The 576716-nt window shown below is 40.0% G+C and overlaps 2 protein-coding genes across 2 annotated transcripts; one reads left to right on the forward strand and one right to left on the reverse strand.

The window, feature by feature from the left end:
* Positions 1-32007: 32007 nt before the first annotated feature.
* LOC149227725 (uncharacterized) lies at positions 32008-461095 on the reverse strand. Its single transcript, XM_089380583.1, has 24 exons — positions 460973-461095; positions 454555-454772; positions 394491-394596; positions 394276-394377; positions 393974-394033; positions 393718-393796; positions 384236-384380; positions 296573-296696; positions 296056-296236; positions 269541-269569; positions 269031-269179; positions 180068-180170; positions 179803-179898; positions 179626-179681; positions 179392-179515; positions 100146-100208; positions 99854-99913; positions 99553-99714; positions 33721-33794; positions 33515-33608; positions 33133-33269; positions 32853-32933; positions 32617-32722; positions 32008-32433 (listed from the first exon to the last, which is right to left on the reverse strand). Exons 1-24 carry the CDS (start codon positions 461093-461095, stop codon positions 32353-32355), a joined length of 2553 nt encoding a protein of 850 aa, XP_089236709.1. The 3' UTR covers positions 32008-32352.
* Positions 118719-119642, forward strand: LOC149227726 (uncharacterized). The gene has a single exon (XM_089376857.1). It carries the CDS (start codon positions 118719-118721, stop codon positions 119640-119642), a length of 924 nt encoding a protein of 307 aa, XP_089232983.1.
* Positions 461096-576716: the final 115621 nt, after the last annotated feature.

The following is a 576716-nucleotide window of genomic DNA, read 5'->3' on the forward strand; positions in this document are numbered from 1 at the left end:
TATATCTTGGTACTCGATAACTTAAGACTCTAATAATTATACGTTCTTGGGGTGTAAGCCCCCTTCCAACTAAGATTAATTATAGCTCTAGATCAACCTTATGACCAAGGGCTAACGACAAAGTCTCCAAACCCAAAATTTCTAAAACTTCTTAAGCTCAAAGAGTTAGTCCTCAAAACTCAAAGGGTCAATCCTTCCTAGGGTCAATCCCCAAATTTCTACAACTTCTGATAGAGCTCCTAGACCCATTCTAAAGGTATGAAATTAATTTTCACTCGGCTAAAAAATTGCCTAGAAAACCCTTAAAGGCTCAGAAGTCTTCAACAACCTCTAAGAGCATCCATAACATTGCCATTAATTAGGAAACTTCTCTAAGAAAGGAAAAAGATGGCTAATGGCCAATCTCACAATTTCTTCTAGTAAAAAATCTTCTTCTCACTTCTTCGGGATTTCCATTATTCATCATTGCCAATTTTAATACTTGTACATATAGAAGCCAATATCCTAACTTATATCCAGAAGCAATAATGTTCTAAATAGAGAGGAACCTTCAAGACTTTTCACCATGCACATAATTTAAGACTACTATGAGGGACAACATCAAAGAATGTCATTATATATAGGATTTATCTTTATAAGAAACAACAACTAATGACTATGCATAATTACACATTGATTTAGTTCATCATCCCATCATATTCAACGATTCACATGCAAAATTCACCCTATTATTTATACTAATTTAGTAGACTGTCATAATCAATTCTTAACTATATCCTTACAAATATGCACAATAATATAGTCTTGACACTTTCAAAAGACTTTGAGCCAATGCAGTTATTATAGCCAAGCTTGCCATTTGTTTTTATGAACAAGTAACATTTATTTATCAGGGGTAAGTTACGCAAAATTTTACCTCCACAAGCAACATTCACTCACAAAGGAAGCATTAATTAACATTCAAGAAATTATACCATTAACTTTGCTTATTACTCATGCATATTCATTAAAACATCACAACACCATTCAACTTATCAGTGGAGAGTAGCCCATAATCACATATATCATAAAGTATCAAACAAAAATTCATTCCATTAACAAGAAATTAAGCACACTTATATGAACCACTTAAATTGGTTGGAAAATAAAGACGGGAGAACCACTTTCCACCCAACCATAGACATATCTATGTTGTAGGATTTGTTATATTCCATTGTTCTATGTTATTACAATCACTTTAGCCCAATTCTTTTCTTTAATTAACAATATTCCAACACAATTTATTCTTTCAATGATCAATAACAATTGTAGATAGAACAATAGATGCAATAGACGATAGAAGGCAATTAAGAGCAATAATAGACATAAGGATTTGGTCAAAGACCAGGGAGAAGCCCACAATGGGGAAACCCTTTCAAATTCTTCTTCTTATTAGATTGTCATAAAATGTTCAGCAAAGAGAGAGTACAATGTTCCATTCACCAACCAAAAGACTATCCAACAAAACCAATTAAACAATATCAAAGAGATGAACCCAGTAGACAAATCTGATCAAAATCAAAGTATCCAAGCCTGCAGTCAATGGTCAAAGTATGTAGTCAACTATCAAAAGTATCTTAGGCCACAACTACACGAAGCTAGTAACCATCAGTGTGGTCGTAGTTCTACAGCCATAGGGAGGACCCTATCAAGAAAACGGATGTAGTTGATATTTCCACGAACCAACCTTGCAGGTCAAAAACAATATTTTGTTTTGGCACATGTGAACTTAGACCCTACAATTTCAGACCTGTACAAACCAATATCATGAACCAAATTCAGACCTGTACAAACCAATCCAAGGAAGAGATAAAATAAGATGCTTGATGATGATGTCTAAATTAGGTTAACTTGACTTGTATTTATATGCTTCAAAGGGTGCCCAATTTCTCTTTAAAGTTGACCTGTTCTTTTGTGCACATGTGGGTTTCCTCTTCAAAAATACAATTTTCCTTAACTAAGTTAAATTCTTCCAAGGGCTAGGAGGGGTATTTCTTGATGAGGAAGACTATCTAAAGGAGGGAATTTGTCCCTGAGTTGCCAAATTAACACTCCCTTTCAGCTAGGGAAAAATTACCGATTGCAATATATGACCCATATCAAGTATCTCATCATCGTCAAATAAAATGAATCATTACTCATCTATGCTCGTCTCGGCTCATCTCTGCTCATCCTTGCTAAACAATCTTGAATCTAGAAGAAGAAGAATTTGACATCATACGGGAGCTCGAGCTACCATCCTCTATCCTTCGGGGAGCCATTTCTACCACCCATAATCATCATCATCCGGGAGCCTTTTCTACCACCCAGAATCATCATCGAGAATCCTAGCTACACCCTCTATCAATAGGAAAGATTGAATTACCGCAGGGGCAAGGATCACACTCTATCCTATTGACCTGAGACAATAGGTGAGATCTAATCAACGATCGCACTATGTCCTATCGTCTAGTGACAAAAGGCAAGGTCGACTTGAGGATCACACTTTGTCCTATTGTCCGTTGATCCCCTATCGAGTCCCTTAGGAATAAAGTGGCAGAACCCCTGCATCCAACACTTGAGTGAGATCAACTTAACCCATGGGTAAGGATACACAACCTATCTCAAGTCACCTCAACCCATTAGACATATGGGGAGTTCCAATCCCAACAAGGCCGAATGGGGTATAATTTGTTAAAGCGATAATAGGCAAGATCGAATTAAAACAGAGGTAAGGATACACACCCTATCCTATTGTCCAGAGGTCCCTCAACCCCAGGATCCATTACTGCTACATTCCCACCTTGGGAGCTCAACAGGGGGGAGAGCGCGCTCAATGTTCTCGATCATCTAGGACCCTTACCCAAGAGGGTCACATCCATCAGTCCAACAAGTTTCTCTCTAAAGACCAAGAAATTCCTTTTCAACAAAGCCTTCATGAGTATTTTCTATCTACTCATCAATTGAAATGTGATGGTGTCTCACAGCTCCTCTCTGCACCATGTCTCAAATGTAGTGATACATAATCTCAATATGCTTGGACTTATCATAAAATACAAGATTCTCTGCCAATCAGATCCCACTCTTGTTATCACAGTTGTTTCAAGGACCTGCTCAAACAACGCTCCGAAGAGCCTCCTCAACTAAACTGCCTCACAACTAGCCATGCTAGAACCAATGTATTCTGCCTCATCCATGCTTAAGGCTATGGACTTTTGTTTCCTTCTCATCTATGATATCATTGCAGATCATAAGCTAAAGCAACACCTTGATGTTCTCTTCCCGTCAATAACATTTCCAACCTAGTTAGCATTAGTGTAACCATGAAGTCGTACATCACCATCAGAATATCTTAGACCAAGGTTAATCGACCCATGCAAATATATCAATACATGTTTGGCAGCAACCCAATGTGCATGAAGGGTCTTAGTCATCAATTGACTCAAAGTTTTCACTGCATAGCATATATCCGGATAGGTGTTCACAAGAAACATCAATGCTTGAATCAATTATCGATACTCAAAAGGATTCACCAAATCAGGTCTAGCAACATCCCCGCATAACTTCTTGAAATTCATCTCCATCGGTGTGGCCAGGGACTTGCATTAATTCATTCCAAATCTTTCCAATAACTTCAAAACATATTTTCCTTGAGAAAGGAAAATCTCTCTGGGTCTCTGCCACACCTCTAGTCCTAGAAAGTAATCAATCATACCAAGATCCTTCATTTCATATTTGGAGGCCAACTCCCTCTTACATTTAAGCATCGGGGGCTCACTTCCTGTCAAGAATAGATCGTCAACATATAAAACTAAATTCAAAGGCATACCTTGGACCACTTTTAAGTAGAGGTTCAGATCGAAATTGCTTTTTGTGAATCCAAGCTTCACTAGGTAACTGTCAATTCAGGCATACCAGATCTGCGAACTTGCTTCAAAACATATAATGCTTTCTTCAACCTGCAAACGTGAGTCTTCCTCTTCACTTCAAAACCCTGAGGTTTCTCAACATATACTTCTTCCTGTAGTATGCCATGAAGAAATGTCGTCTTTACATCCATCTGGTGAAGTGTCCATCCTTGAATAGTAGGAAGGGAAACAATCGATCTAATGGTAGTGTAACGGGAAACGAGAGAAAATATATCATCATAGTCTTCTTCCTCTTTTTGAGATAAACCTCAGGCCACGAACCTAGCTTTGTACTTCTCAATGCTTCCATCAACTCCATGCTTGATCTTGTATAGCCATTTTGAAGTTACGACAAACTTTCCCTTAGGTATCGACACAACATCCCATACATCATTCTTCATAATCGATTCATATTATTTGGTCATGGTATCCTTCCAAATATCTTCTTTCACAACTTCTTTAAAAGTGGGAAGACATCATGTATAATAGTGCTCATAGCTACAATGTATCCCTGATATCGACATGGCATCTTACTTTCTCTAGAGGTCCCTTTGGAAGGAACATATTTCTCAACATCCTGTAAAGTATCATGAAGCCATAATGGTCTCTTCCTGGTAGGGGGGTCACTTGGAGGAGGATCCTAGGGGTCCCTAGGCTCCATGGGATCATCAACTGTGTCAATTATTGTAACTTATTTTGACACCCTGGAAGTTACAAAAAATTTAAAATTTATTTTCCACCTTCCTTCAATTTTATCCTTACTTTGACAAATACCTTCCTTTAAATATCATTCAATCTAACCCTTTCTATTGCTAAAGCATGAAGTTTATGAGGTTTTTATAAATGTCTACAGTTATTTTTAATAGTTTTTATTTTAAATGTAATTCAATTTTATACAATATGTATAGTTATATTTTTATGAAATTATTTATTTTAAAATATTAAAACTTTGTTTAAAAATAACAAACCCAATCTCTAAACTATAGGAACCACATTTATTATCATATTATATATGCCAGCCAGGTCAAAAAGTCAAATTAAATTTGTTTCCCCACCCTGCACTTAATCATTAAACCACCCTAATATTATCATATTATATATGCCAGCCAAGTCAAAAAGTCAAATTAAATTTGTTTCCCCACCCTGCACTTAATCATTAAACCACCCTAATCCCTGCCTCCAAAACCATTTACCAACTACCCCTCCCCCCGAAAGGTCGTTGTAAAACCATTTTTACATTGGAAAGAAAGAAAGAAAGAAATTATTTTAACATCCACGAGGCTACAAATAGCCTATGGGACAGATTACTTCTTCATCTGCTTGATGTATTCGGCCCTTTTTTTGTGAAGCTTCACAATAAATGCTCCCATATTCCCGACAAACCCCTCGTTAAATAGATTATCCCAAGAGCTAGCTGCCAGCGTATCTGCATAACTTTCCCTGTTGTCTTTGAAGGCCTCACATTCTAAAATGAAATGTTTTTCTGTTTCCACTTTTCCGGAAGAACCAAAAATGCATACCCTTTCCTCCCACACTTCCTTTGGCCTTTTCCAGCACCCTGTTTCACAACGGAGTTGATGAGAATTAGTCCTTAACTTAGCAATAAGAATTTTGGCTCTCCAAGAGATATTGGCCTCTATGTATGCTTTTGGTTGATGATTATGAGTGGGATTAAACACTTCAATATAGTAATTTTTCTTTCTTCCTAGCTCCTTATCCCAAGTACGTTTGTGGAACTTTTCCATAACAAAAGCTTTTATCTCTTTGCTGTTTATGGGACACGCATTCAAGCAAATACCCCATTTACTAAACCATTTGTTATTTTGCTGCATCCAAGTTTTTTTGCTCTTGCACAATCTATCATTAAAGACAACCTTAGGCCATCTACCCTCTTCCATTTGCTCAATTTTTTTTAAATACCTTATGACTCGCACCATAGCAATTGCTTCAATAGGAGCAGTCCTTGTTTCACTTAACAAGATATCATAAGGAACTGCACTTTTAATCTTAAATTTGTTTGTAATCAAACGCTTCTGAATTTTCTCAATTTGTCTCCACTGCATGTCGGAGGTACTGCTAGCCCACAGTTCACAACCATAGAGAATCACCAGAATCACTAGAAGCCCAAAAAGAGTTTGAGTGGTCTTCCAGTCCCATAACTCTGCCTCTCTACACCTATTTTGAAAAGCATAAAATGCTTTCCAACCCCCCAAAGTTCTTTTCTTTCTACAACCATTCCAGCTTAGATTTTTGTTGAAGTCAATTCCGAGGTATTTGTAATCTGCAACTTCTTCCAGAATGTTGCCTTCAAAGTAGAACTTATGTTGGTTATGTTTTCTTTTCTTAGAGAAGACCACTACTTTCGTTTTGCTAATATTGACTTGCATCCCCACACTTCTACAAAAATGCTCAAGGGATAGTAAGTGCTCTTGCAAACCAAGAGCCGATTTAGCAATCAGAATAAGGTCATCTGCATACAAAAGAAGCCTTATAACAGACTTGCTCAAATAGATACCATCACCCCCTTGCGAATTTAACCACTCCTCAAGCTTGTCGATATATAAACCAAAAAGGGTAGGAGACAGTGGGCAACCTTGCTTGACCCCTATATTGCTTCTAAAACTTTCAGAAATGCCTGCTGAAGTTCTAATTTTGACTTTCACCTCTTCATACAGCCTATGCACAGCTGTTCTCAAATGTTTAGGAACCCCAAGTTCCTCCATTCTTTGCCAAAGTTTATCCCTAGGAACCGAGTCAAGCGCTTTTCTGAAATCAACAAAGCAACAAAAGACTTCTTCCTTTTTCTCCCAAACTTTTTCAATGATGTGCCTTAAAGTTATGCAATGATCAACTGTGGAATGCTTAGGTCTAAAACCTGCTTGCCTAGCACGCTTATCTCTTTCTTCTGCCCACTTGCTAATTTTGTTTTCTAGCATGCTTCCAAATAGCTTTGCAAACAAAGGGTTTATCATGATGGTCCTATAATTGGAGGGATTATTGACGTCGCCGCTCTTGAAAAGAGGTATTGCCAGACTAGTTGTCCAATCTGTGGGGAGCCCTTGTTGTATGATGTTGTTGAAGATTTTTGTAATGTGAGGTGCAAGAATCTTTGAGCCCCACTTTAGATATTCTGCTTCGAGTTCAGCTAAGTATTTTGCTTTTCCAACACCTAACTTCTTGATACCCATCTCTACCTCTTGTACCGTGAAGAGTTTAGTATCCGTCTTGACCAAGGGGGGAGGGTCAACCTTGGGAACCTGCTTGTACAGTTGTCTTGCATAGTCAAACCATTTAGAAGCTGTAATATTATTTCCAATTTGTATCTTTTTTGGTTGGAGCTCCTTCCAAAATAATTTGGGATTATTTTTCCCAAGGAAAATTAGTTCTTCCCTCCTTGAAACCATGAAATCAGTCTTTTTCTTGCTTAGTAAATGCTTGTAAGATTTGAGCTTTGTGTTATCCTTGTTTGACTCTTTCCACTTGCCTTTTTGCATTCCTCGTCAAACCAAGCATTAACCGGAAAGCAATTTGTTTCAGACTTCTTAATTTTTGTTCTTTTGCACTTTGCAAGTGCGCATTGAATTAAATGTGTTAATTCGTGACTATTAAGGCTGTGAATTGTAATTTTCTCCTTCTCAAAGAGCCTCTCTAGCGTCATTTTGAAGGTATTACAATTTTCTGGGGTCAAAAGAATTCTGCCTTGTAGGAGATTTTGTTGGACATGCTGAATTTTTGACTCTAATTGTTTCTTTCCAATCCAAGAGAAACATAAATAAATTGGCTTGTGATCTGATTTCAAATCCCACAGCTGATCTCCAACCAAAACTTCTTCCATTTTCTCACACAAACCATGCGAGCAAATTACATAATCTACCACACTTGCTCCATTGTAAGTATTGCAAGTGAAATTACGGACTTTGCCCATCTAGTCAAGCCATTACAAATGAATAAATCAAAGGCCCCACATAGAGTAAGCAATTGTTCACCGAAGATATTGCAGCCCTTGTCCTCTGAAATTCTTTCCCACTGATGATTATTTTCTTCTGTAAGCCAAATAGGGTCACAATCACCTTTACAACAACGAATGCTAGCTTTCTCACTTGCAGTCCTAGCATTGAAATCACCCACTATAAGGACTTCACCTAGCTGAGAATATGTTGCAATATCCGCTTTTAAAGCTGCAAATGGATCTTTGTGGTCAAGCCCTCTACCTTTGCAGATTTTTGAAACCTGTGGCGCAAAATAGCATGCTGCAATTCTGATGTGGTTTCCATTTTCTGATATTTTAAACCAAATGAATTGCTTATTTGAGTCTTCTTTTTCTAACTGAATGAGACGACCTTCTTTCTCTCTTACTAAAACCATGATGCCCCCGTGCCCTTTGCCATTTCCTGCTGCCTTGTTCCACACTACCATCTTCCAGTATCCTTCAAACGAAGGTGTCTTGCACCCTTCATGCTCATGTGTTTCTATGAGGCAAATTATGTCTCTGTTTTCCGCAATAGGCCCTAACCCAGGTCCTCGTCTCCATGGGTAACCTCTGTAGTTCCAACAAACTAATCTTAAGGAAACCTGGGTATGACTTGATTGCTATTTATTTTGACATGCAAGACTCACATTTGAGTCTTTGTCCCTGTTTTCCCATACTGACCTTGCTTTCTGATTTCCTGTTGAAGAGTTTGTTGCCTCTTTTTTATTACCATATTGCTACTCTGTTATGGAAGGAGGTCCAAATTGCGTTATCACAGCTTTGCCTTTATAAATCCATGCTCTCTTTCCTTCATCTCTCGCTGCCCTAACCTTTAAAATTTCCTCTCTTCTTTCCACCTGTTGTTTTACAGTTAAATCTTCTTCTAGGAAAAAACGAGAACCCCTCAAGAGATGTTTCTTGCTTAGAATAATATATTTATCATGCAAGCTAGGCATAATGACTTTTATGGGCCTGGCTCTCTCCCCGTTAAACTTACCCACCCTCCATGCTTGGCATATTTGTCCTTGCCATAGCAACTTGTCTTTCAAGAAGTCTCTTGCAAGGTCAAGAGTACATTCATTTTTTCCATAGTCTTTCACCCCTTTAATAATTATGTTTGCTGCCCTATTTTGTCTTTCCTTGCCTTCACTATCTTGCATGTTGTCAACCTGAATATTTGTTTCTCCTTCCTTATTAGTAGAATTGCTAATAACTTGAGCCCAAGTTTTGGAAACTTTGGTGGAATCTTCTTTCATTTCTTCTTTTGCGTTCTCTTCATGGTTGTTTATTTGGACAATCATTTTCCCTTTATCCTGGGATGATTTCACATTCACTACCTCTGTACTTTCCACTACAGATTTCTTTATGTTTTGCACATCCACCTTCATGCGTTGCCATTCTGTCTTCCCTATCAGGAGAGCTTCCTATAGCAATGCCACTTGTTCTTCTAAAATTTTATTGCTTTCTGCTAACGCCTTGTTCTCAGCCGTTATTATATGAATTTTATGATCTCTTTCCTGCCCTTTAGCTTCTAAAACCTCCAACCTTTGTTTTGCATTTAACAATTCTTTCACATAAAGATCAGATGACCAGGTGAGAGGTGTGGATGTGGGACTATATAAGGCAAAATCATCAATGGTTTTTCCTTTGGACTTCTTGTTGCCATGTGCTTGTGGAGGAGACTTGTTTGAGTGCTTTTTGCGAAGGACTCGGTTACTTTTCTTTTTAGACTGTTTCTTCCTTGCTTGCTCCCATTTTAGACGGGCTATTCTTCGTTTTAAAATGCCCCGATATTGTTTGGCATTGACCCAAACCCACTTCCCAGCTTCGGCGGATGAGGCAATTTTCACTTGCCCTAAATCATTTGTTTCCACATGTTCTGAAATTTCTGGTTCCTTTGTCATGTTTGAATGCATTTGTTGTTGCTTGCTCGCTGCTCAATACTTCCGCTGCATAAAAACTCCCTATTTTCACACTGCTCACTGTTCGCTGCTCGCTGCTGCCCACACTGCTATGCTTATATCGCTGACCACACTGCTCACCACGTTGCTCTGCTCATAAATGCCCTACCCCAAAACCCCATGGGCTCCATCTTTAGTTGTTCTCTCTGCGATGAAATCAAACGGAATCGCATGAAATTATTTAAAAATTTAAATCGAAATCGGTGTAAATTTAAAAATTTGAGGCGAGAAGTCTATGAGGTATGCAAGCAAGCTTATATATTATAAAGTATGTATGAAAGGAGATAATTAAAGCATTTTTACAGTCGTCTGGGTGAAAGATTGAGGTAAGGGGAGGATGGAGTTTCCAATGCTAGAAAGATATTTCTTCCTTATGGGATAATTATACAGAGGTAAAACTGAAATTCGAGCTAAAAATTGACATAAGGAATTGAGCAAGGAGGAAAAGTCACTTATGTTCATTTATTTTCATGTATGTTGGCACAAAGGAAATTTAAAAAAAAAGTTGATTTCGAAAAACTTTATATAAATTATGCACATAGATTTGAAATTGAAAATAATTTTAATTATTTTTAAAATCAAAACCATGGGAGCAAAACCAACAACAGTTTTACAGAAGATACAAAGGAAAGAAATTATGAAGAGAAAATGTACAGGGACACAAGATTTGGATAAATTCTTATCCAAATATTTTACAGGAGTAAAAAAGGGAAACTAAGATATTTTACCAATCATTGCAAAACAACACATGGTTTTCAAAACCATGGGAAGGAGATCAGTCGATGGTTTTATGAAATATGTTTATGAATTTTATTTATTCATAAATATATAAATTCAAGGCAAAACAAGACATAGATTTCAAAACAAGACATGGATTTCAAACAATGGATGCATTTACTGGATGAAATTCTTTGAGGAAATAGTTTGATATTTCATTTATGGAATTCATGAAAATAGAAAAATATGAATTTACAGGTTTAAGAAAAATATTTGGAAAACATTTAGCAAAATATTTTCTTCCCAAATATTTTACGACAATAGTGAAACACTTTAAAAAGTGACATAAAATCATTGGGCAAATTCAAGCATTGGAGATTCAAAGGACACCTAGCAAAAAAGATTAGTCAACCAAATTATAGACATGATTTTAGCATTTGAAGGACGAAGATCAACAATCATTCTTATTCAGATTTAGAGGAAGAGATATCAGCATTCAAAGGACACCTAGCAGTAGAAGATCAACAAACTGGGATCAAAGTACAATTTTCCAGCAGACAGTTTAAGCAGCTCAAGAGTTCAAGGCAGAAGACTTGCAAACAACTCCAAATTTCCTGCTGTTTTTCAAAGATTCTTTTTATTTTTAGTTTATTGTTCAAATTTTTATTCCAAAAATCTAGACACGATCAACTTAATGTAATGTTCTATATATTGTTTCAATTGTAATTTAAAGGGGTTGGCTTTTGATGCCAAACCCCTGTCGCTTTGTAAAAAAATTATTACAGAATTCCTAATTGAAGTATTCTAGCTCCAGTTCATGACAAAATTTGTTTTTCCTATTGTTTTTCCAATACTTTCATATCTTATTTTTGCACATGTTCAAGGTAGCATAAGAGATATGGGTAAGAATAGATTGAGTGTCAATCTCTCTGAAAGCCCCTTGCAAAGTTATAATCATTTAAAGAGATTAATTAACTAAACTTTCTGTCTTGGTTAATTCCTCTACATCTGTTAATTGTTGCCTTCTGTCATCTCTTGAATGTGTTCTATTTGGCTGTAGAAATTTTCTACATGCATCCACTATGTCTGGTTGATTAAGTATTCAGTATGACTGCTTAATTATCATGAATTCTCTTATATTCTTCTATCAAATTCTCTAAAAATCATGTTATTCTATCAAACTGGATGCTGGCACTTTGACCAAGGACTCTACAAGAGAGGGATTTATTTATGAACAAATATTGGACAATCATCAAAAACCACCCAAAATAAATCATAGATCTAGCCATTGTGCTCCATAGGTTGTTGTCCAGTGAGAGTGAATAGTGTTAAAAAAGGCCTCGTAACATTTGAGGGAGACCCCTCTGGTTCAAGGGTTAACTTGAACCTAAAGACTAGTCGAGTTGGTTTCTCGCCATAGTTTTGCAGCCAAGAACTACCTACGAGAAATAAATACAACATTTGGCATCGTTGACAGGGAACAAAGTGACGAAGAAATTTTTCCCTGGATCACGATCACGATTAGATCTAATCTTTGTTGGTGAAAAAAGACTAGACAATTGATATTGGTTTCATTGCTTTCACCTGGCGACTCCACTTTATCATATGGTGATTCCACTGGTTTCTGAATTCAGCTGGCTCAAAATGATAAGTGCACCTCTGGCTATGATAATAGCATGAAGCTGCATGTTTTTCTTTTTCATTGCGATGGTAACATTTAGTAGTGTATTTCTCTTACTCTCTACTGTGATAAGAAACTTCAAAATCTTACTGAAGATGCAACTTTCAAATTTCAATTCTAAGTATCAATTACCTATGGAGTTTGTCTTTCATATTGTAAATATTTTTAACATCTTCAGCTGCATGCAAAGTGATTTGCCAGTTAATCCACTTCCCATGTGGTTACATTGGAAATTTTATTACACCTAACAATGCAGATTTTCAGTTCAGTTAGGTAGAGGCTGTGTGGGATTGAATTAGTTATTTTCAGATTCAGTGTGCAGTAGATCAGTGAGTTTGTAGTTTATGTATTAATGCAGTATATCAACAGTTGTTTCAGCTTGTGTTTCAAGTTTGTAGTATGAAGTTTGGTTTGGTTGAGGGCAATGACTTGTAGGGGATTGAAAGGAGTGAATTTATTGTTGATTGACTTATTGACTCCATATCCCAATGAATTAGGCATTGTTGTGCTTATTTCCACTTGCAGTGTCAGTTGTTTCACTTCAACAATTTTTAGTTTTCAGGTTTCAGTGTGAAAGAGTCTCTGGATTAGTGCAGGTAGTATGGTTTGAGATTTGCATATTACAAGTTTATGAAATGAATCCATGCCCAATAGATTCAAGGCAACTGGTCTACTAGGTTCTCTGTGTCCCACAGAGGGAAGCAGTCCCCAGTTGGAGCCTATGTTGTAACTTATTTTGACATCCTGGAAGTTACAAAATTTTTAAAAATTTATTTGCCACCTTCCTTCAATTTTATCCTTACCTTAACAAATACCTTCCTTTAAATATCATTCCATCTAACCCTTTCTATTGCTAAAATTATATTTAGCAATATAATTTTTTTTTTTCCTGTTGTTTTTCCAGTACTCTCATATCTTATTTCTGCACATGTTCAAGGTAGCATAAGAGATATGGGTAAGAATAGATTGAGTGTCAATCTCTCTGAAAGCCCCTTGCAAAGTTATAATCATTTAAAGAGATTAATTAACTAAACTTTTGGTCTTGGTTAATTTCTCTGCATCTGTTAATTGTTGCCTTCTGTCATCTCTTGAATGTGTTCTATTTGGCTGTAGAAATTTTCTACATGCATCCACTATGTCTGTTTGATTAATTATTCAGTATGGCTGCTTAATTATCATGAATTCTCTTATCTTATTTTGTCAAATTCTCTAAAAATCATGTTATTCTGTCAAACTGGATGTTGGCACTTTGACCAAGGACTCTATAAGAGAGGGATTTATTTATGAACATATATTGGACAATCATCAACAACCACCCAAAATAAATCATAGATATGACCATTGTACTCCATAGGTTGTTGTCCAGTGACAGTGAACAACATTAAAAAAGGCCTCGTGACATTTGAGGGAGCCCCCTCTGGTTCAAGGGGCAGCTTGAACCTAAAGACTGGTCGAGTTGGTTTCTCGGCGTAGTTTTGCAGCCAAGAACCACCTACGAGAAACATGTACACCATCCATCTCAGATATCGGCACAAAAGAACCTTCTAGTATGTCATCATCACCTTTCTTCTCAGCAGGAGGAGGAGGCAGGTCCCTTGCTTTTCCAAGGGTAACATCTTCATCGAAAGTTACATCCATGCTAAACTCAATATTCCTTTGATTAGATATATATCTTCTAAATGCTTTAGAATTTTCATAGTACCCAACAAATGTACCTTTCTTTCTGATGGCTTCTAGATTGTTCCTTTTGTCCTTCGGCACATGAAAATATACGGGGAAACCAAATATCCTGAGATGTCAAATGTTGGGCTTCACACCTATGAATACTTCTTTGGGAATCTTGTTATCCAAATCTTATGAGGAACCTTGTTTTCTACATAGATTGTTGTATTTCTAGCTTCTCCCCAGAGGAATTTCAACAACATTTGATCATGCATCATAGCTTGGGTAGCTTCCAGGATGGACCTATTCTTTCTTTCAGCCACTCCATTCTGCTCGAGGTTTTAAGGTACAATAGTTTCCTTCTTGATTCCAAGCCACTTGCAAAATTCAGTGAACTCATTTGAAATGTACTCTCCACCATTGTTAGACATGAAAAATTTGATTTTCTTTCCTATTTTATTTTCTTTTATCGGCTTGAAGTCCTTGAACATATAAAAAGCCTTGTCCTTATGATTAAAGTAATATATCCATGTCTTCCTGGAGAATTCATCAATGAAGATTATGTTGTAGATATGTCCACCAATAGAGTGCACATGCATGGGTTCGCATAGGTCAGAATGAATGAGTTGAAGAATATCATCAATCTTGTTCCTTCTAGGGGGGAATTTCCCCCTTATATTCCTTCCACTGGCACACCCCGGACATACTCCATCATAACTAGCTTGAACATCAGGCATCCAAGAGATTAAATTCTTCAATTTTGGTAGGGCTTCATAATAGAGATGTGCCAATATTTGGTGCCATAGCTCACTTTGATGGTTAGTGTTGTGGATCATTGCCAGTAGAGGTCTTCCATTGACTCGATAGAGTCCTTCAACTCTAAATCCCAAATTAAAATCATCTCTCATGCGAGATTCCATAGGTTAGGTGAGGACTTTTCCTTTTATGAAAGCTACTCTCATGCATTTATGTTCCAAAGAAGAAATAGATACCAAGTTCTTCTTTAATCCTGGAACATACATTACTTCATGAAGAAGAACAGATTCTAAATCAAATTTAATAGAACCAAAGCCCTTCACTAGATACGTAGAGTTTTCCCCAAGGATAATCTTCAAACTTGTCTCCTTCTCAACCAAGTTAGAGAGGAATTCCTTATACCCAAAGAAATGACTAGAAGCCCCACTATAAACCAACCAACTATCATACAAATAAAGAGGAGAAGAACTAGAAAGAGAAAAAATAATAATATATTCAGATTGACTAGCAGCTACATTGTTTTCATACCTAGAGTTCCTTGACCTATTTTGAGGATGATGGCCTTCATCATACTCATCTGAAGTATCCCTTCTTCTTCTATTATCTCCTTTTATTCGATCATCACTTCTTGTTCTATTGTTAAACCTGTTGTTGTTGAAGCCTTGATTGTTGTTGTAGTTGGATCTTATATTATTTCTCTTTTTTGGGCAATCTCGAGCATAATGGCCATGCTTGTGGCAGTTAAAGCATTCAATTTTACTTCCTCTTATTTTGGAGTCTTTTGATTTAGGGGGAGGCCTTCTTGAATCAGATAGTCTTCCTCTTCCTTTCCTCTTCTTGTCTTGAGTAACAAATGCAGAGGGCTCTCCTTCTTCATTCTTTTGAATTCTTCTTCTGGCAATTATCTTGGCTTTTTCTTGAGTGCATTTACCAACAAGCTCATCAAATGTTGGAAGGACATTATTGTTGGTTAAAGTAGTAATGAAGGCTTCCCAAATAGGAGGAAGACCTTGAAGAGTCACCACCACCAACTCTCAGTTAGATATTTGTTCACCAACAGATTGCAATTGATTCCTTAGGCAGGATACTCTCATGATATAAGATTGTATAGATTCCCCCTTGTTCATCTTCATTTATTTGAGTTGATTTTTCAAAGAGAGTATATGATTCAAGTTGTTGACTAATTCATACATTTTGATTGGGCATGTGTGTAATATTCCTAACTAGCCATGGCTAATTGGAATATTCGATTTTGCTCGATTTTTGCCTTCTATAGTTATTTGTAAATAAAAAGTGAGGAAGGGGGACATAACTCACTTTTAGAATAAAAAGTCACTTCCTAGTAGCACAACATTGTGACTTAAAGGGGGAGCTAAGGGGGGGACGTAGAAATGGAGCCCACGCAGACACATGGAGGGACTGCGTAGAAGGAAAGAAACACGTGGCAAGAGAAGAATTATGTAGGAGGAGGTGAGCCTTGGGATTGAGAGAGGCAAAGGCTATAAAGGAGAGAGGAGCCCCCTCATTTTGGATCATTCAGTTATGAGCATTTGTGATAGTCATTTCGACTTAGAGCACGCTGGCTGTTTAGCTAGTCTGCAACACTGTTTAGTGCATTGAGTGTCTCCGTTTGGAGATCTCACCCTTAGCCCCCAGGGACTTCGAGTGCCTGCTCGGGCAAGGTATTTCCATTGGCATTTCAGCAGTAGTTTCATCAGCATTTCAGTATCAGTTTCATCAGCGTTTTGGAGGACTGCGCAGCACTGAGAGGGGTGACGCAGTTCTTTCTGGCAGGAGTTTTGGGTGAGGATTTGCAGTTGGATTTGTGCTGAGAGATAGAGCAGGGGATCAGCCCTTGCATATTGGAGAGCTTTGGCAAAGGAATCAGACAGATTTCTGGAGGGTTTCATTCAGTGGCAACGCAGAGCATTGAGGGACTGCGCAGAACCCCAAGGGGGTGATTTTCTGGGGTTGGCCATTTCAGGAAATCTTTCTGGGTTTTTCTGGGTTTCTTGAGTAGAGTCTGATTCTAGAGTTTCAGCCTTTTCTGAGGAGGGGAGCAGCCCCAAATCCTCATTTGATTTCTAGCAGCAGCAGTAGCATGACAGTTCTCCAGCAGCTTGGACGCAGTTCAGAGAGGGGCCATTTCTTTGCTATTCTGAGTGTATTTCTTCACTTGCCTTGTGCAAGTTGAGGTGCCATCTTTCCGATCACCTCCTGTACTCATTCTATTACTCAGTATAATAAAATGGCTTAGCATTTCTCTCTGCATTTCTTGAGTATCTGTTATGGTTATATTTTTATATGATGCACCATTGTTATTTTTATCTCTTTGAGCATTCTCGGCCATTATACCACGTGTGTTTTCTCCTATACTCTTAGACAGAGTCTGGAAAGGGCCAGGTAGCCTCCGGATCTCGTCCTCTTTTCAGAGGTGACATATCTGGTAAATGCCCTCCCAGTCCATCTCTGGTTGGAGTTTGCTGGTGTTTGAGGAATATTCCTGATAAGGGATATTACAATGTGTGAAGTGTCACCTTTGAGCCCTTGATTCCCTTCGCTTTAATTGGAGATTGCTTGCTTGACAACTCAGCTTGATGCCACCCTTATTCTTCACCAAACTACTCTCCTTATAGTGACTGTGATATTTTGGCCTTTCTTCCTGTAATAGACAACATAGATCTCTCACACATGTGGAGGTTTATAGACCTTAAAACAAGCCCAAAAATGACCCTAATGACTTCACTCTTCCCTTTCTTCACTTTGCTGGTTGGGAGGCTTCTTCCTTGACCTTTTTCACACCTTCTGATTTCAGAATTCCTTCACTGAAATTGTTTCTCTGAAATTAGGTTGAGCTTCCCTATTTATAGTTGATTCCCAACATAATGAGACAACATGTCCTTTGGAGAGTTTACATTATTCCTTTTTGAAGCCGATTTGAGGAGGAGACATTGCTTGGTTTTGAAGGGCTATTTATACTTATCTAATGATTCATACAAAATGTAATATGCCCAAGAAGGGTCCTTGATACATGACATTGACTCAATTTGACTTTATGATCAATCCTAAGGACTCACAATGGGAGTCATACTAAAAATTAAATTCCTTGCTCATGAAACCCATGAGACAAGCATTGCAATAATAATTTTATTTTTCTTATTTTCATCAATTAAATAAAACCATAATTACACATATCATTATGAAGACCGAACCTAGTTACTTTTCAACACAAACTACCAACATAACCAAACAAATGATGTTGCAAACCATCAATGATAATTTTATTGGCTTTGAGCTCACCTTTCTTGTACTTGGATTTGACAACAATAGAGGCATTTGATGGGGGCTCATGTACTTTTCCTTGTACATATTACAAAACATCATTTCCATCCAATATAAATTCCAACCCAATCTTCTAAGCAATAGACATCTTATCCAAGTCATATAGGCTCCTTCAAATTTTTTCAAGAATGATTGCTCTTGTCTCTTGTCTCCTTGGGTTTGTCTTCACCTTAGCTTTGATTCCATGCTAATTTTCCACTTTTATATGCTTTTACAATCACTTTAGCCTAATTATTTTCTTTCATTAGCAATCTTTCAACACAATTTAATCTTCCAATGATCAATAAGAATTGTAAATAGAACAATAAATGCAATAGACAATATAAGATAATCAAAAGCAATAAGAGACACAAGGATTTGGTCAAAGACCAGGGAAAACCCACAATAGGGAAAACCCTTTCAAATTCTTCTTCTTATTAGATTGTCATAAAATGTTCAACAAAGAGAGAGTACAATGTTCCAATTCACTAATCAAGAGACTATCCAACAAAACCAATCAAACAATATCCAAGAGAAGAGCCCAGTAGATCTGATCAAAATCAAAGTTTCCAAGCCTGGGTCAATTGTCAAAGTCTGTGGTCAACTATCAAAAGTATCTTAGGTCACAACCACATAGAGCTAGTAACCATCAATGCGGCTGTAGCTATCCAACCATAGGGAGCACCCTATCACGCGAGCGACTGCAACCGAGATTTCCACAAACCAACCCTGCAGCTCCAAAACAATATCTTCTTTTCGCACGTGTGAGCTTAGATCCTGTAATTTCAGGCCTGTACAAACCAATCACCTGAACCAAATTCAGACCTGTACAAACCAATCTCCTGAACCAAATTCAGACCTGTACGAACCAATCCAAAGAAGAGAGAGAAGAAAATGCTTGATGATGATGTCCAAATGAGGTTAACTTGACTTGTATTTATATGCTTCCAAGGGTGCCCAATTTCTCTTTAAAGATGACCTATTTTTTGTGCACATGTGGGCTTCCTCTTCAAAAATACATTTTTCCTTAACCAAATTAAATTCTTCCAAGTGCTAGGAGGGGTCTTTCTTGATGAGGAAGACTATCCAAAGGAGGGAATTTATCTATGATCTGCTAAATTAACAGGATTCTCGTGGTTAGCCACCCCCAACCCAAATCAAATTCCTTAAGGGGAATTTCACTCAAGCTTCTACAAGGTTCACTTCAGGGTAGAGAATGTGAATGTCACTCTCCTTCACATACATGGTTTAGGGTTCTCCTCACGTTTCACCTCTCTCTCTCTCTCTCTCTTTATCTATGTCTGTGTTATCTATTTGTTCTATCCTTTGTGTTATCTAAGCTCTCTACTCCACCACATGATCTCTCTTTTCTTGTCTTTAGAATTCATTGCCTCCTTCCATATTCATGCTTCCCACCCTACAAAATGTGGCTCCCTCCTTTGGGTTACATGGGCACTATAAGTCTCCAAAAAGCGGGGGTAAATATCCTATAACTCAGGGGTAATTTGGAACTACTTTCCCTATCCCTTGTAACTAATAGCAGTTTGGGTAGTTCAACTGCCACATCAGGGTTTTGGTTAATTAATTCAATTATATAGGAAGTTTCTCCAATACCCCTCACAATTTTTTCCTTGGTCAAGATTCCCTCCCAAACATCAAGTTTCATGTTGGATGATCTCTTCTTCAGCTTTAACATCTTAAATAAAGGTGAATATTGCATCAATTAAAAAATTGGAAAAATATCCAAGTTGGTCATTCTAGCATTATAAGTCATAATTACATATTACTAAGTAAAAACATCTTCACCCAAGTGGGGAATTATTTTACCAAGCTTCCCCTTAGAACTTTCATAAAATGTTCCTCCATATTGAGTATGAATAGCTTAGTTTCACCACAAACTCCAAGATATGTCTTGATAGAGTGATATTTACCCATAAATATACAATGGTCATGACTAGGTTATCATATCATTTTATTGCTACTAAGAAGTAACAATTCTTCTATCTCTCCAAGTAAGTCTCTAGTTCTCCTCAAGGTGTTGCAACCACTCATATAGGATCACTAAAAGGTCCATCTAAAATATGTCATAAATCTTAGCAAAATGAAATTAGTCCTTCAACTTTGCACCACCTATCTAATTAATAGGCCCTTATACTCAATAAAGAGGTTGATTTATTCATTGAACTAGTATTGTGAATCCATCTTTATGAGCCAACCCCTCATATTGTAGTGGCTCACACATAACATGGTAGGGTCCTAGTGACAAAACAATTTATTGGATAATAATTTATGCTAGGGGCCACGTAGGTTTTTAATATTGGCATTGTAGTCTAGCACTAACATATTAGTCCCTTGTTACAGGAAAAGTATCACTTAAATTAGCCATATAAATATAGCTTAAGGTTGGCTATTCAAATAAGGGGCATTATTATTTGCTACCCATTTCTTCCTGATACATGCCAACTACATTTGTTCTTCTGCCACTTTCCCTTCTTAATACCAAGAATCACATCCTCCAAACTTCAATGTCTGCTCCTCCCATCCTTTTTCCTTTACTCCGCCTATGTTGGGTCCCTATAATACTAGTGATTACCCCATTACTATTGTAGTTATACCCCTTATTAATATTGTTGTGCCCCTATTGCCCCCATATTGTTATTACTGTGCCCCATAGAATCCCTCTATTGTTATTTTTGTGGCTTTATATTATTATTGTTAGGTCGGCTGGATTATATTGTGACTCCTTAGACTCCTATATATAGAAAGGAGGTTTTGTCATTTGAATCATCCAAGAATTGTTCATTTATGTAATGTAAAGGAGGTTGCCCCCTCGAAGAGGCTGAATTCTAAGGCGTTGATCTATCTTTTCTATCTTTTTCTTGAGCTGGTTTCATAACATTTGGTATTAGAGCTTTGGATTCTGGGGTTTCGCTGCTCCAAACAGGTCTTCGTGGAATTTTCGCTATAACTTTTTTCTGTGACGTTTCAGAAGTTGCAAAAAAAACCCATTTGAGAAGAAATCGCGCTGAACCTCGGGTCTGAATTTCAGAGCTTTTTGCGCTATATTTGCGGAGATATGATCTGAGGAAGTTGGTCTTTTTGCAGACTCCTGAATTACATTCCAAACAGGTGACCTGGGGAAAATCGTCATAACTTTCTCTCTAGGGATCGGATTGAAATTTCGTAAGAAGGTACAGAAAGAGGACGGACTGTAGTTTCTTGTATGCATTTTTCAGATCCAAAGGTCGAAACAGTGACTCGTGGCACGTCGTACAAGTTCGCTCTACTGAACTAGTCTATAATCAAGTCACTGTGGGAGATTTCGCATAACTCTTCCTTGGAGAATCCAATTTGGGTCAGACTTGTGGCATTGGAAAGAGGACACAAAGGGCTACTGTAGGTCACAAATTTAGAACTAGATGATTGGAAAGTACAGAGATACATCAGAGGCAATATAGAGCTCCTACAAAGTAAAAAAAAGGTGTGTAGTTTTTTAAATTTTTTGCATAAGATTGGTTTGAAAAATTAGTTTGAAGGAATTCAAAGGGCATAGTAAAGCATTATTATTGGTAATTGATGCCTCAAGGAAAGAAAATGCAAACACCTAGTAGGCAACCTGAAAGCTCTAGCATGACCCATGAAGAAGAGGAAGAAATGCAACATGATATATCAAAATTACGAGACCAAGTGCAACAATTGTCACTTGCACAAAAAGGAACAGAATCTAAGATGGATGGTTTAAAGAAAGATGTAGAAGCTAAGATGGATGGTTTAAAGAAATGCGTAGAAGCTAAGATGGACGATTTGAAGATAGATCTGAAGACAGACATGGACGAATTGAAGATAAATATGAATAAGTTGCTACAAGAAATGGTCACTAAGGGTGAAAGGGTACTAAAGGAAACTCATGATGAGAACAAAAGAAATGTTAATCATGATTCCATAGACTCTAATGTTGGATCGAAGACTCACCATATTCCAAAAATCGATATGAGGAAGTTTGATGGCAAGGATCCCGCCACATGGATATTACAGATGGAGCAATTCTTCGATCTCAATAATGTGCAAAACACACAAAAGGTACGTATGGCAACTTTATATTTGGAACCAAATCAGTTTGTATGGTATCAATGGCTTTGCTCTCGTAAACAATTTATCACTTGGGCAATTTTTACGGAAGAATTGATAGCACATTATGAGGATACAAAAAGCAACACTTTTTTTAGCCAATTGATAAGTCTCAAACAAAAGGGTTCAATAATGGAGCACATTGAGGAGTTCCAAAAATTGAACATAAGGGTAAAAGATATTCCAGAGGAGCATAGGATTGATGTGTTCATAGGGTCTTTAAAGGATAATATCCAACATGATGTTCGCCTTTGGGAACCTGATTCATTAGAGAAGGCATTCAGGTTAGCAAGAAAAATGGAAAGCAAAATTATGGCAACCAGGAAGCATACCACTCACAACTATAAAGACGGAAGTGTTGTTGCCCCTAGTCTTCCACAACCTATAAGGTTGACACCACAACAATTGGAAGAAAAAAGAGCAAAAGGGCTTTGTTATAGTTGTGATAGCAAATACACTAAAGGTCATAAGTGTGCTGAGAAGAAATTATTCTACATAGATTGTGAAGAGGAAGAAGAAAAGGAGCAAGAAAGGTCAAAAGAAGAGGATATACTCCAGGAACAAAGCCTAGATGAAGAACAAATAAATCCGACCATATCTTGTAATGCATTAGCGGGAATTACCACTCCTCAAACCATCAAGATAGAAGGACAAATCAAGAAGAAAAAGGTAATAGTGTTGATTGATTCAGGAAGCACCCACAATTTTATTCATTGTAAGGTAGCAAAAGAATTGAATTGCTTCCTATATCCAGCACCAGAGTGTCAAGTGATGATTGCAAATGGAGGAACAATAAATTGCTCTGGAAAGTGCCATAATATCAAGCTATCCATGGGAGAATATGTATTGACTAGCCCAATGCTTTCCATTCCAATGGGAGGTGCTGATGTTGTACTAGGAGTCCAATGGCTACAATCCTTGGGTACAATAGCTTTTAATTTTCAAGAACTTTTCATCAAATTTTCTACGGAAGGAAAGGAAGTTGAATTAAGGGGTATTGCAGGGAAACCAGGAAAGATAATCAGCTCTAATGGTATGACAAAGCTTCTAAAAAAGGAGCAAAGAGGTGTAATTGCACAATTATGTTCGCTAGATGTTTCCACATCGGAATCATCTATTTCTCCAGATCTCCAAAAAGTCCTGGACAATCATTCCAAGGTATTTGAGACTCCCAAAGGTCTCCCACCTATGCATGATCATGATCATGCTATTCATCTGATTCCAGGAAGTGTTCCTCCAAACATCAGGCCGTACAGATATCCCTATGTCCAAAAGAGTGAAATTGAACGTATGGTTGCAGAAATGCTAGAGGCTGGTATAATTCAACCGAGTCAAAGTTCTTTCTCTGCTCCAGTAGTATTGGTGCACAAGAAGGATGGATCATGGCGCATGTGTCCGGATTATAGGGAGCTCAACAAGCTCACTATTAAAGATAAGTTCCCCATTCCTGTCATTGATGAATTACTGGATGAATTGCATGGATCAATTTACTTCACCAAGTTGGATCTTCGTTCAGGATATCATCAAATCAGAATGAAGACTGAAGACATTCTGAAAACAGCATTTAGAACTCATGAGGGTCATTATGAATTTTTGGTCATGCCTTTTGGCCTTACCAATGCACCTTCAACATTTCAAGGTTTGATGAATTCAATTTTCAAACCATTCCTTAGAAAATTTGTGTTAGTATTTTTTGATGATATACTAATCTACAACAAGTCTTGGAAGGATCATGTTGAACATGTTGACAGGGTGCTACAACTATTGTATCTCATGAAGGAGTTAAGGTAGACCCTAGCAAAATTAAAGCCATTAAGGAATGGAAAATCCCCACATCCATAAAGCATCTGCGAGGATTTCTCGGGTTGACAGGGTATTATCGCAAGTTTGTTAAGAATTATGGGAGAATAGCAGCACCTCTAACAACATTATTGAAGAAAGATGCATTTTCATGGACTCCGGAAGCAACAAAGGCCTTTGAACATCTTAAAGAGGCAATGTGCCAAGCACCGGTCTTAGCTACACCGGACTTCACAAAAACCTTTATTGTGGAATGTGATGCTTCAGGAAATGGAATTGGTGCTGTTCTAATGCAAGATGAAAGACCCATTGCTTTTGAAAGTCGTCCAATCAAGGGAAAGTTTTTAAGCAAAGCTATTTATGAGAAGGAAATGTTGGCAATACTCCATGCACTTAAGAAATGGCGACCCTACCTAATGGGAAGACACTTCAAGGTAAAAACGGATCATGATAGCCTTAAATACTTTTTAGAACAAAGATTATCCTCTGAAGAGCAACAAAAGTGGGTCACAAAGATGTTGGGTTATGACTTTGAAATCATCTACAAAAAAGGGAAGCAAAATGTGGTGGCAGATGCACTCTCAAGAAAGGATGAGGATGTGGAAGCATTGTTGTGCGCCATTTCTATTATCCAACCAGATTGGATAAACGAAGCAAGGGAGGAATGGAAGAATGACGAAGAAGTGTGGGCACTTATTCGAAAGTTACAACAAGATTCCAGTACGTCTGATACATTTAGCTGGCAAAATGATTCGTTATGGTACAAAGATCGCTTATACCTCTGTAAGAATTCCCAGCTAAAACAAAAGATTCTTATGGAATTGCACACTTCTCCCTTAGGAGGGCACTCAGGATTTTTAAAAACTTACCACAGGGTTAAGAAGGAATTTTTTGGGATGGCCTTAAATCAGATATTCAAAAGTTTGTGGCGGAATGTTTGGTTTGTCAACAAAATAAAGTTGAAACAATTAACACACCGGGTCTATTACAACCTTTATCCATTCCAAGCCAACGTTGGGAGGAGGTTTCAATGGATTTTATCACAGGTTTACCCAAGTCTGAGGGAAAGAGTGTCATCATGGTGGTAGTTGACAGACTTACCAAGTATGCACACTTTTGTGCATTATCACATCCATTTAAAGCCAGTACAGTTTCTACTGCATTTATGGAAACAATTCAAAAGCTACATGGAAACCCAAAGATTATTGTAAGTGACAGAGATCCCATTTTCACTGGAAATTTTTGGACAAAATTATTTTCTTGTCTTGGTACTCAGTTAGCTCATAGCTCATCTTATCATCCTCAATCTGATGGGCAAACTGAGATAGTAAACAAATGTTTGGAAGGATATCTTCGTTGCTTTGTATCTGATAAACAGACACAATGGGTCAAATGGTTGCCTCTGGCTGAATGGTGGTATAACACTTCCTTCCATACAGCAACAAAAATGACCCCATTTATGGCACTTTATGGGTATCAACCACCATCCATCACATCATATTTAAGAGAAAATTCTAAGGTTCAGGCAGTGGAACATCACATCGAACATCAACAACAAGTCCTCCAACTCTTAAAGGATAACCTCGTGTTGGCACAAAATAGAATGAAACAACAGGCAGATCAACATCGCAGTGAAAGAAGTTTTGATGTAGGTGATTGGGTATTCCTACGGCTACAACCATATAAGCAAATGTCCCTCAAGCAAGCTAAGAAGGATAATAAATTATCACCAAAGTATTATGGTCCGTACAAGGTGTTGCAAAAGATTGGTACTATGGCATACAAATTGGAGCTTCCTGCAGCTTCTCGATTGCACCCAGTTTTCCATGTTTCATGTTTAAAGAAGGTTATAGGCGACAAGCTCCCAGTTCAAACAATATTGCCAGAACTTGACGAGGAAGGAAAAATTATATTGGAACCAGAAGCAGTCACAGAAACAAGAACTCGACAGCTACGAAATCGATCAATTTCAGAGTATCTTATCAAGTGGAAGAACTTATCCGCTGAAGATTCCACATGGGAGGATGAGAATTTTATGTAGAAGTATTCAGAACTACTCAAGCGTTGAGGACAACACTTTTTTGAAGGAGAGGGGCATGTTGGGTCCCTATAATACTAGTGATTACCCATTACTATTGTAGTTATACCCCTTATTAATATTGTTGTGCCCCTATTGCCCCCATATTGTTATTACTGTGCCCCATAGAATCCCTCTATTGTTATTTTTGTGGCTTTATATTATTATTGTTAGGTCGGCTGGATTATATTGTGACTCCTTAGACTCCTATATATAGAAAGGAGGTTTTGTCATTTGAATCATCCAAGAATTGTTCATTTATGTAATGTAAAGGAGGTTGCCCCCTCGAAGAGGCTGAATTCTAAGGCGTTGATCTATCTTTTCTATCTTTTTCTTGAGCTAGTTTCATAATAGCCTATAACTTAGCATCAAATTCCTCAAAACAAGTGTTATGTATTAATGCTCCTACTTGACATGGAAATAATGTGTCCTTACTCGAAATGAAAGGCCTAACCAACTATTATAAGTAAAATGCGAACAATATTATATATTATTGGAATTTAGTTATATTATTTTAATTGATGACTTGAAATATTATTAAATTTTACTTTTAGACTTGGTTAATAAACATAATTATATGTACCTTTTTTTTAATTTCATTTCAGATGGTATGGAGAAATACAGATCACGTACACCAAGAAACATACACGAGCTTGATATAATGGATGGGTTATTAAAATTATTAGGAATATGTCCCCATTTAGTATTGTTTTCATCCTTAACTATAATTAGTTCCCAAGCATAAGTGCCAATATTGTATCATCTTAAATATGGGAAGATTAAGTGTTTAAAATTTGTTAGGAGTGTGGGAGGGCACGACCAATTGTTTCCTTTGTTCATGTCTTTATTACTTGCATATTGTCTATGTGTACAGTCACATTTATTAGACTGTAGTATATGCATCTCTCATTTCAAGCATCTATACAGTTAACGCCCATGAATGACTTGAAGCCTCTCATTCTTTTGTGATAGTTTACTATGTGCTAATTTTCTTTCCTTGTGTTTGCTCCTTACTTAGGCTTAGATGTGTAGTAGGTGGTCCCTTTAGTGGAGGCCTCGACTATATTGTATGTGGAGGCATCTTCATTAGAGACAACTACAAATCCCCCTTTTCAAAATTCCAAGACAAGAGTAGGCATATAAATTTATTTATTATAAAATTGATGAGATTATTTTATTGAAAAAACTAATGATGGTTGGGTCAAGACGAGCCATGTATTCAAACATTTATTTCCTATCTATATATATATATAATATTATAATATTTTTAATAAAAATAAAGTTGTTAAAAATAATAATAAAAGATGGTTAGTCCATCTTTAATTATTATTCATGCAAATATTAATACAAAGTAATCATAAAACATCTTTTACTTACATTGTAATTAATTTTAAACTAAATAATTTTCACTTCATTTACCAAAACACAAACTTTAAATTAAGATAATTAATCTCCTCATCTTTAGGTATCATTCATGCAAACCTTAATACAAGATTTAAAATACATATAAAAACCATAAAACTTGCAAGCTTTAATACAAGATTTAAAATACATACAAAAACATAAAACTTCAATAAATAGGTAGTTAACTTTAAACTAAATAATTTTTACTTTATCAGACAAAATAGAAACTTTAACTTGAAATAAAACAACAATTTTCCTTATAAATTAAATTTTAATAAAAAATTAATAATAATAATATTATTATTAATTTTAACTACAAAAATTTATAATAATATAGAGAATAATAAATAAAAAATTTAATACACAATAACTTGATAACCCATATCAAGTGCTATAATTAAAATGATTAGAAGTTATAAATTTATGGATTATCATAATGTATAACATCCCTTATCCCTTAAACATTGTTGTTAGAGCACATGATGTTACATTGTTCTCCTCTCATAAAACTTACCATCATATAGCCAGAAGAATGAAAAAAAAAATCTTACAACAAAGGTCATGCCATGCCTTATTTTTAAAAGCTCACCAATGAATCCTTCATTCTTTTTATTTATTTGTTTTTTTCTCACATTTTATTTTTATTTGTTTATCTTGTTTAGTATAGTATTTTATTTGTTTTTGTATAGTATGAGTTTATATATATATAAGCAATTGAAGATTAATAAAGATTATTTGAATAAAGCCTAGGTTCAAATCTCATTGTCACTATAATCTCTAGATTAGTGCGAACAACCCCCACTATAACCTCTAAGTTAGTGTCATCAACCCACAAGCCAATGTTTAAGAAGAAACTTATAACTTAGATTGTCACTATAGCTTCTAAGTTAGTGCTAACAACCCCCACTATAACCCCTCAGTTAGTGCCAACAACCCATAAGTCAACACTTACGAGGAAACTTATAACTTAGATTTCCATTATAGCATTTAGGTTATATCCAACAACCCCCCACTATAACCTCTAGGTTAACCTCTAGATTAGTACCAACAACTTATAAGCCAATGATTAGGAGGAAACTTAGAACTTAGCAAGAGTTGAGGCGCCCCACTTGGGGCTGTCTCCCCTTTTAGGGTTATCACAACAAGCAACATGTTAATCTAGAGGAATATAACCCATGTGGAGAGGATCACGAACAATCCACTTGGGGTTGTCTACCCTTTTAGAATTATCACAACAAGCAACATGTCAATCTAGGGGAATATAACCCATGTGGACCCATGTGGAGAGGATCACAGACAATTTTGCTAACCACTCTAGCTAAATCCACATGAGGTATAATTACTACTTAACAACTTTATATGGAAGTGGCTTCTCAACTTTATTATATTTACAAATTTTATAAATGAATTCGGTTTTTTTAAATAGAAAGTTAAATTACAATGGAGATGGTATTTGGTATTATATATGGAGCTATTGTTTTTTTTTTATCGGTAAAGACTAAATCTATTAAGTAAAATATAGTACAGACAGGAGAGTCAAAAAACCGTCAGACCGGAAATGATGGAATCATCAACCTCGGTCTCGGAAGAGAGATACAATCACAGAGCTGCAGGAAAGTCAAAAAACCGACAGACCGGAAATGATGGATTCATCAACCTCGGTCTCGGAAGGAAGATACATTCTCAGCTATAACAGAAGATTCGGGAGCAAATACTAACTATCTGGCTATTACCCCAGCGGGACAGTAACTACACCGCAATGCTTTTTCCCTTTCTTTTTGTTAACTTTTGTCCAGCCTTCATGGGTAGGATGGGCTAGAACAACTTGAAGACTAGAGTTCTCTATCATCGGGGACTCCTTCTCTGAATCGGAGGATGAAGTCTCATGGGGACGTTTCTGGGAGTTTGCTGAGACATGGGTGTGCTCCATATTGTCCGTGGGCGGATCCATCGGCTGAGGCGTCTGATCTGGATCTGACTCTCTTTCCTCCTTTTCCATACTTGGAGGGCTAGGCCTTCCAGCTGGCGGCGGTGGACAGGGAGCCCAACGCTTGGGCTTAGAGTGAGCGAAGAGGCCCTTTTTCATTTTTGCTGTCAGCGATGGGCAGGAGTTATGCAGGTGCCCTGTTAGGTGACAATGGCGGCATCTGAAGGCAGTGTTTTCGTACTCTATAAACTGGGTCCAGACAAAGTCCTTGATCTTGAGATTGATGTACTCTGGCAATCCCTTGCTCAAATCAAGCTCCACACAAACTCTAGCGTATGTATAGAGACCTTGCCGCTCTCTCTTGTAATCTCCCGTTAGAAAGCTACCCAAGGCATTGCCTATTTGCCTGTATACTTCTGTACGCCACAGGTGAACAGGGAGATTTGGAAGTCTGATCCAAACCGGGGCTTTGGTGATGACTGCTGAAGCTGGGTCAAAGTCTGGAAACCATGGAGTTAGGAAAAGGCCCGCTGAACCCATGAACCAAGGGCCTTCGTCTAGGGCGTTGTAGCAGTGCTCGAGGTCATCGAATAGCACTATAAAATATCCCTTTGCACAGAAGTAAACCTTGTAACGTTCAGTCCAGTTGTCCTTGATCCAGTCATGAAGATCCTGCGAGCGCGGCCAGAGCCCATTGAACCTGCAGATGATGGCCCTTTCAGCAAATTTCTGGGTGTCGTTTTCAAGATCAGGGTAGGAGATCTCAACTGAGGGGACCTCCTCCACTTTGTCAACCAGAAAAGGCTTGGGTGAAGTCTGCACTGGTGGATCTGTCTTTTCAGTCTGCTTGGCGTGGACTGCATCTTTATACGAAAACGTCTTAGCTGAGGATGGATCTCCCACAGCTCCTCCTCTCAGACGAAGGGTTAAGATAATAGATGCGTCTTTCTCAATGCCATAAAAAGAAATAGGAAAGAGATCCTCAAGATGTTTACCTTCGTAGAGAAGCCGTTGAGCTGCAGAGGGGATCCCCAGTTTGATGTCCAGTGCATGCTTAAGATTCCGCACTAGATCCGTCTGGCAAACCCATTGTAGCATAGTTTTGCCTGTAAGGAGCCTGATTTGTATCTGGAATGATGGGGAAGATTCTGAAAGCCTCTTTCCCCAACCGATCTGTGGAGAGGGTAGGCAAATGCCTTGATGGACTTTCGATTCCTGCATTTGTCTCGTGAGCAGGGGCGGCGTGCATCTGTTTGGTGCTGTCCCTTCCTTTCTGGAAGCCATGATCAGAGTAAAAGCTGAGGGATCTGCAGGAGCTTTCTTGTCCGCTGCTCCATCCAACGGAAGGGGGCTGCACAGGCATGCCGTAGAAGCAGGGGGTCGGGGCCGGGCTTTTCCTGAGCTCTCGGCTAAGAGGTTTGCAGGCCCGTTTAGATCTGCGGCAACAGTGTTCATGATGTGGTGATCATGTGTGCCTGCCTCTGAGTGAAAACCCCTTGATCTTTGCTCAGATCTCTCCAACCCCTTCGCAGCCGGAACAATCTGTGACCCAACGGCGGCATGAGGCATGGCGGCAGCAGTGCTGGGGTTCGAGCCGGTGTTCATGGCGTGGTCATGTTGCGGATCCGCAGCTGAGAGACAGCCTCTTGGTCTTTGCCCAGATCGCTCGATCCCCTTCTTGCTCAGAGCATGCCAAGAGCCGACGGCGGCCGAGTGCGTGGAAATGGCGGAGCTAGGGTTCGTCATGGGATCCGCTGTTCCGCTCTCCTCTAGATCTCCTCGGTGTGTTATCATATATGGAGCTATTGTTAAGTGCTATTACAAAGTATATAACTTTAATGAGGTAGCCTTGATGATAATTAAAAATGACATTTTTTTTTAGAATTTTTTTTTATTACTCAATATTCATTTCCTAAAATACAAAGAGATATGTTAATGGCCTAAAACCTAAAGGCACTAACTACCATTAAAAAACCACAAATATTTTTTTTCCTTTTATAAGGATAATAAATTAACACACTTTAACTTATAATAAATATTTTTATTACAAATTAATACTTACTTACAAATTAATATAATAAATATTTTTATTACAAATTAGTATTAACTTACAAATTAATAAATAAATTATAATAATTTTATCACTTTTAAATATATTTAAAAATAAATTAGAATATAAACTTTTAATTTCCTTAAAATGATAAAAAATCTATTATCATTTAATTTAAATCAGTTTTTTATTTACATCTTATTATTAAAGACTTTCCATATATTTTTGTGATCACACATGTGGATTGAGCTAGCTCATCATTAATTTGAATAAAAAAATGTTTGAATTACAAAAAACGAAAAATAGAAAATTAATTATTCATAAACTATTTTTAATCTCATAAACATTAAAATACATTTATAATAATAATTTAATTAATTTAAATAAAAAAAATTTAAATTACAAAAACTAAAAATAAAAAATTAATTATCCATAAACTATTTTTAATCTCATAAACATTAAAATACTATAATTTGATTAAATACCATTGTAAAATTAGATACCATTTACCTTTTACAAGGCACTGATAACTTTAACGTGATGGTTGCTTCTTACGTTTGCACTATGCGCATGCCTTACTATCAAATATTAAATAAGTAAAATATTATGATTTAAACTTAACCTGCAATTACAAAATTTATGTCCAAAAAGTAGCCCCGTCAGTTCACCAACTCATGGTACCAATACCCAAGGAAACATGAAACATGAGCTCGTTTCCACATATAATTATGTGATGGTCCCAGTACCCAAGGAAACATGAAACATGAGCTAGTTTCCACAAATAATTATGTGACTTTCCAATTGTCGCCATCAAATATTACCAATTGTCATTTAACTGTCGAGATTAAATATTACCAATATTTGTTTAATTGGTGTGATTTTACGTCAAATCACAACCAGTGACAAAGTAAATAGCTGACGAGATTCATATGTTATGTTCTTGTTCTTGAAATGAAATAATGTCAAATCCATTCACATAAATTTGTGAACTGATGCAATAGGGGAGTATGGATCCTTGAAAGCTGCAACATTGCCAGGTCGAGAGAACACCATCTGCTACCAACACCCCCAAGTTTTTGCACAAATTTTAGAATTTACAGGTATTCAAATAACAGTTGCAACAGTACAAATTTATTTATGTTTGTTTGGTTTGGCAAGTTTTACATTATGGCAATGTTGCCATTATGCTTCTGCAGACGACAAAAACAGTGTGCTGGTTTTGCAAGAAAGGCATACCTGATAATCCGCTAAGGTAAGAGTTTTAAATCCTGCTGCACAGTACACAAAATAGTAATCCCATGTTCTTATAAACTTCTCGTTGAAGCCCATTTTTAATATATCCCTGCACACACGATGAAGCAAATAGTACATGTAACTGAGTTTGAAATAAACTGGCGAACATCAAATAAATTGCTCGTTCATCTATTTGCATTCTTATTTATGTTTTGCTGAGCAGGTGACAAGAATTCTGCCTTCGGTTTGAATGGAAGTTCTTCCTCCACTCTAGCAGGGTCTGAGAGTAATGCATGCCTATATTCTCCACATGCTCCACACTGAATCATTAAAACAGTAAGTTGTAGATCAGTAATGAACTTTGCCTGCAAGAAGCTTACTTGTGAATTCGTTACTTGGCTGGAGCTGAATTGAAAGTGAAATATAGGGTTTATGTCAATGCAGTACAAAATCTCTGTTAACATTGATGGGAAGCTATTATATATGTAGAAATAGGAAATAAGTAGGGGAACTTCCTACGAGAGTCTAGATGCAGCTGCCATGGCTGAGGTAATTCTGCTCAATGAAGGCACGCATGCCCCCGGGAATATATATTCTTTGATGAAGTCAGAACTTCTTTTGTACTCATCATATCTTTCATCGACTACTGAGCCAAACTGTTAACCAATTGCCAGAAGATTAACTGGGATTAAGATTCGAGACCAATAAAAGTTGAATAAAGCAAATGCAGAAACAAACAGACAGGAGGACAGATTTCGATATTACATCATGACAAGAGCAATGATTATTGACATGTTGGATAATGGAAGAAAAGGGCTAGTTGCAATGATAATGTAATGTGCCTCTAGTTGGAAATCAAGCGTAATATACAAAATACTGAGGGAAGTGGTAGAGAACATACCTGCAAAACAAGAAGACCATTTTCTGCTAGAAGATATTCACATTTGCTGAAGAAGGTCTCTATATATTCATCGCCTAGATGCTCTAGCATCTCACTGCGTTCATGATGTCAAGTACACAAACTCAACAAGATGTTAGCACATAAACAACTTTTGAAAGTAACTGTTATAAATGTTCAGCTCAACAGTTATCTCTTTGAAGTTTTACCATGAGATTATTCTGTCATATTTGTGAAAACCGGGTAGTTCTCTATAATCCCACAGAAGCAGGGTTATTCGATCCTGGGATAACAGGTGCGGTACAAATTAGCAAGCTTTGTCTTCCTATGATTAAACAATAATCTAAAACTGAACAATGACAAACCCAAACACAAGGGAGCACAATTTATGTGAGGGCTATTGCCATTTTCAAAGATTAAAATCCATTCAAAAAGTTTTCGCTGGAACACATTATAAGCTCATTCTTGAAAATGTGAGATGAATACAAAACATCTCTTTCTTAGTTTGGGCTTGCTTGCGAAGATAAATAATGCATTTTGTCTTTTGGTTCTTGTAAGCTGTCCTATTATTTTTGGCTAACATATTAAAATATGAATTCTTTAATGTTCCCAATTAATTAATTTTGTCAACAAGAATATCCATTTTTGCAATTTTGGCAATTGGGAGATATTTTGGTGTTAAAACTTAGGAAAAGTGGGTTGAGGAGACACCACTTGATTCTTGGCAAAGAGGAGGCCTCAAACATAAGGAAAAAGTAAAAATTGAAGTGTTGGTGGATGGTGGGGGCCACCCAAAAAGGGAAATTCGCACCCTTAGGCAACTCGCACTTGTGGGAAAGGAGGCAGAAGGAGGAATTTGAATTTGGTGGAGCCCACAAGGGAAAGGGACCAGCAAATATAAATAGAAGGAGAAGACCTCATTTTGGGACTTTTTGCCAATTTGAGAATTGAACTCTTGTACGCTTGAGCCGCTGAGTTAAGTCTACATTGTGCTATTCAACACGAGGTTTCTGGGCGGGAATCTCACCTCTTCCTTCGGGGGACTTCGAGTGCCATCCCTAGCAGAGTTTAGCATACAATTTGGGAGCTGATCTCGAGGCATTCCAATGAATTATGTGGGCAGACTGGGCGCAGAAGAGGAACTTGCACCCCTTGGGAGAACCAGCTTCTGTACAAATCATATTTCGGGTTTTTGAGGGCTTTTTCCCTTGGGATTTTGTTGGTGATTAGTGGTGATTTGCAAGTCTGATTTTGGGGGAATTTATGGGAGCGAATTGGGCAACTTCTGGGCATGCACAAAGGGTCACTGGTTGGCCTACGTAGGGGTTAGGAGGCAAGGGGATTTGGTGCAGGAGGGAGTTAGAGAAATAAGGGAAATTTTAGGAGGAATTGGGAGGGATTTTTGGCATGACTTGGGGGGATTTTGGGGCAGATTCTACAGCAGTTTTTGGAGGTGCATATTAGTTCGGAGAGTGGGTATTTTCATCCTATTTTGTGGGTATTCCAGAGCTTGGGAGTTGAGCTGAAAGCTTTCGGGTTTTTGTTGGTCATAAGGAGAGAACACAATAGATGAAGTTTCAAAATTTTCTGAGCACTAGAGAGGGAAAAAATCCAATTTCTCTTCCAGCAGTAGTGGTAGAGAATTCTAGGCTAGCGCAGGTCATGGAGGGGAGCTCATTCAACACTTGGGCAGTGTGATTTCCACTTGGGTTTGCCTTTGCTTGTTGTGGTAAGCCCAGGTTCATCTATTTTCACTCATTGTACCCCACTTGATCAATATCATAAAATGGCTCAGTGTTTTTGGTGCAAATTTCTAATGTATCTGATATATCTGCTTGTGTGTTAAATTTTTGGTTGCATGCCTATGATTTAGTTTTGTTATCATTTAATGTTTCTTTTAGGAATATTACAGTGGTATTAGAGCATGATTTTGGCCAGTTGTGGGTCTAGATCACGGTAATGCCAAGTTGCTATTATTGGGCTAAAATTCCCGAGGCTGAAACACTAGTCCAACATTATTCTTCCGATTGAACTTGTGCCAAAAATGTCTCAACAGGAGAAACTCCTTGAGAAATTTGAAAATTATAGTAGGAATCTCACAAGACTGGTGGAGTTGTTCGGAGAATGGGCATCAACAAAGGCAGCGAGAAGGAAAAGCAGTTGTAGACCTGCAGGTGAAGAAAATGAGGTTAAGCATGAAATTTCTCAAGAGGCGGATGACACTAGTGGGTGTGAGGAGGATATAGGTCGACCTAGCATGACTTTAGAGTCACCACTAGAGGAGAGCACCTTGGTGGCACAGGTTGTGGTATCAACAGAGAGAGTAAAGCACGTAGTCATAGGACCATCCATTGACGAGATGTCACTTAGCACAAGGGTGTCCACCATTGATAAGGTGCCATATGTTGTTGAGGTATCCATCAATGAGGTGTCCATGGCCATGTCTGAGATTTCAGGTGATAACAACCACCAATAGATTGAAGAGGTTCCAGGAGACATATCCACAGTTGATGGGGTGCCAGGAGACACAAAGATGCCCACCATTGATGAGGAGTCAGGAGGCATATACATTGTTCATGAGGTGCCAAGAGACATAGAGTTACCTAGAGCTATGACCGAGTTTACAGATGTTAGTCGCCCATAGCAGTTTCATCAGTTCTAGGTCGGCCTTCTGGCATTGAAAAGGAAGGCCACTATAGTCCGAGAGACCATTTTGTAGCAGAACAAGGAGCTAGAGGGCATGAGAGTGGTTTTTGCCGAGTTAGTGGCCAAGCTGGCTCGTGTTGGGGAACTGTTGGATTCCCTAATGGTACTGTTGATCATTGGAGTGACACCTGAAGATTTTTTGAAGACTCCATGCCCAAGGATGTACCAAAGGTTGCTTGTACCATCAGAGATCATAATATCACTAGAGTTTTTCAACTCTACTTCTTCTTCTCATCTTCTTCTATTGTACCCAGATTCCACAAGCCCTACGGGGATGATGTAAAGTGATGCTAGTATGATGAGTTTGAGTCATGTAACAGACCTAGGTAACTTGGGACCTTGTCATCAAGTGAGTCTACTCTGGGAGTTTTTTTTTCACTTAGTTAATTATCATTTTCCTCCAAGAATTTAATAATTAATTGAGTTTTTTTCTCCAAGCATTCCCCCAAAACCGGAGTATGGCTTGAAGGCGAGGCCTTGGGTGAGTCTTAGTGTCTAGAGTCATTGTATATTACCATAGTTGATCACTTGTAAATTTTCGTGGAATTTGGTTAGGTCTAGGGGGTCATTTTTTTATTTTTAAAATTTCCCATAGGATGGAAATTGGAATAAATTTTGAATGTAATATGTAATAAGTGATGTTTAGACAAGTTTTATGGGGTATGTGTGCTCAAAATTACACCTCTCACCCTCAGCTTTCTATTATGACACACTTTGAGGGGTAAAACATGTGTTCTAGACCCCAAAACCCACTTTTCCTAAGTTTAGTGGAAAATGTGGCAATAAATTGAACCAACAATTAAATAAATGGAGAAAAATAAAAATCCACACATGCTAAATGATGTGGAAATGAGGTGGAAAATCATTGAGAAGTTAAAGTGAAGTTTCAAGGTGATGTGGACTCCTAAATTTAGGGAAAATACATTTGCTCCAAATAAATCAAATTTTATGGAGGGAACCACGAATTTCTCAAGGAAAAACGCATTTATTGAGGAGAGGAATTTGAATTGGCTTAATGAGTCATCATTTGGTGGGATTTGGACTAGAGTTCCACTAGATATGAGTGGAGAGTGGTCTCCAACCACTCCACTCCCACATACACTTGTCCTTTCTTCAACGAGTTTTCCTCCTAAAGGATTGCGTGGGCCTCTCTGGAGGAATTCGAATGGCACTTGGGGGAAATCAAATTGCATGAAGGAGCCTTGGGATTGCCATCATCACACTTGGAACATGGTTTTCATTGAGATTTGCTTCCATTTTTCTATATAATAGATCTTTGAGCTCTCATTTTGTATCATTTGTTTACTCATTTTGTATCATTTGTTTACTAGCTATTGTGCTTGCGGAAACACTGCTGCTTTGTACACTTTTCAAGAGTTTTAATAAAAAGACTTTGGGGGTCCATTCATGGGTATTTTTCCTTTAGAGCATGGTGAATTGTGAGCTATTGGTATAATCTCTTCCATTTATGCTTTGAGTTATTTCAAATTTCCATATATTTATTGTAGACTTGCTATTGCAAAGCTAGAGTATTAGCATTTGATTTTGGAAGTAGGCTCTAGATATTGAAAGTTCTAGTTTATTTTCACATAAATTTATAGAAGTTTCAATCCATTGCTTTTTTAATCTAAATCTATATGGTATAATGTGTGATTGGAGTATTGTAGAAGAATCATTTTTGTTGAATCAAACATGAGGGGAAGTCTTTGGGAGACTGATGAGCTCCAAAAATGGATAATTATATGGGCTCATTCAACCTCCTAATTCGACTTAATCCACCATTCTCATTATTTTATTGCATGTTTTTAATTATATTTATGCTAATAGAGTGAATTGGGTTAGTCATTATGCCAACAAGTCTAATGGGTGTTTTGTGCAGATTTTTAGTCAATTTTGAGACAAAATCAAAGGTTTTAATGAGCACTTGGCAGCCAAATTCGTGGAAGAACAAGGGAGAGGATTTGTAGGAAGGTGTCCCCTTCATTTATGGGCCCTTACCTCGAATTCTCCACCATCAGCTCGGAGTTCAAGGGCCACCAAATCAATTATCACAAGGGCAGCCGAGCAAGTGCTAGTAAAAGTGCTGTTAACTACAAGTTTTGGCAGCCGAGTTCCTAAAGTTTAGGAGGGCTGTTGGGGTCCTCAATTTGTATAAATAAGAGGGCTTAGGGCCTCATTTCAGTTAGTCACTTTGTAGGCAGAAGTTAGCTAGTTTGTAGTTCGATTTTAGTCATTTTTTAGGCAGTAGGTTAGCTTTGCATTTCAGCACATTTTCAAGTTTTCCTTGTGGACAGTTTTTGGAATGTAACTATTCTTTTGATCAATAAAGATGAATCCAGCTTTGCACCAGCTCTAAATCTCTCTTAGGAGGCTGTAGCTCTTGGGGTTGGGCCCATCTCAAGTGCCCAGTACCTCCTTTGTTTATCTTTATGTGTTTTTGCTGCATTCTTAGAATAAAATCTGCTATTTAGATTTAAATCTTGCTTTGTTATTTAGATTGCTTTTGATGATTAAAAAGGCTTTTTATGTTCAGATTGAGTTGATAGGTTATTAACAAGGAAGAGTTTCAGAAAAAGGCCATCAAGCACCTCTGATTTCACCTCTCCCTCAGTGGGATCAGGAGCTGGGATCAAGGTGACCTTGCTGCCACCAAAAACACTGTTTTTGCTTCACCATGCAATTAGTAGTGTTAGATTCTTAGTTGCCGAACTTGATATCAGTTTTGGTTGCATGCTTAGGTTTATGATTGCTTGGTTGCATAGTTATTTCACATGATTTCGTGCAAATAAACTTTTGTTCCATTTCCTTTGCTGTTATCTAGGTCAGATTAGGTCAAAGTAATTAGGTTCTTGATTTTCCAAGTCTTCATTTGTCAAATTCGAAAAATAACTTGCAGAGCACCTGTTATCCTTCTTTATCTGCCCATTCTCCATCAATCCCACCTGCTTCATCCTCTACTTAGAATCCTTGCCTCACGTTTGCCACATTTGCTCACATAACCCTAATTTTTGTGCAACATTGCTTCACTCTCCCTTGAACAAATCCAACCATCCTCGCCATTCCTTAGCTCCATCCACCAAGTCTTGGACCTCCTCGCACCCTTATCTCACCTCCATACCCACTCCTTCATCCTTCTTCCTCCATCCGTCCTCCAAAATCTCATTTCTGAACATCCTGTAGAAAATTACAGACATCCTGTAGAAATTCCAGAACATCCTGTAGAACCCCTGCAGACTTCCTGTAGAAGCTCACGAATGAGGTTTCTTGATAGCCAAACTCTGTGAAACTCTTTGGAAGGGTGTTAGGGACCCCTTAGGCCCTCTCTCAACCTTCCCGACCTCCTCTAAGCATTTCCTCTCGCCAATCCACCTCTGCACAGTCAAAAACAGTTAAATCGCATGCATGATAATTCTGCCAACTTACTCAAAAATACAAAAAGATGTTTCTTTTTAGATTTCACTTCAGAAGTAGCTTAGTCACATGCATTTTACCTTTCTAAAAGTCAATGGCATTCCTTTCTGTAGCTTGCATCATTTTTCTTGCACCAGTAGTGTTAATCGGTAAAACTAGGGTTTGCTAGGGTTTGCATTTCCTTTCCGCTTTCAGTTTCTTTCTGCAAGTAGATTAGCCTCCTTTGAGTTAGCTTTCATCCATCAGTTAAAAATCTTCTTCTAAGAGCTCATAGAAGTTGGCTTAAGCTCCTAGCGGACGTGTGCCAGCTGATCAAGTGACAGCCGCGGCAAGAGCTAGTACTTGTGCATACAGCACTGTCGCTTCCAAGTTTGTTACGAACTACCGGGTTGATAAAATTAAAGAAGGGAGTCTCAGGGGTTGCAACATTATTGCTGCAATACTGAGGCTCACCACTCTTTTTGGCACCGTTGGCGAGGAAGCGTCAAAGTATTGGTGATTGCTGTTTTTCTTCTATTTTTCTACTACAACCTTCTGCTAAGTAGTTTATTTCATTTCCATTATGCAATTTCGTTTCTGCAAAAGTAGATTAGCATTTCCCGCTTTCATAGATTAGCATTTCAATTCTGCAAGCGTAAATTAGCATTTCAATTCCGCAATTTCAATTCTGCAAGCGTAGATTAGCATTTCATTCCTGCAATTTCATTTGAGCAAAATAGATTAGTCCTTTCCTGCTTTCATTTCAATTCCGCATTTTCATTTTAGCAAGATAGATTCTAGTTAGTTGCAGTTCAATCTATTTCAGTTTTGCAGGTACAAGAAGAAAAATACAAAAATCAACCAAAAATATTTCCTTTCATGCCTGGTAGGAGTAGAGATAAGTCAGAAAAATATTTGCACAACACCCCCCACTGCTTCACACAGCCAACCTTCTCTCTTCTTCGATGGCTGTGATTAAGAAGAAGCCCTAGGTGGACATCAAAGCATATTTAAAGAACCTCTAGGGGAGAAGAAGAAGAAAACATTCCTCTGGAGCGAATGGCCACAAGCAGAAATGTTGGAAGTGGTACCTTATCCAAAAATGAATTTGCAAATCAGATGGAAGATTTCAAGAGCGAGATGAGGCAGTTTCTTGCCATGCAACTGGATACCTTGCAGATCCAAAGGAAGCAAGAGGAAGCCAAGAGGGCTTTGGCCATCTTTTGTCCCAGGTGCACTAGAATGCATCCTAGGAACGAATGTCCATTGCACTCCATAGAAGTGTGTTTTGTTTGTGAAAGAGAACATCCTACGAATCAGTGCCCCTCCTTGCCCGGAATTAAAGCTGCATATCAGAGGGCAAAAGGAGCCACTGAACCACTCTATTATCGGAACCAAAGGAGGCCACATGGACCCATACCCTACCAGGAGGGAATGCAAGGGACATCCCAGACCTATTACGACCCCTATCAAGCCACTTCCATGCCTTCTTGGGGTCCCCCTGCTCATCCTTCCTGATCTACACCTCCTCCTTGGTCGTATCCTCCTCAATATCATGCTCAACCAGCTGCTCATTCATTTCACTCTTATGCTCAGCCACAACCTCAGTGGAATGCACCTCATTAGGGGTGGAGGCCCCAGTACAACTCTCCTCTCGCTCATTTGCCTCCACCACCTGCCCAACCACAACCCCATCCACATCCATCTCAAATATACACCCCCACTCAACTACTCGTACCACCAGTCCCAAACTTGCCCATTGGAGCAGCTCAACACAATTGCAATGCTGAGACACAACATATCCAAATGACTCCTCTTGAGCTCAATGATCTTCACCATAGCTCAGGAAGAGTGTTGCAAACCAGAGATTATATTGACAACATTGAAGGACCAAAGGAAAAAGAAGATTCAAAAGAAAAGATCAAAGAACCATGGGCTGCACTTGATGAAGAGAAGGCATCAAAATCAGAGATCGAGAGAGTTCCCTCATGGTTACCATCAAATCTTCCATGTATTCAAGAAAAAGATCAGCAAAAAGAGGAAGATGAGAAAATCGTGGTAGACGGTGACATGAAGCATGATCCAGATCAACAAAAGGACCAAGGATATCAGAGCTTTATTGAGATATGGTTCCAGACAGTCACTAAGTTGCAGCAATACTCTCTTCCTCAGCTATGTTTGATCCCTTCAAAGTCAAATCATTTGGTCTCTGAAATCCGAATAGCTGTCAAAGCATGCATCTCAAGCCGCCACATCATTTTGTCTCTAATCTCGATGTGCACATGGCTCCATTGGAAGTATTCTTATACTTGAAAATGATTTTGTTTTTCAAGTAGGGTAGGGTAGAAAAAAGAAAAAAGATAAAAAAGATAAAAAAAAATGAAAATAAGAGGAAAATAAAAATCTAAGGTGAAAACCTCCTCGGAGGCGCCTTATATTGGCTCATTGATTGAAAACCTCCATGAGGCGGTCAATGGGTTGGGAAAAAAGAGAAAAGAGAATAAGATCTCTGGGTGAAAACCTCCCTTGGAGGCGCCCAGGGCAGGCAATTAGGGTGAAAACCTCCATGAGGCGCCCTAGTTGTTTTCAAAAAAAAAAAAAGAAAAAAAAAGAAAAAAAAGAAAAAAATGAAAGCAAGACTAATCTCTGTGAAAAATTGCAGGTTGCAGTGAATACTTTGTAGGAAAAGAGGGGCACGCAAAACGAGGACAGGAGTCCGTACCAGGCTCCAGGACATCCCTTCAGACACTCCCTCCATGGCCACTCACCTCTCCTAGGATTTGGTCACATTCAGGTCAGGATTTGGCTTTCTACAGGAAGTTCCAGGCTTTTCTACAGGAAGTTCCAGGCGTTTCTACAGGAAGTTCTGAAACATCCTGTAGAACCTTCGGATGAACCAAATTCAATTTTAAAAGGGAATCTGATGGTTGGAATTTGTTGGTTAGGCCTGCAAGCACCCCTGTTTCCATCCCTCACCTTTCTCCATCATTTTTTCCACCTCATTGTGCTTCTACAGGAAGTTCTTGTAGAAATTAAAGGAAGCTAGAAATGGATTTCAAAAAGGTAGTTTGGCGAACATGCTAGCTTCCTCAAGGGTTCAGAAGTCCTCCTGCTATCTTCAAACTCCTCCTCCATCATCTCCATGCCTGCATCACAGCCCAAGCTCATTTTTTCTACCATGCAAAAACTTGCAGAATGCTTTGAAGAAAAAAATACATAGAACAGAATTTGTTTTTTCCCTAGCTTGAAAACCGTGCATCCATTTGCAAAATTGTTACAGGGGGAGTTGTATAGGGACAATGGCAACATGCCCGAGCAATTTCAGCCCATTCCGGTGCACGGTTTCCAAGAAACCAGCCTCCATCACCTTCAGCCATTTTTGCATTTTCTCCATATCCGTGCATCCGTTTCAAAACCTGTTTCATGGGGAGATGCACATGGGTGATAGTAGCCTACCCAAGCAGTTTCAGCCGATTTCGATGCATGGTTTCCGAGAAATTGATCTCTGTAATCTTCAGCCATTTTCCGTTTTTCTCGAAATCTGTGCATCCATTGATCGCAATTTTGCTATGGGAGGTGCATAATGATGATAGGAACATGCTCAACAAGTTTCAGATCGATCCGATCTATCGTTCGGGAGCAATGGCGAAAACAAGTTTCGGTCCTGTGAAAATTCGACATCAGCAGCTTGAGGGTGCAGATCTGAACGTGGAAGCCAGCTCCTGCAGTGTGGATCCGACCAGAGGATACCTGCACAAGAAAACAGCCATGAATCAGCAGCCAAGCCATCATGCAACCACCGAAACCAATGCATGCAGCAAATGAAAGGCCACAGCACCTCACAGCAACCATTCGACTTCCAGGTACGTGACTAAAACTCATTCCTCTGATTGCATGAATGTAATTTGGAAACTGCATGAGCAATGAGATGGTTGGGATTAAAAAAATCGGTGGCCAGCTAACTGGCCACCCTCATCCAGTTCAACAGCGCTCGGTGGGTGAATAAGACACGTGCGCTCAGCCATCTCAGGAGGAAATCGGGAAACAGGTAATGGTGACTGTTTGACCTTCAACGTAATTGATGGAGTGATCACAGGTAGGAAACAGGATGTTTCGTGACAGCACTGCCGTCTGCATGGGCCAGCGCACATTTTTGCCACCTCACCACAAATCACGCAGCAATTAAAGAACGCTCGGCTGAAACTCACAAACTATTGTTCATTTGCACTTGCCACATCCTCAACTGAAGTATGCACAAAATGATTAACTAGTCATCCTCCACCGGTTTTTCTACCTGTCTTCGAGATTCTGTTGCGTATCGGGCTCGCTCAGAGGCGCAGGGGCGTTCTACAGGAAGACGTTCTACAGGAAGTACGGTATATCCTTCTGAAGCAGAGAAGCCCGAGTTTTTCTTCATCAAGTTTGGAGCTTGAAGAGAGGTAGGCTCGAAAACACCATTCCCATGCATGATATTTCGAAAGGTGGTGAATTAAACTGTCTGGAGTAGGGGAATTCGAAGCAAGTCTGCCTGTGGGTCAAGAATAGTAGTTTGCCTGTGTGATACATGGAATGTTTTTCAGTTGGTTCTGCGTCACATTCTCCTCCACGGTTCCTGTTAACAAATTCTTCCTATAAGACACGATAAACCACTGTAAGGGCTAACCTGTGCATAAAAAAATGTGACTTTTATGTGGTTGGGGATAAAAATCAAGCTCTGCACTCTGTCTGTGAGAGCCTAATTCCCTTTTGACAGTCGAGTTTTGGGCAGCAACAGCATTCTAACCAGGGATTTGGTGCAAAGTGAAATATAAACACCTGAGGGATACTGTCTTCCAAGTTCTGGGGAGGAAACCATACACAGAATTCCCCTTCTGATCAGAGCACAAGCCAAAACAGAGCATTTTCATCATGCCAGGAGGGTTTATCAGAAAGGAACCCTCAGATTCCAGGAAATTGCGGGAAACCCAGGACAGACCACCACAGAAAGAGCAAGAAGAGAAACAAGAGAAAGGCCAAGCTGCTGAGCCCAAAACTGTGGGTGGAATAAAGGCACAAACGCCAAGGGAGAAACGGTTGCAAATTAGGGCAAAAAGGATTGAAAAAGTCCAAGCAAGTGAGGGCACATCCAAGGCAACCACAACAAAATTGAAGGAGAAGGCACCCCCAGCCAAGTAGGCCAAAACACCAAAAACCGTTTCTACAGGAAGCCCGAAAACTGTTTCTACAAGAAGACAGAAAACAGTCAGCACAGGACTTTCTACAGGAAGTCTGAAGACAGAGCAACAGAGGGAAAAATCGCCGGAAATTTTAGCTAGGGAGGCAGCAATGTGCTAGCCACCCTAAGCACATCTTCCAAGCAGAAGGGGAAGCGAAAGAGGGAGCCTCCCCTGTATTTTAAGGCAAGAAGGAGTGTGAGGATTAAGACTGGCAGACCCCAGCCACCGTCAAAAGAACCAATCACAATTGTAGACACCCCTACCACACAAAAGGAGAGGTCCCCCTCCAAGGCATCCATCACTTATGAACGGGGAAGCCCGAAGACATCCACCTGGAGAGAAAGAATGAAAATGTTGGACACAAAGACCTCTCTACAGGATGCTGAGACAGTTCTACAGGAAGCTGAGAATTCTCTAGGAAAAGGAGCATAGGCAGTGGGAAGAAGCAGAGAGAAAAGCATGGTTTCATGACCGAGAAGAGGACATCACTTCAGAAGCTTGGCATGACAGGGAGGCCACCAGGGCCATCAAAGATGAGGAGATAGATTAGTTGCTCAGAGGATGAGCAACACTTTCAGTAGGGGGTGATGATGAGCCCCAAAAATGGATAATTATATGGGCTCATTCAACCTCCTAATTCGACTTAATCCACCATTCTCATTAGTTTATTGCATGTTTTTTATTATATTTATGCTAATAGAGTGAATTGGGTTAGTCATTATGCCAACAAGTCTAATGGGTGCTTTGTGCAGATTTTTAGTCAATTTTGAGACAAAATCAAAGGTTTTAATGAGCACTTGGCAGCCAAATTCGTGGAAGAACAAGGGAGAGGATTTGTAGGAAGGTGTCCCCTTCATTTATGGGCCCTTACCTCGAATTCTCCACCATCAGCTCGGAGTTCAAGGGCCACCAAATCAATTATCACAAGGGCAGCCGAGCAAGTGTTAGTAAAAGTGCTGTTAACTACAAGTTTTGGCAGCCGAGTTCCTAAAGTTTAGGAGGGCTGTTGGGGTCCTCAATTTGTATAATTAAGAAGGCTCAGGGCCTCATTTCAGTTAGTCACTTTGTAGGCAGAAGTTAGCTAGTTTGTAGTTCGATTTTAGTCATTTTTTAGGCAGTAGGTTAGCTTTGCATTTCAACACATTTTCAAGTTTTCCTTGTGGACAGTTTTTGGAATGTAACTATTCTTTTGATCAATAAAGATGAATCCAGCTTTGCACCAGCTCTAAATCTCTCTTAGGAGGCTGTAGCTCTTGGGGTTGGGCCCATCTCAAGTGCCCAGTACCTCCTTTGTTTATCTTTATGTGTTTTTGCTGCATTCTTAGAATAAAATCTGCTATTTAGATTTAAATCTTGCTTTGTAATTTAGATTGCTTTTGATGATTAAAAAGGCTTTTTATGTTCAGATTGAGTTGATAGGTTATTAACAAGGAAGAGCTTCAGAAAAAGGCCATCAAGCACCTCTGATTTCACCTCTCCCTCAGTGGGATTAGGAGCTGGGATCAAGGTGACCTTGCTGCCACCAAAAACATTGTGTTTGCTTCACCATGCAATTAGTAGTGTTAGATTCTTAGTTGCCGAACTTGATATCAGTTTTGGTTGCATGCTTAGGTTTATGATTGCTTGGTTGCATAGTTATTTCACATGATTTCATGCAAATAAACTTTTGTTCCATTTCCTTTGCTGTTATCTAGGTCAGATTAGGTCAAAGTAATTAGGTTCTTAATTTTCCAAGTCTTCATTTGTCAAATTCGAAAAATAACTTGCAGAGCACCTGTTATCCTTCTTTATCTGCCCATTCTCCATCAATCCCACCTGCTTCATCCTCTACTTAGAATCCTTGCCTCACGTTTGCCACTTTTGTTCACATAACCCTAATTTTTGTGCAACATTGCTTCACTCTCCCTTGAACAAATCCAACCATCCTCGCCATTCCTTAGCTCCATCCACCAAGTCTTGGACCTCCTCGCACCCTTATCTCACCTCCATACCCACTCCTTTATCCTTCTTCCTCCATCCGTCCTCCAAAATCTCATTTCTGAACATCCTGTAAAAAATTACAGACATCCTGTAGAAATTCCAGAACATCCTGTAGAACCCCTGCAGACTTCCTGTAGAAGCTCACGAATGAGGTTTCTTGATAGCCAAACTCTGTGAAACTCTCTGGAAGGGTGTTAGGGACCCCTTAGGCCCTCTCTTAACCTTCTCGACCTCCTCCAAGCATTTCCTCTCGCCAATCCACCTCTGCACAGTCAAAAACAGTTAAATCGCATGCATGATAATTCTGCCAACTTACTCAAAAATACAAAAAGATGTTTCTTTTTAGATTTCACTTCAGAAGTAGCTTAGTCACATGCATTTTACCTTTCTAAAAGTCAATGGCATTCCTTTCTGTAGCTTGCATCATTTTTCTTGCACCAGTGGTGTTAATCGGTAAAACTAGGGTTTGCATTTCCTTTCCGCTTTCAGTTTCTTTCTACAAGTAGATTAGCCTCCTTTGAGTTAGCTTTCATCCACCAGTTAAAAATCTTCTTCTAAGAGCTCATAGAAGTTAGCTTAAGCTCCTAGCGGACTTGTGCCAGCTGATCAAGTGACAGCTGCGGCAAGAGCTAGTACTTGTGCATACAGCACCGTTGCTTCCAAGTTTGTTACGAACTACCGAGTTGATAAAATTAAAGAAGGGAGTCTCAGGGGTTGCAACATTATTGCTGCAATACTGGGGCTCACCAGAGACCAACCCACTCTTGAGGCACCTTCAAAGGAACTCTCGTTCATTATTTGGATTTTCATAGTTCATCTTACGGATAAGTGTTCTTGCAGGGATTCGTTGGACATGGCTTGTATACTCGTTCATTATTTGGATTTTCATAGTTCATCTTACGGATAAGTGTTCTTGCAGGGATTCGTTGGACATGGCTTGTATACAAGCAAAACATTTCATAATTTAAATTTTTTCAAATAGTGCTTCATTGATTTTATATTAGCTTGTTGAGAGCATTTTCCTAAATTAAAACAAGTGATGGGTTTTACCCCATCACTTGATTTGGTTTCTTGTACACTATTTGTATTATATTCAATTGTTTCACATGTTCTCTCTACACTAATGGTCTCTTGATTTTGTAGTCTAAGTTGGAGTGTTGGTGACAAGAGAATTGAAGAGAAATCACCCAAATTTTAACCATTGTCTTGTAGGACCTCCCAAGCTTATTTGAAGTTCATCTTCTAGGAGGTCGTGGGCATAGAAAGCTAGCTCCTCTTTCTTGCAAAGCTTCATTCACCATTGGAGGCTAAGCTTTGGAATACTAAGAGACATTTAACTCCTTCAATCTTGAGAGCATTCTCATTGTACTTACTTTAGTTTCTAACTTTATCTTTCAAGAAGGAAGTCTAGTGCTTGAAGAACCTCTTATATTGTAAAGATTCCTCTTGAAGTTTTACGTGAGACCTTTTGGGAAAGTTTCTCATCTTTGTAACAATTTAATAAAAAATTTAATTTTTCTTGTGGGAGCTTGGGTTTCACCGAAGGCATCATTTTCTCCTTATTTAGAAGGAGAAACATGTGGGTGGATTGATCTTGCATTGTTTTTTTTAATTTTCATTTTTGCATGTCTTAGAATTAACACAATCTCACCATCACAATTTAATTTTCTAAATTTAATTTTGCTACTAGTTCCCATTTTATGCACTTGAAGTTTTGCTTTTAAGTACAATTTGGAATCTCATTTTTTTTAGCAACTTACTTCATTATGTGTAAGCATTTCAATTTATGTGGCAAAGTTAGACTTAGTTACTTTGACAATTTCTTCATGCTTGCCTCACTATAGGCTCATTTGGTTACTTGCTCGTTCATTTTAAGTTATTTGCTCACTTTGCAAATCTTTTATACTTTGAAGCTTCATCTCATTTCATTGCTTTAGTTGGTGGATCATTGATATATCATGTGTTAAAGAACTTACTCTGAGCAACTTACAATCTTATGTGCTTATGAAGTTATGTTCTTGTATCTTGAATGATTTTGAGCAATTATCTAAGTTATCTCATTGAGCATATTTCCATTTACTTGAAGCATTTCCTTTTACAAGCACTAATAAACTTACTTGCATCTCATTTAGACATATTAGTATAGTTGCATTTTAACTTAATTTACTTCTAAGCATAAGCTTGGTTGAAAGACATTTCTTAGGGACCCCTTTCTTTCATCAACTTGAGGGACATAGACCCTCTTATGTGGTTAACATGATGACGTTGCAGTCGTCAGAGCCACAATCTCTGTAGTGCCAGAGGAATCAGGTGTGTTGGGTAATCCAAGGAAGGTATCGTTAGTATAGCCTTGATTGTCTTTCTCTGGACCCCTTCCACGACTCACATAAGAGACTTGTTTCAAAACAGTGGAAAGAAATGGTAGATCTAGAATAGGCATTTAGATTAAAATTAACCAAGATGATTGCATTAAATCATAGTTCAAGTGCTTTTCATGCTAACACATTTTACTATTTTTACTTGCAAATTATTTCATGTACTTTTCCTTGATGCAAATACTTTAAATTGATTATCGTATTTAGGCAAATATCATCTTGTTTCACTTTTGCAAGTAAAGTTTAATTTGTTTCCTTTGCGAGTTACTTTATATTGCTTCCACACATGTTTTGGATTTTATATATTTTGAAAGCATTTCTTGAAAGAAAATTTTATATCTTGCATGTGATATCATATTCATGATAACATCTTGTATTTGATTGACAGGGTTACTTGTATTTCAATTTGAAACACTTCATTTTTATTGAGCAAGTATTATTTATTTTAAGCAATATTGAAGACACTGGTTTTATGTATGCAAATCTTTTATTCATGTGTTGATGGTTATATATTTCATTTCATATGGCTCATCATATTTGCTCATAATCTTAAAAGTAATCCAATTCACTCTAACATCTCCCAGAAACCTCACATCTTTTTTAACTTAGTTTTCCATTTAGGGACCACCCCCCTTAACTTACCTAGGAGAGATCTTAAATGGAGAGAGAGTTGGGAATAGGTGACAGCCCCATCTCTTAAATTTTCCACCAACCACACCTTATGGGGTTAAGGGTTTTTTTCACTAACTTAGGTGTGTGTGACAGGCGACAACATTTCTTTTGGCGCCATTTCCGGGGACAAGTCCTCTTGTACCTGGGAAATCGACTAAATTTTGGTTTTGGCATTTTGGACTTTTAGGATTATATTCTTGCTCAAGTGGCGACTCCAATTAATCCAAATCTTGCAAGAGTTTCTACTAGGAGGCATCTAAGAAGTCTAGTTATCCCCACTTTTGAGCCTGAAATGGTTTTCAGAGACTCTCTCATAGTAGACTTCTTGCTAATATTGGGAAAGAGGCTATTTATGATATCCATTTGCTTTTTCAATAACAAGTAGAGCCAAACATCATGAATGATCTTTTTTCTCCTTGTGATTTTACTAACATAAATGACTATCCTCACAATATCCCTGACTGCTGCATCACATGTCAAGAATTTCAATGTTTGCATCTTCAAGTGGTGTAACACTGCTAACTATGAGGATGTGAAGATGAGACTTTTTGTTCTCTTTTTAAAAGAGGATGCTCTTGATTGGTTCATTGCGCAACCTTCTAACTCTTATGATTCCTTACAAGCTATCATCAATGATTTCATAGGAAAATTTGGAGAGAAGAAAGAGAATAGGCACTTGATCAATGCCATTAGATTTATGAAGAAGAATGAAAATGAAACCATGGAGGAATTCAATAAGAGATTCAATGATTTGGTAAAAAGCATGCTTGCTACTGTTAAGCCTCCTGATGAGTTTCTTTTGTGCTCATATTTAGATGCTTTTGGTGTTGATACTACCTATGAGTTGTAATAACCGTTCACACACAGTAACTAAAATCTGAAATACAGAAGCCTGAAGAATTAATTTGTACTTACCTTAACTGCTGCTGATTCTGCTACTGAACTGGTGATTCTGCTGCTGGTGATGCCGTGGCTATTTTGATCCAATCTCCGGGAGACCAATACCACCCAACCAGACTGAGCAAACCTAGCTGCTCAATCCAGAAAGCTGCTCAACAGAAGCTCTCTGTCCCTCCGTGCCCAGAACCTCAGACGGCTTAAAGCTCTTCCAATGGATAGTTATCTTCTCCTGGTTTTCTCCTGGTGAAATTCTGCTTCCGGTTCTCTCTGCCCCTCTCTCGTTTTTCCCCCCTCTCTCGATCCAGGCTGCCGGTTTTTATCCATGGGCCTGGCGGTGGCCGCCCCCCTACCTGCAGCCACCGCCTTCCCCCTACTTGACACGCCCTTCATGCAATTTAACTCTCAGATATTTCCCGGCAAGGTGTGCTCTGTTATAAATTTTCAGCAGGTTGGACGCGCCCCTTTAATGATCTTTGGTATATATATATTTTTTTAGCACAGTTTAGTTTTACGCTTTAGTTTAGATACGTTTATAAAGTTCAATTATATGTTTTATAACATTTCATTTATATATGTTATAAAGTTCAATTATATGTTTTATAACATTTCATTTATATATGTTATAAAGTTCAATTATATGTTTTATAACATTTCATTTATATATATTATAAAGTTCCATGATATATTTTATAAATTTATATTATAAAGCCCAATTTATATATTTTATAAAATTTAATATATATATATATTATAAAGTTTAAAATTTTATATAATGGATCAATTTAGATGGGTCGTTACATACACCCCCCCTTCTGAGAACTTCGTCCCGAAGTTTAGAGTTTTAAGTTCAAGGTTTTAATGGACATGACCTTTTCTATCCAGGTCCCCAAGCTATTCAAAATCATCCTATCCTCCCTAATCTCTTCTGCTCCCATCCTATCCGTCCTCTACTGGAGTATGCCATGGCGTCAATTTTACTGACCTAACCATTCATAAACACTAAGGTGACAGCGTCGGCTATACCGACCTGATTCCCAGTAGGCATCCGACAGTCATCATCACACGTCTAGGGGAGCGTGACTCGCACAGTCCTCCCATGACTCCAGGGTTCGGAGGATAAACGGTGGGTAACACCTCCACCCCTCCCAGTAAAATTAGGGCTACTACCCTATCATAGAATCACTTTGAGCTTTAATTGGTCTGAGGTTCTGTCATCACGTGGTCATCTCGGAAATTGGATCATTTACCTGCAATCATACACTTACCCATGCATTTGTAAAATGTGCATCAGCATATTCAAAATAACTCATGTATTATTCACATATGACACTACAGCATAACATATTTTGCCATATTCCATGCATGTCTTTTGACGTTCACCTAGATTGTATTCACTTCCTGATTTCTATCCCATTGATCATATTTGACAAAATAAATAAATCCGATCTATAAATAAAGGTCTTTCCTTAAACAACTATAACTTAGTAAAATGAACCACATAGGTTGTTTTGGTATCCATGTACCAGCAGGAATTTAAACATATATTATGCCATAAAGTTTCATGTCTATCCATAATCATTCAAAATGTTTCTGAGTCTCTGATTGTAGTGGAGTAAATATATACTAAACATATTGTAAAGTTCTTCAAAATGGACATAAATTAGGGTATCTCTGACATATGTCCTCTGTACTTTCCCAAGTTGCTGATCCAGGACTATACTTGTCCCATTGGACCTTAACTTGGTCCACCAGACGGTTCCTCAGCTGTCGAACTCTACGTTCCAGTATACGTAACGGTTCGACCGTTATGACTCCCTCGTCCGATACCTGCAATTCTTTCCACTGGATGTTATGAGATAGATCAGCTATATAATGTCTTAATACAGAAACATGAAATACATTATGAATTCTATGCAGGTGAGGTGGCAGGGCAAGACGATAGGCAACAGGTCCAACTCTTTCCACGACTTTAAACGGTCCTACAAATCGGGGTGACAACTTTGTCCCTTTTCCGAATCGAATAGTACTTTTATTTGGTTTGATGCGGACAAAGACCTGGTCCCCTACTTCATACCTCCTATCAGTTCGGTGAGCATCAGCATAACTCTTTTGTCTATCCTGGGCTTCCTTTAACCGTTATCTAATCTGTCTGACCTGCGCTTCCATTTCATGGATTAATTCTGGTCCTATTATCACCCGATCTTCTAACCTGTCCCAACTTAACGGTGTTCTGCAAGGTCTGCCATATAAAGCTTCAAATGGAGACATCCCAATCGAACTGTGGTAACTGTTGTTGTATGCGAATTCAACCAAGGGTAAATACCTTTCCCAGTGTGATTGCTGATCCATTACATACATTCGCAACATGTCTTCAAGTACTTGATTTACTCTTTCAGTTTGCCCGTCAGTCTCAGGATGGTAAGCAGTGCTTAAATTTAGCTGAGTACCTAAGGCTGTCTGCATGCACGTCCAGAATCTGGAAGTGAATCGCGAATCTCTATCGGATATAATCTTCTTAGGTACTCCATGAAATCTGATGATTTCATTTATGAATACTCGAGCTACGTCAGCAACATCATAAGTATCTCTTACCGGAATGAAATGGGCGCTTTTTGTTAATTTATCCACCACTACCAGAATGGCATTGTGTCTTTGAGAAGTAAGAGGGAGTCCAGTGATAAAATCCATAGAAATGGTCTCCCATTTAGACATAGGAATGTCGTGGGGTTGTAAGAGGCCCGCTGGGTGACAATGATCTGCCTTTACTTGCTGACATTCCAAACATTTTGCAACAAATTGAGCGATATCACGCTTCATGCCTGCCCAAAAGAAGAGTTTCTTGGTATCTGCATACATTTTCCCTACTCCAGGATGAGCACAATATACTGCTTTGTGAGCTTCCCCAAGGATGGTATCTCGAAGATCTTTATCATCAGGAATGTACATCCTTCCATGGAATCGTAGGATCCCATCGTTTTCTAATTCATAACCCTCAAATTTAGATTCTTTTGCCTTAATTCCCTCAAGACTTGCCCTCACCTTTAAATACCAGCTGTCTTTTATAAGACGATCCAGTACTCGTTGTCTTAAGTCCACTTTAATGGGTATGAGAGAAAATATCCGGGGTCTCCTGCTTAAGGCATCGGCTACTACATTTTCTTTTCCCTTAATATATGATATTCCAAAGTCATATTCACTTAGGAATTCACTCCATCGTCTTTGCCTGGCATTTAAGTCTCTTTGGGTGAACAAATATTGTAGACTTTGATGGTCGCTTTTAAGTGTAAAATTTCGTCCCACCAGATAGTGTCTCCAGATCTTTAAAGCTAGCATTACAGCGGCCAATTCTAAATCGTGAGTAGCATAGAGTTCTTCATGAGGTTTTAGCTTTCTGGAAGCATAAGCTATCACTCCCTTATCCTGCATCAACACTGCACCCAGCCCTTGCTTGGATGCATCAGTACATACCGTGAAGTCTTTGCCCATATCCGGGACTCTTAGGATTGGTGCACTAGTGAGTAGTCTTTTGAGTTCAGAGAATGCTTTATTACATTCCTCGGTCCACTCATACTTAACACCTTTACGCTGAAGGGTTGTGATTGGCTTTGCGATTTTGGAGAATCCCTCCACAAATCTCCGGTAATAACCTGCTAAACCCATAAAGCTTTGTATCTCATGAGCATTTTTCGGTATTGGCCATTCCATGATCGCTTTTACCTTCTTAGGATCTACTGAAATCCCTTCACCTGATATGATGTGACCCAAATAATGAATCTTTTCCTGAAAGAAAGAACACTTGGACAGTTTTCCATATGACTGACGTTCTCTAAGGCAGGACAATACTATCCGCAAATGCTCTTTATGCTCTTCTTCATTCTTGGAATAGATGAGAATATCATCTAAAAAGACTTGTACAAATTTATCAAGATACTGACGGAAAACACTGTTCATCAGATTCATGAATACGGCTGGCGCATTTGTTAACCCAAATGGTACCACAGTAAATTCATAGTGCCCAAAACGTGTCCGGAATGCAGTCTTAGAGATATCATTTTCAGAAATCCTTAGCTGATGATACCCTGATCGAAGGTCAATTTTTGAAAAGACAGCAGCTCCTTTCATTTGATCGAAAAGATCGTTGATTCGCGGCATAGGGTATTGATTCTTTATTGTAGCTCGATTCAAGTCTCGATAGTCTATGCATAATCTTAAGGATCCATCTTTCTTCTTTACAAAAATTACAGGAGCGCCCCAAGGTGAGGTAACCGTTCACACACAGTAACTAAAATCTGAAATACAGAAGCCTGAAGAATTAATTTGTACTTACCTTAACTGCTGCTGATTCTGCTACTGAACTGGTGATTCTGCTGCTGGTGATGCCGTGGCTATTTTGATCCAATCTCCGGGAGACCAATACCACCCAACCAGACTGAGCAAACCTAGCTGCTCAATCCAGAAAGTTGCTCAACAGAAGCTCTCTGTCCCTTCGTGCCCAGAACCTCAGACGGCTTAAAGCTCTTCCAATGGATAGTTATCTTCTCCTGGTTTTCTCCTGGTGAAATTCTGCTTCCGGTTCTCTCTGCCCCTCTCTCGTTTTCCCCCCTCTCGATCCAGGCTGCCGGTTTTTATCCATGGGCCTGGCGGTGGCCGCCCTCCTACCTGCAGCCACCGCCTTCCCCCTACTTGACACGCCCTCCATGCAATTTAACTCTCAGATATTTCCCGGCAAGGTGTGCTCTGTTATAAATTTTCAGCAGGTTGGACGCGCCCCTTTAATGATCTTTGGTATATATATATTTTTTTAGCACAGTTTAGTTTTACGCTTTAGTTTAGATACGTTTATAAAGTTCAATTATATGTTTTATAACATTTCATTTATATATGTTATAAAGTTCAATTATATGTTTTATAACATTTCATTTATATATATTATAAAGTTCCATGATATATTTTATAAATTTATATTATAAAGCCCAATTTATATATTTTATAAAATTTAATATATATATATATATTATAAAGTTTAAAATTTTATATAATGGATCAATTTAGATGGGTCGTTACATGAGTTATTAAGGAAAGAGCTTGCAAATTTGGGTGTAGCTCAATTTGAAGCCTTAAAGATGGAAAGGGCTAGAAGGGAATCGGGAAAATCTGAAATTCCTGGTTTCAATAGAGGGCCATCAAAGTCTCATGATTCTAAGGGGAAGGCAAAGGAAGAAAGTGCACATGATCCTATTAAAGAATTAACCCAACTTATTAAGACAATGGAAGCAAATCACACTACTCAAATGAATGCCATCCAAAATAGATTGGTGGCCATGGAGAGGAATCAATCTGGGAGATTCCAAAATCGAGGTAATGATAGATGGAAAAAGAAGGGACCTCCAAATGAGCATAGGCCTCCAAACCCACTTGAGTCTACTAATTTAGTTGATGATTTAATCCCCTATTGTAGACCTTGAGATGAGATGCATGATGAAGCCACTTTCCCTTATGCAATAAGGATTTTAGGAGGAATGGCTGGGACAAGTGAGAAAATTAATGTGGTTGGCAAAGAGCATCATTTGTCCATGGAAAATTGGATGGGAGTTCTGGAGAATAACCAAAAGATAAATAAGAAGTTTCCATCTTCCCATAGTATGAATAACTTTGAAGAGATAGATAGGATCACTGAATTGTATGGAGAAAATCCTTCACCGAAGCAGATGTTAGAAATGGCCAAAGATAGAGAAAGGGCAATAAATAGGGAAAGAAATCAAAATGCCCATAAAAATTTCACTCCACCTACTGTTGATTTGGGGTAGCATCGGATGTGCTTTAGCCATGAAAATTGGTGGAGAGGCTAAAGCACATGAGATCTCCAAGACCCAGAAATGGTTTGGGAAGATTCTAACCGGTTTGGGAGATATTAAAATAATTAATATTTTTAATGGAGTTCCTAAGTCTAAATTTAGGAAAAATAAAATATTAAGGGGTATTAATATAAAACTGGGTTAGAATGTTCCAAAATTCATGGATCAAGCCAAATCTAATCTTAGCCATTGATTAGAGATTTAATCTTGGCTGTTGATGGACCAACGAGAAAAGTATAAGAAGAGGCTTGAGGGTCAATTGGAGAACACACCAGAGTGATCAATCATTCTATTCTCTAGAGCGGGGTTTGCTAAGAGAGATAGAATCAGTGATCGGCAGTGAGGGGTAGTGAATACATAGCAGAGAGGCAGAGTTGGTACCAGAGAGACAGCGCAGAGCTTGGAGAGGTTGATGCAGAGGCAACTGGGTGCTATGCAGAGGCAGTTGGGAGCTGCGTAGAGGCAGTTGGGAGCTGCGCAGAGCTAGTTGGGAGCTGCGCTGAGCCAGGAGAGGCCAACGTGCGTGACACAGAGGATTCAGTAGCTGCGCAGAGGCGAGCAAAGCTGACGCAGGGCCAAGAGGCAGTGCTGGGAGGATTTTCGTGGGATAGGCTGGGTGCTGGTGAGCCAAGAAGGGTGACGCAGTCCCTATCAGAGTGACGCAGAGCAGTGGAAGCTGCAATTGTTGCTGTGGGATCGTTCATCCAGTGATTAATCAGTCGGAATATCTGTCTCCGAGGAGAGGTACTATTGCCGAGGGCATTCTTTGTTGGCTGAGCCATTTCTGGCACCCTGGTTGTATTCTGTAAACTGCATAATAATAAAACCCTCTGAATAGCTGCACTGGTTTTCCCGCATTAGGTTTTTCTGGGGACATTGGTCCAAAAATAACGGTGTCACTTGTGTGCTTGTTTTCTTTCAGTTGATGATCTATAGATGTTGATACTGTACTTGTGTTTATTTTCAGTATTTACATGGCAAATAACTTGTTAAGTAATTAAACAAGCAGGAAGAAATAAACTAGTTAGTACAGGAAGAATTTCTAACGGGTTAAACTTAGAAATTCCAACATAGTATCAGAGGGTGGTTGCAGATCACAGGATAACTGAAGGCATCATCTAGCAGAGCAATAGCAGCAGATTCAGCTGTCCCGAGTGACAAAGCTGATCCGTGTAGAAGGCGACAGGGGAAGGAGTGACGTAGAGAGACTGCGTCATCATTCTGGGCCAGAGAAAGGCAGCGCAGAGGCTAAGGGAGGCAGAATCAGGCTCATGCAGAGCCACGAAGAGGCCAGGAGGGTTGACGCAGTTGGCTAGAGGCGTTGATTTGCTGGTGTCGGGATTGTTAAGAAATTTACTGCATAACATAAATAATTACTTAGATGGATAAATATAAAAATAGCCAGCAACAACCATAAACAAATAAACACAAATGTTTATCCGGGAAAACCCCAAATCCGGGAAAAACCCAACCTAATAAGATCTTATTAGCATTGGCCAAAACCCTGGCGAATCTGACCAAGTGAGCCTTCACCGCTCACCTCCAAGTCTTGCATTACAATGAAGTCCTTCCAGCGTTTTATAAGCTCCATTACATATAATACCACGGGCAGAATACTATGAGTGCACAATACCATGTGCCCCAAAACCATCACTGTTTAACCTAGTCAACTTTGACTCTATCCTAAGTCAAGTTTACCTAACAATTCCTCCTTAAACTTGACTTGGGATTCCTTGACTAACTCCAGCCAAACTTGCTAAGTGAGACAATCCTGCTCACTCTAGCTCTTACCCCCTCAGAGTTTTTACCCGGGGTATTGTTAATCCGACATCCCCCTGTCACCTAGGTCTAACCCAGACTTTACCGGTGATCATCGAGGGGTACACATGCCTTACCAGGTCTTACAGTAGTATGCCCATTTATATGCAATAATTTTGACTTCATTAACTTTTTTTTTTTGTTTATTGCTGCTGCGATTCTGATCCATCCTCTCTCAATTTGATGTGTTCAAAAACTTCTATTAAACCGCTCCAACTGCGAGCCCTCGTAGATTCCAGCACCGGTAAATATCGCAAATGCACTGCGATCCCTGGCCGGCACTATCTTCTGCACATTCTCCTTGATGTTCTTTTGTGTAAGATTGTTCCACCATTATTTTCAGACCCAGATCTGTAAAAGAAAGGCTGCATTGATCTCATCAGGCACTATAAACCCCTGGCATCAAAGAATCCCTTTGAAGCCAATATCTGGCTCTGATACCAGTTGTTAAGAAATTTACTGCATAACATAAATAATTACTTAGATGAATAAATATAAAAATAGCCAGCAACAACCATAAACACATAAACACAAATGTTTATCCGGGAAAACCCCAAATCCAGGAAAAACCCAACCTAATAAGATCTTATTAGCATTGGCCAAAACCCTGACGAATCTGACCAAGTGAGCCTTCACCGCTCACCTCCAGGTCTTGCATTACAATGAAGTCCTTCCAGCGTTTTATAAGCTCCATTACATATAATACCACGGGCAGAATACTATGAGTGCACAATACCATGTGCCCCAAAACCATCACTGTTTAACCTAGTCAACTTTGACTCTATCCTGAGTCAAGTTTACCTAACAGGGATTGCACAGAGCCAAGTGGCTCAATCCTTCAGTTGCTATGGTAGAGGTTGCGGGTAATTTGCGGGGCGAAGCTGGTGGGGTACTGTGGTTAGAATAGTACCTAACAGGGCAAGACCAAGGAGGAGGGATTTCCAGAAGGGAAATCGAGACTCAGAGGGAGTCGAACCGAGAACTTCTAGACGGGTATTTGAGAGACTCAGCAGGAGTCGAACAGAGGACTTCCAAGAGGGAAGTTCAGAGACTCGCAGGAGTCGACAGAAGAGCAACATAATGGCTGTGAATGGACTGAGAGATCAGGGTAGGTTGGATGGAGCATCCAACTTCGTGGTCTAGAAGGCCAGGATCTTGTCCATTCTAGACAGATATCGCATCAAGGACTTCACCTTGAAAACAATAGCGATCCTAGTTGACCCAGCTGAAAATGAGAAGTATGAGGAGGCAATGGCCAAGGCGAAGTGCATCATCCTTGATGGGGTCAACGATCATGTGGTTCCGCATATTGCCAAGAAGGACACGACAAATGAGATGTGGGATGCCTTGAAGAAATTGTACCAGCATACTTACATGCAGAGGAAGATGTTACTTGAAAATCAGTTGCGGTCATACCAGATGCAGAAGGGAGAGCAGATAGATGTCTTCCTCGGTCGATTGAAGGAGATATGTGACCAGCTAACTTCCATAGGGGCCACGCCGGATTAAGAATTAACGGTGAGGACTGCAATGAACGCAGTCTCAGAGGATTGGGACGTATTTGTCCAGAGTATACTGGGCAAGACGAGCCTTCCAGATTGGGAGGAACTGTGGGCGACTCTTTGTCAGGAAGAGATCAGACGGTGACCAAGGCAGGGAATAGCGGCAAAGGGGTCAGAATCAAGGAGGAGGAAGAAGAGGATGCGGCTCTAGCATTTGCAGGAAAGCAGGAGAAGAGAAAGAAGAAGGACCTCTCCAAGGTCAAGTGCTTCCATTGTGGGGAACTGGGTCATTTTGCGAACCAATGTCCTAGGAAGAAGAATAAGGGAGAGGCTTCTGAGACCAAGGCAGCTCCAGCGAGGGCGGAGAAAGAAGTCGAGGAGGATGACGATTGTGCCATGAGTGCTCATGTGCCACTTGAGAAGAAGTGGGGAGACATCGAGTTGTAGTTAGATGGACTACAGGCGATGAGGCTTAAGATTCTTGAGGTACCCAACCTCTTGGATTATACCTTGCTACGGGAGCCCCGACGAGGAGTAGCAGGACTGACGGATGTCAGTAGAGACGGATGTAGATGGAGCGGCAGAGAGTGCTACAATGAAGGAGTCCTGGGACAGCGCGAGGCAAGCAGGTTGCAATAGTGCGAGAGGCACAGGAATGTTGCACCAGTGCAGGGTGGCACAGAGAGGTGTGCAACAGTGCGAGATGCAGGGAGTTGTTGCAGCAGTGCAGAGGTCAGTAGAGGGAGCACTTGTTAGTGGCAGAGGGAGCTTCAACATTGGGAGTGTCTCTAGCTTGACAGGGATGTCAGAGTTGGGTGGATCAGTTACTTACTTCTTGGTAACTGAGTTGCAGTGCAACAGTTAGCAGTGGCAATGCTATGGGCAGCACGATGCAGCATGGTGAGAGGGGGATGCAGTGCAGATGCAGTGTTGGGAGTATGGACCAGCAGCAGCACGGATGCAGAGGGAGCTGCCGTACGGATGCAACAATGGCAGTGGCAGGGCCATGGGCAGCAGTACAGGATGCAACAGTGCAGAGGATGTTGGGCAGGGAGGCCTAGCATCTGCACAGAGACCGGTGCTGGATAATCAGGATGATACTCAATGTGGAGTATTACGAGAGCATAGTCCTCGCTAAGAGGGAGTATTGATTTGGGGTAGCATCGGATGTGCTCTAGCCATGAAAATTGGTGGATAGGCTAATGCACATGAGATCTCCAAGACCCGGAAATGGTTTGGGCAGATTCTAACCGGTTTGGGAGATATTAAAATAATTAATATTTTTAATGGAGTTCCTAAGTCTAAACTTAGGAAAAATAAAATATTAATGGGTATTAATATAAAACTGGGTTAGGATGTTCCAAAAGTCATGGATCAAGCCAAATCTAATCATAGTTGTTGATTAGAGATTTAATTTCGGCCGTTGATGGACCAACGAGAAAAGTATAAGAAGAGACTTGAAGGTCAGTTGGAGAACACACCAGAGTGATTAGTCATTCTATTCTCTAGAGCGGGGTTTGCTAAGAGAGATAGAATCAGTGATCAGCAACGAGAGGCAGTGAATACATAGCAGAGAGGCAGAGTTGGTACCAGAGAGACAACGTAGAGCCTGGAGAGGTTGATGGAGAGGCAGGTGGGTGCTACGCAGAGGCAGCTGAGAGCTGCGCAGAGCCAAGAGAGGCCAACATGGGTGACGCAGAGGGTCTAAGGGCTGACGCAGAGGCTGGCAAAGCTAACGCAGGGCCAAGAGGCAGCGCTGGGAGGATTTTCGTTGGACAGACTGGGTGCTGGTGAGTCGGGAAGGGTGACGCAGTCCCTATCAGTGTGACACAGAGCAGTGGAAGCTGCAATTGTTGTTGTGGGATCGTTCATCCGGTGATTAATCAGTTGGAATATCTGTCTCTGAGGAGAGGTACTACTACCGAGGGCATTCTCTGTTGGGTGAGACATTTCTGGTACCCTGGTTGTATTTTGAAAACTGCATACTAATAAAACCCTCTGAATAACTGCACCGGTATTCCCGCATTGGGTTTTTTCAGGGACATTGGTCCAAAAATAACAGTGTCACTTGTGTGCTTGTTTTCTTTCAGTTGATGATTTGTAGATGTTGATATTGTACTTGTGTTTATTTTCAGTATTTACATGGTAAATAACTTGCTAAGTAATTAAACAAGTAGGAAGAAATAAACCAGTTAGTGTAGGAAGAATTTCTAACGGGTTAAACTTAGAAATTCCAACACCTACATCTTGTTTAAATATTGATTTGGGAGGATGGATAAACAATGCAAATATTTTAGTACTTGTGACTGAAATCCTAAAGATTCCCTTCCAAAAGTTTAAGTTGTTGAAAGCCATTGATGCACCTCATGTGAAAGAAATGTCAAATTTTGCTAAGGATGGATGCGAGGATGTCCCTATCATTTTGAAAAATAGTGATATGTGTAGAGGTAACAAGGACCATCAACCTTTCTTTGTTACATTGTTGGTTAATGGGTTACTTTTGCATAATTGTATGTTTGACTTTGGGGCATCATCTTGTGTCATAACCAAGAAGGTCATGAATCAGTTGAAGTTGAGGATTTCTAGACCTTACCACAAAATTTGTGCTATGGATTCAAAAATTATTGAAGTTTGTGGTTTGATAAAGGATCTTCAAGTCCACTTGGCAGTACATCTTGATATTATGATCACCATGGACATTGTGGTGATTGATGTGCCTGATGCTTGGGGGATGTTATTGTCTAGAAAGTGGGGAGTTGATATAGGGGGTAGTTTGCAAATGGGTCTAAGTTATGCTACCATCCCTAATAGTGAGGGCATCATGGTTAGATTGGATAGGGAATTGGAGAGATTTTCATGTGGAGAATCCCAAGAAGCCTTAAAATGAAATTGTTTATGAATTTGATGACTTGGGAAATTATGCTATCTTGGCTAACTCTATTCCTCCTTTGGAGAAGGAAGTGGAAAGTAAGAACGATTGGCTTTGGCATATGAATTTTGATGGTGCCCATTCAAAGTTTGGTAAGGGTGCTGAAATTGTCCTTACCTCCCTCATTGGTCATATATTCAAGTTTGCCTATAGACTAGAATTTGATGAAACTAACAATGTAGTAGAATATGAAGCTTTATTGTTAGGTCTAAAGTTGGCAAAATACTTGAAAATTAAAATGCTTAGTATCAAGGGGGGTTCTGATTTAGTCATTTTTCAAATAAAGAGTTAATTTGCATGCAAGGATGATAGATTGAAGAAGTATCGTAATCCTGTTTGGGACAATATGGAATATTTTGATGCATTAGATCTTCAAACAATTCTTAGGGAAGGAAATAAACAAGCTAATGAGCTGGCTGTTGTTGCATCTACTTTACAGCTTGGACAGAACTAGATGGATGATAAGATTAAGATGGAAATTATTTTGAGACTATCAGTTCCTGATAATATTCAGCATTGGCAAGTCTTTAATGAGGAAAGCCAAGTAATTCGATTTTTGAATAATATGGAGGAATTTTCTGATTTTAAAGTTGGCTACAAAGAAGAGGGTTGCAAGTATGAGGAGTGTAATGTTGTATCAAATCCCACTCCTAGGGATCATGTAGCCATGGAACAAATGTTTGATAGACATGATGTTGTGAAGAGAAAAGAGGATAAGAAATTTGACCCAAAGGAATTCATTGAAGTAAACATTGACACCCCTTATGATCTAAAGATGATTAAAATAGGGAAGGGTACCAATGAGGAGGAAAGGAAAAAGTTGAAAAATTTACTTTAAGAATATAGGGATGTTTTGGCCTTTTCATATGAGGAGTTAAAAGGATATAGGGAGGATGTTATGGAACATACTATCCCTCTTAAAGATGAGAATGCCAAACTTTTTAGGCAAAATCTTAGGTAAATAAATCCTAAGTTAGCCCCCTTGGTGCAAAAGGAGTTGCAAAAGATGCTCCAAGTTGGAATCATAGCTCACACTAAGCATTCCACATGGTGTTCAAATTTGGTTATTGTGAGAAAGAAGAATGGATCAATCAGGCTATGTATGGATTTTCAAAATCTTAATTTAGCTTGTAAAAAGGATAATTACCCTTTTACTAACATGGAGAATTTATTACAAAGGGTAACATGATTTGGAATGATGTCTCTATTAGATGGATTTTCAAGTTATAACCAAGTCACGGTGAAGAAGGAAGATAGACAAAAAACCACATTCACCACACCATGGAGTAATTTTGAATATTTGAGGATGCCTTTTGGATTAGAAAATGCTGGAGCAACTTTTCAAAGGGATATGGACTATGCTTTTAAGGGTCTATTTGGGAAATTCATTGAGATTTATCAAGATGACTTAACTCTTTTTTCTAAAGATGGAATTTCTCATGTAGGCCATCTAAGGCAAATTTTTGATAGGTGTAGAGAATATGGGATATCCTTAAATCCTGCTAAATCTATTTTTGGAGTGACTGAAGGGAAGTTGCTTGGTCACATCATTTCAAAGGATGGGATCAAGATTGACCTTGAAAGAGTTGAGACAAATCAAAAGATTCATTTTCCTCACAATACTAAATCCTTTCAATCCTTCCTAGGAAAGATCAACTTTCTTAGAAGGTTCATTCCAAATTACGCTGAAATCGCTAAACCCATTCAATCCCTTTTAAAGAAAGATGTTAAGTTTGTGTGGGGGGATGAAGGAATAAAATGTTTTTAGGAAATTAAGGACTCTGTTATTAAAACACCTATTCTTGTGAGCCCTGATTATTCAAAGGAGTTTTTGATTTTCTCTTTTGCATCTAAAGATACTATTGTTGGAGTGTTGCTTCAAAAAAACAATGAAGGGCATGAGAAACCTATTGCTTTTATGAGTAGATCCCTTCAAGGGTCTAAGTTGTAACACCATGGAGAAGCAGGCTTATGGCTAAGTCCAGTCTCTTAAGCAATTCAGAGTTTATGTGGGATATTCTAAAATAATTGCATTTGTCCCCCACTCTGCTGTGAAAGATATTTTAACTCAAACTAATTTCTTGGGAACTAGAGCTAGGTGGGTCTCAAATATTCAATAGTATGATTTAGACATTAGACCTACCAAGCTAGTAAAGGGCCAAGGATTGGCCAAAATCTTGACTGAGGGGAATGAGAGGGCGTTAGGTTTGATTTGTCAAAATGCTTTGGAACCAACTTCTTCAAAATTTCAAAGATTAATCCAACTTGAATGGTACACAAACATTATTTATTATTTGCAAAATTTGTCATGTCCTAACCATTTAGTTGGCCATAAAATAAGATCTTTAAGGCTTAGAGCAACTAAATATTGCATTATGAAGGATGGTCTGGGTTGGAGAAATCCAGAGGGGGTGATACTTAGATGTGTTGATGAAGTTGAAGCCAAAAGGATTCTCACTAAGTTTCATTCAGGATTTTGTGGAGGGCATTATGTTGCTAAAACTACTACCCATAAAATCCTAAGAGCTGGTTATTATTGGCCTTCCATCTTTGTTGATGTGCACAAGTATGTTAGAGGTTGCCAAGCATGTCAACTATTCACTGGGAAGCAAAAGTTAACTTCTTTGCCTCTTCAGCCTGTGGTCGTGGAAGCTCACTTCCAACATTGGGGGCTTGACTTTATAGGGAAATTTAATGAAAATTCAAGCAATGGCTACTCATGGATTTTAACTACTACTGATTATTTTACTAAATGGGTAGAAGCCATCCCTACAAGACATGCCACCAAGAAAGTAGTGATGGATTTCCTTGAAGATAAAATTATCACTCGTTTTGGTGTCCCTACCAAGATTGTAACTGATAATTCCAAGACTTTTAGCTCTGTTGGATTTTCATCATTTTGCTTTAAGTATGGTATTGTCTTATCCCATTCATCAAACTACTAGCCTCAGGGTAATGACCTAGCTGAGTCTAGCAATGAAAAATTGATCACCATCATCAAGAAGATAGTAGGGGATAACAAAAGGGCATGGGATAACAAAATTAAATATGCTTTGTGGGAAAGAGTCCCTTTGAGTTAGTTTATGGCTTGGATGTCACCCTTGCCATGCACTTGAGACTACCAGCGTACCAACTTCTACAAATCTTTACATCTGAAAAAGATGTTGTGCAAAATAGAATTGACCAAATTGTAGAATTGGATGAAACTAGGAGAAGAGCCTTTGAAAATTGTTGTAAAAATCAATCAAAGGTTAAAAGAAATTTTGACAAATCATCTAGGAATAGAAAAATTTCTAATGGTGATATGGTTTTGTTATGGGATCACAGGAATGAAAAGCCAGGTAACCATGGTAAGTTTGATAGTTTGTGGCTTGGACCATACATTATCAGAGAAGCAACTGGACAAAATTCCTACCATTTGAGCACCTTGGACGAAGAATCACTTGAACTACCTGTCAATGGCCAACTGCTCAAATTGTTCTACAAAGAGAATATTTGATGCCATGGTGCATCTTCTGTATTGTATTTCTAAACCTATCCCTTGTCATTTTGGTTAAGTAGTTTCATTTCATGAATAAATTGTCATTTATGCTCTTAGAATAAATTTCCTTTTCTTCATTTCTATACTTGAATTCATATGATGATATTTTGAATGGATGTTGCTGGTATATGTCTTTTTTTGGTGGATGCAGATTCCATGTTCTTCCATACTATCACTTCCTATCTAGAATGCATCCCCATGTGGAGCCAAATGTTGATCACTGGAGTGGCACCTGAAGATTTTTTGAAGACTCCATGCCCAAGGATGTACCAAAGGCTACTTGTACCATCAGAGATTATCATATCACTAGAGTTTTTCAACTCTACTTCTTCTCATCTTCTTCTATTGTACCCAAATTCCACAAGCCCTATGGGATGATGTAAAGTGATGCTAGTATGATGAATTTGAGTCATGTAACAAACCTAGGTAGCTTGGTACCTTGTCATCAAGTGAGTCTACTCTGGGAGTTTTTTTTTTCACTTGGTTAATTATCATTTTCCTCCAATAATTTAATAATTAATTGAGTTTTTTCCTCCAAGCATATCCCCAAAGCCGGAGTATGGCTTGAAAGTGAGGCCTTGGGTGAGTCCTAATGTCTAGAGTCATTGTATATTACTATACGAGATCACTCATAAAATTTCATGAAATTTGGTTAGGTCTACGAGGTCATTTTTTAATTTATAAATTTTCCTGCAGGATGGAAATTAGAATAAATTCTGAATGTAATATGTAATAAGTGATGTTTAGATAAGTTATATGGGGTATGTGTGTTCAACTATGACACACTTTGAGGGGTAAAAAATGTGTTCTAGGCCTTCAAAACCCACTTTTCCTAAGTTTAGTGGAAAATGTGGCAGTAAATTGAGCCAACAATTAAATAAATGGAAAAAAAATAAATATCTACACATGCTAAATGATGTGAAAATGAGGTGGAAAATTATTGAGGAGTTAAAGTGAAGTTTCAAAGTGATGTGGACTCCTAAATTTACGGAAAAGACGTGCTCCAAAGAAATCAAATTTTATGGAGGGGGCCACAAATTTCTCAAGGAAAAACACATTTATTGAGGAGAGGAATTCGAATTGGCTTAATGAGTCATCATTTGGTGTTCTTTGGACTTGGAGTTCCACCAGAGATGAGTGGAGAGTGGTCTTCCATCACTCCACTCCCACATACACTTGTCCTTTCTTCAACGAGTTTTCCTCCTCAAGGATTGTATGGGCCTCTTTGGAGGAATTCAAATGGCACTTGAGGGAAATCAAATTGAATGAAGGAGCCTTGGGATTGTCATCATCACGCTTGGCACATGGTTTTTCATTGGGATTTGCTCTCATTCTTCTATATAATAGAGCTTTGAGCTCTCATTTTGTATCATGTGTTTACTAGCTATTGTGCTTGTGGAAGCGCTGCTGCTTTGTACATTTTTCAAAAGTTTTAATAAAAATACTTTGGGGTTCCATTCATGGGTGTTCTTCCTTTGGAGCATGGTGCATTATGAGCTATTGGTATAATCTTTTCTATTTATGCTTTGAGTTATTTCATTTTCCTTATAATTCTTGCAGACTTGCTGTTGATTTGGGGTAGCATCAGATGTGCTCTAGCCACGAAATTTGGTGGAGAGGTTGGGGCACATGAGATCTCTAATACCCAGAAGGGCTTGGGCAGATTCTAAACAGTTCAGGAGATATTAAAATAATTAATCTTTTTAAGGGAGTCCCTAAGTCTAAACTTAGGGAAAATAAAATATTAATGTGTATTAATATGAAACTGTGTTAGAATGGTCCAAAAGACATGGATCAAACCAGATCTAATCTTAGCCGTTGATTAGGGACTTAATATCGGCCGTTGATATGTCAACAGAAAAAGTATAAGAGGAGGCTTGAGGGTCACTTGGAGAACACACCAGAGTGATCAGTCATTCTATTCTCTAGAGCGGGGTTTTCTAAGAGAGATAGAATTAGTGATCAAGAGTTGCAGCTGAGGGGCATTGAGTACAGAGAGACAGAGAGGCAGAGATAGTGTCGGGGAGAGTGACGCATAGCCAGCCAGGGCTCACGCAGGGCCACACAGAGGCAGTCAGGAGCTGCGCAGAGCCTCAAAGAGGCCAGCGTTGCTGACACAGGGCCTCCTAAGGCTGACGCAGTCCAAAGAGAGGCTGACGCTGGGGTTTCTGGGGCAGATTGGTGCTGAGGAGTTGCTGGAAGGATTATTCAGGGTTTCAGCCAGGAGATTTGTCTCAAACTGAGAGGTATTACTACCAAGGAAATTCTCTGTTGGGTAGGCCAGTTTCGGCACCCAACTTGTACTCTGATATTACTTAATAAGAAAACCCTCAGATCGCTGCACCGGTTTTCCCACATTGGGTTTTTTCAGGGACATTGGTCCAAAAATAATGGTGTCATATGGTGTGATTGTTTCGGTTTCCTTTAGTTGTTGATTTGTAATATTTTGAGCATGCCTCTTGGATTAGACCTTGCTACGGGAACCCTGAAGAGGAGTAGCAGGACTGGTTGAGTCGGGTAGAGACGGATGCGGATGGAGCGACAGAGAGAGATACAGTGCAGGAGTTCTGAGACAGCGCGAGGCTAGCAGGTTGCAATAGTGCGAGAGGCGCGAAGGTGTTGCACCAGTGCAGGATGGCACGAAGAGGTGTGCAACGGTGCGAGATGCAGGGAGTTGTTGCAGCAGCGCAAAGGTCAGAGAAGGAGCACTTGTCAGCGGCAGAGGGAGCTTCAGCATCAGTGGGTGTCTCTAGCCCAACAAAGAGGTTAGATTGGGAGATCAGTTACTTACTTCTCAGTAACTGAGTTGTAGTGCAGCGGTGGGAAGCACGATGCAACATGATGAGAAGAGGTGTAGTGCGGATGCAGTGCTGGGAGAAAGGACCAGCAACAACACGGATGCAGAGGGAGCTATCGTATAGATGCAACAGTGGCAGTGGCAGAACCATGGGCAGCAGTACAGGATACAACAGTGCAGAGGATGGTGGGCAGCAGGCCTAGCATCAGCATAGGGACCGATGCCAGATGATCAGAGTAATACTCAGTGAGGAGTATTGCTAGAGCACAGTCCTCGCTAAGAGGGAGTGTTGATTTGGGGTAGCATCGGATGTGCTCTAGCCACGAAATTTGGTGGAGAGGTTGGGGCACATGAGATCTCCAATACCCATAAAGGGTTTGGGTAGATTCTAAACAGTTCAGGAGATATTAAAATAATTAATATTTTTAATGGAGTCTCTAAGTCTAAACTTAGGGAAAATAAAATATTAATGTGTATTAATATGAAACTGTGTTAGAATGGTCAAAAAGACATGGATCAAGCCAGATCTAATCTTAGCCATTGATTAGGGACTTAATCTCGGTTGTTGATATGTCAACAGGAAAAGTATAAGAGGAGGTTTGAGGGTCACTTGGAGAACACACCAGAGTGATCAGTCATTCTATTCTCTAGAGCGGGGTTTGCTAAGAGAGATAGAATTAGTGATCGGGAGTTGCAGCTGAGGGGCATTGAGTACAGAGAGACAGAGAGGCAGAGATAGTGCCGAGAGAGCAGCGCAGTAGCCGGGGAGAGTGACGCAGAGCCAGCCAGGGCTCACGCAGGGCCACGCAGAGGCAGCTGGGAGTTGCGCAGAGCCTCAGAGAGGCCAACGTTGCTGACACAGAGGGTTGACGCAGGGCCTCCTAAGGCTAACGCAGTCCAGAGAGAGGTTGACGCTGGGGTTTCTAGGGCAGATTGGTACTAAGGAGCTACCGAAAGGATTATCCGGGGTTTCAACCAAGAGATTTGTCTCAAATTGAGAGGTATTACTGCCAAGGAAATTCTCTGTTGGGTAGGCCAGTTTCGGCACCCAGATTGTACTCTGATATTGCTTAATAAGAAAACCCTCAAATAGCTGCACTGGTTTTCCCACATTGGGTTTTTCGGGGGACATTGGTCCAAAAATAATGGTGTCATATGGTGTGATTGTTTCTGTTTCCTTTAGTTGTTGATCTGTAATATGTTGAGCATGCACTAGTGTTTATTTTCAGTATTTACATCGTAAATAACTCGTTAAGTAAAATAACAAGTAGGTAGGAATAAATCAGATAAAGTGCATGGAGGGTTTCTAACTAAGTAGACTTGGAAACTTCAACATGTTAGCAGAGGGTGATTGCAGATCACAGGAGGACTAAGGACATCAGCCGAGCGGAGCAATAGCAACAGAAAGCAATTGTCCCTAGGTGACAAAAGTTATTTCTAGCAGAGCAGCAACAAGGAAGGGTGACGCAGTGCCTGCGTCCTCAAGGGTGAGTCGGGAAGAGGCAGCGCAGAGGCTAAGGAAGGCAAAGGGAGCCTCACGCAGAAGTTGGGAGGGTTGACGCAATTGGCTGAGGAGGCCGGGTTGCTGGTGCCAGGATTGCGCAGAGCCTAGGAGCTCTCACCTTCAGGTTGCTGGGGTTTAGAAGGTTGTGGGAATATTGCAGAGTGGAGCTGGTGAGGTATTGTAGTTAGAACAGTACTTGACAGAGCAAGGCCAAGAGGAGGGAGTTGCCGTCGAGGGTTTCTAGCCGAGGAACCCTGATCAGTGGTGCGGTTGCACAAGACGACCAGAGTAGGGGGCATCACGACAACGACAGAATAATTTCCAGGAGGGAAATCGAGACTCAGAGGGAGTCCATAAGAGAACTTCCAGACGGGAAGTAGAGACTCGGAGGAGTCGAACAGAGAACTTCCAGGAGGGAAGTAGAAGAGCATCATGGCACTACACGGAGTAAGAGACTAGGATAGACTAGACAGAGCGTCGAACTTTGCAGTCTGGAAGGCCAAAATCTTATCTGTACTTGACTGAAATCGTGTCAAGAACTTCGCCTTCAAGGTAATAGCTATCCCAGTCGACCCCAATGATAACGACAAGTACGAGGAGGCAATGGCGAGGGCCAAGAGCATCATCCTTGATGAGGTCAAGGATCATGTAGTACCACACATTGCTGAGAAGGAAACGGCATATGAGATGTGGGAGGCTTTCAAGAAATTGTAACAGCATACTTCTGTGCAGAGAAGAATGCTACTTGAGAATCAGTTGAGGTTGTATCAGATGAAGAAGGGAGAACCGATTGACACCTTCCTTGGAGGACTGAATGAGATCCGACATCAGTTGACTGCTATAGAAGCCACACCGGATCAGGATTTGATGGTGAGGACAACCCTGAATGCTGTCTCAAAAGACTGGGAGGTATTTGTCCAGAGTATACTGGGCAGAGGGACTCTCCCACCTTGGGACGAGATGTGGGCGGCTCTTCGCCAAGAAGAGATCAGATGACAGTCGAAGACGAGTAGCAGCAGCAAGGGGACCAAAGTCAAACAGGAGGAGGAAGATGTTGCCCTAGCATCTGAGGGAAAGTAGGAAAAGTGGAAGAAGAAGGATCTCTCCAAGATCAAGTGCTTCCACTGTGGGGAGCTGGGTCATTATGCGACCCAATGTCCAAGGAAGAAGAGTAAGGGAGAGTCCTTCCGAGACTAAGGCAGTGCCAACAAGGGTACAGAAGGAAGTTTTGACAGACAATGACTATGCCATGAGTGCACACGCACCACTTGAGCGGAAGTGGGGAGACATCGAGCTGTAGTCAGGCGGACTACAGGTGATGAGGGGCAGGATCCTCGAGGTACCTAGCCTCTTGGATTAGACCTTGCTACGGGAACCCCAAAGAGGAGTAGCAGGAATGGCTGAGTCGGGTAGAGACGGATGCAGATGGAGCGACAGAGAGAGCTACAGTGCAGGAGTCCTGAGATAGCGCGAGGCTAGCAGGTTGCAACAGTGCGAGAGGCACGAGAGTGTTATACCAGTGCAGGATGGCATAGAGAGGTGTGCAACGGTGCGAGATGCAGGGAGTTGTCGCAGCAACTCAGAGGTCAGAGAGGGAGCACTTGTTAGCGGCAGAGGGAGCTTCAGCATCAGTGGGTGTCTCTAGCCCAACAGAGAGGTCAGATTGGGAGATCAGTTACTTACTTTTCAGTAACTGAGTTGCAGTGCAGCAGTGGGCAGCACGATGCAACATGATGAGAGGAGGTGCAGTGCGGATGCAGTGCTGGGAGAAAGGACTAGCAGCAGCACGAATGCAGAAGGAGCTGTCGTATAGATGCAGCAGTGGCAGTGGCAGAACCATGGGCAGTAGTACAGGATACATCAGTGCAAAGGATGGTGGGCAACAGGGCTAGCATCAGCACAGAGACCGATGCCAGATGATTAGAGTAATACTCAGTGAGGAGTATTGCTAGAGCACAATCCTCGCTAAGAGGGAGTGTTGATTTGGGGTAGCATCGGATGTGCTCTAGCCACGAAATTGGTGGAGTTTGGGGCACATGAGATCTTCTATACCCAGAAAGGGTTTTGGCAGATTCTAAACAGTTCACTAGATGTTAAAATAATTAATATTTTTAATGGAGTCCCTAAGTCTAAACTTTGGGAAAATAAAATATTAATGTGTATTAATATGAAACTGTGTTAGAATGGTCCAAAAGACATTGATCAAACCAAATCTAATCTTAGCCTTTGATTAGGGACTTAATCTCGACCGTTGATATGTCAATAGGAAAAGTATAAGAGGAGGCTTGAGGGTCACTTGGAGAACACACCAGAGTGATCAGTCATTCTATTTTCTAGAGCGGGGTTTGCTAAGAGAGATAGAATTAGTGATCGGGAGTTGCAGCTGAGGGGCATTGAGTACAGAGAGACAGAGATAGTGTCGGGAGAGTAGCGCAGTAGCCGGGGAGAGTGACGCAGAGCTAGCCAGGGCTCACGCAGGTCCACGTAGAGGCAGCCGGGAGCTGCGCAGAGCCTCAGAGAGGCCAGCGTTGCTGACACAGAGGGTTGACGTAGGGCCTCCTAAGACTGACGCAGTCCAGAGAGAGGCTGACGCTGGGGTTTCTAGGGCAGATTGGTGTTGAGGAGCTGCCAGAAGGATTATCCGGGTTTTTAGCTAGGAGATTTGTCTCAAACTGGGAGGTATTATTGCCAAGGAAATTCTCTGTTGGGTAAGCCAGTTTCGGCACCCAAATTGTACTCTGATATTGCTTAATAAGAAAACCCTCAGATAGTTGCACCGGTTTTCTCACATTGGGTTTTTCCGGGGACATTGGTCCAAAAATAATGGTGTCATATGGTGTGATTGTTTCTGTTTCCTTTAGTTGTTGATCTGTAATATGTTGAGCATGCGCTAGTGTTTATTTTCAGTATTTACATTGTAAATAACTCGTTAAGTAAAATAACAAGTAGGTAGGAATAAATCAGGGAAAGTGCATGGAGGGTTTCTAACTAAGTAGACTTAGAAACTTCAACACTTGCTATTGCAAAGCTATCTTGTATTAGCATTTGATTTTGGAAGTAGGCTCTAGATATTGAAAGTTCTAGTTTATTTTCACATAAATTTCTAGAAGTTTCAATTCATTGCTTGCTTATCTAAATATATATGGTCTAATGTGTGAGGGGAAGTTTCAAGCGTGAGGGGAAGTCTTCGGGAGACCAATCCACTCTTGAGGCACCTTCAAAAGAACTCTCATTTATTATTTGGATTTTCATAGTTCATTTTACAGAGAAGTGTTCTTGCAGAGATTTGTTGGACAAAGCTTGTATACAAGCAAACCATTTCATAATTTAAATATTTTCAAATAGTGTTTCATTGATTTTATATTAACTTCTTGAGAGCATTTTCCTAAACCAAAACAAGTGGTGAGTTTCACCCCCATCACTTGATTTGGTTTCTTGTACACTATTTGTGTTATATTCAATTGTTTCACATGTTCTCTCTACACTAATGGTCTCTTGATTTTGCAGCCCGAATTTGGAGTGTTGGTGAGAAGAGCATTGAAGAGAAATCACTCAAACTCTGACTATTGTCTTGTAGAACCTCCCAAGCTTATTCGAAATTCATCTTCTAGGAGGTTGTGGGCATAGAAGGTTAGCTCCTCTCTCTTGCAAAGCATTATTCACCATTGGAGGCTAAGCTTTGGAATACCAAGAGGCATTTAACTCCTTCAATCTTGAGAAATTCTCATCATACTTACTTTAGTTTCTAATTTTATCTTTCAAGAAGGAAGTCTAATGCTTGAAGAGTTTCTTATATTGTAAAGATTCCTTTTGAAGTTTTACTCGAGACCTTTTGGGAAGGTTTCTCATCTTTGTAACAATCTAATAAAATGCTTAGTTTTTTTTGTGGGAGCTTGGGATTCGCCCAAAGCATTCTTTTCCGTTTATTTAGAAGGAGAAACATGTGGGTGGATTGATCTTGCATTGTGGTGAGCTCCAGTGTTGTAGCAATAATGCTACAACTCCTGGGGCTTCCTGTCTCTTAATTTTATCAACCCGGTAGTTCGTACAAACTTGGAAGCGACGGTGCTGTATGCACAAGTACTAGCCCTTGTCGCAGCTGTCACTTGGTCAGCTGGCACAAGTCCGCTAGGGCTTAAGCCAACTTCTATAGGCTCACAGAAGAAGCTTTATCAATGATAGACGAAAGTTAACTTCAAAGAAAGGCTACTCTACTTGACAAACTGAATCAAAAGCAACTTAAAGCATGTAAATCTATGAAACCCTAATTTAACTAGTCTATCCTCTATAATGCAAAGAATGTGGGTGCAACTCTTATGGATGCTGTCATTGCCTCTAACAAGTATGAATGCATGGGTCTAAGCTACTGGCATCATGAGAAATGTGTTTTTGTGTTTTTCCTTTAAGTGTGTGGAGTGATTGTGACCTTGGCCTAACTAGGGTTTGATTGTGCAGGTGGGATGGAGATGGAAGGAAAGTGTGGGACAGGTTGGGGAGGCTTGGAGAGGTTCCTAAGGATCCTCAGCACCCATCCACAGAGGTCCCTCACGTTCAGAAGCTCGGCAACGAAGTGAATGGCCTCCTACAGGAAGGCTGCTGGGAATTCTACAGGATACTCTGTTTTCTACAGGATGGCTGTGCACGTCTACAGGATGGTTGGTCGTGGAGATTTTAGGAGTGGATGGAGTGTTGGAGTGGTGTGGGAGGCTAGGGGAGATGGAGATGGACCTAATGATGTCTTAGGAAATGGCAAGTCAGACGAAGGAAGGGTGCATGCAATGGGTTGATGTTTTGGAAGGGTGAAATCAACGAGAGTGAAGGAAATGGAGCGGTACGTGGAATGAGAGAGTTGGAGGGCAAGTGAGTGAGGTAGAGGATGAATAGAACTTGCAGGTGGATGGAGAAAACGACGAAGGAAGTGGCTTGAGAAGGAGCAGCGTAAATGAAACAAATGACCTGTGCATCAAAACAAGAGATTCATTAACCTATTATGCCATGAAACCTACAAATCCGAAATGGAAAACAAGAAATGAAACTAATGCGTGAGAGTGCAGTATGGTTCAATGTCGAGAATATATGAATGGACTTTCAATAAAAACGTTCATGTGGCAACTTGCGTGGAGATGAAACGACTGCTGTTCTTTTTGGTGGCTGATCATGGTCTACACCCCAATCCCAACGGTGAGATGGCAGTGAGCCTTTTGCAACCTGTTTTTGATGGAGCTCCAAGAGATTTATTCTACCAACCTATCAAACTCGAATACTGAAAGCAAAGCATCATACCAGTCCTATCTATGCTAATGAAAACAACTAAACCAACAAGCTGGAAATCCGAATTGCATAGGAAACTAAACAAACTCAAGTGCTGGAACTAATGGTAAATGCATTACAACACGGAGGAGGACTATGGCTCTCAGGTTGGGCCCTCACCTGAGAGCTATAGCTCCTTGAGAAAACTCAGAACTAACTCAAAAGTGGCCTTCTTTATTCATAATCTGATAACATGCCAAATTGGCTTACAAAAGAGAACGGAACTTGAGCTGTGCTCCAAAATTACAATAGTAATACGAGAGTTTCAACAACCTAACCAAGGCTAAGGCTTCTATACTTATACAAAACGATGCTCCAACAGATATCCATGATTCTAGGAGCTCGACTGTTCAATCTATAGTTTAACTGTTGATCCTGTAGGATGGTCATAAATGCTGTTTCCTGTAGAGCAGTTTTGAATTGCTGTTCCTGTAGAACAGCTGGCCGTGTATTAAGCTCGGAGGGAGGCTGAAGTGGACTCGGAGTTCTTGGTGAGGATCACGAGGAATGTCCCCCAAAACCGTGGACAACCTCTCCTTATGTCAGCAATGCCAACTCGTTGTCTCCTTGCCACCTTTTCGTTGTCTTTTGCTCCCTTTTAATGCCAAAACCTGGAATCACAATGCATTAGCTACGTGGATAAAGTGCCTATCCTTTCTCCTACAAACAACATGAATAAACTAAGAAGTGTATGCATAAACAATAAAAATGAATGGTTTGAGCAAGCAAAATAGGCCAAAAATGAGCCCAAATTGTACCAAAATTGGGGCTCATCATCACCCCCCAGCTGAACCATTTGCTCATCCTTGAGCAACCTTGCCCCTGCTCCTTGTCCTTGGCCGAGGACTCGGGACCGGAACAGGCTGTTTCTTTTCTGCTTTTGATGGTCCTGCCTTTTCTGCCCCTGATGGTGATGAGGGTGATGCTTCCTTCCCTTTTTCTATTTCCTTGAGTCGGGCTTCAGAAGGCGACTGGCCTATCTTTCGTGTCCAGGAAGTTATTTTTGGGCTCCCTTTTTCGGGGGTAGCTGATTGTTTAGAGGGGGTTCTTGCAATGGGTGAAGTAGGTACATCCCCTGAAGTGGTATGGCCACTGGGTGAAGGCTGTGGCTTGCTTGGGGACATCCTCTTGCTTCTCGTGGCTTCAGGTGGCAGAGGGGTCTCCCTCTCCCTTTTCTCTTTCGGTTTTGGAGGAGTGCTGAGGACAGCCAGTGCCGCCGCTGCCTCCTTATCGAGGATGTCAGCCTTCTCTTTCTTGTGTTTTGCTTTCTCGGAGCTCCTTGTAGAGGGCCCCTCCTTTTTAAATTTCAGGCTTCTTGTGGAAGACCCTGCTTTGCCCGCTTTCGGGCCTCCTGTAGAAGATTCCTTCTTTGTCTTCGGGCTCTCTAGAGGAGGCTGTTTTTCAATGACCTTCGGGCCTCTTGTAGGAACCCCTCTTTCCAGCCTAGTGATTCTTGTAGGAGCCCCTGTCTCTGTCTTCGGGCTTCCTGTAGAAGCCTGTGGTTGTACTGTCGGGCTTCCTGTAGAAGCCTTTATCTCCATCTTTGGGCCTCCTGTAGAAGCCTGTTTCCCAGCAATTTCCGGGCTTCCTGTAGAAGTCTTGGTCGTTGCTCTTGGGCTTCCTGTAGAAGCCTGCTCCTTACTGATCTTCGGGCTTCCTGTAGAAACCTTTGCCTTTGTTTTCGGGTTTCCTGTAGAAGCCTGAGTTTGCGTTTTCGGGCTTCCTGTAGAAGCCTGTGATTGCGTTCCTGCAGATGCAATTCTCACCACCTTCTCTTGCCTTGTTGCGTGGCTTTTGCGTTTGGCTTTGACTGCAGAAGCTGACGAGGTGCTTGGGCTGGCAGGGGCCACCTCAGCTTTGACTGCCCTGCTCTTCAACCTCTGTTCTCTTGCTGATAGGATGAGGGTGTCCTCTTTGACTTTGTCATCTTCTCCCTCCTCCTTCTTTCGTTCCTTTTTCTGTGCTGGAGCCGGAACTTTTTGGCTTTTTCCTTTCTTACTCCCGGCTGCCGGCTCGTCTTCTTCTCCGTTAGAGGATTCCGCTTCTTCAAGCAACATTTTTATGTTCCCCGTTCTTGATAAGTTCCTAAATGATTCCCAAGCGAGGGGAACTTTATATGAGCGGAGAGCATCCTCCACGAGGAGCTTGACTAGCCCATGGTGGGCTATCTGGTTCGGAATTCCGTCCTTGAGCTTGGTGGAACACTCCATTAAGGATTGTAGTAGAAAGTAAGGAATGCTCAACCTCTGTGCTGCAGGGAGGTCAATCTGGTGTCTTAGTTCGTTAAGCAGCCTGAAGTGATACGCATATACAATGCTATATCGGCCCTCACAGGTGATATATTTCATAATTTGTAGACTGACTTCGTTCCATGGCGGCAACAGGCTTGCCCTTTTGACTCCATTTTTGTCTTCGGTGAATGACTCTTCCGGTGGGAAGAACTCCTTCTTTGCTTGCTGGCTCTGCTTCCGCTCTTCTTTGTCCCACGGCAGACCCATGGGCAACTCTGTAATCCGACTGATATGCTCGGGGGTGAGTTTGAGGCTGAGACCTCTGAAGGTTACCGTGGCCAACGTCTGTGATTTAGGCTGCAGAGCCTGCAAAAATTCCTCGGCTACTTCCTCATCGTAGCCCTGTAGTTTATCACAGAAAGGCATCCATTGTGCTCTAGTGAAGAGCTCAACCACTGTCGGGTTTCTCCTTAATGCATTTGAATTAGTGGGCTCTCGCCTGATAAACCCGCCAGGCATGATGAACACAGTGTTTGTACCAGAGGTGGTGGATACACAGGAAATTCGGTCTTAAAGACAGAACATGCAATGAATTTTCAGACCACAGTGTGATTATACAGCTATCCTGTAGGAGCGATAGTATAGGCACGGCAAACCAAAATTTTTTTATGACCACACTGTGACTAATTGCCTTGCCACCTTTTAAAAAACCAATTGCGGAAGGAGTTGCAGGGTTACCTCTTTTCTGCCACCTTTTTTTTACGTGAAGACTTCACCTTCCTGTAGAGCCGCGTGCCTGTAGAAACTGCTTCCTGTAGGACGGCGTTCCTGTAGAAACTGTTCCTGTAGGAGCAGTGTGCAGGCTTCGGGAAGAGCTTTTAGCTGGCTGGCGGTCGAGAGGTGCTTTACTAGCGTTCAGGTAGCCGAGAGCTCGGCGTGTCAACATGCAGAGGTAAGCAGAGGATCTACTCGAGTTTTGAAGTGAGGTTGATGGAGATACACGCTTAATCGAGCCGATTAGATTTTGAATCGGCGCAGCTCGTGGCGCGGGGGTGAGATGTCTCCGCTGGACCGTTGGGTGACGTCACCCCTCATCCGCCTGCACATTCGTTTGTTGCCGCATTCATTCCCACAGATCTGCCGCCGCCCTTTTCGGTTAAACTTCACTTCTCGGTTGACGGGACTGATCTTCACGTGCTTGCTGCCTGTGTCTCTCGTCGTCGCTGCCACCTCGTCCTCTGACTATCCCTTTACTAACCGACGTGGCCCATCACTGGCCTTTAGGCCGCTCAACCATTCACCTTTATGCCATGCAAAACAAATCGAAGTAATAATCATGCAGTTTGATGGAGAGAAGGATTAGAACACTTACCTGCGCGCGGCTGCACATGATTTCCAGATTTTTTAGCGATGGATCCACCTGCCGCATGTGGCTGCACATTCCTGTAGGCTCGTGGTTACAGGATGCTGGCGATGGAGTGGATGGATCTGTGTTCATGCGCCCGTGTTTGATCTCAGATGGCGGTGCTGTGAACGGTCTTCACTTGAGCAGGTCGAACTGTTACAGGATCCCCGCGAGGGGTCTTGTCACCGTTCTTTCTTCTCGGGTGTATGCTGCATGCTGGCGGTTCTGGCTTCTCGATCATGATCCCAGCGCTTCTGATGTATCAACATGGATGTGGTATGGTTCTCGGTGCTTAGTTTCTCTTTGACAGGTGCTTTCTCACGAGAACTGATTACTTTGGTGTGCTGCTGCAGGGATCTGGGTTGCATGGCGACGAGGGTGGTGGAGGACGATAATGGCAATGTTCAGGGGTGCCATCATTGACATGCATGCATTCAATCCACTCCTCAGTCGCTAGATCTTCATTTGAAACACATTTCGGCCATCGTAACCTTCTACAGGAAGTTTCCTGTAGAACACAGAGCTTCCTGTAGAAATTTGGCACTTTCCTGTAGAAGATCCAAAGCATGATAATAACTGCACATACCTTAAAAACATTGCTGTTCTTGGAGGAGGTGCTGATGACATCCTTTGCTAGCATGATGAAGGCCCCTGGCTTGGAGTGGAGAGGCTTCTTCTCCTCCATAGAACATCTGCATGCAAACCTTTTTATTGTGCTGATTGTTTTTTTTTCTCTTTTTTTTTTTTTTTTTTAGAAAGACAATAGGAGCGCCTCGATGAGGTTTTCACCCCCACTGCCTGCCTTGGGTGCCTCAGAGAGGTTTTCACCCAAGGATCTTTATTTTCCTCTTTTTTCTTGAAAGACAATAGGAGCGCCTCAATGAGGTTTTCACCCCTACTGCCTGCCTTGGGCGCCTCAGAGAGGTTTTCACCCCTACTGCCTGCCTTGGGCGCCTCAGAGAGGTTTTCACCCAAGGATCTTTATTTTTCCCCTTTTTTTTTTTTTTTTTTTTTTTGTGTTTTAGATCCTTCAGGGTATGCCCAAAGTGGATGCAGAACCCTTCTCTATGACCAAAACAGATTTCTCCATAGTGCTGATAAACTCTTGTCTTGAGAGAGGTCTTCTATAGATCTTCAATCGGTGCCCATTTACAAGCATGGGAATGGATTCCTCATCAATGGTTCGAATGAGGACAGATCCATTGTCATGGCACTGTTCCACCACATATGGTCCTAGCCATCTGGTTCTCAACTTCCCCTTGAAATCTTTGAATCTGGAATCATACAACAAAGCCCAATCTCCCGGCTGAAATTGCTTGTCATGGAGATGTTGGTCATGCCACACCTTCCTCTGAAGTTGAACCACCTCTGAGTGAAGGAGGGCCTGCATGCGGTGTTCATCCAGTCCATTCAGTTGCAATAGCTTTTCTTGCTGTGCATGGCTGAGATCTAGGTCCAGCTGAGCTGCCAACCTCAAAGTGTTATACTCAATTTCAATGGACAGCAAAGCTTTCTTCCCATAGACCAGCTCATAAGGTGTGAAACCGGTGGTGGTCTTCCAAGTGGTGTTGTAAGCCCATGTGGCTTCAACTAGGCGATCTGCCCAGTCTTTTCTGCTGCTGTCTACCACTTTGGTCAAGATCCCTTCTAGAGCTCTATTGGTGACTTCCACCTGCCCATTGGCTTGAGGATGATAAGGGGTGGAAGTCCTATGCTTGATCTTGTGATGAGCCAATAGATCTTCAACCAAGTTAGAGGTGAACTGGCTCCCTTGATCGGTCACCAGCTCTCTTGGGTAGCCAAACTTGTAGAAGATGTTCTCTCTTAAGAACTCAACCACCTTTTCTTCAGTTGCTGCTTTGATTGCTTTAGTCTCTGCCCACTTTGTCAAGTAGTCAGTACACACTATGATGTAGGATCTTTGCCTCGAAGAGGGATTGATTGGGCCCACAAAGTCCATGCCCCACTTCTCAAATGGCTCGAGAGTCACTTGAGGTTGGAGAGGCATCTCATCCCTTTGGGTCGGTTTCCCCATTCTTTGGCATTGGTCACACTGGCTAACATATCTTCTGACATCTTGATGAAGTGTGGGCCAATAGTAGCCTGCCTGCAGGATCTTGAAGGCAGTTCTCTTTGCCGCAAAATGTCCTCCACAAGGCCCATCATGACAGGTGAGGAGAATGTCAAAGACTTCCTCCTCCCTTACACAACGCCTTAAGATCTGATCGGGGCCAAGCTTGAACAGGTTGCCCCCAGTCCATGTAAATGAGGCACTCTTTCTGATGATTTTGCTCTTCTCTTTTGAAGAGAGGTGCGGAGGAAACTGAGCTGAAACGAGGTAGTTTGCTATGTCAGCAAACCATGGAGAGAGTACTGAGATAGCAAACAGATGCTCATCAGGCATCTGGTCATCCACCGTCCCATCTTCATCTGCAGACAAATCCAATCTAGACAAGAAGTCAGCAACAACATTTTCTTTTCCTGGTTTATCAACAATGGTTAGATCAAACTGTTGCAATAAAAGTAACCATCTAATAATACGAGCATTCACATCTGGTTTATTCATCAAGTATCTAATAGCAGCATGGTCAGTATGTACAAAAGTCTGGTAACCAGTAATGTAATGTCGGAACTTGTTCAGTGCATGAACCACAGCTAAGAATTCCTTCTCGGTTACAGTGTAATTCAGCTCTGCTTTGGACAAGTTTTTGCTAACGAAGTAAATGGCATATGGAAGTTTTTGCTCAACTTGTCCTAAGGCTGCACCTATGGCTTTGTTCGAGGCATCAGTGTGGATGTGGAAAGGTAGGGCCCAGTTTGGACCTCTTAGGATTGGAGCTGACACTAACTTGTCTTTTAATTCATTCAAACTCTTCTGACAATCGTCAGTCCAATTAAACTCCACATCTTTTGCCAACAAACCAAACAACGGTGAGGCTAACTTGCTGAAGTCTTTAATGAACCTCCGGTAGTATCCTGCTAATCCCAAGAAACTCCGGACATCCCTTACTTTTTGAGGAGGTGGAACCCTCTTGATGAGAGCAATTTTGTTAGGATCCACCTGCAATCCTTGAGAAGAAATGGTATGGCCTAGCACTGTCCCTTCAGTCATTAGGAATTCACATTTCTCAGGGGTAAGGGACAAGTTCATCTCGATGCACTTGGTTAGGACCTTTCCCAAGTTGGACAATGCTTCCTGGAAGTTGGCCCCATAAGGGGTAAAGTCATCCATGTAGATTTCCACTGCATCATGGACCAACTCCGAGAAGATGCTCAAGACAGCTCTCTGAAAAGTAGCAGGAGCATTGCATAGCCCAAAGGGAAGGACTCGGTAGGCAAAGGTACCCCAAGGACAAGTGAAGGTGGTCTTATCTTGGTCTTCCGGGCTGATTTGGATTTGATTGTACCCGCTGAACCCATCCAGGAAAGAGAAGAACTTCTTTCCTGCCAGTCCATCCAACACTTGATCTATGAAGGGTAGAGGGAAATGGTCCTTCTTGGTAGCTTTGTTCAGCTCCCGGTAATCTACACAGATCCTCCACTTCCCATTCTTCTTGGGAACCAACACCAGAGGGGACACCCATTCACTATCTGAGATGGGGTAAATGAATCCGGCGTCCAACAGTTTTTGCAATTCTTCCTTGACAATGTCCTTAAGGGCTGGATTCATTCTCCTCTGGGGTTGCCTAACTGGTTTACAATCCTCTTTGATGTATATATGATGGGTACAGACCGAGGGGTGGACTCCTTTCATCTCCTTATAGCTCCAAGCAAAAGCATCTAAGTGGCTGGCCAATAGGCTACACAACTCCTTCTCCTGGGAAGGAGACAGAGAGGAGCTGATCTTTAACGCTCTCTCAGGGCCGAACTCCACACTTTTGACTCTGGGAGTTACAGGGCTGGTTGTACAAAGGTCCACTAAGGGGCTAGCTTGGGCATCCTCCACCAACTTCTCTAAAGATAGTGCACTGGAAGGTGGATTCTGGATCAGGGTCTCAATTAAATCATCCTCGGTAGGAGAATTTCTTCTAGCGGTATCTAGGGTGCACAGAGGTGCAGAGTACACCTCGTCTTCCTCTCTGTCCTCCAACCAGAGTGGTAAATCATGCTCTAAAGAAGGTTGGGCAGGAGGGTATAGGACTAGCTGCTTGGACATGGGACCATTTTTGATGGTCATGTTCCCTGCCCGACAACTTATGTAAGCATCTGCAGTAGCTAACCAAGGCCTCCCCAAGATGAGAGGATATCCAGTAAGCTTGGCCTTTGGTTGCAGGACCAGGAAATCTGCAGGGTATTCCCAAGAATCAATTGAGACCAAGACATCCTCCACAATCCCTTCGGGAGTCACGGTGGAGCGATCTGCTAACTGCAGTACTGTCGAAGTCTTTCTCAAGGAACCCTGAAGATTGAGTTTAAGCATGGTATCCCTGGTCATCACATTGATGGCTGCCCCCAGATCAATCAAGGTGTGGGGGATAATGGTGCCATTGATGTGTACATCTACTACAGGACTTCCAGGATCTAGGTATTTTGGGCAGATGACTTGTCCTAGCATAAGGTCAGACAGTTGTCCTATGACGTTGATAGTTGAGGCATCTTTCTTCCGTCTGCCTGGGTGTTTGAAACACTTCTCCTTAATCAGCTTGTTATATATTGGCACATCCTTGATGGCTTGGAGAAGTGGGATTTTAACACACAACTGTTTGAGCTCACCCAAAAGCTCATCTTCTTCTGGGTTCGGTTGTGTGGTGGCGGTTAATCTCTCAGGAAAGGGTGGAGTAGGATTTGGTTCACTCTCCTGATGGTTTTCCTCATCCTCTGGGGGAGGAGGTTGGCGATCTGGAAGAATCTTTCCAGATCTAAGATTGATTTCCTGGATCTCCACAGCATAGGTAGGGCACGAGGTCTCCCCAGTATATACCTGCTGAGCCTGTCTATTGTTGGGGTTCGGGTTCGGTTGAGTAGGCATCCGAGGTTGCCTTGGAGGAGCAGGAGGTAAAGGCTGAGGTTGAACTGGTGGTGGAGGCAAAATGGCGGGAGGAGTGTTGTATTGGGGCCTCCACCCCGACTGAGGAGCACTCCATTGAGGTTGCGACTGGGTATGTGAGTGATATGGATGAGAAGTAGGTTGAGTAGGGTACTGAGGTGGATAAGACCATGGAGGAGGCATTGACCAGGAAGGATGAGCAGGGGGACCCCAGGAAGGCATGGGAGTCAAGTGGTTGGGGTTGTAATAAGCTTGAGATGCCCCTTGCATCCCCTGCTGATAAGGTCTAGATCCTTGAGGCCTCCTTTGGTTGATGAAGTAGAGAGGTTCAGTGGGGGCTTCAGTTCCCTGGTACATGGCTTTAAACCCAGGCAAGGTGGGACACTGATTTGTTGGGTGGTCCTCCTCACAAACGAAACACACTTCAACCGAATGCAATGGACATTCGTTCTTAGGGTGTCTTCTGGTGCACCTAGGGCAGAAGACAGCCAAGGCTCTCTCAGCTTCCTCTTTCTTTTGCTGGATCCTGAATGTGTCCAGCTGCATGGCAATGGTATGTCTCACCTCACTCTTAAGATCTTCTAATTGGTTTGTAAGCTCATGTTTGGAGAAAGGGACCCGGTGGAGAGGAGGTTTCCTCTACCTCGTTTTCTAGCTGCCCTGGAATGATTTCGAAACACAGTTTTGATGTCCTCATAAGGCAGTTGGTAAATGTCCCCCCCAGCTAACATGTGAAGGGTGTCTAGGAGATCTTCAGGGACTCCTCGGAGTAGAACCAACTTGAGGGATTCAGGGTCAAGTGTGCACCTGGCCCGTTTATAGCTAAGTTGGAACCTCTCCTCATAGTCCTCTAAAGACTCATCATTCCCCATGGTCATTCGAAAGATTTCTCCCTTGGTTTCCTTGGACCTACAATAATCCCTATACTTGGTATTGAAGGCTTGCTGCATCTGAGCCCAAGTGGTGATGCTATTCCCAGGTAATCCCATGAACCAACGTAGTGCTGCATCCTTGAGAGTGGAAGGGAAAAGCTTCAACTTTTGCTCATCCTCAGTATAGTCATAGGTTCGACAAAGGACAGCAAACTCAAACAAGAAGGTATCCGGATCCTCAGTGGTCAGTCCATGGAAGTGAGGCAAGGCAGAGGGGCTAATGTTTTTCATTTTCATATCCCCATTGGTTTCTCGGATGGGGAAAGCTCCTTCTATTCTCTCATCTTCTCTCCCATTATCAGCCATGGCTTCAGATGGAGTGGTTTCTAACTCTTCTTCGTCTATAGGGTCTTGGTATATCTTGGGATGTTCACCTATAGGTTCCTCTGGGTCACTGTCACCAAAGAAGAGAGAAGGGTGACTTAGTGATGTGGTGGGGGTGTTTGGTAGGAATTTGCCTGATCTATCTCGGTTCCTACGAGGCATGAAAGGGAAAGGACTCTTCTCTGTTTTTAGTGCTTTTGCTTTTTTCTTGTACCTGCAAAACTGAAACAAAGTGATCTACAACTAACTAGATTGCTCAAATGAAATTTGCGGAATTGGAAATATTAATCTAGGAAAGCAGGAAATACTAATCTAGGAAAGCAGGAAATACTAATCTAAGAAAGCAGGAAATACTAGTCTAAGAAAGCAGGAAAGTCTATGCTACTTTTGCAGAATGGAAATGAAGCAAACTACTTAGCAGAAGGTAAGAGTAGGAAAGTAGAGGAAAAGCAACAGGTGCTAATACTCTGACGCTTCCCCGGCAACGGCGCCAAAAAGATGGTGAGCTCCAGTATTGTAGCAATAATGCTACAACTCCTGGGGCTTTCTGTCTCTTAATTTTATCAACCCGGTAGTTCGTACAAACTTGGAAGCGACGGTGCTGTATGCACAAGTACTAGCCCTTGTCGCAGCTGTCACTTGGTCAGCTGGCACAAGTCCGCTAGGGCTTAAGCCAACTTCTATAGGCTCACAGAAGAAGCTTTATCAATGATGGACGAAAGTTAACTTCAAAGAAAGGCTACTCTACTTGACAAACTGAATCAAAAGCAACTTAAAGCATGTAAATCTATGAAACCCTAATTTAACTAGTCTATCCTCTATAATGCAAAGAATGTGGGTGCAACTCTTATGGATGCTGTCATTGCCTCTAACAAGTATGAATGCATGGGTCTAAGCTACTGGCATCATGAGAAATGTGTTTTTGTGTTTTTCCTTTAAGTGTGTGGAGTGATTGTGACCTTGGCCTAACTAGGGTTTGATTGTGCAGGTGGGATGGAGATGGAAGGAAAGTGTGGGACAGGTTGGGGAGGCTTGGAGAGGTTCCTAAGGATCCTCAGCACCCATCCACAGAGGTCCCTCACGTTCAGAAGCTCGGCAACGAAGTGAATGGCCTCCTACAGGAAGGCTGCTGGGAATTCTACAGGATACTCTGTTTTCTACAGGATGGCTGTGCACGTCTACAGGATGGTTGGTCGTGGAGATTTTAGCAGTGGATGGAGTGTTGGAGTGGTGTGGGAGGCTAGGGGAGATGGAGATGGACCTAATGATGTCTTAGGAAATGGCAAGTCAGACGAAGGAAGGGTGCATGCAATGGGTTGATGTTTTGGAAGGGTGAAATCAACGAGAGTGAAGGAAATGGAGCGGTACGTGGAATGAGAGAGTTGGAGGGCAAGTGAGTGAGGTAGAGGATGAATAGAACTTGCAGGTGGATGGAGAAAACGACGAAGGAAGTGGCTTGAGAAGGAGCAGCGTAAATGAAACAAATGACCTGTGCATCAAAACAAGAGATTCATTAACCTATTATGCCATGAAACCTACAAATCCGAAATGGAAAACAAGAAATGAAACTAATGCGTGAGAGTGCAGTATGGATCAATGTCGAGAATATATGAATGGACTTTCAATAAAAACGTTCATGTGGCAACTTGCGTGGAGATGAAACGACTGCTGTTCTTTTTGGTGGCTGATCATGGTCTACACCCCAATCCCAACGGTGAGATGGCAGTGAGCCTTTTGCAACCTGTTTTTGATGGAGCTCCAAGAGATTTATTCTACCAACCTATCAAACTCGAATACTGAAAGCAAAGCATCATACCAGTCCTATTTATGCTAATGAAAACAACTAAACCAACAAGCTGGAAATCCGAATTGCATAGGAAACTAAACAAACTCAAGTGCTGGAACTAATGGTAAATGCATTACAACACGGAGGAGGACTATGGCTCTCAGGTTGGGCCCTCACCTGAGAGCTATAGCTCCTTGAGAAAACTCAGAACTAACTCAAAAGTGGCCTTCTTTATTCATAATCTGATAACATGCCAAATTGGCTTACAAAAGAGAACGGAACTTGAGCTGTGCTCCAAAATTACAATAGTAATACGAGAGTTTCAACAACCTAACCAAGGCTAAGGCTTCTATACTTATACAAAACGATGCTCCAACAGATATCCATGATTCTAGGAGCTCGGCTGTTCAATCTATAGTTTAACTGCTGATCCTGTAGGATGGTCATAAATGCTGTTTCCTGTAGAGCAGTTTTGAACTGCTGTTCCTGTAGAACAGCTGGCCGTGTATTAAGCTCGGAGGGAGGCTGAAGTGGACTCGGAGTTCTTGGTGAGGATCACGAGGAATGTCCCCCAAAACCGTGGACAACCTCTCCTTATGTCAGCAATGCCAACTCGTTGTCTCCTTGCCACCTTTTCGTTGTCTTTTGCTCCCTTTTAATGCCAAAACCTGGAATCACAATGCATTAGCTACGTGGATAAAGTGCCTATCCTTTCTCCTACAAACAACATGAATAAACTAAGAAGTGTATGCATAAACAATAAAAATGAATGGTTTGAGCAAGCAAAATAGGCCAAAAATGAGCCCAAATTGTACCAAAATTGGGGCTCATCACATTGTTTTTCTTAGTTTTCATTTTTGCATGCCTTAAGAATTAACACAATCTCACCATCACATTCTAACTTTCTAAATTTAATTTTGCTACTAGTTCCCATTTTATGCATTTGAAGTTTTGCTTTTAAGTACAACTTGGAATTTCACTTTTTTTGAGCAACTTACTTCATTATATGCAAGCATTTCAATTTATGTGGCAAAGTTAGATTTAATTAATTTGACAATTTGCTTTATGCCTGCCTCACTATAGGCTCATTTGGTTACTTGCTCATTCATTTTAAGTTATTTGCTCACTTTGAAAGCATTTTATACTTTGTAGCTTCATCTCATTTCATTGCTTTAGTTGGTGGATCATTGATATATCATGTGTTAAAGCACTTACTTTGAGTAACTTACAATCTTATGTGCTTATGAAGCTTATGTTCGTGTATCTTATACAATTTTGAGCAATTATCTAAGTTATCTCATTGAGCATATTTCCATTTACTTGAAGCATTTCCTTTTACAAGCACTAATAAACTTACCTGCATCTCATTTAGGCATATTAGTATAGTTGCATTTTAACTTAATTTACCTCCAAGCTTAAGCTTGGTTGAAAGACATTTCTTAGGGACCCCCTTTCTTTCATCAACTTGAGGGACATAGACCCTCTTATGTGGTTAACACAACGATCTTGCAGTCATCAGAGCCATAGTCTCTACAGTGACAGATGCATCATTGTGTTGGGTAATACAAGGGAGATATCGTTAATATAGCTTTGGCTGTCTTTCCTTGGACCCCTTCCACAACTCACATAAGAGACTTGTTCCAAAACAATCGAAAGAAAGGTCACATTTAGACTAGGCATTTAGATTAAAATTAACCAAGATAATTGCATTTAATCTTAGTTTAAGTGCATTTCATGCTGGCGACTCCGCTGGGGAACGAACCCAGAATCTCTGGTTTCGCAGACCAGGCGACTCCACTGGGGAACGAACCCAGAATCTGCATGTATTAGCTGCATGTATTAATTGTAAATAATCTTAGCAGACATGAAGTCATGTATGTATTTTGCCTAGGTGGACCTAACTTTCTGATGATAATCTACGTCCCAGAAGGTTTTTTGTCTCACCGATCCACGGATCGGCAGAGTTTTCCTTCAAACCTGACCCCAAAGCCGGGATGGATTTTGTCATTAGAACTTTAGGAGAATCCTAGTATGTTGATCTGCTAGATTATCGTTGTGTCGCAGAGCTGGGTGTTTTGTGAGGGTCTGTATTAAGTGGGTTCATCCCTTTGAGATGTAAATTGTAAAAATCATGATGAATTGTGTCTTGAGGGTTGAAAATGTTGTAAATCCCCTCATGAGTCCTAAGTCCTAGGTCCTAGGTGATGATCCAAACGGCTTAGTTTGATGATCCATCTTAAAATAAATTAAAACATAAAAAAAAAAAAAAAAAAAAAAAAAAATAAAAAAAATTGAATAAAAATAATAAAATAATAAAAAATTAAAAAATGAAGCAAAAACCCTAACTAATAAAATAATAATATTTTAAGTTAATAAATCGACGGATGAGATCAAGAGATGTCTTGATCCTCATCAACGGTCGAGATCAGTTCTACATGGATCACCCAAAACTAGCCGTTGGGATCATTTCCTTTATATAGGGTCTTAGGGGGTCATTTCAGATCATCTGATCTGTGAGTCTGTACTGAGAAAGCTCTCTTGTAATCTGATTTTCTGATTAATAAAAAGACTTTGGGGTTCAAAACTGGCTGGTGTTACTCTCCGGAATTGCTGTGAGATGATTGTTTTTTTCTGCATATTTCAGTTTTCAGCAGTTAATAATAGCTGGTTTTCAGAGTATTGTGAGTACAGGTATCTTGCTCACCTGCTAGGGTTTGAGGGCTGCTAGGGTTTCTGAAATAATGGCAGGTATCTCCATTATTTCCTGAGATCTAGCAGCTTTCTCTCTCTCTTTGCTGATGGTCGCTTGAGATGTGCAGGAAAACATTTTTTGAAGGAAATTTTGTGGGCGTTCGGGGAAGTTCTCGGCTGAACCAGCCAACTCCCGCAGGCTCTTCTGTGCAGAGCCCAGCTGATTGTGCCCTGGGTTAATCTTTTAAATTTTATTGCGTGTTTTACATGGAGAGATTTTCTTTATGATTCACAGTGAAGTTCAAGTTTTTTCTGATATTTCGAAAATATTCTGCTCTTATTGCCAAATCTGGCCATTAAGGGGCCAAATCTGTACATTAATAAACTGTTCTAGGGTTTTAATTTTTCTGATTTAGGGTTTCAGATTTTTACAGTTTTCTTTTTATTAGGGTTTTGTCTGTTTTGGCAATTGCAGGACTGCTGTCAAGGTTAACACACCGACACACTGTGCATGAGCAGCAGTTTTCAACGAGAGGCATTTTTTGGTTGCTGGTTTATTATATGCGTGAGATTGCGTCCTACCTACAACCCTCAGATCTTGGATCTGTCACCACGAATTCAAGCAGGTCTTCCACGTCTCAGCATTTACAAGCCAATTCTGCTGCCAACAAACTCTCTGCATAACCAAAGACAGAGGGTGACTGCGTGGGCATCGAAATTTCTTTATATACGCCGGCAGCTGCATGTCTTTTGACGGCTCAGAAAACGATTTCCTCCTTCTGCCGTCCAAGTGTGGCTATTCAGCGTGGAAAAGGTTTAGCTGCCTTTGACGTGATCCGCTGTCGCCGCCAGTATACCTGCATTTCCAACTCGATCCACAATCAATACATGTTTTCAACTCTGATTGAACCTTCATGTGAGGAATCTGAGCTACATTTCACGCCTAGTGCAGCATTGTGCTAGCAGCATCTCGTGGGAATGACTGTATGAAAGAGTTACTCCAGCAATCGTGTCAAGCTGCCGACAAAAACGCCTTGTCATCAGGCCATCATTCAGAGCGTAAAGCTAAATCAAACGCTGGGGCCGAGTCACGCATCAACGTTTCAACTTCTTGGGTTTTACACTTCCGCGCAGTTACGGTCTCATCGCCATCGCATTCACCATCGACTGGGGCAAGCAACTGCGTATCACTCCAAGCCAGATCTCAAGGGCTTCGATTCATAGATCTTGTTTTTCAAGCCAAATCCGTCAGTATCGCCTGCGTATTCAAGATCACCATCACTGCGTTCTGCTGCGTGGACCTGCAAACGATTTAAGCAATAAATCCATCGCTGTGTGCGTCGTTTATGGAGGTATCCAAATCGTCATCAGTGGGAGCGCCTGGTTAATCTGCGGGATTCACAAATTACTGCGTTCTTGCTTATTCCGTCATCGAAAACCTTCAGATCAGGGGCACGATATACCATTGCCGCCGACAGGTAAAACCGGTGCGTTTTTCTTCTGCCCTCCTCCGTCAAGCTGTGCTCTCGATTTCTTATTTTGCGCCGGCTCGGTATCTTCGTTTTAACGCAGAGGGTAAGTTCTCATTATCGTTTCGTTTTCTGCTAAATCGTATTTCCCTTTTTCTAGTCTTTGATGTATATGCATATAGGAAAGCGTTAACGTGAAATGCAATTTAGATTTTAATTAAATTTTTTTAGTTTAGTTTAGGATTTAGGTTTATGTATATATTTTCTATAGTTTTAAGTTTCGATTTATTTATTTGATTTTTTTTATTTGATGTATCAGTGTTTTGTTAGATGTTAAATATTTAGATTTTAAGTTAGTTTTTTTTAATTTGGCTTTTTTAAATGTGAAAAATAAAAAATACATTTTTTAGTTTTATTTTTAAATGTTAGATTTTAGTTTTAGAGTAGATTTTAAATTTTAAATTTTTTAGATTTTAATCTTCATTTTTATAATATTTAAAAAAAAAAAAAAAAAAAAAAAAAAAAAAAAAATTAAAAAATTTGTGGAAAATCATTTTGCCAGTTTCAGTTGCTTTCGCGATATATCTTTCATGCTGAGATCTGAAATTTTCAAGCCGAGATGCGAAATATGATATCTGGTTAATTTACGATTCTTGTGGTGATTTTAAGCATTCATCTTTTCGAAGTTTTCACTTGCTGAATATCGTTTTGGTCATGTGATTTAGCTGATGATAGATGGTTGCTGTTCATGGTCCATGTTTTTTATATCATTTAACAAGTAATCGTCTTATCCGCAATCTCTTAAGGCACTGGTCTATTAAACTTAACAAAATCTTTTTTAGTGCTGGTTTCCTTTCGTGTCTCCCAACCCAACTGCTTGGCAGTTGGCCTCCATCACCTCACAGGGTCTACCCCCCTTAGCCGCGGGAGACAGGCTTAAACGGAGGGACCGGGATCAGAGTGACAGCCCCCGGTCCGAGCGTCGTCGTGCCAATCTGCGCGACAACACATGCTAACACATTTTACTATTTTTATTTGCAAATTATTTCATGTACTTGTCATTGATGCAAATGCTTTAAATTGATGATCTTATTTAGACAATTATCATCTTGTTTCACATTTGCAAGTAAAGTTTAATTTGTTTCCTTTGGAAGTTACTCTATATTGCTTCCATACGCGCTTTGGATTTGTGAATGATTATATATTTTAAAAGCATTTATTGAAAGAAAATTCTATATCTTGCATGTGATATCATATACTTGCTAACATCTTGTGTTTGATTGACAGGGTTACTTGTGTTTCAATTTGAAACACTTTGTTTTTATTGAGCAAGTATTATTTATTTTAAGCAATATTAAAAGCACTGGTTTTATGTATGTAAACCTTTGATTCATGTGTTGATGGTTACATATTTCATTTCATATTGCTCATCATATTTGCTCATAATCTTAAAAGTAATCCAATTCACTCTAACATCTCCTGGAAACCTCACATCCTTCTTAACTTAGTTTTCCATTTAGGGACCACCCCCCTTAGCTTACCTAGGAGAGAGCTTAAATAGAGAGATTGTTGTGAATAGGTGACATCCCCATCTCTTGCCACCAACCACACCTTGTGGGGTTAAGGGATTTTCTCACTAGCTTAGGTGTGTGTGACAGGCGGCAACAGGTACAACTAGAGGAGTACACATTGGAGCGTCGGAGCAACCCTCTTCAGGGATACATAGATGGGGATGGCAACAATGTTAGGTTACCTCTGCCCATTGGAGAGAGAGAAGCAGGGCTACCTAGTCAGATTTCATGTGTTGACCAGGACAACGAGATGAGGGGACATGAGTTGCACAGGGCGCAACATTCGCATGTTGGGGTTGTTGCGCGTGCGAGTACATGCATATTCAATCTTGCACTTGGGGTTGGATGACGAGAGATTTTGAGTTGGTACTCGGTGGAGTGGGCTGGACTCATGGAGATGGTCGTAGTCTGGTGTGAAGCTCAATGAGAGATCTCAGACACTGAGGGTACTGGAGACCTAGGTTGGCATTGGTATCCAGGTGGGGCTTCCTATCCGATATTAGACATGTATGATGGCTATGGCATCGATGAGATAGTTGACCTAGTGACTGAGTGCACTTATTCGTTAGGGGAGTTTCATTCAACACCAATAGCCAGTCTTGTGTCAGTGTATGTATGAGGGCCATTATTCTTGGTATGGGAGGCCTAGGCTGTTGTATTACAGTTTGTTAATATAAGAAATTTGGGTAATTAAAATTTGTAAAACGTTGTCTATATTTGTGCACGTGTTGATTTACTGCTGTTTATATTCCGCTGTGCAAAGTAGTTTGTTGTGAAATTTGGATTGGTAGTGTTAGTGATCCTAAGACCCTAACCTATATTCCAATATCGTGGAAAAAACAACAAAATGCGTAGATATGCTCCTAGGTAATTCACACTTGCCTCTGGACTCCTTCTTGGAACTCGCACTGCCTGGTACTTCACTCCTGGGTAACTCGTTCTACCTTCGAATGTCCTTCTTTGGCTCTAACATACACACTGCTAACCCTGAAATACTTAGTGGCTTGACTGGCAATCTCGCACTGGAAAATGCTCTGCCTGCTACTGCCTTCTCTTGCTAGAAATTACAATCTCCTTTCCTCCTATTAGAAAGCTAGAAACCCTCAGAGAATTTCTGGAAATTCCCTATCTGTGTGCTTTCCTCTTCCTTGCCCTGCACTGATCTACAACTACAAAACCCTTCGCTGCAAAACTACTATGCTAGATCTACTCTGCGATTCATTGATCTGCTCATCGGAAACCCTCTCTGGCAATCCTATTGCCTACTACTATTGTTCATGAGACAAATCAAACTTTTCCTCCGACCTAGACTGGAAATCGATTTGTTATTTCCCTCCAATTCGCACTGCCTGGCTAGGCCTGCGCAAATCTGGAATTTTGTGCTACAAATCTCCCCTTTGAACTGCACAAATCTTACTTCCTTCGCTTCTAGAGCCTCTGATTTGATCTTTGATGCTTTGATACCATGTGAAATTCCTTGAATGCAATAAACTGGATATTTATCTTCTAACTGTTAGCAGTTTATTTGTCTTCTGAATTATTATTTGGCAAATAACGATAAATTCACTATTTCATTCTTCACAATAAAAACGTTGCGGAATAAAATCTAGAACTGAGAAATAGATGCACACACAAAAAAATTGACATAGTTATTTTTGGACAATTGTCCCTGGAAAAACCCCGAAGGGAAAACTAGTGCAGTAGATCAAGGTTTTATTATTATCTTCAACAAATTCAGGAGTAGAATGATCTGCTTGCTAATCTAGCAAAGCTCCGACAATTTATACTGGCAAAATAATTTGGAAGACACCCTTGTCTTCCTCTGCAGTTGATTTGGCCTCTCCTAGTCTGCTCGCACTCTCCCTGGACACTCGCACTGTAGCTCAAAAATGTGCATTGCCTGGCTGAATAAATTCGCTCAGCCTCAGAATCACTTCCAGGCAAGTTGTCTAGCCTTCCTTTGCCTTTGAAACCAATTCGCTCTGCCTTTGGAACACTGATCTGGCAACTGGCAACTGAAACGTGGCTCCTTCGACAACTTGCACTAGGTAAACTGGCAACTCGCACTAGTTGTAGCGACCTTCTCTGTAGACGAATTCAGCCTCCTCTTCCAGTCTCTTGGACACTGGAAAATGTTGAGGAAAAATTCCTCTAAACTCCTGCTCTCAAATCTCTACTGAAACCCTTTTTCTAATGCTTCCCTTGCTTCAATTGCGCCCTTGTTGAATACTTGCAACTAGGTAGTTGAACTGCTCAACTCACAACTGATGCCATCCCCAAGCCCTTTGACTCGCTCTTATAATCTCTCATTGGAGTTTCAATGGCCACAATTACATCTCAACCGATAGCTAAGGTCAATTTGACTTCATCAATAGAAGCCTCTAGAGAAAAATCGAACTTCCTTAATTAATTCCCTTTACTTAACCACTTTTCCTAAGTTAGACTTAGTAAATATTTTAATTATGGCTAATTAAGTTAATTAAGGTGTTTCCAAGTCTTTTCTCGTGAAACCTTTTCTAGGTTTTGGAGATCTCGTGTTATTTAGCCTCTTAGACATCATCTGAGACTATAACAACTATTTGCTGCTACCAAACTCAAAAACTAACAAGTAGTGGAGGTTCTGTAGGCTCAGAGGGAGTCTAGCTTCAGAGGGACACTGCGAAGGAATGTCAACTTCCCAATGAAAGTTTGAATCTTCAAGTTCAAGCAAGAGAAAGGAGTTTTTAGCCCATGCAAGGATAGTCACAAACCATGTGAGGACACTCATGGTGGTGCAAGGAAAAGTCATGTTCTATTCGAGGACAGTCATGCACCATGCAAGTAAAATCTTGATAAAGTACAAAAGAAGATCTGCCACATGCGAGGACATATATGGATACGCAAGGAAAGTCATGATTCATGTGAGGACAATCGTGGGTATGCAAGGAAATTCACGGAATTGGAAATTTCAAGGTGTGAAGGAAATACCTTCCTCACTAAGAGGGAGTATTGGACATTGGGTAGCTCGGAATGAATTTCTGAGTGGTGAAAACTCATCAAAAGTTAATTGGTTGGAAAAAGTACCCAAACGGTTGGGGTTTTGACCCAAAGTTATGAGCTTGAGACCCAAGCTAATTAATTATTTAATCTAATTTGTTGTCGAGTGATAAAATAGGGGATTCTTGATGGACAAGGAAAATCCCAAAGATCACTCACACAAAAGTATAAATAAGAGGCCAAAGGAGAGGTCTAGACACACAATTGGAGAAGGATTTTCACTTGTGGATAGAGGGAGGCTAAATGACCTAGCCACAGATCTGCCTTAGAGGAGTTGCAGTAGCAAGAAGGTTGAGTTTCTCCATGATCTGGTTAGCTAAAGGAGTTGTTGCCGAAATAGAGGAGGAGGTCGAGTAGGAGGATCCAGCTGCATTGCTGGAAGGTCTGATCTGCAAGAAGAAAGTCAAATCTGAGTGTTGGAAGGTCAGATCTGAGTGCTGAAAGGTCAGATCTGAGTATTGGAAGGTCATATCTGTAAGATGAAAGTCATATTTGAGTACTAGAAGGTCAGATTTGTAAGAAGAAAGTCAAATCTGAATGCTAGAAGGTTAGTTCTGCAAGAAGAAAGTTAGATTTAAGTACTGGAAGGTCAGATTTGCAAGAAGAAAGTCAGATTTGAGTGCTAGAGGGTTAGATTTGCAAGAAGAAAGTCAGATCTGTGGTTTGAAGAAACAGATCTAGCAGATTGAGAAGTTGTAGCATGATTGTACAGGGACTAGTTGCCAAGGAAAGCAACAATCCAAGGATCTTGAGCTGAAGGCACTAGCTCAGATATGCATTTGATTTATTGGACAGATTGAAGATCTAAATGATCAGATCTCAAGCCCTAGATTAGTCAAAGGGCAAACTATGTATTTTACTGTATACTATGTATACTAGTTCGTATCAGGGTTTATGAAGGGCCATGATCCTTGGTATAGGATCCCTAGTATTTTATTATTGATGGACTAATGAGAAATGTGATTTGTTCTCATATATTCTTGTATACTATTGTTGATCTCACTGCTGTTATATTTCTGTTGTGGAAAGTGCTTTTGTGTTAGGCTTCTCTAGTGTGTTGTGTTCCTAGTTAGGGCACGAGACTTGGAGGGCATGGAGTGTGTATAAGTCACCTAATACGACCATTAGGGTTATGAATTTGGTAATATCTCAAGTTTATAAAAGAAGGGCTAAGCTAAGGGAGAAGATACAACACACAGGAGCACAAGGCATTGAGAAAGGCATCTCAGTGGTGGTTGGAGAAGGACTTCTACTCAAGTGTGCTAGGTCCGCGGAACTTGCAAAGGGAGTAGCAAGGAGATCTTGATGAGCCAAGTCTGGCGCTTGATCAGCTAAATCAGATCCAGAATTGTATGTATTTTCCTTAGTTTGGACCATTTTCCCAGTAATCAAGCCCAAGTAGGTTCTGATTAATGAAATGAAGAGCTGTTGATTGGGCAGAAATTTGTGTGTGTGCATATGTGAGATTGGTTGTTTTATTGTTTCTGCTGAATATTTTGTTAAAACTCTAATTGTGCTTTTATTCAGTAGACTTAAATCTGCTAGGAATTAATTGCTGGGATTCTTAGGGTTAGAAATTAAAAATCATTACCATGTAGGTACCAAAGGTGAATAGAAATTCACTGTTAAATGACTCAGAGGAGGTTGAGAAGGTTTTTCATTCTATTGAACTTGCTCAATGTTTTTGGGTACTGATATTTAAATTGAGCATGATAACATTAACTGTTACATGATGATGAAAATGAGAATAGACTTTAGCTTTTCCTTTTTTTTTTAATCAAATATGGAAGAAACATCGATAACTTGGTGAGCATTGAGATGAAAGACAAGAAAAGTTCTGTTCTGTAGAATGTAACTTTTGTGCCACAGGAGATTTATACACTTATGCCACAAGTTGTTGTAGAGCTTGTTCTTTACCAACAGATGAATCTTATAGGAAAACGAGTAGCTAGTTTTATTAAAAAACATGTCAGTGAGATGCCACATAGACAATGAACTATATTGACACGAGGAGGAACATATTTTATTTATCATAGATATAAGTTGCAATCGCCTGAATCTTGAGAACCCCTTTGAATCTATTGTATACTTGCAATATACGCATTGAAATTCCTTTTGAAAACCATACACTATAATTTCACTTCATAAACATTAAACATGAATGATATAAATTCTCCTAGGAATGAATAATATCAATTCAGAAAAACACTGAGTTACTTGATAGTTCATTCCTCGGGGATGTGAAAGAAGTGAAATTGGAATAATCAGGTATCTCCTACAATAATAATATAGTTTGAAAATTTCTGGTCTTCTTGTTATTGTAGAAACATCAGACTTGGTGAGAACACAAACAAGAACAGTTGTGTAATAATAATTGTGCAAAGTGTGAATTTTTTGTGACACGAGTCATTGTAGTACTTGACACAATTTCTGATTATGAGGAAATTTATCAGTTTTTTTCTCGGATATCAATTTAAGTAGAGAATCAGTGATCTGTATCATATCACATAAGAATTTTCCTCCAGATCTCATGGCTTCCAACTAGTGGTGTATGCAGTTATATTTTATTGAATAAACTGTCATCAAGATTGAGAATTATTATGCAGTTATGTAGTTATATGTGTCATGCTGCTTTTTCTTTTTTCTTTCACCTACTGGGCTATCAGTTTTGTGTCTTTGAGAATATCCTATCTTAAAGATAGGAATTTGCATATGCTTGCCAGTTAAAGCTTGAAATCAATTGGACCAGTTCTAATCGGATGCAACTTGTGTTTATTCAAATCTTTCATAAAAGAAAATAAGAAGGAAACAAACTTGATTGACATTTTCAAAATACCTAAATAGCAAAAAGTGGGTCTAAAAGATCAGTGATGTACATATTCTAGACATGAAGAATTAGGAATATGTAATGTACCTCTCATCTTATTTCTATCTGAATAAAATATATAAACCCCACAGAAACATATCATAGTGAGTGAAAGCGAGTACCATGCAAAAGAAATTGGTGATTCATGGGATGCCACATGGAGTGATTTAGTTTAGTATCTACACTATTATAGAGCGCGGGTAAATCCGTTTATGCAACTATGCTGTAAGCAAACAGTAAGGGTTTACCTCAAGGCAAGCCTGTTTTACTTTTTTCTCTGCAAACTTCAACTGCTCTTCTGATAGAGTGATACCTGTATATTTGCATCCGGTTTTCTTGACAGCCTCTAGGGCTAAGCTTCCCCAGCCACAACCAATTTCTAGCACCTCATGGCTAGTATCTATTTGAGCCTATATGACATATTTAAAGACAATGATTTAACTCTCATTTCATGAAGATCCAGTCAAAGTTGGAGTTTATGTGTCTGTAGGAATTGTTTAAAGGGAATAAGCTGAATATGAACATATGCTACTATCAAGGTAAGCTCACTTTGTCTATCAATAAGTGCAATTTTCTTAGCTGTGCATCCTTCAATGGTTCCTCTGGTCCCTGAAATTGATTTCCATAATGACTTAACAGGATATCGTGTGCAGTTGATATAAATTTATTTTTTGCAATATGGCAAAGAAGTTATGGAAAATTGAGTTCAAGATCACTATGATATATGTATATGACGATTGGTAGATGTTTGCTGAAAGACCAATCTTAGCTTTATAAAATCAAAGAGCTTGAGAATTAAATATTACAATAGCTACTCAGATATGGAGAAACCATGACAAACCTTGAAGATTGCACAAGAATAAGTCATAGTCTCGTCTAGAAACAGAGAGAACAAATCATTGCTCTGCATTAAGAACAAAGCAAACTTTGGTCACATTTCTCATGCCTGATTTTTTCTTTGTGATGAGTTTGCAAACAACATTGCAAAGAAAAGAAACTCTGTTGTATATCTGTGCATTAGGAAAATAATAATTCTTACAAAGGCGAAAAAACAGTATAGTTATCTGTGTAGTAAAAATCAACATATGTGTTCTGAGTTGCTTCTGTATCAACTATAAAATATAAAATGGATTGTTGTCAATCTGGATAGATGGTAACCTAGAAGGAAACTATTATAACTACAGCTCCCTAGACAACTGGAGTGCTGGTTGTCTATTTATTAGCCTAGATTATCATTGATAGGTGGGCACCTTTTCATATGGTGCATTTACCTTCTATATATATATATATATATTTAATTCCAAGGAAAAAATCTAGATATTTTATTAATCAAGAAAACTGCTCTATAGATAAAAATACATATACATAGATAACACTCTGAAGAAGTAATTCTGTCATAGAAACAGAGGAATAACTGGCTTTTGAAAAGCCCCGAGATCAAAATCCTATTAACACTCAATACTCTCACCTAGTGTGTAAAGTTCCCAATTCATAAGGTGAAAATTTAAGGTCAACTTGGAGGGGTTATCCAATGTAGAGCAGTGAGACCTTGGGTTATCTAATGTAGAGCAGTGAGACCTCGGGTTATCCAATGTTTGGGAGGCCAACCAGTATGTTTGATATCATTGTGGGGGTGCCAAATAGCACATCTGTTCACTCACATCCAGAGCATCAGAGGGTTTTGTACCAGACGGTTCCCAAACAGGCTCCCCTCCCCCGACCCCAACGGGTTCCTCCCCAACCCCAACAGAGCAGCCAAAGACTTATCCAAAGCTTCTTTCCTTTGGCCTTGGATTTTAGGAGTACCCCTCACTCCTACATAACCCCTAGGATCATGAAGCCAAATTCCACGTTGGATCAAGAGGACTCCGGTAGCGAGTGAACACCACTGTCGTCCACCTCGCCGTCAGCTATTAGACTCGGGCATTCTGGACATCATTGATCTCTAGCCCCAGACTTATTCACTTAGCCTTCTACATGATCTGGTTATATACATGTTTATGAGGCTATCTTATTATTTTATCCTTCTTTACTTCATTTTATCTTTGGCATTTTCTTGGAGTTGTGTTTGCACTTCCACATTGTACTTGTACTGGTTTTGTCCTTAAGTCCCATTAACCTATTTATGGTCATTCGTTGGATATTTATAAATTATCTTATATTCTCTTATCTTAACATCACTAGAATGACCCACTGCCACTCTTTAAGTTGGATCTTATCCAACTCAAAGGGGGCTTCCTTAACATAGAATTGCTAAAGATATGGCATGAAAGCTCAAGATAAAACAAAAACAAAAGTTAACTTTTGCAATTTTTTTTAGTGACTAGTGGAATTGGTAATGTTCCCACAAAATCTAGCAGGCCTTGGAGAGGGAAACCCTACAAGGCAAAAGATAGACTAAGTGCTAACAATGGGACAATGGCCCACTGTCTCCTCAACAAAGGTCCCCTGCTATTTATGGACTTTCACCGATGGGAGGAGCCTCCGTAAGATAGATAATCACCTTTGATAGATAGTCCAGAGTTAATGGTAATAGATGATGTGGTAGGACCTCTCAAGGGAAGCTTGAGGTGATGAAACGTGTAATGTCTCCGACCACTTAGGAAGCTTATCACAGAGTCCGCTAGCCTAATGTGGTTCCCATAGGCTAAAGCGGGGAAACATTTAATAAAGGGGACTTAAATTGCCTAAGGAAAACATTATAAAGTCTAAAAAGGAGAAAGGGTGACAATTTCTAGTCAAGTGAAAAGTCACTTTAACTTTATAAAGTGAAATATCATAAAGTGACTTTGTAAAAGTTGATTTAATAAAAAGAAAGCAAAAATGTGACCATAAGTTTATAAAAGAAGGAAAATGAGGAGACTCTCCTCATTTGTGCATTTGAGTTTTTGGAGAAAAGAGCTCTTGGAGAGAGTTTGAAGGAGAAGCTTAGGGCTTTGGAACCCTAGCCGCCATCGCTGACTTCGGTGTTTACACTAGAGACCCTAGTTGGATTTTAGAGTGAAATCACCCAGATTTTATCACCGTGCTTCAATGGAGAACAAAATGTACAAGAAATATTGAGGTACCTAGGTGTTATCAGTTGATTTTATGAACTTATTGGGTATTTTCTATCTTATTTTGCCAGGTTGAAGAGGACCCACGAATGCACTGAAATTCCAAGTCTTGTTGAGGACGTTTTGTTGAATAGAAGAGGGTTTCGTGGCTCAATTCCTAGTTGTTGAAAGGGGATGAGTTCAATAAGGAAAATGGGGTCGAATCTGTTCTTTAAAGAGCAGATTCCTTCTTTGCTACCCAGGGTTTCGATGGCTTTGACAAGTAGTAATTTTCTGGCCTCAATGGAGCACAAAATGCTTGTTTAAATGACTATCTGTGGGTATCATTGGAAGTTGTGCAAATTTCTTAGCAGTAGGAGGCTTTGGATGCTGGAATAATCCCTTTCCCTATCTCTGGTTGAGGCTGTGAGCCATTGCTTGTGATTGCTGGTGCGTTTGGAGGGACAATAACCCATCATCGAACCCTTTCTTGCTATCTGTCTGCGTGGAGCCATTTATGAGAAAAGATTATTATTTGGAGGAGAATCGAACTGATGGGTAGTTGAATACTCTCATCTCAGTGTGCATCTCTACCACTGTGTATTATGCTGATCATAGACTTGTTGAAGACTATTCTGGATAGTTCGATCCTCTTACCACTAGCTAGTTAGACATGTGGCTATAATGGAGGCTAGCAGTTCACTTCAGACCTGAGTATCACGTCCCTATACCATGAGCTGGTGTATCACATCATTCTGTTTACAAGCACTGTATATCAGGTTCCATGTTATTTTTCTCATTTTGTATCTCTTTATGGATTGAGTGCAAATACTATGTATTACCCAAAAAATCAGTTTAAGAAGTTCTGTTGATAATTATATCAGATTTTTGAGTTTGAAATGAGATTCCAGTTGTTGGTTTGAGTCGATTCTTAATATATACGTCATTGTGTGAATTTTCTGAAGATAAATTGGTGAGAAAAACATTTACAGCAATGTGCAATTAGTTTGTTTGACAAAAAGGGTACCGGTAAAAATTCAAAATATAAACTCAGAAATTGTGAAACTCTGAAAATTGTTAGGAGAGAATATTATAGTGGTATCAGAGCATGCTCCTAGACAACTGTGTGGTTTGAGGGTAGCCTGACAGTGGTTACATGACAGAAGAAAACCCTTATATAGGGATAACATATAGAAGGAGACACACCTACAGAGAACCAACTCCCCTTACAGAAGAGGATATCCCTGATATGGAGAGTGAAGAGACACCAGAAAAGGGAAAGGAGATAGAGGAAACACCTGAGATTGAAGGGATAGATATGGGAGATAAGGAGGAATAGGCCTTTAATAGCTTGCTCAGGGTTATTAATGACTTGGCTAAGGGCCAAAAATAGATGGTAGACTTGATGAAAGGAATGACAAACACAAGGGTTTCCATTGGGAAGGAGCCATTGAATCGAGAAGTGTCCAATAGTGATGAGGGAATTCATGCTCATACCCAATTGCAGAGTCATTCACACACTATTAGTAAAATGCCCAAAACCCAATATGCCTTAGTTTGTACAGGAGACAGCAGAGGACTTAATAGAGCAAGCTAATTTTGGGATCCCTTATGCAAACTATATGGAGCAGTACCAATTACTGGGATGGGATTTCTGTGCTGCTATGGATTTTAACGATTTCTGCCACCTTTAGTTGAAGAGTAGGCCTAAACCATCTCAGAGGGTCCCGAGGCAGAATCAAGAGCTGCAGAAAACATTGGGGAAGGTGACAATCCCCTACTTTGATGGATCAACCAAGTGTTTAGCTCGATCATGGGTTCAAAAGATGGATACATATTTCCAATTACATCAAATGATCGAGGAGGAGGCTATTAAACTAGCCACAATACACTTGGATGGTGAGGCCCATGAGTGGTGGTACCATGGGTTGGTGACTATGGATCACAACAACATCACTTCCTACACTGAGTTCACTCAGAGGCTCATTGAGCGATTTGATAGGAAGGATCCAGAGCTTCACTTTAGAGAGCTGGCATAACTCAGCAGACAAGTAGTCCAAAGGTTTATATCTTAGAGTTTTAGAGGTTGTCATTCATGGTCACAGACACCTCAGAGGCTAGATTGGTGATGCTATTTGTAGAGGGGTTAGTGGAACTTCTATGTGGATGGGTTAAGAGCCTTGAACCCACCACCCTTCTTGCATAAATCAACAAAACTAGGGACTTGTGGGATGTTGCTTCCAAAAATAAATTCACTCCTAAACCTTCTTTCCCGCAGAAAGGTAAGGAGGCCAAGCCCTTTCAGAAGGAGTGGATCGGGAAACCGAAGATGGATGAGGAGACCTGGAAAGAGCTAAGGAAGAAGAAACTTTGTTTCATTTTTCAAGAGCCATGGGCACCGGGGCACAAGTGTGCTGGCAAGGACAAAGTGGGCAAGGATCACTATATTGAGGTGTACTCAGAGAGTGACAATGATGATGGGGATGGGGAGTGTTAAATTTTATGGTATGTTCTATGCTTGCAACAATTACTTCAAAGTCTTATTAGCCCAATAACAACTTTACTTCAGATTCCAATAGCAATCACATTAAAACTTCAGTAGCATTCACTTTAGATCATCATTGACAGTAATTGTAGATACAACATCAACAATAAGTACAAGAGGATATGAGATGACAAGTGAATTGTATAAAATGAAAAGTTTCAAGTGAATTTTATACCCAAGTTACCCAAGAGACATGTCTCTTTGTAAATTGGATCACGTATCTTTGTAAATTAAATTCCAATAAGTTTGCACATTTACATTTTTACCCATATTTGTTAAAATGTTGAAGAACTTGTAAATAATGGTGGGCAGTAACTCCTGGTAAGTATATTTATTTACACCTTTTTCCTTATCCCATCTTTTACGCAAATACTTGCTTAAATTATGGTGGGTAGTAACTTATGGTAAATATGTTATTTACGTGAGTAAGAGCTAATTTCAACAAATGGTCATGTCCTTAGAGACATGACTCTTGAACACTAATTATTAGTTAATTATTCATTATTTATGATTGTTATATATATATATATATATATATATATATATATATATATTCGTAAAAGGCTTCTAGGAAGGGGAATTAGCCCCTAGTTGAACTCTTTAACACTCCCTCTCAACTAGGGAGGAATTCTACCTGTCAACATTCATCCATGGTTATACTTTTGTGTCCATCATGTGCCATCTCTGCAACTTGTCTCGTCTTTGTTGAAGATTGATATCATAGTCCAATAAGAAAGGATTGAAAGAGGGTGGGTCACAAGACCCTGGCACTCTTTCCAAAATGACAGGGGCAAGTGCTCATGTCCAGGGATAGAACCCCTACCAGACTTGATCCTTAGTGATCAAGTTGTTGAACATCATGCATCCTAGTCATAGGGAATACAATAGTACCTGACACATCCGTTGGTAGTACTAATTAACCCTAACCACTTTTCCCAACTCATTGGCTAAATGAGAGGTACTTCCAAGAGTCCCAGACTACAAGAGTAGGATGTATGTTGGGGTTTCCACTGGGGAAGGTGAACCACTCACCTTATGTTCACATGTTGGGGTATGTACTCCATAAGGGAAGATGAACCACTCACCTTGTGCTCATATAGCTCCAAGAGGTACCCCAGGCCCCCAAGAGCTCCCAAAGCTCAATGTCCAACTCAATCGGGATCCTCATGGGAGGGTCTGTCCATGACTCCAAGTCTCTCTTTGAAGGCTAAGAACTTGGCCTTTCCCACAGGCTTTGTGAGGATGTCAGCAACCTGCTCATCTGTTCTAATGTGTTGGAGTCTTATTGATCTCCATTGTACCATATCAAGGATAAAATGGTACCTAATATCAATATGCTTGGATCGGTCGTGGAACACGAGATTCTTTGAAAGACGAATGCCACTTTGATTATCAGAATAAATGATGGTGGTATCCAACACGTGCTCAAATAGCTCACTGAAGAGCTTCCTCAACCAAATGCCTTCACAACAAGCCATACTAGCTGCAATATATTTAGCCTCAGCGGTGCCTAGTGCAACAAATGTTTGTTTTCGGCTCATCCGTGAGATGGAAGCGGATCCCAAAGAGAAACAACATCCAGATGTGATTTTTCTATCCACTACACTGCCAGCCCAATAGACATTAGTATATCCATGTAATCTCAAATCCCCAATAGTGTACCTCAGTCCATGGTTGATAGTACCATGAAGACATCTTAGAAGATTCTTTGTAGCAACACAGTTTATATGATGAGGCTCAACCATAAATTGACTCAATTTATTAACAACAAACTTACAAAGCATATGTCCGGTCGTGTGTTCACCAAGAACATCAATGCTCCCACAAGTTGTCTATATTTGGTAGGATTTTCCAAAACTAGATCAGCAACAATTCCAAATAGCTTCTTGAAATTTAGTTCCATTGGTGTAGTCACAGACTTGCAGTCCATCATGCCACATCTTTCTAACAACTTCACAATATATTTTCCTTGAGAAAGGAAAATCTCACTTGGCTTTTGCCAGACCTCCAAGCCTAGGAAGTAATGCATCAATCCTAGGTCCTTCATCTCGAATTCAGAAGTCAACTCCCTCTTACATTGATAAATGAGAGGGTCTGCACCAGTTAGAAATAGATCATCAACATATAAGACCAAAATAAGTGGCATGTCCTTTTCAACCTTGAAGTATAAGTTTGGATTAGCATATCTCCTTGTAAATCCCAGATTCATGAGATAGCTATCAATCCTCTCATACCAAGCCCTAGGGGCTTGCTTTAACCCATAGAGGGCTTTCTTCAACCTGCATACATGAGTTTTTATATCCTTCTCTTCAAACCCTTGAGGTTGTTCCAAGTAGACTTCTTCCTTAAGTGAGCCATGTAAGAATGTGGTCTTGACATCCATTTGATGCAAGTTCCATCCTTCATTTGCAACAAGAGCATCTATGGATCGTATAGTGGTGTATCGGGCAATTGGAGCAAAAATATCATCATAGTCGATTCCTTCCTTTTGTGAGAAGCCACGAGCCACGAACCTTGCCTTGTATTTCTTAGCACTTCCATCAGCTCCATGTTTAATCTTGTAGATCCATTTCGAAGTGACTACAGACTTGTCCTTGGGTCTAGACACCACTTCCCAAACATTGTTCTTCATGATTGACTCATATTTTCCAACCATAACAACTTTCAATACCTATTGCTTCACAGCGTCTTCGAAAGTGCAAGTTTTGGTTTGAATGATAGTACTCATAGCAGGCAAGTATCCTTGATACTTGGTAGGCTTCTTACTTTCTCAAAAAGTTCCTCTTGGGGCAGCATGATTTTCTGCATCTTGAAGTGTATCTCGAAGCCATAGTGGTCTTTTATTTGAGATAGAGGGATCACAAGGAGGTGGATCAAGTGGATCCATCGGGTCATCAACATTGGGCATAGGTTCATCCATCAGAGGTTCTTCTTGACTTTTAGGAGCATCATCATCGTTCCTTGTGATGGGGAGATCCGTTTCTTTTCCGAGGGCAAAGTCTTCATCAAAGGTAACATCTCTACTTACTACTACATTTCTCTGACCAGGTACATAAATTCGATATGCCTTTGAATCTTCACTATATCCAACAAATACACCTTTCTTCCTAGAGGCTTCCAACTTGTTCCTTTTTTCTTTTGGTACATGAAAATATACAAGACAACCAAAGATTCTAAAATGTGCAACATCAGGGTTCTTACCATTGAAGATTTCTTCGGGTGTCTTGAAATCTTAGCTTTGATGAGGACTCCTATTTTGAATGTACACAATAGTGTTCGCAGCTTCTCCCCATAAAAACTTTGGCAGGCCTTGATCATGAATCATGCCACAGGTAGCTTCCATAATTGTACGATTCTTTCTCTCGCCAACTCCATTTTGTTGCGGATTGTATGGAACAATGAGCTCCCTCTTAATACCTACCTCTTTGCAAAAGTTATTGAATTCATTAGGTTCATATTCGGTTCCATTATCAGTTCTCAATGTCTTGATCTTCTTGCCTATTGTTGTCGCTCAGATTGTACAAGCACTGCGACAACAGCTCAAGGCGGGGGCTACCACTTTGATCCTCGCCCACTCCATTCTAGCTGTCTCCCAACAACATGCTATGGGGGGTAGTCCCTATGGAAATATGAAGGTGAAAGACAAGTTGGTAACCAACAAGTCTGAGAGACACAGTTGAGTGGCCTAGCTACTTGGTTAAATTTAGCAAGATTCAAATATTAGATTAGATTTAGATATGAAACCAGTGCCTTATGGAGTCAAAATTCTTGATTATTATAATTTAAGACCAAGTAACTGGATGGACAACAACTGCTTAAATGATTAACTAACCTATATGCTATGCAAATCGTAAGACCTAGGTGTGATGCAAGGCTCTTGGTTAATTTTAAATTAGATGCCTATTCTAAATGGAACCTCCCTCTTAACTGTTTTGAGATCAGTCTTTAGAGAAGGTTGTGGGATGGAAGCCAACAAATGCTTGATTAACGATACCTCCCCCTGTGTTCCAACCACCCAGTGCCTCCGGCGTTGCAGAGACTGTGGCTCTGACGACTGCAAGGTCACTGTGTTAACCACTAGAAAGGTGATGAATCCCTCAAGCTAGGTGAGAAAGGGTGGCCCTATGAGTCTATCAACCAAGCTTATGCTTGGAGGTAAATTATTAATGCACTTAGGCCTAGAATGCTTATGCAAGGAATGTGAGTGGGTCTTGAGTTAAGATTGTTTATGTTTTTTAAGTACTTGATGTCAATCACCTTGTAGCAAGAGTACTTAATAATGAATTGAAAGAAAATCTTAAAACAAGGCAAGTGCTTAAAGATATAAGTGTCAATGTTAAACAATAGATTAATCCACAAGATGCTTAGCAATTTAGAACAATTATCTAATTTAACAATGATTACTTGGGACCATTTAAGATATGCCAATGACCAATGTTAAGAGATGCTCACTTAGAATGATAACCAATGAAACTTGAGATGCCAATGCTTAAGATAGACAACAAATTTACCAAAGCTTCTTAGAGAAATTATCCAATGAATTATCAACAATGCTTCAATTAGATGCTAAACACAAAGATGCCAATTAGATCTAAACTTAGGCAATATGACTAATTAATCATAATTAATTAAGTCAAGGTGTGAATGTTCTAGAAACTCACATGGATCGACTTCAAGTTAATCCTAGCCATCCATTAAGATTTAATCTTGGCTGTTGAGGTCTCAACAGAGGATTATAAGAAGAAGTCGATGGGCACTTGGAGAAGACACTGGAGTAGTTTGATTTCATGAGCAGATCGATTTCTAGAGTAGCAGCAATCAGTTGTTGGAGAGAGAGGCACTGAGATCGACGCAGTGAGTGAGGGGTAGAGACAGTGATCCGAAGGAAATATTTTCCAGATTCCAAGAGGCAGGAGCAAGAGAGCCGAATTATCCTAGAGAGGCAATCTTGAGGGATTACGTAGTGCTTCAGTTAGGTAGATTGATTTGGAGAGAAGAAAATTTGTTCTCAGTTCCAAAGGCCGAGAAGGAGTCCCAAAGGGTTGGAGACACGATTTTATCAACTTCTAGAGGTAGAGCGACTTCATCATAGCCCAATCCAAAGCAAGTTGTCCAGCCAGCTATGCAAAGTAGCGCAAAGGTTGACACAGTGCTCCAGGAGGCCGAGTTTTTCATAGGGAAAGTCCAACTAGAGATTGCTTGTGGGAGAAGGGTAATTCCCTTTAGTATTTTACTCAGATTTTCTTGCTATTTGGATTGCCAGTTGGGCATCCATAGATGTACTCATATTTCATTGCTGCTTAATAAATAAATCCTTATTGCTACACTGATTTACCCAAGTTGGGTTTTTTCCGGGGACATTGGTCCAAAAATAACTGTGTTAATTTATGTGTTTGTGCTAGCATTTCTTCTACTGTTTATTCTTCTGTAGTTTTAGTTGTGTAGGTTGTGTTACCACTCAAACCAGCAGGGGACCTAAAGGGGTTCCTAAGAGGGCAACTGCTAGGTTAAGGACAATTGTGGAGGCTTGGCCCATTGTCACCACAACTAAGTCTCCTTGCTCTTTACGAACTTTCAACGATGGGAGGAGTCCTGTTAGTGTAGGGATTTACTTGTAAAGTATATGTCAATGGATAGATGAGAAGTGACCCTGAAAACCCTTTCCCAAGGATGGAGTGAAGGATGCAACTTGCTTGTGCTTTAATCAAGGGACTTGGTCCACCAAGGGTAAGGGGTGAGGATTGGAGGGTTGAGGGAGAAAGAATAGGCTTATAAAAAAGGTTCCCAATCCCTATAATGCTTGCGAAACTTGGATTCCCAAATGGTCCTTGAAAATAATATTTATTGAGAAGTGGGACCACACAAGGCCAAGTGGACCCAGCCCAGGTTCGGGGATGGAATGTAGCAACCAATGATGTTCCTATCCTGGACAAAGTGAGGGGAAAGGACCAAACAAGAATACTTTCTTCAAAAGGTTGAATTCATCCTATTGAGGTCTAGCCTTAGGAATGCCTAGGCACAATTTAATCCTAGAGCTAGGGCTTGAGATTCTTGGAGATTCCACCATTCAAATTTCCTCAAATTTGGAGGAGAGGGAGGGGACCCACCAGTGCAGTAGCCTATAGGTGATTTAATTTTTTCCTTGGCTCAGTTCGCGGGAAATTGATGCCCTAGGTTACCTAATGGGACTAGACTTGGGGAAAAAGACGAAAATGGTTAAAAACGGGTTGAAATTTGTTGGCATTATGATTCAAGTGTTGTCCTTGATGGCAACTCACTCAGAGGTATGATACAAGTGTTGTCCTTGATGGCAACTCAGATCATAGTGCAACAGGTCAAGAGAGAGGTATACGCAGGTTGACCGTGATGAAAGTGTGTATACACGCGGGTTAGCGGAGCAAAAGGCGCGTACACGTACACACGCAGGTTCACAGAAGGAAAGGCGCGTACATGTCGGAAACCATGGTTTTGGTCCGTGGTATTTTGGTATTGGTCCATGGTTTTTGGTTCGAAGTGTCGACCCCTGGTATTGGGTCCAAGGTATTGGTTCTACATGGTTTTGGACCATGGTATTGAGATAAGCCTAAACCTATATAAGGAGAAGATCATTAGGCCAAGAAAAAAGGGCATGCAAGTGATGAAGATCTGATGAAGTGTGAGATCCAGATGCTGGTTATGGGTTGGTGATGCCTTGATTGATCTGAACCAAGGATGCACTCATGTGGAGGAGGATGAACGATGGATCGGGATCTTAAGGCTTGGAATGATTATCATTATATGGTTTGATTATGGATAGACTAGATCTATTGATGCATGTTTATTGTATGAATGTTATGATCTGGGTATGACTGATGTTTGGAACAGCTGCAATGTTATGAGTAAATATTTGCAGATTTGTACGCGGGTTGTCTTTGGTAAAAGCGCGTATACACGCAGGTTGGGTTCTTCCAAGTAGCGTATACAGTATGAAGTATGATATTTGAAGTTGCAGTTGGATCTGATTGTTGTGGCAGAGTTCTATTGTCTGGTGACTATGTTGTTGACAGGGTTTCAGTATTGGGTGATTCAGAGATTGATGATGCAGGTGTAGTTGATGATTGTATTGCAATGGTGATTGTTTTATGGATCCAGTCTGAAAATGTATGAAACGTGGTCCCTGGATGATCGTAGGCCGGCGCCTACGTACTGGTAAACATATTGGCTAGTACAAGAGCCAGGGGGTTGTAGCTCCCTTCCAGGAGCAGCTGGAAAACGAGTGAAGGTTGGAGCCTTCAGTAGGCCGGCGCCTACGTACTAGTAAATGGATCGGCTAGTACAAGAGCTAAGAGGGTTGTAGCCCTCTGCAGGTTGCAGCCTGCGTGCTGGTAAAGGACTGCACTAGTACATTGTAATAGAAGTTTCTTATTAAAGGAAGATAGAAACAAATTGCAGCAGGTGGTTTTCACCCACATTGGGTTTCCACCTTATATCATGGTGTTCATGTGTGCTCTTTATGTGTGATGATCTGTTCTGTTTACTGCACCTGTTGACTGTTCATATGATTAATAATGTTCTGATGCACTCATTGAAGATCAACTAACAGAATCATAAGTTTACTAGATATACGCTAGTTGCATTAAACACAGTTGCGTATATACGCGGGTATCCTTAACTGAAGTAGCGTATATGAATCTTAATAGGGAAATGAAAAAGTTTTATTGAGTTGATAATACTGATTCACCCCCCCCTCTCAGTATTATTTCCAACAATTGGACTCAGAGCAGGTCCTTCGGTAGAAGCTTGATCGCTTGAAGGAGATCCGTAGAACAATGGGAAAGAAAGCGCGTCAAAAGAAGAAGACAGCTCAAAGGAACAATGACAGCCTGCTATTGAGTGGAAGCAAGTATTCAGATCCTGAATCACCTCAGATTGAAGATGGACAAGCAAATGAAGCATTAGATAAAATCATAGATCAACAAGATCTACCTAGCAAAAGGGAGAGTGCCCTCAAAGAAGAAATTATCAACTTAAAAGCTCAGTTGGAATGTGCCTCCAGAGTACGACAAATGCTGCAGGTGCTAAATGAAGAGCAAGAAAATGAGATTCTCAAACTAAGGCAACAAGTGGAAGAAGGAAGAAAGTCTAAAGAAACTTTGACGAAGCAATGTCTGGAAAAGGAAGAACAACATCAAGTTGAGGTAAATATCTTGAAAGGTAAATTAGAAGAAAAAGATAAACTATTACGATTTCAAGATAGTACTAAGATCTTGGATGATATTCTTAGTAGTCAAAGGTCGCCTGCTATCAAAACTGGTCTTGGTTTTTATGAATCTGCTAAAGGTGAATCTAGCTCACAAGGTGAGGCAAGGAACTCTAATGAGAAATCAAAAATGATCAACAAGGAGATGAGAAGACAACCCCATCAACAACCAAGGAAAGGAATTCCTCAAAGAAAATCTTTTGCTCCTAACTTTGGAAGTGATAGACGATTATTTCCTCCAATGAATAATGTTGAATGTTATGTATGTCATAATCGTGGACATGTTGCAGCCAGATGCAAAAATAGAATGGTTCAAGACCATCACACAGAAAGATCATCACGTTCCAGGTACTTCAAGGGATATTGTTTTTCTTGCAATATGTTTGATCACAAAGCTGTTGATTGCTACAGAAGGAATATGAAACATGTAAGATGTTATGCATGTAACAAGCTTGGACACATAGCAAAGGAATGCAGAAGAATATTTTGGACACCATACCAAAAGGAGAAAACTTCATCACAATTGAAGATATGGAGGAAAAAGGAAGTACAGCCAGAAAAAGGTGGCATAGCAGAGTACACAGACATGACAGACTCAGACAAAGCTGAAAATGTGGAACCTCTGTGTTCTAAATCTCATACGCTGATTTAATGAAGATAAGTCACGTATATACGCAAGTTAGAGGCTGTAGAGTCGCGTATATGATGTTCTGAAGAAAAGCAGCAGTACAAAAGTCTGATATGGTTCAGTCAGTGTTTGATGATGGCATGGCACAGGCTCAGGGGGAGCATATACTTAAATAAATGCATTGTTGGCATTTTGATGAGAAGTCTTTGGTGATGATGCTTATGTAGCTAAATAATACATCTTGCTACTTATTGTTGGTTGGTCAGAAGAATGGTATTGCAGGTTACAGGTCTGGATGCTAATGACGGATGCTCATAGTACAGATCATATGGTGTATGATAGTTGCTGATAACTATCACGGGTGTGTTTAGGTCCTTGGTCTTTGTGAGTCATATGATGTATTGTGTTACCCCACTATGCATGGGATGAATGATGTAATTTGAGTCATGTATATCCCCACTTGGTTGGGTGGATGAGTCAAAATGGTGTATTCCCACTTGATTGGGAGACTGATGTATGTATAGAGTCATGTTATGCTTTTGCAGACCTTGCATGTGCTCAGGGGGAGCATGGACGGATTGGAACATCTTGGCATGTACAAAGGGGGAGCTCAATCAGAGATTTCAGCAGGTACTCAGGGGGAGTATGGACAGCAGATGGAGATCAAAGAAGAGAATATCTTGGTCCGCCCTTTGCCCTTGATGTCAAAGGGGGAGAGTGACTTGGTATGGTTGTTGCCATCAAGTCCAAAGGGGGAGATTGTTGGCATTATGATTCAAGTGTTGTCCTTGATGGCAACTCACTCAGAGGTATGATACAAGTGTTGTCCTTGATGGCAACTCAGATCATAGTGCAGCAGGTCAAGAGAGAGGTATACGCAGGTTGACCGTGATGAAAGTGCGTATACACGCGGGTTAGCGGAGCAAAAGGCGCGTACACGTACACACGCAGGTTCACAGAAGGAAAGGCGCGTACATGTCGGAAACCATGGTTTTGGTCCGTGGTATTTTGGTATTGGTCCATGGTTTTTGGTCCGAAGTGTCGACCCCTGGTATTGGGTCCAAGGTATTGGTTCTACATGGTTTTGGACCATGGTATTGAGATAAGCCTAAACCTATATAAGGAGAAGATCATTAGGCCAAGAAAAAAGGGCATGCAAGTGATGAAGATCTGATGAAGTGTGAGATCCAGATGCTAGTTATGGGTTGGTGATGCCTTGATTGATCTGAACCAAGGATGCACTCATGTGGAGGAGGATGAACGATGGATCGGGATCTTAAGGCTTGGAATGATTATCATTATATGGTTTGATTATGGATAAACTAGATCTATTGACGCATGTTTATTGTATGAATGTTATGATCTGGGTATGACCGATGTTTGGAACAGCTGCAATGTTATGAGTAAATATTTGCAGATCTGTACGCGGGTTGTCTTTGGTAAAAGCGCGTATACACGCAGGTTGGGTTCGTCCAAGTAGCGTATATAGTATGAAGTATGATATTTGAAGTTGCAGTTGGATCTGATTGTTGTGGCAGAGTTCTATTGTCTGGTGACTATGTTGTTGACAGGGTTTCAGTATTGGGTGATTCAGAGATTGATGATGCAGGTGTAGTTGATGATTGTATTGCAATGGTGATTGTTTTATGGATCCAGTCTGAAAATGTATGAAACGTGGTCCCTGGATGATCGTAGGCCGGCGCCTACGTACTGGTAAACATATTGGCCAGTACAAGAGCCAGGGGGTTGTAGCTCCCTTCCAGGAGCAACTGGAAAACGAGTGAAGGTTGGAGCCTTCAGTAGGCCGGCGCCTACGTACTAGTAAATGGATCGGCTAGTACAAGAGCTAAGAGGGTTGTAGCCCTCTGCAGGTTGCAGCCTGCGTGCTGGTAAAGGACTGCACCAGTACATTGTAATAGAAGTTTCTTATTAAAGGAAAATAGAAACAAATTGCAGCAGGTGGTTTTCACCCACATTGGGTTTCCACCTTATATCATGGTGTTCATGTGTGCTCTTTATGTGTGATGATCTGTTCTGTTTACTGCACCTGTTGACTGTTCATATGATTAATAATGTTCTGATGCACTCATTGAAGATCAACTAACAGAATCGTAAGTTTACTAGATATACGCTAGTTGCATTAAACACAGTCGCATATATACGCGGGTATCCTTAACTGAAGTAGCGTATATGAATCTTAATAGGGAAATGAAAAAGTTTTATTGAGTTGATAATACTGATTCACCCCCCCCCGTCTCAGTATTATTTCCAACAAAATTACCACCCCTTTTGAGGGATCGATGCCTAGTTCACGTGGGGATATGAAGTCAAGGATAATGATGAGTAATAACTTGGTTTCTTGATCAACGAGGCCTAGAAAGTCAACTCCGTCCAATGTTGAGAGAAATAAAAGAAAAGTGACCTTCAAGCATTTATAATTCAAAGAAAATGATGCAAGCTTCTCGAGATAAATAAACCTCTAGGACATTTCATTCATATAACATTGGCCCATATATTAAATTAGCTAAAACATGCTCAATTCCACATTTTGACAATTCAAGAACTAGCCCTAATTTTAGCAGTATGCAGCAATAAGCATAATAGCATCAAAATTTACTTGCAATGTTATAGAGTATATCCAACCAAAATTTCGTTTGCTCAATAAAGCTCCAAGACGAGAAATAGCCTAAATCCATACATCAAAATTCATCCATCTCCAAAAATATCCACCAAGGAAAAAGTGCGAAAATTCTCTATGATCAGAGAGATCCCAAGTCAAGTGATGATACAAATGAATGTATCTAACATCACTATATAGCCTCCTAAGGAGTTATAATTAGCTTATGGGCCCCTAATGATAAAATAATGTGCAAATAATAAACCCTAATGGTGACAAGCCCACCATACTAGCTCATAATGTAAAAACAAGCCTCACAAGGGGCCAAATAATGATGTATGCATGTTGTAGGGGACTGCAAAGGCTCATTAACATCCTAAAGTGCCATATTGAGGAATAAATTCCTCAGAATATGATGGACAAGGGGGTGGCCCCTTGTTCTCCAAGTAGTAGATCTGTGGTGTTCTCAGTGGGTCTAAGGGCACATCAATAACCCCATGGCTCTCCATATGAATAAGAGATGTCTGTAGATCCTAGGCAATGGTCCAGGTGGTGGAATGAATGTTGCCATGACATTGTACAAGTACTGGGACACCTGCCAAGAGTGTGGGCTCTTGTGGGGGCCTGCTAGGCATAGTGTACCAATCATGTCACCATCGTCCCAAAAGTGGATCGGTAGTAGTCTCTGAACATCCATGAAGATCTGTGGAGTGTTGTCTGCTGCTGTGGAAGCCCATGGCTCTCTATGCACACCCTACATGTGCCAATGTGGACCTCTGGGGGTCAGGATCCCATATAGGGAAACCAAACCCAAATGGAAACCACCTGCGATCCTCATAAGATCCAATGCGTCCCCTAGGCTTCCAGTACGATCAATGACTATAATAATCGGGTAAAGGAGCTTACAAACCATGGATAACAAAGTGGGCACTTAATAATGGCATGCCCTTCCGTAGTGGGCTTTGGCATGTGCTAGTGTCTCCAAACTCCAAAGGGGGTTAGCCAAGTACCTTATTAGGTGGTTTCAGCCCTTAGAGGAGATAGTATGTCCAAGGTACACTCTTCTAATGGGGGTGGCAAATGACAAATAGGTGAGATGGATTAGGGAATGAGAGGGCAAGCCCTGGGGCACATAATGGGGCATAGGGTTAGCTAGATAAGGGGAAGCCCACACCTGGGTATATAATGTATAGGAGGGAGCAGTCGTGGTACATGAGGTGCCCTGGTCTTGATTTTTCCACCCTTATTTATATGCCTTTTTCCTTTTATGGATTTTCTTTAACTAACTGCTCAAGGCTCAAAGGAAAAGAGCATGATGTGTATAATATAGTAGTGATTACCCCTTTTGAGGTAGGGCAGTTCATTTCCCTCCAGGGGTTGGGACAATCATGGGTTCTGGATGTTAGAGTTCTAATAAATATTGAAACTTGTAAGCTTACGTAGCGATCTTATCAGCTGTGTTGTCAGTCTTATCCTTATCTATTGAGTCATCAGTCTTATCTTCTAGCTATCGCTAGAAGCCTCTATTGTTCCTATAAATTAGGCTCATGTATAGCTCATTTTCTCAAGCAATGAAGTATGTTTCTCTTCGTTCTTCATCTTGTGATCTCTTGGTAGAAGGATTGTTTAGCTTTGCAGTTTGATCCTTGGGTATTTTAATACTCTTTCATGGTATCAGAGCGATATTGCGAGCTCCCTTCTCATCTTTTTTGAGATCTATTTTAAAGTTTTTAAGATCTAGTTTTGGATCTAGATCTATTGGGGTTTGAAGTTTGTTGTTCTGTCCTTGAAGCTGCTGGAGAAGAGCATGGAAGTTGTTGAGGTTTCGTTCACCGTAAGTTCTCAAAGCTCCATTCAAATTTGACATAAATTTTCCATAATTAATTTGCCCATTTTTAAATTTTGCTCATGATTTTTTTATAAAAGGAGAAAGGGTATTTAGAAAGTTTCCCTGCAAATTTTAAAGGAGGAAAGCATATGAGTAAAAGGTTAATTTGCTTGGGCCATCATTAAAAATTCTTTGGATTTTGTCCTCATTAAAATTATTTTGAAATTCTTTGTTTTTTTTGGGCAAATATTTTTGAGTTAAAAAAAAAGACTTCAAAAATTATTGGATTTTTTTTTCCCTAGGTAAAAGAAGAATTGGGAAAAATTTATTGACTAAGGTAAAAAGGAGAATCTGGGCAAAAATTATTGGCATTTCTTGGCATTTTGTTACTGGGTAAATAGAAGTTTGGGCAAATTTTTTAGCATTCTGCAGTAGTTGTAAATTTTGAGTTTTAATATTATCGTTGAGTTAAGGATAATAGAGTTACTTACTTTGTACAATTATCATACTTGGAAAAGAAAAATGCAACAATTGTTGCAAGCTAAGGGGTTGTGGCAAACATTAAGTGAAAACCAGCTGAATTTTACAAAAGAAGTTGAAAAATTTGCCTATAAGAACAAACTGGATGAAGCAATGGGGCTGATTGGGTTGCATGTTTCAGACAACCTTTTATTTCATCTTGAAGAATGTGAGACTCCCAAAGAAAGTTGGGAAAAACTAGCTTCTGTATTTGGAGGTATCAATGAGTTCCATGCATTAGAATTGGAAACTAAATTATCAGCCCTAGTACCTGATGAGCATGCCTCTATTGAAGAGTATCTTGCTCAATTCAGGTCCTTCTTGTCTCAATTAAAAGCATGTGGCAAGGAGAAAAAAGATGCTGAATGCATTTTCTTGATTTTGTCAAAATTAAAGGGTCCTTTTCAGGTTTTTGCATCTACCTTCTATGCATCAAGGGATGCCCTTGGTGACAAATTTCAAATGCCCAACTTTGAGATATTTTGTGATCGTCTCATACGAGAACAATCTAAGCTCAAGCAACTAGATGTTCTCTCTAGCTCTTCAAATCAAGCTTTGGTGGCTCATAACTCCAAAGGTAAGCAAAAAGCTCGGTTTCAACCAAAGAAAAATTATGCACAAGCCCGTGAGTCTCCCTCCAAGCCTAAGCAGAATACTAAGTCTTCTCCTCCAGTTTCTAAGAATGAAGAATCCTCCTCAAAGACAAACAAAAAACAGGAAAAGAAGAAGACCAAAACAGATGAAATTTGTACTTTTTGTGGCAAACAGGGACATATTGAAGCAAGATGTTGGATAAAGTTGAATGCCTTAGAAGAGGCCATGAAGAAGCACAATATTTCAATAGGCAAGGACATGCTCTATCAGCCCAAGCCATATGTAAATGTACAAACAATTGGATACTTGATTCAGGAGCTTCACACCATATGACTCCTTGTCAAGACTTCCTTCCCTCTACATCTCATAGCAACATCTCACAAATTGCAGTTGGTGACTCTACACAACTTGAAGTCTTGGGATCAGGCACTGTACAGATGACACATGGGTGCATTAACAATGTGCTCCTAGTCCCTGAAATTTCTGCAAATTTATTGTCCATTTATCAGATTTGTCATTCTGGTAATGGGAAAACTGTAGAGTTTTCTCCAAATGAAGTAGTCATTAGAGAGCTACATGATCCTGCAGTTGTTGTTGCTATCGGACAATCTGATCATGCTTCTAGATTATATAAGTTTGTCTGCTTCGAGCCTTCCTTTGCTTCTTCTTTTATAGCTCATGTTGATTCATTGAGTAAGCTTTGGCATGAAATATTTGGTCATCTCAATTATAGATATTTGCAGCAGATGTACACTCAAAATTTGGTTTCAGGTCTTCCTAAGGTTTCATGTATTGATGAAGTATGTGCAGGTTGTGCCCTTGGCAAACAACACCAAGATCCCTTTCCTAAAGGGAAAGCCTCAAGGGAAAAAGAACCTCTTGAGTTGGTGCATAATGATCTAATGACATTTTCAACTCCTTTTTCAGGGGCTAAATATCATGAAAATTCCTCAACATGAATTCCAACTGCAACAGCTGATGATATTACACCTATTTGTTACATTCCTTTAAACAAATTACTTGCGGTTTTCTACGAAAAATATCGTAATACATACACTGCAGCCTTCACTTAATTTAATTATAAGCATAAACAAGATACTGAGCAAGAAAGAAAATACGACATAATGGACACCGTTATTTTTGGACAAATGTCCTCGGAAAAACCCAATGCGGGAAAACTGGTGCAACAGTTATGAGGGTTTATTATTATTAAGCAGTAGCCAATTCTGAATACATCTCTGGAAGCCTCCCGACAATCTAGTTACAGAGAATAAACTTGACAGAGAGATTTGTGATATTACCTCACACTATCACTGGAAATCTTGGCTGATCCAGCCCCTAGAAAGATTTCCCCCAGCTTTTCTGGCTGCCTCCGCGTAGTATCTGTGTCAGTCCAACGTTAAGCTCTCTGGAGACAGCGTCAATCCTCTGGCTGGTCGATTTGCTGCCTAGGTGATTCGATCTGCCTCCCAGTCTCACACCCCGGCTCCCGGCTTCTGAAACTTGAATTCCCTGTGCAAATTTCAGACTCCCTCTTGGCTTCTGCGCTGCCTCTGCATGGCTCTGCGTCAGCCCCTCTGGCTCAGCGCTGCCACTGCTGGATCTCCTTCTGCCTTTCTCTGCTGATGATTCTCCTGCTGAGAAAATCTCTCTCTCTCCGGATGATATCCTTGCCCCTCAACTGCAAGAAATCTCCTCCGTCAGAACTTCTTCTCACTTCAGAAATTCGATCTCTTGATCTCTCGGTGTATTTTCCAAATGACCCTCAAGCCCCTTCTTATATATTTATGTTGGACAACCAACGACCTAGATTAACTCCTAATCAAAGGTTCAGATCGTTTTGGTTTGAGCACTGTTTGCTTCTTTTAGAATCATCTTTGCTGCTAGTCTCTGCGCTGACCCTCTGAATCTACTGCGTTGTCACTGACCTTTGCTCTGTGCCATCTACACTGCTACCAACTCTGCTCTGCGTTGTTAAGTCTCTAGCGCTCTTAGCCACTGCAGCTGTCTCTCCGACACTCCTCGGCACCATCTGACACTAGTCCATCCTACTACTGCAAAATTGGGCTCCTGTACCAAGGTAATGATCCAAGAGGTGGACTCCTCAAGGATCCTGCCCATCTGTAGCTCTTTTGAACTACAACTCCAAATCAGCCCACCTCCCTCCTGGAGGTATCTCGGTTGTCATGGAGAACTCCTCCTGTTCGATCTTCGCGGCTACAACCTTAGAATTGCGCTTCTTATCCTTATCCTTTTTCTTCAAAGGACACTGGGATGCATAGTTGTAATGTCCCTTCCTAAATAATTTTGTATTATGGGGCCAATTTTGGAGTTCGTGGACCCCATTTGATGTTATTAGGAGATTAGACTAGGAGAAGATGTTTTGTTTTAAAGTTAAGTTACACATGGGGGCCACCCTCACTAGGGAATTACGCATTCCCTAGTTCGATATGCATAGAGGGGAGATAACTTTTGCATGGTGTTGGTTAAGTGGGAGGATGAAATGGAGGGAAAATTCCCCCACGAAAACTATATAAGGAGGGCAAATCTCCTCTTCTCATTCATTCATGAGCGTATATTGATTTCTCTTGGTTACTCGAGCTGCTTAGCTGAGTCACTGGTTGTTTCGCACGAGTTCTTCAGGCGAAGAGATCATCCTTTCTTTGGGGGACTTCGAGTGCCACCCTAGGAAGGTTTCCTTCATTTCTTCAGGAGGAGATTCACATTGTGATTTCCAACAGTAGCATTTCCTTCCAGGTGGTGCATATTTCTGGAGGACACAGTGAGAGAGGAGGTCGAGTTATTTGTGGAGCTTAGTAGTGGAGTTTTGCTGTGAGATTTTCTGGAGGAGAGGCTAAGGAGGGTTTATAGCCTATGGGGTATTTTGGGAGATGATTGAGCTTCAGGCTTGGCAGTGTCTTTTGCACTACCTGGGCCAGCGCAGAGGCAATGTTTGGGGAGCTCATTTTGTGGGTAGAGTATCAGCCCTTGAGGCTAAGCTTTGTCGTGGAGGTTGAAGGAGCCATTCAGAGTGAAGTTTGCTTCCTTTCTAGAGCTGGAGGAATACTTTGTGGCCATTTCTTGCAGGTCGTTTTGCTGAAGCTGCTTGGAGGGCGTAGGCCATAGAGGAGGTCGAATTTGGGTGGTCGGTTCCAGTGCAAACCTTTTCTGGGTTTTGGCCAAGGAGTTTGTGGCTGAAATTTCATCATTTTCCGAGCACAGGAGGCGGGGTTTCTTGTAGCTCCTTTCTAGCCAGTAGTTGCCGTAACTAGGAGACAACGCAGAGCTTTAGAGGAGCAGTTGCTTTCTAGCATTTGGGATTACTGTCGACACCTGGGTTTTGTCTAGCTTGCCCTTTAGGCAAGCCCAGAAGCTCTTTCCTTACTATTGTAAATTGATCCATTAATAAATAAAATGGCTTAGTTGGTTCCTATTTCTGTTGTGTATTGAATATTTGCTGATAGTTTAATTTTTCTATGCAAAACTCGAATTGGCTTTTGTATATCACTTTTTGTTTAAGTTTGGAACATTACAGTGGTATCAGAGCTTAGATTCTGGCACAGTCGTGGGGAAACTTTTCTATGAGTGAAGAAGGCTGGCAGAATATCACTTACAGAAGGTAGAGGTACCGGAGCTGAGAAAGGGAGTTGGAGATTACTCCAGACACGGATGATCGTGGGAAGACTGCAGTAGCAGAAGGTATGGGTGAGCCCAAGAGCAGGGAGGAGATGGCTTTCAATAGCCTCTTGAAGGCCTTAAGTGATTTGGCCAAGGGGTAGAAGGAGATGTTGGACGAGATCAAAATGCAAAACCGAGAGCGAAGCACTCACCGGGAGTTTGTAGTTGGAGAGACTTCTGGGGCCTCTCAACAGTTTGATCATCCTTCTTTAGCTGTGCAACGACCATCCTCGAGTGAGCCAACTCGAGCTACTTTACCCTCTTTTATACCTTTGGCACAGGAAGAGATTGGTGGAGGTGAGGATTCATCGTTGGTGGGGGAGCATTTCCGGGAATGGCAATCCATGGGGGCAGACTTCAGAGAGGCTCTGACCTTCAGAGACTTTTGCAAGCTCAAGCAGAATGAGAAGGGGAAAGGCTATGGTACTTAGAACTATGAGCTGCATCGTTCTATTGGGAAAATGTATTTCCCTACATATGATGGCACTTTGAAGTGCACAACACGTGCTTGGGTAGAGAAGATGGACACATACTTTCAGCTGAATCGAATGACAGAAGTAGAAGCCATCAAGATGGCCACATTACACTTGGAGGGGGAGGCACACGATTGGTGGTTTCATGGTTTGTCCACTCTAGGACATGCCGGCGTGACCTCTTATGAGGAGTTCACACGGAGAGTAGTGGAGCGCTTTGATCGGAAGGATCCAGAGGCTCACTTCAGGGAGTTGACCCAGCTCCGACAGACAGGGCATCCAGAGCATTACATCTCAGAGTTTTTGAGGGTGCCAGTTATGGTGCCTGATTTGTCAGATACGAGGAGAGTATACACATTTGTGGAGGGATTGACAGAGCCATTGTGAGGACTGGTGAATTCCCGCAAACCATCGACTCTTCTGGAGGCAGTATCTTGCACCCGGGATTTGCAGGGGGCCATTCCCAAGGCTTGAGCTCCATTTCCTACATGCACTCCCTACCCTTAGAAGGGAAATGACACTCGAGCACCCACAACACAAAGAGCAATCCAAGGGCAGGGTCAGTTGGATGACGAGACAAGGAGAGACCTCAAGAGGAAGAAGCTATGATTTACATGTTGTGAGCCTTGGGCACCTGGTCATCGGTGCACAGCAGGCAAGGGCCATTACATCGAAGTCTTCTCAAACAGTGATTAGGAGGATGATGAGGAGTTGGATTTTGGTGGTGGAGATAGCGAAGAGACAACAGGGAAAGGACCACCACCACCACTACCACCTTAGGGAGGAGCATCCTTCACACCAACAAGGGGAGCCCTAGCTTCCTTGTTCGGAATTCCCAAATTCTTGACTTTGAGGATCAGAGGTATGGTGCAGGGGCAGCGTGTCTCAGTCTTGGTAGATAGTGGGGCCACCCACAATTTTATTGATGCCCAGATGGTCCAGAGGAGGGGCATCACCACTACAGAGTTTGAGGGGTTTTCAGTCCTAATACTAGGGGACAAGACTATGCAGTGTACTTGATATGTTCCCTCTTTAACAGTGACTACGGGGAACTATTCGATGACCGACCACTTTTTCGTGGTGGATGTACCGGACACCAATGTGGTGCTAGGCATCTAATGGTTGTATTCCCTTGGTTGGGTTACCACCGATTGGAAACAATTCGTGATGGAGTTTACTGGGCCAAATGGCAAGCTGGTGGTTCTTAGGGGCATGCATTTGTACCCCCCTTAGACAGTCTCGGCTCATTGGATGGAGGCCGATTTGAGGCATGGAGACATAGCATGGGCAGTAGAGCTGAGGATTTCAAAGGTTGGAGGGAAGACCACACCACCACATCCGGACATACAGGCAGTACTGGATAAATATCCAGTAGTTTTTGGAGATATACCACTAGGGCAACCACCTGACAGAGGATTTGAGCACACTATAGTGTTGGAGCTTGGTGTGCAGGTGGTCATCACCACACCCTATAGGCATCCCAAAGCCTATAAGGATGAGATCGAGAGAGCATCCAGGAGTTGCTGGCATTGTGTCACATCAAACCGAGTTCTAGTCCGTTTGCTTCTTCGGTTGTGCTGGTGAAGAAGAAGGATGAGACTCTTCACATGTGTATTGATTACAGGGCCCTCAACAAGAAGACAATGAAGAACATGTATCCTATTCCGCGCATTGATGAGTTGATGTGCGAGCTTAGAGGAGCCAAGTACTTCTCTAAGATAGATTTGCGGTCAGGTTATCATTAGATTTGGGTAAGAGAGAAGGACATTACGAAGAAAACCTTTAGGTATAATTATAGGCATTTCGAGTCCCTGGTCATGCCTTCATGCACCGGCTACTTTTCAGTCATGTATGAACCACGTGTTTCGAGGCCAGCTGAGGAGGTTTGTATTGGTATTCTTTGATGACATCTTGATCTACAGCAAGACGTGGGAGGAGCACCTGCAGCACTTGGAGACAATCTTGCGTATATTGGAGGAGCAACAGTTCTACACGAAGATGTCTAAGTGCGAGTTTGGATTGACAGAGATGCTTTACTTGGGACACATCATCGATGCAGATGGGGTCAAGGTGCATGAGGAGAAGATTCGGGCCATTCGAGATTGGCCAGAGCCCCAAGATGTGACAGCATTGAGATGATTTTTGGGCATCTGTACTTATTATCGAAAGTTCGTGAAGGGCTTCTCACAGTTGGCAGCACCCCTTACTGATTTGACTAAGAAAGGGGCCTTTGTGTGGACCGAGGGAGCTCAGACAATGTTTGATCGCCTCAAGGAGGTGATGAGTTGTTGTCCGGTTTTAGCACTCCCAGATTTTTCTCAGCCTTTCACATTGGAGTGCGATGCATCAAGTGTAGGGATTGGGGCAGTCTTGTCCCAAGATGGGCACCCCATTGCTTTTGAGAGTAGGAAGCTTCTACCTCATGAGATGTCGTATTCCATTTATGACAAGGAGATGTTGGCCATAATGCATGCATTGGCCAAATTTAGACAGTATTTGGTGGGGAATCGATTTCGGGTGAAGACGAACCACAACTGTCTTCGCCATTTCATGGGGCAATAGGGCCTCAATGACAGACAACAAAGATGGGTCAGCAAAATGCAGGCCTATGATTTTGATATTGAGTATGTGTGGGGAAAGCACAATGTGGTGGCGGATGCACTATCTAGGAGACCAGTCGAGCTTTCACTTATGAGCATTTGTCATGACTGGAAGGCCCAGTTACTAGTAGAGTACTCCAAGGATCGTCGGGCATGCGACATTTTGGAGGGTAGCTATGTAGATGAGCACTACAGGGTGATGGATGAGGTCATTTATTATAAGGGGCGCATATTTTTGGTTTCAGGATCACAGTTGAGGGAGTGCGTCCTTCGAGCAACTCATGATTCTCCTTTGTTCGGGCACTAGGGAATAAGGAAGACATATATGGCAGTGAGAGAGCGCTTCACTTGGAAGGGCCTCAAGGGAGATGTATTGAGGCATGTACAGGAGTGCGAAACTTGCTAGAGGAATAAGGGAGAATTGACCCATCCAACGGGATTGTTGCAGCCTCTTCCCATCCCTGAGGGGAAATGGGAGAGCATCTCTATGGACTTCATTACTGGACTTCCCTCAGTACAAGGGAAGGATTGTATTTTTGTAGTGGTCGACCGACTGACCAAGTTTGCACACTTCTTTTCCATACCGACACGATCTTCAGCTTCACAGGTGGCGGAGTTGTTCTTCAGGGAGGTCTTTCGTCTGCACGGACTCCCTAAGACCATAGTCAATGACAGGGATAGCCGATTCATGGGAGGATTTTGGCAGGAGCTCTTCAGACTAGTCGACACTGAGCTCACCCCAAGCACTAGCTATCATCCACAGACCGATGGTTAGACAAAGAGGGTGAACTAGTGGTTAGAGGGCTATCTCAGGAATTATGTGACAGGGCAGCAGAGGGTTTGGATTCAATGGTTGTGTTAGCTCTGCTATATAATTCAACATTTGAGGGTCAAAAACAGCTTGGCCGTGTTGTTTTGTGCTTGAAGAAAGCTTGCATCAGTCCATTCCTCGCTTCCCCTTCATTCTCCTTACTCTCCCTTAACCCCGTCACCATATGACCCTGCGCCTTCATAGTCATAGCCGCCTTTTGATCGCAGCCGTTGATTGCCGCATCGCAATCTAATGGTCCCCGCCGCATTCAACGAACCACCCGCACGTTTATTTCCTCCACTATCGATCGCATCCACCGTGAGATCCAACGGTGATTGCTCGTCCCTTGCCCGTAACTTAACCACTTGATAGAGCGATCGCGGCGGTTTTCCTCCTATCCCATCCGTCGCGTGTCATCACCTGAGTGGGATCGCGCGGGTTTGTATGAATACCGCCCGACCCCAGTAAGCGGTGCGGGGAATACCGCTTACCGCCCACTCGCTCGTTCCCCGCTCGCTATCGTCCGTGCACCTTTGCCGTCCTATAGCCGTCGGATCTGTCCGCCCGAGATCCGACGACACACGTTTAATTGACCCGCTTCTGCCCATTTCCTCCCGTCGTCTCCCGCCAAGAGAGCTCCGCCGTCGATCTGCGCAATCCGACGGTCAAGCCTCGTTCCTCCATTCGGTCTGTCCACCTGCCATGAAGTACACGCTCCTTTGACTGTTCTGTGCTCCCGAAGGACAACGGCAATCAACTACCAGTACCTTGTGCAGTTAATCCACAACAACTGCATTTAGTAAGAAAGGATGGCCGAGAAGGAAAAGATCAACCTCGAGCAGGTAAACACGGTAAACAGTTATGGAAGGTTATCCCATACGACACTCCGGTTACCTGAGAGGACTGCAGAACACCAGAAAATGTCAAATTAATTCATTGAAGCAGTTAGATTGCAGCAGAGACCCATACTAGATAGTTAAAGTGGTTGGTTGTCCATTATGACCCCTCCACGCATAGCATAGTAGAGCATTTTTGTAATCAACCTCGATATATATCCAGAACACAGAGGTGATGAGGGTTGATGGTTGTTGTTTTCATGTAAGGTTCAACTTCTAGAGACTGTAACTGCTGTGATACTTGCAGCGTCTGGTCTTCATTTTCAGCTAATACAAGCTTCTTTTGCTGTTAATTGCTCACTTTCCATTTCTACTCTGTTCTAGGATGTGCCTGTTATGCATTTTTCATGTGCTCTTGATGTTTAGCATTAGAGGGGCTGTCATCCCACCTCTGTGTTGAAGTTTAGTATGTATCATTGAATGTGTTATGCAGGTTTCTCTTTACTTAGTGCCAGAGAGCTGTCATCCTGTCTGTGCATTAAGAAATAGATTTGCAGACCTCTTTACTGGTTGCAGCCGGCCATCACATGGTCTTGTGCATCTGCTGGTGTGGTCAGTGTTCTCCATGTTCACCTAATCCTCAAACTGTGAGTAATTGGTGGTCTAAAGCCTTGTAGTCTGGGGGTGTTCACCCATGTCTGGAGTTAAGCATAGTAGAAGTGGTTATCTGGCTTGAACAAGTATCATTCCTTCCATTCATTCATTTCCAACACTTTTGTTGAGTTTGTAATGTTCCCGAGCATCTCTGAGATACAACCTAGGAGAGTTTATTGGGGTAATAACATTAATTGGCGCCGTTGCCGGGGAGAGGAGATTGAAGCTCAGCTTCCCTGGGAGAACGATACAGTTCCAGGTTTTGATGATAGACAAAGCCTGGACACATTTCTGGTTGTAATCATCTATCTGGCGACTCCACTGGAGGAAGACCAACCTTTGGCGACTCCATGTTATAGTCCTGGCTCAGTTTGTGAGACATACTCGAAGAAATCCTCAGGAATCACCAGCTGAACCAGTATCTGACCCTGAGAAGATTGCTAAGCACAAGAAAACATCACAGAAAGGAGCATCAGGATCAGGTAAGCCCAAGAAATCTTATGTATCTCTGCAAGACAAGATCATAGTTGAGAATATACAATTGGAAGATATTGAGCCTAGTGTTGCTAGTGAGAAATTTCCTTCAGAGATTCATACAGCTCCTGGTCCATCTAGTTCCCCTTTGAATCTCAGTCCAAAGAAAGCTTCCCATATAGTCCATAATATCCCTGTGTCTTTGTCATCTATTCCATTGTTTCCCACCGTTCAATCTGCTAGTATTCTCCCACATATCCCAGTCATGGCAGGCCAACAAGCTCCCACCAAGATGGAAAGAATCATAGCTGCTAGGTATGGGCCTTTAGTTTTGCCTGTTCCTTTGAATGCCATGCCTGCTGGAGAGTATCAAAAATATATGCCTAAATTCACTGGTACAGAGGGAGTAACTGCTGAAGAACACTTTGAATCTTTTTATAGTTATGCAGATAACTTAGATATCAGTGAGGATGATGTGTGGATGAGAGTTTTTGTCTAGAGTCTTGATGGAGAAGCAAGGAAGTGGTTCAGAGAATTACCCCAGAGATCCATAATAGGCATTGAGGCATTAGACGAAGCATTTTTGAAGCATTGGGGAGATAAAAAGGACTTGCTGTATTACCATATTGAGTTTGGTAACCTGAAGAGGGAAAATGGGGAATCATTGCCTGATTTTAATAAAAGATTCAATCGTATGTATAGTAAGATTCCAGCTGAGGTCAAGCCTACCCCCACTTCTGCCAAACTCACCTATTCCAATGCTTTTGACTCTGATTTCTGCCTGTTATTGAGAGAAAGAAGATGTGCCACTCTAGCGGATATGCAAGAATCTAATATTATGGCTGCAGAAAAGCTCAAAACAGAGAGGTGAGGCTTATTCTTCCTCTACCTCATCTTCAGAGCCTAAATTAGATAAAATGACTAAGATGATAGAGTCATTGGCTGCTGAAATATCTAAGCTGAAAGTTGAACAGAGCTCTTGGAAAGCAAGGTTTCCAAACACATTTGCTCCAAGAAACCCAAATCCATTCAGAAGAGCAAATGAACAGTTGCAAATCATTCAGAGGGGTAAAGAAACAAATGAAGAACAGAAAGTTAAAGCTCCTTTCCAAAATGTAGTCATGGAGGAGGAACAATTTGAAGAAGAGGATGAAATTCATTGCATGGAAGATAAAGGCAGTGCTGCCTTTTTGACATTGGCTGCATACGAAGAATCTTTGCTGCAGGAACAAGACAGTCAAAGGTGGGACAAAGAGGCTGTTCTGCAGACTGGTGAACAGCAAAGATATAATCTGAGGTCAAATGCAAAAAATGTCAAGGAGAATCCTGCCCAAAGAGCTGCTGCTCAAACAGAGTCACAGAATATCAGACAGAGAAGACCAGCAACTGACCCAGTCATTCTCAAAGTTCCAGTTCAAGAGGTAAGAGGTTCTGATAAGTCACCTTCCTCTTTCAGCTTTGAGTCAGAAGTCCAGAAACTAAAAATATCTGTGCCTCTGGTAGAGTTGGTAAAGAGTGAAGTATTTAGAAAGCCTATCCTTGAAGCTTTTGAGCTGGAAACCACACAAACCTCCACTGACTCTGTCAATTTGCAAGATGACAAGCCTGCCGTTGTGCTTAGCCCCATGATTGAACCTGCTGATAATAATTCTCCATCATTTTATGTCTCCTTGACCATTCATGACAAAATCCTCCACAACTGCCTGCTAGACACAGGGGCTAGCCACAATTTGATGCCACAAGCTGTCATGGAAGAGTTAGGCCTTGATATCACCAAACCCTATCATGATTTATTCTCATTTGATTCAAGGAAAGTAAAATGTTTGGGATTGATTAAAGATCTAGCCATTACCCTAACTCAGCTACCCATGAAGAGTATGATGATGGACATTGTGGTAGCAGATGTCCCTCCCAAATTTGGCATGTTGTTGTCAAGAGGATGGATTAAGAGACTAGGTGGGACATTGCAGAATGATCTATCTTATGCCACTGTCCCAATTTTTGGAGGAGAAAGCAGGAGATTGTACAGAGAAGCACAGTTGGCATACATCATCTGTAGGAATTTACAGGGTAAGTTCCACAGAAAGAATACCAAAAGGACACCGCTCACAACCAGATCACAGATCAATACACCAGTATTTTTGACGTGGTTAAAACCCTCAAAGAGGGAAACAGTCCACGACCTGTCCCAACGTGGGTACTACAGGCAATTTATTAATCAAAGAACGAAAATTTACATAAGCTTCTCTCATGCACGGATTACCCGAACAATGACCCTCCATGCGCTTTAAATAGAACTCATGGACCAATCGGGTGTCAAGCCACGGATCAAGTGTCGGTAATACCGAGGAGAGAATGAACCGTCGGATCACTACATATCGTGACCGTCGGATTGTAAGTTACAAAATGTACAACGGTAAAGAAACACACTTTACCTAACTCTATTCCTAACTCTACACTAGACCAAGTTGAACTTAACTATATCCTATGTGTCGGAATATCCTAACATCCCCCCTTAAGAACAACTTGGGATAGGATTGAAGGATTTACAAATATGACACAATAGGAGAAGGAAGGAGGCACTAGAGCCTATCCCCCCTTAGTGACAACTTCCTGAACTCCAAGCATATATCGAAGTTTAGTGAACTTCGCCTCTGTGAGAGCCTTTGTGAAGATGTCTGCAACCTGATCATCTGTTGGACAATATTGCATTTCAAGAACATGGTCATGAATGAGCTTTCTGATGAAGTGCATGTGTAGTTCAATGTGTTTGCTGCGCTGATGCTGGACTGGATCTTTGCATAGCTGAATGGCACTTTGATTATCACACCAAAGTGTGGTTGGATGCTGCTGCTCAAAGCCAAACTCTGATAGGATCTGACGAAGCCACAAGGCTTCCTTACTAGCTTCCACGACACCACGATACTCTGCTTCTGCTGACGAAAGAGAAATGGCAGCCTGTTTCTTACAAGCCCATGTAATAGGTCCTGAACCAAGAGTGAAGACATAACCGGCAGTAGACTTCCGATCATCAGGGTCACCAGCCCAATCAGAATCAGTGAAACCAACTAACAGAGGAGCTGCTTTGGCACTGTAATGAATCCCAAACTGTACTGTACCTCGAACATAACGAAGTATTCTTTTAGCTGCTTTCCAATGACTTTCACGGGGGTTTTGCATAAAACGAGCAACAAGGCCAACAGCAAAGGAAAGATCAGGACGAGTATGGGTTAAATACAAGAGTTTTCCTACAAGTTGACGGTATAAGGTAGCATCAACTTCAGGAGAAGTACAAGAGACTGAAAGTTTGACTCCAGACTGAAAGGGAGAAGGGGCTGGCTTACAGTCTTCCATGTGAAAATGACGAAGAATATCACAAGCATACTTGGACTGGGAAAGGAAAATACCCTCCTTGGATTGCAAGACTTGAAGACCGAGAAAATAGTGTAAGTGTCCTAAGTCTGTCATTTCAAATTTCTTTTTAAGGCTGGACTTCACATGGTTTATAAGGTTGGGATCACTACCAGTAAGAATAAGATCATCAACATAAAGAACAAGGATGATAAGAGAGTTGCCCACTTTCTTGGTGTAGACAGTATTGTCAGAATGACACCTAGAAAAGCCAGATTCTAAAAGAAAGCTATCCATTTTGGCATACCAAGCCCGAGGAGCTTGCTTGAGGCCATAAAGGGATTTCTTAAGTCGACAAACAAGGCTGGAGTCTGTTTGTATGAAGCCAATGGGTTGTTCCATATAGATTTCTTCCTGCAAGTCCCCATGCAAGAAGGCAGATTTAACATCCATCTGATGGACTTCCCATTTTAAAGAGGCAGCAAGGGAAAGAACAAGGCGGATAGAGTTCATTTTGGCAACAGGGGAGAAGGTTTCAGTGTAGTCAATGCCTTCAACCTGTGAAAAGCCCTTAGCAACGAGACGAGCTTTATGTTTATCAACTTTCCCATCTGGTCCATACTTGGTTCTGTAAACCCATTTACATCTAACAAGTTTGCGTCCCTTTGGTAGAGGAACAAGATCCCATGTATCATTTGTCATCAATGAATGATATTCTTCATTCATAGCTGCTTCCCAATGTGGATGGCCTGAAGCTTCTGCAAAAGTGTCAGGATCATGATTTACTGGAGCTTGAGCCAGTAAAGAAGAGGCTCTTTCAAACTGAGAACGTGTACGTCACTGATCTGTAGGATCACCGGCAAGATCACCTGCTGCATCCCGAGTAGCACGGACCCATCTTGGAAGTTGAGGATCCTGAGAAGGTGGGGGAGGATTATCATCCTCGCTTTCATCATCTGAAGAAGAAATGTTTTCAAAAGTAGAAGAGATAGGAAGAGGTGGCACATCCGCCGGACTAGGCTCGCAGGCCGATTTATTTTCATCAAATTTTACATCTCTTCTAATGATAACATTTTTGGACTTAAATGGAATAAGTCTATAACCTTTTACATCTTCAGAATATCCAACAAAAGTACATTTCTCACTCTTAGGTTCTAAAGCTTTATGCTTTTCATCTGGAATATGGGCCCATGCTTCACTTCCAAACACACGAAAGTGACTTACATCTGGTTTAATGGAACTCCAAGCTTCTTCTGGAGTGATATTCTCTAGAACCTTAGTAGGAGTGCGATTGATTATATAATTTGCACAATTAATTGCTTTGGCCCAAAAACTAAGACTGAGTCCTTTAGATTGCAGCATACAATTAGCCATTTCCTTTAAGGTGCGATTTTTCCTTTCAGCTACACCATTTTGTTGTGGAGTGTATGGAACAGTATGTTGCATTTGAATTCCATTTTCGGTGCAAAAGTTGATGAATGTGTTTTTAACATATTTTCCACCATTATCAGTTCTTAGCTTAAGAATTTGATGTCCAGATTGTTTTTCAACAAAGGCTTTGAAGGCCAAAAAAGTGTTAAATACTTCGCTCTTGAGTTTTAAGAAGTATACCCAAGTGCGTCTGGAGAAATCATCAATGAAAGTTAAGAAGTACTTGCAGCCAGAGAATGAAGCAACAGGAAGAGGACCACATAAATCACCGTGCACAAGCTGTAAAGGGGCTGAGGCATGCCAAGAGGCACGTTTGTCAAAACTGTCCCGATGATGTTTTCCGAGTACACATCCGGAACAAACACCTTCTCTGCAAGATACCATAGGAAGACCTGTCACCATATTTTCTTTACATAGATGCTGAAGGGAGCGATAGTTTAAGTGACCAAATCGCTCATGCCAAAGTTTGCTCACTTCATCATTATGAGCAACAAATACTGAGGGAAGATTTGATGACCCAAAGTTGTGAAACTTATACAACCTTGTGGAATCATCAGCAAGACCAGTAGCTAGAATCTGTTTAGGATCTTTTAGATCCTTGATTACAACATCATGAGGTGAAAATTCAACAATTTTACCTTCACCTGAATGAGTTATCTGATAGACAGATAGAAGGTTGCAGGATAAGGTTGGAACACATAATACATTATTAAACTAACCATTGTCTAGATGAACAGTTCCAGTCCCTACAACATTAAGAGATCTATCATCACCAACATATATATTTTTGGTGTTACAATCATTTAAAGAAGAAAACATGGCTTGGTTTTTGGCCATGTGATAAGAGGCTCCAGAATCAATGAGCCACTCATGAGAATGAGAAGAAGAAGAAGATACATTTAATGCATAACCAGACTGAGATGATTGACAACGACATGTAGAAAGTGCCATTCCGGAAGTTGAAGTTGAAGTAGGCTCCACATGGATGTTATGTTTCTTCATTGCGGCTTCCATGGCTTCCATCTTCTTAAAGCATTTAGATTCTCAGTGGCCATCTCGATTACAAAAGTTACAATGTCTATCAGTCTTCTTCCATTTGTTTTTATTGGTCTTATCATTTTGCTGAAATGATCTTTCATTTTGAGGCTGAGTTGGTTTAGGACCATTCTTTTGAGGATATGACTTCTTAGGATTCTTTGAATTTGGTTGCTGCTGGGCGGCTAACGCTTTCGTGGAAGAGTTTCCAAGATTAAGAAGACCAAGGTGTAAGAGTTTTTCTTGTTCTCTTATTAAGGAATCACAAAAGGAGTCAAAGGAAGGGGCCTTGTAGTCTTTTCCTTGACAAATGAAAGCTTCCCTTGTAGAATGGAAAGTGGAAACAAATACAGAGTAGGCTGGTCCCAACTTAGTAAGGATGGAATAAATAAGGTTACCATCATCTTTCTTAACTTTAACACCTTCCAAGAGATATCTAAGGGTCCTGAATTTGGACAAGAAATCTTCAATGCAAGAAAAATTATTAGGATCCAAAGTAAGTAACTCATTTTCAAGTTGATGGGCTCTAATTTCATTTTTAATCCCAAAAACTTTAGCGAGTTTTTCTAATGCTTCATGAGGAGTCTCAAGTTCTGCAATGTGGAATCTAAGATCAGGAGAAATAGACATCCCTATCAAACCACGTGCTTGATCTTGTCTATTTTCCCATTTTGCAGCTTTGTCTTCATCTTTTGGTTTCTTCTCTTGGTCTGTGGCTATTCTGAAGAGACCTTTACTTCTAAGTAAATCTTCCATGTAGGCTACCCATTGGAAGTAGTTAGTGCTGTCAAGAATGACTTGGCATGGACTTTCCATTTTAAAAAAAAACTGAAGCTGAAGATGTTGAAAGTAAGTGTTCCAATGGATAGATCTCGAAAAAATAGGCGGTTTTAAAAAAAACGGCTCTGAAAAAGGCTTCCGGATGAAGAAGTTATGGCTTTTTGAAGAAAAAATTGTTGACGTTGCCGGCAAAGTGCGCGAATGTGCGGGAATGAAAAAATCCGCCCCCACAAAATGGAGACTTGAACCCAAGACCTCTACTCTCTTAAAATAGCTTTGAACCAATTGATCTATACAAAAAATTTGAGAGAGAGAGAGAGAGAGAGAGAGGGGGGGGGGTGGCCTTGGATTGCGTGCTTGCCTTGAGAAAGCTCTTTTTCCCTACAAAACACAAAACACAAAACCCAACACGAATATGCAAAGAAAAACGAACCTTGCGGCTCGAAGTTAGCTTTAGCCAAAAAACTAGAAATTTAAAAAAAAAAATCTCAAAGTTAGCTTTAGCCGAAAAACTAAATATTTTTCTCAATGTTTCTGATTTTCCGAGATCACACTAAGGTGCAGGGAAAAGAGCATACGCATGAGAAAAATCCTTCCTTTCTGTTTCTGATTTGCCCAGATCGCACAGAGTCGCAGGGCAAAGAGCATACGCAGAAATGAAAAGTATAGATCCGGTTAAAAGAAAGGCTAAATAAACCGAAACCGAAATAAGCAGAGAGAAAATAACAGTAAACTGCAAAAAACACTGTATACCTCCCGATCTGAAAAATGACGCAGCTAGGGCTACCGGAAACCTTTTCGCGTGAAACGAAAGGGGTTCCTCACTGGAACAGATGCTCCGAACGCAACAGAGCAGTCCTCTCGGCCCGAAAGCAGTCAGAAATAGCAGATCTAGGAAACGACAGCCGCATGCAGTTCTACCGGCTTCAGATTTGGATCACCAACGGACGCGGCCCTCAAATAGCTCTGATACCATGTAGGAATTTACAGGGTAAGTTCCACAGAAAGAATACCAAAAGGACACCGCTCACAACCAGATCACAGATCAATACACCAGTATTTTTGACGTGGTTAAAACCTTCAAAGAGGGAAACAGTCCACGGCCTGTCCCAACGTGGGTACTACAGGCAATTTATTAATCAAAGAATGAAAATTTACATAAGCTTCTCTCATGCACGGATTACCCGAACAATGACCCTCCATGCGCTTTAAATAGAACTCATGGACCAATCGGGTGTCAAGCCACGGATCAAGTGTCGGTAATACCGAGGAGAGAATGAACCATCGGATCACTACATATCGTGATCGTCGGATTGTAAGTTACAAAATGTACAACGGTAAAGAAACACACTTTACCTAACTCTATACCTAACTCTACACTAGACCAAGTTGAACTTAACTATATCCTATGTGTCGGAATATCCTAACATCATCAGTGATGAAAAGAATCCATCCAATCATCCCATTTATGCTGTGGACACCGATTTTGGAGCATGTATCCTCCAAATAGAAGAATCTTAGAAGGCCTCAATGCAGATCAGGAAACCAATAGTTTAGGCCGAAGAAGAGCAAGGAAGTCAAGTTTGGGAGATGTTCTTTGATGGAGCATGTTCCAAGGAGACTGCAGGAGCAGGGGTGGTGCTGGTATCTCCAGAGCAAGAAAGCACACATCTGTCTTTTAAGCTGGCTTTTCAAATCACTAATAACATAGCAGAATATGAGGCTCTGCTGTTGGGCCTTAATGCAGCAAAAGACAGAAGAATTAGGAACATAAAGGTGTTTGGAGACGCTGATTTGATCATTCAGCAGTAAACAGAACATTTCAGGCAAAGCACCCAAGGCTGAAAGCGTACAGAGATGAGGTATGGAGACTCAAAGATTCCTTTGACAATTTCTGTATTTCATATATCCCTAGAGCCAAAAATCAGATTGCTGATTCCCTTGCTGTGTTTGCTAGCATGTTTATCCCTCCCATGCCTTCCAGACTAAGTTGCAGGAAACGTAGGTACAGGGTCCGTTTCCGTACGGAAACGAAACGGAAACGCGTTTCCGCGTACCGTACGGCCTGGAAACGCGTTTCCGGCCGTACGGCCACGTTTCCCGAAACGGAAACTTGGCCGTACGGCCGGAAACGCGTTTCCAGGCTGTCTGTGCCACGTTTCCCCCAAAAAAACACTTGTTTTTTAAATTTTTTTTTTTTTTTTTAATTTGTTTTTAATTTTTTTTAGGGTTTCCAGGTAGTAAATGTGATGTAAATTTAATCTTAATGTTTAAATGTTTATGTAAGTAAATGTATCATTCATGCTTTATGATTGCACATATATATAATAATAATTTTTAAATATTTTTAATATATATATATATATATATATATTATTATATATATTCGCGTTTCCCCGTTTCCAAAATTTGGGGAGGTCGCGTTTCGTTTCGCTTCCCCGTTTCGTTTCGCTTCCGCGTTTCCCCGTTTCGTGCAACTTAGCTTCCAGACTAGTTTATGAAGTCCAAGTGAAATATAGACCGTCCTTGCCTAATAATGTCCAGCATTGGAAAGTTTTTGAAGATGATGATGAAATAAATAGGTTTCTGCAAGTCATTGATGAATTCTCCAAAATGCAAATTGACCAAGAAAATGAAGCCTTAGAAGAAAGCCCCCAAGTTCAACTTAGAAATAAAATTGGCAAAGATAGCATTGTCCAGCTTCCCAACAATCATATTCCTAAGGGTTTAATTCCTTTAGAAAGACTGTTTGACCAGAATGATGTGCCTTACAAGGCTGCCCAAAAAGAAGATCAATCTGCAGTCTGTAAGCATGATATAGGGAGTCCAGGTCAGCCTAGATACATAAATCTGTCCACTCATCTGTCTGCTGACCAAAGTTCTGAATACTGCAATTTAATGAAGCAATTTGTTGATGTGTTTGCCTGGGAATATAGTGACCTGAAAACATATGACAAAAAGATTATCCAGCATAAAATCCCTTTAGAGAAAGATACCATCCCCTTCAAGCAGAAGCTGAGACCAATAAATCCTTTGCTCCTTCCTCTGATTGAAAAAGAAATTAAAAAGTTGCTGGCTGCCAAGATCATAGTCCCTCTCAGATATTCAAAATGGGTAGCCAATTTGGTTGTGGTGAGGAAGAAAAGTGGAGAAATCAGACTCTGTGTCGATTTCAAAAACTTAAACAGGTGCTCAAAGAAAGACAACTATCCCTTACCCAAGATGGAGCACCTGTTGCGAAAAGTCTCAGGAGCCAAAGTAATGTCTTTCTTGGATGGTTTTTCAGGGTTTAATTAGGGTGCTGTGCATCCAGATGACCAAGAGAAGACTGCATTCACCACTCCTTGGGGCACTTTTATGTATTCCAAGATGCCTTTTGGCTTGATGAATGCTGGAGCAACCTTTCAGAGAGCTATGGATATAGCATTTGTGGGGGAGAGGGGCAAGTTTGTCCTTATTTATCTCGATGATATAACAGTATACTCCAGCAGCCATCAAGACCATTTACAGCATTTAAAGGAAGTGTTTCTGAAGTGTAGAAGGTTTGGGATTTCAGTCAATCCTAAGAAGTCACAGTTTGCTTTAAAAGAAGGCAAGTTGTTAGGACATGTTGTTTCCGCTGCAGGTGTCCGAATCGACCCAGAAAAAGTAAAAGCAACACAGACCCTATCTGTCTCGAGATTAAAGAAGGACATCCAGTCCTTTCTGGGCAAGATTAATTTTGTGACGAGGTTCATACCAAATTTTGCAGAATTGGTGAAGCATATTACCTCCATGTTGAAGAAGGGGTCAGAAATCAAATGGATTGATTCAACAAGAAAATCCTTTGAGTCCATTAAGAAGGCTATTATGGAGGCTCCCACTTTAATAAGTCCAGATTACAGCAAGGAGTTCCACATATTTTCTTTTGCCTCTAATGACACTCTTGCAGCAGTTTTATTGCAAGCAGATGAAGAAGGCTCAGAGCATCCGGTGGCATTTTTCAGCAAAAACTTAAGGGATGCTAAGCTGAGGTATGATATCATTGAAAAACAAGCATATGCTCTTATCAAATCTTTGAAAGCTTTCAGAGTTTACATTTTTCATTTCAAGGTAATTGCATATGTGCCCTCTGCTGCAATAAAAGACGTCTTAACACAACCTGATGCTGATGGAAGAAGGGCTAAGTGGATTGCAAAGTTAATTGAATTTAATATAGAACTGAAGCCCACCAAGCTTGTCAGAGGTCAGGGTCTTGCCAGATTGTTAGCTGAAGAAAATTGCAGAACATTGGACATAAACCTCATGGGCTCAATCTCAGAAAATGGTAAAACAGAAGAGGAGGAAGCAGCTGAACCAGAGAGAAAGCAGTCAGTGGCAGAAAATCTAGCTTCTTGTGATTGGTATTCTGCAATAATTAAATTCTTGTTGAAGCTAGAAATCCCTCCAGGCTCAAGCACAAGTCAAGCCAGAACTATTAAGCTTAGGGCAGCTAAATATTGCATTAACGAAAATCTGCTCTATTGGAGGGATCCATCTGGAATGCTTTTGAGGTGTCTGGACAAAGAACAATCAATGGAGGTTATGCAGCAGTTTCATTCCAGCATGTGTGGAGGACATCACTATTGGAAAACCACTGCCCATAAGATCCTCAGAGCTGGGTATTATTGGCCCACTTTATTTTCTGATGTATTTTCATTTGTTAAATCTTGTGACAGGTGCCAAAGATTTGAAGGGAAACAACAATTGAAGTCCCTGCCCTTAAAACCAATACACGCAAAAATACCTTTTCAGCAGTGGGGCTTGGATTTCATTGGAGAGATCAATCCACATTCCAGCGGCCAACATAGGTGGATACTAGTTGCCATTGATTATTTTACTAAGTGGATTGAAGTAATCCCTACCAGGAAGGCTGATCATAATGTGGTCATGAAGTTTTTGACAGAGAATATCTTTACCAGATTTGGTTGTCCACAAAAATTAGTCACAGATAATGCAGCAGCCTTTAGAGCAAAAGAATTGGTGGAAATGTGTGATTCAATGGGTATTGAACTTGTTCATTCCACCCCATATTACGCTTAAGGCAATGGTCTAGCAGAATCCTCTAACAAAAGCCTAATAAGGGTAATCAAAAAGTTGTTAAAGGACAACAAAAAGAATTGGGATTCTAAGCTCAAGTATGCACTGTGCGCTGACAGAGTGACCATTAAGAAATCCACAGGGAATTCTCCATTCAGGTTGGTATATGGCACTGAAGCTGTATTCCCAATTCAGTTGATTCTCCCTGTGGCAAAGTTCCTACAAGATGAATGTAATGAAGAAGAAAACATGGCAAAAAGGATCACTGATTTGGCAGAGGTACATCAAATCCGAGTACAGCTGGTTGAAAAGGCTGCAGCACATCAGAAAAAGATCAAGGAAGTTTTTGACAGAAGGACAAAGACAGATAATTTTCAGGTCGGAGATTTGGTTCTGAAGTGGGATGCACTGAAAGAGAAGAAAGGCAATCATGGAAAGTTTGATGCTTTCTGGACAGGGCCTTTTATCATTTCTCAGATTCAAGGGAACAATACCTTCATGCTGAAAAGCATGGAAGGAGAGGCAGTTTTTGATGGCCTAGTTAATAGGCGCTTTCTGAAAATTTATGTGATTTAAGGTCTTTTGGCCTTAAAGTTGTAAATATTTTTCTTTTATTAGTCTTAGTGTAGGATCAGTCAGACTCCATGCTCAATGGAACACTAGGAAGTTTTGCTAATTGTTTTTTGCAGGGAAGGCATTGATCTGCAAGTTCTTGAGACCTCACAGGGAGGATCTCATCCCCAGAAGGAGCCAGTGTTAGCTCTGCTATATAATTCAACATTTGAGGGTCAAAAACAGCTTGGCCGTGTTGTTTTGTGCTTGAAGAAAGCTTGCATCAATCCATTCCTCGCTTCCCCTTCATTCTCCTTACTCTCCCTTAACCTCGTCATCTCTGCTTTTCCTCCCAAAACTCAACATGAGCCCCGTTTCATTAAGCCCCAAAGAGCTAAGCCTGAAGCTCCATAGCCCCGTCACCATATGACCCTGTGCCTTCATAGCCATAGCCGCCTTTTGATCGCAGCCGTTGATTGCCGCATCATGATCTAATGGTCCCCGCCGCATTCAACGAACCACCCGCACGTTTATTTCCTCCACCGTCGATCGCATCCACCGTGAGATCCAATGGTGATCGCTCGTCCCGCGCCCGTAACTTAACCACTTGATAACTCGCGATCGCGACGGTTTTCCTCCTGTCCCATATGCCGCATGTCATCACTTGAGTGGGATTGCGTGGGTTTGTACGAATACCGCCTGACCCCTGTAAGCGGTGCGGGGAATACCGCTTACCGCCCACTCGTCCATTCCCCGCTCGCTATCGTCCGTGCACCTTTGCCGTTGGATCTGTCCGCCCGAGATCCGACGACACACGTTTAATTGACCCGCTTCTGCCCGTTTCCTCCCGTCGTCTCCCGCCAAGAGAGCTCCGCCGTTGATCTGCGCAATCCGACGGTCAAGCCTCGTTCCTCCGTTCGGTCTGTCCACCCGCCATGAAGTACACACTCCTTTGACTTTTCTGTGCTCCCGAAGGACAACGGCAATCAACTACCAGTACCTTGTGCAGTTAATCCACAACAATTGCATTTAGCAAGAAAGGATTGCCAAGAAGGAAAAGATCAGCCTCGAGCAGGTAAACACGGTAAACAGTTATGGAAGGTTATCCCATACGACACTCCAGTTACCTGAGAGGACTACAGAACACCAGAAAATGTCAAATTAATTCATTGAAGCAGTCAGATTGCAGCAAAGACCCATACTAGATAGTTAAAGTGGTTGATGGTCCATTATGACTCCTCCATGCATAGCATAGCAGAACATTCTGTAATCAACCTCGATATATATCCAGAACACAGAGGTGATGAGGGTTGATGGTTGTTGTTATGATGTAAGGTTCAACTTTTGGAGACTGTGACTACTGTGATACTTGCAGCGTCTGGTCTTCATTTTCAGCTAATACAAGCTTCTTTTGCTGTTAATTGCTCACTTTCCATTTCTACTCTGTTCTAGGCTGTGCCTGTTACGCATTTTTCATGTGCTCTTGATGTTTAGCATTAGAGGGGCTGTCATCCCACCTCTGTGTTGAAGTCTAGTATGTATCACTGAATGTGTTATGCAGGTTTCTCTTTACTTAGTGCCAGAGAGCTGTCATCCTGTCTGTGCATTATGAAATAGATTTGCAGACCTCTTTACTGGTTGCAGCCGGCCATCACATGGTCTTGTGCATCTGGTGGTGTGGTCAGTATTCTCCATGTTCACCTAATCCTCAAACTGTGAGTAATTGGTGGTCTAAAGCCTTGTAGTCTGGGGGTGTTCACCCATGTCTGGAGTTAAGCATAGTAGAAGTGGTTATCTGGCTTGAAAAAGCATCATTCCTTCCATTCATCCATTTCCTACACTTTTGTTGAGTTTGTAATGTTCCCGAGCATCTCTGAGATACAACCTAGGAGAGTTTCTTGGGGTGTGTTGTCGCACAGATTGACATGACAATGCTCAGACCGGGGGCTGTCACTCTGATCCCCGATCTCTCCGTTTAAGCTTGTCTCCCGCGGCTAAGGGGGGTAGACCCTATGAGGTGATGATGACCAACTGTCGACCAGTTGGGTTGGGAGACACGAAGCACTAAAATGATTTTATTAATTTAGCGGACCAGTGCCTTGTGGGTTTGATGTTTAAACGATTATTTATTATATGTTGCAGAGATGTAAACCATGTACAGCAATCATTTATCATCAAATAACTTGAACGATGCAAGATATCCAACAATTAAATGCTTTAAACAACCACGCAATTATGAACAATAACCAGATATCATATTTCATGCAGCTAATCTTCAAAATGATCATTCATGAGCAGACTCGCATAAAATGATAAATATTCATTCCACATCAAAAAAAATTTGAATCTCAGCAGAAAAAAATAGAACGTGATAAGTCCCGGAACCAAGATTGAAATTTGGTAAAAATTTCCCACAATATTTTTTATGCTTTTATGATTTTAATAAAAAATCTAAGAAAATTAAAATATTTAACCAAAACTAGAGCTTAAAAATTTATAAAATTTTAAAACTATCAAACTAAAAAAAAAATTTAAAGACTTTGTTCCTAAACTAAAGCAAAATTATTAAAATCTAAAGCTAAGATCTATTAAGTCTAAACTAAATAAGAGCAAAGCTAAATTTAAACTAAACGTAGATATCAGAAAAATCTAATCTAAGACTGAGTAAAAGAAAAGAAACGGCTAAATTAAAATCGACATACACTAAACTTACCAACGCACTGATGTATTGAAAACTTACCAAAAAACCCAATGTATGATTTACAGGCTGCGATCAGGACTACGTAAGGCACGTAGAATGCAGAGAATCGGTGGAGGAATGAGTCGTTCACTGATGGCCCGTCAAATCCAAAAAAAACGCTAACCTTGAATTTGGTTTAAAGCTTTGCTGCGCGTTTTCTTTGGGTATACACAGGCAAAACACCGACAGCGTGGGAGAGAGAGCCTTCTGAAGCCTGCACGCACAGTTACTAAAAACCCTCTTACGCCAGTTTCGTGGCACCCTTGACCATTTGGAAATGTTGGACGGTGTTTTGAAAATGCGTAAAACACTGTGGGAGATAGTTGCCTTTGCTGTGTGGAAAATGCGTTTGAAGAGGCACAAGGCGGCTACGGAAATCAATGGTGACTGCGTTGGGCGACTTGCAGCATAGATGATAGGGTTTTATAATGCGTGAACGCAGGGATTGTTTAAAAACTGGAAGGCGTATCACGTTTTGTAGATAAATAGCAGGCAGTGTATTAAATTATGGAAAAAAAAAAAAATGCAGTTTTCAGGTAGCAATAGAGGTCAAGTGAGGGATAGAGGACTGGCGTAAGCTTAGTGGCTTGCTGAGAAAGGCATGATAATATCATGCAATGGACAGTTAACATCGATGAGGGTTCGGGGAAGATGAGGGCAACGTAAGAGAAAGAGCAGCGGATAGGTGGAGGAGAATCGCCCACGGTCACAAAAGTTTTCAAAAAAAGGTCATTCCTGCAATATAATTGAAACCCTCCAGGTTTGAAAACACTTGATGTTTGGAACCCTTGGATAGCTGAAACAGAGATCCTGCAAGAAATAAATTTTCCACCAGATTTTATCTCAGACCTGCAACCTGCAAATGAAAAAAAAACCAAAACCCGGCAGATATATGCAAAGATTTAAAGTAAAACCCTTCAAAACTGATCTAAAATCGCAAAATTTACAGCTCTAGAACAGCCAGATTTGTCAGTTACATCAATAATAATTTAGAACTTCAGATTTGTTGTGAAAATACTTAGAAAATCTCTCATGCAATTTAGAAAAAATAAACTGAATGATAGACCCAGGATCAAAACCAGCTGGGTTCAGCAAGAAAAATGCTTGCGGGAGTTGGCTGTTTCAGCCGAGAACTTCCCCAAACACCCGCTAATCTTCTTTAATAAGGGTTTCCTGCACAGCTCACTTCAACCATCAGTAAAGAGAGAGAAACTAATACTAGACCTCAAAAAGCAATGGAGATACCTGCCATTACTCCAGAAACCCTAATACCATTCAAACCCTAGTAAGTGAGCAAGATACCTGTGCTCAACAATACTCTATAATAAGCTGTTATTAATGGCTAAAAATTAAAATATGCAGAAAATAAATTAGCTCACAGCACTTCCAGAGAGTAACACCAGTAAGATTTGAACCCCAAAGTCTTCTTTTATTAACCAGAAACAGATTACAAGAGAGCTTCTTCAGCACAAGACTCCAAGATCGAATCTCATCTCAAATGACCCCTAGCACCCTATTTAAAGGAAAAATTCCCAACAGCTAGTTCGAGTGATCCATGTCAAAATCATCTCGACCGTCGATGAGGATCAAGATATCTCTTAATCTCATCCGTCGAATTTTTAATGCATTAAAAAATTGAAATTCTGCATTTATTTACTCAAAATATTATTATTTTATTATTTTTAAGTTTTTATTTTTTATTATTATTATTTTATTTTTATTTAAATTTATATATATATATATATATTTTAAATTTTATTATTTATTATTATTATTATTATTATTTTTTTTTTTAATTTTTTATTTTTCAGTTATTTTTAATTTTTAATTTTTTAATTTTTAATTTATTTTTAAATTGATCCTCGAACTTAGCCTTTGGAAAAAACACCTAGGACCTAGGACTTAGGACTTATGAGGGGATTAAAACATTCTCTAACCCTCAAGACACTTCACATCATGACTTTTACAACTTTACATCTCAAGGGGGAGAACCCTTTTGACTTAGACCCTCATAAACCACCCAGTTCTGCGACACAACTATAATCTAGCAGATTAACACACTAGGATTCTCCTAAGATTCTAATGACAAAATCCATTCCGGCTTTGGGGTTAGGCTGAAGGAAAACTCTGCCGATCATAGATCGGTGAGACAAAAAACTTTCCGGAACGTAGATTATCACTAGGAAATTAGGTCCACCTAGGCAATTTACATACATGATTCATATCTGCTAAGATTATTTACAATTCACACATGCAGACTGGGTTTACAACATAGATTGATCAAGTCGACGATCACTGTCAAATGGCACGGACATGTCGATCAAGCGTTATCCCTTTTTGCGAAGAAAAGGGGGTAAACTGCTGGGAAGTTGACACGTAGTGGTGAACATCTGGCTCCACTTGGGGACACGTTGCTGCACTGTAGGAATGTGAGAATCCAGAATCTGCACCCATGCAACACACAACAAAACATAAGTAGCGTCCATCCAAAAATCATCATATAACATTAAGCACAGGAAAGATATAAGCTCTTCATTTATTAACTAATCTAGAAAAGCAAATCTAATCCTAAAACAGAAATGAAAATGCTGAAATGACAAGGAGTAGGGTTAGAAATACAATACAAAGGATGCCCCATGGCATCAGATGTGTTCAATATAGTGTATACTGAGCATTTGCCTGCTTTCAGGCAAATCTGTCGGCTGCTTGTCGGATGTGCCATGTCCAATTCTGCATATGGTAGGACTTTTTCCTATCCGAAAATCAAGCTGCTCGCGGCCGTCTGATGCATCAAATCTTCTTTTCGTTTTCTTTCTCTTGTGTCTTTTCTTTGTGGCAGGCTGTATTAATGACGACGTGGAACTTTCTATTTCATAGCTCTTAGATGAAGTATGTAAGATATGTGTGACATGTCTTTCCTCATCTTGCATCTGATCTTTATCGTTTTTAATTTTATCTGGATCACCTTCAATTAACCACCTTTCAATCGAACCAATGACCTCCTCATAGTAAGATGGAGCTTGAAAAGGCTCTTGATCTATTGATTTTTCCTGGTTTCCTTCATCTTCCGACTGCTGTTGAAATTTCTGAAACTGTATTTTAATGGCGTCTATCTGACTAGAGTGTTCAACCTTTATAGCACTGATTTCCCTGGCATGGTCTTCTTCCATGGTCATCAAGCAATGCTGCATAGAGTTTATCTCTTTCTTATGATTTGCTTGCATGGTCGTCATATTTTCCTCTAAGCTTGACATCTTGCTTTGCATAAAACTAATTTCTGTGTCATGATTAATCTTCATGGCTTCAATTTCCTTACTATGTTGATTTTGCATGATCTCCATCTCCCTATTACGCTTTTCCAGGTGAGTGCATAAAGTTCTCACATCATTGACGTAATTAGTTTGATTTATCTCCATATTTCTTACCAGTAGCAATAGATCTTGTATAATTTGCTTATGATCTTCCTTTTCATTGTCAACACTACTATGATCTGCAATGGTACAAGTGGATGGCACATTCTGATATGAAGAATTGTCTTGGACAGCTGGACCTTTTACAAGATTACTTTCATTTTGTTGCACAATTTTATGGGCACAAGGCGAGCTATCTGGATCACCATATCTATCTTTAAAAGTATCGACAATGTCTTGCAAAGAAATGAAGGAATCTTCAGGACAACTATTAAACCAGTTCAAAGCATCACCCTTTAAAGAATGGACAAATAGACGCATCTTGACATCTTCATGATTATATTGAGGAAGTCTACAATATATGATCATTACACAAGTAAACCTGTTTAAATGCTGTCTAACAGCGACTGAATCACCACCTGAGAACTTAAATAATTTAGAAATGGCCTCTTTCGGAAAATCATGGAGATTATCAGTAAAATGACATGGTTTAAATGAATAATCCATGATGAATAATAAGGGATCAAATGGATGATAGAAAGAGATTTTTGCTCAAGAAAATTAAGAGATGAAAGAAGTGGAGTCGCCACTTGAACAATGAATCTAATTCTAAGATCCAAAAAGCAACCAACAAGTAGATATGAGGGAGGCTTCTTGTCTGGGAAAAATGAGAAAATGGAGTCGCTACCCAAACAAGAAACAAATCGAAGAGAAGTTGTTGATATGACGAAAGATAAGGTGATGAAAGAGATCCAAATGATGCCAAAAAATGTTGAATCTGCCAGCGCAAACGCGAGATGAGAAAGAATGATGAGAAATGAGAATATGAATGTCGTTGAAACGCCAGGGACAAAAAAACTCTGTCCCCGGCAATGGCGCCAAAAAATGTTGTCGCACAGATTGACACGACAACGCTCATACTGGGGGCTGTCACTCTGATCCCCGATCTCTCCGTTTAAGCCTGTCTCCCGCGGCTAAGGGGGGTAGACCCTATGAGGTGATGATGACCAACTGTCGACCAGTTGGGTTGGGAGACACGAAGCACTAAAATGATTTTATTAATTTAGCGGACCAGTGCCTTGTGGGTTTGATGTTTAAACGATTATTTACTATATGTTGCAGAGATGTAAACCATGTACAACAATCATTTATCATCAAATAACTTGAACGATGCAAGATATCCAGCAATTAAATGCTTTAAACAACCACGCAATTATGAACAATAACCAGATATCATATTTCATGCAGCTAATTTTCAAAATGATCATTCATGAGCAGACTCGCATAAAATGATAAATATTCATTCCACATCAAAAAAAATTTGAATCTCAGCAGAAAAAAATAGAACGTGATAAGTCCCGGAACCAAGATTGAAATCTGGTAAAAATTTCCCACAATATTTTTTATGCTTTTATGATTTTAATAAAAAATCTAAGAAAATTAAAATATTTAACCAAAACTAGAGCTTAAAAATTTATAAAATTTTAAAACTATCAAACTAAAAAAAAAATTTAAAGACTTTATTCCTAAACTAAAGCAAAATTATTAAAATCTAAAGCTAAGATCTATTAAGTCTAAACTAAATAAGAGCAAAGCTAAATTTAAACTAAACGTAGATATCAGAAAAATCTAATCTAAGACTGAGTAAAAGAAAAGAAACGGCTAAATTAAAATCGACATACACTAAACTTACCAACGCACTGATGTATTGAAAACTTACCAAAAAACCCAATGTATGATTTACAGGCTGCGATCAGGACTACGTAAGGCACGTAGAATGCAGAGAATCGGTGGAGGAATGAGTCGTTCACTGATGGCCCGTCAAATCCAAAAAAAACGCTAACCTTGAATTTGGTTTAAAGCTTTGCTGCGTGTTTTCTTTGGGTATACACAGGCAAAACACCGACAGCGTGGGAGAGAGAGCCTTCTGAAGCCTGCACGCACAGTTACTAAAAACCCTCTTACGCCAGTTTCGTGGCACCCTTGACCATTTGGAAATGCTGGACGGTGTTTTGCAGATGCGTAAAACACTGTGGGAGATAGTTGCCTTTGCTGCGTGGAAAATGCGTTTGAAGAGGCACAAGGCGGCTACGGAAATCAATGGTGACTGCGTTGGGCGACTTGCAGCATAGATGATAGGGTTTTATAATGCGTGAACGCAGGGATTGTTTAAAAACTGGAAGGCGTATCACGTTTTGCAGATAAATAGCAGGCAGCGTATTAAATTATGGGAAAAAAAAAAATGCAGTTTTCAGGTAGCAATAGAGGTCAAGTGAGGGATAGAGGATTGGCGTAAGCTTAGTGGCTTGCTGAGAAAGGCATGATAATATCATGCAATGGACAGTTAACAGTGATGAGGGTTCGGGGAAGATGAGGGCAACGTAAGAGAAAGAGCAGCGGATAGGTGGAGGAGAATCGCCCACGGTCACAAAAGTTTTCAAAAAAAGGTCATTCCTACAATATAATTGAAACCCTCCAGGTTTGAAAACACTTGATGTTTGGAACCCTTGGATAGCTGAAACAGAGATCCTGCAAGAAATAAATTTTCCACCAGATTTTATCTCAGACCTGCAACCTGCAAATGAAAAAAAACCAAAACCCGGCAGATATATGCAAAGATTTAAAGTAAAACCCTTCAAAACTGATCTAAAATCGCAAAATTTACAGCTCTAGAACAGCCAGATTTGTCAGTTACATCAATAATAATTTAGAACTTCAGATTTGTTGTGAAAATACTTAGAAAATCTCTCATGCAATTTAGAAAAAATAAACTGAATGATAGACCCAGGATCAAAACCAGCTGGGCTCAGCAAGAAAAATGCTTGCGGGAGTTGGCTGGTTCAGCCGAGAACTTCCCCAAACACCCGCTAATCTTCTTTAATAAGGGTTTCCTGCACAGCTCACTTCAACCATCAGTAAAGAGAGAGAAAATAATACTAGACCTCAAAAAGCAATGGAGATACCTGCCATTACTCCAGAAACCCTAATACCATTCAAACCCTAGTAAGTGAACAAGATACCTGTGCTCAACAATACTCTATAATAAGCTGTTATTAATGGCTGAAAATTAAAATATGCAGAAAATAAATTAGCTCACAGCACTTCCAGAGAGTAACACCAGCAAGATTTGAACCCCAAAGTCTTCTTTTATTAACCAGAAACAGATTACAAGAGAGCTTCTTCAGCACAAGACTCCAAGATCGAATCTCATCTCAAATGACCCCTAGCACCCTATTTAAAGGAAAAATTCCCAACAGCTAGTTCGAGTGATCCATGTCAAAATCATCTCGACTGTCGATGAGGATCAAGATATCTCTTAATCTCATCCGTCGAATTTTTAATGCATTAAAAAATTGAAATTCTGCATTTATTTACTCAAAATATTATTATTTTATTATTTTTAAGTTTTTATTTTTTATTATTATTATTTTATTTTTATTTAAATTTATATATATATATATATTTTAAATTTTATTATTTATTATTATTATTATTATTATTTTTTTTTTTAATTTTTCAGTTATTTTTAATTTTTAATTTTTTAATTTTTAATTTATTTTTAAATGGATCCTCGAACTTAGCTTTTGGAAAAAACACCTAGGACCTAGGACTTAGGACTTATGAGGGGATTAAAACATTCTCTAACCCTCAAGACACTTCACTTCATGACTTTTACAACTTTACATCTCAAGGGGGAGAACCCATTTGACTTAGACCCTCATAAACCACCCAGTTCTGCGACACAACTATAATCTAGCAGATTAACACACTAGGATTCTCCTAAGATTCTAATGACAAAATCCATTCCGGCTTTGGGGTTAGGCTGAAGGAAAACTCTGCCGATCATAGATCGGTGAGACAAAAAACCTTCCGGAACGTAGATTATCACTAGGAAATTAGGTCCACCTAGGCAATTTACATACATGATTCATATCTGCTAAGATTATTTACAATTCACACATGCAGACTGGGTTTACAACATAGATTGATCAAGTCGACGATGACTGTCAAATGGCACGGACATGTCGATCAAGCACTATCCCTTTTTGCGAAGAAAAGGGGGTGTACTGCTGGGAAGTTTACACGTAGTGGTGAACAGGGTGATAACCGGTTGCACTTGGGAGAGTATTGTTACAATACCACCCATCATGTGTCCATTCGTATGACTCCTTTCCGTGCTTTATATGGTTATGATGCTTTATCTTTTGCTGATATTGTTTTTGGAGACAACCGGGCCCCAAAGGCCAAGGATTGGATCCTGGAGAGCCAAGATATCCTCAAGGCTCTTAAGGATAACTTACAGGCAACCCAGAACCAACAGAAGATTTATGCTAATCGACATCGAGTAGAGAGACATTTTGAGGAGGGTGACTTGGTCCACCTTCGATTGCAGCCGTATTGACAGTACACACTCAAGCAAAAAGGGGCCGAAAAGCTGCAGCTGAGATTCTTTGGGCTGTACAGAGTGAGCATGAGAGTTGGAGATGTGGCTTATGAGTTGGAGCTACCACGAGGGAGCAGGATTCATAACATCTTTCATGTTTCATGCCTCAAGAGGGTGTTGGGGAAGCAGGTTACAATAGTCATGGAATTGCCTCTGCTTGATGATGAGGGGCATTTGATCTTAGAGCCAGAGGCCATATTGGAAACCAGAGAGAGGAAGCTCAAGAGCAGGATAGTTAGAGAATATTTGGTGCGATGGAAGAATCTACCAGATGGGGATGCCACTTGGGAGGGAGAGCACATTCTGGAGCATCTGACATTGAAGTTGCTTGGGGACAAGCAAAATTTGGGAGGGGAGGACTGTAATATCCCTTCCTAAATAATTTTGGAACAAGATTTAATTTTGTATTATGGAGCCAATTTTGGAGTTAGTGGACCCCATTCGATGTTATTATGAAATTAGACTAGGAGAAGATGTTTTGGTTTAAAGTTAAGTTACACACGGGGGCCACCCTCACTAGGGAATTACGCATTCCCTATTTCGATATGCATATTGGGGAGATAACTTTTGCATGGTGTTGGTTAAGTGGGGTCCATGATGGAGGACAAAATGGAGGGAAAATTCCCCCACAAAAAATATATAAGGAGGGTAGCTCTCTTCTCATTCATTTATGAGTGTATATCGATTTCTCTTCGTTGCTCGAGCTGCTTAGCCAAGTCAATGGTTGTTTAGCACGAGTTCTTCAGGAGAAGAGCTCATCCTTTCTTTGGGGGACTTCGAGTGCCACCCTAGGAAGGTTTCCTTCATTTCTTCAGGAGGATATTTACATTGTGATTTCAAGCAGTAGCATTTCCTTCCAAGTGGTGCGTATTTCTGGAGGACGCAGTGAGAGAGGAGGCCGAGTTGTTTGTGGAGTTGAGCAGCGGAGTTTTGCTGTGAGATTTTCCGGAGGAGAGGCTAAGGAGGATTGTCAGCCTTTGGGGGAGTTTGGGAGTTGATTGAGCTTCAGGCTTGGCAGTGTGTCTTTGGCACTACCTGGGCCAACGCAAAGGCAATGTTTGGGGAGCTCATTTGGTGGGTAGAGTATCATCCCTTGAGGCTGAGCTTTGCCGTGGAGGTTGAAGGAGCCATTCGGAGTGAAGTTTGCTTCCTTTCCAGAGCTGGGAGGAAGACTTTGTGGCCATTTCTTGCAGGCTATTTTGCTGAAGCTACTTGGAGGGCGTAGGCCATAGAGGAGGTCGAATTTAGGTGGTTGGTTCCAGGCCAAACCCTTTCTGAGTTTTTCTGGATTTTGGCCAAGGAGTTTGTGGCTGAAGTTTCATCATTTTCCGAGCACCGGAGGTGGGTTTCTTGCAGCTCCTTTCCAGCCAGCAGTTGCCGTAAATAGGAGACAACGCAGAACTTTAGAGGAGCAGTTGCTTTCTAGCATTTGGGATTACTGTCGACACCTGGGTTCTGTCTAGCTTGCCCTTGATGCAAGCCCAGGTGCTCTTTCCATACTATTGTACATTGCTCCATTAATAAATAAAATGGCTCAGCTGGTTCCTATTTCTGTTGTGTATTGAATATTTGCTGATAGTTTAATTTTTGTATGCAAAAATCGAATTGGCTTTTGTATATCACTGTTTGTTTATGTTTGGAACATTACAATAGTGGCCCATCTCGTCACATCTAAAACACTTCACCTTGGAGACGTCCTTCTTTCGTCTCTTTTGCCCCTGCTGCCCCTTTGATGTGAGGGCTACATTCTACTCCTCCTTGGGCTTTGATCCACTGCTGCTGTTGCTTCCATCAAGTTTGACTTTGGCCAAGTCTCTCCTCAGCTCCTCTTGTTTTAGAGCTGCCCACATCTCATCATAGTTCGACATTGTTACTCTACCCAAGATACTCTGGACAAAGACTTTCCACTCATTTGAGAGAGAATTGACGGCTAGTCTAACCAACCTTGAATCCTGAGGTGTATGCCCCGTAGCAGACAACTCATCATGGGTTTCCTTCAGCTTCGTGAGGAATGGATCCACATGCTCTCCCTTTTGCATCTGAGCAGATCTCAGCTTCTGCTCTAAGTACATCTTTCACTGCTCGGAAGATCCCTGATATAACGTGGCTAAGGCATCCCACATCTCCTTAGCAGTCTCTCTGCTAGCAACATGACACACCACGTGATCCTTGACTCCATCCAGGATCATCCTCTTGGCCTTCGCCATCTCAGTTCGGTATTTCTGCTGCGGATCTGCATCTGCATGTTAAGCCACCACGCTGTTGATGTACGTCTTGAGGGCATGCTCATCTAGAAGGAAAGACATTCTAGTCTTCTAGATGACGTAGTTGGATGCTTCGTCCAACCTATCTTGATCCCTCAAGCCACTGGTTGCCATATCTGCCAAAATAATTGTTGAAAATCTCCTCTCTGCTTCTCATTGTTGCTGCTCAGCCAATGAGAAAACAGGCTTCTCAGCGAGAAGTCTGCATGAGGAAAAGTCCCCTCACTGTGTTTCTCTTCTCTCTTATGATGTCTTTCAGCTCGACAATTAGCCTGCTGAAAAATCTGCGTCCCACCAACTCTCTCAGGTTGAGGCTTCAACGTTGCTCCCTTTGCCCTTGCAAAAATTCGAACTAGAAGTCCTTCTCTTTGTCGACTCACTCAGAGAGAAACTGCCTCGAAAATCTGCCCTGCGGCTAAGAACTGTGTCAAACCTCTGGGGTTTCAAAAAACTGCCTCCTGCAACTTTTCGATCTCCCTCTTCTGCTCAGCGCTGGGTTCTCTGGCTCTGCTCTTCTTGTTCCACCTGTATCTTTGATACCATGTGAAAATTCCTCAACAGGAATTCCTGTTGAAGCAACTGATGATATTACTCTTATTTATTACATTCCTTTAAACAAATTACTTGCAGTTGTCTACGACAAATATCGTAATACATACACTACAACCTTCACTTAATTAATCTATAAGTGGAAACAAGATACTGAGAAAGAAAGAAAATGCAACACAATGGACACCATTATTTTTGGACAAATGTCCCCAGAAAAACCCAATGCGGGAAAACCGGTGCAGCAGTTATGAGGGTTTATTATTATTAAGCAGTAGAAAATCCTGAATACATCTCTAGAAGCCTTCTTGGCAATCCAGTTACAGAGAATAAACCTGACAGAGAGATTTGTGAGATTACCTCACAATATCACTGGAAATCCTGGCTGATCCAACCCCTAGAAAGATTGCCCCCATCTTTTCTGGCTGCCTTTGAGTAGTATTTGCGTCAGCCCAACATCAAGCTCTTTGGAGACAGCGTCAACCCTTTGGCTGGTCGATTTGCTGCCCAAGTGATTCGATTTCTGCCTCCCGGTCTCACAATCCAGCTCTCGGCTTTTGAAACTCAAATTCCCTCTGCAAATTTCGGACTCCCTCTTGGCTTCTGCGTTGCCTCTGCATGGATCTGCGTCAGCCCTTCTGGTTCAACGCTGCCACTGCTGGATCTCCTTCTGCCTTTCTCTGCTGATGATTCTCCGGCTGAGAAAATATCTCTCTCCGGATGTTATCCCTGCCCCTCAACTGCAAGAAATCTCCTCGATCGGAACTTCCTCCTGAGAACTTTTCACTTCATAAATTCGATCTCTTGATCTCTCGGTGTATTTTCCAAATGACCCTCAAGCCCCTTATATTTTTCTGTTGGACAACCAACGGCCAAGATTAACTCCTAATCAAAGGCTCAAATCGTTTTGGCTTGATCTCCGTCTTCTTCTAGAAATTACACCCACACTTAGATTAATACCCATTAATATTTTAATTTTTCTAAGTTTAGACTTAGGAACTCCATTAAAAATATTAATTATTTTAATATAATCGTCTTTGGGTGGAATTTCCCAAAACACTTTCTGGGTTCTTTGGAATACATGTGCCCAAGCCTCCCTGCAAAATTTGAGGCCTAGAGCACATCTGATGCTACCCTAAATCAACAAATATGCATTAACTTTCATCGATGATTTTTCATGGTACTCTTGGGTGTATTTTCTCAAGTACAAAAGTGAAGTCTTTGCAATCTTAAATACATTTAAAGCTCTTGTTGAGAAACACTCTTCATGCTCCATTAAAAAGCTACGCACAGATAATGGGGGGGAATATGTCAGCAAGGCATTTCAAAACTTTTGCAAAGAACATGGCATTCTTCATCAACATTTTGTTCCCTACACCCCTCAGCAAAATGGTGTAGCTGAACGAAAGAATAGAACACTTAAGGAGATGGATAATTGCATGATTCATTCCAAGAACTTGGCACCTACTTTTTGGGCTGAAGCAGTTAATTGTGCTAATTACATTCAAAACAGGATGCCTCATAAGGCACTTCAAAATATGACTCCAATGGAAGCATGGACACATGAGAAGCCTGATGTGTCTTCTTTCAGGGTATTTGGTAGTCCTTCTTGGGCATTAATTCCAGATAAAAAACGCAAATCCATGGAAAAGAAAAGTCAACAATTGATATTTGTTGGTTACTGTGAGGACATGAAAGCATATCGTCTCTTTGATCCTAACTCTAAGGAAGTTTTGTTCCGAAGAGATGTTCATTTTGATGAAAATATCAGTCCAGGATCATCTTCTTCCCCCACTACCTCATCTCCAATTGTTGATTATGGTTCTAATCATTGTGATGCTTTTATAGATTTGGCAGAAGAAGAAAGCTCTACTGAAGTTCCTTAGCCAGAAGAAAATCTATCATGTCCCCATTTTTATCCTTCTTCAAAGTGCAACTAGGGTGGATTTCCAGGGCAGGAGGTGGCCAGGTCAGTGGAGCAGGTTTATGTCATCAGGGGTTCCGATGGATTTTTGTGGAGTTTTTATGGGATTTGATGGCATTCGCTTGGCATATCCCACCATCCGTACAGTTAGCCTTTCGTTTCATTGCATTCCGACAACTTTCAGAAATCAACATTATTATTGGGCATAACTTAATTAACTATGCTCGAGGTGGCATTCCGAGGAGGTTAATTGGTGGAGCACCTCAGTGTAATAGCTTGTTGGAACCAGAACGGGAAGATCTACACGATGGGATGGTTAGATATGAGTTTCAGTGGCTTGAGGAGACATGGTGGCCAATTTACCCTTTCCCCCGCATTAAAAGCATATTTTAATTGAAATAAAAGAGGGAAAAGTGCCCCATGATTAAAATAATAATAAAATAGAAGGTTCTAGAGGAGCCTATCTAATCTATAAAAGAGGAGGAGGAGACCGTTGGAGGACATCTTGGATTTGATATTGTTTCTTGTGTAGAGGTTTGAGAACTCGGTTCTCTACTTCAGCAGTAGCCCCAGGACGGAAACCCTCGAGTGATTCAATGAGAGTGGGCGAGCACCCATCTCTTCCCTTGGTGAATCCATTCAGGGTTCACAGGTTGCAGTGTAATGTTTTTCAGTTTGTTTTGAAGGCCGATTTGCAGCATTATTGTAGATCTGTTTGAGGCCAAATTATCTCAGCTATATGGGTTGTATGTGCATGTAAACCCTAGTTCATTTAATATAATAAAACTAAGTATTTTCCTGTTCATCGTGTTGTGGGATTGCGGTGCTTTATTTGCTTATTTTTACATGGCAATATTCTGATAAATGCATGATAGTTTTATATGAAGTACATGTTCCATTTTTTTATATTTGGGACATTACAGTGGTATCAGAGCATTGATTTTGGCTCAGCTTCTGGTTTTAATGGCAGATTGTTTAAGAGTTTCAATTGCAGCCATATTAGCATGTGATTAGCCAGTTGGGTTGAAGTGGTGATCTATTTGCCAGAGATTTGAGATATACTATCTGGAAAATCTTGTTCACCTTATAGAGGCCAAGTCCTTGTTTAGAGTTACTCATGAATTGCTCCATTAGAGGTCAAATATAATAAAATTGGAAGTTTGGATCCATATCATTCTTGTGCATCGATTTGTTGAACTTCAGGCCGTGGTGACTGCTTATTCAGAATTCGGTTTTTGAGCGACCAGAATTCAAGCCTCAAAGAGGCTCGGTCCGAGTTTTTTCCAATGTTAGAGCCGAGGACAAATTTATTTTGGAAGTCAAGCTTCTGAAGGATCGAGATCCATATGTGGCCCCAAAATTAAAATGGGCAATGTTCTATTTACGTCTGCCTCAAGTCAACGATGTCACGATAACCAAGTCCTGAGCATGTGTTGTCTGCGCTAAGAACACGTAGCTCGCTATGCGATTTTTGCATGTACGCATAGCTTGTTCAACCAGTGTCAGAAGGTGTGATCAATTGGCGGATCACTTTTTGGGTAGCGCATCAGAAGGTGTGTTGTCTGCGCTAAGAACACGTAGCTCGCTATGCGATTTTTGCATGTACGCATAGCTTGTTCAACCAGTGTCAGAAGGTGTGATCAATTGGCGGATCACTTTTTGGGTAGCACATCATTAACGAAAGATTAAATTGAACCCAATTTATCTCTGTTGACGACAACAGATGACTCTAGGGCCGAGTCAAAATTTCGCCGAATTTCTTTCTCCGCCACACCAAATTTTCAAAGCGAAATCAAATCGATAGGTCGAGCAGGAATTTATTGGGCGAGTCTAAAATTTAAAATTCTGGCGGTAATTGTTCGATGTACGCAAGTCTTGTGTGTGCAACAACATTAACAAGAAGATTCCTTTCTGGGTCGAGTTGTTGACTGTGGAGGATCGAGACTATTGGAAATTGAGTTCTCCAGCTGCGAGGACGAGGTATCATCACATAGACACCGGAAAAAAAATAAATCAAAAATATGGAGGCAGAGTGATCCAATATGATTTGTGGACAACGTGGGTATCAAGCTGCCTATCCGCCACCCCTACCATCACATATTTTATCGCCGTCTCTGCTGTCGATTGGTGTTGGGTGAAAATTTGAGCACATGCAAGCCGAATCGCAGGGGCGATTTGTCAGGTTCCTTAGGCAATTTGGTTGTTACCAAGTGCACAACTAAATTATGTATTGTTTGATCGTTGTTCGATCACTAACACATTGGGAGCTCAGAAGAACGTGACATGTAGACCGTGAGCCATTGTTTCGAGTGATAAATAGTGAAGTTCTGGAACCGACACAATCTCCTGGTCAACGCCTTCTATTGACTGCGCCTTGATCCATTATCTAGTAGCGGATTTTTGAAGAAAGTAGAGCGTATATAGTCTGGAGGCCGAGTTGAATCAAGGGATAATAGTTGATTTATATATCAGCATGGGAGCTTCAGCAAGTGATTTTGATGCCATATTTGACAAAAGCGCAAGTGTGCCATGACTTCACTCATTTGGGCTGTTGACATCCGAAATTAAGAACTGAAGCAGGAAACTGTCAACCAAAACCATCCAAGTTACCAAGTTCTCAAAATCCCTTGCTCACTTGTAATATCTGACAATAAATCAAATGATACATTCATATTAGCGTTTTTTGAGTTGTTAATCAGTCCAATAATCAGTGTGCTGTCTCAATTGTCTATGCTGATGTGGTGAGCAACGCAATTATTTGTATCCTGTTTTTGTTCTGTCCATCCAAGTGTGAGAGAAGTTGTCACTGCTTTGTATCCAAACCCAGTGATGGTCAAAGCCTGCATATGGAGTCACCTGGACTCATTGTTGTAACTAGGATTTGTCAATGAAGTGTGCAGAATGATTATATGAATTACTGAGCCTGTTTAGTGTATGATCAGATTATTCCCTGAGGTTAGTGAAAGAGTGTCATTGCCATTGCGAAGCTGCTGGTAGTATAGTATGATGCATTGAGCAAAGTATTGTGAGCTGAGAGAGAGAAGTTTATATGTTTGTTGTTGTAACTATACGGGACAAATGCGAGGGTGATAGGCTTGTTGACAATGTTGAAGTGTCTTGTATATGCCTTGAGTCTTATTGTTTAAGATTGTTGTTGATGTTTGTATACCTAAGATGTAATATTCCTAATTAGCCATGGCTAATTGGAATATTCGATTTTGCTCAATTTTGCCTTCTATAGTTAGTTATAAATGAAAAGTGAGGAAGGGGGACATAACTCACTTTATGAATAAAGTCACTCCCCAGTAGCATAACGTTGTAACTTAAAAGGGAAGCCAAGGGGGCCCAAGGACCACGTAGAGAAGGGGCCCACGCAGACACTTGGAGGGACTGCGCAGATGGAGAAGGAACACGTGGCAAGAGAGAGGCTACGTTGGAGGAGGTGGGCCTTAGGGTTTTGAGAGAGGCCAACGCTATAAAGGAGAGAGGAGCCTTCTCATTTTGATCATTCGATTATGTTACATTTGAGCTAGTCACTTCGACTTAGAGCACGTTGGCTGTTTAGCCTGTCTGCAGCACTGTTTAGTGCATCGAGTGTCTCCGTTCGGAGATCTCACCCTTAGCCCTGGGGACTTCGAGTGCCTGCTCAGGCAAGGTAGTTCCATCAGTATTTTGCAGGAGGAGTGATTTCTGAAGTTGAGGAGGAGCTGAGTATTTTGATGATTGCGCAGTCTTGAGAGGGGAGGACGTAGTTCTTTTGGGTAGGAGCTTCGGATTGGGTTTTCGTGGAGGATTTGAGCTGGGGGATTGAGCAAGGGATCAACCCTTGCATATTGGAGGATCTTGGTGGAGATTCGGGCAGAGTTCTGGAGGGTTCTCTTCAGGAGCAGCGCAGAGCCTTGAGGGATTGCGTAAATCCCCAAGAGGGTGATTTTCGGGGGTCAGCAATTTTAGAAAAGCTTTCTGGGCTTTTCTAGGTTTATTGAGCAGAGGCTGATTCCAAAGTTTCAGCATTTTTTGAGGAGGGGAACAGCGCCAAATCCTCATTTGATTTCAGCAGTAGTAGTAGCACAACAGTTCTTTGGCAGTTTGGACGCAGTTCAGAGAGAGGCCATTTCCTTACCATTCTGAGTGTATTTCTTCACTTGCCTTGTGCAAGTTGAGGTGCTATCCTTTTGATCACCTCTTGTACTCTTTCCATTACTCAGTATAATAAAATGGCTTAGCATTTCTCTCTGCATTTCTCGAGTATCTGCTTATTTTCTATGTATACATTGTTGTATGTTGCACTATTGCTATTTCTCTGGTTGGAGTTTGCTTGTATTTGAGGGATATCTCTGGTAAGGGATATTACATAAGAAGACAGTTTTATCACGCTTTGTGTGGCTATGGGTGGAGTCAATGTTGTCTAAGTGATTGCTAGTTTTGTGTCCTAAAATTCAGAATATGTATTACTAAAGTTAATATTTGAATATGACAAGAGTGCTGATATTTTGTTGAGATTATGCCAGTGATGAAGTTTGTAAAACACCTCCTAAATCATCACAACACTACCTTAGTGAACTGCAACATGGACCAAATAAAGAAACCAAGGAATAGACCTTTCTCAAGGGGAGTCTATGCCATTCTTCAGAAAGAACAACCAATAGATGTGTAGAAGGGGCAAGAAGTAGGACAAAAAATCCTTGCACTTGGGACAGCTTTAAAATGCATGAAGGTCACATGGAAAGTCCTCTTCAAACTTGATGAACTTGATGCCCTCCTTTCCAAAGTGAGCCAGTTAGAAGGGAAAAGACTAATTTGGGCTTTGAAACCAGCTATGCTCGCTCTCATACAATGCAAGCTCTTGGAGGAACTTTGTGAAGGGGTTAGAATTCCAGTTGCATCTTGTCTCAGTAAAATCATGAGACTAACCGCCCCTACGGCTCTTTACAATGATGATGTTATGAGGAGAGTTCTCAAGATAATAGTGGATACTTTTTCAGGACTGAGACAACAGTGTGGGTCCTACATTTGGGAAGAAGCTTGAGATTTTAGGAGTTATGGTTGTGAGTAGGACTTATGAAGTCATGTTTGATCTAGAGTGTGATGGTTTGATCTTGTAGATGTTCCAATGCTTCTTCAGCATTAAGAAACATTATCCTGATAGAGTCACAACACACATGCAGTCCATATTCTCATCATGTATGAGAGGTCGTGATGCCATCTGTCGGGAGTTGCAGTCTCGATTGTTGTCTGTTTGGAGGAGAGAGTAGTTGGTCATACCTGTTGCTTATGATCTAGCCGAGAGGTTGGTGGAGCAGGACATTGGGCTGTTCAGGAGACAGTTGACCAGGGAGGAGCAACTTAGAATTGGGGGATCATGTAGCAAGAATGAGATGAGGAGGAAGGGATTTTGCTTCATCTGCGAAGGACCTTGGGGACCTGACCACTCATGCTTGAGTGACACTAAGGAGATGATAGCAGTAGAGTAGGGAGATATTTGTTATGTTTGTCAGGATGAGGACTCTATGCTAGACAAGTCCATGGGTTCATATGATGATATTTTAGAGGAGCACGAGCAGTCACGTGGAGTTGATGACAGTAGCCCAGATATGCATCCATGTGTGGTAGAGGAGTATGTGGATCATCCGATGGTTCCCATGTGGGAAAGTGATCAAAGAGCAAATGAGCGGCTGATGACTCAGCATAGAGAGCACATAGAGGAGCATGAGTCATGTCGAGTCATTGACATCACTCCAGATTCATATGATGAGCAGTCCGTGGGTCCTAGGAGAGACATTCAGGATAGCGTGTCACTAGTGATGAGTCAACATGAGCAACATCTGATGGAGAGTGAGTCAGCTAAGGAAGATGAGGCACACAATATGTATGATGAGCCTTCTTGGGAGAGCCAGTTGGAGGTTCATATTGAACCCGTGATGGTGGAGGATGAGCATCCACCCTTGGGGTCAACCACTGATGAGGAGCAGACAGTTGTACAGACAACTGGCAAGATGACCTTATTCGCTGACACTTGTCCTCAAGAGATGCTGGAGTATGATATGACAGTTTGGCAGGCGATTGGTGGACTGGAGGAGCATGGAGTTTCCTACCAGGCGAGGGGAATGGCAGTGCATCCATCTTTGGGACTACCCATTGATGACGTGCAAACAAATGTAGTGATAGCCAGGCGAGTTGTAGCATTTTCAGGCAATAGCCCTCTCTAGGAGTACATAGATGGGGCTTGCAACACGGTTTGCCCACTTTTTCCCATTAGAGGGAGAGAGGTGGAATTTCTTGGACATGCTTGGATTGTCCAGGTAGAGCATCAACAACTGAGCATGGACCAGTTTCAGCATAACAGACATATCCCTTGCACGGGTGTCCATGTGTTGGATTGGCGAGAGGTCATGAGCTGGTATCCTTTTGTATCAGCATGGGCAGACTAAGCGCTGGTGAGCCGGGAAGGGTGACGCAGTCCCTACAAAGTGATGCATAGCAGTGGAAGCTTCCATAGTTGCTGTGGCTTCGTTCATCTGGTGATTGATTACCCAGAATATCTGTCTCCGAGGAGAGGTACTACTGCCAAGGGCATTCTCTGTTGGGTGAGCCATTTCTGGCACCCTAGTTGTATTCAGAAACTGCATAATAATAAAACCCTCATATATGCTGCACCGGTTTTCCCACATTGGTTTTTTCCGCGGACAATTGCCCAAAAATAATTGTGTCCCTTGTGCGTGTGTCTCAGTTATTTCAGTTGCTAATCTGTATATGAGTTAAGGTTGCATTTGTGTTTATTTTTAGTATTTATATTTATAAATAACTTGATTGTTAGAGATTTCAGCAAAATCACATAGAGAATCATTTGTCGACGCGTTTCGAACCAACTAGTGTGGTTCATCGTCAGGACAAGTTGAGAAACAAATCTGAGCGATTCTCTATGTGATTTTGCTGAAATCTCTAACAATCAAGTATCGCTCAGATTTGTTTCTCAACTTGTCCTGACGATGAACCACACTAGTTGGTTCGAAACGCGTCGACAAATGATTCTCTATGTGATTTTGCTGAAATCTCTAACAATCAAGTATGGATCACAGAAGTCTAAACTCTTTTATAAATATCTTGTTAATGGAAAGAACAAGTAGGAGAAAATAAACCAAATAATGCAGTAGGGATTTCTGACATGTTAGATTTAGAAATTTCAACATGGTATCAGAGCGTTGCAGATCACAGGAGCACTGAAGGCACCAATAGTAATCTGGAGAATTTGCAGCAGTAGTCGCTGTCCCGAGAGACAACGATGTTCCAGAAGCAGAAGCAACAGAGAAGAAGTGATGCAGAGGGCCTGCGTCATCGTTTCAAGCCAGGAGGAAGGCCAATGCAGAAGTAGAGAGAGGTAGATTAGACCTACGCAGTGCCCGATCATCTTTCTTAGCCAGGAAGGATCGACGTTGTGGCCAGGAGGAGCAGAATCTACCGTTGTCGGGATTGCGCAGAGCCTGAAAGGCTTAGTTTCTTCAGTTGTCGGGGTTTGGGGAGCTGTGGGCAGATTGTGATTGAGAAGCTAGTGGGGTGCTGTTTTTGTCGGTGCAGAACAATACCTAAGGGGATAGAACCAAGGTAAAGGGAGTTGCTACCTTGACAGATCTCTAGCCAACAAATCCAGATCCGAGTTGCAGTTGCAAGGAGGATTGGAGAGGAGCGGTTTGACATTTAGCAGGAGGATTCTCAGGAAGGAAATTAGGACTTAGAGGGAGATTTCCGGGAGGGAAGTCGAAACTCAGAGGGAGTCCAGAAGAGGAGTTGAAATCGCAGTGAACGGACTGAGGGATCATGATAGGTTAGAAGGGGCTTCCAACTTTGTCATCTGGAAGGCCAGGATCCTGGCAGTCTTGGATCGACATTGCATCAAGGACTTTGCCTTGAGAACCGTGGCAATCCTAGTCGACCCAGCTGAGAATGAGAAGTATGAGGATGCAATGGCGAGGGCAAAGTGCATGATCCTAGACAGGGTCAAAAATCATGTCATACCACATATTGCTGAAAAGAACACAACAAAGGAGATGTGGGATACTTTGACGAGCTTGTATCAGGGCACTTCCATGCAGCGGAAGATGCTATTGGAGAATCAATTGCGGTTGTATCAGATGTAGAAGAGAGAGTAGATAGATTTGTTCCTCAGATTGCCGGAGATTCGTGACCAACTTACTTCCGTGGGGTCTACACCGGATCCGGAGTTCATGTTGAGCACCGCCCTGAATGTAGTCTCCGAGGAGTGGGAGACGTTTGTCCAAAGTGTTTTGGGCAAGGCTACTCTTCCAGGTTGGGAGGCGATGTGGGTAGCGATAAGGAGATTGACCAAGGCGGGGAGTAGTGGCAAGGTGTTGATTTGGAGAGCATTGGATGTGCTCTAGCCATGAAAATTGGTGGAGAGGCTAAAGCACATGAGAACTCCAAGACCCAGAAATGGTTTGGGCAGATTCTAACCGGTTTGGGAGATATTAAAATAATTAAAATTTTTAAGGGAGTTCCTAAGTCTAAACTTAGGAAAAGTAAAATATTAATGGGTATTAATATAAAACTGGGTTAGAAGATTCCAAAAGTCATGGATCAAGCCAAATCTAATCTTAGCTGTTGATTAGAGATTTAGTCTCGGCTGTTGAAGGACCAACGAGAAAAGTATAAGAAGAGGCTTGAGGGTCAGTTGGAGAACACACCAGAGTGATTAGTCATTCATTTTGCTAGAGCGAGGTTGCTAAGCAAAATTGAATCAGTGATCAGCAGCGAGGGGCAGTGAGTACGAGGCAAAGACAATACTGGGAGACCAACACAGAAGTAGAGAGAGCGAGAGCAACAGTGAGTTCAGGCTATGCAAAGCCCAGTAGACGCAGCGCAGAGCCCAGAGAGACTGCGTCATCCACGCGGAGGGCAGAGGGAGTGACGTAGAGGCTCCCAGAGGCTGCGCAGTGCCTCAGAGGGCTGACGCGGAGGGTCCTGGGGCTGACATAGGTCAGCAGGACGCTGATGTAGAGGCCAGAAGGGCCAGCGCTGAGCTTCAGTTGTGCCGGAGAGGGTTTCGTGGGACAGGTTTTCTGAATACCTGTTTCCGGATATAGAGGTATTGCTGCCGTGTATTTTTCTCTGTCGGGTGAGCCGGATTAGGCTGCCTGTTGTACTCAGATAGACTGCATAATAATATAACCCTCATAATAGTTGCACCGATTTTCCCGTATTGGGTTTTTCTGGGGACATTCGTCCAAAAATAACGGTGTCAGTTGTGTGCTTGTTTTTTTTAGTTGATGATCTGTAGATGTTGAGACTGTACTTGTGTTTATTTTCAGTATTTATATGGTTAAATAACTTGTTAAGTAATTAAAAAAGTAGGTGAAATAAACCAGATAGTATAGGAAGAATTTCTAACGGGTTAGAATTAGAAATTCCAACATGGTATCAGAGGGTGGTTGCAGATCACAGGAAAACTAAAGGCGTTAGTCGAACAGAGCATTTGCAGCAGATTCAGCTGCCGAGTGATAGAGCTGATCCTTGCAGAAGGCGGCAGAGGAAGGAGTGACGCAGAGGGACTGCGTCATCAGTTTGGGCCAGAGAGAGGCCAACGTAGAGGCTGAGAGTGTTGATTTGGGGAATCATCGGATGTGCTCTAGCCACGAAATTTGGTGGAGAGGTTGGGGCGCATGAGATCTCCAATACCCAGAAAGGGTTTCGGTAGATTCTAAACAGATCAAGAGAAATTAAAATAATTAATATTTTTAATGGAGTCCCTAAGTCTAAACTTAGGGAAAATAAAATATTAATGTGTATTAATATGAATCTATGTTAGAGTGGTCCAAAAGACATGGATCAAGCCATATTTAATCTTAGCCATTGATTAGGGACTTAATCTCGGCCGTTGAGATGACAACAGGAAAAGTATAAGAGGAGGCTTGAGGGTCACTTGGAAAATACACCAGAGTGATTAGTCATTCTATTCTCTAGAGCGGGGTTTGCTAAGAAAGATAGAATCAGTGATCGCAGAGTAGCTGAGGGGCATTGAGTACAGAGAGACAAAGAGGCAGAGATAGTGCCGGGAGAGCAACAGAGCAGCCAGAGAGAGTGATGCAGGAGCAACCAGTGCTCACGCAGGGCCACGCAGAGGCAGCTAAGTGCTGTGCAGAGCACCAGAGAGGCCAACGTAGCTGACGCAGAGTTTTAGAGAGTTGACGCAGGGCCTCTTGGGGTTGATGCAGGGCCAGCGGCGGGCTAGGAGACGTTGACTCAGTCCAGATTGGGCAAACGCTGGGGTTTCTAGGGCAGATTGGTGCTGAGTAGCTGCCGGAAGGATTATCCGGGGTTTCAGCCAGTAGATTTGTCAGAAACGGAGAGGTATTACTGCTAAGGAAATTCTCTGTTGGGTAGGCCAGTTTCGGCACCCAGATTGTACTCTGATATTGTTTAATAAGAAAACCCTCAGATAGTTGCATTGGTTTTCCCACATTGGGTTTTTCCGGGGACATTAGTCCAAAAATAATGGTGTCATATGGTGTGTTTGCTTCTGTTTCTTTTTAGTTGTTGATCTGTAATATGTTGAGCATACACTAGTGTTTATTTTCAATATTTACATTGTAAATAACTTGTTAAGGAAAATAACAAGTAGGTAGGAATAAATCAGATAAAGTGCATGGAGGGTTTCTAAGTAAACTTAGAAACTTCAACATGGTATCAGAGTGAGATTGCAGGTCACAGGAGAACTAAGGACATCAGCCGAGCTGAGCAATAGCAGCAGAAAACAGTTGTCCCGAGGTGACAGAAGCTGTTTCTAGCAGAGCGACAACAAGGGAAGGGTGACGCAGTGCCTATGTCATCAAGGGTGAGCCGGGAAGAGGCAGCGCAGAGGCTAAGAAAAGCAATGGGAGCCTCACGCAGAGCCACGCAGTAGCTGGGAGGGCTGACACAGTTGGGTGAGGAGGCCGGGTTGCTGGTGCTGGGATTGCGCAGAGCCTAGGAGATCTCAACTTTAGGTTGCTAGGGTTTAGAAGGCTGTGGTAATATTGTAGAGTGGAGCTTATGAGGTATTGTAGTCAGAACAGTACCTAACAGAGCAAGGCCAAGAGGAGTTGCTACCGAGGGTTTCTAGCCGAGGAACCCAGATCAGTGGTGCAGTTGTACAAGACGATTAGAGTAGGGGGGCATCTCGATAGCGACAAGAGGATTTCCAGGAGGGAAATCGGGACTCAGAGGGAGTCCAGAAGAGAACTTCCAAACGGGAAGTAGAGAGACTCAGTAGGAGTCGAACAGAGAACTTCCAGACGGGAAGTAGACTCAGCAAGAGTCGAACAGAGAACTTCTAGCCGGGAAGTCGACTCAGCAAGAGTCGAACAGAGAACTTTCAGCAAGGAAGTAGACTCAGCAGGAGTTGAACCGAGAAGAGCAGAGAGATGGCCATGAATAGGCTGAGGGATTAGGACAGGCTGGACGGGGTGTCCAAACTTTGTCATCTGTAACAATGTTGCACGAAGCGGGGACGAAGCGGGGACGTAGAAGCATCATTTTCCAAAAATCTAGGAAGCGAAGCGTCTGCGGAAGCGTCTACTATATATATATATATTTTTATATTCTTTTGCATTTATACTCCAAACAAACATCCCAAATACCAAATTAGTTGTAGAAGACATGAAAACATGCATATTTTTACATAAATCAAGATAGATATAACATCCATTGTACATTAATGATTAATTATTCGAGCATCAACCCTTTAGATGCATCAACCATCTAGAATCTAGATTCTTCTCCTCTTGTCTAGTCGTTGCCTCTACCTCGATTGTCTAGGGATGTTAGTCAACATTGCCCAATTTTGATCAAACTACCTAATTCAAGACTTAAAATATGGTAGAAAAATCTTAACATGCTTGATTGATGATTTTGACTTGATTGAAAGATAATTTTTTGCTAAGGGCGTGCCGCATGACAAAGGAGTTCAACAATTAACACCACCAACACTATGATACATATAGGGCTTGGTGCTCTTGATTAAATGTTAATCGCATACCTTCATACTTGATATAATTTAATGAAATGCCACAATCCAATTGATCCTGAATTCCTGAAAACTATTAAGTCTGCTGAATTTTGAATAGGATATGAAATTCTATTTTCTCCATATGAAGTCCAATGAGGCTGGAACCACTCTCAAACATCCTGAGTCATTTCATGGTAATGTTAAAAATTTAAGTAAAAGGATGAAAATGAAAAATAAAGGAGAATGTCACTTTTACTTTAAGAATTTAACATTACCATGAGGGAGCATCTGCTATATTTATATTTTTTTTGCCTTCATTCCTCACCCTAACCCAAGGTGGACCCACCCCCAACAAGCAAACTCACCTAAAATTAAAAGAAAAAAATTGGAAAAAAAAACGATTTTCTAAACAGCGCGAAGCTTTTTTGGAATCGTATGAAAGCGCCGTACGAAGCGCGCTTCGGAGGTCTGGAAGTGCACTTCCGTGCCACGCTTCCGAAAAGTCCAGGAAGAAGCAAAAAAATTCGGAAGCGCGCGCTTTCGGCGAAGCTTCCTAGGTGCTTCCGCACGAGACGCGCTTCCAGGCTTGGAACCGGGGGGGCTTCGTGCAACATTGATCTGGAATGCCAAGATCCTGTCTGTTTTGTGTGCCATGAGTGCTCACGCGCCACTTGAGCGAAAGTGGGGAGACATCGAGCTGTAGTCAGATGGACTACGGGCAATGAGGGGCAGGATGCTCGAGGTACCCAGCCTCTTGGATTAGACCTTACTACGGGAGCCCCGATGAGGAGTAGTAGGATTGGCTAAGTGGGTAGAGATGGATGCGGATGGAGCAGCAGAGAGAGCTACAGTGCAGGAGTCCCGAGACAACACAGAGCTGGCAGGCTGCAACAGTGTGAGAGGCACAGGAGTGTTGCACCAGTGCAGGAAGGCACAGAGAGGTGTGCAACAATGCGAGATGCAGGGAGTTGTTGCAGTAGTGCAAATGTCAGAGAGGGAACACTTGTCAACGGCAGAGGGAGCTTCAGCATCAGTGGGTGTCTCTAGCCCAATAGGGAGGTTAGTTGGGAGATCAGTTACTTACTTCTCAGTAACTGAGTTGCAGTGCAGCAGTGGGCAGCACGATGCAATATGATGAGAGGAGGTGCAGTGTGGATGCAATGCTGGGAGAAAGGACCAGCAGCAGCACGGATGCAGAGGGAGTTGTCGTACAGATGCAGCAGTGGCAGTGGCAGAACCATGGGCAACAGTAAAAGATGTAGTAGTGCAGAGGATGTTGGGCAGGAAGGCCTAGCATCAGCGTAGATACCGATGCTGGATGATCAGAGTAATACTCAGTGAGGAGTATTGCTAGAGCACAGTCCTTGCTAAGAGGGAGTGTTGATTTGGGATAACATCGGTGTGCTCTAGCCATGAAATTTGGTGGAGAGGTTAGGGCTCATGAGATCTCCAATACCCAGAAAGGGTTTGGGCAGATTCTAAACGGATTAGGAGATATTAAAATAATTAATATTTTTAATGGAGTCCCTAAATCTAAACTTAGGGAAAATAAAATATTAATGTGTATTAATATGAATCTGTGTTAGAGTGGTCCAAAAGACATGGATCAAGCCATATCTAATCTTAGTCGTTGATTAGGGACTTAATCTCGGCCGTTGTGATGTCAACAGGAAAAGTATAAGAGGAGGCTTGAGGGTCACTTGGAGAATACACCAGAGTGATCAGTCATTCTATTCTCTAGAGCAAAGTTTGCTAAGAGAGATAGAATCAGTGATCGGAAAGTAGCTGAGGGGCATTGAGTACAGAGAGACAGAGAGGCAGAGATAGTGCTGGGAGAGCAGCAAAGCAGCCAGAGAGAGTGATGCAGGAGCAGCCAGTGCTCACGCAGAGGTAGCTAAGTGTTGTGCAGAGCACTAGAGAGGCCAGCGTAGTTGATGTAGAGGCTCAGAGAGCTGACGCGGGGCCTCTTGGGGCTGACGCAGGGCCAGCGCTGGGCTAGGAGACGCTGACGCAGTCCAGATTGGGCAAACATTGGGGTTTCTGGGGCAGATTGGTGCTGAGTAGCTGCCAGAAAGATTATACGGGGTTTCAGCCAGTAGATTTGTCAAAAATGGAGAGGTATTACTGCTAAGGAAATTCTCTGTTGGGTAGGCCAGTTTCGACACCCAGACTGTACTCTGATATTGCTTAATAAGAAAACCCTTGGATAGTTGCACCGGTTTTCCCACATTGGGTTTTTCTGGGGACATTAGTCCAAAAATAATGGTGTCATATGGTGTGTTTGCTTCTGTTTCTTTTTAGTTGTTGATCTGTAATATGTTGAGCATGCACTAGTGTTTATTTTCAGTATTTACATTGTAAATAACTTGTTAAGGAAAATAACAAGTAGGTAGGAATAAATCAGATAAAGTGCATGGAGGGTTTCTAACTAAGTAAACTTAGAAACTTCAACAGAGAGAGGTAGAATCAGGCTCACGCAGAGCCACACAGAGGCTCTGAGTGCTGATGCAGTTGGCTGAGGGAGCTGATTTGCTAGTGTCGGGATTGCGCAGAGCCAAGTGGCTCAATCCTTCAGTTGCTGGGGCATAGGAGGCTGTGGGTAGTTTGCGAGAGTGAAGCTGGTGGGGTATTGTGGTCAGAATAGTACCTAACAGGGCAAGACCAAGGTAGAGGGAGTTGCTGCCGAGGCAGATTTCTAGCCAAGGAATCTGGATCAGTGTTGCAGTTGCACAGATGATCAGAGAGGGGCAACTTGATGTTGGCAGAAGGATTTCCAGGAGGGAAATTAGGACTCAGAGGGAGTCCAGAAGAGAACTTCTAGACGGGAAGTAGAGAGACTTAGCAGGAGTCGAACAAAGGACTTTCAGGAGGGAAGTAGAGAGACTCGGAGGAGTCGACAGATGAGCAGCGAGATGGCCGTGAATGGGCTGAGAGATCAGGACAGGCTTGACAGAGCGTCCAACTTTGTGGTCTGGAAGGCCAGGATCTTGCCCATTCTAGATATACATCGCATCAAGGGCTTTGTCTCGAGAGTGTTAACTATCCCAGTTGACCCGGTAGCTAATGAAAGGTACGAGGAGGCAATGGCTAAGGATCATGTGGTACCACATATTGCCGAGAAGGAAACGACAAAGGAGATGTGAGACGCCTTGAAGACATTGTACCAATATACTTCTGTGTAGAGGAAGATGCTCTTGGAGAATCAGCTAAGGGCATACCAAATGCAGAAGGGAGAGCAGATATATGTCTTCCTCAATCAGTTGAAGGAGATCCATGACCAGCTAACTTCCATAGGGGCCACGCCGGATGAGGACTTGATGGTGAGGACCGCACTTAACACAGTCTACGAGGATTGGGAGGCATTTGTCTAGAGCATACTGGGCAGGACGTGTCTTCCGGAATGGGAAAAACTGTGGGCGGCTCTTCGTCAAGAAGAGATGAGAACACTGACCAAGGCGGGGAGTAGCGGAAAAGGGGTCAGGATCAAGAAGGAGGAAGAAGAGAATGCGACTCTAGCATCTGCGGGAAAGCAGGAGAAGAGGAAGAAGAAGGACCTCTCCAAGGTCAAGTGCTTCCATTGTGGGGAACTGGGACATTTTGCGAACCAGTGTTCGAGGAAGAAGAGTAAGGGAGAGGCTTTTAACTCGAAGGCAGCGCCATCAAAGGCGGAGAAAGAAGTCGAGGAGGATGACAATTGTGCCATGAGTGCTCATGTGCCACTTGAGAAGAAGTGGGGAGACATTGAGCTGTAGTTAGGAGGACTACAGGCGATGAGGGGTAGGATCCTTGAGGCACCCAACCTCTTGGATTATACCTTGCTACGGGAGCCCTGAAGAGGAGTAGCAGCACTGGCGAATGTCGGTAGAGACGGATGCAGATGAAGCGGTAAAGAGTGCTACAATTCAGGAGTCCCTGGGCAGCGCGAGGCTAGCAAGTTGCAACAGTGCGAGAGGCACGAGAGTGTTGCACCAGAGCAGGATGGCATAGAGAGGTGTGCAACGGTGCGAGATGCAAGGAGTTGTTGTAGCAGCGCAAAGGTTAGTAGAGGGAGCACTTGTTAGCGGCAGAGGGAGCTTCAACATCAAGAGTGTTTCTAGCCTGACAGGGATGTCAGAAGTTGGGTGGATCAATTACTTACTTCTCAGTAACTGAGTTGCAGTATGCAGTAGCACGATGCAACATGATGAGAGGGGATGCAGTGCAGATGTAGTGCTGGGAGGATGGATCAGCAGCAACACGGATGCAGAGGGAGCTGCTGTATGGATGCAGCGGTGGCAGTGGCAGGGCCATGGGTAGCAGTACAGGATGTAGCAGTGCAGAGGATGTTGGGTGGGGAGGCCTAGCATCAGCACAGGGACTTGTTGATTTGGGGTAGCATCGGATGTGCTCTAGCCACGAAATTTGGTGGAGAGGTTGGGGCACATGAGATCTCCAATACCCAGAAAGGGTTTGGGCAGATATTAAACAGTTCAAGAGATATTAAAATAATTAATATTTTTAATGGAGTCCCTAAGTCTAAACTTAGGGAAATTAAAATATTAATGTGGATTAATATAAAACTATGTTAGAATGGTCCAAAAGACATGGATTAAGCCAGATCTATTCTTAGCCATTGATTAGGGACTTAATCTCGGTCGTTGATATGTCAACGAGAAAAGTATAAGAGGGGGCTTGAGGGTCACTTGGATAACACACTAGATGATCAGTGATTCTATTCTCTAAAGCGGGGTTTGCTAAAAGAGATAGAATCAGTGATCGGAGTTGCAGCTGGGGGGGAGTGAGTACAGAGAGACAGAGAGGCAGAAATAGTGTCGGGAGATCAACGCAGGAGCCACAGAGAGTGACGTTGTAGCATCTAGGGCTCACGCAGGGCCACGCAGAGGCAACCAGGCGCTGCACAATGCTTCAGAGAGGCCAGTGTAGCTGACGCAGAGGGCCAAAAGGTTGATGCAAGCACATTCAGGGTCACACACGGCTAGCGCTGGGCAGAGAGAGGCTGACGCAATCCAGAAAGGCAGACGCTGGGGTTTCTGGGGCAGATTGGAGCTGAGGAAATACCGGAGGGTTTATCTGGGACATCTGTCTCAGATTGAGTGGTACTACTGCCAAGGGTATTCTTTGTTGAGTAAGCCGGATTTGGCACCCAGATTGTACTCTGAAATTGCTTAATAAGAAAACCCTTAGATCGCTGCACTAGTTTTCCCGCATTGGGTTTTTCCGGGGACATTGGTCCAAAAATAACGGTGTAATTTTGTGTGCTTGTTTCTGTTTCCTTCAGTTGATGATTTGTAATATGTTGAGCATGCACTAGTGTTTATTTTCAGTATTTACATTGTAAATAACTTGTTAAGTAACGGAACAAGTACGTAGGAATAAATCAGTAAAGTGCATGGAGGGTTTCTAACTGGTAGACTTAGAAACTTCAACAGGACCAGTGCCAGATGATCAGGGTAATGCTCAGTGTGGAGTATTACAAGAGTAGAGTCCTTGCTAAGAGGGAGTGTTGACTTGGGGTAGCATCGGATGTGCTCTAGCCATGAAAATTGGTGGAGAGGCTAAAGCACATGAGATCTCCAAGACCCAGAAATGGTTGGGAAGATTCTAACCGGTTTGGGAGATATTAAAATAATTAATATTTTTAATGGAGTTCCTAAGTCTAAACTTAGGAAAAATAAAATATTAATGGGCATTAATATAAAACTGGGTTAGAAGGTTCCAAAAGTCATGGATCAAGCCAAATGTAATCTTAGCCATTGATTAGAGATTTAATCTCGGCCATTGAAAGACCAACGAGAAAAGTATAAGAAGAGGCTTGAGGGTCAGTTGGAGAACACACTAGAGTGATTAGTCATTCATTTTGCTAGAGCGGGGTTACTAAGCAAAGTTGAATCAATGATCAGCAGTGAGTACGAGGCAGAGAGGCAGAGACAACACTGGGAGACTAGCATAGAAGTAGAGAGAGTGAGAGCAGCAGTCAGTCCAGGCTACGCAGGGCCCAGCAAAGGTAGCGCAGAGCCTAGAGAGACTGTGTCATCCACGCAAAGGGCAGAGGGAGTGACACAGAGGCTCCCAGAGGCTGCGCAGTGCCTCAGAGGGCTGATGCGGAGGGTCCTGGGGCTGACGCAGGTTAGTAGGAGGCTGGCAAAGAGGCCAGAAGGGCCAATGTTGAGCTTCAGTTGTGCTGGAGAGGGTTTCATGGGATAGGTTTTTTGAATACCTGTTTCCGGATATAGAGGTATTGCTGCCGTGTATTTTTCTTTGTTGGGTGAGCCGGATTAGGCACCCTGTTGTACTCAGATAGACTGCATAATAATATAACCCTCAGACTAGCTGCACCGGTTTTCCCACATTGGGTTTCTCCGGAGTCTGGGTACATTTGTCCAAAAATAACGATGTCGCTTGTGTGCTTATTTTCTTTCAGTTGATGCTCTGTAGATGTTGAGACTATACTTCCGTTTATTTTCAATATTTATATGGTTAAATAACTTGTAAGTAATTAAACAAGAAGGTGAAATAAACCAGATAATACAGGAAGAATTTCTTACGGGTTAGAATTAGAAATTCCAACACAAGGGAAGTTGAAACAAGAAAGAGGAGGAGGAGGATGCGACTCTAGCATCTGCAGGACAACAAGAGAAGAGGAAGAAGGACATCTCCAAGGTGAAGTGCTTCCATTGTGGGGAGCTGGGACATTATGCATCCCAGTGTCCCAGGAAGAAAAACTAGGGATAGGCTTTCAACTCCAAGGCAGCTCCAGCTAAGGCGGAGAAAGAGGTCGAGACTGATGACGACTGTGCCATGAGTGCTCATGCACCTCTAGAGAAGAGGTGGGGAGACATCGAGTTGTAGTCAGGAGGACTACAAACTAGGGGCAGGATCCTTGAGGTGCCCAAATTCTTGGATCACATCCGGCTACGGGAGCCCTTAACGACAGTAGCATGATGACAGATGTCGGGTGGAGCAAAGTGTAGTGGAGCAGCAAGGCAGTGCTTGGGTGTAGAATTCTGAGGCAGCGCAGTGGAGGTTGCAGCAGTGCAAGAGGCACAGAGGTGTATGCAGCATCAGAGGGAGCACAAAATAGCAGCAGAGGCAGCTAGAGTTTCACGTGGCTTCTAGACTAACTGGGATGTCAGTATTTGGGAGAACTCAGTTACCTACTTCTTGGTAACTGAGTTGCATTGCAGCAGTTAGCAGTGGCAGTGCTAGAGGCAGCATGGGCAGCATATTGAGAGGGAGCTGCAGTACAGATGTAGCAGTGGCAGTGGCAGTGTCATGGGCAGCAGTACAGGAAGCAGCAGTGCAGGTGATGTAAGGCAACAGGCCAAACATCAACACAGGTACCGGTGCGGAGGATTAGTGTGATGTTTCCATGGTGAAGCATTACTAGAGCACATTCCTTGCTAAGAGGGAGTGTTGATTTGTGGTAGCATCGGATGTTCTCTAGCCATGAAAATTGGTGGAGAGGCTAAGGCACATAAGATCTCCAAGACCCAAAAATGGTTTGGGAAAATCTCACCTGGTTGGAGAGATATTAAAATAATTAATATTTTTAATGGGGTTCCTAAGTCTAAACTTAGGAAAATTAAAATATTAATGGGTATTAACATAAAACTGGGTGAGAATGTTCTAAATGACATGGATCAAGCCAAATCTAATCGTAGTCGTTGATTAGGGACTTAATCTCGACCGTTGAAGACTCAACAGGAAAAGTATAAGAGGAGGCTTGAGGGTCAGTTGGAGATACACCAAATTGATTAGTCAGTTCGATTTTCTAGAGCGCGGTTTTGCTGAGAGAATCAAACCAGTGATCTGTTGCAGCGAGGGGCAGTTCGGCACGAGGCCGAGAATACATAGCAGAGAGACAAAGATAGTGCCAGAGAGACAACATAGAGCCTGGAGAGGCTGATGCAGAGGCAACTGGGTGCTATGCAGAGGCAGCTGGGAGCTACGCAGAGGCTGAAGAGGCCATCATGGGTGACATAGAGGGTCTGAGAGCTGACGTAGAGGCTTCAGTAACTGTGCAAAGGCTAGCAGAGCTGACGCAGGGCCAAGAGGCAACGCCGAAAGAATTTTCGTGGGGCAGACTAAGAGCTGGTGAAGCCGGGAAGGGTGACGCAGTCCCTGCAGAGTGACGCAGAGCAGCGGAAGCTGCCATAGTTGTTGTGGAATCGTTCATCCGATGATTGATTAGCCGAAATCTGTCTCTGAGGAGAGGTACTACTGCCAAGGGCATTCTCTGTTGGGTGAGCCATTTCTGGCACCCTAGTTGTATTCAGAAACTGTGTAATAATAAAACCCTCATATCTACTGCACTGGTTTTCCTGCATTAGGTTTTTTCCGGAGAATATTGTCCAAAAATAATCGTTTCCCTTGTGTGTTTGTCTCAGTTATTTCAGTTGCTGATCTGTATAAGAGTTAAGGCTGCATTTGTGTTTATTTTCAGTATATATATTTATAAATAACTTGTTAATGAAAAGAACAAGTAGGAGAAAATAAACCAGATAATGCAGTAGGGATTTTTGACGTGTTAGATTCAGAAATTTCAACATTCAAGAGGGTTGAGTTTCTCCAAATCTGAAGCAGAATTAAAAGGGGACAAATCTATTTAGATCGAACCAACAAGTGAGGCCAAATTGTATTATTCATCAAGAATTGAAGGTGGATCGAATTTCCTTCTTGTGGCAGAGGCTGAATTGGTTTACCTTGTGCCATTTGATCAGCCTGTGATCAGAGAACTTCCAGGAGAAGGGGTCGATTTATTGAAGAGTTCACTGATCCATTAGAGGGTTGAATTAGTCCTTACAAAGGAGCCGAGTTTATCTCCGCATTCAGGCAAATTTCTGAAGTTGCATTGTCCTCAGCAAGGCCGCATTGCCCAGCATCAAAAGTTCAACTTATGCAAGAGAAATTCACACGTCCTATAGAGGCTGAGTTGGTTTTCTCCTATGCCATTCGCTCAGCTTGATCCATCAAGGTTATTCTAGATCTTTGGGCATTGAAGAGGAGACTGATTTCATATATATAATTGTTGTCATTTGAAGCTGAGTTTTTGATCAGTGAAAGGGGCCAAGCTTATCTCACAAAGAGGGCCGAATTTTCCTCCAAAGATTAGATACACTTTCCAACATATAAATCCAAGTCTGAAGCTTAATATGTGAGGATAACGAAATTCCTTTGGCAACTTTTAGGGGTTTAATATCATCACTAGCAGAGGCCGAGTTCCCATTTTCAGAGGCTAAATCTATTAGCAGAGAATACCATTGTCAGGAAGAGGACCGTCCATCATTCCCTTAGCATATCATATATTTCCTGAAGTAAATTCCAGTGCTGTAGCAGACTGCTATTGGAGACTGAAATATCCATTTCAAGTGCTGTAGCAGGCTCTATTGGAGACCGAGATATATTGTCCAGGAGACTGAGTTATCCACAATATGCAGAAGTGTGATATCCAGACATTGTAATATCAGTAGATTAATGAAATCATTTCCTTCTTGTCAACTGAAGCAAGTTCTAGGTTCCTCGTTGAAATTCTGCTTGTAATTCCTTGAAGAATCAGCCTCAATAAAGTTCATTTTGCCTCAGAATATCTATCTTTGTCATTTGTTTTATTTGCGTATGAAATGTTTGATGAAATCTCTGAACTGTTTGGCTGAAGGTGTTCTTCTAATTGTTTGACAAAGTTAGCACAACAACTGTTTGTTAAAAGTTGTCAAATAGGAGTTTGGACTTTGTGAAGTAAATTGCATAAAATTAGCTTGGGAACATTACATGCATTCATTCAAGCAGATATGGACATGATGCATCGACATGTAGAATCCCTTGGGAGAGAATCAAATAAATAGAAACTAAAAAGAAGACAGGTGAAACACGACATCCAGCTAAAGATAAAGCACCCCAATCTTCCCATTGTATTGTTGCTCATTGCAATATTGGAATAACAGACGATTTGTTTCACACTTCATTTGCTTCTTGGAGAGATGCACGGCTGCTTGATACAGGTGCAACATGCCACATGACCTTCTGGAAAGACTTTAGTGACATTGTAGATGGAACAATGCATTTTGCAGATAAATCAAGTCTAAAGCCCTCAAGGCTTGGCACCATCAAGCTTAAACTGCCTAGATTTCTAGATTTTCTTGTGCGTGATTTACTCTACCTTCCAGAGTTGCGATGAAATCTGTTTTCGCTTGTTCACATTTTCCAATAAGGTCAATCTATTCATATCTTTGATGTCCATATTTATTCTTTTATTGTATTGTTAGGTGTGGTTAAGGCTGGCCTAGTCAATTTTGATATGTAGGCTCAAGAACCCTCTTGGGGGGTGTGCCTACTTTTGTGAGTCCATAATGCCTCTTGGTAGTATGACCTACTTGAGTTTTGTATAAATCCATAGCTTAAGCATCATTTGTAAATCATTTTTTTTATCATTGACCCCAGGCTCTCTAATGCAAGTGTTTTAAGTTTTTTTTTGTTGGCTTGACCCACGGGGGATTTGAATCTTGAATCTCATGGTTTACATAAGACTTCATAACATGGGATCACCAATTGATCTGCCCCAAGCGGGCACAAGTGTTTTACAGGAATTACGTCTTTGTTATTCTCTTGTTGTTGGCATATTCTTTTTTTTTTTAGTGTAGGTTTTTGGGATGGCATTTTGGCACCATTCAATCCCCTCATTCTTCTTGTGATCTCAACATTGTTTTGGCCCACTGATGGACTTGATTTGGGTTCTTACATACTGCTCCCTTATTTTTCAAAGTACATTTACACCTTTGAAATTTCACTAGCGTGATTAATGTGTCAAAAACATTCCTTGGCACTGATGGTTAAGAAATCTTGTTTAAATGAATCATGAAAAAACAAGTTAACGTTTCAACAAGGTTTATAAGCTAGTTTAAATTAGTGTGCAATGTTGGCTTGAATTCAAATCAGTATGTAGTGAATATTTGAAGCTATCCAACACAATCTAATATAGGCACAATAGGAAAAAATAATCAAATGATTTGTAGGCTATAAAGCAGACTAGATCATAATGGCGTGAGATGTTCTTTCGAGCTTGCGTAAGAGTATTCCGCCTAGTGAGATGGCGTAAGAATGATGTGGCAGACCAATATCCTGCAGTGTAAAGCATCGGTGACCACCATTCCCTGTGAACAATTAACTTTGATATATGTTATATGTGCAATCACAGAGCAAAAGCAATTGAAGTTTCAAATTTAAACCCTTTACCACAATATACGAATAAATTGAAGTGTACCTTCCATGATGTTTCTTTGCTACAGATCGATGAAGGTCCCTGTTCGCAATAAGAATCTGTAGAAATGGATTTTTTCCAAGGCCTATTAGTAGTTTTTAAAGAAGAACCAGGTTAAATAATTAAAAGAAAAATAATTAGAGTTATGACTACTTAATAATTAAGAGAGGTTGCGCATACCGATAACATATTCAGAAGACCTTCCTCCCCATCAGTGCAAGTGAAGTCACCGTCAATGTATGCATCTGCTAGTCCAAGGTCTGTCCTAGTTGCAACCTACAAAAATAATGAAAAAGGACAGTGGCATGCATCTTTGTAGCTTTGTATAATTTTTCACCATAATATACTCCATGTTTCTTGTTGTTTGTTATATGTTTCATAACAACGTATCAGAAAGGACTTAATTATGCATTTTGAAATCTGATCTCAAGGTTTATTTTGGTACCTTCCAATAGAATGATGGTTGGTGGATTCTTAAGATAGATTTTTTGTCACACCTTGTGTCATTCCCTTCAAACTGGAATACTGTGCCTCCATCTTCAAATAAGCTGAAAGAATCAAAGCGAGAGTAATTATAACAAAAATCAGAGCCTAAACTAGAACTGAATTGTTGACCCCAAAATCCTAAACCAATTTGGAATAGGGAAAAACTAGTCCACTAAAAACTGCATAAAACATTCAAATTTTGATAATGCGCGCACACACATATTCATGTACATTAATGTATATCCAAATCATTAGACACCAAATATGCAAAATTTATCATGTATGTAACATGTAAGGGGGGATATTATAAAATGGCACCAAATTCAATACATATTTGAACTACAATAAATAAACATTGAGACTCTAAAAGGGTCCAAAAATAATCATACTACATTCTACAATCAAATCAAACTACATGATCATCAGAATCTAGATCCATTACATTCTTTGCATTGATATGCTCAAAATCTTGAGTTGATATCCTTGAAGTTCCAATACCAATGTCTGTATCTTGTGGCTTCGGAAATGATTGCAAGTCCATCCAAGATAGAAGGGGCATCATAAATAGATGAAAATCAGGTTTTGGGTAGTTACAGTTTTTAAATTTTTTTGGGGGGGTTGCACTGCCTCGATACAGATCCAATTAATTTTGATTGCTTTTGGTCAATTGAGGTAAATTGATTAAAACTGGTTTGAATGAATCAAGACTTGAAGGTGGGGGGGGAGGTGAATAGAATTATACTCTTATGGAGAGGCGGCCTATGCCTTAGTTCAAATCCATTAAGCATTTATGGGGTTGTATTTGGATTTCAGAGGTAGCTTCTTATGTTCCTCATCCCATCGTCAAGGAGATTTTATCACATCAACAATGTGTAGGAAGACAAAGAGGATGGATTACAAAGAACCAACATTTTGATCTTGGGTTAAAGTGTATGAAGTTGGTTTGAGGGAAAGAACTTGCCAAGTTGATGACAGAATCCAATTTCTAGGTAATTGAGCAAGCGAATGTAATGAGAATGAATTGTACTAGGTCAATATTTTCTACTTGTATAACCATTCTTGTTGTGATTCCCTAACAAATAATAGATGTATATCTTCGAAGTTGCAAATTATTAAATATTGGTTGATTCAGATTGGAATCCGGTAGAAGAATCAGATGGTGTAGTTTTGATATGCATCCACTTGAATGAAACAAAGGAGATCTTAAAAGATTTGCATAATGGAGTATGTAGTGGAAATTTCTTAGCCAAATCTACATCACACTAGATACATATAGCAGGTTAGCTTTTCAGATGTGCACCAACATGTTAGAAGTTATCAACCTTATTAATGGTTTGGAAGGAAGTAAAGGTTGCTAGTGTTGCCTTTGGAACTTGTAGTAGTTGAAGCTCCTTTTCAACGATGAGGTTTAGATTTTACAAGTGAGGTTTAGATTTTACTAGTGAGATGCATGAAAACTCTGGTAATGGTCATGACTGGATTCTAACTTTTGCAGATTAGTTTATTGGATTGGTGGAGGTTGTTCCTACAAGCAATGCTACTAGTGTAGTTATAATTAGGTGTCTAAAACATAATAGCACTAATAGATCTTGTTGAAATTTGGGCATCTTCAGGATGAACTTCCCCAAAGGGAAACCCTACTGCCCCAAAGGAAAGCCCATCTTGCCCCAAAAGAAAAAAAAAACAAACTGGATAAAGAAATATTATTATTAATGTGGAGCTCCTATTTTATGTGATAATAATAATTGGGAAAATAATCATCAAGGCAACCTGGAAATTATATTTAAATATGTAATGTCCCTTCCTAAATAATTTGCTAAGAAAAATCACAATTTTGCCAATTTTGTCAATTTTGGGGGCCTAATGCAGTTTTGGGGGAAAAGTACTTAGGACGAGGGGGTCGAAATTATTTCCTTAATGGAATGTGGGGGCCACTTCCCCATGAAATATGCACCCCCCTTGATGGAGAAATTTGAATGGCTAAGGAGGGAGCTCGAATTGCTTGGTGAAGGGGCCCACATGAAGGAAGAGAGCAGCAATTATAAATAAGAGGAAGGCAACATCATTTGGGACTTTTGATCATTTGACATTTACATGGTTGCTCTAGCTGTTTAGCAGAGTCACATAGTGTTGTTGAGCACAAGAGTTTTTCCAAGGAAGAAGCTCAACCTTTCTTCGGTGGACTTCGAATGCCACCTGTTGTCGCACAGAATATCTAGGCACCGCGACAACGGCTCAGATCGAGGGTTGTCACTCTGATTCCCAATCTCTCCGTTTAAGCTGTCTCCCTACAACAAGCTAAGGGGGGTAGATCCTATGGAAAAGTGGAATGAAGAAGAACTAGTTGGGAACCAACCAGTTCGCGATACACAGTGAAGCGATCAAGTACTTGATTAAGATTTAGCAAGACTTACAGGATTTGATTAGATTTTAAACAATTGATACTAGTGCCCTATAGAGTCAACGATTTTGCTAGGGAAATTAAGACCAAGTAATCGATTAGCAACTGCTGCTTAGATGAACGACTATTTTATATGAAATGCACATCCTAAAACTAACGTGAGATGCAAGAATCTTGGTTAATTTTATTTAAATGCCTATTTAATGTGAACCCTTCAATCCTTTTTGTGTTGAGCCTGATTTCGTAGTAATTGGTAGAGAGAAGATGAGGAGAAGCACACTAAGGTGTGATTAATGATACCTCTCCTGAAATTTTAACATACCCGGTGCCTCCAGCGCTGCCGAGAACTGTGGCTCTGACGACTGCAAGGTCAGCGTTTTAAGTACTATTAAAACAAGCTTCTCAAGAAAAGACGGATGGAGATCTATTTGTTTATCAACCAAGCTTATGCTTGGAAGTAAATTTTATCTATGCAAAGTTAACTTATATGCAAATGCACCGGAAGATGAGATGAAGTTAGACTCGAGAATGGGAAAACACTTATGCCGCAGAAGCCTTCCATTACCCAAATGAAATTCTCGCCTTTTTTTAGACGAAGACTTAGAAAATAAACTCTTGAAGATACTATAGTTAAAACACCGGCTTATTTCAAATCTTCTTGATACAATTTAGCTCAAAGAGAACGAAAACAACTTTGCAATTCGATATCAATGTCAACAAATGCTAAAAAAAATACTTAGTTTATGAAACAAAGGATATGCATTTTATCACAATTCCATGACAGAGTACTTAATTTTCAAAAATTAATTTTTAGGATAGTAGTAAGAAAAACTTTATGACAGCAGTAATATGACAATGAAAACAGTAAGCTATCAATGATATTTTTATGCCAAAAATTTAACGAAATTTTTCCAAACTTGCCCACATGAATTATCAAAAATTTTCAGCCTGTTGTGATGTGATTTCCGGAATTATATCAGATCTGATATACTTATTACAGCATGCAATTAAAACATGAAATAAGTCTAATAATGAATAACCAACTCAAGAAATTAATTCCTTAATGTATTAGATAACTTAGGAACTAATTTTAGGCTAACCCACATGAAATTTTTCCACTGTTATATTTCAGACTTTAGAAACATAATTATTCAGAGATAACAGTGACCCAAAATGTAGATCTAGGCCAAATTCTTGATACACATCAAATATAAATGACTTATTAATGTATTTAGCAATTTTTTTAGTTAATTTCAAACCACTTAGATGTGTTTTCACCACTATTAGAAAGATATATGTTAATTTATGGTATGTTCCATGCTTATAACAATTTACTTATCTTTCTTATTACTATCCACAGATTAGCAATCACATGTACATAAAGTAAAGTGCAGATAGAACATTAAACGATCGACAGAAAACAAGCCAAGACAAGAGACACAAGATGTGGTGGTTAGCAAGGGACAAACCCCAATGTGGGGAAACCCTTTGATCAAATCTTCCTTTATCTTCAATAATTCAGCAGAGAGAAATAGTACATAAATCTGATTTACATCAGCAACAACGAACCTTAGATCAGTCCCAAACTAGGGCAAACAATATCTCGCAACCTGACCGTCGGATTGGCTTGATTCCACCCCCAAAAAATGTGGCCTTCAGAGGAGATCCAGATGGACCTACAGCGCAATTGAGAGAGGCAGACTGATGGTCAACATTGGTCAAACTTCGATTCTGCAGTTGCAGCCCTAAAACTTGCATCTTCCTTCCACATGTGTGAGAGAGAGTCTCTTTTCTGCGCAGTAGAGAAGAGCCTCTTTTCTGCGTAGGAGAGAGAGAGAGAGATGTGGTGAGATGAGTGAGTGCAAATGAGGAAAAGTCCTCTTGTATTTATACAAAACTGTTGATGTTTGAGTAGATGCCACTGTTGGGCTTCTGAGCCTACATGAGTTGTAGGTCGGCTTGATAATTATTCCATAATCAAAATAAATTCATATCTCCATAAATACTTATCGGAATCGGATGATCTTTAGATCAATCCTACACCTCTCAACGAGAAGAATCTAATAAAAATATTATCAGCCATGAATAAGATGACCCACATGGAGTTTGGCCCTAGTTGCCAATTTTAACACTCCCTCTCAACTAGGGAGAACTCCATCTGCAATCTGTCTATTGGTCGCTACTATTCATCCATCAAATGCACTGCCTTGTACAACTTGACCCCTGCTCTGCTCTGCTCTATCCTGCTTGCTCTACTCTGTTCTGTTATGCCCTGTTCTGATTTGTTCTGCTCTGCTCTGCTTTGTCCGAATTATGAAGAGGAAGAAATGATCGAGGATGTATCATACTGGCTCAAAGTCAGTCTCAGAGTATGTACCACTGGTCCCAGACCAGTCTCAACCGACCCGAAGTCAGCGTCATAGAGGGTACAACTCCTACCACTGGTCCCAGACCAGTATCATCCTCCACTGACTCAAAGTCAGTCTCAGAGTGCATACCATTGGTCCCAGACTAGTCTCAACCGACCCGAAGTCAGCATCATAGTATGTACCACTCCTACCACTGGTCCCAGACCAATGCTTCACTGACCCGAAGGTAGTCTCGCGTGCATACCACTGGTCCTAGACCAGTCTCAACCGACCCGAAGTCAGCGTCATAGTATGCACCACTCCTACCACTGGTCCCAGACCAGTGTCAACCGACCCGAAGTCAGCGTCATAGTGGGTACAACTCCTACCACTGGTCCCAGACCAGTATCATTGATCCCAGATCAATGAAGGTCATTCTAGCGTAGGGAGTACGGTAGATACAACGATGCGTCCATCGGTACTACTATGGTCCCTATCCTCATTTCTCTGCTCATTGATCAGATGAGAGGTACTTCCCATGAGTCCCAGACTGCATGGGTAGGATGCCTTGACAGGAGAACTTAATCAATCCCGTCCTCACAGGAGAACTAATCATCCTGCTACACAATCGCCATGGAGAACACATCATCCAGGCCTCACAGGAGAAGTAATCATCCTGCTACATAATTGTCATGAAGAACACATCATCCAGACCTCACAAGAGAACCAATCATTCTGCTACATAGTCGTCATGGAGAACACATCATCGAGACCTCATAGGAGAACCAATCATCTTGCTACATAGTCGCCATGGGGTGTACATGTGCACCACCAGGGGATAGTGAATCACCCTGTGGTCATATGTCGCTCTAAGAAGTACCCCGCACCCCCCGGAGCTCCCAGAGCTCATTGCATCATACAGGACCCTCATCGGAGGGTCTTTGAACAACACCAAGTTGTTCTCGGAAAGTCAAGAATTTTACTTTCCCTAGGGGCTTTGTTAGAATGTCAGCTACCTGTTCATCTGTACCGATATGTTGGAGCCTGATAGCTCCTTGCTGCACCATATCTCGAATATAGTGGTACCTGATATCGATATTCTTGGAGCGATCATGAAATACGGGATTCTCTGACAGACGAATCCCACTCTGGTTGTCACATAGGATCACGGTGGTGTCCAATGTAAACCCAAACACCTCATTGAAGAGCTTTCGCAACCAGACTGCCTCACAGGAGGCCATGCTAGCAGCAATATACTTTGCTTCGGTGGTGTTCAAAGCCACCGACTTCTGCTTCCTGCTTATCCAGGATATCGAAGCAGATCCCAAGGAGAAACAACACCTGGAAGTGCTCTTACAGTCCTCCACATTGCCTGCCCAATCAGCGTCAGTGTATCCAAGTAGTCTTACATCTCCGACAGTGTATCTTAACCCATAGGTAATTGTGCCACAAAGATATCTCAACAGATTCTTGGCACCAATCCAATGTATGTGGTGAGGTTCAACCATATGTTGACTTAACGTGTTGACTACGAAGCATATATCTGGATGGGAGTTCACTAAGAACATTAATGCTTCGACGAGTTGCCGATACTCGGTGGCATTTCGTAAAACAGGTCTAGCAGCACTACCGCTTAACTTCTTGAATTCAAGCTCCATCGGGGTAGTCACAGGCTTGCAGTCCACCATACCGAATCTTTCCAATATCTTCACCACATATTTTCCTTGAGATAGGAAAATTTTCCCTGGCTTCTGCCACACTTCAAGTCCTAGGAAATAGTGCATCGGTCTTAGGTCCTTCATTTCAAATTCAGAAGCCAACTCCCTCTTACATTTGTGAATGAGAGGGTCTGCACCTGTTAGAAAGGGGTCATCCACAGACAGCACCAGTATGAGAGGTTTGTCATCTTCAACCTTAAAGTAAAGGTTAGGATCGACTTCACTCCTAGTGAATCCCAGCTTCATCAAGTAGCTATCAATCCTCTCATACCAAGCTCGAGGTGCTTGCTTCAGCCCATAGAGAGCCTTCTTCAACCTGCATACATGAGATTTTCGATCATAAATCTCAAATCCTTCGGGTTGCTCCACGTAGACCTCTTCTTTGATCGAACCATGCAACAACGCGGTCTTGACATCCATCTGATGTAGGTTCCATCCTTGTGAAGCCGCAAGGGCTATGATTGAGCGGATGGTCGTATATCTGGCAACAGGTGCAAATATCTCATCATAGTCTATACCTTCCTTCTGGGAGAAGCCACGAGCAACAAAACGAGCCTCATTTTGTATGATCGTGCTCATGATGGTCAGGTATCCCTGATACCTGTTAGGTTTCTTACTTTCACGGAAGGTTCCTTGGGGTACAACATGTCCTTCAGCATCATCAAGTAGCCCCCTAAGCCATGAAGGTCCCTTTCTAGAAGAGGAAGGCTCATGTGGAGGAGGATCAATCGGATCCATGGGTTCTTCCACATCAGGCATTGTTTCATCATCCTTTTCTTCCGCTTCCTTGGTGTCGGCTTCTTGAGAGCTCCTCAAAGTCGGAAGATTGTCGACCTTGCTGAGAGCCATATCTTCGTCAAAGGTGACATCATGACTAATCACGACTTCCCTTTGACCGGCGACATAGATTCTATAGCTCTTAGTATTTTCTCTATAGCCCACGAAGATTCCTTTCTTTCCAGATGCACCCAATTTATTCCTTTTCTCTTTCGGCACATGAAAATATACAGGGCTTCCAAAAATTCTAAAATGAGATATGTCAGGTTTCTTACCGGTGAACATTTCTTCAGGAGTCTTGGAACCCAATTCTTGATGAGGGCATTGGTTTTGTACATATACGACGGTGTTTGCAGCTTTGGCCTATAGAAACTTCGGAAGTCTTTGATCATGGAGCATGGCACAGACCGCTTCCACAATCGTACGGTGGTCAAAGCTGGTCAAACTTCGATTCTGCAGTTGCAGCCCTAAAACTTGCACCTTCCTTCCACATGTGTGAGAGAGAGTCTCTTTTCTGCGCAGGAGAGAGAGAGAGATGTGATGAGATGAGTGAGTGCAAATGAGGAAAAGTCTTCCTATATTTATACATAACTGTTGATGTTTGAATAGATGCGACTGTTGGGCTTCTGAGCCTACATGAGTTATAGGTCGGCTTGATAATTATTCCATAATCAAAATAAATTATATCTCCATAAATACTTATCGGAATCGGATGATCTTTAGATCAATCCTACACCTCTCAACGAGAGGAATCTAATAAAAATATTATCAGCCATGAATAAGATGACCCACATGGAGTTTGGCCCTAGTTGCCAATTTTAACAATATATGACTGTTGTAGCAAATAGTGAGGAAAAAGATGGTTTAGAGATCAAACCCTTAGGCCCTAGGCCTTGAGGACCACTTGCCCAAGTTGCCAAAAAAATTTCAATATCTGAAACAAATTTTTACCAAATTTTCTGCAAAAACCCACCAATGATTAGCTTCAGAAAATCAAATATTCAAATCAGAAATGGAGCAAGGGAATCTAGGGCCAATGAGAGCTAGCACTAGGCCCAATAGAACTAGCGTTGGGCTAGAAGAAGGCAGATTTGGGCTTAGGAGCCCCAAAACTTGAAACCCTTGTTCTGAAAAAATTATTTTGCTTCAGATCTTCAGATTTATTGCAAAATCTTTAATGGTTGGCTTTGTAAAAAGATTTGGGATAAGATATTGCCCTCCAGGGCTTAGATCTATTTCAAAACCCCCAGATCTGCTTGAAAAATCTCAGATCTGAAGATTTACTTGGTTGATTTCTAAGATCTATTCCTGCAAACAATCTTTGAGCCCAGGTCTTGCCCTCCAGGGTCTAGATCTAGCTCAGATTTGAAGATTTACTTGACTGATTTCTCAAATCTATTCCTGCAAACAATCTTTGAGCCGAGATCTTGCCATCTAGGGTCTAGATCTAGCTCAGATCTGAAGATTTTCTTGGCTGATTTCTCAAATCTATTTCTGCACAAGTGAAAAGAGAAAACCCAATACCCAATATGTACAAAAATAGAGAAAATCCCAAAAACCCAAGTGTTAAAATTCAAAATTATGTTACAAAATTTCAGATCTACATAAGTAAATAACAGAGCTATACAAATAATTTACAGATCTATCAGATCTGAGGAGTATGAGTGCAACTCCGCTCCTAGATCTGATAATCTAAAGCTCTTAATAGCCAGATCTATTAAAATTTCCACAAAATATTTAAAAGATTTTGAAATTTTAGGGAGGTACTAGCCCAAAAACACCCTGCAGGAAAAAGATTAACGTTAGATAAATCCTGAGGCTTATATGAAGTAGGCTCTTCAAAAAATATGTGTTGACAGTTGGCTGGTTCAACCGAGAACTATCCCCAAACGGTCAATGAGAACCTGAGAGATCTTCTGCAAACACTAGATCAACCATCAAATCAAGTAGAGAAATAGAATAACAATAAAATTCTGAAGAAATAGAGATACCTGTTACTTCAATAAAAATTAAAAATGTTACCCTAGATCCAACAAACTGAATAAGATACCTGTATTCAGATTATTCTAAGAGAGCTATTGATTGATAGTTTTCACATAATATTAAGCAGAAATTAAAACAATGTTACCATAAAATCATGAAGTGGAACATTACAGCACGTTGAAACCCCAAAGACTTTTGCATACAAGAGAGCTTAGTACACAATCTAGAGATCGGATGATCTCAACTGACAACGACCTCCTTTTTAAAGATAAATCCTCCAACGGCTAGTTCGATTGATCCTTGTCAAAGCAATCTCGACCGTTGATGAGGATCAAAATTTCTTTTAATCTCATCCGTCGAAATTTTAAATTATTGAGCAAATTCGAAATTTTCAATTAAATGCATTTTAATTAATTCAAAAATTAAATTTTTGAATTAATTTCTTCAAAATTTTGATTTTGACTTAACCCCAGGGACCAAAGGCTTAAAATTTAGCAAAATAATCAATTTACCTTAGTCCCTGGACCTCTTAAAATTTAATTTTTAAGGACCAACACATTTTTCCTTCGGAGAATTTAAATTTATCTAGGACCTAGAATTAATTAAATTTCTGGCTTAGGATTTTAATTAATTTTGGCCAGAAAATTTAATTAACTAACCTATGAGGGGATAAATTATTTTTCTAAGTCTCAAGACACTTTACATCATGATTTTTACATTTTTACATCTCAAGGGAGAAGACCCATTTGCATAAGACACTCACAGACTACTTAGTTCTGCGACACAAAATATAATTTAGCAGATCAAACAATTTGTAATAAAATAACCTAACCAAATAGTTAGGATTATTCCCAAATCACTTTTACATAGACTCGATCTAGAACACTAGGACTCCCCTAAGATCCCAGTGACAATCTATTCCGGCTTTGGGGTAAGGTTGAAGGAAAACTCTGCTGACCATCTGAGAGTGGATCGGTGAGACAAAAAACCTCCCGAAATGTAGATGGTCACCAGAAAAGTAGGTTTACCTAGGTAATTACATACACGACACGGATATGCTGAGATTATTTACATTATACACATGCAGACTGGGTTTACATTATAAGATGATGATCAAGCTGGATGGCACAAACACATCGATCAGACACTATCCCTTCTGCGAGAAAGGGGGGTGTACTGCTATGGGTCATTGACACGTAGTGGTCAACATTTGGCTCTACTTGGGGACATGTTGCTGCACTGGAGGAATGTGAGAATCCAGAATCTGCATGCACGCAACACACAACATAACACAAGTAGCGTCCATCCAAAAATCATCATGTAATGTTAAGCACATGAAAGATATAAGCTCTTCATTTATTAACTAATCTAATAACATGAAAAACACAAATCTAACTACAAAATGAAATATTGAAATAACAGGGCATAAGGTTAGAAATACAATACAAAGATGCCCCATGGCATCAGATGTGTTCAATATAGTGCATACTGAGCATTTGCTTGCTTTCAGACAAATCTGTCAGCTGTTTCTCGGACGTGCCATGTCCAATCCTGCATACAGTAGGACTTTTTCTTATCTAAAAATCAAGTTGCTCACGACCATTTGATGCATCAATTGGCTTTCTCGTTCTCTTTTCCTTGCGCTTTTTCTTTGTGGCAAGCTGTATCACTGATGATGTGGAACATTTTGCTTCAAAACTCTCAGATGAAGTATGTAAGATATTCATGACATGTCTCTCTTCATTTTGCATCTACTCTGTCAAGAATGATGGATCAGTCTCACAAGTGTCATGAGTTATAACTTGATCTTCTATGACTGGTGGATTAACCATGTGAGCATCAACTTGATTCTTATCAATTTCAATTTTATCCGGGTCACCTTCAATTAACCACTTTTCAATGGAACAAATGACCTCCTCATAATAAGATGGAACTTGCTGCAGCAGATAAGGAGGCTTCTGATCTGTTGACGTTTCCTTGTTTCTTTCATCCTCTGACTGATGCTGAAGTTTCTGTACCTGTATTGTTATGGCATCTATCTGGCTAGACTGTACAACCTTCATAGCACTGACTTCCTTGGTATGGTTTTCCTCCATGGTCAATAACTTATTCAGGATACCCATCTAACCAACTTCCACATCTTTTATTACTTTTTCTTTCTTTGCTTTCATGCCCATGAAACAGTTTTGCATATAGTTTATTTCTTTCTTATGATTTTCTTGCATGGTAGCTAACTGATTATCATAATTGAATCTCATGATGGTCATTTCTTCATCCATAGTTAATAATTTGCTTTGCATGGAATTAATATCTCTGCCATGATTAGCTTTCATGGTTTCCATTTCCTTCTGCATGTCGGTCCTCATATTCTCCATATTCTGAGCACACTTTTCTACTACAGTGGTTACGTGATCGAGTGTTTAATTTTCATGATTTCCATCTCCTCATCATGTTTTTCCAGTTGAGTGTATAAAGTTCTCATATCCTTGACGTAATCAGTCACAAATTTGTTTTGATTAAGCTCCATATTTTTTACCAGCTGCATTTGGCTGAACTGCATGTCTTTAACCAACTGCTTTAGTTGGTTAATTTGTCCCTGTTTGTCCACTATCGTGGATTTGACTTGCAACAGTACAAGTGGATGGCACATTTTGATATGGAGAATTGTCTTGAAATCTTTCATCGACAGCTGGATCCTTCACAAGATCACTTTCATTCTGTTGCATAATTTTAGGGGCACAAGGCGAGTTACCTTGATAACCATATCTATCTTTAAAAGCATTGACGATGTCTTGTAAAGAAGCGAAAGAATCTTCAGGACAATTATTAAACCAATTCAAAGCATCACCCTCTAAAGAAAAGGCAAATAGACGCATTTTGACATCTTCATGATCATACTGGGGAGAACTACAATATATGAGCATTGTATGAGTAAACCTGCATAGATGCTTTCTAACAACGACTGAATCACCACCTGAGAACAAAGACAATTTATGAATGGCCACTTCCGGAATATCATGGAGAAAATCAGTAAAATGACACGGGGTAAACGAATCATCCATGATGACTTGCTTGAAGGAATAATGAGAGACCAAATGGATGATAGAGAGACCTGTGCTCAAGTGTAATATTCATAACCCAGAATATTCCTCAAACCCCAGCAAAAATTCCAACCAATTATGTGCAAATGATTTAATAACCCAGAAGTGATAAAATAACAGTGGAAGAACATATAATAATGTAAACTGGAAATATAAGCAGATACAAGAAATGCAGCGAGAAATGCTAAGCCATTTTATTATACTGAGCAATAAAATGAGTACAAGAGGTGATTAGACAGATGGCACCTCGACTTGCACAAGGCAAGTGAAGAGATACTCTCAGAATGATAAGAATGGCCTCTCTGCGTGGATGCTGCTGCTGCTAGAAAACAAATGATGATTTGGGGTTGCTCCCCTCTTCGGAAAAAGCTGAAACTCTGCATTCGGGCTCTACTCAAGAAACCTAGAAAAACCTAGAAAGCTTTCTTGGAATGGCCGACCCCCGAAAAACACCCTCTTGGGGTTTTGCGCAGTTCCTCAATGCCCTGCGCTGCCACTGAAGAAACCCCTCTAAACTCTGCCTGAAACCCTGCGAAAATCCTCCAATGAGACAAGAGCTGGACCCCTGCTCAATCCCCAAGTAAAAACCCACTTGCAAGACCCCAATCCAGCACAACAACCAAACAGAACTGCGTCCCTCTCCAAGTGCTGCGCAGTCCACCAAAATGCTGATGAAATTGTTGCTGAAATGCTGATAAAACTATTGCTGAAATACCGATAGAAATACCTTGCCCGAGCAGGCACTCGAAGTCCCCCGGGGCTAAGGGTGAGATTTTCGAACGGAGACACTCAATGCACTAAACAGTGCTGCAGACTAGCTAAACAGCCAGCGTGCTTAGAAGTCGAAACGACTAGCTCAAAATGCACATAACTAAATGATCCAAAATGAGGGGGCTCGTCTCTATTTTATAGCCTCTGCCTCTCACAATCCCTAGGCTTACCTCCTTCAGGCCAGGCAGTAACTCCATAAGGCAAAAATAATTTGACTGTATTATTCCATTAGGTAGGTCCTCATTATATACATGAGGGAGAGACTGTTCAGTTCGTCTCCCGATGACTGTTCATATTTCCTATTTATCTATTTACAATAATTCACCCAATCACAAGGATTAGGTGTCAACATTCCCCCCTTAATCTGAAGGGATGTTTGTGAGTCCAAGCATCATTCTGAATCATTCAAGCTTTTCCCTTCCAAGCGCTTTGGTGAAGATGTCTGCAATTTGCTCATTTGTGGAACAATGACGGAGATGGATTGTTTTGGCCTCAACATGATGTCGAATCAGATGATATTTAGTATTGATGTGCTTTGTTTGATCATTGAACTTTGGGTTCTTGGCCAACTTTATTGCAGAGGTATTGTCAATCATGAGTGGAGTTGATTGTACTTGTTTTACCTGCAAACCTTCAAGAATTTTCCTGAGCCACACAATTTCTTTTGTTGCTTCAGCTGCCGCCACGTATTCTGCTTCTGTTGTGGAATCTGCTGGAACTAATTGTTTGCGTGATCTCCAGGAGATAGCTCTTGATCCAAGACTCATAGCATATCCTGAAGTTGATACCTCAGTTTCTTTGTCTCCATCGAAGTTTGAATCAGAGTATCCAATCAAACTGAAGTCGTCCACCTGTGTATACTTGATTCCAAAGTCTTGAGTTCCCTTCAAGTACCTTAGAACTCTTTTTGCAGCAGACCAATGTCTCTCATAAGGCTTTTGCATAAACCTGGAGAGGATTCCAACAGCAAACGAAATGTCTGGTCTGGTAGTAGTTAGGTAGTTGAGACTTCCTACCAGCTGTCTATACTTTGTTGCATCCTCAAATTCTTTTCCTTCAATAGATGTGAGCTTTAAGTTTTGTTCCATTGGAGTAGCAAGAGGATTGCACTCTGTCATGCCAAACCTGTTCAACAGATCTCCAATGTATTTCTTTTGAGAAAGAAATATGGACTTTGGATGTTGGGTTACTTCAATGCCAAGATAGTAATGAATATAGCCCAAATCAGTCATTTCAAAACTTTTCCCCAATTTCTTCTTTATGGATGCAATGTAGCTTTCATTGTTCCCTGTCATCAAAAGATCATCTACATATACCACAAGATATACACCTGTTTTGCCAACTTTCTTGACAAATAAAGTTGCATCATCAAGATCAAAATGTTTGAAATTGAGTTTCAGAAGATGCTCAGTTAGTTTTTCATACCAGGCTCGCGGTGCTTGTTTGAGGCCATACAAGGACTTCACAAGTTTGCATACTTTATGTTCATGTCCTTTCACAGCAAATCCTTTAGGCTGGGACATAAAACATTCTCTTTTAGATCTCCATTCAAGAAAGCAGTTTTTACATCCATTTGATGGACTTTCCAACTGTTCTGAGCTGCTAGTGCAAAGAGTGTCCGGATGGTAGCCCATTTTGCTGTGGGGGCAAAAGTCTCCTCATAATCGACCCCTTCCTTCTGTGCAAAACCTTTTGCCACAAGCCTAGCTTTGTGCTTGTCAAGTGAGCCATCAATTTTATACTTGTTCTTGTAGACCCACTTGCAGCGAATTGGTTTGGTTCCAAATGGAGAATCAACCAGCTTCCAAGTGCCGTTCTTTATGAGGGCATCATACTCCTTTTGCATCGCTTCTTTCCATTCATAATGAGAAGCAGCTTCTTTGAAGGAAGTTGGTTCAAAGTCTGTAGACAAGTTCAATTCACAATCATAAGAAACATCCATATCAACAGGTGAATTAGAGTCATCTACATCACCTCCATTTTGCCGGTTTGCATTTCTGGTTCCTGTCTTTCCAACTTCATCAGGATGAACACTTTCAAGTGTCTTTGTCAGCCACTTTGGGGGACCTTTCTCAGATGGTCTAGGCTGCTCCGTTGATTGAGTTGGGACTGAATCAAAATTGAGTCTCCCAATTCTATCAATTACATCGCTTAAAGCATCATCCATTGTTGGAGTTTCATGCGGGGGAGAGTGTTCTTTAGAAGAAGATTCCACATGTTGATCTAGCATAGGAATCCCCCCTTCAAGATGTGGAATCTAATTATCAAATTCTTGAAATGATTTTGCTTTTGCGAATCTATCCAAGCGATCAAGTTGCCGCTCAACAACATTGTCAGTTTTGGATGATTCAAGGAAAATTACATCTCTAGATACAACAAATTTCTTATTTACTTCATCATAGAGGCGGTATGCCTTGGAGGTGTTTGAATACCCCAGGAAGATACACTTACGACTTCTAGCACCAAGTTTGTTTCTATGTTCCTTTGGTATGAAAGCATAACAGGTGGAACCAAAGACCTTGAGATGTTTTACCGAAGGAACATGTCCATACCACATTTCATAAGGAGTCTTGTTTCTAATAGCATTAGATGGACATTTATTGGACCACATAAATCTGAATAAATGAGTTCAAGTTTTCTATGTGCTCTTGAATGTGAATCATGAAAAGACTGTTTGCTATGCTTTCCTAGAATGCAAGCATCACATTGCTTAAGTTTCCTAGGAATTGTAGGCAAACCAACAACACCATTTTTCTTCAACAAGCGGAGACTGTCATAGTTCAAATGTCCAAATCTAGCATGCCATAATAAACTTGATGGAAGTGTACCTTCTTCATGATGAGAACTGTATGAGAAATGTTGTGCATGCGCAGAGATTCCTTGTAGCTTGATAAGCCTTTCTTCTTCTATTCCCCTCATGACAAGTGAGTGGTCAGATGCTTTTCTTACCTCAAGCTTGCCATCAAACATATGAATGGAGTGACCTTGCTGGCGGATGTGGACCAAGGACAACAAGCTTCTCTTGAGCTGTGGGAGATATAGAACATGATGCAAAAGAAAGTCTGGAAGACCAGGCAGTTTAAGCCTGATTGTGCCAAGCCCTGATGGCTTGATTTTTGATTGATTTGCAAAGTATACTGCTCAATCAACATTGTCAGTGAAATCTTCAAAAAAATCTTTTCTATGAGTCATGTGGCAGGTTGCTCCTGAATCAAGCAACCAATCATTTTTCCAAGAAGCAAGTGAAGCATTAAATAAATCTTCATTTACTCCAATGTTACATTGTGCCACAACATAGTGAGCGGATTCAGGTGCTTTACCTTTTTCTGTATCATCAGTTTTACCTTTCTGTTGGTTTCTTTTCTGCTCAATTTTGTCCCATGGTAGCTTGCATGTAGAGGCATCATGTGATCCATTTCTTTTGCAGTGAATGCAGTGCAAATCTGCCTTTACTCCTTGAGAATGTCTGCCCCCCCTGCCTCTGAAATATCTTCCTCTTCCTCTTCGACCACCTCTTCCTCTTGTAGAATCTTGAGCAGGATGCTTTTCTTTATGAGCAAGGCACACAGCCTCTTCAAAAGATTCAGGGGCTGTCTTCTTTCCAAAAGCTTTCTCTCTTTCAACAAACTTTTTCACAAGAGAATCAAAGGTTATATCTTTGAGATTTCCATTTGCTTGCAATGACTCAAGATAATTGGAGTAAGTAGGATAAAGTGCCTTGAGAAAAGCGATAAGAGGAATATCCAATTCAACCTTAGTGGATTTGATATCATGCATTATAGACTTTACTTCAGATGCAAGAGCAAGAGGATCATTATTTTGCAGTTCAAGAGTGAAGAGTTTAATCATGAGTTGAACAACTTCAAGTGCAGAATGTGAGTCATAGAGTTCTTTCAGCTTTTGTAAGGCTTCAAAGGCAGTTGAATATGACAAAATATGGCGACTCACCCCTTCATTTACAGATGCAGCGATTAATGCATAAGCTTTGCTGTTCTTGTTTTCCCAAATGACGAGCTCTTTGTCTGAGGTAGGCTGTACTGGTTCATTGTCTCCTTCTCCGACACACACTCCTTTCCACAACTCATTGAAAATGAGGGTGTGTTTTATCATCCGGGACCATTCAGGATAGTTCTCCTTGCCAATGAGGACTATTCCCACCATGGATATGATTGAATGCATTCTGTAAAAAAAATTATTTTTGCTGATAGAAAAATACTTCTGCCAATATACAGTAAAATTGTACTCAAAAGGGCATTCTCAAAAGATTTCAAATCCACCATGTGACCCATATAAATCCATCATTATATAAATCCACCTCATATAAATCAATCTCATATAAACCTCATATAAATCCACCATACAAATCTCATATAAATCTCATATAAACCTCATATAAATCCACCATTATATATGTATATGCCATACGTCCCCTTTATATAAAAAACTCAATTATCATACGTCCCTTTGTATATATAATCTTTTCACCACTTAAAAATGCCATTCTGTCTTCATAAAAGGGATTACAATTTAAGAAAACATTATTTAACGGTTTCCTCAGGTTTGCTACACTTGCAGATTCCAGCTTGAAAATCGAATGTGCGCCAAGAAATTACCAAACAACATGCGGCCATTGTAAGGTCCAACAGCGCCCTCCATGCTTTTGAGTCGATTCTGCGCCACAAATCTTTAAATAGGTTACCTGCGTCGTCGATTTCTGGCAGAATTTCTCAGACAGAAACTTGTTCCAAAGCATTCCACTTAACAGTGCACAGATTTACCAACGGGCCACCGGAGCAGGACTTCAATCCTCATTTCCGCCATCTAGTTTGCAGAACGAATGAAACCATGGTTTGGAAAAAAAGGGAAGGCGAGGCTATAAAAGGGATTTGCTGTAGATTGAGCAGCGGCAGCAAGGGCAAATGCAAATCGAGGGGCCTATTTTCTTGACCCAAGCCATGAATGTTCAATTGCAGATTTTCACAAGAGGGGCAGCGCAATATGCAGCGCTTTGACACCAGAGAATATGGCAGAGGAACGTTTCAGCGTGGAGCAGCGATTCATTATGTATCGTTCAGGTGAATGCACAACTCTTCTGAAACGTTTATGAAACCATGTCAGAACAGCATGGACAACGCTGGCAGTGTCAGGCAGAGGAACGTTTGCATCGTTCAGGTGAATGTCAGGCGCAGGTCTGTATAAAAGGAATATGGCAGACAGAGGGCGCAACTAATTGTATGGAGGAGCAGCGCAGGTATATGAGAGCAGACAAGGGAGTTACAAGGGACAAGAGCTAAAAAGGAGCTGGCTCTGATACCATGTCAGGCCAGGCAGTAACTCCATAAGGCAGAAATAATTTGACTGTATTATTCCATCAGGTAGGTCCTCATTATATACATGAGGGAGAGACTGTTCAATTCGTCTCCCGATGACTGTTCATATTTCCTATTTATCTATTTACAATAATTCACCCAATCACAAGGATTAGGTGTCAACAATTTCTCCTCTTGCCACGTGTTCTTCCCTCCTGCGCAGTCTCTCCATGTGTCTGCGTGGGCTCCATTTCTGCGTCGCCCTTTGGTCCCCTTGGCTCCCCTTTCAATCACAACGTTGTGCTACCTAGAAAGTGACTTTTTATTCTAAGTGAGTTATGTCCCCCTTCCTCATTTTTTATTTACAAATAACTATAGAAGGCAAAAATTGAACAAAATCGAATATTCCAATTAGCCATAGCTAATTAGGAATATCACAGTCTCCTCCGCAAAATGTTGCTTGTCCTCAAGCAACTGAAGTGATGGATGCTGCAAGATCCTCTCACTCTCCCAAGTGGCATCCTCATCCGGCAAATTCTTCCACCTCACCAAGAATTCTCGGATTGTCCTGCTCCGCCTCCGCAGCTGCCTCTCCCTGGTATAAATGATAGCCTTCGGCTGCAATACCAAATGCCCCTCGTCATCCATGGGTGGTAGCTCATCTGTCACTGTCACCTGCTGCCCCAATGCCTTTTTCAGGCATGATACATGAAAAACGTTATGAATCTTGCTGCCTTGGGGCGGCTCTAGCTCATATGCAACCTGTCCAACCCTGCGTATGACCCTGTATGGCCCATAAAAGCGGGGCTTGAGCTTCTCAGCCCCCTTCTGCTTTAGTGACGATTGTCGGTATGGCTGTTATCGTAGGTAGACCATGTCCCCTACCTCGAACTGTCTCTCCACCCGACCCCTGTCGGCATACAGCTTCTGCTAATTCTATGTTGTAGCCATGTTATCCTTGAGAGCTTGGAGAATATCCTGACTCTCTTGGATCCAAATCTTAGCTCTGGGAGCCTTGCTATCACCAAACATCACGTCAGCAAAAGATAAAGGATGATACCCATATAAGGCATAGAATGGTGACATACCAATGGACATATGATGTGAAGTATTGTAGCAGTACTCCCCTAGATGTGGCCACCTCAACCATGCTCGCTGCGGCCCACTGACATAGTTACGCAAGTAGCCCTCTAGCCACTTGTTAACTATCTCTGTTTGCCCATCCGTCTGTGGGTGATAACTGGTACTCAGTGTCAACTCCGTCCCCACCAACCGGAAAAGCTCCTGCCAAAACCTGCCCATGAAACGACTGTCCCTATCACTGACGATGTTCTTAGGAAGACCATGTAGCCTAAAGATCTCTCTGAAGAACAGCTCAACCACCTGTGCTGCTGTATAATGTGCGGATATGGCAAAGAAATGCGAGTACTTCGTCAGCCGATCAACGGCGACAAAGATACAATCCTTGCCCTGCACCATGGGCAACCCTGTGATGAAGTCCATCAAAATACTCTCCCATTTCCCCTCTGGAATGGGAAGAGGCTGCAATAATCCCGCAGGATGGCTCATCTCCCCCTTGTTCCTTTGGCATACATCACACTCCCGGACATGCTGGAGTACGTTCTCCTTGAGGCCCTTCCATGAGAACCTCTCTCTAATGGCCCTGTAGGTTTTGGTAAACCCTTGATGGCCTACCAATGGTGAGTCATGTGATGCCTGGAGTATCTTCTTCTTGAGCTGAGACTCCTCAGTCAAGAAGATTCGATCCCTGTAATAGATGATCTCATCGATCACCCTGTAGCTGTCATCTGCCACCTGTCCGTCCAGAATCTCACATGCAAACCTGTCCTTGGAGTACTCTACTAAGAGTCGAGCCCTCCAGTCTGTATCCAAGCTCATAAGAGACAACGTGGCTAGTCTACGTGAAAGGGCATCTGCTACCATGTTGTTCTTATCCTTGACATACTCAATGTCAAAGTCATATGCTTGGATCTCGCTGATCCACTTCTGCTGCCTCTCCTGTAGCTGCTTTTGCTCCAAAAAGAACTTGAGGCTGTTGTGATCAGTCCTCACCTTGAACTTGTTACCCACCAGATACTGCCGGTACTTAGCCAATGCATGCATGATGGCCAGCATCTCCTTGTCGTATATAGAATACAACCTCTCGTGCGGAAGGAGTTTCCGGCTCTCGAAGGCTATAGGGTGACCTCCCTGCATCAATACTGCGTCGATCCCCTCTCCCGACGCATCACACTCCAAAACAAAAGGCTGCGTAAAATCTGGCAACGCAAGCACTGGGTAGCTGCTCATAACCTCCTTGAGCTTGTCAAAGGCTCACTGCGCTGTATCTGACCAACTGAATGCCCCCTTCCTCGTCAAATCTGTCAGGGGTGCAGCAAGCTGCGAGAAACCTTTGACGAACTTCCGGTAGTAAGTACAAATGCCAATGAATCCTCGAAGTTCCGTCACATTTCTCGGCTCCGGCCATTCTCTGATGGCCCTGATCTTCTCCTCGTGGACCCTCACTCCGTCCACCCCTATGATGTGTCCCAGATACAACATCTCTGTCAACCCAAACTCACACTTGGAGAGTTTGGCATAGAACTGCTGCTCCTGTAAGATACGCAATATTGTCTCAATGTGCTGGAGATGCTCCTCCCAAGTCCTGCTGTAAATGAGAATGTCATCAAAGAATACCAACACAAACTTCCTCAAGTGACTACGGAAGATGTGATTCATGTAGGACTGAAATGTTGCTGGGGCGTTGGTTAGCCCAAAAGGCATCACCAAGAACTCAAAGTGCCCATAGTGACACCTGAAGGTGGTCTTGGGAATGCCCTGCTCCCTCACGCGAATCTGATGGTACTCAGATCTCAAATCAATCTTTGAAAAGAAATGTGCCCCTCTCAACTCGTCCATCAACTCATCGATCCTGGGTATGGGGTATTTGTTCTTTAGGGTCTTCTTGTTCAGGGCCCTATAGTCAATGCACATCCTCAATGTACCATCCTTCTTCTTCACCAACACCACAGAAGAAGCAAAAGGACTCGTGCTCGGTCGGATATGCCCAAGAGCCAACAACTCCTGGATAGCCCGCTCTATCTCATTCCAATAGGCCTTGGGGTGCTTATAGGGGGTGGTGATCACGGCCTGTATGCCCCGCTCAAGCTCGATGGTGTGCTCAAACCCTCGATCCGGCGGCTGTCCTGGTGGAATCTCCCCAAACACTATGGCATATCGATCAAGGATAGACTGTATCTCTGGATGTACCCTCTGCCCTAAAGTCCCTGCCTCTGATGCACGCAACTCCACTGCCCACTCTATGTCCCCCTTTCAGAAGACTGCCTCCATCCGATGAACCGAAACAGTCTGAGGCGGATATGTGTGCTGTCCCCGTATCTTCTCATGCGTCCCTGTCTTCTCATCATCCCACTCCATCTCTAGGGTCTTCCAATTTGTCGTGACCTTCCCTAGAGTGATAAGCCACTGAACACCCAGTATCATGTTGGTGTCTGAAATATCGACCACGAAAAAGTGGTTAGTCAACGTGTAGGTGCCCATCGTCACTAAAAGCTCTGGAACATATCGAGCACACGTCATGGTCTGATCTCCTGGTACCAAGACTGAAAACCCATCGAAGCTCTCTGTCTGTATACCTCTCCGCTCAACCATCTGGGCATCGATGAAGTTGTGGGTTGCCCCACTGTCCACTAAAACTGATACTCGCTGGCCACGTACTATCCCCCGTACGCGCAGCGTCAGATATTTGGGTACTCCTTGCAATGCTGCAAGGGCCCCTCCGGTAGGTGCAAATGATGCACCTCCTGCTGGTGGTGGTGGAGGTGGTAAAGGTCCCTGTATGGCATGGCTATCTCCTGCCTCTCCATCATCCTTGTCATCCTCTTCTCCACTGCTCTCGGAGAAGACCTCAATAAAATGTGCTTTGCCAGCAACACATCTATGTCTCGGTGCCCACGACTCCTGACATGTGAAGCACAACCGCTTCTTCTTCAGCTCCCTCCTGGCATCATCATCAAGCTGTACTCGTCTTGGATTCCCCTTTGGAGGTGGAATCGTCACGTCCTTCCCCTTAGACTGGAAAGTCTGTCTCTGGGGGTAAGGTGTCCGGGTCCTGGGTAAGACATCCTGTAAGTCCTGGGTCCTGTTGATAGCGTCCTGGAGTGTGGCTGGTCTAGTGGATCAGACTAGACCCCGAAGTGGCTCTGCTAACCCCTCAACATACATATAGACCCTCCATGCCGTGGATAGGTCTGGCACCATCACGGAGACCCTCAAGAAATCTACAATGTAGGTCTCTGGGTTCCTTGTTTGTTTGAGCCTTGTCAGCTCAACGAAATGCTGCTCTGGATCCCTCCGATCAAATCGCTCCATCAGTCTCCTGGTAAACTCGGCATATGTCATCACTGTGGAGTGCCCCAGTGTAACCATCCCATGAAACCACCAATCCTGGGCCTCGCCATCCAAATGCAATGTTGCCACCTTGATGGCCTCTGCCTCCGACATCTAGTTAAGCTGGAAATAAATGTCCAGCTTCTCCACCGAAGACTTTGCCGAACTATTTCATGAGCCATCAAACGTAGGCAAGTGGAATCTACTAGCTGCGCGGTGGGTGTCGCCATCATGGTAGTGCCGGTACCCTCTGTGATGGTCGCGGGTCTACTATCCCGCTGGAGCTGAACAAAATCTCTGAATGAGAGGGCTTCCCTGAACTCCTGCCCATAGGCCTGGTACTTTGCAAAATAATCGCCCATACGTCCGGGCTCTGACTCCTGCTGGGCTATGGCCCCGGTGTCTGCTCCTAAGAAAGTGGGCATGGTAGAGTGTGTGGGGGCATGTGAGGCCACCTGCTGTGCAGTATCACGCTGTTTTGGCAAGTGATGGGATGCACCTGATCCCTCACCAATCTGAAAAACTCGTGGGCTGAATCTCTGCCCCATCACCTCAATCTGCCTCAACAGATCCTGCACTGATGTGAGGAGCATATCCGCAAATCTCTTCCCGTCCTCGTCGGCCATCTGTTCTGCGTCCACTACTGGCTCTCTCTGTTCTGCGTCTACCACAGGCTCCACCTGTTTTGCGTCCACCACAGGAACACAGTCTCCCTCCCCGTAGGTATTCTCCAACCTACGTCTAGTGTCTCTGTACCTCCTACCTCTGTAACAAATGTAGGGTTTTTTCCCCTGGTGTCATAGATTGCTAGCTTCACAGGCTGAGCTAGATCTATGCTCTGATACCACTGTAATATTCCTAACCCAGAATATTCCTCAAACCCCAGCAAAAACTCCAACCAAGTATGTGCAAATGATATAATAACCCAGAAGTGATAAAATAACAGTGGAACAACATATAATAATGTAAACTGGAAATATAAGCAGATACAAGAAATGCAGCGAGAAATGCTAAGCCATTTTATTATACTGAGCAATACAATGAGTACAAGAAGTGATTAGACAGATGGCACCTCGACTTGCACAAGGCAAGTGAAGAAATACTCTCAGAAGGACAAGAATGGCCTCTCTGCGTGGATGTTGCTGCTGTACTGCTGCTGCTGCTAGAAAACAAATGATGATTTGGGGCTGCTCCCCTCCTTGGAAAAAGCTGAAACTCTGCATTCAGGCTCTACTCAAGAAACCCAGAAAAACCTAGAAAGCTTTCTTGGAATGGCCGACCCCTGAAAAACACCCTCTTGGGGTTTTGCGCAGTTCCTCAATGCCCTGCGCTGCCACTGAAGAAACCCCTCTAAACTCTGCCTGAAACACTGCCTGAAACCCTGCCAAAATCCTCCAATGAGACAAGAGCTGGACCCCTGCTCAATCTCCCAGTAAAAACCCACCTGCAAGACCCCAATCCAGCACAACAACCAAACAGAACTGCGTCCCTCTCCAAGTGCTGCGCAATCCTCCAAAATGCTGATGAAACTGCTGCTGAAATGCTGATAAAACTATTGTTGAATTACCGATAGAAATACCTTGCCCGAGTAGGCACTCAAAGTCCCCCGGGGCTAAGGGTGAGATCTCTGAACGGAGACACTCAATGCACTAAACAGTGCTGCAGACTAGCTAAACAGCCAGCGTGCTCAGAAGTCGAAACGACTAGCTCAAAATGCACATAACTGAATGATCCAAAATGAGGGGGCTCCTCTCTATTTTATAGCCTCTGCCTGTCACAATCCCTAGGCTCACCTCCTCCTGCGTGCTTCTCCTCTTGCCACGTGTTCTTCCCTCCTGCGCAGTCTCTCCATGTGTCTACGTGGGCTCCATTTCTGCGTCCCCCTTTGGCCCCCTTGGCTCCCCTTTAAGTCACAACGTTGTGCTACCTAGGAAGTGACATTTTATTCTAAAGTGAGTTATGTTCCCCCTTCCTCGCTTTTTATTTACAAATAACTATAGAAGGCAAAAATTGAACAAAATCGAATATTCCAATTAGCCATAGCTAATTAGGAATATCACATCAAGAAAATCAAGAGATCATCAAGAAGTGAGCTTCTAGTAGAAATTCTTGTAAAAAATGAAAGAAGTGGATTCGCCACTTGAACATGAATCTAACTCTAGGATCCAAAGTGCAACAACAACCGGATATAAGGGGGGCTTCTTGTCTGAGAAATAATAAATGGAAGAAGTGGAGTCGCCACCCAAACAAGAAACGAACCGAAATGTCCAGGTGCTAAAGTGCAGATGAAACGATTAATGAGACGATGAAAGATAGGGCGATGAAAAGATCAAATGACGCCAGTAAATGTTGTTCTGCTTGACGGGCTAATGAATGGCAGAAAAGATGAGATGATTAAAACGATGTCGAAGAAACCAAGGACATAACAAACTTTGTCCCCAGTGGCAATTCCAAGGAGTGTTGACTTTGCCGGCTCGAATGAGAGATAAGAAAGATGAAAGATGAATGTCGAAGAGCCAAGGCCCAATAAATTGGTCCCCGACAACGGCGCCAAAAAATGTTGGCGTTGTCGGTAGTAATGATAAAGATGATATGAGGAGAATGAAGATAAAATGTCATTGAAGCGCCGAGAATAAAATATCCCCGGCAACGGCACGAAAAAATGTTGTCGCATAGAATGTCTAGGCACCGCGACAACGGCTCAGATCGGGGGCTGTCACCCTGATCCCCAATCTCTCCGTTTAAGTTGTCTCCCTACAGCAGGCTAAGGGGGGTAGACCCTATGGAAAAGTGGAATGAAGAAGAACTAGTTGGGAACCAACCAGTTTGGGAGACACAGTGAAGTGATCAAGTACTTGATTAAGATTTAGCAAGACTTATAGGATTTGATTAGATTTTAAACGATTGATACCAGTGCCTTATGGAGTCAACGATCTTGCTAGGGAAATTAAGACCAAGTAATCGATTAGCAACTGTTGCTTAGATGAACAACTATTTTATATGAAATACAGATCCTAAAACTAATGTGAAATGCAAGAATCTTGGTTAATTTTAGTTAAATGCTTATTTAAATGTGAACCCTTCAATCCTTTTTGTGTTGAGCCTGATTTCGTAGTAATTGGCAGAGAAAAGATGAGGAGAAGCACATTAAGGTGTGATTAACGATATCTCTCTTGAAATTCCAACATACCCGGTGTCTCCGGCGCTGCAGAGAACTGTGGCTTTGACGACTGTAAGGTCATCGTTTTAAGTACTATTAAAACATGGTTCTCAAGAAAAGACAGATGGAGGTCTATCTGTCTATCGACCAAGCTTATGCTTGGAAGTAAATTTTATCTATGCAAAATTAACTTATATGCAAATGCACCAGAACATGAGATGAAGTTAGACTCGAGAAGGGGAAAACACTTATGCCGCAAAAACCCTCAGTTACCCAAATGAAATGCTCGCCTTTTTGAAGATGAAGACTTAGAAAATAAACTCTTGAAGATACTATAGTTAAAACACCGGCTTATTTCAAATCTTCCTGATACAATTTAGCTCAAAGAGAACAAAAACAACTTTGCAATTCGATATCAATGTCAACAGATGCTAAAAAAAATACTTAGTTTATGAAACAAAGGATATGCATTTTATCACAATTCCATGATGAGTACTTAATTTTCAGAAATTAATTTTTAGGACAGCAGTAAGAAAAACTTTATGACAGCAGCAATATGACAATGAAAACAGTAAGCTATCAATGATATCTTTATGCCAAAAATTTACCGAAATTTTTCCAAACTTGCCCACATGAATTATCAAAATTTTTCAGCTTGTTGTGATGTGATTTCTGGAATTATATCAGATCTGATATACTTATTACAGCCAGCAATTAAAACATGAAATAAGCCTAATGATGAATGCCCAACTCAAGAAATTAATTCCTTAATGTATTAGACAACTTAGGAATTGATTTTAGGCTAACCCACATGAAATTTTTCCACTGTTATATTTCAAACTTCAGAAACAGAATTATTCAGAGATAATAGTGACCCAAAATGTAGATCTAGGCCAAATTCTTGATACACATCAAACATAAATGACTTATTAATGTATTTAGCAATTTTTTAGTTAATTTCAAACCACTTAGATGTGTTTTTCACCACTATTAGAAAGGTATATGACTGTTGTAGCAAATAGTGAGGAAAAAGATGGTTTAGAGATCAAACCCTTAGGCCCTAGGCCTTGAAGACCACTTGCTCAAGTTGCCAAAAAAATTTCAATATCTGAAACACAAATTTTTACCAAATTTTCTGTAGAAACCCACCAATGATTAGCTTCAGAAAATCAAATATTCAAATCAGAAATGGAGCAAGGGAATCTAGGGCCAATGAGAGCTAGCACTAGGCCCAATAGAACTAGCGTTGGGCTCGGAGAAGGCAGATCTGGGTTTAGGAGCCCCAAAACTTGAAACCCTTGTTTTGAAAAAAATTATTTTGCTTCAGGGCTTCAGATTTATTGCAAAATCTTTAATGGTTGGCCTTGTAAAAAGATTTGGGATAAGATATTGCCCTCCAGGGCCTAGATCTGTTTCAAAACCCCCAGATCTGCTTGAAAAATCTCAGATCTGAAGATTTACTTGGTTGATTTCTCAGATCTATTCCTGCAAACAATATTTGAGCCCAGATCTCGCCCTTCAGAGTCTAGATCTAGCTCAAATCTGAAGATTTACTTGGCTGATTTCTCAGATCTATTCCTGCAAACAATCTTTGAGCCCAAATCTTGCCATCCAGGGTTTAAACCTAACTCAGATCTGAAGATTTTCTTGGCTGATTTTTCAATCTATTTCTGCACAAGTGAAAAGAGAAAATCCAATACTAAGTATGTACAAAAATAGAGAAGATCCCAAAAACCCAAGTGTTAAAATTCAAAACTATGTTACAAAATTTCAGATCTACACAAGTAAATAACAAATCTATATAAATAATTTACATATCTATCAGATCTGAGGAGTATGAGTCCAACTCCGCTCTCAGATCTGATAATCTAAGGCTCTTAAAAGGCAGATCTATTAAAATTTCAACAAAATATTTAAAAGATTTTGAAATTTTAGAGAGGTATTAGCCCAAAAGCACCCTGCAGAAAAAAGATTATCATTAGATAAATCCTGAGGCTTATATGAAGTAGGCTCTTCAGAAAATATGTGTTGACAGTTGGCTGGTCCAACCGAGAACTATCCCCAAACGGTCAATGAGAACCTAAGAGATCTTATGCAAACACTAGATCAACCATCAAATCAAGTAGAGAAATAGAATAACAATAAAATTATGAAGAAATAGAGATACCTGCTACTTCAATCAAAATTAAAAATGTTACCCTAGATCCAACAAACTGAATAAGATACCTGTATTCAGATTATTCTAAGAGAGCTATTGATTGATAGTTTTCACATAATATTAAGCAGAAATTAAAACAATGTTACCATAAAATCATGAAGAGGAACATTACAGCACGTTGAAACCCCAAAGACTTTTGCATTAATTCAAAAAAGTATACAAGAGAGCTTGAGAGCTTAGTACACGATCCAGAGATCGGATGATCTCAACTGACAACGACTTCTTATTTAAAGATAAATCCTCCAACGGCTAGTTCGAGTGATCCTCGTTAAAGCAATTTCGACCGTTGACGAGGATCAAAATTTCTTTTAAACTCATCTGTCGAAATTTTAAATTATTGAGGAAATTCAAAATTTTCAATTAAATGCATTTTAATTAATTCAAAAATTAAATTTTTGAATTAATTTCCTCAAAATTTTGACTTTGACTTAACCCCAGGGACCAAAGGCTTAAAATTTAGCAAAACAATCAATTTTCCTTAGTCCCTGGACCACTTAAAATTTAATTTTTAAGGACCAACGAATTTTTCCTTTGGAGAATTTAAATTTACTTAGGACCTAGAATTAATTAAATTTTTGTCTTAGGATTTTAATTAATTTTGGCTAGAAAATTTATTTAATTAACCTATGAGTGGATAAATTATTTTTCTAACCCTCAAGACACTTTTTATCATGATTTTTACATTTTTACATCTCAAGGAGGAAGACCCATTTGCAAAAGACCCTCACAGGCTACCTAGTTCTGCGACACAAAATATAATCTAGCAGATCAAGCAATTTGTAATAAAATAACCTAACCAAATAGTTAGGATTATTTCCAAATCACTTTTACATAGACTCGATCTAGAACACTAGGACTCCCCTAAGATCCCAGTGACAAAATCCATTTTGGCTTTGGCGTAAGGCTGAAGGAAAACTATGCCGACCATCCGAGAATGGATTGGTGAGACAAAAAACCTCCTGGAATGTAGATCGTCACCAGAAAATTTGGTTTACCTAGGTAACTACAAACACGATATGGATCTACTGAGATTATTTACATTATACACATGCAGACTGGGTTTACATTATAAGATGATGATCAAGCTGGACGACACAAACACATCGATCAAACACTATCCATTTTGCGAAAAAAGGGGGTGTACTACTATGGGTCGTTGACACGTAGTGGTCAACAACACCTTAGGAAGTCTTTCTTGTCTTGTGGTGGCTGAGAAAGAGAGAAGCTCAAGCTCCACGAATTTCCTTGGCCAGTTGGGACACATAATCAGGGAGTACGCAGTTCCTTGGGAGATTGAGAGTCGAGAATTGAGGTCACATCCATTGCTAGGCTTTCATTGTCCAAATTGTAGGAGGAAAGAAGAGATATTACAGGAGGAGAGAGAGCCACACTCAGTAGAACAAATTTCCTTGTTGGGCCTGCATAGTATAGCCACAGGATTGCGTAGTTCTTGGGTGGGATTGTTTGGGGGTGTAGCTTGGACGGAGAAATTTGTTGAAATCTCTAAGTCTGATACGTTAGAAATCCCTACTGCATTATTTGGTTTAATTTCTCCTACTTGTTTATTCCATTAACAAGTTATTTATAAATATAAATACTGAAATAAACACAAATGCAGCCTTAACTCATATACAGATCAACAACTGAGACAAACACACAAGGGACAACGTTATTTTTGTACAATCATTACCGGAAAAACCCAATGAGGGAAAACCGGTGCAACAGATATGAGGGTTTTATTGTTATGCAGTTTCTGAATACAACTAGGGTGCCAGAAATGGTTCACCCAACAGAGAATGCCCTAGGCAAAAGTACCTCTCCTCGGAGACAGATATTCTGACTGATCAGTCACCGAATGATCGATCCCACAGCAATTACGACAGCTTCCACTGCTCTGCGTCACTCTGATAGGGATTGTGTCACCCTCTCAGCTCACCAGCACTCAGTTTGCCTCACGAAAAGCACTTAATAAAACCCTGCTCCAGAAAATCGAAATGACTGATCAATTTAGTGTGTCTCCAACTGACCTTCAAGCCTTCTCTTATACTTTTCCTGTTGAGTCTTCAATGGCCGAGATTAAGTCCCTAATCAATGACTAAGATTAGATTTGGCTTCATCCATGTCATTTAGAACATTCTCACCTAGTTTTATATTAATACCCATTAATATTTTAATTTTTCTAAGTTTTGACTTAGGAACTCCATTAAAAATATTAATTATTTTAATATCTCTCCAACTGGGTGGAATTTCCCCAAACCATTTCTGGGTCTTGGAGATCTTATGTGCCTTAGCCTCTCCACCAATTTTCATGGCTAGAGCACATCCGATGCTACCACAAATCAACACTCCCTCTTAGCGAGGAATGTGCTCTAGTAATGCTCCATCATTGAAACATTAGGCTGGTTCTCCACATCAGTACGTGTGCTGATGCTTGGCCTGTTGCCTCACATCATCTGCACTGCTACCCATGACACTGGCACTGGCACTGCTACATTTGTACTGCAACTCCCTCTCAATATGCTACCCATGTTGCCTTTAGCACTGCCACTGCTAACTGCTGCACTGCAACTCAGTTACTGAGAAGTAGGTAACTGACTTCTCCCAAACACTGACATCCTAGTCAGTTTGGAAGTCTCGTGACGCTGAACCTGCCTCTATTGTTATTTTGTGCTCCCTCTGTTGGGAAAAATATTGAGATGGGGGGGGGGGTGAATCAGTATCTACAAATCAATAACTTTTTACATTTCGTATTCAGATTTCTATACGCGACTTTACTGAATGGAACCTGTGTGTGTACGCAACTGTTCTTAAGACTATAAGCGTATATCTAGTGAAATTTATGATTCAGTTAAACCATCATATGTTTGTCTTCAGCGAGTGCATTAGTACTTTATTAACCATTAGATAGTCATTAACCATGCGCTGTAATAAATAAATCATCACACATAAGAAACGCACATGAACACCAAGATTTAAGGTGGAAACCCAATGCGGGAGAAAACCTGCTGTTGTCGTCTCTGTCTTTTTTTTAATATAAAGAAAATACTGTTTACAATCTTGTACTGGCGTAGACTCATACCAGTATGCAGGCACCCACCTACAGAAGGCTACAACCTTCTCTCATTCTCCAACTTCTATTGGAAGGGAGCTACACCCCCCTAGCTTTTGTACTGGCTAATATGTTTATTAGTACGTAGGCGCCGACCTACAGAAGGCTACAACCTTCACTCGTTCTCCAGCTGCTACTGGAAGGGAGTTCCAACCCCCTAATCTAATCACCAGCCACTACTGGCAGGAAGGTTTGACTTCCTCACTGAAGGCTCCAACCCTCAATATTCTCCAGGGACCATGTTTCATAAATTTTCAGACTGGATACTCCTGGTACACAATAACACAATATGTAGGCCACGTTTCATCAAATTTTCATACTGGACCCATTAGTAACATTGAAGCTCAAAATCAATCACCACTGCAATACATCCATCAAATACAACTGCATCAACCAATCACTGAAACCCAGTCATCGATATCTGACATAACTAAAAGCCAATCATCATTTTCTAAATCAACCAATCATTGAAACTTTTGACATAACTGAATCAAGTAATCACTGAAACCTTTGACACCATTGAATCAACCATTCACTCAAAACCCAATCAACCGATACTTAATCAAAATTCAACTAATCAACTGGAACAATTAGATCACGATAACCAGAACACATACCTGAACCTAGAACATTGCATCAATAACCAGAATCAACTGCAACCTCAAAAATCATATGTCAGAATGTATACACTACTTAAATGAAACCAACCTGCATGTATACGCTACTTTCTGTAACCCAACCTGCGTATACCTCTAAAGATACTGAATCATAAAACTTCTGAACCATAAACTGTACTGTCCAAAGACATTCTGAAGATCTACTGTCATATTACAGAGTTCTAAACAAATAGCAGCAAATATCACCCTTCGTACTCAATCAATCAATCAACCAGACCCAATCTCCTTATACAATCAGTTTTACTTTCAGATCCAAAGAAGACATCTTTGACAAACAACAGTAAAACATCAGCACTGACCAGATAGATTAGTCATCTCTGAACATCAAGCTTTTTTTCTGCATACGCTACTTGGAAGTGCCGAACCCGCGTGTATACACGTCTTCACCAAGGCGAACCTGCGTATAGATCTGCAAATAATGACTTATGACTTTGCAGCTTTTCAAGACTTCAGATATACCCATATCATAGCATTTTAAGGACAAAATATTTGTTAGCACTCAGATCTAGCCTATCCATTATTAAATCACATAATGATAAGTCATTTAAGGTCTTATGATCCTGATCCATCATTAGATCTCATCCATCATCAAACACTTAGGTGCATACTTAGTTCAGATCAAGCAAAGCATCAATAACCCATAACATGCATATTTTCTTTTGATCTAACTCTTCATTAGATATTCATTACTTGCACACTTAGCCCTTTGATTTTCTCCTCCTTATATAGTTTTAACCTTTTTTTCAATACCTTGGGTCAAAATCATAGTTATGTCGATGGTATTCTTTGACGGGATCAATACACTTTGCCGCGATCATTACTATGGGCCAATACCATGGTAGGAACCCTGGTATTCTTTAACCTTAATTTTCCATCCCATACGTGCTTTTCCTTCTGTAAAAGTGCATGCATACGTATAAACTTCTTTTGTTCTGTGTACCCGCGTGTATACGCTACTTGGACTAGGGTAAAAAACGTATACAACTTGAACCATTCTCTTTATTTAATTTCTTGATTCTGATCTGTAATCCTTTGTCCCATCATCCTGTTCTTATGTACCATTACTCTGTTACCTCTGAATAGACCTGTTACAATGTGAGTTGTCATCGTATATCACTTATGAATTGATTCCTTTAAACTGCCCTGCATTTTGTCACATCTGTAAACCCAACTATCATGCATTCTGTCACATCCTGTTTATACCTTTATCAAGTAGTCCATTCATCATATAGGTTGTCATCAAGGACAACTCATCAGTTAGGTTGCTTATCAAGGAAAACACTAACACAATCTCCTTGTATCAAACCTTTGACCATTATTCTATTCCATCATTCTGTCACTTATGATATCTCTGTGTTCCATCATTTTGTCACCTCTGATATCTCTATGTTTCATCATTTTGTCACCTCTGATCTGTCCTGTAGATTCATCTAGTTACCATAGTCTTGCTCTGTTACAAGTGAGTTGCCATCAAGGACAACACATGCATCATAATGCCAACACCCTTTGCTGCTACTGCCCCGATGCATACACCTGTGTGCCTCTCGCACTACTGCAACCTCCACTGCGCTGGGTCAGATTTTTGCACCCAAGCACTGCCTTGCTGCTCCGCTACACGTTGCTCCACCCGACCTTTGTCATTCTACTACTGTCGTTAAGGGCTACCGTAGCCGGATATGATCCAAGAGTTTGGGCCCCTCAAGGATCCTGCCCCTAGTATGTAGTCCTCCTGACTACAACTCGATATCACCCCACCTCTGCTCTAGAGGTGCATGAGCACTCATGGCACAATCGTCATCAGTCTCAACCTCTTTCTCTACCTTAGCTGGAGTTGCCTTTGAATCGGAAGCCTCTCTCTTGTTTTTCTTCTTGGGACACTAGGATGCATAATGTCCCAACTCCCCACAATGGAAGCACTTAACCTTGGAGATGTCCTTCTTCTTCCTCTTCCCTTGTTGTCCCGCAGATGCTAGATCCGCATCCTCCTCTTTCTTGATTCGACTTCCCTCGCCACTACTCCTCGCCTTAGTCATCCTCGTGATCTCTTCCCGGCGAAGAGCTACCCACATCTCCTCCCAACTAGGAAGAGTAGCTCTGCCCAAAATACTTTGGACATATGTCTCCCACTCCTCGGAGACTGCATTCAGGGCAGTCCTAATCATAAATTCTGGATCCGATATAGACCCCACGAAAATAAGTTGGTCGCGAATCTCTTGCAACTTGAGAAGGAATGGATCTATCTGCTCTCCCTTCTGCGTCTGATATGACCACGATTGATTCTCCAATAGCATCTTCCTTTGCACGGAAGAGCCCTGGTATAAGTTGGTCAGGGTATCCCACATCTCCTTTGTTGTGTTCTTCTCAGCAATATGTGGTATGACGTGATCTTTGACCCCGTCTAGGATCACGCACTTCGCCCTCACCATTGCATCCTTATACTTCTCATTCTCAGCTAGGTCGACCGGGATAGCTACGACTCTCAAGGCAAAGTCCTTGATGCGATGTCGATCCAGGACTGCCAGGATCCTGGCCTTCCAGATGACAAAGTTGGAAGCCTCATCCAACCTGTCCTAATCCCTTAGTTCGTTCACCGCCATTTCAACTACTCTTTTGGACTCCCTTTGAGTTTCGACTTCCCTCCTGGAAATCTCCCTTTAAGTCCTGATTTCCCTCCTAGAAATCCTCTGGCCTGCTGTCGAACCGTCTTTCTCCAATCCTCCTTGCAACTGCAACTCGGAACTAGATTTCTTGGCTAGAAATCCGTCAAGGTAGCGACTCCCTCTACCTTGGTTTCGTCTCCTTAGATACTGTTCTGTTCTGACAGAACCAACACCCCACCAGCTTCTCAATCACAATCTGCCCATGGCTTCCCAAGGCCCAAGAACTGAAGAAACTGAGCCTTTCAGGGTCTGCGCAATCTTGAGAACAACAGAATCTGCTCCTCCTGGCCACAACGTCGATCCTTCTTGGCTGAGAAAGATGACTGGGCATTGCGTAGGTCTGATCTGCCTCTGTGCTGGCCCTCCTCCTGGCTCGAAATGATGATGCAGGCCCTCTGTGTCACTTCTTCTCTGCTGCTTCTACTTTGGAACAATGTTTTTTCTCAGGACAGCTGCTACTGCTGCAAATTCTTCAGATTACTGCTGGTGTCTTCAGTGCTCCTGTGATCTGCAATGCTCTGATATCATGTTGAAATTTCTAAGTCTGACACGTTAGAAATCCCTACTGCATTATCTGGCTTAATTTCTCCTACTTGTTTATTCCATTAACAAGTTATTTATAAATATAAACACTGAAATAAACACAAATGCAGCCTTAAGTCATATACAGATCAACAACTGAAACAACTGAGACAAACACACAAGGGACATCGTTATTTTTGGACAATCATCCCCGGAAAAACCCAATGCGGGAAAACTGGTGCAGTAGATATGAAGGTTTTATTATTATGCAGTTTTTGAATACAACTAGGGTGCCAAAGATGGCTCACCCAACAGAGAATTCCCTCGACAGAAGTACCTCTCCTTGGAGACAGATATTCCGCGTGATCAGTCAACGGATGATCGATCCCACAACAAATATGATAGCTTCTACTGCTCCGCGCCATTCTGATAGGGACTGCGTCACTCTCTCAGCTCACCAGTACGCAGTCTGCCTCACAAAAATCACCCAGCGCTGCCTCTAGGCCCTGCGTTAGCTCTGCTAGCCTCTGCGCAGCTACTGATGCCTCCATGTTAGCCCCTTGGCTCTTTGCGTCAGCTCTCTGGCCCTCTGCGTCACCAACGCTTGCCTCCTCAGCCTCTGCGTATGTCCTAGCTGCCTCTGCGTCAGCCTCACCAGGCTCTGCGTTGTCTCTCTTACACTATCTCTGCCTCTCTGTTATGTATTCTCGGCCTTGTGCCGAACTACCCCTTGCTGCAACAGATCACTAGCTCGATTCTCTCAGCAAAACCCCGCTCCAGAAAATCAAACTGACTGATCAATTTGGTGTGTCTCCAACTGACCCTCAAGCCTCCTCTTATACTTTTCCTGTTGATTCTTCAACGACTGAGATTAAGTCCCTAATCAATGGCTAAGATTAGATTTGGCTTGATCCATGTGATTTAGAACATTCTCACCCAGTTTTATATTAATACCCATTAATATTTTAATTCTCCTAAGTTTAGACTTAGGAACCCCATTAAAAATATTAATTATTTTAATATCTCTCCAATCGGATGAAATTTCCCCAAACCATTTTTGGGTCTTGGGGATCTTATGTGTTTTAGCCTCTCCACCAATTTTCATGGCTAGAGCACTTCCGATGCTACCGCAAATCAACTGAATTTAGAGGAGGGGTTGATTGGGGTTGATAGAAGAGAATTTTAGAAGAGTTTCCAGCATTTGGGTGAGCTGCCCAAGTCATATTTTCTCACAGGTCATCATCCCAGGTAGTGCAAAAGTGTCGGAGAAATAGGGGTCATTTTGGAGCTTCAAAACTAGAGTAAACTCTTTTTGGGTTTTTCTGGGTTTTTGTCAAGGATCTCATAAATAATTTGGCAAAATTTTTTGGGTAGATTTGAGGGGTCAAATAGTGGTTCCATTCAGAGAGCTGTGCACTTCTTCAAGGGCCGACGCAGACATTTGTTGGGGAGTCCTTCTGCATCATTTGGCAAGCTAATACTCATCCACCTGTGGCTTGTAGCTTGCTCTAAGCAAGACCAGTTGCACTCCTTCCAATCCATATTGTACTCCAGATATATAATAAAATTGGCCCATTTCGGCATATTTCTGGCCCTATTCTGGTTATCTCATTTGTGTAAATTTTTATTGTGTTGAATGTGCTGCAATTGCTTGATTATCACTGTTAATTTTCCGTTAGGAATATTACAGTGGTATCAGAGCATGTTCTTGGCCAGTTATGGGCTTAAGAGCAAGTGATGACAGGGTCGTTTGCTGGAGCAGTATATCAACATAGAGGCATAGGCAGAGGTAGAGGTAGGGGTTGAGGTAGAGAAGGGGAACCAAACCCATATTTCTGATACGAAGGTGGAAAATATCAGGGGTCGTATGGATAACCAGGAGGACAACAAGCAACCCAGGAAAATGGTCCAAAATCAGGTTCTAGAGGAGTTGTTGAGAACCAACTAGCAGAAGTTGAGGCAGGGGCAGCTCATGATGGACATGATTTAGCAGGTGATAGGGTTGCAGGTGAATTTGAGACCAAAGGGAGAGCACCAGTGTGATTGTGGTTCCAGAGCTAGAGGAGGTAGCAATACCTATCAGCCCCCACACACCCCTTTGTGTGGACAAGGAGGTCGTCCCACCATGCCTCATTTCGTGGACAAGCCAACACCTATCAGCCAGGATTAAGAGGTTGATGTCCTTTGGGGAGTACATACACCTAAAGGAGAGACGTACCACTGGGGCTGGGACACATTATAGAGGGGGACAATCTAGCTAGGAGGTACAGAAAATAGCAGGGAAAGTTACACTCCCCAACTTTGATGGGTCGGCTAAGAGTTCAGCCAGGGCATGGGTGCAGAAGTTAGACACATACTTTCACCTGAATCCCATGCATGAGACAAATGCTATCCAATTTGCTACTCTACACTTGGAGGGTGATGCCCAAGGGTGGTGGTACCATGGGTTGATTACATTGGGGCATATCCACATGACTTCTTACACAGAGTTCACTTGGAGGCTGAATGAGAGATTTGAGAGGAAGAACCTGAAGCTTCACTTCAGGGAGTTGGCCCATCTGAGGCAGATTGGCAGCGCAAAGGCCTACATTTCGGAGTTCAATAAATTGGCTGTGACGGTGACTGACATTTCAGAGGCCCGGTTGATCATGTTTTTTGTGGAGGGGCTTGCTGAGCCACTGTGTGGTTGGGTGAGGGCCTACAAGCCCACATCATTGATGGATGCTATTTCTAGGACCCGGGATATGATTGACGCAATTCCCAAGGCCCGGGCCTTCATCCCCACTAGACTCACTGCTTCGAAGGGGAACCGAGATACTAGACCCCCTCAGAGGGATGGAGGACATAGTCAGTTGGACGAGGAGACTAGGAGGGACCTCAGGAGGAGGAAGCTATGCTTCACGTGCCAGGAGCCTTGGGCACCAGGGCGCAAGTGCACCAAGGGAAAGGCCCACTACATTGAGGTGTATTCAGACAGTGAGCTGGAGGAGGAGTTTGAACTGGGTGCAAAGCAAGGGGATAAGGGGGCACCGTCATTAGGGGGAGCACCATTACCACCACCAACGCTTAGGGGAGGACCATTTGCTCCAGTAGGGGGAGTTCTTGCTTCACTTCGGGGAGTCTCGAAGTACTTGACACTTAGGATCAGGGGGACTGTGCAGGGGCAGCGAGTGTCAGACCTCGTAGACAGTGGGGCCACCCACAATTTTATCGATGCCCAGATGGTGGAGTGAAGGGGCATTCACATAGAGACATTTGAGGAGTTCTCGGTGTTGGTGCCAGGAGATAGGACGATGCAGTCCACGAAGTATGTCCCCAGTTTGATTGTGATGATGTGTTGTGACTATCAACAACCCCCCCGCCCCCTTTTATTAGTGTTAGTAATAACATTAATAAATGGGGACCCTTCCAAAAAATCAAATCTTAGCATTTAATGTTGCCTTTTTGTTTTTAGAATAAAACAAGATGTCAAAGTGGAACTTGTTAAAACATGGAAATTTACCTTTTCATACTTCGAGCGCATAAAACTTCACAAACATGAATTTCTTTGTAAAAGGCGCTACATGACCATAAGGCCTAAGAAAAACTTTATAACGGAAAGTCTTGAATATTTAAGTATGACCTTGAAAAACCCACTTTAAAAAGATTATTCTCGCATCGCAAAAGGTTACAACAGGCATCCCTTATAAAAAGCCACTCCTTGAAAATGCGATCCGTGAGAATGCGAGATCACGAAGCTTACAACCTAATCGCATCGCAAATTCCAAATACCACGGCGCCACTTTATGTAACATAACCAAATATCGCGAAATGCGATAGCGTCTCGCAAATCGCATATCGCAGCAGCTCATCGTAATGAGGTTTTTTAACGAGAATAGGTTTGCGATATAGTGATCTTACAGTACTTTCCGCCGTTCGATGCAAAGTTATGAACATTAAAGTTTAGTATAACGGTCCATTAGTGGTCATTTATTAAAGCGATTCGGATCAGTGTAAAGGACCATTTGACGCAAGTTGATATCTTTTGATATGATTTAGAATTAAAGATCTCCCGTCACTTTATTTTCGTCTTTCTATTGATTATTCCTGTATTCACTATCATCTTTATCATATTTTTACTCTCTGCTTACAACTTTCAACAAGAGCACACACAACGTAATACACGAAGAAATGGGGAAGAAAGGCAAGGCTCCCGCATCTGAGAAGTCAGAAATGACCCCATTATTCACAGACACTACCTGTAGTCGAGACGGAGGGATATCTACGTGGGAAGCTATGTATCAGTTGTTCGAGGACGAATGACCAAGAATTATGGAAGTTACAGTTACAGCAGATGGATGCGGCTCTTCAGAAGCATCCCTAACTGAACTTGCATGCTTGTTTCTACACCACATTGCTGCAAGGTCGAAGATACTCCCCTACACTAACATGGTGAAATGGATTATAGATCACGCAGACATATCCGACAGAGAGTTCAAAACGAGAACCCAGGAGGTCATGGGGTCATTTACTCCAAACAATTTGAGGCGTATGTACCACTTATCAGAACCCCAGGCCAGCTACAACAAGAAATTTGTAGAAAAGTTCGCCAAGGAGAATGAAGATTTGGCGGAATGCACAAAGCACTGGTCAAACAATGAGGAAAGATTGAAGAAGGATAAAAACAGTATGTACGCCACTGGCTCTCTCTGTTCTCCTTACTGTTTTGCCGCTGCAATGTTATGTAGACTGTTTGGGAAACCAAACATCAACAAGTTTTCATCAGAATGGTTACCTCTATTGGATGCGGCTACCAATGCCACAATAATGGATTGGGCTCAAATCCTGTCGGACAATTTAGCCACGGCAATTTTAGGATACAGAACTAAAAGAAGCTTTGCTTCGAAGGTTTACCCTCCATTCTTTTTGAGTGCCTATGTTATGGACGCTATTTGTTTTGTTTTCGATTTTCCTATTATGGGATGGAAGTGGACGGTACAAAATCCACTTCCCATTCAGGTTTATCACAAAGTATTGTGGGAATCCAATTTCATCCCACATTTCTTCAAAATTTGTCACGGAGTTATGCTCTCGATTTATAAAATGCTCGACAACCGAGATGTCCCAAGGTTTTCCCTAGAAGTTGAAGTGGATATTCTCCCCGTCGCAAGGTGGTTTGGGGAAGAATTGTTCACGTATATCAGAGTGTTTGGCAGCATTGCTTCATCCCATGTGCTACCTTTTTACGTCCCTGACAAACTGATGGCTAGGGAGATAGCTTATTAGACGTGCGGTGTGGGGGGAATGAGCAAGGTGTTGAAAGATTCCAAGAAGGGCATTTGGCCTCAGTTTCCTGTAGTATGTGGAGCATTTTCATTGCATGACTTAGGTCATGCTTTCAAAGAAGTTGATAATATATTATGTTTACAACTACCAAAGTTCCCGGGGAGGCAATATAATCCCTTTGGTGTTGTAAGTAATTTTACTACAATGGTTAAAATAAAAGTGTTTTCCAATGAAGAAGATCCCTTTGATGATGTTTTTCTGCAGAAAAACACTTTCAGAGAAGTTTAGCATACAGCACGAATTGTTTTTGACCAAGAAAATCTCCAAAAGTTTGATAATTACAGAAAGTAGAGGTTATCAAAGGTCCCGTTGGACCAATTGCTCATCGAACCAATAAGGGAGCCTACTTCTAGTGTTAGCATAAGTGAAGGTTCAAAAGAGAAGTCCAAAACAAGTTCTGAAAAAGAATCAGTTGAAAAGTCTGGTGATCAATCCAAGAGTGAGGACAGCAGAAGCGAGGAGTCAATAAAAGACACAACTCAATCTATAGAAAAGCCTGATCAGCAGACCTTGTCCCCAAAACACGCTGAAGTTCTCACTCATGTTACAAAGCCAACAAAGCCACTTGTAATTGATCTAGAAGGGGAATGGGAAAATTTCAATAAGATACTGAGCACAGAGGAACAGAGCGCAGAACCATCAACAAATCGAAAAGAGACAACCACAAAAATGGTAATAGAAAGGGCTGTCAATACTCAGGAAACAAAGCACATTCCTATTGCTCCCTTGTCTGAAATTGTACTAAGGATAGAGGAAATTCCTCCTCTAGACGTATTTTATAGCCCTCAACATAAGGCTGTCATCAGAAGGCAAAGAAAGAAAAGAAAGCTGGAAGCTGTGCTCGCCGCCGAGGATGAACCTCTGGATGTTCTTTGGAAAGACCCCACTACAGACCCATCAGAAAATCTAACTACGCTCTCACAGATAGCAGGTGCGTACGCTTCGACAACTATTGATAAGGAAACATATGTTCAATTATTACTTAAAGAAAAGGAAGATAGGATTTTGTTTTTGGAACAACAGTTACAGCAAGTCAGCATCAATCAAGAAGCAGAAACACAGTTGGCAAAACTCCAACAAGACTTCCAGCAAATACAATTGGCACATCAAAGCAGTTTGGCTAGTAAAGAAGAACAGTTACAGGGTATGATAGAACTGCATAAGGATGATCCTAAAATTGGGGAGTTTATCACAGAAGCACTTGCTCTCAATTCCCAGCGCCCGCAACAGAGAGAACTACTATGCTAGATGATCTTGCAATGGTATTCCCATTGCGAAATAAGCGATAATATTACAAATCAAGTCATAGAATTACGACTTGAATATGATTCAATTTTTAAGAAGGTCTCAGACTTCTTAAACTGGCAGAGATCCGAAGAAGGGAAAAGAGCAGACATGCTCAGAATTGACGAATCGCACAAAGAGATTTTATTCCCGAAATGGGATTCTCGGCTAAAGGAAGCAGAACAGGCAATGGAAGAGGCAACAACAGCAGCAAACAATGTCATTGAATGCATAAATGAAAATTTGCACAAGGCCAATTTGGTGGTAGAGACTACTCCCGGCTTCCTTCCAAAGGCACAACAGCTTCAAATAGTGTGGAAACAAACATTAGAGGAAAGGACAGAAGCGATTAAACAGGTAAACAAGTTAAACTGGGAAACATATTGGCAATACCTGGTAAAGCCACATGGCCAATGGATGGCCCTGAAGTGCCTCATAACCTCTACCGAGGAGGTAGTGCCAGCTCTTGCCAACACCGTATTTGCAGGACAGTTAAAACTTAAAAGCTGAAGTCGGCCAACTGACACTCTTGAAACCGATGCTGGATATTTGTGATCTAAAGGATTAGATGCAGGATTTATCATAGATACAGTTTATTTTTGTTTTAGTTTATTTTTGCTTAAAATGAGGTAGGTCGTTTAAACCTCCTCATCTATTTTTGTAATATTTATTTTTAAATTTCATAGAAGTAGTATTTAAACCCCTCATGCATTTAGAGAAGGGTCCAGAGTTTTATCAAAAACAATTCTTCAGAACATGCATTTTGCCCCCCACTGAGGAGGTTTTGATAAAATCAATGGAACGAGATTTATTTTTATATGAGTTTAATCTCTGCTACTGAAATGCACTTTTGTACTCTTAGTGGATGTTAAGTCACTTGAAGATAGATCTATATTGCTGTAGCTCATGAGTAGAACTTATTACAAATGGTATTTTTATCTCCTAATAATTTTTACTTATGTGTTAAGCAATAAATCATTTTCAGTTATTTATATATGAAAGTTTGAATGTTTAGTTGTCATTATTGCACTTCTGTATGGTGATAACTTACTCTTTATGCTGAATATGTGAATGACTCTTATGCGATATATTTCTCATAATTGTTTCGGCTAACTTTTTATACGAAACAATCATTTTTAAATGGATTCTTTTCTTACGGTTGTTGAATGATCTTCATTATCAATCGCTTTTAGAAATTATTTTAGATCACATAAGTAAACGTTACTCCCGGGATAGTTTAAATTTAGATGTTTTCTTTCATTATAATAGATTGCATATGTTAGTTAGAAGATAGATTAGATTTAGAATAAGCATTCACCCCATTAAACCCCAAAAAGAAAGACATCATCCCGCTAGCACACACATCATAAATAGATTGGGAAACTGGTCCCATCATCCCCAGTCGAAGCCACTATTCCAAACGGAAAATGAGCTACATTAAGGTCTGGACTGGGTGGTTATCCCCCTTGTTGGAGACTCGATTTTTCGAGCCTTCAACATATTTGGCGCTAGAAGGAGGGCATGACTGTGAATGGCAAGTAAATCTACATCTTCACGCCATTCTAAGAGTAAAACTCCCTCACCATCACCCTCAACTTCTCGTTCGCATTCTAAATCTTCCATCTCTGAACCAGAAGTTGAAAAGAAAAATACAGAGCACATTACTAAAATCCCAAACAAGCCAGATCATTCTTCTTCAGATCCCCCTGAGTTGCAAACTTTAATTCATAAGTTACAGGGAATTTCTATATCTCAAGAAGAATCTGAGTTATCCCAAGGTAGTGTCACTTCTCATTTGACCCCATCTCAACGACTAACTAGAGCACAAAGCGAAAAGTTAGGAATCCCACCAGTTGAGTTTCCTCTACCGAGTCGTAAGAAAGCTAGGAAAACACTAGCAAAATCTCAGAGTGAGATTCTATCATCCTCTTCGTCTACCATCCCATCCATATCATCACAAGTTCATTCATCCATTCCTCAGCTCCAGATCGTGGTTCAGACAGGTACAGGAGCAACATCCTCCTCTACCCAATCACCTTCAACTACTGCCACACCTCCTCCTACTCATACTCCAATGATGGCAGGAAATCTGCCACCAAGGCCATGGGCCAATCCAGGAGCTGTAAGAATGCTTGCATCTTTATCGCAATTACCAGCTCATCCTGGGAAATGGCTGCCCAAATTCAATCCTGATAATGGCCAACTAGCTGAGGAACACATAAATAATTTCATGCTATCCATTAATTTGAATGGAGTAACGGAAGAGGACGCAGTTGTATGATTATTCCCTTATACATTACAAGGAGCAGTAGGATCTTGGTATTTTTCTTTACCAGCAGGCTCCATTAATAATTGGGATACGTTTCAGGATCAGTTTTTAACAAAATTTGGGGATTATAGGTCAACAACAACTTTAATCAATGACCTCTCCAATTTGAAAGCCGAACCAATGGAACCGATTAAAGATTTCAACTCTCGCTTCAATAAATTGTTAAACAAAATACCAACAGCGTCTAAGCCGAGCGATGAAGTCCAAAATGAGTGGTATATTTCTGCTTTACCATCAAATTCAACTATCTTTGTAGATAGAGCTGCTAAGCCAATGCTAGCAGAAAACATGAAAGAGGCAATAGCTGTAGAAAAACGTATCCTAGCTGTAGAAAAAAAAATGTTGTAGATGAAAGAAAGTCCAAAAAAGTGTCATTTAGAGATGATCCTAAGAAAAAACAGCCAAAGGACCTGTTTGACCTGGAAGGGTTACAGAAAGTCTTGAAGACCATGTCAAATGAAATGGTTGATATAAAGACACAAGTAGCGGAAACCTCTTCAAAGAAACCTTTTAAACCCTTTAAAAGAAATCCTTCAACTGATCCGAAACCTCCAAATGCGATAACAAACGCAGATTCAGAAGGAGAAGAGGAAGAAGTTTCAAATGAGGAGCAAACCGATGATGTTGAAGTTGTAGAACTGTAGGGAATGTGGGACTTCATTCTTCCAGATGAGGAAGATCAGGATGTATTACCTGTTGCTACCAGAAGTAGAAATCAACTTGATCCTTCACAATCCTGTGCGAAACAGAAAAATCCAAGCCCGACTCCCAAGGATAAAATCGCAGGAAAGAAATCCTCACCAAAGTCTACTCAGACAAACCCAGTCCAATCTGATTCAACAACTCCATCTAAAACGCTTGTCATCTCTGATGAAATGGATTATAACATTGTTGAAGATATGAAGAAAACCAGGGCAAATATCACTTTTCACGAGCTCATTAAATTAAAGCATCAACAGAAATTGCTCTTGAAAGAGCTGAACGCAGTACCTATTACGCCTCTCCTTGCCGCTGTGATTTCACAAGCTACTTATGAAATGGGAAAGCCTCCAACTGGCATGTCAAATAAAGTCGATTCAAATGACATTGCTTTGATTGGAAGAAGGTCAAAATCCCATACTCCGCCATTTCTCCTTACTTTTGAAGTTTTCAATAAAAATTTGCATAACTGTCTGGTAGATTCCGGTGCCTCATCTAACATTTTGCCTAAGACAGTTTCCGCAAAGCTAAATGTCCAACCTTAGAAATCTGCAGCACGAATAGTACAATTGGATCGGTCTCAAGTCGAGGTCATCGGTGAACTTAATGAAGTGACCATAAGGCTGTCATCAAACCCGAAGGTATGTCAAGTCATTGATACACTTGTCGCAGACATTCTTGAATTTTATGGACTAATCCTTAGCAGGGATTGGTCAGAGAGGCTTAACGGTTACTTTGCGACCCACTGGTCTCATATGTGGCTCCCTTACAACGGCAAACCAAATCAGATCAAGGTTGAACGAGAAAGACACCAAAAGTATATAGTGACAGAATTAGAAGGAGAAAACGAGCCTGTAGCGTACAGCAACAACATAATTGGAAACTATTCTATTGATTCTTTCTTAGGTAATTTCAACGCTCATACTTCACCTTTTTTGGAAAATTCCGTTTTATCTCAGATAGAAAATTTCTCTCAAATGGACACTTCTAGATGCATAAATTTTGTGGATAAACCTGTAAATAAAACATTGTTTTGGAAATTATTTTTTGATGGTTCTAAGTCTAATGATGGAGCAGGAGCAGGTTGTATATTAGTTAGTCCAAAAGGGGAGAAAACCATGCTAACATGTAGACTCGAGTTCGATTGCATGAACAACACTGCTGAATATGAAGCGTTAGTTCAAGGGTTATACAAGGCAATCAGGCTTAATATCAAATACCTGCAAGTATTTGGAGACTCTGAGATTGTTATTAAACAGGTAAGAAATACTATACATTGTTTGTCAGGACACTTGAAGCACTATCAATCGTTAGTACAAGACCTGACCTCACACTTTATAGCATTTAATATTTCATCCATTCCCAGAGTCCAAAATGCTAGTGCTGATCTCCTTGCTAATGTAGCTTCCAAGCTTATTCCATCAGAGGACTATAGCCCAGACAGATTTTCGATTGAATTAATCTTTAGACCCTCCATTCCTGATAACATTACCAACTGGAGAGTTTTCAACAATGACCTCGATATTGTGAGTTTTCTGACTTCAGAATGCTCTTACAATAATCAGATAATTGATGAAGACCAACACAACAAGCAGTGGGAACAAGGAGACAGCAATAATGCTATACCCAAATCTGTAGTCAAGTTAGAGGACTTATATGACCTAAAGGACAGATTCAAACGGTCCACCAATTCAAAACTTCAAAGTTCAACTCTAAGATATGAATTAGTGAATCTATGGACTGATATAAAACCACAGAATATCAACTTAGGTCTTGGCCTAACATCCGAGGAAAAATCAGCTTTTGTTCGACTGTTGAAACAATACAAGAGTGTCTTTGCCTGGAATTACGATGATCTCAAAACATACGACACTTCAATTATACAACATACAATTCCGATGATCGCTGATGAAAACCCTGTTCAGCGGAAATTGAGGAAAATGCATCCTAATCTGGAAAGCCAAATTAAATCTAAATTGAACAAATTATTAAAAGCCAAGATTATTTTTCCCGTTAGGCATTCCAGATGGGTCTCCAATCTGGTCCCAGTCAGAAAGAAAAACGGTGATATCCGGATTTGTATTGACTTTCGAAATCTCAATAAAGCTTGCCAAAAGGATAATTTTCCCCTGCCCCCTATGGAACAGATATTACAATCGGTCGCAGGGTTTGAATTAATGTCTTTTTTAGATGGCTTTTCGGGGTATAATCAAATCTTAGTCCACCCGGATGATCAATTGAAAACTACATTTAGAACGAAATGGGACACTTACGCATATCAAAAGATGCCATTTGGGCTGATTAATGCCGGTGCCACGTTTCAAAGGGCCATGGACATTGCATTCAAAGGATTAGTGAACAAGTCAGTGGTGATTTACTTAGATGACATAACAGTGTATTCTAAAAAACACAGTAATCATCTTAGAGACTTAAAACAGATCTTCCAACATTGTCAAAAATATAGAATTTCACTTAACCCAAATTTTTTTTTTTTTGGCGTTAAGTGAGGGAAAACTTCTCGGATTCATAGTCTCTAAATCTGGAATTCATATTGACCCAAATAGGATTAAGGAAATTTCTGAGATATCTTTGCCCCATAACAAAAAAACAATGCAATCTTTCCTTAGTCAGATCAATTTTGTTAAAAGATTTGTCCAAGACTTCTCAAGAATCGTGTCACCTCTCCAAGCCATGATAAAACAAGCGATTATAAATGCCCCATCTCTAGCGACTCCAAACTTTTCCGATCCTTTCACTTTATATACATTCGCCTTTGAGAAATCGTATGTTGCCATACTTACACAAGCGAATCGAGATAAAGCTGAAGCCCCAATTGCCTTGTAACAACCCAGCTAAATTAATCCGTTTTATAAAGTTTTAAACTTTATAATAAAACCAAATGTGATGAAATTTAAGCTATAAGTATGTTAAGTTTATAAATACAATATAAATTTAAAAACATATATAAGTTAAAATTTTATAAAGTATATAATTACACTTTATAATATATATATATATATTAAATTTACAAAATATATAATTAAATTTTATAATATAAATGTTATAAAGTATATATAAATGGAACTTTATAAATACAAATGTTGTAAAGTATATTAATGGAACTTTATAAATATAAATATTATAAAGTATATAAAACGAACTTTACAGATTATGTGATGAAATTATATGCTATAATATAAGTAAAGGGACTCATGAAAATAATATACGATAACCTACCTAACACTCATGACTGAAACCATTTAACGAAGGCGCGTCCAACCAGCTGTGAAGTTATGGCAGAGCGGCTTTGCCAGGACAGGAGCTGAGAGTTAAATTGCATGCGGAGGCGTGTCAGGAGGAAGAAGAGCGGTGGCCGGAAGCAGGGGGGTGGCCACCGCCAAGCCTGCCTTTATAATCGCTATTCTGAATCGATGAGGGGGGAAAAAAAAACCAGAGAGGGGCAGCAGAGGATGAGAAGCATAAATTCATCAGGAGGAAACCGGGAGAAGGGAATTATCCATTGAAGAGCTTTAAGTGGTCTGAGGTGCTGGGCACGGAGGGACAGAGAGCTTCTGTTCTGTGGAGAAGCTTTCTGGATTGAGCAGCTAGGTTTGCTCAGTCTGGTTGGGTGGTATTGGCCTCTCGAAAGTTGGATCAAAACAGCCACGGCATCACCAGCAGCGGAATCGCCAGTTCAATAGCAGAATCAGCAATCAGCGAGCAGTTCAGGTAAGTGCAAATTACATTTTATGCTTCCTGTTTTCCAGCTTATGAGTATTTACATGGTTCCTGTATTTCGAATTATGGGCATTACACATGGTATCAGAGCCCGTGTTCAAACCTTCAGGACCTCCTAGGCCTACGCTCCTGTACGCTGTGATTTAATTCTGCCAGGATTTAATTCGTTCTGGAATAGGTAGATACGACAATCTTAGGGTTTGTATCGAACTGAAATGTGGAGTGAATTTTTCGGATTTCCTCATATCTTTCTGCTTACCCAAATTCACTGTCATCGTCGCTGCTCGTCTTACGTTTGAGGCCAAGCAATTCAGTATATTGAAGAGTGGAGATTTTTGGGACGTAAAATCGATCCTCCGGCTTCGAACTTGTCCCCTGCTAGCGCAACCATCGCCATTCGTCCTCCCACAGTGGGGTTCCTTTCGAACACACTGACCTCCACCTGCGTCTCGTTGGTTTCTTGGGAATACTTTCGGAGGAAATGGGCAGCGGAGGATCCACCATTCCACTGGCCTCAATGCAAACCCGAGTAGCTGTCGCATTTCGTTTTTAGTAACCAGATGTTAGATCACCGTCACATGTTAGAACACGTCTGAGTAGCTGTCGCATTTCGGTTTTTTGTAACCAGATGATAGATCACGCTCTGAAGCAGATAACAGTGCCAGAAACCAAACCTTCAAGGCGAAACTGGTGTTTCACTGTTTAGTCCGTTGTTTCTATACAGAGAATTGCGGGAACGATTCTTACGGTTCCAATACGGCATCCGTTCCAAAAGGTTCGCGCAGGTGGAACCAATGAATATGAAATATTCTGTCACCTGATCGACTTTCTGTAGTTAATCGAAATTCATGGAAAGGTTTGTTCTGCTAACAGTCTCAACGAGCTTAAGAGTTGACAGACAGGAAAAAGTCCAGAATTATTGCTGCCATTCTTGGCTTTCTTCCGATATGTGGTTGGGGTACCAGTAATAAACTCTTTTATTTCTACCTGAGAAAAATATATTTGGTCAAAGTTGAAGACTGGCCTTGGAACACTGAAATCGAACAGATGTCCAGCACATTAGAATCAATCCAGTTCGTTGTACACTCCTTATTCCAGAATTTCACTGTTACCAACTTGAAACAGACGCTTCCCTAAAAGCTAGTATTCTACTTACTAAGAATTTTGGGAAATCACAAGGAATTTGAGGATGAAGAAGAGTTCTATGGATTTGACGATTTCTTCTCAGGATCATATCTTGTTAGCAATCTCATTCGACTTTTCCCACTTATGCTTTCATCATAAATCTTTACTTACAAGTGAAAACAAAAGACAAGAACAATCCGTGTGCCATTTGCTGTGGTAAAGATTGTGGAAGACTGGGATTATTACCGTAGGAAAGAGGGAAATTTGAGCTACTATAATGACCACGTTCCCCCTAATTTTATGCACTGTATTCCTGATAAAATGACTGGGATAATGCTTGCACTGATTGCTGATTATATATATATATGGGTTATTTATAAAGGAGAAACAGTGGTTTGATAGCTGTAGCTTTCCTGTTTCAATGCAAATGTTATATGTGCTATATGTGTCTGTCATTCCTTGTGCTGAACGATATATTTGGAGTCTATGCGTTTGTTTTGCTTAGTAAATTAAAAGAGAACACCTACAACAGCTTGTAAACAAACTGTTTGACCAAATTCCATAATGACCAAAACCATATAAACTCTGATAAAATATAGTGGGTATTTTGGTAAAATCTAAGAAGGAATACTACTCATTCAGACCAAGATCTGGCAGATTTCGGGATTCCAGTTCAGCTTCTTCTGTTCCACGTTTCTCTGTAGAGTGATTTCTTTTAGGTGTTTTTCTTGATGAACTTCTAGCATTAGTAGTTCTAGGACCTTAGTCCAATTCCTAGGTGAAAATGCAAATTATGTTTTAGGGGCACTGGCAGCCTTTCATCCATGTACACACAATGTAGGTCACTGACACACTGGAGTAGCAGGATTATGCATCCATCAGTACTATCTGAAGCCCCTATTCGAATTGTGTGCCTGCTTACACTTTCCAGCCAATACCATCTCTTGCAGAGAAGAGCACAGGAATCCCTATCTGACTTCTGTCCATCTAAATGTTTAAACAACTTGATCAGGACCTCGTCCCAAACGATAGTGTTTATCAGTTCCTGGCATTTCCTTGCCTAGAAAGAAAAAAGGAAAGATAAGGCTCGAACAACTACATTATATATCTATCGATCTTCAAAGAGATTGGAAGAGCCATAATTTTATGCTTTATATAATTCAGATACATCAATAGAAGGCAACCTTCCTAGTGCCATATATGAGTTTTTTTTGTTCAGCATAACTTTTCGTTAATTTAATGCAACTCATTGGCTAAAGTATATGTTGAAGAAAGGAGTCACATTCTTGGGAGTTGACTAGTCAAGTAAGGAGTAAAATTCAGGAAATAAAGAGTGAAACAAAGACAGATGACAGAAAATTATCAGGCTTCAGGTTCCCTGTGTCCTTGCCAAAGTGATGTTGGGATAAATGGGAAGACAGAGAGAGAATCACTTGTTGACAAACTTAAGTTACTAATGAATTCATTTAGTTTCACCTTCTGTTAAAAGTATTTGACAGGTCATGAGTGTTACAGTTCGCCATGTAGAGTGAGCTTAAGTAGAACAACATTATATTCTGGATTTTAATCAGGACATGTCTATGGTAAATTTTACGGCCAAAGGTCAAACTAATATGGGAACAAAACAACCCTTCTTTTATGGATTAAACCCATATCCAAGTAATATATTCGGGATATAGGTATATATGACCTCCCTTAAATGTAAAAGCCAGATTGAGGTATGACAAGTATGTTACCATTGTACATTATAGCGAGACATCTAACATTTTCATCTTGTGAATGTTATTAGGTAAATAAACTTTAGATGCCTTACCTTGGGAGCTAATACCCATACACTTCTGCATTATTCATACTAGGATAGAATACCCTGCATTAGGACAAGGAGGTCGCGAGACCAGCCTCCTTGACCTCGGTACCAGTAAGATCCGCCTAGCGGGTAAAAATAGCAAAACTATACCCGTTTATAAATGTAAAGTTGCAAAGAAAATTGTGTGTTAAAAATTCGGTTATCCGCCTCAATTTTTTTATATATATAAATTTTATTTTTGTTCAGGGACCATTACTATGGTAAGGACGTATGAGCGACGACGACGTGACCAGGCAGCATCATCACCATTAATGCCGCCACCGTCGCCATCGTCATCCCCATCACCTTCGTCACCACCAAGGCAACCGTCAACATCAAACGCTCCAACGCCAGAGTTGACTGTGATAATGAACTCTTTGGAAGCCTTATTGGAGACATTAAAGGAATCAACTAAGGCTAAAAACAAAGAGGAATTTCAGCATGTAGCCACCAGTTCAGCAGAACCAAATAATTTGGAGCCCAGAAGATCGAGAGAAGACATCTCTAGAGAGCTTCAGAAAATTAGACTCCCAGAATTTTCGGGAGGTCGAGCTGGTGAACGCGCTGAGGCATGGTTGGAAGGGATGAACCGGTGCTTCAGGTTAAGAGAATATTCACCTTCAACAAAAACAAAAATTGCCGTGTTTCAACTAAAGGAAAGTGCCTTGATTTGGTGGGGAAATCTGGAAAAGCAGCTGCACCTTACATCGGATAATGTTCCTTGGGAACTATTTGAGGAAAAGTTCCGCGCAAAGTATTTACCTCCATACTTTCAACAACAGCAAGCCAGAGCCTTTCATACACTAATTCAGGGAAGTAAAACGGTGGAAGAGTACGGAATAAGGTTTATGGAGCTGGTAAAATACATTCCCTACTTAGACTCTGATGAACGTCAAGCTGAACGCTTCATATTTGGGTTAAACCCTCACATCAGAGCCTTGGTAAGTATGTGGAAACCATCATCTGTAGCCGAGGCAGTCGAATGTAGCCGTTATGCAGAAGAGCACCTTGGAATCAAAAAGGATATGGGGCCAGCAGGGCCTTTTCAATCAGGGTTTCCAGGGAAGGCTCCCCGGAACGTTTTCAGAGGAGGTAGCTCGAGGCCACCTTACGGTAACAGGTTTACCCCAAGTATGGGGACAAGAGTTCCCATGGCAGTAAACACTATAGCCGCGGAATCGTCCAACACCAGACCATGGGCATCGCGAGGGACTACCGGTAGAGGAAGGAGTGCGAGAGGAATCAACATGGGAGGACGCGGCTCGTTCTCTAGAAATTCACACCTTGACTCAAGAGGATCAGCGCAGCTCAATTGTTGGGGATGCGGAGGGCCGCATTTCCAGCGTAACTGCCCAGAAGCTTCATCGAATATATTGCAAAGGACTGGGAAGGAGCCGATATCAGCCAATCGAAGTAATCATAGAATTCATGCGGTAGTCAACCACGACCAAGCAGCCCATCAATCCACTGTAGTGGAATCTTCAGGTATTATCAATGGCGTAAAACTCAAAATCTTATTTGATACTGGTGCCACAGATAGTTTCATTTCGTCATATGCATTAAACAAATGTGGGTTGGCAGCGCGTAGACAAAATGATTTCCACCAAGTGGAAATGGCCTCAGGAGAACTCCAAACCGTGGGCTTGAGTGTGGATCAATGCAAAACTGACCTAGGGGTCTGTTCGACTAAACTAAAAGTCTATGTCACAGCCTTAGGGACGTATGACCTTATCATCGGTATGGATTGGCTGGAAGCTCACCAAGCTTGGGTGGACTGTTATGGAAAAAGGATTTTAGGCGTAAATGATGAAGGAGAAGTAATCCAAATTCAAGGAATCAAGAGGGAAGTTTCCTTACGCTACATTTCGGCAATGCAGGTGAAGCGTTGTTTAAGAAAGGGTTGTCAGGCTTATGCAATTCACGAAGTAAGCCAGGAAAAGGAGCCATCCTTAGAACAATATCCGGTGTTAGCCGAGTTCCCGGATGTATTTCCAAAGGAACTACCTGGATTACCCCCGGTAAGAAATTGGATCTCACTATTGAATTAAAGCCAGGTACCCAACCGATCTCAAAAACGCCTTATAGAATGACAGCTCCAGAACTTCAGGAATTGCAAATGCAGTTGAAGGAACTACTCGATATAGGGCTTATCTGGCCCAGTACCTCACCTTGGGGCGCTCCGGTAATTTTTGTGAAGAAGAAAGATGGATCCTTAAGATTATGCATAGACTATCGAGACTTGAATCGAGCTACAGTAAAGAATCAATACCGTATGCCGCGGATCGATGATCTTTTCGATCAAATGAGAGGAGCTGCTGTCTTTTCAAAAATTGACCTTCGATCAGGGTATCATCAGCTAAGGATTTCTGAAAATGATATCTCTAAGACTGCGTTCCGGACACGTTTTGGGCACTATGAATTTACTGTGGTACCATTTGGATTAACAAATGCGCCAGCCGTATTCATGAATCTTATGAACAGTGTTTTCCGTCAGTATCTTGATAAATTTGTACAAGTCTTTTTAGATGATATTCTCATCTATTCCAAGAATGAGGAAGAGCGTGAAGAACATTAACGGCTAGTATTGTCCTGCCTTAGAGAATGTCAGTTATATGGAAAACTATCCAAGTGTTCTTTTTTTCAGGAAAAGATTCATTATCTGGGTCACATCATATCAGGTGAAGGGATTTCAGTAGATCCTGAGAAGGTAAAAGCGATCATGGAATGGCCAATACCGAAAAATGCACATGAGATTCGAAGCTTTATGGGTTTAGCTGGTTATTACCGGAGATTTGTGGAGGGATTCTCCAAAATCGCAAAGCCAATCACAACCCTTCAGCGTAAAGGTGTTAAGTATGAGTGGACCGAGGAATGTAATAAAGCATTCTCTGAACTCAAAAGACTACTCACCAGTGCACCAATCCTAAGAGTCCCTGATATGGGCAAAGACTTTACGGTATGTACTGATGCATCCAAGCAAGGGCTGGGTGCAGTGTTGATGCAGGATAAGGGAGTGATAGCTTATGCTTCCAGAAAGCTAAAACCTCATGAAGAACTCTATGCTACTCACGATTTAGAATTGGCCGCTGTAATGCTAGCTTTAAAGATCTGGAGACACTATCTGGTGGGAAGAAATTTTACACTTAAAAGCGACCATCAAAGTCTACAATATTTGTTCACCCAAAGAGACTTAAATGCCAGGCAAAGGCGATGGAGTGAATTCCTAAGTGAATATGACTTCGGAATATCATATATTAAGGGAAAAGAGAATGTAGTAGCCGATGCCTTAAGCAGGAGACCCCGGATATTTTCTCTCATACCCATTAAAGTGGACTTAAGACAACGAGTACTGGATCGTCTTATAAAAGACAACTGGTATTTAATGGTGAAGGCAAGTCTTGAGGGAATCAAGGCAAAAGAATCTAAATTTGCGGGTTATGAATTAGAAGGCGATGGGATCTTATGATTCCATGGAAGGATGTACATTCCAGATGATAAAGATCTTCGAGATACCATCCTTAGGGAAGCTCACAAAGCAGTATATTGTGCTCATCCTGGAGTAGGGAAAATGTATGCGGATACCAAGAAACTCTTCTTTTGGGCAGGCATGAAGCGTGATATCACTCAATTTGTTGCAAAATGTTTGGAATGTCAGCAAGTAAAGGCAGATCATTGTCACCCAGCAGGTCTCTTACAACCCCACGACATTCCTATGATTAAATGGGAGACCATTTCTATGGATTTTATCACTGGACTACCTCTTACTTCTCAAAGACACAATGCCATTCTGGTAGTGGTGGATAAATTAACAAAAAGCGCCCATTTCATTCCGGTACGAGATACTTATGATGTTGCTGACGTAGCTCGAGTATTCATAAATGAAATTATCAGATTTCATGGAGTACCTAAGAAGATTATATCCAATAGAGATTCGCGATTCACTTCCAGATTCTGGACTTGCATGCAGACAGCCTTAGGTACTCAGCTAAATTTAAGCACTGCTTACCATCCTGAGACTGACGGGCAAACTGAAAGAGTAAATCAAGTACTTGAAGACATGTTGCGAATGTATGTAATGGATCAACAATCACACTGGGAAAAGTATTTATCCTTAGTCGAGTTTGCATACAACAACAGTTACCACAGTTCGATAGGGATGCCTCCATTTGAAGCTTTATATGGCAGACCTTGCAGAACACCGTTAAGTTGGGACAGGTTAGAAGATCGAGTGATAATAGGACCAGAATTAATCCATGAAATGGAAGCACAGGTCAGACAGATTAGACAACGATTAAAGGAAGCACAGGATAGACAAAAGAGTTATGCTGATGCTCACCGAACTGATAGGAAGTATGAAGTAGGGGATCAGGTCTTCGTCCGCATCAAACCAAATAAAAGTACTATTCGATTCGGAAAAGGGACAAAGTTGTCACCCCGATTTATAGGACCGTTTAAAGTCGTGGAAAGAGTTGGACCTGTTGCCTATCGTCTTGCCCTGCCACCCCACCTGCATAGAATTCATAATGTATTTCATGTTTCTGTATTAAGACATTATGTAGCTGATCTATCTCATAACATCCAGTGGAAAGAATTGCAGGTATCGGATGAGGGAGTCATAACGGTCGAACCTTTACGTATACTGGAACGTAGAGTTCGACAGTTAAGGAACCGTCTGGTGGACCAAGTTAAGGTCCAATGGGACAAGTATAGTCCTGGATCAGCAACTTGGGAGAATACAGAGGACATATGTCAGAGATACCCTAGTTTATGTCCATTTTGAAGACTTTACACTATGTTTAGTATATATTTACTTCACTACTGTCAGAGACCCAAAAACATTTGAATGATTAGTGATAAACATGAAACTTTGTGGCATAATATATGTTTAAATTCCTGCTGGTACATGGATACCAAAATAATATGTGTTTAATTCCTGCTGGTACATGGATACCAAAACAATATATGTGATTATTTTACTAAATTATAAATGTTGAAGTAAAGTTAAGGCCGTTAAATGATTTTACTCCTGGTAGAAATTGAAACAATATAAATCTGTTTTATTTATGCATGTCAAAGATGAGCAACTGAAATGGAAGACAGGAAGTGAATACATCCTAAAGAAAAGTCAGAATACATGCATAGAAAATGACAAAATTATGTTATGCTATAGTATCATATGTAAATAATACATAAGTTATTTCGAATATGCTGATGCACATTTTTCAAATGCATGGGTAAGTGTAAGATTGCAGATAAACTTGCAGATAAACTATGATTGCAGATAATTGATCCAACTTTCGAGATGACCACGTGATGACAGAACCTCAGATCAGTTAAAGCTCAAAGTGATTCTATGATAAGGTGTTAGCCCAAATTTTACTGGGAAGGGTGGAGGTGTTACCCACCGTTTATACTTCGAACCCTGGAGTCATGGGAGGACTGTGCGAGTCACGCTCCCCTAGACGTGTGATGATGACTGCCGGATGCCTACCGAGAATCAGGTCGGTATAATCGACGCTGTCACCTTAGAGTTATGAATGGTTAGGTCAGTGAAACTGACGCCACGACATACTCCAGTAGAGGACGGATAGGATGGGAGCGGAAGAGATTACGAAGGATAGGATGATTTTGAATAGCTTGGGGACCTGGATAGAAAAGGTCATGTCCATTAAAACCTTGACCCTAAAACTCTAAACTTCGGGACGAAGTTCTCAGAAGGGGGGGTGTATGTAACAACCCAGCTAAATTAATCCATTTTATAAAGTTTTAAACTTTATAATAAAACCAAATGTGATGAAATTTAAGCTATAAGTATGTTAAGTTTATAAATACAATATAAATTTAAAAACATATATAAGTTAAAATTTTATAAAATATATAATTACACTTTATAATATATATATATATATATAAATTTACAAAATATATAATTAAATTTTATAATATAAATGTTATAAAGTATATATAAATGGAACTTTATAAATACAAATGTTGTAAAGTATATTAATGGAACTTTATAAATATAAATATTATAAAGTATATAAAACGAACTTTACAGATTATGTGATGAAATTATATGCTATAATATAAGTAAAGGGACTCATGAAAATAATATACGATAACCTACCTAACACTCATGACTGAAACCATTTAACGAAGGCGCGTCCAACCAGCTGAGAAGTTATGGCAGAGCGGCTTTGCCAGGACAGGAGCTGAGAGTTAAATTGCATGCGGAGGCGTGTCAGGAGGAAGAAGAGCGGTGGCCGGAAGCAGGGGGGTGGCCACCGCCAAGCCTGCCTTTATAATCGCTATTCTGAACCGATGAGGGGGGAAAAAAAAACCAGAGAGGGGCAGCAGAGGATGAGAAGCATAAATTCATCAGGAGGAAACCGGGAGAAGGGAATTATCCATTGAAGAGCTTTAAGTGGTCTGAGGTGCTGGGCACGGAGGGACAGAGAGCTTCTGTTCTGTGGAGAAGCTTTCTGGATTGAGCAGCTAGGTTTGCTCAGTCTGGTTGGGTGGTATTGGCCTCTCGAAAGTTGGATCAAAACAGCCACGGCATCACCAGCAGCGGAATCGCCAGTTCAATAGCAGAATCAACAATCAGCGAGCAGTTCAGGTAAGTGCAAATTACATTTTATGCTTCATGTTTTCCAGCTTATGAGTATTTACATGGTTCCTGTATTTCGAATTATGGGCATTACATGCCTTCTTCAGTTCAAACTTGCAAGGAGTTGAATTGAATTACTCCGATGTTGAGAAACATGGTTATGCTATTTTCAAAGCAGTCAAACACTTCAGACCCTTCCTTCTCAAGACTCATACCAAAATAATAGTACCATTTCCAGCGGTAAGAAATCTTTTGGTACAGAAAGATGTGGGCGAAAAGAGGGCAAATTGGATCACAACTCTACAAGAATATGATGCTGAAATTAAACCAGCAAATATTGTAAAAGGTCAAGGTTTTTGTAGGATGTTGGCAGGAGCATCGCACATATCAGAAACGCAATCTCCAGACAGTGAAGTACAAGTGTATGAGGTAAGCCTAAACGACTCTGAATCAAGGTATGCTGATATCATGCTCTATTTAAAGAATGGATATGCTCCTCCACATTTGAATCATACAAAGAAGAGAGCCCTAAGGCTAAAAGCTAAACAATATCAAATTGTAAATGATGTACTCTTTAGGATGAATTATGATTATGTTCTCCTTAGATGCCTTGAGAAATCTGAATTAGAAAAAGTGTTGCAGGAACTTCATGACGGACCACCAGGAGGACATTACGCGGGAAATGCGACAGCACACAAAATCTTGCGCGCAGGCTACTACTGGCCAACTTTATTTAAAGATGCACATAGCTATGTAAGGAGATGTCAGATTTGCCAGACTGCTGTCAGAAGACAAAAGAAACCATCGTTGTCATTGCAGCCGGTCAACATCGATCAACCATTTGAACAATGGGGATTAGATATAATAGGTGAGATTGTTCCTCACTCCTCTAAACAACATAAATACATCCTTATAGCTACCGACTACTTTACCAAATGGGTAGAAGCAGTCCCACTCAAGACAGCGAACTCTGAGAGTATCATCGAATTTATAGATCAATTCATAATCACCAGGTTTGGCTTACCTTCTGCTTTAATGTTTGATAATGCATCATATTTCTCAGGTAATACTATGACTGAATTTGCGCTCAAAAGAGGTTTTAAGCTTAAATATTTTGCTAATTATTATCCACAAGGAAATGGATTGGCCAAATCAACAAACAAAAACCTTATTAGAATCATCAAACGGACTATTGATCAAAATCATAGAAACTGGTGTAAGTCTTTAATGTATGCTCTTTGGGCAGATCGAATAACTCAGAAAACTTCTATTGGCACTTCTCCTTTTAATTTAGTTTATGAGAAAGAAGTGGTCCTACCAACAAATCTAGCTATTCCTTCTCTAGCCTTAGTTCAATTCATTGAAGAAACCCCTTCCTCATCCTTGCAATTAAGACAAATGCAGATCCTTAAGCTTGAAGAGGAATGAGAAAAGGCCAGAATTACCCACGTGCATCATCAACAATTAGTGAAAGCTTCTTTTGATTCAAACTCGGTGTCTAGAAAAGATTTTCAACTTTGAGACTTAGTATTAAAATGGGATAAAGCCCATGAAGAGAAAGGCAAGCATACTAAATTCCAACGGATGTGGCTTGGACCATTCTAGATTGTCAAACTCATCGGTCCATCAACTTTCATATTACAAGATTTAGCAGGAAAAAGAGAGTCTTTACCTGTTAATGGACAGATCCTAAAGAAATATTTCCCATAGAAGATGTTCTCTTCTATTTTCTGTAGATTATTGTATTTTTAGGTAAGTTTTCTTTTGTTAATAAAATAAGTTGAGAACATTTACTTTTGGTTTTCATGAAAAGAATAATGTCTCATGTCAATTTTGTTTTTTCGCTTGTATGAGCGGGAGTGGTTAGGAAAATTAATCTCCATTTTTGAAACATAGGGTCAAGTGCTATCATTATGAAAATTTTACCTATTCTTTTGTTTCAACTATACAAATTTTGGTTAGAATCAACCTTAGGAAGAAGTTTTCCTTATATCAGTCATAAAAGATATCAATAACAAAACAAAGATTCTCTGTGGAAAAGCTATTTTTAAACTCTACAATTGTCGTCCGGAAGAATTCTTAAGGAACCAATGACTTCCCCCTCACTTTAGGAAACTGCGAGATTCAAAGTGATCCACCTATGCACTTTAAACTTAAAAAATAAGAGGTCTCATCAAGAGCCGGCTTATCATGATCATAAAGATTATAACTAACTGACATTGCCATACTGCATATCAAAACAGGGTAATGGCTTGAGATTGTTTCAATCAAAAGACAAGGGGTCTCATCACGAGCCAACTTGTTCAGTTAAGTTATAAATCAAGTGAATGGCATTGTCAATTTTGGCCACCAAACCAAGACATTGTTCTTTAAGAATTAAAAGAGAAATAAGAAAAGAAAAAACAACAAGTGTATATGAGGGTTTATCTTTGAAAATTGCATGCTTCTCAAGTAGGACACTGGATCATTGTTGGGTAACAGGTAACCCTGTCGAGGCTATGAATGCCTGCTGGCAGCAGAGGCTCTACCTACGACAAATGAGTACACATAAACTGATCTAAAGAGATGTCTTTGTTTTCATCTTTACAACCAAGTAATGACTGATGTGAGTAAAATGACTAACTCTGGTTCTTTGAAACAAAACCAAAACTAAAAATAAAAATAAAGATTAAACTAAACTAAACTAAAAGCTAAACCAAAATTAAATTAAATCTAAATCTGATCTAAGTCTAACGCTAACTCAAAAAAAATCCCTAAAATTAACCTTTTATGATTTTTTTTTATTATATAGAGTTCTAAAATCTAAAATTTAAATATAACAAAAATAAAATCGAATATTTAAACTAAAATCTATATTTAATTTTTTAAAACTTAAATCTGAAAAACATTAACCCTAAGTCCTGATATCCAATGCATATAACTACAAAACTTAAAGAAACAAAATCTAATGGGTTGATTGTATGCAGGTTTCGACAAAGGAGGGGGTTTGGAGCGGCTGCAGAACCTGCGAATGGACGCGCACAGGTCAGCATGAAGGAGCTGGAACGGATTTGAGGGGCTACGATGGCACGAGGCAGCTACGAAGGAAGGCAATGGTGACTGTGAGTTAGAGCTACGATGAAGAGGGAGAGAGCAGGAATACGGATTTGAGGGACTGAGAGATGCGTGGACAGGCAGGGCAGAATAGGCCATTGCGTGGAGGGGATTCGTATGGTAATGGCAGAGTTGCGGATTGGAGCGTGGAGCAAAGGAAAAATAGACGCAGTGAGCCAAAATTTTTTTATTTTATTTTTATTTTTTTAAATTTCGTTTGCAGGTTTTGGAGAAGTGTAGAAGCCTGTGTGCAAAGGAAGAGAGAATGCAGCTGCGTGAGGATGGGAGATAAATCTCTTGGGCGTGGAGAATAGATGAACGCATCAATAGGAGAAAGCCACACAAATATGCTGGAAGTAGACAGCGTATCAGGTTTGGGACTAGGCAGAGAATGAATCGATGGAGACGGCAACAAGGAAAGATGCGATGAGTGATAGCTGCTGACAAAGATGGCTGAGCGGACAGCGAGAGGATCACAGTTGTATATACGGCTGCTTGAGACTTGGCAGCAATCCAGGAGCTGTGATAAAAAAAAATTTGAAATTTTTTCAGTAAAATAAAACCCTGAGCAACAGACAGCTCTGATAAACCCTCAAATTTCTTCTGAAAAAAAAATAAAAATTTGAAAATCCGTTGAAGATTATCCCTGCAAAAATGATGCTGAGGCCAGATCTTACCCTCCAGGGCCTAGATCTGGCTTCAGGACAAGATTATATCCTCAGCTCTGAAACTTGTAATAGCAAAAGCAAAAGACCCAGAAATAATATACGCAAGGATTAAACTAAAACCCTACAAATCAATTACAATATTTACAGATTTACGACTCTAAGTAGCTAGATTTGTCAATAATCCACAGAAATATTTTCAGGATTTTAGATTTACTATGAGATACTTTAGAAAACCTCTCATGCATTCAAAAGATAAATTTAAATGATAAACCCAAGATCAAAACTGGCTGGGCTCTTCAAGAAAATGCTTTACGGGAGTTGGCTGGTTCAGTCGAGAACTTCCCCAAACGCCCGTTGATCTTCACAATCTAGATTTCCTGCATAGCTCACTTCAACTATCAATAAAGATGAAAAAACAGTACTAAAATCAAAATCCAAATCCAATGGAGATACCTGCCATTATTTTCAGAAATATTATTACCATCTAAACCCTAGTGAGTGAACAAGATACCTGTGTTCAACATCACTCGTCATTAAGCTATTACCAATGGCTGAAAATAAATTTATGCAAAAAATGAAACAATTTACAACATTTCAGAAGAGTAACACCAGCAAGATTTCAACCCCAAAGTCTTTCTTTATTGCACAAGAAAAAGATTACAAGAGAGCTTTCTTCAGCACAAGACTCACAGATTGAATGATCTCAAATGACCCAACACCCTATTTAAAGGAAAAATTTCCAACGGCTAGTTCGAGTGATCCATGTCAAACTAATCTCGACCGTCGATGAGGATCAAAATCCTTTTTAATCTCATCTGTCGAAATTTTAAATGCTTTTTAATATATTAAAAAATTAAAACTTTGCATTTATTTTCTCAAAACTTTAACTTATTATTATTTTATTTTTTAAATTTTATTATCTTATTTTTTTAGTTATTTTTAATTTTTTAATTTTACATCTTTTATTTTTTATTGTTTTTTATTTTTTTATTTTTGAATCCTCGAACTTAGCCCTTTGGAAAAATCACCTAGGACCTAGGATTTAGGACTTATGAGGGGATTAAAACATTTTCTAACCCTCAAGACACTTTACATCATGACTTTTACAGTTTTATATCTCAGGGGGAAAACCCATTTGACATAGACCCTCATAGACCACTCAGTTCTGCGACACGAATATAATCTAGCAGATCAAACATTTTGTAATAACCTAACCAAATAGTTAGAATTGTTTCCAAATTACTTTTACATAGACTCGAAGCACACTAGGATTCCCCTAAGATTCTAATGACAAAATTCATTCCGGCTTTGGGGTTACGCTGAAGGAAAACTCTGCTGATCATAGATCGTTGAGACAAAAAACCTTTCGGAACGTAGATTATCACTAGAAAATTAGGTTTACCTAGGCAATTTACATACATGACTCAGATCTGCTAAGATTATTTACAAGTTACACATGCATACTGGGTTTACAACATAACATGATCAGGCTGAAGATGACTGTCGAATGGCACGGACATGTCGGTTAAGTGTTATCCCTTTTGCGAAAAAGAGGGTGTATTGCTATGGGTAGTTGACACGTAGTGGTCAACAGGACTATTTGACGCAAGTTGATATCTTTTGATATGATTTAGAATTAAAGATCTCCCGTCACCTTATTTTCGTCTTTTTATCGATTATTCCTGTATTCACTATCATCTTTATCATATTTTTACTCTCTGCTTGCAACTTTCAGGAAGAGCACACAGAGCGTAATACACGAAGAAATGGGGAAGAAAGGCAAGGCTCCTGCGTCTGAGAAGTCAGAAATGACCCCATTATTCACAGACACTATCTGTAGTCGAGACGCAGGGATATCTACGTGGGAAGCTATGTATCAGTTGTTCGAGGACGAACGACCAAGAATTATGGAAGTTACAGTTACAGCAGATGGACGCGGCTCTTCTGAAGCATCCCTAACTGAACTTGCATGCTCGTTTCTACACCGCATTGTTGCAAGGCCGAAGATACTCCCCTACACTGACATGGTGAAATGGATTATAGATCACGCAGACATATCCGACAGAGAGTTCAAAACGAGAAGCCAGGAGGTCATGGGGTCATTTACTCCAAACAATTTGAGGCATATGTACCACTTACCAGAACCCCAGGCCAGCTACAACAAGAAATTTGTAGAAAAGTTCGCCAAGGAGAATGAAGATTTGGCGGAATGCACAAAGCACTGGTCAAACAATGAGGAAAGATTGAAAAAGGATAAAAACAGTATGTATGCCACTGGCTCTCTCTGTTCTCCTCACTGTTTTGCTGCTGCGATGTTATATAGACTGTTTGGGAAACCAGACATCAACAAGTTTTCATCAGAATGGTTACCTCTATTGGATGCGGCTACCAATGCCACAATAATGGATTGGGCTCAAATCTTGTCGGACAATTTAGCCACGGCAATTTTAGGATACAGAACTAAAAGAAGCTTTGCTTCGAGGGTTTACCCTCCATTCTTTTTGAGCGCTTATGTTATGGACGCTATTTGTTTTGTTTCCGATTTTCCTATTATGGGATGGAAGTGGACGGTACAAAATCCACTTCCCATTCAGGTTTATCACAAAGTATTGTGGGAATCCAATTTCATCCCACATTTCTTCAAAATTTGTCACGGAGTTATGCTCCCGATTTATAAAATGTTTTACAACCGAGATGCCCCAAGGTTTTCCCTAGAAGTTGAAGTGGATATTCTCCCCATGGCAAGGTGGTTTGGGGAAGAATTGTTCATGTATATCAGAGTGTTTCACAGCATTGCTTCATCCCATGTGCTACCTTTTTATGTCCCCGACAAACTGATGGCTAGGGAGATAGCTTATCAGATTTGCGGCGTGGGGGGAATGAGCAAGGTGCTGAAAGATTCCAAGAAGGCCATTTGGCCCCAATTTCCTGTAGTATGTGGAGCATTTGCATTGCATGACTTAGGTCATGCTTTCAAAGAAGTTGATAATATATTATGTTTACAACTACCAAAGTTCCTGGGGAGGCAATATGATCCCTTTGGTGTTGTAAGTAATTTTACTACAATGGTTAAAATAAAAGTGTTTTCCAATGAAGAAGATCCCTTTGACGATGTTTTTCTGCAGAAAAACACCCTTCAGAGAAGTTCAGCATATAGCACGAATTGTTTTTGACCAAGAAAATCTCCAAAAGTTTGATAATTATAGAAAGCAAAGGTTATCAAAGGTCCCATTGGACCAATTAGTCATCGAACCAATAAGGGAGCATACTCCCAGTGTTAGCATAAGTGAAGGTGCAAAAGAGAAGTCCAAAACAAGTTCTGAAAAAGAATCAGTTGAAAAGTCTGGTGATCAATCCAAGAGTGAGTACAGTAGAAGCGAGGAGTCAATAAAAGACACAGCTCAATCTACAGAAAAGCTTGATCAACAGGCTTTGTCCCCAAAACAAGCTGAAGTTCTCGCTTCTTTTACAAAGCCAACAAAGCCACTTGTAATTGATCTAGAAGGGGAATGGGAAAATTTCAAGAAGATACTGAGCACAGAGGAACAGAGCACAGAGCCATCAACAAATCGAAAAGAGACAACCACAAAAATGGTAATAGAAAGGACTGTCAATACTCAGGAAACGGAGCACATTCTTGTTGCTCCCTCGTCTGAAATTGTACTAAGGATAGAGGAAATTCCTCTTCTAGACGTATTTTATAGCCCTCAACATAAGGCTGTCGTCAGAAGGCAAAGAAAGAAAAGAAAACTGGATGTTGTGCTCGCCCCCGAGGATGAACCTCTGGATGTTCTTTGGAAAGACCCCACTACAGACCCATTAGAAAATCTAACTAGGCTCTCACAGATAGCAAGTGCGTACGCTTCGGCAACTATTGATAAGGCAACATATGTTTAATTATTACTTAAAGAAAGGGAAGATAGGATTTTGTTTTTGGAACAACAGTTACAGCAAGTCAGCATCAATCAAGAAGCAAAAACACAATTGGCAAAACTCCAACAAGACTTCCAGCAAATACAATTGGCACATCAAAGCAGTTTGGCTAGTAAAGAAGAACAGTTACAGGGTATGATAGAACTGCATAAGGATGATCCCAAAATTAGGGAGTTTATTACAGAAGCACTTGCTCTCAATTCCCAGCTCCTGCAACAGAAAGAACTACTATGCTAGAATATCTCGCAATGGAATTCCCATTGCGAAATAAGCGATAATATTACAAATCAAGTCATAGAATTACGACTTGAATATGATTCAATTTTTAAGAAGGTCTCAGACTTCTTAAATTGGTAGAGATCCGAAGAAGGGAAAAGAGCAGACATGCCCAGAATTGATGAATCGCACAAAGAGATTTTATTCGCGAAATTGGATTCTCGGCTAAAGGAAGTGGAACAGGCAATGTAAGAGCCAGCGGCAGCAACGAACAGTGTCATTGAATGCATAAATGAAAATCTGCACAAGGCCAATTTGGTGGCAGAGACCACTATGGGATTTCTTCCAAAGGCACAACAGCTTCAAAGAGTGTGGAAACAAACAGTAGAGGAAAGGGCAGAGGCGATTAAATAGGTAAACAAGTTAAACTAGAAAACATACTGGCAGTACTTGGTAAAGCCACATAGCCAATGGATGACCCTGAAGTGCCTCATAACCTCTGCCGAGAAGATAGTGCCAGCTCTTGCCAACGCCATATTTTTAGGACAGTTAAAAGCTGAAGTCGGCCAACCGACACTCTTGAAACCGATGCTGGATATTTGCGATCTAAAGGATCAGATGCAGGATTTATCATAGATACAATTTATTTTTGTTTTAGTTTATTTTTGCTTAAAATGAGGCAGGTCGTTTAAACATTCTCATCTATTTTTGTAATATTTATTTTTAGATTTCATAGAAGTACTATTTAAACCTCTCTCATGCATTTAGAGAGGGGTCCAGAGTTTTATCAAAAACAATTCTTCAGAACGTGCATTTTGCACCCCACTGAGGAGGTTTTGATAAAATCAATGGAACAAGATTTATTTTTATATGAGTTTAATATCTGCTACTGAAATGCACTTTTGTACTCTTAGTGGATGTTAAATGATTTGAAGATAGATCTATATTGCTGCAGCTCATGAGTAGAACTTATTACAAATGGTATTTTTATCTCCTAATACTTTTTACTTATGTGTTAAGCAATAAATCATTTTTAGTTATTTATATATGAAAGTTTGAGTGTTTAGTTGTCATTATTGCACTTCTGTATGGTGATAACTTACTCTTTATGCTGAATATGTGAATGACTCTTATGCAATATATTTCTCATAATTGTTTCGGCTAACTTTTTATACGAAACAATCATTTTTAAATGGATTCTTTTCTTACGGTGGTTGAATGATCTTCATTATCAATTGCTTTTAGAAATTATTTTAGATCGCATAAGTAAACGTTACTCCCGGGATAGTTTAAATTTAGATGTTTTCTTTCATTATAATAGATTGCATATGTTAGTTAGAAGATAGATTAGATTTAGAATAAGCATTCACCCCATTAAACCCCAAAAAGAAAGACATCATCTCGCTAGCACACACATCATAAATAGATTGGGAAATTGGTCCCATCATCCCCAGTCGGAGCCACTATTCCAAACGGAAAAGGAGCTGCATTAAGGTCCGACCAGGTGGTTATCCCTCTTGTTGGACACCCGATTTTTCGAGCTTTCAACACGATGGGGAACTACTCAGTCAATGATCACTTCTTTGTAGTTGACGTTCCAGACACCGATGTGGTGATGGGTGTCTAGTGGCTATACTCATTGGGGAGGGTCACTACTGATTGGCAGAAGCTAGAGATGGAGTTTACATGCCCAGATGGGAAGCTAGTAGTGTTGAGAGGGATGCACTCTTACTTACCCTGGACAGTTTCTGCTCACGGGATGGAGGCAGATCTACAATATGGGGACATAGAGTGGGCAGTGGAGCTTAGGATTTCAGAGACAGGGGCTTCGACACGACCTGTGCATCTAAACATAATATATTTTTTGGAGAGACACCAGGGGTTTTTGGGGAGATTCCTCCAGGTGGATCGCCAGACCGAGGGTTCAAGCACACTATTAAGCTGGAGGAGGGGGTGCATGCGGTCATCACTACATATAGGCACCCTAAAGCTTATCGGGATGATATAGAGAGGGCGATACAAGAGCTGCTGAGATTGGGGTACATTAGGCCTAGTTCGATTCCCTTTGCTTCTTCCATAGTGCTGGTGAAGAAGAAGGATGGGACACTCCGCATGTGCATTGACTACAGGGCCCTCAATAAGAAAACATTGAAGAACAAATACCCCATTCCTCGCTTTGATGAGCTGATGGATGAGCTTATATGAGTGAGATACTTGTCTAGGATAGATCTGTGCTCGGGGTATCACCATATTCGGGTGAGGGAGCAGGACATCCCCAAGACAACCTTTCACTGCCACTATGGACACTTTGAGTTCTTGGTGATGCCCTTCGGGCTAACCACCATTCTGGCTATATTTCAGTCTTGTATGAACCACGTGTTTTGTGGCCAGTTGTGGCGTTTTGTCCTCGTCTTCATTGACGACATACTCATTTATAGCCGGACTTGGGAGGAGCATCTCCAACACATGGAGGTAGTACTTCGCATACTCGAGGAGCAACAGTTGTATGCGAAGATGTCCAAATGTGAGTTTGGACTGACAAATATGTTGTACCTGGGGCATGTGATTGGGTAGGATGGAGTGAAGGTACACTAGGAGAAGATTAGGGCCATTCTGGATTGGCCAACACCCAGGAATGTGACTGAGCTAAGGGGATTCCTGGGTGTTTGCTCGTACTACAAGAGGTTCGTGAGAGGATTCTCACAGCTGGCAGCACCCCTCATGGATTTGACAAAAAAGGGGGCTTTTGAGTGGATGCAGGTGGCATAGGAGGCCTTTGAGCGCCTCAAGTGGGTCATGAGCAGCTGTCTTGTTTTGGCTTTGTTGGATTTCACACAATTGTTTGTGCTAGAGTTTGATTCTTTGGGTGAGAGAGTTGGGGTTGTGTTGACACAGGGAGGCCATCTTATTGCATTTGAGAGAAGAAAACTGCTACCCCACGAGCGGTTGTACTCTGTTTATGACAAAGAGATGCTGGCTGTGATGCATGTGCTAGCCAAGTTCAGGAAGCATCTGGTGGGCAACCGGTTCAAGGTGAATAGTGACCACTATAGTATTCGATTTTTCTTAGAGCAACAATCATTGCAGGAGAGGCAGCATAAGTGGGTGAGAAAAATCCAGGCCTATGACTTTGAGATTGAGTACGTCAAGGGAAAGCAGAACGTAGTGGCAGATGCACTATCCTGGAGGCCCGTGACACTATCTTTGATGGATGTCACTCATGATTCCCCTCTAGCAAGACACCCCTGGTTCCTCAAGTCATATCGTGCCATCAGGGAGGGATTCTCATGGCGGGGACTCAAGGGGGATATATTGAGACACATACAAGAGTGCATGGTCTATCAGAAGAATAAGGTGGAGTTATCTCATCCCACGGGATTACTTCAGCTGCTCCCCATTCCAGAGAGAAAGTGGGAGAGCGTGCCCATGGACTTCATCACGGGGCTCCCAATTGTGCAGGGGCAAGATTGTATCTATGTTGTGGTCGACCGATTGACCAAGTTTACTCATTTCTTTGCCATCCCATCAAGATCTTCAGCTTGTCAGGTGGCCGAGTTGTTCTTTAGAGAGGTATTCTGGCTACATGGTCTCCCTAAGACCATCGTTAGTGATAGGGATAGCCGATTCATGGGGGTTTTCTGGTAGGAGTTGTTCTGGTTGGTGGGGACCGAGCTTACACCCAACACCAACTATCACCCACAGAGTGATGGGCAGATCGAGATCGTGAATAAGTGGCTAGAAGGGTACCTATGCAACTATGTGACGGGGCAGCAAAGAGAGTGGGTGAGGTGGCTTCATCTAGGAGAGTTCTACTACAACACTACTTATCACATGTTGATTGGCATGTCCCCTTTTCGAGCACTCTATGGATATGATGCACTTTTTTTTTCTGACATGATATTTGGAGATAGTAGGGCCCCTGGGGCAAAGGATTGGGTTCAAGAGAGCCAGGAGATGCTCCGAGCTCTCAAGGACAACTTGCAGGTCCCCCAAAATCAGAAAAATATGTACGCTGATAGGCACGGGGTGGAGAGGCAGTTTGAGGTGGAGGACATGGTCTACCTACGCTTGCAGCCTTACCGACAATCTTCACTCAAGCAGAAAGGGGAAGAGAAGCTCAAGCCACGCTTTTATGGGCCATACAATGTGGCCAGGAGAGTCGAGGAGGTAGCTTATGAGTTGGAGCTACCCACGGGGATTCGGATTCACAACGTATTTCATGTCTCATGCCTAAAAAGGGAATTGGGACAACAGGTTACAACAATCACTGAGATGCCTCCACTGGATGATGAGGGGCACTTAGTGTTGACACCAGAGATCATATTAGAGACACAAGAGAGGAGGTTGAGGAACCGGGTCATCTGTGAGCACTTAGTCAAGTGGAAGGATTTCACAGATGAGGATGCCACTTGGAAGAGTGAGCAGATTTTATAGCATCCATCTTTTCAGTGGCTTGGGGACAAGCAACATTTGGGACGGGAGGACTGTAATGTCCCTTCCTAAATAGTTCGATAAGAAAAATCACAATTTTACCATTTATGTCAATTTTGGGGGAAAAGTACTTACGGCAAGGGGGTCGAAATTATTTCCTTAGTGGAATGTGGGGGCCACTTCCCCATGAAATACGCACACCCATTGATGGAAAAATTCGAATGGCTAAGTAGGGAGCTTGAATTGCTTGGTGAAGGGGCCCACATGAAGGAAGAGAGAAACAATTATAAATAAGAGGAAGGCAACATCATTTGGGGCTTTTGATCATTTGACATTTACATGGTTGCTCTAGCTATTTAGTAGAGTCACATAGTGCTGTTGAGCACAAGAGGTTTCCCAAGGAGGAAGATCAACCTTTCTTCGGTGGACTTCGAGTGCCACCCTACAAAGTCTTTCTTGTCTTGTGGTGGCTGAGAAAGAGAGAAGCTCAAGCTCCACAAATTTCCTTAGTTAGTTGGGATGCAGAACCAAGGAGTATGCAGTTCCTTTGGAGATTGGAAGTCAGGAATTGAGGCCACATCCATTGTTGGGTTTTCATTGTCCAAATTGCAGGTGATCCAGGTGGATATTGGTGGCCACCCTCCAATTCCACATGGACCCCCACCATTGTTCTTTCAGTTTTTTCAGTTTCGTAAATTGTAGCACAATTTACTATTTTTAGTAGTTTTTCGGGTCCTAAACTTCCATAGCCGTTTTGAGGCCGTAAACGACGTTTTTTTGGCAATCTACCGCCAACGACTTCTAATAAGTTGTTTTTTCTGTCGTAGTCCTCGGAGAGATCTTTTCAACAAGGTATCATGCGTGTCAAACAGAGATAATATGACCACGTCACGACCCTAGGAAGTTGGCCGCCCAACTAACCCCAACGAGGCCCATAAACTCTTAGTGTTACATCTCCTTGGGTTAGGGTTTTGGTTGTTTAGGGTTTGCTCTTATTGTTCAATAATAAAAAGGCCCTTGAGCCTCATTGTAACTCAGTTCAGAGGCATGTAGCCACTACATCTCTTCTCAGAGTTAAGCTACCATCGCCGAGCTAGTATCATTTCCATACTGTTTGTAAGCATATTTCATTATTTGATATTAATCAAATGAAGTGTTATTTCTGCTGCATCTCTGTGTTTATGGTTATATGTGTAATTTGTTGCATTCCTGTTTAAATCTGGATCAGTGGTATCAGAACGGTCTGCTCTTTCTCTGTTTTTCTTTGCATGTCCCCAACAAGGTTGGGATATAAGGAGTTAGGGCTCGAACTGGTCGAACCTTTGCAAGATCAGCCTCATAAATTTCGACAGCCTCCCATGGAGGAAGAAAAGAAAGATGAGGGAGCAGGAGATCCTATCAAAATATTGTTCGAGGAGGCCCTTGAGAAACAAAGGAACGCAATGATGGATAACTTTGCCCAGATCCTTCAACGGTTGCCCACCGGCGGCGCATCCACATCCAACAGACACTTTGGAGGCTCCACACCTTTTAGGGTACAAGTAAACTTTGACATTCCCATATTGAGGGCCAAATAGATGCAGACGCCGTAGATAAATGGTTAAATCTGTTAGAAATATATTTTTTCTGTTCATGATTTTTCTAGCCAAGAAAAGATTACTTTTCCTCTTCTCAAAGCCACCCCCCACATCAAGGATTGGTGGGAAACCTATTGTGAGCAGAAGGATGAAAGTACGAACTCACTGTTTTCAGCCGCTCCCACTTGGAATTCATTCCAGGATGCCATCAAGGAGTAATACTACCTTGTTGGGAGCTATGAGGACAAATACATAAAGTGGACCACGCTGCAGTAGGGAAGGGACCAAGATGTGCTGGAGTTTACCCATGTTTTTCATACTCTGCGCATGAAGTTGGGCATCAAGGATTCTGAGAAACATTTGGTACTCAAGTACCGCGGCTGCCTACATAGATACATCCAGGACAAGATGGAGTTCTTGGAAATCTCCTCGCTCGGCACGATGTATTGATATGCCGTCAAGATCGAGCAGAAGTTTAAACAGAAGAAGCGAGACTTTGGATCTGTGAATCCGAAGCAAGGGAAAGGTGCCCCCAAACCACAGAACAAAGGACAAAGCCAAGGCGGGACGACCTAGGACAACCCGCCAAGGCCACAAGCAAAGGACAACAATGCAAAGCCGAAGAAGGACACGGGAAAGTGATGTGAGTTCCATAAGAGCTCCACCCACAACACAAGCGAGTGTTGGGCTAAGCAATCACTGGTGGCCGAGCTGATGTGTCAACAAGGTCTCCTCCAAATTGGATGAAATTCCGACGGTTGGGTTGTGAGATATCCCAAGCCCTAACCCTGAGATAAAACTTTTCCTTGGTATAACTAGTACCTCATAGGATCAACTTGACACCTTTAAGTGGAAATTTTTGTTTTGATACTTTCCTCTTCCTTGTCTGGATTAAGATCATCATTGATTGCTAGATTCTCTCTCCTTAACCTAGGTTGGGTCCGCTTGGTCCAGTGTGGTCCCATACCTTTGAAAGGTTAATTCTTTAAGAACCACTTGGGAAGTCAAGTTCAATAAGGATTTTAGGGATTGGGAAACTACTTTACAAGGCATACTCCTCTAACCTAGCCCTTAAATCCTCACCTCCTTATCCTAGAAAGCTTTGGACCTTGCTTAAAGAGCAAGTGAGCTCCATTCTTAACCTCCTTCAAGGAAAGGATCATTAAGGTCACTTCACATCCATTTGTTGACTCGTCCTTCACAAGTGACTTTCCATATACCGGGTCTCCTCCCATCGGTGAAATTTCGTAAAGAGTAGGGAGTCTTAGCTGAGGTGACAGTGGGTTAAGTCTCCATTGGTCCCCTTGACTTAATAGTTGTCGCTTTAGGAGTCCCTTTTAGGCCTCCTACTAGTTTGAGCAGTAATAAATCCATCTGATGTTTGGCTAATGTAACTCTGTAAAGCTAATATAAAGCTACTGTCTAGCTAGGAACGTTTTGAATAATCATGATAAAAGACTTTTGGGTGCAGTTCATGGTGTCTTTGTTCTACTGATTTGTGGTATGTGCTGGGCTTGGGTGTTAGGTCTCTATACTACTAGTGTAACCCCTTATTGTTATTAGTACAACCCCCTTATTATATTGTTGTGCCCATGTAGTCCCCATAATGTTATTATTGTGCCCCATAGAAGCCCACTATTGTTATTATTGTGCCCTTACATTATTATTGTTATGTCGGCTCTGATTATATTATGACCACTTAGACTCCTATATATAGAAAGGAAGTCTTTTCATTTGTACCATCCAAGAATTGTCCATTTGTGTAATGTAAAGGAGGTTTCCCCCTCGAAGAGGCTTATTTCTAAGGCGTTGATCTATCTTTTCTATCTTTTTGTGAGCTGGTTTCATAACATTTGGTATCAGAGCTTTGGATTCTAGGGTTTCGCTGCTCCAAACAGGTCATCGTGGTATTTTTGCTATAACTTTTTTTCTGTGATGTTTCAGAAGCTAAAACAAAAACCCATTTGAGACGAAATCGCGTTGCACCTCGGGTCCGAATTTCAGATCTTGTCTCGCTATATTTTCAGAGATACAATCTGAGGAAGTTAGGGTTTTTTGAAGTTCTAGAATTTCATCTAAAACAGGTCATCGTGGAATTTTCACTATAACGTTTTTGCTACGCAGTTTGAGAAGCTAAAAAGAAAACCCATTTGAGACGAAATCAGTCTAAACCTCGGGTCTGAATTTTAGATCTTGGCTTGCTATATTTTCGGACATATGACCTGAGGAAGTTAGGGTTTTTGCAGACTCCCGAATTACATCCTAAACAGGTGACGTTGGGAAAATCGTCATAACTTTCTCTCTTAGCATTAGATTGAAATTTTGTAAGAAGTTACAGAAAGAGGAATTCCTGTAGTTTTCTGTATATCAGTTTCAGGTACTAAGGTCGAAACAGTGAGATGTGGCACGTCATACAAGTTCGCTCTACTGAACTAGTCTATAATAAGGTCACCGTGGGAGATTTGGCATAACTCTTTCTTGGATAATCAAATTCTGATCAGACTTGCGGGGTTAGAAAGAGAACTCAGAGAGCTACCACAAGAAGAAATTTCAGAACTTGGAGATCTGAAATTACAGAGTTACAGTCGTTTCAAGATCGAGCTCCTAAAATCAAGAAAAATCGAGATGAGGAAGTTTGATGGCAAGGATCCGATAAATTGGATACTATAGATGGAGAAATATTTTGATCTACATGGTGTACCACTGTTACAAAAGGTATGTATTGCATCTTCATATTTAGAACAAGATCATTTTTTATGGTATAAAGCGCTTTGTTCTCGTAAACCACTTATTACGTGGTCAATTTTCACGGAGGAAATTATAGCACATTATCAGGATACAAAGAGCAACACCTTCTTTAGAGCAACACCACAACAATTGGAAGAAAAAAGAGAAAAAGGGCTTTGTTACAAAGTGGAAAGAAAAATTATGGCAACAAGGAAGTCTACCTCTCACAACTATAAAGATAGAAGTGTTGTTTCTCCTAGCCTTTCACAACCTACAAGGGTTACACCACAACAATTGGAAGAAAACAGAGAAAAAGGGCTTTGTTACAATTGAGATAAAAAATGCATTAAAGGTCATAAGTGTGATGAGAAGAAATTATTTTACATTGATTGTGGAGAGGAGGAAGAAAAGGATCAAGAAACTTCAAAAGAAGAGTATATACACCAGGAACCAACCCCGGAGAAAGAAGAAATGAATCCGACCACATCTTGTAAAGCATTGGAAATAATTACTACTCCTCAAACTCTTAAGATAGAAGGACATATCAAGAAGAAAAAGTTTTAAGAAGTGAAAGACCACATCAAGAAAGAAGAAATGAATCCGACCATATCTTTTAATGCAATGGTCAGAATTACCACTCCTCAAACTATCAAGATAGAAGGACATATCAAGAAGAAAAATGTTCAAGAAGTGAAAGATCACATAGAGCATCAAGAAATGAATCCGACCATATCTTGTAATGCACTGGAAGAAATTACCACTCCTCAAACTCTCAATATAGAATGACATATCAAGAGGAAAAAGATTCAAGCAGTGAAAGATCACATCGAGCATCAACAACAAGTTCTCCAACTTTTAAAGGATAACGCCACTTTGGTGCAAAATTGAATGAAACAACAGGCAAATCAACATCTCAATGAAAGAAGTTTTGATGTAGGCGATTGGGTGTTTTTATGGTTACACACATACAAACAAATGTCCCTCAAGAAAGCTATTTATGAAAAGGAAATGTTGGCAATAATACAAGCACTTAAGAAATGGCGACCTTACCTAACGGGAAGACACTTCAAGGTAAAAACGGATCATGATAGTATTAAATACTTTTTAGAACAAAGATTATCCTCTGAAGAGCAACAAAAATGGGTCACAAAGATGTTGGGTTATGACTTTGAAATCATCTACAAAAAAGGGAAGCAAAATGTTGTGGAAGATGCACTCTCAAGAAAGGATGAGGATGTGGAAGCATTGTTGTGTGCCATTTCTATTATTCAACCAAATGGGATAAACGAAACAAGGTATGAATGGAAAAAGGACGAAGAAGTGTGGCCACTCATTCAAAAGTTGTAGAAGATCCCAGTTCAAACAATATTGCCAGAACTTGACGAGGAAGGAAAAATCATATTGGAGCCTGGAGCAGTCACAGAAACAAGAACCCAACAGCTACGAAATCGATCAATTTCAGAGTATCTCATCAAGTGGAAGAACTTACCAGCTGAAGATTCCACATGGGAGGACAAGAATTTTATACAGGAGCATCAAGAACTACTCAAGCGTTGAGGACAACACTTTTTGAAGGAGAGGGGCATGTTAGGTCCATATACTACTAGTGTAACCCCTTATTGTTATTATTACAACTCCCTTATTATATTTTTGTGCCCATGTAGTCCCCATATTGTTATTATTGTGCCCCATAGAAGCCCACTATTGTTATTATTGTGCCCTTACATTATTATTGTTATGTCGGCTTTGATTATATTATGACCCCTTAGACTCCTATATATAGAAAGGAAGTCTTTTCATTTGTATCATCAAAGAATTGTTCATTTGTGTAATGTAAAGGAGGTTGCCCCCTCGAAGAGGCTTATTTCTAAGTCGTTGATCTATCTTTTCTATCTTTTGTGAGCTGGTTTCATAACACTGGGCGTTCCTATATTGTGCTTTAAATTTTTATTAAATAGTTATTTCATTGTAGATGTTAGGAACATTCTATTGATAAGTTTTGGGCTTATCTTAGGTGATACAATTCATTGTTGTTCTAATAGTTCATTCTTGAGAAATTATATAGTGTTTGCAGGTTCCCCAGCCCTTGGGCTCCAAGTTCACAAACTGTGGGCACAAGTTGACTATGTTTGGATCCTGAACCTACTCTAAAGACTGGTTCCAAAACAGTTAAGAGGAAGGTCATACTTAGAATAGACATATAACTAAAAGTAACCAAGATTCTTGCATCCCACCTAGGTCTTAGGATTTGCATAGCATATAGGATAGTGAAGCATATAAGCAACGATTGTCCATCCAGTGAGTTGGTCTCTAATTGATAATAAGTGAGAAGTTGACTCCATAAGGCATTGGTCTCACATTTGAATTAATTTAATCCTTAAATCTTGCTTAAATTAACCAAGTAGCTAGGCCACTCAATCGTGTCTCCCGGACTTGTTGGTTGCCAACTTGTCTTTCATCTTCACATTTCCATAGGGACTATCCCCCATAGATTGTTGTTGGGAGACAGCTAGAAAGGAGAGGTTAGGGATCAGAGTGGCAGCCTCTCGACTTGAGTCGTTGTCGCAGTTCCTGTACAATCTGAGCGAGAACATTTTTTGGTGCCGTTGCTAGGGATAAATTTTTTCTGTCCTTGGTCCTCTCAACAAATGTTTCAATCTTTCATCTTCATCCTTCATCTTTGATCTTTTCATTTTGCCGGCAATGACACAACATTTTCTGGCGCCTTCCTTTTAATCATTCTTCATCTTTTCATCACCATATTCTTTTTCCTCTCACTAATCCTTCCATCTTGTTTATCTGCACCTTTAGCACCTGGAAATTTCGGTTGGTTTCCTGTTTGGGTGGCGACTCCACTTATTCATCCATATACAAGAGCTTACTCTAGATGAAATCCTAGTAGCTTGCTCAAACTCGCTCTCAGAACTTGGTAGAACAAACTACATTCTTGTAAGCATCCATTTTCTCAAGCAGGAAGCCCTCCCTGACATTCATCTACTTCTCCCTGACTAACTTTTTGGTTTTTTCCTTGTGGGTTTTAGAGTTAGATTCATGTTCAAGTGGCGACTCCATTTCTTTCATTTCTTACAAGAATTTTTGTTGGAAGCTTGCTTCTTGTGGATCTCTTGTTTTTCTTGAACAAGGATCTCTCTCTGACATCCATTAGCTCCTTTTCCCCTTAAGCAATTCATCATGGATGACTTGTTCACCCCTTTTCATTTTACTGACATTCCTCATGATATTTCGGAAATCTCTATTGACAGATTACCTTCTTTCACGGGTAATGATGCAGCCATTCCAATAGATCACATCGAAAGAGTCACAACTTTCCTGCAAATATATGCTCATGCAATTGCATATAATCATGAAGACGTCAAGATGCAACTTTTTGTCCTTTCCCTGAAAGGTGATGCTAGAAATTGGTTCTGTGATTTTCCCGACAGTTTTTTTGATTCCTTACAAGCCATTGTCAATGATTTCAAAAATAGATATGGGGATCAAAAGGATTCACCTTGTGCCCCTAGTACTATGAAGAAAGATGAAAGTGATCCTGTAAAGGACCCAATTATCGAGAAAAGATTTCAAGAAAATACACCACATCAAAATGTGCCACATTGCAGGCATTGTGACCATTCTCATGATGAATCCACTTGTGTCGTCGTAAGAAGAATCCTCGATAGTCGAAGGGTAGGGACGAAGGATCAAATTAATATTGATGATGAAAATGAAAATGATAAACATCTTATCAAGGAACTAAAGCAAATGATTAAAGACATGCAATTCAGTCAAACACAGTTGATGAAAACCATGGAACTTAATCAGGAAAGATTAATAACAGATCACGTGAAGGATATGAGAACCATGTATACCAAATTATTGGCCATAAAAGAAAAACGTGATGAGGAGTTAGAAATCATGAAAGTTAATCACTCCAATCATATGACCACCATGCAAAATTATTTGATCACTATGGATCAAATCATAAGGAAGAAATGAGTTCTATTCAAATAAATCATGATAAAGTGATAAAGGACATGCTAGCCAATTAGATGGCTCTTCAGAATAGGTTAGAAGTTATAGAAGTTACGCAATATAATCAGACGATCACCTTTCAGAATATGATGGATACCATGGAGGAGAATCATGCCAGAGAAATCAATGCTATGAAGGATGAGAATTCTAATCAAATGAATGCCATAAGAAAAAAACAAATCATTCTTCAAAATAAGTTGTAGCTAAAAGAAAAATCACAGGTTCAGGAACTTTAGCCAAGACCAAAGGATCCAGAACACGAGCCTCCTAGCTCACAGAAACAACCTTCATCTTATTATGAAGAAGTCATTGATTCCATTGAGAAATGGTTAAATGAAGATGATCCAGGCAGGAAGGAAATTGATAAGAATCAGGTTGATGCTTGCAAGGTTGATCCACTAGTCATAACAGAGCAGGTTCATGAAAATAAAGAAGAGCAGGTCACAAAAGTCTTGGACGTTCCAAATTTTCCGTATGAGCGTTGTCCAAATCAGATAGAAAGTTGCACACCGATCACATCAACATCAACATCAACAGTGCATCCTGTCGAGAGAAAACGTAAAAAACAAAAGAGAAGAAGGAAGAGGTTTGATGCATCTGATGGCCAGGAGCAGCTCGATATTCGGACAAGACAGTCCTTCCATATGCAAGATCAGGCATGGCACATTTGAGAAGCAACCCACAGACTTGCCGGAGAGTCGACAGATGCTCAGTATGCACTATGTTGAAGACGTTTGATGCCATGGGGCATCTTTTGTATAATATCTCTAACCCTACTCCTCTCATTCATGTCATTATTTGTTTCTATTTACTCACTTGAAGTTGTATGTTTTTTCATTTCAGTTTGTTAGAGTAGATTTTTTCTATTCCAGTGGATACTTTATGTATGCATGATGATTTGGATTTTGAATGGATATCTATTTGATGGACTTCTGTTTGCTTGGATGTAGGATTTTGGGATTCTCACGTTACTTCATGGAAGCAACATGTCACCATATAGAGCTAGATGTTGCGCACATTTTATCAAAGTTCCAAGGAAGCAATTGTACCAAATTTTTCAAAGGATCAAGGATCATCAGCCATTAGTTTTTGAGTCATTGTGAACCCATTCTACAAAATTTGTAATGTAAATGATGCTAGTAAGACTATGAATGCACATAACAACCTAGGTAAGCCTATTATTTTGGCGACGAACTTCATCTTAGGAGGTTTTTGGTCTAACTAATTCATCTATGTTTCTAAACCCGGATGATCGACGGAGTTTTCCCTCGCGTCTCACCCAAAGCTAGGGTGGAATTTATCGTCAAAGTCTTAGGTGAAGTCTTAGTGTTCTAGTCGAGTCTTCTTTAAAAGTGATTTGAGAATAATTTAAGCTAATTAGCTAAATTATTTTATTACAAGTCACTTGGTCTATTAGATCATATTGTGTCGCAGAATTGGGGAAGATATTTGAGGGTCTATAACGAACGGGTATTCCCCCTTTGAGGGTTGAATTATGTAAAATCTTATATAAAAAATATTTTGGTGCATGGTCCCTCATATTTGGACACCATGACTAAAATATTTGAGGGTGGAAAAATAATTAATCCCCTCAAGTGTCAATTAATTAATATTTGTGGCAAAAATAAAATTAATCCAAAGCCAGAAAATTAATTAATCTGAGTCAAAAAATTAAATTTCTAGAGAAATTAAATTCTCCAAGTGGAAAAATTCGTGGGTCTTAAAGAAATAAATTTTTGGAGGTCCTCCAACAAGGGAATATTGGAAATTTCAAGAAAAATTGGACCCTTGGGCCTTGGTTGTCAAGTCAAAGTCAATTTTTTGAGGAAATTAGCTCAGAATAATTATTTTTGAGCTAATAAAAAATGGGTTTAAAGAAAAATTCAAAAAAATCCTCAAAAATAATTATTTCGACGATAGAGATTAAAAGATCATCAAAGATTTATGAACGATCGAGATTATTTTGATGGGGATCAAGCCAACTAGCCGTTATTTTCCACTTGGAGGATTTATCTATAAATTAGAGGTCATTTGTGTCTTAAGCCATCTGATGTTTGACTAATGTAACTCTGTAAAGTTGATGTAAAGCTATTGTCCCACTGGGAACGTTTTGAATAATCATAATAAAAGTCTTTGGGGTGCAGTTCATGGTGTCTCTATTCTACTGATTTGTGGTATGTGCTGGGTATGGGCATTCCTATATTGTGCTTTAAATTTTTATTAAATCGTTATTTCATTGTAGATGATAGGAACATTCTATTGATAAGTTTTGGGCTTATCTTTTAGGTGATCTGATTCATTGTTGTTCTAACAATTTATTCTTGAGAAATTATGTAGTGTTTGCAGGTTCCCCAACTCTTGGGCTCCAAGTTCACAAATTGTGGGCATAGGCTGACTATGTTTGGATCTTGAATATTTTTTATGGTTTTCTAACTTCGCTAAGGCTATTTTTTAGCAATTATTTTTCAAAATACATCTAGCCATCGTCAAAATCTACAAAAAATTATTTCTCAAAATTTCTCTAAGCATTGTACACTTGTATATTTTGTAAATATAATTTGTATAATATACTTGTAAATTATTTTATTTTTCTAACCCTTATTTTGTAGTTGGGGTTTTTAGATTTTTTGAAATTTTTGTGTATATTGGGGTTTTGGGTTATTGTAAATTTATTTGTGCAGGTGAGATCAAAGGAAAAAAGTTGGATTAAATCTAAGCACTTGAGGGTAAGGTCTAGCCTCTAAATTTTTTTGCAGGTTTAGGTACTAAAGAATTTTGCAGAAATTGAAGATCTGAAACAAAATAACTTTCTGGAGCAGGGGTTTCAAGTTTTTAGGGCTCCTAGGCCTGACATTCTCCTCCAAGCCTTCAACATCAACCTCTAGACCCCTTGCGTCACCCCTTTTTCTAGCCTTGGAGGCTAGTCGTAGCCCCTAGAAGCCTCAACTTGCCTCCTTGCCGTGGTCGTGGGTTTTCAAGCCCTTGTAGTTCCTGGCCACAAGCCTTAAAGGCTTTGACCCCCCTCCTTGACCCTAGACAACAGCCCCTTAGCGCTTGCCGTGGGCCATTAGGGCCTCTAAGGCCTGGCTGCAACCCTTTTAGGGCCTCCTCCTCCCTTCGGACCTCCTCTTCCTCCTCCTAGCCCCTCGCTCTCCCTCTCGGCCTCCTCCTTGAGCCCCCTGCTAGCTCCTTAGGCCTCTCAGCCTCCTCTTTAGCCCTCACGGAATGCCTATTAGGCCTCTTTCCCTTAGCCGCTAGGCTTGTTTGGCCTCTCTTTTGTCTCTTTGCCTCTTCCTTAGCCTTCTAGCCCTCTTCCTAGCCCTCTCTTGCCTTCATTTCATCTTTGAAATTTTTTGGGACTGAATATTGGTGGGTTTTGCAAGAGAAATTGGCAAAAATATTGTGTTTTCAGATGGCCCATCCATTGGAAAAATTTTGGCAACTTGGGCAAACAATCTTCAAGGCCTTGGGCCTAGGGTTTGATCTCTAAACCCTCATTTTCTCTCACTTTTTGCTACATCTCTCTAATACATTCATAACAGTGAATAAATTTAAATCTAAGCGCTCTAAAAATCACAAATAAATTGCCGAAAGCATTAAGAAATTCATGGTAAAGATTTGCTAGTCATTTGGTGGAGTGGGCATTATTTCTTGGGCATAATTCTAACTGATTTCATGATTGATATGTCTGCATAAAAGGCTGATCAGAGTTTACGTAATCTGAAGCTCCGTCACAAAGGGTGCTTGACAACTCAAAATTTCATATTGACAAATTTGTTTTGGCATTTAGAAATTTTGGTACACTCTCACATTGGTGGCTCACTATATTCATACTTTTCTTACTGCTGTCATAAGTGCTTTTAGATCTGATATAACACTGAATAACACATCATAAGAAGGTTGGTCATCTCATATATTCACTTGGAAAGTCATTAGGTGTTTCATTTCTCATATTTGTTTCTTTCATGCTTGTCATTTCTTGGATCTAGACTGATTTACTCACTGCTGTCCTAAATCTATCTTAACTGTGAACTATAAGTTACAAAAGTGGTTCTCATTGTTTCATGCTCTAATTAGTTCATTGTGGAGAAGATTTATGCTATTGGAATCTAACATTTAATTGTCTTGTGTTAGCTCTAAGATCATTAACCTAGCACTAAAATCACCCAATAAACACTTACACATCTAACCTCTAATCTTGTTGGATGGTTTAAGTTACTTTGGGCTTTTAATTAGCATTGAAGTATCTTTCTCTCTCATGAGTATTTTGGCATCTAATTGGCGTTATAGTGTTTGGCATCTAATTGAATATTTCTAAGGGATCATTGGATAATTGCTAAACACATAATCTTGTTTTTGCATCATATCTTAAGAGGCCTTGATAATTTTATTGTCTATCTTAAGCATTGACATATTTAAAGAATTACTAGTTGTATGGTGTTGAATCATTCTAAGTGAGCACCTTGTCATTGGCATTTACTTTCTAAATTGTATTAAGTAATTGTCATTATTAAATTGCTATTATTGATTAAGCATCTTGTGGAAGATAAGTTTATCTTTGGATTGTTTTATATTGGCATTTGATAATTGTCACATTCTTGGTGATAAGATTGTCTCTCCATTTATTGTTAAGTACTCTTGTCATAGAAGTTAATAATAACTTAAGTACTTAAACATCAAGCAATCTTAACTCAAGACTCACTCATACTCTTTGCATAAGCATTCTAAGTGTAGTTTCATTAATAACTTACCTCCAAACGTAAGCTTGGTTGAAGACTTCTAGGGCCACCCTTTCTCAATTTATCTTGAGGGATTCAACACAGTTCTAGTGGTTAACACGGTGACCTTGCAGTTGTTAGAGCCACAGTCTCAGCAGCGTCGGAGGCATCGGGTGGTTGGAACACAAGGGGATGTATCGTTAATCAAGTCTTCACTTGCTTCCCGTTGGCTTCCATCCCACAACCTACTCTAAAGACTGGTTCCAAAACAGTTAAGAGGAAGGTCATATTTAAAATAGGCATATAACTAAAAGTAACCAAGATTCTTGCATCACACCTAGGTCTTAGGATTTTCATAGTATATAAGATAGTGAAGCATCTAAGCAGCGATTTTCCATCCGGTTACTTGGTCTCTAATTGATAATAAGAGAGAAGTTGACTCCATAAGGCACTGGTCTCACATTTGGATTTAATATTATCCTTAAATCTTGCTTAAATTAACTAGTAGCTAGGCCACTCAATCGTATCTCCTAAATGTGTTGGTTGCCAACTTGTCTTTCATCTTCACATTTCCATAGGGGCTACCTCCCATAGCTTGCTGCTGGGAGATAGCTAGAATGAAGAGGTCAGGGATCAAAGTGACAACCCCTGACTTGAGTCGTTGTCGCAGTGCCTGTACAATTTGAGCGACAATAGACCGCATCCAAAACACTTGATTTTACTCGTCTTTCTTTTTCTTCTCTCCCTTGGAGTTAGGCCCTTTGCTTGAGCTCTTCCTGTCTTTGCCCCTTCCCACAAGAGCAACATTCTCATCATCCACTAACAAGGCTCAACCTAAGCTCTTCCTGAGTGAAATTGCTCCACAAACGATCCCATTCAGGTAGGTCTTGTCGTCCATTGATCACTTAGACAAACACATCCCACTGCTTTGAGAACCCATTTAGAGCAGTTCTCATGAGCTCATCATCATTTATCTTCTCTCTGACAACTGCTAATCGTCCTTGACAAGTCTGATCTTGGTGAGGTAACTGACTACGCCTTCTCCCTTGTTCATTCTGGTGTTTCTTAGCTTCTCTCTAAGGATTAGTGTTATTTTTTGTAGCATTGGAGGTGTTATAGTCTCGAAACTTTTTGGAGAGGCTAAAATACACAAGTTCTCCATAACCCAGAAATCGTTTTTGGAAATTCCACCTAGAAGTGTCTCAATTAGATTATTAGCCTATTTTTAAATATTTCCTAAGTCTAAACTTAGGAAAAGGGGTTAATTAATCAATATTAATTGAGAAATGTGTGAAGCATCTAGAAACTTACATGGATTTATCCAGAGATGATCTCAGCCATCGATTATGTTTTAATCTTAATTGTTGGAGTCCCAACTGAAGATTATAAGAGGAGATCGATGGGTCGATGGAGAACACACATTTGAGATCAATTTCCTTGGGTAGTTCGATCCTCTAGAGAGAAACACCAGTTGCTGGAAGAGTTCGGGCCAGAGAAGGGAAGCAAAGGCATAGAGGGGCAAGGGCAGTGTGTCCGGAGGAAGAGATTCCAGTTTCAGAGAGTAGCTTGCAGAGAGGCAGAAATAGCCACAAAGAGGCTAATGCAGGGGCTATGCAGAAGTCTCTAGAGGCAATTCAATTTTGCTGGAGAGAAACTGAGTTTCACTTCTAGAGGCCGGAAAGATTTTCTAGAGTGTTAGAGAGACAATTTCTTAGTTAGCAGTAGACAAGATGGCTTGAGGAGCAGTTGTTTTAGGCAGAGCATGGAAAGGACTATGCTAGGGTGACGCATGCCTGCGCATAATCTATTTGGACGACTCACTTGGAGCTGGCAGTCAGAGCCCGTGGCAGTTAGAGCCCGAATTGCTTGTGGGGTGAGAAAAATTCCGCACTAGATTTTTGCTAGTATTTTTCTCTGAAGGATTGCCAAATTTTGGCATCCATTTCTAATCAAAATTTCTCACTATTGCTTAATAATTAAAAATTTAAAACCCTCAGCTGTTGCACCGGTTTTCCCAAGTTGGGTTTTTCTGGGGACATTTGTCCAAAAATAACTGTCATAATTTTGTGTGTGCGCCAGTATTTTTTTCAGTTTCCAGTTTATCTTCCACAGTATTTTTATTTGTGAAGGTTGGAGTGTGTTTAATTCATTGTTTCCGTAGCAATAAACTGAATAATTAATTTATCAGTTAGAAAAATCAATTCCAGTTATTGCAATAGAATTTCAGTGGTGAAATTTTTACAATCAACTTCCTGTTTATGGTAGCATTCTGGAACAACTTTAGAATGGCATCCCACATCTTCTTGGCTATATCCAATTTTTCAATATGAGGAACGGTGTGATCTTTAACCTTGTCTTGGATAACACGCATATCCTTGATATCCTCCTTGTGATAGGTTGCTAACTACGTCAGATTTGTCAGTACGACAGCAACAGATGTCGCATACTCCTTTAGTCCATGCTCCTCCAACAATAATTAAATTCTGGATTTCCAGATACCAAAGTTCAATGCACCATCAAGTCTGTCCAAATCCCTCAAACCAACTAAAGCCATTTCTGAAACTATTGAATAATAAACCCCAATAAATCTGAATAGATATGAAGAGAAAATCTATGTGATAAATCCTTTGATTTCTCGATCAAACCCTTGCACTCAGATCACCAATAACCTCAATGCTTCAGTCTGCTCTGATACCATGTGAAATTTTTGGCTACACAAAAGGTGCTATTAACCCAGTTAATTATTTCTTATTACTTTTTCATGGAAAATTAAGTCTTTTGCTAGAAGTAATGAATAACAACATGAACAACGCTATTCGAGCTACAATATTTAACAATATGGTCAATGGTCAAGACTAGAACACCTATTCGAGCTACGATATTTAACAATATGGTCAATGGTTTTACATCTAAGCACTTGCATAAATTGTGGAGTAATTTCTTAATCGTCTGTGATGAACATTTTTATTGGGATCAAATGTAATATGTGGTCTATCATATGTTAAATGATATATGGTGAAACTTGTCTTTTCCTATGTTGCACGGGTACCCGCACCCAGGGGTGGGGTTCTCGAACCCGTCCCGGGTTCCCGCACCCAAGTACCGGATTCGGGTACGGGTTCTTCCCAGACGAACCCAAAAGAACCGGGTTCTTCAAAAAAAAAATTTGGGTTCTTTTCCTTTAATGGGTTCTTGGGTTCTTCTTCGGGTTCTTGGATTCTTCAGGTTCTTTGGGTTCTTCAGGTTGGGTTCTTTGGGTTCTTCATAAAAAAAACTATATTAAAAATTTAATTTTCAAATAATTTTTTTTATTGAAATTAAAAAAATAACTTATAACAAAGGTAAAAAACTTAAAAAACCCTAAATCTTTAAGACTTTAACTCTTTATGAACACACACAAGCAAATATCTGATACGTGATTACTGATTTCATTTAACTTTTAAGTTTTTTCCATGTGGTTGAGGCTTGAGCCGTCCCCGTTTACCATTTCCGGCGGCAGTGGGCAGCTTCAACAGCAGTGGGCAGTGGGTAGCTTCAGCAGCAGTGGGCAGCTTCAGCGGCACTGGACAGAGCAGCTTCAACGGTAGTGGTATTTACAAGTTTTTGTTTTAAATTTTATTATTCCATGAAAAAGTTTCACAAGACCCGCCTGTGAAAAATATAGGTGCATTATATTACACATTTGAACAGTGAACACCCACAGGGGCTCAACTACTTAAGCAGAATTGCCGGAATGAATGTCACAATTTCTTGTTGTTTCGGACTGTTTGCAACATGAGCCACAACTGTCAATGCACTTTTATACACTCAATTTGCCTCCTACAGCTGCGGCATAGTCCCTCCTCCTTCTTGTTGTCAAACGCTGAGCTGTAGGGCTTGATTCATGCCACTGTTTACACAAAACAGCTCACTGTTCACTAAGGAACAGACCTCGGCCTCCCTATGCAATGTAATTTCACCATGGATCAACAAAATCCAATTAAATGGTTCAGAATTTGTTCAGGAAAAACAGTTCATAGTATATATATTTTAATTTTTGAAAAATTGAATGTTCAATGATGTGCATGTTTAAATGATTATCATTAAAGTTTTCTTGTTTAAAGTTGAAAAAATATACAAATTCAAATTTCATATATATTATTAATTATAAATTTATAATTTATAAAATATAATTATTAAAATTTAATATTATTATATTACCCGACGAACCCACGCACCCTGTTTCCAAAAATGTCGTCCCCGTCCCCGTCCCCGTCCCCGCACCCACGTTTCCTGGCAACATAGGTCTTTTCCTTTCATGGATTTATAAAGGACTCCAACAACACCATCTTAATTGAATTATTTATAAGTCATAACATTTTAGGAAATTTCACCAATTTCGTTAGTCTTCAAATTTGCAAAGTCATTGGGTCGAGTTTTCAACCATTTGAGGAATTCCTTTCAAATTGAGTTGCATTAATTGGATCTAGTATGAGGCCATTCCTTTCCATACAACAATGACAATCCTAAAATTAGTTGAGATATTCCTCCATGGCTTTGAAATTTTCTTAGCCTAAAGAGTGGAGTGGTTGAAAGATTGTGACCACTTGATAGTATCCTTAGGTTTCCCTATAAGAGAGGTTAGGACTTCTTCTCAAGGGAGAATCGGAGCTATAACAGGTCTCTTCTTTATGTTCAGTCATGGGGGGAGGACTTTTATCTAGAAGGCCATGGTCAGGGTAATCATCTTAGGATGGCTGAAGGATTAATTTGAAATAGAAGGATTCTAAATGTTAGCACTAATAGAATGTATTTTATAACCTATGCAAGCTCCAAATGCATATAATTGAAGGGATGTACTTAACTTTTTCCTGTCATTAACTAGAAAATCCAAAGTAAGGGATGCAAATTTATCTAGATCATTAATCATTCATATATGCTTTAGTCTTCACATGTTCTTGTTGAGATAGTTGTGCTATACAGGTATATGTGCAAGTTTGTTTCAGTTGACATTAGAAAAGAATATCACCAAACAGAACGGTTGTGATAATCTAGATCCACCCCTATTCAAATAGCAAAAGATGCAATAGAGCATATTGACCTCATTTTTTTCAAATATAACTAGATGTGCCCCTATTGAATGACTAACAAATGCAACATGAAAATCGACTTCATTTTTCACTTCTTAGTAAACATTCAAAATCATTTATACGTACTTCATTGTTGATAACCTAGAAAGTAGATAAAGACATTCTGGAAAGTAGAATGTTATATGCTACGTTATATTTCATAAAAAATATACACATATCAGTTACACTAAAACCCAAGATTTATATGAAAAAATATTTACAAGATGAAGTGTCTATGAAAGTTGATTAAAATATCCTTGCTTCAAATTCAATAATATTAGGATTCTTTATACACTTACCACAAATAACCTGTGCAAATGTATCGTTGAAGGAAACTAATAACAACTTGACGTGCTCCAATCTCACACCATGTTAATGAAATTTGTTTTGTGTCTCTTAGTGCATTGAAGCTTTCCCCCATCATATCGTATGCTACCTGTGTACCTGCCTGTGACAATAGGAATGCATAGTTTATAGACTTAATGTAAAAGACCTGAAAGAGTCTTTAATTAGAAAAAGCATATTCAGTGTTAATTATAAAGAGGTGTAAAAGAATGATATTCTAGGTAGCTGAGTTAATAAAGTGGGGTACTTTTTTCTTTGGCTTATGGCATACGATGTGTTGTGTTACTGGTGTGACTATAGGACTTGAAATCATGAACACTTGTCAACAAGTGCCACTTGTTAACCACTAGATAACCCTATTTTTTCAACTGCAAAGATGATTCTTTTGGTTGTAGGGCCTCAACTCCATCATTGTCCTTCATTAGTGAATGGACAACCAAGAAAATAGATAGTTGTATGTATACCTTTAATCCATCTTCATGGAATCCATAACCTGTAAACAATACACTTTTTGTAAGTAAAGCCTTTTCTAACAACACTTGCAACATGATTTGCTGTTCAATATCTTTAATGAATGTAAACCATAGAAGAAAAATCATAGTTAAAAATCCATTGAAAGCTAAAGACCATAACCATCAACAAACTAAACTCTGTTAAGCAATATAATATTTTATGCAAAGTTACACGATTCATGGGTGTGAATTGAAATCAATAAATGGATTGGGTGCGAGTTTGGTGGTCATCCCGAAGTTGGAAATTAAGGGTGCAGCACACAATGCTTTTATAAAAATGTATGTTATGTGCAAATCAAAATCAGGAATTCTAGATAAAGTTCAGGAAAACAAATGTCTAGATAAAGTTTAGGAAAACAAATGGTGGAACTTGTAGACATTTTCATAAATATTGGAACTATACATGCCTAACCTTACACTTGTAGATATCTTTGTAAACAGTGGAACTAAACACGTTTAAAGACCTGAAAAACCCCCATTCTATAATTCTTCATAACAACAACAGAGTTGACTAAAGAGTTAACAATGGTTGAAGAAAACAACATATTCAACCAAGATATACAGTTGGCCAGGATAATGTACAAATATAAACTTTTAAAGTATCCTTAAAATCTTACATCCAAGTTTTCTAATATACCGCAAAGAAAAGGTTTAATGTTCTCTGCAAGTAAAAACAAAGCCATATGACTTGAAAGTTTTGGGGGAAATGTGTTTTTAAACCTAACTACATTGTCTGAAATCCATAGTACACAAAATGTTTGAAAAAGCATAAGCTGTAGCACAAAATTCCAACAGTTAATGAGCCTTGCATAGGGACCATATTCTTAAGGTCATGGTGAAACCAACGTTTACATTATTTTACTCTAGCAAAAACGAAATTGAGACAAGTTTCCCAAGCTCAGGTGTTTTTCTATTTGATACAAAGTCAAGAGATGGCTAAAATTATAATCAGCAAATTAAGCCAACCTTGGATTAAAGCAATACAAATTTTGCACTTAATACTATTCCTTAGGATAAAGTATCTTCCTTAGTCATATAGTTGAACTCCCCTAAACCACTAAAAAATAATCACATAAAAGTTATAGCTAGATTGTATGCTTCATTGTAGTCTCTGATACCTAATGGAACTAAGAAGTGATCAAGGGACCTTTTTCTTACAAAATTTATGATGCAACATTGAAGGGCATTCCAAGCCAGTCCTGCCCAAATGGGCAAATTGAAGCAGCTAAAATTTACTAGAAAAACTGTAAAGAAACTCTTAGCTTTGCATCAACTAGACTCTGCAGTAATGCAAGAATTTTGCACTGTCATTAGGGAGTGCTATCATCCAAATCTGCTCCAAAAAACAGCAAACAGATCTGAGCATTGACTGTAGAAAATTTAGTCCTGTCAGTTGCCAAATGCCTCTCCATTTGTGCTGGTGCTTTTCTAGTCACAGTCGGGGTGTCCCTAAAGTGATTTTCTGTTGTAACTTGTGTTTGAAATCTGTGTAAATTCAGTGCAAAGAGAGCTAAATTTTGCTGAAATCCTTGTTAAAATCTACAATAAACTCAAAAATAAATCAGCAAGTGAGGCTTCTCTTAAAGCACCCTAAGAAAGCTGAGAATAGATAAAGAGATAAATTAATTGCAGAATTTTGAGACTGGTTCTTAGTTATTTTCGGTCACAAATGAAGAGTAGATAACTTACAACGTATGCTTTAAATGAAGAAAACTTGAAGTAAAGGTATAAAAGGACAATAATAAAAACAATAATCAGGTGATTTACACAGAAACAACTTCAAAGACTCCAAGAGCTAGCAGCACAGAGGAGTCTGTCTGATTTTAATGGTATAAAGATAGGAAATCCATCATGAATACAATATATCAGTGGTCCAACTGTCAATCCTGATTATGCATTGAATATCACGTTTTGAGTGTTGGCGAGGATGGTTGAGTAGTTCCTGAACTTGTGCCAAAAGAATCTAACCCTACAAGGAGACCATCTTCTCTCTCTTATAGATCAAGACAAAGAAGGCATACAATGAATATGGATGAAATTTTGAATTGAAATTGCATGCCCTGATCTTGAGAAAGAAAGGGAGATGAATGCGGCCAAGGGAGGAAAAGGAGTCTCTAAGCATGCACTCAAGAGAAAGAGAGAGAGGGAGACTCCACCAATCATGCAAAGTACCAATGCTACATATCACGCCTTAACTGATTTGATGTAATGTTTCTAAACATGAATGTAAGTGATATACAAAGCATGCAAACAATCCAGCGATTAGAAAAACGAAATATACATTAAGCACCCATGGAAACACTAGAAATAGAGAACTGCTGAGCCATTTTATTTCTTCTTCAAGAGAAAAGACAATAGTAAAATAGAATGGTGCACTTGGGCTTGTCTCAATGGACAAGCATGACAAAACCCAGGTGAGAAAATGCCGAACTGAAGGCTGCTACAACTGCTGCACCAAACTGAACTGCCCTGCCCCAAAAAACTGCTATGTCTGCTGACTTCGAAGGGCTGGAATCACTGCTTCTCGTGCTTAGAAAATTATGGGATTTCAGCTCCTTGCTTCTTGGCCTAAACCCAGACAAACCCATGAAGGAATTGGCCAAATGTTGACTTCTGAATTTTGGCCCAAATTCCCCTTAACTCCTCTAGCTGCTGGCTGAGTTGGGACCCCTGTTTGACCCCTTATATCTGCCTAGAAAATTCTATAAATTTAGAAGTGTAATCTTTGCCCAAAACCCAGAAAAACCCAGAAAAGGTTTCCCTTGGTTCCAACCTTCAAAAATTGACCCTTCACAGCTTGGCCCTCCTCCAATTTCGAATTTTGTTGCTGTGACTGATCCTGTCAATCTCTGCTCTCCCAACTCCAACAATTCTCCTCAAATGGCCCTCCAAGTGATCTCCTACTTCTCCCAGCCAGCTCCAGCTCTACAATTCCTTCCTCCGGCTCCCACGTGAGCCTAGTGATGGCTCTCTCCGCAATCCCAAATGTAAATCGAACTGCTGGGATGCTGACTCTGCTGGCTTCAAACTCGCAAGAAAGGCTGGCCCTTTGCTGCTCTCCCAATCTTCTAACTCTCCCGGCAAATGCTTGATTATTGATAGCTCCAAACTCCCCTTGCCTATTCTCCAGCTAGCTAGAAATATGCACTCCCTGTTGTGGCTGAATAGTAGTGTTGTAGCATACTCCCGGAATTCCTGAAATACTTATGGAACTGCCTCTCTAGGGTGGGCAAGGATGGTCCCCCGAAGTAGAGGTTGAATCTCCCGCTTGAGAGATTCGTGGCTAAACAACCAGTTGACTCAGCTAAACAGCAAAGAAAAAAGTCAAGTAATTTTGATTGCAAGGTGTAAGAATGAATCCAAAATGAGAGTTGTTCCCTCGTTATAACTCCTTGGGCCTCCCTAGCCTCATGTGGGCCCCTCCATCCACCTATTCGACTTTCCCTCCAAGCTATTCGAATGGGCCAATTCGAACTCCCATGTGGGCGTCCCCCACATTCCAGTAGCAACCAAATAAGGTCGAATTGCCTCCTAAGTCCCTAAGTCGAAAATTATGGGTTCTCTAGCTTAGCCAAAATTGTGCAAAATGGTGTAGCAGCGCCCTGTTACAAATATGTTTGAGAAGGGACATGACATTTGAACTAATTATCATAAATGAGTGAACTCGAACTAATTTAGGAATGTGTCATCCATGTGCTCCACTAATCATGTATGCTTCTTCTCTTATTCATTGAATTGATGTGGGCTAAAGTGCTAAATTGAGACCCAAGTAGACTTACTCCAAGCTAAAAATAGTAACTTGTAGCCTTGGATGAAGGAACTTTCTCCCTTAGATGATGTCTATAATATTCCCTTTGTTTATTTACTTAAATTCCCATAAATTTTTCTATGAATTGTCTTAATCAAAAGCACACAACAATTTTTGCCGAGAATTTAACAAATTTAAATAAATTATAGATCCAATAATCACAAAGCTTGTACACATATTCCACTGCAAAACCCAGCTTTCTGAGAGGAAAATTACATCAAATTTATTTTGAAAATAAACCTGACAAATAGATAAGCTAGAGTAATTTGGTCCGCCTCAAGAACCTCTTCTGGCTGGACTCCCCTGTCTACAAATGTGCATTGCTTCAACCTTGTAACAAAATGCTCCAAAATCTTGTCCTTCCTTGCTAAGTGACAATGAAGAACTTGAAGTGATTCTCCCTCTTAACTATCTAAGGTGGATGTTTCACTACCAAAACTAATTGTTGTCAGCTAGGGTGTATAGTTTCAACACTGAAACTGGGATTTCCAAAAGGGTTTCCCCTCACAAAATAAATTATTAGAGCTCCCAAAATATTTATCAAAAATCAATAACCAATCCTACCCCAAAAGTGAGCTCCAATTTTCTATTATAACTTTATCTTAGAATACCCCGGGTCATCAAAATACCTTGGGTTTTTCTTTTATAATTATTCATTTCACTTTTTGATGTTTCTTTTTTCTCCAAGTGAAAATGAACAATTAAATCGATCTTCTTGGAAAGGGACATTACAATCCTCCATTCCTGAGATTGCTTTCCCCTAAGCAATCTAGAACATTCATATCAATACCAGGATCCCAAATATGCTTATAGAATGCTCCAACATACATCAATTGTACCATCCCCTCACAACTTGTAATATCTCATTTGGATATTTCGTGGAATTATCATGGAATTTTCTTCATAAAGTTTTATGCCCTTAATTTTTATCAAGACACCACAAAAATTACTAGCAAATAAAACCCAGAATACAACAAGATAAAATATACGACAAATTCAACTAGAAACAAATGCAGCAAATCCGAGCTTTATTATATTAATATAGAAAGTGATATTGCATGGTCATACAAATAGCTAGAGAATAGTTGAGATAGAACCCTCAACTGTTGCAAACTACATCCGACCTCTAAATATATCTGCTACAACATTGGATCTGGCTATCAAACTGGAACTACAACTGATAAATACATCTTTGAATTCTGAATGAATTCACCAAGGGATGAGATGGGTTTTCGTCCAATATCACAAAAAAACCCATCTCGTCCCTTGGTGAATTCATTTAGAATTCATAGGTGTATTTATCAGTTGTAGTTCCAGTTTGATGACAGATCTGGTGTTGTAGCATATATATTTAGAGGCCAGATCTAGTTTGCCGCAGTTGAGGGTTCTATCTCAGTTATTCTCCAACTATTTGTATGGCCATGTAATATCACTTTCTATATTAATATAATAAAGTTGGGATTCGCTGTATTTGTTTCGTGTTGAATTTTCTGTATATTTCATCTTTGTCGCATTCAAAGCTTTATTTGCTGGCAATTTTCGTGGTGTCTTGATAAAAATAAAGGGCACAAAATTTTATGAAGAAAATTCCCTAATAATTCCATGAAATATCCAAACGGGATTTTACAGTGGTATAAGAGAGGGTTTTCTTGCCAGCCTAAGGTTAATTTTGTTGCAGATCAATTTTGAAGCTAAGTTCGTTTGTTAATTTTGAAAATTCCGAAGAGGAGCCTATTTGTCGGAATAATATTTGTTTGTCAATATCACATGGAGCTAAACAACTATTCACTAGAGACACATTTTGAGAGGTCGATTTATTGATTCAACATTTTCCTTATAAAATTGGGAGGCTAATCTTGTATTATTTTAGAGCCATCATTCCCCAGGATTCATTGGAGGATAATTTCTTACATTCTAGAGGCTGAGATCATCACTATGAAGTTGAGTTTACCTTCAACTCAAGGAGGTTGAGTCTTAGCATTTGGAGGATGAGTTATTTGATGTATTGGCAGGTTGAATACTTCTCCAGAATTGGGTTTTCCTTCAGATTAATAAATTTGAGTTGTTGAAGTAGATGGTTTACTATACTGAATTTGGGAGGATGAATTTCACTAATTCTTGCGGGCCGAATTCACTAGTTTGTATTACAAAAGACAACCAAGTATATTACTTCAGGAGATCGAGCTCCTCATCTTTAGGGGATCCAAGCATATTATTGGACCCGAATCATAGTTTATTCTCCCAATCTTGGAGGGCTGAATTTCTATTGGAGGCATTATGATCATTTTTAGAGGAGGTTGAGCTTGTATTGTTGAAGGGGATAATTTGTCCTGAGGCCGAGTTAATTCTTTTAAGTGATCAAATTGCAGAGATTGAATTGCACGATTTTGTAGGTCAAATTGTTTGCTATTCCGGAGACCGAATTTCCTTTTCATATGGAGGCCGAGTGTTTGAATTACTGAGGGCTGGATCACATTTCTAAGTGTTAAACACAACTATGGCGAAGACTGAATATGAAAGATAAGATAGAACATTCATTGCATTTATTATTCACAAGATATGCATTTATAATACATTTGTGTGACTCTTGGATTCATCTTCCAAGGTCTCTTGGACTCCCTTTGACTATTCAACTTCCACACCATAACCCTTAGCGGATTAGGTGTCCAACATTCCCCCTTTAATACGAAGGGGTATGTACGAGTCCAAGAAGAGAGATATAAGCAAAATATAATAATGCATGACGACAATAGGCTAAATGTGCTCTCTGAGATGATGGCATAAGGTGGGAGAACTTGAAGTCTCAACTGACTGTGGTTTAAGGATGACCACTTGTTAAAATTGGCAACTAGGGCTAAACTTCATGTGGGTCATCTTATTCATGGCTGATAATATTTTTATTAGATCCCTCTCGTCGAGAGGTGTAGGATTGATATAAAGATCATCCGATTCCGATAAGTATTCATGGAGATATGAATTTATTTTGATTATGAAATTATTATCAAGCCGACCTACAACTCATGTAGGCTCAGAAGCCCAACAGTCGCATCTATTCAAACACCAACGTTGTGTATAAATATAAGAGGACTTTTCCTCATTTGGACTCACTCATCTCATCACATCTCTCTCTCTCTACTGCGCAGAAAAGAGTCTCTTCTCTATTGCGCAGAAAAGGGTCTCTCTCTCACACATGTGAAGCCGGAAGTTGTTGAACCTGAAGCTGCAACTGTAGATCCAAAGTTTGACCAGAGTTGACCATCAGATCTCCTCCTTAGAACTGTGTTGTAGGTCCATCTAGATCTCCTCTGAAAGCCGCAACTTTTGGTGGTGGAATCAAGTCAATCCAACGGACGGTTTGCAAGATATTGACTGCCCTAGTTTGAAGCCGGAAGCTGCCGAAACTGAAGCTGCAACTGCAGAAGTAAAGTTTGACTTGCGTGGACTAGAAGATCTCTTCATCTGCGCTGTAGGTTCATCTGAACCTCCTCTGGAAGCCGCAACTTTTGGTGGTGGAATCAAGCCGATCCGACGGTCAGTTTGTGAGATATCATCTGTCCTGGTTTGATAATGAAGTTGCTAATGCTGATGTTGCTGATCTAGGGTTTGCTACTGCTGATATGAATAAGATTTATTGTACTATTTCTCTCTGCTGAATTATTGAAGATAAAAGAAGATTTGATCAAAGGGTTTCCCCACACATTGTGGGGTTTGTCCCTGGCTAGCCACCACATCTTGTGTCTCTTGTCTTGGCTTATTTTCTGTCGATCGTTTAATGTTCTATCTGCACTTTACTTTATGTACATGTGATTGCTAATCTGTGGAATATAATAAGAAAAAGAAGTAAACTGTTATAAGCATAGAACATACCATAACTTAACATGGGATCAGAGCTGAGGTGAAGACAAAGCCCAAGCAAGAGCAAGAGCAATCACCGAAGAGAAGATTGGCAAAGCTATCCTAAAAGAACGATGGGGTCCTCAACACTCTTTCCTGCCGAAGACAAGCTCCGTGAGAAAGCTGACTATCACGGATGGAAGATGTCTATCGATCTAACCCTTGAGGATCAAGGAGTGTTGGATCATGTGAGAGGCAATATTGTTGAGCCTCCATCAAATGCACCTCCTGCTGCCAGGAACAAATGGAAGAACAGAGAAATTAAAGCGAAGAAGATCATCCGGACTCTATCGACAAGCGCTTGGTGGCCTACATCTCTGAACTAGACACCTCCAAGGAAATCTACGATAGATTGGTGAGTTTATTTAAAGTTAATGATGTAAATCAAGTTTTGTTTCTTAGAAATAAGCTGAGGGAAATCAAGAAGGGTAAAGATGAGAGTATGCAAGCATACTTCTTAAGAATCACCGAGATCAAGAACGATCTCCTATCTATTGGGGAGACTATTACTGATAGAGAAATGGCACTCACATCTCTTGGAGGATTACCATTCGAATGGTATGTGTTCATGACTACTCTTCTGAACAATAATGTAATTCCTAGTTTCGAGGAATTAATGGCTAGATGCATTCAAGAAGAAACAAGCGTAGAAGAGCAAGAAATTCCCTTGCCTAAAGGTCCTCTTGCTGCTTTTTCTTCTCATGCTAAGAAAAGAAATAATTCTGGGTCTAAATCGAAAAGAAAGGCTGGACCTAAGGGTGGAAGAAAAGGACGATGTTTCATTTGCAATAAAGCAGGTCACTATGCAAGGGAATGTCCTGATAGAAAGGACTCTCACCGTGACGATGATCAAAATCCCTCTCATGGTAATTGAAGGAATGAAAAATTCAATAGCAAAGGTAAAAGGAATGCTGGAAATCAAGGAAGAGGGCAACCATTCAAGAAGGCTAGAAATTCCAGGTATGAATCTAACACTGTTGACAATAAGCAGGCTGAATATTATCTACCAGTTGCTCTATCTACCTCTGCTCCTTCAGACTCAATGGGAATTTGGCTTATTGATAGTGGTGCCTCAAGACACTTCACTGGTTACAAAGAAGTACTCCATAATCTGGTAGAGAAAGAAACTAACTTGGAAATTGTCCTTGGAGATGACATGAAATACCTCGTGAAAGGTGTAGGCAATGTTTCTCTCAAATTGAATCAAGGTAATACGATCCACTTACAAGATGTATTATATGTACCTGATCTCAAAAAGAACCTGGTATCCATCTTGACAATGGAAGACAAAGGCTACAAGGTAACCTTCAGCGATGGCAAGGTACGTATATGGAAAAATAATGTTAAAGATGCTTTCACTCTTGGGTTTCGAGTTGATTCTTTATATCAGGTCGGTGGAAGTCCACTAGGTGTCATGTCTTGTGACACAACTCTTCAGTCCGAACTTTGGCATCGAAGGTTTGCCCACCTTCATTACAAAGCTCTACCCGATGTAAGACAGATGGTAACAGGGATGCCCGAATTCCAAGTAGAGAAAGAAGGTGTATGTGAGGGATGTGCCGAAGGAAAGCTCAAAAGGGGACCATTCCCTTCAAGTCAAAGCAAGACCTCCGATATATTACAACTAGTTCACTCAGACATATCTGGTATGATGCCTGTGAACTCCTTGGGAGGATATTCATATTATCTCACTTTTACAGATGACTATTCTTGAAAGACCTGGATATACTTCTTGAAAAAGAAGGATGAAGTGTTCTCTTGGTTTCGACACTTCAAAGCCCTAATCGAGAATCAAACTGAAAAGAAGATCAAGATCTTAAGAACTGATAATGGGACTGAATATGAATCTAATGAGTTCCATGATTTTTGTAAAGAGGCTGGCATCAAGAGGGAGACTACTACACCATATACTCCTGAACAGAATGGTGTGGCAGAAAGGAAGAACGCAGAATTATGGAAGCTATCCGGGCCATGCTACATGATCAAAGACTTCCGAAGTTTCTATGTGCTGAAGCTGCAAACACTGCCGTATATGTACAAAATCGATGCCCTCATCAAGCATTGGGTTCCAAGACTCCTGAAGAAAAATTCACCGGTAAGAAACCTGATGTTTCTCATTTTAGAATTTTTGGAAGTCATGTATATTTATTTTCATGTGCCCAAAGAGAAAAGAAATAAATTGGGTGCATCTGGAAAGAAGGGAATTTTCGTAGGCTATGGTGAAAATACTAAAGGCTATAGAATCTATGTAGCCGGTCAAAGGGAAGTCGTAATTAGTCATGATGTCACCTTTGACGAAGATATGGCTTTCAACAAGGTGAACAATCTTCTGACTTTGAGGAGCTCTCAAGAAGCCGACACCAGGGAACTGAAAGAAAAGGATGATGAATCAATCCTTGATGTAGAAGAACCCATGGATTCGATTGATCCTCCTCCACATGAGCCTTCCTCTTCTAGGAAGAGGCCTTCATGGCTTAGAGGGCTACTTGATGATGCTGAAGGACATGCTGCACACCGAGGAACCTTTCGTGAAAGTAAGAAACCTAATAGGTATCAGGGATACCTAACCATCATGAGCACGATCATACAAAATGAGCCTTCATCATTCTCAAATGCCGTCAAGCATCAAGTATGGAAGGATGCTATGACCGAAGAATATGAGTCTATCATGATTCATGAAGAATGATGTCTGGGAAGTAGTTCCCAGATTCCAGGACGAGACAGTTGTTACCTCCAAATGGCTTTACAAGATAAAGCATGCAGCAGATGGAAGTACGGAAAAGTATAAGGCTCGTTTTGTTGTTCGTGGTTTCTCCCAGAAGGAAGGTATAGACTATGATGAGATATTTGCACCTGTTGCCAGATATACGACCATCTGCTCGATCATAGCCCTTGCCGCTTCACAAGGATGGAACCTACATCAGATGGATGTCAACACTGCGTTCTTGCACGGCTCGATCAAAGAAGAGGTCTACGTGGAGCAACCCAAAGGATTTGAAATTTATGATCGAAAATCTCATGTATGCAGGTTGAAGAAGGCTCTCTATGGGCTGAAGCAAGCACCCCGAGCATGGTATGAGAGGATTGACAACTACTTGATGAAGTTGGGATTCACTAGGAGTGAAGCCGATCCTAACCTTTACTTTAAGGTTGAAGATGATAAACCTCTCATACTAGTGTTGTATGTGGATGACCTCTTTCTAACAGGTGCAGACCCTCTCATTCTCAAATGTAAGAGGGAGTTGGCTTCTGAATTTGAAATGAAGGACCTAGGACTGATGCACTATTTCCTAGGACTTGAAGTGTGGCAGAAGCCAGGAGAAACTTTCCTATCTCAAGGAAAATATGTGGTGAAGATATTGGAAAGATTCGGTATGGTGGATTGCAAGCTTGTAACTACCCCGATGGAGCTTGACTTCAAGAAGTTAAGTGGTAGTGCTGCTGGACCTATTTTACGAAATGCTACCGAGTATCGACAACTCGTTGGAGCATTAATGTTCTTAGTGAACTCCCGTCCAGATATATGCTTCGCAGTCAACACGTTGAGTCAACATATGGTTGAACCCCACCACATACATTGGATTGGTGCCAAGAATCTGTTGAGATATCTTCGTGGCACTATCACTTATGGGTTAAGATACACTGTCGGAGATGTGAGACTATTTGGATACACAGATGCTGATTGGGCAGGCAATGTGGAGGACCGTAAGAGCACTTCCGGGTGTTGTTTCTCCTTGGGATTTGCTTCGATACCCTGGATGAGCAGGAAGCAAAAGTCGGTGGCCTTGAGCACCATCGAAGCAGAGTATGTTGCTGCTAGCATGGCCTCCAGTGAGGCAGTTTGGTTGCGAAAGCTCTTCAGTGAGCTGTTTGGATTTACATTGGATACCACCGTGATCCTTTGTGACAACCAGAGTGGGATTCGTTTGTCAGAGAATCCCGTATTTCATGATCGCTCCAAGCATATCGATATCAGATACCACTATATTCGAGATATGGTGCAAAGGGGAGCTATAAGGCTCCATCATATCGGTACAGATGAACAGGTCGCCGACATTCTGACAAAACCCCTTGGGAAAGGAAAATTTATGACTTTCCAAGAAGAACTTGGAGTTGTTCAAAGACCCTCCAATGAGGGTCATGTATGATGCATTGAGCTCTGGGAGCTCCAGGGGGGTGCAGGGTGCTTCTTGGAGCAGCATATGACCACAGGATGATTCACTATCCCCTAGTGGTATACATGTACACCCCATGGCGACATTGTAGCAGGATTGATATGTTCTCCTGTGAGGCCTGGATTGATGTGTTCTCCATGGTGATTGTAGCAAGATTGATGTGTTCTCCTGTGAGGCTTGGATTGATGTGTTCTCCATGGCGGCCTAGATTGATGTGTTCTCCATGGCGATTGTAGCAGGATTGATGTGTTCTCCTGTGAGGACAGGATTGATTAGTTCTCCTGTCGAGGCATCCTACCCATGCAGTCTGGGACTCATGGGAAGTACCTCTCATCTGATCAATGAGCAGGGAAATGAAGTTAGGGACCATAGTAGTACCAATGGACGCATCGTTGTATCTATCGTACTCCCTATGCTAGGATGACCTCCATTGATCTGGGACCAGTGGTAGGAGTTCTACCTTACTATGACACTGACTTCGGGTCGGTTGAGACTGGTCTGGGACCAGTGGTACATACTCTGAGACTGACTTCGTGTCAGTGCAGTACTGGTCTGGGACTAGTGAGAGTGGTACATACTATGACGCTAACTTCGGGTCGGTTGAGACTGGTCTGGGACCAGTGGTACACTCTTTGAGACTGCGATACTGGTCTGGGACCAGTGGTAGGAGTGGTACTTACTATGAAGCTGACTTCGGGTCAGTTGAGACTGGTTTGGGACCAGTGGTACGCACTTTGAGACTGTGGAGGATGATACTGGTCTAGGACCAGTGGAGTTGTACTCACTATGACGCTGACTTCAGGTTGGTTAAGACTGGTCTGGGACTAGTGGTACATACTCTGAGACTGACTTTGAGTCAGTATGATACATCCTCGATCATTTCTTCTTCTTCATAATTCGGACAAAAGCAGAGCAGAACAGAACAATGCAAGAGCAGAACAAGACAAAGTAGAACAACCAGAATAGAGCAGAGCAGGGCAAGGGACAGGCTGTACAGGGCAGTGCATTTGATGGATGAATAGTAACGACCAATAGACAGATTGCAGATGAAGTTCTCCCTGGTTGAGAGGAAGTGTTAAAATTGGCAACTAGGGCTAAACTTCATGTGGGTCATCTTATTCATGGCTGATAATATTTTTATTAGATCCCTCTCGTCGAGAGGTGTAGGATTGATATAAAGATCATCCGATTCCAATAAGTATTCATGGACATATGAATTTATTTTGATTATGAAATTACTATCAAGCCGACCTACAACTCATGTAGGCTCAGAAGCCCAACAGTCGCATCTATTCAAACACCAATGTTGTGTATAAATATAAGAGGACTTTTCCTCATTTGGACTCACTCATCTCATCACATCTCTCTCTCTCTCTACTGCGCAGAAAAGGGTCTCTCTCTCACACATGTGAAGCCGGAAGCTGTTGAACCTGAAGCTGCAGCCTGCAACTATAGATCAAAAGTTTGACCAGCGTTGACCATCAGATCTCCTTAGAACTGCGCTGTAGGTCCATCTGGATCTCCTCTAAAAGCCGCAACTTTTGGTGGTGGAATCAAGTCAATCCGACGGACGGTTTGCAAGATATCGACTGCCCTAGTTTGAAGCCGGAAGCTACCGAAACTGAAGCTGCAATTGCAGAAGTAAAGTTTGACCTGCGTGGACTAGAAGATCTCTTCATCTGAACTGCGCTGTAGGTTCATTTGAACCTCCTCTAGAAGCCGCAACTTTTGGTGGTGGAATCAAGCCGATCCGACGGTCGGTTTGTGAGATATCGTCTGCCCTAGTTTGATAATGAAGCCGCTAATGCTGATGCTGCTGATCTAGGGTTTGCTACTGTTGATATGAATCAGATTTATTGTACTATTTCTCTCTGCTGAATTATTGAAGATAAAAGAAGATTTGATCAAAGGGTTTCCCCACACATTGTGGGGTTTGTCCCTGGCTAGCCGCCACATCTTGTGTCTCTTGTCTTGGCTTGTTTTCTATCGATCGTTTAATGTTCTATCTGCACTTTACTTTATGTACATGTTATTGCTAATCTGTGGAATATAATAAGAAAAAGAATTAAGCTGTTATAAGCATAGAACATACCATGACTTAACACCACTAACATTGGAACACTTAGTGTAGTTCCTGGAACTCTTCCAAATCTGGCAAGAAATTGAAATCTTCTGCTCGAGGAAGTGTCCCTAATGCTTTGGAGAGGGAGACCTTCAACCTGTAAAAAGGGAGATCTACAACTTGAGGTGGTTTAAGGAAGGCCCCTTGATAGCTGGACAAGCCCTTGTTGGATGTTTTGAGAAGCCCTTCTTATGTGTATAAAGAGAAGATGATGGAGGATCATTTGAACACATCCAAAAGTGCGTTTATCTCCTGAGAAAATACATCAAAGTAGCGGCAGAAACCGAATAACAGCAGTTGAACGACGACTGAATAGCAACAACGACTGATTAACAGTAGCTGAGCGATGGCTGAGTAGAAGCAACCATGCAAAAGAAGCCATCAACCCTTAAGGACTTGTAGAGGTATGTGCTTTGATAGAGTTGATTGCTAGTTGGATGGGTGTTCAAGGGTTGGACAGTTGATGGAGTCTGTTGGCAGCCAAGAGGAGGGTTTCCTAGGTGTGAGGATGCCCTAGCCAGAGGCAGATGCTACAACGAGGATTGGTCTCTCGTGGTTTGTTGGAGGGCAGCGTGAGAGTTGACCAAGTGTGGACGTGGATTGGGCATTTATGGTTTGCTGGAGGACAACGTGATAGTGCTGAAGTTGGAGCCCGGTGTGCAACACTTTGATGGAAAAATGTAGTTGCTAGAGAGGCAGTTGTTGAGCTCAAGGGTCTGATCAACTAGGAGCAGTTTGTGGAGCCCTAGACTTGTGTGTGGAGAAGGATTTCTACAGCAGATGATGGGCAGTCCTCCAAGCCCGTGTTCATTGTGGGAGATGGACATCTTGCAGTGATAGGTGGCAACCCTTCGTGCCCTATGTTGGTCTTCATCGGAGCAGTGTAGGAAAACCATAGTGGGTTGAAGTCCCTGAGTAGCTGAGCAGCAGCAGTGGGCAAATTGAGAGTTGTTCACAAGTGGAGTTGTGAACAACTTGACAAGAGTCTCGATGTGTTGTCCCCTTGATGGACTAAGGCACAACTAGTGAGCAGATTGATAGCCAAGATTTAGTGGCCAAATGGACTTGGAGCATTGATAGAGGAAGGAGCTGCAGATCGGGAGTCGAAGGACCAGGCAGGTACAAGGTACGACCGAGAGGAGCTGAGAGAGTCGACTACATCAGCCAGATGGTCAGAGTATCTTGTTGAGGGTAGATTGGTTGCCGATGGATTGACACCAAGCCCCAGTTTGTATTCTTGTATCAGTGGACGTATGAGGGCCATTATTCTTGGTACAGGAGCCCTAGACTGTTGTATTATATGTTGATTAATATAACGAAGTTGGGTTGAAAATTGTAAAAAGTTGTCTATATTTTGTGCATGTGTGATTTACTGTTGTTTATATTCCACTATGCAAAGTAGTATCGTTGAGATTCTTGGTTTGGTAGCGTCAAAGATTTTAAGATTCTATCCTAGACCCAAGATTGTGGAAATTCAACATTCTAGAGTCGCTGCCTCCTGTAGCAACGCCCTGTCTCTGCATCATCTCCTGTTACGCTGCTAATGTCTAGCTATTGTTGCCCACTAACTACTGCGCAACTCTAATATGTGTTGTATCCATGTTGCTACTGACCCTGCTGAGCTGCTGTCAACACCGCACCTACACTGCAACTCCCTCTTCATCTGTTGTTGTTGCAACTGCAACACCTGCAACTGAAATGTTGATTTGGAATAGCATCGAATGTGCTCTAAGCCTCAAATTTTGCAGGGAGGCTTGGGCACAGGTATTCCAAAGAACTCAGAAAGTGTTTTGGGAAATTCCACCTAGAAATGGTTTTATTAAAATAATTAATATTTTTAATGGTGTTCCTAAGTCTAAACTTAGGAAAATTAAAATATTAATGGGTATTAATCTAATCAGGGGTGAAACTTCTAGAAAAATCCATGGATCAAGTCAAAATGATCTGAGCCTTTGATTATGTTTTAATCTAGGCCATTGGTTGTCCAACAGGAAGATATAAGAAGGGGCTTGAGGGTCATTTGGAAAACACATAGAGAGATTGAGAAAATCGATTTTCTGAAGTGAGAAGTTCTCAGGAGGAAAAATCAATTGAGGAGATCTCTTGCAGTTGAGGGGCAGGGATAGCAGCTTCCGAAGAGAGAGATTCTTAGCTGGAGATACATCGACAGAGAGAGGCAGTGAGTGACCCAGAAGCCTTGACGTAGAGGCTGATGTAGGGCCAAAAGGGCCACACAAAACCAGTGCAAAGGGAGAGAGAGGAGTTTGAATTTTGTAGAGGAATTTGATTTTCAGAAGAGGGGAGTCGGGGTATGAGACCGGGAGGCAGAAATCAAATTTCCTGGGTAGCAGATCGACCAGCCAGAGAAGTGATGCAACACCCAGAGAGCTTGACGCTAGGATGACACAGACACTGCACAGAGGCAACCAGAAAAGCCGGGGGGCAGTCAGTTTGGGGCTAGATCAACCAGGATTTCTCAATGATTTTGTGAGGTAAAACTCACAAAGCTTCTGCCAGTATTTCTCTCTGTAACTAAATAACTGTGAGGTATTCAGTGATGTATTCATATTTTGCTACTGCTTAATAATAATAAACTCTCAAAGTTGTTGCACCGGTTTTCCTACATTGGGTTTTTCTGGGGACTTTTGTCCAAAAATAATTGTGTCCTATGTGTTGTATTTTTCTTTCTTGCTCAGTATTTTATTTCCGCATATATGTAAATTACGTGAAGGCTGCAGATGTATTTGCTTCGATATTTACCGTAGAACACAGTAAATAACTTGCATGATTTAATCAAGTAGGAGAAGTAACATCAGTTTGCTGCAGTAGGGATTCTGGGTTAGGAATTTTCAAAAAAGCATCCTAAACACTGAGTCAACTATGATCAGTATGATGCATTTGTCTCCCAATTCTCTGGTTGTTGCTAGTATCTGTGCTGTCACTAAGGCATCCACGTTGCTGCTGACTTTGCACTGTGTCAACTGCACTGCTGCCAACTCTGCACTGCGCTCCCCAACATCTGACTGCTACTAGACTCTGCATCTGTCATTTTCGCATCTGACTGCATCTACTGCCACTGATCGACCCTGCTACTGAAATATTGTGGCCTCCCATAGCAAGGTACTAATTCAAGAGGTGGACCTCCTCAAGAATCCTGCCCATCTGTAGCACTTTGGGGCAACAACTCACTCCTGGAGGTATATTAGCAAACATCGTGAAGTCTTCCTCCAGCCTAGAGGACAACCTATCGATCTCTGTTGATGCTTCCAGCTGATGCTGCTTCTCCTCCTTGTCCATCTTCCTGAGAGGACACTGGGTACTATAGTGACCAAGCTCACCACATCTGAAGCACTTGAACTTTGATAGGTCCTTCTTCTTTTGCTGCTCCCCTTGTCCCTGACTAGGACCCTTTGATGTGAGGGGCACATTCTCCTCCTCCTTCACCTGCTTCGATCCTCTTTACCAAGTCTCATCTCAACTCCTCTTGCTGCAAACCAACCCACAACCTGTCCCACCTTGGCAAGGCGTCTTTGCCCAAGATACTTTGGACAAATACTTGCCACTCCTCTGAGACACTGTTGAGTGCCAATCGCACTAGCTCTGTGGTTGAGGCGCTACCCCAACAACTGATAACTGATCTTGGATTTCCTGAATCCTGGTGAGGAAGGGGTTTGTGTGTTCCACCTTCTGCATCCTGGTGCATCTTAGCTTCTCCTCTAAGTACATCTTCTGCTGCTCGGAAGTTCCCAGGTACAACGTGGTGAGAGTCTCCCACATTTCTTTGGCAGTTCCTTTGCCAACTATGTGTTAAACAATGTGATCCCAAACACCATCAAGGATCAACCTCTTCACCCGCGCCATCTCCTTTCTGTACTCCTTTAGCGGATCTGCATCTGTGGGGATAACTACCACTGCATCTATGAATGGTTTTAGGCCATATTCATCTAGAAGGAAGGACATCCTTGCCTTCCAGATGACATAGTTGGAAGTACCATCCAACCTATCCTGAGCTCGAAGTCTTGTAGTGGCCATCTCAAACAATGTCGAAAATCTCCTCTTCCCTTCTGCTCAACTGCTGCTCAGCTATCCACACTCCCTTCTGGAGTGAGAAACTCTGCACACAACGACTGCTGATCTGCAAGGGAAATCAAACTTCTTGAGACTAGAAGTTCCTTGAGGAAAATTTTCCCTCAGTGTGTGCTCTTCTTCCACCCGACGCTAATTCTGCTCTAGCTAATTGTTGCAAAACTACTGGGTCCAACTAGAGATTTGCTTTGCGAAAAATACTAGTTGCTCCCTCTGCCTCTGGAATCCCTCGATCTGGAGAGATCAAATTTTTTCCCCCTCACAGAAAAATCGATTCTCCTCAAGAAATTCGACCTCTTGGCCAAGGTGACTGCGCTGCCTCTGGGGTTTCGACCTGCTGCTCTTTAATGAACAACACAACTCTCTCTTCCTTCGCTATTGAGCTCTCTGGTTGATCATCTGCGCTCTGATACCATGTGAAAAATTTGAAACCCGATTCCTATTACAACAATTGGAAATTACTCTTCTAATTGTTAATTAAATTTAACAATTTATTTACTGTTTCCTATAGCAAATACTGAATAACTCACACTACAACATTCGCAAATAAAATTGTGGAAGAAATAAACATTGGAAGAAATCTAGCGAAGACACAAAATAACATAGTTATTTTTGGACCAATGTCCCCGGAAGAACTCAACTCGGGAAAACCGGTGCAGCAACTGAGGTTTTTATTATCAAGCAACAGTGAAATAATCTGAGTACAACTGGATGCCGAAACTAGCAATCCTATAGAGAAATACTAGTAAGAAAAATCTAGTGAGAAAATCTCCTCACTCCATAGGCAAATTGGGGCTTTGACCTCAGCTCAAATTGAGTTGTCCAAACTTGCTCTGCGTGGCTACTGTGTCACCCTAATGCAGTCACATCTGCACTAAGCTCGAACAAGTTTCTCCTCAAGCCGTATGGTCTGCTGCTATCTGGGAAAATGTCTCTCCTGGCCTCTGGAACCTCTGCCCAGCTTTTCACACTGAAACTCTGCTTTTCCCTAGTAGTTTCGAAATTGCCTCTAGAGGCTACTACGCTGATCTGCGTCAGCGTCACTGTGACTCTCTTGCCTCTCTGCAAATTCACTCACCGGAACTGGAATCCTTCCTCCGACTTCACTGCCCCTTCCCTTCTCTCACTGCTTCGATCTCACTGGGTCTCTCTCTGCCAACTGACTGCTGCTACTTTGGAAATCGATCTGCTCATGAAATCGAACTCTCCAAGTCATTTCTCCAAGCCCCATCGACTTCTTTATAATGCAATGTTGAGACTTCAATGACCAAGATTAGATCTTAATCGATGTCTATGATTAACTTAAAGTCGATCCGTGTGAGTTTCTAGAACATTCACACCATAACTTAATTAATTTTGATTAATTAGTCATAGAAATATTTAAAAATTGACTAATAATCTAATTAAGGCAATTCTAGGCGGAATTTCCAGCAACAATTTTTGGGTTTTGGAAATCTCATGCATTCTATCCTCTCCACAAAATTTCAAGGTTAGAACAATCCGATGCTAGAAAAATTAACAGAGATCAAGATTACTAGAGACTCAAATGACTCTCTAATTTATAGATAAATCCTCGAAATGGAAAAATCTATGTTGCGGGGGAGCGCCCCCCCCCCGCCACCCCCTTCGAACCCACTCCCAATCCGCGCTCCGGGCGGGAGCGGGTCGGGAGCGCGCTCCCGAAAAAAAAATTTCGCTCCCTGCCAATTTAGGAAGCGCTGTCGGGAGCGTCGCTCCCATCGCTCCCGGAGCGAAAATTACAGTTCGGGAGCGATCGGGGAGCGATCGCTCCCGACCGCTCCCGAACTATAAATTTTCGCTCCGGGAGCGAATCGAGCGGCACCGGGAGCGATCCGGCGGAAAAAAAATCCGCGAACCCAAAAAAAATCAAATTAAAAAAAAAAAATTGTTTTAAAAGCCCAATGGGGCTAAAAATATTTCATTATCACTTGAATGAGTTGAGTTAGAGCTGGAGAGCAAGAGCAAAGGAGCGAGGAGAGCGAGGAGCAAGCGCCGAGGAGCAAGGAGCAAGCCTGCAAAGAGGTAAGTAACTTAGTTATTTAGTTAGTTTAATTTAGTTAGGTAGTAATTTAGTTAGTTTAATCTAGTTTATTTAGTTTATTAATTTTATTTAGTTTAAAAATCATGAATCTATATTAAATTAATAAATTAAATTAATTAATCTAAATAAATTAAAGTAATTTGTAGATTCAAAAGCCTACAAATATCAAACACCATGGACCTGGCTATATTTCTTGGCATTTTCCTCTTCTTGGTCCCTTTTATGGTTATTATGGTGCTGGAGAGTAGGAAACGGAGGGGCCAAAATGAAGAGGGGGATGAAGAAGCTAGAGAAAGTCGAATTGATGAAAACCCCGGTGAGGAGGAGCTGGAGGAGGGTGAACATGACTCTAAAAAAACTAAACAAGACCAAACCCCATTGTGGAAATATGTTAACAGGGCTGAAACAGGGAGAGGGGGTGGAACCACTAAATTTCATTGCCCCCATTGCAACAATGATTACACAGGTTCATACACCTGTGCCAGAAAACACCTTTGTGGGAAAAGGCCATGGGATGGAGACAAACAAATAGGAATCAAAACTTGTCCAGCGGTGTCAGCAGCGGATAGAGCCAAATACATAAGGGAAGAGGAGGAAGCCCAATACAAATAAAAAAAATCAAGGGGTTTCTTTGAACCAAGCTCACAACCACAAGCACAAAGAACTCCTTCAGCATCCTCCCAAGGCAGTGGATATGGAGGCACAGGATCATCATCTTTAAGGCATAGAACCATATCAAATTTCCTTGATGAGGGGTGTAGGAATGATGTGGATTCAAAGGTTTACAGGTTTCTCTATGCATGTGGGATACCATTCAATGTTCTTCGCTCACCTTATTGGCACGAAATGGTTTCTGCCATAAATGATGCGCCTAAAGGATACAAGAGCCCTGGGTATGACAAGGCAAGAATCGTTGGACTTGATCATGAAAAAGCAAAAATATCACATTCTTTGAATAGAATGACAAGTTCTTGGACTGACCATGGGGTGTCCATTGTATCTGATGGATGGACAAATGTAAAAGGCAAGCCATTGATAAATGTTCTTGCTGTGTCTGTTAGTGGTGCCATCTTTCTAACTGCACATGATTACTCAGACAAGTTCAGGACCGCCATCAACATTGCAGAAGCATTACTTGAAACAATTGACCGTATTGGGCCATACAATGTCATCCAAGTCATCATTGATAATGCTGTTAATTGTAAGGCAGCGGGAGCAATTATTGAGGATAAATACCCCAACATATTTTGGTCTGGATGTTTCATTCACACATTGAACCTTCTGATGCATGATGTTGTCAAGAACAAAAATGCACAATACTAATGGATTGGTGATTTGTACAAGAAAGGCAAACAAATGATAAAATTTATTACAAATCATAGCAATACCCATGGCCTTTTCCGCAATCACTCGAGATTGGAGTTGTTGAAGATTGCAAAGACCAGATTTGGTAGCTATTACCTCACCTTCAGGCGCCTTTTGAAGGTAAGAGAGTCATTGGCTAGCATGGTATCAAGTCCACATTGGCAGGTATTAAAGGAAAGGGCTACAAATGCAGCTGACAGGGAAGGTTTTGAACTGGTGGAGGAGGCCGCTCTTGATGGTCAGTTTTGGACAAGTGTGAGGCAAGTATTGGATTTCACCAAGCCCATTTATCACACGATTCGGTTTGCAGATACAGACAAACCAGTGATTGGCGAGGTGTATGAGCAAATGGATACCATGTTGGGGCAAATAAAAGATATTGTTCATAACAGAGATCCCAACTTGTACAAACTGATTCATGATTGTGTGTGTAAACGGTGGAATAGACTTAATCTTCCACTACATTGCTTGGCGTATATCCTTACGCCAAAATACTACTCTACATCTTGGTTGGGCCAACCTGCACCAGGGGGTGGGATTAGGACCAAACCCCATTTAGATCCAGAGGTAACTAGTGGATATTTGCAAGCATTAGAAAAGTTGATACCTGACAGGGAGGAATGTGCAGCTGTGCGCCTTGAAATAGGCAAATACTTCAATGGCACTCGTTTGTATGGTAACTTCCATGCAATGGACGACAAAGATAGATTTGATTCTCTCACATGGTGGGAAACATATGGCAGCCAGGGACTTTTGCCAAAATTGGCAAAAAAAGTTCTTTCACAGGTTGTAAATACTTATTCTGTAGAGAGGTGTTGGAGCACCTACAGCTACATACATAATGTGAAAAGAAACAGACTCAATGAAAACCGAGCAGAAAGCTTGGTTTAGGTGCACTACAACTTGAGGTTGTTGAGTCATTACTGTGATCGGGCTTATGAGGATCCCACATATAAAATTTGGGACAATCACCCAGAGGATGACAATTTGGAGGATGGCATTGTACATCTTGAAGAACTGGAAGATGAACTTATAAGGGATGAAGATGAAGCAGCTGTAGCAGCCATGCCACCTCCACCTCCACCATCCAGTAGCAGTGCTCGAGGTCCGAGTCTTGTTCCTTTGCTGTAGCCACCTCCATCTACACCCTCACGTGGAAGGCATGTGCCTTCTAGTTCTGGTTGTAGGTCTGTGCGGGAGACTCCTAAAAGACCACCATGACCTGCTTATACTCCTGGAGACTCTCGTGGCAAGGGCCACATGTAGATTTACAGTTTACTTGTCTTTTCTAGTTTCTATTAGACTTTAGTTTTCATAACTGTTGAGTTTTGAGTCTTTGAGTCTTCACTATTGACTCTTTCATATCATAATGATATTTTTTGTAAACAATATATGACTGTGACAATGAAAATTTGAAGTTTGAAGTTGGCAATTATAACTCATTGGTAATGATTGTGAATTATGAATATGATGCTTCGTGAAAGACTAAAATTGTTTCATTTCATTTCATTATTCATGTTTCATTTTATAACATTTCATTTCATGTTAACAGTTAGAAGTTAGGACTTAGAAATATCTAAGATATTACTTCTTGTAATGGTTAAACTTAGCTTGCAAGTACAACTTTGGTGATCAATGATGATAAATGTTATATATTGAATTTTCAATTTTGAAAGCTTGAAGTTGAAACTTTAAGATTGAATTTGATGAATCATGATTCACGAGACTCAATATGTTGCAGTTGTAATATGTATTTTACTAACTTGTGGACATGGTTGATGAAGATTATAATTTCTAGATGATTGATCATTGATGTGATATGGTTCAATGATCAATGATCAATCTATGTTTTTTTATGTCTAATTCATCATTCTACATGTTTTTGTTGACATATATGTATCAAAAATTAAAAAATATATAAAATATATATATTTTTAAAAAATCGCTCTGGGATTCGCTCCCAAACCGGGAGCTTCTGAAAATGGTTGCTCCCGTTCCCGTTTCCGCTCCCGCTCGCCGCTTCCGCTCCCGCTCCCGCTCCCGCTCCGCTCCCGCTTCCGCTCCCGCTCCCCGCTTCTGCTCCCGCTCCCAAGTAGCACAGGGAAAAATAACAACTAGTTTCTTTGATCCTTGTCAAAATAATCTTGGCTGTTGATAAACACTTCAAGATCTTTTAATCTTGGCCCTCAATTTCTTATTTTTGAGGAATTTTCGAATTTATCATTTAATTCTATTTTAATTAGCTCAAAATTAATTATTTAGAGTTAATTTCCTCAAAAATTTGACTTTGACTTAACCACCAAGGTCCAAGGGTTCAATTTTTCTTGCAAAAAAAAAATATTCCTTTGGTGGAGGACCTTTAAAAATTGATTATTTCAAGACCCACGAATTTTTCCATTTGGAGAATTTATTTTCCTAGACAATTTAATTTTGACTCCAATTAATTAATTTTCTGGCTTAGGATTTAATTTTATTTTGCCAAAAAAATTAATTAATTTACACATGAGGGGATTAATTATTTTTCCAACCCTCTAATACCTATGATTTTTCATTTACAAGACTCAAAGAGGGAATACACATTTGTCTTAGACCATCAAGACACATAACCCATCTGCGACTCAATATGATTTAGTAAACCAAGTGATTTGTAATAAAATAATTAAGCCAATTAGCTTAAATTATTCCCAAACCACTTTTACATCAGACTCGACTAAAACACTAGGACTCACCTGATAATCCAACAATAAATTTCACCCTAGCTTTTGGGGGTTTAAGCTGGAGGGAAAAAACTCTTTTGATTAGCCGTGTAGAAAAACACAGGTAATCAGTGAGGTTAAAAAACCTCCTAAGATGGAATTCGTCATCAATTACATGCTTACCTAGGTTGTTACATAGACTCAAGGTTTTACTAAGATCATTTACAATATATAACTTGCAGAATGGGATGACCATGACACATGGACTGCTGATATGTGATCCGATCCTTGTTGAAAAAGTTGGTACTTCCGCTTCCCTAGAACTTTGACAGTTTGAATGCAACAGGTGTTAATAGGAGAGAATCAATTTTTGTTTGGAGCTATCTTATGACAATGATTGGTTGGGCTCCCGATCCTTAAAACGTTGTGGGATGCACCTACTCAAGTTCTATGGATGGTGACTTAATCAATCCTTTTACTAGATGCCTCAAGTGAGGTAGTAGAATATGGCCATCAATAAGCCTCCCATTCAGCCAAAACTTGCATGATCAACACCACTTGACATTCATAGGTTTCCTTTTATGTTATTGAAATTAAGATTTTCCAGCTCACTAATCTATGGCACAACTGACCTGCCACATCTACACTTTATCCAAATTATAATGTCAGAATATCCAAGAAAGAAATGCATCTATTAATTAACACGAGTACAAGAGGATCTAAATGTAGGTACTATATAAATCATCAATCGTGATATCCTGCTTGTAGCTCTTCTACGTATGTTGTTGTGCCAATCAAATCAATCACCTTGTAACCCTTAAATTAAACGTAATAAGCATACAAAAGGGTCTGTGAATCCCAGAATATAAAAGGAAAGAAAACACTTAGACAAAGTAATTATGTAATGACTGTTCACCACATTCTAGTGCCAATAAATAACTCTCGTGATATTGCATGATGCAAATATAGAGGAGATTAAGAAGTCAATGAAATCATTTTCTTCATAAAGAATACAAAATGTTAGTACCTTGTCAAATTATTTTTGGCAAAAGAGATTTAGTTTTGTAGTAAATCTTTACAATAATATCCAAGTTATCCTCAGAATCCCAAGTATACATTAAATTAGTAACATTTGAAACTATGAAAAAGTTGTTGTAGTAGAAAAAGAGTGCAACTGCCGTATGCAGAGGAAAATGTAGGAAAACTTGTGTAGATGCACCTCTTAGTCAATTTAAATATTGCAAGTAATGGAGAAACTAGTCCAATCAATTTAAAGTCCCAAGTCGGTCTACTTTTCTCATATTGTGCTGCACTGTCAAACTGGTCTTCAGGCTCACCTGTTGAATTAGTCTGTGGGCCAGCCTTGTCAAATTGGTTTGTTCAATGGTTTTTCTTATGTGTACTCTTTTATGGTTCTTAAGTTGTCCTTCACTACTGAAATATATAAGATGCTTAATTTTTTTTAAATAAGAACTTCTCACCAAACTTGGTTTTAGGATGAATAAGATGTGAGCCCAAAGTAGGAGGGAACCCGTATGAATGATGATGGCTGAAAAGATCAGCATTGTCTGTTGCTAGCAATATGCTTGTGGAGCTATGATTTCGGATCTCAATGTGTTTTTCTTTACTGGACTTAATATTAAAATTGTAAGTGCCATGTGATCAGTAAAGAAACACCATGCTAGAGATCTATCTATTATCATGGTTGGGTACATTAAAAAGAGAGGAGGCATAAGTAAACAAGTTCTGAGGATCAAGAATAGCACAAGGGGTCATTTTAGGAAGGATTACCTATCAAAGGATATCGGTTGAACCTAAACATATTCACAGTTTGTTTTTCTGTTCCATATAAAAATTCCCCCTTTTTCCTTGAGAAGATAATGGTAAACCCTCCAATCAGAAATCATCTTAAATGATTCTTGGTCAATGGTGTGAGTGATGAATTTATTGAGGGCCTTTCACTAAGAAAATCAAAGGAATAATGATGGACATAAACCTTCTTTGCCATTTTTGCTCTTTTATCATTGGTATGGTCTATATATTTTTTCCATGGAAGGAGCCTCTCTTAAAGCACAGAACCTACGGAATCATGCATGGTTATTATTTCATTATGGAATCACTTGTGCATTTTGTAATAGATGTAGGTATTTTTTTGTATTATCTTAATAAACCACAATTTTTTTGTTGCTTTACAAATAAGTGTAAGTAAACATTAATAGCACCATCCAAATCAGAAACTTAAGGTCAATTGCATTCTACCTTGATATGCACCACAGAACCATATTCCTCTCTTTCCTTGAATGACGTCAAATTCTTTTGATGCTTGTGCTGCAGCAGGTGTTGGAACTGGATGACTCGTAGACCAAATGGTAATGTTATTTTGAGGTGCATGTGGAGGGTTGAGAGTTACAAGGAAAGGTAGGCCCGTATTGCCTAAATTCTGCAACAATTTATCCAATTTATTAGCAAGAGTTTGTTCAGCAAATTCATTCAGTATGTACTGTGCATAAAGAATTCACATAATGGTTTTCTATGTACAAGAACTGCATGAACATCAATATCAGTACATGTGTGAAAAGTTAAAAGCTATAATATGAGCCTTGAATATTCTAGTCTTCTTCACATAGAACTTAGAAGCCATTTGGATTAGCAAGCAGTAATTACTAACTAGAGGTCAGTCCCAGCATAAATGTGCATATAATACTATATGATAATAAACTAACTGAAATTTCCAAACAAAATGCCTTCAAAATATGTGAATTAATAAGGTACATACCTGTAATGTGTTAAGCCAGTAAGTCACACATACGTGGTTATTTTGGCTTCCTAAAAAATTCCAAGCACTCCAGGCTGCTGAATTCTTGGGCATGAATTCTGGATCACGATGAAGGTATATGTTACTGCAAAAGCATTAGTTTCAGTAACCCTCCATAAAAGGACGATGGAAAACATGAGCCTACATGAATGAGAAACTTATCTAAAATTAATTGTATCTTATAATCATAAGGGGAAATTTAGCAATGAATATAAAGCAATTGAATTGTACTTGAAAATTATATGGGTTTGAATTCAATATCTATATGGAAGATGTTTAGAAGAATTTGGCTTGGGGAGACAACTTAGAAACAAAGTATGGAATTGATGGTTTGCTTGAACTCAAGTGCCACTTAAAAACAAATTATCTGAAAAATATAATGAACAGATGCAACCGATGGTGCTTTTGAATGGATCAAAAGCACATGAACTGCTTCAGAGAGTAAAAATGATAAACTAAAGCATGGTTTTCCAAAATAATTGAGGCTCGTATAAAGTGTCTTCTGCTCTTGAATTAAGGAAAATGATATGAACCTTGTGCTTAAATAGATGGTATATCTTCAAAAGCTAGATATAATGGTGGATAATTGTCAAGCATGATTTCTTTACCACCACATAAACTTCTATGTGTTGTTTTCTTAGTTCATTGTCTACTATTTCAGCAATCAAGATAATGCTTTATGGAACCTAAATTCATCAAATGGATTCACTCTCAAAGGTCTATGAAAGCCAAGATATTGCCCCTACTTATTTCCTTAGTTAATGTTTACTTGAAGTCACAAACACTCCCCAAAGTCTGTTCTGTTGCATATAGGTCATTTTATTGTTGGTCTCATTTCATTTGTGAGAGGATAAATGCATATATTTCTATTATATTCCTTACCTTTTCTCTTAATTTCCTCCTCCCACCCAATATAAACTCCTTTAATGTCATTTGAAGCTCAAATTCGATGTTCTCGACCCAGCCATCACCAGTTCCTTACATTTCCTCTCCATGATGAAGCGTTGGTTACATTTCCCACTATGTACCATTTACTTCATTACTCTCTGAGACACAAGGGTTCAAATTCTCAACCCTCTTAACCCCCTTTGATTACAAATATTATTTTTCCTTGATAACATGTTGAGTGACGCCAACCACTCAAAAAATTAATCTTTTCCTTTTCCAACATTTTCGAAACCTTTGAAACATCCTAACAAGCCTTACAAATAACATTTGTAGATTCAAACATTATATAATCTACTAATGCTCAATCATTGTCTTTTTAATATCCCCAATTTTGATTTTTAGCATTAGAGATGAATTTGGGGAGAGGACACAATTCCGGCACCAGGACTTAGGAGGAAAAGAGAATATTGTGTCTCTAGTGGAAAGTGGGGACCACAAGAAAGAGAAATTTGACCCAAGGAGGGAACTCGCACTCTTGGAAGAGAGAGAGAAGAGAAGGGAGTGTGAATTAGGAGAGAGAGAGTGGGGACCACAAGGAGAGAAGGAGCCATGAATTATAAATAGAGCAAGAGGCACTCATTTTGGTCATTCATTCATCTATTCAGAAACTTGTCTTTGACATAGCACACTTGAGCGGAAGCCAAGTTTGCAAGTGATGTTTAGCACACGAGTGTCTCTGAGTGCAGATCTCAACCCTTGCTTCGATGGACTTCGAGTGCCAGCCCAAGGAGGGAGTTCCATCCTTTTCCGATTATTCTAGCAGTGGGAGTGCGAGTTTGTGTGGAGGAGACACTAGCAGCAGTGCAGGGACTGCACAGTGCTTGGAGGTGACACATGTGGGAGTTGAGGAGTGAAAAGAGTTTGGGCGTAAAACTTGAGGTGGAGACCGAGGAAGTGTTTTGGGGCCTTTTCCAACATTTTGGTTGAGAAGCAAACACAACAGTTGCTACAGGTTGCATCTTTTGCTTGCGGAGGAGGGCCAAGCATTTGGGGTCAATTTTGGAGCATCAAAACTAGGACAAACCCTTTCTGGGTTTTTGACAAGGACCTTAGAAGTAATTTGGCAGAATTTTCTGGGCAGATTTGAGGGGTCAAACAAGGGTTCCAAGTCAGCCAACAGCTAGAGGAGCTAAGGGAAATTTGGGTCGAAATTCCGAGGTCAGCATTTGGCCAATTCCTTCTTGGGTTTTTCTGGGTTATTGGGGGAGAGCCCGAGGTTAATTTCCAAAATTTTTTTGAGCACTGAAGGAGGCCCTAAAAATAATTCTTCACAACCAATAACATATTTCTAGGTAGTTTCGATGCAGAGCTAGGAGAGAGCACAAACACATTTGAGAGGGACTTCTTATTGTTCATTTGGGCTTAGCTGTCTTGCCTTGAGCAAGCCCAGGTGCGCTCTTTCTAGCACCTCATTGTACCGTCTTCTTATTATAATAAAATGGCTTAGCAACGTAGATTTTGGTGAAATTTAATGGACTGATTCATGTGTTTGATTTTCATGGTTTTATGTCTATGTTTGCTTTGTTTATCATTGTATATTTCCCATTAAGAATATTACAGTGGTATCAGAGCATAATCTTGGCTCAGCCTGTGGGAAACCCTTCGTTCTATGACAAGACCAGAATAAAAAGCTAAGAAACCTAGGTGATTAGGATGCAACAAATGATGATTGATGTGGGGGAGAAGTTGATTCATTCCGCAATTGTGAATCCAGACATGATTGCAATTGATGTGGAGTTATTGGGAGCAAACTGGAGGGTATACCAATCATTGGGTCGTCGCATTCATGTGTCCCTCTCTTTTTGGGAGTTCTATGAACTAAGAGGCATGCACAAACCAATAGAGATTCAGTGGAATTTTGCTAGGATGATGAGGAGGATTAAGGAAGAAGATGAGAGAGTAGTTAAAGGAGCCATGGTTGGCAAGGAGACAGTTGAGGATACACTCATTGACGAGATGCCATCCGTTGTTGAGGTATCCATTGATGAGGTATCCCTGGTTGTGACTGAGTTCTTAGGTGATAGTAGCACACCACAGGTTGATGAGGTGTCGGGAGGCATCTCCACTATTGATGAGGAGCCAATAGGTACAAAGGCATCCAGATCTATGACAGGGTTGCCGGACGACAGTCACCTACAGCTGACTGGTGAGCATGTCTTTCATGTTGAGTTGTCTATGGAGGAGCAATTGGAGGCTCATGTCGAGCCCATGATGGAGGAGGATGTGCAGACATCCTTTGGGATAGCCATTAATGAGGGGCAGCATAGAGACCGCACGTTGGGATTTCAACACAGTTCGCTTCAGAGGCACATTGACAGGATCTACAACGTTATCAGCCCATCCCTATGCTTTGGATTGAGAGAGGCGGAGTTGTCTAGACATACCAAAGGGGATGACCAGGTTAGAAACACTGTTGGGTCACCTTTTCCCATTGGAGAGAGAGAGGTAGAGCTACCTAGTCTGATCTTATGTGTTGACCTGGGTAGCAGGATGAGATGATCGGAGTTGCACAGGGTGCAGCATCGGCATGTTGGGGTTGTTCTATGTGCATTCGATCCCTCTCTTGGGGTTGGATGGTGAGAGATTCTGAGTTGGTACCCTGTGGAATGGGCTATGGAGATGGTGGTGGACCTAGGTGTAGTTCAGCAGGAGCTTCCAGGCACCGGGGATACCGAAAGTGCAGACTGGCATTGGTTTCTGGGTGCGACTACCTATCATTTCCTAGGTATGCCGGTTGGCTACAACCTGGATGGTACAGTTGACCTAGCAGTTCAGCATGTACATTCGCTACGGGAGTCTCGGTCAGCACCAGTGGCCAACCAGTTTATGGACAGACTCCTTTGGTTGTCTTGGTATGACGTTTGTACATAGGATCATTGGGTGATCAACATACTCTGGCAAGAGTTTGTCAGACGAGGTGGCATTGGCAGGCCAACGGACGGTGCCTTGTATGGAGTTGCGGACTCTTCACTTTTGTGTGATGCACAAAGGACGCAAAGGAGCAGCGCAGTGGTAGCATCACTGCTGACACATAGGGAGATTCACTTCTTGGATCCCTTAGGGGGGATTTGGAGTGAAGATCCATTCATCGATAGGTATAGTGATGCGATAGTGGAGGTGATGATACTGATCAGGTGTGGGCCAACACGTAGAGATACAACTCTAGGCCATCACATCCAGGGATGTGTGGGAGCATCTAGTACTGAGTAGTGGACTATAGGTGGACATGGAGATGCATGGTGGTGTACTGTAGTGTGTTGGATTGTGTTGTCGAGTAGGAGTGCCTTACATCACATTGAGTAAACGTGGGGAGTGACTGGTGCCTTGACGCAGACAGGATGCGGGGTGGTACGAGATGGTATAGCCTTAGTCGGGGGTATCCAGTGGTGTACAAGGATAGGTTGCGGCTTACAGTGGCATGATGAAGAGTACATCGATACTTGCAGTAAGACATGATGCAGCGTAACGGACTCTTGGAGTGTTGGCCCCAAGGAGACTTATAGACCGGGGCAATGGGTGTACCATTGGATGCAACTCACCTAGGATTGATGCGGACATTGTTGAGCATCTGGGGACACCGTGTTTAGCGGAGACAAGGCTTCGAGGGAGTTATCAACAGATCTGAGGCGGAGAGAGTTTCGTCTGTAGGATCACTCTTGAGCATTCTGACAGACTTTTGATCATACCCTTTGGGACATACCTGCCCATAATCCTCCAGTATTGCTTATAGTCACAGAGCGTTTGGTTGTTTCTCCTTGACACTCTCTATTCAGGCAACTGGACATGGGAGGCTCACCCTAGAGTCTAGACAGTTGGATGAGACACCGCGTGTCATGAGAAGGGAGGAGACTCTCCAGTTGAGACCCTTGGTAGGTGCACGAGTTGTTGGATACAGGCTTAGGGATGGCGTGGTTGATAGCCGAGGTAGCATATGTTCCACCCTTGAGCTCAAACTTGAGGGATGGTGGATGGCAGACTTCGTCTTCAGGAGGGTACCCAGACTCCAAACAATGTCCAAGTGTATTGTCAGGAGTTGGGATAGCAGATTTATCTGCGTGGTCTGGCAAGAGCAGGGCAGTTTCACATGCATGGGACATACTCCTGATACTTGGGGTCTACCCAGGGGGTACATACAGGGGTCAGAGACGAGGGCTAGATGGGTTCTAGTAGATAGCAGCGCTACGCAGCGACATCCTGTGAGGAGAGGGAGTTATGAGCTCCATGTATGTTTGGGGGATCTAGGGACCCGGTTGGCGGGTGGATTACTCCCCTTTGTGATGAGCGGGGTCATTGCAAAGGGTGATTGAGTTCACTTTGGGTTTGACACATGGGGGATCACTGAGACCTCCACGACATGGCGAGGCAGACTTATCTTGTTATGGCTCAGGGTCGAGATTGGTAGTGGAAGGGTAGATATTGGCATCATGGGGATGCCCGGGCAGGATGAACTTAGCTCTCATAGACCTTTCGCCACTAGGCCTCATGAGAGGAGGATACAGTTCGCACACGGTGGGGAGTATGTCATAATCAGAGTAGCGCAGCTTCAGCATGATGGCACGACTCTGAGATTAGCAAGGGACCTGATCATCACCGCTCTTCACAGCTCAATAACCTTTAGGGATGAGCTGACTACTATAGGGGCAGATCATGCAGATCTTCCATTGGGGTTTAGCGAGTCACCGATGGCGTGGGGGACTTCATTAGCATGGTAGGTGGGCCAGCAGGATGATATCAGGAGAAACTCACTTGAGCGAGACGCTATCTCTGCAGGGATTGGGTGGTATCTTCGAGAGTATACTCCTGGAGTGCATGGGATGGCCTACGTGGTAGGAAAACTTCACGAGGAGTTGGGCATGGTGCCACATTATCATGATCCCCTACTCATTGATGGTATACAGGGGACTTTTGGTACTTATACTGGGCAGGATAGTGAGTGGAGCGAGGGGAGCTTCAGGTGGGATAGGATGGATTGGGATCCTGGTATTGAGGGATTCTTTCATGTCAGGATAGTGTAGAGACCTGGAATGACTCAGTGGAATGTTTGGAACCCCAGTATTACTAATGATGATAGGGGTGATCAATAGACAGAGGAGGTGCTAGTTCATGCATTGCTTGAGGACAAGCAATTTTTGGCAGGGAGGACTGTAATATCCCCAATTTTGATTTTCAGCATTAGAGATGAGTTTGGGGAGAGAACGCAATTCCAGCACCAAGACTTAGGAGGAAAAGAGAATATTACGGCTCTAGTGGAAAGTGGGGACCGCAAGAAAGAGAAATTCGACCCAAGGAGGGAACTCGCACTCTTGTAAGAGAGAGAGAAGAGAAGAGAGTGCGAATTAGGGGAGAGAGAGAGAGAGTGGGGACCACAAGGATAGAAGGAGCCACAGATTATAAATAGAGCAAGAGGCACTCATTTTTTTCATTCATTTATCTATTCAGAAACTTGTCTTTGACATAGCATGCTTGAGCGGAAGCCAAGTCTGTGAGTGTTGTTTAGCACAGTGTCTCCAAGCGAAGATCTCAACCCTTGCTTTGGTGGACTTCGAGTCCCAGACCAAAGAGGGAATTCCATCCTTTTCCAATTGTTCCAGCAGTGGGAGTGCGAGTTTGTGTGGAGGACACTAGCAACAATGTAGTGACTGCGCAGTGCTTGGAGGTGACACACTTGGGAGTCGAGGAGTGAAGGGAGTTTGGGCCTAAAACTTGAGGTGGAGACCGGGTAAGTTTTTTGGGGCCTTTTCCAACATTTTGGTGGAGCAACAAACACAACATTTGCTACAGGTTGCATCTTCTGCTTGTGGAGGAGGGCCAAGCATTTGGGGTCAATTTTGGAGCAACAAAACTAGGACAATCCCTTTCTAGGTTTTTCTGGGTTTTTGACTGTGAAACTTCCTAGATATAACAGTCTCAGGAATCCTACTGCATCAAGCTGAATCTACTTCACCTAGATTGTAAATTACATTACAAGCTTATTTCAGATTTCTTCATGAAACATTGAAGTAAATTACTAAAGCAGCCTACACCAATTAAATATGATTCTGAAACATAGAAACTGAGCAAGGAAAATATAAACACATAGGATAGTTATTTTTGGACAAAAGTCCCTGGAAAAACCCAATGCGGGAGAGCCGGTGCAGCAACTCTGAGGGTTTATTATTATTAAGCAGTAGCAAAATCTGAATACATCATTGAATACCTCACAGGGTTATTCAGTTATAGAGAGAAATACTGGCACAAGCTTTGTGAGTTTTACCTCACACAATCACTAAGAAATCTTGGTTGATCCAACGCCAAACTGACTGCCCCCTGAATTTTCTGGTTGCCTCTGCGTCAGCCCAGCATCAAGCTCTCTGGGGATTGTGTGACTTCACTGGATGGTCGATCTGCTGCCCAGGAAATTTGATTTCTGCCTCCTGGTCTCACACCCCGCCTCCTGGTCTCACACCCAGTCTCCTGGCTTCTGAAGATCGAATTCCTCTGCAAATTTCAGAGTCCTCTCTCTCCCTCTACGCTGGTTCTGCATGGCCCTTCTGGACTTGCGTCAAGGCTTATAGATCACTCATTGCCTCTCTCTGCTAATGTATCTTTGACTGAGAATCTCTCTCTTCGGAAGCTGCTATCCCTACCCCTCATCTGCAAGAGATCTCCTCAATAGATTTTTTCTCTCGAGAACTTCTCACTCCAGAAAATTGATTTTCTCTATCTCTCTGTGTATTTTCCAAATGACCCTAAAGCCCCTTCTTATATGTTCTTGTTGGACAATCAACAGCCTAGATTACATCTTAATCAAAGGCTCAAGTCGTTTTGGATTGATCCGTGGCTTTTTCTAGAAGTTTCACCCCTAATTAGATTAATACCCATTAATATTTTAATTTTCCTAAGTTTAAACTTTGGTACCCCATTAAAAATATTAATTATTTTAATAAAATCACTTCTGGGTAGAATTTCCCAAAACGCTTTCTAGGTTCTTTGGAATCCCTGTGCCCAAGCCTCCCTGCAAAATTTGAGGCTTAGAGCACATCCGATGCTACCCCAAATCAACATTGACAAGGACCTCAAAAAAAATTTGGCAGCATTTTTTGGGCAGATTTGAGGGGTCAAACAGGGGTTCCAAGTCAGCTAGCAGCTAGAGGAGCCAAGGGAAATTTGGGCAGAAAATATGAGGTCAACATTTGGCCAATTCCTTCGTGGGTTTTTCTAGATTATTGGTGGAAAGACCAGGGTTAATTTCCCGGAATTTTTGAGCACCGAAGGAGGCCCTAGCAACAGTTCTTCATAGCCAATAGTATATTTCTAGGCAGTTTTAGCGTAGAGCCAGGAGAGAGCAACAACACATTTGAGAGGTACTTCTTATTGTTCATTTGGGCTTAGATAGCTTGCCTTGAGCAAGCCTAGGTTCAATCTTTCTAGCACCTCATTGTACCCTCATCTTATTATAATAAAATGGCTCAGCAGCGTAAATTTTGGTGAAATTTCATGGACTGATTCATGTGTTTGATTTTCATGGTTTTATGTCTATGTTTGCTTTGTTTATCATTGTATATTTCGCATTAGGAATGTTACAGTCTCCAAACCATCAACAAGTTTAGGCTATGGGGTTTTATTGCGATGAGTTGGGGGTTAGGTCTTAGTGTTTACTCAAGATAATAAAGGGGATGGGTTAAAGTTTAGGGGCTTTGGTGATGATCAAGAGCTAAGGGTTGATAGTTAAGGTTCAACGGTTGGAATTTAACCAGGGTACCTTGAAGGATAAGGTTAATTAACATTGTTTAAGGGTTAAGGTTAGAGACTATGGACTTAGCTCGAATGATGCAGGTTAAGGATGTAGTCATGGTTTAAGGAACAAAGTTTAGGTTTTAAGGATTTATAGATTAAGGATGAGAGATTTTTTTATTAAATTCTCTAATGGAAATTAATAGAAAAGATAATGAAACTATTGAAGAGTTTAACACCAGATTTGACGAGGTTGTGTAGGAAATTCCACATACACATCAACTGCCTCCACCAGCCCTATTGACAAACTATATGAATGCATTTTTGGATACCTTCATTCTCTTTTTATATCAGACCCAACCAACTAATTTTGCAGATGCAAAAGCTAAATCCAAAACAACAGATGATAGTTGGGCCTAATAAGGAAAGACATATATTCTAGCTTCTCCAAGAGAAAAACTAGAACCAAAAAGGAATGTTGAAAATTGGGGCAACTATAGGATGAATTTCCGCATAGGAACCCATCTACCCCAAAATAATTTCATCTTTCCCCAAGGAACAATTCAATTTGGTTAAAGGAAAATAGTATTGATGTGTTTGGCACTCTTCTCATTGTCCTTTAATGTGGCACAAAATTAAGCAAGCAATCATCAAGGAAAAAATATATTTAAATGTTATTATGAGAAAAATTTGAATATAAGTATTTTTCCCTCCAAATTCTTAAGTCAGCTTGATCCACCAAGGCACGTATTCAGATCTCCATAGAGGACTATAAGTATGAATGGGTCATATCTCATCAAGGAAGTTCGATCACATCTGAGGCTAGAAAACTCGTTCTATTTTAGGTGTCTTGGATTGTGAATTTGATATCTTTGTGGTAGCTCATTCCATGGAAAATCGCATTGAAATTCTAGGCATCTCATTGACATTCCTATGGCTCGCATTCTCTATGGATCGAATTTTTTGAGGCTCACATTCTCTGTGGATCGAATACTTCTGAGCCTCACATTATTATTTGAAGCTCACATTATTATTTGTGGATCACATTCTTTATGAGATCACATTTTTTCTGAGATTGGCAAAAATTCCTTGAAATGAAACAACTGGAAATATTTCTTCTAACTGGAAAAATTAATTATGCAGTTTATTTTGTTTATGATGAAATAATGAAATATTCACACTGCAATTTCTCCACCAAATAAAATACTGCGAAAGTAAAAATAGGAATTGAGAAATATGCTAGCAGACACACATAAAATTGACACTGTTATTTTGGACAAAAGTCTTCAGAAAAACCCAACTTGGGAAAACCGGTGCAGTAGTATGAGGGTTTATTTTTATTATGTAGAAACAAAAATCTGAGCACAATAATCTGGATGCTCTAATAGCAATCCAATCTGAGAGAAATACTGACAAAATTACTGTGAGGGTTTTCCTCACCCCAAAGTTGATTTCTGTCCCCGGATCTGCCTACCCAACCACACGAAAATCCTTCTGCATCAACCTTTGCGCAGGCTACGCTGTAGCTGCCTTCAAAAAACTCTAAAATCCACAGTGTTGTCTCTCTCTAGCTCTAGAACTGACTCACTGGCTTATCTTACTGAAATCTTGGCTTTCAATTGCTGAATAACTAGCTCCTCTAGCTAGATTGAACTTTTCTGCTGCTATGCCTGCACAGTCCTTGTGAAAACCCTCTAGGAATTTCACACTCCCTCTCACTGCCGCTTCTGGATCTAAAAGTCTTCCTCAAGAAATGTCGTTGACCTCCTCTGCCACCTGCTACTCACCCTCTGCCTCAATCTTCCTTGCTAGATCTCTGCTATTGGGAAAATCAAACTGCCTAAGCAACTGAGTATCTGCACCAGTGTGTCCTCCATCTACCCATCGACCTCTTCTTATAATCTCCAGTTGGGACTCCAACAACCAAGATTAAAACATAATCGATGGATGAGATAATTTCTGGATCGATTCGGGTGAGTTTCTAGATGATTCACACCTTTCTCAATTAATACTGATTAATTAATCACTTTTCCTCAGTTTAGACTTGAGAAATATTTAAAAATAGGCTAATAATCTAATTGAGACACTTTTAGGTGGAATTTCCATAAATGATTTCTGGGTTATGGAGAACTCCTGGGTTTTAGCCTCTCCACAAAGATTCGAGACTAGAACACCTCCGATGCTACAAAAAATATCATGGTTCACATTCATCATTGACGCTTGCATTCTCTGTGGATCAAATTTTCTAAGGCTCACATTATTCTTTGTGGATCACATTTTTCTAAGGCTAGCATTTATCTTTTGTGGCTCGCATTCTTTGTGGTAGCTCGCATTCTCTTTGGCTCGTATTTGTATCTCTGCGACTTGCATCTTCTCTGCGACTTGCTAATTGTTGATTTGTGGTAGCATCGGATGTGCTCTAGCCATGAAATTTGGTGGAGAGGTTGGGGCACATGAGATCTCCAATACCCAGAAAGGGTTTGGGCAGATTCTAAACAGTTCAAGAGATATTAAAATAATCAATATTTTTAATGGAGTCCCTAAGTCTAAACTTAGGGAAATTAAAATATTAATGTGGATTAATATAAAACTATGTTAGAATGGTCCAAAAGACATGGATCAAGCCAGATCTAATCTTAGCCGTTGATTAGGGACTTAATCTCAACCGTTGATATGTCAACATGAAAAGTATAAGAGGAGGCTCGAGGGTTACTTGGAGAGAACACCAGAGTGATCAGTCATTCTATTCTCTAGAGCGGGGTTTGCTAAGAGAGATAGAATTAGTGATCGGGAGTTGCAGTTGAGGGGCATTGAGTACAGAGAGACAGAGAGGCAAAGATAGTGCCGGAAGATTAGCAAGTAGCCAGAGAGAGTGATGCAGTGGCCGCCAGGGCTCACGCAGGGCCATGCAGAGGCAGTCGGGAACTGCGTAGAGCCTCAGAGAGGCCAGCGTTGCTGATGCAGAGGGCCAGAAGGCTGAGCATAGGGCCTCCTAAGGCTGACGCAGACCCATCCAGGGTGATGCAGGGCCAGCGCTAGGCAGAGAGGGGTTGACGCAGTCCAGAAAGAGAAGACGCTAGGGTTTCTGGGGCAGATTGGAGCTGAGGAGCTGTCGGAAGGATTATCCGGGGTTTCAGCCAAGAGATTTGTCTCAAACTGAGAGGTATTACTGCCAAGGAAATTCTCTGTTGGGTAGGCCAGTTTCGGCACCCATATTGTACTCTGATATTGCTTAATAAGAAAACCCTCAGATAGCTGCACCGGTTTTCCCACATTGGGTTTTTCTGGGGACATTGTTCCAAAAATAATGGTGTCATATGGTGTGATTGTTTCTGTTTCTTTCAGTTGTTGATCTGTAATATGTTGAGCATGCACTAGTGTTTATTTTCAGTATTTACATTGTAAATAACTTGTTAAGTAATGAAACAAGTAGGTAGGAATAAATCAGATAAAGTGCATGGAGGGTTCTTAACTAAGTAGACTTAGAAATTTCAACATGGTATCAGAGCGTGATTGTAGATCATAGGAGGACTGAGAACATCAGCCGAGCCGAGCAATAGCAGCAGAAAACAATTGTCCTGAGGTGACAAGCTGTTTCTAGCAGAGCAACAACAAGGGAAGGGTGATGCAGTCCCTGCATCATCAAGGGTGAGCCGGGAAGAGGTAGCGCAGAGGCTAAGGAAGGCAAAGGGAGCCTCATGCAGAGCCACACAAAAGTTGGGAGGGCTGACGCAATTGACTGAGGAGGCCGGGTTGCTGGTGCTAGGATTGCACAGAGCCTAGGAGCTCTCACCTTTAGGTTGTTGGGGTTTAGAAGGCTGTGGGAATATTGCAGAGTGGAGCTGGTGAGGTACTGTAGTCAGAACAGTACCTGACAAAGCAAGGCCAAGAGGAGGGAGTTGCTACCGAGGGTTTCTAGCCGAGGAATCTGGATCAATGGTGCGGTTGCACAAGACGATCAGAGTAGGGGGCATCACGATAGCGGTAGAAGGATTTCTAAGACGGAAATCAGGACTCAGATGAGAGTCCAGAAGAGAACTTCCAAACGGGAAATAGAGACTCGGAGGAGTCGAACAGAGAACTTCCAGGAGGGAAGTAGAAGAGCATCATGGCACTACACGGAGTAAGAGACCTAGATAGACTGGACAGAGCGTCGAACTTCGCAGTCTGGAAGGCCAGAATATTATCGGTACTTGACAGAAATCATGTCAAGAACTTTGCCTTGAAGGTTATAGCTATCCTAGTCGACCCCAATGATAACGACAAGTACGAGGAGGCAATGGCGAGGGCCAAGAGCATCATCCTTGACGGGGTCAAGGACCATGTAGTACCACACATTGCCGAGAAGGAAACGACATATGAGATGTGGGAGGCCCTCAAGAAATTGTACCAGCATACTTCTGTACAGAGAAGAATGCTAGTTGAGAATTAGTTAAGGTCGTATCAAATGAAGAAGGGAGAACGAATTGACACCTTCATCAGAGGACTGAATGAGATCCGAGATCAGTTGACTGCTATAGAAGCCACACCAGATCAGGAATTGATGGTGATGATGGCCCTGAATGCAGTCTTAGAAGATTGGGAGGTATTTGTCCAAAGTATATTGGGCAGAGGGACACTTCCACCTTGGGATGAGATGTGGGCTGCTCTTTGCCAAGAAGAGATCAGACAGCAGTCGAAGATGGGTAGCAGCAGCAAGGGGATCAAAGTCAAACAGGAGGACGAAGATATTGCCCTAGCATCTGAGGGAAAGCAGGAGAAGCAGAAGAAGAAGGATCTCTCCAAGATCAAGTGCTTCCACTGTGGGGAGCTGGGTCATTATGCGACCCAGTGTCCAAGGAAGAAGAGTAAGTGAAAGTCTTTCGAGACTAAGGCAGCGCCAACAAGGGCAAAGAAGGAAGTTTTGACAGATGATGATTGTGTCATGAGTGCACACGCACCACTTGAGAAGAAGTGGGGAGACATTGAGCTGTAGTCAGGCGGACTACAAGAGATGAGGGGTAGGATCCTTGAGGTACCCAGCCTCTTGGATTAGACCTTGCTATGGGAGCCCCAAAGAAGAGTAGTAGGACTGGCTGATGTGGGGAGAGACGGATGCGGATGGAGCGGCAGAGAGAGCTATAATGCAGGAATCCCGAGACAATGCGAAGCTAGCAGGCTGCAACAGTGCGAGAGGCATGGGAGTGTTGCACCAGTGTAGGATGGCACAAAGAAGTGTGCAATGGTGCGAGATGCAAGGAGTTGTTGCAGCAGTGCAGAGGTCAAAGAAGGAGCACTTGTCAGCGGCAGAGGGAGCTTCAGCATCAGGAGGGTCTCTAGTGTTAGGATATTCCGACACATAGGAAATAGTTAAGTATAACTTGGTCTAGTGTAGAGTTAGGTAAAGTGTGTTTCTTTACTATGTACTTTTGTAACTTACAATCTGACGGTTCATTCTCTCCTCGGTATTACCGACACTTGATCCGTGGCTTAACACCCGATTGGTCCATGATCTCTATTTAAAGAGCATGGAGGGTCATTTGTAGGGTAACCGTTCATGAGAGAAGCTTATGTAAATTTTCATTCTTTTATTAATAAATTGCCTGAAGTGGCCATGTTGGCTCAGGCCGTGGACTGTTTCCCTCTTTGAGGGTTTTAACCACGTCAACAATACTGGTGTATTGATCTGTGATCTATTTGTGAGTGGTGTCCTTTGGTGTTTTGTCTGAGGAACTTACCCTGTAAATTCCTACATGGTATCAGAGCTATTGGAGGGCTGCATCCGTTGGTGATCCAAATATGAAGCCAGTAGAACTGTATTCGACTGTCGTTTCCTAGATCTACTGTTACTGACTGCTTTTGGGCTGAGAGGATTGCTCTATTGTGTTAGGAGCATCTATTACAGTGAGGATATAATATTCCTAATTAGCCATGGCTAATTGGATTATTCGATTTTGTCCAAATTTTTGCCATCTATAGTTATTTGTAAATAAAAAGTGAGGAAGGGGGACATAACTCACTTTTAGAATAAAAATTCACTTCCTAGTAGCACAACGTTGTGACTTAAAGGGGAGCCAAGGGGGCAAAGGGGGACGCAGAAATGGAGCCCACGCAGACACATGGAGGGACTGCGCAGGAGGGAAGACACACGTGGCAAGAGGGGAATCATGTAGGAGGAGGTGAGCCTTGGGATTGAGAGAGGCAAAGGCTATAAATGAGAGAGGAGCCCCCTCATTTTGATCATTCTGTTATGAGCATTTGTGATAGTCATTTCGACTTAGAGCACGCTGGCTGTTTAGCTAGTCTACAACACTGTTTAGTGCATTGAGTGTCTCCGTTCGGAGATCTCACCCTTAGCCCCGGGGGACTTCGAGTGCCTACTCAGGCAAGGTACTTCCATTGGCATTTCAGTAGTAGATATATCAGCATTTCAGCAGCAGTTTATCAACATTTTGGAGGACTGCGCAACACTAAGAGAGGGACGCAGTTCTGGAGGACTGGGCAGCACTGAGAGAGGGACGCAGTTCTGGTTTTGTGCTGGGAGGTAGAGCAGGAGATTAGCCCTTGTAGCTGGAGAGTTTTGGCAGGGGTTTTAGGCATATTTTTGGAGGGTTGCATTCAGTGGCAGCACAGAGCACTGAGAGACTGCGCAGAACCCCAAGGGGGTGATTTTCGGGGGTCGGCCATCCAAGAGTGCTTTCTGGGTTTTTCTGGGTTTCTTGAGTAGAGTCCGATTCCAGAGTTTCAGCCTTTTCTGAGGAGGGGAGCAGCTCCAAATCCTCATTTGATTTCTAGCAGCAGCAGCAGCAGCAGCATAGCAGTTTCCCAACAGCTTGGATGCAGATCAGAGAGGGGCCATTCCTTCACTATTCTGAGTATATTTCCTTCACTTGCCTAGTGCAAGTAGAGGTGCCATCTTCTTGATCACCTCCTATACTCATTTTTATTACTTAGTATAATAAAATGGCTTAGCATTCTCTCTGCATTTCTTGTGTATCTGCTTATGGTTTATTTGATATATATCGTATCATTGTTATTGTATCTCTTTGAGCATTCTCGGCTATTATGCCACTTGTGAGTTTCTATTATACTCTTAGAGAGAGTCTGGAAAGGGCCAGGTAGCCTCCGGATTTCGTCCTCTTTTTAGAGGCGACATATCTAGTAAATGCCCTCCCAGTCCATCTCTGGGTGGAGTTTTCTTGTGTTTGAGGTATATTCCTGATAAGGGACATTACAGAGGAACCCCTTTTGTTTGATGTGAAAAGGTTTCCGGTAGCCCTAGCTACGTCATTTTTAAGATCTGGAGGTATATAGTGTTTATTTGCAGTTTTTAGTTATTTTCTCTCTGTTTATTTCGGTTTATTTAGCTCTTTGTTTTTTTTATTACCGGATCTATACCTTTCATTTCTGCGTATGCTCTTTGCCCCGTGACTCTGTGTGATCTGGGCAAATCAGAAATAGAAAGGAAGGATTTTTCTCATGCGCATGCTCTTTTCCGCCGCGCCTTAGTGTGATCTCGGAAAATCAGAAACATTGAGGAAAATATTTAGTTTCTGGCTAAAGCTAACTTCAAGCTGTAAGGTTTTTTTTTTTTGTATGTCTGTGTTGGGTTTTGTGTTTTTTGTTTTGTAGGCAAAAAAGAGCTTTCTCAAGTAAGCACGCACCCCAAAGCTTCAGTGACTAAAAAAAAAAAAACCCCTTCCCTCTTTTCCAAAAATTACTAACCTTTTAATCTAGCTCACTTGGTCTAAAGCTACTTTATGAGAACAGAGGTCTTGAGTTCAAGTCTTTATTTTTGTTGAGCTAATTAGATTAAGTTTGGAAAGGGGGCGGATTTTTTTAAATATAACATTATCATTCATTTTTGCATATTCCCGCACTTCGTCGGCATCTTCAACAACTTTTCTTCAAAAGGCCATAACTTCTTCATCCGGAAGCCGTTTTTTTGAATCAACTTAATTTTTCGAGATCTTTCCATTGGAACGCTTAGTTTCAGCATCTATAGCTCCAGTTTCTGTTAAAATGGAAAGTCCATGCCAAGTTATTCTTGACAGCACCAACTACTTCCAATGGTGGTCCTACATTGTGGATTTACTTAGAAGTAAAGGTCTTTACAGAATAGCCTTAGGCCAAGAAACAAAACCTAAAGATGAAGATAAGGTAGCCAAATGGGAAAATAGGCAAGATCAAGCACGTGGGTTGATAGGGATGTCTATTTCTCCAAACCTTAGATTCCATATCGGAGAACTTGATACTCTTAATGAAGCAATGAAACAGATCACTAGAGTTTTTGGAATTAAAAATGAACTTAGAGCCCATCAACTCGAAAATGAGTTGCTTACATTGGACCCCAATAATTTTTCTTCCATTGAAGATTTTTTGTCCAAGTTCAAGACCCTTAGACTTCTCTTGGATGGTGTTAAGGTTAAGAAAGAAGATGGTAACCTTATCTATTCCATTCTTACTAAGTTGTGACCAGCCTACTCTGTGTTTGTTTCCACCTTCCATTCTACAAGAGAAGCCTTCATTTCTCAAGGACAAGACTACAAGTCCCCTTCCTTTGATGCCTTTTGTGATTTTTTAATAAGAGAACAAGAAAAAATCTTACATCTTGGTCTTCTTAATCTTGGAAACTCTTTTAAGAAAGCCTTAGCCGCCCAGCAGCAACCAAATTCAAAGAATCCTAAGAAGCCGTATCCTAAAAAGAATGGTCCTAAACCAAACAAGGGTCCTAAGCCATTTCGGTCTCAAAATGAAAAATCATTTCAACAAAATGATAAGGCAAATAAAAACAAAGGGAAGAAGACTGATAGACATTGCCACTTTTGTAATCGAGATGGCCACTTAGAATCCAAATGCTTTAAGAAGATGGAAGCCTTGGAAGCAGCAATGAAGAAGCATAACATCCATTTGGAGCACTCAACAACTTCAACTTCATCTTCAGGAATAGCACTTTCTGCATGTGGTTGTCAAGCATCTTTGTCTGGATATGCACTAAATGTATCTTCTTCTTCTCATTCTCATGAGTGGCTCATTGATTCTGGAGCTTCTTATTACATGGCCAAAAACAAAGCCATGTTTTCTTCTTTAAATGATTGTAACACAAAAAATATATATGTTGGTGATGATAGATCTCTTAGTGTTGTAGGGACTGGAACTGTTCATATAGACAATGGTAAATTTAATGATGTATTATGTTTTCCAACCTTATCCTGCAACCTGTATATCAGATAACCCATTCAGGTGAAGGTAAAATCGTTGAATTTTCACCTCACGATGTTGTAATTAAGGACCTAAGAAATCCTAGACAGATTTTAGCTACTGTCATTGCTGATGATTCTACAAGGTTGTATAAGTTTAACAACTTTGGGTCATCAAATCTTCCCTCGGTATTTGTTTCTCATAATGATGAAGTGAGCAAACTTTGGCATGAGCGATTTGGTCACTTAAACTATCGCTCCTTTCAGAATCTATGTAAAGAAAATATGGTGACAGGTCTTCCAATGGTATCTTGCAGAGATGGTGTTTGTTCCGGATGTGTACTCGGAAAACATCATCGGGATAGTTTTGAAAAACGTGCCTCTTGGCACGCCTCAGCCCCTTTACAGCTTGTGCATAGTGATTTATGTGGTCCACTTCCAGTTGTTTCATTCTCTGGCTACAAGTATTTCTTACTTTCATTGATGATTTCTCTAGACGCACTTGGGTATACTTCTTAAAACTCAAGAGTGAAGTATTTATCATGTTCTTGGCCTTTAAGGCCTTTGTTGAAAAACAATATGGACATCAAATTCTTAAGCTAAGATCTGATAATGGCGGAGAATATGTTAACTACAAATTCATCAACTTTTGCACTGAGAATGGAATTCAAATGCAACATACTGTTCCATATACTCCACAACAAAATGGTGTAGCTGAAAGGAAGAATCGCACCTTAAAGGAAATGGCTAATTGTATGCTTCAATCTAAAGGACTTAGTCTTAATTTTTGGGCAGAAGCAATTAACTGTGCAAATTACATAATAAATCGCACTCCTACTAAGTTTTTAAAAAATATCACTCCAGAAGAAGCATGGAGCTCAATTAAACTAGATGTAAGTCACTTTCATGTTTTTGGAAGTGAAGCATGGGCCCATATTCCAGATGAGAAACATAAAGCTTTAGAACCTAAGAGTGAAAAGTGTATTTTTGTTGGATATTCTGAAGATGTCAAAGGATACAGACTTATTCCACTTAAGTCCAAAAATGTTATCATTAGAAGAGATATAAAGTTTGCTGAAAAATATATCGGCCTACGAGCCTAGTTCGGCGGATGTGCCACCTCTCTTTATCCCTTCTACTTCTGAAAATGTTTCTTCTTCAGATGATGACAGCAAGGATGACAATCCTCCCCCACCTTCTCAGGATCTTCCTTCAGCTCTTCAGTTTCCAAAATGGGTCCGTGCTACTCGGGATGCAGCAGGTGCTCTTGCCGGTGATCCTACAGATTAGCGACGTACACGTTCTCAGTTCGATAGAGCCTCTTTTTTACTGCCACAAGCTTCAGCTAATTATGATTCTGACACCTTTGCAGAAGCTTTAGGCCATCCAGATTGGGACACAACTATGAATGAAGAATATCGTTCATTATTGGCAAATGATACATGGGATCTTGTTCCCCTTCCAAAGGGACGGAAACTTGTTAGATGCAAATGGGTTTACAGAACCAAGTATGGACCAAATGGAAAAGTTGATAAACATAAAGCTTGTCTTGTTGCTAAGGGTTTTTCACAAGTTGAAGGCATTGACTATACTGAAACCTTCTCCCCTGTTGCCAAAATGAACTCTATCCGCCTTGTTTTTTCCCTTGCTGCCTCTTTCAAATGGGAAGTCCATCAGATGGATGTTAAATCTGCCTTCTTGCATGGGGACTTGCATGAAGAAATCTATATGGAACAACCTACTGGCTTTATACAAACAGACTCTAGCCTTGTATGTCGGCTTAAGAAATCCCTTTATGGTCTCTGTAATATTCCTAATTAGCCATGGCTAATACACAACTTAATGATCAAGTCTAGGCCCTAGTATTGATATGCTATTCATGGTCTCTGAAATGACTCAGGATGTTTGATACAAATATGGAGCATTCATCCAGCAGACTTATCAGTTTTTCAGCGGGTGATATTAATGACAAGATCCCTATACAGATACAAAGGTAATGACAAAGATAAGCTTGGAGGGTGATATTAATGACAAAGATCCTGATTTTGTCAAAGTAAGCACATTTCATTTCATGTTAGCACTTAACAGTACAACTTTGGTGATCCAAACTTTAAGATTGATGAATCATGAGACTCAATATGTTGTACTATGGCGGACGCTTCTAGACAATCCATCATTCTACATGCAGATTCGCAGGGAGCTTCTAATGGAAGGGCCATGGCTAATTGGAATATTCATTTTGTCCAAATTTTGCTATAGTTATTTGTAAATAAAAGGTGAGGAAGGGGGACATAACTCACTTTTAGAATAAAAAGTCACTTCCTAGTAGCACAACGTTGTGACTTAAAGGGGAGCCAAGAGGGCCAAAGGGGGGACGCAGAAATGGAGCCCACGCAGACACATGGAGGGACTGCGCAGGAGGGAAGTCACACGTGGCAAGAGGGGAATCATGCAGGAGGAGGTGAGCCTTGGGATGGAGAGAGGCAAAGGCTATAAATGAGAGAGGAGCCCCCTCATTTTGATCATTCTGTTATGAGCATTTGTGATAGTCATTTCGACTTGGAGCATGCTAGCTGTTTAGCTAGTCTGCAACACTATTTAGTGCATTGAGTGTCTCCGTTCGGAGATCTCCCCCTTAGCCCCGGGGGACTTCGAGTGCCTGCTCGGGCAAGGTAATCCCATTGGCATTTCAGCAGTAGTTTCATCAGCCTTTTTGCAGCAGTAGTGGCAACGTTTTGGAGGACTGCGCAGCACTAAGAGAGGGACGTAGTTCTGAAGGACTGCGCAGTACTGTGAGAGGGACGCAGTTCTGGGTTGAGGATTTGCAAGAGGTTTGGTGTTGAGAGATAGAGCAGGGGATCAGCCATTGCATATTTGGGAGTTTTGGCAGAGGTTTCAGGCAGGTTTCTGGAGTATCTCATTCAGTGGCAGCACAAAGCAGTGAGGAACTGCGCAAAACCCCAAGGGGGTGATTTTCGGGGGTCGGCCATTCCACGAGAGCTTTCTGGGTTTTTCTGGGTTTTTCGAGTAGAGTCCGATTCCAGAGTTTCAACTTTTTCTGAGGAGGGGAGTAGCCCCAAATCCTCGTTTGAATTCTAGCAGCAACAGCAGCACAACAGTTTCCCAGCAGCTTGGATGTAGATCAGAGAAGGACCATTCCTTGCTATTCTGAGTGTATTCTTCACTTGCCTTGTGCAAGTAGAGGTGCCATCTTCCTGATCACCTCCTATACTCATTTTATTACTTAGTATAATAAAATGGCTTAGCGTTTTCTCTGCATTTCTTGTGTATCTGCTTATGGTTTATTTGATATATATCGTATCACTGTTATTTGTATCTCTTTGAGCATTCTCGGCTATTATACCACTTGTGTGTTTTATTATACTCTTAGACAGAGTCTGGAAAGGGCCAGGTAGCCTCCGGATCTCATTCTCTTTTTAGAGGCTACATATCTGGTAAATGCCCTCCCAGTCCATCTCTGGTTGGAGTTTGCTTGTCTTTGGGGTATATTCCTGATACGAGATATTACAGTGGTATCAAAGCATAGATCTGGCTCAGTCTGTGGAGCTAGCAATCTATGACACCGGGGGAAAAACCCTATATCTGCTACAGAGGTCGGAGATACAGAGACTCTAGGCGTAGGTTGGAGAACACTTACGAAGAGGGAGACTGTGTTCCGGTAGTAGACGCAGAACAAGAGGAGCCTATAGTGGATGTAGAGTAGAGGGAGCCTGTGGTGGATGCAGAGCAGGAGGCTCCGATGGCAGATGATGACGGGAAGAGATTTGCAGATATGCTCCTCAAATCAGTGCAGGATCTGTCGAGGCAGATTGAGGTGATGGGGCAGAGATTCACGGTAGTAGAGGCCAGACAGCGTGAGAGCCCACAGGTTTTCCAGGTTGGTGAAGGATCGGGCGCATCCCACCATTTGCCAGAGCAGCGTGATACTGCGCAACAGGTGGCCTCACATGCCCCTACACGCTCTACCATGCCCACCTTCTTAGGAGCAGACACGGGGGCCATAGCCCAGCAGGAGGCAGAGCCCGGACATATGGGCGATTATTTTGCAGAGTACCAGGCCTATGGGCAGGAGTTCAGGGATGCCCTCTCATTCAGAGATTTTGTTCAGCTCCAGCGGGATAGCAGACCCCGCCACCATCACAGAGGGTACCGACATTACCATGATGGTGACACCCACCGTGCAGCGAGTAGATTCCACTTGCCTACGTTTGATGGTTCATCAAGCAGTTCGGCAAAGTCTTGGGTGGAGAAGCTGGACATTTATTTCCAGCTTAACCAGATGTCAGAGACAGAGGCCATTAAGGTGGCAACATTGCATTTGGATGGTGAGGCCCAAGATTGGTGGTTTCATGGGATGGTTACACTCGGGCACTCTACAGTGACAACATATGCTGAGTTTACCAGGAGATTGATGGAGCGATTTGACCGGAGGGATCCAGAGCAGCATTTTGTTGAGTTGATGAGGCTCAAACAGACAGGGAGCCCAGAGACCTACATTGTAGATTTCTTGAGGGTCTCCGTGATGGTGCCAGACCTATCCACGGCGCGAAGGGTCTATATGTATGTTGAGGGATTAGCAGAGCCGCTTCGAGGTCTAGTCCGATCCACTAGACCAGCGACAGTCTAGGATGCTATCAGCAGAACCTAGGACTTACAGGATGTCTTACCTAGGACCCAGACACCTTACCCCCAGAGACAGACTTTCCAGTCTAAGGGGAAGGACGTGAGGATTCCACCTCCAAAGGGGAATCCAGGACGAGTATAGCTTGATGATGATGCCAGGAGGGAGCTGAAGAAGAAGCGGTTGTGCTTCACATGTCAGGAGCCGTGGGCATCGAGACATAGATGTGCTGCTGGCAAAGCACATTTTATTGAGGTCTTCTTTGAGAGCAGTGGAGAAGAGGATGATGAGGATGATGGGGAGGCCGGAGATAGCCATGCCAGACAAGGACCTTTACCACCTCCACCACCAGTAGTAGGAGGTGCATCATTTGCACCCACTAGAGGGGCCCTTGCAGCATTGCGAGGAGTTCCCAAGTATCTAATGCTACGCGTACGAGGGACAGTACGAGGCTAGTGAGTATCAGTTTTGGTTGACAATGGGGCAACCCACAACTTCATCGATGCACAGATGGTTGAGCGGAGAGGTATACATACGGAGAGCTTTGATGGGTTTTCAGTCTTGGTCCCAGGAGATTAGACCATGACGTGTGCTCGTTATGTTCCAGAGCTGTCAGTGACGATGGGCACCTACACATTGACTGACCACTTTTTCGTGGTCAATATTCTGGACACCAACATGATATTGGGTGTTCAGTGGCTTATCACTCTAGGGAAGGTCACGACGAATTGGAAGACCCTAGAGATGGAGTGGGATGATGAGAAGACAGGGAGGCATGAGAAGATACGGGGACGAAACACATATCCGCCTCAGATTGTTTCGGCTCATTGGATGGAGGCAGTCTTCCGGTAGGGAGACATAGAGTGGGCAGTGGAGCTGCGTGCGTCAGAGGCAGTGAATACAGGGCAGTCGATGCATCCAGAGATACAGTCCATCCTCGATCGGTATGCCATAGTGTTTGGGGAGATTCCACCAAGACAGCCACCGGATTGGGGGTTTGAGCACACCATCGAGCTAGAGCAGGGCATACAGGCAGTGATCACCACCCCCTATAGGCACCCCAAGGCCTATTGGGATGAGATTGAGAGGGCTATCCAGGAGTTGTTGGCTTTTGGGCACATTTGACCGAGCACAAGTCCTTTTGCTTCTTCTGTGGTGTTGGTGAAGAAGAAGGATGGTATGCTAAGGATGTGCATTAACTACAGAGCCCTGAACAAGAAGACCCTGAAGAACAGATACCCCATACCCAAGATCGATGAGTTGATGGACGAGTTGAGAGGGGCATGTTCCTTCTCAAAGATTGATTTGAGATCGGGGTACCATCAGATTCGCGTGAGGGAGCAGGACATTCCCAAGACCGCCTTCAGGTGTCACTATGGGCACTTTGAGTTCTTGGTGATGCCTTTTGGGCTAACCAACGCCCCAGCTACATTTCAGTCCTGCATGAATCACATCTTCCGTAGTCACTTGAGGAAGTTTGTGTTGGTATTCTTTGATGATATTCTCTTTTACAGCAGGACTTGGGAGGAGCATCTCCAGCACATTGAGACAGTATTGTGTATCTTACAAGAGCAGCAGTTCTATGCCAAGCTCTCCAAATGTGAGTTTGGGTTGACGGAGATGTTATATCTGGGACACATCATAGGGGTGGATGGAGTGAGGGTCCACGAGGAGAAGATCAGGGCCATCAGAGAATGGCCGAAGCCGAGAAACTTGACGGAACTTTGAGGATTCATTGGCATTTGTATGTACTACCGGAAGTTCGTCAAAGGTTTCTCACAGCTTGCTGCACCCCTGACAGACTTGACGAGGAAGGGGGCATTCAGTTGGTCGGATACAACGCAGCGAGCCTTTGACAGGCTCAAGGAGGTTATGAGCAGCTGCCCAGTGCTTGCATTGCCAGATTTTACGCAGCCATTTGTTTTGGAGTGTGATGCGTCGGGAGAGGGGATCGGCGTAGTATTGATGCAGGGAGGTCACCTTATAGCCTTTGAGAGCCGGAAGCTCCTTCCGCACGAGAGGTTGTATTCTATATACGACAAGGAGATACTGGCCATCATGCATGCATTGGCTAAGTACCGGCAGTATTTGGTGGGCAACAGGTTCAGGGTGAGGACTGATCACAACAGCCTCAAGTTCTTCTTGGAGCAGAAGCAGCTACAGGAGAGGCATCAGAAGTGGATCAGTAAGATCCAAGCATATGACTTTGACATTGAGTATGTCAAGGGTAAGAACAACGTGGTAGCAGATGCCCTTTCACGTAGACCAGCCACGTTGTCTCTTATGAGCTTGGATACAGACTGGAGGGCTCGACTCTTAGTAGAGTACTCCAAGGACAGGTTTGCATGTGAGATTCTAGACGGGCAGGTGGCAGATGACAGGTACAGGGTGATCGATGAGATCATCTATTACAGGGATCGGATCTTCTTGACTGAGGGGTCTCAGCTCAAGAAGAAGATACTCCAGGCATCACATCCATTGGCGGGCCATCGAGGGTTTACCAAAACCTACGGGGCCATTAGAGAGAGGTTCTCATGGAAGGGCCTCAAAGGAGGACGTACTCCAACATATTAGGGAGTGCGATGTTTGCTAGAGGAACAAAGGGGAGATGAGCCATCTCGCAGGATTATTGCAGCCTCTTTCCATTCCGGAGGGGAAATGGGAGAGTATTTCAATGGACTTCATCACAGGGTTGCCCATGGTACAGGGCAAGGATTGTATCTTTGTTGTCGTTGATCGGCTGATAAAGTATGCACATTTCTTTGCCATATCCGCACATTATACAGCAGCACAGGTGGCCGAGCTGCTCTTCAGGGAGATCTTCAGGCTACATGGTCTTCCTAAGACCATCGTCAGTGATAGGGACAGCCGTTTTATGGGCGGGTTTTGGCAGGAGCTTTTCCGATTGGTGGGGACGGAGTTGACACCGAGTACCAGTTATCACCCACAAACGGATGGGCAGACAGAGATAGTTAACAAGTGGCTGGAGGGCTACTTGCGTAACTATGTTAGCGGGCAATAGCGAGCATGGCTGAAGTGGCTGCGTCTGAGGGAGTACTGCTACAATACTTCACATCACATGTCCATTGGTATGTCACCATTCTATGTCTTGTATGGGTATCATCCCTTATCTTTTGTTGACGTGATGTTTGGTGATAGCAGGGCTCCTACAGCCAAGATTTGGATCCAAGAGAGTCAGGATATCCTCCGAGCTCTCAAGGATAGCATGGCTACAACACAGAATCAACAGAAGCTGTATGCCGACAGGGTTAGATGGAGAGACAGTTCGAGGTAGGGGACATGGTCTACCTACGATTACAGCCATACCGACAGTCGTCACTGAAGCAGAAGGGGGCTGAGAAGCTCAAGCCCTGCTTTTATGGGCCATACAGGGTGATATGCAGGATTGGACGGGTTGCATATGAGTTGGAGCTGCCCCAAGGCAGCAAGATTCATAACATTTTTCATGTATCATGCCTGAAAAAGGCATTGGGGTAGTAGGTGACGGTGACAGATGAGCTACCACCCATGGATGATGAGGGGCATTTGGTATTGCAGCCGGAGGCTATCATTGATACCAGGGAGAGGCAGCTGCAGAGCAGGACGGTCCGAGAATTCTTGGTGAGATGGAAGAATTTGCCGGATGAGGATGCCACTTGGGAGAGTGAGAAGATCTTAAGCGTCAGTTGCTTGAGGACAAGCAACATTTTGTCGGGGGAGACTGTAATATTCCTAATTAGCCATGGCTAATTGGAATATTCGATTTTGTCCAAATTTTGCCTTCTATAGTTATTTGTAAATAAAAGGTGAGGAAGGGGGACATAACTCACTTTTAGAATAAAAAGTCACTTCCTAGTAGCACAACGTTGTGACTTAAAGGGGAGCCAAGGGGGCCAAAGGGGGACGCAGAAATGGAGCCCACGCAGACACATGGAGGGATTGCACAGGAGGGAAGTCACACGTGGCGAGAGGGGAATCACGCAGGAGGAGGTGAGCCTTGGGATGGAGAGAGGCAAAGGCTATAAATGAGAGAGGAGCCCCCTCATTTTGATTATTCTGTTATGAGCATTTGTGATAGTCATTTCGACTTTGGAGCACGCTGGCTGTTTAGCTAGTCTGCAACACTGTTTAGTGCATTGAGTGTCTCCGTTCGGAGATCTCACCCTTAGCCCCGGGGGACTTCGAGTGCCTGCTCGGGCAAGGTAATCCCATTGGCATTTCAACGGTAGTTTCATCAGCCTTTTTGCAGTAGTAGTGGCAGCGTTTTGGAGGACTGCGCAGCACTAAGAGAGGGACTTAGTTCTGAAGGACTGCACAGTATTGTGAGAGGGACGCAGTTCTAGGTTGATGATTTGCAGGACGTTTGGTGCTAAGAGATAGAGCAGGGGATCAACCCTTGCATATTGGGGAGTTTTGGCAGAGGTTTCAGGTAGGTTTCTGGAGTATCTCATTCAGTGGCAGCACAGAGCAATGAGGAACAACGCAGAACCCCAAGGGGGTGATTTTCGGGGGTCGGCCATTCCACGAGAGCTTTCTGGGTTTTTCTGGGTTTCTCGAGTAAAGTCCGATTCTAGAGTTTCAGCTTTTTCTGAGGAGGGGAGCAGCCCCAAATCCTCGTTTGAATTCTAGCAGCATCAGCAGCACAGCAGTTTACCAGCAGCTTGGACACAGATCAGAGAAGGACCATTCCTTGCTATTCTGAGTGTATTTCTTCACTTGCCTTGTGTAAGTAGAGGTGCCATCTTCCTGATCACCTCTTGTACTCATTTTATTACTTAGTATAATAAAATGGCTTAGCGTTCTCTCTGCATTTCTTGTGTATCTGCTTATGGTTTATTTGATATATATCGTATCACTGTTATTTGTATCTCTTTGAGCATTCTCGGCTATTATACCACTTGTGTGTTTTATTATACTCTTAGACAGAGTCTGGAAAGGGCCAGGTAGCCTCTGGATCTCGTCCTCTTTTTAGAGGCGACATATCTGGTAAATGCCCTCCCAGTCCATCTCTGGTTGGAGTTTGCTTATCTTTGGGGTATATTCCTGATACGGGATATTACAGTCTCAAGCAAGCCACTCAAGCTTGGTATGCCAAAATGGATAGCTTTCTTTTAGAAACTGGATTTTCTAGGTGTCATTCTGACAATACTGTCTACACCAAGAAACTGGGAAAGTCTCTTATCATTCTTGCTCTTTATGTTGATGATCTTATCCTTACTAGTAGTGATCCCAACCTTATAAACCATGTGAAGTCTAGCCTTAAAAAGAAGTTTGAAATGACAGACTTAGGACACTTGCATTATTTTCTTGGTCTTCAAGTCTTGCAATCCAAGGAAGGTATTTCCCTTTCCCAGTCCAAGTATGCATGTGATCTTCTACGCCATTTTCACATGGAAGACTGTAAGCCAGCCCCTTCTCCCTTTCAATCTGGAGCCAAACTTTTAGTCACTTGTACTTCCCCTGAAGTTGATGCTACCTTATACCATCAACTTGTAGGAAAAATTTTGTATGTGACCCATACTCGTCTTGACCTTTCCTTTGTTGTTGGCCTTATTGCTCGGTTTGTGCAAAACCCACATGAAAGTCGTTGGAAAGCAGCTAAAAGAATACTTTGTTATGTTCGAGGTACATTTCAGTCTGGGATTCATTACAGTGCAGAAGCATCTCCTCTATTGGTTGGTTTCACTGGTTCTAATTGGGTAGGTGACCCTAATGATCAGAAGTCTACTGCAAGTTATGTGTTCACTCTTGGTTCAGGACCTATTACATGGGCTTGCAAGAAACAAAGTGCCATTTCTCTTTCTTCAGCAGAAGCAGAGTATCGTGGTGCCGTATAAGCTAGTAAGGAAGCCCTGTGGCTTTGTCAGATCCTGTCAGAGTTTGGCTTTCAGCAGCAGCATCCGACTACACTTTGGTGTGATAATCAAAGTGCCATTCAACTATGCAAAGATCCAGTCCAACATCAGCGCAGAAAACATATTAAACTGCACATGCACTTCATTAGAAAGCTCATTCACGATCATGTTCTTGAAGTGCAATATTGTTCAACAGATGATCAACTTGCAAACATCTTCACAAAGGCTCTCACAGAGGCGAAGTTTACTAAACTTCGATTTATGGTTGGAGTTCAGGAAGTTGTCACTAAAGGGGGATAGGCTCTAATGCCTCCTTCCTTCTCCTATTGTGTCATATTTGTGCATCCTTCAATCCTATCCCAAGTTGTTCTTAAGGGGGGATGTTAGGATATTCCAACACATAGGAAATAGCTAAGTATAACTTGGTCTAGTGTAGAGTTAGGTAAAGTGTGTTTCTTTACTATGTACTTTTGTAACTTACAATCTGACGGTCACGATATATAGTGATCCGACAGTCACGATATATAGTGGTCCGGCGGTTCATTCTCTCCTCGGTATTATCGACACTTGATCCGTGGCTTAACACCCGATTGGTCCATGATCTCTATTTAGAGAGCATGGAGGGTCCTTTGTAGGGTAACCATTCATGAGAGAAGCTTATGTAAATTTTCATTCTTTTATTAATAAATTGCCTGAAGTGGCCGCATTGGCTCAGGACGTGGACTGTTTCCCTCTTTGAGTGTTTTAACCACGTCAACAATACTGGTGTATTGATCTGTGATCTGTTTGTGAGCGGTGTCCTTTGGTGTTCTGTCTGAAGAACTTACCCTGTAAATTCCTACATCTAGCCCAACAGGGAGGTCAGAGTTGGGAGATCAGTTACTTACTTCTCAGTAACTGAGTTGCAGTGCAGTAGTGGGCAACACCAGTGTTGATAATATCGGTATCGGGAAAATATCGGTGAGGGTCCAGAAAATATCTTATCGGTAATATCGGCGAAAATATCGGCAAATATCGGCAAGCAAGCAAAAAATGCATAATATATTCATTTTTTTCAGATTTTTAAACATATAAAGCAATAACAACATGAAATAAACACATTGGCACATAAATATGAAGAAAACACTGATATATATGATGTCAAATAGAAATGATATATCAAAGGCGATACCAAATCCTGCTGATCCCTGATAATTGTCCATTCAAGGACTGAAATGTGGAGAACCAATACAAAATAACATCACATATATAAAAGTATCTCATCATCATGAGTTACATGTAGCATAACAAATAAAACTAGCATCTATCTATCTACTGCCCTCTCCCCCTTTTACGGGAAAACATGATGGGCTGTTTGCCAGGCCTGCCCCTAGTAGTAGAAGGCCCTGACCCTGCCTCTGCACCTAATGTCAAATAATGAGCGCTAGGCATGGAGCTATGCTCTCCTATATCTATAGCAGATGGTGTTGATGCTGATGCTCCCGCAGTGTCCTCCTCCTCCTGCTCCTCCTGTTCCTCCTCTAAGTGCTGCTGCTCCTCTGACTCCGAGTCCTCCTCTTGCTGCCCCTGCTCTAATGGATCATCTGCCACTGGCTCTAACCATGAAGGTGACTCCTCCAATATGGGCTCCTCAGACTCCACCCTCCACGGAGACAATACATCAATATTGTCTAAGGAAATGGCATCTGGATCCATTGGTGATTCTATTTGCCTCACTCGAAGTCGGATGTTGTAATGCACATACACCAAATCGTTGAGGCGTGCGAACTCCAACCTGTAAGAGTGTCAAAAAAAGTAATGAGTCTTGACTCTTGACTCTTGACACTTGAAGGTCATAAATTAAAAATTAAAAATTACAATAAGTGTAATTGCTCAACTGAAGGCTTGAGTTCAAAGTTATACCTGTTGCGCTTTTTGGCGTGTATTTTCTCAAATACACTCCAATTGCGCTCACACCCTGAAGAGCTACATGTTTGACTCAAGATTCATATAGCCAATTTTTGCAAATTTGGTGCCCTTGCACCATAGCTTCGCCACCAAATATCTACAACAAAATAATGAAATAAAAAATACAAAAACTTAAAAGTTAAAACATAATTAAATTCAAATTTCTAATTTCTAATGAGTGATGACTTGTCACTTACGTGGCATAAAGAGGGCCCTTTCCCTAATGGCATCATCAAAGCCAAATAGGCCAACACAATCCTGATAACACTGTATCTCGCGATTGATTTTGCTACGAAGCTCAGGATCAGGTACCATCCTCTGAATACAGGAATGGAGCCCTTCCATCACCTCGCCATCAAAATCAAAGTTGCATTTGTATGAAAATGCGGGGTTGAGGAAGAGTGCTGCTGCATGAATGGGTCGATGAAGCATCCCTGTCCACCGCCTATCAATCTCATCCCATAACATCATCTGCCTATCAAGGCCAGCAGAACCCTTGTTTGCATAATAGGAACGAATGGCCTCCTTGGCCCTATCCATGCCCTCATACAAATAAGGCATTGCAGGCTTCTCTCCATCCACCAATCTAAGAACCTTTACTATAGGTTCGCTAACTGCACATGCTTCTTCTACTCCACGCCAAAATGTTTCAGAGTACACCATTTTTGCAATGGCTTTCCCATCAGGTCTCCTGTTGTATCTACAATTACGCCAATCATCAGACACAAACATTTGCTTCAACTCGAACTGACATCGAAGCAAAGACTGAAGAGTAATAAAGGTTGTGGCAAAACGTGTGATGGCAGGACGCCGCAACTCCTTGTTTCTAGTGAACCTCCTCATAAGGCTAAGAACAAAAGCATGGTTATAAATAAACTTGGGGATGCTCCTAGCCATATCAACTGCCTCCTTGATGAAGGAGAGTTTCCCCATATCCTCAAGCAACAAATCAAGAAAATGCGCTGCACATGGAGTCCAGAACAATGTGGGATGCCTCTCCATAAGCATTCTGTCGGCAGAAACATAATTAGCTACATTGTTTGTTATGACTTGCACCACATTCTGCACACCAATCTCCCGAATGAACCCATCTAACAACTCACATATCGTTGCTGCATCTTTGATATGTTCTGATGCATCCAACGATTTAATAAACATGGTACCTTTAGGACAATGTACCAAGAAATTTAGAAGGGTCCTACCCTTCCTATCTGTCCAACCCACTGTTTTACAACCCGCCCGTTTCGACTCCGACTCGGTCGAGTCGAACCGAGTCATCACCCTAAACTTTGACCCGGCCAGCAACCCGGCTCGGTTGACCGAGTCACATATGACTCGGCCGAGTCATATGTGACTCGGTCAACCCGGCCGGGTCCGTTATGACTCGGTCGAGTCAATGTAGGGCCGGCTGGGCAGCGAAACAATTAGAAAAATTTCACTTTTTTTGTGATTTTTGATAAAGTTAAATTCAGTTTATGGATTCCAAAGGGTAATGGTAATTTGTTAAATGCTTTTGGGGTCCATTTCCCCCTCCCAAACCCTATTTAAGACAGCCAAATGCTCTCATTCACTCACAGCAGTCTTATGCATTTGAGTGAGAGTCTTCTTTGAGAATTAGTGAGCAGTTCTTGAGCTTGTTTTGGAGCAACAGTGAGGAGTCTTGGAGGAGCATTGTAGCTGGAGTGAGGAGCTTCTTGGGCAGCCATTTGGAGCAGCATTGAGGAGCTGATTCTTGGAGCAAGCTTGAGGAGGGAGTTTGTGCCTGGAGGTAATTTTTTCCACCTCTATAAATCTGTTTTTGCTTAGTAAATTTTAGGTGCATATCAAGAAAGCTTAGAGAGTGTTTTTTGTCAAATAAATGAACATTGAATCAATTTTTTTTTTTTTTCATTTTCAGATTGTTTTCCTAGTCAAAAAATGGCACCTAGAGCAAAAGATCTTGCTTGGGCATATGTTGAAATGGTTGATAATCAGATGCATTGCAAGTTTTCCATAGGAAAATTAAGGAAGGTCCTGGGGGGATTAATAGGCTGAAACAACACTTGGCATGGATTAGAGGCCAAATTACCGCATGTACCTCTGATGAAATTGATGAGATTAGAAAGAATTTGTTGGCCAGCTTTGAGAAATTTAAAGAAGATAAGGCTAGGCAAAAAGAGATACAGGCTGAGATTGGGAGGAAGAGGGAGATACAAAGAATGATGGCTACCAACCCCCACTATGATTTTGAGGGTTCTTCCTCTATCCCTCAAACTGAGGCATCCAACCCTTTCCGTTATGTTCCTCCCTCTTTTGGTTCTGTTCAAGATAAGGGAAAGGGTAGAATGAAGGGTGATGTGACTATCAAAAGTTATTTCACTCCCTCCTCTCCATCAGATGCACATGGTCCTGAAGTTAGTAAAGGTCAAATTCAGCCCACTTTAGATGACCATTGGAAGAAAGAATTGAGGGAGACTGCTTGTGACTACATAGCTAGATGGTGGTATGATGCTGATATCCCCTTTAATGCTGCTCGTTCACCATATTATGAGCCTATGTTTGATGCCATACATGCTGCTGGAAAAGGCTTCAAAGGCCCTTCTATGCAAGAGCTAAGGGGGTTTCGTTTGCAGAAAGAAATTCAATCTATTAATGAGTATTTGCAAGAGTTCAGGGACTCATGGGCAAGAACAGGGTGTACCATCATGTCAGATGGATGGACTGATCAAAGAAACCGTACCATCATAAACTTTCTTGTCTTCTGCCCACAGGGAACCATGTTTTTAAAATCAGTTGATGCATCTGATAAGGTAAAAGATGGCCACTTGTTGTTTCAGCTATTGGATGAGGTTATTGAGGAGGTGGGGGTGGCTAATGTTGTTCAAATCATCACAGACAATGCCTCTAACTATGTTCTTGCTGGTAAAATGTTAGAGGAAAAACACAAGACCATCTTTTGGACCCCATGCGCTGCACATTGCATAGACCTCATGCTTGAGGATATTGGAAAATTAGATTGGGTCAGAACACTGTAGATAATGCCAAAAGCATAACAAAATTTATCTACAATCATACACTGGTTTTGAGTCTCATGAGGAAACACACTGGAGGCAAGGATATTATTAGGCCTGCCATCACTAGATTTGCTACACATTTTTTGACATTGCAATCTATGCTTTCCCAACATAGAAACTTGCAAAAGATGTTTTCTAGTGATGAATGGAATCAAAGCAATTGGTCTAACAAACCAGAAGGCAAAGAATTGAAAAGGAAAGTCCATGATGAAACTTTTTGGAGAAAGGCAGCAGAGATTGTGAAGCTTGCTGAGCCACTAGTTAAGGTGTTGCGGTTGGTGGATGGGGAAAGGTTGGCTATGGGCTTCATTTATGAGGCTATGGATCAAGCAAAGGAGCAAATAAAGACAACATACAAGGATAGAGTGGCAAAGTATGGGCCCATTTGGGCAATCATTGATGAAAGATGGAACAATCAACTCCATCGCCCTATACATGCAGCTGGGTATTTTTTGAACCCACGGTATCATTATAAAGCTAAGGAGTCAGGAGCTTTGAGGGGGGAGGTCAGAGATGGACTGGTTGATTGCATTGAACGCATGATCCCATCGGAGTCTGATCAGCTGGAGATACATCAACAGGTCACATCCTTCAGCAATGCAACAGGTACCTTTGGGAAGAACCTAGCAAAGATTGCAAGAGAAGCAGATGAGCCAGGTAAACAAAAATTTCAATTTTCAATTTCTTAATGGTTTTACAGTTTTACTTTTTTTATTAAAGTTTGTTAAATCATTTATAATTTGAAAGTTAGATATAATTTGTAATTTTGTTGAGCTTCAGCCTTCATCTAACTCATAATTCATTACACTCCTATGTTTTTTGCAGCACAATGGTGGGAGGCCTTTGGTGGCCAGTGCCCTCAATTGCAAAGGTTTGCAATTTGTATTTTGAGTCAAACTTGCAGTGCATCTGGGTGTGAGCGCAATTGGTCTGTCTTTGAGAGGATTCACACAAAGAAGAGAAACCGTTTGGAGCAAAAACGGTTGAATGATCTAGTTTTTGTCCAATACAACCTTCGGCTCAGACGGAACCAATTGCTGAACAAAAGACCTGATTCAGATCCCATTGTGTTGGAAGACATTGATCCAACATCAGATTGGGTAGTGGAGAGTCGTCAACCAGAGTTTGATCCTGATGAGGATCTTGATGAACTTGAACTGGAACATCCACTTCAGCCTGTTCAGTTGAATGCAAATCCCAATCCACCAGCCTCAGTCTCACAGCCAGCAAGGAGTAGGACTCCAGTTGTAGGTGCTTCCTCTGCTCAGCCACGACAGAAGCGCAGCCGCATATCTACTCTATCTCAGCTTGCATCTGCTGCACAACCTGCTAGTGGTACTGGCACCACTTCTACAGTTGCAGTTGGAGACGATGATGATGAGGAGGAGCCATGGGGCCCCTTGTCTGACTCTGATGATGATGATCCAGAGATTGGTCGAGATGATCTTGGCTCCTCTGGCAGTAGCTACTAGCCAGTAGTACTAGTATTGGAGTCTGGTCACCATCACAGTTTACTTTTGTTGTAGAGGCCATTTCTAGCCTCCTTGGTTATTTGTATTTTGTTTTGAGTCTTTGATCATGTATGACAGTTGACTATGTATTGCCATTGGGTACCATTTTGATATAGTGGATTGGTTCATGAGCCTACTTTGATCATATGTTGTCTTCCATCTATATTATAATGCTGTGTGTTTGGAAACATGAATGAAAATCTTTAAAATTATGTTTAAAATATTTAAAATTATGTTTTTTTATAAAAAAAATAAATATTTAATGTATTTTTTACAACGACCGAGTCATTGAAATCGAGCCGGCCGAGTCATTACCGAGTCGGAGTCGGAGTCGGAGTCGATCCTCGGCCGAGTCGGAGTCGGAGTCGTAAAACATTGGTCCAACCATCAGACATCACTGTGCATCCAGTGACTTCCCATGTCTTTTTCAACTCCGCCAATCTAGAGTTGATGTCCTGTTTTTCTGCTTGAAGAATTGGCCCCCGCAACTCCTCATATGTGGCACTTTTGTACCCTGGGCCCACAACAACAATAGCATCACACATTGGCTGCCAAAATGGATTGGTTTTTGTGATGCTGAGAGGTAAGTCGCTCCAAAAAATACACCTCCCCATGACTCTATCTGCTTCTTGCTTCTCCTTTTTTTTAACAAGCGATTTTATGCCAGGTTGTGCTCTAGCTCCTGTTCGTGGAACAAAAAATGATGACCTCGCACTCACACTAGTAGTAGCATGTGATGGTGTGCCAGTTGTGGAGCCCCTCCCACTAGGGCCACTAGGCCCACTATCCTCAACGCCAAAATCAGGAGAAGATATCCCGAAAGATCTACTTGCACGTTCAGCTTTGTTTCTTTCCGCCTCTTCCTTCTTTCTGTCCTTTTCTTCAATTGCCTCAAGAGCTTTTTGTATAAGCTCCGGACTAGAAACTGTACAAACCCCAACATCATGTCCATTGAGTCTAGCAAGATGGTATTTCAGTCGTGTAATCCCACCTGTCATCTTGTCCCCACACAATTTGCATGTAAGATATGCACGATTTGTCCCACCATCAGGGCTCCCATACTCCCAAAATGGGTCCAAGGCTTTTGGCATATTTGTATTTTGTAGTGGGCTAACTCAAAAGGAAACCTAGAGCACCAAAAAAATTTTGGAATTAGTAACTTAATAAGTAATACGAAATTTTCAAATTACAAATAACCACATCATTTTACAAAACAGTTTTAACTTTTTTTGCTACATTATTTGCAAATTTGCAATTTTGCAATGGGCATGAAAAAAGAGCAGACTTAAAAGTTAAGAGGGCAGTGAGCTTGTATCATGCAATAATTGCCACTTTAACCAAAGATGCCAACTTCCAAGCAATGAAAGAGCCTAAGTTCTAACAATGCAAATGATATGCCAAGGAAATGAGGTGACTGTATATCACTGTTACGTAATTAATAATAATTAATTATTAATTAATAATTATAGTTATAGTATAACCAGGCCTAGTCATAGAAGTGTAATACAAGTTGACTGTTGAATACTCTTGAACAAAAGAGTATGAACATGTTGTAACGTGAGGTATCCAAATGGCAAATGAAACACATAGCAAATTGGCACGGAATGAGAACAATTTCTTTCAGAATTATGCCAAGCATGGGAAAAATATATAACTGTTATACCACTGCTGTAGGTGCATAATGCATTATTAGACCTGCTGTAGGTGATACCACTGCTGTAGGTGACCACTTTTGTATTTGTAAATTTGTAATATTGTATTACCTTGACAGTGATATCAATATGAAGTTATTTTCTATAAATATGTGTGGTATTTACTAAACACCAAGTATACGACTGAGATATGAGTCATCATATGTTGCGTCTATTTGGAATTTCAATATCATTACAGCTGTGATTGAGAGTATGCCGAGAGGGTATATGTGCTTACTATGGGATCATCATGATCCTCTATATAGAAACTGTAGGATTGAAAAGACGATACTAATTATGTTGAGGATGTAACCCTTGTTACTTCTTGTAACCCTAGTAACTACTTCTTTACTATTGCTCAATGCTAATACACCATTTCTCTTGTGCAGTTCTGAGTTCGGTGAAGTTGCACCAGATTTATTGAAAGATTATAACGTGCCACATTTGTTTCAAGAAGACCTGTTTGATGTTTTGGATAATTCCAAACGGCCCCCATTTAATGTTTGGATTCTTGGAATATATGTTTGTTCTGAGAATCACTATGTTTTGCAAACCCTTGCAATTTGAAATGCAAAACAAAAACCAAGCAAAATGATTGTAGGGAACCGGAAGAATGAGAATCGAGATTGTCTTACTGTTCTTGGCACTTGCAGCTTAGAGAAATCTTCGTTGTTGGTGGCAAATTGGCAATAATGGCTTCAAACCCTCCTTGGCAGCAACCACATTCCTTCTCCAGCGCTCAGAAAAACAAAATGACTTGAAAAAAACCAAAAATCGAATTATATAGGCCGCGCGGAATGATTTCAGTGTCACCGGCGATATTTTCGGTCGTCGCGCGATATTTTCCGAGATATCGGCGTTATATCGTAAATCTCGCGATATTTTCAAAACCCTAAAATATCGCGATATTTGGTCGGCGATATTTTGGCTCGCCGAAAATATCGCGATATTTCCGAATATCGCCGATATCTCGGCGATATTATCAACACTGGGCAACACGATGCAACATGATGAGAGGAGGTGCAGTGCGGATGCAGTGATGGGAGAAAGGACCAGCAGCAGCACGGATGGAGAGGGAGCTGTCGTACAAATGCAGCGGCAGAACCATGGGCAGCAGTACAGGATACAACAGTGCAGAGGATGGTGGGCAACAGGCCTAGCATCAGCACAGGGATTGATGCCGGATGATCAGAGTAATACTCAGTGAGGAGTATTGCTAGAGCACAGTCCTCGCTAAGAGGGAGTGTTGATTTGTGGTAGCATTGGATGTGCTCTAGCCACGAAATTTGGTGGAGAGGTTGGGGCACATGAGATATCCAATACCCAGAAAGGGTTTGGGCAGATTCTAAACAGTTCAGGAGATATTAAAATAATTAATATTTTTAATGGAGTCCCTAAGTCTAAACTTAGGGAAATTAAAATATTAATGTGGATTAATATAAAACTGTGTTAGAATGGTCCAAAAGACATTGATCAAGCCAGATCTAATCTTAGCCGTTGATTAGGCACTTAATCTTGGCCATTGATATGTCAACAAGAAAATTATAAGAGGAGGCTCGAGGGTCACTTAGAGAGAACACCAGAGTGATCAGTGATTATATTCTCTAGAGTGGGATTTGCTAAAAGAGATACAATTAGTGATCAGGAGTTGCAGCTGAGGAGCGTTGAGTACAAAGAGACAGAGAGGTAGAGATAGTGCCGGAAGAGCAGCAAGTAGCTAGAGAGAGTGATGCAGTGGCCGCCAGGGCTCACGCAGGGCCACACAGAGGCAGTTGGGAGCTGCGCAGAGCCTCAGAGAGGCCAGCGTTGCTGACGCAGAGGGCCAGAAGGCTGACGCAGGGCCTCCTAAGGCTGATGCAGACCCATTCAGGGTGACGCAGGGCCAGCACTGGGCAGAGAGGGGCAGATGCAGTCCAGAAAGGGAAGACGCTAGGGTTTCTGGGGCAGATTGGAGCTGAGTAGCTGCCGGAAGGATTATCCGGGGTTTCAGCCAGGAGATTTGTCTCAAACTGAGAGGTATTACTGCCAAGGAAATTCTCTATTGGGTAGGCTAGTTTCGGCACCGAGATTGTACTATGTTATTTCTTAATAAGAAAACCCTCAGATAGTTGCACCGGTTTTCCCATATTGGGTTTTTCCGGGGACATTGGTCCAAAAATAATGGTGTCATATGGTGTGATTGTTTCTGTTTCTTTCAGTTGTTGATCTGTAATATGTTGAGCATGCACTAATGTTTATTTTCAGTATTTACATTGTAAATAACTTGTTAAGTAATGAAACAAGTAGGTAGGAATAAATCAGATAAAGTGCATGGAGGGTTTCTAACTAGGTAGGCTTAGAAACTTCAACACTAATGTACCTTGCCATGTCTGTGAACTATCCATGGTTATATGCGGTTTTTCTCTATATGATTCCTATAACGTTTGGGCAACGATTCTTATGTTGTTTGGGTAGTAACTCTGGTAACTATTATAGTAATGAAAGACAAGATCTAGGGCAGTGATTCCTTTGGTTATGACAGTAATTTAAGCTGGTAATGATACTTGTGATGACAAAGCAACCTTTGATATGGCAGTGACCTTGTGTTGCAGTGATCTTTGATATGGTAGTAACCTTGTATGGCTGTGACCTTTGATATGAAAATAACCTTGTATGGCAATGACCTTTGATATGGAAGTAACTTTGACATGGAAATGACCTTGATATAGCAATGACTATGACATGATAGTGACCTTGTTCTATGATAGTGACCTAGTGATATATGACAGTAACAATGATCTATATGACAGTGACCTATGAGACATGATAGTGACATGTGACAAACATACCTATGCTTATGAAAGTGATAAATGGTAGTAGCTTTATAACAATGTATGACAGTGCTATATTACAGTGATGGGTGTCTGAGTTGTTATTAACTTATATGATAGTAATTGATGACAGACATTGTGACATTGATGAATGGAAGTGTTCTAATAAGGGTTTCGAGGGAGTTCCCCCCTCGTTCCCGAAGTGCACTTTGGGTGGGAGTGCATCGGGAGCTATCCGAGAGCGTGCTCCCGGAAAAAAAAAAAAAAGAAATTGCTCCTTGGCTTTCTTTGCAATTTTTTTATCGCAAGGATGTTCCAAATGCATTTTTTTCAAAGAAACAAGAGTTTTTGAGTGGGGCATCCTAATATTCAAGCCTATGGCCCTAATATTGATATGCAATTCATAGTAATGTTAAATTCTTAAAGTAAAAGTGACATTCTCCTTTATCTTTCATTTTCATCATTTTACTTAAATTTTTAACATTACCATGAAATGACTTAGGATTTTTGAGAGTGGTTCCGACCTCATTGGATTTCATATGGAGATAGTATACTTTTAGATCTCACTCAAAATCCAACAGACTTATTAGTTTTTCAGGATTGGGGGAATTGCAAAGTTTACATTGGATTTTGTCATGTACTAGGGTATGGAATGTTAAAAAATCGGAAAGGCGGAAAGATTTTCTTATATTGATAATTACCTATGATATTATTATGTTCTTATTAACCTCTTTATGTTCTTTTATCTTCTTTATGTTCTTCTTTTATCAAGCAATCATCAAAGTAAAAACGTGAAGATCAAGGACACCAAATGTAGGCACTCAGCTAGGGCTAAAACCCCTTTATAGGGGAAAACCCAGTCAAAACTCTTCCTTCAGTAGATTCAAATTGAGATAAACCAAGAACCTAGACCAAAAGACCTTCCTCCTTCCCCAAGTCAGCTCTTCCTTATGATAGATGATCTCTTCCAAAGTTACCAAGTGCCAGCTTTTCAAATGCAACTTCAACCCAGACTTTCTACTTCCAGCTTCAGATTTTTGACCCATCTTTAGGTCTACAGTTTCTATCTAGCAACTTCAGTAGCTTCAGCCTAGCAGCTTCATAGCTTCGACCTTGATGCAGCTTCACAACTTCGATCTTGATGCAGCTTCACAGCTTCGATGCAACTTCACAACTTCGATGTAGTTTTGCAGCTTCAATGCAACTTCAATATTTCCTTGCACATGAGAGAGAGAGAGAGAGACCTAAAAACTTCGATTCCAACTTCCTTCTTGAACTTCGCACTTTTTCTGCTTCCAGCCACTGCAATTTGAACTTGTTAGAGATGTGCTTCCAATTGAGTTGAGTTGCTCCAATATATAGTGAGTTTGTGAGGTCAAATTCCCTTGTTGAGGCCGACTTGGTGGAGGAGGCCTAGCTGACGTATTTTATAATAAAATAAATCTTTCTTGACAAATAAAGCCCAAGAAGGGTCTTTTACATTATGACATGGACATGAACACTTGATATAAACCCTATAAGTCTTCAATGGAGACTTTCACCTAGAAACAATTGACCCAACCATAAAACCCATGCTTTAATAAGTCAATTTCTTTAATAATAAAAATTATTTTTCTTTCTTTTGACAAGTACATTGCATCATGAATCAAATACAATTGTGAAGACCAATACTAGTTACATTCTTCAACACTCCCTCTTAACTAGGGAGGTGTTCATAATTACTTATATATAGAGGTACATGGAAGATCTCAAAAATGAACTACGAAGAGTTCTGGCACACAATGTTGCAGACTAGATACCTGACCAGGGTAATCTATCTTGGTGGGACTAAGATGGACTCAAGCTTTCAACCACTCTAGGTACCATCAAGCTTACTTGCTAACCATCAACTCAGGGATCTAGGTGTGTATCTAAGGTCAAAGTTCCATGACCAACACCACTTGTTGAAATTTCTAATTCTATTCATTAGAAATTTAATTTGTATTCTTATAGTTTATTTCTTCTACTTGTTAAATTTGAACAAGTTATTTAAAACATAAAAATAACGAAATAAACACAATACAGTCTCAACATCTCCAGATCATCAGCTGAAAGAAAACAAACACACAAGTGACACCGTTATTTTTGGACAAATGTCCCCAGAAAAACCCAATGCGGGAAAACCGGTGTAGCTATTTTGAGGCTTTATTATTATGCAGTAGTTCCTTGGGTACAACTAGGTGCCAAACTGACTCACCCGACAGAGAAAAAATTGGCAGCAATACTTCTCTATTCGGAAATAGGTATTCAGAAAACCTGTACCACGAAACCATCTCCAGCGACTCTAAAGAATTGCGTTGGCCCTTCTGGCCTCTGTGTTAGCCCCAAACCCCTCTGCGTCAGCCCTCTGAGGCACTGTGCAGCCTCTGGGACCCTTTGCGTCACTCTAGCTGCTCTCTGCGTGGATGACGCAGTCCCTCTGGCCTCTGCTTTGTCTCTGCTAGGCTCTGCGTTGTTTGCTCTGGCTGCTGCTTCTTGCTCTCTGCCTCTGCGCTGGTCTCTTGGCACTGTCTCTGCCTCTCTGTCCAATACTCACTGCCCCTTGCTGCTGATCACTGATTTGACTTTTCTTAGCAACCCCGCTTTAGCAAATCGAATGACTAATCACTCTAGTGTGTTCTCCAACTAACCCTCAAGCCTCCTCTTATACTTTTCATGTTGGTCCTTCAACGACCGAGATTAAATCTCTAATCAACGACGAAGATTAGATTTGGCTTGATCCCTGACTTTTGGAACCTTCTAACCTAGTTTTATATTAATACCCATTAATATTTTATTTTTCCTAAGTTTAGACTTAGGAACTCCATTAAAAATATTAATTATTTTAGTATCTCCCAAACCAGGTACAATCTGTCCAAACCATTTCTAGGTCTTGGAGATCTCATGCGCTTTAGCCTCTCCACCAATTTTCATGGCTAGAGCACATCCGATGCTACCCCAAATCAACACCACCCTCCCTCTTCAGGATCTAGACATCAACACATATGCCGACCAGATGTCCTCCCAAGCATCTTGCCATTAGATGCTTCACCTCTCCTTATAAACTAAACCAGATATATCCATTTGTCCAAGCATGCTTCCAAAGTGTTCATTCTTCTTATGGAGAGATCTACATGTACAAACACAAACCCCAATCAATTTAAACTTCCAAATACATATACAAGTAAACAAAAACCTTCGGGGTCCTCAATCATTCAGATGCTGCTAATATCACCATTAAGTTATCAAAATACATCTTGTTGGAAGCTTTCTTCTTTCATTTCTTCAGCAACACCAAATATAGCTTCAATACTCCTCAAGTCTTCATGAATCACAAACCTTTATCTGTAATACTTTCATTCATTTGGTTCCATTCTTACTTCACAGTACTCACTGTCATAATATGCCTTCCCTTTCAACTGGGGAGATATACCCTTTCTTCTATCCAGGATCCCTCTTAATTTAGGGAAATCAACAGTTTCATGATCTCGGAGAAACTTCATTCTTTCAAGGCTTTATTTCTTTATTATGGCATCAAGGTCATTCTTATAGCTTCCTTTATCATGCTTATATGAATATCTTCATTATCTTGAAGATTATGTACCTGCAAAAACTTTAATAGCAAGTACAACCAAAATACATATACAGAAGCATGAAGTTAACTATATCAAAATTATGTCAATATAATCGAGGCATCAAAACAATCAAATATTAAATACCTAAACCTAGTTAGATTCATAATTAGCAAGAGACACATGTTAGACTTCAACCTCTTGCTAGGTTTTTGTCACAAACCCTTAGACCAAAGCCTTAGATATTAGCTATTCAATCAAATAACAATCTTACTATACATCTAAGGTTTCAACAATTTTAGACTCTACTAGGGTTTTACAAACCCTAGATTTTATCATCAAAACTAAATCATATAGGAAAACTATATCATTATATCCAAGAATATCAATCTCGACTAGGGCTTTACAAACCCTACAATTCATAAAATATCAACAATTAGGTTAGCATAATAGCATATACATATCTAGGATTTTATGTACCAACATCCCATGTCAGCATTCATACCTACTAGGTAAACCCAGGACACAAACACCAATACATCAAATTCAGAAAAAACAATAATTTTTCTCCAAGCTAGGGTTTCTATCAGATGAATATACACCTAGGATTTCATTCCTAGGATCTTACTATAGATACTGCAAGGGTTTTGCTCAAACACCCTAATTCATCAAACCCTAAAGATCTAGGGATTCAATACATAATTTAGACATTAACAGTAAACTCTAAAGAACTAGGGTTTCTATAATACCAAAACCTAAACATCAAAATAATAACAACCCTAAGTAGATTAGGGTTTCATAATCAATATTGACATACTCTTAGCAATGATGTTGATTTGGGGTAGCATCGGATGTGCTCTAGCTATGAAAATTGGTGGAGAGGCTAAAGCACATGAGATCTCCAAGACTGCGAAATGGTTTGGATAGATTGTACCTATTTTGGGAGATATTAAAATAATTAATATTTTTGATGGAGTTCCTAAGTCTAAACTTAGGAAAAATAAAATATTAATGGGTATTAATATAAAACTGGGTTAGAAGGTTCCAAAAGTCATGGATCAAGCCAAATCTAATCTTAGCCGTTGATTAGAGATTTAATCTCGGCCGTTGAAGGACCAATAGGAAAAGTATAAGAGGAGGCTTGAGGGTCAGTTGGAGAACACACCAGAGTGATCCGTCATTCGATTTGCTAGAGCAGGGTTTCTAAGCGAAGTTGAATAAGTGATTAGCAGCGAGGGGCAGTGAGTATTGGACAGAGAGGCAGAGATAGTGCCGAGAGACCAGCGCAGAGGTAGAGAGTGAGACGCAGCATCCAGAGAAGGTCACACAGAGCCCAACAGAGACAGCGCAGAGGCCAGAGGGCCTGCATCATCCACGCAGAGGGCAGCAATAGTGACGCAGAGGGTTCCAGAGGCTGCGTAGTGCCTTAGAGGGCAGATGCAGAGGGTTTTGAGGTTGATGCAGAGCAGCAAAAGGCTGACGCAGTGCTTCAATGTTGCTGGAGTGGGTTTCGTGGGACAGGTTTTATGAATACTTGTTTCCGAATAGAAAGGTATAACTGCCAGTTGTTTTTCTTTGTTGAGTGAGCCAGGTTGGCACCCAGTTGTACTCAAGAAAATACTGCATAATAATAAACCCTCAGAATAGTTGCACCGGTTTTCCCGCATTGGGTTTTTCTGCGGACAATTGTCCAAAAATAAAGGTGTCACTTGTGTGGTTGTTTTCTTTCAGCTGTTGATTTGTAGATGTTGAGACTGTATTGTGTTTATTTCGTTATTTATATGTTTTAAATAACTTGTTTAGAATTAATAAGTAGAAGAAATAAACTAGAAAAATACAGATTAAATTTCTAACGGATAGACTTGGAAATTTCAACATGGTATCAGAGCGTGGTTGCAGATCACAGGAGAGTTGAAGACATCAGTTAAGCAAAGCATTTGCAGCAGAATTAACTGTCCCGAGTGATTGAAGCTGATCCTTGCAGAAAGCAACAGAAGAAGGGTTGACGCAGAGGGACTGCGTCATTAGTCTGCGCCATAGAGAGATCAACATAGAGGCTGAGGAGGGAAAAAAGAGGCTCACGCAGAGACCAGGAGGATTGACGCAGTTGGCTGAGGGAGTTGTTTTACCAGTGCCAGGATTGCACAGAGCCTAGAGGCTCAGTCCTTGAGTTGCTGGGGCATAGGAAGTTGTGGGCAGTTTGCGGGAGCGAAGCTGGTGGGGTGTTGTGGGCAGAACAATACCTAAAAGGGAAAAACCAAGGTAGATGGAGTTGCTACCGATGCAGATTTCTAGCCAAGGAATCTGGATCAGTGTTGTAGATGCACAGAAGATCGGAGAGGTGCAACTAGACGATTGGTAGGAGGATTTTCAGAAGGGAAATCGAGACTCAGAGGGAGTCTAGTAGAGAACTTCCAGGTGAGAAGTAGAGAGACTCAACAGGAGTCGAAGAGAGAACTTCTAGAGGGAAGTAGAGAGACTCGGAGGAGTCGACGAGAAGAGACGAGAGATGGCCATGAATGGGCTGAGGGATCAAGACAGGCTGGATGGGGCGTCCAACTTTGTGGTCTAGAAGACCAGGATCCTGTCCATTCTAGATAGACATCGCATCAAGGCCTTCTCCCTTAGAACATTGGCGATCCCAGTTGACCTGACTGAAAATGAGAAGTACGAGGAGGTAATGGCCAGGGCGAAATGCATCATCCTTGATGGGGTCAAGGATCATGTGGTCCAACATATTGCTGAGAAGGAAAAGACAAAGGAAATGTGGGACGCCTTGAAGAAGTTGTACCAGCATACTTTCATGCAGAGGAAGATGTTACTTGAAAATCAGTTGCGGTCATACCAGATGCAGAAGGGGGAGCAGATAGATCACTTCCTCGGTCGGTTGAAGGAGATCCGGGACCAATTGACTTCCATAGGGGCCACGTCGGATGAGGAGATGTTGGTGAAGACCGCACTTAACGCAGTCTCCGAGGAGTGGGAGACATTTTTCCAGGGCATACTGGGCAGGGCGGATCTTCCAGATTGGGAAGAATTGTGGGCAGCTCTTTGCTAAGAGGAGATCAGGCGGCTGAGCAATACGGGAAGTAGCAGCAAAGGAGTCCGAATGAAGAAGCAAGAGGAAGAGGAAGAGGATGCAGCTTTGGGATCTGCGGGAAAGCAAGAGAAGATGAAGAAAAAGGACCTCTCCAAGGTCAAGTGCTTCAACTGTCAGGAACTGGGTCATTATGCAACCCTGTGTCCAAAGAAGAAGTCTAAGGGAGAGGCGTTTGATTCTAAGGCAGCGCCAGTGAAGGCAGAGAAGGGGGTCGAGGAGGATGACGATTGTGCCATGAGTTCTCATGTACCCCTAAAGAAGAGGTGGGGAGACATCGAGCTGTAGTCAGGAGGACTACAGGCGGTGAGGGGCAGGATCCATGTGGTACCCATCCGGTTGGATTATACCTTGCTACGGGAGCCCCGAAGAGAGAGTAGCAGGACTGGCAGATGTCGGTGGAGATGGATGCGGATGAAGTGGCAGAGAGTGCTACAGTGTACGAGTTCCGGGCAGCGCGAGGCTAGCAGGCTGCAACAATGCGAGAGGCACGGAGAATGTTGCAACTGTGCAGGATGGCACAGAGAGGTTTGCAACGGTGCGAGATGTAGGGAGTTGTTGCAACAGCACAGAGGTTAGTAGAGGGAGAACTGGTTAGCGATAGAGGGAGCTTCAACATCGGGAGTGTTTATAGCCTGACAGGGATGTCAGCAGTTGGGTGGATCAGTTACTTACTTCTCAATAACTGAGTTGTAGTGCAATAGCGGTTAACAGGAGCACAATGCAACATGATGAGAGGGGGTTGCAGTGCAGATGTAGTGTTGGGAGAAAGGACCAGCAACAACATGGACGTAGAGGGAGCTGCTGTACGAATGCAGCAGTGGCAGTGGCAGGGCCATGGACAACAGTATAGGATGCAATAGTGTAGAGAATGTTGAGCGGGGAGGCCTAGCATTAGCATAGGTACTAGTGTCGTATAATCATAGTGATGCTCAGTATGGAGTATTACTAGAGCACAGTCCTCGATAAGGAGTGTTGATTTTGGGTAGCATTGGATGTGCTCTAGCCATGAAAATTGGTGGAGAGGCTAAAGCACATGAGATCTCCAAGACCCAGAAATGGTTTGGACAGATTGTACCTGATTTGGGAGATGTTAAAATAATTAATATTTTTAATGGAGATCCTAAGTCTAAACTTAGGAAAAATAAAATATTAGTGGGTTTTTATATAAAGCTAGGTTAGAAGATTCCAAAAGTCATGGATCAAGCCAAATATAATCTTAGCCGTTGTTTAGAGATTTAATCTCGGCCGTTGAAGGACCAATAGGAAAAGTATAAGAGGAGGCTTGAGGGTCAGTTGGAAAACACACCAGTGTGATTAGTCATTTGATTTGCTAGAGCGGGGTTGCTAAGCAAAGTCGAATCAGTGATCAGTAGCGAGGGGCAGTGAGTATTGGACAGAGAGGCAGAGATAGTGCCGAGAGACTAGCACAAAGGTAGAGAGCAAGACGCAGTAGCCAGAGCAGGCTACACAGAGCCCAGCAGAGACAGTGCAGAGGCCAGAGGCCCTGCATCATCCACGCAGAGGGCAGTAGGAGTGACGCAAAGGGTCCTAGAGGCTGCGTAGTGCCTCAGAGGGCTGACACAAAGGGTTCTGAGGCTGACGCAGAGCAGCAGGAGGCTAATGCAGTGCTTCAATGTTGCTAGAGAGCGTTTCGTGGGATAGGTTTTATGAATACCTGTTTTCGACTAGAGAGGTATTACAGTCAGTGGTTTTTCTCTATCGGGTGAGCCAGGTTGGACCCAGTTGTACTCAAGGAAATACTGCATAATAATAAACCCTCAGAATAGCTGCACCGGTTTTCTCGCATTGGGATTTTCCGTGGACAATTGTCCAAAAGTAATGTGTCACTTGTGTGTTTGTTTTCTTTCAGCTGTTGATTTGTAGATGTTGAGACTGTATTGTGTTTATTTCGTTATTTATATGTTTTAAATAACTTGTTCAAAATTAACAAGTAAAAGAAATAAACTAGAAGAATACAGATTAAATTTCCTCAGTGTTGCCTCTTCAACCCAGCGTTAGCTCATGCAGTCTCTGGAGGGTGATGCAGTTCCTAACGGTAGCTTCGAGTAGCTTTTGCTGTCCAGCCAAGGGAGTAGTCAAAGTCACTGTGAGGCTATTCATCCGGTCGCTGATTAGCCAAAATATCTATCTTCAAAGAAAGGTATGCCTGCCAAGGAAAATCTCTGAAGGGTGAGCCATTTCTGGGACCCTAGTTGTATTTAAGAAACTGAATAATAATAAAACCCTCATATCTATTGCACTGGTTTTCCCGCATTGCGTTTTTCTGGGGACGTTTGTCCAAAAATAACGATGTCCCTTGTGTTGTCTCAGTTTGTTTCAGTTGTTGATCGGTGTATGTGTGAAGGCTGCATTTGTGTTTATTTCGGTATTTATATTGATAAATAACTTGTTAATTGAAAGAACAAGTAGGAGATAATAAACCAGATAATGCAGTAGGGATTTTTGATGTATCAAACTTAGAAATTTCCACAGGCTACCCCTTTTCATTCCCTACTCCATCCATCTCTTTATCACATGCCACCACCTTTTAAAGGATATACCTTGGACATATTATCCCATTTAGAAGTAGAAATCACCTAATGGGATACTTGGTTAACCCCATTTGGAAATTGAAGACATTAGCACCTGCGCTCATTATGGAAGGGCAGGCCATTATGAAGTCCCCACTTGTGATCCATGGGTTGTAAGCTCTTTTACTCAATTTTCTTTATGGCTTGTTGTACTGGAAGGCTAGGGGACGCATTGGATCTTATGCAGGATTGCAGGTGGTCTCCATCTTGGGTTTGGTCTGCTTATACAGGGTCCTAACCCTCCAAAGGGCTACATTGGCACATGTAGGGTGTGTGTTGTGAAAATTTCTGAATCTACACATCAGAAATCCTACTGCAATCACTGGTTTATCATCTCCTACTTGCTTTTACATTCAACAAGTTATTTACTTATTTAAATACTGATGAAAAAGCACTACTACAGACTACACTGACATACAGATCATAAACTGAAATAGATATGAGACAAACACACAAGGGACACCGTTATTTTTGGACAAGCTCCCCCGGAAAAACCCAATGCGGGAAAACCAGTGCAACAGCTCTGAGGGTTTTCTATTATTAAGTAGTAGTTCTGAATACAACTCTCGATGCCCTCTCATCTATCCAGTTATAGAGATAAAATATACTGGTAGAAACCTAAGTGAGATTACCTCACTTCACCCGGAAAAATCCCTCCGATTCAGCAATTGGACTAACTATCCCAGGCTACTACTGCGCTACCCCTTCGCAGTAGCTGCATGGGCTTGCGTGGAGCACTCTGAGACACTGTGTTGGCTCTGTGTTGCCTCCTTTGCCTCCTGGAGCTCTAACGTCAACCTTCTCGATTGATCCTACTGCTCCCCGGCTGAATTCAGACTTCTGCAGGAAGGTAGCTCTTCCCTTGCGCTGGCACTACATCAAGCAATGCGTGAGCCCTCCTGGCCCAGTGTCAGCCTCCCTTGGTCTGCGTTGCCTCCTTTGGTGTATCTCTGTTGATTTTGGTTAACATCGGATGTGCTCTAGCCTTGAAAATTGGTGGAGAGGCTAAAGCACATGAGATCTCCAAGACCCAGAAATCGTTTGGAGAAATTCTACTCAGAGGAGGAGTTATTAAAATAATTAATATTTTTAATGAAGTCCTAAGTCTAAACTAAAGAAAATAAAAATATTAATGTGTATTAATAAAATATGGGTGAGAAAGTTCTAAGTGATGAGGATCAAGCCATTTCTAATCTTAGCCATTGATTAGGGACTTAATCTTGGTCGTTGAAGACTCAACAGGAAAAGTATAAGAGGAGGCTTGAGAGTTAGTTGGAGATACACCAAGAGAGATCAAGAATTTGATTTTCTTGGGTGAGGTTTGCTGAGGAAATCGAGTTAGTGATTAGAGTTGCAGCAAGGGGCAGTTCAGCAATGGATTTTCATCCGAGGCTGAAGAATACATAGCAGAGAGGTAGCGCAGTGTAGGAGAGATAGTGCAGGCCCTAGAAGGGCTGACGCAAAGGTAGCAGGAGCTGACGCATAGGACGCAGGAGGCCGTAGAGGCTGACGCAGGAAGTGCAGAGGCCTGTAGAGGCTGACATTGGGCTTCAAAGGCAGCGTTGGGGAGAGTCTGTGGGGAAGACTAAGAGCAGATCAGCTAGGAGAGGTTGACACAGTTCTTGAAGAGTGACGCAGTTCTAGAGCAGTGCTTGGAGCAGATTTCGCTGTCCAGCACAAGGAATAGTCAGAGTCACTGTGGGGTTGATCATTCGATTGCTGATTTGCCAAAATATCTGTCTTTGGATAGAGGTACTACCGTCGAGGAAATTCTCTGTTGGGTGAGCCATTTCTGGCACCCTAGTTGTATTCACGAAATCTACTTAATAATAAAACCCTCATATTTGTTGCACTGGTTTTCCAGCATTGGGTTTTTCTGGGGACGATTGTCCAAAACTAACGGTGTCCCTTGTGTTATTGTTTCTGTTTACTTCAGTGCATGATTTGTATATCTGTGAATGCTGCATTTGTGTTTACTTCGATGTTTATGCAATTAAATAATTTGTTAATGTAAAGAACAAGTAGGAGATAATAAATCAGAAACTGCAGTAGGGGTTTTTGATGTGTTAGATTTAGGAATTTTCACATGGTATCAGAGCGATTACAGATCAGAGGCGACTGAAGATACAAGTCGAGAAATCTGAGAATTTGCAGCAGAAAAGCAGCTATCCCGAGAGACAATGTTGTTCCAAAGCCGGAGAGGTAGAAGGAGTGACGCAGTGCAGAAGAGGTGACGCAGAGGCTCACGCGGTGCCTGCGTTAGCATTCTAAGCCATGAGAGGAAGATGCAGTGGTTGGGAGAAGCCCATGCAGTAGCTGCGTCAGCGATCAGGGCCAGCGCAGAGGCAGAGGAGGGCAGATCAGGCTCACGTAGAGCCACATCATCTTTATGAGCTAGGAAGGATTGACACAGTTGGCTGGGAGGAGCTGATCCAGCCCACGCATTGATTGTGCAGAGCCTAAAGGGCTCAGATTCTTTGAGTTGTCGGGGCTAAGGGAGCTGTGAAGATTTTGATTTGAGGAGCTGGTGGGATGTTGTTTCTGTTGGCGCAGAACAGTGTCTAAGCAGACTGAACCAAGGTAGAGGGAAGCACTACCTCGACAGATTTCTAGCCAAGAAATCTAGATCCGGGTTGCAGTGGCAAAGGAGAATTGAAGAGGTGTGATTCGACGGTTGGTTGGAGGATTTCTGAGAGGGAAATCAGGACTGAGAGGGAGTCTAGAGAAGAGGAGAAAAGATGGCAATGAATGGGTTGAGGGATCAAGACAGATTGGACAGAGTATCCAATTTTGTCATCTGGAAGGCCAGGATCTTGGCAATCCTAGACAAACTAATGTTGCAGGAAACGTCCCCCCCCCCTCCAGATCTAACCCCCTAAACGCGGTCCATACGGATGCGTCCAGGAAGTGCCTCCCGAAATGTGGTTCTGAAATTCCGAAACGCGTTTCGAACTGATAATGATGCTTCTTGGAAATTCCGAAAGCGTCCTTCCTAAACGCGTTTCAGAATCTCCGAAGCGCGTTTCGTACGGAGCTTCGGTCGTACGAAGCGTGGCGCTTCGGAGGCCGAATTGTACGGTTCCCATACAATTCCGTACGCGCTTCGGAAAAGTGTGTTGTGTGGCCTAAAAAAATCAGTTTTTTTTTTATTTATTTTTTTATTTTTTGGTGAGTTTGCTTGTTGGGGGTGGGTCCACCTTGGGTTAGGGTTGAGGAATGAAGGGAATAAAGCCTCCATTCATCCCTCATGGTAATGTTAAATTCTTAAAGTAAAAGTGACATTCTCCTTTATTTTTCATTTTCATTTTCAGGATGTTTGAGAGTGGTTCCAGCCTCATTGGACTTCATATGGAGAAAATAGAATTTCATATCCTATTCAAAATTCAGCAGACTTAACAGTTTTCAGGAATTCAGGATCAGTGGGATTGTGGCATTTCATTAGATTATATCAAGTATGAAGGTATGCGATTAGCATTTAATCAAGAGCACCAAGCCCTATATGTACCCTAGTGTTGGTGGTGTTAATTGTTGAACTCCTTTGTCACGCCTTTAGCAAAAAATTACCTTTCAATCAAGTCAAAATCATCGATCAAGCATGTTAAGCTTTTTTTTACCATATTTTAAGTCTTGGATTAGGTAGTTTGATCAAAATTGGGCAATGTTGACTAATATCCCTAGACAATTGAGGTAGAGGCAAAGGCTAGACAAGAGGAGAAGAATCTAGATTCTAGATGGTTGATGCATCTAAATGGTTGATGCTCGAAGAATTAATCATTAATGTATAATGGATGCTATATCTATCTTGATTTATGCAAAAATATGCATGTTTTCATGTCTTCTACAACTAATTTGGTATTTGGGATGTTTGTTTTGAGTATAAATGCAAATATATATATATATATATATATATATATATATATATAGCAGACGCTTCACTTCTTAGATTTTTGGAAAATGATGCTTCTGCATCCCTGCTTCCAAAAAACGTCCCCGCTTCGTGCAACATTGAGACAAACATCGCATCAAGGACTATGCCTTGAAGGTTGTTACTGAACTGATCAACGTTGATCCATTGAAGAAGTACGAGGAGGCCCAGGCTAAGGCCAAGTTCATGATCCTAGACGGGGTCAAAGATCATGTAGTACCACACATTGCTGAGAAGAACACAACAAAGGGAGATGTGGGAGACCCTGACCACCTTGTATCAGGGATCTTTTGTGCAACAGAAGATGTTATTAGAAAATCAGCTGAGACAGTATCAGATTCAAAAAGGAGAGGAGATACATCCCTTCCTTCTCAGGTTGCAAAGGATTCGCGACCAGCTTACTTCCGTGAGGTCTACACGAGATCCAGAGTGTTGGAATTTCAAAGTCTGACACGTTAGAAACCCTTCATGTACTTTACTGATTTATTCCTACCTACTTGTTCTGTTAATTAACAAGTTATTTACCATGTAAATACTGGAAATAAATACAAGTACATGCTTAACACATTACAGATCATCAACTGAAGGAAATGGAAATAAGCACACAAGTGACATCATTGTTTTTGGACTAATGTCCCCGGAAAAAACCCAATGCGGGAAAATTGGTTCAGCTATATGAAGGTTTGATTTATTAAGCAGTTTCAGAATACAATCTAGGTGCCAAATCTAGCTCATCCAACAGAGAAAAATATCGATAGTAGTACCTCTCTACTCGAAAGTAGATATTCCGGTTGAAACCCCGGATAAACACTCTGGCAGCTCCACAGCTCCAATCTACCCCACGAAACCCCAACGTCAGCCTCTAGGGACTGCGTTAGCCTCTCTCTTGCCCAGCGTTAGCCCAATGCCACTCTGGCTTGGCCTGCGTCAGCCTCTGGAGGCACTGCGTTAGTCCTCTGGCCCTCTGCGTCACCCACGCTGGCCCTCTGAGGCACTGCGCAACTCCTGGCTACCTCTGCATGAGCCCCGACTGGCTCTGCGTGAACCCTTGGCTGCTTCTGCGTCCCTCTCTTTGGCTACTGCGCTAATCCTCCTAGTGCTATCTCTGCCTCTCTGCTTCTGTATTCACTGCCCCTCAGCTGCAATTCTGATCACTCTCTCAACTTTCTCAGCAAACCCAGCCCCAAAAGGTCGAAATCTTGATCTCTTGGTGTGTTCTCCAAGTGACCCTCAAGCCTCCTCTTATACTTTTGTCGCTGACAAATCAATAGCCGAGATTAAGTCCCTAATCAACGACTAAGATTAGATCTGGCTTGATCCATGCCTTTTCGACCATTATAACACAAATTATTTTTTTTTCACGTGTGGTTCACGGACACCCGCGGTCACTGGGTGTCCGCTACGTCCACGAAAATATCTGAGCTTGATCAAGGGTATCAAGCCCCGCGACCAATAGCTAGGCCTAACCCCAAGGGCTTCGAGGAGAATTGACCCTGTGACCTCCCGAACGACGAGGCACTTATTTGACCAGTTGAGCTAACTCTTGGGGCTGATTCTAACACAATTTTATATTAATTCACTTTAATAGTTTATTTTCCCTAAGTTTAGACTTAGGGACTCCATTAAAAATATTAATTATTCTAATATCTCCCAAACTGTTTAGAATGTTCCCAAACCCTTTTTGGGTATTGGAGATTTCATGTGCCTTAGCCTCTCCACCAATTTTCGTGGCTAGAGCACATCCAATGCTACCCCAAATCAACACAGAGTTCAGGTCAGGACTGCCCTGAATGCAGTCTCCAAGGAGTGGGAGACATTTTTCCAAATCATTTTGGGAAGATCAACTCTCCCCAGTTGGGAGGAGATGTGGGCATCTCTTCAACAAAAAGAGCTCAAGAGATTGACCAAGGCAGGGAGTAGCGGTAAGGGAGTTCGAATCAGGAAGGAGGAGGAGGAGGATGCAGCTTTCGCATCAGCGGGTCAACAGAGGCTACAGAAGAGGAAGAAGAAAGACATCTCCAAGGTCAAGTGCTTCAACTGTGGGGAGCTGGGACATTATGCCTCTTAGTGCCCCAGGAATAAAGACTCAAAGGCTGCTTCAACAAAGGCGGAGAAGGATGTCGAGATTGATGACGATTGTGCCATGAATGCTGATTCGCCTCTAGAGAAGAGGTGGGGAGACTTGGAGCTGTAGTCGAGAGGACTATAGAAGAGAGCCAAGATCCTTGAGGTGCCCAAAGTCTTGGATCACATACAGCTACGAGAGCCCTTAAAGGCAGTAGCATGATGATAGGTGTCGGGTGGAGCAAGGTGTGATGGAGAGGCAAGGTAGTGCTAGAGTGCGGAAGTCTGTAGCAGCGCAGTGGAGGTTGCAGCGGTGCGAGAGGCACATAAAAGGTTGTAGCAGCGTAGTGGCAACAAGGGGAGCACATGATAGCAACAGAGGTAGCTTTAGCATCACAAGGCTTCCAAACTGACCAGGTTGTCAGTGTTTGGGTGAAGTCAGTTACTTACTTCTCTGTAACTGAGTTGTAGTGCAGTAGTTAGCAATGGCAGTGCTATGGGCACCATGATGCAGCATGTTGAGACTTGAGAGGGAGTTGCAGTATAGATGTAGCAGTGGCAGTGGCAGTGTCATTGATCCAAGTGGATGTTGGTGGCCACCCACCTATCCCACTTGGACCCCCACAACTGTCTCTTTTTGTTTTTCAATTTCTTCATTTGTAGCACAATTTACTATTTTTAGCAGTTTTTTGGGTTCTAAACTTCTAGAGGCGTTTTGAGATCCTAAACGATGTTTTTTGGGAAAATCGGGAGAAACATGGGTCCAACGACCAATGTTTCTCTTCCCAAAGTTGTATTCCTTGGATAGATCTTTCTAACGAGCTATGGTGCGCGTCAAACGGAGATTGTATGCCAAAGTTACGACCTTGGGAAGTTGATGTACCAATTTACCCAAAATGGGGCCCATAGTGTGGCGCTTCATCTCCTAGGGTTAGGTTTTTGGATGTTTAGGGTTTTCTATTGTTTCTCAACAATAAATAGGCCTTCAAGCCTTATTGTAATTTGTAACATAGTTCAGAGGCATGTAGTCGCCACATCTCTTCTCAGAGATAAGCTACCATCACCCTAGCTAGTTTATTTCCATTTCTGTTTGTAAGCATATTTCAGTATTTTACATTAATGAAATGAAGTATTACTTCTGCTGCATCTCTATATTCATGGTTATGTCTGTACTTTATTGCGTTCCTGTTTAAATCTGGATCAGTGGTATCAGAGGGGTCTATTTTTTCTTTGTTTTTCTTTGCATGTCCCTAATGAGGTCGAGATATAAGGAGCTAGGGCTTGATCTGGTTGAACCTTTGCAAGATCAGCCTCGCAAACCCCGACGGCCTCCCATGGCAGATGAAAAGAAAGACGAGGGGGCAGGAGATCCTATCAAAATCTTGCTCGAAGAAGCCCTCAAGCGACAAAGGAACGCGATGATGGAAAACTTTGCCCAGATCCTTCAACGGCTACCCAGAGGCGACGCATCAGCTTCCAATAGCTACTCTGGAAATGCCACACCCTTTAAGGTACAAGTTAATTTTGAAATCCCCATATTCGAGGGTTAGATAGACGCAGATGCTGTAGATAAATGGTTAAATCTGCTAGATGGGTATTTTTCTGTTCATGATTTTTCCAGTCAGGAAAAGATTATTTTCGCTCTTCTCAAAGCAGCCCCCCACGTCAAGGACTGGTGGGAAACCTACTGCGAGCAGAAGGATGAAAGTACGGGCTCACTATTTTCAGCTGCACCCACTTGGAATTCATTCTGGGATGCCATCAAGGAGCAGTACTACCCTGTCAAAAGCTACGAGGACAAATACATAAAGTGGACCACGCTGCGGCAGGGAAGGGACCAAGATGTGCCAGAGTTCACAAACATTTTTCATACCCTTCGCACACAGTTGGGTATCAAGGACTCTGAGCTGCATTTGCTACTCAAATACCGTGGCTGCCTACATAGATACATCCAGGACGAGATGGAGTTCTTGAACATCTCCTTGCTTGGCACGGCGTACCGATACGCTGTCAAAATCGAGCAGAAGTTTAAACAAAAGAAGCAAGACTTTGGATCTGCAAATCTGAAGACCAAAGGACAAAGCCAAGGCGGGGTGACCCAAGACAACTCGTCGAAGCCACAAGAAAACAATAACACCACGAAGTCGAAGAAGGACACAGGAAAGTGGTATGAGTTCCATAAGAGCCCCACTCACAACACAATTGAGCGTCAAACCAAGCAGTTGCTGGTGGCCGAGTTGAAGGCTTCAGAATTAGATGCATGTTCTGACCTTCAGTCAGAACCCGACAAGGGGAATGGCAAAGGGAAGCATATCATTGACGCGGAGCCCAATGCCACTGTTGCCACCGCCAAGATTCAGAAGAATGAGCCCGAAGATCCAGAGGAGGGGGAGCACCTTTTCCACTCACAGATGTGGGTGAAGGGTTCACCGCTGCAATTCATTATTGACAGTGGGAGCCAAAAGAACCTCATTTCAGCAGAGGTCGTGAAGCAGCTGGTACTACCGACCATACCACACCCGCAACCATACAACATCGGGTGGCTTCACCAAGGACGAGATCTTCGAGTTTGTCAGCAGTGCCGCCTTCCCTATAACATCAAGCCCTTCATAGGCGAGGTATTGTGTGATGCTGCACCTCTGGATGTTTGTGATGTATTATTAGGCTAGCCATACTTGTGGAGGTGACATGCTGTGTATGAGTCAAGGCCTCGTGCTGTTATTATTTCTTTGGGTAATTCATTATACAGGATACCGGAGGTAGCCCCACCTACCGCCACCTCTTTGATCTCTGCTAAGAAATGCAGCAAGATCGTCTCCCAGACTAGGAAATTCATTTTCTGTTTGGTTCACTCCCAAAGTAAGGGGAAGATCGTAGCCACATCCATGACCCCTGCGAAGGGTTCCTCCACGCAGCAGCAACAACAGATGGATACGGTCATGAAAGAACACAGGAACATCTTCTCCCCATCCACAGGGGTACCGTTGCATGGTCAGGTCAAGCATTCATTCGATCTGACTCCCAAAGCACCTCTACCCAACGGGCCGATATATCACCGCCCCATTCTGAAAAATGACAAGTACAAGAAGCGACATGGTCCTTACACCAGTACCAAGGCTGTGGGGAACAATGTTTTGGAGCACAACATTCCCCCATTCCTTCGCTTGCACCGAGTGTTCAATGTGGACCGCCCTCTACCATGCTTCCCACCAGTACTGGACACATCAAAGATTGTAGAACAGCTCACCAGGGACCAAGTTCAGCAAATAGAGGAAGTCAACGCAATGGGGACCATTGCTTCCTAAGGGGGGAGGAATGATCCAGGTGGATGTTGGTGGCCACCCACCTATCCCTCTTGGATCCCCACAACTGTCTCTTTCAGTTTTTCAATTTCTTTATTTGTAGCACAATTTACTATTTTTAGCAGTTTTTCGGGTCCTAGACTTCTGGTGCTGTTTTGAGGCCCTAAACGACGTTTTTTTGTGAAAACCGAGAACAATCCAAAGTTGTAGTCCTCGGATAGATTTTTCTAACGAGCTATGGTGCGCTTCAAACAGAGATTGTATGCCAAAGTTATGACCCCAGGAAGTTGATGTACCAATTTACCCAAAACTGGGCCCATAGTGTGGCACTTCATCTCCTAGGATTAGGTTTTTGGATGTTTAGGGTTTTCCATTGTTTCTCAACAATAAATAGGCCTTCGAGCCTCATTGTAACATAGTTCAGAGGCATGTAGCCGCCACATCTCTTCTGAGAGATAAGCTACCATCGCCCTAGCTGGTTTATTTCCATTTCTGTTTGTAAGCATATTTCAATATTTTACATTAATGAAATGAAGTATTATTTCTGCTGCATCTCTGTATTCATGGTTATGTCTGTACTTTATTGCGTTCCAGTTTAAATTCGGATCAGTCATGGGCAGCAGTACAGGAAGCAACAATGCAGTGGATGTGGGGCAGCAAGCCAAGCATCAACACAGAGGACCGATGTAGAGGATCAATGTGATGCTTCTATGGTGAAGCATTGCTAGAGCACATTCCTCGCTAAGAGGGAGTGTTGATTTTGGGTAGCATCGGATGTGCTCTAGCCTTGAAAATTGGTGGAGAGGCTAAGGTACATGAGATCTCCAAGACCCAGAAATCGTTTGGAGAAATTTCACCCGAGTGAGGAGCTATTAAAATAATTAATATTTTTAATGAGTTCCTAAGTCTAAACTGAGGAAAATAAAAATATTAATGTGTATTAATAAAACATGGGTGAGAAAGTTTTAAGTGATGAGGATCAAGCCAGTTCAAATCTTAGCCGTTGATTAGGGACTTAATCTCAGCCATTGAAGACTCAAAAGGAAAAGTTTAAGAGGAGGCTTGAGGGTTAGTTGGAGATACACCAAGAGAGATCAAGATTTCGATTTTTTGGGGTGAGGTTTGCTGAGTAAATCGAGTTAGTGATCAGAGTTGCAGCGAGGGGTAGTTCAACAAGGGATTTTCATCTGAGGCTGAAGAATACATAGCAGAGAGGCAATGCTGTAGAAATTTTGAATAATTTAACACATATTCAATGGAGATTATCCTGATCATGTACTAATGCGGAAAACATACACAATACATAAGCTCCTCTACGTTGATCAAGAATATAGCAGCATCAATAACAATAAAACATCAAGAGCATTCACACATTAACACAGTATGTATCACGGGGAAAGCATCTCGCTAAAAACCCCACACTATCTGTATATTAATGATTGAGTCATGTAACATTACACAGCATAATACTTCTCACAAGTATCTCCACCTCTGTTACACACAATACAGCTCAGATCTGATCTCCAAATCTCTTCCACTGCTTGCCTGCCTCCACTGCTCAATACCTGCTCTGAAAACTGATGAGAATTGCTTCCCAAACTCGATTTTCACCTGCAAAATAGTCACTCACTCTTTGTGGACGTGAGCAAAGGCTAAAATGCGGGCCAAATACGTGAGCAAACTCATTGGCATACTCAATCCTTTGATTGTGCAAGATCTGGTGCACAACTATAGTCACAACTGATAGCAATCTGATTCTCTACCACCTGTCCCTGTTGAACTGAACATGCACTGACATGCAACTGAGTTAACTGATGTATTCTTTAGTTGTATTATGAGTTAATAATTATTTTAACAACTCATCATTAGTCTATCTGCAGTTAGACTAACTACAACTAGTTTAACTAAGTTAAACTGAACACAACTCCATCAACTGTACCTCCAGTCCACTAAACTCAACTCACTTGAGTTCTAACTGAAGTCATGCATGCAACAACTCAACTGACTCATAAGAAAAAACGAATTTCCTTCTGACAGCTGCATGTGCCACTTCCGTAGCTCAAACTGAAGTGCTCCAAGAGAATAAGATTAAGTTTATAGTCCAAATATTATTGTGAGATAATAATATTTGACTTTTCTATTTTTGACAGCCAGTCTAAAAATAGACTTGATCACTCACACTGTGATCACTCACACTTTCATCAAAAATAGAAGTCCATCTATTTTCCCAACTTGATCAATCATCCATAAACATAGACATGATCCATATGTCTAAAAATAGACATAGTCTAAAAATAGACTTGCGCCAAAAATAGCCTGCGGGCCCACTTAGTGAAGGCGACTCTTTTCACTAAGCTCCATCATCTTGTTGCAATCTCAACACTCCCTCTCGACAAGATATGGATTATCAGCAACCCCTATCCTGCCTCGGTGGTACTCGAATTTGCTCCTGGTGAGAGCCTTCGTCAGAATATCAGCATCCTGATCCTCCGTTGGAATGTACGAAAGTAACATGATCCTCCGCTGCACACAATCTCTGATATGATGGTACCTGATGTCAATATGTTTAGATCTATCATGAAATACAGGATTAGCCGAGAGTTTAATGCAACTCTGGTTATCACAGTAAATCACAGTAGGATCCAAATGAGAACCGAACAAACCAACCAGGATCTTCCTCATCCATATAGCCTCGCATGCAGCCAAACTTGCTGCCATATACTCGGCCTCCGCTGAACTGAGTGCCACAGATCTCTGCTTCCTGCTGTACCAAGAAACTGCTGTCGATCCGATACTGAAGACCCCTCCTGATGTGCTCTTTCTGTCTGTTGGGCTCCCTGCCCAATCTGCATCCGTGAAGCCACATAGCTTCACCTCATCCTCCTGTCTGTACCACAAACCATATCCCGATGTGCCTCTCAAGTAGCGCAATACATGCTTGCCCGCCTTCCAGAAGAGCTTGGTAGGCTTAACCATAGCTTGTGAAAGCTGGTTAACTGCATAGCATATATCAGGTCGTGTATTGACCAAATACATCAGCGACCCCACCAACTGTCGATAAACAGTGGCATCCACTTCTTCTCCCGAAGTGGCATCCTCCTTCCTCCAACCTCCAGGAAGAGGAGTATCAACAGGCTTGCAGCCATGCATGTTGAACTTCTCCAGTATCTCCCGAGCATACTTGCCCTGAGAAACAAACAGTCCACCACTGCGCTGCCATATTTCCAATCCTAGGAAATAGTGAAGGAGGCCCAAATCCTTCATCTCAAACTCTGTAGCAAGATCCTTCTTGCATGACAGTATCAACAGCTCATCACCCGTTAGAATCAAATCATCAACATACAGTACAATGATAAGCAACTTACCCTCCACCACAATCTGGTATAGGTTCGGATCCGCCTCGCTCTTGGAGAATCCAAGTCCTGTGAAATAGCTGTCTATCCGTGTGTACCAAGCACGTGGTGCTTGCTTCAACCCATACAGCGCTCTCTTGAGCCTGCACACATGCGACTCGCTGCTGAAGACTTCAAAGCCTTCGGGTTGCTCAATGTACACCTCCTCCTCAATGACTCCGTTGAGGAACGCAGTCTTCACATCCATCTGATGAATGTGCCATCCCATCTGCGCTGAGAGAGCAAGAATCGTCCGTATGGAAGAATACCTTGCGACAGGTGCAAAGGTCTCCTCATAATCGATCCCCTCAATCTGTGAAAAGCCTCAGGCAACAAATCTTGCCTTGTACTTCTCCACACTCCCGTCAGCTGCCTGCTTAACTTTGTAGATCCATCTCGAACCTACCACTGATTTCCCTTCCGGTCTAGGAACAATCTCCCATGCACTGTTTCTGACAATAGAATCATACTCTTCCACCATGGCGTCTACCCATGCGGGATCCTCCACAGCTTCCTCGAAAGAGGATGGCTCAGTCACAACACACTTGCTCATAAGAGCCATGTATCCAGTGTACCGATCAGGTGATTGTCTCTGCCTGCGTTGGGCTGTAGGTGGTCCTACAACTTTCTCTGCATCTTGAGCCAGTCGCTCAGCTTCTGTCAAGCGCTTTCGCCCTCTGATGGTTGGCGCTGCATGAGTGGTCTCTTCCACTCCATGAACCTCGTCCTGTGGCTGATCCACGTCCTGAAGCTCATCCTTAGGAACTAATAGCTCCTCATCTGCATGCAAGTGTAGCTCCCTCTCAAGCGAACACTTCATGGCTTTCTCCTCCTGAAATTTTATATCCCGTCGCACAACAGTTTTACCACTATCTGGCAAATACACACGATAGTTGTGGGGCGTATCAGTGTACCCCACAAATATCCCAACCTCTGCAGTCGGTTCCAACTTCTTTCTGGCATCCTTCGTCACATGCATGTAAACGTTAGCACCAAAAATCCTCAAATGAGAAAGATCAGGCTTCTTACCAGAATAAGCCTCCTCGGGTGTACTCATGCCAAGTATCCTATGAGGACAACGGTTCTGCACATAAACTGCTGTATTGCATGCTTCCGCCCACAAGTGAAGGGGTAGGCCCTGATCATGCAACATTGCCCGTGCAGCACCCACAATCGTTCTGTTCTTCCGCTCAGCTACCCCGTTCTGCTGTGGGTTATGGGGAGCTATGAGCTCTCTACGAATCCCTTCTGCCTTGCAGAAATCCTTGAACTCGTCCGAGATGTATTCACCACCATTATCGCTCCTAAGAGCCTTCACCTTCTTCCCCGACTCCTTCTCGACCAGTGCTTTGAATTCACAGAACTTTGAATATGTCTCGCTCTTCTTCTGCATGAAGAAGATCCAGCACTTACGAGAGAAATCATCAACAAAAATCACATAATACCTGTGTTTTGCTGTCGAAGCAACTGAGAAAGGTCCACACACGTCTGTGTGAATTCTCTCAAGGATCGTCGTGGCGCGACTATCCTTCTCGTGAAAGGTGGCTTTCACAAACTTCCCCAAAGTACACCCCTTGCATTGATCTGACTGCGCAAGTGTGCCTTTAGGAAGCCCTGTAGTGATCTGCTGCAGTATCTTCAAGGCTCCATGGTGAAGGTGACCCAATCTCCTGTGCCACAACTCGCCATCATCCCGGCTCACCAATCCTTCTGCCTTGCCTGCCATTGCTGCGCATCCATCTACATGCAACTGATAAAGGTTCCTCACTCGAACCCCTATCTTCCGGGTCTCACCAGTTGTCTTGCTGCGCAGGAAGGCCTTTCCCTCGCTGAAAACAACATCATACCCCTTGTCTTCTAACATCGCCACTGAGATGAGATTCTTCTTCAATCCTGGAACATGCATGACTTCCTTCAATACAAAGGGTTTACCAGACTCCCTCTCAAAGGAAATGGTACCGATACCGGTCGCACTGTATCTACCATCATCGCCCATCTCGATGTGCACTCCAAGATCTTTGTCCTCCAGATCAGAGAACAAATCTCTATCTCCCGTCATGTGAAAAGACGCACCACTGTCCAGGAACCACACTGATCCCATCACACTTGAAACTAAGCATGCGATCAATGAAAAATCAAGCTCAAACTGAGAAGCTAAAGCCTCTCCCCCTGCAGATCCAGCAGCTTGCTTGTTCTTCTTCTTCTGCGGACAATTTGTGGCATAGTGTCCATGCTGGTGACAGTGAAAACACTTCACCTTGGACATATCCTGCTTCTTGCCTTTCGCACCAGACTGAGAAGCTTTCTCGTTCTTCCCCTTCTTTGCTTTGGCAGCCAAAGCACAATTCTCTTCATCAGATACCTTTGATGAAGATCCATTCTCACCTTTATTGTTACTGAGTTTATCCTTGAGCGCCAGGTCGCTCTTGCTTTGGAATAACATTTGCAATCCGTTGAAAGACATTTTCAACAACACTGTTGCAAAAAATCGAATTCCACCAGCAACAAAACTCAACTGCTTCCGATCAACCCTCACTTGATATCCTGTAAAAATCTCTTCTACAAATCAAGCTGCTCCGATACCATGTAGAAATTTTTTCTACAATTATCTAGCTCTGATACCATGTAGAAACTTTTTCTACAATTATCTAGCTCTGATACCATGTAGAAATTTTGAATAATGTAACACATATTCAATGGAGATTATCCTGATCATGTACTAATGCGGAAAACATACACAATACATAAGCTCCTCTACGTTGATCAAGAATATAGCAGCATCAATAACAATAAAACATCAAGAGCATTCACACATTAACACAGTATGTATCACGGGGAAAGCATCTCGCTAAAAACCCCACACTATCTGTATATTAATGATTGAGTCATGTAACATTACACAGCATAATACTTCTCACAAGTATCTCCACCTCTGTTACACACAATACAGCTCAGATCTGATCTCCAAATCTCTTCCACTGCTTGCCTGCCTCCACTGCTCAATACCTGCTCTGAAAACTGATGAGAATTGCTTCCCAAACTCGATTTTCACCTGCAAAATAGTCACTCACTCTTTGTGGACGTGAGCAAAGGCTAAAATGCGGGCCAAATACGTGAGCAAACTCATTGGCATACTCAATCCTTTGATTGTGCAAGATCTGGTGCACAACTATAGTCACAACTGATAGCAATCTGATTCTCTACCACCTGTCCCTGTTGAACTGAACATGCACTGACATGCAACTGAGTTAACTGATGTATTCTTTAGTTGTATTATGAGTTAATAATTAGTTTAACAACTCATCATTAGTCTATCTGCAGTTAGACTAACTACAACCAGTTTAACTAAGTTAAACTGAACACAACTCCATCAACTGTACCTCCAGTCCACTAAACTCAACTCACTTGAGTTCTAACTGAAGTCATGCATGCAACAACTCAACTGACTCATAAGAAAAAACGAATTTCCTTCTGACAGCTGCATGTGCCACTTCCGTAGCTCAAACTGAAGTGCTCCAAGAGAATAAGATTAAGTTTATAGTCCAAATATTATTGTGAGATAATAATATTTGACTTTTCTATTTTTGACAGCCAGTCTAAAAATAGACTTGATCACTCACACTGTGATCACTCACACTTTCATCAAAAATAGAAGTCCATCTATTTTCCCAACTTGATCAATCATCCATAAACATAGACATGATCCATATGTCTAAAAATAGACATAGTCTAAAAATAGACTTGCGCCAAAAATAGCCTGCGGGCCCACTTAGTGAAGGCGACTCTTTTCACTAAGCTCCATCATCTTGTTGCAATCTCAACAAATGCAGTGAAGGAGAGACAATGCAGACCCTAGAAGGGTTGACGCAGAGGCAGTAGGAGCTGACGCAGAGGACGCTGGAGGCCGTAGAGGCTGACGTAGAGGCCATAGGGGCTGACACAAGCAGTGCAGAGGCCCATAGAGGTTGACGCTGGGCTTCAGAGGCAGCGCTAGGGAGATTCTGTGGGGCAGACTGAGAGAAAATCAGCTGGGAGAGGGTGATGCAGTTCCTGAAGAGTGACGCAGTTCTAGAGCAGTGCTTGGAGTAGCTTTCGTTGCCCATCACAAGGAACAGTTAGGATCACTGTGGGGTTGATCATTTGGTTGTTGATTTTCCGCAATATCTGTCTCCGGATAGAGGTACTACTATCGAGGACATTCTCTATTGGGTGAGCCATTTCTGGCACCTTAGTTGTATTCACGAAATCTTCTTAATAATAAAACCCTCATATCTGTTGCACTGATTTTCCCGTATTGGGTTTTTCCGGGGACAATTGTCCAAAAATAATGGTGTCCCTTGTGTTATTGTTTCTGTTTACTTCAGTGCATGATTTGAATATCTGTGAAGGCTTCATTTGTGTTTACTTCGATGTTTATGCAATTAAATAACTTGTTAATGTAAAGAACAAGTAGGAGCTAGTAAACCAGAAATTGCAGTAGGGTTTTCTGATGTGTTAGATTCATGAATTTTCACAATCTCTGCCTCTCTCTGCTAAGTATTCGAGGTCCCAGAGAAGATCCTCCAACCCCAATTATCCTTGCCTCTCTGCTGCAACTCAGATTGCCTGTTCGATTTTCTTAGCAAACCACGCCCCAGAAAAATCGATCTGACTGATCAATATGGTGTATTTCCAACTGACCACAAAGCCTCCTCTTATATTTTTCCTGTTGATGAATCAACGGCCGAGATTAAGTCCCTAATGAATGGCTAAGATTAAGACAGACTTGATCCTCGTCTCTTAGAAGCTTCTCACCCATATTTTTATTAATACCCATTAATATTTTTATTTTCCTAAGTTTAGACTTAGGAACCATATTAAAAATATTAATTATTTTAATAACTCACAATCCGAGTGGAATTTCTTCAAACGATTTCTGGGTTTTGGAGATCTTATGTATTGTAGCCCCTCCACAAAATTTTGGAGCTAGAGTGCATCCGATGCTACCCAAAATCAACACTCCCTCTTAGCGAGGAATGTGCTCTAGGAATACTTCCCACCAGAAGTATCACACTGATCCACGACATCGGTACTTTGTGTTGCTAATGCTTGGCCTGCTTCTCTTCATCCACTGCATTGCTGCATGCTGGAATGCTGCCTATGACACTGCCACTATCACTGCTACATCTGTACTGCAACTCCCTCTCAATATGCTGCATCATGCTGCCCAGTGCACTGCCACTGCTAACTGTTGCACTGCAACTCAGTTGCTAAGAAGTAAGCAACTGAAAAGCCACCCAAAAGGTGACATACTTGTCAGTTTGGATACCTCGTGATGCTGAAGCTACCTCTGCTACTAATTTTTGCTGACCCTCTGCTGCTACTACGCTGTTGCAATTTGCTCTGTGCCACCCGCACTGCTGCAACCTCCACTGCGCTGCTTCAGACTTTGGCACTCTAGCTCTGTCACTGTTGCTCCATCATCCCTCGCACCAACTCACTCCTGTCATTCTCCTACTGTCATTAAGGGCTCCCGTAGTCGTATGTGATCGAAGAGTTTGGGCACCTCGAGGATCCTACACCCGTGTAGTCCTCCCGACTACAACTCGAAGTCGCCCCACCTCTTCTCCAGAGGTGCATGAGCACTCATGGCACAATCCTCGTCATCATCCTCCTTGTTAGCTTTCGCTGGAGCAACCTTCGAGTCAGACTTCTCTTCCTTGCCCTTCTTCCGAGGGCACTGAGTGGCGAAATGTCCGAGTTCCCCACACCTGAAGCATCTGACTTTGGTTATATCCTTTTTCTTCCTTTTCTGCTGCCCTGGCTATCCTGCTTATGCGAGAGATGCATCCTCTTCATTCTCCTTCTTGGATCTTACTCCTTTGCCGCTATTCCCTGCCTTTGTCAGCCTCCTGATCTCTTCCTATCGAAGCACTGCTCACATCTCCTCCCAACTGGGGAGAGTAGCTCTGCCCAAGATACTCTGGACAAATGTCTCCCAGTCTTCGGTGACTGCATTCAGGGAAGTCTTGACCATGAACTCAGGATCTGGTGTAGACCCTATAGAAGTCAGCTGATCTTGAATCCCTTGCAACCTGAGGAGGAAGGAATCTATCTCTTCTCCCTTCTGCATTTGGTACTGTCTCTGCTGATTCTCCAATAGCATCTTCTGTTGAACGGAAGTCTCCTAGTACAAGGTGGTCAATGTCTCCCACATCTCTCTTGATGTTTTCTTCTCAACAATGTGTGGGGCCACATGATCTTTGACCCTGTCTAGAATCATGCATTCAGCGTTCGCCTGGGCCTCCTCGTACTTCTTCAGTGGATCAACATTGATCGGTACAACCACCATTTTCAAGGCATAATCCTTGATGCAATTCTTGTCCAAGACTACCAGGATCGTAGCCTTCCAGATGACAAAGTTGGATGCTCCATCCAATCTATCCTGATCCCTTAGTCCATTGACTGGCATCTCTTCTCAAACAAATGTAGGACTGGTTCTCTTTTCCCTCTCCTGCTGCTACTCCAGCAAGACTCAGATTTGGATTTCTTCGCCGCTAGAAATCCTCTAAGGAACAAACTACTCTAGACTCCCTTTGAGTCCTGATTTCCTTCACGGAAATCCTCCCTCCAAATGTCGAATCACTCCTCTTCAATCCTCCTTTGCTACTGCTCAGCAACCCGGATCTAGATTTCTTTGGCTAGAAATCTGTCAAGGCAGGGACTCCCTCTACCTCAGCTTTGTCTCCACAGACATTGTTATGTACCAACAACAACAACATCCCACCATCTCCTCAGACCAAATCTGCACTGCTCCTCCAGCCCCAACAACTGACTGATTTGAGCCTCTCAGGCTCTACACTAGCCCAGGGACCTGATGTAGTCACTGTGTGAGCTCCTCTCGAGTACTGCGTCACCCTCTAAGGCTCGAAATGCTGACGCAGGCACTGCGTGAGCCTCTGTGTCACTTCTCTAGCTCTGTGTCACTTCTTCAACTGCTCCGCCTCTGAAACAACACTGTCAGTCGGGACAGTTGCTTCTGTGCAACAAATTCACTAGATCTCCTGGCTGATGTCTTTAGTGTCCTATGATCTGCAATGCTCTGATACAATGTGAAAATTTCTGAATCTACACATCAGAAATCCTACTGCAATCACTGGTTTATCATCTCCTACTTGTTTTTAAATTCAACAAGTTATTTAATTATTTAAATACTGATGAAAAAACACTATTGCAGACTACATTGACATACAAATCATAAACTGAAATAGATACAAGACAAACACACAAGGGACACTGTTAGTTTTGGACAAACGTCCCCGGAAAAAGCCAATGCGGGAAAACCGGTGCAACAACCTAGAGGGTTTTCTATTATTAAGCAGTAGTTCTGAATACAACTCTGGATGGCCTATCGGCTATCCAGTTACAAAGATAAAATATACTGGTAGAAACCTAAGTGAGATTACTTCACTTCACCATGCAAAATCCCTTTGATCCAGCAACTAGACTGACTATCCCTGACCACTACTGCGCTGCCCCTTCGCAGTAGCTGCGTGGGCCTGCGTGGAGCACTCTGAGACACTACGTCAGCTCTGCGCTGCGTCCTCTGCCTCCTGGAGCTCTGACGTCAGCGTTCTCGGTTGATCCTGCTGCTCCCCGGCTGAATTCAGACTTCTACAGGAGGGCAGCTCTTCCCCTGCGCTGGCACTGCATCAAGCAATGTGTGGGCCCTCCTGGTCTAGCGTCAGCCTCCCTTGGTCTGCGCTGCCTCCTCTAGTGTATCTATGCCTCTCTCTGCTGAGTATTTAGGGTCACGGAGAAGATCCTCCAACCCCAACTATCCCTTCCCTTCTGCTGCAACTTAGATCACCTGTTCGATTTTCTCAGCAAACCACACCCTAGAAAAATCGAATTAACTGATCAATATGGTGTATCTCCAATTGACCCTCAAGCCTTTTTTTATACTTTTCTTGTTGATGAATCAACGGCCAAGATTAAGTCCCTAATCAACGGTTAAGATTAAAACAGACTCGATCCTTGTCTCATAGAAGCATCTCACCCATATTTTTATTAATACCCATTAATATTTTTATTTTCCTAAGTTTAGACTTAAGAACCCCATTAAAAATATTAATTATTTTAATAACTCACAATCCGGGTGGAATTTCTCCATCCGATTTCTGGGTCGTGGAGATCTTATGTATTCTAGCCCCTCCACAAAATTTTGGAGCTAGAGCACATGCGATGCTACCCAAAATCAACATGTGTTGAGAGACATGGGCCTCCACAGTAGTAGACAACACTCTGTGGCTCCCCAAAGATGTTCAGAGATCGCTTGAGATTCACCTATTGGATGAGGAAGATGTACCTGGTTCACCTTTGCGCAGCCCACCCCACAGTTGTACCATGGACTTGGCAGATGACCTAGGACTTGTATGCTGATGTGGCATCACTTACACCATCATCTGAGCCCTTACAGATGGTCTACAAGATTCTTCAATTTACTTGGAGACCCATGAGGCCACTTTTGTGCCCTCACAACCATTGGGAGCACCATAGGTTTATTATGTGGAGAACAAGGGGCCAACCCCTTGTCCCTTAATTTTTGAAGTCCAACTCATCATTTTGGGACTTATGGACTTCATTAGGCCTCTTAGAGAGCCCAACGACATGCATTATTGATCATTCGACCTCTTTGGAGGTTTATTATTTTATTTATGAGCTAGTTTGGTGGGCTTGTCGCCAATAGATAGTTATTTGCACATTATTTTAGTTGATGGGCTAATGTAGGCTCAAATTAGGTAATTCAAACTCCTAATGAGTGTATAAAATAGGAGAGACATGAATTCATTTGTATCATCACTTGGATTGGATCATATCTTGTGAGATTTTCGCTATCTTTTGAGGATGAGACTTTTTGGGTGAATGGATGAATTTTGATGTTTGGTTATTCTTCTTTATCTTGGAGCTTCTATGATTGGCATATCTTGGTTATTGGATATATTATTCTCACATGTAAGTACTATTTTAATGCTATTTTAATTCTTTATTTTGCTGCATTCATGATATTGGGATTTTTGCTATTCTAGGGTTTATTTGTTGCTTTTCTTGGAATGAAATTGTGGAAATTAAATCTCTAAGTAGTGTTGTATCATGATTGGGCCATGTTTGAAGGAATGAATATTCCTAGAGACATCCTTGTCTTGACAAGTCACCAAATATTGTTGAACAAAGTATAAATGACCTTGAAGCTACTTCCATTAAGCCCTAATGCGCAACAAAGTTGTCTTTTAGGCCTCTTGACAAGTGGAAATCAATCCAAACTCTAAATCTTCCATGACTCCATCTCTCCCAAAGGACAAAGCATTGGTCCTCCTCTGGTGATCACTTTAAAGCTTATTTATTTCACCTTCCACTCTTTTTCTAGGCTTAGCCTACATAGGTCACCTAGGGCATCAATGAGATTCTTTAAGTCAGTATTGAGATCCCCATCCAAGCCTAGACTTGAAGTTTCAATCTGCACAGGAAGCTTAAGCCCTGAGGAATTGATAGACTAGATAAATGACATGGTCAAAATTCTTCGATTATGAAGAAATAAATGAAGGAAAGAAGGTGAAGTTTGTTGTCACAAAACTGAAAGGACATGCAACACTTTGGTGGGATGGAGTGCAGGCAGAAAGAAGAAGACTTGGCAAACAACCAATTAAGAATTGGAACAGGATGGTGGCAAAACTGAAAAGTAAGTTTTTGCCAAGTGATTATCAGCAAACATTATTTAGACAGATGCAGAATCTTAGACGGAGGTTTATGACAATAAAAGAATACACAGAGGAATTCTATAAAGTGAGTATAAGAGCAGGACAAATCCAAGATACAGATGAGAAGGTTGCAAGATATGTGAATGGTCTCAGAATGGAGATCCAAGATGAGATAAGTGTACTGTCTCCTAAAACAGTAGAAGAGGCTTATCAGATGGTGTTGAAGGTTGAAGAAAAACTCATGAGGAAGTAGTCTGCCAGAAATAGAGGTACTTTCCGAGGAAGGGGGAGTCAAGGTGGTAGAGGAAGATCTACAACACCTAGAGATGGAGCTAGCAGCAGCTCAAGTCAGCATGCACCCACAGGAGGTGATGCAAGTGGCAGAGGGAGTTTTTCCAGAGGAAGAGGAGGCAGAGGTAGAGGAAGAGAAATCAGATGTTACAGATGTAACAAGCTGGGACACAGAGCTTATGAGTGCCCAGAAAATATAGGAATGAATTAGAGGAATGCAATTGTTGCAAAAACTGAAGAGGAAACAACAAAGGTAATAGAAGAAGAGAATGTACCAGAGAAAGGGGAATCTTTGGTAGTCAACAAAATTTTGTTAAAACCAGCTAAGGAAATTGTTGAACCAGCACAGAGAAAAACCTTGTTCAGGACTGTGTGTAAGGTTCAAGGGAAGTGTTGTCAGATGATAATAGACAGTGGTAGTACAGATAATTTGGTCTCCACAGAAGTGGTAGAGAAGTTGAAGTTGAAAACAAGGAAACATCCAACACCTCACAAGGTGTCATGGCTTCAAAAGGGATATCAGTTGGTAGTGAATGAGCAATGTGAAGTGGAGTTGCAGTTGGGTAAATACAGAGACAAAATTCTGCGCGATGTGATGCCTATGGATGTGTGTCATATATTGTTGGGTAGACCTTGGCAGTATGACAGAGGAGCTATGCATGATGGAAAGAAGAACACATACAAATTTAGCAAATATGGTGTCAATCATACATTGCTGCGAATGGAAGAAGAGGATACATTAAAGAACCCTGATCCAGTGACCCTTTTGCTGAGTGGAAATGAGTACTTGCAGCAGATGGAAGAAGATGAAGTAAGTTTTGCATTGGTTTGCAAACTCAAGGTAATAATTACTTCCATAGAAGTTTTTGATTTACCAATTGAAATTCAAGAGATGCTGGACAGTTATTGTGATATCATTGTAGATGATTTGCTTGATGAGTTTCCACCCATTAGAAAAATCAGTCATCATATAGATTTGATTCCAGGAGCAAATCTACCCAATAAAGCAGCTTATAGGATGACTCCCATAGAGAATGAAGAGATCAGGAAACAGGTTCAGGAACTATTAGACAAGGGACTAATTAGAGAGAGTTTGAGTCCTTGTGCAGTGCCAACAGTGTTGAGCCCAATGAAAGATTGAGGCTAGAGAATGTGCATTGATTTAAGAGCAATCAATAAGATAACAATAAGGTACAAATTTTCTTTACCTAGAATCGAAGATTTGATGGATTGTTTGAGTGGAGCTAGATATGTTACAAAGTTAGATTTAAAAAGTGGTTATCATCAAATCAGAATTAGAGAGGGAGATGAGTGGAAAACTGCTTTTAAGACCAATGAAGGATTGTATGAATGAATGGTAATGCCTTTTGGATTATCGAATGCTCCTAGTACATTTATGAGGCTCATGAATGAAGTTTTGAGAGAATTTATTGGTAAATTCGTAATAGTATATCTGGATGATATATTAGTTTACAGCAGATCAAAAGAGGAACATGTGAGACATCTGAATTATGTCTTACAGAGGCTACAACAAGAGAAGTTACTGTTAAATTTAAAGAAATGTTCATTCATGAAGGAGGAGTTGGTGTATTTGGGCTTTGTCATTTCTGCTGAGGGGTTAAAGATGGATCCAGAGAAGATCAAGGCTATCATGGAGTGGCCTTCACCAAAAGGTGTCTTTGAGGTAAGAAGTTTTCACGGTCTTGCTAGTTTTTACAGGAAATTCATAAGGAATTTTAGTAAGATCAATGCTTCAATTATTGACACAATAAAGAAGGACAGACAACCATTTAAATGGACTGCTAAAGCAGAAAAGAACTTCCAGCTATTGAAGAGAAAGATTACTGAGAAGCCTATTTTGATTTTTCCTGATTTTAATAAACCTTTTCAAGTGAAGTGTGATGCCAATGGAGAAGCCATTGGAGCTGTTTTGAGTCAAGAGGATAGGCCTGTAGCTTATTTTAGTGAAAAGCTGAATGAGTCAAAGAAGAAATATTCTTCTTATGACAAGGAGTTTTATGCAGTGGTGCAGTCTTTGAAGAAGTGGAGACATTACTTGATGTCCAAGGAGTTCATACTGTATTCAGATAACCATGCATTACAGTACATTATGCAACAGCCAAAGCTTAACTAGAAGCATGCAAAATGTGTAGAATACCTTCAAAGTTTTAATTTTTTGTTAAAACATATAACTAGTCAATCAAACAAAGTAGCAGATGCCTTAAGTAGAAAAAGAATTTTAGTTCAAGAAAGTCAAATTCAAGTGTTGGGTTTTGATTTTCTTAAAAAGTTATATGAGAAAGATTTAGATTTTAAAGAGGCATTTGAAGCTTGTAGAAATCTTGTTTTGTTAGATAGAAGCAAGTGGCTAGATTATTTCCTGCAAGAGGGATTGTTGTTTAAAAGAAATCAGTTGTGCATACCAAATTGTTCTATGAGAGCAAATTTGATCAAGGAGAAACATAGTGGTGGACTGGGAGGACATTTTGGTGGAGGCAAGACTTATGAACAGTTGAACCGGTTTTATTTTTGGCCAAAGATGAGAGCTGAAGTGGAAAACTATGTGAAAAATTGTAAAGTCTGTCAGTATGCAAAGAGAAGGAGCCAAAACACAGGTTTGTATGTTCCATTAGCTATTCCAAATAGGCCTTGGGATATGGTAAGTATGGACTTTGTTTTGGGTTTACCGAAAACTCAAAGGGAACATGATTCAATTTATGTAGTAGTTGAAATATTTTAAAAAATCGCACATTTTATTCCATGTTATACAACCAGTGATGCTACTCACATTGCTAATCTATTTTTTAAGGAGATTGTAACATTACATGGGTTACCTAAGAACATTGTTTCAGACAGAGACACCAGATTTGTTGGACATTTCTGGAGGACATTGTGGAAGAAGCTTGGAACTAAACTGAGTTTCAGTTCTGCTTATCATCCTCAGACTGATGGACAGACTGAAGTTGTAAATAGAAGCTTGGGTAATCTTCTAAGAAGTCTTGCAGGTGAACATCCAAAACAGTGGGATCAAGTATTGGCACAGGCAGAATATGCTTATAATGATTCTCCTAATAGGAGTACAGGGCAAAGTCCATTCCGTATAGTTTATGGAATGCACCCAAGGGGAGTGTCTAAATTGAGAGACTTGGGAAAAGCTGAAATGAGAAGTGCTAAAGGAGAAGATTTTGCTATAGAAGCTCAAGCAATACATGAATAGGTAAAACAACAATTACAGGATAGCAACATAAAATACAAGAGCAGAGCAGATTTGAAGAAGAGAGAAGTTAATTTTGAAGTTGGAGATTTGGTTTTAGCACACCTGAGAAAGGAAAGATTTCCAAAAAGGGAGTATAACAAGCTAAAGTTTAAGAAAATTGGACCATGTAGAGTCTTGAGGAAATTTTCTGCAAATGCATATGAAATTGAATTACCCCCTGATATTGGAATATCTCCACTTTTCAATGTCGCTGATTTGTATAGGTATGAAAGTGGAAATGCAGATGACACAACAGAGGATCAAGAAGAATAAGAGATTGATTGGGTAAAACAGTTACCTATAGCAAAGGAATTGAAGCCAGAGGGGATTTTGGACAAGAAATTGTTGAAGAAGACAAGAGGATAAGAGTATTTTCAGTATTTGGTCAAATGGAAGGATCAACCAATTGTTGAAGCTACTTGGATGACAGATGCCATGCTACAGAAGTTGGGCAGTTCTGTAGAAGAGCTCATGGACAGGAGCCCATGAAGAGTTTTGTCCTCAGGAGTCTGATGCAGGAGCATGAGGCTTGAAGACAAAAGGCTTCGAATTTATTCCAAAAATACAAAAAAAGTTTACAAGCAAAGGAGTGGGATCCTTTAGCTGTCAATTTACAAAGTTTTCTAGATAGGATTTGAGCTAGGATTTAGGGATTGAGTGATTTTATAATTAATTCAAGCTGTTTAGATTCAATTGAGATTCTCAAGGAGAATATCAACCAGATTAGATATTGTCTAAGATTAGGCAGATTCGATCCATGGATTAAGAATCTGATTGTTAGAATGAAATAGTATTTATGTAAGTTCTGAATGATTGTAAAGGGATTTTGACTGATTTGGCTTGATTAGGTCGTATAAGATTAAGTTACAGAAACTGTATCTCTGTGTATTTGTGTATAATTGGTCAATCCCGGAGGCGTTTTATTCCTTCGAAATATCTCTGAGTTCTGTTGATTTTCAGTTTGACTTTTGAATTAGAGTATGCAAAATTTGTATTATATCACACAATCTTGCATTTTCTGTGTTTTGAAATAATTTGGTTATGTTCTAAAAACATCGGAGAATATGGTTTGAGACAAGTTAAATGTAGCGGAGGTGTTAAGTTTGGCAGAACAGAGAAAAGAAAACTTGACAAAATCGTGTTAACCCAAAGGAGTCTAGAACCGTCTGAATTACAGATCCAATAGATCTAATGGTCATCGCGCACCAATAAGCTCGTGCGTTAGTCCAGGAAGAAAAGCGGTTTTATCAGTGTAGCTGTTTATCGGGTGGAGAAAAAGTGGTAAGCTGTCTTTTGAAATTCTAAGCGATTCCATTAATCGACCGACACGTAGCACTCGGGTGGAGAGAGAAAACCACTTTATCGGGTGGATAAACATCGTGCAAGATCTTTGTCTGATATCGCTGTTAACCGTTGGATCAAGTGTGCTTTGATTAACGGTGGAGGATCACCGATTAGTTTTGTTGATCAGGTGAACCAACAACCGTCGAATTGAAAGGTAAGATCAACGATGGAGAGTTAGCACGATAATGTTTGTGGAAAAAGTGAACGCGATAAGGAATTAACCAAAAGTTTGAATTCCTTTTGATTCCGTGGCAATTGAAAGGTTGTCATATTGTGGCTAAAATTAAGCAGTTCTGCTAATTTAGCAGAATAGCCAAGTTTGGAGGTAGATGACTAATTCTCCAAAGGAAATCCAAGAAGAAGTTCCACCTGAACTTGCAGAAATTGTTTCTGGATTTGAACGATTATCCATTACACCTGCACCCAGACCACCACTTGTGAATAGGCTTCTAGGATCACCCTTCATCCTATCTTTGATCTATTCATCTTTGTGATCCATATCATACCGGGTCTCCTCCCATTGGTGAAAGTTTGTAAAGAGTAGGGAGCTTTAGTTGAAGTGATAGTGGGATATTGCTCCATTGTTTTCCTTGACCTAACAATTGTCCCTTTAGGATTCCCTCCTAGGACCCCTGCTAGTTTTAGCGGTAACATTTTGGCACTGTTGTCGGGAACACGAAACGTGTGCTTTTCCCCCTACGACATATTGACATATCATTATTAATGACTCCATTGGAAGAACAAAGCCCTAATTCTTCATTGATCTCTAAAGTCAATGCTTGTAGGGTGAACTAAGCATTTGTCAAGGCAATTTCACTCACCCTGGCGACTCCCATGTCATTAAGGACACAACAAAATGGTTACCACATATATTCCTGCCATAAAAGTGATAGGGATCCTGCAGTATCCCTCATTGGAATGCATGAAGAATATGCCAATGTTCGATGGGGGTCCACATTCCACAACCAATCACATTGTAAGGTACTTCATTCATTTTGCATTCGGGTGCTTATGCTTGTTTGTATTTTGGGCATTTGGCATGAATTATGGGGTGACTTGGAAGAAAGAAGGGTCTTGGCCATAGTTTTGTTCCCTCACCTTAAATGGGGGTTAATTTTCTATCCTAGTCTAGCGGGACTGCCTCTAATGGCCTATCGCTTTAGCAAGGAGCACTACTTGGGAATCCGTGATCATGATAACATGTTCCATCTATCCCTTTTCCATACTTATTATTCCCCTCCATACATTACAAGCCCTTATTCCACCTCCCTTTGTCGAGTCCACCTTGACCATGGGTCCACTAGTATTTAGCACACCCCCTCACCTTTTCCACATATCTGGGTTGAGCCTGGAAATGTTTCCCTAGGAGGTTGATATAGCTAAAATAAAGAGGAAGAAATAAAAGAAAGAAAACTATAAAATGCAAAGGATCAAGACTTTAACATTAGCACGTGGGCAAAAGCCAAACATGAGCTCTACACCTTATCATTATGGCCATCCCCGGTTCCTGGTGCTGATGTTTCCCTACCACATCATGGAAAGGAACCCTTGCATGTCCCAACCTCTAGTGGGCAATGAACAACCCCACCACTAAGGGGGTAACCACTGCTACACATCATTCAAAGCATGCTCTCATTTCCTAGAGCTTTGAGCAGTAATACAAAGAGAAATTAATAAAAAACAAAAGGAAATAAGAGGTGTGGAAAAATAAAGGTTGGGATAACTCATGCATCCATGATTACTCCATCCTCATATATGTATGTCTAGAATGTGGAATTCCTCATCATTGCTACCCGTTTGACCATGACATTTGGCCCTAATACCCCTTTCTCCCCTCCATTCCATCATTATTCACATGGCACCTATCAATTGAAGGGAGAATTGAGGACATGTCACTTCCCTTTGGGGGTTGGAAACATCTAATAGGATCACCTATTAGTCACTCCTTCCTAGGAAGGTAACACCATTATGTGAGTAAGGCCCCAATTTTGGAAAAGGAACCTTGTATGAAGCGTCACATTGACCATTACTTGCTTGCTGTTGATTTCTGGTAGCATCAGATTTGCTCTAAGCCTCAAAATTTGCAGAGTGGCTAGGACACATGCATTCCACAATACCCACAAATCGTTTTGGGAAATTTCACACGGAGACAGTTTTATTAAAATAATTAATTATTTTTAATGGTGCCTAAGTCTAAACATAGGAAATTAAAATAATTAAAGGGTATTAGTCAAACAGAGTGTTATCACAAAATCTGACCTTGATAGGCTGTTGATCAAGCAAACTCTGAGTAACTCTTTCAAACCAATCTTTTGGTTGAGGCTTAGCCTCCTCAACCTGAGAGGGCTCTCTCACTAGGTTTAGGGTTTTTGATTATTGATTAGATGGCTAAATCTAGGGACAAAATGAACAAAAGTACGACTGGTTGGCTAGTTGAAACTGAGATTAGCAAATATCTATTGGGCTATGGAGTCAAAATAGTTTTCAACAAAATAACATGATCAGCAAGATATGGAAGTCAAGGCACTTAGGGTTTAGGTTTATGAAGAAAACAGTAACACAGTGAAACAACACAGTTTACAAGCATGTGAAGGAAGTTAGAGCATTTTCCAATGAATTCTAAGTATCACAAGCTCATACCACTGCAAATAAGAAATTGAATAAAGCCATAAGAACATCAAACACATAACCTCTTTGTGAATCTTGAGTAATCAAACTGATCTCTGTATTAGGTATGAAAAACACAATTTTTACAACAACACAATCTTTCCTTTACTAATGAATCTTCCAACCCTGAGGAATTCGATTTTCAAGCTTAATATAGGACTTTACATCATTGGATACTATCATCCACCTTTGAAGGAATTCGAATTCCTAACTTAGACACCTATCTATTTAGAAAACAAACTATTTAATTACAACTTGACAGCTAGCTATCTTTTAAGAGTCCTAATACAAATAGGACTAGAACTTCTAAAACAAGTCTTCAACACCCTTATCTAAGTCTTTAATACACTGTTTGATCAGTTTCCATCCCTGTCCTCGAGTTTGGTGATGACCATGATGCTGTTGCAAAAACCTGCTACAAAATGTCTTAACTGCCCTAAAAATCAAGAAACAGAGTTCCTCTTTTTTAGGCCCTTAACCCTTTGTTCTTATCTTCAAGCAGTTTCTCTGCTGGTGTACAGGTGTCAAGCATTAATGATTTGTTGAAACATTGTTTTCCATTTGTGCAAAAAGGGAACTCAAGCATGTGGATGAGAACATGACTGTGCTTACGAAAATACTTTGTTTTTGTAGCACAGTCTTCATTTTGTCTATGGAGTACTCCTTGAAGCTTTGCTACCTGCATCCCTGACATCTGAGAGTTCACACATGAACCTTTATCCATTGAAAACTTCAAAACTTGGAACTGATCTAGCATTTCCTCCACAATGCATCTATGAGAACCAAATGATCACCTACAGCAGTTTCGTAGCGCGCTACGAAATTGCTATGTGTGTTCTTTTCAACACGGCCTGCAAAAACTCAATGGTTTGGGAGCTTTTTTTTTGTTTTTAATTTTGAGAGGACTAATGTATTAATCCAAAATCAAAATGACATCCCTTCATAGGTATTCTTCTTTGCAGCTGCTCTTCCTTTCTATGCCAAAATTCTTTTATGTGCCCAAAACTGTTTCAATACATCTCCTTCACTACTTTTCTTTCACACCTTGTTTCATCACTATTGTAGACCTCTTTTCTGGAGTGGTTATTTGCAATCTGGCTCCTGGTAAGTCTTCTTTGGACTATTTTGCTAGATGACTGTTCTGGTATTTCTCCTTTAAGCTCAGACATCTTTCCCTTGGCAGACTTAGGAGTTTCAAGAATGACTGCTGGACTTTTAGCTACTAAGGTTTAGCTTGCCTTTCCCTTCACCTACTTCCTTGGCTTTAACTTGGCAAACCTTTTTGCCCTAGTCATTTCAGACCTGCTAGCTTTTGATGATGAAGCTTCTTTGACCCCAGAGCTAGTACCTTCACTTGGCTTTTCTGTTCCAAAATCACATACAAACAAAAACGAAGACCAATCTTTTTAACCCTTTTGAGTTCATTTAACACTATCAACTTAATTAGGCCATGATGAAACAGGGAAGTCTCACACCCTTGAGACTTTAGCTGAATTTTGTCTGCCATCATAGCTATACTTCGAAATAAGAAGTAAGGAAAATCTAGAGAAATCATACCAGTAAAATGTAGAAGAAGTTTGAAATGATATGAATAGACCTTTTGATATCTGCCTTCACAGGTGAAATAACGCTAGATGTTGAAGAGCAGGTTAGTGTAGCTGTCCTTGATGTAATCTTTGGGAACTGCTTTGGTTAAGTTAGTTTCTGAAAACTATGGCTTCAAGAATTCCTTGCAGGGTTCCATATTGAATCTAAAATTCTTGAACTAGGCCTCTTGTCCCCTAGGAATTTCGGTGACCAATGCTATAACCTCTGGAGAAACCTGTATATCAAGCATTCCGACCTTTGTCTTTAAACCATCAAAATGAAGTGCAAACTCCTTGGTTACTTTGGTATACCCTCCTTGCAATTTTTCGCAAAACTTCCAACACCCTACTTTCTTGGAGGCCTCCACAACCGCTTTGTCTCTGCTTATGACCTCAGTATTTTCTGGCTCGGTTCTCAAACAATGTCCAGACCTGTGGCGCTTCTTTTCCTCCATCATCCTTTCTTCTAAGTCCCTGTAACAAAACTAGTTTGTCTTGTAATTCAATTGATCAGCCTCGCTTGAATAATGATCAGCCTCGCCTGAATGATGGATGAGGAAAAACCTTGGTTGTAGTGTATTAGTTTTGGTATTTTTTGTAGGATGTAGTAAATAATTTGTTCAGTAATTTAACAAATAGAAGATACTTAATCAATTGCTACAGTGGAAATTTGGGTTTCCAAATTTTCACATGGTATCAGAGCTGCAGGTGAAGCAAGAGAGCAGAGCTGGAAGAGCCCAGTACTGAAGAGGAGGTAAGTCGAAGTGCTGTGTAGGCAACAAATCAAATCCCCAGAGGGATTGTGCTGTCCAAGCCAGGAGGGCAAAGTTTTCGTGGGAAAATATCTCTCAGAGTGAGTCGATAGAGAGAAAGATTTCCAAATCGAAGTTTTCTAGTGTTAGAGGGAGCAACACTAAAGCATCAGCGCAAGAGCAATTTTCTGATGAGACATAGTTTTTTACAGCAGTCGCTCGGGCAGAAAAATGTCAGAAGGAAGGAGACACTATTTTGAGGAAATTCTTCCTTAGAAGACTTCTAGCCAAGTAGTCTGAATTATCATTTGTTGAGTAGCAGTGGAGAGGAGCAGATCTACTAACTCCAACAGGAAGTGCGTAGGCTAGCCTAGTGCTGCGCAAAGGAGAGAGGAGGCAGTTCGACATTTCATTGGCCGAGACGGTAGCTAGTGGGTTAAGAGATCATGATTGGTTGGATGGTGCATCCAACTATGTAATCTTGAAGGCAAGGATCTCATGCCTTCTGGATGGGCACGATCTCAAAACCTATGTCGACATTGTGGTAGCTGTACTTGCGGATCTCGATTTGCTCAAGAAATACAAGGGTGAGATGGCAAAGGCCAAGCGATTGATCCTCGATGGAGTGAGAGATCACATAGTGTGTCACATTGCCGACAAGGATACTGCCCGACAAATGTGGGAAGCATTGGCTACACTATACGAAGGACCTTTTGAGCAGCGGAAGATGTACTTGGAGCAGAAGATGAGATCCACATAGATGCAGAAGGGGGAACGCATTGATCCATTCCTAACAAAGCTTCAGGAAATCCAAGACTCATTGGCAGCTATGGGGTCAACACCTCAGTCTACCGAGATGGTGAGTCTAGCCCTGAATTCTGTTTCAGAAGAATGGCAAGTATTTGTCCAGAGCATCCTAGGTAGAGAGAGGTTGTCAGATTGGGAAGGAATGTGGGCCACTATTCAACAGGAAGAGATGAGGAGAGACTTAGTCAAATGAAAACTTGATAGCAACAACAGCAGTGGGATGAAGCCCAAGGAGGAGGAAGAAAATGCAACCCTTCCATCAAAGGGGAAGCGGGAGCAGCGGAGAAAGAAGAAGGACGTCTTGAAGATCAAGTGCTTTCGGTGTGGTGAATTTGGTCACTACGCTACACAGTGTCCTCTCAAGAAGAAGGACAAGGACGAGAAGCATGATCCGAAGGCTGCATCCACAAAGATCGAGGAGGAGGAGTTTGCCATGGTTGCCTAGATACCTCCAGGGGAGAGGTGGGGTGATCTAGTACTGTAGTTCGAAAGAACTGCAGATGGGCAGGATCCTTGAGGAGTCTACCTCTCGAATCAATACCTTGCTACCGGAGCCCATATCAGAAGTAGCAGGATGGACCAGTGTTAGTTGGTGCAGAGGAGTGCTGGAGTGACAGTTGTAGTGGCTAGGAGTGCTAGAGACTGAGCAACGCAGAGCATAATTGGCAGCAGTGTAGTTGGCACAGTGCAGAGGGTCAGCGTAGAGACTAGCAGTGGTCAGAACTCCAATAATAGATGCATCATGCTGAACATCTGTTCAGTAATTTTGGATGATTTTCCGTTGCTGATGCAGTAGCGGCAGCAGTTGGAGAAGGTTGCAATACAGATGCAGTGTTGTCAGTGGCAGGGTTAGCAAGAATACAAATGCAACATTTGCGCAGTAGTTGGTAGGCAGTGATGTCAGACATCAATAACGCAGAGGGAGATGTTACAGAGAAGGGTGATGCTTCAATAGGTTGCATTACTAGAACACATTTCTCGTTAAGAGGGAGTGTTGATTTCTGGTAGCATCGGATGTGCTCTAAGCCTCAAAATTTGCAGGGAGGCTAGGACACATGCATTCCACAATACCCAGAAATCACTTTGGAAAATTCCACTTGGAGACAGTTTTATTAAAATAATTAATTATTTTTAATGGTTGCCTAAGTCTAAACTTAGGAAATTAAAATAATTAAAGGGTATTAATCAAACTGATGGTGAAACTTCTAGAAGAAGACGAAGATCGAGTCCGAATGATCTGAGCCATTGATTAAAATCTAATATGGGTCATTGATTTCTCAACTGGAGGATTATAAGAAGGACTTCGATGGGCATTTGGAAAACACATCGGAGAGAGATCAAGAGATCTAATTTCTCAGAGGGAGTAGCACAACAGTTGCTAGAGAATCGATCAAGGTGATTTCTTGCAGTGAGGGGTAGGGATTGTAGACAGAAGGAAGCTTTCTAGATCTGGGGAGTGCAAGGCAGAGAAGGCCGAGAGTAGTTCAGTGAGGCAGCATAGTGCCACGCAATGGCAGCGCAAAGCTTTAGAGGGAGTTTGAATCCCAACTAGGAGAGACGAGATTCAATGCAGGAAACCGGGGTGTGAGATCGGAAGGCCTGGAGATTGAATTTCCAGACAGTAGGAGGTCAACAGAGGGATTGACGCAGAGCCTAGCCAGAGTGACGCAGTTTTGCATAGGGTTGACGCAGAAGCTGCACAGAGGTAGCATGGGGCCAGTCAACAAGCCCCAAATCAGAATCAAATCTCCCAGAACAGTGTGAGATTTCTCTCACTAACATTTTTGATAGTTTCTCTCTGTATCGGATAGCCAGTTGGGCATCCAACGAATTGTACTTAGATTTACTACTGCATAATAATTAAAACCATTAGTTTCTGCACCGGTTTTCCCGCATTGGGTTTTTCTAGGGACACTTGTCCAAAAATAACGGTGTCATGTGTTGTGTATTTCTTTCTTGCTTAGTTTCTTGTTTCCGCAATTAATTGGTGAAGGATGTAGTGTATTAGTTTCGGTATTTGTTGTAGGATGCAGTAAATAATTTGTTCAGTAATTTAACAAATAAAAGATACTTAATCAGTTGCTGCAGTAGAAATTTGGGTTTCCAAATTTTCACACATGCTTGGTTCACTTAGATGAAAAAATGATTGAATGTACCTGATGTCATAAGTTGCAGGACTGGATATTGTGTGTGATTAGAAGGTGGTTTCATTATGGGTTGGGCAACTTAATTGGGGCCTAAGTCCACTAGTGGATCATATTGACACCCATAGGTGAAGCGCTAAGAGCCATGGGACTCCTGTCGCTTGTAGACCATCATTCTTATCCATGGGCACCCTCAACACCTTACGAGGGTTTCACTTTGCCCCATATTATTTTCGAGATGATGCACTTGGACTAGCATACCCTAACCGACTTAGTAGTGATCACAAGGTTTGGCAGCTGATCAGAGGCCTAAATGAGGTTTGTCTCACCCCTTGAGACATGGGAGGGCTAGCACCATCCTCAGAGCCCTCAATGTTGGAGCAAAACCAGGCTATTTTGTCATCAAGAGACCCATGAAATCCTATTTGTGCCCCAAATGCAAAATTGGGGTCGACAAGATGATTTGCATGGAAGTCTAGGGGACAATCCCTAGATCATGATTTTGGAGCCCTCTACACTCACCTTGGCATTGGAAGAGCCCAACACATGATCTAGAAGGGCCTACGCATCCATGGCATCACCAGTTCAGCCTCTTTGTGTGTTAATCTTTACGTTTGCACAATGGTTACTAGGTCAGATTGTGACCTAGCGTGTTTCTTCACATTACTTTATGACTTAGCAAGGGCTTCTTGTCCTAATTTGATCTAGTAAGACTCATATATTTGAGATCACTTCATTGTAATCAATCACCATCACACTTGGAAACTTTAGACCTCTTAGAGGAACTCACATTTGTTTCTTTCTAGCTATTGGATATTTTTGGAATGCATTTTGATCTGGAATCTAAATTTGGATTGTCTTTGGAACTATTCTTTGTCAAATGGATAGAGATATTGCATGTTATCTTGTAAGTGCTCTTTGTTGAATATTATCATTTTGAATGTCTAATGTATGGAGCTATTGCTTCTAGATTATGCTAGTTTGTGCCCTAATTTATTGAAAATAAATTTTAAAGGCTATGTAGATGAATTTTGCATATGTTACTCATGCATAACATGTAATGAATGTTCCTATTGGTAATTTTTTTTTTAAATCTCTCCCATGAAACTCCATTTATCATTGAGTGAGTAAATGCTAGAATTTTGATACATAGGGCATCCAATTTCGGCCTCCTTAGCAACGAATTAGGCTTAACTAGAGCATCCTTAATTCCATATGCCCAAAGGACAAGGCACTAGTCCAAGTCTTTGGTGATCAACCTTAAATTTTCTCCATAATTTTCTATTCTCAAATTCGATCCTTTTAAGGCTAGGAAGGAGAATCTAGGGCTTGGAGCAAAATTTTAGGGAGGAGGCTTTTTGGTGGTTTGAGAGCCTAAACACCAAGAGGTAGGTCTTGACTACATGACCTATCATTTTGGTGGGCATCTACTAAAATTTCATCCATAAAATCTCTTTCCCTAGGTGTTGCACTAGTTGGGAAACCCTAGTTTCTTCTCCCTCAACTTGAGGACTTTCTTGAAGGTTTCATGAGCCTTGTAATTATTGGAATCCATCATGGGGAACCTTTTTCTCATTGGTCTTAACCTCTAGAACTTTGTTAATTCCTAAAAACATCAAACCCTAGGACTTGAACCCTCCTTTATAGGTCTTTTCATGGAGAGCGAATTGCTTCTTGGGAAGCCTTGAATTTTGATTGTCTTTCTTTGAATGAGTCCTAATGAGATCATCATGCACCTTATCCATAACATATCTATTTCAAGTGATCTCATCCTTATCAGGACTCCTCCCATCAATGAAAATCTATAAAGAGTATGGGGGTTTTGGCTGAGGAGACATTGGTCCTCTACCCCATTGTTGTCCCATTGTCTAGTTTACACCTTGTAGGGTTTCCCTCTGTAAGTCCTGCTAGATTTTGTAACAATAGTTACCTTTGGGTTTAATGTACATATGATGTAGTGCGATTTGATTGATTGTTGGTGGACCGGGATGCTCCATCAACCTATTCATGTAGCAACACTTTTCCTCAACCTCGCATTTTCCTGCAAATGCAACTTTGATTTTGATGGCGAGGATGAGGCAAATTGAAATAACACTGGATGTGGATGCCATTTCCTTAGAGAATATTGTTGTATTATCTAAGTGGAGGGTGGAGTCTAAGCAACCTATCATGGAGGAGGCACCTGGATGGTTTGAGGAGCAATAAGAAGAACAATATGAGGAGCAAGAGGAGAGGAGGAGGAGGAGAGACAAGAGGATGTGACAGTATCAACTCCGCCTTTTAGAGGCACTGATGAGCCTAATTCTACACCCACCAGTGACCTTCAGACACTTGTTGCAGTGCTAGGGCCTTATGCTGTTAGGGACAAGCTTGGAAAACAATCCATCATCTTTTCCCATAAAAGGGGAAGAGTGCATTAGCTAGCAGCTACTTTTGTTTTTGTTGTCCATGTACATATATCTCATTAGGATGAGATACATTTATATATGTCATGTCATTTTGTATTGGTTCTCTAATTTTGAATCCTTCATTGGACAACTATCAGAGTTCAAGATTCAGTGTCGATTATATATATAATGGATTGCAAATGAAAAATAATCCATCATAATCCATCATATATATATATATATATATATATATATATATAGTTCTTTCTCCATATTTATGTGTCAATGTGTTTATCTAATGTTGTTTTATCTGTTTAATTTTAAAAAAATGAATATATTATCTATTTTTTAATGTTCACTGATTTTTCCATTTTTTTGGATCCTCACCAATTTTTTGCAGATTCTGATTTTTTCAATATTTCTATTTACATGTTATTTGTTTTCTATTTTGAGTAAATCATATTACTGTTCTGCATTTATTTTCTATACAAATTATATTTTCAGATTTGTAAAACATCAAATAATTAATATCTCTCTTCGCCCAAGACCCCATACAAGGCACTGCTTAACCTTTCATTGGGTGAAGTTATCTTGTATATGGAATTCTCCCATAACCCTTCAAGAGGAAGTTGGGTTTAAAGAGTCAAGACTTGTGCCAAGGTGACAGTGAGCACTTATCATGTGTGTGTCATCTTAGCAGGTTGCAAGGACTTTGGCAACCTTTCTAGTTTGGGTGGTAACGGGGCCTTTATCAGAGGCTTAAGGTTAGCTAGAGATGAGGGTGTATACGGGTTGATTCTTCAATGTGACACAACTGTGCTTATTGAGGTGACAAGTTAATTGTGCAGGATTGAAGCACTTGCCAAGGAGGTTAAATTGCTTCTAGAGTTCTTTTCTAATATTTGTATCAAATATTTATTTAGACATAAGAATGTTGAGATGGATGCAAATGGTAGGTCTTCGTTTACCTGAGTCCTAAACAATTGGCTATTATTGAAACACATTAGCACTTGGTTCCTTTGAAATCAATTTTTCTTAGTTTTAATTACTTTGTACTTAGTTTTTAGGGTTGCCAATAAAATTAAATCATTACGTACATGTGAAGGAAAGGATAAAAGGGTTGAGTCAAATGAGAATATAATTTGGTGCATTGGTTAATATCCCTTGGTTTCTTGAGGTTGAATATCACTTTGTTAGGCCAGTTCAGTACACTATTGAGATAGATGTAATATAGTCTAGTTTTTTGTCATTTATAAAAATAAAGTGGAGTGCAAGTAAACAATGAATAGATGAAAGTAGTACAACCGATCTTGACTAGGAAAAAAGTAGTTCAAAGTTACCTATAAACATATTGAAATGCACCAAGGACCCTACACTCTTCCAATGTTGCATTTGGCCCCAACAAATTTAATGCATCAGGTGCACGGGCACCGATAATACAATGATCATAAATCTCCTCAATACCATTTGCATTGACAAGTATACCTGCAATTACATGTTTACCATGAGAACATTTAGCATATCATCAACTTAACTATTTAATAAAGGCTTTGGTGTAGTCAATTAATTACATTATCTATGATCATTGATTTTAGAATTGAAGAGAAATATGAGAGCTAGAGTTCCCTATTATTTTTGTTCATGCGCTTGATCCATCTATTTGTGCATATGTGAATAAAAGTTTGGGAGAAACTTCTATACAGAATTGATGAAAGAAATGAGTTGTGCAAAGATATTACCAGAAAGATAAAAGATTATACTTTGTTAATGGTTGCTTAACCTGGTAGGTGAAAGTGGGGTGTTGTTATCACCCTATCAGGGTTCAAGTTTCTCAATGACTCACTTGTGTTTGTGCTCGTGCTTGTCTGTGCCTGTGCTTGTGAAAATAGGTGGGGCAATGTGCAAGTCCTGGATGACTTTGGTAGAGTAGATGCCCCCATCCATGGCTTCTTAGCTGAAGAAAAATTATTTAGCAGGGCAGGATGTTTATGCCTCGATGTTAAATTAAAAAAAGAGCAGTTTCTACTTATTTATGTTGATGGAAAATTAAAAAAAATTAAAAAAACTATTTAGATTTATCATGGACTATTGCTGACAAACCATTATAAATATACCCTCTAATTCAACGTGTATTATGTTAGTTTTTGGTAGCATCCAACATGTGTTCTAGTCCCGATTTGCGTCAGAGAGGCTAAAGAACATAAGATCTCCAAAACCCATAAAATGTTTCAGGAGAAAACACCTAGAGACCACTCAATTAAGTTGATTGATCAATAATTAAAAATGTTTAAGTCTAACTTAGGAAAATTGATTAATTAACAACAATTAATTGAGAAATATCGAGAAAGCTCTAGAGATTCACATGGATCGAGTCTAATATGATCTTAGTCGTTGATAACGACTTAATCATGGTTGTTGGTGCTCCAATGATAGATTATAAGATAAGATCAATGGGATGGAGATAGATACGTCGAGTAAGAGGGAGAGTGAGTTCCTTAGGTAGATCGAGCTAGCCAATGCAATGATTCAACAAGGAAGAAGAGTTCGAGTCAGAGAATGAGGAGGATCAGTGATTGATGGAGCAACAGAAGAGTTTTCTGGGAGAGGTTCCTAGTAGCAGATCAACAGTAATAGGGAGGCCAAAATATTTTTGCAGAGAGGCCGAATAACTAGTGCAAGCAAGCCAGAAACGCAGTGCGAGTTTCCAGAAGAGGGTTTGCAGAGTTTCCAGAGGTCAGATCGAGTTCCAGGAAGCAAAGTGAATTTATTCCAGTGGAAGAGGGAGGCAAGACGACTCCTCTGGAGCCAACTAATAGGAAATGCAAAGTTCCCAGGCCAAGCAGTGCGAATTCCTGGAGGTTGAGTTTCCTCAATGGGGTTCGGGCAGGTCAAAGGGAGGCTGAGATTATTTGCAGAAGGGAGAAAAAATCTCCAAATTATTTTTCCAATAGATTTGTTGGAGCATTGCCAATAAGGAATTCAGATGATTGTACTTAGATTTTACTGTTGCATAATAATGAAATAAACCCTCATTTGTTGCACCGGTTTTCCCTTTAGGGTTTTTCCGGGGACTATTGTTCAAAAATTATTGTGTCGATTCTTATTGTGTGTGTGCATATTTTCTTAGCTTCTAGTTTATTTTCGACTGCATATTTTATTTTTGGTGAAGATTGCAATTGTGAGTTTATCGATATTTCTCGTAATAATAAATAAACTGCATAACGGTTAGGAGATAAACTTACAGTAATTGTAATCAAGGAAATTTCAGATGGTATTAGAGCGATTTTGATCATATCAGAGGCTCAGTAGCAAGAAGGAGAATTTGTGCAGATTCAGAGGGAGCCATGACCACGAATTTCTCAGATCTACACAGACCACCAGGAAGTGCGAATTGCAGAGGCAAAGGGTTCGATTTCCAAATCTGGGTTGGAGGAAAATTCAATCATCCTTAGAAGAAGAATTTGCAGGCAATGGTTTTGCTAGATAAAGGGTTCTAGTGAGCAGATCAATTATTTTGTTGAGCAAATATGGGCGCAATAGGTTTGCAGCAGGTTTTGCACTGGCAGATCAACATTGGGTGGAAGAGAAAGGTACACGAAATTATACTCAAGATGTCTTCAGTAGATTTCTTAGATTTCTCTAGTATGGTCGCAGAAAGATTTGACATTCAGGGAGCTACAGATTTTTCTTCCAAATTGAAGGACGAATTTGCTTAGATAGCTTGCCTCTCTAGCTCAACTTCATAGGGAATCTGGTATATAGACAGTGGAGCGTCATCTCATATGACAGGAATTAGAGAATACTTCTCCAACTATAAGGAGAAGAAGATGGACTTCCAGATTTAGATGGGAAACAAGAGTAAATGTACACCAATTGGAGTAGGTACCATCGAGATTCAGAGGGAGTCAGGAGAAAGCACCAGTGTTACAAATGTGTTGCATGTGTTTGGCTTAGGTATGAACCTCATTTCAGTATCCAAACTGCAGGATATAGGATATGATGTCCCCTTTGTAGGGAAGAAGATGTTCATCAAACACCAAATCTGGAAGAGGTGAAGTAGATTGGAGTTCAAAGCAATAGGTTATATAAGTTGCAACTCAGTTCTCCAATAGCACTAGTTAGCAGCAACAACATTGATTGCAGTAGCAGTGGAAGAGATCTGAATGAACTATGGCACAAGAGAATGGGACATTTACAGCATGGAGCACTTAGGATGCTCAGGGAGACAATAATAGGTGTTCCAAAATTGAGCACGGAACCTGACGATGTGTGCAGAGGGTGTGTGCTTGGGAAATATGCTAAGGCAACATTCCCAAGAAGTGACAATCAATCAGATGGTGTACTACAACTTATACACTCAAATATTTGCGATCCTATGTCCACTAGATCTCTTTGAGGGTATGAGTACTTCGTCACCTTCATCGATGACTATTCGAGGAAAACCTAGATCTATTTCTTGAAGACCAAGGATGAGGCCTTCAGTCGCTTCAGGGAGTTCAAGGCTCTAGTAGAGAATGCGACAATGAAGAAGATCAAAGTGCTTTGCTTAGATAACGGAGGAGAGTACACAAATAGTGACTTCATGAGTTTTTGTGTGAAGGAAGGCATTAGGAGGGAGTGGAAAACTCCATACAATCCACAACAGAATGGGGTAGAGGAGCAGAAGAACAGGTCATAGTTGGGGCTACAAAGGAAATGTTATATGACCAAGATTTTCCCAAGTTTCTATGGGCAGAGGCATGTAACACGACCATGTATGTACAAAACAGGGTTCCTCACAGGGCATTAAGGAAGATAACACCAGAAGAAGTATTCTCAGGGAAAAAGCTAGAAGTCAGTCAGTTAAGGATCTTTGGAAGCATAGCTTATTGCCATGTGCCAGATGAGAAGCACACTAAGTTGGATCAGGTTGCAGAAAAGGGGTTCTTCGTTGGGTATAGCGAGACCTCAAAGGCACACAGGATTTACATTCATAGCAACAAGAAGATTATTGTGAGATGGGATGTAAATTTCATGGAGGATAGAGCCTTCAAGAAATCTTGCAAGTTACCAGTAGGTGATTAGAATGGGCTAGCAGAAGCTCCATTAGTCCAATAGCAGGGTCAGCCATAGGGACAGTCACAGGGATCTAGTACGGTTACTAGTACCAACATGACCTTAGATGTAGGAGATCTAATGGGTTTGCAGCAGTCAGAGTAGCAGAGGTAGGATGAAGAGCTGGTCGAGCCACCCACCACTAGCGGTCGAACCAGCAGGGAAGTTCGTCAGACATTGAGGGATGTAGAGGAGTTCGTAGGAGCTCATTGGACAAACAAGAGAGAACGCAGACAACCAAATAGGTACCAAGCTTTGGTAGAACAGGTTGTTAAACCTTCGAGCTATCAGCAGGTTGCATAACATCAAGTGTGGATAGATTCCATGGTGGAAGAGTATAGCTCTATCATGACAAATAATGTTTGGGAGGTAGTGCCGAGGCCTGTGGACAGGTCAACTGCGGGCTCTTGGTGGATCTATAAGATCAAGTATGATGCAGATGGTAGCGTGGAGAAGTATAAAGCTAGGTTCATGGAAAAGGGGTATGCACAAAAGGAAGGCATAGATTATGAGGAGACCTTCGCCGCAGTTTCCATACATACTTCTATCCGGTCGATTATATTTGTAGCAACACAGATGGGATGGCAGATTCACCTGATGGACATCAAGACAACTTTATTGAACAGGGTGATAGAGGAGGAGGTATATATCAAACAGCTAGAGGGCTTCGAGACACATGTGTGCAGACTGAAGAAAGCTCTATACGGGCTCAAGCAGGCTCCCAAGGCATGGTATGGTCAGGTTAACAATAATTTGTAGCAGATGAGATTTGTCAGAGTGATGCATATCCCATCCTATACTATTTAATGGTAGAGGGTGAGCCACTCATCTTAGTGTTGTGTGTGGATGACGTCTTCTTGACTGGGTCATCAGGGCTCATAGAGGATTGCAAGAGAAACCTGGTAGCAGAGTTTGACATGAAGGACTTGGGGCTGATGCATTATTTCCTAGGCTTGGAAGTATGGAAAGGATGGGGAGATCTTCCTTGGTCAAGGGAGATATGCTACAAAGATTTTGAAGAAGTTCAGGATGCAGGACTGTAGGCCTATGTCTATGCCTATGATTACGAATTGGAGGAAGATAGATGCAGCCAAGGATGAGGACATTGATCCAACCTTGTATAGACAGTGTATCGGTTCCCTCATGTATCTCGTCAACACTAGGCTAGATATCTACTTTGCAGTCAACACTCTTAGTCGGTTTATGGTGGGACTGAATTGAGTGCATTGGACAACAACGAGGCACACTCTGAGGTATTTGGACGACATAGTTGAGTATGGATTGAGGTATAGTCGAGGTGATGGTGTCAGACCACATTAGGTGTTTCTTCAGTGTTGGATTGGGACTTGTATCTTTGTGCAATAGGAAACATAAATTCGTGGCATTGAGCTTTACAGAAGCAGAGTACCTGGCAGCTAGGATGGCCACATGCGAAGCTATATGGCTTCGGAAGCTACTAGTAAGCTTGTTTAGTTAGAAGTTGGATGCGACCAATATCTATTGTGATAATCAGAATGCATCAGGCTCTCCAAAAATCCAGTGTTTCATGATACGTCGAAACACATAGACACTCGACACCACTTCATCAGAGATTGTGTACAACATGGAGCAGTCTAGCTACAACATGTTCCCACAAAACAACAGGTTGCAAATATACTCATGAAAGCTCTAGGGAGAGCTAAGTTTGTTTATTTCAGAGAACAAATGGGTATAGTGGAGAACCCTTTTCAGCAGTAGAAAGATCAGTGTCAATAGGCACAATCAGATCTTGAGAGACAATGTAGAGACTAGTTGCAGTCAGTTACTAGAGGGGCATAGAGAGTCGAGATAGATGAACGTAGACAATTACTCAGTAGAGAGTGCAGAGACTAGTTGTAGATCCAATATAGGGACACAGTGGATTCGTATATTAGTTCTCAGTTGCAGCAACAACAACAACATGAGGTCAGATGTAGCACAGGTAGTGTTGGCAGTAGTGTAGAGTCAGCAGTAGTGCAAATGCAGGATGGTTCAATGACAGGGTTTTTAGTTTTTGGTAGCATCGTATGTGCTCTAGCCATGAAAATTGGTGGAGAGGCTAAGGCACATGAGTTCTAAATAACCCAAAAACCATTTAGTTAAATTCCACATGGATTGTATTTTATTAAAATAATTAATATTTTTAATGGGGTTCCTAAGTTTAAACTTAGGAAAATTAAAGTACCAATGGGTATTAATCAAAATATGGGTGAGAATGATTTAGAAAGTGGATCAAGTCAAGTTTCAATCTTAGTTGTTGATTAGAGACTTAATCTCAGCTGTTATAGTCTCAACGAGAAAAGTATAAGAAGGAGGCTTGGGGTTCAATTAGAACACACATGGAGAGAATGAATTGATCTAGAGTTCGATTTCTAGTTCTAGGAAGCTGAGAAATTTGAACTAAGTGATCATTCTGCAGCAGAGGGGTAGAGATAGTTCAGGAATACTGGGCAGAGAGGCGGAGAGCCACTAGTGGAGGCAGCACAACACCTAGAGGGACTGACGCTAGGCTAGTCTAGGCCCACGCAGTCTTGACACAGAGCCAGAAGGGCCAGCGCAGAAGTGAGGCTGCCCTCACATAGAAAGAGGAAATTGTTGGGGAGCTGCCGGAACAGTAGGGAGAGGTTGACGCAGAAGCTCCAGGAGGCAGAAGAGATAGTGCAGTGTTGACGCAGAGCCTGTAAGGCTGACATAGGGCCTATGCAGGGCCAGTGCAGAGATAGCCAGGGTTAGCTAGTTCTGCTGCCGGATCACCCAGAAACTGCCGGGTGAAGAGAGGTAATCTCACTTAGTTTTCCGCCATTATATTTTTTCTCTGTCACTGGATTGCCGGGAGGGAAACCATCATTGTATTTAGAACTACTGCTTAATAATATAAAACCCTCAGAGCTGCTGCACCAGTTTTCCCGCATTGGGTTTTTCCGGGGACTGTTTTCCAAAAATAACTGTGTCCTATGTATCTTGTTCGTTACTCAGTTTCTTGTTTCATGTAATCAAATTAAATTGGTGTAGGCTGCAAAAGTAATTTACTTTAGTATTTTCAGAAAATAACTTGATAATTTATATTAAAATCAAGTAGGAGAAGTAAATTCAGTTTTGCTACAGTAGGGGTTGCTTGAGGATAGGAATTTTCACAAGGGTTAGCAGATGATCAGCGCAATGTTGATGGACAGTGACAACTAGTTGTATCACAGTTGTCAGATATCAACAATGTGAGGTGGTCCAGCTACAGACTTCAGGATATTCATCAGGCTTATGGGTATGGTAGTGGAGTGGAGAAGGTAGAACACATTCCTCTCTAAGAGCGAGTGTTAGTTTTTGGTAGCATCAGACATGTGTTCTAGTCTCAATTAGTGTCATAGAGTCTAAAGAACACAAGATATACAAAACCCAGAAAAGGTTTTGAGAGAAAACACCTAGAGACCACTCAATTAAGTTAATTGATCAATAATTAAAAATGCCCTAGTCTAACTTAGGAAAATTGATTAATTAACAACATTTAATTGAGAAAGATCAAGAAAGCTCTAGAGACTCACATGGATTGAGTCTAAGATGATATTAGCCTTTGATAACGACTTAATCATGGTCGTTGGTGCTCCAACGAGAGATTATAAGAGAAGATCGATGGGGTGGAGATAGATACATCGAGCAACAGGGAGAGTGAGTTCCTTAGGCAAATTGAGCTATCCAGTGCAGTGATTCAGCAAGGAAGAAGATTTCGAGCCAGATAAGGAGGAGCATCAGTGATTGAGGGAGCAACAAAGGAGTTTTCCAATAGAGGTTCCCAACAACAGGTCAACAGTAGTAGGGAGGCCGAAATATTTTTACAGAGAGGCCGAATAGCTAGTGCGAGCAGCCAGAAACGCAGTGCGAGTTGTCGGAAGAGGGTTTGCAAAGTTGTCAGAGGTCAGATTGAGTTCCAAGAAGCAAAGTGAATTTCTTCCAATGGCAGAGGGAGGGAAGACGATTCATCTGGAGCCAGCTAGTAGGCAGTGCGCAATTCCCAGGCCAGGCAGTGCAAATTCCTGGAGGCCAAGTTTCCTCAATGGGATTTGAGCAGGTCAGAGGGAGGTCGAGATTATTTGCGGAAGGGAGAAATTTCTCCAAATTATTTTTCCAGTAGATTTGTTGGAGGATTGCCAGTAAGTCATCCAAATTATTGTACTCAAATTTTACTGCTGCATAATAATAAAATAAACCCTCATATGCTGCACCGGTTTTCCTTTCAAGGTTTTTCTGGGGACTATTAACCAAAAATTATTGTGTCGATTCTTATTGTGTGTGTGTATATTTTCTCAGCTTCTAGTTTATTTTCCGCAATGTATTTTAGTTTTGGTGAAGACTGCAATTGCGAGTTTATCGATATTTGTTGTAATAACAAATAAACTGTAGAACAATTAGGAGATAAATTTCCAATAATTGCAATCAAGGAAATTTCACATATTATAAAAACTGATAGAAATTGGCCATTAGGTTTCGAACAAAGTAATAAATTAACTATATTTTGAAATTTAAAAAAGATAACTTAATATTTTATATGCTTCCTAAAACAATAATCAGTGATTTTTGGCATGCCAAGAATGTAGCCATACCTTCCCATAAGATTAGGCTTCGAACAAAGTAATAAATTGACTATATTTTGAAATTTAAAAAAGATAACTTAATATTTTATATGCTTCCTAAAACAATAGTCAGTGATTTTTGGCATGCCAAGAATGTATGCCATACCTTCCCATAAGATGGCACTTTGATAAGTATCTAAACAGACTTCAAAATATTATTAAGAAGAAGCCATGAATAGGAGTCGTGAAATATAACCCAAACTACAAAATACTGCAGAATTGCATTGGCAATTTTTCTTGTATTGCATGTTGCAATGAATCCCATGGTGATTTATTTTGTGAAGACTGGATAGGTGATATAAATATGCTTTAAAAGAACATTTCAATAATTATCTTATTGAAATCTTCATATTGGGCAGGGTGGAAAAAGAACTATGGCATGAACTGAACTCAATGAATCCCACCGACTTTCTTTTGTTAAAATGTTTTCTAATCCCAGATTATGCTGCTAGTATTTTCATATTGAAGTTTATGTTTATACTGCTATAACATGAAGGTTAACAACCGCCATCATTTTGATGTCAATTTTCAAGGGAGCCTTTAATATTGTTTTTGCAATGGATTGATTGAAGGGTTGAATGTAATACCCTATAAAATATGTGAAGGTATGTGGGTTTATCAAAAAAAAAGGTACTTGTATGATAAAGGGGAGAATGGTAGGTAATCTTAGTTGTTGCAATGATACTCTGATTGTCAATTGCCTTTGGTCAAGAAACACTGTGAGAGAGCTGGGGCATTAGATTTTCTGACAGGAAATTGAAAAGAGAATGGTTCACACGAACATACAAAGTGATGCAACTGCATCATCTCTTTGTTTATCTTTGTTAGATCTTAGAATTTGAATCATTCTCAGCATAGGCTACATTTGCTTAGGTCATGTTTTTTCAGGTGCTGTTTTGGTGCTCCTACATTGCATTTTTACTGATGTACTTAGCCGTCCCATTGACTTATTTGTGGTAATTTTCTCTACATTAATAAAAATAATCTTGTCTTATCTCATTGTTTCATTCCAACTTTTATGGTTTTAATTAAGAGCTTATGCTTCAGAGTGAGGAAATGTCACAGGCTGTAAGGAAGAAGAAACTTACCTTCTTTGGTGGTTGAAATCCTTTGTACAGAGCAATTTGTCTTAATCTTACAACCCCTTTTCCCAAGCTCTTCGATGACCTGTTATTATCATCATTTTCTTTTCATTCCAGCTACAAAATATTGTTGTGAACTTAAGAAAACTTGCTTAGCGAGGTTCATTTTATCTGTATTATTGGATAAGTAGATATCGTTTTGATTAACTCTCAAGCAAAACAAGTTTGTTAACAAAGTGTTTGGTCTGGAGTTTCACTGCACCTTCTTGACATACGTGTGAGAGCCGCCCTTAACTGTCAGCCATTGTGGTCGGTTAAATATCTGCAATTCAGCGCAAACTAAAACAACTTAACGGCATTGTGTCCTGAACAACGCTTTTTCTTTAATATAGTTGCTTCCATTTTAAGAAAAGCTATAGCATGGGCAATATCATAACCTTTGAAGGTTCTCAAAGGTAAGATAATAATACAAGTCAATACAATTATATCTCGTGTTATTGCATTTGAAGGTGCATGATACTCGAATCAAATCGTATTGAAGTTGTGATCAATTTGGAATATTACCTGGAGTAGGCAATGATTGAGGCAGAAGGAAAGAACGGAAATGGCTGAAAAATCCATAACCTTGTTCAAAGAACAGGGCCAGATTGATGCACACATAGGAATCTGCAGAGGGTTATCACTCATAAATCATTACAGATTCCTCATTCTAAACTTTCTATCTAGAAATAATAGCGAAATAGATAAATAAAAAGAACCTTTCTACAAGATGTATTTACCAAGTAGCAATTTTGAAACTGTTGTGAATAGCCGTGCGATTGAATGAAATGTCCCAATGTTTGATTAATGTCAATGTCGGGATTATTCTCAATGTTCTCGAGATATCTGTAAGTCGCATTTCAAAATTCAGTTAGACGATTCATAAAATACAACTACATAAAATTGAATGTAAATATAATCATGTAGAATTCCACATGACTTACATATGCTAACATCCTTAACCTCGATGTGCTTGAAACAAACAGAAAAGGAACCGTTGCTAAAAAGTGGAACTTTTTCAGTCGTTAATGTTTAATTCTGCAATTATGTCATGGATGTGTAATCTCCAATTTCAATTATTTACCTGTCTGGGTTAAAGAAAAGATCAATCAATCACTCATTTTTACCACCTTTTTATAGTTATATCCATTCATTGAAGACTTATGGCATCAAGAACTTGATCCCAAAATGCTGGAAACACATTTCAGGAATTTTGGTAAGCTTCCTTATACGAAATGTGTTTGAAAAACGGTTGAAATGTTTCAATGGCATTACACATTTTTGAAACTTTGTGATTCATCTACTGTTTTACTGAATGTTTTGGCCATTTTTGTATAGGTTGTTTTAGCTTATTTTTTGTATAGGTTGTGTTACCAACCACTAGTGGCTGACCACATAGGAGAAATTTTCACCTAGATTTGTCTTTAGCCGGCGAACAACAACCCCTAACGACCATGAATGTACCTGAAGGGACTTTGCTTCATCTGCAGGGGACCTGACCACTCATGCTTGAGTGACACTGAGGAGATGACAGAGGTAGAGCAGGTGGAGATTCCTTTTGACCTTCAGGGCGAGGATGCTTATTTGGATGAGTTCATGGGTTCATACGAGGATGCCTCCGAGGAGCATGAGTCATGTAGAGTCATTGACAGCAGGATAAATTCATATGATGAGAAGTTAGTGGACCCTATGGGAGACATTCAGGATGATGAGTCACCAGTGGTGATTCAGCATAAGCAACATATGGTGGAGCATGAGTTAGCTGAGGATGATGATGTGCACAATATGCATGATGAGCCTTCTGGGGAGATCCAGTTGGAGGTTCATATTGAGCCCGTGATGGTGGAGGATGAGAAACCATCCTTGTGGTCAGCCATTGATGAGGAGCAGACAGTTGCACAGACAACTTGCAGGGTGGCGGTGTTTGTAGACACTAGTCCTCAGGAGTTGTTGGAGGCTGGCAGGGTTGTTTTGCGGGAGGCTAGTAGACGACAGGAGCGCAGAGTTCCCGATCAAAGGAGGGAGGAGCTGTTGGAGATGGTGGTGCATCCATCTTTGGGCCTACCCATTGATGCAGTGCAGATAGGTGCAGTGGCAGCCGATAGAGCTGCAGTATTTCCAGGACACAACCCTCTCCAGGAGTACATAGACAGGGCTTGTAGCACATATTGCCCGCTTTTGCCTATTATAGTGAGGGGCAGGTTTCCTTAGACAGATTGGTTTGATTGACCAAACAGAGCATCACCAATTGAGCAGGGACCCATATTAGCCTAGTAGACTTCTTCCTTACACAGGTGTCCATGCATTGGATTGGCGAGAGATCATGAGCTTCTACCCTATTGATGGAGTATCATTTTTAGTCAAAAGCATTGTACTGCAAGAGCCCTTAGAGGTGAGGGATATTACATGCTTCCATTGGCAGCAGGATGTAGGCTAGCCACTCATCAGTATTTCAGCATAGCATCAACATGATGAGATTGACCTTGGTCTATGCCAAGGGTTGGATTAGAGAGAGGTGACGATTTGGTATATGGTGGATGGAGAAATATTCATGGTTGGAGTTATAATACAACGGGAGCCATGGATACTCGATACTTGTTCTTGGTGGCATTGGGATCCAGGAGGATTTCTTGATGACAAGTTCAGTCAGAGATTCATCTGGGATCCGACAATTGAGGGGTCCGTTAATGGTGGGTTGATACAGAGCCAGGGCATCACCCAATGGTTTGTATGGGATCTGAGCATTGGGTCTCAGTTGCGTTGGGCCACCATATTGGTCCACATATTTTGATTGTTTGAGGGCAAGCAATCTTGGGGAGTGAGGATTTGTAATGTTCCTTTTTCTGGTGTTCCTTATGACATAGTTAGGATGGACTTTCAGAGTTGGGAGTGCACAGGTCACAAGTGCAGGTTGGTGTCATTAGCGGGCCCAGGGGATTTTGGAGGGGTTTTGAGGAGTTTCTGTGAGGTTTGATGGCATTCACTTGGTATATTCCATCATCCACACAGTTTGCCTTTCGTTCCAGTGCATTCTGACAACTTTCAAAAAACAGAGTTATTATTGGGCCTCACTCAATTAACTACGCTTAAGGTGGCATTCTGGGAGGAATATTTGACAAAACACCTTAGTGTAATAGCTCGTTGGAATCAGAACGAGAAGATCTACAGGATGGGATGGTTAGATATGATTTTTAGTGACTTGAGGGGACATGGTGGCCAATTTACCCTTTTGCTGCATTAAAAATAATATTTTAATTAAAATAAGAGGGAAAGTGCTCCATGATTAAAATAATAATAAAATAGGAGGTTCTAGAGGGGTCCATCAGATCTATAAAAGGGGAGGAGGAGGCCATTGGTGGACATCTTCAATTTGTATTTTCTTATTGTGGAGAGGTTTGAGAACTCGGTTCTCTACTTCAGTAGTAGACCGAGGACGAAAACCCTTAGGTGATTTAGAGAGATTGGGCGAGCAACCATCTCCCCTTGGTGAATTCATCCATAATTCACAGGAGAGCTTAGCAGTGGCAGTTTAATTCAGTTTTGGTGGAGGGCTAGGGCAGCATTGGAGCAAATTCTTGAGGCGAGTTCTATCTCATCTATATTAGCTGTTTTGACATGTAAAACCCCAATATATATATTATAAATAAAGCTGAGATTTCCTTCTACTCATTATCGTTATTTGCATGTTCTATGTTGTTAAATTTTACATGGCAATCTTCTGTTTATGAATGGAAATTTTATCTGAAGTATTTCTGAGTTAGAATTTCAAGAAAACCCCAAATTGTTCCATTTGGGACATTACATGGTGATCTGGAATTTATCCAGGACAAAGAATTAAAGATATTACAGACTCGTGCATGGATGTGCCTATGTTACTTATGCAACGGATCGATAAGATTGCTAGAATACATAGACATTGAGGCAATCAGAGAAAACATAACAGTCAAATATGTAAATGAAACAAGTTTAATAAGGAGTTCACCCAATGCTCCTCGGCTATCTCTCCCGGTCCAGCCTTTCAGTGGTGGCGTGAGCTCGATTCGAGACTCACTAAACAGAATGAAGTCAGTAGGAATGGAGTGCATAGACTCTCCTTACTGAAACTTGACCTCTGAGGGTCACAGTAGTATGACAGGCCTATGCTGAGGAGTTTGCTTGAACCTCTCAAGCCTTCAATGGAGTACACAGACTCTCTGACTCTCTCTGGCTCTGTCTGGCTCGATGCTGCCTTCAGGTCAGCTTGGCTTCTACTCTCTGTTCTCTGCTATTAGCTTCTTGCGTCTAGCTAACTCTTGTCTGCCTCTCTGTTTGTCTTCTCGGTTTCTGCCTGCTCTGCTTCTGTCAGTTCATGGCTTTTAAAGCCAGTCTGTTCTTTTGACTGTTCGTTTCCGCTTCCCGGCCTTCTGGTTTCCTTACCTCTATCCGTTCGAATTCCTCTGCTCTGCGTCATCATCACTGGGTAATGCCTAGCAGGGTGGTGGCCACCTGTTTCCTAATGAATTGGGTGTTAGATTCCTTGAATCATTCTTTGAATGGCTGTTAATTCCGTTTGCTTCAAGATCGCCTGCGAAACATGAATCGTTTGCCAACTCATCATCCACGTCGGACTTCAAATTCCCTGTCATCTTGCTTTTTGACCTGTCAAATCTGGTCAGTCATTGGGACGCATCTCCGCTGTTGATCTGGACCCCCCGGATCCTACGGTCGTCCTTCATATCGGGCGGACAAGTCGCACGATGTTTACTCGTCCGATGCAGGTGGTTTTCTCTCTCATCCGCCGGACGCGTGTCGCTCAATGTGTGGCATCGGGTGGGACTCAGTCAAAACTGCTTACCGCCTCGAGGCCTTCCGATATCCTGCCGGTTTGTGGAATCCCGCTCTACGGAACCGAAACAGTTACTTTTCCGTTTTTCATAGCGATTTCGGGTGCGGGCGCTTCTGGGCTTTCTTTCACTGAGGGGGATGCCCTGCGATACGCGATTAGCATATCAGAAACCACCCCCATTTCTTGATTTGGCCTCCGGTTTTGCCAGTTTGCGCCAGTGCGCGTTACCATGGGCCAACAGTCTGCGTGCTCGACTGAGGGTCCTCGTTGCTCCGCTCTAGCCACAACTGCAACTGTTTACGAGTATTCTTTCTGATAGCTTTGATTTTTCTAAGACTTGAATCTTTTAGCATAATTTGAAACAGTCATGAAAACTTAGAGAGTGTTTTAGGATCCAATTTGAATCACGGCCTTCCCACTAAAAAAAGCGTTTGGACCACCAAAAGTTGGTTTTCTTTTAAGCATCAATCAAGTGAGGGTATTGCCTCCTCGCTTGCTCAATTTCTATCCATTTCGCACTGCTTGGATTTGAACCTTTGAGTCCAATCCCGAGGTATTCAACATCCCCTCTGCGCGTCTTTCTTACCTTCCTGTCTAGAACTATGTCTTCCTGCAATTCATTAAGATATTCAGGTAACAGATCATCAATAGAAGGCAATTGACTCTGCTCTTTGGGATCTTCGATTAGTGAAGGTTCAAATAGTCTCAAGCTGTCTGCATTAACAACTGAGTAGATGTGCATGTAAGTTGGTAGATCAAGGTGAAAAGCATTCTCACCAATTTTCTCAAGTATCTTTAAAGGTCCATATCTTATTGGCTTCAACTTCTTACCTTCACCTTGCATTTTGTCTTTGCTGATATACAGCCAGACTTGATCACCAACTTGGAAACTATGCTCCATCCGATGCTTGTCATGCCTCGCCTTGTACTTGGCTTGGCTCTTGTCTAGTTGTTCCCGTACTGCCTAGTGAATCTCTTGGATTTGTTCAATGAACTTGGGTGCCTTGTCCACATCATTGTGTCCATCAACTGCTATGTCTTTACCGAAGGCAAAATCCAAGGGAGACCTTGGTATGAAACCAAAACAGGTCTCAAAAGGAGATCTCTGTGTAGAAGAATGTTTAGCTCGGGTGTAAGCATGTTGCACATAACATAAATGTTCATCCCAAAGTTTGGGATGCTTGCTACAATAGCCTCTGAGCAACTGGATCACTGTCCTGTTGACCACTTCTGTTTGGCCATTTGTTTGCGGATGGAAAGTTGTGCTCTTCTTCAGCCTGGTGTCCATCAATTCCCACAAACTTGACCAAAATTTTCCAACAAATCGGGTATCTCGATCAGATATTATGGAAGTGGGTAATCCAAAATGAACCCATACATGCTGAAAAAACAACTTTGCAGTTTGTTCAGCTGTAATCTGTTTGTTACAAGGTATTAAAATACACATTTTGCTGAATCTATCCACAACAACACATAAATAGTCATGACCTTTCCTAGATTTAGGCAGTCCTCCAACAAAGTCCATGGAAACACTTTCCCAAGGATGAGAAGGAATTGGTAGTGGAGTGTACAAGCCTAGCTTTCTATTGCTGGGCTTGCTTTTAGCCAGTGTTGATAATATCACCGAAATATCGGCGATATTCGTAAATATCGCGATATTTTCGACGAGTCGAAATATTGCCAAGAAAATATCGCGATATTTCCGAAATATCGCCGATATTTCGGCAAAATATCGCGCAACGACCCAATTTATCGCCGGGAGACAGTAAGAAATCGCCGCGCGGGTTATAAAATTCGGATTTTGGGTTTTTATGAATCATTTTCATTTCTGATTGCTGGAGAAGGAAGGAGAGAACTTTGTGCTTGCTGCCAAGGAGGGTTTGAGCGTTCCATAGCTATTATCGCCACCAACAACGAAGATTTCATTGATCTAAGCTTCAAGAACAGTGAGACAATTTCATTTCTTCCATTAACAGGTATGTTCAAATAAACCCCTATTTTAATGAATTTTTTGTTAGTTTTAAGATTGTTCTTGCTTTCCTATTTGCCTACAATCATTTTGCTTGATTTTTTTTTCCATTTGAAAAGATTTTCATGCCCATGAGCAAATGCAAGGGTTTTAAGTTTTTAAGTTTTCAAGTTTTCTCCATATTTGGAGAGCAAACTCCATTTTTTTTGAGTTCATAGCTGCAGAGGCTATTTATTAATTTTATTATATATTAGGGGTTCATCTCTATAAAATTTCTTCACCTTAGAAATTAGTTTCTTATTGTGCAATGTGAAGTTGTGAACAGTGAGGTAGGTTTACCATTTGCCTATTTCTAAAAGTAAATTCTATGTATGAATTTATGAAATTTCAAATGAATTTATGAATTTTCAATTTCAATTCACATTGCAAAATTGCAAATAATGTAGCAAAAAAATTGTTTTGTAAAATGATGTGGTTATTAGTATTACTTATTAAGTTACTAATTCCAATTTTTTTTTTTGGTGCCCTAGGTTTGAGTTAGCCCACTACAAAATACAAATATGCCAAAAGCCTTGGACCCATTTTGGGAGTATGGGAACCCTGATGGTGGGACAAATCATGCATATCTTACATGCAAATTGTGTGGGACCAGGATGACAGGTGGGGTTACACGACTGAAATACCATCTTGCTAGACTCAGTGGACATGTTGTTGGGGTTTGTACAGTTTCTAGTCCGGAGCTTATACAAAAAGCTCTTGAGGCAATTGATGAAAAGGACAAAAAGAAGGAAGAGGCAGAAAGAAACAAAGCTGAATGTGCAGGTAGATCTTTTGGGTTATCTTCTCCTGATTTTGATGTTGAGGGTAGTGGCCCTAGTGGGAGGGGCTCTACAGCTGGCACACCATCACATGCTATTGCTAGTGTGACTGCGAGGTCATCATTTTTTGTTCCATGAATAGGACCTGGAGCACAACCTGGCATAAAATCGCTTGTTAAAAAGAAGGAGAAGCAAGAAGCAGATAGAGTCATGGGGAGGTGTATTTTCTGGAGCGACTTACCTCTCAGCATCACCAAAACCAATCCATTTTGGCAGCCAATGTGTGATGCTATTGCTGTTGTGGGCCCAGGGTACAAAAGTGCCACATATGAGTAGTTGCAAGGGCCAATTCTTCAAGCAGAAAAGCAGGACATCAACTCTAGATTGACAGAGTTGAAAAAGACATGGGAAGATACTGGATGCACAATGATGTCTGATGGTTGCACAGATAGGAAGGGTAGGACCCTTCTAAATTTCTTGGTACATTGTCCTAAAGGTACCATGTTTATTAAAGCGTTGGATGCATCAAAACATATCAAAGATGCAGCAACGATATGTGAGTTGTTAGATGGGTTCATTCGGGAGATTGGTGTGTAGAATGTGGTGCAAGTCATAACAGACAATGCAACTAATTATGTGTCTGCTGACAAAATGCTTATGGAGAGGCATCCCACATTGTTCTGGACTCCGTGTGCAACACATTGTCTAGATTTGTTGCTTGAGGATATGGGGAAACTCTCCTTCATCAAGGAGGCGGTTGATATCGCTAGGAGCATCCCCAAGTTTATTTATAACCATGCTTTTGTTCTTAGCCTCATGAGGAGGTTCACTAGAAACAAGGAGTTGCGGCGTCCTGCCATCACACGTTTTGCCACAACCTTTATTACTCTTCAGTCTTTGCTTCGATGTCAATTCGAGTTGAAGCAAATGTTTGTGTCTGATGATTGGCGTAATTGTAGATACAACAAGAGACATGACGGGAAAGCCATTGCAAAAATGGTGTACTTTGAGACATTTTGGCATGGAGTAGAAGAAGCATGTGCAGTTAGTGAACCTATAGTAAAGGTTCTTAGATTGGTGGATGGGGAGAAGCCTGCAATGGCTTATTTGTATGAGGGCATGGATAGGGCCAAGGAGGCCATTCATTCCTATTATGCAGACAAGGGTTCTGTTGGCCTTGATAGGCAGATGATGTTATGGGATGTGATTGATAGTCGGTGGACAGGGATGCTTCATCGACCCATTCATGCAACAACACTCTTCCTCAACCCCGCATTTTCATACAAATGCAACTTTGATTTTGATGGCGAGGTGATGGAAGGGCTCCATTCCTATATTCAGAGGATGGTACCTGAACCTGAGCTTCGTAGCAAAATCAATCGCGAGATACAATCTTATCGGGATTGTGTTGGCCTATTTGGCTTTGATGATGCTATTAGGGAAAGGACCCTCTTCATGCCACGTAAGTGACAAGTCATCACTCATTAGAAATTAGAATCTTCAATTTAGAATTTCCTTACTTATAATTCTATTTTTTTTAAATTTAATTATGTAACTTTTATTTGAAAGTTTAATTATGTTTTAATTTTTTGAATTTTTTATTTCATTATTTTGTTGTAGATATTTGGTGGCGAAGCTATTGGTGCAAGGGCACCAAATTTGCAGAAATTGGCCATACGAATCTTGAGTCAAACATGTAGCTCTTTAGGGTGTGAGCACAATTGGAGTGTATTTGAGAAAATACACGCCAAAAAGCGCAATAGGTATAACTTTGAGCTCAAGCCTTCAGTTGAGCAATCACACTTATTGTAATTTTTAATTTTTAATTTATGACCTTCAAATGTCAAGAGTCAAGAGTCAAGACTCATTACTTTTTTTGACACTCTTACAGGTTGGAGTTCGCACGCCTCAACGATTTGGTGTATGTGCATTACAACATCCGACTTCGAGTGAGGCAAATAGAATCACCAATGGATCCAGATGCCATTTCCTTGGACAATATTGATGTATTGTCTCCGTGGAGGGTGGAGTCTGAGGAGCCCATCTTGGAGGAGTCACCTTCATGGTTAGAGCCACTGGCAGATGATCCATTGGAACAGGGGCAGCAAGAGGAGGACTCGGAGTCGGAGGAGCAGCAACACTCAGAGGAGGAGTAGGAGGAGGAGGAGGAGGACACTGCGGGAGCATCAGCATCAACACCATCTGCTATAGATATAGGAGAGCATAGCCCCATACCTAGCACTCATTATTTGACATTAGGTGCAGAGGCAGGGTCAGGGCCTTCTACTACTAGGGGCAGGCCTGGCAAAAAGCCCATCACATTTTCCCGTAAAAGGGGGAGAGGGCAGTGATTTCAGATAGATACCTGCTAGTTTTATTTGTTATGCTACATATAACTCATGATGATGAGATACTTTTATATATGTGATATTATTTTGTATTGGTTCTCCACATTTGAGTCCTTGAATGGACAATTATCAGGGATCAGCAGGATTTGGTATCGCCTTTGATGTATCATTTCTATTTGACATCATATATATCAGTGTTTTCTTCATATTTATGTGCCAATGTGTTTATTTCATGTTGTTATTGCTTTATATGTTTAAAAATCTGAAAAAAATGAATATATTATGCATTTTTTATGCTTGTCGATATTTTGCTGATATTTTCGCCGATATTGCCGATAAGATATTTTCTGGACCCTCGCCGATATTTTCCCAATACCGATATTATCAACACTGCTTTTAGCACACATGGTACACCCTCTTACATATCTAGAAACTGTCTCATTCATTTTTGGCCAATAACAAAATCTTTGCAGCTATGCAACTGTTTTACTTACACCAAAGTGACGTTATATTAGAGAAGTGTGTGCTTCTCGAATTATCTTTACTCTTTCAGTTTGTGGAATGCATAGCTTCCCAAAATGATACAAGAGTTGGTCCTTAACATGATAATCCAATTCTTCTACTCGTTTGCCTTGACTTAAAGTTGCATATACATCTTTAAAATCTATATCTTGAGCATATTGTTCAATGTAGCTCTCATGCAGTACTGAATTATGCTTAAGTATAGTAGATGCATTTATAATTGGTCTGAACAACATATTTGCAACTTTATTGTGTATGCCCTTTTTATATCTGATGACTAAATGAATTGTTGTAGAAAACCCATCCATCTATAGTGTCTTGATTGCTGCAACTTAGTTTGGGAGTGTAGATATTGAAGTGGTTGATGATCAGTATGTATAACTGTTTCTTTGCCCATTAAGTAATGTTTCCATTTTTTCACACTCTGTACTAATGCATACAATTCTTTATCATATGTGGGATAGTTAACTACTGCAAAATTAAATGTCTCAGAATGATAACATATGGGTTTACCGTGCTGCATCAACACTGCTCCCATGGCATAGTCACTGGAATCTGTTTCAATCTCAAATGGTCTTTGAAGATCGGATAGTGCTAGTACTGGTGTTGTACTAATCTTTTCTTTCAAGGTGTCGAAGTCTTTCTGTTGTTTGCCTCCCCACTGAAACACCTTATTCGATCCTGTTAAAGCATGTAAGGGAGCTGCAATTAAGGAAAAGTTAGAAATAAACTTTCTTCAATATTGTGCTGCTCCTAAGAAGCTTCTAACTTCTGTAGTAGATTTGGGTTTAGGCCAGTTTACAATGACTGCAACCTTGGAGGGATCTATCTTCAATTCACCACCCCCTACTATATGTCCCAAATAATTCAAAGATGTTTTGCCAAATTCACATTTTGAGAGTTTAACATAAATATTTTCTCTTTTCAAAACATCTAGAGTCTGCTTAACATGCTTTAAATGTTCTCCCCACGTTTTGCTAAATATAAGAATGTCATCCAAATATACAATAACAAAATCATCAAGAAAATGTCTGAGTAGATCATTCATTACTCTCATGAAAGTAGCAGGAGCATTAGTTAAGCCGAAAGGCATAACCAGCCACTCATACAATCCGTGCTTTGTTTTGAAAGCAGTCTTCCATGCATCTTGCTCTGCAACTCTGACCTAATGATAGCCACTATGCAAGTCTAACTTGGAAAAATAAACAGCTTCTTTCAACTGATCTAATAGATCATCTATGCGAGGAAGGGGGTAACAATTTTTGGATTGTTATCTTATTCAGTGCTCGGTAATCAATTCACATTCTCCACGAGCCATCTTTCTTTTTCACCAAAACAATTGGACACCCACATGGTGATGTGTTAGGTCTGATGAACCCCTTCTCGAGCAGCTCCTGTACCTGCTTCTTGATTTCTGCATTCTCTAAAGCGGACACTTTGTACATTCCAATGTTAGGCAATGGAGCATCTTGCTGCAAATTAATATCATGCACTATTTCCTTTTTGGGTGGCAGACCTTTAGGTTCTTGAAACAATATATCATATTCTGAAACAACTTTTTCTAAATCAGCTTGCTGTTTAGCATCACAGCCCTCAAATACATTGGTTTTATCAGGTTTCTTTTCCTTTACAACCATCAGTAAAAATTGTTTGCATGAATTTACAATTCGTTTCATCTACCCTGAGTTTATGAGAGTATAATTATTCTTGAGCTTATGAGCTCTTACAATATATTCGATTCCATCTTTAACGAGTAGATACTTGTTCTCAGCTCTATAGAAAATAGCTTTTCTATCATATAAGTAAGGACTTCCTAAAACAATTCCACATATATCCAAAGGAACTATATCTAACTCAACCTCATCTACAAATGCTGACCCAAAAGAAAACTTAAGTTTACATTGTCTAGTCACTTGTAGCTTTGCTTTATCACATAACCAACCTAATGGATATGGTTTCTTGTGAGGTGTGGTTAGTAATCCCAACTTCTTTACAATTGCTTCAGAAATTAAATTTACTTGTGAGCCACTATCAAACAAAGTATCAATCTTTTGATGATTGGAAATAACTCGAATATGAAAAAGCTCATGTCTTTTTCTCTCATTTTCTTCATTATCAGTAGATTGTGCAGAATTACTAGTAGATGCTTCAGAATTTTTACCTTTTATACCTGTGGCTACGATTGTTGCTTCATCTCTTGAGTCTGACCCCAAATCCTTTTGAATAGCTGCAGTAGTCTTCTTCTTCTTGCCCTCAAACTTCTTAGGTTTCAGCTCTGGATGTAGGATCCAGTAGTGTTCATCATCATGCCCATCCTTCTTACAATGAGTGCATGAAGACTTGCTTTTTTGTACAGTGTTTGTCTTCCTCTCTTTCCATTTATGTTTTCTTTTTTCCTTATTTTTATTTGCAGTGGGTTTGGATGATCCCCCAACTTCTGGGTTCCCATTCTTACCTCTAGCTTCTACATGCGTAGCTTGAATGGATACCTCATCTATACTAGTGGGATTAAACATGAGGATAGTGTGCCTCATGTAGCAGTGTAGACCACCTATATACTTCAACAGAGTCTCAGGTGAGTCTAAAGAAATTCCTAGAATCAAAGCTCTTTTCCTAAATTCTTGGGTGTAACCTTGTACACTTTGCCCTTTTAGTTGTCGAAGAGTTTGCCAGCTCATCATGGTTTGCTGCATGTAAGCCAGTGGATAGAATTGCTTTTTAATTGCAGAAATAAATTCACTCCAGACAGAAAGAATCTTACCATGTTTCTTCATGTCAGCTTGTGTCCTACCTTCCCACCATACCAAGGCAGTGCTCTGCACTCTGCAATAAACATCAATCTGTCTGATCCAATTATCCAGCTTCTCTGCATTCAACTCTCCATCATATATTGGTAAATCAAATTTAACATCTAATTTAATCAAAGATGCTTTCTTTTTATTTTCAGGGCTATTAGGAGGTGTGAGAAATTTTTCTTCTTTCCCTTTGCCTTTTAGAGTGGTCGTGGAGGAGAGATTCTTCTACTCCTTTGTCTTGTTTGGAGTTTGATGAATCTTCATCCTTACTTTTCCTAAATTCTCTATACATTTCCTCCACCATAGACTTCATGGTCATAAAACTATCCATGAACTGGGGGTCTGATTCCAAGGGATTTTCTTCTGTCATTTTCCTCTTAGAATGGACTCTTCCAATTTCCGGGTTAATTTCAGCCAACTCTCCTTCTCCTAATTTAAACTTTGATCTAGTTAGCATTCAACAACAAGATCCAGCACAAGCTTGTCTAACCTTAGTAACCCTAAGCTCTGATACCACTTGATCTGGAATTTATCCAGGACAAAGAATTAAAGGTATTACAGACTCATGTGCATGGATGTGCCTATGTTACTTATGCAACGGATCGATAAGATTGCTAGAATACATAGACACTAAGGCAATCAAAGAAAACATAATAGTCAAACATGTAAACAAAACAAGTTTAATAAGGAGTTCACCCAATGCTCCTGGGCTACGTCTCCCAGTCCAGCCTTTCAGTGGTGGCCTCTCTATTATGTTTTCAAGCAGAGTTTTTACAACAATGAGCTCGATTCGAGACTCACTAAACATAATGAAGTTAGTAGGAATGGAGTGCACAGACTCTCCTTACTGAAACTCGGCCTTTGAGGGTCACAGTAGTATGACAGGCCTATGCCGAGGAGTTTGCTTGAACCTCTCAAGCCTTCAATGGAGTACACAGACTCTCTAACTCTCTCTGGCTTTGTTTGGCTCTGTCTGGCTCGATGCTGCCTTCAGGTCAGCTCAACTTCTACTCTCTGTTCTCTGCTATTAGCTTCTTGCGTCTAGCTAACTCTTGTCTGCTTCTCTGTTTGTCTTCTCGGTTTCTGTCTGCTCTGCTTCTGTCAGTTCATGGCTTTTAAAGCCAGTTTGTTCTTTTGACTGTTCGTTTCCGCTTCCCGGCCTTTCGCTTGCCGGCCTTCTGGTTTCCTTACCTCTGTCTGTTTGAATTCCTCTGCTCTGCGTCATCATCACTGGGTAACGCCTCGTAGGGAGGTGACCACCTGTTTCCTAACGAACTGGGTGTCAGATTCCTTGAATCATTCTTTGAATGGCTGTTAATTCCGTTTGCTTCAAAATCGCCTGCGAAACATGAATCGTTTGCCAACTCATCATCCATGTCGGACTTCAAATCCCCTGTCATCTCGCTTTTTGACCTGTCAAATCCGGTTAGTCATTGGGACGCATCTCCGCCGTTGATCTGGGTCCCCCAGATCCTATGGTCGTCCTTCATATCGGGTAGACAAGTCGCACGATGTTTATCCATCCGACGCGGGCGGTTTTCTCTCTCATCCACCGGATGCGTGTCGCTCGATGTGTGGCATCAGGCGGGACTCAGTAAAAAATGCTTACTGCCTCGAGGCCTTCCAATATCCTACCGGTTTGTGGAATCCCCCTCTACGGAACCGAAAGAGTTACTTTTTCGTTTTTCATAGCGATTTTGTGTCCGAGTGCTTTGGGGCTTTCCTTCACTGAGGGGGACGCCCTAATCGTGTATCAGAAACCACCCCCGTTTCTTGATTTGGCCTCTGGATTTTCCAGTTTGCGCCAGTGCGCGTTACCATGGGCCAACGGTCTGTGCGTTCAACCGAGGGTCCTCGTTGTTCCGCTCTGGCCACAACTGCAACTGTTTACGAAGATTCCTTCTGATAGCTTTGATTTTTCTAAGACTTGAATCTTTTAGCATAATTTGAAACAGTCATGAAAAGTTAGAGAGTATTTTAGGATCCAATTCGGATCACATGGACCCTTCACCAGATGGATGTGAAGGTTCCGTTTCTCGATGGCATACTTCAAGAAGAATTATTCGTTGAACAACCATTGGGCTTCAAAGTACAAGACAGGAAGACTCACGTTTGCAGGTTGAAGAAGGCACTTTATGATTTGAAGCAAGCCCCCAAAGCCTAGTATGTTTGTATTCATAGTTATCTGGTGAAGCTTGGATTCACGAGAATCAATGCTGACCTGAACCTCTACTTCAAAGTTGTCCAAGGTATGCCTCTCATTTTGGTTTTATATGTTGACGATTTATTCTTGACAGGTAGTGAGCCTCTGATGCTCGAGTGTAAGAAGGAGCTCGCCTTTGAATTTGAAATGAAAGATCTTGGTTTGATGCATTAATTCCTGGGATTAGAAGTGTGGCAAAAGCCCAGAGAGATTTTCCTTTCTCAAGGAAAATATGTTGTGAAATTGTTGGAAAGATTTGGAATGGTAGAATGCGAGCCCTTAGCCACACTGATGGAGATGAACTTCAAGAAGTTATGTGGAGATGTTGCTGGACCTGACTTAGCGAATCCCTCTGTGTATTGTCAGTTGATTGGGGCATTGATGTTCCTAGTGAACACCCATCTGGACATATGTTTTGAAGTTAACACTTTGAGTCAATTCATGACTGAGCCTCTTCATGCACACGAGGTTGTTGCCAAGCATGTGCTGAGATATTTGCATCGGACGATTAATCTTGCTCTGAGATATACTGTTAGAGATGTGAGGCTTCATGGGTACATTGATACTAACTAGGCTGGAAACATTATCGATTAGAAGAGCACTTCAAGGTGCTGGTTTATTTTGGGTTTTGCTATGATATCTTGGATGAGTAGGAAGCAAAACTCTGTAGCTTTGAGAAAAATCGAGGAAGAGTATATTGCTACTAGTATGGCTAGCTGTGAGGTAGTATGGTTGAAGAAGCTCTTTGGAGAGTTGTTTGAGCACATCCTCGATACGACAATGATATATTGCGATAAGAGTGGGATCTTATTAGCATAGAATCTTGTGTTTCATGAGAGGTCCAAGCATATTGAGATCAAGTATCACTATATACAAGACAGGGTGCAAAGAGGAGCCGTGAGACTCCATCATATTTTGACTGATGAGCAGATAATAGACATAGTCACCAAGGCTTTGTCGAAAGGAAAGTTCTTGGTCTTTAGAGATCAACTTGCACTGATGGAGGTGACCCTCCTAGTTAAGGGTCCCGACTGATCGAGAATACTGAGCTATGCTTTTACCCCCTGTTTGAGCCCACGGGGAGAGGAATTGAGCCGGAGAGCTCTTGGGGTTGAGGGAACTTTAGACAGTAGGATAGGGTGTGATCCTCACCCCAATGGTAAGTCGATCTCGCCTATTGTCACTATAGGGTGTGTGTGTGATCCTTGTCATTTATGACAAGTGGGTATCTCCACCTACCATCAAGTCTGAGACTTGGCAGAGTATACCCTAGTTGGAATCCTACCCACAAGCTGGGCTTGTTGGGATTGTTCCTCCCCATTTGTCCAATGGGTTGAGGTGACTTGAGATAAGATGTGATCCTTACCATTTATGGTAAGTTGTATCTTGCTCAAGTGATGGGATGTAGGTGTTCTGCCACTTGACTCTTGAGGGTCTAGATGGGAAGATCAATAGACAATAGGAATCCTTAAGTTGATCTCACCTATTGTCATTAGATGATAGGATAGAGTCTGATCCTTAAGTCGATCTCGCCTATTGTCACAGGTCAATAGGATAGAGTGTGATCCTTATCCTTGGAATAAGTAGATGTCGTCTATTGTCCTTGGATATAGGGTGGTAGATGGAGCTCCCCCATGATGATGATTCTTCTTCTTTGGATTCGAGAACTTTTAATAAATGAGCAAACATGAGTAGAGATGAGATATGACTTGATTCATTGATCACGATGACGAGACTTTTGAGATGAGATTCATGATGTAGTCAGAAATTTCTCCCTAGCTGAGAGGGAGTGTTAATTTGGCAGCTCAGGGAAAAATTCCTTTCTTTGGAAAACCTTCCTCATCTAGAGAAGACCCTCTTTTCCCTTGGAAGAATTTAATTTGGTCAAAGAAAAATATTATTTTTAATGGAAAACCCACAAGTACATGAAAGTATAGGTCGGCCTAAAGGATAAATTGGGTCTCCAAAGTCACAAATAAATACACATCAAGGTCACCTCATTTGGACATGAAATCAACACTTCTTCTTCTCTCACCTCTCTTGATATGTTCGTACAGGTCTACAATTAAGGAGTTGAGCTCACATGTGCAACGGGAAGGAGGCCAATCTGATTTTTGTGTTGACTAATTGTTTGGGCAACCGTTGACCACCTTTGACTTGGCATTTTGACTAACAAAAATTTATTTTTTGGAGGATGAATTTCTTGGTGAAGGAACCAAATTTTTAAGGTCACTTTGACTTGGGTTGACGGCATATTTCTCTCTCCTTTGACCAAGTCTTTTTGGGACTGTTTTGACTGAAGTTTGACTAGCAAAGAAGGCCGAATTGTTTGACTATTAACTATTATGTTTTGTAGCATCAAATGTGTTCTAGCCAAAAAAATTGGTGGAGAGGCTAGAATACATGAGATCTCGAAAACCCAGAAATCGTTTCTGGAAATTCCGCTTAGAAATGACTTAATTAGATTTTTAACCAGTTTTTAAATATTTCTTAAGTCTAAATTTAGGGAATATGGTTAATTAATCAGTGTTAATTAAGTCAAGGTGAGAATCATCTAAAAACTCACACAGATCGATCCAGAGATGATCCTGTCCATCAATTATGTTTTAATATTATCCGTTGGTGCTCCAATAGAGGATTATAAGAGGATGTCGATGTGGTGATGGAGAGATCACTTGAGACACTTGAGCAATTTGGTTTCTTGGCAGATCAATTTCCAGAGTAGCAACAGTCAGTTGCCGGAGAGCGAGCTAGAGATTGAAGCAGTGAAAGAGGGGCAGAGACAGTGAGGCTATAGGAGGCATTCTAGATCTAGCGAGTGCATTTGAGGAGAGGCAAAAGAGCCATAGAGAAGCTAATGCAAGGGCAACGTAGAAACTTCTAGGGGCAAGTTCGATTTGTTGAGAGGGAGAGACGTCTTCAGTTCTAGTGGCCGGGAAGGAGTCCCAGAGTGTCAGAGAAGCATATTTCCTGCCAGCAAAAGGCATAACGACTTCATCAAAGACTAGTCAGAGGCTTGACATCTAGCAAGCTGCGCAGAGCAGTGCAGAGGTTGATGTAAAAGGGTCAGAGGGCCGAGTTTCTGAAGGCAAGTTGTGCCGGAAGATTGCCCGTGGGGTGAGCAAAATTCCTCACTAGATTTTTTCCAGTATTTTTTTCTATAGGATTTCCATATTTCAGCATCCAATTATACTCAGAATTTCTCACTACTACATAATAATAAAACCCTTAGCCGCTGCACCGGTTTTCCCAAGTTGGGATTTTCTGGGGACTTTTGTCCAAAAATAATTGTGTTAATTTTATGTGTGTATGCTAGCATTTCTTAACTTCCAAGGTATTATTTTTCCACAAAATTTTATTTGTGAAGGTTGTAGTGTATTTATTTCAATATTTGCCATAGCAGATAAATTGTTAATTAATTAACAATTAGGAAAAATAATATCAGTTGCTATAATAGGATTCCCGTTTTCGGAATTTTCACATGGTATCAAAGTGCAGTTGATCAGTTGGAGAGCTTAGAAAAATGAAGGAAAGGAATTCCGCTGCTCAGTAAGGGAAACAAGCTAAAATTCCCAAGGGCGACGCAGTATTTTGCCAGGAGGCCGAGTTGCTTGAGGAAAGTTCGATTTTTCTGAGAGGGGTAGAAAAATTCGATCCTTCCATATCGAGTGATTCCAGAGGCAGAGGGAGCAACTCAGTACTTTCGTTGGGTAGTTCTCTAGTTGGACACAAAGGTTTTTGTAGCAGTTCGCTAGGGTAGAACCAACATTGGGGTGGAAGAGAGAAGAACACACAAAGAGGGAATTTTTTTCTTAGGGAACCTCTAGTCTCAAGAAGTTCGATTTTCCTTGCAAATCGAAAGTGGTTGTGAGTAGATTTTCTCACTCCAGAATGGAGTGCGAATAGCAGAGCAACCGCTGAGCAGAAGGAAAGAGGAAGCTTTCAACAGTTCATTGAGATGGCCACTGTTGGGCTTCATGATCAGGATAGGTTGGATGGAGCTTCCAACTATGTCATCTGGAAGGCAAGGATGTCCTTTCTTCTAGATGAATATGGCCCGAAAGCCTATATTGATGTAGTGGTGGCGGTTCCTCAGGATGCAAATCAACATAAAGAGTACAAGAAAGAGCTGGCACGAGAAAAACGATTGATCCTAGATGGAATCTGGGATCATGTTGTTTCACATATAGCTGGCAAAGATACTGCTAAGAAGATGTGGGATGCTCTCTCCACATTGTATCAAGTACTTCCGAGCAGTGGGAGATGTACCTAGAGGAGAAGTTGAGACTCATCCGGATGTAGAAAGGGGAAGGTATAGACCCCTTCCTTACCAGGATTCAGGAGGTCCAAGACCAGTTGTTAGTTGTTGGGGCAGCGCCTCAACCCATAAAGCTAGTCTGATTGGCACTCAACAATGTCTTAGAGGAGTGGCAAGTCTTTGTCCAAAGCATATTGGGCAGAGATAGGTTACCAAACTGGGATAGGATGTGGGCCAATTTGCAGCATGAGGAGTTGAGACGGGCTCTATTGAAGATCTCCATTAGTGGCAACAACAACAACAGATCAAAGGTGGTGAAGGAGGAGGAGATTGTGGCCCTCACATCAAAGGGTCCCAGTCAGGGGCAAGGGGAGCAGAGAGAGAAGAAGGACCTATCAAAGGTCAAATGCTTCAGATGTGGTGAGCTTGGCCTCTACAATACCTAGTGTCCTCTTAAGAAGAAGGACAAGGAGGAGAAGCAAGACCAACAGGCATCTTCTGAAGAGATCGACAGGTTGTCCTCTAGGCTGGAGGAAGACTTTGCGATGTTTGTAGATATACCTCCAGGAGTGAGGTGGGGAGACTTGGTGTTGTAGCCCCAGAGAGATACAAAGATTGAGTAGGGTCCCTGAGGAGTCCACCTGGCTACGGGGGCCCATAGTATTCAGTAGCAGGATGGATTAGTGGAAAATGATGTAGTGAGTACCAGAGTGGCAGTTGCAGAGACTAGTAGCAGTGAGATGTTGGGGAGCGCAGTGAAGAGTTGGTAGCAGTGCAGTTGGCATAGTCCAGAGTCAGCAGCAACACAAATTCTTTAGTGACAGTGTCGATGCTAGCAGTAGTCAGAGACTCGAGAGACAGATACATCATACTGAACACAATTGATTCAATATTTTGGATGCTTTTCAGTTGCAGATGTTGCAGTTGCAGCAACGACAGATAAGAGGAAGTTGCAGTGCAGATGTAGTGTTGGCAGTAGTATGGCAGTGTCAGCAGCAGCACAATTGTAGCGTATATTAAAGTTGCGCAGTGGTTGGTGGGCAGTATGGCTAGACATCAACAGTGTGATAGGAGATGATGCAGAGACAGGGTGTTGTGGTAGGGAGTGCAACTCTAGAACACATTCCTCGCTAAGAGGGAGTGTTAGTTTTGTAGCATCGGATGTGTTCTAGCCACGAAATTTGGTGGAGAGACTAGAATACATGAGATCTCCAAAACCCAAAAATTGTTTCTGGAAATTTCGCCTAGAAATGACTTAATTAGATTATTAACCAATTTTTAAATATTTCCCAAGTCTAAACTTAGGGAATATGGTTAATTAATCAGTATTAATTAAGACAAGGTGAGAATCATTTAGAAACTCACATGGATCGATCCAGAGATGATCCTGGTCATCGATTATGTTTTAATCTTGATCGTTGGTGCTCCAACAGAGGATTATAAGAGGAGGTTGGTGTGGTGATGGAGAGATCACTTGAGACACTTGAGTAATTCGATTTCTTGGCATATCGATTTCCAGGGTAGCAGTTGTCAGTTTCCGGAGAGACAGTCAGAGATTGAAGCAGTGAGAGAGGGGTAGAGACAATTAGGCTAGAGGAGGCATTCCGGATCCAGGGAGTGCATTTGCAGAGAGGCAGAAGAGCCACAAGGAAGCTGACGCAAGGGCAGCGCAGTAGCTTCTAGAGGCAAGTTTGATTTGCTAAGGTGGAGAGATGTCTTCAGTTCCAGAGGCAGGGGAGGAGTCCCAGAGTGCCGGAGAAGCGTATTTCTTTTTAAATTTCTAATTCTGACATGTTAGAAATCCCTACTGCATTATCTGGGTTAATTTCTCCTACTTGTTCATTCCATTAACAAGTTATTTATAAATATAAATTCTGAAATAAACACAAATGCAACCTTAACCCATATACAGATCAACAACTGAAATAATTGAGACAAACACACAAGGGACACAGTTATCTTTGGACAATCGTCCCTGGAAAAACCCAATGCGGGAAAACCATTGCCGCAGATATGAGGGTTTTATTATTATGCAGTTTCTGAATACATCTGGGGTGCTAGAAATGGCTCACCCAACAAAGAATGCCCTCGATAGTAGTACCTCTCCTCAGAGATAGATATTTCGGTTGATCAATCACCGGATGAATGATCCCGCAACAACTATAGCAGCTTCCACTACTCTGCGTCACTCTGCAAGGACTGCGTCATCCTTCCCGACTCACCAGCACTTAGTTTTCCCCATGAAAAATCTTCTGATGCTGCCTCTTGGCCCAGCGTCAGCTCTGCTAGCCTCTACGCTACTACTGAAGCCTCTGCGTTAGCCCTTAGACCCTCTGCGTCATCCACACTGGCCTCTTCAGCCTCTGCGTAGCTCCCAATTGCCTCTGCGTAATACCCAGCTGCCTCTGCGTTAGCCTCTCTAGGCTCCGTGTTGTCTCTTTGGCACTATCTCTGCCTCTTTGTTATGTATTCTCGGCCTCGTGCCAAACTGCCCCTCGCTGTAATAGATCACTTGTTCGATTCTCTCAGCGAACTCCGCTCAAGAAAATCGAACTGACTGATCAATTTGGTGTCTCTTCAACTAACCCTCAAGCCTCCTCTTATACTTTTCCTGTTGAGTCTTCAACGGCCGAGATTAAGTCCCTAATCAACGACTAAGATTATATTTGTCTTGATCCATGTCATTTAGAACATTCTCACTCAGTTTTATATTAATACCCATTAATATTTTAATTTTCCTAAGTTTAGACTTAGGAACCCCATTAAAAATATTAATTATTTTAATATCTCTCCAACCAGGTGGAATTTCCCCAAACCATTTATGGGTCTTGGAGATCTTATGTACCTTAGCCTCTCCACCAATTTTCATAGCTAGATCACATTTGATGCTACCACAAATAAACTCTCCCTCTTAGCGAGTAATGTGCTCTAATAATTCTCTATCATTGAAACATCACACTGATTCTCCACACCGGTACCTGTGCTGATGCTTGGCCTGTTGCCTCACATCATCTACACTGCTGCTTCCTGTACTATTGCCCAAGACACTGCCACTGCCATTGCCACTTTTGTACTGCAGTTCCCTCTCAATATGTTGCCCATGCTGCCCCTAGCACTGCCACTGCTAATGGCTGCACTACAACTCAGTTACCAAGAAGTAGGTAACTGAATTCTCCCAAATACTGACATCCCAGTCAGTCTAGAGGCCTCTTGAAACTGAAGCTGCCTCTGCTGCTATGCTATGCTCCCTCTGCTGCCACTGTGCTGCTGCAAGCACCTTTGTGCCTCTCGCACTGCTGCAATCTCCAATGCGCTGCCTCAGATTTCTGCACCCAAGCACTGCCTTGCTGCTCCTCTACACGTTGCTCCACCCGAAATATGTCATTCTGTTATTGTCGTTAAGGGCTCCCGTAGCTGGATATGATCCAAGAGTTTGGGCACCTCAAGGATCCTGCCCCTAGTTTGTAGTCCCTATGACTACAACTTGATGTCCCCCCACCTCCTCTCTAGAGGTGCATGAGCACTCATGGCACAGTGGTCATCAATCTCGACCTCTTTCTCCGCCTTAGTTGGAGCTGCCTTTGAGTCGGAAGCCTCTCCCTTGTTTTTCTTCTTGGGACATTGGGATGCATAATGTCCCAGCTCCCCACAATGGAAGCACTTCACCTTGGAGATGTCCTTCTTCTTCCTTTTCCCTTGTTGTCCTACAAATGCTAGAGCCGCATCCTCTTCCTCCTTTTTCTTGATTCGACTTCCCTTGTCACTACTCCCCGCCTTGGTCATCCTCCTGATCTCTTCTTGGCGAAGTGCTGCCCACATCTCCTCCCATCTTGGAAGAGTGGCCCTACCCAAAATACTTTGGACAAATGTCTCCCACTCCTTGGAGACTGCATTCAGAGAAGTCCTCACCATGAACTCCAGATCCGGTGTAGACCCCAAGGAAGTAAGTTGGTCACGAATCTCATGCAATCTGAGGAGGAACAGATCTATCTGGTCTCCCTTCTGCATCTGATACAGTCGCAACTAATTCTCTAATAGAATCTTCCGCTGCACGGAAGTGCCCTGATACAAGGTTTTCAAAGTGTCCCACATCTCCTTCGCTGTGTTCTTTTCAGCAATATGTGGTATGACATGATCTTTGACCCCATCTAGGATCATGCACTTTTCCCTCGCCATTGCATCCTCATACTTCTCATTCTCATCTGGGTCGACCGGGATAGCCATGGTTCTCAAGGCGAAGTCCTTGATGCGACATCGATCCAGGACTGCCAGGATCCTGCCATTCTAGATGACAAAGTTGGAAGCCTCGTCCAACTTGTCCTAATCCCTCAGTCCGTTGACTACCATTTCAGCGCCTCTGCTGGACTCCCTCTAAGTTTCGAATCCCCTCTTGGAAATCTCCCTCTAAGTCCTGATTTCCGTGCTGGAAATCCTCTCACCAAATGTCGAACCGCTCCTCTCCAATCCTCCTTGCAACTGCAACTCGGATCTGGATTTCTTGGCTAGAAATCTATCAAGGTAGTGACTCTCTCTACCTTGGTTCTGCCCTCTTAGATACTGTTCTGCTCCGACAGAAACAATACCCCACTAGCTTCTCAATCTCAATGTTCCCACAGCTCCCCAATCCCCGACAATTGAAGAAACTGGGCCTTTCAGGCTCTGCGCAATCCTGGCAATGGCAGAATCTTCTCCTCCTGGACACAACGTCGATCCTTCCTGACTGAGAAAAATGACCAGGCACTGCGTAGGTTTGATTTGCCATTCTCTGCCTCTACGCTGACCCTCCTCTTGGCTTGAAATTTTGACGCAGGCCCTGTGCATCACTTCTTCTCTGCTACTTCTGCTTTAGAACAACGTTGTCTCTCGGGACAAATGCTACTGCTGTAAATTCTTCAGATTACTGCTGGTGCCTTCATTTCTCCTGTGATCTGCAATCCCTTTGATACCATGTTTAAATTTCTAAGTCTGACATGTTAGAAATCCCTATTGCATTATCTGGTTTAATTTCTCCTACTTGTTCATTCCATTAACAAGTTATATATCAATACTAAAATAAACACAAATGCAACCTTAACTCATATACAGATTAGCAACTGAAATAACTGAGACAAACACACAAGGGCACCGTTATTTTTGGACAATCATCCCCGAAAAAACCCAATGTAGGAAAACAGTGCAGTAGATATGAGGGTTTTATTATTATGTAGTTTCTGAAGCTATCTAGGGTGCTAGAAATGGCTCACCCAATAGAGAATGCCCTCGGCAGTAGTACCTCTCCATGGAGACAGATATTTTGGCTGATCAATCACCAGATGAACAATCCCACAACAACTATGGCAGCTTCCACTGCTCTGCGTCACTCTGCAGGGACTGCGTCACCCTTCCTGACTCACCAGCACTTAGTCTGCCCCACGAAAAATCTTTCGGCGTTGCCTCTTGGCCTTGCGTCAGCTCTGCTAGGCTCTATGCAGCTACTGAAGCCTTTGTGTCAGCCCTCAGACCCTCTGCATCATCAACGCTAGCCTCTTCAGCCTCTACGTAGCTCCCAACTACCTCTGTGTAGCAGTGTTCCATGGGGACGCGTCCCCCAGGGTCGGGTGTGTGCACCCCTTGCACTCAACGCACCTGGGACGGGGGGACATCTGGGGAAACGTTTCCCCACATCCCCCTTTTCAGGAGACGCAGGGAGACGCAGGGGGGGCGTTTCCCCAGTGTGGGGGACGCTTGGGCGTCCCCCCTCAAAATGGGCTATGCGTCCCCCTTTAAATTTGCTTGTAAACAATGATTTATGACAGAAAACCTAGTATTTGACCATATTTCCCTACTAATGCTATGCAATTCATGGTAATGTTAAATTTTTTAAGTAAAAGTGACATTCTCCTTAATCTTCATTTTCATCATTTTACTTAAATTTTTAACATTACCATGAAATGACTCAGGATGTTTGAGAGTGGTTTTGACCTCATTGGATTTCATATGGAGAAAGTAGAATTTTAGATCACTCAAAATCTAGCAGACTTAACAGTTTTTCAAGAATTCAGGATTCCATGGATTGCAATGTTTCCATTGCGTCCCCCCTCAAAATGGGCTATGCGTCCCCCCTTAAATTTGCTTGTAAACAATGATTTACGACAAAAAACCTAGTATTTGACCATATTTCCCTACTAATGCTATGCAATTCATGGTAATGTTAAATTTTTAAAGTAAAAGTGACATTCTCCTTAATCTTCATTTTCATCCTTTTACTTAAATTTTTAACATTACCATGAAATGACTCAGGATGTTTGAGAGTGGTTTTGACCTCATTGGATTTCATATGGAGAAAGTAGAATTTTAGATCACTCAAAATCCAGCAGACTTAACAGTTTTTCAAGAATTCAGGATTCCATGGATTGCGATGTTTCCATTGCATTTTGTCATGTACGAGGGTATGGAATTAGTATTTAATCAAGAGTATCAAGTCCTCTGTGTATTGTAGAGTGACTTTTAGACTCATCACTCCAATGTTTTTGAGTTTTAGCTATATCAATTTACTATTCCAGACTTTAGATTTCAGTATCTATTATAGTCTATTTTTCTTAGTACTAATTAGATTCTAGAATGATGAATGATGAATTTAAATTTTAAATCAATTTAAAATCTAGAATGATGAATTTAATTTTTAAATCACTGTAGATTCTAGAATGGTGAATAATGAATAATGAATATGGATCAGAGTATTTCATTATTGAATCTCGTGGTCTATGGATGAATCATGTATGTATTAGTAAGGATGATGAGTATGGATCAATGTGTTTCATTATTTAATTCAAATATGTATGTATTATTGTATTTATGCTTTCATTATAAAATATGAATTTGATATATATATTAAAAAGGAAAAAAATTATATACCCCGATGTCCCCCCGTCCCCCCTAAATTTCCCTAAAATTTGAGGGTACTCCCACACGTCCCCTTTGTGCGTCTCCTTGCACCCGCGTCTCCCCGTCCCGGAGTCTTGGTGGAACATTGCTGTGTAGCACCCAGCTGCCTCTATTTCAGCCTCTCCAGGCTGTCTGCTGTCTCTCTGGCACTATCTCTGCCTCTCTGCTATGTATTATCGGCCTCTTGCCAAACTGCCCCTCGCTGCAATAGATCACTTGTTCGATTCTCTCAACAAACCCTGCTCCAGAAAATCGAACTAACTGATCAATTTGGTGTCTCCCCAACTGACCCTCAAGCGGCAAGTCTCCTCTTATACTTTTCCTGTTGAGTCTTCAACGGCCGAGATTAAGTTCCTAATCAATGAATAAGATTAGATTTGGCTTGACCCATGTCATTTAGAACATTCTCACCTAGTTTTATATTAATACCCATTAATATTTTAATTTTCCTAAGTTTAGACTTAGGAACCCCATTAAAAATATTAATTATTTTAATATCTCTCCACTCGGATGGAATTTCCCCAAACCATTTCTGGGTCTTGGAGATCTTATGTACCTTAGCCTTTCCACCAATTTTCATGGCTAGATCACATCCGATGCTACCACAAATCAACAATTTCCAGCCAACAGAAGGCAAAATGTCTTCATCAGAGACTAGTCAAAGGCTTGACGTCTAGCAAGCTACGCAGAGCAATGCAGAGGTTAATGTAGGGGGTCAGAGGGCCGAGTTTCTGAAGGCAAGTTGTGACGGGAGATTGCCTGTGGGGTGAGGAAAATTCCTCACTAGATTTTTTCCAGTATTTTTCTCTGTAGGATTGTCAGATTTCAACATCCAGTTGTACTCAAAATTTCTCACTGTTGCATAATAATAAAACCCTCAGCTGCTGCACTGGTTTTCCCAAGTTGGGTTTTTACTGGGGACTTTTGTCCAAAAATAATTGTGTTAATTTTATGTGTGCGCTAGCAATTTCTCACCTTCCAACATTTTATTTGCCGCATAATTTTATTTGTGAAGGTTGCAGTGTATTTATTTCTATATTTTCCATAGCAGATAAATTGTTAATTAATCAACAATTAGGAGAAATAATAACAGTTGCTGCTATAGGATTCCGGTTTTTGGAATTTTCACATTAACTGAGATGATTTCACTGTTGAATGTTGACTGGTTAGGGCATCATTGACTGTTGTTGACTTTGACAAAAAATTGTAGACTTTGACTTTGGATCAGATTTGACTTTTGAGCTCATCTCTCATTGGATATTGGTTAGTTGAATTGGATAGACAAAGTTGTTGACCTTTGACTCATTATTGATGAATTGGAACATTGGATAGTGGTGCCTCTAGGCACATGACTAGAAGTCGTGAGAACCTCTCTGAATTGGTTGAAAAGAGGATAACACAAAGGGTTGAGCTTGGAAATAACGGAAAATATTAAGTCAAAGGCATTGGTTCATCATCCTTCCAATTGGAATCAAGAGGAAATATATCTATTAACAATATTTTATATATTCTGGTTTGAAGAAAAATTTGTTGTCCATTTCATCTCTTGAAGACAAAGGGTATAGAACTGCATTCATTGATGGACAACTTCTAGTATGGAAGAGGGACTCCTCCTTAATTAGAGAAATTTTGAGGTCTAAAATGGGCCTCCTAAGGAATATTATAAAATAATAATGGAAATAATAAAATAAGATTAGATTACCTCATCAAGTTTTGGAGGTTAAAAAGAAAAAACTAATCTTTCAACTCATATTTTCAACTTATCTCCCTATGATTTTACTCAAATTTTGAGCGGGAGCACTTGTTGGATGCAAAATTTAATTTTGCATCCAATGAGTGCTCCCGCTCAAAATTTGAGTAAAATTGTAGGGATATAAGTTGAAAATACGAGTTAAAAAGTAGTTTTTTAATTTTTCTATATTTTTACCTTTTTACTCCAAAAATGGTGAATCATCCCCCATAGTTGACATCATCATATTGAATCCTATTGGTTCTTACAAAGTTTATTTTTTTGTACATTTTTTGTTTTGAGGCCCATTTTTTACCTCAAAATTTCTCTAATGTGAATCTGCCAAAGTCATTGGTGTGCGAAGTGGAGGCCTATATTGTCTCCTTGGTCGATCTATTCAAGCCTTATTACACAACACCACTGATCTTTGTTAGCTATGACATCGAAGATATGCCCATGTTCATTATAAAGCCTTGTCTAGAAAGAAAGATTTTGTTAAAGGTGTACCTAAGATCAAAATTGAACATGATGGAGTTTGCAAGGGATGTGCCCTCTGGACAAATGTTAAAGGTTGATGTACTAGCATTGATAGTTGATCCAAAGGAATCTTGGATCTTGTGCATTCTGATGTTTGTGGACCTATGTCTGACAAGTCCTTGGGTGGTCATTTGTACTATGTCACTTTCATTGATGATTACTCTTGTAAAACATGGATTATTTTCTTGAAATAAAAGGATGAAGTATTTGAGAAGTTTCGGGAATTCAAGGCACAAGTTGAAAATGCTACAAGAAGAAGGATCAAGAATTTAGGGTCTGACAATGGAGGAGAGTGTGTATCCAAGGAATTGATTTCCTTTTGTAGGGATGCTGGAATTAAGAGGTAGCTGATAGTTCCCTACTATCCTCAACAAAATGGAATTCTTGAAAGGAAGAACGAGACCATTATGAAAGTTGCGAAGGCCATGTTTCATGATCAAGAGCTTCCAATGTTTCTATGGGGTGAAGCTTCAAGGAAAACTATTTATGTTCAAAATAGATGTCCACATTGAAGATTGGATTACAAGACTCTTGAAGAAGTCTTCAGATGTGAGAGACCCAATGTTGAACATTTAAGAATCTTTGGTTGTCTTGTTTATGTCCATGTGCTGAAGGAGAAAAGGACAAAGTTGGAACCTTTCGAGAAAAAGGGAACCTTTGTTGGCTACAGTGAAAATTCACAGGCCTTCAGGGTCTATGTACAAGAACAATGTTCTATTGCAACTTGCAAGGATGTTATTTTTGTGAGGATGTTTCTTTCTGGAAGTCGAAGGGATCACATTTGGACTCTGATGATGAGATGCAGGTGGTGCCAAAGAACGTGGAATCGAAATCTAAAGAACTTGAACCTATGGAACAAGATCCTCATGAAGAGTTTGATGATCATGAATTTGTTCTCTCCAAGAGCCTCTATACCCGAGACTAGAAAGAGACCCGCCTGGCTTGAAAGAACTTTGAAGGAAGCTGAAGGACATGTTGCACCTCGTGGGACCTTCAGGGAAAGCAAGGGGCCAAAGAAATATTTAGGTTATGCAACAATGATGTGTAAGATCGAGTCTGATTTATCCACCTATGAAGAAGCAGCTGAGCATCAAGTTTGGAAAGATGCTATGATTGAAGATTACCAGTCTCTAATGAAGAATAATGTTTGGGAAATTGTGCCAAGACCTAAAGGGAAATTTGTCGTGTCTTCAAAATGGATCTACAAAATCAATCATGCAGCTGATGAAAGTATAGAGAAGTACAAGTAAATATTTGTGGCCCGAGGATTCTACCAAAAAGAGGGAGAGGATTATGAAGACATGTTTGCTCCCGTTGCTAGGTATGCTTCTATTAGATCTATCATTGCTCTTGCTTCTATTGCAAGTTGGAAATTGCATCAAATGGATGTCAAGACTACCTTTCTGAATGGAGTCATTGAAGAAGAAGTTTATATTGAGCAACCTCAAGGCTCTGAGATTCATGATAGAGAGACACATGTTTGCAAATTGAAGGAAGCCCTATATGGGCTTAAGTAGGCTCCTTGTGCATGGTACTCTTGCATTGATATTTATTGTCCTTTGTTTCAAGAAGAGTGATGTTGATCTGAATTTTGACTTCAAAGTTGTTGAGGGTGATTTTGTTGTTGTATGTAGATGATTTGTTTCTAACAAGGGATGAATTTCTCATTGTCTAGTGTAAGAGGGAGCTGAATTTGAGATGAAGGATCTTGGGCTTATGCATTACTATTTGGGATTGGAAATTTGTCAAAAGCCTGATGAAATCTTTGTTGGACAAGGCAAGTACACTTTTAAGATACTTCAAAATTTTGGTATGATGGACTGCAAGTCCATGGACACTCCTGTGGTGACAAATTTGAAGAAGATACATGATTGTGATTCTGATATGATTAATCCCTCTCTATATCACAAATTGATTGGATCGTTGAACTATCTTGTGAACACTAGACCTAATATTTGCTATGTTGTGAATACATTGAGCCAATTCTTGGTTAAGCCCCGACATGTACATTGTGTTGCAACAAAACATATATTGAGATATTTGCATAGCACCATTGACTTTGGTCTGAGATATGTTTATAATGAGAAATGACCACTACATGGTTTTACGGATGTTGATTGGGTAGGAAGCACTGTTGATAGAAAGAGCACCTCTGGTTTATATTTTAGCTCAGGCTTTGGTATGATTTCATGGTCTAGTAAGAAGCAAACTTTTGTTGCTATTAGTACGACTAAGGCTGATTATATTGTTGATTGTTCAACTGTTTTGAAGATGTGTGGATTTGAAAGTTATTTGCTGGTTTGTTTGATCAGGTGCTGGAATCAAGTTTTTTAAAGCTATATGAGAAACCGGTTTTTCATGATAGGTCGAAACACATTGAGATCAAGTATCAATACATCCATAATATTGTTCAGAGAGGAGCTGTGAGGCTCAAGTATGTGCCTACTGGTCAACAGGTTGCTGATGTTTTGATGAAGCCATTGTCCCGAATGAAGTTTGCTTATTTCAAAGAACAACTTGGAATTGTTGAGAATCCCTCTTAGGGAGAGAGGGAGAACTAATTGTATAACATCATATGATTAATAATCTTCCTTGTGATGTCGCTGAGAGGCCTTAGATTATAGTTGGGAAGATTGTCACTCCCTTAGGTCAGTTGACCGAGAGGCCAATGAGTCTAGTTGGGGAGCTTGGTTCTGAGGCATGAAGTGATCCTTCAGGTCATGATGATTGAGAGACCAGTTTGGTTGGGGACACTGATTTTGAGTTCCCTCCCTTGGGTCATTTGACTGAGAGACTATATAGTCGAGGATTGATGTGAAAATTTCTATGAAATTTCTATGCAACAACTAGAATTAATTCTTCTAACTAGAAAATTAATTATGCAATTTATTGCTACGACAACAAAAAATAAATATCACTAAAATATTCACAAATAAAATACCGTGGAAAATAAAAGCTCTGGAAACTGAGAAATTCTAACAAACACAAAAATTATGACACCATTATTTTGGACAAAAGTCCCCAGGAAAACCCAATGTGGGAAAATCGATTGCTCAATATCCACTGTTGAATCACTCCTGCAACTAGGAATTTGAACTGCCTAGGCAACTGAGTATCTACTTTGGTGTGTTGTCCATCTACCCATCGACCTATTCTTATAATCTCCAGTTGGGGCTCCAACGACCAATATTAAAACTTAATCGATGGATGAGATCATCTCCAAGTCAATCCGTGTGAGTTTCTAGATGATTCATACCTTTCTCAATTAATTCCTATGAATTAACCACTTTTCCTAAGTTAGACTTAGGAAATTTTTAATTATGGTCAATTAATTTAATTGATCCATCTCTAGGTGGAATTTCCAAAAACGATTTTTGGGTTTTGGATAACTCTCGTGTTTTAGCCTCTCCACAAGGTCTCAAGACTAGAACACCACCCGATGCTACGAAAACTAACACTCCCTCTTAGCGAGGAAGGTGTTCTAGTGCTAAACTACTACAATGCCATGTCTCTGCATCATCCTCCCACACATGTTGTCGATGCCTGACAGGAAACTCTGCTGGAAATGACTGTGCTACTCCCTCAGTTACAGTGTTGCTCCCTCAGTCACTGCGTTATTCCCTTAGTCACTGTGTTGTTCCCTCAATCATTGTCCATCAACCACTGCGCTAACACTGATTCATCTGCCATTGACTCTAGTTGAACCAAACTATTGCATCTATGTTGCTGCTGACACTGCACTGTACAACCTGTACTGCTACCAACGCTGCATCTGCGCTTCAACTCAACTCCCTCTCAATTGTTGCCACTGCTACTGCAACCTCTGCAACTGAGAAGCATCCAAAATACTAAATCATATGTGTCTTTGTGCTAAAATTGTCTCCTGAGCATCTCACTGCTACTAGCCTCTGCACTGCCCACTGAGAAATTTGCGCTACTATTGACTCTGCACTTAAGCCTCCTGCTTTGCTATCAACACTGCTCTGTGCTCCTCGGTATCTGATTACTACTAGTCTGCAACTATCACTCTAGAATTGACTGCATCAAATGACACTAATCCTCCTGCTACTGAAATAATGTGGGCCCCCACAACAAGGTATTGATCCAAGACGTAAACACCATCCGATGCTAGCCTCACTGGACCCTGCTCAAATCTCTATGCAACTCTGTGACGAAAGGTCCATATCACCCTACCTCACTCCTAGGGGTATCACTGCAAACATGGCTAAATCTTCCTGTAGCGTGGAGGACAACTTGTTTATCTCTACGGAAGCTGCTATTTGATCCTGCTTCTCCTACTTGTCCTTCTTCCTTTGAGGATACTGAGTACTGTAGTAGCCAAACTCGCCACACCTGAAGCACTTGATCTTAGATAGATCCTTCTTCTTCTTTTTCTCCCCCTGCAAACCTTGTCCCTGACTTGGACCCTTTCATGCAAGGACCACATTATCTTCCTCCTCCACACCTTTTGATTCCTTGCTGCTATTGCCGCTTATGGAGGTCTTCATTAGTGCTCGCCTCATCTCCTGCTGCTGCAGGTTTAATCCCCACCCCATTACTTCAATTTAAGCAATTCAAAATCAATCAACTTTTAGATTGTTTTCCTTTTTCATTCACCTCTTTCTTTTGTTATTTTTTTGTTTAAACCAAATCGTGACTTCTTCCCTTATCCTAAGCCTTATATTCTTATCCAAGCATCCTTTGCCACTCTCTTCAAAAGTGTAAAAACACTGATATCCTAGGGTTCTATCCATTGGGTCGACAGGTAAAACCCCTAAGTTGTTAGGTCACCCTAGGTGCTTTGGAATCTAGACAAATTGAGTGGCTTTTCCTGGACAGAGTGGTTTAGTTCCCTATTTTGACCACACTCTTTGTCTATACTATTTGCATTAGTCAGAGAACAACCAATTTTGGCATTTTCAGCTTTGTCAAGACCTTGCTTCAATTCTTTGACTCTCCTTTGACTTTGGATGTTTGAGTTGGTTTTTTTACTTCCGTTAGATTTCAAATTTGACTAAACATCCTTGCAGCATGATACAGATCCCTTTTACTGAATTTGATTCTAACCCATTACAAATCCCTCAAGATTGGGTGAAGTTACACTGTGCACTGCGTTTATGTTTTTTGGATACAGAACATTCTGATCATAGTTACTGAATTCATCATTCCTAACCCTTTACCTGAATCTGAATCATCATGGAATCAGGGAATTGGTGATCCAGACCCACTCTTTAGGGTTCAGTGAATTCTATTCAGGGATCTATTTCCAGTTATAGGATCTAGATACTGTCATTTAGGATTTGGATCCTAAGTTAGAAACATGTTCAAATGTTAGAGGAAATGGTGTAAAATCCTTGGACTTTAAAATGTTGTCTCTCCTCCAATAATATGAGCAATGCACAAACTCTTGTACCGTTACAAAAAGATCCTTGCATGTTTGACATTTACACCATGAGATTTGAACCTCCATCAACCTGTTAAGAGACATTGCTCTTTACTAGTTCAACTAATCTAGGTGACTATTTGCCAAGGGACTCTAAATTTTTTGAATCCATCAAATGTTACAAACTGTAGCCAAAACTCAGGGATTGAAGTGTTGAATTTATAAAATCTATAATCTGTTTTAGTTTCAATTGCAATGCTTCCTTATAAAAAAATAAATTAGCGTCTTACATAACAGGTCCAGTCAAAGAAGATCATTATATTGTTTATTATTTTGCACAACAACGTCAATTCCTCATAAAGCTCATTTCTCTGGGCCAATAATTCATGTCACTCTACTTTTTACGAGCCATTCAATATGAGGTGCATTATTTGAGTTCCTTTTATCATAAACTTGGCCTATAGGTTCTACTATCCTGTTTATGGAAGTTCTAAAAATAAACAACTCTCTTGTCATTGTGCTGCAACAATAAATGTTTTATAATGTCATATCTTATAAATCTGAGCCCACAAATTATTAATATTAGCAATCATTCCATATAAAGGAAGATAAGCGACAACCCAAGGTACAGATGACTATACAATAATTCAATGTGATTCCAAATTTCAATTCAGAAAATTGCATGCATGAATTTATGATTTTATGAATCATTTGAGAATCTATGATTGAAAAAAAAATTCAATGTCAAAATAACAGTTTAAATATTTATTTATAGAAAAATTAGCATTAGTGTTCTGAATCCCCTATCCCAATTTCAAGATGAGTGCTGCACACAAACTGAATTCTTCTACGGATTCCGATCACACCTACCGTTTGTGTAAATTTCTAGTCAATTCTCCCAAATAGAAATCAGTTCAAACTAAACTCACATGTCTATTATTTATAATTTCTTGGACTTATTTCAAAATCTTGTATGCTAAGCGTCTAATTATAAGTGGCAACTTATCTTGTGAGGAACTGATGACTACTTTGCCAGTTTGCAATGTAATATTTTATTCTCTTGAAGGGTATTTATAAAAGCACAAAAAGGTAAAGCTACATGTCTCCATTTGGATGATTTGTTGTTCATACACTAAGCTTCTAATTACAGGTCCCCGTTCTTATCTCATGAGGAATATATGACTATTTTCAAGGTCGAGCATCTTTATCTCAATATTTGAAATTATAGCCAACGAACACTGGTTCAAGGATGGAGGGTTTTTGGCTATTTCATAATTTAATATTTTCTTTCCTTGACTACTATGTCCAGAAACACATCAGAGTAATGCTACGTGTTTTCCAGTTTGATTATTTGCTTCTCTTTTCCAAACACCATCATACACACAAAGATAAAATTGTCTATTTTGTGGACATTTCGACTGCAATGAAATTTAAGAGGGTAAATTTGATATACAAATTACTTGAACCTTAACCTAACAGATAAGGTGATACTTTGTTGACAAAGTAATTTGAATTCTGCATTGCACTACAATGCACCAGATAGGGTGTTGAGGGCCTTTTCAATTGTTCAAACCGATAGTCAGTTGTATGAAATGTATTAAGTAGCTTATCTCAGCAACTAAAAGGGTTGCCCCACACAGACCTGACTGATTTTGACGTATCTTGGAGGATTTGAGTATATTGCACGAATAAAAAGAAAGAAGAAAGAAATTATTTTAACGTCCACGAGGCTAAAGATAGCCTATGTGACAGATTGCTTCTTCATCTGCTTGATGTATTTGGCCCTTTTTCTGTGAAGCTTCAAAATAAATGCTCGCAGCGTCTTGACAAACCCCTCGGTAAATAGATTATCCCAAGAGCTAGCTGCCAGCATATCTGCATAATTTTCCCTATTGTCTTTGAAGGCCTCACATTCTAAAATGAAAAGTTTTTCTGTTTCCACTTTTTCGGAAGAACAAAAAATGCATACTCTTTCCTCCCACACTTATTTTGGCCTCTTTCAACGCCTTGTTTCACAACGGAGTTGATGAGAATTATGTTGAAATTTCTAAGTATTACCTGTTAGAAATTTTATCTGTATTCTCTGGTTTATTTCACCTATTTGTTTAATTATTAACAAGTTATTTAACCATATAAGCACTGAAATAAACACAATACAGTCTCAATCATCTACAGATCAACAGCTGAAAGAAATAGAAAAACACACACAAGTGACACTGTTATTTTTTGACAATCGTCCCCAGAAAAACCCAACTTGGGAAAACCGATGCAGCAGTTCTGAGGGTTTTTATTATTAAATTTTTTTTTTGAGTACACTAGGTGCCAAACTGGCTCACTCGACAGAGATAAATAATCTGACGGTAATACCTCTCTTCAGAAGACAATATTCTGAAAGTCTGCCCCACGAAACCCTCTCCAGCACAATCTGAAGCACTGTGTCAGCCCTCCTGGCCTCTGCGTTAGCTTGAAACTCTCTGCATCAGCCCTCTGAGGCTTTGTGCAGCCTCTCTGGCTCTCTACATCACTCCTATAGCCTCTGCGTGGATGATGCAGGCCCTTCTGGGCTCTGCATAGTCCCTGTTAGCCTCTGCGTGGTTCCCTCTGGCTTTGTGTCTGCCTCTCTGCTTCTATGCTAGTCTTCGGCACTATCTCTGCCTCTCTGCCTCGTACTCACTGCCCCTCGCTACAACTCTGATCATTGATTCGATTTCTCTTAACAAACTCGCTCTAGAAAATTGAATGACTGATCACTCTGGTGTATCCCCAACTGACCCTCATGCCTCCTCTTATACTTTTTCTGTTGAGTCTTCAATGGCTGAGATTATATCTCTAATCAACGACTAAGATTAGGTTTGGCTTGATCCATGTCCTTTAGAACCTTCTAACCTAGTGTTATATTAATATCCATTAATATTTTTATTTTCTTAAGTTTAGACTTAGGAACCTGTTGACCACTACATGTGAACTACCCATAGCAGTTTACCCCCTTTTTCGCAAAAGGGATAGCGCTTAATCGACATGTCCGTGCCATTCGACTTCCATTATCAGCTTGATCGTGTTATGTTGTAAACCAAGTCTGCATGTGTAAATTGTAAATAATTTTAGCAGATATGAGTCATCTATGTAAATTGCCTAGGTGGACCTAATTTTCTAGTGATAATCTACGTTTTGGAAGGTTTTTTGTCTCACCAATCGATGATCGGCAGAGTTTTCCTTTAGCTTAACCCCAAAGCCGGAATGAATTTTGTCATTAGAATCTTAAGGGAATCCTAGTGTGTTGGTTTGTTAGATTATGTTTGATCGCAGAACTAGGTGGTCTATGAGGGTCTATGTCAAATGGGTTTTCCCCATTGAGATGTAAAATTGTAAAAGTTATGATGTAAAGTGTCTTGAGGGTTAGAAAATGTTTTAATCCCCTCATAAGTCCCAAGTCCTAGGTCCTAGGTAATTTTTTCAAAGGCTAAGTTCGAGGATTAAAAAAAAAAAATTAAAAAAATAGATAAAAAATAATAATAAAGTAATAAAAAATTTAAATTTTTTTAAAAAATAATTAAAAAATAAAAAATAAAATAAAATAAAATTTAAAAAATAAATAAATAAAAATAATAAAATAAAATAAAATAATAAAATAAAATAAAATAATAAGTGGAAATTTTGAGAAAACAAATGCAAAATTTTAATTTTTAATTTATTAAAATTTCGACGGATAAGATTAAAAGATATCTTGATCCTCATCGACGATCGAGATCATTTTGACATGGATCACTCGAACTAGCCGTTGGGAAATTTTCTTTTAAATAGGGTGCTAGGGGTCATTTGAGATCAAGATTTGATCTGAGAGTTTGGTGCTAAAGAAAGCTCTCTTGTAGTCATTTTTGTGCAATAAAAAAAGACTTTTGGGTTAAAAATCTTGCTGGTGTTACTCTTCTGAAAATGCTGTAAGATTTTTTATTTTTCTGCATAATTTTATTTTCAGTCATCGATAATAGCTTGATGAAGATTGATTCAGGCACAGGTATCTTGTCTGATCTCTGGGGTTTGAATGATAGTTTAGATTCTGAAATATAATGGCAGGTATCTCCATTTGATATGGATTTCACTATTGTTTTCTCCCTCTATGTTAATGGTTGATTTTAAGCTGTGCAGGAAATCTCAGTTTTGAGTTTACCGGGAGTTAGGGGAAGTTCTCGGCTGAACCAGCCAACTCCTGGATTGTGTTTTCTGAAAGAGCCCAGCTAGTTTTAATCCCGGGCTTATCATTTGAAATTTTTTATGAATGCATGAAGGGTTTTTCTGAAGCATCTCATATTAAAATTAAATTCTGAAAATATTACTGTGGATTATTGACAAATCTGGTTGTTTAAGAGTCGAAAATCTGTAAATATCGTAAATTTTTCTCTGGTTTTAGGGTTTTCAGTTTTTATTTTAAATTTAGAATTTTACAATCTAAAAAAAAAAAAAAATTATAAAAATAACAAAAAGAAATTCGATTTTATTTATATTTTATGCTATTAGGTGTTAGTTCTTTTTAATTAGATTCTTTTTGTTATTTACTTTTATTTAGTTTAGGTTCTAGTCTTAGAAATGGGTATTTTTAAGTTTAGTTTTGTTTTGATTTTGATTTTAAAATAAATAAAAAAATCGTAAAAATAAAAATACAAAAATACCAAAAGCATAAAATGTTTAATTCTTAAGTTTTTTTTTTTTTTTGTTAGTCTTGTTTTATTTAGACTTTAGTTTTATTTTAATTAAAAATATAAAAATATTTAAAAGTTAAAAATGTTTGAAAAAGGCTAATTAAAAAATTGGAAATTCTTTTTAAAGTCTTTTCTCTGTTGTGATGAAGTTAAATGTGCTTAAAATGTTTATATCTGGAGATTAACTATTTGAAATCTGGTCAACATTTAAATTTCGTGGTTGTTTAAAGCATTCATTCTTTAGAAATTTAATTGTTGGGAAATTGTAAGGCATTGTACATTTATTGATTATCTCGCATCTGGCAAAATAAATCTTTGCTTGGGTTATTTGATGATAAATGATTATTAATCATGGAATTATAAAGTTCATGTTTCTGCAGCTTTCGATAAACAATTATTTAATCATTAACTCCATAAGGCACTGGTACATTAATTTTTAAATCAATCAGGTGTTAATTTGCCTTGCTGGGTCTCCCAACCCAACTAGTCCACAGTTGGTCTTCATTCATCCCATAGGGTCTACTACCCTTAGCTTCGGGAGACGGCTTAAATGGAGAGATCAGGGATCAGAGTGATAGCCCCCAGTCTGAGTGTTGTCGTGACAATCCATGCGCCAACATTTTTTGGCGCCGTTGCCGGGGACATTTTATTCTCGGCATTTCAACGACAATCATCCTTCTCATTTATTATCTTTTCATCTGGCCCGGCAACGCCAACATTTTTTGGCGCCGCTGCCGGGGATAGAGTTTTTCTGTCCCTGGTATTTCAATGACATTCATCTTTTCATTTCTCATCATTCTTTCATCTTTCTCATCTCTCATTTGCGCTGGCAGATTCAACATTTTTTTGCATCATTTGGATCTTTTCATCACCTTATCTTTCGTCATATCAACAACTACTCTTCAATTCGTTTCTTGTTTGGGTGGTGACTCCATTCCATTTCTTTTATTTTTTCCTAGACAATAAGCCTCCCTCATATCTGCTTCTTGGTTGCTTTTTGGATCCTAGAATTAGATTCATTGTTCAAGTGGCGACTCCACTTCTTTCATCTCTTGATTCTCTTGAGCAGAGATCTCTTTCTATCACCCATTTGGTCCCTCGTTATTCATCATGGATTATTCGTTTAAACCATGTCATTTTATTGATGATCTCCATGATGTTCCGGAAGTGGCCATTTTTAAATTACCTTTGTTCTCAGGTGGTGATTTAGTCTCTGTTAGAAAGCATCTAGGCAAGTTTACTCGTATAATGATTATATATTGTAGACCCCCTTAGTATAATCATGAAGATGTCAAAATGCATCTTTTTGTCTTTTCTTTAGAGGGTGATGCTTTGAATTGGTTTAACAATTGTCCTAAAGATTCTTTCACTTCTTTATAAGACATTGTCGATGCTTTTAAAGATAGATATGGTGATTCAGATAGCTCGCCTTGTGCCCCTAAAATTATGCAACATAATGAAAGTAATCTTATAAAGGGTCCAGCTGTCGATGAAAGATTTCAAGACAATTCTTCATATCAGAATGTGCCATCCACCTGTACCATTGCAGATCAAATCCATGATAATGGAAAAGCAGGGACAAATTATAAAATCAGTGTCGATAATGAAAGGGAGATGAAAAGCAAATTATACAAGAACTAATGCTGCTGGTAAAAAATATGGAGATTAATCAAACTAATTATGCCAATGATGTGAGAACTTTATGCACCCACCTGGAAAAACGTAATAGGGAGATGGAGATCATGCAAAATCAGCATGCTAAGGAAATTGAGGCCATGAAGACTAATCATGACACAGAAATTAGTTTTATGCAAAGCAAGTTATCAGGCTTAGAGGAAAATATGACGACCATGAAAGCTAATCACGATAGGGAAATTAATTCTATGCAAGACAAGTTGTTAACTATGGATGAAGAAATGACTATCATGACATTCGATCATAATAATTAGTTAGCTACCATGCAAGCAAATCATAAGGAAGAGATAAACTCTATGCAGCATTGCTTGATGACCATAAAAGAAAAAAACGATAAAGTAATAAAAGATATGGAAGCTAATCAAATATGTCTTCAGAAAAAGTTATTGACCATGGAAGAAGACCATGCCAGGGAAATCAGTGCTATAAAGGTTGAACACTCTAGTTAAATAGATGCCATTAAAATACAGGTTCAGAAATTTCAACAATGGTCAAAGGATGAAGGAAACCAGGGAACGTCACTAGATCAGGAGCCTCCTTATCTGTTGCAACAAGCTCCATCTTATTAACAGGTCCTTTGTTCCATTGAAAAGTGGATAATTGAAGGTGACCTGGATAAAAGGGAAATTAATAATCAGGTTGATGCTCACACGGTTAATCCACCAGTCATAAAAGATCAAGTTATAACTCATGGCACCTATGAGATTGATCCATCATCTTTGACAGGGCAGATGCAGAATGAAGAAAGACATGTCACGCATATCTTACATACTTCATCTGAGAGCTTTGAAGCAGAAAGTTCCATGTCATCAGTGATACAGCCTGCCACGAAGAAAAAGCACAAGAGAAAGAAAATGAGAAAAAGATTTGATGCATCAGACGGCCGCGGACAACTTGATTTTCGGATAGGAAAAAGTCCTACCATATGCAGAATTGGACATGGCACATCCGACAAGCAGCCGACAGATATGCCTGAAAGCAGGTAAATGATCAGTATACACTATATTGAACACATCTGATGCCATGGGGCATCCTCTATATTTCTAACCCTGCTCCCTTTTTTCCGCATTTTCATTTCTATTTTAGGATTAGATTTACTTTTCATGTTACTAGATAGTTAATAAATAAAGAGTTTATATCTTTCCTGTGCTTAATGTTATATGATGATTTTTGGATGGATACTACTTATGTTTTGTTGTGTGTTGCATGGAAGCAAATTCTGGATTCTCACATTCCTATAGTGCAGCAACGTGTCCCCAAGTAGAGCCAGATGTTGACCACTACATGTCAACTACCCATTGCAGTACACCCCCTTTTTTCGCAAAAGGGATAGCGCTTAATTGACATGTCCGTGCCATTCGACTTCTATCATCAGCTTGATCGTGTTATGTTGTAAACCCAGTCTGCATGTGTAAATTGTAAATAATTTTAGCAGATATGAGTCATGTATGTAAATTGCCTAGGTGGACCTAATTTTCTAGTGATAATCTACATTCCGGAAGGTTTTTTGTCTCACCGATCCATGATCGGCAGAGTTTTCCTTCAGCCTAACCCCAAAGCCAGAATGAATTTTGTCATTAGAATCTTAGGGGAATCCTAGTGTGTTGGTCTGCTAGATTATGTTTGGTCGCAGAACTAGGTGGTCTATGAGGGTCTATGTCAAATGGGTTTTCCCCCTTGAGATGTAAAATTGTAAAAGTCATGATGTAAAGTGTCTTGAGGGTTAGAAAATGTTTTAATCCCCTCATAAGTCCTAAGTCCTAGGTCTTAGGTAATTTTTCCAAAGGCCAAGTTCGAAGATCCAAAAAACAAAAATGAAAAAAAATAAAAAAAATTAAAAAAATAGATAAAAAATAATAATAAAGTAATAAAAAAATAAAAAAGTTTAAAAAAATAATTAAAAGTAAAAAATAAAATAAAATAAAATTTAAAAAAATAAATAAATAAAAATTTAAAAATAAAATAAATTAATAAAATAAGTGGAAATTTTGAGAAAACAAATGCAAAATTTTAATTTTTAATTTATTAAAATTTCGACGGATGAGATTAAAAGATATCTTGATCCTCATCGACAGTCGAGATCATTTTGACATGGATCACTCGAACTAACCGTTGGGAATTTTTCTTTTAAATAGGGTGTTAGGGATCATTTGAGATCAAGATTTGATCTGAGAGTTTGGTGTTAAAGAAAGCTCTATTGTAGTCATTTTTGTGCAATAAAGAAAGACTTTGGGGTTAAAAATCTTGCTGGTGTTACTCTTCTGGAAATGCTGTAAGATCTTTTATTTTTCTGCATAATTTTATTTTCAGTCATCGATAATAGTTTGATGAAGATTGATTCAGGCACAGGTATCTTGTCTGATCTCTGGGGTTTGAATGATAATTTAAATTCTGAAATATAATGGCAGGTATCTCCATTTGATCTCGATTTCACTATTGTTTTCTCCCTCTATGTTAATGGTTGATTTTAAGTTGTGCAGGAAATCTCAGTTTTGAGTTTACCGGACGTTAGGGGAAGTTCTCGGCTGAGCCAGCCAACTCCCGGAATGTGTTTTTTGAAAGAGCCCAGCTAGTTTTAATCCCGAGCTTATCATTTGAAATTTTTTATGAATGCATGAAGGGTTTTTCTGAAGCATCTCACATTAAAATTAAATTCTGAAAATATTACTATGGATTGTTGACAAATCTGGCTGTTTAAGAGTCGAAAATCTGTAAATATTGTAAATTTTTAGCTGGTTTTAAGGTTTTCAGTTTTGATTTTAAATTTAGAATTTTACAATCTAAAAAAAGAAAAAAAATTATAAAAATAACAAAAAGAAATTCGATTTTGTTTTTATTTTATGCTATTAGGTGTTAGTTCTTTTTAATTAGATTCTTTTTGTTATTTACTTTTATTTAGTTTAGGTTCTAGTCTTAGAAATGGGTATTTTTAAGTTTAGCTTTGTTTTGATTTTGATTTTAAAATAAATCAAAAAATCATAAAAAATAAAAAATATACCAAAAGCATAAAATGTTTAATTCTTAGGTTTTTCTTTTTGTTAGTCTTGTTTTATTTAGACTTTAGTTTTGTTTTATTTAAAAATATAAAATATTTAAAAATTAAGAATGTTTGAAAAAGGCTAATTAAAAAGTTGGAAATTCTTTTTAAAGTCTTTTCTCTGTTGTGATGAAGTTAAATGTGCTTAAAATGTTTATATCTGGAGATTAACTATTTGAAATCTGGTCAGCATTTAAATTTCGTGGTTGTTTAAAGCATTCATTCTTTAGAAATTTAATTGCTGGGAAATTGTAAGGCATTGTACATTTATTGATTATCTCGCATCTGGCAAAATAAATCTTTGCTTGGGTTATTTGATGATAAATGATTGTTAATCATGGAATTATAAAGTTCATGTTTCTGTAGCTTTCGATAAACAATTATTTAATCATTAACTCCATAAGGCACTGGTACATTAATTTTTAAATCAATCAGGTGTTAATTTGCCTTGCTGGGTCTCCCAACCCAACTGGTCCACAGTTGGTCTTCGTTCATCCCATAGGGTCTACCCCCCTTAGCCTCGGGAGACAGCTTAAACGGAGAGATCGGGGATCAGGGTGATAGCTCCCGGTCTGAGCGTTGTCATGACAATCTATGCACCAACAATTTTTGGCGCCGTTGCCGGGGACATTTTATTCTCGGTGTTTCAACAACAATCATCCTTCTCATTCCTTATCTTTTCATATGGCCTGGCAATGCCAACATTTTCTGGCATCGCTGCCGGGGATAGAGTTTTTCTGTCCCTGGCATTTCAACGACATTCATCTTTTCATTTCTCATCATTCTTTCATCTTTCTCATCTCTCATTTGAGCTGGCAGATTCAACATTTTTTTGCATCATTTGGATCTTTTCATCACCTTATCTTTCGTCATATCAGCGACAACTCTTCAATTCGTTTCTTGTTTGGGTGGCGACTCCATTCCATTTCTTTTATTTTTTCCCAGACAAGAAGCCTCCCTCATATCTACTTGTTGGTTGCTTTTTGGATCCTAGAATTAGATTCATTGTTCAGGTGGCGACTCCACTTCTTTCATCTCTTGATTTTCTTGAGCAGAGATCTCTTTCTATCACCCATTTGGTCCTGCGTTATTCGTCATGGATTATTCGTTTAAACCATGTCATTTTATTGATGATCTCCATGATGTTCCGAAAGTGGCCATTTCTAAATTACCTTTGTTCTCAGGTGGTGATTCAGTCTCTGTTAGAAAGCATCTAGGCAAGTTTACTCGTATAATGATCATATATTGTAGACCCCCTCAGTATAATCATGAAGATGTCAAAATGCGTCTTTTTGTATTTTCTTTAGAGGGTGATGCTTTGAATTGGTTTAACAATTGTCCTAAAGATTCTTTTACTTCTTTACAAGACATTGTCGATGCTTTTAAAGATAGATATGGTGATTCAGATAGCTTGCCTTGTGCCCCTTAAATTGTGCAACAGAATGAAAGTAATCTTATAAAAGGTCCAGCTGTCGATGAAAGATTTCAAGACAATTCTTCATATTAGAATGTGCCATCCACCTGTACCATTGCAGATCAAATCCATGATAGTGGAAAAGCAGGGACAAATTATAAAATCAGTGTCGACAATGAAAAGGAAGATCAAAAGCAAATTATACAAGAACTAATGTTGCTGGTAAAAAATATGGAGATTAATCAAACTAATTACGCCAATGATGTGAGAATTTTATGCACCCACCTGGAAAAACGTAATAAGGAGATGGAGATCATGCAAAATCAGCATGCTAGGGAAATTGAGGCCATGAAGACTAATCATGACACAAAAATTAGTTTTATGCAAAGCAAGTTATCAGCTTTAGAGGAAAATATGACGACCTTGAAAGCTAATCACGATAGGGAAATTAATTCTATGCAAGACAAGTTGTTAGCTATGGATGAAGAAATGACTATCATGACATTCGATCATAATAATTAGTTAGCTACCATGCAAGCAAATCATAAGGAAGAGATAAACTCTATGCAGCATTGCTTGATGACCATAAAAGAAAAAAACGATAAAGTAATAAAAGATATGGAAGCTGATCAAATATGTCTTCAGAAAAAGTTATTGACCATGGAAGAAGACCATGCTAGGGAAATCAGTGCTATAAAGGTTGAACACTCTAGTCAGATAGATGCCATTAAAATACAGGTTCAAAAATTTCAACAATGATCAGAGGATGAAGGAAACCAGGGAACGTCACTAGATCAGGAGCCTCCTTATCTGTTGCAACAAGCTCCATCTTATTATGAGGTCCTTTGTTCCATTGAAAAGTGGATAATTGAAGGTGACCTGGATAAAAGCGAAATTAATAATCAGGTTGATGCTCACACGGTTAATCCACCAGTCATAGAAGATCAAGTTATAACTCATGGCACCTATGAGATTGATCCATCATCCTTGATAGGGCAGATGCAGAATGAAGAAAGACATGTCACGCATATCTTACATACTTCATCCGAGAGCTTTGAAGCAGAAAGTTCCATGTCATCAGTGATATAGCCTGCCACGAAGAAAAAGCACGAGAAAGAAAATGAGAAAAATATTTGATGCATCAGATGGCCGCGAACAACTTGATTTTCGGATAGGAAAAAGTCCTACCATATGCAGAATTGGACATGGCACATCCGACAAGCAGCCAACAGATTTGCCTGAAAGTAGGCAAATGCTCAGTATACACTATATTGAACACATCTGATGCCATGGGGCATCCTCTGTATTTCTAACCCTGCTCCTTTTTTACTTTTCATGTTACTAGATAGTTAATAAATGAAGAGTTTATATCTTTCCTGTGCTTAATTTTATATGGTGATTTTTGGATGGATGCTACTTATGTTTTGTTGTGTGTTGCATGGAAGCAGATTCTGGATTCTCACATTCCTACAGTGCAGCAACGTGTCCTCAAGTAGAGCCAGATGTTGACCACTACATGTCAACTACCCATAACAGTACACCCCCTTTTTTTGCAAAAGGGATAACGCTTAATCGACATGTCCGTGCCATTCGACTTCCATCATCAGCCTGATCATGTTATGTTGTAAACTCAGTTTGCATGTGTAAATTGTAAATAATTTTAGCAGATATGAGTCATGTATGTAAATTGCCTAGGTGGACCTAATTTTCTAGTGATAATCTACGTTCTTGAAGGTTTTTTGTCTCACTGATCCATGATCGGCAGAGTTTTCCTTCAACCTAACCCCAAAGCCGGAATGAATTTTGTCATTAGAATCTTAGGGGAATCCTAGTGTGTTGGTCTGCTAGATTATGTTTGGTCGCAGAATTGGGTGGTCTATGAGGGTCTATGTCAAATGGGTTTTCCCCCTTGAGATGTAAAATTGTAAAAGTCATGATGTAAAGTGTCTTGAGGGTTAGAAAATGTTTTAATCCCCTCATAAGTCCTAAGTCCTAGGTAATTTTTCCAAAGGCTAAGTTTGAGGATCCAAAAAACAAAAATTTAAAAAAATTTAAAAAAAATTAAAAAAATAGATAAAAATTAATAATAAAGTAATAAAAAAAATTTAAAAATTTAAAAAAATAATAAAAAAATAATAATAATAATAATAAAATAATAAAATAAGTGGAAATTTTGAGAAAACAAATGAAAAATTTTAATTTTTAATTTATTAAAATTTTGACGGATGAGATTAAAAGATATGTTGATCCTCATCGACGGTCGAGCTCATTTTGACATGGATCACTCGAATTAGCCGTTGGGAAATTTTCCTTTAAATAGGGTGCTAGGGGTCATTTGAGATCAAGATTTGATCTGAGAGTTTGGTGCTAAAGAAAGCTCTCTTGTAGTCATTTTTGTGCAATAAAGAAAGACTTTGGGGTTAAAAATCTTGCTGGTGTTACTCTTCTGGAAATGCTGTAAGATCTTTTATTTTTCTGCATAATTTTATTTTCAGTCATCGATAATAGCTTGATGAAGATTGATTCAGGCATATGTATCTTGTCTGATATCTGGGGTTTGAATGATAGTTTAGATTCTGAAATATAATGGCAGGTATCTCCATTTGATCTCAATTTCACTATTGTTTTCTCTCTCTATGTTAATGGTTGATTTTAAGCTGTGTAAGAAATCTCAGTTTTGAGTTTACCGGACGTTAGGGGAAGTTTTCGGCTGAACCAGCGAACTCCCGGATTGTGTTTTCTAAAAGAGCCCAGCTAGTTTTAATCCTGGGCTTGTCATTTGAAATATTTTATGAATGCATGAAGGGTTTTTCTGAAGCATCTCACATTAAAATTAAATTCTGAAAAATATCACTGTGGATTATTGACAAATCTGGCTATTTAAGAGTCGAAAATTTGTAAATATTGTAAATTTTTAGCTGGTTTTAGGGTTTTCAGTTTTGATTTTAAATTTAGAATTTCACAATCTTAAAAAAAAAAAAATTATAAAAATAACAAAAAGAAATTCGATTTTGTTTATATTTTATTCTATTAGGTGTTAGTTCTTTTTAATTAGATTTTTTTTGTTATTTACTTTTATTTAGTTTAGGTTCTAGTCTTAGAAATGGGTATTTTTAAGTTTAGTTTTGTTTTGATTTTGATTTTAAAATAAATAAAAAAATCATAAAAAAATAAAAAATAAAAATACCAAAAGCATAAAATGTTTAATTCTTAGGTTTTTTTTTTTTTGTTAGTCTTGTTTTATTTAGACTTTAGTTTTATTTTATTTAAAAATATAAAAATATTTAAAAGTTAAGAATGTTTGAAAAAGGCTAATTAAAAAATTGGAAATTCTTTTTAAAGTCTTTTCTCTGTTGTGATGAAGTTAAATGTGCTTAAAATGTTTATATCTGGAGATTAACTATTTGAAATCTGGTCAGCATTTAAATTTCGTGGTTGTTTAAAGCATTCATTCTTTAGAAATTTAATTGCTGGGAAATGTAAGGCATTGTACATTTATTGATTATCTCGCATCTGGAAAAATAAATCTTTGCTTGGGTTATTTGATGTTAAATGATTGTTAATCATGGAATTATAAAGTTCATGTTTCTGTAGCTTTCGATAAACAATTATTTAATCATTAACTCCATAAGGCACTGGTACATTAATTTTTAAATCAATCAGGTGCTAATTTGCTTTGCTAGGTCTCCCAACCCAATTGGTCCACAGTTGGTCTTCATTCATCCCATAGGGTCTACCCCCCTTAGCCTCGGGAGACGGCTTAAACGGAGAGATCGGGGATTAGGGTGATAGGCCCCCGTATGAGTGTTGTCGTGACAATCCATGCGCCAACATTTTTTGGCGCCGTTGCCAGGGACATTTTATTCTCGGCGTTTCAACGACAATCATCCTTCTCATTTCTTATCTTTTCATCTGGCGCGGTAGCGCCAACATTTTTTGGCGCCGCTGCCGGGGATAGAGTTTTTCTGTCCCTGGCATTTCAATGACATTCATCTTCTCATTTCTCATCATTCTTTCATCTTTCTCATCTCTCATTTGAGCTGGCAGATTCAACACTGTTTTGCATCATTTGGATCTTTTCATCACCTTATCTTTCATCATATCAGCAACTACTCTTCAATTCGTTTCTTGTTTGGGTGGCGACTCCATTCCATTTCTTTTTATTTTTTCCCAGACAAGAAGCCTCCCTCATATCTGCTTGTTGGTTTCTTTTTGGATCCTAGAATTAGATTCATTGTTCAAGTGGCGACTCCACTTCTTTCATCTCTTGATTCTCTTGAGCAGAGATCTCTTTCTATCACCCATTTGGTCCCTCGTTATTCGTCATGGATTATTCGTTTAAACCATGTCATTTTACTGATGATCTCCATGATGTTCCGAAAGTGGCCATTTCTATATTACCTTTGTTCTCAGGTGGTGATTCAGTCTCTGTTAGAAAGCATCTAGGCAAGTTTACTTGTATAATGATCATATATTGTAGACCCACTCAGTATAATCATGAAGATGTCAAAATGCGTCTTTTTGTCTTTTCTTTAGAGGGTGATGCTTTGAATTGGTTTAACAATTGTCCTAAAGATTCTTTCACTTCTTTGCAAGACATTGTCGATGCTTTTAAAGATAGATATGGTAATTTAGATAGCTCACCTTGTGCCCCTAAAATTGTGCAACAGAATGAAAGTAATCTTATAAAAGGTCCAGCTGTCGATGAAAGATTTCAAGACAATTCTTCATATCAGAATGTGCCATCCATCTGTACCATTGCAGATCAAATCCATGATAGTGGAAAAGCAGGGACAAATTATAAAATCAGTGTCGACAATGAAAAGGAAGATCAAAAGCAAATTATACAAGAACTAATGCTGTTGGTAAAAAATATGGAGATTAATCAAACTAATTACGCCAATGATGTGAGAACTTTATGCACCCACCTGGAAAAACGTAATAGGGAGATGGAGATCATGCAAAATCAACATGCTAAGGAAATTGAGGCCATGAAGACTAATCATGACACAGAAATTAGTTTTATGCAAAGCAAGTTATCAGGCTTAGAGGAAAATGTGACGACCATGAAAGCTAATCACGATAGGGAAATTAATTCTATGCAAGACAAGTTGTTAACTATGGATGAAGAAATGATTATCATGACATTCGATCATAATAATCAGTTAGCTACCATGCAAGCAAATCATAAGGAAGAGGTAAACTCTATGCAGCATTGCTTGATGACCATAAAAGAAAAAGACGATAAAGTAATAAAAGATATGGAAGCTAATCAAATATGTCTTCAGAAAAAGTTATTGACCATGGAAGAAGACCATGCCAGGGAAATCAGTGCTATAAAGGTTGAACACTCTAGTCAGATAGATGCCATTAAAATACAGGTTCAGAAATTTCAACAATGGTCAGAGGATGAAGGAAACCAGGAAACGTCACTAGATCAGGAGCCTCCTTATCTGTTGCAACAAGCTCCATCTTATTATGAGGTCCTTTGTTCCATTGAAAAGTGGATAATTGAAGGTGACCTGGATAAAAGGGAAATTAATAATCAGGTTGATGCTCACACGGTTAATCCACCAGTCATAGAAGATCAAGTTATAACTCATGGCACCTATGAGATTGATCCATCATCCTTGACAGGGCAGATGCAGAATGAAGAAAGACATGTCACGCATATCTTACATACTTCATCTGAGAGCTTTGAAGCAGAAAGTTCCATGTCATCAGTGATACAGCTTGCCACGAAGAAAAAACGCAAGAGAAAGAAAATGAGAAAAAGATTTGATGCATCAAACGGTCGCGAGCAACTTGATTTTCGGATAGGAAAAAGTCCTACCATATGCAAAATTGGACATGGCACATCCGACAAGCAGTCGACAGATTTGCATGAAAGCAGGCAAATGCTCAGTATACACTATATTGAACACATCTGATGCCATGGGGCATCCTCTGTATTTCTAACCCTGCTCGTTTTTTTCAGCGTTTTCATTTCTGTTTTAGGATTAGATTTACTTTTCATGTTACTAGATAGTTAATAAATGAAGAGTTTATATCTTTCTTGTGCTTAATGTTATATGATGATTTTTGGATAGACGCTACTTATGTTTTGTTGTGTATTGCATGGAAGCAGATTCTGGATTCTCACATTCCTATAGTGCAGCAACGTGTCCCCAAGTAGAGCCAGATGTTGACCACTACATGTCAACTACCCATAGCAATACACCCCCTTTTTTCACAAAAGGGATAGCGCTTAATGGACATGTCCGTGCCATTCGACTTCCATCATCAGCCTGATCGTGTTATGTTGTAAACCCAGTCTGCATGTGTAAATTGTAAATAATTTTAGCAGATATGAGTCATGTATGTAAATTGCCTAGGTGGACCTAATTTTCTAGTGATAATCTACATTCCGGAAGGTTTTTTGTCTCACCGATCCATGATCGGTAGAGTTTTCCTTCAGCCTAACCCCAAAGTCGGAATGAATTTTGTCATTAGAATCTTAGGGGAATCCTAGTGTGTTGGTCTACTAGATTATGTTTGGTCACAGAACTGGGTGGTCTATGAGGGTCTATGTCAAATGGGGTTTTCCCCCTTGAGATGTAAAATTGTAAAAGTCATGATGTAAAGTGTCTTGAGGGTTAGAAAATGTTTTAATCCCCTCATAAGTCCTAAGTCCTAGGTCCTTGGTAATTTTTCCAAAGGCTAAGTTCGAGGATCCAAAAACAAAAATTAAAAAAAATAAAAAATAAAAAAATAATAAAAAAATAAAAAATAATAAAAATAATAATAATAATAATAAAATAATAAAATAAGTGGAAATTTTGAGAAAACAAATGCAAAATTTTAATTTTTAATTTATTAAAATTTCGACGGATGAGATTAAAAAATATCTTGAACCTCATCGACGGTCGAGATCATTTTGACATGGATCACTCGAACTAGCTGTTGGGAATTTTTCCTTTAAATAGGGTGCTAGGGGTCATTTGAGATCAAGATTTGATCTGAGAGTTTGGTGCTAAAGAAAGCTCTCTTGTAGTCATTTTTGTGCAATAAAGAAAGACTTTGGGGTTAAAAATCTTGCTGGTGTTACTCTTCTGGAAATGCTGTAAGATCTTTTATTTTTCTGCATAATTTTATTTTCAGTTATCGATAATAGCTTGATGAAGATTGATTCAGGCACAGGTATCTTGTCTGATCTCTGGGGTTTGAATGATAGTTTAGATTCTGAAATATAATGGCAAGTCTGGATTTCACTATTGTTTTCTCTCTCTATGTTAATGGTTGATTTTAAGTTGTGCAGGAAATCTTAGATTTGAGTTTACCAGGCGTTAGGGGAAGTTCTCGGCTGAACCAGCCAACCCCCGGATTGTGTTTTCTGAAAGAGCCCAGCTAGTTTTAATCCCGGGCTTATCATTTGAATTTTTTTATGAATGCATGAAGGGTTTTTCTGAAGCATCTCATATTAAAATTAAATTCTGAAAATATTAATGTGGATTATTGACAAATCTGGCTGTTTAAGAGTCGAAAATCTGTAAATATTGTAAATTTTTAGCTGGTTTTAGGGTTTTCAGTTTTGTTTTTTGGCACATTTTACTTCTGGGTTTTTTGTTTTTGCCATTGCAGGTTGCATGTATAAATTTTAAAATTTTGCAGGGTTTCCAGCAGACAATCTAAAGCAACTGGTTCAAAATTTTAAGAGCCCTGGTAAATCTTAAGAAGGTTTTTCAATCCATTTATCTGCTGTCTGGGGTTTCATTATTCGCAGGAAGTTTGTTCGAAATTTTTTATGTGCTGCCCTGGGCCTACAACAGGCTCCCCATCAATTTCCTGCCTAGCCTTCACGTTGCCATACATATCTGCTTCTATCCCCACGCTGCGTCCTTCTCCACGCTGCCTGTATGCTGCCATAGCTGCAAAAAAAAAACCTGTGTGTGCATCCGTCCACCATTCAAAACCCATGTATCCTCTGCTTGCAGTCATCTATCTCCACGCTGCTCATCTCACCCATACCCTCTCCTGATGCTTGCCATTACCAGCATTCCAACTCTGCATTGCTTTTCACCTGCAATAAACACTCAGTTCTCAGCACCTTACGCTGCCATCGCCACTCTCTGTCTGCACGTAGTTCCTTACCTTCACGCAGCTGTCGTCTAGCTCTTACGCAAACCTCCATATTTGCAATAGCAAAAAAAAAATATAAAAAAAAAATCGATTTTGGTCCATCTCTACGCAACGATATCAACATCCATATAACCTGCAAAATCGCTGCCATTTCACATTTATCTCACTGCCTCTCCTCGCTGCGTATGCTGGCCCTTTCCTTCCTGGATCTGCCCCTTGCCATCGCATCCTCACCAACAACCCTCGACGTCGCCATCTCTCTACCTGCATCTTCACCTTCCAGTGATCGATCTCCCTCGGCCTTCATTTATGTGGCTTCCACCAGCTGCTCTCATACGCTCTCCAAACCGTAGCTGCACCTGCATTTTACAACAGCAAAAAACAAAAAAAAAATTCATATGCGTAAGTTCTTCTTTGTTGTTTATTTTTTATATGCGTGGGCAGGTTTTTAATGTAAGACATCTGATTTCATGTTTATTTTGTAAGTATATACTTGAAATTATATTCTTTTTTTTGGGCTCTTAGGTTAGCGTAGTTATCTCTATTTTTTGTCTACTTTGATTTCATTTAGATAGACTTTCAAATTTTCATTACGATGTATATACGTCAGGTTTTTTTTTTGAGTTAGATTTTAATTCTTTGATTTTATTAAGTTAGATTTTAAGTTTTAGATTTAGATTTTATTTTATATAGTTTAGAATAGATTTTAATTAATTTCTGATTTTTAGTTTTAGAATTTAAAAGATATATAAAAGTAAAAAATAACAAATAAAAAATAAAAAAAGAAAAGAAAAAGAAGGTTTCCTTTTCATTTTTTGGATCTTAGTTTAAATTTAAAAAATAATAAATAAATAAATAAAAAGGTTAAAAAGGGTTAGTTTTTAGGATTATTTTTTAAATCTAGAATTAAGTTTAGATTATATTTTAGTTTTGATTTTAAATTTAGAATTTTACAATCTAATTTTTTTTTTTTTTTTTTATAAAAATAACAAAAAGAAATTCGATTTTGTTTATATTTTATGCTATTAAGTGTTAGTTCTTTTTAATTAGATTCTTTTTGTTGTTTACTTTTATTTAGTTTAGGTTCTAGTCTTAGAAATGGGTATTTTTAAGTTTAGTTTTGTTTTGATTTTGATTTTAAAATAAATCAAAAAATCATTAAAAAACAAAAAAAAATATAGATATATATATATACCAAAAGCATAAAATGTTTAATTCTTAGGTTTTTTTTTTTTTTTTGTTAGTTTTGTTTTATTTAGACTTTAGTTTTGTTTTATTTAAAAATATAAAAATATTTAAAAATTAAGAATGTTTGAAAAAGGCTAATTAAAAAATTGGAATTTTTTTTTAAAGTCTTTTTTCTGTTGTGATGAAGTTAAATGTTCTTAAAATGTTTATATCTAGAGATTAACTATTTGAAATCTGGTCAGCATTTAAATTTCGTCGTTGTTTAAAGCATTCATTCTTTAGAAATTTAATTCCTGGGAAATTGTAAGGCATTGTACATTTATTGATTATCTTGCAAAATAAATCTTTGCTTGGGTTATTTGATGATAAATGATTGTTAATCATGGGATTATAAAGTTAAACAATTATTTAATCATTAACTCCGTAAGGCACTGGTACATTAATTTTTAAATCAATCAGGTGCTAATTTGCCTTGTTGGGTCTCCCAATCCAACTGGTCCATTGTTGGTCTTCATTCCTTCCATAGGGTCTACCCCCCTTAGCCTTGGGACACTGCTTAAACGGAGAGATCGGGGATCAGGGTGACAGCCCTTGGTCTGAGCGTTGTTGTGACAATCTATGCGCCAACAGAACCCATTAAAAATATTAATTATTTTAATATCTCTTTCACCGGAAAAATTTCCCCAAACCATTTCTGGGTCTTGGAGATCTCATGTGCTTTAGCCTCTCCACCAATTTTCATGGCTAGAGCACATCCGATGCTAACCCAAATCAACACTCCCTCTTAGTGATGAATGTGCTCTAGTAACTGAGCATCACCCTGATTATATGGCATTGATACCTGTGCCGATGCTAGTCCTCCCCGCCCAAAATCCTTTGCACTTCTGCATCCTGTACTGCTGCCCATGGCTCTGCCACTGCCACTGCTACATCCATACGACAACTTCCTCTGCATCCGTGCTGCTGCTGGTCATTTCTCCCAACATTGCATCTACACTGCAGTTCTCTCTCGTCATGCTGCATTGTGCTACTGCACTACAACTTAGTTACTGAGAAGTAAGTAACTGATCCACCCAACTATTGACATCCTTACCAGACTAGAAACCCTCCCGATGCTGAAGCTCTCTCTGCCGCTATCCTGTGCTTCCTCTGTTGCCTCTGCGCTGCTGCAACAACTTTGTGCCTCTCGCACTGTTGCAAACCTCTTTGTGCCATCCTGCACTACTGCAACCTCCTCTGTGCCTCTCGCATTGCTGCAACCTCTTTGCGCTGCTTGGGACTACTGCACTCTAGCACTCTCTGCCGCTTCATCTGCATTCGCTTCTACCGACATCCGCCATCCTGCTACTCTCACTTCGGGGCTCTCGTAGCCAGGTATGATCCAAGAGTTTGGGTACCTCAAGGATCCTGCCCCTCATCGCCTGTAGTCCTCCTGACTACAGCTCGATGTCTCCCCACCTCTTCTCTAGAGGTACATGAGCACTCATGACACAATCGTCATCCTCCTCTACCTCATTTTCCGCCTTTGCTGGCGCTGCCTTGGAGTCAGATGCCTCTCCCTTATTCTTCTTCCTCGAACACTGGTTCGCATAATGCCCTAGTTCCCCACAGTTGAAGCACTTTATCTTGGAGAGGTCCTTTTTCTTCCTCTTCTCTTGCTTCCCTGCAAATGCCAGAGCTGCATCCTCTTCCTCCTCTTTCTTGACCCGGGCTCCTTTGCTACTACTTCCCATCTTGGTTAGCCATCTGATCTCTTCTTGGTGAAGAGCTGCCCACAATTCTTCCCAATTTGGAAGATTCACTCTGCCCAGAATGCTCTGGACGAATGTCTCCCACTCCTCGGAGACTACGTTTAGAGCGGTCCTCACCATCAACTCCTGATCCAGTGTGGCCCCTATGGAAGTCAGTTGGTCCCTGATCTCTTACAACCTGCTGAGGAAGTGATCTACTTGCTCCCCCTTCTGCATCTGGTAAGACCGCAGCTAATTCTCCAGTAGCATCTTCCTCTGCATGGAAGTGCCTTGATACAATGTCTTCAAGGTATCCCACATTTCCTTTCCCGTCTCCTTCTCGGTAATATGCTGGACCACATGATCTTTGACTCCATCAAGGATTATGCATTTCGCCTTGGCCATCGCATCCTCATACCTTTCATTGTCAGCTGGGTCGACTGGGATAGCCACAGTTCTCAAGGTGAAGGCCTTGATCCGATGTCTATCTAGAACGGACAGGATCCTGGCCTTCCAGATGACAAATTTGGACGCCCCGTCCAGCCTATCCTGATCCCTCGGTCCATTCATGGCCATCTCTCTGCTCTTCTTTTCGATTCCTCTGAATCTCTACTTCCGTCCTGAAAGTTCTCTTTTCAACTCCCTCTGAGTCGCTACTTCCCTCTTGGAAGTTCTCTGCTAGACTCCCTCTAAGTCTCGATTTCCCTCCTGGAAATCCCCTTGCCAACCGTCGAATCGCACCTCTCCAATCTCCTATGCACCTGCAACACTGATGTGGATTTCTTGGCTAGAAATCCGTCTAGGTAGCGACTCCCTCTACCTTGGTTTTGTCCCGTTAGGTACTGTTCTGTCTCGGCAGCAACAACACCCCACCAGCTGCACTCCTCGCAATTTGTCCACAGCTTCCTATGCCCTAGCAACTGAAGGACTGAGCCTCTAGGCTCTGCGCAATCCCAGGAAGGTTGATTTGCTCCCTTGGCCAACTGCGTTGTGATATTCCTAATTAGCTATGGCTATTTGGAATATTCGATTTTGTTCAATTTTTGCCTTCTATAGTTATTTGTAAATAAAAGGTGAGGAAGGGGGACATAACTCACTTTAGAATAAAAAGTCACTTCCTAGGTAGCACAACGTTGTGACTTAAAGGGGAGCCAAGGAGGCCAAAGGGGGACGCAGAAATGGAGCCCACGCAGACACATGGAGAGACTGCGCAGGAGGGAAGAACACGTGGCAAGAGGAGAAACACGCAGGAGGAGGTGAGCCTAGGGATTGTGAGAGGCAGAGGCTATAAAATAGAGAGGAGGTCCCTCATTTTGGATCATTTAGTTATGTGCATTTTGGGCTAGTCGTTTCGACTTCTGAGCACGCTGGCTGTTTAGCTAGTCTGCAGCACTATTTAGTGCATTGAGTGTCTTCGTTCGGAGATCTCACCCTTAGCCCCGGGGGACTTCGAGTGCCTGCTCGGGCAAGGTATTTCCTTTGGTGTTTCAACAGTAGTTTCATCAACATTCCAGCAGCAGTTTTAGCAGTGTATTGGAGAACTGCGCAACACTGGGAGAGGGACACAGTTCTTTCTGGTAGCAGTGTTGGATCGGGGTTTTGCAGGAGGATTTATGCTGGGAGGTTGAGCAGGGGTCTCATTGGAGGATTTTGGCATGATTTCAGGCAGTGTTTCAGGCAGAGTTTAGAGGGGTTTTCTTTAGTGACAGCGCAGGGCATTGAGGAACTGCGTAGAACCCCAAGAGGGTGTTTTTCGGAGGTCGGCCATACCAGGAAAGCTTTCTGAGTTTTTCTGGGTTTCTTGAGTAGAGCCAGAATCCAGAGTTTCATCTTTTTCTGAGGAGGGGAGCAGCCCCAAATCATCATTTGCTTTCTAGCAGCAGCAGCAGCATCCACGCAGAGAGGCCATTCTTGTCATTCTGAGAGTATTTATTCACTTGCCTAGTGCAAATCGAGGTGCCATCTGTCTAATCACCTCTTGTACTCATTTTGTTGCTCAGTGTAATAAAATGGCTTAGCATTTCTCGCTGCATTTCTTGTGTATCTGCTTATATTTCCAGTTTACATTATTATATGCTGTTCCACTGTTATTTTATCACTTCTGGGTTATTATATCATTGCACAAATTTGGTTGGAGTTTTTGATGGGGTTTGAGGAATATTCTGGGTTAGGAATATTACATGCGTCAACCCTCCTTGTCTCTGTGTGGTTCTTCGTGAGCCCCTTCTGCCTTCTTCTACCTCTGTGTTGACCTCTCTCTGGCTCAAATTGATGACGTAGGCCCTCTGTGTCAACCCTTTTGTGCTGCTTTTTGCCTATGAACAACTTCTGTCACTTGGGACAACTGTTTCTGCTGCAAATTCTCTAATTTAGATGGCGCCTTCAGTTTTCCTGTGATCTGCAACGCTGTGATACCATGTTGAAATTTCTAAGTATTATTGTTAGAAATTTTATCTGTATTCTCTAGTTTATTTCGCCTACTTGTTTAATTACTAGCAAGTTATTTAACCATATAAACACTGAAATAAACACATTACAGTGTCAACCATCTACAGATCAACAGTTGAAAGAAATAGACAAACACATAAGTGACACCGTTATTTTTGGACAATCGTCCCCAAAAAAATCCAACTTGGGAAAACTAGTGCAACAATTCTGAGGGTTTTTATTATTAAGCAGCTTTTCTGAGTACTCTGGGTGCCAAACTGGCTCATCTGACAAAGATAAATAATCTGACAGTAATACCTCTCTTCGGAAGCAAATATTTTGAAAGTCTGCCCCACGAAACCCTCTTCTGCACAATCTGAAGCACTACGTCAGCCCTCTTGGCCTTTGTGTTAGCCCTCTGAGGATCTGTGAAGCCCTTCTGGCCTCTGTGCAGTCCCTGCTAGCCTCTGCGTGGCTCCCTCTGGCTCTGCCTCTTTGCATTTCTACTTTTGTGCTGGTCTTCCGGCACTATCCCTGCGTCTCTGCCTCGCACTCACTGCCCCTTGCTGCAACTTTGATCACTGATTCGATTTCTCTTAGCAAACCCTGCTCTAGAAAATCGAATGACTTATCACTCTGGTGTATCTCCAACTAACTCTCAAGCTTCCTCTTATACTTTTCTTGTTGAGTCTTCAACGGCCAAGATTACATCTCTAATCAATAACTAAGATTAAATTTGGCTTGATCCATGTCTTTTAGAACCTTCTAACCCAGTTTTATATTAATACTCGTTAAATATTAATTATTCTAATATCTCCTTTACCAGGCAGAATTTTCTCAAATCATTTTTGGGTCTTGGAGATCTCATGTGCTTTAGCCTCTCCACCAATTTTTATGGCTAGAGCACATCCAATGCTACCCCAAATCAACAAATTAGTCCTTAATTGAGCAATAAGAATTTTGGCTCTCCAAGAGATATTGACCTCTATGTATGCTTTTGGTTGATGACTATGAGTGAGATTAAACACTTCAATATAATACTTTTTCTTTCTTCCTAGCTCCTTATCCCAAGTATACTTGTGTAACTTTTCCATAACAAAAGCTTTTATCTCTTTGTTGTTTATGGGACACGCGTTCAAGCAAATACCCCATTTACTAAACCATTTGTTATTTTGTTGCATCCAAGTATTTTTTCTCTTGCACAATCTATCATTAAAGACAACTTTAAGCCATCTACCCTCTTCCATTTGCTCAATTTTTTTTAAATACTTTATGACCCGCACCATAGCAATAGCTTCAATAGGAGCAGTTTCACTTAACAAAATAGCATAAGAAACTGCACTTTTAATCTTGAATTTGTTTGTAATCAAACGTTTCTGAATTTTCTCAAATTGTCTCCATTGCATGTCGGATGTACTGCTGGCCCATAGTTCACAACCATAGAGAATCACCGGAATCATTAGAAACCCAAAAAGAGTTTGAGTAGTTTTCCAGTCCCATAACTCTGTCTCTCTAAACCTATTTTGAAAAGCATAAAATGCTTTCCAACCCCCCAAAGTTCTTTTCTTTCTACAACCATTCCAACTTTGATTTTTGTTGAAATCAATTCCGAGATATTTGTAAGCGACTTTTTCCTAAATGTTGTCTTCAAAGTAGAACTTTTGTTGGTTATGTTTTCTTTTCTTAGAGAAAACCACTACTTTCGTTTTGTTGATATTGACTTGCATCCCCACACTACTTTCGTTTAGATGAATGATGATGCTAAGAGGTCACACTACTATTCTTCCCTTCATTATGCTTATAAATTATAACATATATAAAAAAAATTGTGGCATTTAATAATCAAGCTTGTGAAAATTCGTTATCAACTCTCCTGTTTGAATAAAAGGCTTAACAGACTTTTGTACAAACAGTGAAAAACATGAATTGTATTCTATGTACCAAGGTTAAATTGTGCTTTGTATAGTACTGAAATAACCTTGACAAAGAGTCTTTTTTTGCTTGAAAATACATACGGAATTAACAATAATTCAAAACGAGTAAGCAAAACTTGAAAGATAGAGATTTTGGAAACAAAAGTAAACAGCATGTTGCACTGTCTGGGGTGCAGCGTGATTAGAGACATGAAAATAAGACAGTGCAGCGTGATTAGAGACATGAAAATAAGACAGGATCTGATGAACATACTCGACAACATGTTGCTTGAAATTGTGTATCTCATACAGCATCTGCCAGAAGAAGGGGTTCAGAACATTTGTTTTCTGCGCAAACAATCCGGGCAGGCCATTGCTGCTGGACCATTCATATCCCTTGCCATTGTCCAGACTCACAGAGAATGACATATCGGATAACTCCAAATCCACTCCAAGCTCCTCGAAGAATCTCATCGTGCTCGAATCCGTCACCTACATTGCCAAAATAATTTCAATAACAATAATAAATTACGGAACCCAAGCATCCTTTGCCTGGGAAATGTTTGACTCTCTGGAATGCCAGGTTTGGTGAGGAAGTTGATGATGAGGAGTTCACGTGATAATTTATGCATTGTTATTTTGATAAATAAATTTTAAAAATAAAATAAGTAAATGAAAATTATGGAACGAATGTTTTCTGGACTCCATTTTCATTATTTCATCGATCAACCGGAGAATAGATGATATTGTAATTACTATATATATCAGCAATGTCTCGACTCTATTCCTTACCTTTCAAAAAATATATATATATATATATTTTTATTTTATAAATCAGTATATTTTTCTAAAATTAATATAATAAACATAAAAAATTCTTATAATAAAAATTATGTTATTCACGACACAAATATATATATATATATATACATATATTTAAAAGAAAATAATAGAAAACAATGTCTATTTTACCTCTATGGTGGTGGTTAAGGTTAACGTCTACTGAGACCAAACTTTGGTCTATCCGACCTAAAGAAATGAATTTAGTTTGATTTAAGATCTTATTCCTATGCTCAAAAATCTTGGAGAGAAGCCTCCTGAGCTCACTGTAATTTTGACAACGTAAAAGGCTAGGAAGGTCAGTATTGCAACAAAGATTTTGAAACTAAGATCTAAGTTGTCAAAAGGCTAGGAAAGTCAGTATCGCAACAAAGATTTTGAAACTGAGATCTAATGTGGTTGTACGCGGGGCACTCTAAGGGGAAGTGATTTTCATCCTTGATGTTTGTATTCTCACAGAGATGGCAGAACCTTTCCATCCATGGTGCTTTAGGAACTGCCCAACGACCCGTTTCACTATGAAGCTCATGAGAGTTTGTTCTAATCTTGGTTATATTAAATTTTTTCTTTGAGTTAGTTAAAACAGAGAGATACTTTTGATCTTCTAGGATGGGGTTGATGACCTCCTTATAATATCTTAATTTTTTTTATCTGCTAAATCTTTCTCACACCACATTTTTTCTTTGAACATAGAAGTAACAATATTTTTAATGTTATTAATGTTTTACAATGCAACATTCTCGTCGATCTCCCAATGGTTTAACCAGGCCCTGGTGTTTTTATACCAACCTCGTTTGAGCCTTAGGTGGTTTTGGATGGAATTTAAAAATAGCTTAGGAAGTCTATTGTCTCCTATGTTATTGAGTTTGTGCTTGTACAACAGAAACCTAGTCATAGTTGGGCTCTCGATAGGGGAAAGACCCACTTCTATAAGGAGAATAGGATAGGGTGTGTTGCTTTTAATTTTGAGGTTATACGTTATAAAATGCTTCTGGATTTGCTCAATTTTTCTCCAGGATTCTCTAGAGATGCTACAACCCTAAACCTCACATCCATATAAGATGACTGGAGTGACTTAAGTTTCAAAGAGGAACTTCTTTCTATCCCACATTACGAGGTTCACTGTTTTACAATTATTTTCAAGACCAAAATAAGCTTTCCACCCCCCATTAATCCTTTTCTTAATGCTATAGTTCCAATTGAGCTTGTGATGAATATCAATTCCTAGGTAATTGTAGGAAGACACATCCTCCAAGTTACTATTGTCATACATAAAATTAGTGTAAGTGTCCTTCTTGGATTTGATAATCATAACTTTTGTTTTGTCAATGTTAACAATCATACCCACGGTAGAGCAGAAATCCTTAAGAAGTATAAGTTGCTTATCAAGATCAGATGGGCACCTTGCGAGAAGAACAATATCGTCAGCGTAGAGAAGAAGGATGATGACTATCCCAGCTAAGATCGTGCCAGCACATCCTGCTTCCTCTAAACAACCTTCTAGCTTGTCGATGTAAATGCCAAATAGGGTAGGGGAGAGGGGGAAAACTTGTTTAACTCCGATATTACACTTAATATCTTTTGACCACCCCTCATTGCTGTTTAACTTCGCAATTACATTCTCGTATAACCTTATAGCGGCAGCTCTCAACTCAAAAGGAACCTTTAGCTCTTCTAATTTGTTCCAAAGGTTGTTTATAGGAACCGTATCGAAAGTCTTTCTAAAGTCCACAAAGCAACAAAAGAGATTGGATTTATCATTGCGGCATTCCTCCACAATGATCCTAAGCGTAACGAGGTGGTCTGTTGTTGAGTGCTGCTTTCTAAAACTTGTTTGGCCTTTAGCCCTCTTACCTTCACTTTCAAGCCATATGCTCAACTTCCTTTCCAAAATAATACCATATAACTTGGCTAGGAGAGGGTTGATCATAATTGTTCGATAATTAGAGGGGTTATTTGTATCCCCACTTTTAAAAACAGGGATAATGAGGCTTTGAGTCCATGGTTTAGGGAACCCTTGCTTGACCGCTTGATTGAAAAGATTGTGAATGTGGGGGATGAGGGGATATTTGTATCCCCACTTTTAAAAATAGGGATAATGAGGCTTTGAGTTCATGGTTTAGGGAACCCTTGCTTGACCGCTTGATTGAAAAGTTTGTGAATGTGGGGGATGAGGACAGGACCTCCAATTTTTAAGATTTCCACCTGGTAACCTTCAATGTCCTTAGCTTTCCCATTAGCCAAGCGATTAACCCCAAAATCAATGTCTTCTAATGAGAAAACTTCTTTCATTGTGAGGAGGATTTCAAAGTTATCCATGAAATTTGGAGATTCATAAAGCTTTTTAAGATAGGAATTCCAGTCGTGTAAAGCAATTTTATTATTATCTTTAGTTTTCCTAGTTAGAATCCGCCTCCATAATTTCTTAGGAGCTACCTTAGAGAGGTGTAAGAGATTCTCTTTTCTTTTACGAATATACTGCCTTTTTTCCTTTTAGTTAGGGTTTTCTATATTTTTATCTTGCCAATTTTAAGAGATTCATCAACAACTTCCTTATTTGCTCTCCTCACACTTTTACAATCTTTGTCATACCATGGGTTGGTTTTGCTATTTCTTTTATTACTTGAAACTTAAATTGAGAAATTGTTAATAGAATATGAAAGGGTTGTAGTAAAATTATGATAGAGATCTTCTATGTTGTCTATACTAGATAAATGAAGCAAATTAGTTTTTAATTCATTTAGAAAGAGATCTTTTTTATTTCTATCAAAGATTAACTTCTTTTGGCTATAATGATTATCTTCTATGAAATCTTTATGCAAGACAAAATTAAGAGTTATACTTAACCCTATATATATATATATAGGGTTAATTTTAATTAAAAATAGAAATAAAATATTTCATTCACTTTTATCAATAAATAAAAAATAATGTGTATCATAATAATAAAAAATAAATATACATATTTAATTAATTTTAATTAAAATAAGCAATAAAATATTTCATTCTCACTCTTAATAATAAATAAAAGAATTTATGTTAAATAAATATTTAGATGTTTATGTTAAAGAATATAAGTTTATATCCAATATAAAGAGACAAAAATATATATATATTGACTTTGATTAAGGTGTATAATTCAAAATATTTCAATATAATACTTAAATGAGCTATCTAAATATCCAATGTTAACTAATATATTTCAATATATATATATATATATATATATATATATATATATATATATATAATCATTTTAATGGAATAATGTGGTTTACAAATAAAATATTTCAATGTTAATTATTTATATAAATTAAAACAATGTCTATCATAATAATAAAAAATAAATATACATATTTAATGAATTTTAATTAAAAATAATAGTAAAATATTTCACTCTCAATCTTAGCAATACATAAAATATTTATGTTAAATAAATATTTGGATGTTTATGTTAAATAATAAAACTTTATATCTAATTTAAAGAGACAAAGTAATTAAAAAAAACAATTTGTATTTTAACTTTGATTAAGGTGTATAATTCAAAATATTTCAATATAATACTTAAATGAGCTATCTAAATATCCATGTTAACTAATATATTTCAATATTACATCATTTTAATGGAATAATGTGGTTTACAAATAAAATATTTCAATATTAACTGTCTATATAAATAAATAAATAAATGTATTTTGATAGTTAAATTTCAAGTAGTTTTATCATTCAAGTTTTGACCTCTTTTCAAGTATATTTTTAAATAATATTTGTCTAAAATTTAGCAAAGATTTGATGCAATTGCAAGTTTAACATATATAGTCTACACAGTGTAACTATCAAAAGAAAGTTTCAAGACAATAATTTCATTTATGTATTAAAAAGACAATTTAAGTCTTGAATTCATTTATGTATTCAAATATGCAATTTAAATAACTAAAAATTATACATGTTATACTCTCTCAAATAAATTTCTATTTCAAAACAGTTTGATAGATATAGATCAATGACAAAATATATAATCATTTTAATGAAATAATGTGGTTTACAAATAAAATATTTCAATGTTAATTGTCTATATAAATTAATTAATTAATTCATCTATTTATTTTGATAATTAAATTTCAAGTAGTTTTATTATTCAAGTTTTCACCTCTTTTCAAGTATATTTTTTAATAAGGTTTGTCTAAAATACAGCAAAGATTTATGGAATTACAATTTTAACATCTGTAGTCTAAGTACCAAAAGAAAGTTTCAAGATATTAATTTCATTTATATATTAAAAAAAAAAAGTTTTAAATTCATTTTATGCATTCAAATATGCAATTTAAATAATGAAAAATTATATATAAAATAAATTTCTACTTCAAAAAAAATTGATAGATATAAATCAATAATAAAATAAGTCTATACTAATATTTTCATAATTAATAAATCAACTAGAATAAATACTTAAATTATTTATTTTAAAATAATTTCTGCTTCAGAAAAATTTGATCTTTCTAAAAACTTAATAGATCCTTATAATTAAGATATATTTATATTAATATTTTTTAAAAACTTAATAAATATAAAATATATTTATATTAATAATTTCATAAATTGATAAATCAATTGAAACAAATACTTATTTGCTTTAAAATAATTTCTACTTCCAAAAAATAATCTTTAGAAAAATTTAATAGATTCTTGTAATTAAAATATAATATTTTTTAAAAATTTAATAGATATAAGATATATTTATTCTAATATTTTTATAAATTAATAAATCAATTGAAACAAATACTCATTTACTTTAAAATAATTTCTACTTCAAAAAAATTAATCTTTCTAAGAATTTAATAGATCCTTGTAATTAAGATATATTTATATTAATATTTTTAAAAATTTAATAGATATAAAATATATTTTTACTAATATTTTCATAAATTGATAAATCAATGGGAACAAATACTTTTATGGTGGCCTCACTATGGTCTTTAAATACACACCTTCGCCCCTCCCCCTCCAAAAAATAGTATTTTCATCATTTCGTTCATCAAACGGAAGAGAAGACAAAATTTACATGTTTACCTATTTCTCTATCGATGGAAGAAGAATAACATTGCCTAGGCTCTCTTCCTTGATAACTTCTTTCCGAGAAATAGAGATAATATTTTCATTATTTCATTAATCAACCGGAAAAAAGAAGATAAATTTTACATTGTTTCGATATAATCGATGGAAGAAAAGGTCTGGAGAATTGAATCTTATATGATTGCAGATGATGAACCGACTTTTGTTTTCCAGAAGATAATATTTTCATTATTTCATTAATCAACCAGAGAAACATAATACTGTCATGTAAGTCTGGACTCTATCCCTTACGTACATTCTTTCCTAGAAAAGAAAATGTTTTCATTATTTCATAGATGAACGGGAGAAAAGAGAAACATTTTTCCATGGTTGATTAATTAATCAACTGGAGACTGGAGGCGTACACGACTGCAGGCTATGAATCAACATATTTTTTCCCAAAAGAGAAGATAATATCTGCAGGAAAATTGTTTTCATTATTTCATAGATGAACGGGAGAAAAGATAAACATTTTTCCGTTGTTGATTAAGTAATCAACTGGAGACTGGAAGCTTACACGACTGCAGGCCATGAATCAACATATTTTTTCCCAAAAGAGAAGATAATATCTGCACTGTATCATGAAACGGCGGGTTCTTTCGAAAACAAAACATGATATTTTCTTTATTTCATTTATCAACGGTAGAAAATGTAAATTTTACATTATTTCTTTAATCGACGAGAGAAAAGAGAGCAATTTCATTATTATTTCATTAATCAGCTTGAGATTGGAAGCTTACACGATTGCAGACCATGAATCCTAAGTCCATGTCAATTCCGTCCACAGAAAACGTGCGTGCATGGCCTCCGAGATCATTTTCTTTCTCGTACACAACCACCTCGACTCCTGCTACTGAGAGCATGCATTCTTTATATTATTAAACTTTGCAGGAAAGGAAAGCAAAATCTTTGGACTAAATTTGAGCGCTTTAAGGTTTGGACGAGGCTGCAAATCAAAATCGAGATTTACAGTATTTAGCAGGCACGGATGTAAGTTGAAATGTGTTAAATACGTGTGTAGATTAGAACTTTACACTTACAAAGCAGATAAATTACGTCCTTGAACTGAACAGCGCTGCGCTGCAGCTTGTCTTCTGTGAGAAGAGCGCCTTTATCGCTTGTCACGATAATACGGCTCGTGGAAGAATCGGGCCAGCAATGGAATGGGGCGCATATCTTCCATGGACAGAATTATGGGTGACTTTAAAGAATTTTTCGCTCCGTCGAGGAATGGGGCATGTTGTATTATTGGTGACTTTAATATTTTTTCGTCCAATTGTCTGTCGTGTAGGCTATCCTTAACCTAGCCTCTTTCTTTTATGAATTGGATTTGTTTTTTCTTCGGGAAAGGTTTACATCGTACAATTATTTTAGGATAATTTACATATTTGGAAAATGAACCCTCCCAACCAACTACTTAAAATATATTCAGTTGACAACCTTTAACCTAACCATAGGTTGTTTAAGGTACATAGTACAATATAGTTACATAGTATAATATATTTAATATATTTTAGAATAATTTACATATTTGGAAAATTATATATATATATGTTAATGAAATTTAAATTTGGATAGGAAGATTATTATTAAACTTTCCTAATCAACCATTTAAAATATACTCAATTGACAATTTTTAATTTAATCTAACTAAATTATAGGTTTAGGATAATTTACATATTTGTAAAATGATACATACATAGTCATGTCAATGAAACTTGAATTTACATAAAAAGATTATCACTAGTACTGTTAGCTCTGCTATATAACTATGGTTTTCGAAGGTCAGAGATAAGCTCGGTTGGATTGGTTATGCTCAAAGGAAAGCCCACAGCGGTCATTTTCCTTTTTTTTCCTTTACTCCGCCTACTCTCCTTCACCCTCGTTTTTTTTGTTTTTCCTCTAAACCGGACATAAAACCCTTTTAGCTTTAGCCCCAAGCGCAAAGCCCAAACCCTCATAAAACCATCCCATACGCCCTCGCGCACTCGCTAAAGGCCTTTCATCGTTTCCCGCCGTTGATTTCCTCCCGCCGATCCAATGGCTCCCGTCGCGCCCGATAAAGCGACCCGCCCGACCATTGCCCAACTGTCTAATCATCTCCGCCAAGATCGGATGGCCTTCACACTTAGCGCGCCCACAAAATGATGGAATGTTAGCGCACGATGAGTGCGATTTTTCTCTCTCATCTGCCGCTACATGTCAAGCGCTGAGTGGAATCGCGTGGTCATGTCCTTTTACCGCCCAGGGCCCAAAAGCGGTGTGATCAATACCGTTTACCGCCTGACCATTCCGCCCCGCCCAATATCTACCACGCAGTCCCGCTGCCCGATCACCGTCTGATCTGTCCGCTGTAGATCTAACGGCCCAAATTCATCCGGCTCCCACCTCGTTTGATAGACTCCATCGAGCCATCTTCGTCGTCCATTCTCCCGATCTGACAGCTACTCTCATTGCTCATCCAAATCGTCCACTCACCCATGCAGTCCACGTCCCCTAACCATTCTGCTTGCCCGAAGAAGGAAGATGACCTGTTTGCCATTACTAGTCGTTTTCAGACTTCCAACAACTATATTAAACAAACAGGATGGCCAAGGGAGAAAAGGACAGAGCACGACCCTGCAACCGAGTTTATCAGTGATGGAGCTTCACTGGTACGAACACTCCAATTGCCTAAGAGGACAACACAACACCTGAACGAATTGGATTCTTCCACTGAAGCAGGCAAACACATTTAGAGACTCCATCAGGCAATTAAATGCAGTTGGTGGTCAATTATGACCCCTCCATACCTAAATGGCCAAGCGCCCTTGTAATTTAAAATCTATAAATACTCAGAAGAAAGATGTAATCAGGGTTGATGGTTGATGTTTTGATGTAAGGTTCAACTTCTGGAAACTGTAGATATCTTGACACTTGCAGTGTTTCGTCTTCATTTTCAGTGAATACAAGCTGCTTTTGCTATTAATTGTTCACTTTCCATTTCGCTCTGTTCTAAGTTGTGCCTGATATGTTGTGTTCTTGACTTCTTGATGTTTAGCATTAGATAACTGTCATCCTATCTCGGTGTTAGAGTCTTGTATGCATCATTGAACAGGTGGTCCAGGTTTATTTCTAACTAATGCAGGAGAGCTATCATCCTGTCTTTACATTAGTAGATTAGATTTGCAGACTTCTTTACTGGTTGTAGCCAACCATCACATGGTCTTGTGCATCTGCTAGTGTGGTCAGTGTTCTCCATATTCACCCAATCTCTAAACTGTGAGTAGTTGGTGGTCTAAAGCCTTGTAGTCTAGGGGTGTTCACACATGTCTAGAGTGAAACAAAGTAGAAGTGGTTATCTGGCTTGGACAAGCATCATTTTTTCCATTCATACATTGCAACAATAAGTTGAATTTATATGTTACCAGGCATCTCCGAGCTACAACCTAAGAGAGTTTCTTGGATCCTAACATAATTTGCGCCGTTGCCAGGGAGAGGAGATTGAAGCTCAGCTTCCCTGGGATAACGACACAGATCCAACTTTGATGATAGACAAAGTCTGGACACATTACTGGTTGTAATCATCTATGTGGTGACTCTACTAGAGGACCAACCTTTTGGCGAATCCACATCATAGTTCTGGCTTAGTTTGTGAGGCATACTCGGAGAAATCCTCAGAAATCACCAGCTGACCCAGTGCGTGACCCTGAGAAGATTGTTAAGCAGAAAATGATCATTCAGAAGGGAGCATCAGGATCAGGTAAGGCTAAACAATCTTATGTATCTCTGCAAGAGAGGCTTGTAACTGACAATGTTCATTTTGAAGATATAGAGCCTAGCATTATTAGTGAAGAAATACCCTCAGAGATTCATAAAGCTCCTTGTGGAATAGGTTCCACTTTGGATCTCAGTCCAAAGAAAACCTCCCCCATAGTCCATCATATTCATTTATCCTTGTCATTTGTTTCTTAGCTCCCTAGCTTCCAAACGACCAGTACTCTTCCATCTACCCCAGTCATGGCAGGCCCACAAGCTCCTACTAAAATGGAAAGAATCATAGCTGCTAGGTATGGACCCTTGGTCCTGCCTATCCCTTTGAATGCCATGCTTGCAGGAGAATACTAGAAATATATGCCTAAGTTCACTGGTACAAAGGGAGTAACAACTAAAAAGCACCTTGAGTCTTTTTATAGCTATGTTGATAACTTGGATATCAGTGAAGATGATGTGTGGATGAGAGTGTTTGTCCAAAGCCTTGATGGAGAGGCTAGAAAGTGGTTCGGAGAGCTAACCCCTAGGTCCATAGCAGACATTGAAGCATTAGATGATGTGTTTTTAAAGCATTGGGGAGATAAGAAAGACCTGCTATACTACCATACTGAGTTTGGCAACCTCAAAAGAGAAAATTGAATGTATAGCAAGATACCAGCTGAAGTAAAGCCTACCTCCACCTTTGCAAAACTCACCTATGCTAATGCCTTTGATTTTGATTTCTGTTTGCTGTTAAGAGAAAGAAGATGTGCTTCTCTAGCTGAGATGCAAGATGCAACCTTAGAGGTAGAATCTAATATCATGGTTGCAGAAAAACTTAAGGGTCATGCTGATAGAAGGAGGCTGAGAGGTGAGGTTTCCTCCTCTTCTTCATCTTCAGAGCCTAAGTTAGACAAAATGACTAAAATGATAGAGTCATTGGCTGCTGAAATATCCAAACTGAAGGTTGAGCAGAGTTCTAGGAAAGCAAGGCTGCCTGGCACATTTTCTCCTAGAAATCCGAATCCATTTAGAAGAGCAAATGAACAATTGCAGAACATTCAGAGGGGAAAAGAGGCGAGTGAAGAACAAAGGGTTAAGGCTCCTTTCCAAAACGTAGTCATGGAGGAGGAGCAATTTGATGAAGAGGATGAGATTCACTGTATGGAAGACAAAGGCAGTGCTGCCTTTTTGACATTGGCTGCTTATGAAGAGTCATTACTCAAAGACCAGACCAGCCAAGAGTGGGACAAAGAAGCTGTTCTACAGACTGAAGAACAACAAAGGTATAACCTGAGGTCAAGAACGAACAATGTCAAAGAGAGCCCTACCCAAAGAGCTGTTGTCTCCATAGAGCAGCAGAGCAACAAGAAGAAAAAACCAGCAGCTGATCCAGTCATCCTCAAAGCACCAGCTCAAGAGGTAAGAGGCCCTGACAAGTTCCCTTCCCCGTTCAGTTTTGAATCAGAAGTCCAGAAGTTGAAAATATCTGTACCTCTGGTAGAACTTGCAAAGAGTGAGGCCTTTAGAAAGCCTATCCTTGATGCCCTTGAGCTAAAAGCCTCCCAAGCCTCCAATGACTATGTGAATTTGCAAGATGATAAACCTGCAGTTGTGCTTAGCCCAATGATTGAACCCTCTGATAATAGCTCCCCATCATTTTATGTCTCCTTGACCATTCATGACAAAACCCTCCACAACTGTCTGCTGGACACAGGTGCCAGCCATAATCTGATGCCCAAAGCTGTCATGGAAGAGTTAGGCCTTGATATCACAAGACCTTATCATGATTTATTCTCCTTTGATTCAAGGAAGGTCAAATGTCTAGGATTAATCAAAGACTTGGCTATCACCCTAACTCAGCTGCCCATGAAGAGCATGATGATGGATATTGTGGTAGCAGATGTCCCCCCTAAGTTTGGTATGCTACTTTCTAGAGGGTGGATTAAGAGGCTGGGTGGGACATTACAAAATGACTTATCTTATGCCACTGTCCCAGTTTTTGGAGGGGAAAGCAGGAGATTATACAAGGAAGCCCAGCTGGCCTACATCATCAGTGATGAGAAGAATCCCACTAATCATCCCATTTATGCTGTGGACACTGATTTTGGAGCATGTATTCTCCAAATCGAAGAATCCCAGAGGGCCTTGGTGCAACTCAAGGAAACAGTATGCCAGGCCATGGAAGAAGAAGGAAATCAGGTTTGGGATATGTTCTTTGATGGAGCATGTTCAAGGGAAACTGCAGGAGCAGGAGTGGTGCTGGTATCTCCAAAGCAAGAAAGCATACATCTGTCTTTCAAGCTGACTTTTCAAGTCACCAACAATATAGCAGAGTATGAAGCTCTGATATTGGGCTTAAATGCTGCCAAAGACAGAGGAATCAGAGACATAAAGGTGTTTGGAGATGCTGATCTCATCATTCAGCAAGTGAACAAAACATTCCAAGCAAGGAATCCAAGGCTAAAAGCATACAGAGATGAGGTATGGAGACTCAAAGACTCTTTTGATAGTTTTTGTATCTCATATATCCCTAGAGTCAAAAATCAGCTTGCTGATTCCCTTGCTGTGTCTACTAGCATGTTCATCCCTCCCATGCCCCCTAAATTGGTTTATGAAGTCCAGATAAAATTTAGACCATCCTTGCCTGATAATGTACAACACTGGAAAGTCTTTGAGGATGATGATGAAGTAAATAGGTTTCTACAAGTCATTGATGAATTCTCCGAAATGCAAATAGATCAAGAAAATGAAAACTTGGAGGAAAGTCCTCAGCCCCAGCTGAAAAACAGAATTGGCCATGACAGCATTGTTCAGCTGCCTAGTAATCATATACCTAAAGGCCTAGTTCCCTTAGAGAAGCTGTTTGACCAGAATGATGTGCCTTATAAGGCTGCCCAAAAAGAAGACCAATCTGCAGTCCATGGGCATAACATAGGGAGTCCAGATCATCCAAAGTATATAAATTTGTCCACCCATTTGTCTGCTGCCCAAACTGCTGAATATTGCACCTTAATGAAGCAGTTTGCTGATGTCTTTGCCTGGGAATACAGTGACCTCAAAACATATGATAAAAATACCATCTAGCATAAGATCCCATTGGAGAAAGACACCATCCCTTTCAAGCAGAAGCTGAGACCCATAAATCCTCTGCTCCTCCCCCTGATTGAAAAAGAAATCAAGAAGTTATTGGCTGCAAAAATAATAGTTCCTCTGAGATATTCGAAGTGGGTAGCCAACTTGGTAGTGGTGAGGAAGAAAAGTGGAGAAATTAGGCTGTGTGTTAATTTCAGGAACTTGAACAAATGTTCCAAGAAAGATAATTATCCTTCGCCCAAGATGGAGCATTTGCTGCAGAAAGTTTTAGGAGCTAAGGTCATGTCTTTCCTAGATGGATTTTCAGGTTATAACCAAGTTGCTATGCATCCAGATGACCAAGAAAAGACTTCTTTCACCACTCCTTGGGGAACTTTTATGTATTCCAAGATGCCTTTTGGGCTGATGAATGCTGGAGCTACCTTTCAGAGAGCTATGGATATAACATTTGTAGGTGAGAAGGATAAGTTTGTCCTCGCCTACCTAGATGATATAAAAGTAACTCCAGTAGCCATTAAGATCATTTGCAGCATTTGAAGAAGGTGTTCCTGAAATGCAGAAGGTTCGGGATATCAGTGGATCCCAAGAAGTCACAGTTTGCTTTGGAAGAGGGCAAGCTGTTAAGACACATTGTTTCTGCTGTAGGTGTCAAAATCGACCCAAAAAGAGTAAAAGCAATACAGACCTTGTCTGTCCCAAGATCAAAAAAGGACATCCAATCCTTTATGGGCAAAATAAATTTTGTAAGGAGGTTTATTCCTAATTTTGCAGAACTGATAAAACACATCACCTCCATGCTAATAAAGGGATCAGATATCAAATGGACTGATGCATCAAGAAGATCTTTTGAAGCCATCAAGAGAGCTATTATGGAAGGTCCCACTTTGATCAGCCCATACTATAGCAAGGAGTTCCATATATTTCATTTGCCTCAGGTGACACCCTTGTAGTAGTTTTATTGCAGAGAGATGATGAAATTTCAGAGCATCTAGTGGCATTCTTCAACAAAACCTTAAGGGATGCTGAACTGAGGTATGATATCATCGAAAAACAGGCATATGCTCTTATCAAATACTTGAAAGCATTCAGGATATACATTTTGCACTCTAAGGTAATTGCATATGTGCCTTCTGCTTCAGTAAAAGATGTCCTAACGCAACCTAATGCTGATGGGAGAAGGGCTAAATGGATTGCAAAACTTATTGAGTTCAACATAGAATTGAAGCCCACCACGCTATTCAGAGGTCAAGGCCTTGCCAAGCTAATGGCCGAAGAAAATTACATAACGCTAGACATGAATTTGATAGGCACAACCTTAGATGACAGGCAAACAGGACAAGAAGTAGTTGAACCAGGGCAGAACCAGTCATTGGCAAAAAATCTAGCTTCTTGTGAATGGTATTCTATAATAGTTCAATTTTTGCTGAAGCTAGAAGTTCCTCCAGGCCTAAGTGCAAGCCAAGCTAGAACCATTAAGCTTAGGGCAGCCAAGTATTGCATTCATGAAAACTTGTTGTATTGGAGGGATCCCTCTAGAATCCTTTTAAGATGTCTGGACAAAGAACAATCTATGGAGGTCATACACCAGTTCCATTCCAGCATTTGTGGAGGGCATCATTATTGGAAAACCACAGCCCATAAAATCCTCAGAGCTGGGTATTATTTGCCCATGTTGTTTTCTGATGTATTTTCATTTGTAAAATCTTGTGATAGATGCCAGAGGTTTGAAGGAAAACAACAGTTGAAGTCCTTGCCCTTGAAGCCAATTCAGGCCAGTGGCCCTTTTCAGCAGTGGGGCTTGGATTTCATAGGAGAAATCAATCCTCATTCCAGTGGCTAGCACAGATGGATCCTAGTAGCCACTGACTACTTCACTAAATGGATTGAGGCCATCCCTACTAGGAAAGCTGATCACCATGTGGTCATGAAGTTCTTGACAGAAAATATTTTCACCAGGTTTGGCTGCCCACACAAATTAGTTACAAACAGTGCAACAACCTTCAGGGCAAAAGAGTTGGTGGACATGTGTGACTCAATGGGCATTACGCTGGTGCATTCCACCTCATATTACCCTCAAGGTAATGGCCTAGCAGAATCATCCAATAAAAACCTAATAAGGATAATCAAAAAGTTGCTGGAAGACAACAAAAGGAACTGGGATTCCAAGTTGAAGTATGCATTGTGGGCTAACAGAGTGACCATGAAGAAATCCATAGGGAATTCTCCATTCAAGCTGGTATATGGCAGTGATGCCATATTCCCAATTTAGTTGACCCTCCCTATGGCTAAGTTCTTGCAGGAGGAACATAATGAGGATAATGAAATGGCAAAGAGGATCAGTGACCTGGTAGAGGTACATCAGATCAGGGATCAGTTGATTGAAAAGTCTGCAGCACATCAAAGGAAAATCAAGGAAGCCTTTGACAGGAAGGCAAATATGGACAATTTTCAGATTGGAGACTTGGTGCTCAAGTGGGATGCATTGAAGGAGAAGAAAGGCAACCATAGAAAGTTCAATGCTCTGTGGACTGGACCTTTTATCATTGCTCAGGTCCAGGGGAACAACACCTTCATGCTGCAAAGTATGGAAGGAGAAATAGTTTTTGATGGCCCAGTAAATGGGCAGTTTTTGAAAATTTATGTTGTTTAAGGTCGTTTGGCCTCAGCATTGTAAATATGTTCTTACGGTTTACTGTAGGCTTAATTAGACTCCATGCCCAATGGAATACTAGGCAATGTTTTTAATCTGGTTTTTGTATGAAGGCAGTGGTCTACAGTTCTTGAGACCTCACAGGGAGGATCTCATCCCTAGAAGGAGCCAGTGTTAGCTCTGCTATATAACTATGGTTTTTGAAGGTCAGAGATAAGCTCAGTTGGATTGGTTATGCTCAAAGGAAAGCCCACAACGGTCATTTTCCCTTTTTTTCCTTTACTCTGCTTACTCTCCTTCACCTCCGTTTCCTCTGTTTTTCCTCTAAACCCGACATAAAACCCTTTTAGCTTTAGCCCCAAGCGCAAAGCCCAAACCCTCATAAAACCATCCCATATGCCCTCGCGCGCTCGCTAAAGGCCTTTCATTGTTTTCCCGCCGTTGATTTCCTCTCGCCGATCCAACGGCTCGTCGCGCCCGATAAAGCGACCCGCCCGACCATTCCCCAACCGTCCGATCATCTCCGCCAAGATCGGACGACCTTCGCACTTATCGCGCCCACAAAATGATGGAATGTTAGCGCGCGATGAGGGCGGTTTTTCTCTCTCATCCGTTGCTATGTGTCAAGTGCCGAGTGGAATCGCGCGATCATTTCCTTTTACCGCACAGGGCCCGAAAGCAGTGCGATCAATACCGCTTATCGCTTGACCAATCCGCCCCGCCCGATATCTATCGCGTAGTTCCGCCGCCCGATCACTGTCCGATCTGTCCGCTGTAGATCTAACGGCCCAAATTCATCCCGCTCCCACCTCGTCTGACAGACTCCGTCGAGCCATCTCCGCCGTCCATTCTCCCGATCCGACGGCTGCTCTCACCGCTCATCCAAATCGTCCACTCACCCATGCAGTCCACGTCCCCTAACCACTCCGCTTGCCCGAAGAAGGAAGATGACCCATTTGCCATTACCAGTCGCTGTTAGACTTCCAACAACCATATTAAACAAACAGGATGGCCAAGGGAGAAAAGGACAGAGCACGACCCTGCAACCGAGTTTATCAGTTATGGAGCTTCACTGGTACGAACACTCCAACTGCCTAAGAGGACAGCACAACACCTGAACAGATCATATTCTTCCACTAAAGTAAGCAAACACATCCAAAGGCTCCATTAGGTAGTTAAATGCAGTTGGTGGTCAATTATGACCCCTCCATACTTAAATGGCCAAGTGCCCTTGTAATGTAAAATCTATAAATACCCAGAAGAAAGATGTAATCAGGGTTGATGGTTGATGTTTTGATGTAAGGTTCAACTTCTGGAGACTATAGATATCTTGACACTTGTAACGTCTTGTTTTCATTTTCAGCTAATACAAGCTTCTTTTGCTGTTAACTGCTCACTTTCCATTTCCCTCTGTTCTAAGTTGTGCCTGATATGTTGTGTTCTTGACTTCTTGATGTTTAGCATTAGATAGCTGTCATCCTATCTCGGTGTTAGAGTCTTGTATGCATCATTGAACAGGTGGTCCAGGTTTCTTTCTAACTAATGCAGGAGAGTTGTCATCCTGTCTTTGCATTAGTAGATTAGATTTGCATACTTCTTTACTGGTTGCAGTCGGCCATCACATGGTCTTGTGCATCTGCTGGTGTGGTTAGTATTCTCCATATTCACCCAATCTCTAAACTGTGAGTAGTTGGTGGTCTAAAGCCTTGTAGTCTGGGGGTGTTCACGCATGTTTGGAGTGAAACAAAGTAGAAGTGGTTATCTGGCTTGGACAAGCATCATTCCTTCCATTCATCCATTGCAACAATAAGTTGAATTTATATGTTACCAGGCATCTCCGAGCTACAACCTAGGAGAGTTTCTTGGAATCCTAACAAGTACAACCACATTAAAAATATTAATGTGGTTGATATAGCCAAAGGCTTCATAAATATAACAAAAAAAACTATTGCAAGATGAAGAATGCTTTCCTAATGCCCACATTTACCTAATTAAAATTACTCATCTTATTGTAAAATATACCTTTTGGCTAAATAAAATTTGTTTATAGAAAGAAAGAAAGGAAGAAATTATTTTAACGTCCACGAGGCTAAAGATAGCCTATGGGATAGATTCGACACTTTTTGCGAAGCTTCAAAATAAATGCTCCTAGCTTCTCGACAAACCCTTCGGTAAATAGATTATCCCAAGAGCTAGCTGCCAACATATCTGCATAACTTTTCCTATTGTCTTTGAAGGCCTCACATTCTAAAATGAAGTGTTTTTCTGTTTCCACTTTTTTCGGAAGAACAAAAAATGCATACCCTTTCCTCCCACACTTCCTTTGGCCTTTTCCAACACCCCGTTTCACAACGGAGTTGATGAGAATTAGTCCTTAACTGAGCAATAAGAATTTTGGCTCTCCAAGAGATATTGGCCTCTATATATGCTTTTGGTTGATAATTATGAGTGGGATTAAACTCTTCAATATAGTAATTTTTTTTCCTTCCTAGCTCCTTATGCCAAGTACGTTTGTGGAACTTTTCCATAACAAAAGGTTTTATCTCTATGCTGTTTATGAGACACACATTCAAGTATATATAATTGAATGTTATAAATAATAGTGAAGAACTTATTAGAATTGGAATAATCTCAAATCCCTAGGAAATTGGTGGATGGGGAGCGACTTGGCATGAATATAATTTTTTAAATTTATTAAAAGTAATGGACAATTTTGCTAAATAAAACTTGCTTATATAAATGAATGTTATAAATAATAATTAAGAACTTATTAAAATTGGAATAATCTCAAATCCCTAGGAAATTGGTGGGTGGCTCCACCCGGCATTTAAATTTATTAGAATTGGAATAAGAAATTGGTGGATGGATTCACGTGACACAAATCTAATTTTTAAAATTTTTTAAATGTAATGGACCATTTTGCTAAATAAAATTTGGTTATATAAATGATTGTTATAAATAATAATGAAGAACTTATCATGGATGAACTTATTAGAATTGAAATAATCTCAAATCCCTAGGAAATTGGTGGGTGGAGAGCCACGTGGGACGAATCTAATTTTTTAAATTTATTAAAAGTAATGGACCATTTTGCTAAATAAAATTTGCTTATATAAATGAATGTTATAAATAATAATGAGGAACTTATCATAGATAAACTTATTAGAATTGGAATAACCTGAAATCCCTAGGAAATTGGTGTGTGAGGAGCCACGTGGCACGAATCTAATTTTTTAAATTTATTAAAAGTAATGGACCATTTTGCTAAATAAAATTTTCCTATATAAATTAATGTTATAAATAATAATGAAGAACTTATCATGGATGAACTTATTAGAATTAGAATAATCTCAAATCCCTAGGAAATTGGTGGGTGAGGAGCCACGTGACACGAATATAATTTTTTAAATTTATTAAAAGTAATGGACCATTTTGCTAAATAAAATTTGCTTATATAAATAAATGTTATAAATAATAATGAGGAACTTATCATGGAGGAACTTATTTAGAATTGGAATAATCTCAAATCCCTAAGAAATTGGTGGACCATTTTGCTAAATAAAATTTGCTTATATAAATAAATGTTATAAATAATAATGAGGAACTTAACATGAAGGAACTTAGAGGCTAAAGATAGCCTATGCGACAGATTGCTTTTTCATATGTATTCAGCCATTTTCCTGTGAAATCTCACAATAAACGCTCCCAGCTTCTCGACAAACTCATCGCTAAATAGATTATCCCAAGAGCTTGCTGCCAGAGTATTTGCATAACTACACTCCTAGCTTCTCGACGCACTCATCGCTAAATAGATTATCCCAAGAGCTCGCTGCCAAAATATCTGCATAAATTTCTCTGTTGCCTTTGAAGGCGTCACATTCTAAAATGAAATGTTTTTTTATTTCCACTTTTCTGGAAGAACAAAAAATACATATTCTTTCCTCCCACACTTTTTTTGGTCTTTTCCAGTGCTTTGTTTCACAACGGAGTTGATGAGAATTAGTCCTTAACTGAGCAATAGGAATTTGGCTCTCCAAGAAATATTGACCTTTATGTATGTTTTTTGTTGATGATTATGAGTGGGATTAAAATATAATACTTTTTCTTTCTCCCTAGCTCCTTATCCCAAATACGCTTGTGGAACTTATCCATAACAAAAGCTTTTATCTATTCACTGTTTATGGGACATGTGTACAAGAAAATACCCCATTTACTAAACCATTTGTTATTTTGCTTCATCGAGTCTTCTTTCTTTCGCACAAAACGTCATTAAAAACAACCTTAGGCCATCTGCCCTCTTCCATTTGCTCATTTTTTTTTAAATATCTTATGACTCGCACTATAGCAATTGCTTCAATAGGAGCAACCCCTGTTTCACTTAACAAGATAGCATAACGAACTGCACTTTTAATTTTGAATTTGTTTGTAATCAAATGCTTCTGAATTTTCTCAATTTGTTTCCACTTCATGTCGGATGTACTGCTGAGTTCACAACCATAGAGAATCATCAGAATCACTAGAAGCCCAAAAAGAGTTTGAGTGGTTTTCCAGTCCCTCTACACCTATTTTGAAAAGCATAAAATGCTTTCCAATCCCCCAAAATTCTTTTCTTTTTACAACCATCCCGACTTAAATTTTTGTTGAAGTCAATTCCGAGATATTTGTAATCAACAACTTCTTCGAAAATGTTACCTACAAAATAGAAATAAAAAACCTTTAACAATTAAATCCTTCCAACTAACCACTTAAAATATACTTAATTGACGATCCTTAACCCCACCCCTTAAAATATATTCCATTGGCACTCCTTAAGCTGACCTAACCATAAGTTCGAGTCATATCAGGGTTCAACAACAAGGTTAATGGTTGTTCAGCGACAAAGTTAATGGTTGCTTGACGATATACTTCATGGCCATTCGAATTTACAATTACATATCAAGTTCGAATTATTTAAACTAATTTAACTTTGTAAGAACGATTGAGATTCGCATAAACGCATCTTCGCACAGACGGATATTAGAATTTGAGTCGGTTTATATTTTAGATTATATTTTCCATCCAATTTGGAGGTAGCCGTGGGTTAGGGTTAGCGTAATTCGAAAAATATTCTATATTTTAGATTATGTCCTAGTCAATCCGACGTTTACAACTGTGACAGAGGGACCTAAGAGTCATTCCAGGACAAGCAAAGTGAAGAGTGATGTCAGCACAAGCAAAGTACGAAGTCAAGAAGCATCCGAGGAAGAAAAAAAACTTTGCTCCGTTTCGTAAACGACAAAAGAGGGGCATCCTTTTATAATATTTGCAGGTGAGTTTGTTTTTAGTGTTTAGGAAAACTATGTGAATTAATAATTGAGAAGGCTTAAGGTTTATATTTATTTAATATTAAAGACGTTGGAATATCAATATTTTCGAAATGGTGGAATATCAATATTTTCGAAAATGACTACGACAGCTAACTTGTCCACTTCACGTTTTCCTTGTGGAGCCTTATGGCTTCCCAAAATCGCAATTCTTTTTATAATATTTGCCATATGAGTTTGTTTTTAATATTTAAGAAAACCATGCGGATTAATAATTGCGGAGGGTAAGATATATATTATTTTAAAATTCATAATATTGATTAATTCAAGAAAATAACAGATTTATATTTTGAAAAACTAAGTATTGATTTTTTTTTACAAGAAAAAGAGTGTTTTATGTTAATTTAAAAAATAATAATAATAATTAAATTGATTAAAGTTTTTAGATTTTAAAATATTAAAATTATTGGATTTCAAATATTGTTATTGTTTTTTTTAAAGATTGTCAATGTTGGAAATTTAAAGTTGTTTAGGTAAATATCAAAAGGGTCTAGTTATATTAAGGGTTGGTGTTGTAAAGATCTAATTATTTTAAGAGTTGATTGGTCTCACTTCGGCAGGTGCAATCCCTAGGTGATTTTGATAACTCAAATGCCCTTATATTGTGGTTTCTTTGACCATATATTAGTGGTACAAGTCAATAGCACACTAGTAAACAAAAAAAACCAATAATAAGGTTAATATACTCCATTTAAAAATAATTGAAGTAAAAAAGTAATAAAAACTCAATTTTTTTTAACCATGGTGGATCGGTAACTTGTTGGAGTGATCTAGGCTAGGCCCAGGATCAAACCTTCTGGCTGCCACTATACCACCAAGAGTATATTTGATCTTCCTGTAAGATGAAAATACCAGGAATATATGACTTGGCAAGAACCAAGACGTCCTGTATTGACTATGAACAAAGTAACTACTTGGGGCCACCTATTCCTCTAGTCTCATCAGAACATGCTTAACATGTCATTTTCGGGGAATATAAAATGATTTGAGTATATAAAAACTCATAATTTTGAATATAAAATGATTTGAGTAAATAAGAGTAAGTAGTTGTACTGCCCCGCTCTGGTTGACTAACCCTAATATGACATTGGCCTTAGGGCTCATATATTATTTATTCAGTACCTCAAGTCGAGGATCGAGATATTTGACTTTTACTATTTTTAGATGTGATAATAACGATTTTGAGTTTCATGTTATGATGATAACACCTGTGATGGATGTGTTTATGACTATGTCTAAATCATGTGATGGATTCATTATGTTTTTGGTTTACATTAGCTCTTGCTCATGGTTAACAAGATGTTGATGATTATGTCATGGTGATGATTTAGCATACACGAGTATATTGGTGACTATTATTATGAACAATTGCTATTGATGATTATTAAATGTGGAAGGAGACTACCCAGCTGCACTGCATATGATGAGTCGATGACCTTTGGTTTGATTTGAATTACATATTATTGTCTCAAAATTGAAAGCTCAATTTAAAATGTTGTGAATATTAATGGCATGCTAGTTGGTTGCAGGCACAAGGTAGTTGCTTGGCCAAACGATGGGGTTGTATAGATAGGTGGAACCTTATGGGAGGGGTGGGACAGTGTCCTTGATTCCACCCGCTAGCACTCCCACCATGACTTGTGCTAGAAGGGTTGGGATACCTTTGCCTTGAAGGTCACGATCCCGTGGGGGAAGACCCAAGATTGGATCGCTCATGAGGATTTTATAGGGGGGTGTGCATTGATGCAATTTCTTCGATCCCCGACACTATTAGTCTCACTATAGAGGGCGACATAGGAGAGGATAACAATCTCCATCATTGCACCTAGTTTTCCCCTCGTAGTCACTAGATGCTTGAAGGTCAAGCGATGTGACACCCTTGGAACTTCAAGGGAAGTTCTTGAAGGTAACGACCGACTTGGCACCCTTGGCATCAAGAAGAAACTGATTGGCATGACACCCTTGGAACTTCAAAGGGACATTCTTGGAGGGCACGACCAACTTGGCACACTGGGAATCATGAAGAAACTACTGGAATATAATTAAGATATGATAATCATACTAACTCACATAATGTGGTAAATGAAGTTCTAAAACCAAGTTATATAATCAAGAATAAAACTTGGGTTAAAGGGAGAATAGGAAGAAATAAAAATGGATTGGACACTTGAGAACTCTACCCTTCCCTCATTTAGAAAATTTTAGGTAGATAGTGTGCATAAGTGTTTTAATAGGAAAAGGGGGGGAAGAGGGGCTTAGAGTTAATTAGAAATATTAATCCCAAAATAGTTTAACTTCATTAAGGAAAGAGGGTGAATAAAAATAAATATTAATAAATTAGATTAGAGAAAATATAGAGAACCTCCATGTGGCAAGAGCCAACACAAGAGTCTCCATCTAAGAGGCAAATTGAGTTAAATTAGGAGGTATTTGGGGGACCAAATATGAGACTTGTTAGTTGAATTCAGTAATGAACACAAATTAAGGAGTACAAAAGGGGGATCAAGATAAAACTAGGAGAAGAAGTAGGGATTCATGTTGGGGTGAGGAAAAATATTATTTTTGAATTAAAATTTAAGTAAATAATTTTGGAGAGCCTCGGTGAGAGGATGACACATGGGTAGATGAATAATACAACTTTTATATTAATAAAAATAATTAATTATGTATGAAGTGACAAGTGTCACCTATGAGGCCTCCTATAAAAGAAGGAGCAAGCTATGGGAGAAGGGAACTTTTTTCCCTATTATTGGATGAATGAGAGAATGCTAATTTGACAATGAATACGACTATAGTGAGTTTGGTATAGTGGAGGTTTTCTTTTGAGAGGGGGACTCTTGAGCCAAGAGTGCTCTCCTCCACTAGTTATCACTTCTCCATTATCTTACAATCCCATTACAACTCACAAGTCTGTGGGGAAGAAGAGTACCTAAGGAGTAGGATGGGAGGTCAACCAGTGAGTCGACGACGTTCGACCAAGGATGCTACATCCTTTACACCCGTACGTGGGTAGCCACAAGGGAGCGTAAGAATCAACAAAGTCGAATCGAGTCTCCATCCCTTCGGTGAATGGTACTTCAGGTTACATAAATTTCCACATGTTTATTGTATTGCATTAAATTGTATAATTGAATTATGGATGAATTAACCGTAAAGTGTTATGTGTATTGCATATTGATGTGTGGTTTATTATGTGATTCACTTATAGTTATTGTTCATAGATAAATGAATGTCAAATGGAAATTCTTAATTTGTCTCTTTCCTGATAATACAGTATCTTAGGATTATCTTAGGATTGTCTCTCTATTTCGTAAAAAAAATATAGTGCCTTGTATTCTTTAAATCACTATTTACCTGTGTTGCATGCGGTTAATATAATTAAAGAAAAGAAATTGTGGGTAAATAGCATTATAGGTGCAACCCCTACACTTGGTATCAAAGCCTAAGGTTGCAATGTTGGGCTTGCATGGGTCATGAGCTAAGTGCAGAAGAGAAAACTACAAAGTATATCTATAAACTATTACACTAAAAGGCGAAATCAAATTTTTAGTAATGATTATTACTACTCAATTGGGGAGTTGAATGAAGTGGATACTTTCGACTTCATAAGCCTTACCAACTATAACCTTGTCTCTATTTTTGGTTTTGGTTTACTTTTATCTTTGCTTTGAGCATATGATTTCCTTAATAATTCTTGACTGGTGCTTCCCTTCCATGGAGCCCTATTGTATTGTTGGATTTCCTCAATTTTGTTGTCGTGGACTATTTTGATTATCGGGTATTTCGTTATAGATATTTTAAATGATTTCAACCTTTTTAATTAGCAGGTATGCTCGTGATACATATTTTAAACATCTTCAACCTCCCCTCTAGAAACCACTTTGGTTGAATCTCAACCAACTCGTCCTCAAAGAAATCTATCTTCCCTATTGTTGTATTGTACATCAAAATAACATGGGTAATGTTCCCTGGTAGGAAAGCTACCACATGGATAAACATTTCATCCTGTGGTCTCTCAATTACAACCATGATGCTCAGTTTATTTAACATTTTGATAATCCTGGTAGAATGCAATCGATCTTTCAAATAATGTGTATTTCTAAGGTATTTCCGAACCTCTTTTGAAAGCCTCGAAAACCTTTCCAGTTCAAGGTGTACCAAAGAAATATGGAAGAATGCCCATAATGACTTCCCATATTTTTTGCATATCTAGATGCTAAATACTCCACATCCCTTGAAAGGGGAATCATGTGCTCAGTCCTTATTATTTGGGCACCGCATGGCATGGGACATCCATCAAAATTATGCCCAGACACTACAACAACGTAGGCTCATCTTAACTCCATATATATCAAGTGTTGAGAGGAATCAAAACTTTGGAGGTACAAACTTCTTTTAGACTACACAATTAAAAAAAAATTGGGGCTTAAAATGGACCTAAGCTCATTTTGGTTTTAAAATGGATCTATGCTCATTTTGTTTCTCTCTCGACGCACACACATCTCCAGTATGGAATAATTAATTTTTTTAATAATCTACACATCTAGATCATACTAAAAAGTAGAAAGCACTTATGGAAGTTTTTTTTTTTACTATAATTACTTTATCTCTCTATATGCCAATATAGATCTATCTTAACCACGGATCTATCAAGCTCCTAGAGGGATCAAATCTCTTTAGTGATTTTTTTTTTCAATTTTTGCACTCTCAGAGGTTTACACCTCAAGAGATTTGATCTCTCTCTCAGACCTCACTAGAGATCCATACCTCGATAGAGTTTTGTGGTTAAGATGGATCTATACTAGTTTAAATACCACAATGGTTTTATATTAAGAATTGAATGAATTACACCTCCTTTTTATTACTCTTATCTAGAAGTAATTGGATTTTTTTCTTCAATTACTTCTTCTCTTTTGACGTTGAAATATTTTATTATAATTAATATTCAAATAATTTATTTATCCATTCTTCTGTAGTCTATATGTTATATGTTTTGGAGGGTTTTCTGACATGTTTCCAACATGTTTTCTGCTCTAATTTGCAGGGATTTGTTGGAATCACAAGTTTGAGTAGTGAATTCTCCACAATCCGTGTGCTCTAGGGGTTTTCCACGGTGTTGAATCCATATATGCATTCAAAACCCATTGTAAACAACATAGGTCAAGATTTGAATTTATTTTTTGTTGAATTCCGACCGAAAACTCCAAATGGTTAGATAACTCCATTTATTTTTTGAATAGTTCGGTGTGCGAGAAGGATAAATGGCAAACTCTTCAACTAGGATTCATCCCTTGTACACAAACCTAACTGGAAATGGCATGATTTCGACTACAGTAATATTTCAAGAACCCTTCATTTTTGTTCAAGTTTTGGAAACTAACAAAAGAAGGGCGAAATCAAGTGACATATCCATGCATACCACCTTCATGCTTGGGGAGGTGGATTTTGATGCTAAAATTTCACTCAATGAAGTCTTTAAGCTCACCCAAATGGAAGAATCATGGTTACTAGAGAATATTCAGTAGACTTAAACGGTTTGGTTCGAGTTGGATTTTTTATTGGCCCTTTGATTTGTGGATTTTTCATCTTCTTTCACTGAAGGAATCTAGAGATGAGCGAATTGCATCTAGTCAAGGCCAATGTGGCGTGAGAATAGTGGCTTTGATGTTGCGGTACTGGATGTCAGGGGGCTCTAGAGCCCACATTGACAAACAAGAGAAACAAATCTGCGAGGGGGAAGGATACCAAAAAAGTGTTTGCTTAAACGTTTGAATGATATTTACACTTGTGGCATGGGAGAATTATAGCGTTTTGGTGGAAGAGTAAGGTTGTGGCCCGAACCCCCCTATAAATATGCTTTTGTTCATCTGACCACACAAGTATGATGAAAAGGTGGGTTGCGGAGAAGATGCAGTCTCTACACAGAAACGATATGTCCACATATGAATTTTATGACCTCTCTCTCATATATTAGTTGCACGCTAGGATGGAAGAGCCGGTCAAGGCAAGTTTTTAGATTTTCATTAAAAATGTAAATGGTGTGTCCTCCCTTCTTTAGACTGGGGATTCATAATTGGTGGAATATCTAAATAATTCTATTGAAACCAGGTTGGGTATCCTTATTTATATCCAATGCTTGATTTTTGAAGGGGAATTGCTTTAAGATTCATGCCCATTGAAGGACAACCACATCTCAAGAAATTCCACCACAACCTTGAACTTGACGTTGTGAGGAGGAAAAAAACACAAGGGGATATGCTTCCTACAAGGATGCAACACAAGGACAAATCTCTATTCTAGTAGGTCAACCCCAATCTACCCTAGGGCCCTTCATTGTAGCACAAATAGAACATGTACCAGTGATAGAAGTTAATCTGCCAGAGGTGAATTACCTTTTTTCTTCTCTCCAATCCAAAGCAATGATATGTCATTTTAATGGTTTCTAGCCTAAATCAGACGACCTATATGAGTGGTTCATTTTCACCCTGGACCCCTAATTGCAACATTTATTTATGCTTCAAAGGCTTTTTTATTGCCCAATTTGAAACTTAGGAAGACCTGGAGAAAGTATTGAATGATGGTCCCTCGTTATAGGATAGAGTTGGGCTCTTCATTACCCCTTGGTTTCCATATTTTGATGCCACAAAAATGGTGGTTTCAACAATGCCGGTATGGATGAGGTTACCAAACCTCCCCCTCCCTCTTTGGCACCACAAGGTACTAGAATTTATTGGAAACACTTTGGGAAAATTCTAAAAGATAGGCTTCAAAAGAACATAAAAATGTCTATTTACCTTTGCAAGAATCTGTGTAGAAATGGACCTCAATAAAGGTCTACCTGATCATTTTCAAGTAAAAAATAAAAATGTTCATTAAACCCAAATTTTAGATTATGAGAACATGGTTGATGTCAAACTTGTTTCCAAACTGGACATTTACAAAATTCATGTCCACAGGTAAAAAAAACCCCAAAAAAGAAAAAGTGCAGGGACAAAGATAAAAAAGATGGTAGTTCCTTGATCATTACCTCTTAGAATAAGAAGTGGAAGAAACCATGGAGAACAACCCAACAGGAGAGGATGCAAATGCCTAGATTGGCATTGATTCCCAAATGTAGAATGATATCAAACCACAAGATATCCAGGCATCAAAACAACGGGAAAAAAATGTACATGTAGAATATGGGTTGGGGGACTGAAAGAGAGCTCATGGTTCAAAGATCTCTTACTCAGACAAAGAATCCTCATCGAAGACATCTAGATCCGAGCTGGCTATGGTCCCAATTGATCCATCATCAAGGGGTTGGAAGAAAGTGTAGAAAAAGAAAGACAATAAAGAGAAGTTAAGTGATTATTATCGCACTTAATTTTGAATGTTTTCATTTGTATCTTCTTATATATATTTTTTTCCTTTTTAGTTCAAATGGAATATAATTTTGTTCTTTCATTCACGATGAATAAAATTAAGAGTGTCTTCTCTTTGAAAAAAAGAAGAAATTAATAATAATAATAATAAAATATCCATTTATTTTTGTTACCTTTCTCTATATACTTATATATGGAATTGATATTAAAATATTGATTAACATGGATATTGTAATAGTTTATTTAAATCATCTATTGTAATATTCTTAAAAGTATAAAAATCATATATCTTCTTTATACTCAAAATATAAGATTTTTTTTTCTTTAACTTTTATTTACTTCATCTCTCTTTAAAGTTAATATAAAATTATGTTGATTGATATGCACATCAAAATATTTTATTTATGATTGAGAGTGAAAGTGAAATATTTTTATAAATCTTCTTTATACTCAGTTGTAATACTCACAAAGAACCAAGTGAGTATGTGAGTATAGTGAGAATGAGATTATTGATGTTTTATAGTACTTTTAATTAAAATTAACCAAATATGTTTCTTCAATTTTTTAGCAACATTGCTTTTAATTTAGATAATATTTCATTTTATTTTAAAAGGGACACGTGTCAACTCAAGTTTGAGCATGGAAGGAATTACACCTCCCAAATGTTAAAAAGTAGAAAGAACTTCTAAAAGAAATTTGAAAAATTTCCTATCAATCACTCTCTAGTTGATGTAAAATTATGGCATTTAAGATAAACATTAAAATATTTTATTTATATTTAATATTACTTTTTATTTCTATTATTAATATGACACATTTTTTTATTAACTTCTAACCCAACATTATGAGACACCATTTTTCTTATATTAAATTGTAGCCAATGAAAATAAATAACTTTATTTTAATAATACTTAAGAAAAAAAAAAAAAAAATTAACACTGTGTTTCATAATGAATGTACATGTAGTCCATTGTTATTAACCACTTTTAAATTGGGTTAATCCTTCAAGGTCCTTGGAGCTTTATAAAAAAAATATCTTAAGCAAAAAAAAATTAACACTATGTCTGTTATAGGCCATTTTGTCACATCTAGTCAATAGGCTTTCAAATAGGGATATTCAAATCCTTTGAACACTTTGTCATCCTCCCTACACAAAGCCCTAAGTATGCCTCTCTCATATCCCTGAGTTTATGCCAGAAACTGCTTTATTTCAGTCATTTTTAGGGTCAATGCACCTTGGCCCCTCATTGGCTAGCGTTGACTACCAGGTTGCCCTACTTTGCACCTGCGATGATCACCAACAAGTTGCTCAGTGTTGGGGGTGCATTGATTCTAGAAATTCGAAAAAACAAAAAATAATCTTGAAGTTTCCTCTTCTAGAAGCTTCTAGGATCTGTTGTAACTATTTACCTCAGATAAAGTCTTGAATCCTATCATATCCTACCTTGGAGTTTTCATCCCTTATCCCTTGAGCTCATCCTCCCATCAAGAGTGGATCTGAAGCTTAGATTGGTAAAAGGATAAGAATTCATGAACTACCTCCTTCACCTATATATTTACTCCCATCCATAGGTAAGGGGTTGGCTTTTGGAGAGTGATTCTACCCTTATGTTGTTGATGTGATAGATATCATTCCATGCATTAGGGTGATTAGAGGTGCACTTTGTGGCAAGGAAATGAAAAGTCAACTTGGAGGAGCTCTTCTACAAGATCAACACCTATTTTTGGTTGTAACTCACTCCATTTATATTAATGCAAAGAGTTCTTTGTTTTCCTATATATGATGTTATGATTTCATGTATTTCAATACCATGTTGATCTATTGAATAAAGTGATTAAATGATGCTACATAGATTTCGCAGATCATTGGCTTGTGTTATCTATCTGTGTAGGTTCTAATTATAGCGATCAGAGCTAGGATTGGAGCATACAAGCCAAGGAAGGAGCGAAGCATACTATAGATTCCAGGTAGGCTTCATCCTGTTATCTATTTAATTTAAGGAAAACATTAGTCCATTTTTCTTTCTGTTGTTCTAGGTCTGTCCACCAGGCCTAGGGAATATACTTCTATTTGCAGTTGTAGATTCCATATAACAAATTGGCGACCATACTGGGGAACGATGTATTCCCTTGGTGGTTTCTTTGTCCATTGTGCTTGTCTTACCTCTTCTTCATACCTTTAATGTCTTATTCAGTTAAGAACAGACCTAGGAAGACCTTTCACTGAGTCTTAATTGCAATCCTTGTGTCAGAAATTTGCATCCCTAGATCAATGCATCCTCTGGTCTTATGACAGAGCATTGAACCCCAACTGAGCCTTCTCTGTTCCTGCGTTGCATAACACTAGTGCCTCCTTTGCACTTGCATTGGCCCCTGTTCATGCACAATTTTTCTTTTGTCTTGATTTTCTCTCTAATCATCCTTCTTCCTACTACTCTTCTTTGAGTCTTTAAGTATCTTGTGGTCTCTCTGAAGCTTCCATTTAGTTTTCTTTCATTTTTTAGTGCCTTTGGTAAGGATTTGTTTATATTTTCCTTTGTTCTTATCATTAGGTCATTTGTAAACTAATTTTGTTTGATCATTGAGCGCTTAGATGAATTGGTGTTTTAGTCATCATTCTAAAAAGCTTGTTTGAATCAATGATTAAACTTTGCATCTTAGCTTTCTTAATTTTTGAAAATTAAGAGGCTTGAAAAGAAAAATCATTGTATTGGCATTTAGGGTTTTGTGTGTGCGTGAACATTGGAACATTTGCATTAAAAGGGAATTGTACTTTGCACATTGTTTGCTGCATACTCTTTGCCCCTTCCCTTCCTTAAATATATTTTCATTGAATGAGAAAGATTTCATTTCCACATGCTAGTTTGAATTTTAGGATATTTAGGTAACATTCGCGGTGAGCCCAAAAATTGAAACTTAATTGAAGATAAACATTATAATTTATTGAATCAACCTAAGGAGAATTTGTAACATTAACACAAACATTTAGAGGTCTAGGCTAGAAATGTGTTCCAACGTCGTTAAACGTAGGAGTTGTCGTTCTTTGCTAGCATTGTATCACGGGGGTGAAATATCGTTCCATGTACGTGAGTGCATAGGATTGTTCTTCATGTACCTTTGGGTATATTGGAAGGTGCTCCACGCACGGAAAGTATATGGGAATGCTCTCATCGAACAATTACGCATTAGACGACACTACTACAGCCTGTACTTCCGCGTACCGTCGAGTATATTTTGGAAGTTCCCTATAGGTTTCTATCCTCGCCATAGGTAACCGAGTCAGCTGCCTTGTGTATCGTGATACACTGAACACAACATTCGGGGAGATTTCCTACACGTATGTTAAGTCCTTGGTTCGCTGAGGTGTATATTGCAGTTCACTGTTGCTTGGTAATCCTTTATGCCTAGATTCCCTCTTTTTGATTTATTTTTGTGTTAATTTCTAAAATTAACTATCCAACGTGGAAGAACAAAATCCCCCATTCCGTTGTTCGCATAGAATGAAAAATAAGCCTCTTATTCCACCATAGGCTACTCCTGGCCATCGTCAGAAGCATAAGAAGATGCAAACTACCGAATTGGGAAATTTGGGAACTACTTATGATCCTCCTCCTGAATCTAATCAACCAAAATCATCTTTTCTTTTGATTACTAAGCTCAAGATTACCTCTACTCTTGTCGGTGAATCTGACACAATTGAAACATAATTACCTGAAACCTTATTTCCTGAGGTTATTGAGCCTGACTTGCCTGAGTGAGAAACTTTATTTCCTGAGGTTATCGAACCCGAGGAACCTTGACCATCTTTACCTGTTACTTCAGGACCTTCCCCTTCTCTTCCTTTGTCTCAGAAATAACCTCCATCCATATATCTTGGACCCGACGATGAACCTCTTCCATACGATCTTGTGAGTATTGAAGGTATCCCACAAGAATAGTCTCGTCCTTCTACTCCTATTCATTGGAGTGGACTCCATTTTTATCAGACTAATCATCTTCCTCCTCTTCAAACACCAACACAAACTCCTTCACCTGATTCTTTTGACTCACCCACAAATTTCTCGCGGTGTTATGTGAATCTATGACTCCAAACAGAAGTGTCTTCCCTAGGCCTGGTGGACTGACCTAGAACAACAAAAGGACAAAGGGACTAATGTTTTCCTTAAAGTAAATAGATAATGGGATTAAGCCTACCTGGAATCTGTCGTATGCTTCACTCCTTCCTTTGATTGTATGCTCAAATCCTAGCTCTGATCGCTATAATTAGAACCTGTACAATCATACAACACAACCAACGATCTACGGGATTTATGTAGCATCATCTACTCACTTTATTCAATAGATCAACATGGTATTGAAATACATGAAACCATAACATCATATATATGAAAAAAAAAGAACTCTTTGCATTAGTAGAAACAGAGTGAGTTACAACCAGAAATAGGTGTTGATCTTGTAGAAGAGCTCGTCTAAGTTGAATTGTCCTTTCCTTGTCACAAAATGCACCTCTAATCACCCTAATACATGGAAATATATCTCTCACATCAGTGACATAAGGGTAGAATCACTCTCCAAAATCCAACCACAACCAACTAGGTGCTTGTGGAATGAGGTAAATATATAGGAAGGAGACATAGTTCATGAATTCTTATCCATTTACCAATTTAGGCTTGAGATCCAAAAGTGATGGGAGGATGAGCGCAAAGGATAAGATGGTGATTTATCCAAGGTGGAATCAGATATAATTTGAATGTTTATCCAAGGTAAATAGTTACAACAAATCTTGGAAGCTTCTAGAAGAGGAAGCTTTGGGATTCTTTTTTGTTTTCCCAAATTTATATATTCAACGCACCCCCAACATAGGGCAACTTGTAGGTGATCAACGCAAGCCCAGAGTAGGAAAACCGGGTAGTCAACGCTGGCCAATGAGGGGGCAATGTGCATTGGTCCTAAAAGTGACTGAAATGAGGCAATTTCAGGCAGAAACTCAGGGATATGAGAGATACATACTTAAGGATTTGTGTAGGGAGGATGACAAAGTGTTCAAAGGATGTGAATGATCCTATTTGAAGGCCTATTGACCAAATCTCACAAAATGGCCTATAACACGCAACAGTCTTCATTGGGATTGTTAACCATGACTGAATCTGATATGACTTCCCAACCTGTGTCCACCACTATGGTTGAGACATCAAATGTTTCTTCCTCGTCCATGCTTGCAACATCACTAGAGGCACATCTGTATGGTGTCCCGTCCATCCCACCTGGCTATCAATCTTTATCTGTTATGAAACCAGCTCACAAAATGATAGAAAAGATAGATGAACGCCTTAGAATTCAGCCTCTTCGAGGGGGCAACCTCCTTTAAATTACATAAATGAACAATTCTTTGATGATACAAATGAAAATACCTCCTTTCTATATATAGGAGTCTAAGGGGTCATAATATAATCAGAGCCGACATAACAATAATAATGTAAGGGCATAATAATAACAATAGTGGGCTTCTATGGGGCACAATAGTAACAATATGGGCACTACATGGGTACATCAATATAATAAGGGGGTTGTACTAATAACAATAACGGGTTACACTAGTAGTATAGGGGCCTAACATGCCCCTCTCCCTCAAAAAGTGTTGTCCTCAACGCTTGAGTAGTTCTTGATGCTTCTGTATAAAATTTTTGTCCTCCCATGTGGAATCTTCAGTGGGTAAGTTCTTCCACTTGATGAGGTACTTTGAAATTGATCGATTTCATAGCTGTCAGGTTCTTGTTTCTGTGATTGCTCTAGTTTCCAATACGATTTTGTCTTCCTCTTCAATTTCTAGCAATATTGTTTGAATTGAGATCTTTTGCAACTTTTGAATAAGTGGCCATACTTATTCGTCCTTCTTCCATTCATCCCTTGCTTCGTTTATCCAATTTGGTTGGATAATAGAAATAGCACAAAACAATGCTTCCACATCCTCATCCTTGAAGTGTCTTCCCATTCGGTAAGGTTGCCATTTCTTAAGTGCATATAGTATTTCCAACATTTCCTTCTCATAAATAGCTTGCTTGAGATGTAGCAGTAAAAATACCCAATCACCTACATCAAAACATTTTTCACTACGATGTTGATCTACCTGTTGTTTCATTCGATTTTTCACCAAAGTGGCGTTATCCTTTAAAAGTTGGAGAACTTGTTGTTGATGCTCAATGTGATCTTTCACTGCTTGAACCTTTTTCTTCTTGATATGTCCTTCTATCTTTAGAGTTTGAGGAGTGGTAATTTCTTCCAATCCTTTACAAGATATGGTCGGATTCATTTCTTGATGCTCGATGTGATCTTTCACTTCTTGAACATTTTTCTTCTTGATATGCCCTTCTATCTTGATAGTTTGAGGAGTGGTAATTCTGACCAATGAATTACAAGATATGGTTGGATTCATTTCTTCTTTCTCGATGTGATCTTTCACTTCTTGCACCTTTTTCTTCTTGATATGTCCTTCTATCTTGAGAGTTTGAGGAGTGGTAATTCTTGCCAATGCTTATAAGATATGGTTTGATTCATTTCTTCTTTCTCTGGGGTTGGGTCCTGGCATATATCCTCTTCTTTTGACGTTTCTTGATCCTTTTCTTCCTCCTCTTCATACTATATGTAAAATAATTTCTTCTCGGCACACTTGTGACCTTTAGTGCATTTCCTATCACAATTGTAACAAAGCCCTTTTTCTCTTTTTTCTTCCAATTGTTGTGGTGTAACCCTTGTAGGTTGTGGAAGGCTAGAAGAAACAACACTTCCATATTTATAGTTGTGAGGGGTGGACTTCCTTGTTGCCATAATTTTACTTTCCACTGTGTAACAAAGCCTTTTTACTCTTTCCAATTGTTGTGGTGTTGCTCTAAAGAAGGTGTTGCTCTTTGTATCCTCATAATGTGCTATCATTTCCGCCGTGAAAATTGAGCATGTAACAAGTTGTTTATGAGAACAAAGCCCTTTATACCATAAAAATTGATCCAGTTCTAAATATGAAGATGCAATACATACCTTTTGTAACAGTGGTACACCATGTAGATCAAAATATTGCTCCATCTGAAGTATCCAATTTACTGGATCCTTGCCATCAAACTTCCTCATCTTGCTTTTTCTTGATTTTAGGAGCTCGATCTTGAAACGCCTGTAACTATGTACCTTTGGATATTTAAGCTCTGAAATTGCGACCTGCAGTAGCACTTTATGTCCTCTTTCCAATGTATCTAGTCTGATCCAAATTGGATTATCCAAGGAAGAGTTATGCCAAATCTCCCACAGTGACCTGATTATAGACTAGTTCAATAGAGCGAACTTGTATGACGTGCCATGTGTCACTGTTTCAACCTTTGGCTCTGAAAAATATATACAAGAAACTACAGTCCGTCCTCTTTCTATACCTTCTTACGAAATTTCAATCTGATGCTCAGAGAGAAAGTTATGATGATTTTCCCTAGGTCACCTGTTTGGAATGTAATTCAGAAGTCTGCAAAAAGACCAACTTCCTCAGATCATATCTCCGCAAATATATCGCGAAAAGCTATGAAATTCGGACCTGAGGTTTAGTGCGGTTTCGTCTCAAATGGGTTTTTTTTGCTTCTGAAATGTCGCAGAAAAAAAGTTATAGCGAAAATGCCACGATGACTTATTTGAAGCAGCAAAACCCTAGAATCCAAAGCTCTGATACCAAATGTTATGAAACCATCTCACAAAAGGATAGAAAAGAGAGATGAATGCCTTAGAATTCAGCCTCTTCGAGGGGGAAACCTCCTTTACATTACATAAATGAACAATTCTTTGATGATACAAATGAAAATACCTCCTTTCTGTATATAGGAGTATAAGGGGTCATAATATAATCAGAGCCAACATAACAATAATAATGTAAGGGCATAATAATAAAAATAGTGGGCTTCTATGGGGCACAATAGTAACACTATGGGAACTACATGGGTACATCAATATAATAAGGGGGGTTGTACTAATAACAATAAGGGGTTACACTAGTAGTATAGGGGCCTAACATTATTTGGTACCTTCTATGGTTCAACTTCCAGTCCTTGTACCTCCCATTTCATCCATTTCAAGAATTCCATTTGGCACTTCCCTTATGAACGCTACTCAACCTACTCCTTCTCCTCTGCCTACACCTACAATTGAACAACAGGCTGGACCTTATGTTAGTGGGCAAGGTTATCTTCAACAAACTAACTCTCCTTATGTTGGATGCCTCCGTCTAGAGTGCAGTTGCCTCCATCATCCCCTCCTCCTATGGCAACGGGGAAACCTATCATTGGTATATCTCAAATTAGTAATCAACCTTATTATAATCCTCTTTATTCGGGGATGGCTGCTAATGTTTGGAAACCTACATTTCCCATCCACCCTGGTTTGATTTTGGATTGATTATTGAATTCTCAACCTGTTCCATCTTCATCTCAAATTCATATCCTTCGATCTGTACCCAAACAAGCTCAAATACATGTAAGTCAACCCTTACAGGTTGTTATTGCATCTCAACCTATTCCATCGGTATCTAGTACCCCTTAGGTTCCACTTACCCAACCTTTACAAGGTACCTTACAGTCTCAATCGCTTGGGCAAGGTATTCCTCAAATTCTTGTAGGACAGACTGTGTATGGTATGACACAACCCCAATCAAATCCACCTTATGTCGGGATGATGCAAAATCTTGTGGGGAAACAATATAGACCTTATTAGGGTATTCCTCAAGTGCCTTTTCAAGGCCAACATATCCAAACCCAACCATTCCAGCCTTTACAGGGTTATCATGGAACTAGTCAACAAGGTTATGCGTATGTTGGTTACCAGAATCCTCCTTATTCTAGTTCCCAGGTACCTCTTTATTAGAACCCTCCTTATCTGGGAATGCAAGTACCTGTTGCTTAGGCTCTTCCTTCTTATCCATGCTATCCTCCACTGAATTTTAACCAATAGTTACCTTTTGTGGCGACTCTCAAATTTCTAGACTTGACTCGACTCACCAACGATCCTATCGCTCATTCGCCTTGGTGGCTGATAATTCCTACCAAATTTCCTTATGTTATCCCAAAATTCAATGGGAATCTTGGATAAGACCCATCAAACCATGTCATGACGTATCATCTGTGGTGTTCTTCAAACTCCATTAACGATGATTCCATTCAATTACTTCTTTTCCAACGTAATCTTTCATGTACCGCAACTAAGTGGTACATTGAGTTATCTAGAGCTTTGTTTCACGATTTCAGTTCCTTAGCTACCACCTTCCTCACAAATTTCAAGTTTCCCATTCGGTATGAAACTGGAACGGAACTTTTGACCAACTTTAAACATATTAAATCTACTCACATCTCATATCACATTCATGAGTGGTGGTGTTGTCGCCAATTGGTTAAGACCTATGTTTTGGATCAATTGTTAGCCGAATGGTTCATTAAATCCCTATTTCCATATATCACAAAGGATGTAGCTAAAGGCAGGGTCGTGACTGAAGAACAAGTGATTACTCGTTCCTAGTATTTGGACCTCATATATACCCAATTTGGCACCCTCTATGAAAAGATACCATATGCCTCGAGACCTTTGAACGTTGTTCCTCCAACTCCTAGTAAATAATCTCATGTTGTTGATGACATCATTAGTTCTTCCAGTTCACAAATAGTGAGTAAACCATCTGGTGTTTCTCTTAGTGCATCTGTCCAAAACCATTCATCCAATCCTCTTACGACTCCTTACGAGATTAATTTCATTTCATCTGATAAAGGCAAATCTCAACAGCAACCAGGAAGAAAGAAGAAAGGAAAAGGCAAAAAGAAGAAAGATTCTTCACCACAGGATAAACAAACAAATCAGTCCTCTGATGAGAAACGAAAGCCTCTCTACCCATTCTTGATTTGCAATGAGGAGAAATTTACTCGTGATTGTCCTCACTACGTGAAAGTGAAATAGTTTCTAAAATCCTCCACTTCTCCCATTGTGTTGATCGATCTGTTTCCCAATAACGAGACCCACATGGTTACTCGAGACCCTTCTTCCTCTAACACAGTTTTAATTCTTTCCTCCACGAAACCTAAATTTGATGTTATGGTGGCTACTTGGAATAAGGACTATGGTAATGTGAATCCTCTAAATGATTAAGCTACTGATCAACCTACCAATTTGACATCAGCTTCATCTGATCGCACTCCGCCCACAATTCCTACGGAGTTAACTATTAAGCCTTCGAAGGGTGTTATTCATAAATATTCTTTCAACCCTCGTGCTAGGGCTGTTCAAAATTATAACGTAGTTGAAAACTTGGCCAAGTCTCCATCAACTATGTCAACCCTTGAGGTGTTGCAAAATTGTCTCACCCAGAAGAAGGATTTTCTTTTGGCTATTAGACGTGTGGATCCTTCGAATTCCAGCCTAGTTTCTTTTAGTCATGAAAACTATACCCCTCGCCTTCCGGGTCAATTGGCCTTTATCATACAGGTCGTCATTCACGATAAGAACATTCATCGTTCTATTGTGGACGAGGGACCCTCAACCTGTATAATGTCTATGTCTTGCTGGAAAGTGATTGGTTCTCCTCAACTGAGTCAGACACCTACCACATTGAAAGGTTTTGATGGGAGAATGTATAAACCCCGTGGTATTCTGAATTCCATACAAGTAGAATTAGGGGGAAAAATTGTATCCATAGAAGTTGAAGTTATTGATAGACCTCTTGATTATAATCTTCTATTGGGTCGCACGTGGGTTTATGCCATGACTACTGTCATTTCGACATATTTCTGTATGATCGTCTTTCCTCATAAGGGTGGGATTGTGGCCATTGACCAACTCACCTTCTTCGCCTCTGATTCTCATGTTACAAGAAGTGTCTCGCTTGTAGGGGAAACTCTACATTCTTATCAGCATGTTGAGGTTGGACTGCTAAAGGATTCCTCACTCATGGGAACATTTTTTCTCCCTCCTCTTCTACTTCATGACAACTCATCATCGATTTCTTATATCAATATGATATCATCTTTTAATATCTCGAATGATCCATGGATTGTCCCAGATGAAGCTAACATCCATAGTTTTGACAACTGAATGCCACTTAGCCCCATTGAGCTTGATTATGAAGCCATCTATTCAACTTGTGCGACTTATTCCTTCTCCTCAATCAATTGGGTCGATCAATCATTGGATTATGGCATGTCTTCTGATCCATTCTCATACATTCTCTACCGATGTGAGCATCATGGAGATCATGATGCCAGACGATGCGCCATGGGATGATCATCACCATTGTTCCTCCTTACCAGATTCCATTGAGGATAATCTCAATGATGTATATCTACCCAATATCGTCGAGTCTTTTACGAATTCTGTTTCTATTCATGAATTCGATTCTGAAAAGAATCTCTTGAATATCGAAGAGACGATACCTCTTGATATCTCTATTAAACCAGGTATTGTCGAAAATCTACACATTGGTGCGTCTTGCTCTCCATCTGAGATTGAGACCTATAAATCCCTATTTCAGGAGTTTCATGATGTCTTTGCCTGGACCTATGAGGAAATTCCAGGTATCAACCCAAATATAGTGGTGCATGAGATTAAAACGTATCCTGATGCTAAACCAAATAGTGTCTTCGTCCAGTCCATCCAAAGAAGGTTGTCGCAATAAAGAGTGAAGTTGAAAAACTCCTTTGTGTTAGTTTCATCTACCCCATTCCTTTGACTGATTTGGTGTCAAATATTGTCCCTATCATGAAGAAACATGGGACAATCCATGTATACATTAATTATCGGGATGTAAATCGCGCTTGTCCAAAGGAAAATTACCCGACCCCGTTCATCGACCATATTGTTAATGATTGTGCCAACTGCGAAATATATTCGTTCATGGATGGTTTCTCCGGATATAATCAAATCAACATTCTCCTAGCGGACCAATATAAAACTACATTTATTTGTCCTTGGAGTACATTTTCCCACTGGAAACTCCCATTTGGTTTAAAGAATGTTGGGGCCACGTTTCAACAGGAAATGGATTATGCTTTTCATGACATTAAACACATCATGCAACCTTATTTGGACGATCTCCCTGCTCGTTCTAAATATTAGGTTGATCACCCGATGCATCTGAGGGCCATTTTCTTATGGTGTAGACACTATAATATTCGACTAAATCCACACAAATGTGTGTTATGTGTTAGTTTTGGCCAAATTCTTGGTTTTGTTATTACTAAACATGGAATTCATATCAATCCTATGAAAGTAAAAGGCAATTATCAATCTGATTGTGCCTTCTTCTCTCATTCAGCTTCAACGAATCGAAGGGAAGGCTAACTTCCTGCGAAGGTTCATCCCTAATTACGCTAAGTTGACCAAAGGATTCACTTGCTTGCTTAATAAAGGGGTTCCCTTCCATTGGGACAATGCTGCTCAAATGATGTTTGATGCCTTGAAAGATGTACTGGTTCGAGCATCTCTCTTATATCCCCCTGATTACCAGCGCGACTATTTCTTGTATCTTGTTGCTGCCATTTCTACTATACCAATGGTATTGGTACATGAAGACATTGTAGGGACTGAACATCCCATATATTATTTGAGTTGGAATCTTAATGATACCGAAGTCAGATATACCCACATAGAAAAGTTGTCTTTGGTGGTTATTCAAGTCGTTCAAAGGTTTCGCCATTACATCTTGCTCCAGAAAACTACAGTTGTTTCAGATTGCAACCCTATGAAATATATTTTGTCACATCAATTGTTGGGGGGGAAATACTCTAAATGGATCATCATCCTGCAAGAGTTTGACCTGGAATTCATCAAATCCAAGTCAAAGAAATCCTTGGTTTTCACTGAGTTGATGTGCGACCTTCCTTCCCTTGATTCTGAATTGACATCTCACGATTCTATCCCTAACAAGTCATTGTTTCTGATTTCGTCATCTGACTCGTGGTATGGAGACATTCTGATATATCTCTAGACCCAGACTTTCTAGTCTGATACATGTCACTCCGAGCAGCGACGCATTCAATACCAATCCAAGAATTACATCATTATTGGGGACACCCTTTATTGACGCGATATTGATACGATTTTATGAAGGTGCCTCACACATGAGGAGGACGAGAAAGTCCCTAATGAATGCCAGTCGTGGGCATGTGGCTTTCATTTGTTTGGTTATGCTACCACGCAGAAGATCCTATGCACTGGGTACTTTTGGCATACCATTTTTTGAGACTGTATTCGCTATCTAGAAGTGTCATGCATGCCGAATTTATGATTGTAAGACCCATGCTCTACCTACTCCATTGCATCCTATTATCGTCATTAGACATTTTTCGAAATGGGGTATCGACTTTATGACATGCAACCCTCACTTGGATGGGGGGCATGATTATATCATTATCGTAGTAAATTATTTTACTAAATGGGTCGAGGTGATGCCTACATTTAACAACACCGGTGAAATAACTGCATATTTATTTTTCAATCATGTTATCGAACGGTTTGGTGTTCCGCAAACCATAGTTACGAATCACGGAAAGAATTTTCGGAATCATATGATGTCCGAACTAATTGCTAAGCTGAGACTTTCCCATGAAATTTCCACTCCCTACTATCCTCAAGCTAATAGACAAGTTGAGGTTATGAATAAAGTTCTCAAAGCTATACTTCAATGTATGGTAGGGGTCCATAAATCGGACTGACATTTGCCTTTTTATGCTGCCTTGTGGGCGTGCCAAACCTCAATAAGGACTGCTACCAGATTTACACCCTTTCAATTGGTTTATGGTCTGGAAGCAATCCTTCCAATCGAATGTGAGATTCGTCACTAAAACTAGCTGTAGAACTTCTTCCTGCCACTTTTGTAAAAGAGGAACGTCTTTTACATCTAACCTGTTTAGATGAGACACTGCGTGATGTCACTTTAGCTAATGAAGCTCATAAAAGACATATCGAGGCACAATACGTCAAAAGTGTCAAGGCTCATGTCTTCTCGGAAGGAGACTTTGTTCTTTTATATTATCAAGAATCTGATAAGTTAGGGTTAGGAAAGTAACAACCTATGTGGTCAGGTCCATATATTGTCAAGCATGTTCTTGCAAAAGGAGCCTATGAGTTGGTCTATTTTGATGGAGTTCCACTAGCACAGCCTAGAAATGGGTTGTACCTAAAGAAATACTATGCTTGATCTCATGCATAGTACACTATGTACATACTGTGTATAGGTGTGTTGAGTGTGTTTGTAGTGTATCTCTTCAGAGTTTCCTACGGTTTTTGTTGATCCATTTTACATTTGGTTTGCAGATGTTAACATCCCTTGAACCGTATTTTGGTTATGCTGATGGTGCTAGTTGTAGTACTCGAAACCTATCCTCCGCAGTGTGGACTATATTTGCTCCAAATGGTGAGTTAGTGAGTCTACAAGGGATTTGTATTGGTCGCTCTACCAACAACATCATTGAGTATAACACAGTGGTCGAGCTACTGTCTCATGCTATTTCACATGGTTACCGTCATTCAGTCATCAGACTTCACTCACGGCTCGTGGTACTACACCTTGCTAATGTTTATTCAGTTAGAAGTCTTACCATCCTTCGCATGTTCTTAAGGGTTTTCCTTCTAGAAAGACATTTTGATTTCATACAATATGAACATATTTCTAGAAATATAAACACATTGATAGATGCGCTTGCTAATCATGTTTTAGATAGACATTTGCAACGAATGTAAATAAGTTTCAAGACACATCACATCTATTGAAAGTATAACAGGAACACAGAAAAACTAACTAACTATATCTATATATATATATATATATATATATATATATATATATATATATATATATATATATATATATAAAGTTTGGTTTTACAAAATTTGTGCCCAAGACACATATGGCCACACAGCCCATATAAAAAACTACATGCAAATATCTAAGTAGACTAATAAAAGTGCTCATCATAACATGCCACTGCACGACCTATCTTGCTCAGCAGCCGACCAATACGGCTATACACTCCTATAGTGTGTTGTTGAAGTCGGATCAGAATCTAGTCGATCGCGGTCTCATCTATTCTGCGTGTCAACCCCTCCATGTGGCTCTCCACCTCTTTTAGAATCTCAGCTACATCAAGATCTCGTAGTGCATCCCGTCTTACTGCAGCAACCTATACTGGTTCTACTGCCACCTGTGGCTGTTCTCCTGCATACAAAGATATGTAGCACCTATCGGACAAACATGCCTAATATATGCATGAACAAATCAATAATTTTGTCTCGGAAACATCAAAAGCACAAAAAAATTGTAAAACTTTCAAAAATTCAAATGATTGTAATATCTTACCTGTAACACCCCATCTCTCACCCTCAGGAAGCACGAGCTCAGGGTCGTCACAAAGAGCCATCCCTGCATATGGATAATCATTGATAATAAGGAACTGTCTACGCAACCATCTAAAGAAGGTTGGTGAGAGACTGATCGCCGACAGACCTTCATGTTGGGACATATGATCTATCCACCTCCTCATCTGTGGAACCCTCAGATCAATGGGCTTGAGTGTAATTTGATGAGGTTGTAGTAATATAACCTGTTCTAGAGAAAAAAAGACCAAGATGGAACTATAGCCAAAGTTTTTGACATTTCCCTCTCTTGCTTTAGACAATTATTCTTTCATATTGACCAACACTCCCTAACTCCAGTTGAAGATTGTTGGCTCCAAACACTCCACACCATACTGTATATATGATCTGTTAGCTACATGAAGTGTTGAGCTACTCTCCAATCTAGAAATGATGAATAAGATCATTCTTAAGGGAAAATGGGTTACATATTTTATGCTAATATTCCCATCCCTAGTCGTCTTGGCTTGAGGTTTACAATATGTGGTAATATAATCTTTCACCATTTCTCCACTCCTTCTCCCCCTAGGAGAGAGATGTGGGCACCTCTCATGGATAAACCTATAAGAAAATATATGTTCTATATCATTATCTCGAGCAGATGTTCCCCAAATATGAATGCCTGTGCTTGCACATCCCATGAATAAACAAGATACACTAGTAATTCCATTTGCTGCCTCATACCAAGAAGCCAGAGGAATTTCAACAATCCATAGTTTTTTAGTGTCTGGATGGTAGTAGGATCATTAGCTCCATTCAAATCTTGTTCTTCATGTTCTCTTTCTCTCCAGATAAAGGCCATTTTGTGCTAATGAAGACTTGAAACATCAAGAAGAGACTCATTAGGATCCATTCCATGAAAGAAAATTGAAATTTTTTGAAGGGAAACTACTAAACATTTTTAGGATTTGTGCCCAACACACCCTTTGGTATTTTGATAGTGTGTTGCACCCCTCTCTGCAGTGTATTATCACTTAGGTTAAACACACCTTTCGACCATGTGGGCCTATGTTGGTCATAGGGCGAGTTATTTAAACCCCTGGGTCCTAAAAAATACCTAAAACTTGCATGAAAACACAAAATGGGACCATGAATTGAAAAAAAAAGGTCTTATCTCTTACCTGGAAGTGATGGTGCTTGAAACGATCCACTAGATTGAGTGCAATCAACTACAGAAGATCAAGGGCAAAAACTACTCAGAACTCTCACTGTTGAAGGTAAATGTGAAATGGTAAAGATGAATAGTCATTTTGAATATTTATGGTTGTTTCTTCCATTATTTTATTCATATTTAATGCTTTGAGTTATTTACAACCCAATTTTACCATGAAACAATTATTTTTAATCCTTTTTGTGATTTTCTGAGCAGGTCGACAACTATTTCATTGATTTTGTCATGTTTTGAACAAATTATTTTGACCGAAGAGCACACTTTTATCACTTTTTCGGGCTCCATAAAATCATGAAAAAGGAACACCCCTGAGTCTTCTTTCAGCTCTTTTTAGACTCCCAAAATATGAAAATATTGTCGAGCACTTGTGTTTTTGAACTCGTTAAAGTAAATGAAAAGACATCTACTCAATATAAGCTTAACCCTTTTCCAGACTAAGATAGACTACTTAAGAAAAAGGAATACCTTAGTCAAACATGGCTAAGAGGTTCTCTTGGGTATTATTTTATGCCTTTTTGGACCTAAGGGGCTATTTACGAAAAGGAACATCTGTATTTTTATTTTTCACCTCTTTTTCAAATTCTCTAAACATGAAAAATATGTCGAGTTATACCTTCGCTAGACTCGTTAAAATATCAAACAACGATGGACTCGTCGTTCATGATGGGACCGAACCAATCCTTCTTTGGGTTTGTTAAATATTATCAGAGGGATTCATCCGAAGGATGAACTTATAGATCAAGCATATGTTATCCTCCTCAAGATTGTTAAAAAATAAAGAGGTACTAACCAATATGGTTGGGTAAATTGGGAAACAGGGTACTCCATTTTTTTAATAGCAGCAAGTCACTCTTAAACACGACACTCTTCCACTTCATCTATGTGGCTTTTGGGTTTTGAAATATGCTTGTATTTTGGTTTATCATAAAATTTCAAGGCCAACTCCATTCAGTGTTGCCGGTGTGTTCAAGAGAAGTCATTCAGTCAATATCTGCTACAATATTCTTAAGCCTCCATTTCATGTCTGCGTTTCCTAATCCAATTCCGTATTAACATCATTATGATCATTCTGTCTCAAATCATGATACTCGTTTCGTGTCGTTGATGGGGGATACATCAAGGCCCTCCTGCGATGGGTCACTTCTTGTCGACATCAGCTCAGTATCCAAGAAGTTGACTTAGAAACACTCCTTCAATAATTTGGTTCTTGCATACATCAATGGCAATTTTCCTTGCTCTCAGTGACATGTTTACGTCATTGCCCTTTGACTGAAAGTTTTTGTGTGGTGTTCAACATCAACTCATTTATTTGCACCATACAGATTGTACTAGAGTACCTTGAGAGACATTAGCATCATTGGTGGTTTGTCTCACGTCTGTTAACGACTTACATCATTGGTCGGTAGTCAGATGGTGTCTACCATGTTTGAACTCAGCGCATTGATTCACATGGTTAGACTCGTACATTGGTTGGTCGTGTGAACGAGATAGAAGACCCTGAATATAGTTTCATCCATTCGGGTTGCGATTTCAGGAGTAATACAAGATCAAAATGTATGACGACTATGATCGTACAGATAGTTATCCAGTTATGGGTGCACCATTTATCATCTGTGGACATGTCTTTTGGTCATTGTACATGTAATTTTATCTTATGTGTTGAGTATGGGTATGCCTCCCTTAACAAATATGTCATGATGTAAATGTATTGTAGCAGATGATGATCTCACCAATTGTTCTTGATCCCAACTTGCCACAAGGTAAAGCACTTCAGTCATTAGCTTTCATTTATGAATTTTCACTTTAGGGGGTAATTTGTTATAGGCCATTTTGTAACATCTGGTTAATAGGCCTTCAAACAATATTTTTCACATCCTTTGAACACTTTGTCATCCTCCCTACACAAAGCCCTAAGTATGCCTGTCTCATATCCCTGAGTTTCTTCCTAAAACTTCTTTATTTCAGTCATTTTTAGGACCAACGCACCCTGGCCCCTCATTGGCCAGTGTTGACTATCAGGTTTCCCTACTCTGCACTTATGTTGATCACCAACAAGTTGCTCAGTGTTGGGGGTGCACTGATTCTAGAAATTCAGGAAAACAAAAAAGAATCCTGAAGCTTCCTCTTCCAAAAGCTTCCAGGATCTGTTGTAACTATTTACCTCAGATAAAAGTCTTGAATCCTATCCTATCCTACCTTGGAGTTTTCATCCCTTATCCCTTGAGCTCATCCTCCCATCAAGAGTGGATCTCAAGGCCAAATTGATAAAATGATAAGAATTCACGAACTACCTCCTTCACCTATAGATTTACTACCATCCATAGGCAAGGGGTTGGATTTTGGAGAGTGATTCTACCCTTATGTTGCTGATGTGAGAGATATCATTCCATGCATTAGGGTGATTAGAGGTGCACTTTGTGGCAAGGAAAGGACAATTCAACTTGGAGGACCTCTTCTACAAGATCAACACCTATTTTTGGTTGTAACTCCATTTCTATTAATGCAAAGAGTTCTTTTTTTTCCTATATATGATGTTATGATTTCATGTATTTCAATACCATGTTAATCTATTGAATAAAGTGATTAGATGATGCTACATAGATTCTATAGATCGTTGGCTTGTGTTGTCTGACTGTGCAGGTTCTAATTATAGCGATCAGAGCTAGGATTAAATCATACAAACCAAGGAAGGAGCGAAGCATACTACAGATTGTAGGTAGGCTTCATCCCATTATCTATTCAATTTAAGGAAACCATTAAACCCTTTGTCTTTCTATTGTTCTAGGTAAGTCCACTAGGCCTAGGGAAGATAATTTTGTCCACAGTCGTAGATTCCGTATAACCATGTGTGTCATAGTGGATGTACACGTAGTTCATTGTTATTAACCACTGTTAAATTGGGTTAATCCTTGAAGATCCTTGGAGCTCTATAAATTTTATTTTCTCTTATATATGCTTGCTTAATTTTTTTAGTGGGGACATCATCATAATGTGCATGATGCTAATATTATTATAACATATGAAATTATCTTTCTCCATCGTTTCTTTATATTAATTTATTATACATTTACATCAGTTAATGTCATTTTTAGTTATTTTCAATGACATCATCAAGGGCAACAATGGAGAGATAGCCCACTATCACCTCAACTAAGGCTCCTTTCTCTTTACGAACTTTCACTGATGGGAGGAGACTTGGTATAAGAGGAATCACAATAATGGATGTGTCAATGAGAGGATAAAAGGTGATTCCCAAGGCCTATTCGTGAGAGAGACTCAATTTTATGGCTTTCTTTCTTGGAAAGCAAGGAGATAGGCTCTCTAGGAAGGGTTAAGAGGGTTCTAAAGGCTAGGGTTTGGGAATGTATCTTGTAAATATGATTCCTAGGCTTAGTAATACTTATGGATACTTGGTCTTTATGTGATCCTTGCCGAATTGGAGTTGTAAAGTTGTGGGACCACACGGGACCAAGTGGACCCAAAATTAGGTCAAGGAAGTGGAATTGATAAATCAAGGAGGGGCTTGACCTAATTGTGGAAGGTAAGAGGATCAATGGACAAATCTTCTTAGGATAGAAAACCATGATCCAAATGAGGTCACTAGCCAAGGGAAAATTATGGCAAGAAACGATCCTTGGGATAGGGCTTGCAATATCTTGTGATCCCATCGAATTTCGTGAAATTTGGAGGGCCTCTAGAGGAAAGCCTAACGTAGTAATGGAAAAGAGGTCGAAGTCTTTTGATGACTAGAATGTGAGATAAGTGATGCCCTAGATGACCTATGGAGGCTAGCCTAGAAAGAGAAGGAGAGGCAAGAGAAATATGCGTTTAAAGTGACCACCTATGGAAGGACCAATGTCTTATCCTTTGGGAGAGATGGAGTCAAGAGAATTTATGGTTTGGAAGATGTTTACCTAATCAAGGAGGTCATCAAGCAAATTCACATGGCATTAGGGAATATGAGAAGCTACTTGAGATTTTATACTTTGATATGAAATAATTGATAACTTGTCAAGATGTATTTCAACAAAATAATCTCTAGGAACATTCACCCATTCATGTACAAAATATTATGTCCATTGATCATGTTATGCCGATAATGAAGCTCGAAGACAAGAGAAATAGATCCAAACATCAAAATTCATCCATAACATCCAAACTCGTCCTCAAAAAGGGAATGTGAAATTATCAAGAGCTACTAAATCTCAATCCAAGTGATGATGATGAAAATGAATGATCTCACTTCTATTTATACAATCACTAATGAGTTCGAATTGCCTAATATGGCCTAATTGAGCCCCAAATAATAAACTAATGTGCAATAATAACATCCCTTGGTGAAAAGCCCACCAAGATAGCTCAATAACATAATGATGAGCCTCTTAAGAGGGTTTAATGATCAATAAAGTGATTCATTAGGCCTTTGAGGAGGGCTAATGAAGTCCTGAGTGTGCCATGATGTGAGAATGAACCTCAAACATAATGGACAAGGGGTTGACCCCTTGTTTTCCAAGCAAATACCCGTGGTGTCCCCAAGTGGGTGTGAGGGGCACAAGGACATATTCATGGGTCTCCAAGTGGATCGAAACTTCTTGTAAATCATCTGTAAGGGATGGGAGGATGACATAAGCCCTCATCTAGACCCTTGATCATCTACCAAGTGTGTGGTGCATGTGTGGATCCGGTTGGGCATGGTGAACTAGGTGCATCATCCTCATTCAGAAGGTGGAACATGAGAAATAAATGAGTGGTACTGGGAATCCATGAAGTACTCTCTGATATGGTGGAGGTCAATGGCTCTCAATGCTCACCATACAGGTGCCAATGTGGCCTTCTACAGGGATGGAACCTCGTATAGGGAGACCAAGCCCCAAATGGAGACCCACTTGCAATCATGCATAAGATTCAATGCCTCCCCTTACCCTCCAATACAACAAATCATGAGCTTACAAGTCATGGAATAAATGGGGCATTTCATGGTGGCATGCCCTTCCTTAGTGGGCTTTGGCATGTATAAGCGTCTCCAAGCTCAATAAGGGGGTTAATCAAGGACCCTATTAGGTGGTTTCAAATTTTAAAGGGGGTGACATGTCCATGGTACATCCCTCAAGTGACAGGTGGAAAATGATATGGTAATGGAACAGAGTGGGGATCAAGGGAATCATCTAGACCACATGCCATTTTACAAGGGTAGCTATAATAAGGGAAGCCCATACTTGGGTATATGAGTTAGGAGGGAGCGAATCATGGTACATGAGTTACCTCGACCTTTGTTTTTCCACCCTTCTTCATATGCCTTTTTCTTTTGATTGATTTTTCTTCATAACTGCTTGGGGCTCCAGGGGATGAGAGCATGTTATGTAATATATAGTAGTGGATACCCCTTTAAGGTAGGGAAGTTCATCACCAACCAAGGGTTGGGACAATCATGGGTTCGTTAATGATGGAGGGGGCTCATCTAGGGCCCATAGGAACTAGGGTGATGGCCATGGATAAAGGGGTAGAGCTCATGTTTGGATTTTGTCCACGTGATAAATTTGTGTATCCCGACTATCTTTTGCATTTTGTGGTACATTTCCTATTGAGAGTGGCCAAATTATGCTTTTTCTTTTCTTTTTAGCTGCATCAACCTTCGGGCATCATTTCAAGCTCGATCCAAGGTGTGGACGAGGGGAGGGGGAGACTAACCCTATGTGGACCCAGTGGACACATGTGGCACCGGATGGGAAAAGAGATGAATGGGGCTAAAATGAGTGGATGGGAGTGATGTATATGGTGTCAGGAAGTGGGATCACACAACCAAGATTGGGATTTCCCATGCAGTTCCAACCCTAAAGCCAATGACCAATAAAGGAGATCCCACGAGACTAGGATACAAGGCTAACCATGAAATTGAGAAGTGGAGACAAGAATACAAACTTAGCCCACTCTTTCCATAGAATCCCCCCACCAAGCCATGCCCAAAAGTGCCCATGAAGGTGTTATCACTCAGGTTGTTACCCAAAAGATCTGAGAAAAGGGAATACGGCCGAGGTAACCACTAACCAGTCTTTTAGCTGCAGATTCTAGCCAATCTGCAACCAGAGAGGGCTCTCTCTTTATGCTTTATATTTGTTTTGCTATATGTTAGGCTAGTTATGAAGCACAGGTATTTGTTTGGTGTTTGGAAGGTGACATTCAGTAGAACAAGGCTGCAAGATAAGAGAAGTTCAGACCATTGGGTTAATCGAGTCAGTTGAAAATGTACCTATGGTATAGTTTGTTAGGTAAAATGAGGACTACAGAGCAAGATAATTAAACACAGAACAATTTTCGAGCTGGAATAAGATGAAATGAAGTCAGGGAATGAAAGGCAATCAAGAATCTTTCATTATGCTAACAGAGGGAAATTTGAATAAACATTACCAAGGAGCAGTTAAGAATTCCTTGGTGATATTCAGAGTGAAAGAACCAGGGAGACAAGAGCAGTCAAGAATTCCTGCCTATGCTAGTCCTGTAGAAAACATACAAATTGACAGGAGTTGAACACAGAGTACAGTCAAGTAAATTCTGTGTTATTCTTTTTTCCTGCAATTAGAACATGATATATAGATGATAAATAAACATAGGAATAGTAAAACAAGGGTAAAAAGACTTATTGATCCATGAAGTAACATGAGAATTCTGCAACATATTCTTCTGCCATTAATTCCACAACCAGAAAATTCACTAGCAAAGAATTCTAGCAATCTTTATTAAGAAAGTTTCTTAAAATTACAACGCAGGTCCAGAATAATATTCATCAACCAACAACAATACATCTCTTGAGGAGGTATTTATAAAAAGAGTTACAAAATATCTCATAGACAAAATATCAAGCATTAACTTCATCCATCTACTTCTTTAAAGGCAGTAAATGGCATTGGAAATAGAGCGCAATGAATGCAGGAGTAACTTGTGTTGTGCTGGCTGCCTTAGGTGGTCTAATATCTTTGACTTTTTGACTTGTCAAGTCGACTGGTAGCTGTTTCTTTATCCCGCATTTCTGCGTTGCTGTCCTGGCCCTTCCATTTGTGCTTGATTTCTCTTTAATGCGTTTTGGCGTGAACGCCTTCCTTGCTGTCTTCATATTTATGATAGGTGGCACGCGCATTAAATTTGATTAAATGCAGACAAACAAAAAGGAATTAGTGCCAACACTACCTTGGTAAAATCTCCAACATGCCCTGCCACCATTGATCTGTTGGAAACTGGTGTCTTTGTTGTTTAATTAATGTCTCATCAGCTTCATTATACCTGTAGTAATTGGGCTAGACTTCAAAAGGATGTGTCATCTCATGTTCAATGTAGAACAAATTTTCTAATTTGTCATATAAACTCTGTCCAGAGGGAGGTACTGTCTCTTCTGAAGTGCTTGATGATGCTGTAATTTGATTGGTAACATAGGTATTTACCCTGTGAGCATATTGTTCATGTGTTAACAGTCTCCCATTGCTGGTCAATAAGCTAGGTAACCCTTTGCTCTGCAACACTGCAAACTTTTCTCTGAAGGCATTTATTTCTGTCTACATTTCTTGGCACTTTCTTTCTAAAGTTTGTACGAAATTCCTCATGGTCAGCACCTTTTTTACTGTCAAAATTGTACCTGTTCTATCCTGAATATCTAGAGCTGCTAGCTGCTCTCTGGTATGAGTATTCAAAAAATGAATTAGTTTATTGGCCTGTTCGGGCTTGTTTGCCAATAATGCTCTGGCTTTTTGAGTCTCAAATTGAGCTATCCCTATCAATTCAATCTGGTCATGAATAGTTTGTATTGATGTCCATTGATTAGTGATGGATTGGCCAATTTTAGTCCACAAAATTGTTTTGATTTCTGCCAGAGTTTTGTGAAGAGTTAGGTCCTTCTCCAAGGGTTTTACCTTATTTTCCAGGGCCTTTACTTCTCTTGTTTTCTCAACCACAGTAATTTTTGATTTATCAAAATTCACCTCTATCTTGGCCAGTTTTTCTTTGGCTTCCTTTAACTCTGCCATTTGGAGTTCTAAAGCCTTTATTTCCTTCATCATCTCTTCCATGCTCAGGCTGGCATCTGGTCCTGCTGTTGTTGCTGAAGCTGAGGTATCTGTTGTTGATTCTAGGACAATGGTAGAGACTGCTGCTGTAGTTGTAGGAGGAGTTGTTGTGTTTATTGGAGCTATTTCTGTTGGCTGGGAGGCCAATTCTCCTTGTTTTCGTTGTAATGCTATCTCCAATGCCTTCTCTGTTTCTGCCAGCCTTTCATTCATCCTCATTAGCAAACTCACCACGTCCTCCTCTTCTTTCTGTTGTGAAACTTCTGTGGTCTGAGGGTGTATTGTAATTGGCAGCTTGAGCTGCTTCTTGAGAGCTGCGATATCTTCTTCTTTCTTTTTTATTAAGGCCTAAATTCCCTTGGGATCCTTGGGATCATGCCCCAGCTCAATGATAATTTCCTCCAAGGATTTAATTCTATTATCCTTGGCTAATGAGGAGGCCTTCTCCAATTCCAATTGGGTAGAAGTATTGTGCAATGAATTCTGCAGTCTGTGAGCCAATAATGCTTTGTCTGCCAAGGTAGAGTATACCATTTCTCCGGTTTGTTTATGTAACTCAATCTGGTCCATTGGGTGGATGTCTTTAGAGAGAACTTCCAGATTGGTCCTGATATAATCAACAGCTAACTGTGGCTGCTGCGTTGTAGGTCTGAAGTGACTAAGGGTCATTTTCCCTTCTTGGATATCATAGGCTGCCATTAGCCTTTGTTGATTGGTGGGAGCCATTCTCAGCAATTGATTATAAAGTTGGAACCTTACTGGCTCATTTCTGGCCTTTATTTCAGTGAATTCTTTCTTGATATCTGAGCCTTGCTTGCTCTGTTGCCTGGTGGATGTAACCTCCACACCATGCTGCCTCTCTTGCTCTTGCTAATATGAATTAGTTGATGTCTCCAAAATTGGAGGAGCCTGCTGTTCAGTTGTTTCCTCACCCCGTAAGTTGCCCGCTGTCTCTTCTGCCAATTCTTCCTTAGAGTAAGGATTTAATCTTTGCCTCTTTTCCCCTTGTTGTTCTGCCAATCCACCTGTAGGTGTCTCTTCCTGCCTGTCCCTTTTCTTGGCTCTTTCCTTATTGAGAGGAGTTTGTAACACAGGGATTTCAGGTACCTTTGTTTGTGTTGAAGGACCTTGCCCTTGACTTTGCTCCTTTGCTGTATCTGGCCGGTCTGCCATTGTATCTTGCTGATATGAATGCAGTACTTCCTTGCCTTTGGATGTCCCTGCAGGTGGAGTACTCTCTTGGGCAGGTTGTTGAGAAGTTGTAGCAGATGATGTGCCCGCTCCAATGTGTTGAGGCAATGTGAAAGGGACCTGTCCAAAAGAGTCTAGGTCAAGTGTTTTTTCAAGCTCTTTCATTGCTTTTTCTAATTTCTCTTCTTCAGTAAGCTCTTCAACTAGTATGCTTTCTACCCAATCCTGTTGATTAGCATATTGTTCAATTTCAGGGATTTTGTGGTGCACATATCCTATAAGCTTGTTTTTGACTCTTGTAAAACCTATGAAATGTTCAGGGTCATATGGTGACCAATGAAAACTTTGTTTCAACATAAGTTTATCTCTTAATATCTTATCTGCTTCTTCCATTTTATTGAAGATAAAAGGGCCCAATTGATGTCTTATCTTGAGTTGTTCTTTTTTCCTAGCACGGTAGAAATGAGTCAAGTCTGAACTACAAAATTGCCGGTAGTATTACAGGGCAAAGAGTCTCATAGGGACATATTTCGACAGCTTGTAGGGAGTTAATTCACAGCCATAAATCTTTATCACTGTGTGGTTTTGGTAAAAATACCAGTCACCAATACTGTATTCCTTTGAGGGATGTAAAATTTTCTGCATTTCAGCAGAGAGCCTGGCATGAGGAGTTGTTAACAACAAAGAAGTGGCTGGATATATCAACAGGTCAATGAACTCACAATATGTATATGGGGAGTTGTGGACTTCATGGAATACTGAGGTCTAGAAAATCACAGACCTCCTTTCCCCTTTGAGGTCCAATCTTTTAAGAGGAAGTTGGAAAATATCAGGTTGATAGTACAACAACAAATGATATATGTAGGATGTGTATTTGAACACTCTTTCTCTCTCCAAATTCATGAATTTCTCATGGATTTTATTTGCTATGAAGGTGGCATAATCATACTTGACAGCAGGGGGCTGTCCTGGAGTGAATATGGACATCAATGCTAAAACAGTTTCATCAATATGCTCACTGGTTTTGAAACCCAGAATGTAGGAAATCATATCAGTAATGAGTATACCAGCCTCATTGAACCAGACTTGATTAAAAGGAGGTGGATGCCTGGGCTGACTTTCTGGTCTCATGAATAATTGAGCTATTCTGGTAATCTCTGAACTGGGCAGTTTGGCAGCTTGGTCAAGCAAGGATTTCATGGTGAGAGGAGCCAGAGGCTGAGTGGGCTTAAAGTTCAGCATCTCATTTATGGATTGAGGAGTGATATAGAAGAGTACAGTCCCAGATGGGGTCATAACTGCTCTTTATGTAGGTTCATAATTTGCACAACATAAATGGATGAAATCAGGGAGCACATTTACTGAAGGGAGGTAATAGATAGGCATGTTGGATTCCCAAATTCCCAAGACATCAGTATTGCTTCTATAGCTATTTCTAACTTCACAAAAGGCTTGCAGGTGAGGCTTCTCACCCATCATATCCTTAATCTGGAAATCTCTATCAGCAAGGGGTATCCATTCAAATTCCTTATGTGGTGCATTCAAGGGGGCAACATTCAAGGCCACTAAAGCTTCCATGCTTCACTGTCTGCGTTTATAATTGGAATTTGGGTGTGTGTAACAACAGAAAACAAAGTACTGGCACTGGGGTTTTTCATAGGAATTTTGCAAACTGAGTTTTATATGGAAATGGCCTCACTGGGTAAAATTCAAGGAAAAGACAAAGTTTGCAGAGTTTAATTGGGAAGCTGGATAAAACAGAGAAAATGGTGCTCTTTTGCAAGTGATTTTGACAAATTTAACTCAATATTTGGGCATTTTTGGAGATTTTGCCGGCGGAAATGGGCTTGAATTGCAGTTTAATGGGCAATTTGCAGAGGAGAATAGAATTTGCAGGTTTTCTTTGGAAGAATGGGTCAAACAGTGAATTAAAATGCAGAGATTTGTAGGTAGGAGCGCATTTTAATTCGAATTTTAGTTCTTCAGGTGATTTTAACAGATAAATTTTGGAAAAACAGGGTTTACGAGCGAATATCGGGTAAATACATGTTTTACAGGCGTCTGGCACAAACTGTGGGTACAAGACTGAGCTGAGGGGGCCGAGTTTGCAGAGCGAATTCCCCTGGGTGGTGGACTGAAGCTTTGGTGGCAAATTCGTCGTAATTTTCATGCACAGTCTCCGCAAACCAACGAAAAAAAATAAACAAAAAACCATCACTTTCACGACTTTTTAACAAAATTTGGGCTTTTTCGGGCTTTGGCGCTTTTTGTGATGACGTGATCATGACATAAATTTTGTCATGTAGCGAGGTACGGAGGGTGACATGGTGGATGACGTGGGCAGATGACATGGTAGACATGGCGGACGAAATAGTGATGTGGGCACTGACGTAGGCGGATGACATGGTCAGCAGGAGGCGGGAGCGGTTTGTGGTTTCTATCGCACCGCCCTTTGTACGATGGTGGTTTCTAGCAGAATGGACACGATGCAATGGGCTGACAACACGTGTCCCGGGGTATGGCGGGAAAACCGCTTTTTATCGGGCACTAATCTTCATACATCGGAGCGACTCCGATATGGACGAGAGCCATTGGATGGGGAGGGCCTGATCCGACGGTTGACGGGAAGGTAAGTTGGCGGTGGTTTATAATTTAGAACCTGCGCAATATTTTAATGTTTTTAAATGTTTGCGGGGTATAAACCTTGGTTAACAGGGTTTTATGTGGTTTATGCGGGCGGCTTTGGTTTTTGTGGGTCAGTTATTTAATTAACCAAGAGTTAATTAAATCCCATGGTGTATGCATGCACAGGGAGGGTTTTTATAAGGTTCCAAATGAACCTATAACTCCCGAAAACTTTGACATATGGCTATATTTGCCAGGGGTCGGGGTATTATATAATTTCGGGGTTTTTTTATATAGTTTTTGTGTATTATAGGGGCAGAGAAGTATTATACGGGAGCTATACAATATAGTTAGGAGGTTAATATGGTTTTGTGAAATAGAAAACACTAAGTTTATAAGGTAAAAACTTAGGTTTATAGGGAAATGAAAGGAAAATGGAGTGATTATTTTACACAAGAAATGTGGCTTGTTTTGAATAAGTAAATACAAAGTTTCACTTAGTATTTCTCATAAAATGAAATGAGATTGGACGAGTGAGCAGATCTCAATGTCCTTGAAGGGATGTTAGTAAGGGTTGCTTGGGGAGATGGGAGGGGAAATTAGTCATGCTCCACTGAACTATAGCCACTTTGCCAAGATGTTTGTGATACTCATGAGGTAGATTATATTTAAGAGGACAAAACTGATCATCAACATGCTTCTGCAACACCAGAATTACCTACCCCTTCTGTTATTCCTAACATTTTTTCTTCATCTTGTTTGGGTGCATTTGAGCTAGCAAACCCTTTCTTTCTTTTTCTTTTGACTGCCCGCCTATCTAAATCTGCCCTTATCTCTTCCAGGGGCTCAGATTCAACTGTTGAGCACCTTTGTTTCTCTACCTAACTAGTGATCTGCCAAGCTTGAACTGTTTGAACAGACCTTATTCTCTAATGCTAAAACAAGAAATTTAAACCTGGACTAGCCAAGATTGAGTTGTTGGGCCATCCATCAAGTGTGACAAATTCACTGATTGCATGATTTGAAATTCTTTGCAACAAGTAGTATAGTAGTGGCATTTTGACTAGCCACTTTCCTGGTCTTTCTTTGGGGTTCATTTTCTTTCTTTTTTGACCAATTCATTTTTCTTTCCCTTTGTTTTTTCTTTTAGGGCATATCCTCTTTACATTTTTAAATTTTTCTGTTTTTTTGGAAAATATGGAACCTTTTGCAGCATGGAAAAGATGATCATATTTGGCATTTCCATATTCAATCATGAAATATGACACCTATTGGTATAGGAACCTAACAGTGGCTCCACTTGGGGATGGCTTTTCCAGGTGAAAAGCCAAGAACAGCAGGTCAGATGGCCTTACTTTCAACTCTTGCTGTAATTTGAAACTTCCTTCTGCTGTAGACAAACAAACTGAGTCTTTGTGGCATGTATACACTTCTCATGAGCTGATCTGTACAGAATTACAGCTCTGTCTTTGCTGGTTTGTCAAAGTATTTTTCATCATTTTTTAGCTCCCAAGTTTTCTTCTTGATTTCTTCTGATAAACTCAAAATATACACAAAAAGGTGGCACAATTCCTTGCTTTTCCCTCAAAATTTGCTGCATCCTATTCCCTATCTTATTGTTGTAATAAACTGCTAAAATAGACACTATTTATGTACAAAGTACAGTCCTGTTATGTTAACAAAGAGGATCAAAATAATGCTTGAGCATTTGCCCATTGACTGGCCCTTCCTCAGCTTCTGTACCATCCAAACTTCTCAAAAAATAGGTGTTATTTCCTTGTACAACCTGAATGACAAAAGGGCCTTTCCATAGGAAATCAAATTTGCCATGTTTTCCTTTGTCTTCCCTCCTAGAATCCCACTTCAACACTTTGTCTCCTATGAAGAAATCCTCTGCTTTTGTCCTTTTGTCAAAAATCTTCTTGAGTCTGTCTTGCAGAACCTGAGTTCTCTGATACACTTCCTCTCTAGTCTGCTGCAAGTGAATAGTTTGATTGATTCTTCTCTGAATATCATTGGGTTCTGCCTGTATTTCTTGCAGCAATTTTATCACAGGGATTCCCAAGGATGAAGGGAATACAACCTCCATGCCATAAACCAATTCATATGGGCTTGTTCCAATAGATCTTTTTGTAGTTAACCTGTCTACCCATAGTTCATTAACAAGCTTTTTGTGCCAATTCTTTTTGTTTTCCTCCAATACTTATTTTATGATGTTTACTAGGCTCTTATTGGATGATTCAACTAGACCATTACCTTGAGGGTAATAGGCTGTGGAGTGGCCTAAGGTAATATGGTACCTGTGGCAGAAATTGATCATTCTCTTGGATTTAAAGGTAGCAGCATTGTCTGTTATAATCTTCTCCAGACAACCAAATCTAGAAAGAATATTGGATTCTAAGAATTGCATGATGATTGAGTCATTGGCTTGCCTACAAGGGATGGCTTCTATCCACTTGGTGAAGTAGTCTGTGGCAGTTAAAATCCACTTGTGTTGGCAAGAGGAGGAAGGGTGAATTTCTCCAATGAAATCTAAACCCAATTGTTGAAATGGTCTTTTGGTGGAAATGGGCTTTAGAGGTAAAGGTAACAGCTTTCTCTTGCCTTCAAAGATTTGACATTTGTGGCAAGAAACTACGATTTTTTTCACATCAGCAAACAGGGAGGGCCAATAGAAACCATCTCTTAGAATTTTATCAGCTGTTGACTTCCAATATAAATGTCCACCACAGTCCCCTGCATGAAATTCCTTGAGCACTTTGCCAGTTTCATCCTGTGTTAGGCAATTGAGCAAAATACCTTCATGATTTTTCCAAAATAAAACATTGTCTATAATACAAAACTTTGAAGCTTTCATTTTTAAGAATCTCTTTTTAGTTCTGGATAACCCTGGAGGAGCTTGCACGTTTAACAATACATAAATTATATCAGCATACCAAGGTGATTGTAAGAAGGCTTGATTGATCTGTGGAGTCACCATTTCCTGCTCGTTTTCTAGTTCATTGATGTCAAGGGCTTGGAAATTGGTTTCAGTCATCAATTTAGCTAAACCTTGTCCTTTTATCAGTTTTTTTGGTTTGATTTCATTGTCATATTCCAAAATGTTGGCTATCCATTTGCCCCTTTTTCCTTCAATTACTTCTTGAGTCAGAATGTCTTTGACCACAACATTTAGAACATAGGCTATCACATGAGAGTACAAGATATAAACTCTAAAATCCTTGATGTCCTTTACAAGGGCATAGGCCTGTTTCTCCATGATTTGATATTTGAGTGGAGCATCTCTAAGTGCTTTGCTAAAAAAAGCAATGGGCTTCTCACATCCTTGGTCATCTTTTTGTAATAGGACAACATCAATAGTATGCTCAGATGCAAAGGAAAAGATTATAAAATCTCTATCAAACTTGGGGCTTGTGAGGACAGGTGTTTTAGTCAAAACTATTTTGATATCTTTGAAGGCTTGTTTATCTGCTATTGTCCATTTGACTGTAGCATCTTTCTTCAGCATGTTATTCAACAGTCTTATCAGTTCGGCCAAGTTGGGAATGAATCTTCTTAGGAAATTGATCTTTCTTAGGAAAACTTGCAATTCTTTGATGTTCCTTGGGTGAGGCACTTGGAGGATAGCTTGAATTCTGTCCGGGTCAATTTTGATGCCATCTTTTGAAATTATGTGACCTAGGAGTTTGCCTTCTTCTAGGCCAAACAATGATTTCTTTGGGTTCAAAGATATGCCATATTTTCTACAAATTAGGAACACTTGCCTGAGATGTTCTAAATGTTCTTGATCTGATTTGGAAAAAGCAGTGAGGTCATCAAGATATATGACTAAAAAATCATGAATCTCTTTTACAAAGGCTATGTCCATTGCTTGTTGAAATGTGGCCCCTGCATTTTTAAGTCCAAAAGGCATTTTGACATATTTGAAGGTTCCCCAAGGTGTTGTAAAGGCAGTTTTGTCTTGATCATCCGGGTGAACTAAGATCTGATTGAATCCTGAGAATCCATCTAACAGTGAGATCCTAGAGGCTCCTACTACCCTTTGTAAAATGTGATCCATCTTGGGCAAGGGGTAATGGTCTTTGAGAGAAACTTTATTCAGATTTCTTAAGTCAACACACAGTCTTATTTCTCCTGTTTTCTTTCTAGTGGGCACTAGATTTGAAATCCACTCTGAAAATCTAATAGGTGCAATTATTCCAGCTTGGTACATTCTTTTGACTTCCTTTTCAATGAGAGGAAGGAGGACTGGATTAACCCTTCTCAGCTTTTGTTTAAAAGGATTTTGATTTTCTTTTAAAGGTATTGTGTGTTGGATGACCGAAGTATCATAGGACTTGAGGTCCTCATAGCTCCATGCAAAGACATCTTGAAATTCTTTGAAGAGCTCAATGTATTTCAGTTTTTGATTTGGAGGCAAGGCTTTGGACAATTTTATCATTTTAGGATTTTGTGCAGTCCCTATGTTACAGTCCTCAATTTCTACATTTAGAGGCTGCATTTTTGGCTTTCTTGGAATATCATTTGAATCAAATATATCCTCCAAAGGAGTTAGGCCTATGGGCAAAAAGTTATCCTTTAAATCAATTACTTCAGCTTCTCCTTCAACAATTTCATCAAGGTCCATTTGTTTCAGCTCTTGTAAATTTTTGTTGGAAAAAATTGTTGGATGCAAAATCTGATTTGCTATTTCAACTGATATATTTTGGTCAATTTTGTCTATTTGCTGTTGATCATCAATGGTGCTTGTGTCTATGTTTGTACTTGAGAATTCCTCTTTCAAAGTTAAGAAATTATTGATTTGTGTATCATTTTCAAACACTTGCAAATTTTTTACATTATCTGGGACAGCAGGTCTGTGTTTGATTTCAGCAGTGAAGTGGTGGTTGGGCTCAAATGGTAGCTTGCAAGTGCTGGCAAAAGTTGCCAAACTATGCGCATGTAAATTATGGTTTCTTGGGATTTTGGTGAGCTGGAATTCCAAGAAGGTGTTGAGTATTTCAATGGCTGCCCCTCTGTAAGCTCTTAGCCTATGATCATTTGCAACAAAGTTTCCCTTTATCTATTGTATAATCAAATCTGAGTCCTCTAGAATTGAAATCTTGGTTGCCCCTAGACTTCTAATCAGTTTGAGTCCGAGCAAAAGGGCTTCATATTCAGCCATATTGTTTGTACATCTGAAATTCAGCCTATATGCATGTCCTTGAGCATGGTCTTTTTGCATGTTGTGTATCCAAACCCCTGCCCCTGCTCCTAATTTGTTCACTGACCCATCAAACTCTAAGTACCATAGGATTTCTTGATTACCACTAGCCTTAGGAGTTTTGGAAACTTGGTCAGTGGGCAGATTTTGATTTGTAGCTCATATGGTATGTCTTGTTCATTTGTTGCATCAATCACTTCAACAATTTTTTGATCTTGAGCACTAGATTGTTCATTGATGTTCTTGTCTTGTGCTGATTCTAGGAGTTTGACATCAGTTATGGGACACTTCTCAGCATTGTATAAGATGAATGAATCCATATCTGAGTGCATGGAATAAATGGGGAAGTTTTGGGGTTTCTGTTGACTGCTGACCACATATTTCATCAATGTTTCCCGGTATAATCTCTTTGGCTGGCCAAAGACTGAAATGGTGGCATAGGACATGTCTAGCTGCAAAGACCCTTGGAGTTTTGCACCCCAAGATCTGGACAAAAGCATGCCATATTTAGGTGGGATGTCAGCTACCACCACATCCATCAAGATTGTCTTGGCAGGGTATTGCACTAGAGATACACACAAATCTTTGATTAGGCCTAGACACCTGACCTGGCTGGAATCAAATGAGAACAAGTCTTTGTATGGCCTTGTGATATCTAGGTCCAATCTTTCCATCACAGACTTAGGCATCAGATTATGGGAAGCTCCTGAATCAAACATTGCATTATGTAGCACCTTGTCATGAATGTTTAAGCTCACATAGAATGGAGGAACTCCTCCATCTACAGTTTTGCCATTTGCTTTAGGACCAAAAATCAGTTTTGGTTGGTCATCTAAAACATTGACTGCATCTCTATTCTCCGATATTTGAAGTGACCTACTGATTTGTTCTCTGTAAACTTCGTGTTTAGCCAATTCAGACAGAGGAATGGCTATTTTCAACTTACCTATTTCTATTTCTAGGTTGAAAGGTTTTTCCACTTGAATCTTTGTATTCCAGGCAGCAAGGTTTTCCTTTTTTGCTGTGTTCTCAGTGGTTTTTTCTTCATCATGAGTGCTGTTATGACCTAAATCTTCTTTGAAATTGTTTTCAGGAGAGCTGTTTACATTTTCTTTTGGAAGAAAAGATGTGAATGGTTGGTTACTTGATGGCTGTAAGTCTGATATATCCTCAACCGTGGTTTCTTTTGTGTTGAGGTCTGTTTTAACAAGGAGTTCTGTCAGGACAGTTTTATCCTTTGCTTTCTTAGGTTGCTTGGTATCTTTCAGCTTGTTAGGTTCAAGCACATCTATCATTTTGCTTCTTAATTTGTATTGTTTATGGACCTCATAGACCGCTGCATCATACCCTTCTCTGAAATCAAATGATTCTCCAGACTTGGTTTGAAATTGATTTAAATTATGAGCCTCTTGGTCATCTTGTGTTAGAAAGATTTTTTGCTCACTATTTAAACCCATTAGGTTGATTTGGGTGTCCTTTGTTGGCTCACTAGAGGTTGAGGCTTCGGCATAGTTCTCTTGGAATGGAGGTCTGATATTCGGATCAGGGCCAGCCTTCCCGGTGTTAGGATTTTGATTTTTTCTAAAGTTTGGATTCCTAGTGGTGTTACTTGGTTGACCCTCCCAAGAAGATTTCCTTTCAATGGTTTCCACTCTATCACCCAGTCTATCCATGCCTTTGATGATTGCATCTAGTTTTTGTTCAAATGCTGAAGGCTCTTCTTTGAAAGTAGTCCTTCTTTCAGCTCTAGCTTGGGCTCTTTTAGAGATCAGATTTGCCTCTACACTAACAGCTATGCTCTGCATGTCTTCCAAGCTGGGAGGAGCTCTTTCCCTTAGCTGATATGCCATGTCAGAGTCAAATCCATCAGGGAATTTGATTAAGGCTAAGTCAGGTGGAGGTCTAAGGTTTTGAGGGATAACATTGTACACATTGTTGAATCTAGCACAATAGTCTTGGACAGTTTCTTGTGGGCCTCTTTTTAAACTGTCATACTCTGATAGGATATGCAATGGGTCTTTCTTCTTTTCCCATTTGTTCAGAAAGGTTTGGTAAAGGGCATCTGGATCAGCAATTGTGTTTGCACCAAGTGCCCTAAACCAGGTTCTTACTTCACCGGTTAAACTTTGAACAAAAATTTTCATTCTGACATCGTTATCATCAATTTCATAGTTCTCAAAATAGTCCATCATTTTCTTAGTGTGTTGTTGGGCTATATAGGAGCCAGTACCATCAAAATATGTAATTTTTCTTTGATAATCTTGAGGCATAGCCCTTGGATTTGCAGGCAACTACAGAGGAGCATAACGGTTTGCCATATTTACAGGTATAAATGGGATAGCTGGAAGCACAGGGATAACAACTGAGATAAACGGAGTTGATGGAGGAGTGGAAAAGATGTTTTGGAGTGATGATGGTGAACTAGAAGAAGGTGTACCAACCGTAGAAAGGACTGCTGGTTTTCTAGGAGTAAGCTCAGATTTGGTAAGGTTTTGCTGAAGTATATCACAGTTCAAATCAGCAAAATTTTCTGGATTCTCCTGTCTTCCAAGATTTCTAGATATCAAGTTGGGATTTTTAAAAATGGCTGGCGGATTTGGATCAGGGTTTGATATTGTGTACCAGACTTTTTTCCTTGGAGCCAGCTTCTAAATCTGTTTTTGGGATTTTCTGGAAATGTTTAAAGGACACTGTTTTTTACAATATTTTTCTAAGAAAGTATGAATTGCAAAAGTTTTGAATTTTCCTAAAGATCTTTTGAAAATAAGAGGAAGTTGATCAAATTTTTGAAACAGCTGTTTTAAAGCCTAAAACTAGACTAGAGATTGACTCAAGCAGCTTTTATTTACTCCTGTAAATGCACAGCAAAAACAGTTTCAAAGGCTACCTGGCTAACTTCAGGCTCCATCTGTAGCTTTAGAAAATAGACAACAGTAACAAACATAGTCATTCAGAATTCCCCAGCGAAGTCGCTAATGATGTTATCACTCAGGTTGTTCCCCAAAAGATCTGAGAAAAGGGAATACGACCGAGGTAACCACTAACTAGTCTTTTAGCTGCAGATTCTAGCCAATCTGCAATAGGTATTTGTTTGGTGTTTGGAAGGTGACATTCAGTAGAACAAGGTTGCAAGATAAGAGAAGTTCAGACCATTGGGTTAATGGAGTCAGTTGAAAATGTACCTTTGGTATGGTTTCTTAGGCAAAATGAGGACTACAGAGCAAGATAATTAAACACGAAACAATTTTCGAGTTGGAATAAGATGAAATGAAGTCAAAGAATGAAAGGCAATCAAGAATCTTTCATTATGCTAACAGAGGGAAATTTGAATAAACATTACCAAGGAGCAGTTAAGAATTCCTTGGTGATATTCAGAGTGAAAGAACCAGGGAGACAAGAGCAGTCAAGAATTCTTGCCTATGCTAGTCCTGTAGAAAACATACAAATTGACAGGAATTGAACACAGAGTACAATGAAGTAAATTCAGTGTTATTCTTTTTTCCTGCAATTAGAACATCATATATAGATGATAAATAAACATAGGAACAGTAAAACAAGGGTAAAAATACTTATTGATCCATGAAGTAACACGAGAATTCTGCAACATATTCTTCTGCCATTAATTCCACAACCAGAAAATTCACCAGCAAAGCATTCCAACAATCTTTATTCAGAAAGTTTCTCAAAATTACAGCGCAGGTCTAGAATGATATTCACCAACCAACAACAATACATCTCTTGAGGAGGTATTTATAAAAAAGAGTTACAAAATATCTCATAGACAAAATATCAAGCATTAACTTCATCCATCTACTTCTTTAAAGGTAGTAAATGGCATTGGAAACAGAGCGCAATGAATGCAGGAGTAACTTGCGTTGTGCTGGCTGCCTTAGGTGGTCTGATATCTTTGACTTTTTGACTTATCAAGTCAGCTGGTAGCTGTTTCTTTATCCCGCGTTTCTGCGTTGCTGTCCTGGCCCTTCCATTTGTGCCCGATTTCTCTTTAATGCGTTTTGGCATGAATGCCTTCCTTGCTGTCTTCATATTTATGATAAGTGGCACGCACATTAAATTTGATTAGATGTAGACAAACAAAAAGGAATTAGTGCCAACACTACCTTGATAAAATCTCCAACATGCCCTGCCACCATTGATCTGTTGGCAACTAGTGTCTTTGTAGTTTAATTAATGTCTCATCAGCTTCAGTATACCTGTAGTAATTGGGTTGGACTTCAAAAAGATGTGTCATCTCATGTTCAATGTAGAACAAATTTTCTAATTTGTCATATAAACTCTGTCCAAAGGGAGGTACTGTCTCTTTTGAAATGCTTGATGATGTTGTAATTTGATTGGTAACATAGGTATTTACCTTGTGAGCATACTGTTCATGTGTTAATAGTCTCCCATTGCTCGTTAATAAGCTGGGAAACCCTTTGCTTTGCAACACTGCAAACATTTCTCTGAAGGCATTTATTTCTGTCTGCATTTCTTGGCACTTTCTTTCTAAAGTTTGTACAAAATTCCTCATGGTCAGCACCTTTTTTACTGTCAAAATTGTACCTGTTCTGTCCTGAATATCTAGAGCTGCTAGCTGCTCTCTGGTATGAGTATTCAAAAAATGAATTAGTTTATTGGCCTGTTCGGGCTTGTTTGCCAATAATGATCTGGATTTTTGAGTCTCAAATTGAGCTATCCATATCAATTCAATCTGGTCATGAATAGTCTGTATTGATGTCCATTGATCAGTGATGGACTAGCCAATTTTAGTCCACAAAATTGTTTTGATTTCTGCTAGAGTTTTGTGAAGAGTAAGGTATTTCTCCAAGGCTTTTACCTTATTTTCCAGGGCCTTTACTTCTCTTGTTTTCTCAACCACAGTTATTTTTGATTTATCATAATTCACCTCTATCTTGGCTAGTTTTTCTTTGGCTTCCTTTAAATCTGCCATTTGGAGCTCTAAAGCCTTTATTTCCTTCATCATCTCTTCCATGCTTAGGCTGGCATCTGGTCCTGTTGTTGTTGCTGTTGTAGTTGTTGTTGAAGCTGAGGTACCTGCTATTGATTCTGGGACAATGGGAGAGACTGCTGCTGTAGTTGTAGGAGGAGTTGTTGTGCTTATTGGAGCTGTTTCTGGTGGCTAGGAGGCCAATTCTCCTTGTTTTCGTTGTAATGCTATCTCCAATGCCTTCTCTGTTTCTGCTAGCCTTTCATTCATCCTCATTAGCAAACTCACCACGTCCTCCTCTTCTTTCTGTTGTGCAACTTCTGTGGTCTGAGGGTGCATTGTAATTGGCAGCTTGAGCTGCTTCCTGAGAGCTGCGATATCTTCTTCTTTCTTTTTTATTAAGGCCTGAATGCCCTTGGGATCCTTGGGATCATGTCCCAGCTCAATGATAATTTCCTCCAAGGATTTAATTCTGTTATCCTTGGCTAATGAGGAGGCCTTCTCCAATTCCAATTGGGCAGAAGTATTGTGCAATGAATTCTGTAGTCTGTGAGCCAATAATGCTTTGTCTGCCAAGGTAGAGTATACCATTTCTCCGGTTTGTTTATGTAACTCAATCTGGTCCATTGGGTGGATGTCTTTAGAGAGAACTTCCATATTGGTTCTGATATAATCAGCAGCTCTTTGTGACTGCTGCGTTGTAGGCCTGAAGTGACTAAGGGTCATTTTCCCTTCTTGGATATCATAGGCTACCATTAGCCTTTGTTGATTGGGGGAGCCATTCTCAGCAATCGATTATAAAGCTGGAACCTTACTGGCTCATTTATGGCCTTTATTTCAGTGAATGCTTTCTTGATATCCGAGCCTTGCTTGCTCTATTGCCTGGTGGATGTAACCTCCACACCATGCTGCCTCTCTTGCTCTTGCTGATATGAATTAGTTGATGTCTCCAAAATTGGAGGAGCCTGCTGTTCAGTTCTTTCCTCACCCCTTAAGTTGCCTACTGTCTCTTCTGCCAATTCTTCCTCAGAGTAAGGATTTAACCTTTGCCTCTTTTCCCCTTGCTGTTCTGCCGATCCACCTGTAGGTGTCTCTTCCTGCCTGTCCCTTTTCTTGGCTCTTTCCTCATTGAGAGGAGTTTGTAACACAGGGATTTCAGGTACCTTTGTTTGTGTTGAAGGACCTTGCCCTTGACTTTGCTCCTTTGCTGTATCTGGCCAGTCTGCCATTGTATCTTGCTGATATGAATGCAGTACTTCCTCGCCTTTGGATGTCCCTGCAGGTGGAGCACTCTCTTGGGCAGGTTGTTGAGAAGTTGTAGCAGATGTTGTGCATGCTCCAATGTGTTGAGGCAATGTGAAAGGGACCTGTCCAAAAGAGTCTAGGTCAAGTGTTTTTTCAAGCTCTTTCATTGCTTTTTCTAATTTCTCTTCTTCAGTAAGCTCTTCAACTAGTGTGCCTTCTACCCAATCCTGTTGATTAGCATATTGTTCAATTTCAGGGATTTTGTGGTGCACATATCCTATAAGCTTGTTTTGACTCTTCTAAAATCTATGAAATGTTCAGGGTCATATGGTGACCAATGAAAACTTTGTTTCAGCATAGGTTGATCTCTTAATATCTTATCTGCTTCTTCCCAGGCTTCTTCCCTTTTATTGAAGATAAAAGGGCCCAATTGATGTCTTATCTTGAGCTACGATTTTTTCCTAGCACCGTAGAAATGAGTCAAGTCTGAACTACTAAATTGCCGGTAGTATTCCAGGGCAAAGAGTCTCATAGGGACATATTTCGGTAGCTTGTAGGGAGTTAATTCACAGCCATAAATCCTTATCACTGTGTGGTTTTGGTAAAAGTACCAGTCACCAATAATGTATTCCTTTGAGAGATGTAAAATTTTCTGCATTTCAGCAGAGAGCCTGGCAGGAGGAGTTGTTATCAACAAAGAAGTGGTTGGATATATGAACATGTCAATGAACTCACAATATGTATATGGGGAGTTGTGGACTTCATGGAATACTGAGGTCCAGAAAATCACAGACCTCCTTTCTCCTTTGAGGTCCAATCTTTTAAGAGGAAGTTGGAAACTATCAGGTTGATAGTACAACAACAAATGATATATGTAGGATGTGTATTTGAACACTCTTTCTCTCTCCAAATTCATGAATTGCTCATGGATTTTATTTGCTATGAAGGTGGCATAATCATACTTGACAGCAGGGGGCTGTCCTGGAGTGAATATGGACATCAATGCCAAAACAGTTTCATCAATATGCTCACTGGTTTTGAAACCCAGAATGTAGGAAATCATATCAGTAATGAGTATACCAACCTCATTGAACCGGAATTGATTAAAAGGAGGTGGATGCCTGGGCTGACTTTCTGGTCTCATGAATAATTGAGCTATTCTGGTAATCTCTGAACTGGGCAGTTTGGCAGCTTGGTCAAGCAAGGATTTCATGGTGAGAGGAGCCAGAGGCTGAGTGGGCTTAAAGTTCAGCATCTCATTTATGGATTGAGGAGTGATATAGAAGAGTACAGTCCCAGATGGAGCCATAACTGCTCTTTGTGTGGGTTCATAATTTGCACAGCATAAATGGATGAAATCAGGGAGCACATTTACTGAAGGGAGGTAATAGATAGGCATGTTGGATTCCCAAATTCCCAAGACATCAATATTGCTTTTGTAGCTGTTTCTAACTTCACAAAAGGCTTGTAGGTGAGGCTTCTCACCCATCATATCCTTAATCTGGAAATCCCTGTCAGCAAGGGGTATCCATTCCAATTCCTTATGTGGTGCATTCAAGGGGGCAACATTCAAGGCCACTGGAGCTTCCATGCTTCACTGTCTGTGTTTATAATTGGAATTTGGGTCTGTGTAACAACAGAAAACAGAGTACTGGCACTGGGGTTTTTCACAGGAATTTTGCAAACTGAGTTTTATATGGAAATGGCCTCACTGGGTAAAATTCAAGGAAAAGACAAAGTTTTCAGAGTTTAATTGGGAAGTTGGATCAAACAGAGAAAATGGTGCTCTTTTGCAAGTGATTTTGACAAATTTAACTCAATATTTGGGCATTTTTGGAGATTTTGCCAGCGGAAATGGGCTTGAATTGCAGTTTGATGGGCAATTTGCAGAGGAGAACAGAATTTGCAGGTTTTCTTTGGAAGAATGGGCCAAACAGTGAATTAAAATGTAAATATTTGTAGGTAGGAGCGCATTTTAATTTGAATTTTAGTTCTTCAGGTGATTTTAACAGAGAAATTTCAGAAAAACAGGGTTTATGAGTGAATATCGGGTAAATACCTATTTTACAGGCATCTGGCACAAACTGTGGGTACAACACTGAGCTGAGGGGGCCGAATTTGCAGAGCGAATTCCCCTGGGTGGCGGACTGAAGCTTTGGTGGCAAATTCGTCATAATTTGCATGCACAGTCTCCGCAAACCAACGAATAGAAATAAACAAAAAACCATCACTTTCACGACTTTATCACAAAATTTGGGCTTTTTCGGCCTTTTTGGTGCTTTTTGTGATGACGTGATCATGACGTAAATTTTGTCATGTAGCGTGGTATGGAAGGTGACGTGGTAGATGACATGGCGGATGACATGGCAGACACGGCGGAGGAAATAGTGACGTGGGCGGATGACATGGTCAGCGGGAGGCGGGAGCGGTTTGTGGTTTCTATCGCACTGCCCTTTATATGATGGTGGTTTCTGGCAGAATGGACGCGATGCAATGGGCCGACAACACGCGTCTCGGGGTACGACGGGAAAATCGCTTTTTATCGGGTGCTAATCTTCGTACATCGGAGTGGCTCCGATATGGACGAGAGCCGTTGGATGGGGAGGGCCCGATCCGACGGTTGACGGGAAGGTAAGTTGGCGGTGGTTTATAATTTAGAACCCACGCATTATTTTAATGTTTTTAAATGTTTGCGGGGTATAAACCTTGGTTAATAGGGTTTTATATGGTTTATGTGGGCAACTTTGGTTTTTGTGGGTCGGTTATTTAATTAACCAAGAGTTAATTAAATCCCATGGTGTATGCATGCGCGGGGAGGGTTGTTATAAGGTTCCAAATGAACCTATAACTCCCGAAAACTTTGACATATGGCTATACTTGCCAGGGGTCGGGGTATAATATAATTTCGGGGTTTTTTTATATAGTTTTTGTGTATTATAGGGGCAGAGAAGTATTATACGGGAGCTATACAATATAGTTAGGAGGTTAATATGGTTTTGTGAAATAGAAAACGCTAAGTTTATAAGGTAAAAACTTAGGTTTATAGGGAAATGAAAGGGAAATGGAGTGATTATTTTACACAAGAAATGTGGCTTGTTTTGACTAAGTAAATATAAAGTTTCACTTAGTATTTCTCATAAAATGAAATGAGATTGGACTAGTGAGTAGATCTCAATGTCCTTGAAGGGCTGTTAGTAAAGGTTGCTTAGGGAGATGGGAGGGGAAATTAGTCATGCTCCACTGAACTGTAGCCACTTTGCCAAGATGTTTGTGATACTCATGAGATAGATTATATTTAAGAGAACAAAACTGATCACCAACATGCTTCTGCAACACCAGAATTACCTACCCATTCTGCTATTCCTAACATTTTTCTTCATCTTGTTTGGGTGCATTTGAGCTAGAAAACCCTTTCTTTCTTTTTCTTTTGACTACCCTCCTATCTAAATCTGCCCTTATCTCTTTTAGGGGCTCAGATTGAACTGTTGAGCACCTTTGTTTCTCTACCTAGCTAGTGATCTGCCAAGCTTGAACTGTTTGAATAGACCTTATTCTCTAATGCTAAAGCAAGAAATTTAAACTTGGACTGGCCAAGATTGAGCTGTTGGGCCATCCATCAAGTGTGACAAATTCACTGATTGCATGATTTTAAATTCTTTGCAACAAGTAGTATAGTAGTGGCATTTTGACTAGCCACTTTCCTGGTCTTTCTTTGGGGTTCATTTTCTTTCTTTTTTGACCAATTCATTTTTCTTGCCCTTTGATTTTTCTTTTAGGACATACCCTCTTTACATTTTAAAATTTTTCTGTTTTTTTGGAAAATATGGAACCTTTGCAGCATGGAAAGGACGATCATATTTGGCATTTCCACAGTCAATCATGAAATATGACACTTATTGGTATAGGAACCTAACATAAAGTAAAGAAAATCACTGAACTTTACTAATAAAAAGTCATACCTTTGGGTTCGGGAGGTCCATCTTCAAACATATAATAATAACAAGTGGACGAGGGATTGCATGGCTAGCTCATGTGGCAGAGATAATGGTACATCAAGCTATCTGGTGGTTGTAAGGGGCTGATGGCTACTAACTGAGGACCATCTAGGAGAAAAAAATTCTCCTATTTACACTACCCACAGGTGGTGGGTAACATTTGGCTCCAACTGGGACATGAGCTCTCAGAGAGGTGCATGAAGCTACTCGAACGGGATGTCATGAGAACACCAACAATATCTTGGTACCGCAGACCTGCTACTTGCACATATCAAAGACCAAGCACACGGGGAAACATGTTTTCGTGGTGTCTTATGATCACCCATACTTAGTATTAGGCCATAAAATCAACAAGAAAATAAAAATGCAAATTTAATATAAATGCAACTAATCTATCATGAAAATACCATATGATGTTAGTTCTAATGAGAAAATGCAATGCATCCTACCCTAACATGCTTATGATACAAATCCTAAGTTTAATCATAAAGCTAGTGCAACCAACATATTATTAGATCAATATAAACATGTCGGTGGATATGATTACTCATGTAGAAAACCCAATAGTGAATGTGGGCACAATCCCATGGAGGATGATGTGGGTGGGAGGCAGGAAAATATGACCTCCATTCAACATAAGAGGGAGCCCTAGAAGAAGGAAAAAAAGTCAATCTAGGAGTACAGAGCTTTCCCTCTAAGCACAGAATGGAGGAATGAATGATCACTCTCAATAATTCCCTATCACAATCATTGCTCATAATATTATGCTTTGTATATGCCACAAGGTCATCATGGGAAGGGAAAGGAAGGGGTGCAATAAACATGTTGCTTAATGGAATGATCATATTCATAATTCAGAATGTAAGAGGGGGAAGGAGGTATACTTCTAACATATAGTTTTTTCTTGACATCATACTTGGGATGGGAAAAGGGATTATCAATAATGGTGACAACGCGAGAATGTCCAAGGTGAGTGTATGTGGATAATGTAGCTATATTATTGGGATTTTGGAAAAGGTAGGAGAAAATAAGGCCTTTTTCAGCGTCATCATCAGTTTCATAAATAGAACTTGCTCTTTCCAATAAAACTTCTTCATGCGTGGGAAAACAATGATCCTCCTTTCGATGGTGAGGGTAGACATATCATCATGGGTAATGTTCAAGAGAGAAGGAGAATCAATTTCAGCCTCATTTTCCGAGTCAGTATAAAAAATAGGGCTATTGTTGAAATGATATTTGACATCCCATTTTCCCCTTTTAATGCATAAGAAATGAGAAATGTCATTTTTCAAGGGAGATACAATATCCATATCTTCAAGAACCCTCCTTTGAATCAGAGACCCCTCTTCATTATGTTCTTCTTTGTGGACTTCAAAGGGGCCTTCATTCATATCAGTTACCAAATCGGGACCTTCAAGAGTTTCTTCACTTGCTTGGTTATCATGATTGTTAGACAAGTGAGGCTCTTCCTCCGGGGCTTTGTCACATCTAATGAGAGGAGGATTCTCCTCAGGAATTAAAGGGGCACCTTAACCTCACTTTGAAGGCATAATCCTTATTGACATTTTCATCAAGATCTATTTTAAGATTACTTGTCCCATTATCTGGCTCATGTTGATCATGCACAAAGGGGGTCTTTTTGACTTGATAGCAAGGGAGCTTCCTTTTGGTGATGAAGGGTACTAGCTTTAATTGGGATGCCACCCCATTTTCTTAAAAATATATCTTCGAAACTATCATAATCAATGGTAATTTCATGAGGGAGGCTAGCATACCAATCTTTAACTTGACCTTCAAGTGATAAAGCAAATAACCTCATAATCGTGTCATGATCATCAATCCTTAATGGGGCTAAGACCAAAAATAAGTCATCAATATGGAGATTTGCATCTTGATTAGGATTCCCTCTAAACCTAGGCATCCAACTCTTAGTCCATGCCTTTATTTTCAGATGCTCTAGAACCTCTTCAGGATCAAGGTTATCATAGGGGGAGGGAGGGAAACCACGTTCTTGGAAAAAATACATTTTTCATGATTTTTCACATTAGGATTAAAATTGAGTCATCAAGGTGAATGTAAATGCCCTGGTAGATGCTTGCTTCACCCTACAAGCACTAACTTTGGAGTTCAATGAAGAACTAGGGCTTCATTCTTCCAATGGGGTTGCCAAGAATGATATATCGATATTTTTGTATGGGAAAAAAACATGTCTCGTGTCCTCGAAAATGACACCAAAATGTTATCGCTTAAACTAGCAGGGGTCCTAGGAGGGGGGTCCTATAGGGAAACTACTAGGTCAAGGGAAACAATGGAGCGATATCCCATTGTCACCTCAACTAAGGCTCCTTGATCTTTACGGACTTTCATCGATGGGAGGAGACCTGGTATAAGAGGAATCACAATAATGGATGTGTCAATGAGAGGATAAAAGGTGATTCCCAAGGCCTATTTGTAAGAGAGACTCAATTGTATGGCTTTCTTTCTTGGAAAGCAAGGCATTAGGCTCTCTAGAAAGGGTTAAGAGGATTCCCAAGGCTAGGGTTTGGGAATGTATCTTGTAAAGATGATTCCTAAGCCTAGTAATCCTTATGGGGATTTGGTATTTATGTGATTCTTGCAGAATTAGGAGTTGTAAAGTTGTGGGACCACATGGGACCAAGTGGACCCAAAATTAGGTCAAAGAAGTGGAATTGATCAATCAAGGAGGAACTTGACCTAATTATGGAAGGGAAGAGGATCAATGAACAAATATTCTTAGGATAGAAAACAATGATCCAAATGAGGTCACTAGCTAAGGGAAACCTAGTGAAAGAAACAATCCTTCGGCTAGGGCTTGTGATATCTTGAGATCCAACTTTCGAAATTTCGTGAAATTTGGAGGGCCTCTAAAGGATACCCTAGTGCAGTGATGGACAGGAGATCAAAGTCTTTTGATGGCTAGAACGTGATATAAGTGATGCCATAGATGACCTATGGAGGTTGGCCTAGAAAGAGAAGGAGAGGTGAGAAAAATATGTGTTTAAAGTGGTCACCTATGGAAGGACCAGTGCCTTGTCCTTTGGGAAAGATGGAGTAAGGAAAATTTATGGTTTGGAAGATTTTTAACCAATCAAGGAGGTCACCAAGAAGCTTCACATGGCATTAGGCCATAGGAGCAACTACTTGAGATCTTTATACTTTGATATGAAATAATTGTTGACTTGTTAAGATGTATTTGAAAAAATAATCTCTAGGAACATTCACCCATTCATACATGGCCCATGCAATGATGCAACACTATAAAAGATCAAAATTTCCACAATTTCATATAGGAAGGTAGTAAATTTTAGACTTGTATAGCGAAAATCCTAGTAACATTCATGTGACACAGTAAATAACAAGAATAAGCATGAAAAGATTACTTATATGTACAAAATAGTATATCAATAGATCATGTTATGCCAATAATCAAGCTCCAAGACAAGAGAAATAGCTCCAAACATCAAAACTCATCCATAACATCCAAACTCGTCCTCCAAAAGGGAATGCAAAATTCTCAAGAGCTACTAAATCCCAATCCAAGTGATGATGATGAAAATCAATCGTATCACTTCTATTTATACAACCATTAATGAGTTTGATTTTCCTAATGTGGCCTAATTAAGCCTCAAATAATAAAATAATGTGCAATAATAACATCCCTTACTGATAAGCCCACCAAGATAGCTCCAATAACATAATGATAAGCCTCTCAAGAGGGTTGAATGATCAATAAAGTGAGTCGTTGGGCCTTTAAGGAGGCATAATGAAATCCTGAGTGTGCCATGATGTGAGAATGGACCTCAAACATAGTGGAGAAAGGGTTGGCCCCTTGTTTTCCAAGCAAATACCTAAAGTGTCCCCAAGTGGGTGTGAGGGGCACAAGGACATCCTTATGGGTCTCCAGGTGGATCGAAACTACCTGTAAACCATATAAAAGGGTTGGGAGGATAACATAAGCCCTCATCTGGACCCCGAATCATCTTCCAAGTGTGTGGTGCATGTGTGGAGCCTGCTGGGCATGGTGAACCAGGTGCATCATCCTCATCGAAAAGGTGGAACACAAGAAATCAATGAGTGGTACTAGGGATCCATGAAGTATTCTTTGTTATGGTGGAGACCCATGGCTCTCAACGCTCACCCTAGAAGTGCCAATGTGGCCCTTTGGAGGGCTAGGACCCTGTATAGGGAGACCCTGCGCCAAATGGAGACCCACTTACAATCCTGCATAAGATCTAATAAATGGGGCATTTCATGATGGCATGCCCTTCCATAATCTCAATAAGGGGGTTAATCAAGGACCTTATTAGGTGGTTTCAACCTTTAAAGGGGGTGACATGTCCATGGTACATCCCTCAAGTGACGGGTGGCAAATGATATGGTAATGGAATGGAGTGGGGATCAGGGGAATCATCTAGACCACATGTCATGGTACAAGGGTAGTTATAATAAGGGAAGGCCATACCTGGGTATATGAGTGTAGGAGGGAGAAAATCGTGGTACATGATTTACCCTGACCTCTGTTTTTCCACCCTTCTTCATATGCCTTTTTCCTTTGATTTATTTTCCTTCATAACTACTTGGGGCTTCAGGGGATGAGAGCATGTTGTGTAATATATAGTAGTGGATACCCCTTTAAGGTAGGTAGTTCATCGCCCACCAGGGGTTGGGACAATCATGGGTTCCTTAATGATGGAGGGGGCTCATCTAGGGCCCATAGGAACTAGGGTGATGACCATGGATAAAGGGGTAGAGATCATTTTTGGATTTTGCCCACGTTCTAAATTTGTATGTCCCGACCATCTTTTTCATTTTTTGGTACATTTCCTGTTGAGAGTGGCCAAATTTTTCTTTTTCTTCTATTTTCAGCTGCATCAACCTTCAGGCATCGTGGACCCAGATGGGAAAAAATATGAATGGGGCTAAAATGAGTGGAAGGGAGTGATGTATATCATGTCGGGAAGCGGGATCATGCAACCAAAATTGGGATTTCCCATGTAGTTCCAACGCTAAAGCTAATGGCCAGTAAAGGAGATCCCACAAGAATAGGATACAAGACTAACCATGAAATTGTGTAGTGGAGACAAGAGTACAAACCTATCCCACTATTTCTGTCGAATCCCCCCACCAATCCATGCCCAAAAGTGTCCATGACAAGTAAGGAAAATTACTCAACTATACCAATGAAAAGTAATACCTTTAGGGTCAGGAGGCCCACCTTCAAACATACAATCATAACAAGTGGGCGAGGGACCACATGGCTGGCTCAAGTGGCAGAGATAATGGCACATCGAGCTATCTAGTGGCTGCAAGGGGTTGTTCGCTGCCACTGAGGACCATCAAGGAGAAGAAAAATACTCCTATATACACTACCCACAGGTGGTGGGTAACAAGCCCTATAAACTCATCAAAGTAATGAGATACAACCTACAAGACTTCCCTATAAATTGTCTAACTCTTTCCTTATACCCATAATACTTGATTTCCAAGACAATTAATATATGTAACTATAAACTATGAAAGTATACCCTTTGGATGCAAACCTTAACATGAAAATCGATTTATGGTGTTGGGTTACCAAATGGACTAGAATACAAGAACAAAATGGTTTGGATGGGTTTAATAAATTCGAATAAAAAATTAAAGGTTTAAGGAAAAAATAGGATAAGCAACAAAATGAGGAGACAAATACAATTAAGTTTGGATTCTAAACACTATAAATGAGGAAGAATAGTGAAATATGTGGAGTAAAAAGAATAAAATAAACAAAGCACTTAGTTATACCACCAAACCAACCAAATTGATAATAATATTTGGAATCTTAATCAAAATAAACCTAGAGGAAGAACAAGAATAAAGGAACAATCAAACTAGAGGAAACCAAAAACCAAAAGGAAGAAGAGAAAATGGAAGAAAAGAAACAATAATGCATGGATGGCAAGATTAAATCATAACTATTCAAGGGCAAAATAATGGAGGATGTTGACCTATACCTTTTAGCAATCATATATGATCAAGCTATCTAAGAAAAATTATTGAAAGATAAGCTTTGGGAATTGTAGCAACTTGAAAAGTAGGAATTAGAATCAATGTTTCATAAAGATGAGGGAAAACGCCATTGGTTCTATAGCCATAGAGATAAAATCCTTAAAGTTGAAGAGGAAATTAGCAAAGGAAACCCTAAAGGAGAAAGGGAAAATACTTTTGAATTATGGAAAAACTACTCTTTGAGAGGTTCATCTCCAAAACAATAAAAATAATATTTTGAGAATATTGGCGGATTCAATACCCTTAGTAAGAGGAGACACCTTAAATTGAAACATATGGCAGAAAAACCAAATCTATGCATCAATCAATAAACCAATTGTAGTATAGAAGGAAGGGATTCCTTCTCTCAAATAAACTAGAGAGAATGGAGATGTGAGGCTAAAAATGAAAAAATACTCTTGGGGGCATTTGTTATTTAATGATTATTGAAAATACGTGTGTAATCTTCACCTAAGTCACCTGGTTCGAGTTTGTGTTCGAATTCAACAACCTTGAAGTCCGACAATCTCTCTCTCTCTCTTTCTCTCTCTCTCTGTTTCAAAAATCCACTTCCCTATTTAATAGGTAAAAAAAAGGATTATACCCTGTTGAACCCATTCAAATATTATTTTCATGTTATTGTTTGTGTTCAATTTGAATTTTACCAGTGAACTTAAATAGATTTTTTTTAAATAGGATTAAACCCTTGCTGAGACTATTCGAATATTCTTTTTAGGTTCTTGTTTGTGTTCAATTTGAATTTTGTAAACAAATTTAAATGAATAAATTTGATTTGGTTTTAGGTTTGGCAAATTTCAAATTTCAATGTTGAAATTCACTGAACCTAGTGACTTAGATCTTCACTTGTGGCCACATGCTAGCCCATTATATGAGTAATTAAGGACTTTTACTAGCCAAATTTGGGTAGCTAACCCCACTAATTTCATTTTTGTTTTATGGTTTGTGTCATTGTTTTGTCTTGTTCAAGTCATGGTATGTTGTTCTTATGAGATTTATTTAGTGTACCCTAACCTAGAATCTCACTTCCCACCTTCCCTTCCTCCCTATGTAATTAAAGCTCACTAGGTTTTCCTGAGATTGCATTAGTGCATTCTAACCAAGTATATAGTGAAGTGACCCCCTAATTTCCTTTTATAAGGGAAGTTTTCCATGTTTCCAAACCCAAATTTTGCTCGCCTATCACTTTCTACAAGTGGGATGTTTGGTTGTAAATTCTGACAATATTTTTCCCCATGTGTTTATTAGAAAGGAGTCTTTGAACCTAGATAGTTTCACTTATCAAGGTTGGTTTTGGATCATGTGTGGTCCATTTGTCTAGCTCTTGTTAATCTGACCCAATTGATCCAATTATTACCGAGGGTTGCCCCTTCTTTTTGAGGGTAGATTCCTTGTTGATAAAATAATATCTAAAATGTCCCCTCAAAAAGTAGGGGATTTACCAAATCAACATTATCTATAAATAAAGGGGAATACTAATAATAATTAGAAAGAAAAGAAGAAAAATAGAATGAAACAAATCACAACTAACTCAATCACCTAAGGGAGTATTTTATCGTAATTGGAGAGCACAAATATTGGTCCATAGATTTGTAATCATGAATTTTCAATCCATGATCCACATGATTAGGTCTTCTAGTTAGCACCAATGAACTACTACTTTCCAATGATCAATATAAGGAAGTTTGATGGTAATTATCCTATAACATGGATATTCTAGATGGTGCAATACTTTGATATAGACCAAGTGGCATTGTTACAAAAAGGTGAATATTGCATCCATGTGTTTAGAACATGACCAACATGTATGGTATCAATGCATTTGTGAAAGGCAAAAAGGATTATGTCATATGGTGGTCCATATTTATAGAGGAATTGATAGCACATTATGGGGAAATTAAGAGAAATACATTATTTACTTAATTGGTGAATATTCGATAAAAAGGTCTAGTTACAATGTACATTAAACAATTCTAAATGTTAGGTCTTAGGGTAAGGAATATTTTAGAGGATAATTTTCTAAACCTATTTAAGGGATCTTTAAAGGAAGGCATTATGCATGAAGTGAATCTCTTTGAACCTAAATCTCTAAAGCATGCTTTCAGTTTGATAAGAATTTTGGAAAGTAAAAATATGGCCATTAGAAAATTGGTCACTAATAATTATAGAGTAAATTTCACTTCCTCTCCTAAACTCAGAAGGTTGAATCCTTAACAAATTGATTAAATAAGAGTAAAGGGACTATGTTTCCATTGTGACAGAAAGTACAATAAGGAGCATAAATTTAGTGAGAATAAATTATTCTAAATAGATTGTGAAGATTAAGAAGATCAAGAAGTGGAACTATCACAATGTCTAAAGCTAGGAGAGATTACTCCAATAATTTCTTGTCATGAATTGGTTGGCATCAATAATCCATAAACCCTCGAGATAGAAGGATATATCAAAAATAAAAAAGGTCACAATATTGATTGGTTTAGGTAGTACCATAGTTTCATCAATTACAAATTGGGAAAACTACTTAATTGCTTTTTTTACTCAGCACTATAATTTCAAGTAATCATTGCAGATGGAGGTACCATAAATTTTTCAAGGAAGTGATATAGTATTAAGATGAATATGGGGGATTTTTTTTGGATAATCCCATGATTCCAATCCAAATGGGTGTTGTAGATGTTGTATTAGGGGTATAATGGTTAAAATCGTTGAGAATAGTGGCCCTTCATTTCTAGGATCTTTTCATAGGTTTTTCCTTAGAAGGAAAGGAAATTGAGCTTAGAGGTATCCAAGGGAAACCTAATAAGTGATAAGCTCTAATAGTATGACAAATTTGATTAAAAATAATTACAAGAAGGTCTAATTACACAATTGTGTTCATTAGATGTTCAAACATCTACATCATTTAGTGGATCTTCATAAGTAATCAACAATTATTCCAAGTTATTTGGAGAGATGCCTAAGCGTCTTCCTCCTATTCAATATCATGACTATGCTATTCATTTGCATTCATGAAGTGTACCACAAATAAATGAAGAAGGGGAAACCATACTAGAAGTAGAAACAACCCTTGAAATAAGGATTAAGCAATTAGGTAATTCAACAATTGTAGAGTACCTCATCAAATAGAAGAACCTACTAGTGGAAGAGGTAACATGGGATGATGACTTGTTTATATAAATCACTAGCAGTTAATCAAGTTTTGGGGATAACACTTGTTTGAAGCTGAAAGACACATTAAACCCTATATAAGCTTCTTGTTAGCCTTAAAACCTATTATTAAGCCCTAGATACTGAGTGATTACATTTCTCTTGTTATATTGTTGTGTAGGATAGAACTTTTTGTGGTCCCATTTTATTATAATTGCACCCTTTGTCTCCTATATATATATATATATATATATATATATATATATATATATATATATATATATATGTATGTATATGTTAAGGATACCTAGTCTTAGGATCATCAAATATTTTCTTGTGCATTGTATTCATTATAAAAGGAGGTTCCCCCCTTGATGAGGACTATAATTATTTGTTTCTTATCATTTTTAAGGTGCAAGGTTAATACCATTCTCTTGATTTCTTTGGATATATACTATTGAATCCAAGGATGAAGCCCTCAAGAAGTTCAAGGAATTTAAATCCTTAGTAGAAATTGCAACAATCATAAGATCACATATGTTAGGATTAACTAGGGAGATAGACACATTGGTGATGGATTTCATTCATTTCCCACATCTCATGGCATTATTTGGAAAAATATAGCACTATAATAAGATAAAGGGGTGTATCAAAGAAGTTTGACCATTGTTGAAATTGCTTGTTGTATGTTGCATTTTCATGAGATGGAGCTAAAGTTCTAGGGACAAGTAATTTTTTGTATAAATCATATCCTCAATTGAACACCTACTTGAGATATTTATCATATGACTCTTTTTGAGAGAAGGTATGGTTAGAAACTCTCTATTGTGAATTTTAAAGTCTTTGGACGACTTGCATGGTCCCATATTCCCAAAGAAAAAGACAATAGGTTATGGCCCACAAGCTAATATTACACTCTAATGGGCTATAATGAAACTTCAAAGGCCTATTGCTTTTATGATCCTTCCATCAATAAGATGATTGAGAGGAGGGATGTTGTCTTTGATGAATTTCTTTCTCATGGCCTGTTGGGATCTTACCCCACTCCTATTGCATAAGATTTACCTCCAATCATCCCAGTGGACCTTTCTTTTTCAAGACCTAATGGTATTCCTCTTTTGGTTGCTTCTTTCAACACCTTTGCTATAGTAGCTCAATTAATAATCCATGATACGACTTATATTAATGACTTTTCTAATGTTATTAATACTAAAACGTATTCTACTCAAGAAACTTTCTTCGATGTCTTACTGCTTGAGCTATCTCATCACAACATTACTACAAATCTCTCTATTTTTATATCCACACCAGTTAGGGCATAGCTAATTCCTATTTGGTCCATATCTACTCTACATGATGTTATACCATACCTTCCTGATGAAGAACATAGATGTTGATGAAGGTCCCCTATTTCATAGGTTATTATTTTTTAGGATTATGTTGATCTTACTATTTTATATAAGACAAAAAACCCTTATGAATGGAAGTATCCTATGCTATTAAATATGTTTTTTTCATAAAAAATCAGACTTGGGATCTAGTCCCCTTGCACAAAGGTAAGAATAAGGTTGGTTGGATATGCCTCTATAAAATCAAGTATGATGCAGATGGAAGACTAAAAACATAAAGCATGCCTTATTGCTAAAGGTTCTCCCAAATGAAGGCATGGGCTATTTAGAGTTTTTTTCTCCAAGTGCTTATATGAATTCCATTCGGGTGATTTTATCTATGGCTACTTCACTGAATTATGAGGTTCATTAGATGGTGTTGTATAAATAATATTACATAAATTTGAAATGGTTTTGATGAAATACTATGGGAAAATACCATGTATTATAAAAACCATGGGTGTGTTAACCACCAATGGTAAAACTAATTAATGATTGTCAAAATAATGAATTAAAATAAATAATAAAGAATAATAATAAGCCATGGCTCTTTGTTAAAAGGAACTTTACCACACTTATAGTCTATATGATTTATATAAATACAATAATATGATGTGTTGTTGCTTCTGGAAAAGTTGTGGAATGTGTGTGAAATCTTTGTTGTTTCCACTGAACGCTCCACTCAACATCAAGGACAAAATGAAGCTTATACAATAGCGTAAAGAGGGCCAAACTAGGTTAAATAGGAGTGAGAAAGAATGGTTAGATCCAAAAAAATTTGACCAAAAAATTAAGAAATTAGCGTTAAAATATTATTAAATAATGATCTAACATAAAATAAAATAATAAATTAAATAAATTATTGCGCCGAGAGGCATTCTACAGCCTAGTATATGAAGTATATGAGGGAGATGTTGTCACGTAATGTAACGTTACATTACAAAAATATTAAAAAAATAGGAGGGAGATGTCGTCACGTAATGTAACGTTACATTAAAAAAAGAATATTTAAAAATATGAAGGAGATGTTGTCACGTAAAGTAACGTTACATTAAAAAAGATATTAAAAAATATATGTGTTGGCTAATATATATTGTATATGCTGAAGATATGTGTAATGTTACTATAAATGTGTCGACTAAAGATATGTGTAACATTACTATATATGTGTCGACTAATATATATTGTATGTGTTGAAGATAAAGATATGTGTAATGTTACTTTAAAACCAACCTAGATCCATCTTAACACCGGACCTATCAAGTTCCAGAGGGATCAAATCTCTCAAGGTACAAAACTTGAGGAAAGGTTTGCACCTCGAGAGATTCGATCCCTCTCGGCGCTTGATAGATCCGATGTTAAGATGGATCTAGGTTGGTTTCAGTCGTGTGCGGTCATACAAAATTTGTTGAACATGTAATTATTTTGATCATTTTAAATATGCCAAATATGTCTAAGATTAATTTGGTCAATTTAAAAAATGATGAAATAAAAATTTTGAGTGCAAAGTGTAAATGTAACAATTTTGATTGATAGAAAATGTCAATAATAAGAATATAGTCAATTACAAACAATCTTCATTGCGATCAATGTGAAACTATTTTCTTCTACTATTCCTATTGTCACAACCATTAGTTTTTCCATTTTCTCATATCGATCATATGAAAAGAGTAGTTGGAATCATAGACCATTCAAATATTTAACTCGAGCTACTGTAGTAAACAACATATCAAATATTTAACTCAAGCTACTGTAGTAAACAACATACCTTGTCTCTGTTGCTCTCCAATATTAATAGTAGTTTTCTCCAAAGTCAATAATTGTGACTTATGGAGTGTTAAACCGCAAATAATATTCAATGGTAGTTATTTTCTATTACCGCCTTTGAATGCAAAGTAATTAACAATGTTGAATGATGGAAAATGGGAATAATAAGAATGTACCCAATTATAAATAGTTTATAGTTTCAAGAAGAAAACATTTGGGGTAAGGAAACATTTTATTTAGGATGAAAATTCAAGTATTGTATTTATGGTTGAATAATTTTTATGTGCTTACATTGAGAGAGAGTGTGTGTGTTTTGCAGGTGAGAAGGAGAGACAAGGGGAGATAGAGATCTAGATGGGGGGGAGAGGGAAGAAGAGAGAGGAAAAGACAGGGAGGGAGGAAGAGATATATATATGGAGAGAGAAATTTTAGAGAGAGAGAAGGGGAAGAGAGAGAGAGAGGGAGGCGAAAGGGAGGGAGGGAGAGAGAGAGATAAATATATATAGAGAGTGTGTGTGTATGTTTAGGGGTTGAGATAGAGAGATAGAGAAGGAGAGACAATGGGAGATAGAGATATAGATGGCGGAGGTAGAGATGTGCTTACACTGAAATCAATGCACACTATTAATCTAATTACTTTGAAATTAATGTACATCATACATCTTGTTGCATCAAATCAAAAATCAACATCTACACTAAAATCAATGCATCTAATGCAAACAATCAAATATGATTAGAAATCAACATCTATACTTAAATCAATGCATCTAGTGCAAGAAATCAAATAGGATTAGAAATCAATATTTACACTGAAACCAATGCATCTAGTGCAAAAAATCAAATAGGATTATAAATCAATATCTACACTGAAACCAATGCATCTAATGAAAGCAATCAAATATGAGTAGAAATCAACATCTACATTGAAATCAATGCATCTAGTGTAAGTTATTAAATATGATTAGAAATTGGCATCTACACTGAAATCAATGAATCTAGTGTAAGTGACTAAATAGGATTAGAAATCAATATCTACACTGAAACCAATGCATCATGTGCAAGCAATCAAATAGGAGTAGAAATCAATATCTACACTGAAACCAATACATCTAATGCAAGCAATCAAATATGAGTAGAAAACAACATCTACGCTGAAATCAATGCATCTAGTGTAAGGTATTAAATATGATTAGAAATTGGCATCTACACTGAAATCCATGCATCTAGTGCAAGTGATCAAATAGGATTAGAAATCAATATCTACACTGAAACCAATGTATGATGGGGGGAGAGACGGAGGGAGGTGGGAGAGAAGGGGAGAGAGAGGAAGGAAAAAGAGAGAGGACTTGAGAGAGGGGGAGAAAGAGATGGAGTTGGAAGGGGAAGAAAGACATAGAGAGAAAGGTGGAGAGGGAGTGGCAAGGGAGAGAGAGAGAGAGAGTATGTTTTTGGGGGTGAAAAGGAGAGACAATGGGAGATAGAGATATAGATGAGGCGGGGGAGTGTGTAGAAGAGAGAGAGAGAGAGAGAGAGAGAGAGAGAGAGAGAGAGAGAGGGGAAGAGATAGAGAGGGAAAGGAAGAGGGAGAGATAGATAGATATGGGGGGAGAGAGAGCGTGACATATGTTTAGCGGGTTGAGACAGAGAGACAAATAAGGAGAGATGGATGAAGGTATAAATATAGATGGTAGGGGGAGAGAGGGAAGAAGACAAAGACAAAGAAAGTTAGGGAGAGGCGAATAGGGTGAGACGGGGTAGAGAGAGAGGGGAAGAGTGAGAAGGAGAGGGGAAGGTAGATAGACACAAAATGGAAGGTAGAGAGAGGGAAGAAGAAAGAGTCTCACAGAGACAAATACAAACAAAGAAGCTAGATCTAGAAAATCATGAATATTTTATATTTTCACTAAAATAGATGTATTGATTTCAATGTAGTTGTTGATTTCTAATCTTATTTGATCACATGCACTATATGCACTGATTTCAATGTAAATGTCAATTTATAATTCTATTTAATACCTTACACTAGATGCATTGATTTCAATGTCGATATTGATTTCTACTCCTATTTGATCGCTTGCACAGGATGCATTAGTTTCAGTGTAGATATTGATTTCTAATCCTATTTGATTGTTTGCACTAGGTGCATTGATTTCAAGGTAGATGTCGATTTCTAATCATATTTAATACCTTACACTATATGCATTGATTTCAGCGTAGCTATTGATTTCTATTCATATTTGATTGCTTGCATTAGCTGCATTGGTTTCAGTGTAGATATTGATTTCTACTCCTATTTGATTGCTTGCACAAGATGCATTGGTTTCAGTGTAGATATTGATTTCTCATCTTGTTTAATGGCTTGCACTAGATGCATTGATTTCAATGTAGATGTTGATTTCTAATCATATTTAATATCTTACATTAGATGCATTGATTTCATGGTAGATGTTGATTTCTACTTATATTTGGTTTCTTGCATTAGATGCATTGGTTTCAATGTTGATATTGATTTCTAATCCTATTTGATTTCTTGCACTAGATGCATTGATTTTAGTATAGATCTTGATTTCTAATCGTATTTGATTATTTGCACGAGATGCATTTATTTTAATGTATATGTTGATTTCTTATTTGATGCAACAAGATGTATGATGTACATTAATTTCAAAGTAATTAGATTAATAGTGTGCATTGATTTCAGTGTAAGCACATATTTACCTCCTCCATCTATATCTCTATCTCCCATTGTCTCTCCTTCTCTATCTCTTTATCTCAACCCCTAAACATACACACACTCTCTCTATATCTATCTATCTCTCTCTCCATCCCTCCCCTTCCCCTCCCCCTCTTTAACATTTCTCTCTCCATATATATATATCTTCCTCCCTCCCTGTCTTTGCCTCTCTCTTCTTCCCTCTCCCCACCCCATCTATATCTCTATCTCCCCTTGTCTCTCCTTCTCACCCCCAAAACACACACACACTCTCTCAATGTAAGCACATAAAAATTATTCAACCATAAATACAATACTTGAATTTTCATCCTAAATAAAATGTTTGCTTACCCCAAATGTTTGCTTCTTGAAACTATAAACTATTTATAATTGGGTACATTCTTATTATTCTCATTTTCCATCATTCAACATTGTTAATTACTTTGCATTCAAACGCAGTAATAGAAAATAACTACCATTGAAAATTATTTGGGGTTTAACACTCCATAAGTCACAATGATTGACTTTGGAGAAAACTACTATTAATATTGGAGAGCAACAGAGACAAGGTATGTTGTTTACTACAGTAGCTCGAGTTAAATATTTGAATGGTCTATGATTCCAACTACTCTTTTCATATGATCAATATGAGAAAATGGAAAAAATAATAGGTGTGACAATAGAAACACTAGAAGAAATAGTTTCAGATTGAGGTGTGACAATAGGAACATTAGAAGATAATAGTTTCAGATTGATTGCAATAAAGATTGTTTGTAATTGACTATATTCTTAATATTCACATTTTCTATCTATCAAAATTGTTACATTGACACTTTGCACTCAAAATTTGTATTTCATCATTTTCATCATTCAAGTTACTAACAGTCTCTCTCATCTCAACAAGAGGTAACCAAACAAATTTTAAATTAAATTGACCAAATTAATCTTAGACATATTTAACATATTTAAAATGATCAAAATAATTAGATGTTCAACAAATTTTATATGACGGCACCTCGAGAGATTTGATCCCTCTTGACGCTTGATAGATCGGGTGTTAAGATGGATCTAGGTTGGTAAATTATAAATTCAATGTTCAACTAATAATCAACTTATAAGCTTGATTTTGTTACTTTTCTAATAATAATCGTTATTATTAAAATTATTATTAGACTAATAATATAACAAATTATATGGATTAAATAATAAATTATAATTATAGTTTTGGAAAAGGATAGTTTGAATTATCCACAATATTATATAAATCTTTAGACTTTTTGAATCCAAATTCAGGACAGAAAGTGAGTGATTGAAACAAAGAGAAGATGAATAAATAATGAATGAACAAAATTATTTAAATAATTTAGTTTATCCATTATTTATTCATCTTCTCTTTGGCAGTTTGACTCTTCCTTCTATCACTCACTTTCTGTTCAAAGGATGCACCCCTTTGGGATTCTAAAGATTGATAAGATTTATATAATATTGTGGATAATTTGAACTATCTTTTTCCAAAAAAAGGCCACAAAAGTTTAAAATCTAACATATAATTATAGTTATTATAGATTATAATTATTAATATCAATTTGATAGTAAACTAAATATATATTGTAATAAGTAATATTAAAATAATTTTATCCAGAAAATTTTTACAACCCAATATAAGTGAGATTTCTAAGTGTTAGATGTCATGTAAAGTAAGTATGTAAGCATTTTTTGAATGTTGGCTCTAGCCATATGGTGGAGATATACATAGAAAAATATATATAGAGAAAAAAGAAAACAAACACAATTAAATGTCCACTTTCAACCAATAAAAAATGAATGTATAAATAAATATACAACATACAATTTATCAGTCCATCACTGTTTGAATTTGTCTGATGTGCTCCCTGAGTTTGTTGGAATATCAGATAACTCTTTTTCTTTGTATTCCTTGTGTTTTTTCTGTGTTCCAACTTCGGTTTTTTAAGACATTCTGAGCTAAATGGTAGTGTGTTGATTATGATTTTTTGTAAGGTTCAAGTCATTGATCAAATTGGTTTATCCATGAAGATTTCTCTGACATGCAATTATTTTTTTCTCTTGATTTGCATTATATTGTTGTTTTGTTCATCATTATTATGTATGTGTTGAGACAGTAGCAGGAGCTTTGCATATGACATGCCTTGAGAAAATTAAGCCGCAGGAGCTTTGCATATGACATGCCTTGAGAAAATTAAGAAGATGAAGTAGATGTATACTTTGTAATCGTTAAAATGTCCAAAATTACAGTAGCAACCATCATTACTTCATGTGCCACCCAATTCGGTTTATTTGAATAAAATTAGAAATTAGGGTTTAATTCGATGATGTTGTTGGCATGATGCTCCATTTTTTTGCACTTTGTCAATTTTGTTTGCAATATTTTGTGAAAATTTGTAAGAGATTGTGCCACACAGGATAGTGAACTTTTGGTTGAACGGAATTACAATTTATAACAGTATGTAAAATATTTCATAGACTTAGTGATCACGGATTTCCAAAGTCGATAAATTACATTTTTTTTTTTTATATATTTAATTAAAAAAAATATTAATCTTGAAATTTCCTTTGACAAATTAATATAAAATATTAAAAATAGATTAATATGGGAAATCCCTTATTTAATAGTATTTTTTATACTTGGGAAATAAAGCATTTAGTACACTACAAGCCCTTATGGAAAAGAAAGAGAGTTTGATTTTTTTTATTTATTTTTTTAACATAAATCTTAATGCATAACCATCTTTTTATATCTATCTATATTAATAGATTTAAATAGTATAATATGATAATTTACAAAGTACTATAATTGTTATAATATTTACCAAGTAATTTTTATTTTTATGGAGATAAAGTATTTAGTATACTACATAGTGTAAAAAGACAATATGTAAAAGAAGAGAGTTTGACTTTTTTTTTTTTTTTTTTTGTCTAAAATGAAAGATTTGTATTTCAAAACAATTTTATAAATTTTAGCTAACAACAATTTTTATGATTTTTTTTAAAATTAAATATTGAAATATGATAATTTTAAATCTTTATATATATATATATATATATATATATATATATATATATATATATATATATATTCAAATTTTATTATTATTATTATTTGATAATTAAATATCTATATATTGCACATGAGAAATATATATTCAATAAATCTATATTATGTAATTTGTGAGAAATAAATTTGGGTGGGGAGGATACCAATTATTCCTCCCAACTACCAAGGATAACCTTAAGTAACACAAATTTTATTGTATAATTATAGATCCAATTATTTTTTTCATTTTTTAAATTGCATTTTTTAATTTCACTTAGAAGTGTAAGTTTGGTAAAATCGTTGTAATGTCCTCTTTAACATTTTGACTAGGTCAAAATAAAAATAAACTATAAAATTAATTATTATAATTATAATTATTAATAATTAAACCATCCTAAATCCATCTTCATTGTAAAACTACCAAATGCAAAGAGGGATCAAATCTCTTAATGTGCAAGTCTATTTTAAAGTGAAAAGAGATTGGATCACTCTCAACTCTAGGTAGATCCCAAATTAAGATGGATCTAGGCTCATATTAATAATACCAATAATAATGTTAGAGTTATAATACTATTATAGAATTATTGGTTACGTAATATAAGATAAATAATGCTATTTTTTTTTTATAATGTATTTATCATGTTTTCATATTTTAATAAAATGGGGCACAATTATAGTTAATATTTTAATATTATTATTAAATATTCCAAAGTTATATTTTTATTATATAATAGGTTTTTATTAATAAGTAATGACAGTGATTATTATAATAATAAGAAATTTGTTATTATTAGAATTGTATTGATAATATTATGTTATTTAATATTATTAAAGTAAAAGTAAGAATTAATAATAAATATTATTAGATAAAAATATTGTTAAAGTGATTTTATTAATAATAGCCAATAGGGTAGCTCAATTGGTAATCACTTTGATAATGAAGTGTTATGCTCTTTGAGATTTAAATTTCAAACTTTCTTATAGATCAATCAACAAATAAATTTTTTTTATTAATAAAAAAATGTTATTAAAATCAATATTATTAATAACTAAATAAGTAAAATGGCATGTTAAAAATATTGTATTTGAATTATAATTTAATATTTGCTATTAATAATAGATTAATGTATTAATATTATTATTATAAAAGAGATTTAATAATATTGAGTTATGTAATATTTAATAATGTTCGATTAATCATTTTTAATTTAATATTATTACAAGATAATATTAGGAAATGTATTGTTATTATCTCTGTGGCTCAGGGTTTAACACAATGGGTTGATTGTAGATTAGTTGCTTGTTTGAAAAAAATTAAAATGCACCTTCCAATGTTTACATTATAATTTATTTTTTTGAAATTATTTTTATTTCAATTTTCATTGATTTCATTGGTTGAAATAGCTTTGGTTTTATTTTGTAATCATTACAATCCTCACAATGCAATTCTGACAAAGTTATAGAGTTGTAGGTACCACAGGCAACAACCCCGTAAATTACACTTTAAAAATTAGCATCACTAGTCGAATATTGAGATTCCCAATAAACTTTTTGTCAAGAATTAAATTGTGAATTGATGACACATATCCAAAGATGGTTTCAGGATAAAGTGGAATGGTTTTAATCACCCTCCAAACTAGGCCAAATAAATTTGATATGCATAATAGGTGTTATCATCTTTACGAAGGAAAATGTGAAATTAAAAAATTGCACTTTAATCAATTGAAATTTACTATAGCTATCCATCACGATCATGTTTATCTAACTCTCTTATCTGCCCATCTTTCCAATTTTATTGTGGACTCTATTCACAAACATTAATTATGTGAATTGACATCATTATTATTATGAGTCTTCTTAATTTTCTTAATCATTTGATTTTCGGTCCAGGAATTTACTATAGTAAAACTTGTGATTATTATTATAGGAGAGAATGTTGATTTTGGAGTAAGAAAAAAAGAAAAAAGAGATTCATTTTTAAAAAAGTGATAAATTAATAATTTTAATTAAAAAAATTATATATAAATATTAATACTAACTTAGGCTTATAAATATTAAATTTATGGGGTGTATAAATATTAATGTCAAGATATTATAAGTATTTCATTGATGTATTTAAAGTACTAGAAATATAATTATCATAATATTTATTATAATGAAAATATTATACATTATGTGTTACAATTGTTTAATAATATAATAATAAAAACAATATTATAATTTCTTATTAATTTGAAAGGGAAAATTAGATATATATAATAGGCATTTAAATTAGACATGTGATTATTAACATTAAATAGGCATTTAACTAAAATTAACCAAGATTCTTGCATCTCACGTTAGTTTTATACTAATCAACACACTACCATTTAAATATATATATATATATACTATAACTAACAATGGTATTAATACAAAATTATTATTATTATAATATCAATATTAATATAATTAATGAATAATTTAATGATATTAATATTATAATTATTAATAAAATATTATAATTAAGTCAAATCTAATATTAAAGATAATATGACATAATAAGTGTTATATATATATATATATATATATATATATATATATATATATATTATATATATCATATTATAAAAATGTAATAATATTTTTTTCAATTTTTTTTTAATTATTTAAGAGAATTGATAATTTAATATCAACTTGATAATTGATAAATTGATATTGATATTGGGTGAGGTGCATGTTTGGATTGAGACATCTATGATTCCTAACCTATATTAATTATATCATATTATAATTGTATTATATATATATATATATATATATATATATATATTATTTTTTTTTTCTAAATATTTAAAAATAGATTATATTATAAAAAATTAAATTTTTTTCTCAAAAATATAAGGGAATTAGTAATTTCACAATTCTTGATAACTTGAGATGCATCTATCATGGATCCTAATTTTTTAGCCTTATCATAATAGGCCAATATATGGACTATGGGTACTAAACCAACTATTTCATACATTTCAAGGTTCAATAATTAAACTAAGCGACAAGGAGGCTAGCTATGCGACATTATTATAATATTGGGCTGAGGGAACTTAATGCTAAAGTTAATTGACACAATCTCTTTAAATAATTGGATAATAATAAGTGGTATGTTATTTTTTAACGAAAAGGTTATGAGTGGTTATGTTGTTAGAATATAATAAGTGTATAAGTTAGCAATCAAATATTTTTGAGATGTTGGACACAAAGCCAATAGATTAAAGGTTATTAACATTATAAAGATATAAGGGGGAATTTTAGATTATAATGAGTTGGTGTTTTTTAGATTATGAAGAGTGTGTGGGGGAAGAAGGGGTAAAAAGAGGGGATTAAGATGAGGAGTTTGAATTGAAATGAATAAAGGAGAAATAATGAATGACAGGTTTCTAGAAGACTTAATTTGAAGTCGTTTTCATGATTGAAATTGTTGGGGTGTTTTTCAATTTCAAGAGATTCTCTGTTGATGCGCTTGGGTAGAAGTGGGACGAAAAGATTTTGAAATCATAAAAGTTGATAAGGTGTTTGGTATTGTGGGAGTACTCAACAATGACATATTTGGAAATTCTATTGTGTTGGATGTTAGCTATATGTTCTTTTAGACAAGATTTAAAGGATCTTCTTAGATGCCCAATGTAGGTTTTTCTGTGGGAGCATATAATTTAATAAACCCCAGTTGCTTGGTCCCGAGGTTTATCAATTTATGTGCTCCTACGGAAAAACCTACGTTTTCTAACTAGCAAGATCCTTTAAAGCTCGTCTAAAAGAACATATAGCTAACATCCAACACAATAGAATTTCCAAATATGCCCTTGTTGAGTACTCCCACAATAGCAAACATCATATCAACTTCATTGATTTCAAAATATTTTCATCCCACTTCTACCCCAAGCGCATCATTAGGGAAGCCCTCAAAATAAAAAAACACCCCAATAAATTTTGTGCTCCTACAGAAAAACCTACATTGGCCAACCAAGAAGATCCTTTAAAGCTCGTCTAAAATAACATATATAGCTGACACCCAACAAAATAAAATTTCCAAATCTTCCATTTTTTAGTACTCCCACAATAACAAACACCTTATCAACTTTGATGATTTCAAAATGTTGTTGTCCTCGTCCTCCCCCTTCTAGCCCCTATGCATCATTAAGGAATCTCTTGAAATAAAAGAACGCCCCAACAATTTGTGTAGAATTTCCTGTAGATTCACAAGCTCCTGCAATGTATTAAAGTAAAAGACAAGAATCTACTTCTACCTTCAACCAGCGGAAGACAATAGATCGATGAAAACAATAAGAACAAGAGAAAGATAAATCAATGACACATAACATAAGATGTATCTCGGGAAAGCCACTGCTCAGAAACCCACTATATGTATTGCATATATCATAAATATGAGTGAAGATACAAAGCTTGTTCTCACTAGAACAATTCCGCACAAGTATGCTCAACTCTCTCAGCTCACAAGCTATCTGAACGCAAATCCTTAGCCTATTTAGCAGCTCTCCAAGCCCCTAATCTCTTGCGTAATTCCTAGGATGAGTAGACCGTATTTAAAGGGAATTCATGCTTCCAAAACTGCATAATCCAAACATAGGTCCTTCTCTAATTGCATGCATGATATTTACAACTTAGTAAATCACACAATTGATAGTACATTGTCCTTGCACTCTAGTATCAACTGGGCCTTTCTCAGAATCGACATGCATGAGTTTCTGATGAGGGAATATTTAGTTAACTAGAGTGACACTTGTGGATGCACTGGTGCACCAACTGACTATTAACTCTCTATTAGTTCCACAAATAGTTTGGAACTAATTTAACTTAACATAACTCAGTAAACTGAGTGATCTAATTACAACTCACAATTAAACTCATCCTCGACCCCTAAAACTTAGGGAGAACATATACATGACTTCAGAAAGACTTTCAACTCAAAATTCCTAAGCTAATTAAGTTAATTAAACTTAATTAACTATTTACAAGTTGCTATGAGAATAGAATTCGATTTCAATTCTCAGTTTAATTCAAGGAAAAATTAAATTGGAATTTCGTGTTGCCATTTCTCAACACTCCCTCTCAACAAGACAGGGATTATCAACTACTCTGATCCTGTCTTTGTGAAACTCAAATTTAGATCTTGACAATGCCTTTTTCAAAATGTCAGCATCTTACTCCTCTGTGGGAATGCACTCTAACAACATGATCCGCCTCAATACACAATCTCTGAGATGATGATATCAGATATCAATATGCTTGGACTGGTCATGAAAAAATAGATTTTCAGAGAGTTTGATGCAACTCTAATTATCGTAGTAAATCACAGTTGGATCCTTCCACTGAACAAACAAGCCAACCAATATCTTCCTCATCCATATGGCCTCACATGCTACCTGAATCACAAACATGTACTCTGCCTCTGCCGAACTGAGTGCAACCGATCTATGTTTCTTGTTGTACCAAGAAACTGTCGCTGACCCAATACTGAAGATCCCTCTTGATGTGCTCTTCCGGTCGGATGGACTCCCTGCGTAATCTACATCAGTGAAGCCTTGAATATTTACTCCCTTTGCCTTCATTGTTGGCTTGATGGGACCTGACCCAAGTTCGGAGTTAATTAGGTAAACAAATCCCTACACTACTGGCCCTTTCGGCATCATCCCGTGGTGCGCGGGTTGAAGTCTCACCCAAAGCAGTATGGGGGGATGCTGGAACCAAGTTTATGCACCCTGGAGATGTCTGAGGGGTAGATTTAGTCCAACGGTGAATACCTTCGCATAGGTCACTTCCTGACCGGTGATACCTTCGCGATCTATTATAACCGCCTTCGTGCAGCCCTCACCAGGCACTGAGGTGCTTTCACATTGCTATGGCAACGATCTGCGCTATTTCCCCAAATTACACTATGTATCTTACTTACCCTCCTACAGATGTTAGTTAACTTTGCATAAACAAATACTTTATCTCATATTTACTTAATCAACACAATCATATATGTTTGCGCATCATATAAACAACAAAAATGTAATTTATACCCAATACATTCAATGCAGAAAACAATAAATAAATACACAGGAATGGTATAAAACTTCTCTTTATTAATGCTTCAATCGGTTACAAACTCAACATGCCCTGTGCACTCAGCTGCAGGGGTTCGTGCACTCAGCTGCGAACTACTAGGCCTCTGCGCACTTAGCTACAGAGCCTTCTCCTACTCTACAACCCAAAGACTCGACTCTACACTTAGACAAGACTCAAGTCTCCCTCATTCTCTTTATATTACTTACTTCTTCTTACACCTTAGAGCCTTGCTCTATTTATACACTCCCATGGTCCGCAGACCATGGGTAGATCTCTAAAGTTGATATTACATTACAAAATTAAGGGTGGACAACCCTATGAATCATGTAGAAACTTCGCGCTCCGCGCCCACAAAAGGCGGAGTCTTTACATCAGATTTACATCTTTTGACCAAAATATGGGCTTTTAGCCCCAAAAATTCCCTTGGGGGATCTCGTGCCCAACAAGCCCCCAACACAAACATCGTGACTCACCCTCGAGTCACTCTGTCGGTGCGGAGATCTTCGCGCGGAGACCTCCCAACTCTACCTGGACTGCTGCAAGATCGACAACGCACTGAGAAGTGGTCTGTTGTACCTCCTAGACGCGCTATTCAGAGGCTACTGTAGCTGAACTGCGTCCCTGAACCTGTTTATAGTCCCGCGCCTCCTTCCAGCTACCTGGAGCGCTAAGACTGTGCTTCTATCGGCTAGTCAGCTGGCCGGGCCACCTGTGTAGAGCTTCACATGACTGCCATTTACTTTCCCTCGAAAGAGTTCGCTATTTAACTTCTCCAACGGTACCGCGTAGCCCTCTGCGATTTCCTTAATAACATACGGTCCCATCCTGTGCAACAAACTTAGAAACTCTTGGCAATGGTCCCCAAGTCTGTCAATGTAATCGAACTCCTCCTGCTTTATCACTACGGTCGCTTAATCAAGAAAGTCCTTCTTTATTCCTTCCTCAAGATTCTTGAATTCTGCTTTTGCCATGACGCTTTTCTCCTTCAACTGAACTCTTTCATTCATGACTTCTTGGAGCCTAAGATCACCCTGCTGGATCTCCTCATTGAGTCCCAATCATTTGTCTTCAAGCTCTTCCAATGGCGCGAGCCTTTCTTCTAGGGCTTCGCGGTCCATTTCTTTTGCGAGCACCACTATGCGCGGACTAGACAAGATAGATTCCATAGGTATTACGGCCTCTACTCTATCAACCAACTAAAAAGGCGTCTGTCCGAGTACGCGCAGGTCCCAACCACTTCGCTGCGCGTTGCATAACTTGTTCAATGCATTGCACACCTTATCAAATGCTTCCGCGTGGATAACCTTCTGCGCGATTATTCTTCCCACGTATTGTCTATTCAACCTTAAGAGAGATCTACACATTTTCCCCCCCAACACACGCTTATTGACCATACCTCTCAGTGCGGAGTTCATGCGCATCCGTGTAGGTTGTTTTCCATATGTCGGCATCCACATGGCTAGAAGTGCGTGCGGATTATCCTGCCCATTGTAGTTATCTGTCAATCACACTCTAGGCTTCCTAAACTGCATGCACATCATTCTCTTGCATTCGTGCCAGTCCTCAAAGCTCCCTTTGTGTGTACCCCACCACCTTGCGGGCGTAGCACGCAATACCCAATTCAAGGCCTGGAAACGTTGATTTTCCGGCACCTCCCTTTCAAACTTATCTAGGAAAGTATCTACCTCACTTAACCCATCATAAGTAGGTAGATCCCTCACTTCCGTTGATACGCAGCATAGCAATCTTGTCATCATATTACAGTTCAACGTGGTTACCTCGTGTAACTGGTTTTGCTATTTCTCTATCTCCTCATCAGAATCTGAGGTACATGAGCTTTTGTGCTCCCTTGAGATTTGTCCGTCTGCAATGGGATTTACCCAATCTTGGTTTCATGTTGTTATCTTATAGATGCAGTCCAAATCATCGTCACTTTCATAGCCATGCATTGGCTCTGTATAGCGCGATCCTTCAACAGGGTCCCAAGGTATAACTATGCATAGTGACTTCTTTTCAAAAATCATCTTGCACTTCATTAGATTAATCACCCCGTTCATGTCAGTGGCCCAATCAATTCCTAAGAGCGCGGAGTAGGGATTGTTGTCGTTAACAATCTCTATTACTTCAAAGTCTGCTAGCATGCTCGCTCCCTCAATATCCACAAGGATTCCCCGCAATCGTGCCATGGTTATTATTTTCTACTAGTTCGCCATTCGCAGCTGAATAAGAGACCATTACACATGTAGGCCTCCCCATGCGCTCCCATGTCTGCTTCAGCAGAACAATCGCATCTGATCCTAAATCCAGAATTACTTGGTCCACCTCATATTCTCCAATTTGCGCGGTTAAACTCATTTCTCTTCCTGTCCTTCTTACGCTTTCCAATCTTCCGGACTACGCGCAGTTCTCCCAGCACGGTCCCAACGCATTTGTTAATGAGTTCCTGTAATCCTTTTATAGCTTTACTATCGTGCAGTAGCTTCATGTATGTTTCCAAGAACATTGTAAGAATATATGGGTCCATCTTCGGCTCTGGTCTATCTTTGCTTTCTGAAGTGGAGGCATCAGCGAAGCTCTTCTTAGCTTCCATGAAGGTTTCCTTAACGCGCTCCAAATCAAACTCCGCTTTTTTCATTGGAGCTTTGCGAACCCAAGTACTATCTTTAGGTTGTTTTCCTTTATCATCTCCAGTCGCGATTCCACTTCGGAGCACAATGTTCACATTTGGATCTTCCTTGCGCGGCTCAGACCTCATCATCTGCAGGTTCTGAGTCGGGGGAGGCGGTAGCACTCCTTTGTCACGTATCCTAACTATCAGCATAGGACAATCTTCCGTCTCATGATCGAACAAAGTACAATACAGACATGATGAATGCATTGATTCCGTACAATCACGGGCATAATGTCCTGGCTCTCCGCAATTGTAGCATATCAGCTGTCCGCTACCTCTTCCAAGTCCTCCTCCACCTCGGTCTCATCTGCACCCCTGAAATCCTGTTTGTGCCACTCCTGCGTTCTGGTCTAGGGGCCGCTTTTCGGCTTGAACTATGTAGGTGGGAGTTCTATCCATCATTAACTCATAGCTTCTACAAGTGTGCTCATCGTGTCTCACTAACCTACAAAAGTTATAGAACAATTTCTGCGAATTTTGTGTATACTTCTGTAACAAATGGCAGTTGTCCGTAGCGTGTTTTCCTCCTATTTGAAAAATCGTACATGACAAAGCAGGCGCTGCACTAGGTCCTGCTTGTGCCTTCAATCTTAATGGCATTGGTCCTCATCCCGCGAGGTAATTTTCGAACATTAGGCAATGGTACTTATCATGACCCTAACCCTTGCATTTTATGCACCACACCTCTTTGCGCACTTCCGGGTGAGCTGTCCTGTCCTGTTTTAGACTCTCCATCTCAAGGCATAAGTTTTTCAACTGCGTGTGGATCTACTGAACTCCCAAGTTAGGATCATGCATCGGGGTCTCATGCAGCCTCATCATGATCTCTAAGGACTCTGCCTGAGTTGTTAACTTCTGCTGCGACAACGCGCTCCTTAAATGTAGCATTAGTGATGCTACAAACCATTCACGATGTTGTCCATCCATCAGATTCATATTAGCTTCATGAATCATACACTTCAACCTCTGATCCAACTCCTAAGGAATTTTGCCTGGTAGCATCGTGATTTATTTAAACCCAATGATCGAATGCGCCTCTGACTTCGGCCTGCTAAATTCCTTATTTTGCTCAATTTGGATATCCGCGATTCCTGCATTCGGATTGTCATTAGAATGCTTAATATACCAGGTCAGCGCACGATCTTGCAGAGCGTTGACCAGCGTCGCTTTCTTTATATTATCATATGTAACTCCCTGTGCTTCCCATACGGCTCTTATCACGAACCAAAACTGGTCTGGATCCTCATTTCCTACTCCCTTGAACACATGCAACTTTATCATGCTTGCCATATTGACTCGCGATGGTGGCAAAGGTGGGACGGGTGAAGATGGAGGTGAAGGTGGTGAAGCTGGTGGTGGTGTGGGTGGGGGTGGTATGCGCGGAATCCTCTGTCTTATCAAATGGATTGCACTTCGCGGAGAGACCTTCGCGAGCTCTTCCTCGTCCCCTCACGGAGGTGAAATCAAAGGGCTATTCTTTGGTCCCTTACTTCCTTTGTTTCTATAGGTTTTTCTGCTTCGCGTAGCACCGAACATCAAGGTAATTGCATAACCCTCTTTTCACACAATAGCATTTTAATCCAAGTATTTAGAGACTTTATGTACTTACCTCGCGGTCCTTTGAGAAAATGTCGCTCTGCCTCGCTATAGCTGACTGAAGTATCTACCGTGAACTCAGTAATGAATCCTCCTATAATCCGATCGAGCCAGTGATCAACAACACGTGCGATCTTTTCCTCCAATGCTTCCAATCTGCGCACCAACTCTAGGGTCCACACAGTAGGACCGTCGAGCTTCCACCTTCCTTGGCTATCTACTAGCTTTGCAATCCACTCGTACAACTCAGTAGGGAAAGATGCAAAAAAGATCTTGTGGATTTCTGTGTATAGGTAGCAATCTAACCACTCTTCTTTTGTCAGTTGCAGATTCCTGTTCTCCTGCGCCGCGAACTTGTGAATCCTCCTATCCAACCAACCTTCAATTTCCTTCTTAGTTGGATTCCAATGATATGACATTAGACATCTCTATGCAAATTCTGGTCCCGGGAACGAAACCATTTGTTGTCTTGATGGGGCCTGACCCAAGTTCAGAGTTAATTAGGCAAACAAAACCCTACACTACTGGCCCTTTCGGCATCAGCCTGCAGCGCACGGACTGAAGTCTCACCCAAAGCAGTATGGGGGGATGCTTGAACCAAGTTTCCGCACCCTGGAGATGTCTGAGGGGTCAACTTAGTCCAACTGTGAATACCTTCATGTAGGTCACTTTTCGCACTATCCTGACCGGCGATACCTTTGCGATCTGTTATAACCGCCTTTGCACAACCCTCACCAGGGGCTGAGGTGATTTTGCATTGCTATGACAGCGATCTATGCTATTTCGCCAAATTACACTGCATATCTTACTTACCCTCTTACATATGTTAGTTAACTTCGCGTAAACATATACTTTATCTCATATTTACTTAATCAACACAATCATGTATGTTCGCGCATCATATAAACAACAAAAATTTAATTTATACCCAATACATTCAATGCAGAAAACAGTAAATAAATACACAGGAATGGTATAAAAATTCTCTTTATTAATGCTTCAATCGATTACAGACTCAACCTTCCCTGCACACTCAGCTCTAGGGGTCCGCGCACTCAGCTACAGACTACTAGGCCTCTGTGCACTTAGCTGTAGAGCCTTCTCCTACTCTACGACCCAAAGACTCGACTCTACACTTAGACAAGACTCAATTCTTCCTCATTCTCTTTCTATTACTTACTTCTTACAACTTAGAACCTCGCTCTATTTATACACTCCCATGGTTCGCGGACCATGGGTAGATCTCTAAAGCCGACATTACATTACAAAATTAATGGCGGACAACCCTATGACTCATGTACAAACTTCGCGCTCCGCACCCACAAAATGTGGAGTCTTTACATTGGATTTACATCTTTTGACCAAAATCTAGGCTTTTAGCCCCAAAACTTCCCTTGGCGGATCTCGTGCCCAACATGTATGTACCATAATCTATACTGAGAAGTGCCCCTGAGGTATCTCAACACATGATTTTTCGCCTTCCAATACAACTTGGTAGGCCTAATCATCGCTTGACTAAGTTGGTTAAATGCATAGAAAATATCCAGTCATGTGTTCACCAAGTACATGAGTGAACCCACAAGCTGCCTATAAACAATACCTTCCACTACTTCCCCTGAAGTAGTATCCTCCTTCCTCCAGTTACCTACTAGAGGAGTCTCCATGAGTTTTCTACTCTCCATGCGAAATCTCCTAAGTATCTCGTTGGCACACTTTCTTTGAGACACAAACAACTCCCCATCTCCCTGCCATACCTCCATCCAAGAAAGTAATGCATGAGCCCCATGTCCTTCATCTCAAACTATCTTGCAAGGTCCTCCTTATAAGATTTGATTAGCTGATCATCAACTGTCAGTATGAGATCATCAACATAAAGTACGATGATAAACATCTTACCTTCCACCACTATGTGGTACAGGTTCGCATCAGCTTCACTCTTCATGAAGTCCAACCCGGTGAAGTAGATATTTATCCTGTTGTGCCAAGCACAGGGTTCTTTCTTTAGCCCATACAACACTCTCTTGAGCCGGCACACATGCAACTCATGGTCAAAAGTCTTAAAACCTTCAAGCTGCTCTATGTACACCTCTTCCTCAATCATGCCATTAAGGAAGGATGTCTTTACCTCCATCTGATGTATCTTCCAACCCATCTGTGCTGATAGTGCCAATATATATTTGATCGATGAGTACCTTGCAACATGAGTAAGGGTCTCATCATAGTCAATCCCCTCTACTTGTGAAAAGCCATGGGCCAAAAATCTAGCCTTATGCTTCTCCACACTACCATCTATAGTTTGTTTTACCTTGTCAAGCCAACGGGAGCTCACCACTGACTTGTCCTCCAGTCACGGGAGCACATCCCAAACACTGTTATGAACTATGCACTCATACTCCTCCACCATGGCATCAACCCAAACTGGCTACTACACTGCTTCCTTAAAGGAAGATGACTCCGTCACAACACATTCGCCCATAAGAGACATGTATCTAGTGTACCTCTCAGGTGACCTCCTCTGCTTGCACTGAGAAGTGGGTGCTCCCACATTCTCTCATGCATCATCTAACAATCTATTAGCCTCTCTGGTGTTCTTTCTTCCCTCTCTGGAAGACTCTGCCTGAGTGGATGTCTCCACTCCCAATTCCTCTGCATGTGGCTGCTCCACATCAATCTAAGGCTCCTCAACCTTAGGAGCTAAAAGCTCCTCATCCACATGTAGCTCAAGCTCCCTCTCAAGGAAAACTCGCATGGCCTTCTCCTCTTCGAATCTGACATCCCTGCGAACCACTATCATCTTGTTGGTCAGCAAGTACACCCAATTGTTGTGAGGTGTATTAGTGTACCCCACAAATATCCCCAACTTTGTTGTCATCTCAAGATTCTTCTGCGCATCTTTGGTGACATGGCAATATACCGATGACCCAAAAATCCTGAAGTGACCAACATCTAGCCTCTTATCGAAATAAGCCTCCTTTGGTGTCTTCATCTCAAGTATCTGATGTGGGCTACAATTCTGAACATAAACTATTGTGTTGCATGCCTATGCCCACAAGTGTAGTGGTAGGCCCTGATCATGCAACATTGCCCTCGCTGCCCCTACTATGCTTCTGTTCTTCCTCTCGGTCACCCCATTCTGTTGAGGGTTATGGGATGTTGTCAACTCCCATTTAATCCCTTCCACTGCACAAAATTTCTTGAACTCATTTAAGGCATACTCACCACCGTTATCACTCCATAGAGATTTAACCTTCTTGCCCAACTCTTTCTCCACCAATGCTTTAAACTCACAAACTTTGTGAAAGTTTGATCCTTTTTCTGCAGGAAAAATATCCAACATTTTCGAGAAAAGTCATCAACAAATATAACATAAGACATGTGTTTAGCCGTGGATGCTATCGAGAATGGTCCACACACATTCTAAATGGACTCGCTCTAGAATAGCCTCTGCTCGACTGTCTCTGTCATGAAAGGAAGACTTGGTGTATTTTCCCAAAGTACACCCCTCGCATGTATCAACTTTCTCAAGCGTACCTTTGGGAAGACCAGTAGAGATCTACTGCAATATCTTCAAAGCCCGATGATGCAAGTAGCCCAATTGCTTGTGCCACAACTCACCAACGTATCGACTCTGAACCCTTTCTACTTTTGTGCTGAAAGCAACACACTCATCTACCTCGAGCTTATAGGGATTCTTCGCTCGAATCCCTATCGTATTTACTTGACCCGTGACTATGTTTTGAAGGAATGACTTTCCTATCGAGAAGATCACATCATAGCCTCTATTCTCAAGCATGGGAACGAATACCAAGTTCTTATTCAACCCAAACACATATATAACATTCTTCAAGGTGAGTGGAGCCCCATGCTCCCTCTGAAAAGTAATCATGCCCAATCCAGTAACACTATACTTCCTGTCGTCACCCATCTCGATATGCATCTTGAGATCTTTCTCCTCCAGGTCACTGAATAACTCTTTTTCGCTAGGAGAGAATGTTGATTTTGGAGTTTTCATGATCTGTGAACCAACTACTTCTATATACAAATAAATTTTACAGGTTGTCTTATCAAAGACGTGGAAATTCCCTCCACATGTCTTTTCAACTTTCAACAAAATTCCTTTGCTCCTTAGGATCTCGTGATATGTCTGCATTTTCCTTTATTGTGTTCATGATATTTCAGAGATATATGCTATCTCTAAGGTCATGTCATTTGTATATGTGTTTCAAAACTTTGATAAAGTGTTATTGTGAATTACTTTGTATATGAGTTTCGAAATGTTGATAAAGTGTTGTTGTCAATTACGTTGTTATAATTGCTTGGCTATATGCTTGATTTAATGATAGCTGACAACTACGACATAACTTTAAGTATAAAATTATAATTCTATTATATTGATGGAGTTTTTGGATTATTAACCTGTAGAATTAATTTGGAGTATTGAAATAAATAAAAAAACATTTAAATTATGAAAAATTATTTGAAAATAAGATTTTTAGAAAATATATTATTTATTTAAAAAACTTAATTATTGATAAAAATTTTAATTATATTATTTTCTTTTGAAAAAATTATTATTTTAAATATACAATTTAAAAATAAAAAAATTAATTAAATTTTACCCTTTAAAAACATAATCCCATTAAAAAAATTAAAGAGTTATGTGATATTCAACCATATTCATCTAAGCATGTATTAATATTATAAAATAAAAGGTTTTACTATGAAAATAAAATTAAAATATTATCATTTTAAATTAAAAATTAAAAAATAGTACAATTTAAAAAAAAATTAGTTAAAAATTTATTTTTTATAAACATAATCACTTAAATTTTTTAATAGTTATATAGATTTTCAACTATATTAGCATCACTAGTCGAATATAAACATTGAGATTCCCAATAAACTTCTTGTCAAGAATTAAATTGTGAATTGATGACACATATCCAAAGATGGTTGCAGGATAAAGTGGAATGGTTTTAATCACCCTCCAAACTAGGCCAAATAAATTTGATATGCATAATAGGTGTTATCATCTTTATGAAAGAAAATGTGAAATTAAAAAATTGCACTTTAATCAATTGAAATTTACTATAACTATCCATCATAATCATGTTTATCTAACTCTCTTATCTGTCAATGTTTCCAATTTTATTGTGGACTCTATTCACAAACATTAATTATGTGAATTGACATCATTATTATTATGAGTCTTCTTAATTTTCTTAATCATTTGATTTTCCTTCCAAGAATTTACTATAGTAAAACTTGTGATTATTATTATAGGTAAGCATTAAACTTAGACTTAAAGGAGAGAATGCTGATTTTGGAGTAAGAAAAAAAAATCATTTCTAAAAAAATCATAAATTAATAGCTTTAATTAAAAAAATTATATATAAGTATTAATACTAAGGCATTATAAATATTAAATTTATGCATTTAAGATAGATAAATATTAATGTCAAGATATTATACATATTCCATTGATGTATTCAAAATACTAGAAATATAATTATCATAATATTACAAGTATTAATAATGAATATTATAATGAAAATATTGTACATAATGTGTTACAATTCTTTAGTAATATATTACTAAAAACAATATTATAATTTTTTTTTTTTATTTTAAAGGGAAAATTACATATATATAATATTAACATTGTGATTATTATCATATTTAAGCATTAGACTTAGAATGAAAGAGGAAAGAAGTTGAGGTTGGAGTAAGGAAAAGACAAAGGAATCATTAAAAAAAATCATAAACTAATTGTTTTAATTGAAAAACTTATATGTTTAAAATATATAAATATTTTTTTTTCTAAGTTATACTAATTCTATTGATGAAAAAAGATATCATACACTGAGGCCGAAGCCTGTACTTAGCCATGCCATAGGAATAGCATCAACCAGCAAAAGTCTAGATTTGAACTGCCCAGAAGGGAAACCAGTTCGTAATAAAAAAAAGTTCAGAAAATTAGCTTGTTGCCCACATAGGGGAAACCAGCAAAGCATCCAGTTTTGTATCATTGTATCTAATGAGACCAAAAAATGAAAAACCCAACTGAAGATCCGAAAATCTTATGGTTTTTTCCCCAAAATCCCATTGAAAACAGAAAGCTAAAAAACAGAGTCCCAATGAACCTGAGACATGTGGCATGCTGGGTGGCAAACTATATGGCGGACGCGTGGCACACTGAGTGGCAGCAAGGTGGCAGACAAAGAGGCTAACACACAGCAGCGAGGTGGCAGGCTAGGGATGTGGCGGTGACAGAGGGTTCTCCTCCACGATGAAGCATCGATACTCGTCCATGTCGCCACTTGCCAGCAACGAAGTCTCCGTGTTGCCCGCCTACAAAGCGGTTGTTCTTCCTCGACGAGGCAGCAGTATTCGTCGATTACCCAGTTTGTTTGTGGAGCCTCGCTCACTTCCTTCCCTGCGCGTCTGGTCTGCTGCTCCTGGCTCCACTCCCCTGCACCTTGAATGCTCATCTGTGCCAGTTCTTGTTTGGCTTTGGTGTGGCTGCACCCTGCTGTGGTGCGCTCAATTGCCTTGGTACCTTGCTCCTTAGTAGCCATGATGCTTCCACCAGCCTCGGTGGCGTGTGCCTCAGAGCTCTGCTCTTCCTCGTGAAAGCTTATGGTTATGGTAGCTATGATGAGGGGCTTGTTCAGGGCGGATCTGAAGGTGAATTGGGCATTCTGGGAATGCAGTGGAGGAGTGGGTGGAGTGCCTCTGGGAGATGGGGCAGAAGTGGAGGGGAAGCTGCTGTGAGGCGAGGCAGAGGCCACCAAGTGGAGACGACCTCGTCCACTGCGCGTATTAGGATAACGACTTGGGATTTGCTCAGCCAGAGAGGAAGTGGTATCCGAGGCAGGAGAGCATTGGGTGTGACTCAGGCTCCCACGGTTCCCACCCCTACGGCTGCGCATCCTGTGTCGCACCATGCTGTCTGCAGGTGGATGCGAATTTCGACCGGAATTGGGCACAATGGAATGCAGTGTCACAATGGAGCTTGCGGACAATTCAATAGAGGGATGAGCAACCAGGGCCGAAGGGATGGAAAAATGACAATCCAGGCTGTGGGTGAAATGGATGCTCGGGCCAACAACAATACAACAAAAGAGATTGCAGCGTCTCCCTGTGGTTGTGCGGGAGCTGGGTGCAGTCACTGCATGAGGGTAGAGGCGTTGCAGGGGCCGAGGTTGCAGGGGTGGATAGGCAGGAGCAGAGGTGATATTCTCCCGAGAATACATTTTTGCCTTGAGCCGAGGTTGATGGCGGTTATCAGAATGGAGGCAGCGCTCACACAAGGTGCATTTATGGTGGTTGTTAATGCAGTTTTTGGACCACTGTGCCAGCCTGCGTGAGGCCATGTGATCTCGCCACACGCCAACCCAGTTGGCGTCCACTTCATTATCCTGAGTTGTCACCCGCATCCAGGATAAAATATATAAATATTAATGTTGAGGCATTATACATATTTCTTGATATATTTAAATTACTAGAAATATAATTATCTTTATATTATAAGTATTAACGATAAATATTATACATAATGTGTTACAATTGTTTAATAATATAATATTAAACATATATATATATATATATATATATATATATATATATATATATATAGATAAGAATTGATAATTTGATAGAAACTTGATAAATGATAAATTGATATTGGATGAGGAGAATGTTTGGATTGAGACATCTATGATTCCTAACCTATATTAATTATATTATATAATAATTGTATTATTTATATATATATTTTTAAATATTTTAAAAATAGATTGTATTATATATATATAAAAAAAAAGAAAAAGAAAAAAAAAAGAACACTCAAAAATCTAAGGGAATTAGTGATTTCACAATTCTTGATATCTTGAGATGCATCTATCATGGATCCTCATTTTTTAGCCTTATCATAATGGGCCAATATATGGACTATGGGTAGTAAACCAACTATTTCATACCTTTCAAGGTTCAATAATTAAACTAAGCGATGCAGCATTATTATTATATTGGGCCGAGGGAACTTAATGCTAAAGTTAATTGACACAATCTCTTTAGATAATTGGATAATAATAAGTGGTATGCTATTTTTTAACAAAAAGGTTATGAGTGATTATGTTGTTAGAATATAATAAGTGCATAAGTTAGCTATCAAATATTTTTGAGATGTTGGAAACAAAGCCAATAGATTAAAGTTATTAACATTATAAAGATATAAGGGGGAATTTTAGATTATAATGAGTGGGTGTTTTTTAGATTATGAAGAGTGTGTGGGGGAAGAAGGGGTAAAAAGAGGGGATTAAGATGAGGAGTTTGAATTTAAATGAATAAAGGAGAAATAATGAATGTCAAGTTTCTAGAAGACTTAATTTGAAGTCGTTTCCACGATTGAAATTGTTGAGGTGTTTTTCAATTTTAAGAGCTTCCCTGTTGACGCACTTGGGTAGAAGTGGGATGAAAAGATTTTGAAATCATAAAAGTTGATAAGGTGTTTGGTATTGTGGGAGTACTCAACAATGACATATTTGGAAATTCTATTGTGTTGGATGTTAGCTATATGTTCTTTTAGACAAGATTTAAAGGATCTTCTTAGATGCCCAATGTATGTTTTTCCATGGGCGCAGATAATTTAATAAACCCTAGTTGCTTGGTCCTGGGTTTATCAGTTTTTGTGATCCTATGGAAAAACCTACGTTTGCTAACTAGGAAGATCCTTTAAAGCTCGTCTAAAACAACATATAGCTAACATCCAACACAATAGAATTTCCAAATATGCCCTTGTTGAGTACTCCCACAATAACAAACATCATATCAACTTCATTGATTTCAAAATATTTTCATCCCACTTATACCCCAAGCGCATCATTAGGGAAGCCCTCAAAATAAAAAATAAAACCCAATAAATTTTGTGCTCCTACGGAAAAACCTACATTGGTTAGCCAAGAAGATCCTTTAAAGCTCATCTAAAAGAACATATATAACTGACACCCAACAAAATAAAATTTCCAAATCTTCCATTTTTGAGTACTCCCATAATAACAAACACCTTATCAACTTTGATGATTTCAAAATGTTGTTGTCCTCGTCCTCCCCCTTCTAGCCCCTATGCACCATCAAGGAATCTCTTGAAATAAAAAACACCCCAACAATTTCTGTAGAATTTCCTATAGATTCACAAGCTCATGCAATGCACTAAAGTAAAAGACAAGAATCTACTTCTACCTTTAGCCAATGGAAGACAATAGATCGATGAAAATAATAAGAACAAGAGAAAGATAAATCAATGGCACATACGACAATATGTATATGGGGAAAGCCACTGCTCAAAACCCCACTATTTGTATTGCATATATCAAAAATATGAGTGAAGATACAAAGCTTGTTCTCACTAGAACAATTCTGCACGAGTATGATCAACTCTCTTAGCTCACAAGCTATCTCAAGCCAAATCCTTAGCCCATTTAGCAGCTCTCCAAGCCCCTAATCTCTTGTGTAATTCCTAGGATGAGTAGATTGTATTTAAAGGGAATTCATGCTTCCAAAAGTGCACAATCCAAACATAGGTCCTTCTCTGATTATATGCATGATATTTACAACTTAGTAAATCACACAACTGATAGTACACTGTCCCTGCACTCTAGTATCAACTGGGTCTTTCTCAGAATCGACATGCATGAGTTTCTGATGAGGGAATCTCTAGTTAACTAGAGTGACACTTGTGAATGCACTAGTGCACCGATTGACTATTAACTCTCTATTAGTTCCACAAATAGTTTGGAACTAATTTAATTTAACATAACTCATTAAACTGAGTGATCTAATTACAAATCACAATTAAACTCATCCTGGACCCCTAAAAATTAGGGAGAACATATACATGACTTCAAAAAGACTTTCAATTCAAAATTCCTAAGCTAATTAATTTAATTAAACTTAATTAACTATTTACAAGTTGCTATGAGAATAGAATTCAATTTTAATTCTCAATTTAATTCAAGGACAAATTAAATTGGAATTTCGTGTTGCCATTTCTCAACACTCCCTCTCAACAAGAAAGGGATTATCAAGGACTCTGATCCTGTCTCTGTGAAACTCAAATTTAGATCTTGACAATGCCTTTTTCAAAATGTCAACATCTTACTCCTCTGTGGGAATGTACTCTAACGACATGATCCGCCTCAATACACAATCTCCGAGATGATGATATCGGATATCAATATGTTTGGACCGATCATGAAAAACTAGATTTTCAGAGAGTTTGATGCAACTTTGATTATCGTAGTAAATCATAGTTGCATCCATTTGCTAACCAAACAATCCAACCAGGATCTTCCTCATCCAGATGGCCTCACATGTTGTCTGAATTATATCCATGTACTCTACCTCTGCCGAACTGAGTGCAACCAATCTATGTTTCCGGCTGTACCAAGAAACTGTCGCTGACCCAATACTGAAGATCGCTCCTGATGTGCTCTTCTGGTCGGATGGACTCCCTACCCAATCTGCATTGGTGAAGCCTTGAATATTTACTCCCTTTATCTGTATGTACCATAATCTATACTGAGAAGTGCCCCTGAGGTATCTCAACACATGATTTTTCTCCTTCCAATACAGCTTGGTAGGCCTAACCATCGCTTGACTAAGTTGGTTAAATGCATAGAAAATATCCGGTCGCGTGTTCACCAAGTACATGAGTGAACCCACAAGATATCTATAAACAATACCTTCCACTGCTTCCCCTGAAGTAGCATTCTCCTTCCTCCAGTTATCTACTAGAGGAGTCTCCATGGGTTTTCTACTCTCCATTCGAAATCTCCTGAGTATCTCGTTGGCATACTTTCCTTGAGACATAAACAACTCCCCATCTCCCCGCCATACCTCCATGCCAAGAAAGTAATGCATGAGCCCCATGTCCTTTATCTTAAACTCTCTTGCAAGGTCCTCCTTGCAAGATTTGATCAGTTGATCATCAATTATCAGTATGAGATCATCAACATAAAGTACAATGATCAACATCTTACCTTCCACCACTATGTGGTAAAGGTTCGCATCCGCTTCACTCTTCGTGAAGCCCAACCCGATGAAGTAGCTATTTATCCTGGTGTACCAAGCACGGGGTGCTTTCTTCAACCCATACAACGCTCTCTTGAGCCGACACACATGCGACTCACAGTCAAAGGTATTAAAACCTTCAGGCTGCTCTATGTACACCTCTTCCTTAATCATGCCATTAAGGAATGATGTATTTACATCCATCTGATGTATCTTCCAACCCATCTATGCTAATAGTGCCAATATATATCTGATCAATGAGTACCTTGAAACATGAGTAAGGGTCTCATCATAATCAATCCCCTCTACTTGTGAAAAGCCACAGGCCAAAAATATAGCCTTATGCTTCTCCACACTACCATCTATAGTTGTTTTTACCTTGTCAAGCCAACGAGAGCTCACCACTGACTTGTCCTCTAGTCTCAGGACCACATCCCAAACACTGTTATGAACTATGCAATAATACTCCTCCACCATGGCATCAACCCAAACTGGATGCTGCATTGCTTCCTTAAAGGAAGATGATTCCATCATAATGCATTTTCCCATAAGAGACATGTATCTAGTGTACCTCTCAGGTGACCTCCTCTGTCGATGAGAAGTGGGTGCTCGCACATTTTCGAGTGCATCATCCAACAATCTATCAGCCTCTCTGGTGTGCTTCCTTCCATATCTGGAAGACTCTGCCTGAGTGGATATCTCCACTCCCAAATCCTCTGCATGTGGCTACTCCACATCAATCTACAACTCCTCAACCTTAGGAGCTAAAATCTCCTCATCCGCATGTAGCTCAAGCTCCCTCTCAAGGGAAACTCACATGGCCTTCTCCTCTTCGAATCTGACATCCCTTCGAACCACTATCATCCTATTGGTCAGCAAGTACACTAGATAGTTGTGAGGTGTATCAATGTACCCCACAAATATCCCCAACTTTGTTGTCATCTCAAGATTCTTCCGTGCATCTTTGGTCTCATTGCAATATACCGATGACCCATAAAACTTGAAGTGACCAACATCTGGCCTCTTATCGGAATAAGCCTCCCTTGGTGTCTTCATCTCAAGTATCCAATGTGGGCTATAGTTCTGAACATAAACCGTTGTGTTTCATGCCTCCACCCACAAGTGTAGTGGTAGGCCCTGATCATGCAACATTTCCCTCGCTGCCGCTACTATTCTTCTTTTCTTCCTCTTGACCACCCCATTCTGCTAAGGATTATGGGATGTCATCAACTCCCATTTAATCCCTTCAACTGCACAAAAGTTCTTAAACTCATTTGAGGCATACTCATCACCATTATCATTCCATAGAGATTTAACGTTCTTGCCCGACTCTTTCTCCACCAATGCTTTAAACTCACAAACTTTGTGAAAGTTTGATCCCTTTTTCTGCATGAAAAATATCTAACATTTTCGAGAAAAATCATAAAAAAATATAACATAAGACATGTGTTTGGCCATGGATGCTATTGAGAATGGTCCACACACATTCTGAATGATTTCGCTCTAGAATAGCCTCTACTCGACTGTCTCTGTCGTGAAAGGAAGACTTGGTGTATTTTCCCAAAGTACACCCCTTGCATGTATCAACTTTCTCAAGCGTACCTTTGGGAAGACCAGTAGAGATCTTCTGCAATATCTTCAAAGCCCCATGATGCAAGTGGCTCAATCGCTTGTGCCACAACTTGCCAACGTATCGACTATGCACCCTTTCTACTTTTGTGCTCAAACCAGCACACTCCTCTACCTCCATCTTATAGAGATTCTTCACCCGAATCCCTATCTTCTTTACTTGACTCGTGACTATGTGTCGAAGGAACGCCTTTCCTGTCGAGAAGATCACATGATAACCTCTATCCTCAAGCATGGAAACATATACCAAGTTCTTCTTCAGCCCAAGCACATACATAACATTCTTCAACGTGAGTGGAGCCCCATGGTCCCTCTGAAAAGTAATCATGCACAATCCAGTAACACTATACTTTCTGTAGTCACCCATCTCGATATGCATCTAGAAATATTTCTCCTCGAGATCATTGAATAACTCTTTGTCACTAGTCATGTGGAATGAAGCTCCATTGTCTAAGTACCATACACTTCCCATCATTTATGACACCATGCATGCGATGAGGGAAAAGTCCAATTCAAATTGAGAGGCCGAAGCCTCACCCGCCTCTCCTCGTGAGGACTTCTTCTTGGACTTCTTGAGTGGACAATTTGTAGCAATGTGGCCCATCTCATGACAATGAAAGAACTTAACTTTCGTCATGTATTTCTTCTTACCTCCATGATAAGAATCTGATTTAGAATGGGAAGCTTTTCCTTTCCCCTTATTCACCTTAATTGCTAAGACAAAGTTCTCTTCATCATTAGTCTTTGATGAAGAGTCATCCCTGGTGTTCCTCCTAATCTCCTCCTGCATCAAATTCAACCACAGTCGTTCCCAATCTGGTAACTTCTCCCAACCATTAACAAAGTCCTGATAACTATACCGACTCTTTGGGAGTCCTAGAAGAGCAAGATTCACCATATCATCCTCGGCAACCATGATTCCAACACTTCCAAGTTCATCATGACACTGAGTGAACTTGGTCAAGTATTTTGGAATCGTCTCGCCTTTCTCTATTTTGATTTTTCAAAGTTTGTCCTTCAGTGCCAATTTCCTTTGGTCACTACTGTTCTGATACAAGTACGTTAATGTTTTCCACATAGCATACAGAGTTTCCTTTCAATGGAGACTCAAGACAATGTGGTCTCAAACTCCCTCAAGGATTATCTGACTCGCCTTCGCCACACACTTCTTCCATTCAGCCAAATTATGTGCATCCAATGCTACTGGATTAGGAATTTTGTAATATCCTTCCCCTTAATAATAAATAATAAATAATAAAAATAATACAAAAATAATAATTAATAATAAAAATAATGAATAATAATAAATAAATCACTTAATAATAAATAATAAAAATAAAAATAGTAATAACCATATTAAAGCTCTAAATAAGAATAAATAGAAATAAAACAAGAAAACTATAAAAAAAAGGAAATAAAACAAGAAAGCTAAAAATAAAAAGAAAAGTAAAGAAATAAAACAAGAAAAAACTAAAAAAAAAGTTGCGTGTAGACACATGGAGTGTGTGCATGTGGTTCCCCTTCCAATGTTTGTTCTATTTAATAGATGGTGAGGAAGATGAGAGGCATTCATGCATTCCATCATTCCGAGATTCTATCTTTCATTCTCTTGGGAGAATGGTATTCTAAGACTTAGGAGTCACTGGCAGTAGTACGTTGATTGAGGGCTCGGGGGTGGCCAGTTGTAGCAAACCATTGCACAATTGAGCCTACGGTTGGGTGGAGAGTCATCCCCAAAACCTTGTTGTCATCTGGGAGAGATCGATCACAGGTAATACAGGTATGTACTTATTTGTTGATTCTGATTTTAATCAGGAAATTATTTTATATTTACTTTGGATTGTTACATATGGTATCAGAGTGGGGCTCAACCCTCAGGGCCTATGGGCATCTTAAAAAAAATTATTTTGTCGAAATATTTAACTTGACTTGTTTTTGAAGTTACAGAATGCTTATTTTCCTACAAGTTAATTTCCACGGTAATTGGGATTTCTAGATTTCCGCAATTTTGATTTGTTTTCATTAATTCGTTATCCATTTTTAACGATTGTTTAAATATATATTGTTTTAATATCAACGTATCTGTATTTAATTTTATTAAATTCTCTATACATTCAACAAGAAACACAATAATATTAATTCTGCATTACTTTAAATTTCTCAGTGCTCTCCAAACTGCTAATTACGCAATGATCAAATTTCCACCATAAAAAATTGTTTCCTGCTTTTCAAAATGCCTCATTTTTAACTAGATAGGCCTGAACTCCGATTATTCTTGAGCGAGCAGATTCTGCCTCTCCATGATATTATTTTTTTATTGCTTCCGATGAGTACCCCAGATCTCTCCAAAGTTACAATAAACATGAGTACTTTGTTATGGAACGATACAGAGTTCAGCCACCGGTTTTCTTGAAGAGCTTGTACTGGCTTTCTTCTCACCACAAGTCCGACGTTCTGGTCTAATTTTATAACACGGAGAGGGATGATGGAAGGATATAATCAGTTTCCCTGGTCGATCCCCATCTGTCAATGGTGATGGAAATGTCCAAAGAAACCGCGATGAAGCGCCTTCGGGACTCATCATTACCTTCCATTAATAATAGAGGCGAGGCCGAGGCAGAGGCCGCACGGCCAAAGACGGCCACGTGGAGTTCGGCTTGCCCACTGTGAAGGCTGGAGATGGGCCGGTCGAAGAGGAAGAAGGAGTTCGTCAAGCGAGTAAGAATTTGAAACCAGCGGCCAGTACGAATCCCAACCTCGAAGGCGTGGATTTTAATATTTTACCGGCGGAGTTAATGCTACTTCAGTAGGGATTAGGTTTTAGCAGATAAAAGTAACAAAGAGGCTGTTACTGGCCAAGCTGTTACCATGGCTAAATATCGTCAACCTGCACGGGCATATCTAGAATGTTGCAACTATGTGTATAATGATTAATCTGTGATGTTTTTTTATATCCAAATCGTAGAACTTTATTATCGTTAAAAAACGTCCTGTCTAGACTCTACAAACGGACGAAGCCCAATAGATTTCAAGCCTATCTCTTTAAAATGATTTGATGACCAAAAGCGAAAAAAATAAATAAATCCAACGTATTTACATATTTCGTAGCGTAAATTCAAAACCAAGATCACATTTCTGAGGAGCCTAGACAAATCCATAAAAAAAAATAAAAAAATTATTTTTTTTCCATGGCTTTATTCGTGAGTGGGTATCCTTGCAATGCATTAGTTTCCTTAACCATAGCCCAGTGTTCTTGCACGTAGGCCAACCATTCCCAAATGCACTTTGTAGGTAATGTAAGGAATAAAACATTATTTAGGTTTGGTAGGTTAAAAAAGACATACTGATTTAGGTTTCCTTGGTGTAATAATTCCGGGTGAATTAATACTATCCTTATTATTCATACAACAATGCTTCTATGTTATAAAAAGTAAATTGTAAATCCCATATTTGAAAATCATTATTTATATAAAAGTTAAGTTATGTAGTGGCTGAAAAGTTTATTTAATGAAACGTTGAAACCTCAATTCTTATAACATTTGATGGTTATGAATATATGGTAAAACAAGAAATATAACAAAACATGATTTGTTACGCTCTCAATTGAGATTTTTTTTTTTTTAATAAGATCAATAATTGGATTTATAGGGTTTAGGGTCGTGAGGTTTAATTTTTGTTTGGGTTTATATGGTTTATCATTAAAATATAATGAAAATAATTAAGTATAGCATCATTATTTTTAATGTATTTGCTAAATTATTATACTATTTTATGTATTTTTAATAAATGTATTTTTGATGAATCAAAATGCAATTTTTAAATTTATTAATAGTAAGTTAAATATTTTGATTATAATAATTGTTATATAATAGTAGTATAATAAAATGTCTTACATTGTAAATAATAAATCTCTTCTTTACAAGTGTTCTGTTATAAAAGGCTATAGTTTCTACTATTAGTTTATGTCAAAATGGAATTGTTGAAGGAACGATTACCTACCTTGGATAAGGAAAAGGTACTATTGATTGTGTAAATGGTACTATTGATTTTATAGTGTGCGCAAATTTCTCGACATTGTTGTCGAAAGGAACAATGGAATTTGTAGGGACACGCATAGCCATGGCCGCAAGCTTACAATCTTATGTCTTATGCAGGCAATTTTATGTCTTATCCGGGCAATTAATATGGCTAAATGTATTGTAATTTAAGGGATTTGATATGGTGTTGCCTTCGCGGGTGCGCTTGCAGGCAGGCCATATAATTAATAAAATGATTTTATTTTGTGTTGGGGAGGAATAACCTTCCCAGTCATCCGATCCAGTTCTGGGTCGGGTGGCAGTGTCTCTTCTTTATGGTGTGGAATATTTATTTGGTTGTTTGATTTCTTAAATCTCCTTAGAGTAATCATTTAATGGCTAAGTTATGATTGCTTAATTAGATACTCAAAATATTTCACTCTACAACACAAAATTTCGATCCTTAAAAATCATGAATCTGTAGAATTAATATTGGTGTGACATATAATGATGAATAAATTTTCTTTCGAAGATCAAAGTACCTTCTTAACACAATAATGCCACCAACATTGAGACAATTCTCTAAGTTTTATTCTGACATCATTAGTACCTTCTAATTCATGTTTTCCATGGTTTATACTACAGAAATTTGTAATTGTTGATAATTTATGGTTTAATTATGGTTTAAGTATTGTGATTGTTGATAATTTATGATAAAAACATATCTTATTAAACTCATAACTCTGATAATAAGGATAACTTATTAACCTTATTAGACTTTGATAATAATTATTATTGAGTATATTGGTTCTTATTTTATGATGAATCTTGAGTTACAGTAGTGTTTTTATTTCTCTTACAAGGTCTCTAGATCAACCTTCTTTTCTTTTACAGTTCATCAATTTTTTTTATTATCACATTTTGATAACTGATCTGGCTTTGGTAGACTGATATACTTGTTAAACTAGCTACAACCAGCTTATTTTTTTTATATCATTACAAAAGTCTGATATTAAATTATAGAAGTAAGACCTAATAGTAAATTAAGTGTAAGTTAAAGTTTGGTGCACTCATTTGGTCATCATGATTGGTAATGGTCATAATGATGATCTACATATTTTAAAAATGTGAAGGTGTGAAGTTGCATGATGACCAAATGATAATAAACGAGGAAGATATAGGAAGGAATGTTGCTAGAAATTTTATACGGATACCTTGAGAAGGATTGTGTACATAGTGACAAAAAAAGTGAAAGTCAATTAATAGAGATTGTACTTGACTCATTATTTCATGAGTAGGACTTCCCATAACGTTAAAAGAGGTCGTTTCCACATAACACCTCACATTTAAGTTTCTCATGGACAATGATGGTAGTAGTGTTTCCAATTGTTTCAAAATCTAAAATAATGATAAAATTTAATAAGAAAGAACCACACTAGTTGGTTCGAAACGCGTCGACAAATGATTCTCTATGTGATTTTGCTGAAATCTCTAACAATCAAGTATGGATCAAAGAAGTCTAAACTCTTTAATAAGAAAGAGTCTTTTGCCCAACTTGAGGAAACTGAATTTATGATAAAGCAATCAAGTGGTATTGAGATGCGAACTTTACGAACTCGACGAGATAAGAAAATATTTTTGTGGATAAGTCAGCATGGATCAACAAATCCTCATGCAAGTAAATTAAGCATGATATAAAATTAAATCACGATGAAAAAAATGTTTATATGCAATTTCATATAGCGGTATTGGAATCAAGTAAGCCAAAGGGTAAATGGATGTAAAATCAAGGGATTTTAATTTTGAGATAGATGATTTAAATAATGATGGTATCACTAGTAATATCTTAAACAATGAATTTCACCAAAATTTCCTTGGGGAAGGAAGAATATATGATGAGAGATTAAGACTCAAGATGATGAGGCTCATATGAAATTTAACGATGTACTTAGATGATTATACCATTGGTGTAAATGATCAACTACCTAGTTGAAAGAAGTCGAACTGATTATTGAAAAGTAATTGACAACTTGATGAAAACATATTGATGATGTTTCGTGCTATCATGGTAGGAAGATAATGATGTACATATGGTTCTTATAGTGATAAGATATCCATATGATAGTAGCGATATGCAGAGGTATTATGACGTTATGTCAAGGTATATTGACATATTCATTTACTACATGCTGATAGGTATTTAATGTTCAATACTCATGATGGATATGACATGCATAACGTGGCATAGGAATTATGATGTTATAATATGAGGATTATCAACATGTGGTTCATTTATGTGAACTCATGATATGTCTTGATATAATTATGTTGATGGTATAACTGAAGCATGTGATAGTTCCGTACAAATATATGACATGCAAGAGCATGTAGTTCCTTATTATTCATAATGTTGCGATTAAAAAAGATGAACATTCTCATGATGACATGCAAGAGTTGGCATGTGGATTATTTCTTATGATACTATGATAGTATGGTTAATGAATTGGATGCATGTTGAGGTGTGATGATTCACAGGACTCCACAATGGGCCGAGAGGGCCGGTTTATTTGATGATCTCGTGCGAGCCCATACACATGAGGGAGTATAAGTAACATCATATGGGCTGGGGACAAACTCAATCAACACTACATATGCCAGTGGTTCCTTTGTCTTGTGTATAACTCTTGATGGATAGCTCTTGAAGAGCTATGGGACCATCTGGAGGAGGCCAAGTGCTTGATGTTCTAGGCTAGGTGCCTGTTATTGGATTGGGATGCTGAAGTCTAGAAGGGATGTAAAGGACTTCGATGCCTGGGGCTGTGCGCCTTAGTAGTTGTGGAGGGAGTGAGCCAGCCTTGCGAGATGCCTGGGGTCATTGAGTACTGGATCGGATGCCTGCCTTGGGGCAGATGAGGTCTGAGTCAGGCGCGAGCCTTGGGGCCAGCCTTGGACTAGGATACAGACCGGGTCAGGCTTAGCCTGGTGCCGAAAGTGGGAAAAAGGACAGAGACTCTTTGAGATTTCCCGAGGTGTTGGGGACTTTCGATGCCTGCTGGTTATACTAGTTCAGCAGAGGGTGTTGGCAACATGAAGCAAATAAAATAATAAATAATAAAAATAATAAATAATAAATAATAAAACTTAACTTCGGGACGAAGTTCCTTAAAGTGGGAGAGTATGTAATATCCCTCCCCTTAATAATAAATAATAAATAATACAAAAATAATAATTAATAATAGAAATAATGAATAATAATAAATAAATCACTTAATAATAAATAATAAAAATAATAAATCATAAATGTTAAATAATAAATGATATTAAAAATATATACAAAGAAAATAAATAAAAATAATAAAAATAAAAATAGTAATAACCATATTAAAGCTCTAAATAAGAATAAATAGAAATAAAACAAGAAAACTATAAAAAAGAAGGAAATAAAACAAGAAAGCTAAAAATCAAAAGAAAAGTAAAGAAAAAAAACAAGAAAACTAAAAAAAAAAAGTTGCATGTAGACACATGGAGTGTGTGCATGTGGTTCCCCTTCCAATGTTTGTTCTATTTAATAGATGGTGAGGAAGATGAGAGGCATTCATGCATTCCATCATTCCGAGATTCTATCTTTCATTCTCTTGGGAGAATGGCATTCTAAGACTTAGGAGTCACTCGCTGTAGTACATTGATTGAGGGCTCGAGAGTGGCCAGTTGTAGCAAACCATTGCACAATTGAGCCTACGGTTGGGTGGAGAGTCATCCCCAAAACCTTGTTGTCATCTGGGAGAGATCGATCACAGGTAATACATGTATGTACTTATTTGTTGATTCTGATTTTAATCAAGAAATTAATTTTATATTTACTTATGGACTGTTACAAATTTCTTGGTCAACGAATTTCTTCAATCCATTATCCTCTAGCATAACCTCCATTCTGTCCCTCCAGGCTATAAAATTCAAGCTTCCTTCCAAGGCATACTCGAGCCGCAAACCGTAGAACACCATCTGCTGATCCTGAAGTATGTATTGAAAATTCGAATTTCACCTGTAACCCAAAACTCAAATCTTCGAAATCTCCTCTAGTATACTGTCTTAAGCTCTGACACCATGTAGAGTTTTTTTATAGATTCACAAGCTCATGCAATGTACTAGAACAAAAGACAAGAATCTACTTCTACCTTCAACCAGCGGAAGCCAATAGATCAATGAAAACAATAAGAACAAGAAGAAGATAAATCAATGGCACATAACACAAGATGTATCTGGGGAAAGCCACTGCTCAAAACCCCACTATCTGTATTGCATATATCAGAAATATGAGTGAAGATACAAAGCTTGTTCTCACTAGAACAATTCCACACAAGTATGCTCAACTCTCTCAGCTCACAAGCTAGATCAAGCCAAATCCTTAACCTATTCAGCAGCTCTCCAAGCCCCTAATCTCTTGCGTAATTCCTAGGATGAATAGCCCGTATTTAAAGGGAATTCATGCTTCCAAAACTACACAATCCAAACATAGGTCCTTCTCTGATTGCATGCATGATATTTACAACTCAGTAAATCACACAACTAATAGTACATTATCCCTGCACTCTAGTATCAACTGGGTCTTTCTCAAAATCGACATGCATGAGTTTCTAATGAGGGAATATTCAATTAACTAGAGTGACACTTGTGGATTCATTGGTGCACCACCTGAATGTTAACTCTCTATTAGTTCCACAAACAATTTGGAACTAATTTAAGTTAACATAACTCAGTAAACTGAGTGATCTAATTACAACTCACAATTAAACTCATCTTGGACCCCTAAAACTTAGGGAGAACATATACATGACTTCAAAAAGGCTTCCAACTTGAAATTCCTAAGCTAATTAAGTTAATTAAACTTAATTAACTATTTACAAGTTTCTATGAGAATAAAATTCGATTTTAATTCTCAGTTTAATTCAAGGACAAATTAAACTAGAATTTCTTGTTGCCATTTCTCAACAATTTTAATCATGAAGACAACTTCAAATTAAGTCACTCTTAGAAACCCACTATTCATTATTTCTCCTCTATTCATATCAATTCAAACTCGTCATCTTAATCTCCTCTTCACCTACCCCCTCCCCAAATCTTTTTATGATCTTAAAAAAACCCGCTCTTTATAATTTAAAATTCCCCCATTTTTAATCCTTATACTATTAATAACC

This window comes from Pinus tabuliformis, chromosome J (assembly GCF_031772625.1).
Source record: "Pinus tabuliformis cultivar Carrire ecotype Pingquan chromosome J, CPIR1, whole genome shotgun sequence".
In the NCBI taxonomy this organism is placed as follows: Eukaryota; Viridiplantae; Streptophyta; class Pinopsida; order Pinales; family Pinaceae; genus Pinus; species Pinus tabuliformis.

Coding starts and splice junctions, on each gene's coding strand:
- LOC149227726 (XM_089376857.1), top strand. CDS start 118,719: ATGCAACAATTGTTGCAAGCTAAGGGGTTGTGGCAAACATTAAGTGAA.
- LOC149227725 (XM_089380583.1), bottom strand. CDS start 461,095: ATGCTCTCAGTAGCAGGAGTCGAGGTGGTTGTGTACGAGAAAGAAAAT. Junction 296,237..296,572: donor ACTGGCTTAACACATTACAG/GTATGTACCTTA, acceptor AAATTGTTGCAG/AATTTAGGCAATACGGGCCT. Junction 32,723..32,852: donor AACTTCCATTCAAACCGAAG/GCAGAATTCTTG, acceptor TCGTGTGTGCAG/GGATATATTAAAAATGGGCT.